General features: G+C 35.8%; 5 protein-coding genes, 1 long non-coding RNA gene and 2 other non-coding genes across 13 annotated transcripts in view; 5 read left to right on the forward strand and 3 right to left on the reverse strand.

Moving 5' to 3' along the window:
* The window catches only part of LOC138703824 (probable ATP-dependent RNA helicase DDX60), a 46,083-nt gene extending 10,298 nt beyond the window's left edge, over window positions 1-35,785 (forward strand). The window contains exons 1-8 of one of the 2 annotated variants that reach the window (XM_069832032.1): window positions 1,079-1,296; window positions 4,715-4,833; window positions 10,624-14,681; window positions 17,315-17,420; window positions 19,323-19,610; window positions 24,589-24,745; window positions 26,911-27,047; window positions 29,679-35,785. In XM_069832032.1, coding sequence (XP_069688133.1) covers window positions 4,735-4,833; window positions 10,624-14,681; window positions 17,315-17,420; window positions 19,323-19,610; window positions 24,589-24,745; window positions 26,911-27,047; window positions 29,679-29,990 — 5,157 coding nt within the window. In that variant the 5' untranslated portion in view covers window positions 1,079-1,296; window positions 4,715-4,734 and the 3' untranslated portion in view covers window positions 29,991-35,785. Of the gene's footprint in view, window positions 1-1,078; window positions 1,297-4,714; window positions 4,834-10,623; window positions 14,682-17,314; window positions 17,421-19,322; window positions 19,611-24,588; window positions 24,746-26,910; window positions 27,048-29,678 lie in introns of those variants that run through there. The other variant, XM_069832031.1, reaches the window with a different exon arrangement.
* Window positions 35,786-50,446: 14,661 nt separating this feature from the next.
* LOC138703821 (uncharacterized) lies at window positions 50,447-57,322 on the forward strand. The gene is made up of 6 exons (XR_011333269.1): window positions 50,447-51,078; window positions 52,042-52,198; window positions 52,305-52,555; window positions 52,818-52,943; window positions 53,172-53,379; window positions 53,625-57,322. It is a non-coding gene; the product is annotated as an uncharacterized lncRNA (long non-coding RNA).
* Window positions 57,323-60,748: 3,426 nt separating this feature from the next.
* Window positions 60,749-92,149, forward strand: LOC138703823 (probable ATP-dependent RNA helicase DDX60). The gene is made up of 8 exons (XM_069832030.1): window positions 60,749-60,895; window positions 63,516-63,668; window positions 72,829-76,865; window positions 80,161-80,266; window positions 83,026-83,313; window positions 85,980-86,136; window positions 87,589-87,725; window positions 87,928-92,149. Exons 2-8 carry the CDS (start codon window positions 63,528-63,530, stop codon window positions 88,231-88,233), a joined length of 5,172 nt encoding a protein of 1,723 aa, XP_069688131.1. The 5' UTR covers window positions 60,749-60,895; window positions 63,516-63,527; the 3' UTR covers window positions 88,234-92,149.
* A 17,703-nt stretch (window positions 92,150-109,852) lies between these two features.
* Aps (diphosphoinositol polyphosphate phosphohydrolase 1 Aps) lies at window positions 109,853-340,762 on the reverse strand. The gene is made up of 4 exons (XM_069832038.1): window positions 340,352-340,762; window positions 206,081-206,236; window positions 114,910-114,994; window positions 109,853-112,797 (listed from the first exon to the last, which is right to left on the reverse strand). Exons 1-4 carry the CDS (start codon window positions 340,448-340,450, stop codon window positions 112,679-112,681), a joined length of 459 nt encoding a protein of 152 aa, XP_069688139.1. The 5' UTR covers window positions 340,451-340,762; the 3' UTR covers window positions 109,853-112,678.
* Window positions 340,763-340,933: 171 nt separating this feature from the next.
* Window positions 340,934-363,460, forward strand: LOC138703826 (inositol hexakisphosphate kinase 1-like). 3 transcript variants are annotated; one of them, XM_069832036.1, is made up of 6 exons: window positions 340,934-341,371; window positions 341,448-341,721; window positions 342,040-342,257; window positions 349,671-349,846; window positions 351,753-352,008; window positions 356,604-363,460. In XM_069832036.1, exons 2-6 carry the CDS (start codon window positions 341,513-341,515, stop codon window positions 357,083-357,085), a joined length of 1,341 nt encoding a protein of 446 aa, XP_069688137.1. In that variant the 5' UTR covers window positions 340,934-341,371; window positions 341,448-341,512; the 3' UTR covers window positions 357,086-363,460. The 3 variants fall into 3 exon arrangements, with proteins under 3 accessions (XP_069688137.1, XP_069688136.1, XP_069688138.1); XM_069832035.1 differs by having other exon boundaries at window positions 341,474-341,721; XM_069832037.1 differs by lacking the exon at window positions 340,934-341,371 and adding an exon at window positions 341,836-341,939 and having other exon boundaries at window positions 341,595-341,721.
* Cc2d2a (Coiled-coil and C2 domain containing 2A) lies at window positions 341,957-486,788 on the reverse strand. Of its 3 annotated transcripts, XR_011333270.1 has the most exons (28): window positions 486,559-486,788; window positions 485,799-486,080; window positions 484,231-484,404; window positions 482,077-482,172; window positions 480,651-480,743; window positions 429,273-429,387; window positions 427,918-428,085; window positions 425,817-425,955; window positions 421,487-421,604; window positions 418,164-418,471; window positions 415,955-416,273; window positions 411,498-411,748; window positions 408,575-408,817; window positions 406,647-406,901; window positions 405,402-405,540; window positions 404,785-404,988; window positions 402,030-402,223; window positions 400,469-400,792; window positions 400,101-400,296; window positions 398,013-398,201; window positions 394,680-394,845; window positions 394,267-394,385; window positions 390,510-390,773; window positions 388,006-388,235; window positions 384,594-384,729; window positions 381,663-381,877; window positions 349,656-349,819; window positions 341,957-342,281 (listed from the first exon to the last, which is right to left on the reverse strand). XR_011333270.1 is itself a non-coding variant. In XM_069832033.1 (27 exons), the coding sequence occupies exons 1-26, from the start codon at window positions 486,670-486,672 to the stop codon at window positions 381,689-381,691; spliced, it is 5,025 nt and encodes a 1,674-aa protein (XP_069688134.1). In that variant the 5' UTR covers window positions 486,673-486,788; the 3' UTR covers window positions 356,922-357,052; window positions 381,663-381,688. The 3 variants fall into 3 exon arrangements, 2 of the variants coding, with proteins under 2 accessions (XP_069688134.1, XP_069688135.1); XM_069832033.1 differs by lacking the exons at window positions 341,957-342,281; window positions 349,656-349,819 and adding an exon at window positions 356,922-357,052; XM_069832034.1 differs by lacking the exons at window positions 341,957-342,281; window positions 349,656-349,819 and adding an exon at window positions 359,884-360,013.
* TRNAG-UCC (transfer RNA glycine (anticodon UCC)) lies at window positions 433,234-433,305 on the forward strand. Its single transcript has one exon. It is a non-coding gene; the product is annotated as a tRNA-Gly (tRNA).
* On the reverse strand, window positions 463,882-463,953 carry TRNAG-UCC (transfer RNA glycine (anticodon UCC)). The gene has a single exon. It is a non-coding gene; the product is annotated as a tRNA-Gly (tRNA).
* Window positions 486,789-525,918: the final 39,130 nt, after the last annotated feature.

Genomic DNA, 525,918 nt, shown 5'->3' on the forward strand with positions numbered 1-525,918 from the left:
TCCCATATTTTTCGACACAACAGTTGATTCACACATTTATGTAACTTAAATTTTAATTTTTTTTTCCGCAACTAACAAGAAATGAACGATTGAGTGGCTGGTTTCAGCAGGATTCAGCTACAGCGCACACCGCTGAGAATTCTATGCATGAATTGCGTAACACAGCCGTGGCGAAAAGGCCATGGTGCGACGAGCCACTGTGTAAGCTGCAACGTGCATAGCACCTATGGAGGGAGGCGGACAACCGAAGGGGAAGTTGTTTAGGACGTGTAACGAAGAAAGAAATGAACAAGAAAACATAGGACACATTATCACAACCTAAAATTAACTGTCTTCAGAATGTCTCTGCGACAAAGTTTCAAAATCAGGAATTATGTCACTTACTGCCAATCGTAGTTGATCACGAAGGTATTTGTCTGTCAGTCGTGATCTAAATTTGATTTTTACTATTTTCATTGTTGAAAATAATTTTTCACAAACGTAAGTTACAGCGAACATGGCTTCAACAGAGCAAGCGAAAGAACGAAGCTTCAAATATTTATTTTTTTCCAAAGATTTGAAAAGTTCAATATCTGTCAAGTCCTTACATCTAGCTTTCATTTAACGTCACATTGTAAATCTGTGAGTTTAAATTGAAGATCTAACCGCATTATTCGTACATCTGCTGTAAAAGAATCGATGTACAGAGATGATGATAATAATAATAATAATAATAATAATAATAATAATAATAATAATAATAATAATAACAACACAACCTTTTAATGTTTCATCAGTAACATGTAGTAACTTATAATGCCGTTTTATGTTATACAACCGTTTTCCTAGTAATATTTGTGAACAAATCATACATTTAATATTCTCATCATATTGTAAGCAAAAGAATGCATCCTCCCATCCTACTTGAAACTTTCGTTTTTTATAGAGGTACATGGTTTCGTGAGAGATATTGCGACGATACGCCACTCGCAGGTCGGAGACAAATACAAATGGAACGGAGTTTATCTCCAGTGAGTGAGAGAGTGGGGGTTGTAGGTGTAGGAAGCGAGAGAAAAGCACTGCGAGCCAGTGCGAGCCACAATGTGCTCGTGAGTCGCATTTTCGCCGCGGATGGCTAAAGAATAAAGTGTATGCATCAAATCCGCACACGTTACAAGAATTGAAGGACAACATCACGAGAGAAATACTGGCAATCAGTCAACATGAACTTTTGCGAGTGAACCAGAATTGTTTTCGGAGATATAGGGAATGTGTTCGAGTTGAAGGTCATCACTTTCAACATCTGTTGTGATGCAGGTAAGCCTAACGTTAGTAGAGTAGTTAGTGTTCCGTACCCATGACTTGCCGGTCGTTGGCAGGCGCGCCAATCTTCACCCACTCCAAGGCCGCGCGGAACAGTCCGGCCGAGCTACGAACGCATTGCATATCGCAACCAGAACATATTACGAAATGGAAATATAAACATTGCAAATTTATGCTTTGAAAAGGTGGAAAAATTCAAGTAGGCCTACTTTGAATCAACAATAACAAATATAAATGACACTCGAGAGAAAATTAAACGCATAATAAATATGAGAAATGCGTGTTATTATTCGGCTGAGAATCTTTAATCACGACTGATGATCAGTGTTGCCAACTGGACGGAAATTCCGTCAAAACTGACGGAATTTCAACTTAGCGGACGGGAAAAGAATGGCTTTGACGGGTGACGTATTTTCTGGCGGAAATTACGATTTACATCGCTTTTGACTTTCTTTTTAGCGGCTGTCATTTTTTATTGTTTTATTTTTTGGAGATTTTAATTTTTTTTAACAAGCCCTGCCCGTGCCGTACAATGCTAAGGAATTACCTGTTTCACATTTCTTTGTAATCAAGTCAGAGGTTGACGAATTATTATTTTAAACAAGACTGGTAAGTAGGTTGTGTTAAAATTTGTTTTTTATTTGTATATAGATATGAGATGGTCTTATTATTATTATTATTATTATTATTTAACTTTGACGGATTCTGACGGATTTTCAGGTGTTAGACTGACGGGAATAAAATTTATGTGTTGGCAACACTGCTGATGATGTCTGTCGCATAGTGATGGGCGAAGTTGTTCTTTTCCCGGAACAGTTCCGACGGTTCCGGTTCCGAAAAAATACTATGTTCCAAATAACAGTTCCGAAATAACAGTCACCAGTGGTGATGAGTCGGAGTCGTTGAGTCGTTCAAACGAACGGTACAGTACCCTCCCTCTTTACCATAGACAAATAACACCATGCAGCTCACACTGGAGCACTCATAGGCATGACATAGTACACATTCTTATCTATAGATGGCACTGCAATGCACATTCGAATCGATTTTGGAAAATTGCTGTGCATGCGGACAGAACGCAAAAGCTTAATGTTAGTAATTACACAGCTGTTGACTACAAGGACAGAATACAACACTTTGTTTTCGTACATAAAGTTATAAAGATATGGTAGCCAACTAAAAAAAAAAAAAAAATCATTAATTTTTATTTTTACTTTTCTTAATGCACAGTTATAATAATAATAATAATAATAATAATAATAATAATAATAATAATAATAATAATAAATATTACAATTTCATAAATAAAAAATTATATATATTGGCAGTACTGAAACCTGGAAACCCCGCAGTGGGTTAGTAAAATGTTGGAATCGCATCTTTACCAAAGTGTAATTTAAACTTCGCATTAAACATCGCTCTCCAAATCAGTACTTATATGGGTAGTTTCCAACAAATAATGCTACAACATTTTTGTCGTTCTTTGATAACAGAGAAGATAGCACAAAAACTTGTGCTTGTCAGACTTAACCTCAACAAACGACATACAGACATTGTAACTAAACCACTCATTACCATTTACGACTTTAACCTTTGTATAGAATCAGCTGATCAATGAATTAATAATAGTATGCGTACTTTATGACTTTGTAGAATGTTTATAAAAACAGAATTAGTCAACTAATGGTGAAATAAACCATAAAGCGGGAATGAATATTACAGATTATTAAATACTTACTATAACATTACAGATGATTGGCCAGTCTTAACAAATGTTGATATTAAAAGTTCGCGCCACCGCAAGGATTTCAATTTCCATGCGCCCCCCTCCAACCACGTGAGAGTTTCAAATACCAACTTCATCCAACGAAGTTCCAAGTACAACATAAAGAACAACGAGAACAGTGGAACTGCTGCTGTCGTTGGTTCATCGGAACAAGCTCCGACGTTCCGACTGTTATCTCGGAGTCGGAACATACCTTGTGCAACGCGGTACTGCGAGCCCGCAACAGCTGGGCAAGTGAGCAGCTCGGAGTCGGAACACTGTTATTTCGGAACAGGAGGTTCCGACCTACTGTTCATTTTTGCAACAGTTCCGAGACCGGAACAGTTCCAAAATAACTGTTGTGTTATTTTTTACCCATCTCTACTGTCGCAGTAGCGGATGAAAGGTCTGGTAGAAAGAACACCAGTAGACTACGGCATCTTAGTACGGAAGACTTGTATCTCATGAATTCTATTCGATTCGATGCTCCACTTTCTGCTATCTTCCATTTAAATACATTGCGAACAGAAACTCTGTTCGATTCGATTCTACTTAACGTAGAACTTTCTTATTTTGTTGACTTGCCGGTTGAATGTCCTCTTTTAATTCCAAAACTCTTTCTTCTATAGTTGTTTGTTGTTGTAGTTTCTGTATTATATTCATGTCCTCTTCGCCAAATTATCTACTCATTCCCATATAGTTCAAAATGAGATGGAATCCACTTTATATTACTACTCTGCCCTATGAAGTTTCTATATCAAGAAACAAATACAACAGACTCATCAACACTGGAATACTAGATGGACGACATGCACAACCGGATCACTAACAAGAGACACCTACTTCCCAACAATCCACGACAGACTCAAAAGCCATCACTTCAAACCTACTTTCGTAACAACGCAGTTTCTTTCTGGACATGGGAAATTTGGTACTTATTTCGACAGATTCAACATTCCAGCAAACATCGACTCTACATGCTCCTGCCGCGAAGACCTTCACAGTGTGAAACACCTTCTATTTGACTGTCCTATTATTGAAGCAAAGAGATTTCAAATAAAGACACATCTTCTGGACTGCAACACCGAATACAGAACTCCACTATGTGAAGTGATCAAGAAACCTTGTTGCTACAGACAATTTATAGACTTGCTAAACTTTATCTTTAAAAGACTTTAGATACATATTTCACCATTATCTGTGTAAAAATAAGTAGTATAGATAAGTAGTTTACTGTATAACAAAACTAAAACCCTAGCATACCGTTTGGTGAATTAGGGTTGTTTTCCGCGGATATTTAATAATAACAATATGAAGTTACTATTGTATACATGATTATAAATTTCTCCTATGGTTTCTGTCTTCTTGTCGTAATTATTCAGAGCTTCTATCGATGATTTTGAGTCCATCAGTATAACTATTTTATTTTTTATGGTTGATCGACACAAGAGACCTGTTAAAGTTGCGAAAACTGGTTAGAGTTTCGCTTCAAAGATAGTGAATTTTATCCGGTATATGTAAACATTCTAGTACTGGTATTTTCATTTTGTGTTTGAGATTTGCCTGAGTTTTAATTATTTGAGAATTATGCATTTTGTTTTATAGCATAATCAATCATATTTCAAATATGTAATTGTTCTTTTTTAGTTTAGATTACACTGAAGAATATGTCATCTTCAGAAGATTACAGTTCGGACAGTGATTCTGACAGTGATGGGAGTGCAGATTCCTATAACTTGGAAGACGAGCTGGAAGAGGAAAAACAGGTATGCAGTAAATTTGCTGTTTGGTTACTTCGTGCTTGCTGCATGATAAAATATGAGAATAGAAAATATATTACTCAAAATAATTTCCTTGGACTGTAAGGCACTTCTACCATCTATGTTCCAGTAGTGTTACACTTTTTTTAATTTTGCACTATAGTCTGCAAAGAAATCATAAACACCGAATATATTTTTCAACGTAATTATCTTGGACTGTAAGGCACTTTTTCCATCTATGTTGCAGTAGTATTACATTTTTTTTTAATTTGCACTTTGGTTTGCAAAGAAATCATAAATACCGGATACATTTTTCAACATAATTATCTTGGACTATAAGGCACTTCTCCCACCTATGTTCCAGTAGTGTTACATTTTTTTTTTAATTTTGCACTATAGTCTACAAAGAAATTATAAATACCGGATATATTTTTCAACATAATTTCTTTGGACTGTAAGGCATTTTTCCCATCTATGTTCCGGTAGTGTTAACACCTTGTTTTTAATGTTGTACTTCGGTTTGCAAAGAAACCATACACAGCCATCATGACAGTCATCTTTCTCTTACCTTACCTTTTCCTTCTAAGCATTCTCTGAGCGTCGTACGCCATAGCTTCAATGTTTATGGTGTCATGCCTGAACTCAATTTACGGAATGAGCACTTATGGAGGAAGAAATTTTCTCATGAAATTTCGCCCAGCGTATGGGACCAATACCCATCTAATATTGCGACGAATTTGGAGAGCTATAGTAGGTACTGATTCCGGATCCACAACCAGCTGTGAGTGGTGGGTGGATCATTATGCTAACCACACAATACTCTCGTACTGGTTGGATGAAAGTTCACATCTACTGAGGCATGTGAAAGTGAGGCCAGCTGGTCGGCATTGGCCCTCGATGGGATGTTGAGCCCAGGATTATTTTCATTTATGTGCTTTGAGTTTCGAAAACAAATAAGTCAGTATGAGCATCATCAGAGGAGTATGCAGAATGCAGGGGCGAATGCTAGTCACGAAAGTTAGGCTTGCTCTTTTATTCATAGGGGAAGATGGGAGGACATAATAATTCATAATTAATAAAAATAATCAGACCCACATAAATAATTTATTTTATAATTATGAAATCATTATGAGTCATGGATCATATTCGCTTATGAGATGTAGAAGTTCGATATGATATAACAAACATGGCCAACAAAACAGTTTATTTAGTTTTTTCGACCCTGCCACCCAATGCATATTGTTGTATTGAGCTGCACTGAACGAGCGCACATATTCTCTATAATGTCTGTCTTCTCTTGAATAGTCCTTCGGGAAAATGAATTTAATAATAAGGTTTCAATAACATAATTCCGAACTCATTGCAATACTTCAAATTAGTGTTTAAGAATTAATAATACATGCAGCAGCTAACACATGCATTCCGCTCATACAATTACATTGCACTCCCAAATCACAGCACATTCCCGCTGTCAATACTGCTCTGTGTAACGTTAAATAGTCGTTGGTGTAGCTCTCGGACCAGAGCTTCAAACAACACATAACAGAAGCACGTGCGCCTAGGACGGACTAAGGAGGAAGGCACTTGCGCGCGCATCATATTTTCGCTGTTTCTACGTCTTTCCTGTAGCTCCGAGAAACGAGCAAGCGTTGCGATACTTGCGGTGTGCAACCTGCGGATGGTATTACGCCTATACAAAAATCAAAATAAATTTTAATGTACGTAATCCCATTTTGAGAAATACACATTCTACGAAAATATTGGGCTTGCGCAGCAAGCATAGCATGCCCTGAGAAATCGCCCCTGTCAGAATGTGCAATAACTTCAAGTCCACCAATGTTAACTGCATTCATAGCAATGAGACTTAAAGGCAGGAGCGTTGTTTTGATGGAAGAGAATTCCACGATACATACGTTATTATCTCTTTTTGTTTTTTTTTTATTATTATTCAGTTGAGTACGAGAGTGATTAATGTCGAATAGTGTTGTCCAGCAATCTTCTGATCTCTGTTCAAATAAAGTTCCTTTAGTAGGTACCGCTAAATATTGTAGCCTTAACGTTTCCTGCTGAGGCCTATACCTGAGCCTTTTGAGGTGGAGGAGAACTTTCGCCATCAGTAATTTCAATTTCATCTATCATCTTCAATAATTTCAGGTTGACCAGGAGATTCAGCACATGTAATTCCGTGATTCGCCTACAAGTGTTATCTGTCTGGGGAGCTGCATAAGATCCAGGGAAGTGAAGGGGCTTTCAGAGCGGACTACGACAGAACAGGGATCTGATAGTTCCCTCGACAGATGGCACCATGATGAATCACGGTATCTACGGTGTTGAGATCTTTAGGTGTCAATATAAGATGCAGCAGGACGTAGTACGTGATTTAAGAACAGATGTCATTGATCTGAGGAGGCTGTGGAATATCAACAGGGAACCACAGCTATGACTGAGGTTGTTTTTAGAAAAAAGTAGCTTTGTTAGTAAAGGCGAACATAGCTACTGAAGGATGAATGATCCATTGTACACCCCATCAATTAGGAGACAGCTGTGGGTAATCAGCTTCCATTATGCACTTACAACTTAGTTTTTTTTCTATATATATACAGGGCATATCAAAAGTCCGGTAACACTTTCAATATTTTATTACACAAAAATTACTAATGATAGCACTTTCAAACACACGTCAGTTTAAAGTCAAACTCTCAAAGTTCTGTTTACACCTTACAGAGATTCAATGTGTGAACCACGAGTGACTCGGCAGATGTCCAAACGATAATCAAACTCTTCCCATACCCTTTTCAACATATCCTCTGTGACCGTGGCGGCAGCTTCTCGAATTCTGGTTTTTAGTTCCTCTAAATCACGTGGCAAAGGCGGTACAAAAACACGGTCCTTTAAGTACCCCCATAGAAAAACGTCACATGCAGTCATATCGGGTGACCTTGGTGGCCATGTCATGAAACATCTGTCCCTTACTCCAGCACGTCCTATCCAACGATCAGACATCTCCGTATTCAGGTAAGCACGAACTGCATTGTGGAAATGTGGCGGAGCCCCATCTTGCTGAAAGATGAAATCGTCATCGAGATCTTGTCTAAGTTGAGGCACCAACCATTGCTCCAACATGTCCAGATATGAATGTCCAGTCACAGTAGCCTCAATGAAGAAGAAAGGTCCGTACAGTTTTCGTTGTGACAACGCGCAGAAAACATTCACCTTTGGTGAATCACGCTCATGTTCAATGATTCTGTGAGGTTTCTGTGTACCCCAAACACGACAGTTGTGCTTGTTAATTGTCCCACTCGTATGGAATGTCGCTTCTTCGCTGAAAATTAAGCGGCTGAATAAGTCATCGTCGTCTGCTGCCTGTTGTTGTAGCTGGCAAGAAAACTCGTAGCGCTTGCGTTTTTCATCCTCATTTAGCATATGCAGAAGCTGCAGTGTGTATGTTTTCATAGCCAGCTTCTTATGCAAAAGCCTCCACACAGTCATTGAAGGAAGTTGAAGCTCACGGGACGCTCTGTGGACTGATTTCCTCGAGCTCCTTACAAATGCTTCTCTGACTCGCTCAACGTTCGCTTCACTCACCCTGGGACGGCCACTCCTCTTTTGCGGACACAAGCAACTCGTGGTTTCAAATTTACGATACCAATGGTAAATTACCTTCCTACTTCGTGCTTCTTTTCCGTACTTGGTCCAGAATTTTCGTTGCACATCGGTAGCACTCTTGTTTGTATGAAATTGTAACAGGCAGAAAGCTCGGTCAGCGCCAGTATTCGCCATTGTTGTAACTAACGCCAAGTAACGCCAACTGTCGGTAAAATAAGCAACTATGCGGTAGTGTTTGAAACTTTTAGAGTTTGACTTTAAACTGACGTGTGTTTGAAAGTGCTATCATTTGTAGTTTTTTGTGTAATAAAATATTGAAAGAGTTACCGGACTTTTGATATGCCCTATATATAAAATCAATGTTCTTAAGAATTTTTCACAGTAAGGAACATGAACTCGAAAGATTTAACTTATCGTTTGGTGCTGCTAGAACATCATTTAAATTTGGGATGAATACATCTTTATAACGAGAACACTATTCCTCTTTTTCTTTATACAGTTTTATTTTCTTAAAGCTTCTTGATCACTCGTTCATTCTTGTGATACGGCAATGCTGTTAGGTTACATTTCTTTGCAGGACTGTTAAGCTTGTCTAAGCCCTCCACCTCTTTCAAACACTGATGTAGAGTAATGTTAGACAAACTGTTCTTTCAACAACCTGCTTAACCAAAATCAAAGATCTCCTGCTTTTAGCATCACCATATTCACTTTGAAAATAAGCATGAACATGATATGAAGCGTGCATTTCCAGAACGTTGTAAGTGCCAATTTGTAAAGTTTACAGTAGGAGCAAAAATAGTTTTATACAGTACATACAACGCTGTTACTTGCACAACCTGAAAGTGCACTACTTTATTACTTGGGGCAGCACTTTTTTCAAAACCTTTCGTAATGTTGTCAAACAGGGCACCTACAACTGATATATGTGGAAAAATAGATTCTCCCGGTTTTGTCACTTATAACGTTATGGAAATGCACGCTTCAAATACAATTTATTTTGTATCCAAGTAGACGTAACTTCGTCTTCCACCTATTAAGAAAATGATGAGAATCGAATACACAAACACATGGACAGAACTCACTATACACATCATTAAAACCAACAGTACAGGCTGATCAAAGTGAGTGATTAATGTGACAATAATGCTTTCTTTGGCATAGTCTTGTATTACCTTTACTTAAAAATTCAAGGTATATGGAAGAAAATGCTATTGGCCTGCTAGTTTGTCCACTTTAAAATTTCTGGCAGGTCGTTTTCTTCTATGCGAAACGAAGTACAGTAAAGTATTGTGACAGCGACGTGAGATTCGAACTCATGACCAGCGTCCCGCAAGAGAGTAGGTCGCGCGTGAGTCGACACGGGCTCCACGGTGCACTGGGGGACGGTGCGCGGGGTGGAGAGGAGAGAGGAGGTTGCGACACGCTGTTCCGCGGTAGGGAGGGGAAAGTAAAGCAGCTGGTGACTGAGGAGAAAGATCCAGAGAAGTCTGGATATCCGTTATCTTCTAGGCATCTGTCGACCGGCTGCGAACTCTCCAGAAACTATGGCTTAGTTATAAATACAACGCGCGAGTGAACGCCAGTCAGTCAGTAAGCCAGTGTTGTTACAGGCAGAGTTGGACAGTAAGCGAGTTAGTCTTGTGTAGCAGTGAAGCCAGCTTCGAGACCAGAGCGCGACTTGAGTTGTGTCCGTAACTGTGGAGCCTGAAGCCCGGAGTTCGAGTGCAGTGGACCGCAGTTGGGGGACCTGAGTTCGAAGTGCAGCGGTTCGTCTCTGAAGGTCTGGGGTTCGAGATTCTGTGAACGCGAGTGACTGAGCTAGAAGAACTAGCCAAGACAAACGAGCTGTGAACTGAGAACTGACAGTTCTGTGTTGTAAATAGTGCTTTGTGAATATTAGTTAAGATTAACAGTTCATTGTTGTTCGTAATAGTCCAAGTAAATTGTCATTGTCGTTTGTGAAGTGCAATAACAAACGCTGTGTTGCTGTGCGGAGAGCAAATCCCATTGTTGACGGGAGTGAAATTAAATTGTAGAGAGTGAAGAGTTATTGTTGAGATAATAAAATTACATTGTTGTTCAGTATAAAAAAATTTACAGAATATAAGAAATTAATAGAATTTGTAATCAACTTTACTGGTACTTAAGTATTTTCTCGTTTAATCAATGTGGCTTTTATTACTTTTACAGGTAATGCAGATGTTGAATATACTAGGAAAACAACCGTACAGTGCAAAATGTGACAGATTGTTAGAGAGCATTACAAATAAAATTCTCATTCCTGTTTTCTGTGATATTAACAACAAGTTCTCCAATGGAGCACTATTTTTTGTGGATGGCGACTCTTTGCTACTGAATATTGTTGGAAATACGAACTACGATCCACAAAATGGTGGACAGCTGTTGCACTTAATTTATATATGCGAACGCCAGTTACAACTTTTCATCAGAATGAACGGTATTTTCAAAGTAGTATTCTTCAATATTTGGGACAAAATATTGGCTGACAAACCTGCACTTCTCCTAGCGAAGTCTGTACTCAAAGCTCACTTGAAGTTTAATATGTTGTACGAAGTACAAGAATTTGATGTCATATGGGATGATAACTTCAGAAAAGTAATTGAGAGTTGCAAGTGTAGTTTTCTGTTGACTGATCTCAAACTTCTGGACGTGTGTGCTCAAGTATTCCCTGATGATAATCAAACGTTACAGGCCTTGTTCCATGTTACTATTGGCTACTGTCTTATGGGTTTGTCTCTTCCGTTAGTGGATATGAACTATCTGGAGTTGAAAGTTTCAACTTTGAATGCTTTCTATTGTTTACCTGGTCCAAATGTGGAGCACAATAGACTGAAAAAAATGTGGCATGTTATCATTGACGCAATACAAAAAAGATTTAAAAAATCTACATTTGAAGGAACGAAATTTCTGCTGCCTGCCAGGTATGTTGAAGGAGAAATACATGTAAGGCGTGCTATCATTATTGCCACAGCTTCAAAACTTCATTCTGGCGCACCAGAATCATACAAGGACTGGATTCGAGTATTCCTTCTGTACTCAGCTCTCTTGGAAGTACTGCCTCTTAAGTTCCGAGGATGCGTGCCTATTCATGGAAAGCCTACGGAGGACTATAAGCAGTTCCTATTCTCGCTTCAACAGTGTATGAACTCTGCTCTGCAGGAAGTCTTTCGTGACGCTAAATACGACAATTTTAAGACTTTACCAGATCTCTGGCATGGCAATTTCTTTGTAACTGTTGTAGATTTTATTTCTCAACAGGAAAATGCAAATGAAATTCGAGTAGGCATACAAACTCAATCCGTATATGAGAGCTTAGTGCAAGAAGTGATTCATCTCTCAGAAAAACCACTGGCGAAGTATCCCATAACAGCGAATAAATTGAAGTGCTATGGAAAGAAAAAGACGGAATCTAAGGTAACTGCAAAAATATCTCCATCCCTGAAAAATATCAAACAGTTGGTGCCAATAAATTCTTTATTGACAAAGGAATTCTGCAAAGATGTTCTGCCAAAAAGTAATTGTCTTGTGAAAGATAAATTCATACAAGATGTAATAACACGAAACAAAATTTTTGAAGAGAAAACACACTGGCATTCCAAGAGACCAATTACAGATCATTTTGACCGTGTAAAAAATACTGTAGAAACGTCTACAACTGTGTGGGAGGAAGGAAAATTCAACAGAGGAAGAAATAATTATGCATATTATATGTCTCTATATGGATCTAGCATAGAAGGAAGACCACTTGAATCAAAGGTCATAGTACCAGTATCTGAGAATTCATCCAGCAACAGAACTGTCAAGGAAAAGAAAATGGGGAAGAAGGGTTTGAGGATAATTGAAGAGAATCTCAAGGAAAAAGAAAGAAAGAAGGAAGAATTTGACAGACATTATTACAGTGATTTTAATCAACAATATAATGAACTTATGAAAAAGAAGGATTACCAGAAAGCACTGCAAAATGTGAAAGTTCTAGAGCAAGTCATGAAGACGAGAAAAATGATTAAAAAAGTGCTAATGCGTAAAGTAAAAATTCTCTGGCATCTTTGGGAAATAGAATGTAGAAGAAATATGACTAACATTTGTGAGAGAAATCTTCAGTATGCTAAACAAATATTTCAAGCAATTCGAAAGATTCTGAAGGATTTTGGAACAAATACATTGAGTAAGGATAAAGCCGAGAAGCTTGGCCAATATTTGCAACAAATGGGTTTGCACAGCATTGCAGAGAGATGGAAGTTGCCACAATCCTCAAAGAGCAATGCTGAGTCATATACTTCAATTGGAATGTCTTCAGTTGATTTTCAACTTCTTCATCTTGGTGAAGATTTGGATAGGGAACTCGGTGGAGAACCAGATGATAGAGTTGAAGGTTTCATACCTGACAAGTGGCAACGAAAACTCTTTGACAGTATAGACAAACGCCAGTCTGTGCTCGTGGTTGCTCCCACGTCATCAGGAAAGACATATGCGTCCTACTATTGCATGGAAAAGGTTCTACGAGAGGGAGATGATGGTGTAGTAGTGTATGTTGCACCCACAAAAGCATTGGTGAACCAAGTAGCTGCAACTATCTATGCGAGATTCAAGAATAAAGCAATGCCAATTGGAAAATCAGTTTATGGTGTGTTTACAAGAGATTATCGCACTAATGCTCTCAATAGTCAGATCCTAGTCACAGTGCCAGAATGCCTTGAGTTACTTCTTCTCTCACCACGAAGACATGACTGGGTACAAAGATTAAAATACGTAATCTTTGATGAAATTCACTGTTTGGCAGGGCAGGCTGGTGGGTTTTCCTGGGAGTGTGGTTTGCTTCTAATTCGTTGTCCGTTTCTTGCACTGTCAGCCACAATTGATGAACCAGAAACTCTTCATGCTTGGCTTCAGAGTATGCAGACCTTCAAACAACAACAGGATGAAATGAATGGTTCCACAAAGTCTCATAACTGTTACAAAGTGAATCTAGTCGTGTACAGTGATCGTCACGCAGATCTCAAGAAGCAAGTTTACAGTGAAGATGGGAGGTTTATTGACATACATCCATATGCGTATGTGAATCAAGATATGATAATAGAGCGACAGTGCATACCACCAAGCATTTCTCTTTCTCCAGATGAAGTGCACGAGTTGTACAGTGCAATGAAAATGGCAAACCCAAAGAATCATCAAATAGCAGAACTTGATCCACAAAAGTTCTTTCTGACTTGTGAAAAGGGGTTCATTTCGAGAAATTTAGTTCGTAGCTATGAGAAAGAACTGAGAGAACTTCTTGCAAGTTGGGCTTTGAAAAATAATCCAGCTTTTTTTACTGTTATAGAGCAGCTGAAAACTGTGTCACAGTCAGATGAAAATCTAAATGGAAAAGGCTTCATTCATTACAATTTTATAAAGTTCATTTGCAACCTGAAAAAAAGAAACATGTTGCCAGCCATCATTTTCTCATATAATCGTAATTTAGTACGTTCTCTTTTTGGAAAAGCCACAAATTTTTTTGTTAATAATGAAAAAGAAGAACATCATACCAAGGAAAAAAAGAAGAGCAGTTATGAAACAACGAACACAACTGATCCTGAAAAATCAAAACCATTAAGAAATGCGGCTGCAAAAGGTGTATATGACTTCAAATTATCTAGGGGATTTCATGATAAAAATAAATTCATAAGGTCACTGAATTTGCTTAACAGTGAAGGTAATCGATGTAAAGCTTTCAAGAATCTGGGACTAGCAAACCCAAAAATAGTGGAATATGTTGAAGGAAGGCTAATTAAAATGGGTTACAAAGACACTCATTTATTTCCACGTGGATTGCAATATGGCATTGGTGTGCACCATGGTGGAATGAATGCAAAAGAGAGGAGCGCTGTTGAAATGCTTTTCAGAATGAAAATGGTGAACCTCGTGGTTGCTACTGGTACTTTGGCACTTGGAATTCATATGCCTTGTAAGACTGTAGCAATTGTTGGAGACAGTCAATATCTTAACCCTCTGGAGTTTCAGCAAATGTCAGGCCGTGCAGGCCGACGGGGATTTGACACTTCTGGTAATGTTGTGTTTATGGGACTGAAAGAACGTAAGATGTGCACGCTCCTCACAGGAAAGCTGCCAAAAATGATTGGAAATTTTCCTCTAACTGTGACCTTGGTCTTACGTGCTCTGCTTATGGTGAGCGACATCACTTCTGAAGGCACCCACAAGGATGAAGCAACACGCCAGGCTCTCTGCAGGTAAGGAATTATTATGTAATTGCCTGCACTGAATATCAGAAATATATTTTTATTGAATTCGAGATAATTATTTTTTTTTAGCCCTACAGAATATATATCTGTTATGGTAACAATTAATATTAGAGGAGAAAAATTCGCTGTGGCGCCGGAGCGAATTTTTCTCTTCTAATATTAATATTGTTACCATAACAGATATATATTCTGTAGGACCAAAAAATAATAATCTTTAGTAAATTCTTCTAGAAACAGAGCATATTTCTGTACATATTACTGTGCACTTTACTGTGGAATCCCGGCCATCAAGTCACTCAACTGAGTGCGCTCCTTGTATAATGGCAGTTGTCTTGAATAAAAATGTCAACACATATGCCTAACTTGGAGTCAGGCCACTAAAGGAAAAACACTGGAGGAGGGGAGTTCGATCCGGTGCTGTGGATTGGACTTCGGTGTAGCTCAATGGTGAGAGCACTTGGTACGTAGAACCAAGGATCTGGGTTCGATTCCCGGCACCGGAGCGAATTTTTCTCCTCTAATATTAATTGTTAACACAAAATTGTTTTCATTATAATTTAAATTCATAATTACAGGATATTCGTATCAAACTGGTGATGAGATTCACAATGGTACAGTGTTCTTTGGTAAATGCAACTTCAAATTGTATAGACTTTACCTTTCCATAAATTAAGTCACTAAAATACGAAAGTGCTGCTGAATCAGAATTATGTTCTAGCTCTTTGAAATAACCAATAACATCCTCCAAATCTTCTATGTAGAAAACTGTAATCATCCAAGAAACTCGGCAAGTAATTACTGGTGAGGGAAACAATTTCATTGATTTTTAATTTTTCACTGTTTTGTTGTACTATTTTCGTTAAATACCTGGAAAACAGTCTACTCTTTGAACACCTGCAACAAGTTCGAAAAAAGTTAAACTGGCAGCAAGATGGTGTACCAGTACCCATTCACTATGGACTGACTGTGGGAACTTTTTGAATGAAATATTTGACAAATAAATTGATAGACTTGGTGCCACTGAATGGCCCTTGTTCCAGATCATACCCTGAATAATAATATCATCAGAGTACAGATGTAATATATTTTAAGACAGAAAAAAATAGTCATAGCAGGAATTAAATAAAGTTTTATCATTAATAAATTATCACAGGATTAATAACTTTAATGTTATTTTACCTATAAAATATCACTCATTTAAATACTAAAATAAAATGTAATCAGCTATTTAAATTGTCAACTCTTTAAAATGATCTCAGAGAAGCAGAAACGAATGATCCTAAGTTGGCCATGGAAGAAGCTGCAGTGGCGAACTTAAGAACAGTTCCAACGTTTAATAACAATGTCATAAAGTAGGACATAACTATAGTAAATTTAATTCTAAAAATACTGCCAGAAAGTACACAAAATAGGCTTTAAAATTCTATATTACACTCTGTAAATGCATTACTTATTCCGTTAGATGAAATGGATAATTATGGAGCAAATCTTATACCGGCAACCACAGTTAACATAATTATGGCGACTACCTCATAGCAAGAGATACTGGTAAAGTACCTTGCGTGTTCAACGAAGTTCTAACTCATCATGCATCAAATTACTGCTGCCAACTTTTGGCCAAATATCGTATCTTAACGAAAATGTAGAGTGGCGAACTTTGGAGACCTGGCGAACTTAGAAATATCTACTTTAATAGATTCACAAGGTATAGCAGATTACTACCGGTGCCACAGGTATTTTATACAGATTTGAAGGCCGAAAAGGAATGCGAGGTGTGGCGGATTGTAGATAGCACAGATGGCATGCAACTCATTCTGTCACGGATGCACATAGAGCTTCTTTGGGCTCAACTGCTTAGGGATACTCCAGAAGCCGTCCGATGAGCACCTCCATACATGTCTATGACTCTAGATAAATGTGTCTTACTTTAGACAAATATATAATTGAACTAATGTTCATAATCAAGCCTCTTAGTGACATTTTAATACGGTCTTTAAAATATATATGCTGTAAAATAATCAGTTGAAAACTGTCCAATACCGGTACTACAAAGAAGCAGATCAGAGAAAGTAAACGAGAACCTAGATTTCTGTTGCTCATGGGTGCTTTCAACAAAATACGGTGCTAGTATGTCCATGAGTGATTCAAATATAAATAACTAGTTTCACCGAGCACAAATCTCTAAGCTCATGCCAAGATGCGAAAAATGCATACAAGTTGTCAGAAACTATGTAGAAAAGTAATCATCAGTACCGGTATGTAATGCAGTTCGACACAGTAATTTCAATTCACATGTAATTTGTAAATAAGTCTGTATATAATAGTAAACCTTCCTTTTTATTAATCCTCACACAATTCCTCACGCCCAGTTGTAGCTCTTAGTCTTAGTTGATGACTTGAAGGCTTTCACGTTTCTCAGGGCATTCTGTGAGATCTGTAACTGTGACAGAACTTGTTTTCCTGTCACTCTTATTCTATAATTGCTCCATAATCGTCATATAATTTTATCATCTCTGTATAGTCTATGCTTTTTAAAATGGACGGTAAATAATGAATATGAGTTGCAAATTATGTACTGCATTCTTACTTTGTTATAGTGCTTATTAATTTTATTTTCTCAGAGCTCTGACGATGTTGAACTGCTGCTTGTTGTACCAAACAATTCCAGAGCTGAAGAATCAGATGAAGCATTACTTTTCCTTTTCTACACAACTGCTTATGATTCAGGTTTGTGTGAACTTTTCTGAATACTTTATGAAAGATAATTATAATATCTTGATAATATATATTTTATAATAAAATACTGACAATTTATCAATTTTAATAATTATAAAATTTGCGTTTACATGTACATTTAATGTTTTACACATTCGGATGAAAGATTATTCAGCATATATGTGGTGTTGGGATTACACTGATGTATGTATGTATTGAGGGGGGGGGTGCGTCTCGGTGTTGCGTGAGATTCACTCAGGGTAGCCGAGGTACGGTTGTGGTGTAGGATGATGTCGGGATTGAGACCAAGCCGGCTACTTATATAAAAGGCAGTGTAAACTCCAAAACTATAAGTTTATTGTCGTATTCACTTGGTAAACCCTAGAGTATGTATTTCCGGCTGACTTATAATTCAATCGTTGGTTGCACTTCTGTATCGACTCTATGGCAACTCTGAATAAGATCTATCCGATACTGTAAATTCAATACTCTGCCCAGTACACTATGATCGAAGCTCCTAAACGTTGACGAGTAGTCTCGCCGATGACAAAGTTCTAACTATCGAGTCTTCGCCGGAAGAAAGACTATTACGTTGGGCCGCCGACACCGAGAAAAACTCAGTGTGTCGTGCCGTCGACACGAAAAGAAGTCGTGGTCCTGTCGACACAAAACGAAGTAGTTATTGTGCCCTGTATGTAGGGCCGCCGACACGATGAGAAGTTGTGATCCCTTTCCGCTCCCCGTCACCCTTATTTATAAAAACCTATCCTACGCTAAAACTAACTATCCTATTGTTTAAAAACTACGTCACTTAACCGGCCTACAATCTATTCCCTATTGGTCCAAAGTGACCTCATAAGCTGGACCAAGATCTCTTCTTATTGGGCGCGAAATACGTCATGTCTAAATTTAAACTTTGGACTTCCCACAACATCAAATTAGTTCGAAGATCTTTCAAGAATACCCGTTCTTTGGAAAACCCAAGCTTGGCAGTATCTTTCCCAAGGGTCCAGTCAAATTTTAGGATTTTACACATCGCCGAGTGTCTATATACAATCTCGCACAAGGTGGCCCTAAATCTGTCCGATGCTGACAAGTGACGCAGACGAATACCTGCGTGGGAAGCTAATTCTAACCAAGTCGCCAGAACATCCCCGCGATTGCATGTCACAAAAATATGGAGATATCACTTCGCTATTAGATCGTTCTCTCCCTCTCCTAATTACTGCTTCAGTATGTATGTATGTATGTATGTATGTATGTAATTCCCTGCCTCAAAATATAACAAGTGAAAGATAGGCATCGATGCACCTGACATCTGTAGGATAGATTCACTGTTCACTTAACGCTTTGTGCTCTTGACGAGTCATAAGCGGCCAGCTAAAGACAATTTTGTCCCGTGCATGCTTGTAATTCCTGTAACCTCCTTGCAAAGAGCACGGCTTAAAGGTAAACGCACGTTGCCAAGTTTACATAAGTTCATGCAAGATGCGGGAGGTTTAACATACTTGATTCTGATATTATAGGCCTACATCCCTTTTTACGTCAATACGGTTTTGAATAATAAAACTAGTCATGCTTCAATGGAAACAAGGTGTTCACGTGCTCTTGTGCTCTTATTGATGCACCGCCACTGTTCCAGTGACAAGTCTTGTGGGATAGCTTTAAGTAAATGCTAGGCCTTTATAATATTGCTGTTATAGAAGTTACGTTACCTGTCCAAATATTGAATTCATCTCTTAAAGAATGCATCAAACAATATTAGTGCAATTTTGAAATCTTCCATGAAGTTGAGCCACTGATTTATATTTTGAAGCAAATTGTTGTAGGTACGGTACAGGATGAACAAAATCATGTATGGTACTTTCGTAATTGGCATTATGTAATGCTGTTTGTCTGTGTTTGTCTTTTAAGGGTTTGTTGGATGACGAAGGAAAGCCACAATTTATGACCGGCATTGTTACACATCTCCACTATCATGAGCCTGGAAACCTGGCATTTGTGTACCTCTGGAAATCTGGAGTCTTCAGGAGAATTTGCAAGAGAGATAAAGATGGTAAAATCTCGAAAGAGACCCAGATGACACTAATTGTTGTGCTAAGCTACTTATTTGCAATCTACCCACTGCACAGCATGGAAGAAAAGATTAAGCACAAGAATTCAAACGTAGTGTTACCTCCTCTCCCTCAAGAAGTTAAGGAGGTAAATCTTGACAAATAACCATACTTTGTTCTGCCTGTATTTTCATTTGTTTATTTAATTGCTATGTTAAAGTGTTTCTTAAGAGAAGGATGTCTTGTAACCAGTGGCGGCTCGTGATAAAATATAATGTGTGTTCACAATTTTGTGGTTCCAAAATCGAAGAGAATTTGAAATCGTACGTTTAGTCTAATATGAAATGTCATGATTCCAATGTTTCACTATCGAAAAAAAACCGTATATAAATTCAAAACAACATATTATAATAATAATAATAATAATAATAATAATAATAATAATAATAATAATAACAATAATAATAATAATAATGAAACTCAGTCTTTTTATTTCCAATTTTTCTTGGTAAGCCAGTTTACCCAGTTCTTTACTGTTCAAAATTACTTGAGCAGAGTTCATTGTTTACGTTTGTTAAAAATGAATACATACCACGATCTCGTTATTTACAAACGCGTGTGTTCAGTAATATATTTTGATTCACAACACACTGATACACTATAGCCTATACCAGTACTGTAATCCCACTCGCATAGATTACTATAAATACATGCCAGTAAATATTATTCTCAAATATTATACACTGCCATACAGATACTTAAATTCATACCACCACCACAGTCAGCCAGCACGTGTTTGAAAGCCAAGCTATGCTATTATGCCGACACTGAAGTATAGTAATTCACAAACTACACTCTCGTAGCAGCACTGTACACGTAAGTAAACGTTCCTACAGTCAGATGCTGACATCTACAGGCTTTTAAATTTCCTCCTCGAGATATAGCACGTGAACGATAGGCATCGATGGACCTGACATCTGTAGGATAGATACTCATCATGTTCACTTAACGCTTTGTGCTCTTGACGAGTCATAAGCGGCCAGCTAAAGACAATTTTCTCCCGCGCATGCGTGAAATTCCTGTAACCAACTCGAAAAGAACACGGCTTGTACGTGAACGGATGTTGCCAAGTTTACATAAGAAGTTTATGCAAGATGCGGGAAGTTTAAAATACTCGATTCTGATATTATACATCCCCACTACGTCAATACGGTATCAAATAATAAAACTAGTCGTGCATTAATGGAAACAAGGTGTTCACGTGCTCTTGTGCTCTTATTGACGCACCGCCACTGCTTGTAACCAGTGTTAGGTCAACAGCAGCAGTGAATGATATATGACATGTGACACATGACATATGTGACGGCAGTGGCGGCTTCTCAAGGGGGTTGCAGGTTTGTACACCCCCCAGTAATGTTCCTAATCTCCCGGCTTTGTTACTTTTAAAAATATAATTTTATTTAGAATTTTCATTCATGACTATCTGCAGCTGGCGTCTTGTTTTGTACGTCTGCAGGAGCCTCCAAGCCTCTTGGTTTGCAAAGATGTTGAAAACCTAGGGAAGGTAGTTTATAGAGATGTTCGGCTAGTGCGGGGACAGGGGGGTTAGAGGCGTGGTCTACTGCTTTCCTCATTGAGAACGGTTTCCGTGCGTTTTTTTTTTAAAGCGCTTCATGCCTTTGCTGCAACAAAATGAGGGTCGTAAAAAAACGCAAGTAGGTCAACTGACTGCAAAATGGTGGACAATTAATATTGGCTTCTATTTCTGCCGTACCGGTAATAAATTTAACCCTAAAAGAACCAAACATGTTAACTAATTTCGACTTCCATGATAATGACATGGAATTGTTATTACTAGACGATTTTGACAATAATAAACGTTGCAAAAGATCAAAACACACATTCCGCCATGATGGATCGTGCAGCAAACTCGTAAAGCGAAGTTTTGATTTGCTGCACACTTGCTACAGCGCTGCTGCAGCGACGGTGAAGCAAATGTAATAAAAGAACGGCCTTACTGAAGCGCTTTACGTCTTGCTTTAAAAAAAATACGCACGGATTGTCGCACTCCCTAACATGGATACCAACGTCAGTGCAGAAGAAACTAAGTTCACTGGGAAAGTATCTGTTTCAACTAGACATTTGTCCGAAGTAATAAGCATGAAAAATGTATTCATTCGGCTTGTGCAATGAACAGTCGCATATTTAGCACATTACTTTCTCAATCTGCATCCACACAAGCGGCACAATACATAAAGGAGCTTGTATTTTGCTTTAAAGTTCGAAGAGTTGTCGTTCTGACAATAAGTGCTGCTATCTCCCGACAGCCTACGAAAGCCGCATTTGAACTTTATGAACGGAAACGTTGCACCTGGTACTTGGTAGCATTCTGATGACGATTCTGTGCTCAAATGTTTTTCATGAGGGTAAATCGCAATATAGAGAGCTCCGCCCACGACCCCTTCCACTTTTGGACTTCTGTGTAAATATGTGTACTTGTATTTAGTCATTTTACTTATTAATTGCATATAAATTAGCTTTATATGTCTATGACCTCAGGTATACACGGTTTTAAACTTTAAAGTAAAGTATGTTTAACTCCTTCGATATCCATTGTGCACCACCATATTTTCAAACCACCAGCCGCCACTGATGTGACGTGACGTGATATATATTTCGTGTCAACTATTCCAGCCATGTAATGTGAAACTCACAATTTTGTGTCCGGTGCCACTATTACATTCATTACAAATATACCTTATGATAAACACTCTTATAATTTAAATTGATACCACATACTTACATTCTCCCATTATTGTATCCTACTCGTTCTCTTATTCACTGCTTACTATAATGTCTCTACCCCCATTTAAATTCTTCTACACTCCCACCTTTGAAGTCTTATGACTTAGAAGCAAGGAACAGCAATATAATGTAATTTACGATTAACTTCTCATAGTGGAGACGTACATGATAATGAATGTATTACTTCTGTCAGTCTGAAAGTTTTAATGCATGAACATTCACTCCTGCTTCTGGATTTTTCTTCAATTGGTCAAACCCTAGTAATAGTGACATATGGTATGCAGAATTTTGTCAAGGGGGGATTATTATTAAAATTGTTTACAATTTACATTATTGCTATTTTACATTTTCTATAATAATAATAATAATAATAATAATAATAATAATAATATTATTATTATTATTATTATTATTATTATTATTATTATTATTATTACTTCGGAATATTTATGGTAAGACTTTCCTGTGTTAAATTTCAACGTACCTTGTTTACATGTTTCGACCTATTATTTATGAACTTTAAAATGAACTTCGAAATTTAACACAGGAAAGTATTACCATATATATTTCGAACTGATACAGTGTTAAAAGTTGTGTAATCAAGATTTATTATTATTATTATTATTATTATTATTATTATTATCATTATTATTTTTTATTATTATTTTACGGTATTTTTATTACGTGTATTAGTAATATTATATACTATGTTCCAATAGAACATATTCATGAATACTGTGTCCTTATAAAATCTTTAAAACGTAGTTTTTTCACAGTCATCCAATTTTTAACAAATTATAACTTCTGTTTAATTTTGTATAATAAAAACAAAGGTTGTGTCATTATTACACTTCAAAATAATCATATATTTAGTCAACAGTTATTTGTAAATGATAGGTAAAACACTTTATTTACGTAACAGGAAAATCCTCAGGAACAATCAAATATATTGAAATAAATTTAATTAAACACAATAATGGAACATGAAACTCGCAAAGGATGAAGAATGAAACTGGCATGATGAATATATTAAAGAAGGGGTAGGAGGACTATGTCTTATGTCGATGTAGATTTCGTTACTCTAACAGTGAAAAATTAGAGAAGGGAAAACAATTATCTTTAATTTAATATGTATATGTCCATAATTTAATTGTCTTCTTTCTGAAGTAAATTGTCCTCGCCTGGGAGGGGGAGAGAAATCAACTGGTAACCCTGCAACCTTGGCATGCCAAATTTTAGTACATTGGGCTACATACAGCTGCCAGTTAAGAAATATCATATAGGAAAGATGGAAATGATTGTATCTTTTATTATCTTTTACTTGGAAACAAACCCCGAAAAAACAAAGTATATGATTATGTCTCGTGACCAGAACATATTACCAAATGGAAATACAAAAATTGGAAATTAATCCTTTGAAAAAGGTGGAACCTTCGAGGAACAGTAACAAATATAAATGACACTCGAGAGAAAATTAAACACAGAATAAATATGGGAAATGCCTGTTGTTATTCGGTTGAGAAGCTTTTATCATCCAGTCTGCTCTCAAAAATGCTGTAAGTTAGAATTTATAAAACAGTTATATTACCGGTTGTTCTGTATGGTTGTGAAACTTGGACTCTCATTTTGAGAGAGGAACAGAGATTAAGAGTGTTCGAGAATAAGGAACTTAGGAAAATATTTGGGGCTAAGAGGGATGAAGTTACAGGATAATGGAGAAAGTTACACAACACAGAACTGCACACTTTATATTCTTCACCTAACATAATTTGGAATATTAAATCCAGACGTTTGAGATGGGCAGGGCATGTAGCATGTATACGTGAATGTAAGAATGCATATACAGTGTTAGTTGGAAGACCTGAGTGGAAGAGACCTTTGGGGAGGCCGAGATGTATATGGGAGAAAAATATTAAAATGAAATTGAGGGAGGTGGGATATGATGCAAGGACTGGATTAATCTTGCTCAGGATAGGGACCAATGGCGGGCTTATGTGAATGCAGGGGCGTATTTTGCGGGCTACCGGCGGTAGCCCAAGGAAATTACAAAAGAAACAGTTTATAATATAACATAATGTAATAATTTTGTATTATTAGTTTTACCATAGTAATTAAAATTAAAGTAATTGTTAGATATATTTTGTGTAATAATAGGGTCAGCGGTAGCCCAAACCCTTTAACCAGTATACGCCCCTGTGTGAATGCGACAATGAACCTCTGGGTTCCTTAAAAGCCAGTAAGTAAGTATTAATTTTTACAACCAGTAAGTTTATTCTGAGTTTTTCAGCTTACATTTTTCTGCAATTCTCTTGTTTGCACAGGTGTTAAAAAGGTACAACAACGAGGTGAAGTACGTATTTGACAATTACTTCAGAAATGTGGCAACACAGATCGAAAAGGAAATGGGTCCAGATATCTCACTCCCACTGTCACGTGTAAAATTTGAACCACAAGAAACTTTCTGTCCAACAAAAGAAGGTAATATTCGTATAATGTTAAGATTAATGGATAAAATGTAATATTTGACGTTCTTCTGTATGAATGTTTTTTATTACCATCATATTAATTTCTGACATTTATGGTGTATCAGCTCAAAGTCTGTTATTTAATAACCCTGTTCCTCAGGGTATGAGTTTTCAGTGGCGTGCAGTAACAGAAATAGAGGTTCTAAATGTAGTTAAAAAAATGAAAAACTCCAATAGTATGGATATTTATGGTATAAGTAATACTTTAGTAAAAAATATAATACATCATATACTTTTGCCACTTACTGTTTGCATTAACAGATGTTTAAAGGATGGAATTTTTCCTCAGAAATTTAAATTAGCAAAAACTGTCCCTATTTATAAGAAAGGTGAAAGAAATTATGCTGGAAATTATAGACCAATTGCTATTTTACCCATTTTTGGTAAAATACTAGAAATTGTTGTACTCTTACAGTTGAGAGAATATTGTAAATTTTAATACTGAACAACAATGTAATTTTATTATCTGAACAATAGGATTTGCTCTCCACACAGCAACACAGCGTTTGTTATTGCACTCCACAGACGACAATGACAATTTACTTGGACTAGTACGAAAAACAATGAACTGTTAATCTTAACTAATATTTACAAAGCACTATTTACAAATCAGAACTGTCAGTTCTCAGTTCACAGTTCTTCTAGCTCAGTCACTCGAGTTCACAGTATCTCGAACCACAGACCTTCAGAGACAGTCCACTGTACTCGAACTCAGGTTCCTCCAACTGCGGTCCACTGCACTCGAACTCAGGTCCCTCCAACTGCGGTCCACTGCACTCGAACTCAGGCCTTCGGATGCTGACACAGTTGCGGACGCACACTCGAGTCGAACTCCGGTACACAAGACTGGCTTGCTTGCTCTGGCTTACTCACTGAATGGCTGAATAAACTGAAAACTGCTCAAGTTCGCTCGCGTTTCTTCTTTTATAGCAAAATCATAGTTACGAGAAATTTCTACGGGTGTCCTCTCGAATTATCTGGATATCTCCACTTCGACGGAATCCTCTAGAAGATTCGGGAGGGTCCGTCCCCCCTTCACTCCGCACATAGCAGCTGTGCGCGCAGCCTCCCCTCGCCGAGTTGACATAATACACCCCCTCTGCCCTTCAGCATGCAGATGCTCCCCGTACCAGCGTTTCGTCTGCCGCGCACCCTGTCGGACGCGTGTTCGAACCCCGTTGCAGCTGTCACAATATTTTGAACTACATGACCTTATTATTCCTTCACAATTTGGGTTCTGTCTAGGTAAAACTACTCAGGATGCAATTTATGAATTATTGAGAACTATATATACATCTTTGAAAATAGAAATTATACATATGCTATATTTAATGATTTAAGTAAGGCATTTGATTCCATTCCGTATGATGTATTGTTAATGAAACTTGCATACTTTGGCATAAGGGGCATAGAACAAACATTTTTCCGTTCATATTTGCTTGGACGTTCCCATATTGTTGATGTAAATGGGAAAAGAAGTGCTGTAGCTCCAATTAAGTGTGGTGTTCCTCAGGGCCCTGTTCTTGGTCCATTCCTGTTTCTTATTATGATAAATGACTTGCCATACAATGGTCGGCTAAAACTATAATGTATGCTGACGATACAACTTTTGTTATCACACATAATAATACTGCTGAGTTAGATTTTATGAAGGAAGCTGTATTTGCTGAAATAAGAAAGTGGTTTCCAATTAATGGATTTATTGTGAATGATGAAAAAACTCATGTGTTAACTCTAAGTTTGAAACAAACCCAAAATAATGTGATAAATGAATCTGTAAAGATGCTGGGTATGTATCTGGATCCTAAACTAAGGTGGAACAGCCATGTCAGTTATGTATGTAAAAGAATTTCTAGAGTAATTTATCTCTTGAGAAGTATCATGTACAAGATATAGTATGAATGAATTTTTTGAAAATGATGTAGTATTTTAGTTAAATTTTATTATCTTTTACTCTTTTAATATTTTAAATATTGACACATTGTTTTTTATATTATCACATTGACGAGGCCTCTTGTATTCTTGTACTTTCAGGCAAATAAAGAATATGAATATGAATATACTATAAAATTAATTGTTCTCTATATTTAAACACTTATAATTTAATGTATGTTACAGGTCCCAAGGATCTTGAGAAATACATCACGGACACATGCAGCCAAAATACCATTTGTTCCTCCTTTGCCGCCCTGTCTGGTCATTCAGACGATGGATTGTATTCCTCTTCAGATACGATTACCAACATCAGACATGAGGTGAACAAGTGTTATATTTTACACTAATTAGAATTACTTATATGTCTAAAATAGTCTTTTATATATGTATTTATAAAGTACATTTGTACTCTTCCATATTAAGTGTATACCTAAGTTACAGACATTACAGTGAAATAGCAACAATAAAAAGTTGCACCTTTACACGAAATGCATTTCTTGTACAGAAATATGATTGCAATGAGAGTCAATGAAAGTAATTCTATCAATGCTAGTTAACCGCATAGTTGATACAATGTCAGACACCTGATAAAAATACAAAATGTTGTTTTGTAATAATGGTGTTTTAGATTGTTACACATATAAATAATGTTTCTGATATATATAATATACATACTAGGTTCAAAAAGTTCCCGGAATTTGCTAGTATCATAGAAACAACGTACCTTAAACACTATTCTACAGCATTCCCTTCAAAATAGTTGCCTTCCGCAACAACACACTTTTGCCAACGCGTGTAGAGTTCCTGGAAGCAGGCCTGGAAGCCATTTTGTGAAACCCGTCTTAGTGCTCTCAGCATTGAATCTCCGTCCTTTCAGATGACTTTTCAGACGGGGAAACAGAAAGTAATCAGGTGGTGAGAGATCAGGAGAGTATGGTGGGTGATCCAAAGCAATTATGTTGTGCCCGGCAAGAAAAATCTTTACAATAATTGCGCGATGAGCAGGTGCATTGCCATGCATAAGGAACCAGTTGTTTTCTACCCACTTCTCTGGACGTTTCCTTCTCACTGCGTCCCGTAGGCGACGGAGGATTTCTATGTACAATTCTTTCGTTACAGCACGACCTTCTGGAATGAACTCATGGTGGATGAGACCCTGAGAGACGAAGAAAACGTCCAACATAACTTTGCCTTTGGAAGTGTCCCTAGGAAATTTTTGCTTCCGAGGTTTTTTTTCGATTTCCACTCAGATGACTGTCGTTTAGGGACTGGGTCGTACAAGTAGCACCAAGTTTCATCACCAGCAATAATTTTGTTTAAGAAATCACCATCTTCATCAGCCATAGTGATCATGTCCCCAGCAAGAGTCATTCTTGTTTCTTTCTGTTCTGCCGACAACATTTTCGGAACTAACTTCTGAGACACGTAATGCATGTTGAGATGCTTGTGAAGAACATTGTGTACACTTCCGACTGATATTCCGACCTCTGCTGCCATCTCTCTTATGATTTTACGTCGGTCGTCCCTCACAACATTACGCACACGCTGAGCGATTGCTTCATTTGTTGCAGTTGTTGGTTGGCCGCTGCGTACGTCATCTTTGATGCTATCGCGGCCACCAGAAAAGCGTTTATGCCAGGCATACACTTGAGTTTTTTTCAATGCTGCTTCGCCATATGCTTCTTCCAACAATCTTAATGTCTCTGCAGGAGTTTTGTGTAACAAAACACAGAACTTGATGTTTGTACGTTGCTCTGTGGACATAATTACAAAATGCGACGAACAATCAAAACACTATGATAAACAATTGCCTACAACTCAAAACCAACAATCGCCATTATCAACAAACTTTAAGGAAATGACATCATGAATGTTACCAACAAAACAAATGTATAATATCCCTTGTTATATATTAAGACGAAAAATGGTAGTAAAATTCCGGGAACTTTTTGAACCCAGTAGTATTATGTCTCGTGACCAGAATATTGTACAAAATGGAAATATAAAAATTGGAGATTTATCCTTCGAAGATGTGGAAAAATTCAAATATCTTGGAGCAACAGTAACAAATATAAATGACACTCGGGAGGAAATTAAACACAGAATAAATATGGGAAATGCGTGTTATTATTCGGTTGAGAAGCTCTTATCATCCAGTCTGCTGTCCAAAAATCTGAAAGTTAGAATTTATAAAACAGTTATATTACCTGTTCTTCTGTATGGTTGTGAAACTTGGACTCTAACTCTGAGAGAGGAACATAGGTTAAGGGTGTTTGAGAATAAGGTGCTTAGGAAAATATTTGGGGCTAAAAGGGATGAAGTTACAGGAGAATGGAGAAAGTTACACAACGCAGAACTGCAAGCATTGTATTCTTCACCTGACATAATTAGGAACATTACATCCAGACGTTTGAGATGGGCAGGGCATGTAGCACGTATGGGCGAATCCAGAAATGCATATAGAGTGTTAGTTGGGAGACCGGAGGGAAAAAGACCTTTAGGGAGGCCGAGACGTAGATGGGAGGATAATATTAAAATGGATTTGAGGGAGGTGGAATATGATGATAGAGACTGGATTAATCTTGCACAGGATAGGGACCGATGGCAGGCTTATGTGAGGGCGGCAATTAACCTTCTGGTTCCTTAAAAGCCATTTGTAAGTAAGTAATATATATATATATATATATATATATATATATATATATATATTATAATGAATGTAACAAAATGAGATAGTACATGTAGGCTATAAATGCACATTTCAATGTCTCTGTTTCTGGGATTAGTTTTACTCTAAAATATTGCATCTGTAAATCTAGCAATAGCTTTAGCTGTTTATGATTATTTTTGTGCAAATGTTCTTAGCTCAATTCATTATTATTTGTAGTTACTTGTAATTTAAATACCGACCATTGTCTCTTTCCTTAAAATGTAATTTTTTTATTCCTCAGGTATTCACGGATATGAAAGTGGTGCCACTTGTGGAAATGGACACCACGTACAATGGTTATGCGTGGGACTTCTACAACCACGGAATTAAAAAAGCTATACAGAGAGACAACAAACTGAAACAAGGATATGATTTTAGTTTGCTGTATGATTTTCTATTGGTGCTTAAAACTATCAAAACTACTCTGGAAGAACTTGAACCAGTTCGTGCGGGTGATCCAGTGTTTCAAACATTCTCAATTGTAGAAAATAACTTTCGTTCCAAGTTTGCGAAAGCTTATTATGATAAAGGAAGCATTCAAGAAAAAGACTGAAAGAAGAACGAGTGTCATCTTCAGAGTTGTGCGCAGAGTTCTCAAACATTATGCGCGTAACCCCACTGTTTCATGCATTTTAGGCATGGACCAGTAATCTTCAGTCACAATAAGTTACAGAATTTACTGATATTCAGTACCGGTATCTGCTAATGAAATTTATTTTAGGAATTGAAGTAATTTCCATTTCTGTCCATAGTAGCCTAGGTCTACGAATTAAGAATTTGTATATGCACGCATGCGCGCGAGCACAGATATATATAGGGCACAGTATTTCAAAAGTCAGTTCAAACTTTAAACTGCTATAAATATTATAATATTTCAGATAGGGGAAAAAACAAAAAAGTCACAGTGTTGCGCAAACAACGGGGTTTACAAAACATTGGGAAAATGTGCTCCGTTCTCTTGTACAAGGTACATCATTCTGACTGTGGCACCATGCACAGCATTTTGCAGATAATGTCTTGGAACATTGGCAATTTCTTGCGAGATCGCATATTTCAGTTGCAGTAGGGTTGTTGGATGTGTCAGGAAAACTCGTTCTTTAAGGTAACTCCACAACCAAAAATCGGTCGGATTGAAATCTGGAGATTGTTTATTTTTAGCAAATATTTTCGTACATTTTAGCACATAAAAAATAAATATATTTAAATTTTTAGCACATGATATTCTTATTGAATTTGGTATGCCCAAGAAACTAGTTCGATTAATTAAAATGTGTCTCAGTGAAACATACAGCAGAGTCCGTATAGGTCAGTTTCTATCTGATGCTTTTCCAATTCACTGCGGGCTAAAGCAAGGAGATGCACTATCACCTTTACTTTTTAACTTCGCTTTAGAATATGCCATTAGGAAAGTTCAGGATAACAGGCAGGGTTTGGAATTGAACGGGTTACATCAGCTTCTTGTCTATGCGGATGACGTGAATATGTTAGGAGAAAATCCACAAACGATTAGGGAAAACACGGAAATTTTACTTGAAGCAAGTAAAGAGATAGGTTTGGAAGTAAATCCTGAAAAGACAAAGTATATAATTATGTCCCGTGACCAGAATATTGTACGAAATGGAAATATAAAAATTGGAGATTTATCCTTCGAAGGGGTGGAAAAATTCAAATATCTTGGAGCAACAATAACAAATATAAATGACACTCGGGAGGAAATTAAACGCAGAATAAATATGGGAAATGCGTGTTATTATTCGGTTGAGAAGCTCTTATCATCCAGTCTGCTGTCCAAAAATCTGAAAGTTAGAATTTATAAAACAGTTATATTACCGGTTGTTCTGTATGGTTGTGAAACTTGGACTCTCACTCTGAGAGAGGAACATAGGTTAAGGGTGTTTGAGAATAAGGTGCTTAGGAAAATATTTGGGGCTAAAAGGGATGAAGTTACAGGAGAATGGAGAAAGTTACACAACGCAGAATTGCAAGCATTGTATTCTTCACCTGACATAATTAGGAACATTAAATCCAGACATTTGCGATGGGCAGGGCATGTAGGACGTATGGGCGAATCCAGAAATGCATATAGAGTGTTAGTTGGGAGACCGAAGGGAAAAAGACCTTTGGGGAGGCCGAGACGTAGATGGGAGGATAAAATTAAAATGGATTTGAGGGAGGTGGGGTATGATGATAGAGACTGGATTAATCTTGCACAGGATAGGGACCAATGGCGGGCTTATGTGAGGGCGGCAATGAACCTTCGGGTTCCTTAAAAGCCATTTGTAAGTAAGTAAGCACATAAAAATCCGCTCCCTAATTATATGTTCGTGCTTATTTTTTTGTGCTAATTGGCACTCCGCATAGGTGTGATAATATTGTTCCTATTTTCAGCACTGATGGAAATGTAGTGGCAACATTGATGTATTCACCCTAACTTTATGTGACAACCTTATCGGAAGTCTTGATATCATTTCATGTGATTAGTTACTGAGATAAGAGCTATTCATATCACTATAAAAGCTTGTGACTCAAGGCAGTGCAAACATAGCATGTAAGAGACTTCTTTTAATTTACTTATTGTAATATCTTCTTTTTCACTAATTATAATAGTTTCATGATATAAAATTATTTTTGACGTTCGCAAACATAATGGGGCTGTGTCAATTGAACTTCTGTTGCATGCATTTCATAAGTATGAAAATACTGAAACAGTGAGAGTGATCCATAGCGTGTAAACTATTTTACCGAAGAAGAAGAAGAAGAAGAAGAAGAAGAAGAAAAGGCAATAGGTAAGCCTACCCATACCAAAGTGTGCACAGCAAAATTACTCGTATTTTGCTAAGCACTTACAAATCAGTGAATAAAGCAGTAGCGGCCGGTGATTGAAATCCTCGGTGAGGCCAGATGCAACTAGTTTAAGTGCCTCCGATAGGAAATGTTTATTTATGATATTAATTATTGTTACGTTATTAATATCATGATTACTGTATTATTATTATTATTATTATTATTATTATTATTATTATCATTATTATTATTAGTCTATTATTATTAGCTTACTATTGATGAAAAATAATGTCACTCACCAAATAAGCTGTTATGCTGTGAGTTTCAGTGTGATGAAGCAACCCACATTATGTGTTGAAAATCCCCTCCTTTCTGTTCTTTTTATTTTTTTTCTCTTGACAGCAACGAACAAGGCCAACAGAGTTTATTTTACACCACATTACCACTTAACCATTTATGTTGCCCATATCAGGATGCAATAGAAACTAGCGTTTTAAGTTTATCTGTCAGAAAAATTGTCAGCGATGTCGTAGGTATCTCGGTAGACTCTCTCTTTATTTAAAACTTCCTTTCTTTCAATATTATTTCTTCTGAAAAAAGGACACTCTAACAATGAATTAACTACACCAGCATCATTTCTCGCATTTGTTTCTGTTTATATTTTCCCGAAACACATAACAACAATGGCCCAGATTCACTACTGTACTACGAATTAAAATAGTACAACACCCTCGCTTAAGTCATAAACTAAGACATAAGGGGAGGGAATAGTGTGGGTCTCTGCCTGCCAAAGAGCTGGAATTTGTGTTATTTATGACCTATTTAGGAAGACAAGTCACCATTGCTATTCCCACCCCACTCTACCCTTGAGGCCAGCCCATGGATGTGAGGAGTGAAACCTGACCAGGCCACGAGCCAGACGAATTGTGCCTTGGTTGCAACGTTTTAAGCGCAAGCTCAAACCCCACGAAAATACAGGAAATTCAGAGGACAGACCCGGCACGAACGATTCTGGCCTCAGGAACAAATTTTACTGCAAAACAGGTCTATATACATCACAACCAGACCCGGCATGAGCGATTCTGGCCTCTGGAGTAAATTTTACTGCAAAACAGGTCTATATACATCACAAAGTTTTAAAATGCTTCTACAGCGATATATGCTTCATTCAAATAACTAATGCTTTATATAAAAACACAAAATTTGATTTCTGTTAAGCCAAGTGACTGAGGCTCACTTGCCTCAGTCAATCAGCCGCCACTGGAATAAAGGAAGTGTGTTTCAATAAAAGACGAGTATTTTCCCTGGCCAAAAAAAAAAAAAAAAAAAAAAATACAAATAGATTTAGAATTAGTTTTCTCCGTGACCAAATTTTGTGGATAATTCTTCAGGAAAGCTACACGAAGAAGGTACAATTTTCTTTTGTTCACTGGTTTCTGTGAGATTTACAGGGCGGGAATAGACGGGGGGGGGTGGATGTCAGGGATCGTTTACTGCTGAAAAGGTATTTATTAATTTGTCCCTCCCAGAGACAACATTTATCACCTTTAGATACCTGATACAGTGGAACTTCCCTTAACGGACACTTCCCAATAGCGGACATTTTAAAATTCCACTGCAAAATAACATTGGTCCTTATGATAAAATTCTTCCAAATAGCGGACATTCTCAATAACGGACGCGGACACTGAAATGTATCTCCCAGCAACAATTTATTAATACTTCCAAATAACGGACAGCGTGAAAGAAAAAGGAAAAAGACGGTTGTAAATTAAACGGAATTCTAACGGAATTCTTTGCAACAATCATTATCGTGCATTTGAACGTTCTTGTACAGGGTGCGTCAGAAAGAACGGATGGATTTCACATGGCAAGAAAATTGTAAAGATTCATGAAATCAAAAATTTATTGTTATCAACATATTCACCAATACATGCAGTTTATTTATGTAAAACAACATTATCCATATGATGTCCTTGGCTTTCAATACAGGCATCGAGGCGTTTTCTGATGTTCGCCATCACTTTCACAGTCATAGCTGGTGCAATTGCCACGATTTCTTCACGAATCGCTGTCTTCAGTTCGTCCAGTGTATGTGATCGATGTTTACAAACTTACGCCTTCAAATGGTCCCAAAGAAAGAAGTCACAGGGCGCGAGATCTTACCGTAGCCTCGGACAATCTCAGTGCAATAGAATTTCGTCCTGGTGATTTCTTCTTTAATGTTGAACCTGTGATACGAAATGAAGCCTCCCACCGCAAAATTGTATTCCGAGTTGGAATCCTAGCGTGACATCCGATGTCGAAATGCGTCCTGAGTGGCGATCACAGACTCTTCATTTTTCAAAAATGTCTCTACGATGAAAGCACGTTGTACACCAGACCAACACCATGTTCTCAACTGAAACTGCATTCTATGGCTGACCCAACAGTCGTGGTCCCCCTCACTATATCTCTCTCCTCGTTGCGTATCGATAGTTTGAAATCCATCCGTTCTTTCTGACGCACTCTTTACTTTATTGAAGGTAAGCAGCACAGTTGTTAGTTGTGATACTGTACGTGAGCAGTCCGTACTTTCTTAGTTTGTCAAGTTGAGTGTTCGAAAGTACAGTCACATTAGAAATGTCACAAAAACGTCAACGTTTGTCACTAAAAGAGAAAGTGGATATTGTAAAGCATAGTGAGAAGGAGAAATTAAGTGTTCGTGAGCTGGCCACAAAGTTTAATGTGGGAAAAACTCAGGTTAGTGAAATTTTGAAAAACAAGGATGTTATTTTAAAATCATACACTGAGAATGCAATTCTAGATTTCTTTGTGTGAGGTGAAGTGGTACAGTGACTGATGTTTATTTCATTTACAAAACATTTACTGGTACGATTTCTCTCTGGATGAATACTGTAAACAATCTCACTATCTACTGTACTGTACTGTAAAATATAGTGTTGAATATGTATGAGAAATTTTAATGTACTGTATACATACTAACGATTTTCTAAATAGCGGACACTTCTCAATAACAGACATTTAATTTTTCCCCGGCAGTTGGAAAGTTGGGAAGTTTCACTGTATATAGATTCCGTATTTTATGTTATTAACGCAACACGTAACTACGATTTTCCTTTCTTCTTTTAATATGATCTACAGGGACATCATTTTATTTTTACTTCAATTTTTATTGTACCTGCGTTTCTAAATGTACTTGACTCCCACCCCTTTCACTAATGTCCTTGCTAACGTCAGTCACACAAACTTACGGCCGCTGTTGCTAGCAGTGAAATAAACAGTACAGAGTACAGTGTGTTTCAGAAATATGTTGCATTTTCTATAGAAGAAAAAGCTTATATTATTGAAGTTTATTTTCACACAGGTATGGTGTGTAGCATAACTGAATTTATCTGTGTGGACTGAGCACAAGTGAAAATTAGAGTTACCGAAAGTACGGTACCCTATAATATGGTACGGTACTTAACAGCATTATTTAAACAAGAGTTTTGTTTTACTGTTTGTAAGTATGAAGGATGATGATGGAAACTGGAATTACAATTTAACCGAATATGAAAAACAGTTTTTCTTTTTTTTTTTTTTCACAATTTCCTGATTATATCAATACGGAATATTTTCGTAGAAATGTCATTAATCTGGTAGATAAATTTAGAGCAACAGAGTGTACAGAAAGAAAGAAAAGTGTAAGATGGCCAACAAAGGTGACAGAAGATGCTAGAGAAAGGATGCAGCGAGGTCCTAATAAGTCGGTCAAGACGTTAGCTGTAGAAATTTGGGTTTCTTACGGAAGTGCTCACAAAATTCTCAGGAATAAATTAGGTTAGTAATATGCTGAATAAAGTAGACATTACATAATGTATATAACCGCCTGAAGACTTGAATTTGTGAAAAAAAATTGTTACTATTCTACTGTTTTTTGATAAAATACTGTAAAGTAATGACCAAACTGAAAATCGTACTACTATATTTCCCTGTAACATAAATGGATACACTACTTTTCTCTCCTCCTATAGCTAGTAAAATGATTTGTTTACATATTGCACTATCAACTCCAAACTCCAGTAATGGAAGGGGGTAACAGTGTTTCCGAGTATAGCCAGGTTAATGTTAAAAATGTTGGTAAAAATAAAGTGATGTCCCTGTATAAGATGATATTATTGATTTTTTATCCTACAGAATCCTCTGCTATGGTTATTATTTATTAATGAACTGAGGACCTGGGTTCGATTCCCAGTGCCGGAGAGTGTGGGGAGACTGCAGCAGTGCAACGTGAACTGTTGACTCGCAACTTGCTCTCCGTAACAAGCGAAGCTATATAGCAGACGTCTCAATAGGGCCTTCTTGGAGCACTTCCTCCTCTCTCTCTCTCTTTTTTCAATGTAAGAGTGGAACAAGATGCGGGAGCAGTTCGTATATCTCCGGATGACGTCATTGACCACGACGTTTGAATAGACATCTGTAACCGCTACGATTTTGTCTCCATCTACGAGGAAAGAATGTCCTTATTACCGCAAATGTATGAACAAATAAAAGCGAAATTGTGGGAGTTGCAAGTTTCAGTGGATAACTGTTACCACTTTATTAATATAAAATTGTTACCTAATTTGAATCAAGACCAGTGTAACAAATATAATGAAGAACTGAAGGACTTGAGAAAAGAATTTGAGAGGACATATCATAAGAATACGTACCTTAACAATCAACAAGTTTAATTGTAATTTAATTATTACTATTTAATTGAATTTTATTTTATTAAATATAATGTGAGCTTAAAAAAAGAGATATACCAAAAACAATTTAGGCTACTAGAAATGAAGTATTTTGTTGTTTAGTCAACTGTCCGAAGACAGGTCTGAACCTCACATGTGATATCAACAAGGCACCACTTATGAGGCAACTAGGCCAGGAGATAATGGGCTAGGGCAGCCAGTTCCTTGTGCTTAAATAATTACGTAACATGTATGGTTCTTCATGCTTCAGATGTCTTCTTTTTACTCATAATATATAATTATAAAATACATTTATTATTATTATTATTATTATTATTATTATTATTATTATTATTATTATTATTATTATTACTGCAAACGACTTAAGAAATTTTATTCCTTTATTCCAAAAATAACCGTCTATTGTGACAGTACAACTCAAAAGTGCAACTTTGTGGCATTTCTCCCTCGACAGTTACAACTTAGCTCACTCATGCGTGTAACATAAATCAACGATCGGCTATCTTCGGGTATTGCGCTTATCTCTTCAGCTGACTACGCTATCTACATTTGCTCTGTGTAACAACTTTTATGTGTTGGCCTTGAGACGCCTGCTATATAGTATAAAGTAACCAAACACAGACTCTACTCATGACTAACAGCGAGTGGGAAGAGCACCAAGATTTCATGAAGGGGACTGCACGGGCCTCGAGCTACCAACAAGCCAAGCAATGTTACGGATTTTAAACTGAACTGTATTAGCGTAGTGTGCATATAGGCGTGGTATTGCGCAAAAATGGCTGGATCTTGATGCTTCCACGAACGCACGCATACACGTGAACATTAAGAATGCAGTGGCGTATACTGAACCTGGAGTTTGGGTGTACTTACTTACTTACTTACAAATGGCTTTTAAGGAACCCGGAGGTTCATTGCCGCCCTCACATAAGCCCGCCATCGGTCCCTATCCTGTGCAAGATTAATCCAGTCTCTATCATCATATCCCACCTCCCTCAAATCCATTTTAATATCCTCCCATCTACGTCTCGGCCTCCCCAAAGGTCTTTTTCCCTCTGGTCTCCCAACTAACACTCTATATGCATTTCTTGATTCGCCCATACTTCTACATGCCCTGCCCATCTCAAACGTCTGGATTTAATGTTCTTAATTATGAAGAATACAATGCGTGCAGTTCTGCGTTGTGTAACTTTCTCCATTCTCCTGTAACTTCATCCCTCTTAGCCCCAAATATTTTCCTAAGCACCTTATTCTCAAACACCCTTAACCTATGTTCCTCTCTCAGAGTGAGAGTCCAAGTTTCACAACCATACAGAAGAACCGGTAATATAACTGTTTTATAAATTCTAACTTTCAGATTTTTTGACAGCAGACTAGATGATAAAAGCTTCTCAACCGAATAATAACACGCATTTCCCATATTTATTCTGCGTTTAATTTCCTCCCGACTGTCATTTATATTTGTTACTGTTGCTCCAAGATATTTGAACTTTGCCACCCCTTCGAAGGATAAATCTCCAATTTTTATATTTCCATTTCGTACAATAGCCTCGGAATAGGAGTTTGGGTGTTCTGTTAAAAATATATAGTTGGTCTATCTCGCACAATTATTATAGGCCTAAGTGAAATATCGGGTCAACATTAACTGCCATTTTTAATATATAACTTAATATTATTTATAAATAACTATCGAGCGGATGTTGATGACCTAAAAATCTACTTAAAATGATCATTAAAATGCCCTTAAACTAAAGGAACTAATTATTCTACAATTTCATATTGTGAAATAGAAAAATGTCTAGTATATTGTTCGCTTTTTGTTTTATACTGTTGCACTAAATTCGGAGGTGGCGGGGTAGGTCTACCCTTATTCACTATATGTAATTTCTCTCCTAGTGGGCGAGAAGAGAATGGCGTTTGCAAAAGATCTCTTACAGTGTACATTTCCAAGTGCTATTATCATTAAATAATTAATTTAAATTGTTCACCTGCGCTGGCACACAACTATGAACCCTAGTAAAACCTAAACACAGTAAATTCACTCACACAAACAGTAAACACACTCGTCAAACACAATATTTTGTAACGCTATTGACAAGTTGAGCTGCCTGTATACAGGACGACGTGCGAGCTTGAGAGAAGCGAGTATCCCCACCGTGCCACCTTGCACGCACAGAGAATTAAAGCAGTAACTCTCAGCAGGGGATGTTCTTTTGTACGGACAGGACAACCAGACCAGAACTCATCCCACTTCGTCAGGCAGAGCGTACGTTATAAAACGAAAGCCGTTCTGGGGATGGTGTGCACATTCAACCAGCAGGCATTTAAAATATTTTATGCTCGACCATGCCGAAATGTACTAATTATACACCTGGTAGCAGTCCTTTAATCCTTGTCATTAAAGTACACCTACTCATTAAAGTACAGGTCTTCAGCCAATGATAACTCAGCTTACATGTGTTCAGCCAATGACAAGTCAGCTTTGTACCGTTATAAAACCGCAAGTATCGATTATTCTCGGATATGCAATCGAAAGAGAATTAGCGAAAAGTCACGGAGGCTGGAAATCCAATACTGTCGCAGAAGGTTATGTTCGGTTACTATAATAATTAGCGTTAATTGTAAATAATATTCAAATAAATTCAATTTGTCATCTCGTTTTTCAATGTCGAATTCAATAATCAAGGTTATAATATTATAATATTATCAAGTTTAACGAGATTATACATCAAAGTCAATGACATTATTGTTCCTCGGAAAAAATCAATACATTCGCGTCTGCGCACATCTCACATTTCACGACCTAGCACAAGGTCACTTCCGATCTTATCAGATAAAAATTAAATGTATACATTTGAATACCGGTAATTTCAAGTTAGAAATATGGTCGAGCATAAAAAGTCGTATGAAACTCGCCTATAATGGTAATTAAGAAGCTCGTATGAAAATTATTAAACTCGCTTGCGCTCGTTTCATAAACATCCATACTCACTTCTTAATTACTATCATTATAAGCTCGTTGCATAATGTACCATACATGGTAATGAATTAAAATTAACCTTGAACTATATACGTCAACTTCCAATGAGATTATCACGCATATAAATTCTGATAAATTAAAATTATTGTTGCATTATATAAAACAACTTAAAATAAAAATAAAAAATGAGGTTACCGAATTTACAGGGTGTCCAGCGCACACCTTGAACATCCGCTATATACGCCCCTGAAAGAGTGTAAACAGATATTCACTCTTCTTTCATATACACACATGATGCTGTTTCCACGGATTACACTTTTCAATCTGTATATAACAAATTTGCAATAGTTTGTGATTACAACTACAATAAGAAATGCATGCGCAGTTGACGCTAATCTAAAGCTGGGTGCACACTGTACAGGGTGTTTAAAAATACGGGGCATAATTTCAGGTATGTATTTCCCACATGTAGACAATCAAAATAGCTAATTACAACATGTGTCCGGAAATGCTTTATTTCCGAGTTATGGCCTTCACAACATTGAAATTCACCGGAACGTTTTTCTTTCCGCAGGTCGTTGCCGTCAAAGGAGACATTAAGAGAGCACTCTGACAGTTCATTCCGAGGCGAAGGTTACATTCAGTGTTGTGATCGATTAGTTGGACCCCATGTACTTGTAAACAGACTTACGGGGCAGGCGTACACAAACTTCCTGGAAAGCACCATACCTCATGTTTTAGAAGACACTCCACTGATAATTCGTCAACGCATTCACTTCTTGCATGATGGCGCTCCTGCACACTTCAGTCGTACGGCTCGCCGGTACTTGGATCGAAGGTTTCCTGATCGATGGATAGGTAGAGGTGGCCCAATTGCTTGGCCTCCACGCTCACCTGATCTGAACCCTCTCGATTTCTACTTGTGGGGCCATTTAAAATCATTGGTTTATTTGTCTCCGGTGCCTGATTTGGAATCCCTTCGGAATCGAATTGTGGCATGTTCTGAGGACATACGCAATACTCCTGGAGTTTGGGATCGTGTTCGCAGGTCAATGAGACATCGATGTGAGGTCTGTATTCAAGCAGGAGGTGGACATTTTGAACATCTTCTGTAATGACAACGACCTGCGGAAAGAAAAACGTTCCGGTGAATTTCAATGTTGTGAAGGCCATAACTCGGAAATGAAGCATTTCCGGACACATGTTGTAATGAACTATTTTGATTGTCTACATGTGGGAAATACATACCTGAAATTATGCCCCGTATTTTTAAACACCCTGTATAACAAAACACATTATATAACAAAATTACATAATTTGTTGTAAAAACGGGAAGAAAATGTTATATAACATGAGTTTTTTTTTTTGTGTTATATAGCAAGTTATATGTTATCCATCGGGTGTCGGTCAAAGGATGTTATAAAACATCGTTATATAACATGTTTGGCTAAAATACAGTAATTTGAATAATAATATGGGACAAGGAGACGTTTGTAGTGCTATAAATTGTAAGAAAAATAGGTTAGAGTTATCCTTCTTCCGAAAGATCCAGGAAGGTGAGTTTATAGAATATAATATATATATTTTATGAAAACAATATATAAACTTTATGTATTTCATATTTCAATAGTGGAAGGAAGGTCTTATTTTTTTCAAAAGAACAGGATATCGAAACTACAATACATTTTATCGTCTGCTAGGGAAAGAGTCTGTGATGAGGCGATAGTAGCGATACTGGTGGTGAGCAACTAACAAACTAACCTGGGATTGCCACATTGAATACATCTCTCGGAGACTGTCCAGTGTCCTGTATCTCTTAAGAGGAATTAGAGATAAAATACCCGGGCAGTACCTAAGAAGTGTTTATTTTGCTTTTTTTCATAGCATATTGAAGTATGGAATCCTGGTGTGGGGAAACAGCAATAAACTTATTGAAGTCCTGCTCATTCAGAAGAAAGCAATAAGAATTATCACACAAGAACCAAGCAAAGCACATTGTAAACCACTGTTCATACAGGAGTCCATCTTAACAGTTGTTAATGAATATATTCTGGAACTCCTTCTTTACATCAAGAAAAATCTTTATGGCTTCACCAGTAGGATGGATAAACATGAGTATAATACTCGGAATAAAGAAAAACTGGACATACCATTTTGCAGACTATCCAAAGTTAAAAGTAGTCCTAACATGTTGGGCTGTAGAATGTTCAACATGTTACCACAGGAAGCACAGGAAGTGTCACTTGACATATTCAAAGTCAAAGTGAAAACGTGGCTTCTTAGAAACCCATTCTATTCTGTACAAGAATATTTTGAATCAGAAAAGCAAGCTGTTGATATTTTTTAGGTTTCTTTCTCTGAATTGTATTATTATTCTGTAATATATTAGGAAATTCTCATAAATTGTTAATCAAATCAATATCTGTGATCAGTGTGTTACAATTTTCATCTAGATATTAGCCTAATTTTGATAATCTTGACTCTCAATTGTAAACTCTAAGGAGTATTTGTGATCATTTTGTTTTATGTTTAATGTTGTAATAGAATAATTTTCATTTTTGCACTATAATTTCACACGTGTAATTTGACAATGTCATTAGCTTTTTCTATAACGACAGCTAATAAATACTATACTATACTATACTATACTATACTATACTACTATACTATGTTTGCATATTTAGTAAATATTGAGCTTCGTGACTGTATATAGTAGACTGTGGTTACAGTCCAAACTGTTTCTTAGGCCGGTTACACACTATACCGAGAGATGTGTAATGCAGTGGCGGCTCGTAGTCAAATGTCCAGGGTAGGCAAAATTTACAGAACATATTTATGTAATTCCCGCGATTCAATGACAGCTCGCTTTCATCATGCCCCCCGAAAATTTAACTCTTGCTTACATAACAATATTGTTACATCAATGAGCCGTCTCATAATTTGTCGGTTTTTTCTAGTTTATTGAAATACTGTTGTCTTGCAACCCTTGTTGTTCAGACAACATTTCCGAAATTGGATTCAAATTCTTTTCAAGTCTCTTTAGACTTACCGAGTTACAAATATGATCTGATTCCAAGTACCTTCTTTAGATTACAATAACAAACGTGACCACCTACAGCTTAGCTTTAACTTCACTTCCTGTTAGCCATTTATGTGTTTCATACCATACTTACTTACAAATGGCTTTTAAAGAATCCGCAGGTTCATTGCCGCCCTCACGTAAGCCCGCCATCGGTCCCTACACTGTGCAAGATTAATCCAGTCTCTATCATCACATCCCACCTCCCTAAAATCCATTTTAATATTATCCTCCCATCTACGTCTCGACCTCCCCAAATGTATTTTTTCCTCCGGCCTCCCAACTAACACACTATATGCATTTCTGGATTCGCCCATACGTGCTACATGCCCTGCCCATTTCAAACGTCTGGATTTAATGTTCCTAATTATGTCAGGTGAAGAATACAATGCGTGCAGCTCTGCGTTATGTAACTTTCTCCATTCTCCTGTAACTTCATCCCTCTTAGCTCCAAATATTTTCCTAAGAACCTTATTCTCAAACACCCTTAACCTATGTTCCTCTCTCAAAGTGAGAGTCCAAGTTTCACTATCATACAGAACAACCGGTAATATAACTGTTTTATAAATTCTAACTTTCAGATTTTTTGACAGCCGACTGGATGACAAAAGCTTCTCAATCGAATAATAACAGGCATTTCCCATATTTATTCTGTGTTTAATTTCCTCCCGAGTATCATTTATATTTGTTACTGTTGCTCCAAGATATTTGAATTTTTCCACCTTATCGAAAGATAAACCTCCAATTTTTATATTTCCATTTCATAGTGTTTCATACCATGAAGGATTAAATTTTCTTGCACCATTAGCACTGACTTTATGAACAATAGAGCTTAATGCAGGAGTGGGTCGTCCATTGTCCAAAATACTTCTCTTTTCAATGTCATTACGACGCGAAAACGGACAACGTAACAGTTTACTTATTATATCAGTCATAATATAATATTATTGTTATCACTTACATTAACTATAAATCACCAAATATACGTAACATTAATATACAGTACGTACTTGCAAAAATCACATTTTCTAAAATACACTGTTAAAAAAACATCTTTTAAAACACACTGTTTAAAAACTGTTATACTACTCGTAACAATCTACGTTCCAACTTGTGAAACTTTCAAACAGAAATTTCGCAAATCGTAGGTGTTCGATAATGCTCGTGGGTTCTCGTTAGGGCAGGCAGAATTCTAGCGCGCTGGCTTCAGCATAGAACGCATGCGCTAAGAAAGCATTTAGAATAGCGATCTCTTTTAATGCTTACTCCAGGGCCAGCTTTGAAGTTACGTGGAAGGTCGGCTAACTTCGCTTCTGCCTACCTTCTGACGAATCGTGATCTGTCCAGTGTATTCTTGTCGCATAAATCGAACTGCCAGTAGTAAGCAACGTCCAACTAACCCTCAAAAAATCCCATTCATAGTTAATTGAAGAATTTCTAAGCACCTAGACAAGAGTATATAATTATATAACGTTTTCCAAATGTGTTGGGGTAGTTAATAAATATCCACTTTTAGGTTTTTCTAAATGTGTTGAGGTAGGCTTAGCCTACCCTGCCTGCCCTGAGGAGCCGCCTCTGGTGTAATGTGATTTATCGCCGAGAAATGCGTCGGATCGAAAGCATTATTTTAAATGGAACGTCACACACTACAACGAGTTTCTCGCTCACCTCGCGAGAGGTAAACACATTTCTCGCTCTGATCGCTAGCCCAGCGAATTTTTCAAGACACATTCGACCTCCGTGAAGGATTACGATTACACATATATATCGGGAAAACATTTTTTAGCTGTTTTAAATTTAAAAAAACAGCAAAATTGTTCTAATATGTCAGATCGGCCATTGACATTTTTCGGTGTCATACAAATAAGAATGATACACGAGACGATAACTATAATAATACCACAGTCTAATAGATACAGTCACGCAACTCATACGTATAAAATATGCCAACATTTGACAGCTGGCGCGACAGTAGCCCTCTAGCGGCAGGCAAGTTAAAAGTGTGCACACGACTTATGATAACACATTAGAAAACGGGTTTTTTGTAGTTTATTTTATATTTTTATGCTATACAATAAGTGTATATGGTTCTTATTAATTCTACTTCAGAATTCTGGAAGAATTTCACACGCAGCTAATCTACAAGTTTCAGAAGCTGGGAATAAACGTAATTCTTTCTGCTCCTTACAACTGAATCATGGCTCTGATCACGTATCATGGTTTCAAATAATATAATTGTTCGTGCGTGGTCGATTAATTCATTCATTCCTAAATATATTTATGAATCATTGGAACTTTGTATTTCCTGTGAGAAGAGTAAAAATTAGTAGCTTCAGAATTGTAGGGCATATCTCGTAGGGTACATCGCGTGGTGAACTCCTCTCCCTATTTCCTGAGAAATTAACGATTTTGCACAACGCAAATTGGGGTAAACTCGGCCGCTGAGGTAAACTTGAAAATAAAGAAAAGGGGAGGATTTAAACATTAATATGAAGTTCATTATTTTTCCATTTCTTAAGAACCGGTATTTCCTTTATTATTTTGAGTCACAAATAGTGCTGATATTATGGTTTAAATTTTTATGGCAAGTTTACCGCATTTTACATTACATTTCCAGTTTTCACACATAATGCCTAAGTTTAACTTATCCTACCTATATAATACGTAATTTACATGCACTAACTGTTAATATGACGTAGGTGAAAACAAATAAATGAACACACAATTTTGTTAAAAAAATTGTAACTTCAATTAACTCAGAAAATGTAGGCCTAATTTTATTTTCAGAGCAGAAGTGATGTAAGTCAAAAATGGGTAATTAGAGGTTAAAGTAAACATTCTGTAAAATACAGCGCAAAGTGGCAGTTAGTATCGAATGTATTTAAACTATTAATAGTCGGTGAATAGAACGAAGGATATATTAATTGCTACTTTGCGCTGTATTTTACAGAATTCTTACTTTAAACCTCATTACCTGCTTTTGACTTACACCACTTCTGCACTGAACGGCTCAAATAATCACTGGGAATGTAAAATCAACACCAATAACAGTCATGCAAATTATTACAGAAAAGATTGCTTTTTATATTAAATTTAAAAAGGCTCTTTTATTTCTTGAGAACTTAATACGTCTGCCACATGAATCTACACCAACACATCAGAAATTTATCGACACAGTCTGGATTTATTCAAGAAGTGAATATTTTGCAAAAGGATTACTATACTCCATGAATTCTTGCAAAATTAACACCATGATACCCACTTGAATGCTATATAACATTCAACTTTTTAAAAATATAAAGAAAAAAAACACGAATACAAAAATTATGGAATTACTTGCATTAAAAACTGTAGATACATTATCCAAAATCGGAATGGTTACACATTTACACATATGATCTCTGCAAAAAAATAATATACTGTAACAGGTATTTACTTTGTTTTTATTTAAACTGTCCTTCCTGACATACAAATAGGTAACCGATAACTAATAAATGTTTTATAGAACACAATACGTAGGCTATCTACAACGTGGATTATTGGTTATGACTGAGTTATGATTTTCTCTTGGTCTTTAGGGAATCTGAAGAACGACAAATTCGGAGATTTAAACTTGTTGTTACTGCAATTTTCGTCATTGCACACATTGCCTTTATTCCGACGCATGATTAAAACGTTATTATAACATCTCGCATCCCTTTAAAGCACGTGCTGGCTGTATCAACCCTATGACCAGTGCCTTGCCTGCCGCTTGGGCGCTAGTGTCGCGAATGTTGGCAAAAAAAGTGTTGAAGTTGCGCGACTGTATGTATAAGACTGTGCTAATACTAAATTGCAGACGTCGTCGGAAAAAGGAATGTAACGTCAAATTATTAAAATATGTGATGTAGGTAGGAAAAGAAATTTTAAAGCATTTATTTATAACAAATTATTGAACTCAGTGGCTGAATAAATGTTTATCCCTGTTTAGTGAAATGATTGTGATAGTAAATATAACACTAATAAAATATGCTCCTGAAATACTTTTCCTTCTATTGAAACATGAATTTACAGTTTTGTTCGCTATGTTCTTATTCCGGGGAGGTTTCCAAATAAAAGAAGAAAATAAATATGGAAGAAGATAACCGATTTCATCAGACATTAATTAGGTTAGGTTTCTAATTTGCAATGCCAATCTACATAATATTGGCTACGAATGAAATTATGACTTCATGATGATCACATAATATATAACAATGAAAAGATATGATTTTATATTAGATATTACTGTATGTATTACTTGCTAGTCAACACGATAATTTATTAAGGATTCAGTTTTCATTGTATTCGTGATGAAGGGGTTGCATTATTGGACTGGTCATGAAAAAAGTGAACAGTATCATTCCGTTTCGAAATAAAGTGAAATACAATTTCCTACATGCCGTTTAATATAGTGAGGGAATAACGGTATTTCTCCAGAAAAATTACACCAAAGAAGGCACAATTTCCTTTCGTTTCACTGGCTTCTGCGAGTTGTATAATATGGTAAAAACATGGTTTTGGTTTGCAGCCACAAATATTGTACTTTCAGGATAAAAGAATCTTTTGATACTTGTGTATTCTAATGCGAATTTGTAGCCCACACTTATTAAAATTATACAAATTTGATTCTTCTTTGTTTTAATGGATTGTTGCAGCCCCCTTGTTAAAAATATAATACTCGTTAGGCCCAAGATGCAATACTATCAAAACTGGTCATTTCCCTAGTAATCCGTGCTGGAACTGTTGCGTTTGATGTTGATAATTTTTCCAAATATTTTATATAATTGGGTGCAATGAAAGACGCTCCAAAACCTCCTCTATTGTCATAGTTACTGAAGGTCGTGAAGAAAAATTGAAAACGCATAGTTCCTGAGCCACTTTCGCATCAAACAGTCTGTCAAATACACTTACTGCAGTTTTATGCAATATAAATCTCTTTCTTTTCATGGTAATGGAGTAACAACCAAAATTTAACTTTTCAAAGAAAATAAAAGCTATATTTCATTAATTTATATTTTGCACCACGAAATTATGTAAACTACTTACTGTACCTATTTCGTATTATTAAACTGTTGGTTCTTGTATAGATATTATTTTAATGTACCGAAGTACATATGATATTTCCATGCACATATTCTGCGTCATCATACGATGAAAGAGTAATGGAACGGAGAAAAATTCTCTCCGGCGCCGGGATTTGAACCCGGGTTTTCAGCTCTATGTGCTGAAGCTTTATCCACTAAGCTACACAGGATACCCACGCCGGCGTCGGACAGAATCGTCTCAGTTTAAGTTCCAACTCTTGGGTTCCCTCTAGTGGACACTCTATTTCCTCTGCCATATAGCACACCGGATCGACATATTTCAGTTTACCAAAATATTACTAAAAAAATTAAAAACAACACAACTACGCCATGAAAATACAATGATGGGTTAAATTAAGATGGCTACCGCGCGGCACTGGTAACTATTTTCTATTCTGTACTCTTTGGTTCGATTACACATTTCTCGGCGCTGTGTGTGGACAATGCCAGAGCCTTCTTTAGTTACAAGCCGGAGCCATACGTCGGCAACACTGTAATAAACTGTCAACCGGAGGCCTACTTCCCAGAACACGTGTTTGTGCTAATGCCGATTTTCAATGTAAATTAATGTTACAATATAAGTGTGTGTCGAGGGAATTATGTTCACGGTCGTACCAAACGTTAATTGTTGATGTATTATAAACTAAGTGCGTGTTGGCGATAAAAACAAGACAATAAATGAAAATATGGCTGCAGTCTTTGGCAATTGTTACGGTTATTATTAATGACAAAGTGATTGACAATTCTTATAAATATTGTATAAACTACATTTTATAGTCTTACTTGTGGTTTGTGGTGCATCAGAATTCTAGCCAATTGTTGGATCTCGCCTGCTTTATCAATAAAGTTACGCCGTTGATTTTCAAGTTCATTGTAAACAGCTGTTTTGTGATCCCATAAATGTTGCAATTTTGTTGAAGATTCGGAATGCCTGCTATACGTCAGAACTATCTGTATTTGTAGATGCATACACTCACTTTGTTGACTTTCAAGGTTTGTTGATTAATATTATTTCTTTTGTAATACATTAGTTATAAACATGTTTCTTTTCACTTCGTATTTACAGGATTTAAAGTTCACTGAGTTTACTTAATACATAATGACGTGTTTTGTTACGTATTATGTTGAAGGTATGTTTCTTAATTTTTTCATAGGTCTTTATACTTGGCCTTGGCTATTTAAAATTATATTTTAGAAAATTTGTAACAAGTAATTTAGGATAACAGTATTGTTACGGTGGCTGGCGAGGTTCAAACTAAAACTGGCTTCCTGGGCATATGAAATACTTATAGAAAAGAACGACAAATAATCACATGAAATTAAAATATATATGATATCCTAGACCTTTCACGTCAGAGGTGAAACAACATAAAGCAACAAAACATTGTCAATTTACTGCTGTCAATGGTTGATTGGAATAGGGTATTGCGAAAGTACGTCGTTATTTTGATTTATTTTTGGTACAAGTAACATTTCTTTAAGTATTTATTTATTTTTCCTTGTACCATCAATAAAACACGTATGCTTTTATTTTTATTTATTTATTTTTTTTTTAAGTTATAAGTGGCTGTATGCAAGTACTTACGGGGTATTCTGAAACTCAAATAAAATACCATTTCGGATTCCGGAACGTACATGTATACACTGAATCTTGATAATATGCACTTAGTTTTGTATCAATTAATGTCGAAAATGTACATGTGACAATGAAATCAAAGCACTAAAACGTCAAACGTCACGCCACTGCCATCGTGATCTAATACAGGCCGTAAGGCAGACCACGTGACTCGCTTAACAGCTGATCGCGAAAGGCGGTCTTTCAACCATATGAATTAGTTGCAGTGCATGAAGAATAACATATATTTCTCTGAAATGCAGTGTAATTGCGTCAGTAAAATTTTAAACAGTGATTGTGAGACACTTGAGACACAATTTACTTGCAATTTAAGGTATAATATTATTTCTGGTGTGAAAATTACGTTGTTGCAGGCAAAGTTCGTATGTGTAATACCTGCCTTTATTTCGATTAAATATTGCGCCCTTATGTGGTTAAGTGAAATTTTGGTCTTATAAACAGTAGGCTAAGTATGTGTAATAATATATACGTGAAAGTGAAACATTGACTGGCATGTAAAGTAAGTTGTGATTAGGCCTAAGTGCAGCGTTACCGATGTTACTCTTGTCTAATCCATTATTGCTAGTTTACCGTATTTGTTTTACTAAATTTAAATTATTGCGCCCTTTTTATTTGTGAATAACCTACATTATACGAGTAAATAATATGACGTTTGATATAGGGAAGACCAGGTAACTTGATACCCTAAGGGTGAAACCTAACCATTTTTCCCCCATTACTACAAATGCTAGTGGATTATGGTGATTTTCTAGTTTGAAGGTTGAATTTTCTTTTGCCAACTTCGTTTCGAATTTCGATACTGACAAATACTATAAATGGTAGTGATTTTGTTACCGGTATGTTGGCAGCTGAGGCAAATATCGACAATATTTGCCGGTACTGGAGTTCCATGAAATTAAAATTGTACTAGATTTCTCAGCCGGTTACTGGAAGATAGTGAAATTCGAACTTATTAATAATTAATTAATATTAGTATTAATATTAATACATAATAGTTATGTTATGTGTTGCGTTGTGGTTATAATTCAAGAATAGTCAGATAAGTACGAATGAATATAATATACTTGGGCGTGATAATGCACGTGGGTAATGGATAGAAATATTATTTCAAATTTTAATGAATTTCTTTCGTGTTTAGATTTTTATTACTATGTCAAAAAAATGAAATAGTGTTGCAGTGACTCCTCCAAGGAAGAAAATGTGTGGCATTCAGAGTACGCTTCAGAAATCTGTAGTTCACGTGTATAATGAGTTGAAAGAAGATAATGAAGAAGGAATTATGCTAACGGAGACAGCAATTACAACCAGAATAGGACAATTATTAGGAGTAAGTATTCTTAAGCATACATTTCAAAGTGGTATTCAGTTTTAGGAGTTTGCACTAATAATTTCATGATTGTGGTCAAACAAAACAAATTTTTAGGTTAGGCCTAATGTTTAATCAAGTCAGTGATTTTCATATTGCCAAACTAAATACATTTAAGATACTGTAATACTGCAGTAGGTGATAGCTTAAATACATTTACAAATTAGACGAACAAGTAATCAAACAGCACGAAAGTAAATTTCCAGTTTTCTCTTTTGGTATTAAATTAACCGTTCAGATCACAATTTACATGCCACATCGGCCGAAGAAAATACAAGTCATATTGTAATTATTAACTTGATATTGCAGCAAATATTACATGAATGTTGGCCTGTTATGATGCTTAAAAATAATTCAGTTTTATATAATAACTATATAACATACTCTATAAAGCATGGGAACGTTGACTCTGGCTGAATAATTTATTCATGACTGGTCTAAGTAATATTAAATATGGTGTTTCTTCAGAAAAGCTACCCCACCCAAAGTACTTGTTAAGATATAACACTCGAGAGGACGAGGACGCACTACTGGGAAACTAACCATTTCTCTTCGTCCTGGACCTCTCGCATGTTATATTGGTAATTAGTAACAAGTTTGAGGGAGGGACTACAACAATGCATTAGAATATACAGGTAAGTGTCAAAGGATTTTTGTGCTGAAAGTATTTGTGGCTGTGCACTAAAACCACATGTTCATCACTATGTAAATATCACAGAAATCAATTAAACAAAACAAAATTATGCCTTCTTTGGTGTAGCTTTTCTGGAGAATTACCTAAATATTAGCCTACTTAAACCTATCGTAGACCCAACCTAACATGTTGATCATTTTCTATTCATATAGCTGTAAATGTTGGTATTATGCATGAATTTTATGATATAACAATTTTTAGAAGTATTATGTTATTGTTTGTTATTACAGCTTGGCTTAACTACAGCCACGAAAGTGATAAATTCACACAAGGGGACCCCACTCGTGACACCAGGAAAACATAGACTACGTAAACATCCAGTGACTGATGCTGATGATTTTACGAAAGATGCAATTGCGAGATTTATTTATGACAAGTTACATAAAGGTAGGGAAGTTACAGGAATTATTGTGTTGATTTATGCAATGTAATTCTGATATTAGTCATAGGCCTATGTATAAAAATATGGCATAATTTTCATTTACTGTTACAGGGGAAGTACTAACAGCAGCAAAAGTTCTGGAACATATGAATGATGATTATGAAACATATTTATTTAGAGTATCCTTATCATCGGTGAAAAAAATTTTGAAAGAGATGAAATTTCTATGGAGCAAAGGGGATCCTTATACACATGTATGAGAAAGTGATGTTATTCGTTTTTAAGAGAATATATAAGAAATGTGGAGCGTGAGAACCCTAAACCCGTAGTATTCTTGGATGAGACTTGGATTTTTATGAATGGTAAATTTCAATGTATTGTGAGACATTGAGTGATTGAATTTTTTACTAACAAATAGATTAACACTTATGTGGAATATGAAATTGCAATTAATATAGGCTACTAGTAATGAATTCAGGTGGGAACAACATGTTTTGCAATTAATAGTTTCATATTATAACTAGAGGTTAGTTATAAAATTCTTGAACGGTTTTCCTATCTTTAAAATTTTTGTGTCTCTTAGAGTGTCAATGTGAATTGCTTTTCTCTCTCTGTTTTTTTAAGTATGATCACCCACTTATTCATGAAATAAACCAGGTGAAGTTTCCAGTGACATGAATGGTGTTATTCATAGACCAACAAATGAGGGTGGAAGATTAGATGCCAGAACGAAAGGTGGATTTATACTCGGTAAGTTATATTGATTTATATTTTACATAAATTTGGCAAGAGTAATTTTTTTAATCAGGGTACAAAAATATAAAAATTGGTGACTAAATAAAAACGTGGGAAAGCCTTTCACCAACAAGAGGGTCTCATGTCATGTCATGTTATGTTATGTTATGTTTTATTTTCTTTATTTAAATGCTGTGAATTCATGTGACGTAATTATATGCCCAGGTATAATTTTTATTGCAGGTGCTGATTTAATTTTTTCATGCAATTGAAAGAAAAGTCAGGACTACCATAGAGCTATGAATAGCCCTGTAGTTGAGAAGTGGGTGCAAACACAGTTGTTGACCTGAGAACATTAGGGCAATGCGTTATTGTCATGGATAGTGCTGCATATCATAGCAGACTTGTGAAAAATCAGCCAACAACAAAATGGAGGAAAGAACAGCTACTGGTGATTGCAACTGAATATAATAGATTTGTTGTACTAAATGATAAGAGTTGATGGTGTGAAATCACCTTTTGATATTACATTGCAATATTAATTTCCATACTTTACACTCATTATTATTATTATTATTATTATTATTATTATTATTATTATTATTATTATTATTATTATTATTATTATCTTTACTACTACTACTACTACTACTACTACTACTACTACTACTTATAGATGCTACTTTTTTCTTTCAGGTGAAATTGAATCTACATAAGAATCCTAAAACAACAGAGCCTTGCCAATTACTGTTCTGAAGCGGCCTTGTCTTATGTGTTGTGTCTATATACAATTAATTCTTTCAGTTTTTTTTCCCCTTTAATGTAATGAAGTTGTTGGTTGATTGATACCAAGTGTTCAGCAGTTGATGTCATTTGTTATCTTGCACTCCAATATTTAACCAGATGATTGAAAGCTGTGTAAAGTTAAACAGTCAAGACAATGATCCATATCCTCATTGAGATTTCAGAAATGGCATGGGGAGATTCTGAAATATCAGTTCTTTGTAAATATTTGAGACAATCATGGCCTGTGATAATATGAGTACTGCCACTGTAGATTTTCATAGAAGTTCAGTTATTAAATTAGGTGTATTATTTTTACTATGTATTGTACTATATTTTTGTTTCGCTTAATTGATGAATTATATATGCTGTAAATTGAATAGTAGACTGTAGGTCTATAGCTTAACTGATGAATTGTATGTGCTGTAAATTAAATAGTAGGCTGTATACCACAAGTGATGAATTGTTTATGCTTGTAATGTGAAGTAATTTGCATGATATTTATTATCAGTTTCTGTATATTTCAACTGATTGAATTGTTTATACTTTTAAATTGAATTAACTTGCTTGCTATGTATTATATTTTATAGCTTAACTGATGAATAATTGTTTAGGTTTGTCAATTTAATAATCTGAGTGCCATGTACTTCATATTTTTAGTGGAGCCACCAATGTAGCTTAGTCGGTAGACTCGTTGGCCTGCAAACTCAGAGCTGCACTCGAGGGTAGTTTGGATCCCCCATTTGGTCTGATTAGTTGGTTTCTTCTGAGGATTTTCCTCCATCGTGGAGCAGATGCCGGATGGCCTATTGCAATTTTTTCATTTGCTTTAGAATCATTCCGATTTTTGTTACCACATTGTCATGTACTGATCTTGTTATTCTTTTAACAGTGTGGTAAGATGCAGGTATAGATAACCTTACAGTAATTTTGCTACCTTTCAGCTACCTAATTACCTCCCACTCCATAAAGTTCATGGATCCACAGAAGTACCAGTCGTCGATGTAATTCGATCATTTTGCTTAAAATATTAAAACACTGTAAAATATTGAGATTTCATGCTGTTACGTCCATTACTGCAGCAAGAACATCTGATTTTGAATCTGATAGTATGACAGCCTTCTCAGATTTATGAAGTCGATACTGGAGATTTTGTAAGCTTAAAAGTGTATCTAAATTTTCACTATCAAAATTAGCAGTGTTTGAAGTTAGTTAGTTAGTTAGTTAGTGGCGTTTAAAAAGGGCGCGTCAGCTACTATGGCTATTTGCACCCTTATCTAAAATCTTTCACTAAACACAATACAATAACCGGAATGTTTAAAATGCTAAAAAGCGTTGTCACGGTTCAAATGGGGCAAACAAGTGTTTGAATATAATTCCCTGTAAAAGGGAATATACTGGTATTGTACTACAACACCACTACATCTATGGCTTGGTAAACAGGATCCATCTATAAAAAATACTGTATGTAGTCACTCACTGACCAGATCATTTATCGTTTCTAATGATTTTTAAAATGTCTGGAGAAGTATCACATTTCTTAACATCATCTGTTAAAGTTAACTTATATACTATTCATTTTGAAATAACTTGGGATTGTGTTTTATTAGTAAAGTTTCCCTTAATTGAGCAAGTTTGAGTTCTCCAAGTAGAGTCAAAAAGTCTGTTGGGATTTTGGCTCAGTTTATTAATATTAGTGGACTGTGATTTTTTGTTCTAGACAACCATATTATCTGCAAATGATGAGATTATCATAAGATCTATTTCTTTAGTTAGACCATCGACATTAATATTGGAAAATGTATTCCTGAAAACAACAATGTGGGAAGCCCAGATGAATCTGTCTCTATTTATATATTTGTGACAATGGATCAAATAATCAAGTCACTGACCCAGTGTAACACTTTATCATGGACACCCTAAGTTTGCAATTTCTTAAGTGATTTATATCTACAGAGCCATATGATCCTTGAAAATAAATTAAAATTGTTAAGTTGTTTTGTTTTCTGTTTAAAATATCTTTAATATCTTGACTAAAATTTAAAATCTGTCCATTTGTTGAATGCAATTCTCTAAAGTCAACCCAATAAAATGAAAGTTAGTTACTAGATTCCAGGAACCAATTCAATCTATGAAATCATCTCTTCCATAATTTTGGCTATCATACTAGTAAGTGGTATCTGTCGATAACTCGAAAAGATATTAGTTGAATAATTGCTTTTCAAAATTGATGTTATGATAGATTTTCTCCAGTCAGATATTGTATTTTAGATGAGATTACAAGATAAAAGTAGTGAGTTTGCTTGTTTGCCAACATGTTTAAGAAAATCAGCATGTGTATTGTCTGGACTTGGAGATGTTTTGGGTCTTATGTTATTAAATTAATAGTAATATTCAGTTCTTGATTAAATATTGTTATATAAAGTAGATAGTAGATTTAATATTTCTTTCAGTTTTTCCTTAATAGTCTGACGTACACAGATAAAACTAACAACCACACCACCAACTAATCTAATAGAAATTCAAATATAATTAAATGTAGAAAAAGTAATTAAAATTATAAATACACGTAATAAACCATAACCCCCTAATTTCAACAATATACTATTTTATTCCCTTTTACAGCTTGTAGATAATTATTAATTATAGTTATTACTTATTAGCATAATATTTATTGAACTTATTGGCTATTTCACTTCGTTTGAAAGATGTTATTGTGTACAAAAAGCATTTTTTGATGATCGTTTCATGCTGTATGTTGTGTATAAATCTATGATTTCTGGCCATCTGTTCTGTGTAATCCATCTTTTGTATAGAATTAATAAAATATTATTTTGGTAGTAATTATTTTATTAATTGAGTATTTAATTTTCACCAGCTCACATTTCTTGAATCATTTGTTTTTTCTTATTTAAATTTAGGACACAAGAGCCAAAAAGAGACTTCACAGTTATGTATCATACATTTTTTCAATGACAGACGTGGAGTTGCAGAAATAATAAGTGTAAGTGTAGCATTATTAAGCAATTTACAAACAAATGAAATCTTTAAAAAGGTATCTAGAAGTGAAATTACTTATGGCTTTTAAGGACCAAAATTATTTTTGTAAGTTGATTTATTATTATTTCAGTTTTAGCCTAGTTGTATTATCCATTTCCTTACTAATTTCAAAAGATAATCAGAAGTTCATTCGAATTCCAACCAAAAGTCAATTGGTTATTAATTTATCTACCTTTAGGAAGTACAGTATATGTACGCTGGAATCTTTGAAGTGAAGTGACAATAATTTAATTGGTCTTGGAACAGATTTGATTCTTGAATATTATATACTATACTTTGTTGTATATTTACGTCTAGTAACCTATTAATGCTAATACTAATAATAATGTAAAGGAATAAAAGAATAGAACATAGCAATACATTTCTCATTATTATTGAAACTATTTAGAATAACCTTCCAACATTAAGGTAAAGTACGGTGAGTAAAGAAGTCATTCAGTACATAGGATCGTGATTTTACTACATGTGGTGATATCTGGTAACAGTTGGCAACACTGACAAGGCGGAAATATTTGCTGTTTGGGAACTGAACTTACGTGATCCTCACTATAATATACACAATTTGAACTAAAAACGAGATACATATAGTATATTACGAAAAATTATACCCTATAGTTTTCATTACTGTTACAGTATCTAGAATTGTAATTAGTTGAAATAAAGCACTCATGCTTCATTACGAAATTCTTGCACATTCATTTATGCACGTTTCAACAATTTTCAGTTGCATCGCACGCATATTTTAATGTGTTGAAGTTATAGGTTATGTTTATTCTATCAGTACTTGCCTTATTTCCATATTCGCAATTATGCATTATAATTAAGCATAACGCTACGTATAACTTATAAATGCAATTTGTCTACACTTCAATTGTATTTATTCGTTTCAGACGGTACTCCAGTCTGAAGTCTGATTAGTTTAATATGTTACTAGGGCTAAACTAGCGCTGAGGTAGTTCCCTTCGTATTCATACTTCTTGCATATACAAATTAGTTCGGTTCGTTCAGGATCTTAATATGCCTTGCTTATAGGATCAAATGCATCTCCACAAAAAATAAATTCAACTGTTTTCAGTTCAGAAATTACCGGAACTATACCTCAGCGCTACTAAGTAATATAACGTATGTACATTTCATAGGAGGGACTGTGGCGAATTTTCTACCTATAAGTAAGGACGTAACCGTGTTCTGAAGTTTATCCTAAAAATATTTTCTTCTTTATTAAATCTCAAAACCGTTTTCGTTCTCAACTTAAGCCTAAAATGTTGACGCAGATAGCTTATGTTAACATGGTAAATTCTCTTCTCATAAAAATAACACAGTTTTATTTATTATTCCTGCCACATTATGCAACACATAAATGGAACTTATGCACATATTACATTGAATAAAAATTTAATTGTATTATGTATTTGTTCCCTACTATACTGGGTTGTAATGAATTGTATTTATCTAACCTACCAGATTAACACACAACTGTACATACACTAATTTCATAGGAGGGACTGTGGTAAATTTTGTACCTACAAGTAAGGAAGGTAGATGTGCTAAATTAAAATCACAATATAGATAATTCTTCTTTATTAAATCTCAAAATAGCTTCCATTCCAAAATTAAAATGTTGATGCAACCAGGTTATGTTACCATGTAAAACTCCGTTCACATTAAAATAACACAGTTTTGTAATTATTTCTGCAACATATTATGCAATAAGAAGTGTGAAGGGGTCTTATACACACATTACACTAAATAAAATTGAGCGCCGACACGCTATAAAGTAATATATTTCACTCAGCTCCGTATACTCAAATATAAAAGCCCGACTCATCGAGTGACGTCACACAACCTGCATTACGGCCTGGTCTAGATCACGATGGCAGTGGTCACGCCTTTATTTCGCCTCCGCCTGCCTCCACTCAGCGTTGCCAAACCTACCCATGCTCCGGCTTGTAACTGAAGATGGCTCTGACAATGCTGTCTCGCTTCGCTCGCGCATTTCTCGGCACACATTACACATCTCTCGGTATAGTGTGTAACCGGCCTTAAAAAGAACAGTTTATCCCATCTCTATGGCATATCGCATCAGAATTTAAAATATCGCATCGTTGGCAGCACTGCCAAAACTACTACTTTCTACTACTACAACTAGAGATCGCTCTAATTGAATGCATCTCAAGAAACCAATTAGAAAACACTTCTTTGCTAATGTTCCTACTTCCTTTTTCGCAGGAAGTGTGGTATTTGTGAAGAAAGCCGGGTTGGTGGGTCGCTCATATTTTTAGGGGCAGGAATACTCTCCAGAAAATTCAGGTAACATTGCGAAATTCGCTCCCTTAATTACGGTGAAGGTAAACGAAGTATAACCATAGATTTAATAATTCTTATACAAAATAGACATAACTGTTAGAGAAATAGATATATTATTTCAATTATTAGTATTGTTTATTCTTAATACCTGATTATGTTTACTTAATAATAATAGTAATCATATAACAATTCTCATTTTGTTGTATTTATTATTATAAAACTCTTTTAACATACGTTTGGCAATGTTGCTTTACTGCATTGTCTAACTTCTGCAAATCACGTGGGTGTAACAGGTAACATACAAGTATAACAGTATTCGTAAAGCAGCAACAGGTGAAACGTGACTTGAAGCCATATTCACACTCCGGTAGAGAAGGATCGTTCTCGTTCACGAACGAACTAGATACCTGAACGATTCGTTCACACAAGCTGTGAATAGAATAGTTCATGCGGTGATTTCTGTTGAACTGATAGTTCGTATGCGGTTAGGGTTCACAATTGAATGAACACTGAAATGCTAACCAATTTTAATTGCAATTTAATTATTCTTTTCTTGAAAGAATCTATTCAATCAATTTCACTTCAAATTACCAGGGCTTGAATGACAGAGTTAAAATGATACAGTAGATTTTGAGAAAAGTTACTTGAAATTCGATTGATAATGTCATAAAATGATTCAATCTGTAACGTTTTGGAGGTGTGCATTTGATAAGGTATAATCAGCACCAGTGATCGTTGAATTTTTATTCTTTGATGTTGCTTTATATCCATTTTGCTTATTTAATGTTTAATTCCAAATTGATATGGCTTAATTGAAGTATTGATGAATTGGTGAGGTCTTAAATGAACAATGAATCATTATGATGTAAATACACAGCCTCGATAAAACTGTCGCGAATCTTTCGTAATAATTTAGATAGTTTATAAATTGATTGAAACATTGCTGTCGTTTACTAGTACAGTTTTCAATAGATAAAAGTTATTTATTGTATAATCTGCTCTTGTGATTGTGCAAAGAACAGCTCTTTGAATGCCTCTTATTATTAGTTGGCTCATTAACGCATTGTCGGTGCCACAGACAGTGAGCTCTATGGCCACAGATCACTTACAGAGCCATCTGCGGGAAAAGGCCAGAACACATTGCTGTGCCATCTGTTGGCGAATTCTTTCAATACTGTTGACAAAGCACGCAGGAATGTGCGTATGTAATATGAAACTATTTAATTTATTTGCATAATGAACTAACTAGTTAATTTGAATCACACAAATTTATTAGAGGGAACAAACTAACTCTTCACAATAAACTATTTCGTCCACCGCATTACACAGCGTTGCCAGTTTGTAAAGACCAGCTTTATAAGAAATCAGCTGTGCAGCGGTAGTGCCATCTGTGCATGAAGGTCATTATTTGCAAGTACAGCTACAGGTATTTTCGTGTTTCCTGCCTCAGTTCATTGCCAACTGTTACATAGTATTAATCAGATGATAGTACTCTCATAAGAATAGTTTCTTTCCAATCTTCCACGTTAAATACAGTTTTCCCAGTCTTGGAAGTACTTTTTGTGATTTATATCAGGATATAAATTACCTTCTATGAAATATTCCATTACGTTCGTTCTTTTTTGTGCTAGGTGAGATAATATTGTTCTAATTTTCAATAGTGATAGAAATGTAGTGGCAACATTGGTGTATTTACCCAAACTTTATCTCATGACTTGACACGATTTCAAGTAGTTACCAAGTTAGAAGGTATTCAGGTCTATACTGATAATCACCGTAAATGTTTGCAGTCATTCACGGCGTTGAAAACAATAGAAGTAAGTGACACCTTTTAATCTCCTTTATTATTGTAGAAACTTATTTATACTAATAAATAATGTAATTATTTTAGTAAGGTTTCCAAAAATATGGTGTAACTATGTCAACTGGGTCGCGTGCATTTCGTAAGTATGAAACTACCGAAACAGTCATAGTGATCTATAGTAATGTGTACTTAAACCATGGACAAAAATACAGTAGAATATTGTAAAAATTAGGACAAAAATTAGTGCTTCGCCATGAACCATATTTATGGGTAATTCTCCAGAAAAACTACACTGAAGAAGACGCTTTTCTTTAGCTTTACTAGTTTTGTATTATGTATAGGCTTGCTTGCTCGCTTACTTACTTGAATGAATTGAATTGAATTGAATTAAAAAAATTAAATCCTTACGGCTTTTAAGGAACCCAGAGATTCATTGCCGCCCTCATATAAGCCCACCATCAGTCCCTATTCTGAGCGAGAGTAATCCAGGATACAGTCATTTGGGGTAACTTTGTACCACTTCTATCACCAAAAATAATGTCTATTGAAATTGATGTTTAAAAGTAAATTATTTTAAAAAAATCATACTTATTTTATGGGTTGAAACGTAATAAACATCAAAAATTATATTTTAAATACTTGAAATTTGACATTTAATGGTGGTACAAAGTTACAGGACTAAAATTGGGGAAACTTTGTACCACATATGTATTTTTCGATTAAATTAAATTCTCTATATTCCCCTTCAAATTCAAGGCCACTTTTAACCATACAATAAGAAAATACATTAAATTTTATTTCATATGAAGTCACAAAAAGAAGTTGATTGAAAACGTAGAACATTTACCATAACAATAAAATATACTAGCACTACAAAAGAAAATATAAACACAATTTTTATGTGTTTATTGCCTACATATATGTTTGATATGAGTTATTTTTTAATTTGCTAATGAAATTCGTCACAGTCTTAGCATAATCAGTTCATGCGTGCTCCTTTTATTTACCAACTTATTAATTTTTTTATGACTTCAAACTGGTCAGACCTCATCTTATGAATTCCCTTCTTGACCTTACAACTGATTTTGTAACTGAAGATGGGACAATGCAGTTCCATGTAAAATATATAATATTACTAAGAATATGTAAAAATATGTAAAATGAAACTCAACTACAACCATATCAGAACCACAACTCGCTGACATTTGCCACTTTCACTAGTCTACAAGTAAAGGAATGCAATATGTAATTACACAAGAATCTGGGCCCTACTTATCATGTTTGTAGCTGACCTTGCAGGCACGCCCTGTTTGGCTGCTTAACTGTACTACCACAGTCTAGTATATACAGTCGCGAAGCTCAATACGTAGTAAATATGCAAACATTAGATAGTTGCTCACCACTAGGATCGCTAATATCGCCTCATTACAGGCAATGCAAAATAGTACCGTCACAGTCTATTGTTTCTAGCACCCTCAAAACTCAAGCTTCGTGACTGTATATAGTAGACTGTGGTACTACTGTAAGTGAACCTGGATAAAATGATGCTCTCTATGTACTACAGTAGCTATTTTTTAAAATATAGTGTACTACCAAAATCAGAAGTTCTTGTTAAATTGTAAGGGTAGGACTTTTTAAATTGTCTGCATTTGCCAAAGTGGATAACAAATTTGGTGTATTAAAACTTTTGAAATTTACACAGCAGTAAAATATAATAAGTTTTGTTAAAAACATAAAATTGTTTAGTCACACGTTAAAAAGTGTTAAAATTTTTGAAAAAGGTTATACACCTCGGACAAACGGCCAATTTCGACGCGATGTTACGTCTTCATCTGTGTCTCCTGAACTACTGGTGATCTTGAATTCTGTGATGTGCATTCGTCAGTTGTAGGGGTGGGGGCTGGTTGTTTGTGTGTTATGACGTATCATGACATCGAATAATTTGTGGGTATTGAACTGTAATTGTGTGTTAAGTATATGTTGTGGGTATGTTATTGTATGTTTATATATTTCGTATTGTTCTAAGATGTTTAACTGTGGACTTCTTGGTGTGATGTGTAAAATTTCCATATCTGTTTCTATATTATTGTAGTCATGATTATTGTTGATAATGTGGTCTGCATAATTTGATGTGATGTAGGGTTTGGTTACAGCTTTAATATGTTCATTATATCTTGTGTGAAAGGATCTTCCTGTCAGTCCTATGTAAAAATGTGGGCAACCATTGGATTTCAGTTTGTAAACTCCAGTTGAATTATATTTATTTGAATGTTTAATGTGATTATTTAGATATTTCTGTGTTGTGTTATTTGTTTTGTAAGCTATCTTGTATTTTAGTTTTCTGAATGAAGTTGCAATTTTGTGAGTATTGTATTGTGATATGTTAATGTTATGTATTTATTCTCACGTGGTATTTTATTTGTGTTAGTTTGTTCAGTTTTTGTTTTGCCTTTTTTATTAGTGTGTCTGAACAATTTTATGTTTTTAACAAACAAAGTGTTAACGTGAACTAAAATCGTTGACAAGTTTTGTGTTTAAGATTTGCTCGAGTTTTAATTGTTTGAAAAATTATAAGTTGCATAATTAACCATATTTAAAATACTGGTATGGAATTTGTCATTTTTACTTTATAGATAAAATTTAAGATGTCATCCCCAGAAGAGTATGCTTCGGACAGTGACTCTGATGTTTCGGATAATGGCTCTAATGTTTTGGATAATGACCCTGAAAAAGATGAGGCAGCAGGTTCCTACAACATAGAAGACGAGCTGGAAGAAGAAAACCAGGTATTCTGCAGAATTGTGCTTGTTACGTGATAAAATATGAGGATGTAAAATATATTTAATGTCCCTTACATAGAAAAAAATATTTTTTGACTCAACTCCATTGGACCATAAGACACTTCTTTCACCTAATGTTGCAGTAGTATTATACTTTTTTATTTATTATTTTTTAAATTCTGTCTGCAAAAAAATCTTCCACAGACATCTTTCTCAAATCTTTTCCCTGTAAGATGTTCGAGTATCCTGCACCATAGCACTGTAGTCTATGTATACCAGACATCTCCAAAGCGTACTTGCGAGTAAGCTCCTGAACGGAACCGAAGCCAGTACGTAATGAGCGCGCTCCGCCTCACCCATCCCCATCTGTACTGTACTCAATGTTTATGCGCAAACGAAGAGCAGTGGCGGACTGCCATTATCATTGTGTTGGTCGGAGTGTTCCACCGTTTCACAATGTCTTCTAATCATGGACGTAGTACATTCAAGGATGAATAGGAAGAGAAATATTTTTGTGTTAGTGGGGAGAATGTGAAATGCTTAATTTGCTCGAAAATTTTTAACGGTGTATTAAAATTCAACATGCGACGACACTACTTGACTGTTCACAAAGAATATCATACAATTACAGGCATGTTGGACATGTGAAAATAATTTATTTGAGGCTATCTGTATAATTATTGGTTATACATAATAATCAGTATATTACAATACATATAGTTTTTCGTTTAATTTTAGGTGAAATGTGTAGGCCCACAAATATGTTGATAAATATAAAACAAAATACAAACACAAATTACACACGTGTCCTCAGTCTTAAACAAAAACAGCATCTTGCTAGCTATGTTCTAGCTTGGAATATTGGAAAATCAATGAAGCCCTTTACAGAAGCATCATTTGTAAAATCATGCATATAGTACGTTACAAAAATACTGTGTCCAGAACAAAGTCAAAGTTTAAGAAAATTAAATTGTATCCAATTACAGTTCAGAGAAGGAATTTCAAAATTGTAAATGTAATTGAATCTGAAGTCGAGACCACAATTAACCAGTTTGTAGCTGACTCACTTGCATTGGACGAAAGCACAGATAGAAATGACAAAGCTCACCTAGCGATTTTCATCCGAGGAGTTAATGAACATTTCACTGTGTCTGAATGTTTTCTAGATGTAATTATAAAATACAAATGGAGAAGATCTTTTCCAGGCACTGAAAGGCACCATAGAACAGAAGAGGTTGAATTTGCAATGGCTTGTGTCAATAGCAACAGACGGGGCACCAGCTTCATAGTATGTCAAAATAATGTACAAACGTATGATATTTCTTATTCTTTTAATGTTATTATTTGTAAACATAAGCAGACCGTTGCCGCGATCCCCCACTGATCGCTCCCATCTGTTGAGGTACGAGTCTCTCCCCCTTCTCTAGCCTTACAGCACACTGTGTTCGGCGGGCAGCATAGAGAGCACGAATGACGATACGCTTTTTGGAGACCTCTGCTGTATACCATTACGCCTAGATTCACGTTATAGAATCAGCACTGGTTCCTTTCCTCCTGGGGGGAAAATTTTCTCATGAAATTTGGGCCAGTGTATGGGAGTAGTGCTCACCCAGCATTGAGACGAATTTGGGGAACTCAATATTTAGCAAAATCCAGTTCTACGTACCAGTTGTGATGGGTAGGGGGAATGATCATGGTATCCACACAGTACTGTCTGTTCACGATGGTGCTGTTGACCCATCTCACTTCAGTTAATGACAGTCGAAACTTGGTTCAATTTAATTGTTATGTTCACAGGGTAATTGGCCTCATCCATTTTCTTTTACGATACAGTCAACTTGTAACATTAGGATGAGACACATATATATAATATATATATATATATTTTTTTGCAATATTGAAATAGTTTGCGACTTCTAGTACTGGGTGAATAGTTCTTCATGCACCTGTGCTTTCATAGCTTATGGCTAGCTGTCTGAACTAGCTGCTAAGCTGGTTATAAATTCACCACATCCACCATGATCAAGATTGCATCAGGCATCAGTGAAAGTTATAGTCTTGCAAGAAAAGCATATGTTCTTCAGACGATGTAATACGATGTGTTAATTAAATTAATATGCTCAATTCAGGCATTCTATTCCCCATAAAATATTCATGTATGATTCATGCATGCATACAGAATTAGCTCATGCTGTAAGGAGATAATTTGAAGAGAGATTCCCTGGTGTCCAAGTTCCAAATCGAAGTTCGATTCAAAGAGTGGTAAATAAATTTCGTGAAGCGGGAAGTGTTCTTGATAAGCATAGACAGTCATGTACAGTATTCACAGAAGAAACTCTAGATAACATTGGACATGGCTCTGGAAAATTCCTCTAGAAAATCACTTCGATGTCTTTCTCAGCAAATGGGAATTATCTATGGCTCTCTTTAATTGGCTACAAAGTTAATGAAGTTAAAACCTTTGCTTGATATGGGTGAGTAATAGTTCTTTACAATAGTAATTTCGTAACGTTTCATTTTACAATATGAGTTTGATAACCAATCGAGTATCGTAATATGAATATACCCGGCCCAGGAACAATTTTTCCCTTGAAATTATTCAAATCTGCTTTACAGGGAGCTTCACCTGAAAGACTAGATTTGCATAATATATACGTTGCTGTGTACGTTAACAGAAAACCACAATTCCAAGTCACACAGAGATTGTGTGCACTCGTTGTGGGTCTCTGGCGTTTCGTCAGCCCATGCGAGTTGTGTGGATATAAAGGGAAAAGTTGAGACGGTGTCGGGTGGAGTTCCCGGGTAGCTCAGTGGTAGAGCGCTGGTACGTTCAACCAGAGGTCCCGGGATCGATACCCAGCCCCGGAACAATTTTTCCCTTGAAATTATTCAAATCTGCTTTACAGGGAGCTTCACCTGAAAGACTAGATTTGCATATCGTAATATGAAGTTATGACATATGTATTGTACAAAGTTTTATCTGCTTTGATAAAAATGTTAATGTAAAATAGAATATTATCTAAATGTAAAATTGTATAGCCTGCTATATACATTTGCTTTTGTAGCTGATCGATTCATATAGAGGGCCTTTGTATGAGAAACATTTGAAGAATATTATTATTGTCGGTTTTGTTACCGTGACTACTCAATATCATCATCATCATCATCATCATCATCATCATCCTGTCAAGTACTAGTCCCAAAAGAACTGTTACGGCCTGAAAAAGCGATTTTCTTGCCATATTTTCATGGGTTGACCAAGTGACCATTTCCCATTTGGACGATACTTCATTATTGCCTTAGGGATCCTGGATGAAACCATTCTTGAGACGTGTTCCTTCCAGTTTAACTGATATCTGGAGATACAGTCCAGTATTGATGACACATTAAGTTTTTGAAGTATAACTTATCTTCATTTTTCTTCCAATCCCATTTAGTGTAGCCAGCTGTTCGGCGCATGAATCTCATCTCGCAAGCTGTTAGTCTGCTTTCATCTTTTGTCCTTATAGTCCACGCTTCACTCCCATAACATAGGACTGGTCGAGCTATTATTTGATAAAGACGAGTACGAGTTGATTTTTGTACTAATGAAGGTTTTAAAACTCTATTAAATGATCTCCATTCATTTGTTGAATTTTACAATTTTCTCTGATAAATCCAAATTTTCAACAAAAGAAAGTTTATATCCTAAATAATTAAACTCATTAATTCTTTCCAAAATTTTGTTATTTAAACAAATTTTGCTTCGTATTGGGTATTTACCACAAAAGACCATTATTTTTGTTTTGTTAATGAATATTTCCATTTAATATTTTTGAGCTATTAAATTTAAATTATGTACTGACCATTGCAAATCATCTTCAGATGTTGCTAGTAAAACAAGATCATCTGCAAACGTTATTACATATAATTTTAAATTTCTGTTAATAGTGATATAACTTATCCGTGTTTTTTTTTTTCTCTAAAATCTTTCACAATGGAATTCATATAAACGTTAAAAAGCAGAGGAGAGAGGCCACAATGGAATTCATATAAATGCTAAAAAGCAGCAGAGGAGAGAGGCACAGCCTTGTCTGTCTCCTGAGTTATTTTTTCTTTTATTTTTACTGCAATAAGGTTTGATTTATAAAGGTTATAAATATTATACATGATCTGCTTTGGAATCTGATCCTTTGTCAAAATTTCGAATAACAAACACTACTCAATACAAATATTACAAAAAATATGAGTGTTAATGATATTAAATTAGCAGCAACTGGAAAATAAGACAATAGCTATGAAAATCATGGGAAATAATTCAATAATTTGTAATATGAAAGAGAGTATTAATTTTGTAGCTTCTACATCGGGAGGAATTACTTTGACGAATTGTGAAAATGTTATCATTAATGTGTATAATAAATAAAATTTTTACTTTACGACACTCAGTGCAGTAAAGTTGGTAATTTTTCCCTTTACTACAATCAGTGCGGTAAAGTTGGTCATTACAATACTTTTTTCAATGTTATGTTTCACTTTACGTTTTCAAAGCGGATAAATTACCAGTACTTTTACTTTACTTTTTAAGTATTTATTAGTAATAACTTGCGCGACAAACTGTAGGTAGGTTTACTGCAGACTTCCTGACACCCATTCACCACATTTTTCGGCTTGACTCATCCAAGATTCGCAAGCAGTGTAAGCGAGCAAGATTATTGTATAAGGGGCAATTTAAAACAGAAAGTATGTGTATCCATACACTCTTGAATGGAGAACAAAATCAAGTGAATGCTAAGTGAAATTACAAGTATACTGTGGCTTGTGCAGCAAATACTGCTGCAAACTAAGTTCGTTAGACGTTCAAATAAAAATTTTTCAGATTTATTTTCAATGAAGAATACTTGTCTTTTTGATAGTTATTTGCTTCCATAATAAGGAAACATATTCCCTCTGAATGTTTTTTTTTTAGGCCAAATACTTTTTCTTGAACCTATCCAACTTCAGTTTTTTAGTTTCAAAGCGAAAACGCAAGTATCAATGTCAGGACGATAGCAGTAGCTATTTCAGGTCATTGTGGATTGTAGATAAAAGTTAAAAAAATGTCAGGTTTGCTAAGCTTTCGAACAATAGCATTTTCGTGTAGAACTTGAAATGTAGAGTGTAAAATCATTTTATCCTACTAAGAGATCTTGCTGAAATGATCTGGAGACTACAAAATTTTCTAGGCCTCTTATTTTATTAGTAAGTAATACCTTTTGATTTTTCCTTAGGAACTGTAATTTTTGCGCTCTCTCGAGCCAATACTGAAGACAATGACGCATATCAATATCTACACTACACCGCCATTAGGAACTGTAATTTATGCACTCTCTCGAGCCAATACTGAAGACAATGATACATATCAATATCTACACTACACCGCCATTAAGTATATGAAAAAGACCCAACCCCGCTAAAAAATATTTGATTTTTAATAACAATATTATTACCTTACTTAAGATATTCTCTACATTTACTTACATAACCACAAAACGTTTCACTTTCATGTCATCAATATAGCATCAATATTATGTACAATTAATGAAAAATAGATGCATCATGATATTAACTATAATAATATTTAATTTCTAATGGTAATAATGTCATCAAACCACCTCAAGTTTCGTAGATTTGAATATCCAATATACAGCTGTACTCAGAAAATTATACACTGCAGAATCAGTTTTTAATAACAAATTGAATTGAGCTCTAAATATGTCGGCAATCTGCAGGTCATGGCCTTCGTGTAATAGCCTATTGTTTATTGTAGTGTGTGTTTTGTTCTGAAATTCAATCAAGTCGGCCGTTATTGAATAAAATTAGTTCTCAAAACTGACAACAGATGGATTTTGGAAAATAGGAAAATTATGTAGGAAAATTGACATTTCACTGAAAACTACTACTTTTCCGAAAAACTTTAGGTTCCAAGCTTCAAAATGAGGGGCCATTTATTAAAATCCGTTCAGCCATTTTCCCGTAATTTCCATTACCAGTTCAAATTATATATATAGATGTTGCAGAAGATATTTCAGAATATTCTACACCGATGTTCTTCTTGAATCAAGAGAGATGGACATCATTCGACATTATTTTTTGATAAATGATAAGATTAATACAACGTTTTCTTACAAACCTCTTACCCACGCATTATTTCTACAGGGGTATAGGCCTAAATCATATCCTTACACTGCCGATTTGTTTTCTTCAATGTGAAAGAGGTCGGATTTTCCCACTAAATACTCCCTTTACGACTCTTTATGCTGTGGTGCAGTATATGCCATGCACTGTATTAAAACAGGCGTGTAAATGCTGGTAACTAACGGTATTGAACTAGCTGAATATTTATTTTTAATGATATAATTGATATAAACAGCAATAAAAAGCGAAATGCAAACTTCTCAGTAAAGACTTTCAAAAAATAGATTACTTACTTACAAATGGCTTTTAGAGAACCAAGAGGTTCATTGCTGCTCTCACATAAGCCTGCCATTGGTCCCTATCCTGAGCAAGATTAATCCAGTCCCTACCATCATATCTCATCTCCTTCAAATACATTTTAATATTATCCTCCCATCTACGTCTCGGCCTCCCCAAAGGCCTTTTTCCCTCTGGCCTCCCAACACACTACACATTTCTGGATTCACCGATACGTGCTACATGCCCTATCCATCTCAAATGTCTGTACTTATTATTTCTAATTATGTTAGGTGAAGAATACAATGCATGCAGTTCTTGTGTAGCTTTCTCCATTCTCCTGTAACTTCATCCCTCTTAGCCCCAAATATTTTCCTAAGCATCTTATTCTCAAACACCCTTAGCCTCTGTTCCTCTCTCAAAGTGAAAGTCCAAGTTTCACAACCATACAGAACAACTGGTAATATAACTGTTTTATAAATTCTAACTTTCAGATTTTTTGAGAGCAGACTGGATGACGAAAGCTTCTCAATCGAATAGTAAAAGACGTTTTCAATATTTATTCTGTGTTTAATTTCCTTTTGAGTGTTACTTATATTTGTTACTGTTCGTTTAAGATATTTGAATTTTTTCACTTTTTCAAAGGATAAATTGCCAGTGTTTATATTTCCATTTCGTATTATATTCTGATCACGAGACATAATCATATACTTTGTCTTTTCGGGATTTACTTCCAAACCTATCTCTTTACTTCCTTCCAGTAAAATTCCCGTATTTTTGCTAATAGTTTGTGGATTTTCTCCTAACATATTCACGTCGTCCGCATGAACAAGCAACTGGTACAAATCTTCAATAATCTAATTTGTCACTTTGTACTCAAAGTCAATTAGTCGAACGTTTGTAAGGTGGACAGTAGCGTCTTCCTCTTCACTGATGCTAGTATGTGTTAGTAGAGGGGAAAGGCCTGTCAACCAAATTGAAGTGAGATATAGTTTCTTACATTACTGTGATTCATTTACTGGTTTGAGCCAGTATGAAAAGAGATGCAGGAAAGTTATCTGTTCTGTCTGTAATTGTTGATTTTTTCTTATTATTTTCTCAATGATCAGAATTACAGTAAAATGAAAGGTATCGGAAGTTAATCTTATGAAATTTCAAATTTTCTTTTTATAATGTCTCTATTCTTGGAGAAAATAGTGTGCTATATTTCCCCCTCCCCCTTTTCTCTTTTGATGCAACCAAAGATGCTTTATTGCTATATGCATGGATGATTTCTCCAAAAACTACATTGCATCTTTCTCAGTCATAGCTATGCTTTCAGAAAAAGTAACTTATCTTTATTTGTATCATATTTGTTTGAGATCAAAAATACACAATGGCACTCAAAATCAAGAATTGTCAGATTAACTTCTTCATGACTTATTTCATATAATAAAAACAGGAGATTACAATGATAACAGTTTTATAAAAAGACTAGTGGCTTGTGCAGCAAATGCTGCAAACTAAGTTCATTAGACGTTCAAATAAACATATTTCAGATTTATTTGCAGTGAAGAATACCAGACATTCTGAAAGTTATTTGCTTCCATAATAATGAAAGATACTCTCTCTCGAGCCAATACTGAAGAGAACCACGCATATAAATATCTACACCACACCACCATTAAATATATGAAAAAGACCCAACCCCACTTGATTAATAACTATAAAAATATTTGATTTTTAATAATATTATCTTACGTAAGTTTTATAGCTTTCAGTAATATATACTATATAGCCACCACTCAGTAAAATATAGAAATCAAAATCTAATTTAAGTTATTCTCTACATCTACTTATATAACCCCAAAACGTTTCACTTTCATATCATCAAGATAGCATTAATATGTTGCCCATTGTGCAACTTAAACCAAGAAATGGATTCGGAACACCTCAAAATCTGTGTTTCAGTGGCTGACCATGATAATATCTTTGGAAAATATTGGAGTGCATGACGTCAAACGACTTTATTGTCAAACGCCTGCATTAGAAAACAACAACATATAGCATTAATATGTATAATTAATGAAGAATAGTCATATCACGGCATTAACTACAATAAGATTTCATTTCTAATGGTAATAATGTCATCAAACCACCTCAAGTTTTGTAGTTTTTAATATGCAATATACAGCTGTACCCAGAAAATTACACACCACAGAATCGAACCTGTAAATTATTTATAGTAAGTTAAGTTTTTAATAACCAATTTAATTTGAGCTCTAAATATGTCAGCATTCTTGCAGATCATGGCCTTCATGTAATATTGTTTACTGTAGTGTGTGTTTTGTTTCATTCTGAAATGCAACACTGCCGACTTGATGCTCGCTTCGCTTCTCCTGAATGCAATTAGCTAGTTCTCAAACCTGACGACAGATGGATTTTGGAAAATAGGAAAATTATGTAGGAAAATTGACATTTCACTGAAAACTACTATTTTTCCGAAAAACTTTGGGTTCCAAGCTTAAAAAATGAGGGGCCATTTATTAAAATCCGTTCAGCTGTTTTCCTGTAATTTCCATTACCAGTTCAAATTACATATATATATATATACAGTAGATTCGATTTGTTGTCAGATTTACATACTGCTGTTAATTAGGGCAAAGTACAGTACATAAAAACTGGATGGAATTTGTTAGAAATTGTACTTAAGTATTTCCCTCTTGTAATGAATGTGACTTTTATTGTTTGACAGGTAATGCAGGCACTGGACACAGTAAGAGAAAAAACACATGATACAAAAAGTGACAGAATGTTGAAAAAAATTGAAAGTGTAACAGACTCCATCCTTAATCCAGTTTTCTATGATATCACCAACATGTTCTCCAATGGAGCAATATTCTTTGTGGATGGCGACTCTTTGCTACTGAATATTGTTGGAGATACGAACTACGACCCACACAACGGTGGACAGCTGTTGCACTTCATTTACATATGTGAACGCCATTTACAACTTTTTACCAGAATGAACGGTGTTTTCAAAGTCGTATTCCTCAATATTTGGGACAAAATATTGGCTGACAAACCTGCACTTCTCCTAGCCAGGTCTGTACTCAAAGCACACTTGAAGTTTAATATGTCATGCGAAGTGTATGAATTTGATGTCATGTGGGATGACGACTTCAGAAAACTAATTGAGAGTTGCAAGTGTAGTTTTCTATTGACTGATCTCAAACTTTTGGACGTGTGCGGTCAAGTATTCCCCGACGATAATCAAATATTACAGACATTGTTCCATGTTACTATTGGCTACTGTCTTATGGGTTTGTCTCTTCCGTTAGTGGATATGAACTCTGTGGAATTGAAAGTTTCAACTTTGAATGCTTTCTATTGTTCACCTGGTCCAAAAGTGGGTCACGAAAGACTGAAAAAAATGTGGAATGCTGTCATTGATGCAATACAAAAGAAATTTGGGTCGTGTACACTTGAAAGAACTAAAGTTCTGCTGCCTGCCAAGTATATTGAAGGAGAAATACACGTGAGGCGTGCTATCACTATTGCTGCAGCTGCACATCTTCATTGTCACGCACCAGAATCATACAAAGACTGGATTAGAGTGTTCCTTCTGTACTCAGCTGTCCTGGAAGTACTGCCTCTGAAGTTCCGAGGATGCGTGCCTGTTCATGGAAAGGCTACGGAAGACTATAAGCAGTTCCTATTCTCGCTTCAACAGTGTATGAACTCTGCTCTGCAGGAAGTCGTTAGCAACACTAGAAGTGACAGTTTTAAGACTTTACCAGATCTCTGGCATGGCAATTTCTTTGTAACTGTTGTAGATTTTATTTCTAAACAGGAAAATGCAAATGAAATTAGAATAGGCATACATACTCAATCTGTATATGAAAGCCTAGTACAAGAAGTTGTAAATCTTTCAGGGAAACCACTGGCGAAGTATCCCATAACAGTGAATAAATTGAAGTGTTCCACAGAGAAAACACCGAAAACTAAGGTAATTGCAAAAATATCTCTATCCCTGAAAAATGTCAAGCTGTTGGTGCCAATGAATTGCTTGCTGACAAACGAATTCTGCAAAAGTGTTCTACCGGAAATGAATTTTCCTGTGGAGGATGAATTCATACAAAGTATTATAACAAGAAATTCAACTTTTGAAGAGAAAAAACATTGGCATACAAAGAGACTGCTTACAGATCATTGTGATCGTATAAGAAATACTATACGAAAAGCTGCAGATAAGTATGAGGCAAGAAGGATTAACAGAGAAAGGAATAATTATGCATATTTTATGTCTCTATATGGATCTAGTATAGAAGGAAGATCACTTGATTCAAAGACTATAGTTTGTGAAAATTCATCCAATAAGAAAAGAGTCAAACAAAAGAAAGTGGGAAAGAAAGCTCAAAGTATAATAGAACAAAACATCAAGGACAAAGAAAAAAAGAAGGAAGTTTCTGACAGACTACAGTTCAGTGATATTAATAAAAGATGTAATGAACTTATAAGAAAGGGAGAATACGAGAAAGCATTGGAGATTGTGAAAATTGCTGAGGAACACATGAAGACTGAAAATATATTCCAGAAATTGTTAATGTGTAAAGTAAAAATTCTCTGGTATCTTTGGGAAACGGAATGCAGAAATGTGACTAATGTCCGTGAAAGAAATCTTCAATATGCTAAACAAATATTTCAAGCAATTCGAAAGATCCTGAAGGACTTTGGAACCAATACATTGAGTAAGGATGAAGCCGAGAAGCTTGGACAATATTTGCAACAAATGGGTCTGCAGAGCATTGCAGAGAGATGGAAGTTGCCACAATCCTCAAAGAGCACTACTGAGTCATATACTTCAATCGGAATGTCTTCAGTTGATTTTCAACTTCTTCATCTTGGTGAAGATTTGGATAGGGACTTCGGTGGAGAACCAGATAATAGAGTTGAAGGTTTCATACCTGACAAGTGGCAACGAAAACTCTTTGATAGTATAGACAAACGCCAGTCTGTGCTCGTGGTTGCTCCCACTTCATCAGGAAAGACATATGCATCCTACTATTGCATGGAAAAGGTTCTACGAGAGGGAAATGATGGTGTAGTGGTGTATGTTGCACCCACAAAAGCGTTGGTGAACCAAGTAGCTGCAACTATCTATGCGAGATTCAAGAATAAAGAAATGCCAGATGGAAAATCAGTTTATGGTGTGTTTACAAGAGATTATCGCACCAATGCTCTCAACAGTCAGATCCTAGTCACAGTGCCAGAATGCCTTGAGTTACTTCTTCTCTCACCACGAAGACATGACTGGGTACAAAGATTACAATACGTAATCTTTGATGAAATTCACTGTTTGGCAGGGCAGGCTGGCGGGTTTTCCTGGGAGTGTGGTTTGCTTCTAATTCGTTGTCCGTTTCTTGCACTGTCAGCCACAATTGATGAACCAGAAACTCTTCATGCTTGGCTTCAGAGTATGCAGACCTTCAAACAAAAACAGGATGAAATGAATGGTTCCACAAAGTCTCATAACTGTTACAAAGTGAATCTAGTCGTGTACAGTGATCGTCACGCAGATCTCAAGAAGCAAGTTTACTGTGAAGATGGGAGGTTTATTGACATACATCCATATGCTTATGTGGATCAAGCTCTGATAATAGAGCGACAGTGCATACCATCAAGCATTTCTCTTTCTCCAGATGAAGTACACGAGTTGTACAGTGCAATGAAGATGGCAAAGCCACAGAATCATCAGATAGCTGAGCTTGATCCACAGACATTCTTCTCAACATGTGAAAAGGGGTTCATTTCGAGGAATTTAGTCCGTAGTTATGAGAAAGAATTGAGAGAGTTGCTTGCGAGTTGGGCTTTGAACAATGATTCAGCTTTCCACAATGTTATACAAGAGCTAAAACCTGCGCAGACTGCAAACGAAAATGTAAGTGAAATGAGATTCATTTCTGAAAATTTTATACAATTTATTTGTAGGCTCAAAGAAGAAAACATGCTGCCAGCCATTGCCTTCTCTTACAGTCGCAATTTGGTAGGTTTCTTTTTTGAAGAAGCCACAGAGTTCTATGCAAATGCTATGGAAGAATATGATGGCAATAATGAAACAGCGAGCGGTAAAGATCCTGATGATTCCAAACGAACAAAAAATGCTGCTGCAAAAGGTGAAAATGACTTCAGACTAAGTAGAGGTTACCGTGACAGAAATAAATTCACTAGATCATTGAATTTGCTTCACAGTGAAGGTACTAAACCTACAGCTCTGAAGAATGTAGGGTTAGCAGACCCAAAAGTAGTGGAATATATTGAGAAACGACTAATTGGTATTGGTTATAAGGACAGTGATTCATTTCCTTCTGGACTGCGATGTGGCATTGGCATGCACTATGGTGGAATGAATGCAAAAGAGAGGAGTGCTGTTGAAATGCTCTTCAGGATGAAAATGTTGAACCTCGTATTTGCTACTGGTACTTTGGCACTTGGAATTCATATGCCTTGTAAGACTGTAGCAATTGTTGGAGACAGTCCATATCTTAATCCTCTGGAGTTTCAGCAGATGTCAGGTCGTGCAGGCCGACGAGGATTTGACACGTCTGGTAATGTTGTGTTTATGGGACTTAACGAACGTAAGATGTGCACGCTACTCACAGGAAAACTGCCAAAAATGATTGGAAATTTTCCACTCAATGTGACCATGGTCTTACGTACTCTGCTTATGGTGACTGACATCACTTCTGAAGGCACCCACAAAGATGAAGCTACACGCCAAGCTATCTCCAGGTAAGGAATTTATCAATTTGTTTTAGTTTTATTTTTAATATTATATATTTATTTGAATGGTTTTAATTATGAATTATTTTTTAGAATAGTTTTTTTTTTAACATTTTCTGTTTGTGAATTTGCTTTGGGTTTAACAATTCTGGTTTCTATAATATCACAAATTGCCTACGCTGAATGTCATAAAAGAAAAACATTCCACAGGTGCATAGCAGGCACTGTCTCGTGCTGATAGTCGTCTTGGTCGCACAGATTCACTTTGTATTTCCTTGTTTTCCTTGTCGACTCCTTATTCTCCTTGTGTCCCCCTTGTTGTCCTTGTATTTCCCTTTTTCTCCTTGTAATTTCTCATTGTTTCTTTGCAGGTACCCTTTTCTCCTTGTAATTTTGTTGTCCTTGTATTTCCCTTTTTCTCCTTGTAATTCCTCATTGTTTCTTTGCAGTTACCCTTTTCTCCTTGTAATTTTGTTGTCCTTGTATTTCCCTTTTTCTCCTTGTAATTCCTCATTGTTTCTTTGCAGTTACCCTTTTCTCCTTGTAATTCTGTTGTCCTTGTATTTCCCTTTTTCTCCTTGTAATTCCTCATTGTTTCTTTGCAGTTACCCTTTTCTCCTTGTAATTTTGTTGTCCTTGTAATTTCTCATTGTTTCTTTACAGTTACCCTTTTCTCCTTGTAATTTTGTTGTCCTTGTATTTCCCTTTTTCTCCTTGTAATTTCTCATTGTTTCTTTACAGTTACCCTTTTCTCCTTGTAATTTTGTTGTCCTTGTATTTTCCTTTCTTCTCCTTGTAATTCCTCATTGTTTCTTTGCAGTTACTCTTTTCTCCTTGTAATTCCCTTTTTTCTCCTTGTAATTCCTCACTGTTTCTTTGCAGTTACCCTTTTCTCCTTGTAATTTTGTTGTCCTTGTATTTCCCTTTTTTCTTCTTGTAATTCCTCATTGTTTCTTTGCAGTTACCCTTTTCTCCTTGTAATTTTGTTGTCCTTATATTTCCCTTTTTCTCCTTGTAAGTCCTCATTGTTTCTTTGCATGTACCCTTTTCTCCTTGTAATTTTTCTGTTCTCCTTGTAATTCCCCTTTTCTCCTGTTAAATATTGCTTGTTTGTAAACGAAACTCGAGCAGACAGGTTCGGACGTAAGTTTCTATGTGATTTTTTATTTTAAATATTATTTTCTTTTAAGTGAAATTAGTTGCTGGATATAGCACCTCTCTGAGAGTATGAATCAATTTTAACCTCAGTTACTACTGGAAGCAACTTCATGGATTTTGTTTCAGAACTTAATTGTTTTCCTAAACATGAAAGAAGTTGCGAACATAGAAATAATGGTACAACATTAATTTATGGGAGAATGTATTTGATAAAATAGACTGAAATTTGCATGAATAAAACTTCAATGATGTTGAATACTGATAAAAAATGTATACCTAATTGTATCATTTTTTTTTTCTTTTAAAAGAAAAGAAGGAATTAGCTTTCAAAGAATTCAATGGAAAGACTTGATAAGATGAAAATTGTAACTTCTTAGGGCTGCTGGAATTAACCTTTATTGCACATGGGTCCACTTTACCGGATGCATGACATAGTATTTACTGCCTTAAGTTTATTGTGGTTTATCTCGTAAACCATTCAATATAGGACAGTGATTCAAAATACACATTGTAAGAGCAGTTATGAAGATATTATCCTACACACATTCTTGGAACCGACAAAGGTCAATGTAGAGTATCCACCACCCACTTAACGAATATTTCACCCTTTTATCACTGCCAATGCTGTGCTATAAACCAATTTTCGGCAATCTAATGTAAAAGACTGCCTACAGATATTTGGAAAGTTTCAGAGAAAATACACAAATTCAATCTTCTAACACGATTTTTTTGTTTTTATGAATTAGGTAATTTGCTGGGAGACATCGTTAGATATAGACTACTCTTATACTAAACCTGGAGTAATTTAAGCTTATTAATCAGATATGATTCTACTTACTGTTTTTTTATATGCTCACCTGTATGTAATTTCTATTTTATACATATTTCATTGTTATTTTCCATCCAAAGATCATTAAGAACGCTGAATATTACTTAATATCTCCTATATTTCTTCAAATAGTGTTTATATGCCATGTTAATTTTCATTTGTTTTCATGCGTTAACAATGATGCACATTGGGAGCAACATATAAGGAATTATTTTCCTACACAATCCACGCTATATTCACGTTGTTTTGAAATGATTAATCGAAGATGGTTTGCTTATTGTTTATTACACGCACATTAATTGTATGTAATTCCTGTTCCATACGTTTTTTTTTTCCTATCCAAGATCATTAAGAATGGTGAATAATATTCATGCTTGTTTCCTGAATTTCTTAAAATATGTGGCATGTTAGTTTTTATTTGTCGTTATTTACGTAAAAATGATGCGCCAAAAATAATAATTTCGTACTCATTCCACATCCCTATATTCACATTTGTTTTTCAGTTAAAGAATGTTAAAGAATGTACCGGCATTTAAAAGACCAATAATTTAGAAACATTTTACATAAATCATCCTTGTGCCAAAAGAGAATGCTCCCTGTACCAAATTATATTAAAGAATGTACCGGTATTTAAAAGACTAATTTAGAAACATGTTACATAAATCATCCTTGTGCCAAAAGAGAATGCTCCCTGGACCAAATTATATTAAAGAATGTACCGGTATTTAAAAGACTAATTTAGAAACATTTTACATAAATCATCCTTGTGCCAAAAGAGAATGCTCCCTGGACCAAATTATATTAGAGAATGTACCGGTATTTAAAAGACTAATTTAGAAACATGTTACATAAATCATCCTTGTGCCAAAAGAGAATGCTCCCTGGACCAAATTATATTAAAGAATGTACCAGTATTTAAAAGATTAATTTAGACACATGTTACATAAATCATCCTTGTGCCAAAAGAGAATGCTCCCTGGACCAAATTGTCGTATTTTGCAGTGGTCGTCAGTACTCGCTGAAATGGGTAATAATATAATATAATTATGTTGTACGTAGCAAGATCGATTATTCAATTGATAGGTATTTTATGAGGTTGTCATGACTGAGATTCTATTGTCAATTGCTTTTATTTGTCAGAAGGCCTTGACTGACGGATATATAAGGACTGGCGCTCTTAAGGGTGGAGGCCGGGGTTTGGGATGGCCCACAAGCAACAAGTTATACTAAATATGTTTAGGATTAGTGTAAAACTGGCCTATGTCTCCTATAGTGAGTAGGATATAAGTAACATTCACCTTAATTTCATTTTCTCAGAGCTCTGACGATGTTGAACTGCTGCTTGGTATACCAAACATTTCCAGAATTGAAGACTCAGATGAAGCACTACTTTTCCTTTTCTACACAGCTGCTCATGCTTCAGGTTTGTGTGAACTCTTCTGAATGTTTAGTGATAGATTACCATGATGATGATGATGATTATGATTATTATTATTATTATTATTATTATTATTATTATTATTATTATTATTATTATTATTATAAACTGTGAAAGCTTTTAGCCAATGAGTTTACAATGAATTGCAACTGCACACTGTTCTGACAAATAATTTTCCAGTTATCATAAATTTCTAAAAATTTTGGGTCGTCCTTCAAATTGTCCAAATATCTGAAGTCCAAGTCTTCCCAGTGGTCTTTCTTCTAAAGAAATTTCTTCTGGAGCTCTTAGCACATGTCCAGTCCATCACAGTCTTCTTGCTATAATTATTCTGACACAATATCAGATCCGTTGCAAAAATGTAATATTGAGATATTAAATGAAGTATAGAATAGCCAACTTGTAATACATATTATATAAACATATATCAAATCTTGCATTTTATCTGGGTGTACATAGCATTCCATAGTATTAGGTTACTGCAGACTATTTTATATTAGTTTATCTTTTCCCAGCCGTCAGAAGATCAATGTTAAAGTCCCTTTGTCACATCTGTTTTGAGTGATCTAGGCTTCTCTTTGAAACCTTCGAGCCTTTATCCCCATGTCACACAGCTTTCTCCTGACAGTTCATGCTGATACTTTCCTATATATTCAAAATGAACTCACTTGGCCCTTAAATAATTGCTAGTAACTGTGCAATGTTCACATGCTGATGTCTCAAGTTTATTCCTACAGTTTAGCTAACTCTTCTGACCAAATTTTCCTCAACTTTGTGGATGATAAATCTGTTTTTTGTCATCCACCTGTATTATTCGCGTTACTTTTTTTTATTTTCAGCTGGTTATGAAAGCGATATTTAACTCACGTGGTGTGATAAGATAAGTTTTCCTATCCTGTCTCTAAAAACATGTTGTCAACATATATCACTAGCAAACGACTTTTATATAAGAAATACCAATGAATTGTTCCATAGGGACAAGTTTCCTAGCATAGATTTAAGTAAATCCCATACAATATTGTAACCATCCTTGTTATAAATGTTATAGAAGTTAGGTTTTCTGTCCATGTATGGTAAGGAACTGAATTATCTCATAAAGAATGTATCAAATAGCATTAGTACAGCTGCACTAAAAATAGAGCCTACATCTTTATAAAGTAGTATAATAGATATGGAATAAATTAAACTGGACCTACATTCCTGCTAAGGAGACAGTTTCTGGTCTCTCCTGGTGCTTTATACTGGGAAGTAGATAGTTACACTGTTACTGCGTTACAGAACACGTGTTTGTGCTAATGCCGATTTTCAATGTAAATTATGTTATAGTATAAGTGTGTGTCGATGGAATTATGTTCGCGGTCGTACCAAATGTTAATTGTTGAAGTATTATAAACTAAGTGCGTGTTGGCGATAAAAACAAGACAATAAATGAAAATATGGCTGCAGTCTTTGGCAATTTTTATGGTTTTTAATAATGACAAAGTGAGTGACAATTCTTTTAAATATTAAATATTGTATAAACTACATTTTTATAGTCTTACTTGTGGTTTCTGGTGTATCAGAATTCTAGCCAAATTGTTGGGTCTCGCCTGCTATATCAATAAAGTTACGCAGTTGATTTTCAAGTTCATTGTAAAAGGCTATTTTGTGATCCCATAAATGTTGCAGTTTTGTTGAAGATTCGGGATGCCTGCTATACGTCAGAACTACCTATAATTTGTAGATGCATACACTCACTTTGTTGGTTTTCAAGGTTTGTTTATTAATATTATTTCTTTTGTAATAAATTAGTTATAAACATGTTTCTTTTCACTTCGTATTTACAGAATTTGAAGTTCACTGAGTTTACGCTAATTGGTACATACTTAATAGATAATGATGTGGTTTGTTAAGTATTATGTTGAAGGTATGTTTCTTCATTTTTTCATAAATCTTTATATTTTGCCTAACTGTATTTACATCCTCATACTTTATTATAATATGTCAATCGTTTCCTCTGTTTACATTTTTATTTTATTTGCATAATTTTCATTCTTAGCTTGTTTTCTGTAGTTATATTTATTTAAAATTATATTTTAAATAGTTCCTAACAAATAATTTGGGATAACAATATTGTAATGGTGACTGGCCAGGTTCAAACTAAAACTGGCTTCCTGGGATCTGAAATATTTATAGAAAAGCACGACAGATAATCACATGAAATTAAAATGTATATGATATCCTAGACCTTTCACGTCAGAGCCACAAATTTGTTAACTGAATGGAACTTAAGAATACTGCATAGGAACTTAAGTCTTTATTGGATTATTGATTTTATTATTTTCGGTGCAAGGAATATCTTACTTATTTATTTATTTACCTTTGTACTATCAATAAAAAACATGTCTTTGTAATTATTTTAAGTGGCAGTCTTTGTGTGTAAGTAACCTACTTACACCGTATTCTGAAGTATAGCTAATTGATTGCAATAAAACACTATTTTCGAATGTGTAATAATTTACATCACTACTCTGAATCTTGATCTTACCTTTGTGCATAAAGTAATATTGAAAAAATACACGTTACGTACAACGAAAGCAATAACCAAATACAAACATCAATATCACTTTAGAATCTCCCGCCTCCGTTCAGCATTGCCAAACCTACCCATGCTTCGGCTTGTAACTGAAGAAGGCTCTGGGATGAACACATATTCGTAAGATATTTCATTATGTAATGTTGGCTGTCTGTGTTTCTCTTTTAAGGGTTTGTTGGATGACGAAGGAAAGCCACAATTTATGACCGGCATTGTTACACATCTCAATTACCATGAGCCTGGAAACCTGGCATTTGTGTACCTCTGGAAATCTGGAGTCCTCAGGAAGATCTGCAAGAAAGAAGATGATGGCAGAATCTCGAAAGAGACCCAGATGACATTAATAGTAGTGCTCAGCTACTTATTTGCAATTCATCCACTTCACAGTAAGATGGAAACGGCGAAGTTCGAGAATTCAAAAGTAGTGTTGCCTCCTCTCCCACCAGAAGTTAGGGAGGTAAATATTGACAAACAACAATACTTTGTGTCTGCTTTAATTGTTTCCATGTAGCTGGTACAGTAAATTGTCTTTCTTGGGGGTGAGATGTCTTATAGTGAATGTTAAGACCACATCAAAAATGGAAATAAGTCTGCATGTCTCTTCTTCTAATTTCAATACTTTATATCAGGGGTCTGCAGAACGTCATATAAGATTATGTCACAGGTAACGCAACTGGTAATACATAAAGAGATTCAGTACCTGCTCCTGCAGAGATATCGGTTCCCGACAATTGGCCACAGAAAATTGGTAATAGGGAAATTCGCCACAGATAGACAATTTCCCACACCATCCATTATCCAAAAATGGGACTGTAACAATTTATTTAAATGTGAATTAGTGGCAAATATGATAAGTTTCACGTTGTCCTCCGGTTCAAAATACAACAACCACCTTTCTCCTTGTACGGTCTTAGTGTATCTGTCGGCTATAACGTTCAGTTCGTCAATATTCCTTGGTTCAGGTGGTAGGTGCAGCTTCCTGGCACGGCGCACAGTTTTTTTAATAGATGGTTTCTTTGGTAGATTCACATTGGCTTAGCTTGCAATACGCTGTAACTCATTTTGAATAATGACAGACGTTGGTTCTCGGGAAGTCCCGCCCTTGCCTTCATGTTCTCTGCACATTCCTTTGCCTTAATCCTTCCCCAGTCTGCAGAATGATTCTTGTGTTCAGACGGTTCTTTGACGACACTGCTTCCATCTTCTGATAACGTGACTGTTGCATTACACCTGCCACGCATGTCACAGTGCCAAACAACTCCATTCTTATTTTCTCTAAGTCTCGTGTACATGTAGCCAAGATATATTAATTTGTCAGAGCCTCTTTCTGATTTTGTGAAGCGAATTTCTTCCGCCATAGTTCCTAATTAGTTTACAGCTTCTAGATTTGTCTTGTGTTACCATAGAAATATATTACAAATTGTTGCGAATTTGAGTATTGCCTTGAATTTTAATGTGTGACTAATTGTTTTTGATACGAATTTAAATTATGTGGCGAATTGTCTTTAATACGAATTTCAATTATGTGGCGAGTTGCCTCTATGGCCGGTTGTCCCCAACCCCAGAGATATGACGTAATTGCCGCAAGCCACGCGATTTGCCAACCTCTGCTTTACATCAAGCATCAACATCCACTTAACTGCCTAAGTTGATGTGCTTTCTAAGATTAAATTTCAGGCAAACACATACACAACACAGCATGTCATAGTAATTTGTTTCGCTTGTTAATTTGAAAGCATGGAATAGCAGTATTATGTAATTTAATTTGTCATCGTGTAGCTGTACTCTGCATAAGTAGTATGTTAATTTTGTCAATCTGAAAGCTGTTAGGTTACTAATACTCACGCCTGCTACTGGATTTTTCTTCATTTGGCCATTGTATCTAGTGGATTCATCCCTCCTACATTTTGAGTGGCTAGTTAGAGTGAAGCATTTTGAATTAAGAGCAATAATTATATAATATTCTTATTGAATTTGGTATTCCCAAGAAACTAGTTCGATTAATTAAAATGTGTCTCAGTGAAACATACAGCAGAGTCCGTATAGGCCAGTTTCTATCTGATGCTTTTCCAATTCACTGCAGGCTAAAGCAGGGACATGCACTATCACCTCTACTTTTTAACTTCGCTCTAGAATATGCCTTTAGGAAAGTTCAGGATAACAGGCAGGGTTTGGAATTGAACGGGTTACATCAGCTTCTTGTCTATGCGGATGACGTGAATATGTTAGGAGAAAATCCACAACGATAAGGGAAAACGCGGAAATTCTACTTGATGCAAGTAAAGAGATAGGGTTGGAAGTAAATCCCGAAAAGACTAAGTATATGATTATGTCTCGTGACGAGAATATCGTACGAAATGGTAATATAAAAATTGGAAATTTATCTTTTGAATAGGTGGAGAAGTTCAAATATCTTGGAGCAACAGTAACAAATATAAATGATACTCGGGAGGAAATTAAACACAGAATAAATATGGGAAATGCCTGTTATTATTCGGTTGAGAAGCTTTTATCATCCAGTCTGCTGTCAAAAAATCTGAAAGTTAGAATTTATAAAACAGTTATATTACCAGTTGTTCTGTATGGTTGTGAAACTTGGACTCTCACTTTGAGAGAGGAACAGATATTAAGGGTATTTGAGATTAAGGTTCTTAGGAAAATATTTGGGGCTAAGAGGGATGAAGTTACAGGAGAATGGAGAAAGTTACACAACACAGAACTGTACGCATTGTATTCTTCACCTGACATAATTAGGAACATTAAATCCAGACGTTTGAGATGGGCAGGGCATGTAGCACATATGGGCGAATCCAGAAATGCATATAGAGTGTTAGTTGGGAGGCCATAGGGAAAAAGACCTTTGGGGAGGCCGAGACGTAGATGGGAAGATAATATTAAAATGGATTTGAGGGAGGTGGGATATGATGATAGAGAATGAATTAATCTTGCTCAGGATAGGGACCAATGGCGGGCTTATGTGAGGGCGGCAATGAACCTCCAGGTTCCTTAAAAGCCAGTAAGTAAGTAATAACATTTCTCATACATTCTGGTTTATCCTCATTCACTCGTTGTAAGCAAAATAACTATATGAATTAATTATAATAATGCTCCTCCTTTGCACAGGTGTTGGAAATGTACAACAACGAGGTGAATTACATATTTGACAATTACTTCAGAAATGTGACAATGCAGATTGAAAAGGAAATGGGTCCAGATACTTCACTCCCATTGTCACGTGTAAAATTTGAACCTCAAGAAACATTCTGTCCAGCAACGGAAGGTAATATCAATATTATGTTGGAATGTAACTTAAAAATGTAACCCAATGGTTGATATTTATCTGTATTTATACTAGTGGCTTGTGCAGCAAATGCTGCAAACTAAGTTCATTAGACGTTCAAATAAAAATTTTTCAGATTTATTTTCAATGACGAATACCAGACATTCTGAAAGTTATTTGTTTCCATAATAATGAAACATACTCCCTCTGAATGGTTTTTTTACGCCGAATACTTTTTCTTGAACATATACACCTTCAATTTTTTAGTTTGAACGCGAAAACGCAAGTAACAATGTCAGGACGATCAGTGAGTTTTTCATGTGGGAGTAAAGTAGTAGCTCTTACAGGTAATTGTGGATTGTAGGTGAGAGTTAAACAAATGTCAGGTTTGCTATGCTTTCGAACTATAGACATAGCATCTTGGTATAGCTGCTGCATGTAAAGCTTGAAATGTAGAGGGTAAAATCATTTTATCCTGCTAAGAGATCTTGCTGAAATGATCGGGAGACTACAAAATCTTGTAGGCCTCTTATTTTATCAGTAAGTAATACCTTTTCGTCTTTCCTTAGGAGCTTTAATTTTTGCGCTCTCTCGAGCTAATAGTGAAGAGAATCACGCATATAAATATCTACACCACACTGCCATTAAATATATGAAAAAGACCCAACCCCACTTGATTAAAAACTATAAAAATATTTGATTTTTAATAACATTATTATCTTACGTAAGTTTTATAGTTTTCAGTAACATATACTATATATACTACATAGCCGCCACTCAGTAAATTATAGAAATTAAGATCTAATTTAAGATATTCTCTACATGTACTTACATAACCTCAAAACGTTTCACTTTCATATCATCAATATAGCATTAATAGTATAATTAATTTCTAATGGTAATAATGTCATCAAACCACCTAAAGTTTTGTAGATTTTAATATCCAATATACAGCTGTACTCAGAAAATTACACACCACAGAATCAGATCTGTAAATTATTTTTAGCAAGTCTCGAAGTTTTTAATAACCAATTTCATTTGAGCTCTAAATATGTGAGCATTCTTGCAGATCATGGCCTTCGTGTAATATTGTTTACTGTAGTGTGTGTTTTGTTTTATTCTGAATTGCGATTAGTGACAACAGATGGATTTTAGAAAACAAGAAAATTATGTTGAAAAATTGACATTTCACTGAAAACTACTATTTTTCTGAAAAACTTTGGGTTCCGAGCTTCAAAATGAGGGGTCATTTATTAAAATCTATTCAGCCGGTTTCCCGTAATTTCCATTACCAGTTCAAATTACATATATATATATATATACTGTATATATGGATTATTATTATTATTATTATTATTATTATTATTATTATTATTATTATTATTATTGTGACATACTGCAACATGAAATTTTTTTTTTTAAACTGATAATATAATTGAATGTATGCTACAGGTCCCATGGATCTTGAGAAATACATCATGGACACATGCAACCAAAATACCATTTGCTCCTCCTTTGCCGCCCTGTCTGGTCATTCTGATGATGGATTGTATTCCTCTTCAGATACGATTACCAACATCCGCCATCAGGTAAACAAGAATCGTATTCAGAAGTAGACAGCCTCCGGTCTCCCAACTAACACTCTATATGCATTTCTGGATTCGCCCATACATGCAACATGCCTTGCTCATCTCAAACGTCTGGATTTAATGTTCCTATTATTTGTAATTATTTGACACTAAAATATTGTACTCTATCTCAATTTCATAACGTGTAATTTTGATTCCTCAGGTATTCACGGATGTGAAAGTGGTGCCACTTGTGGAAATGGACACCACGTACAATGGTTATGCATGGGACTTCTACAACCACGGAAATCAAAAAGCTATGCGGAACGACAATAAATTGAGACAAGGAGATGATTTTAGTTTACTTCTTGATTTCCTATTGGTGCTGAAAGTTATCAAGACTACTCTGGAAGAATTCCAACCGATTGATGAGGGTGATGCAGTGTTTAAAACTTTCTCAATTATAGAAGAGGAATTTCGTTCGAAATTTGAGAAAGCTTATTATAACATACGTGGCCTTCATAACTGAATTTGGAAGTAGTAAGTATCTTTTCATTGGCATATCTCCTGAGGTGTATGCAGCGTTGCTATAAACATTATGATCATAAAACCTTAGTTCCATGCACTTAACCTTCAATCACAATAACTTGCAAGATTCGCTGATATTCAGTGTCTGTTAATATAAATTTATTTTAGAGATTGAGGTAATTTTTCTCCGTAGTAAAATTTAAGAATTGCATTTTTCTGGAATTTATAAGATTAATATTCCTTGCAATTACTTCAATTTTTATTTATTTTATAACGAAGTATTGTGACAGATGACCTTGTGAAAAATAAATAGCACATGAAGCTACAAAATACAATAATCACTGAAATAGCTGCAGGAACCTAAATGTGACATTGGTGCGTTTATTATGTGTGTGATATAACCATAGAATGCATACAAAAATTATATTGTACTATTTTAATTGACTTTGTTTTAAGTTGAAATTATACACTTTTGGAGGTGATAATACAAATGAAGCAACACTGCATGACATACAGAGATTATGTATTGTAGTAGAGATATTCCTTCCTACTTAAAAAAGAAAGAAATTTTAAATGTTTCAAACCAATTTTTGAAACTGCCACAAAAATGGGCCCCACCATATAATCAAAGGGATACAGAGTAGTTTACTGTTTACATCTTCAATATATTAAATGAGCTAAAACAAAGTTAGAACTTCCAAGAGAAAAGATATTCAACCTACTAGTTTTATTCTTCGTATTTTTGAGTCCCAATGTTTAATTTCCGATTGTAGTAACTTGACAAGAGTTTTTAATTCTAGTCACATTAAAGTGTGCATTGTGAAATAATACCAGCTGTTTACAACTTCTTTTTATATCAAATTCTTTCAGCGTTAGATCTAAGATTTCTGCAAAAATGTATTAATTGTTTAATATTTTATTTTGTGTAGTGTTGTTTTTAAGAGTAATTCTTTACTTCCTATGATATTCTTAAAAATAAGGTTGAGACTGTATTTCTTTTGCTGCTGTTAATTTTATATGTCTGTTTTATTTACATTTCAAGTGGCAGTGATAACCATTACACACAATAATTACAATTAATACACAATAATTGATAATAATAACTGTTAAAATAACCTAATTAATAAGTGAACCTAATTTTCCATTACAACCTACTTAAGTTTCACATTGGTTCTGATACTCTTTCACATTACTCTCATCTCACTCACTACACTGGCACTATGATACATTTCACTGACACTGTAAACCATAACTTCACACAATAAAACAATTAATATACATGTGATGCACAATATATAATTACAATTAATAATAATAGTTAAAATAACCTAATCAATAAGTGAACCTAATTTTCCATTACAACCTACATATCAATCGTCTAGTTCAAAAGTGCGACAACTCAAAAAAACAAGTTTTGAGATATCTTCAGTTGAAAGTTCAAATAAATCACTTAGAAAGGAACAGAGTTCTGGTTCATAACCACGACAATTAGAAATGGGTCAGTATTTAGGACGAGTATATCACAATCTTCCAGTTCATTATTAATACATTTCGAAATGTACTAATAATGAATTAGTAAAGTCCATAGTTATAATTACTTCTAAAGCAGTTTATTTAGTTTTTTTCTTTTTGGTTGTTAATATGACTTATCTCAATACTGAATCGGAAAGAGCTCCGAAAGGGGCCTTCAGTAGTATAAATAACTAAAAAATGGCAATTTTTTAGTTGTTGCACTTTTGAACTGGACAATCGATATGTATAGTCTTATATAAGTTTTACATTGGTACGGATACTCTTTCACTTCACTGTCATCTCACTCACTGCACTGGCACTATGACATATTTCACTGGCACTATAAATCATCACTGACCGAAACTATTCACTGCTACTGTAAACATTACCTCCATACAATAAAACAATTGATACATAATTACAATACACAATAATTACAATTAATAATAATAATAGTTTAAAATAACCTAATTAATAAGTGAACCTAATTTTCCATTACAACCTACTTAAGTTTCACATTGGTACTGATAATCTTTCACTTCACTCATTGCACTGGCACTATGACATATTTCACTGACACTATAAATCATCACTGATCGAAACTATTCACTGCTACTGTAAACCGTACCTCCATACAATAAAACAATTGATACATAATTACAATACACAATAATTACAATTAATAATAATAATAGTTTAAAATAACCTAATTAATAAGTGAACCTAATTTTCCATTACAACCTACGTAAGTTTCACATTGGTACTGATAATCTTTCACTTCACTCATTGCACTGGCACTATGACATATTTCACTGACACTATAAATCATCACTGATCGAAACTATTCACTGCTACTGTAAACCGTACCTCCATACAATAAAACAATTGATACATAATTACAATTAATAATAATAGTTTAAAATAACCTAATTTTCCATTACAACCTACTTAAGTTTCACATTGGAACTGATAATCCTTCACTGCACTGGCACTACGACATATTTCACTGACACTATACAACACATTTGACTGACTCTATAAACTATTCACTGTCACTGTAAACCGTAATTTCACTGACTCACTTCGCTGATACAACAGTTCAAATAAGACAACATAATATGTGATATATCTGTAACATAATGCAGCTGTGATGGACAATGGCAAGGTTTTATTTATGGTCTTTAATATTGATAGTATATCAGAAGTAATAAATTATTGACTAAACGTACCTTCCCAAGGGTAGCTTCTTTTTGAAAATAATAATCATAATACTGAAAATACAAATGTTTTTTTTTATTTGTTTAGTGTGCTGTATCTTTCGGCAGCTACCCTTGTGGGATTTATATATATTCTATTCATTGAAATATATTACCTGTAGACCTGTTCAATTAGCATCAATGGTACAATTCAGATCTGTATTTTTATATAATCAGTAGTGTTTTTTTTAACGATTTCCATTCATTTTATGTTGAATTGTCAAGAAAGGCTGTTCAGTAAATGATAAAGCTGTATACTTACACATAATTTGGAGTAATGAAGAATGTTGAATATTTCAATGGTACATTTGCAAAGAGAAAATGTTATTATTATTATTATTATTATTATTATTATTATTAACAGCAGCATACAAAATAAGTATCTATACCATATAGTGTCCATTCATCTGGGGCATATTTCTATAAGGAACATACTGCTATACAGCTCTGTAAAGCACATTGGAACATTTGTTCTCAGGAACAGTAGAGAGTTGTTTAATGTCAAAATTTTTAACCAGCAATAAGTATGTTTTAAATTAATAGTATGCGCAACAGTAACTACATTGTGGTTGGTGTATGATTTAATAAAATATTGCAGATTTTGAATAATATTGCAATAACATGATTTATAAAGCCATGCTTTAGTAATTATTTTAACAGTCAGTTTGTTTAACTTTTTTCCTGACATAAACTTGGGAAAAAATTCTGTTTGCAGAGTAGAGATAATATTTAAAAATCATGTTTTCGATATGTTATTGTCAAGTGTATAATCATATATTATGTATGAGAATTAGACTGAAAACTTTTGGGAAGGAAATATGTTAGAATGTTTGTGATAATGGTTTTACATGTTTGTAATAAGTGTGTTGGGTTGGGGATGATCTGTTTCTAGAGTCTTCCTGGTATGTTATTTTTTGTCTTAATAGGCCTATTAACTGCATCTTCTTTATTATGTAATTAGAGTTTATTAACGATTAAAGAAACAAGAAACTAACATTTTTAAGTCACTTATTCTGAATGACAAAAATTCATTCCTCACCCAATACTCATACACGTCTGAAGCTAACATTGTAACATACATCATAAATATGTGATACATTTGTTGTATTTGGGACCTATTTGAAATAAATAAGAGAGTTTAATTTTTCATTATCTGTAGGCTAATAATGAACATTTCTCCTTATTACTTTTTCCTTATTTTATTGACTGTGGCAACAAACTCGTATAATTATCATTCTCCTTTTCCCTGATTAGTGGGTGAACTAATTGCAGGTCAAATTCACAAATTTTTTTTTTACAACATCGCACAAACTGTACAACTGCACACGGATAAATATATAATAGGATGCGAAACTGCGGTCAGCACCATCTGGCGGCAGGGGGCTGAAATAAGATTATCAGCGCCCAATGTCGTAGGTGGTGAACATTAGAACTACGTGTTGGGTACATTACCCAGAGTTCTCTATTTATCCATTCGAGATATTGCTCGAGGAGACAAGATGGCAGACAGAAACTTGTTAATAAGTGAACATAAAGTGCTACCTATGTGTATAAACAGTGATGTTTATGGACGATGTAAAAATAGTGTTGTTGAATGTATTGTAAAGTAATAGTAATATATTAAATTGAACTATCTAAGTAGTTCTTGCAGACTTTTCCATTGCACTGTACAATAAATACCCAAAGAATACAATCCCAATTATCTAACCTTTTGCTTTATTTTTTTGTCTCTGGTTATATTTTAATTGGGTAGTGTAAAATACATCGTCTCTTTTATCTTCCTGTTGGCTCCGGTAAGAATTTTTAGTAGAAGATGCTGTGAGGAATAAAAATGTAAATGTTTTATTTTAAATTGGGTTAGTTTTGAATGTCGATGAGGGTGGGAGGGAATATGTTCTGCACAGTTTAACATTTTCGTCACCAGGTGCGCTGCTAAATGCATGGAGTAATTAGTTACTCTTTTCGCTACTTGGTGCGCTGCTAGATGTAATAACGCCCCTCCTCCCAACAGGTGGCAGCAAGATCAATTCCTACAACAGCGCCTCTAGTATGTGTTATGGGAAACTCGGTAAGTTTCGCATCCTATTATATATTCATCCATGACCTGCAATTCAAAATGAATCAGAATTTAAAAGTAAATTCCATTTGGAAATTAACTGCATAAAACAGTTTTCTCAGGCACAGACTATATGTGATACAACTAAGGTTGCCAAGTGTCCTGTATTGTATGGGACATCCTGTATTTGAGACTGTAAAAACTTTTTTTTAATATTTCACGTCTTTTTTTGTATAGATATCACATCATATGTTAAATATTGCAATACAGATAAAATGAAAGAATGTCAAATGACAAGTAATGCACACCGCGTTGTTCCTGTACGCTTTCATTGTAGATCAGCGTTTCTCAAACTATGGTCCGCAGACCACCTGTGGTCCTCGAGGTCTGCCCTTGTGGTCCTTCAAAAAGGACAGAAGAAAATATAAAATTCAAACGAATTGCGTATCAGACTATAGCTGAAAATCTCAGTCTGGAAATGACACATGGCAATCACCTTTCACTTTTTCTCCCAATACTGACATTTTATGAAATTTATTACCCTACCTGTCTACCGACTTCTCACTCTACTCTCAGCAACAAAAGAGGGATTTAAAGCACTATGAACGTGGTGTTTCTCGCCATCTTTTCCCTGCACATCAGCTGATGACATATGACTAAGTACATTGGCATATTTTTCAGATGTATTCTCAAAACTAAACGAACTAAATCTCTCTCTACAAGGTAATTCTTTGACTGTTCTCAATAAAGTTGTTCGAGAGGAAACTTGGTTTCTGGGTCAGTTCCGTAAAACAGAGGATTTTTTTCACTATTTCCAACCCTAGAGTTTTTTTTCGTTATTGGAAAAGAATTGTGCAATGACATGTTCGCATCTCGAAACTCTGAGGTCACAATTAAAAATTATTTTCCAAGTAAATATGACGAATTTTCATGGGTTCGTGATCCCTTTCATTGCGATATTGAAAATAACAAACTTTCTTTGAGTGAAAGAGAACAGTTAATTGAACTCTTGAATGACACCGGACTTAAAATGAAATTCCAAGCGGAAGATATGGTTAATTTCTGGACTTCATCACAAGTGAAAAGAGAATATAGTGAACTGTACAATGTTTCTCTACAAATTATAATTCAGTTTGCTATTACGTATCTGTGTAAGAAAGGGTTTTCATTACTAACTAATAAAAACAAAGTACCGAAATCGACTCGATGTATGTGGCAATCTCCGACTTATGCTTACCAGCATACATCCAAATATAGAACTGTGCAAGAATCGGCAGACTCATCCATCTCATTAATGTGAGCACCGACGTTTATTTATTTTGTTTAGTTAATAAGTTAAAGATTATCCAAACTCTAATAGCCTTGAGTTATTAAAAACGAAAATATTTTTTTCTATTAACAGGGTGCTATCTGGTAGGATGGAAGAGAAGGCCTTATGGCCTTAATCCTATCAGATTAAATAAATAAATAACTTAATTAGCTAATACTAATATAAAATTAAATTAATTAAATTAATTTTAATTAATTAATTCTGTTTTACAATATAAGTATACTGGTATTAAAATATGCTACAAAAATGATAAATTTGCTTTCAAAGGGAACAAGAGTAAGGTGGTCCGCGAAAATGTTCTGATTTAAAAAAGTGGTCCCCACTTCAAAAAAATTTGAAAAAACGCTGCTGTAGATCATTAATATTTGCTTGTGACTGTACACTGCACCACACACAGCTCAGAGCTTGAGCGAGAATGGTAATAAAACAATGCAGAATGCAGTTACATTAAAGAGAAAAACAATACGAAAGAAAACAAAGACAGAAGCACTTGTAAAACACATTCTAGCACCAAAGAGAGTGCAAAATTTTGAGGAGAGTTTAAAAAATGCTCAGAAAAGTAAACGGTTTTCCTCCTTAACGACAGATGCTTCCAACAAGGGCAAAAGAACGATGTTTCCAGTTTGCACTATTTCGATCAATATGAAGGCAACATTCATGGTAGGTAAGAATTTATCAAAAATTCTTGTTTAAATAGGAAATCACTTTATGAATGTAACATTGCAATGTAAGTATCACGAAGCACAGTGGTACTAGAGGGCATTTTGGAAGGCTGTCAGCTGCTATATGCGCTGTAGCATTTCTGGTGTGTGACGTCACAAACTTGTACAGAAGAACCAATCAGAATCAGTCTATAACTAGTATTTCCAGAGTTCGTTTGTTCACATGTGAGTGTTTCAATACATTGAAGGGAAGTAAAACTAACATTTGCTGTGTATGTGTAAGATAAATGGAAGAAGAGACTGTAAAAAGACAAGTATTGCACAGACAGGCATGGAAAATAGTGTTTAAGGTATATAATGATTTTAAAAACGACGAGTAGAATGCTGCCGGCCATCTTGATGCTGATTGCAATGTTACCAACACGCAAGAAACGACTGCAGAAGCATGTGGTGTGGGATTGAGAAACGTGGAAAGAATATTGTTAGTGAAGGAAAGAGAGTTTGTTTGGTGTCATGCTTACAGTAATCAACGGCTAAGGTCATTATTGTTTTTTGATAATTTAAATTCTCTCCTGCGCTATTTGTATTGCACGTGCACGTGAAGTACGATGTGGCAATGTTGTACGCTGCCTTGCTCTCTCTGTCTCGACGCAAACGCTAGCAGACTACCGCCTTTCGAATTGCCGTCGGCTCTATTTCGTATTTATTTTTGTAGGTAGTTATGAATCTGCGTCTATTACTTTTGTATACCTAAATGAATGCATCAAACTGTTTTCCACAGCACTCAAACCATGAAATTCCGGACATGGGTTCCCTATTGAAAAATGATCAGTTTACCATCCCGCCCAACATACTAAGCATTGTCGGTGTTATTTCTATACACCCTGTACATCTCTCATTTGTATTCAATATTTGTAAGGTATTTAATGATACAGTTTTGATTCTTGAGGAAAAAAAAAAAAGGAATGTCATAAGTGAAGCTATGGCACTATTACGGGAAGTTTTGAAGAATCTTGAATTTTTACAGCACTGCTGTAGCTTACTTAAAAATCATATTATGACTACACTGAGAACAACGTTTTCAAACATTTGAGTCTGTGTTGAAATTTCAAAATCTGAATAGATTATAGATTTGAAATTCACATATGCTTGTCCAGATTTAAATGCAGAAAATTTTTCATAAATAATGCTGAAAATTTAAGGATGATTTAACTGAACTGGAAACTACTCAACACAGTGAAATTATAAATACAAAATGGATCAATTTCTTTACCAAAGTCAATTTAAATGAAGTCCTACAAATATGTTAATGGTGATATCCTATTGTATTTCTTTTCCAGGTTCCAGTATGTATGTGGGAAGGGTATTTTTTGTTACGAAAATAAGTAGGGGTGGGAATGAAACAGATCTCACGAAATCCGAGATCAATGTTACCTTAGATTTCAATTATAGTTATTAATTTTTTTTCTAGCAATTAAGATGGATTAAGCCTTGCTAGCTAATGCTAAAAAAAAGAAACAAAATACCAGTAATCATAATATACTACTTTGTACTGTACAGTAATGCGCTAAATTCAGTTCATAAAAATGGATAATATTTCAGTAAAAAACAGTAATTTTAATGGATAATTTAAGTAGTGAGGAAGTATAAAACCATTTCAGTTTTTTTAAATATAAATCCAAAGTAATAAAATTACAAAAAAATAAGCTACTAATTACTAATTCAGTTTTCAAGACATATCTGTACAGAACTATGGCAATAATATGGCATGGTATGCATACAGGATTCTCTCAAATTATGTGAATTTTTTTTGCAGTAATTATTACATCTCGAAGCTTGAAATCATCCTGCCTCATAGGCATTCTGAAAACCTGGTAAGTAACCCCAGATACAATGAACAACTTTATACTTACTTTGTGTGATTGTAAGTGACCGAGATGTGAATGTAGCAGTCCATAGATATAACGAAATTTGTTTTCAGCTTCAATAACCAATTCACAAACTTCTTGAATACTACATTCATCCATTTTGTACGAGTTTGTTATAACAAACTCCGTAGTTACCATTTCATTAGTAACTTCATTGTTGACTCTGACGTATAAAAAATTGACTAACATATATATCAAATTAATGTTATATAATAATTTATTTCCTTTTCTAGTCTTGGACAGTAGAAGAGGAAGTTTTTTGCCTTGCTACTAATGGCTCCTCTAGACGTATTGACATCATAGCGTATTCCCAGACTACCAAGAAAGGATATATAATTGATCCTACCATAAGGATTGAAACGGGGAGTAGCCAGCCGGAGGATGTCAATCAAGAAAAGATCAACATTTATCTGCCAACAGTTGATTACTTCAAAGCAGAATACCAGCTTGAAGACATTGAGGTGATTGGTCTTCTTATTGGAGCTCGTGGTGTGATTCCCAAGGAAGACTTTTGAACTACCACAGACACTTACTGCTGACATCGTAACTTCAGTTTTGAAACGCTCTTGCCAAATTCTGAGTCATCATATTCACTCTGTTTAATTTTTTTTTTATTTATTCACTTTCTATTCATATATGTTTATTTTAATTTCCTTTCTACAAAATGTATGTAAACATTTAATATTGCAAAATTCATGTAGGAGAGTATACCGAGTCCTTCTGGGCTACCTCCAATGGGAGGCAATAATTATTATTATTATTAGTAAGACATAAATTATTGTATTCAACTAGGGAATTATTAATAATTATTACAGGCCCTCTGTTTAGCAAATCTATTGCCCTCAATGTTTTAATATCAACATAATACCCATGATACATTAATAAAAAAATCATCTCGCAAATTCTTAAACATTCCCTGCAGATTATACAATTTCATTTATACCACTCAGAAGGCCTTAATTAAGGATATGCTAATTTTAAATAGAATCTTTTATTTATAAGTCTAATTTCACAGTCATCTTCTAAGATTTTATTTTATAAGTGATAATCAATGGTGCTTAATTATTACATTTGATTTTTATACCGGTAACAATATTCATATTTAATTAATTCTATTTATTTGCTATTAATTTCCGGATCCTCGTGGTCATCCTTAATTAAGGCCGGACGAGTTATTTCTCTCTCTCTGGCACAAACTATGCAGTCATAATAAAAGTCACGACATTTCAGCTGGCATGGTAATATTTTACGGCTCTGGTACAATAATGTGGCATATATGCACGGTTTTCACGAACTATAATCACTGTTTATAATGCTGAAATATAAAAAAAAATTATCTTCAGGTATGGTACTTCGAAGTTTTACTTATTACTCTTCCACTATTTTTTTTTTAATTTACCTTACCACCACCTCCTCTTGTTTGAAAGTCTCTATAAATTAAATTAAATTAAATTAGGATGTTAAATAAAAAATTACTGTTATCCTTAGGGGTCCCATATTTTAAAAATAAAGAACTGCGACTTTCCCTTCTTTTTTTGCACTGGACATAGTATATAAAATTAAATAATGGTCAGCAAGGAATATAGGCCTATGTGTTAATATTTGCAAAATACAAATTGGACAATATCAAGTCAGTTACGGTACCTTACAAGTTTCTGTCTTCTTAATTTGCAGAATGTTCCATTCTTCCTTCATTCTTGGTTCAAAGAAGCTGCTATTCTCCAGATTCACTTCTTTTCGAAAAGCAGTACAGTAAAATCTAATCACAACACTCCCGGTTATAACGCTATCCCGTTCATCACACTCTTTTTTATACGGTTCCCAGCGAATAGGGGTTATATAGAATGGACACTGAGCGAATTTTCCTGTTTTGTTCCACTTTCAAGCGCTAGAGGTTAGTGTAATCGCGCACACGCTAAGATCATAATTGAGTACCGTATAGAGTTGAGACACAGGATCCAAACATCGCCTACCTTATTGCATAATCCTGTAAGTCTTACCGCTTTGCTTCAAATAAATTCAAGTTAACGGCTTTTCCTTATTTCTCAGTGACAAACTAGTTGTAACATTTTTTTATATTTTATATATAATATAATTATATTATAAAATAATATAATACATGATAAAATTATGTATCAAATTCGTTTAATATTTGTATACAGTATAATATAGGTATATGGTTTTACTTCTCATAGGAGTTCTGTTTTTCCATTTTCAGTGCTATCAAATCATTACATATTTTAATTGTTGTTGGGGTCAACGTCTCAACTCTCATTATAAAGGAACTCTAGAGTCTGGACATTACAGTTAATGACGAATTTATTATTTCATCGATTCAATTTATTTGAGTACACAATGTATCTAGATGTATTAATGCTGGCCTTCTATGCCCAAGGTTGCGGGTTCGATCCCGGGCCAGGTCGATGGCATTTAAGTGTGCTTAAATGCGACAGGCTCATGTCAGTAGATTTACTGACATGTAAAAGAACTCCTGCGGGACAAAATTCTGGCACATCCAGCGACGCTAATATAACCTCTGCAGTTGCGAGCGTCGTTAAATAAAACATCACACTAGATGTATTAATTATGTGTTATATTTCCGCTGTGTCGACTGCTAACTGGTGTGATATCAGTGCCAACTCCTGGGAGAAAGCAGAATCTCACGCTCAAACTGGTTTGAAGGTCATTGAAATCAGTCCTGCTACATCAAATGTACCGACGCGAAGTGTCCATACTGTATAATTATCTATACGCTGCAGTCCCTGGACATTTCATATAGTATAATCCTGCATAATTTTATCCTCTTATACTGCTTCCAAATCCCGTTTGTAGCGCTTTTTTTCGGGTCGGAAATGAGTAAAATATTCCGTACAGAATTACGAAGCTTACGTTTTAAAAGCATTGTGAAGAAATGTTGCTTTGATTGTTTATTTTAGTAGGTTATTTTACGACGCTTTATCAGCAGTTTGGGTTATTTAGCGTCTAAATGAGATTAAGGTGATAATGCTAGTGAAATGAATCCGGGGTCCAGCACTGAAAGTTACCCAGCATTTGCTCAAATTGGGTTAAGGGAAAACCCCGGAAAAAAACCTTAACTTGCTCCGACAGGGAATCGAACCCGGGCGACCAGACGCGCTAACCGTTACTCCACAGGTGTGGACGCTTCGATTGTACTGAGGGTCATTGCATCACGAGTGCTGTAAATACTGGGTAGGCTGAAAAAGTTTACTTACCTTATATCTTTTTATACAGCAGATGTTTCTCGGCTTTTCTATCAAAATTTGTTAGCGACACAGATCCCACAAGAAGAAGATGACCACTCATTTTCACCCCAAACAATACAGCTATAACAATATATAACTTAATTGTATCAGAACACTGTTAGCCAAGGATATTTCTTATACCATGAAAATTGAAATTTTCTATTTTGTCTTCCTTCATCCACTATTTTAATATGTAGATATAGTGTCGATCTCCTATCTTTGTGAGCTCATTTTGTTTCATATACCCAACTTGAAAACCGTTTCTCTTTTAATTCTGTAAAACTCCGTATGACCGGAAATAATGCTCGACAATAAACACCTTCTCCTATGTTGTGAGAACCATAATTGCAGAAAGCAACACAACACTGAATTCACAACACGTCAAAATATTATAAGTTATACAATAAATAAATACTTCGTTGCTAGGGAAACGTAGACAGCAGATGAACGATAATTTTAGTACTATTTGTTTCGCGCATACTGTAATCCGCTCCCATTTGCGCTGCATATGCCTCGATATTGTAATTTCCACTTTTCGCGGAATTTCATTCACAAATTTTTCCAATTTAACTTGCCGATTGCTGATTGTTTCTCAATTGAGATTGTAGTCTGGTTTGTTACGAATCGTTTGATATCACTGCGAACGTTCTATTGATTTGCACTCTCGAGTTACACTGCCTCGGCTGCAGCGCGACCCGTCAATTCGTGCCTTAAATTCCCTCCTCCCACTTATCGCTAGATGACGTCACCCACTCTAACTTAAAGTCACGTTGGATACACTGATCCTTCATCTGTTGATCGCAGTTTATTCTTTGCATCACAATTATTTCTCTTTACACTTTGTAAAGGTTTTGGTTTCTCAGATTTAAAAACAGAGAACTGAAGCTTTGTTGTGCTGAGGGATGTCTTGTTTATTAAAAAAATTAAACTGCAGTTATCAAAGTAATTGTTACATACCTTACAAATAGAATAACCCTATATTAACACAAACTAGATCCAAGATACATTTTACAACAGTTCCTATAATGAAGTGATACAGGAGTAAACTGGTGCAGCTGCACAAGGCCCTACTGTTCTCCATGCAGAACTACCAACTGTGCCACTGGAATGATCCAAGCTGCAAACATTAGATTTTCCACTCCATCAAATAGTCACTAATATACGTTAACAGCATTAATCACGAGCTAGAAATCTCTAGCGTCTCTCAACTGAAGCGTCATAAATTAATTGTACGATATCTGAAAGTGGTGCATTTCTTATCACATTCCTTGCCAAGCGTTTATATGGTAGTTTTTACCATGTGTATTTCAAAAGTGTTAAATAAATATTACATCTGCCTGAATGCTTACCCACTGGATAGCAGCCAACAACACGCACTTCCTCATACATAACAATTTGTCGCCATTTTGCTGTTTCTATTTCCCATGAATATTATGAGTTGCAATATTACACACACAAATTCCACAATTTGGGACATCTGGCCGAAATCTACGGCTGACCACTAGGATCCAGAATACAAAGCAGAGGTTAAATGAAAAATACAATATGATTGCGGAGAGAATACGGAACAATGATAAAATCTTTACTAATAATAAATCTGTAGCCAAAATTTTTCTGGTAATTTTCGATTTTCCAAAAGTAACTGGTGTTAACATGTATAATTAACAACCCTGAAACCGAAAATTGCTTTTTTGAAATTTTTGTTTGTATGTCTGTCTGTCTGTCTCTCTGTCTGTTACCTTTTCACGTGATAATGGCTGAACCGATTTATATGAAAATTGGAATATAAATTAAGTTCGTTGTAACTTAGATTTTAGGCTATATGGCATTCAAAATACTTTATTTAAAAGAGGGGTTATAAGGGGGGCCTGGATTAAATAAATCGAAATATCTCGCTTATTATTGATTTTCATGAAAAATATTACATAACAAACGTTTCTTTAAAAATAATTTCCGATAAGTTTCATCCCATACAAAATTTTGATAGGAGTGATATTTAATGAGATAAATGAGTTTTAAAATTACAATAACGCCATCTAAGGCGCTGTACTGAAATAAAAACAAATGACTTCGTCTATAAGGTTCCTTGGACAACAATCGAGAGCTATTAAACATAGCCTAAGAGAATGTTTCTGTGTTTGTATGAAGTAATATCGGAAGCTAATTAATTGTTTAATTATTATTTCACCATTGGAAAGTGTAGCTTCTCTAGATGGACATAATTCTACAATGTTATTATAGTAACTTCTGAGACATATAGCAAGTAATATAAAGTATACACATTAAAACTAAATGATATGTCAATCTTCATTAAACTATGGATGTATGTAATAACAATTAAGAAACATGTTAAAGGAATTGTCATTGTACCAAATGATTGCTCTCTGGACCAAAATGATCGCATTTTAATTATTTGGATGCAATTTAAATTAAGTAACATATTAAACGATTTATCCTTCTATCAAACACGAATGTTCCTTGGATCAAATGTCTATTGTGACGGGACTTTCTATTTTAATTATGTAATTACTTTATATTTATTTCTAACAGGTGCAGCGGAGCGCATGGGTATGGCTAGTTTAAAAATAAAGTACAATTTGATTTCTGAGAAACATGAGATGAAAATACATTGAAGAGTAATGAAATGAAGTAAAAAAAATTACATAGTGTTATACACGTGATTGTGTAAAATGGATAATGAATCTCTCAATACCATTAGACAAATTTTGTTAATGTCCTCATTAGAAAATTTAAGAGAAAGGAGAATGGTTTTGGTTAACTTAAATGAAGTCCCCCTAGCGCCAAAAAGAAGCCCTTTCACTTCCCATGTATTAATATTCATTTTGTGTCTCTCACTGAAGTGAGGAATACATGGGTTGTAAATAGACTTCTTTTCATCGTTAACATTATTGGCTCTTTGATCATCTTTCTCAAAACGGACAGTGGGGTCAAGAATGAGGCTTCTTTGATTCCGGCGATCGATGGCTATAATGTCTGCTCTTCTCGTTGACCCATTCTCAGCCAAGCAGTGCACTTCTTCGTAAACCTCCCACTTTGCCTTCCGAAGAGTGGTTGCGATGGAGCTTCTCACTTTATGGTGGCGATTGTTCCTCAATAACCCAAAACATGCCCAAGGGTTTCTACTTCGCTGCATCCCGGATGACGACAGTTTTGATCTTGAAAGGAACAACCTGGCACCGATCATACTGCTGCTAAAATAAAAATCTACTGTGAAGCAAACAATGGAAATGTGATTGGTGAATGAAAAACACTAACTTAAAGAGAGAATGTCTTCTTTTGTGTATGTATGTGTACCCTTGTAAAATGTGAAATGTGTGGAAGTTTTTTTTTTCCTAGAATTTTGCTTTAAATAAATGTCGAATCTTATATTAATGACATTCTTTAAAAAAAAAAAAAAAACTATTTTTTATTTTATAGAGCCTAAATAAAGGAGTTTAAGAGCCTATTTTAAGTGCCTAATATGTCACTTTTTAGGGCCTAAAATTCCGCTCTCTAGTTATGACTGAGGCAGGATGCCAGGTCGTGATGGAATTTGTGGTGGACAAAGTAGATGTTACAGAAGGTTTTTCTCGGGGTTCTCCCATTTCTCCTCTATCATTCGGCCAACACTCATCACCTTCCTCTCACTTCATCTATCATCTACAATAGTAAAAATAGACTGGGGGTAGTACAGGTTTCTGATGTTGATATCGGAAGGATTTGGGGCTTATGAGAATATATTCGTCTGTGAAATGGGACGTGGCTCTATCAGGGATGGCATACCTGTCAGCGTCGGATTCACGAATGCAACCCAGGCCACTTTTCGGACAACTGTCACATAGACGTACTCTCGAAATAGATTTTTGTACTCTGACTTTACTTTTTCTTCATATATTGTATGATAAGAAAATAAAATTTAAGAATACAAATTTTGTACACAAATTAATTCCTTTCTTAAATGAAGTATATAAATTTCAATTGAAACAAGTGTGTAATATGTCATGTCAAAGTTATATTTTTGCTAATAAATATTGGCTTGATCCATATGCTACTCTAAAGACTGATAACTGAAACATATTTATTGGGAATGAGCTGAATTTACAAATAGAGATCTTTCTGGTGTTCGTGCCTATGACTCTTGGCAGTGAATGTGCTAAGTAAATGAAACATGTCAACCATGTCTGAATAAAACTTCAAAAATTATTCCTACGACATTGCTATCCAGCTGCAGATATGCGCTTGATCTCTGGTTGACACATTTCACTTAATCCATGATAATGTCTATTGTGACGGGACTTTCTGTAGTGTTCTTCATTATACAAAACTCCTGGCTTTAGTACTGAAGTCTACTGAATGAATTTCAGCCTAGTATGAGAAAAAAATTGCTTACTTTTTGATGAAGTGCAACACCTAAAATGGAATGTGTACATATAAAACTATTTACACACTGAATTTTCCAGTAAGTAAAGATGAACTTTTATACAAAAAGTATAAATTTATACAGGACAAATCTAAAAGACTGAAACAACGCTACATATTTATTATGAATAAACTAATAAAGATAGGAAAATGTACAAGGCATCAATAAACAGCACAACTCTCAAAGTTTTACTTACATCACAAACAGGGGCGGACGCAGGATTTTTTTTAGGGGAGGGATTTGAGGAGATAGTAAAAATGGAGTAATGAAAAATAAGTTTATATACTCAAAATTTGTTTCCGAGTCACAAACATTTACAAATTGGCTTGAGTAGCGTAGTCGGTTTAGCCTTCTGTACTCGAAGTTGCAGTTCTACCCCAGCCCATCTCGATGGCATTTAAGTGTGTTTAAATGCGACAGGCTCATATCAGTCGATTTACTGGCATGTAAAAGAAGTCCTGAGGGAAAAAATTCCGGCACACTGGCGACGCTGATATAACCTCGGCAATTGCGAGCATTGTTAAATAAACAATAATTTTTTAATTTTAACATTTACAATGACTGCAATACAAAAACAATGACAGAATGACATTTACAGAAGAAGGCGACGAGGCTTCTTAGACATTTCATCCAGTACTTCATGAGCTTTTACTTCTACATTTTTATGTATATATATCAAGGCCAGTCCATTTAATCTGTCTGCTCCCATCGTGCTCCTCAAGTAAGTCTTCAAATTCCGCAATGTTGAGAACGACCGTTCTAGTGTTGCTGTAGTTACAGGCAACGTGCAGAAAAGTTTTAGCGCCTTGCGAGTCCAGGGAAAAACAATTTCATTGCACCTGTTCAAAGATGATATAAAATCAGTAGGTAATAGGTGAAGATTTTTCTGATCAAGGAAATTTCTTCTCCACATCTTCAATTCATTGAAGAAAGACTCTGGTGATGCATCAACATCATTGGGCCACTGATTTACTACAGCCTCAACAGCAGTTTCTAAATCTTCATCTGATGCTCGCACTATGTTTTTATGCAGCAAAGTTTGTATGGACTTTAGGATTCCCTTATGATTTAAAAACCTGTCCTTGAGCTGACTAATGAAATAGTCTAAGAAGAGAAGGAAAATTAAAAGCATAAGATACTCTTCATGACTCTCTGTCTTGAAGTAAGAACGCTGTGTTTGTCTTCCTGCACTTCTTGGAATTTAACATTTTAGCAAAGAGAATTTACGTGGAAAACTCTCTAATTCCTATGTACATTCACGAATTAAAATTAATATTATTTTTATTTCTTGTTTCGTATTTTTCTCAAAATTTCGGGAGGGGATATATCCCCTTAATCCCCTCCCTTGCATCCGCCCCTGATCACAAACATTTAATGTGGGAACTGTGTGTCACGCAGCATATGTCCAGGTGATAATCAAGTTCTTGTCTATCCACGTCTATGGTTTCGATGGCAGTGGCAACTCGCTGTTGTAACTCTGGCAGATCTTGTGGCAGCAGCACGAACACACCGTCCTTCAAATACCCCCACAGAAAAAAATCACAGGGGGTAAGGTCAGGTGAGCTGGATGGCCAATTGCGACATGCCAGGTTGTTGGCAGTAGCACGACCAATCCAGCGGTGAGGCAGATGTTCATTCAGGTGACGGCAGGCTGCATTGTGATAATGGGGTGGAGCTCCGTCTTGTTGGAAGAGGTAGTCGTTGGAGTTCTCATCTACCTGTAGTATTAGCCACTGCTGCAGCATGTGAAGGTAGGTTATTCCAGTCACGGAGCCCTCATCGAAGAAGAATGAGGCATAGACTAACACACAGAACCAGTCCCTACGAACTGATGGTACCAACAGTAGATGTTCTTCCAAGATGGTGGATCTTTAACAAAATGTGTGCGAAAATGCCGTTGTACCATTGTGATGGAATCTGTCTTCACTAACTCCAGCACACAGAACACCTTCTGCCGATCACTTGCCATTGTTACACTAGCGCTCCTAATGGAGTATGGCAACACACACAAAGTATGAATAAAACTTTGAGAGTGGTGCTGTTTATTGATACGTTGTAGTTTCTTCTATCTTTAATAGTTTATTCATAATAAATAAGTTAAGTTGTTTCATCCTTTTACAAATTTGGTATTTATTTTTTATAATACATTTTATACGCATTCTTCAAATTCTGATGCAACTTTCTTTATTAAAATGGCACGAAATTCACATCATTCAATTTTCAGTATCTAATATGAAAAAAATACAGGGTGATTTACGAGGAAAGGTAAAAAATTTAGGATGTGAATTCTGAAGTCATTCTGAGTCAAAAAGTTCATATGAATATAAGTCCGTTTTCGAACGGTTACGGAGATATGGCTCTTTGATTTCACAAAAACTTTTAGGATTCCATTGTACTAACTCGCATTTAGAGACAGATAACGGACAAATTTGAAGTTTATATTCACGTATGCATACATACCTAATATTGTAGAAGTCGGGGGTCGATGTTTTCGCACATTTTCAAAGGTACCTCCTTCTGCTTCAATGCACTGTTGCGCTCGGGCGTGAATCGCGCTCACCGCTTGGGAGAGTTGCACGTGGCTGTTTTTATGCCGCATCCAAAATACGGTCGATTAGCGCCTCTCTCGTTTCCCCCTTCCTTTGCTATATCAAGTCTTTCATCCAACCCCATAGACAGTAAGTACTCTTCGATATGGTACCCTTCTGTTCGGAAAGCGTCGTTCATATTCAGCGACGGCACGCAAGGAACTTCCATCACACAAACCATAAACATACACAATATCAGCGTATTCTGCAGTCGAAAATTTATAAGGCATTTTGAAAAACACAACTTAACACTTCCGATAACTGTACCTGTATAACTACTGTACTGTAGGTAGCTGACTGGACTGCTGTGAATTTTTGATAGTGTAGGCTATTTGTGTTATCTGCGGGTTCTGTGTCATTACATCAGACAAGGGCAGGCGATTGGACATTTGTAATGCCCCACCACCCGGTTTCTTCCTCTTATCTACATCGTTCACAATGCAGATTCCAATGTTACGTCATTCATTGTGACCTTGACCTTGTCTCACGCCTCGTATCACGTCAGCAGCATATGGTAACGTCTGATTCACATTGGGGCGAGACGTTTTACCAAAAAAATGCATCTAGCTCCGCCATTGTTCGAAAACGGACCTATGTTCATATGAACTTTTTCACTTAAAATGGCCTAAGATATCGTATCCTAAATTTTGACCTTTCCTCGTGAATCACCCTGTATATATTGTTTATTATTATTATTATTATTATTATTATTATATTATTATTATTATTGTTGTTATTATTATTATTATTTATTTTTACTTAACTTAATCAGAGAGCATTCTATTGTAGCAGCATTTAAAACCATATTTTATGGTCATATGCAACAAATTTAATATAAAAATTAATGTTAAGTATTATTCGTCATATCAATCTGTTTTCAACTTAAAAATTGCGGTTTCAAAATTCTTATCTTCACAGCTCACATCTTAGTTCTAAGCTTACACAAATCTCTCTCTCTCTCTCTCTCTCTCTCTCTCTTTTAACTATGGACTGTACAATGTTTAAGTACACTTAACACAATACATGATAACACAAATTTGACAGTTAATTATATTTCTCAGAGAGAGAGAGAGATAAATCGTCCGGCCTTAATTAAGGATGACCACGAGGATCTGGAAATTAATAGCAAATAAAAATATGATTAATTAAATATGAGTATTGTTATAAAAATAAAATGTAATAATTAAGCACCACTGATTATAAATTATAAAATAAAATCTTAGAAGATGACTTTAAAATTATACTTATAAATAAAAGATTTTATTTAAAATTAGCATATCCTTAATTAAGCCTTCTGAGTGGTATAAATGAAATTATATTATCTGCAGGGAATCTTGAAGAATTTGCGAGATGATTTTTTGAATTTCAAAAGATGATACTGATAACTGTTTTAAAAAATTTTTTGTAAATTTTGGTAAAGAACTCCGAGCACAAAAAAATAAACCTGTCACTGACCAATTGAAGAGAGGGCTGTTATACTTGGCACTGAGGTACGGAATACAAGGTTCATAAATGGCCCTCTTTTCCTGATCAACCTGATGAGCTTGGTTTAGATCTCTCTCCATGCGTATAGTTGGATCTATGATAATAGCCTTTTGTTGTTGCCTGTTTATTGCTATTGTATCCGCTCTTCTGTGAGAGTCGTCTTCAGAAATGCAGTGGACCTCTTCATGAACTTCCCAACCCTTGTTCCGAAGAAGACAGGCGATAACTCCACGGACTCTATGATGCCTGTTGTTACGCAATAACTCTCCTTTCCGACAAAAGCCCAACACGTGGCCAAGAGTTTCTGTCTCGTTGCAGCCTGGCTGACGGCAACAGGTCGTGCTGAAAGCTCTGCCAGGAACGGGGCACACTGCAGTAAGGTTGCAGGACATCTTGATTACATTAATATATTCCGAAGACGACAAATACTTTTTGGTGCTGACCCATGAATTATTCTTCATAGATGACTACACCTTTCCCCTTATGAGGTAACTGACACCAGGATTCAAACGATCTCTTTCGCAATTCATCACGTAGATGTCTTCCAGCAGTTCGAGGTGTTATGCTGCCTTCAGGAATTTTCAGGCGCTTGAGATACATACAGATGCATACAGATAGGTTCATAATAGTTTTCGAGCTGGTTTTTTTGTGAAGAGCATTACTTATTTTTTAAACTGACATGATATAAAACAGAGCCTTAAGCAATTAGTCATGACTAATGTCAGTGACACAGAATAATAATATAAATACCAGTATGTCTGCAATGGATATGTCCTGTAACTTCACTGTTTTATCACTTTTCTACAAGAGTAATTTATAATTTTTCTATTAGCCACTGGTTTTTTATGTACACATTCCATTTTATTATTTCTAACTTCACACCGCACACGGAGAAAATAATTTTCAATACGGTAATAAAAAAAAAGGATACCTTTCAATAGATCACAGTTCAAAACCGACCAATTTAAACACCATAAAAACCTAAAAATGGAAGCTAAAAACCATGGCCTATACAGCTGCCTCTTAAAAATATATATGCTGATATATTAAGATGGATACAGCTGGTTAAAAAAAAAAAGACAAGTTTCATTTCATTTTATGTTGAAGAAGCAACAATACCGAGCAATCAGAATCATTTATATTTCACTGTTTTATTGTGGAATAACACAATTCTGTTTGATGCAGTATACAATAACAACTGGCATGAAAAGGAAAATGAGTGGGATAGGAGTTACAATAATTTGTCTGGTCTGAACTAAGCTATATCAACTCTTTCACTCTTCCCAGCAACATACTTTCATAAACATTCACAATCACACACGCACATAATAGCAACTGAATACATTCATTCAACATCTTGTGCTTCAGTCAGCTCTAAATTCAAGGAATATTATCCGAAGTAATTTCGTTTAAGTCAAATTATAGTCATAAATTTAAAACATACTTTGGATGTGGGTAAAATTAACACTCTCATTCATTTCACTTGGTGTATATTTGCTAAATTTTGTATTCTCTGTGATCAGAGATCAGAGATCACAGACCTACAGTTCGCTCTATCTATGAAGCCTTGTTGTCTTCAGTTTACAATGACGAAAAATATTACTTAAGTAGGGAGTAACCGTATTCGAAAGTTAGGTTAAATTAGTACAACACTAAACTCATTTTATAATAATTAAAAGCAGCCAATGAAGGACATTTAAGAATTTTGTTGTGCAGGAACGAAGATATTCATATGAAGGACTAAGAAACTGAAGAAAACCTATTCTTAGAGGGAAAAGTTCCGGAAATTTTATGGATCACCACTTTGTTTTGCAGAATATTGAAATTTTTGTATTCTCTGTTCTCATCTTAAACTGTGGTAGACAGTTAAATGTGAAACCTGAGATCACAGACATACAGTTCGCTCTATCTATGAAGCCTTGTTGTCTTCAGTTTACAATGACGAAAAATATTACTTAAGTAGGGAATAATCGTATTCGAAAGTTAGGTTAAACTAGTAGAACACTAAACTCATTTTATAATAATTAAAAGCAGCCATTTAAGAATTTTGTTGTGCAGGAACGAAGATATTCGTATTAAGGACTAAGAAACTGAAGAAAACCTATTCTTAGAGGGAAAAGTTCCAGAAATTTTATGGATCACCACTTTGTTTTGCAGAATATTGAAATTTTTATATTCTCTGTTCTCATCTTAAACTGTGGTAGGCAGATGAACGTGAAACCAGAGATCACAGACCTACAGTTCGCTCTATCTATGAAGCAATGACGAAAAATATTACTTAAGTAGGGAGTAACCGTATTCGAAAGTTAGGTTAAATTAGTACAACACTAAACTCATTTTATAATAATTAAAAGTAGCCAATGAAGGGCATTTAAGAATTTTGTTGTGCAGGAACGAAGATATTCATATGAAGGACTAAGAAACTGAAGAAAACCCTATTCTCAAAGGGAAAAGTTTCGGAAATTTTATGGATCACCACTTTGTTTTGCAAAATATTGAAATTTTTGTATTCTCTGTTCTCATCTTAAACTGTGGTAGACAGTTGAACGTGAAACCAGAGATCACAGACCTACAGTTCGCTCTATCTATGAAGCCTTGTTGTCTTCAGTTTACAATGACGAAAAATATTACTTAAGTAGGGAGTAACCGTATTCGAAAGTTAGGTTAAATAATAGAACATTAAACTCATTTTATAATAATTAAAAGCAACCAATGAAGGGCATTTAAGAATTTTGTTGTGCAGGAACGAAGATATTCACATGAAGGACTAAGAAATTGAAGAAAACCTATTCTTAGAGGGAAAAGTTTCGGAAATTTTATGGATCACCACTTTGTTTTGCAGAATATTGAAATTTTTGTATTCTCTGTTCTCATCTTAAACTGTGGTAGACAGTTAAATGTGAAACCAGAGATCACAGACCTACAGTTCGATCTATCCATGAAGCCTTGTCGTCTTCAGTTTACAATGACGAAAAATATTACTTAAGTAGGGAGTAACCGTATTCGAAAGTTAGGTTAAATTAGTACAACACTAAACTCATTTTATAATAATTAAAAGCAGCCAATGAAGGACATTGACGAATTTTGTTGTGCAGGAACGAAGATATTCATATGAAGGACTAAGAAACTGAAGAAACCCCTATTCTTGAAGGGAAGAGTTTCGGAAATTTTATGGGTCACCACTTTGTTTTGCAAAATATTGAACATCGTGTAAAGAAAATTTCCTTCAAGGAATTACGAAACTGCACAAGACGATCTTTATCATATAACCTCGTACCAAAAGAACACTGGCGCTTGTGATATAAGATTAAAACCTTCTAATAAGTATTATTTAAATAAGGCCTGAAGTTGAAGTGTCTACTACTTAATTTTTGCATACTGCATTCTGACAAGTATACTTAAAATAATCCTATTGAAGCTGTTTCTTGTACAGCTGATGTGTAATCATCATTTTAACGAGTTATAAATATTATTTATTATTTAGTATATATTGGCACATCTAAGCCATATTTAAGTCCTTCTGAGGACACAGTATTCCATAATATTTTTCGTTCTCAAATACTACATCAATAATCATGTTAAGCGTTTTCTGAAGAGACTAATTTAATAATGAAAACTGCAAAATTTTAACACTGACAGCAGCTACTGTCTACAGGTAAATCTGATTTTGAAAATTTACAATGATCCAAATCTTCAAACGAACATGATCAGAGAAAAACAATTGAATGAGTAATGCTCTCTGAAAAAAAATCAATTTTCAACACTGGAACAACTTAAGTTTTCGTCACATGCCACTTGCTGACAGGTATAAACTCAGAATTGACAAACTGCTAGGCTGCACTACAATTTGGAGTGTATATTTTGCTAATATATATGCGTAAAATTTTGGGTGACTGAAGCACAAGCTACATGCACACACAAGTTCAGAATGCCGGCTTGAAGCTATTCAGGTGACCTTGTCATTCCGACAGGTGAGCAGTGATTGCAGATATGCCAACTGGACTGGCTTGTGGAGGGAGAGCTGCTCCAGAGCGTCTTCCACGGTGAACCACTTGCGTTTACGACCTGGCAACAATACAGAACTTGTCACTTAAAAATTGCTTAAAATAATACAACTATGAAATCTGTCTCGACATAGGGAACTACTGTATTAATAATGGAATTCCACAAGGATCAATATTAGGTCCCCTACTTGGGCACTATTAATAATGGAATTCCACAAGGATCAATATTAGGTTCCCTACTGTTTCTAGTGTTCATAAATGATCTTGCCCCCCTAATAAAAGATGTAGGTCATCCCATATTATTTGCAGATAACACAAGTATAGTAATTACAGCCAATAACTCCAAAACATTCCAATCTTCAACAGAGGAAATTCTCTTCAAAATATGTGATTGGTTTTCTGCCAATAAATTGGTATTAAATTGTAACAAAACTAACATAATCCAATTTAAATCCTGCCCAAATTCAACCCTCGCAAATTTCTAGCGCAATTATTAACAAAAGATCCCTAATAGAAACAACAACAACCAAATTTATTGGCTTACAAATCGATAATGTTCAATTGGAAAAATCAAATTAAAGAAATTACTCCCAAACTAAATTCAGCATGTTTTGCTATTAGATCTATGCAAAAGATAGTAAATATCAATACCTTAAAAACAATATACTTTGCATACTTCCACTCGGTAATGAGTTTTGGAATAACAGATAGTAATAGTATATTCCTACTAGAAAAAAAGTAATTAGAATAATAGTAGGTGGTAATCTAGAGAACAGTATAGGAAGGACCATTTAAAAAAAATACAAATAATACCCATGGCTTGTCAGCATATTATTTCATTAATAAACTTCCTCGTATGTAATCGTGTAAACTTTGTAAGTAATTCAACAGTTCATAGCATAAATACACGTCAAAAAATGACTTTCATACTCCATCGGCAAGTCTATTGTGCTATCAAAAAGGAGTGCGTTATATGGCAGTAAAAATTTTTAATAGCCTCCCTATCGATATAAAAAATGAAACTCAAAACATAAAATTATTTAGGGCCAAATTAAAGAAGTACCTAATTTCTCACACCTTCTATTCTGTAAGTGAATTTATGACATTTGACAATGTTTCATGAATATTTCTGTCTTTTATTAAGTATTGGTACTAAAACTTTGTGTTGTACTAGTAGACTATATTGTAAAACTCTTCTGTATATATATATATATATATATATATATATCAATTAGACTGTGACTATAATTAAGACTTTGTACTACTATTAAGATTTTTTTGACATGTTCTATATTCTAGCTGTGAAGTGTTGTACAAATACCATGGAATGTAAATAAATACAATACAATACAACCTCCCTGGCTCCACAATTAACCAAGTAATATGCATTATTTATTTCTTCTATTGCACATCTTCTCCATGACTACAGAGAGTGTAAGTCGTTTGGGCACAATTCTCCTTTATTAAAATTACCTTCTTAGTCTTAATTGCCCTTTATTTAATACTGACTCAAAAGAGCCAATAGGTAGGTCCCCCTCTCCCTAACGGAAGAAGTACAGTTCTAAACAGGTGTTTCAGTGATGTCTCCCTCACCCCCATCGTTAAACTTTTTAAAATAACTCTTGACACTCGGGCACCAAGAAAACTTTGTTTAGTTTAAGGTAATTGTTGCAACCCTCAGAAGTCTCAGTTTCTGACACTGCTGCTTACATAACATTTTGGCACAAATGCTCAAGTAAAAGGAGGCAAGAATATAAAACTACATTTAACATTATTCAAGAAATCAAATATTCTCGGGCATAGGGCTCGAACCCGCTCCCTTCAGCATGACACGCAGATGCCCCCAGTCGTCTGAGCTGTTGAAATGAGGCTGATCTCCTTACAAAGGCCTGGATCCAAAATACTGAACGAATTTTATCGTGTAAATCACGCAATGAAGAAATCTCAAAGAGTAGGACTATTACTTTTCTCTGGTAGGCCTACTGTACCTTAAGTTCGGGGCAGAAGAAGATATCAGATGATAGACGATATTAAGATATATGGGTCATATGAGAAGACAAAGAGGAAGGCAGAGAATAGGGACGACTGGAGAAAGCTCGCCCTTGGGCAGAACACTGTACCTTAACGATAACAGAAGTACCACTCAGAGGTAATACTACAAGAACAGCCTTACCCATGTTTTTGGCATCCTCCCATTCAGGCAGCTCTTCTGTCACAACAAGTACGAACACTTCTGTCCGGTGTTTCCGTTCGCTGTTCTGTAACACACCGTCAACAACTTGTTAGGACAATGTTTCGGTGAAAGCTCTGGCACAAACAGTGAGCGTGCGACTGCAAATCTATTCAGTAGGGAAGACTGTTGTACCTTGAGCACAGTGTACCTTGAAATACATTTTTTTGTTTCTGACTTTTGCTGCTACCTAGCCGACTCCAACTGAAGTAGATTGTAGAGAAAGTCGCTAGGTAGCTCTGGTCATAGTTCCGGTTTGATTTATTACAAAGTGTGAGTTATGTGGACGAAAAAATTTTTTTAGTACCAAAACTAAATATTTCGTTCATTGTTACATGTTTTCTAACATGAAACCAAATTGTATTTGTAACTATCAATCAAGTACAGTGTGTTCCTATTATCTGGTGAGTAAATACATATTCGGAATATGTATTATATGTCTTTCTCGTGTCAAATTCTATCGTACCTGGTTAACATGTTTCGACCTGTTATCGACCTTCTTCAGAACTGGCTGTTCCTGGTCTTGGCGCTTTTTGTTTTGTTCCTGTGGGGATGTGTTTGTGTAGCGTAATGTGGAGTCAAAGAGTGTGTGTGTTCTGAAATTGAGTTGTGTGTTGAGAATTTCATTTGGGTGTGTTTTTGTGTGTCTGTATATTTCGTATTGTTCTAATGTGTTTAGTTTCTGGCTTTTTGGTTGGATGTGTAGTATTGCCATGTCTGTGTCGATATCTCTGTAGGTGTGGTTAGCACTTGTGATGTGTTCCGCAATACGAAATATAAATATACAGACACACAAAAACACACTCAAATGAAATTCTCAACACACAACTCAATTTCAGAACACACACACTCTTTGACTCCACATTACACTACACAAACACACACCAACATGAAACAAAACAAAAAGCGCCAAGACCAGCAACAGCCAGTTCTGAAGAAGATCGATAACAGACCGAAACATGTTAATAGAATTTAACACGAGAAAGACCTTAATACGTGTTCCGAAGTGATATAGTGTTAAAAGTTGTGTAATCAAGATGTATAAATACCAGTGGCGTAGCGTCAATGTAAGCTAAAAAGCTCAGCTTCCCCAGTTAATAATAATTTCATAATAAACCAGCAGTTTATGGAAAAAATTATTTATTAATTTTAATAGAATTTATATTTACGCGTTAAATATTGTGATGCGGCAGCTCAGGATGATTTGTGATGCAGCAGTAAACAAGAAGCCTGTACACACCAGCTTCCAAGCAGACTGGTTTCTTAAACTCATTCTTCTGTGTAACGCACCCCGCAGATTTTCCATCCCTTTCTAACTAAACTACCCTGGTCGCAAGGCTCTCAAGAAGCTAGCTTTGACATTGAAAATTAATAGTTTCCGAGTTATCCCTTTTCGTCAGTTGTGTTCAGTTGAAGTGTTAGTGTGCATTGTGGCTGATATAATAAATAATGAGCGAAATAACAGTTCCTGACACCAATTTACTTGAATTTTTTAGGACAATTCTATTATCAAGACTGACTTACGAACAAAAGTGTGATCTAAAAAACAAATGACCGACTCCCTTGCTGTCAATGAAGGACCCATACTTACGTAATGATACTAATATTGTATCTATTGACCGTTAATATTGTGATTTCTCTAAGTATGACAGGGAGTGAGCGAATGTTATACGTATACGTGTCTATTTGTTAGAGATATGTGTTACGAGGTTCCAACCAATCTTCGACTGCTGACTTGAAATTGACTACTATTTATTTTAAGACTATATTTTTGTAATAAGTTTTCTCATATTGCATTAAAGACAACTTGAGTTAACTTCCCCTGCTCAAAATTTCACGCTACGCCACTGATAAATACATATGTTAATTTCCATTATTTATTATAGTTAGTAGTGGGGTTTAGAAAGGGCGCGTCAGCTACTATGGCTATTTGCGCCCTTATCCAAAATCCTTCACAAAATAGAAACACAATACAATAACAAGAATGCTTAAAAGAACTAAAAAGCGTTGTCACGGTTAAAACGAGTATTTATTCTAACATCCTCTTCTTGTGCATTGAAACACAAAACATCTTGAACTAAGGAACATGTTCCAAGGTACATATACACTCAAGGACAAAAAAACCGGACACTTCTATATTTGCTTGTATTTTGTTGCCAATTATTTCAAAATTAAACAAAACCCATTTAAACAAAATAATGTTTCATTTAGCACCTTATACGACAACATTTGAAAAAAAAAATCTCTGATGAGAAAATTTACAAAAAATTACAAATGACGTATAACTATGGCATCGTTTGGTCTAACTGTTTTTTCATTTTATGGTGCCTTAAACATTAAAAACTCTTTTTAGTAACGGGTATTATCCCCTCTGGCTTGAAAAACTGCATCCATACGTCTTAGCATGCTCTCAATTTGATTATCAATGTCTTCTTGAGGAATAAATTCCCATTCTTCTTCAAGTGCTCGCCTCAACTCTTGTAACGATTCTGGTCTCGGTCGTCTATTCTTAACACGCCGTCCCAGCATGTCCCACACGTGTTCAATTGGGTTCATGTCTGGACTCCTTGCTGGCCATGGAAGAACATGGATTCCCACTTCTTCGAGATAATCTCCGACCGCATGGGCAATATGCGGCCGTGCATTATCATGCATTAAAACAAAATTATCGCCTACAAATTGGCCAAATGGCACAACATCATCAGCCAAACATTCATTTATATACCTATCAGCTGTTAGTCTTCCATTTTCAACAAAAACCAACTCTGTACGAGCATCCGTACACACTCCTGCCCAAACCATCACTCCACCACCTCCATAAGGCACATTTTCGGAAATGCAACACTGTGAAAATCGTTCTCCCCTCCTTCTCCAAACTCTTTCACGTCCATCAGGTGAGCACAGATTGAAACGGGACTCATTGGTGAACAGAACACAGCTCCACTGTCCATTTCTCCAATCCTTGTGATCATATGCAAAACGCAGTCGTTCAACTCGATGCATCCTGAGAAGTCTGGGACCAGTTGCAGGTCTACTTGATATCAGTCCACTTGCTTTCAACCTCCTTCTAACTGTTTTGGCCGAAATTGGGCGTCCATTCATGTTAAATTGCTGGGCTACATTAGTAGCTGGCAGGTTGCGCTCCCTAAGAACTCTCAACACCATATACCTGTCTTCATTTGGATTTGTAGCTCTTGGACGACCCGAACCTGGTCTTCTGGTATATTCTAGGGTCTCTCTATATCGTTTTATGGCATCGTGGGTTGTGCTTCTAGCCATATTCATAACATTTGCAATGTAACGTACACTGCGTCCATCATCGTAAAGGGCTACAGCTCGAGCCACATCTTCAGATCGCATCTTGGGTTAAGACAAATGTTACAACCCCACGTAAACTCAGAAAATGTAAAAATAAAGAAATAACGAATGATAACGATAATGAAGCACAAAATGGTTGAGACAAAATTGTTATAGCTGAGACTCCGAAAGCAAAATTGGAATATTTGGTTGTAATGGCTTGTTTATAAAACAAAAAACAATCAACAATGTATACACGTCTCCATAACAACAGATGGCTACCATAATATTGTATGATAAGATAATGTTTTGCAAAATACCAGCAAATATTAAAGTGTCCGGCTTTTTTTGTCCCTGAGTGTATTATGCTATCGGTTTTTGTTTTATTTTAAGATCACGAAGTAAGTCTGGAGTTAAGAGAATCCCAATTGATCCGGATGCCTTGAACAAAGCTGTTGAAGCAGTTTTGGACGGACCATTATTACATCATATTCGCGGGATAAAAGTAGAAATTATAATGAAATTTTTATTAAAAAAAAAAGAAGAAAATTAAAGGAGAAAAATAATTTTTACACATCTGTATACCGGTACCTACTCCGAATAGTGAAATCTTACACAGCATTCTGCGCCTGACGCATAGGCAACTTGTCTGCTTTTGTAAGTAAATGGGTTGCATATGAGACGTGCGTTCCAGGAATACGATGGTAAAGGACAGCAATACAATACACTCCTCAGCAGACAACGAAAACAGTGGGCACTTTTCAGGCTTGGCGGTATGTGCGAATCTTTATTTATTCCAAGACTGACGATACCGTAAATCCCTGCCAGCATCGTGTTGGGTTAGGCTGACTCGCCAGGTTAGTGTTACGAAAGAACATTGCAGCTACATTTCAAAAGTATAAATGTGTTCGGAAAGGGGAAAACTGATTTACTACCGTACTGTAACCAGTTTTTATAGGCCTCCAATTACATACATTACAGTGCTTATTACATTTTTTATTTTAGTAGGTTATTTTACGACGCTTTATCAACATCTTAGGTTATTTAGCGTCTGAATGAGTTGAAGGTGATAATGCCGGTGAAATGAGTCCGGGGTCCAGCACCGAAAGTTATCCAGCATTTGCTCATATTAGGTTGAGGGAAAACCCTGGAAAAAATCTCAACCAGGTAACTTGCCCAGACCGGGAATCGAACCCGGGCCACCTGGTTTCGCGGCCAGACGCGCTGACGTTACTCCACAGGTGTGGACGCTTATTAATGTCATTGTTTTATGTAACTCTGTAACAAAACTTAAATTAATAAGACGCATTATGTTAAACGACTTTCTCATTTCTCTGGGCGATATCAAGTCTTTTACCAGTAGATCGGTATAGCGCTAGCCTTCTGTGCGGGTTCAATCCCGGCCCAGGTCAGTGACATTTAAGTGTGCTTAAATGCGACAGGCTCATGTCAGTAATTTACTGGCATGTAAAAGAACTCCTGCGGGACAAATTTCCGGTATACCGGCGACGCTGATTTAACATCGGCAGTTGCGAGCGTCGTTAAATAAACCATAAATATAAAAATACGGATTGGATTTGGAGAAGAAAAGCTCTCAACAGGCGTTTCAAACTTCTTGGAATTTATTAAACCGCCGTCCTTATACAAATCAATCGGAACAAATCATAGCCGTATAGCGTTACATCTGGACTGTATGGTGGATGAGGCAGCACTTCGGTTCCTGGATTTGTGAGTCAATCTTGTCCGAGCTATTGGAGTACTGTTTTATTAAAGTAGTGCGCTCCTCTTGTTGATGGGAACTGCGAAGTTATGTGGTTTAAAATATTGTGTAGAAATATCATAAAAATCGTAATAAGTTTGTATTACAGACACACAATTATGACACAAGACGAAATATTAATTCAACATTAGTAGAACCTAAATGTCTCACATCTGCTGGTCTAAAGCGTAGCATAAATTTTGGCCCTCGGTTATACAATGCTTTAACTAAACTACACCCAGAACTTCTAACATGTAACCCACTAACATATAACAAGAAAATTAGAAACGTGTTAATATCTTCAATTTGATTAAATAAATTTATAGCCTATGTGTATGAATTAATCAACCTATATTATATTTGTATTCTATAATTTTGAAATATATATTAGTCCTACTTTTCACGTGCGATATTATTCTTCTATAGTGTTAATATTATATTATATAATTCCATTGCCGCTGTAATTATATTTTAGTTCCTATTTTATTTTACTTATTTATTTATATTATTATTTTTTATTTTAATATTATATCTGAACTGCGACCGAGCACGAGCGCTGCTCATTCGGTCTCAAATTTTGTTAATACTACTGTATCTTCTTTTTATATTGCTTGTATTATTTTATTTGTATTTCTCTTTGTTTGTTTTGTAATTATATTTCTTTATTCTGTATATTTGAAATAAATACAATTGAAATTGAAATTGAAATCTCAAACTGTCGATAAAAAAAATCATTGTCAACATTGAGATCATCTGGGGCAAGTCCGTAATTCTAAACACAATGTTTTAAGCGACTCGGTCTAAATGCTGAAGTTTTAACTGCGGAGTAACCACTGTGTTCTCTGAAAAATAGTGCAGAAAGATCAACATTTCATCGCACGTCTAATTTCGCTTCCAGAATCTGACACCTACGGAATTTTCAATCGGTTATTTACAGACATCGACTCAACACAGAATCTGAGCTTCATTGGATTCATACGAGTCGTGCACAACTGGTTACGAAAGATAGAAATGACATATTGCTACTGGCGCTGTAGCGAAGTTCTTCGTCTCGCGGAGTGGTCTAATGTTTGGTTTAACGATTGTCCGAGTCTTTCTCGGGTGGACGGCTCTGGGTCACGAAAGAGAGATAATACTGAGCCATCCAGGATTTCCAAGAATCGTTGCAAGAACGCGAACACTAAATGAATGAATGAATGAATGAATGAATGAATATACAGGGTGCGTCAGAAAGAACGGATAGATTTCACATGGCAAGAAAATTGTAAAGATTCATCAAATCAAAAATTTATTGTTATCAACATATTCACCAATACATGCAGTTTATTTAAGGAAAACAACATTGTCCATATGATGTCCTTGGCTTTCAATACAGGCATCGAGGAGTTTTCTGATGTTCGCCATCACTTTCACAGTCATAGCTGGTGCAATTGCCACGATTTCTTCACGAATCGCTGTCTTCAGTTCGTCCAGTGTATGTGATCGATGTTTACAAACTTACGCCTTCAAACGGTCCCAAAGAAAGAAGTCGCAGGGCGCGAGATCTTACCGTAGCCTCGGACAATCTCAGTGCAATAGAATTTTGTCCAGGTGATTTCTTTAATGCTGAACCTGTGATACGAAATGAAGCCACCCACCGCAAAATTGTATTCCGAGTTGGAATCCTAGCGTGACATCCGATGTCGAAATGAGTCCTGAGTGGCGATCACAGTCTCTTCATTTTTCAAAAATGTCTCTACGATGAAAGCACGTTGTACACCAGACCAACACCATATTCTCAACTGAAACTGCATTCTATGGCTGACCCAACAGTCGTGGTCCCCCTCGCTATATCTCTCTCCTCGTTGCGTATCGATAGTTTGAAATCCATCCGTTCTTTCTGACGCACCCTTTATTATTAATGCATTAAATAAAATTAGTTTTTGACGTCAGTATAAAAATAGTTTCCTACGCCAAATACATCAATAGTAAATTACTTGTAATTTACGTAAAACATAACGAGTAAATATTGTTGATCAGCACTTGAAATGGGATAGACAAATCACCTTTTTATGTAACAGGATACGTAAAGCAATTTACAAATTTGTAAACCTTCGCTATTACTTGCCTACTCATGTATTACGTTTGGTTTATTTGGCTATAGTTGAATCTGTTATCCAATATGGTATAACTGGATGGGGAGGCATTAAAAAAAACTGCTCTTTTTCCTCTAATTATGTTGCAAAAACGTATAATCAAAATTTGTTTGAAAAGGCGACTGGATTATCCAACAAATTTCATCCATTCCGAATTGAATGTTTTTAGAACTGACCAAATTTATAAATACTCTTTAATGAAATTCTATCATAAAAATAGAATGAAATTTGTAGCTCAGCCACATGCTCATAATACAAGACGAAATGAAATTCTTAAATTAGTTGAACCTAAATATTTCACATCTGCTGCTTTACTACACAGTACAAATTATGGTCCACGTCTATATAATTCGATAATAAAATTTCATCCAGAATTGACTACTTTAAGCAATGAAATTTTCAGATCCAGAATTAAAAAATTTATATGACAGACTTCCCTGTATATATATTATGTACCATGTATTGTAAAACACGTATCAACAATTTTGCAGAGAACAATGGGATCAGTACCGTAATTACCGTCACATATACACAGATGGATCGCAGACTAACCAAGGATGTGGATGTGCTGTAGTTTACCCTGATCACACGATGTTGTACACATTGCCATCTCTTTATTCAGTTTTCACATGAGAGTTATACGCCATCAAAAAAGCTTTAGAATATATTCTGGAAACAGAGACTGATAAATCTTATCTTCTTCACACTGATTCTCAATCAAGTTTACAAGCTCTTCAAGATATATTCTCTACCAACGCACTAATTCAAGAAATCCACCAGCTCCTCACTGACTTGATGAAACAAGGACGAAAAATAACTCTAATATGGATCCCTTCTCATCAGGGCATTCCTGGAAATGAAACTGTAGATGCCGCAGCAAAAGAAGCTACAAGACTTCCATTGCATTTTTTCACATTAAATACATAACCAGAAAACTGCACAACCATTGGCAAACATCATGGACAGAGTCATCATCCAGCAAACTTCACGAAATAGTACAGCATCCCAGAATGAAATATCCACTACAGAATTTTAAACGTCAAGACCAAGTAATAATCACCAGATTGCGAGTTGGCCACACCAGAATTACACATTCTTATCTTCTAGACAGAACTCCTCCTCCAACATGCACCAATTGCCACATTAGGATCTCTGTACGACATTTAATTTCTGAATGTCCACTATATCACCTTCATCGAGATCAATTCCATATACCAACAGACATCAACAGTTCTAAACAACCCATCATTCAGTTCAAACTTAATTAAATTTTTGAAAGCTATCGACATTTACAAATGTATCTAAATGATTACTGTAATACAGTAAACTAATGTAAACTGTAAGAATTGTTTATGTACGTATTGTCGCGATATGACTTCCTAAGTTAAAGCGACATAAAATAAATAAATTTAAAAAAAAGTTTATTTCTATCCTAAGTGTATTTTTCTATTTTATCTTGGTTACTATATCAACATGACCTGCACTAATTATACTACTAATAATAATAATTTAATATTAATCCATCAATCTAAACATCGTCTCTTTTTTCACTCAGTTATTACTAGTATTATTATTTAATAATTTTATTATAATCTTTATGCTAGCTTTTTCTTAAGTATTTTGTCTACAAAGTATGTGTATCTATGTAACGGAACTGTCCCCGAACACGAGCTTTGCTCTTTCGGGGTATTTTAATGTAACGTTTTTATGTATATGTTATTATTAAATAAAAAAAAAATAGCCTTGCCAATACTGACCCCAGATTAACATCCACTGGTCTGATTTAGTTCCAGAAGTCCAGATATCCGAATATAAAGCTGAAAAAAGCACAAGTTCTGAAGCGAAAAGTTTTACGACAGGGAATATAAGACAGCTGACTGTGGATTTTGAAAGTGTTCCGTGTAAGGCGACGTAAGACATTCTCTTTCTTACCACAGGCACTTGGCAAGTCCAAGTCAGACTTCTGTCGTCTAGGAACCCCGCTAGTTAATATTTCGCCCATCACTCACACCACCACGTGCGCATCTTTCCACGCCATTATGTAAGCCACGTGCTCACCCCAATGAAACATTTCTGTACTCCGGCTTGCGAAAGCGGCGTAGCACATGACTGGCGTCCATCAAGAGCGGTTACGCACATCGAGCTCGTGACTGCGGGCCTTTGTTTACTTCAAAGCTGGAGTCTAATATTCCTCCTTAATTTCTTTCGCACTTTAACAACAAGAGTATTCGGGAGTAACTTATGGAGATCTTTATCACATTTGAAACACGTATACCTTTATTATATTTACCGTATTTCTCGGTGTAAATCAGTTTTCCTAGGAAGGAGGAAGTAAAATTAAAAGACATAAATACGACAGCCTACAAAGTCACTCAGTTTTCTGTCATCGGACTCTTTGTGCTTCCACAATGACTGTATTACATATTGATAGTTTTTCCATGTAATTATATAGTACATTATGCAACGAGCTTATAATGATAGTAATTAAGAATCGAGTATGGATATTTATGAAACGAGCGCAAGCGAGTTTCATAATTTTCATACGAGCTTCTTAATTACCATCATAGGCGAGTTTCATACGACTTTTTATGCTCGACCATATTTCTAACTTGAAATTACCGATATTCAGATGTATACATTTTATTTGTAGGTATCTGACAAGATCGGAAGTGACCTTGTTCTAGGTCGTGAATTGTGAGATGTGCGCAGACGCGAAAGTATTGATTTTTTCCGAGGAACAGTAATGTCGTTGATCTTGACGTAGTCCCGTTAAACTTGATAATATTATAATATTATAACCTTGATTATTGAATTCGACATTGAAAAACGAGATGACAAATTGAATTTATTTGAATATTATTTACAATTAACGCTAATTATTATAGTAACAGAACATAATCTTCTGCGACAGTATTGGATTTCCAGCCTCCGTGACTTTTCGCTAATTCTCTTTCGATTGCATATCCGAGAATAATCGATACTTGCGGTTTTATAACGGTACAAAGCTGACTTGTCATTGGCTGAACACATGTAAGCTGAGTTATCATTGGCTGAAGACCTGTACTTTAATGAGTAGGTGTATTTTAATGACATGCATTAAAGGACTGCTACCGGGTGTATAATTAGTACATTTCGGCATGGTCGAGCATAAAATAAATTATAATACAGTATAATTATCCATACTTACTTAAATGCTTTTAAGGAACCCGGAGGTTCATTGCCGCCCTCACATAAGCCCGCCATCGGTCCCTATCCTGACCACTATTAATCCAGTCTCTATCATCACATCCCACCTCCCTCAAATCCATTTTAATATTATCTTCCCATCTACGTCTCGGCCTCCCCAAAGGTCTTTTTCCCTCCGGCCTCCCAACTAACACTCTACATGCATTTCTGGATTCACCCATACGTGCTACATGCCCTGCCCATCTCAAACGTCTGGATTTAATGTTCCTAATTATGTCAGGTGAAGAATACAATGCGTGCAGTTCTGTGTTGTGTAACTTTCTCCATTCTCCTGTAACTTCATCCCTCTTAGCCCCAAATATTTTCTTAAGCACCTTATTCTCAAACACCCTTAGCCTATGTTCCTCTCTCAAAGTGACAGTCCAAGTTTCACAACCATAAATAACAACCGGTAATAGGCCTATTACTGTTTTATAAATTTTAACTTTCACATTTTTTGACAACAGACTGGATGATAAAAGCTTCTCAACCGAATAATAACAACGATTTCTCATATTTATTCTGTGTTTAATTTCCTCCCGAGTATCATTTATATTTGTTACTGTTGCTCCAAGATATTTGAACTTCACCTCTTCAAAAGATAAATTTCCAGTTTTTATATTTCCATTTCGTACAATATTCTCATCACGAGACATAATCACATACTTTGTCTTTTCGGGATTTACTTCCAAACCTATCTCTTTACTTGCTTCCAGTAAAATTTTTGTGTTTTCCCTAATCGTTTGTGGATTTTCTCCTAACATATTCACGTCATCCGCATAGACAAGCAGCTGATGTAACCCGTTCAATTCCAAACCCTCTCTGTTATCCTGGACTTTCCTAATGGCATACTCTAGAGCAAAGTTAAAAAGTAAAGGTGATAGTGCATCTCCTTGCTTTAGCCCACACAGAATTGGAAACGCATCTGACAGAAACTGACCTATACGAACTCTGCTGTACGTTTTACTGAGACACATTTTAATTAATCGAACTAGTTTCTTGGGAATACCAAATTCAATAAGAATATCATATAAAACGTCTCTCCTAACCGAGTCATGTGTCTTTTTGAAATCTATGAATAATTGATGCACTGTACCCTTATACACCCATTTTTCTCCATTATCTGTCGAATACAAAATATCTGGTCAATAGTTGATCTATTACCCTAAAACCACACAGATTTTTATTTTATTGGGTTATTTTACAACGCTGTATCAACATCTTGGTTATTTAGCGTCTGAATGACATGAAGGTGATAATGCCGGTGAAATGAGTCCGGGGTCCAACACCTAAAGTTACCCAGCATTTGCTCGCATTGGGTTGAGGGAAAACCCCGGAAAAAACCTCAACCAGATAACTTGCCCCAACCGGGAATCGAACCCGGGCCACCTGGTTTCGCAGCCAGACGCGCTGACCGTTACTCCACAGGTGTGGACACTACACTGATGATCCCCAATAATTTCATCTACATATGGAGTTAATCTTCTCAAAAGAATATTGGAGAAAATTTTGTACGACGTCAACAAAATAGAATCTTTCCTAGCAAATAATAATAATAATAATAATAATAATAATAATAATTTATTTATGATTAATATTTGTGTGCTGAACAACAGCCAGAGGCCAATTATAGTTCAGCACAATACACAAACAGAAGATACAAAGGTACAAAAACAAATAAATAATATCTTAAATAAAGAAAAACATACATAAATAAAATTAATAATAATAATAATAATAATAATAATAATAATAATAATAATAACATTTTATGTTCGCAGTGTAAAAGGCTTAACTGAAAATCGTATGGTGACAATGCTGAATTTGTAACATCCAACTTTGGCAAACCGAAGGAACACAATAACAAGCATCAATGCAACTGATATTACGCAACATTTCATCGTGGTACAGTGTTTCGACTTGTGTAAGTGAAACAACATGAATCCTTGGTGTGTTAATATATAACAAACAAATTTTAACATTTTAATACGTGCAACACAGTGCAACTCAAAAAAACATTTAATAAATATGGGAACTGCATGTGATAACAACTTCAAGATAACCATATTGTCACATAAAACAATGGGACTTTTATTGTAGATGTAAATTAGTATAGATTTTAATTATTAGTAAGTGTTTTAATTTAATTTATATATTATTTTGTAAACGATGGTAGATCATCAAGGGTACATACCATATATGTCACACACATAAGGTGTATCTATTTGATCATGTAATAAGGCAATTCCATACATTTGAAAATGGCACATAAGTGCCGAAAACGTTAATGTTTAATCCAAATAAAAACTAGATAAGTACAGACGGTTAGCCCAATTTAATATAATAATAATAATAATAATAATAATAATAATAATAATAATAATAATACTTTGAAATTAATGGAGTCGACGGAACTTAGCATTCGCGAAATTCAGCTTTGAGTATGAAATAATAGATTTGTTCTAAGTTCGATCCCTGGTGCTTGTAATAATAATAATAATAATAATAATAATAATAATAATAATAATAATAATAATAATAATAATAATAATAATAATAATAATAATAATGGTTTATTTTAACTGGCAGAGTTAAGGCCATTCGGCCTTCTCTTCCACTCAACCAGTACGATAAAAAATTACTACAGTGCTATGAATATAACATAATTAATACAATACAATACAATTCAAAGCAATACAATACTACAAATACAAGACAATATAATACATAATTAATATAATACAATGACAATTCTTTTCGTCTTCACAACACCAATAAAATAATTATGTAATAATAATAATAATAATAATAATAATAATAATAATAATAATAATAATAGTGTACCCGGATTAGGCGCCGTCGAGTGGGTCAGCATCAAGGAAGGAGACCAGCACAATGCAGAGCGTTTAATGAGTCACTCCTTTAATTTAAGCCAACTACACGCGCTACCTGACACTATATATAACGGGGCGGTGAACGTCTCCCCGACCGAGCGGTAGGCACGAAAGCGCGAGCTGGGCGGCAGACTTGACTCTGCGCGGCGAGAACAATCTCCATAAATTGTCGCCCACTTGTTAAACGACCACTCCCAAGGGCTGCCAGTTCTCAAATTCGCACTGCCTCCATATTTCCATGCGTCACGCCAATAAAACCGAGGTCCTTCTTATGTAACACTTCGCTTCTTCTACACGGGCGTAACACACTTCTACTCCTACCTACCTTGCCTCCCGTTTCAGTTACCTGTCATCATATCATAATCTCTTCACACGCACGCAAAATAGCCGCATACTAGCCATACCAAAACATAAGACATCATCGTATTCATCATCATACACAATCTCGCTCTCGCGCTCGTGGAATACCCTACCCAGTGACATCAGAGACTGTCGGAATTTAGTGGCGTTCAGAAGCAAGCTTATTAAGCATTTTCTTACTGTGTAGAGTAGGTTCAATTTGTACTTAATCAATAAAAGAAATGCTTCTCTCTTCTTAACTTTTACAATAAACTGTCTACCTTTTATTAATCAGTTAATCTTTTAGTACTTCGATTTTTATTGTATCTGTAAATTTAATATTAATTGTAATTATAATTGTAATTGTATTCTTAATATTGTACTTTTAATCCCCTGGTAGAGGGGAAGAGAAGGCCTGATGACCTTATCTCTACCAGGTTAAATAAATAAATAAATAAATAAATAAATAAATAAATAAATAAATAAATAAATAAATAAATAAATACGATCACCATACATGCAATGGTTAAGGGGAGAGGATGGTATTGTTTGGTGGAAAATGAGTAAATTTTCAAAAAACAAAAAAATTCTTTAAAATACTCTGTGATATGTGTGGAATGCATAGCATAACATTTTGTGGGTATTTGTGTCGCCATTTTTAAACTTCCTGCGTTATGGATTTTTAAATAACTCGCCCACTTTTATTGTTGTTTCCGGTAAATTAAATTTTCAAAAACAATGTTTTCTTCTTTAAAATACCCTTTGATATGTGTGGAATGCATTGCATAACATTTCGTGGGTATTTGTGCCCTTCTCGGATGTTGATACGTCATTTTTAAACTTCCTGCGTTATGGATTTTTAAATCACACGCCCGCTTTTATCGGTTTCCAGTAACTTCATTTTTTCTTTTTGCTACATTTCCAGACAAAAATGGATATAATTTCTGAACTATTAGAGATACATGCATGAAACATACTTTAGACTATTAGGAAACTTTTCTCTGTAACAGAATTTTGTTAATTGATTTCATTTTCAAAATACGTCCGTTTGTTTGCAAGAAAGCAAATCAGAAAATTGTTATTATATTTTAATTGTTTATTTTACAAACGTAGGGACTAATATCAAAATTCTGTTACAGACAGTTTGTAGAACATGCTTTTGCAAATACATTGCAAAAAACTGTTTGAATCTATCTTTAAAGACGGTTTAGATATATCGGTTTTAGTACAATCCTGCATTGGGTATATATTTTTTTTTTCAAATTTAGGCACCCAAATAATTTTTTTTTTCAAAATATTCTATTTGGTTGAGTTGCCACAGCTATGAGCTCTCTACATACAAAAAATTAATATTTTACACCAAACAGGAACAAAGTTAAAAAAATACCATCCTCTCCCCTTAACTCCCAGTTTCAATGCTATGTGTATGTGGATATTGTCGTGTGTTCGAATCCCGTCTAGGGACTGATGTTTGTTCGCTGTCAATCTCATGCCCTGCTTTAGCCCGGCGTCATGCCGACTCCATTTCTTCGGAGTCCCTCTGTGTCCGTCTACTCTAGTCGAAAAAACAGCATTTAAGTCAAGGCCTACACACGGCTGTGGGCACAAGAAAATAAAAACAGTGCAAAATAAATTACACGTAACTAAGGCTCTATAAAGAGTAGTGGTCTATTTAGCAAAACTTTAAGAATACAGGAATCAGAATGCATAGTATTTGGCAGAAATGTTACTAGGAAGCATTAAGCTAGGGCAGAAGAACCACACTGGCCTCATTACGTTGAAAAATCTAACATTTAATACCATAAGTATAGAGGTATAAGAACAGAGGAATAATGGTCCTGACATTCACTTCTGCCAGTTTTATGCGAAGCGCTCGTCTATATCCTCATCAAATTCACCTAACCTTATCACTGACAGTGGGGCTATCATCACTAATGTCTTCTCATTAAACCCTGCCTAACTTTATCACTGACAATAGAGCTACTCGTCACTAACCTTTCTTACCAAACCCTGGCTAACATCACTGACAGTGGAGCTACTCGTCACTAATCTGTTTTTCTCACCAAACCCTGCCTAACCTTATTACTGACAGTAGGGCTACTCGTCACTAATCTGTCTTCTCACCAAACCCTGCCTAACCTTATCACCGACAGTGGGGCTACTCGTCACTAATTTGTTTTCTCATTAAACCTTGCCTAACATTACTGACAGTGGAGCTACACGCCACTAATCTATCTTCTCACGAAACCTGGCTAACCTTATTACTGACAGTGATGCTACTCGTCACTAAACTGCCTTCTCACCAAACCCTGCCTAACCTTATTACTGACAGTGATGCTACTCGTCACTAATCTGCCTTCTCACCAAACCCTGCCTAACCTTATCACTGACAGCGGGGCTACTTGTCACTAATTTGTTTTCTCACCAAACCCCGCCTAAGCTTATCACTGACAGTGGGGCTACTAGTCACTAATCTGTTTTCTCACCAAACCCCGCCTAAGCTTATCACTGACAGTGGGGCTACTCGTCACTAATCTGTTTTCTCACCAAACCCCGCCTAAGCTTATCACTGACAGTGGGGCTACTCGTCACTAATTTGTTTTTTCACCAAACCCCGCCTAAGCTTATCACTGACAGTGGGGCTACTCGTCACTAATCTGTTTTCTCACCAAACCCCGCCTAAGCTTATCACTGACAGTGGGGCTACTCGTCACTAATCTGTTTTCTCACCAAACCCCGTCTAAGCTTATCACTGACAGTGGGGCTACTCGTCACTAATTTGTTTTCTCATCAAATTCTGCCTGACCTTGTCACTGATAGTAGGGCTACTCATCACTAATCTTTCTTACCAAACCCTGCCTAACATCACTGATAGTGAAGCCACACGTCACTAATCTGTTTTCTCACCAAACCCCGCCTAAGCTTATCACTGACAGAGGGGCTACTCGTCACTAATTTGTTTTCTCATCAAACCCTGCCTAATCTTATTACTGAGAGTAAGGCTACTTGTCACTAATCTGTCTTCCCACCAAACCCTGCCTAACCTTATCACTGACAGTGGAGCTACAAGTCACTAATCTGTCTTCTCACCAAACCCCGTCTAACCTTATCACTGACAGCGGGGCTACTCGTCACTAATGTCTTCTCACCAAACCCTGCCTAACCTTATTACTGACAGTGATGCTACTCGTCACTAATCTCTTCTCACCAAACCCTGCCTAACCTTATCACTGACAGCAGGGCTACTCGTCACTAATTTATTTTCTCATCAATTCTGCCTGACCTTATCACTGACAGTAGGGCTACTCGTCACTAATCTGTCTTCTCATCAAATCCAGCCTAACCTTAACACTGACAGTGGGGCTACTAGTCACTAATCTGTCTTTGCACCAAATCCTGCCTAATCTTACCACTGACAATGAGACTACTCGTCACTGAACTGTCTTTTCACCAAACCTTGCCTAACCTTATCACTGACAATGGGGCTACTCGTCACTAATCTGGATTTTCACCAAACCCTGCCTAACCTTATCACCAACAGTGGAGCTACTCGTCACTAATTTGTTTTCTCATCAAACTCTTCCTAACTTGTCATAGTGGGGTTACTTGTCACAAGTCTATCTCCTTATTAAACCCTGCCTAACCTTGTCACCGATAGTTTGGCTACTTGTCTCACTTATATTTCCCTGTCACTAAGACTGAAGAAGAAGAGGGAGATGTCGACACCTTTTCATTATAACAACGGCCAAGTGAACGTCATTCCCATTATCCTTCTGTTTGGATTTACAGATGTGCATACTGGACGGGACATGAAGGCCAAATAGTTGTGCATGTCACTTGAAAACTCGCCCAGTCTGTAGATCAGTGGATACAAAAACTAACCCAGCCCTTTCATAAAAATGGACTTAACGCGTTTTGGGATCTCACTCTTTAATTGAAAATAACTCGATATTTTTCATTGTAAGTTACATAAATGACGCTGGATAATAAATCGCAATCGGTACGAACGATTTTAAATGCGTTAGTATCGTAACGGATAATACAGAATCTGTAAAAAAATACTTTCTCCAATCCAATGTTGGGTACAAATCCCGCATGGAATTTTGTGAGTTCAGCGCAATATTTACTAGAAGTATGTCACAGCGAAGTCTTACACAACCAACCTAGTCTGGCTTCTAAGAACAACCTTGCGTGCAACAGAATTATCCACAAATCGAAAGTGATATGCCGTTTGGGCAACTTTACTAAAGAAATATCATACACATATTTACTTCTTTTTGCATTCATTTGACTGACATTTTCCCGCAAACGATCACATAAAAATAAAATGAATAATATACAGGGACAACATTTTATTTTTACTAACATTTTAATATTAACTTGCCTATACCTCTGGATCAACGCCGTTTGCTACCCCTTGAAGTTCGATGATACTGGCGTAATATACAAACAAATCACTTTACTAGGTATAGGAGGGAAGAAAAGTAGTTCATCCATTTACGTAAACTAGGAAATATTGCGCTTTTAAGTTTGATCATTTTCATTAGGGTTTTGTTTAATCAAAATACAGTACGGTACAGTATTAACAATGAGTGTTTTTACTCACGAACTGAGCTGTCCATGTGGACGTATTCATTATGCAGTGTATATTATACTGTCTACAGCACATTAGCGTACAATATAGAGAATGAAGTTAAATTGAAAAATAATCATAATATGGATATTTAAATACATTTTTTAAAATGTGTGGCCGTTCATTTCGATACAGGCTTCAGTTCTAATGTGCATATTATCGCACTATAGACTATTGTACCTAATTCCAGTTACCAGTTTCGTCCTTCGTACTAGTAACTCATGTTGAAACAATTCTGTACCTACTCCATAAAAGAGTACTTTACGTACTGTAAATTCAATCTTCACTTCTGCCCGATCCGAAAAGATAAAATTACTCAGACATACTATATACTGTCCGTCCAAGTGGTTATGTCGTAGGGTCATAGAAAGGGAGGAAATCACGTGACAATTAATTACTCAACGAGGCCCTTTTATTTAAGTTATTTTAAACTGTTGTATAATATTACGTAGACGTCCAATTCTTAACAGAAATTGATGTTTTCAGAAAAAGAGCTAAGACAGCCCAGCTACTAGCTGGCGAATGAAAACTGGTGGGGGAAACCGGGATACGACGTAGGCAAATGGACGACAGTACCTGTGCGAAAATGATTCAATATTGAAACCTCTTTCGTCACTAGAAAACGCGAACATATTTTTTGAACGTACTGTTTACTATGACCGTAAGGCTACTACGACTGCATATGCGGTCTTGGATCTGCGTGGAGGACTGTTGAACTTCATTAGTAGAAGGGGTGGGAGTGAAGTACATTAAAAAACTTAGGTACAATAAAAACTGAAGTAAAAATAAAATGATGTCCCTGTATAAGAGCAAATCCACCGCTGCTGAGGAGTAACCGTGAAACGAACGGGCCCGGGTCAAATCCTGGTTGAGATTTGTTCGAGGTTTCCCCTCAACCACTTGAAGCAAAATTGCTGGTAACTTTCGGCGTTGGACCTCGGACTCATTTCGCTTTCATTAGCTTCAATTCATGTACACTATCATACTAATAGTTAAAAGTCTACTAAGGGATCGTGGCAGCTGTGGTTCCGGGATTCGCCTACAGATGTCATCTGTTTGGGGGAGCTGCACAAACCCCAGGGAGCCGTAGCGGCTTCTAGAATAGACTACGGTAGACAGGGGAGTGTAGCTCTCTCGGATAGATGGCGCCTTGGTGAGTCGCGGAATCTACAGTGGCGCGATCTTCGGGTCAAAGGATGCAGCAGAATGTAAGCACGTGAAATGCGAACAGATGCCATCGATTTGAGGAGGCAGTATATAAACATGTAGGCGGACCTCGCCAGAGCTGGATACCATATCCAAATCGATAAAATGGCACTAAGCAGTGAATCACGTGCTTGAAGAGGGGTCCTAAGAACTTCAAAGGTTGCACAATAAGCCTAAAGCTACAGTTTATTTATTTATTTATTATTTACTTATTTTGCTATTAATTGTAACATAATAGTACATTATGCAACGCTTGCGCTCGTTTCATAAATATCCATACTTGCGTCTTAATTACTATCATTATAGGCAAGTTTCATACGACTTTTTATGCTCGACCATATTTCTAACTTGAAATTATTCAGATGTATACATTTTATTTGTAGCTGACAAGATCGGAAGTGACCTTGTTCTAGGTCGTGAATTGTGAGATGTGCGCAGACGCGAAAGTATTGATTTTTTCCGAGGAACAATAATGTCATTGACCTTTATGTAATCCCGTTAAACTTGATATAACCTTGATTATTGAATTCGACATTGAAAAACGAGATGACAAATTGAATTTATTTGAATATTATTTACAATTAACGCTAATTATTATAGTAACAGAACATAACCTTCTGCGACAGTATTGGATTTCCAGCCTCCGTGACTTTTCGCTAATTCTCTTTCGATTGCATATCCGAGAATAATCGATACTTGCGGTTTTATAACGGTACAAACCTGACTTGTCATTGGCTGAACACCTGTAAGCCGAGTTGTCATTGGCTGAACACCTGTACTCTAATGAGTAGGTGTACTTTAATGACATGCATTAAAGGACTGCTACCAGGTGTATAATTACTACATTTCGGCATGATCGAGCATAAAATATAATATAAACAAAAAAACTTTAGCTCGCCCCTGAAAGAGTAGAACTCATGCTCAGGGGCGGATTCCTGAATTGAAATTAAGACGTATATGATACAATTTCTCTTATGTCTACTACGCAATAAGAATATATATATATATATATATATAAATTTAGAATTTTTCAATTTTTAGAAAATCCATAACTTTTTAAATTTAATACGAAAACTATTAGAATTGACAAGATTAGGATATTTAAATATAAATTTGTTATATATTATTGGGCCTAAATTACTACTATGATTAAATACTGCAGCAGTGTTTATTTTAGTAGATTATTTTACGACGCTTTATCAACATCTTAGGTTATTTAGCGTCTGATTGAGATGAAGGTGATAATGCCGGTGAAACGAGTCCGGGGTCCAGTACCGATAGTTATCCAGCATTTGCTCATATTGGGTTGAGGGAAAACCCCGGAAAAAACCTCAACCAGGTAACTTGTTCCGACCGGGAATCGAACCCGGGCCACCTGGTTTCACGGCGAGACGCGCTAGCCGTTACTCTACAGTTGTGGACTTATAGCAGTGCTGCATTTTGGTTCAAACAATCTTAAAGAATTCATACCTTTTACTTGCCTACTTTATAAAAAAAAAACTCTGGAAACGATTTTGATCAAATTTATATTTTTTGTATATTGTAAAAATATTAAGCCTTTATTTCATGTACCTCATTCCCAAATTAAATGATTCATAGACACCGAAAAAAAATCCGTCTAGAAGTTTAGAAGAAACAGTGTATAGAAATGTACCTAGGTAGACGGTGTATCCGAAGAAAACGATCCGTATCACTGTTGAAAGCGTGCATTTCCGTGAAACTCTGGGAATAGATTTTTAAAGTATCATAACTAGGCTTCGAGACTTCGGACCCAATAGAGCAGTTCAGTGGGAAATCCGCATAACGGCGTATAGAGTATAGTGGTAAAGCGTACAGTGGATGGGGGTACTGTAGAATGAATGCCAACAAATACGCAAAGGAAAACGCTCTGGATTTGTAGGTTCTGACGAATAATTTGGTTTTCATACAAACCTATTTTCAAACTGTGTCTGAAACTATTACACGGTTAGAAAAGTCAGAGCAAGAGATGCCGGAAGCCCTCAAATTAGTTGAGGAAATGACACAGAGAATTAATGAGACACCAAGTACACCGGTTACTGAACGTGTGAAACAGAAGTGGAAACCAATTTTATGTAAAAATAACGGATATGGAACATTGTGTAATATAAAAAGCAAATTAGTGGACATAGAGTCACCCGAGAATGAAGGACTGTCTCTTAGAGACTGCAATGATGTTCGGTTTTTTCGTTTTGCTCCTATCACGTCATGCGACGTAGAGCGCAGCTTTCCACAGTACAAACTCTGGCAGATAACCAAAAAAGATTTACGTTTGAGACACTGAAAATGTGTTTTGCAGTACATTGCAATTCGGTACTGTAACTGCACTTCCTAAAGACGACCAATAGGATAAATGAAGAATTAAAATTGCTACATGTTTATTTCCACCATTAACACTGTGTATAATCAAACACAAATGCTTATAAAAGACAGGAGAATAATGCTTTTCACATTTTTTTAACATTGTAATTGTGTAATGTACATTTACTTTCAGAATGTACATATGTGTGTGTTTCCCCATACTACCGTACTCTATTCTAAACAGCAACGTTGTTACCTCAACACATCTCTACCTTTCACTACCTGCAGCGAGTCAACAACCTATAGTACATCCACAGTAAACTTAATGTATTAGGTACAAAGTCTCGAAGGCCTGATCATAACACAATGTTTCATATTTCGTAGAATGAGAAAGTGGACGTTCAAATATTTCATCACAAATGGTTTTGTCACGAAGAGACCGACAACTAAAGAATAAGAATGCGCAGCGAGCTCTAAAGATGCGAAGAACAAACAAATTAAAATCGATTCTTGTTGCACCAGAGTTCCTAATAGTTACTTTGTATTGTATGATTTGATGAGGCCCGTCATATTCTTGTATTTGCTAAGATCTGACCTCGAAATAATAGCCTATTACATTCGGCTGCATCTGCAGAGGTATTACGTACATGAGAAATTTTCCGTCGTAAAGCTGTCTCGGCTGAATACAACATGTGTGTGTACGTCAGTCCGAGAACACATAGCATCTATATGTATTGCTTCGCAGCTGATCCCCTTGTATGGATTTTCGTTTCTCCTTGTACAATTACAGAGAATGGGTCCATCTGCTGAAGGATAACTCGGAAAAATAAAGGTACTTTAGAATACAATCTTTGCGAAAATAGAAATAGGCTACACGTAAATCAACAGTGGAATTAAAATAATGAATCCACTATTTTGTCACTCTCTTTTTTCCTATCTTACATAACACATACACATATTCATATCTATCCATCCATGGTCTCGTCTTCGAGATGCTTGTATTTAGGTGGGTCTACGCTTGGCGAACGAACAACAAACGAGTAAAGAGTACAAACATTCGCTATTCTTTCTCTTTTCGGAGCAAATATGAATCATCAAGGATTGAAGAGAGATCCTTCGTGTTCGCTGACTATCTTCTATAGTACGAATGCTGATAGTTTTCCAGTAGGTCCTAATTTAATTGAGCTTAACGAATATTTGTCGTCATGATAACTATTTCAAGACCGGAGATCGAGAAATAACTATCTACTAACAACAAACATTAGTTTAAAAAGCGAAATTAAATTACCTGAGGATAACTATAATCAAGAATTGTATTCGTGAAGTTATTCCAATGCGAACAACTGTAATTGTAAGCAACTTAACATTCAGAGTTATAACAATAAGATGCAGAAAAACAGTTGAATCGAAGCAGAGATAACAGGAATAAAAGACTCCTTAGAACGAAAACACTGAACATCTGACATCTGAGATTGCAGGAAGATTTTCGTTTGAATGATTATCTATAATTCTGAATATGTTTAAATTAATTTTAATTTTAATTTCTCGCTGTTATTTATACTCGCTTTAACATCTTTGGTCATATCGCGAGTTAATCTCTGGTTGAAATCCGAAGGCCTGTGTACTATTGTTGAGACTGGCTCTATTGTTGTGAACTAGATGGCGACGGTATATGTATTACAGACTGTTATGAATATGATTTCGATGATATTCAGGGATGTTGTGGCCCGAATTTCCTGGCATTTACCTTACGGTTGAAGGAAAACCCTGAAAAACCTCAGCCACGAAATTCAACCCGACCGGGAATCGAACCCGGGCCCTCTGCGTAAGAGACCAACATGCTGACCCCTACACCACAGAGGTGGTCTTAATTTTATTTTAATCCATTTCACTCTTAGTAATTAATTGTGCAATTATTCTAATTAATTATAGATGCATATTGGGACTGCCTGTCTGATATAATCGTTTGATTGCTAATACATCGAAGCAGAAACGACACGAATTCATTTATTTATTTAATGCTAGTAAATTACAAATTAATATAATATAATATAATATAATATAATATAATATAATATAATATAATATAATATAATATAATATAATATAATATAATATAATATAATATAATATAATATCTATATTAATAATAAGTCTGTAGCCGAAATTTTTCCGATAATTTTCGATTTTCCAAAAATAATTGGTCCTAACATATATAATTAACCACCCTGAAACCGAAAATCGCTTTTTTGAAATTTTTGTTTGTATGTCTGTCTGTCTGTATGTTTGTTACCTTTTCACACGATAATGGCTGAACCGGTTTCGATGAAAATTGGAATATAAATAAAGTTCGTTGTAACTTAGATTATAGGCTATATGGCATTCAAAATACGTGATTTAAAAGGGGGGGGGGGTTATAAGGAGGCCTGAATTAAATATATCGAAATATCTCGCTTATTATTGATTTTTGTGAAATATGTTACATAACAAAAGTTTCTTTAAAAATGATTTCTGATAAATTTTATTCTCTGAAAAATTTTGATAGGACTGATATTTAATGAGATAAATGAGTTTTAAAATTAAAATAACTGCCATTTAAGGCGGTATATTGAATTAAAAAACAAATGACTTCGTCTATAAGGGGCCTTGGACACAACAATCGAAAGCTATGAAACAGCCTACATACAATGTTTCTGTGTTTGTATGAAGTAATATCAGAAGCTAAATTAACCGATTTGTATAAGTAATTATTATTTCATCATTGGAAAGTGTAGTTTCTCTGGATGGACATAATGCTATAATGTTATTACAGTAACTTGTGAGTGAATTGAGGACAGGTAAGATTAAAATAGCTTCTTATGCACAGAAAACTTGATAGGTTATTCTGTATATTAATTTCCTGTATTTCTTACAATAATGTTTATGAACATATTCATTTTTATCTCAGAGAATTAACGAACAACGAGTGTATTTAGTATGCAGTAATAGTACGTTAGCTTAGCAATGCATTATTTTATAATTCAAATTTTGACTATGCTCAATTGAATCGTGTTAAAATACATAAAATACATATGCAATAAATGCAATGCAAAAAAATTGGGTAATGAGCCAAGCAGATTATGTTGCGCTGTTGTAAAAGTTGTTCCTCCTGAGATTCAAGAGCTCCCACAACAAATTAAAAACTTTCTAATTCGAGTACATCCGTTATCAACACACTTTTTCATAATATAATATAATATAAACATAATACTAAATCTGTAGCGAAAATTTTTCTGTTAATTTTCGCTTTTCCAAAAATAATTGGTAATAATAATTAAGAAACATATTAAAGGAATTGTCATTGCACCAAATGAGTGGTCTCTGGATCAAAATGATCGCATTTTAATATTTTAAATACAATTTAAATTAAGCAACATATTAAACGATTTATCCTTCTATCAAACACGAATGTTCCCTGGATCAAATGTTCTATTTTAATTATGTAATTATTTTATATTTATTTCTAACGGGTGCAGCGGAGTGCACGGGTACGGCTAGTAATATAATATAATGCTAAGGAGAGGATTCCAATACAGACAAAAAATAAAATACAAATAATAGAAATAAAACGTATGAACGGAAAAAAACTATCACTTATTAACTTTCAGCAGCATGCTTTTAACTATCAATGTAATTGGATTCTCATTGGTCAATGAGCTCGTTCATTGGGTGAGAAATGTTTGCGTAATGTCGGACGAAGATATAATTATTGCATATGCTACCGTTGTTATTTTAGAAAATTTAACAAAAAGGATGTTAAGAAATTTTACTTGAAGCAAGTAGAGCGATCGGTTTGGAAGTAAATCCCGAAAAGACAAAGTATATGATTATGTCTCTTGACCAGAATATTGTACGAAATGGAAATATAAAAATTGGAGATTTATCCTTCGAAGAGGTGGAAAAATTCAAATATCTTGGAGCAACAGTAACAAATATAAATGATACTCGGGAGGAAATTAAACACAGAATAAATATGGGAAATGCGTGTTATTATTCGGTTGAGAAGCTCTTATCATCCAGTCTGCTATCCAAAAATCTGAAAGTTAGAATTTATAAAACAGTTATATTACTGATTCTTCTGTATGGTTGTGAAACTTGGACTCTCACTCTGAGAGAGGAACATAGGTTCAGGGTGTTTGAGAATAAGGTGCTTAGGAAAATATTTGGGGCTAAGCGGGATGAAATTACAGGAGAATGGAGAAAATTACACAACACAGAACTGCACGCATTGTATTCTTCACCTGACATAATTAGGAACATTAAATCCACATGTTTGAGATGGGCAGGGCATGTAGCACGTATGGGCGAATCCAGAAATGCATATAGAGTGTTAGTTGGGAGACCGGAGGGAAAAAGACCTTTAGGGAGGCCGAGACGTAGATGGGAGGATAATATTAAAATGGATTTGAGGGAGGTGGGGTATGATGATAGAGAATGGATTAATCTTGCACAGGATAGGGACCGCTGGCGGGCTTATGTGAGGGCGGCAATGAACCTTCGGGTTCCTTAAAAGCCATTTGTAAGTAAGTAAGTAAGGATGTTAAGAAATAAAAGGCAATAGTTTCAGATGCCATTACTTGAAAGTCGCGGTTGATATACTGGGTGTTCATTTCAAAGTGTGTCATGACGTCACTGTTGTTGGGTCACCGATTTGAAGCGAGTTAAATTTTATATGTTAGAGAAGTTGCCTATTATTTAAGGCGTTCTTCAATCTGAACTTGAGAACGTGTACGGTATAACTTGAACGTCGTAGCAACAGATGGCGGTCTGTACGGTCTGTGTGCTACCATAACCTCTTTCGAACTGTGTTTTGCGCCGGCAAGTCGTACGCAGGGTATTTATTATCATCGGTAGCGTACGGTAACATTCCACAACACAAATCAAATGCTCCGTGTCCATGTTGACCGTCGAAGTTGTCAACAAATACGTAAGTAATCGTCTTAACCCTCTCCCCATATCCCGACAGTACGTATTTCCAAACAGTTCACATTCCTGCCACTACCGGCGTTACCGTACGTATCGGCACGTACTCTTCAGAATGAACGCCGTACTTGTTAGCCAACTTCTCTGCCTCTTAGATTATACACCTGAGCTGCGGAAGTATAGGAAGATTGAATTCTCTAGGCTCATCAGCTAGCCACATGATAGCATACAGCGAGCCATGACACATTTTGAACTGAACACCCAGTAGGGCTATAGGCAGTGACCATTTAATGATTTACGCGGAAATGAAACGGAAAAGTTTCATAACTTTTTAAATATCAACAACAGACTTCAAAATGTTACTGTACAAAATAGGGTCCAAAATTTGAAAGAAACGCTCAACATTTCGGGAAGCAATACCTGTTCATGAAAGCCTAGTACGCACATTTCCATTTCTGAGAACAGGGGATTCGTACATAAGTTTGATGTATACATAGTCGTGTTTATTGAAAGTATCGAAACAGCTGATTTCAAGGATTGTCTGAATTGGTTTGGAGTGTAGAAATACCGCATGTTTGTACGCGAACCATGCAGATTCCTACACTTCATCACTTTCCATTCCACATTATTCTTCGGCGGTTTCTAACTTCCCTTCGGAAAGATACCAATAATGAATCTTTTTTTTTAATTTAGTCCCCTGCAATAAACAACAAATCATGTATTTACTGGAAATAAGCAATTTTCTACTCCTACAATAGGTAGGTATTTTTTTTAGTTGGTTACTTAACGACGCTGTATCAACTACTAGGTTATTTAGCGTCAATGAAATTGGTGATAGCGAGATGGTATTTGGCGAGATGAGGCCGAGGATTCGCCATAGATTGCCTGGCATTCACCTTACGGTGAACGCAACTTCAGATCGGCGCTTGCCTTAACCGACTGAGCCACGCCGGTGGTTTAGGTGGGTATATCTAATTATACAAAGTGGACCGTAAGTAATGTAATTAATTTCAGGGGGTTATTCTTTGAGATATTTCAAACAAAAACTTGAATACAAAATTTTCCTCGTTTTGCTTCCTTTTCAAGATAAAAATTGTTTTGTATGAAACACTTCATAGCATGTTTTGAGAAAGCCATTGACTGAATTCCCAATATGCTGGTCAATTTAAGAGATGCGCGTACTATGACAATAAATGATGGAAAGAATTCTAGTTTTGTCCTTTAAGTGTGCAGACATTTGAACAGGCGTAGTCGAAACAGGAACAGAGCGGTCGGAACTTCATGTTGAGTATAAAGCACGACTGCGAGTTCGAACCTCGCATCATTCATGGTTGCTTGTTAATGTGGTGCACAATTATATGTTAGGTGGAGTCCCAGCATCCTGTCGATTACACGTAACTGTAATCCTGCCATCTGTTTCCTTAATATCAGGTAGGAAAACGTATTCTAAGGCCGGCAACACACTGCATCGGACGGTTTTGCCTCGGACCGCTCAGGCCCAAATACATAAAACTCCCTGACTAAAGATCAACTTTGATCGAAGATCGGAAAGTGAACCGAGTTCAGACACTTCTTCTATTGTATAAAACTTTTCTGTGATCAAATTACCTTGGTTCAAATGCAATCTAAGTTCACGTGAAAAGGATTTGGGAACATCGCATAAACAGGTGAAGCACGTGATGCGCGGACCGTGTTGTTCAGGTTTGTTCAGTGTTGCCAATCTAGCGACTTTAACTCTTTTTCAACAACAATTTCTTTTAACTTTTATATTGCTTAAATAGGGATTTAGTGACCTTTTTAGCACCCCATAGTGACAAAATTTAATCTTTCTTTGTTAATAATGAGAATTCTAGCTACTTTCCAACTACTTTTTGGCGACTTTCAGTACACTCTGTTGGAGACACTGGTTTGTTTTGTGCATTGTAAATAATGGCGGCCAATAAGAAGACTGACTGTTTTCCAAGCTGTTATCATGTTATGGTGTTTTATACTGCTAAACATAATAAAGCTTTATAAAACGACAATTTTCGTTTAGTAATACAGTTAATTGAAAATTTATGAATGTACCTATCATACCGGTATCCATTAATAATTAATGGTTGTTATAAACATATTATATAATTATAGGTTATGTTATTTGATACTGCTGAACACGATAGAACCTTATAAAATATAAGAATGTTTGTATATTAAGGCAAGAAATTGAAAAAAAAATATATATATAGGCTATAAATGTATGTATCTACCATATATATTAATGGTTATTCTTTTTGCACAATCTGTTACTCGTATACAGCAGAACCTCTATTATCCGTGGTAATGAAAGGGGTGGAGTGAACGGTTAATCGAAAAAATCGGATAATCCGTACCACAAACAGTTTTCATAAACTAAGTACATAATATTTTCGTAATTTCCTCCATGATCTTTTCTTTTAATACGCTAAGTATTGGATCAGAAGTTCACTAATTTAAGTATTTTTTAATCGATTTTTTTTTTACAATTCATGTTTGATTTTCCGATAAGTCAGTTATTAAAATCTTATTTTTATTTATTGTACATAAGTCTGGTTGTCAACGACGGGTTTTTAATGCTCAAGGAAACTCCTTATGACGGCTGTCTGTGGGAACATAGGAATAGTAGAGGTCTCATGTTGTAGAGTTACAAATTTTATACAGTTTATATTTTATTTTTCATTAGCCTGAATCGCATACAGTTGTAATTCCTATCTCGTATTGTGATGTGAAATGAACCAAATTTTCTCTTTTCCCAAACCACTCAATTATTTGCACTTTTTGCCATAGTACAACATGTTTTCTTTTCCCGCTTGTAGAAGATATTTTGCGTAGAAGTTAAACAGTACGGCCATAATGTGTAAGGGTAAAGATTTATAACAAAAACACTCTGTAGAAAAAATTCGTATTAATATAATGTACAGTACTTCATATTTTTTTCTACGAGCGAGATAGACAGTCGGATAATACACCAATCGGTTAATAGGGTGACGGATAATCGGGGTTTTACTGTATTTCAAACAGAAAAGAAATAACTGAACTTGGATCATCTAACTAAATCGGAGAAATTTCTTCAAAGTTGACTTTAGTTTGAGACAAATTAATCTCAGATTTGACTTTATACAACACAAAATTACAAGTTCAGCTAGAACAAGGATCAATTTAACCTCTGATCTAAGATTAAATGTATTATTTCAATGTACCGAAGTACATATGATATTTCCATGCAGATATTCTGCGTCATCATACGATGGAAGAGTAATGGAACGGAGAAAAATTCTCTCCGGCGCCGGGATTTGAACCCGGGTTTTCAGCTCTACGTGCTGATGCTTTTATCCACTATGTACTTCGGTACATTGAAATAATATATGATATGCGTAAATCACGAAGTGATTTAAGACGGCGCTTATTCCGTCGGATCCCGGCCAACTAGTCACTCATAACGAGTGCACCTGAGCACATGTGTGGACTTCGGTCCGATGTTCATAGACATCTATGACGTAGTGCAAAGGGCGGCCACTAGAGGGAACCCAAGAGTTGGAACTCAATCAGAGACGATTCTGTTCGGCGTCGGGGTTGTATCCGGTGTGGCTTAGTGGATAAAAGCATCAGCACGTAGAGCTGAAAACCCGGGTTCAAATCCCGGCGCCGGAGAGAATTTTTCTCCGTTCCATTACTCTTCCATCGTAAGATTAAATGGTTTATACAATCGGCCCTCAATGTGACGGTGGTTACACGCATTACTTTGAGGCTGCATAGGACATCCCTCCCGGTACGATTCCTCATAGCAATGCGTGTACTCAGTCGCATCGAATGGTCCGAGACAAAACCGTCCTGTGCAAGACAGAATATCCGGTGCTGCATGCTGCCTACATAAGGGTAAATCGCTGAAGTGCTATGAAAATCTTGGGATAATATCACTGTCACTCAGTCCAAGAAGGGAACCAATGAATACTTCCGTCTTATGTGTGATTTACCAACATTACATCGACTTCGAATCCAGAACATATGACCTAACACACAGCAAGGACGATTTACTCATCCACGGAGGAAAACAAGTTGCATTGGGTACTGAAGAACAGTCTATGATATTGTCATCAATTCCTTTGAAGAACGGGCCATGCATAAATGACGAAGAAATAATCGGAACGTCTTTCATGACTCAACAGGTGCCACTTCCAAAAATACGTTAACCATTCCACGTCTTCAACGCGGTACTTTCATTCTACGACCGACATAAAAGTTTTCGCATATCTCGGCATTTCAAAGCAGGTTTATGTGGCACTGACACGGAGGGGTCTTCACAACTACGACCAGCAGCAAGTCAGTTTAAAGAAGCACATCCCACACTAACGCTTGCTCATGCTTCATTTCTGTAGCAAATTCAACAGCCTTCCCTCTAGTTTCATGCAGGCCTACTTAGCATTGTTTACAATTTCGTGAATAGACTTAACCATTCCACGTCTTCAGCGCGGTGCTTTCATTCTACGACCGACATAAAAGTTTTCGCATATCTCGGCATTTCAAAGCAGGTTTATGTGGTACTGACACGGAGGGGTCTTCACAACTACGACCAGCAGCAAGTCAGTTTAAAGAAGCACATCCCACACTAACGCTTGCTCATGCTTCATTTCTGTAGCAAATTCAACAGCCTTCCCTCTAGTTTCATGCAGGCCTACTTAGCATTGTTTACAATTTCGTGAATAGACTTAACCATTCCACGTCTTCAGCGCGGTGCTTTCATTCTACGACCGACATAAAAGTTTTCGCATATCTCGGCATTTCAAAGGAGGTTTATGTGGCACTGACACGGAGGGGTCTTCACAACTACGACCAGCAGCAAGTCAGTTTAAAGAAGCACATCCCACACTAACGCTTGCTCATGCTTCATTTCTGTAGCAAATTCAACAGCCTTCCCTCTAGTTTCATGCAGGCCTACTTAGCATTGTTTACAATTTCGTGAATAGACTTAACCATTCCACGTCTTCAGCGCGGTGCTTTCATTCTACGACCGACATAAAAGTTTTCGCATATCTCGGCATTTCAAAGCAGGTTTATGTGGTACTGACACGGAGGGGTCTTCACAACTACGACCAGCAGCAAGTCAGTTTAAAGAAGCACATCCCACACTAACGCTTGCTCATGCTTCATTTCTGTAGCAAATTCAACAGCCTTCCCTCTAGTTTCATGCAGGCCTACTTAGCATTGTTTACAATTTCGTGAATAGACTTAACCATTCCACGTCTTCAGCGCGGTGCTTTCATTCTACGACCGACATAAAAGTTTTCGCATATCTCGGCATTTCAAAGGAGGTTTATGTGGCACTGACACGGAGGGGTCTTCACAACTACGACCAGCAGCAAGTCAGTTTAAAGAAGCACATCCCACACTAACGCTTGCTCATGCTTCATTTCTGTAGCAAATTCAACAGCCTTCCCTCTAGTTTCATGCAGGCCTACTTAGCATTGTTTACAATTTCGTGAATAGACTTAACCATTCCACGTCTTCAGCGCGGTGCTTTCATTCTACGACCGACATAAAAGTTTTCGCATATCTCGGCATTTCAAAGCAGGTTTATGTGGTACTGACACGGAGGGGTCTTCACAACTACGACCAGCAGCAAGTCAGTTTAAAGAAGCACATCCCACACTAACGCTTGCTCATGCTTCATTTCTGTAGCAAATTCAACAGCCTTCCCTCTAGTTTCATGCAGGCCTACTTAGCATTGTTTACAATTTCGTGAATAGACTTAACCATTCCACGTCTTCAGCGCGGTGCTTTCATTCTACGACCGACATAAAAGTTTTCGCATATCTCGGCATTTCAAAGGAGGTTTATGTGGCACTGACACGGAGGGGTCTTCACAACTACGACCAGCAGCAAGTCAGTTTAAAGAAGCACATCCCACACTAACGCTTGCTCATGCTTCATTTCTGTAGCAAATTCAACAGCCTTCCCTCTAGTTTCATGCAGGCCTACTTAGCATTGTTTACAATTTCGTGAATAGACTTAACCATTCCACGTCTTCAGCGCGGTGCTTTCATTCTACGACCGACATAAAAGTTTTCGCATATCTCGGCATTTCAAAGCAGGTTTATGTGGTACTGACACGGAGGGGTCTTCACAACTACGACCAGCAGCAAGTCAGTTTAAAGAAGCACATCCCACACTAACGCTTGCTCATGCTTCATTTCTGTAGCAAATTCAACAGCCTTCCCTCTAGTTTCATGCAGGCCTACTTAGCATTGTTTACAATTTCGTGAATAGACTTAACCATTCCACGTCTTCAGCGCGGTGCTTTCATTCTACGACCGACATAAAAGTTTTCGCATATCTCGGCATTTCAAAGGAGGTTTATGTGGCACTGACACGGAGGGGTCTTCACAACTACGACCAGCAGCAAGTCAGTTTAAAGAAGCACATCCCACACTAACGCTTGCTCATGCTTCATTTCTGTAGCAAATTCAACAGCCTTCCCTCTAGTTTCATGCAGGCCTACTTAGCATTGTTTACAATTTCGTGAATAGACTTAACCATTCCACGTCTTCAGCGCGGTGCTTTCATTCTACGACCGACATAAAAGTTTTCGCATATCTCGGCATTTCAAAGCAGGTTTATGTGGTACTGACACGGAGGGGTCTTCACAACTACGACCAGCAGCAAGTCAGTTTAAAGAAGCACATCCCACACTAACGCTTGCTCATGCTTCATTTCTGTAGCAAATTCAACAGCCTTCCCTCTAGTTTCATGCAGGCCTACTTAGCATTGTTTACAATTTCGTGAATAGACTTAACCATTCCACGTCTTCAGCGCGGTGCTTTCATTCTACGACCGACATAAAAGTTTTCGCATATCTCGGCATTTCAAAGGAGGTTTATGTGGCACTGACACGGAGGGGTCTTCACAACTACGACCAGCAGCAAGTCAGTTTAAAGAAGCACATCCCACACTAACGCTTGCTCATGCTTCATTTCTGTAGCAAATTCAACAGCCTTCCCTCTAGTTTCATGCAGGCCTACTTAGCATTGTTTACAATTTCGTGAATAGACTTAACCATTCCACGTCTTCAGCGCGGTGCTTTCATTCTACGACCGACATAAAAGTTTTCGCATATCTCGGCATTTCAAAGGAGGTTTATGTGGCACTGACACGGAGGGGTCTTCACAACTACGACCAGCAGCAAGTCAGTTTAAAGAAGCACATCCCACACTAACGCTTGCTCATGCTTCATTTCTGTAGCAAATTCAACAGCCTTCCCTCTAGTTTCATGCAGGCCTACTTAGCATTGTTTACAATTTCGTGAATAGACAAAGTGTGGCGTTGGTACATACTGCTTAGATTGTATCTCAGGGGAAATGAACCCTACACCGTACCCTTGAAGATACACCGAAGTGAAATTGGAAAATTAAAAAATTTGCAAACAATATTTGGCATAGAAATAGTTATAAACATAAATTATCAGCTCAATTGTTAAATATGTTATACATTTTTAAAAGTGTTTCATAACAGTACATTATGCAACGAGCCTATAATGGTAATAATTAAGACGCGAGTATGTTTATGAAACGAGCGCAAGAGAGTTTCATAATTTTCATACGAGCGTCTTAATTACCATTATAGTCAAGTTTCATACGACTTTTTATGCTCGACCATATTTCTAACTTGAAATTATTCATAAGTATTCATGTTATTCTTATCTGACTGAGGAGCGGAACTGACCTTGTGCAATACCTCGTAAATTGTGAGATGTGCGCAGACGCGAAAGTATTGATTTTTTCCGAGAAACAAATGTCGACATTGACCTTGATATAATCTAGAGAGTAAAATAAACATTAATCTTGATATAACCTTGAAATTGAATTAGACATTGAAAAATGAGATGACAAATTTAATTTATTTGAATATTATTTACAATTAACGCTAATTATTATAGTAACAGAACTGACTTTATTTCAAATATAGGTGATTTATTGTGCAATTGGTGAAATGAATTTGAGGGAATGTGCTTTGTGAAAGGCTGGAAGATGACGGTGAATTGATGTTAATTTGTGTGTTGTTTTTTTTTTCGTCTGAGTTTAATATTGTATTTGAGATTTCAATTTTATTTTGGATCGATTCTTCAACATAACTTTCTACGACAGTATTGGATTTCCAGCCTCCGTGACGTTTCAATGAATAGAATAGAACAGAATAATCGATACTTGCGCTTTCATATTGCTGCAATGGTATTTTCTGATTGGTGGAACACCTGAACTTTAATGAATAGGTGTACTTTAATGAGGTCCATTAAAGGGCTGCTACCAGGTGTATAATTACTACATTTCGGCATGGTGGAGCATAATAATATTTACATTACTGTAGCTCAAATGCGAAAAAAAATTGCCACGACTGTACAAATTATTATTTTTTAATCCTTTTGAAATCCTACAGAGATAACCATGGCATCTTTCGTACTACAGATTGAGGGAGGTTTAAAAAAAAATTCATGCCGCTAGCTTAAAATTTGTGGAAGGAGATAGAAAGACACGTTTTAACACGGGCAAAAATTAAAAACTGCAAACCGAGAAAATTGAGTTAAGCAACAGACGACAGAGGATTTAAATCGCGGAGATCTTTGAAAATGGCTGCCAAAACAAGTGTTCGAAAGAGCGCAAGTTTCTGAAATTTTTCGAGGAGCATCTGTAAGCATCGAGGTATTTTTTAAGAATAAAATATTGTCATTATGTTACTTCAGTGTACCCTAAGCAAAAATGAAGAATAGTTCAACAGTAGACAAATAATTAATATTCTAATGTTCACGTATATCAACCTTGGTCAATGCAACCACTGATTAAAATTGGCAATTTACGGTGCATCGACCTCGGTTACGTCTTAATCACTGTCATCTCTATGTTCGAGCCATGTTAAGGGATATTAATAGTGTATTCTTTTCTCAAGATTATTTTCAGAAACTAGTGAATCATGACTAGTAAAGATTATATTGAAGGCGACATTCAAAAGGTGCAACAAATATATTGTGTACAGTCGTGTACAACCGGTTACGGAAAGTAACCTAACACGTCACAGAGGCACATTGGCGGCTGTGCATTTCCTCCATCCGCTCTAATCACTGCTGCTTCTACCGTCACTGAATACACGGTCGCCACATCTTCCTGATGTTACTGATCTTCAATGGAATGACTTCAATTACTTTTTTGTTAACACTGGATCTTCTTAAAAAAACTATTTATTAGTATGAAGTCTTTGGTGGTATGTGATTAAAATATTAATTTGTTTCGCGACTCTAATAGCTTATTCCTCTTCGTTAATCCATTATATTCTTTGCTCGTCAAAGAAAACGAAAACCGGAAAACTTTTTCTCTGTGGAACCTCTCTGCATTACTAAGTAGAAGTTTCACGAATTTATCGACAAGAGTTTCTTACACAAGTTTCTGATACCGTAGTTAATATTCCTAACACATTTTAATATGTCACACTGGCACAAAATAGATAGAATGTTTTTTTTTTTTAATACGCCTAGTTTGGAACAGACATACGGATGAACATAGTAGGGTAAAGCTTGGTAATATTGTGATAGTTCTTTTTTGAGGATTTATTACAATTTTACTAAGCGAGAGGAAGATCGGTTTTCTGCGAACTTATTAAGGGAATGTTCGTGGACAAGTTTCTGCATTAAACCGGTCCTTCTCTCGCTCAGTAAAATTGTAACACACTTTCAAAAAGAACTATCACAATATTACCAACCTTTATCTTGTATTTGGTGCTGCCACCTACCACTTCGCCAAAAGCATTGTTAGAATGGTCAAGCATCCATAGGATGCGTTCAAGCAGGCGGTGGTTAAATGTTACACGACAATGGAACAAATGAATACAGAAAAAAGTCACAACAATGAACAATCAGTTCTATCAATACATTTTGTGCGAGATCGTGTGTATTTGCTTGTTTTCCGCACAGAACCAATACGCGTAAGTGTGAAATACCACATTCAGTATTCCCAACCTAACACACATAACAATTTCCCTCTTCTTACCGCTTAAGCGCGACATTCATTTTACTGCTTTAGGCTTTTAACATATTATTTTTAGAGACGTTTAACATAGTAATAATTATAAATTGGAAACTTACCACTGCAATTTCACCTAAATTGCAATGCCAATTATTGTTTTTAAATATTTGCAAAAATGAAGTAAAGTCTACTACTCCACGAAACTTATTGCATTCCTGATACAAGTAACATTAAGGAAGCCGTGAAAAAATCAACAAGATTCTAGATGCGGATGTTATTACTGCAATATGTTATATAAATAATATTGTTAAAATATTAAAATGAAAAATAAATCATTACATAACCTTACCGTTTGTTTTAAGTTCGCATTTATAGACTGGGGGGGGGGGGAAAGACAGCCGTATATCACGGCCTGCTGGAGTATAGTAAACACAGAAAACATTTTATAGCAACAATGTTGAAGAAAGATATTTTGGTTTTCCGAAGTTGCCGTCATTAAACAGAAACCAAGATGGAGATTTCACTGCAACTAATTAGAAATTCGTCTTTCAGGTATGTAATAAACGATCTTCGCACAAAATAATGTACGATACACGAGCGGTGTGTTTGTTTTCATGTTCTCGGAAATTAAAAAAGCTCAACTACGTTTCGCTTTTTCAATCTTTTCCTCGACCATGAAAACGTCAACATACCGCTCTTGTAACGCATATTACTATTTCATTACATCAGGCTTATTATGTAGAAAATCCTTCGTTTGATTCGAATGTACAACTTAATTTAGATCCGTACTGAGTCCACTGCGACTTTCCAAATGCATTGTAGTTTCTTTTGGCTAGCAACTCATCCATCACATTGAAGAGAAGCAGGCTATGAGGTTGGTCACAGTTCTCTGTGCACGTCCCCAATCTACCAGCACAATGACGAGATTAAAGCCGTAACACGAAGCCAGTACTCTGTTTTCTTACAGTTAATAGTAGTCCGCCCGTTAGTTCAATAATCGGCTGATTTGTACGTCCGTCTCCGTAATGAATTAGATTACGCCGCGCGCTCGGACGAGTGACGTACAACGGGACAGACAAAGACAGATAATGTGCGCGCCTCGTGGTCATGATTGCAATTCTCGTCTTCGGTCTTGATCATTAAATGTCAACTCACGTAAGCTTAACAAATGAATGGCAATCTTCTGCAGATGCAACACGTAATTGGTTGGAAGTAACATTCATGCGCTTGTAGGAAGTCATCTATACGCAATTTCCTGCAATGCGTGGTTACAGATTACACATATGGCGAAGTGCATCAACATTGATTAAAAACGCAGTAATCATAGATTACGAAACGATGGTTAAACAGTAGCCGTGGTTAAAATGTAATTTATGTGCACCATTCATAATCACCGATTACTAAAACATGGCTAGCTGACACCTCATTTAACCAGAGTAAAGTCTATGATGGTACATTGTTTCTACAAAATGACTAAAGGAAAGCATCCATACCGCTGCAAAGATAATAGTCAACGTCTAAAAACGACTGCGCTCACTATGTTCTACATCGAAATGAACGTATCCTACATTTTCGCGTTGCATTTGTTTGCCTTTGGGCGCTGTTATATTTGTGAGTTCCATTTCTTTGTTTTTCAGTACTTTTAGGTTAAAATCGTACAAAATGGAAAATTGAATCCAAAAATGATTATATCCCAATGTTAGGTTGAAGTATCGATAGACTTAATTACTAGATTTAAATGTAGGCCTATTATATAAAACAGATGGAATATCCATAAAGGAAAAGGATGCAGAAAATTGGTAGGAATGTGTGTACGATCTTGGACCCCATTTACACCAGGGAATTGTGCATTATCCTAAGATCCATCCATAACCTCTCTTTGTTCAGCCAGTGACATAGAGAAAGAGATACTGGTATTCGAGTATTCCCTCTTAAAATACAGAAAATAATAGTTACATAGAATCGTAATATAAGCAGCCGATCCGTAGGAGAAATATGATTGTTCTTGTGTTATTTCAATTGATCCATTTGTAGATTTTGATAAACGAAATCCCTCCTGAAATTTTCTGTCACCTAATTGCTCGCAAGAATTCTCTCTTTCCACTAAAGAACCTTCACACTCACGCTCTATCCAAGTAATTCAAGTACTGCACAATAATAATCGTCTTCGAAATAATCACCTGTGGTAATGGCCGCCATTTTGCTTTACTTGCTCTACTAATCGCTGGTTATCTCCTTTAACCGCTCATATTTGGCCGGTTAGAGATTACTGTGGTTAACTTCCTATTTAAGTCGTAACCGAGGTCGATCCACCGTAAAAATGCTTAATCGGGGATTAGGTCACAATTTTAACCGATGGTTACACTAACCGACGTTGGTGCACGTGGGCAATAGTAAATTTCCTTCAATTGTTACACCATTTGTGTACTCAGAAAATGTCAGTGTCCTGTCTAGCCTGCAAAACATTAGGGGTAACCGGTTGAAGTTCGAACATTCGGTGGGATGTTCTCTGTCTGGTCGAATATAAACCGGTTGTAAGCGATGAATATCACTTTTCTTGTCGTCGTACAAAATTTTTTTCCAATATTCTTTTGAGAAGATTAACTCTATGCGTAGATGAAGTTATTGAGGATCATCAGTGCGGTTTTAAGCGTAATAGATCGACTATTCATAAGATTTTTTGTATTCGACAGATATTGAAGAAAAATGGGAGTATAAGGGTACAGTACATCAGTTATACATAGATTTCAAAAAGGCGTATGACTCGGTTAAGAGAGAAGTTTTATATAATATTCTTATTGAATTTGGTATTCCCAAGAAACTAGTTCGACCAATTAAAATATGTCTCAGTGAAACGTACAGGCCAATTTCTATCTGATACTTTTCCAATTCACTATAGGCTAAAGCAAGGAGATGCATTATCACCTTTACTTTTTAACTTTGCTCTAGAATATGCCTTTAGGAAAGTTCAAGATAAAAGACAGGGTTTGGAAATGAACGGGTTACATCAGCTTCTTGTCTATGCGGATGACGTGAATATGTTAGGAGAAAATTCACAAAAGATTAGGGAAAACACGGGAATTTTACTTGAAGCAAGTAAAGCGATAGGTTTGGAAGTAAATCCTGAAAAGACAAAGTATATTATTATGTCTTGAGACCAGAATATTGTACGAAATGGAAACATAAAAATTGGAGATTTATTCTTCGAAGAGGTGGAAAACTCCGTACGTAGATGAAATTATTGGGGATCATCAGTGCGGTTTTCGGCGTAATAGATCGACTATTGATCAGATTTTTTGTATTCGGCAGATAATGGAGAAAAAATGGGAGTATAAGGGTACAGTACATCAGTTATTCATAGATTTCAAAAAGGCTTATGACTCGGTTAAGAGGGAAGTATTATATGATATTCTTATTGAATTTGGTATTCCCAAGAAACTAGTTCGATTAATTAAAATGTGTCTCAGTGAAACATACAGCAGAGTCCGTATAGGTCAGTTTCTATCTGATGCTTTTCCAATTCACTGCGGGCTAAAGCAGGGAGATGCACTATCACCTTTACTTTTTAACTTCGCTTTAGAATATGCCATTAGGAAAGTTCAGGATAACAGGCAGGGTTTGGAATTGAACGGGCTACATCAGCTTCTTGTCTATGCAGATGACGTGAATATGTTAGGAGAAAATACACAAACGGTTAGGGAAAACACGGAAATTTTACTTGAAGCAAGTAAAGCGATCGGTTTGGAAGTAAATCCCGAAAAGACAAAGTATATGATTATGTCTCGTGACGGGAATATTGTACGAAATGGAAATATAAATATTGGAGATTTATCCTTCGAAGAGGTGGAAAAATTCAAATATCTTGGAGCAACAGTAACAAATATAAATGACACTCGGGAGGAAATTAAACGCAGAATAAATATGGGAAATGCGTGTTATTATTCGGTTGAGAAGCTCTTATCTTCCAGTCTGCTGTCCAAAAATCTGAAAGTTAGAATTTATAAAACAGTTATATTACCGGTTCTTCTATATGGCTGTGAAACTTGGACTCTCACTCTGAGAGAGGAACATAGGTTAAGGGTGTTTGAGAATAAGGTGCTTAGGAAAATATTTGGGGCTAAGCGGGATGAAGTTACAGGAGAATGGAGAAAGTTACACAACACAGAACTGCACGCATTGTATTCTTCACCTGACATAATTAGGAACTTGAAATCCAGACGTTTGAGATGGGCAGGGCATGTAGCACGTATGGGCGAATCCAGAAATGCATATAGAGTGTTAGTTGGGAGACCGGAGGGAAAAAGACCTTTAGGGAGGCCGAGACGTAGATGGGAGGATAATATTAAAATGGATTTGAGGGAGGTGGGGTATGATGATAGAGACTGGCTTAATCTTGCACAGGATAGGGACCGATGGCGGGCTTATGTGAGGGCGGCAATGAACCTTCGGGTTCCTTAAAAGCCATAAGTAAGTAAGAGGTGGAAAAATTCAAATATCTTGCAGCAACAGTAACAAATATAAATGACATTCGGGAGGAAATTAAACGCAGAATAAATATGGCAAATGCGTGTTATTATTCGGTTGAGAAGTTTTTGTCATCTAATCTGCTGTCGAAAAATTTGAAAGTTAAAATTTATAAAACAGTTATATTACCGGTTGTTCTGTATGGTTGTGAAACTTGGACTCTCACTCTGAGAGAGGAACAGAGAGTAAGGGTGTTTGAGAATAAGGTTCTTAGGAAAATATTTGGGGCTAAGAGGGATGAAGTTACATGAGAATAGAGAAAGTTACACAATGCAGAACTGCAAGCATTGTATTCTCCACCTGACATAATTAGGAACATTAAATCCAGACATTTGAGATGGGCAGGGCATGTAGCACGTATGGGCGAATTCAGAAATGCATATAGAGCGTTAGTTGGGAGACCGGAAGGAAAAAGACCTTTGGGGAGACCGAGACGTAGATGGGAGGATAATATCAAAATGGATTTGAGGGAAGTAGGATATGATGATAGAGACTGGATTAATCTTGCACAGGATAGGAACCGATGGCGGGCTTATGTGAGGCGGCAATGATCCTTCGGGTTCCTTAAAAGCCATTTGTAAGTAAGTAAGTTAGTGGTTTGTAAGCCGTATTCTGTAGCTATCTAATCCTCACTGTAGCTCTGTTTCATGCACATCGTTATAGTGAAATCATTTTTTGCAAGAGGGGGGGGGGAAGAAGAGTTTCATAACCTCATGCATTTTACAGTAAAGAAATTAGGATTTTTCGGATAGAAATTTTATTTAATCCTCTAATTAAATCCATAGTGATTGATAATAAAATAATAGTTCATATGTTAACGAATATGAAATTAATGTACCGAAACTGACGACTGCTAATTTTTTACGCAGACCCAATGTAAAGGAAAATGCATGCATAGACTATTTTTTATTTTTCTATATAATCTCCAGCTTCAACACATTTTTGCCAGCGTTGTCAATTTTAAAACGCTTGTTCCATTAAGTCCGTTTCATTGGTGTGCAGCATTTACCTGGGCCTACGGTTTCCTGTACTTCATCCGAATAGGGATATCTTATGCGAAGTTTTACCGCTAGATGGCAGGAGCGTTCCATGCGGCGCAACATGTTGTAGGGCCATGTTTTGTCATATGATACAGTTGATTACGTTTTCCCGCTTGTTGGTTTTCTGTGCGTGTCAAAATTATATTTACAATTATTTTGTATAACCTAGTATAATTTAATATAATTCAGTATTTTCGTACCTCATAATTTAATTTAATTTACAATAAATAATAACATAAACCTGTATAATATTGAGCGATTCCCTTAAGAGATGGGTGGGAAAATCTGCAGTATGCAGAATATACAGGGACATCGTTTTATTTTTATTTCAATTTTTATTGTACCTGAGTTTTTGAATGTACTTCACTCCCACCCCTTCTACTAAGGAAGTTCCAACTCCACACAGAACCAAGACCGCAGATAGTAAGCAGTACTGAGTTACTGAGTATAGTACGTTCCAGAAATATGTTCAAGTTTTCCAGTGACGAAAGAGCTTTCAATATTGAATCATATTTTCGCACAGGTACTGTCCGTTTGCCTACGTCGCATCCCGATTTCCCCCACCTGCTTCTGCTCGCCCCTCTGTAAAAGCTGGGCTGTCTTAGCTCTTTTCTGAAAACATTAATTTCTCTTAGGAATTGGACGTTTACGTAATATTATACAGCTGTTTAATTTAACTTACATAAAAGGGCCTCGTTAAGTAATTAACTGTCACGTGATTTCCTCCCTTTCTACAATCCTGCGGTATAACCACTTGGATGGACAGTAGATAGCATGTCTGAGTAATTTTATATTTTCGGGTCGGGCAGAAGTGAAGATTGAATTCACAGTACGTAGAGTAGGTACAGAATTATTTCAACATGAGTTACTAGTACGAAGGACGAAACTGGCAATTGGAATTAGATGCAATAGTCTATAGTGCGATAATATGCACAAAAGAACTGAAGCCTGTATCGAAATGAACGGCCACCATTTTCAAAATTGTGTTTAAATATTCATATTATGATTATTTTTCAATTTAACTTGTTTCTCTATATTGTACGCTAATGTGCTGTAGACAGTATAATATACACTGCATAATGAATACGTTCGCATGGATAACTCACTTCGTGAGTAAAAACACTTATTCTTAATACAGTACTGTACTTTGATTAAAGAAAAACCTAATGAAAATTATCAAACTCAAAATCGCGATATTTCCTAGTTTACGTAAGTGGATGAACTACTTTTCTTCCATCCTATACCTAGTAGAGTGATTTGTGTTTTACGTCAGTATCATCGAACTCCAGTCTTGGAGGGGGGAGCAAGCGGTGTTTCCGGTTCTCTAAAGGTATAGACAGGTTAATATTAAAAATGTTAGTAAAAATAAAATGATGTCCCTGTAGATACGAGTAATTTGAATGTTCGTGAACCTAAACGAGAACTTTGAGAACAATATGCACGAATAAAAAAATAGGAACTATGTCCAAGGTGAATATCATCTTTAATTATTAGTATTTACGTACCGTACGCTAAAAACAGGATATGCAGCCATCAATGTGTTTTTTTTTTATATAGGGAAGGGACTATCGAGATTGAATTCCTTGTATTTTTTCTGTAGTTGCAGAAAGATCAAATGCAATTTTTAATAGGACGATATGTATGTATGTATGTATGTATGTATGTATGTATGTATGTATGTATGTATGTATGTATTTATTTACACTACAAGTGGGCAAGCACCCGGTGGCAGTGGTATATACAATATTAACAATACACAATAAAATGATAACCAATACACAATAAAATTTACAATACACAATACAATTTTACAACACATATACAATTTTACACACAATACAATAATAATACATAATACAATTTAACACAATAATAATAAAACATAAAATAAAATACCTCATTTTACAATACAACCTACATAATTATCTATAGGTCCTACATAAGTTTCAATAGTCTTTCACTTTACTCTCATCTCACTCACTGTAGTGGCACTATGACGCATTTCACTGACACTTTAGCACACATTTCACTGACACTATAGAACACATTTCATTGACGCTATAAATTATCACTGATCGGAACTGTTCACTGCACTGTAAAACCATAACTTCACTGACTCACCTCGCTTCACTGATACAACAGTTCAAATAAGTCAAATAATTACACCCTTATGCATACTGTACTTATAAACAGAACTACATTTAAACTAAACAATTCTAGTCTAAGACCCTCTTACACGCCATTTTTAAATAATTTAGAATCCAAACCAAGGAAGTAACTCGTCAGGCTAGATAAATACATGTCACCTTAAAAAATTAAATGTTAAATGTCACCTTAATTTTAGTTTACACTTTGTACACAACTTTTTAAGTTATTCTTGAATCTCTTTAAGGAAGGACAGCCCTCAAAGACCGCTGCAGGTAGGTCATTCCAATCATTTATAGTTCTATTTAAAAATGAGAATTTATCTACATCCGTTTTCTGTTTCCTACATTTGATTAATTCCTACATTTGCAATATGATCGCAGTAGTATCACGATTAGTCGTGCGTTTTGTAGGTTAAGGACATGCAGTTTTGAATACTGTGTAGGATGATTTTGAAAATTTGAACTTAAAACATGGTTTTAATAATTAGTCTACAGTACATTAAAAACATTATTCACGAAATGGATTTCACTACGGATTGTCCTGGACAATGAACATCCCAGTTTATCGAGAGTTTACTGCAGGCGTAAACTTCGGAGACTCCTACAGCTACTGTATAATATAACCTAAGCTAACATAGCTCGCTGTCGAGGTTGCATGTCTTTATTAATTTTCTTTTTCCTCTTCCAAAATGAAACTGTAGTCAACAATTCCTTACTTGAAGTAGTTACTTTTATTTAATAGCTAGCACTTCTATTTTTTAGGTTTAAAGCATATATTCAGAATATTTCGGGACCTGATTGAAGACAAAAAGCTTTCCCTGGTTTTTACATATAGAAACATTACAAAAATTTGCCATTTTTAGTTGTTTTTAAGAGTATTTAATATACTAATACACTACGTAAATCCTCAATGTTTATATACCGAAAAACAATTGCACACGCAAAGCGTATTCCTCAAAGTACACGTGCGCTGTCTGTTGGTGCTAGTTCAGGATATCCCTATTGAAACGTTGCCCTTTCAGACCTTGCTTGGCGAAACCAGAGGTGATAAATCTGGCTGTAGCAGAAGGCAAGGAAGAACGTCACAGTCGTTTCTTTCAGTCCACTGAATGTCGCGTCTGGTTGTATATTGTGTTGTCACTTTTCTGCCAGGCCATTTGTTACGCAGCGCTTGACGGAGCTTTTTCAGGCTTTCCTGACACAAATCTACATTAACAGCTTGTTTGTGAGCCACGAAGTCAATCATTATACCTTCACCATCCCAGAATACCGTGTCCGTAACCTTGGAAGCCAAGGGCATTGGTCCTTGGTTTCATTACTGGAGACATCATCCACCAAAATTAATGGCATGGCTTCCTCCGATAAATTCCAGTGTCAAATTTCGTAAGGCTCTGTTGCAAGGTCGCTTCTTTCATGTGTTGAGCTCTTCGATCTATTTGATGCTATGTATTACTTACTTACTGGCTTTGAAGGAACCCGGAGGTTCATTGCCGCCCTCACATAAACCCGCCATTGGTCTCTATCCTGAGCAAGATTAATCCATTCTCTATCATCATATCCCACCTCCCTCAAATCCATTTTAATGTTATCTTCCCATCTACGTCTCGGCCTCCCTAAAAGTCTTTCTCTCTCCGGCATCCCAACTAACACTCTATATGCATTTCTGGATTCGCCCATACGTACTACATGCCCTGCCCATCTCAAACGTTTGGATTTAATGTTCCTAATTATGTCAGGTGAAGAATACGATGCGTGCAGTTGTGTTGTGTAACTTTCTCCATTCTCCTGTAACTTCAACCCTCTTAGCCCCAAATATTTTCCTAAGCACCTTATTCTCAAACACCCTTAACCTATGTTCCTCTCTCAAAGTGAGAGTCAAAGTTTCTCAACCATACAGAACAACCGGTAATATAACTGTTTTATAAATTCTAACTTTCAGATTTTTTAACAGCAGAATCGGAGAATCAGTCCCTTCCGAGACTTATTGTTAGGTTTCGTAACAAGCTGTTTTTACGGTGATGGGTTGTTAGCCCTTCGCCCAACCCCCAAGCTGGAGGACCACCCCCTATCGGCTGTCCACGACTGCTGTCGATCCGGTGCTGTGGATTGAACTTCGGCGTAGCTCAATGATGAGAGCACTTGGTGCGTAGAACCAAGGACCCGGGTTCGATCCCCGGCGCCGGAACGAATTTTTCTCCTCTAATATTGTTACCATAACAGATATATTCTGTAGGACCAAAAAATTATAATCTTTACGTAGAAACAATAATGCCTATCATGGGGAACGGGAGAACGCGAGAATAATACCAACTGTGACCTTAACAGTCACAATATCACTATAGATTTTTTAATGAAAAATCCCAGGCATATTTGAGACTCAAACCCGGACTGTCTGCGCAACGGATTATGGTTTAGACCAGGCAGATACTGTAGAATCTCAATACCATTCTAAAAGAAAGAAAAATTATTACTACATACGTACATATACGTTTCTTGTTCTGAATCACAGTCTAGTATATACAGTCACGAAGCTCTGTACTTAGTAAATATGCATCCATAGATAGTTGCTAACCACTAGGATCGCTAATATCGCCTCATTACAGACAATGCGAAATAGTACCGGCACAGTCTTTCTAGCACCCTCACAACTCAATCTTCGTGACTGTATATACTAGACTGTGTTCTGAATGATGGAACTTCCTTCACAATTTATACTTCGATGAGGCTATTATTTTTACATTTACTGGTCAGTAACAGCCTCATGTAGAGACAGTACAACAACAGTGACTGGTATTCCTTCCGATATCTTGCTTGTCCTACAGAACAGTTTTATTAAAGCTAGGCAGTACGAATGGCATGAGAGGCAGGGACTTGAAAGAGCTCCTCGAAAGTTCTTTGTCCGCGTGAACTGACCGGATATTGAACCGGGTCCGTTTGGTGGAAGGTCTTTGCACTAGCTTCCCAGCCAATGGTACACATTAGCCTCTAATAACTACCGCATTGTGGGCGGAATTACATTTCTGTTCAAATAAGCCCCAGTCCGGCAAAAGCATGGCTGGCTCCATTCAAGCGATCCTTGTCGTCAGGCAATTTCTCCAATCCGTTCTTTCAGATTAGAACCACAGGGTCCTGCCTTATCCTCCTTTAACAATATTCAAGTACGGCACAATAATAGGTATCCGTTCTAATCACATTTGAATCAGGAAATTCAGAAACCCCGCATGTATACTAAACCAAAAGTTTCAGAAGAAACAAAGAACTGTACAGATATTATTATGTTAGAAATTTATTTTTTTCAGTCGTTGACTTTACTACTTTATATATTTTGTTAGGTGTTAACCTTTACATAATAAGTTGTGTGACGTATGAACGTTTTCGTTGAGCATTTCAACATCATCAGATACACTCTGTCATTTTACAATATCGATACTCTCAGTGTTATCTACACAATCTACACATACAATACATGTTTACTATCATATGGGGATAAAACCTATTAAAAATGGTATGAATTAGTTTTATAATGTTCAATTGTGGATACCCCAAATGTCAACAATTAAAATATACTTATATTATCATGGATATATTTTTTGCAAGTCATCACATGTGAACAATATTATGAGCGATGTAATGATATGAGACTAAAAGTGAGATTAAAATATAAAAATGAGCTGACTCTATTTAATGCTTTACTATGCATGTGAGGATTTGCAAATTACAATGTTTGTTACAAGGATTCACTTTTCCATATCATGGTGTAAGATTCTAGCCTGTTATAACTGCCTATATTTTGCAGATCTTGGTGTTATTATTTATGCCAATATGTCGAGTTTAAATTGTTTATAGTTAATTAGATGATGGGCGTATGTTCTGTTGTTGCTCATGTTACGGGATGATTATTCAATCCAGTAGTGATTCATACGTCACACAACTTATTATGTAAAGGTTAACACCTAACAACATATATAAAGTCAACGACTGAAAAAATACATTTCTAACATATTCATGGACTTTTCTGAAAATTACGCAAAATGAATTGCAAAAGATATTATTATGTTTGGATTAGAATATTTCTTTTTTAGTTAGTTCATAACCGTCCCAACCAGGGTTTAATAATCGGCCTCCTAATCAATTCTAAATGGATATTTATATTTAATTCAATTTTTTCTTTAATAGAAACCCTAGTTAGGTAGGCTATCATTGAGAAATTTACTGGAAATGCAACAAACGATTTAGGCTACAAGACAAATTGCATTTTATAAAGAATATAAGTAGTGATTAATTATTATGCAAATCGATGACTTCAGTTCAGTAGAGGATATCATGTCCAGGGTGCTGTCAGGAATTTTTAATCTTCGGAAGACTTCTAAGGACTCCCGTGGGATTGTGCCTCTAGCCCAGTAGTGTCAGAGTTGTAAGCTCCGAAACAGGTTGTGGTGCTAGAGACGGCCAGTCGGAGCGTGAACTTGCTTATGTCTGTGGAAGCACCGGAGCACGCAACGAGTTATAGTGGAGCGCTCCGCTCCGTTTAGGCTGTGTCTGACAACGCTGCTCTAGCCCCAATCATAATTCCTATAACGTCCCATGTCTTGAGGTTATATTTGGTCTCCAAATCGCTGCAGCATGGCAGGTAAATTGCCCGTTTTTCTTTGCAGACTTCTCTAGGTTGTTCCTCGCTGTTGTCAAAACGGACTGTGGGATCCAGAATGAGTCCACAATTTTTTTTTCGGTCTATAACAATGATATCTGCTCTTCTAGTTGAACCGTCAGCAGAAAGGCACCCAATTTCCTCGTACACCTCATACTTATCAGCCCGGCGAAGTTCATTGGCAATCATGGAGCGAATTTTATTATGACGGTCAATTCTCAGTAATTCTCCTTTCCGGCAAAAACCCAGGACATGGGTAAGTAGAAGCATGCACACAAAGCCCCGATACTCTGGGTCAAATAGTAAAGAAGAAAATAAACATTATATTTAATGTACATGTCGGGTCTCTGAAATTCTTAGGCGCAATTAAAATATATTTCAGAGTAACTGAAGTACATTTCCTTCTTTAATGTTTTATACAGGGATATCATTTTATTTTTACTTCAATTTTTATTGTACCTGAGATTTTGAATATACTTCACTCCCACTCCTTCTATTAATGAAGTTCAACCGTCCTCCACACAGATCCAAGACCGCATATACAGTCATACTAACCTCACAGTCATAGTAAACAGTACGTTCCAAAAATATGTTCGCGTTTTCTAGTGACGAAAGAGCTTTCAATATTGAATCATTTTCGCACAGGTACTGTCGTCCATTTGCCTACGTCGTACCCCGGTTTTCCTCACCAGCTTTTATTCGCCAGCTAGTGGCTGGGCTGTCTTAGCTCTTTTCTGAGAACATTAATTTCTGATAGGAATTGGACGTCTACGTAATATTATACAACTGTTTAAAATAACTTAAATAAAAGGGCCTCGTTAAGTAATTAACTGTCTCGTGATTTCCTCCCTTTTTACGACCCTACGACATAACTACTTGTAGATAGTATGACTGAGTAATTTTATCTTTTCGGATCGGGCAGAAGTGAAGATTGAATTTACAGTACGTAAGGTACTCTTTTATAGAGTAGGTACAGAATTATTTCAACGTGAGTTACTAGTACGAAATACGAAACTGGTAATTGGGATTAGGTACAATAGTCTATAGTGCGATAATATGCACATTAGAACTGAAGCCTGTATCGAAATGAACGGCCACCATTTTCAAAAATGTGTTTAAATATCCATATTATGATTATTTTTCAATTTAACTTCATTCTCTATATTGTACGCTAATGTGCTGTAGACAGTATAATATACACTGCATAATGAATAGGTCCGCATGGACAGCTCAGTTCGTGAGTAAAAACACACATTGTTAATACTGTACTGTATTTTGATTAAACAAAAACCTAATGAAAATGATCAAACTCAAAAGCGCGACATTTCCTACTTTACGTAAATGGATGAACTACTTTTCTTCCCTCCTATACCTAGTAAAGTGATTTGTTTGTATATTACGCCAGTATCATCGAACTCCAGTCGTGGAAGGGGTTAGCAAACGGCGTTGATCCGGAGGTAGAGCCAGGTTAATATTAAAAATATCAGTAAAAATAAAATGATGTCCCTGTACAATTACAATGTTGCAACAGTCAACCTTCTGGGTCTTTGTCAAATACAGGCTAATTGTATAACTTATGTTGGAATAGAACATATTTATATTATCTTCGTCTGGAAGGTACGATTTGAATTTCTGTAGACCAAACATTTTCTTCGCGTTTATAGGAACATTCCTTGATATACAAAGGTTGTAGGCTGTGAGGGTATTAATGATGGATATTGTCTGGTACATCAATACATTTCTTACACCTAACAACGCCTTTGGTTTCATGTGAATTATAACACTGGGAGTGGGCACATGTGTACTTTCTGTTTGTAACAATGTGTCTACATATAAAGAGCACGAAATCCATGTAATCTCTAGTAAAAAGTCGACATGTGAGGTTTCTGAATTTCCTGATTCATTTTGGGAAGGAGTTTTCTCAACTTTGCAAAGCACAGACACGAAACAGTCCATTCCGTACAACTCCCTACACTACACTTACACGTACACTTAAGGCTCATTCACAATGAAAATTAAACATAACGTAAGCGTTAACTTAAGAATATAAACGTTACGGTAAAATCAAGAAGTCATACCATCATTCACGATGGGAACATAAACATAACCGCAAACATACTTGGTAACCTTGGAAACATAACAACGACGCCATTTCCTCATATTCTGTCGTATACTTCAGCGCTCCACTATTGTGTTCTGTTTGCAAATCACGTAAGCATAAGCATGAAAGTTTGGAGTTTGCAAACTTCCATGTTAACGTCTTATGGTAATGTTTATATCAGTGTTTATGTGAATCATTGTGAATGATCCCATTTGGTAGCCTGGGCGCAAACTTCTGTGTTTATGTTACAGTTATGTGTAATTTTCATTGTGAATGGGTCCTTAGACCCTACTACACGACATAAAGATACACATCATGTGCAGTGTGGCCCGCCGAAATGGTGTGTAACTAGAAAATGAATCACAGTCCTGCCATCTATCCGCAATATGAGAAACTCAAATCACGTAAAGCGAAATGGGTAGGCATTACATACATACATTACATACATACAATACCGTCTTTATCGCCTTATAGTTGGAGAGGACGCCGGGAGAAATCCAACGAGGTAATTATCCCAAGACCATAACGATGGACCAAAGACAACTGCGGTAGTAACTTCAAGTCAAGCGAAGTGTACACGAAGCCCTGTGTTACAACAGTGGAACAGGGACTTACAAAAGTGCAACAAAATAAAAGTATTTTTAAAGTTTAGTAATTCTAGCTTGAGGTACGCTGACTTTCATTAGAAATCCCAACACAATATTTATATTTTTTTTGGACGACTGCACAAAATATGGCGGAGCCAAGCCCGCGAATAGGTCTATACAGAAGACGAATCTGTTGTATTGTATTGTATTTATTAACATTCCATGGTATTCATACATTGCTTTACAGCTAGAATATGGAACAAGTCAAAAAACTTAATACTATTATAAAATCTTAATTTATAGTCACAGTCTAGATGAAATATATACAGACGAGATTTACAATATGGTCTACTAGTACAACACAAAGTTTTAGTATCAATTTCATGAAGTGTTATTGAATGTCATGAATTCACCTACAGAATAGAAGGCGTGAGAAATTAGGTACTTCTTTAATTTGGCCCTAAATAATCTTATGTTTTGAGTTTCATTTTTTATATCCATAGGGAGGTTATAAAAAATGTTTACTGCCATATAACGCACTCCTTTTTGATAGCATGATAGACTTGCCGATGGAGTATGAAAGTCATTTTTTGACGTGTATTTATGCTATGAACTGTTGAATTAGTTACAAAGTTTTCACGATTACATACGAGGAAGGTTATTAATGAAAAGATATACTGACAAGCCATGGGCATTATTTGTAGTTAGTTTTAGATTCCACGGAAGTTTATACTTTTCATACAGGCGAAACAATGACTAGGGTTGAGTTAATATTATATTTCAATGCAAATGAAACCCAATGTGTGAAATGTGCTTAAAGTCTTACTATCAATTTCTGTACATCAGTACTGCATTAGGAGGAAATGAGGAAAGGCTTAATTTTTATTCGGTTTATGCTCTATTGTTTCTACGAAGCCTCTTTTTATCCTACTGTAATTTTACAACACAGCTGTTAATGCAATTATATGAGGAATTCCCTTCTTGTAATATAAGGTTTTTTCCCCGGCATTTCTGAGAAACTAAAACTGGCTGAGAGCTTCAAGGAATAATTTAAATAACTTTTGTACCACATTCTAGAAGATTTGTGACATGCTATGTAACGATTATAGAATTTGAATACCGGTAAAGAACGATAACTGAATATAAATGATAACTTGAATATTATTTATATCACTAAAGAACGATAACTGAATACAAATGATAACTTGAATATTATTTATATCACTAAAGAACGATAACTGAATGCAAATAATAACTTGAATACTATTTATATCACTAAAGAACGACATCTGAATGCAAATAATAACTTGAATATTATTTATATCACTAAAGAACGATAACTGAATACAAATGATAACTTGAATATTATTTATATCACTAAAGAACTGAATACAAATGATAACTTGAATATTATTTATATCACTAAAGAACGACATCTGAATGCAAATAATAACTTGAATATTATTTATATCACTAAAGAACGATAACTGAATGCAAATAATAACTTGAATACTATTTATATCACTAAAGAACGACATCTGAATGCAAATGATAACTTGAATATTATTTATATCACTAAAGAACGACATCTGAATGCAAATAATAACTTGAATATTATTTATATCACTAAAGAACGATAACTGAATACAAATAATAACTTGAATATTATTTATATCACTAAAGAACGATAACTGAATACAAATGATAACTTGAATATTATTTATATCACTAAAGAATGACATCTGAATGCAAATAATAACTTGAATATTATTTATATCACTAAAGAACGATAACTGAATACAAATAATAACTTGAATATTATTTATATCACTAAAGAACGATAACTGAATACAAATGATAACTTGAATATTATTTATATCACTAAAGAATGACATCTGAATGCAAATAATAACTTGAATATTATTTATATCACTAAAGAACGATAACTGAATACAAATAATAACTTGAATATTATTTATATCACTAAAGAACGATAACTGAATACAAATGATAACTTGAATATTATTTATATCGCTAAAGAACGACAATAAAATAAAATAACTTGAACAAGGCTCGAACTCACAACCTTCGAATCATTAAGCGCACATTCTACTGCTGCTCTACGCAGATGTTGAATGACTCCTGCTTAAACATCATCGTTACGAAACTGCTTCTATAAGCGCATGCATCGTGTAACATTACCGTAATCCGACGCGGATTTAGAAAATAATCGCTGTTCACGAGTGCGGTTCAATATGTAATGCACATCATTTTTTTTTCTCGGCTGCCTTTCATTGAAAAATAATGCAATATATTATTAATAATATTTTTATTGTTATTTATGCAAAGCGGTGAACTCAAAGGCAGACGTATCAAAATAAAGTTATGTTACCCTGAACGGGGAGCGTTACGTTCGTCTAAGAGAACTTTTACGCTGAACGCAGCTAGGCGCATTCCCAACCTACACCAGCTGACTACGCAAAGGTTCGCCAAGAATCCAAGCTCCGAGGAGGCAACCCCATTCGTCCGTAAATCAGCCCCTTCTGAGCGTTGCCAGTCTGAGATCAAGGAGGTAATGGTACGGAAGTAACGATGATCATGTCTAACGTGGTTAAGCGAAAGAACTCCAAGGAAAACCCTCGCTGCGATCCTGTCCGTCAGAAGTGTCACTGTGGATTTTTATTGAAAAATCCGAGGTCAAACCGAGACTCGAACCAAGACAGCCTGCATGACAGGCTAAAGAGGTCCAGACCACTCAGCCATCGCAGTAACTTAATTAAAGGAATATTTCCCATCTAATCAACAAAGAATTTACTTCTGAATATACGTGTCTTTCAGATTGCTAAACCCATTATACACACTATTTAAAGGGTGTAATTGATATTTTGTTATTTGAAGTGTTGTATCAGTGAAGCGTGAAGGCCCATTCACAATGAAAATTAAACATAACGTAAACGTTAATTTAAAAATGTAAACGTTACGGTAAAATCAAGAACATTCACGTTGGAAACATAAACATAACCCCAAAGATACTTGGTAACCATGGAAACATAACAACGACGCCATTTCCTTATATTTTGTCGTATACTTCAGCGCTCCACGATTGTGTACTGTTTGCAAATCACGTAAGCATAAGCATGAAAGTTTGGAGTTTGCAAACTTTCATGTTAACGTCTAACGGCAATGTTTATGTCAATGCTTATGTGAATCATTGTGAATGATCCCATTTGGTAGCCTGGGCGCAAACTTCTGTGTTTATGTTACGGTTATGTTTAATTTTCATTGTGAATGGGCCTTGAAGTGTGTAGTATCAGTGAAGTGTGTTGTGTGAGTGCAGTGTGTTTGTGTCAGTGAATCTATATAGTGAAATGTTTTTGAAGTAATAGTGAAATCAGGATAGAATCAGTGCAGTGAGTGAGTTGACAGAGAAATAACTGTAGTGCCGAAATGTATTTGTTGCAGGTATGAACATATCATACTCGTGGGTCTTAGTTCGAACTTAGAGTTAAGATACAAATTAGACTTACTTTAAATGTTATTATAAATGATCGTGCTTCATTTAATTTAGGATGCTTCTTGTTGTTATTATTATTATTATTAATATTATTATTATTATTATTTTTATTATTATTATCGATTTTATTTGCAAATAAAGTGAAATTGTAAAAGATCGAGAAGTATAGGGGAGAGAGAAGGTGTATAAGCAGATGTGTACAATAAAATATATTTATAGAAAGTGAAAATAGTGAGAAAGGATTAGGTGTAAGCGGACTAGTGAGAAAGTGAAAGTGAGCGCAAATAGGAATGAGTGAAAATAGTGAAAAAGGGTTAAGAGAAGTGAACAAGTAACAGCATAAAATTAGTACTAACATTTGAACTTTGGATCAGTAAATGAATATAAGAGAAAGATAGGAGAAAAGGTCAAAGAACAAATAGGACTAATAATTCAATGTGATAATTTATAGAGAAAAAGTGAAATTGAGATTTTAGTGAATAGTAGTTAGAGGAAAAAGGGGTTTGAAAGGAGTATATAATATTAGATATCCTAGGATTAATGAACAAATAGAGAATAGCAAATAAAATGTAGGAGAAATACTGAAGGGGAGATTGACCAAGTAATAAAAGAGGTACATAGTGGAACTGAGAGTATGTGTGTAGACGTGTACTGCAAATAATGTGTTATTGTAATAATATGTTAATGGTGGCACCGGATACAGAAATGTGAGGTTCACCATTACATGTAAAGAAGTGCTGTGACGAAATACATCACATCACATCACATCACATCACATCACATCACATCACATCACATCACATCACATCACATCACATCACATCACATCACATCACATCACATCACATCACATCACATCACATCACATCACATCACATCACATCACATCACATCACATCACATCACATCACATCACATCACATCACATCACATCACATCACATCACATCACATCACATCACATCACATCACATCACATCACATCACATCACATCACATCACATCACATCACATCACATCACATCACATCACATCACATCACATCACATCACATCACATCACATCACATCACATCACATCACATCACATCACATCACATCACATCACATCACATCACATCACATCACATCACATCACATCACATCACATCACATCACATCACATCACATCACATCACATCACATCACATCACATCACATCACATCACATCACATCACATCACATCACATCACATCACATCACATCACATCACATCACATCACATCACATCACATCACATCACATCACATCACATCACATCACATCACATCACATCACATCACATCACATCACATCACATCACATCACATCACATCACATCACATCACATCACATCACATCACATCACATCACATCACATCACATCACATCACATCACATCACATCACATCACATCACATCACATCACATCACATCACATCACATCACATCACATCACATCACATCACATCACATCACATCACATCACATCACATCACATCACATCACATCACATCACATCACATATCATATATCATATCATATCAAGAGTCCATTGCAAGAATGATGGATGTCATTTGGAATACATTTTTCAGGAGAAGCAATTGAAAGTTTGAAATGCTTAGCGCTCAAAGCTTAACTGAGTTTTCCGATCATTACTGGACAATGACTATCAGTGTTAATGCCATATAACTCTCTATGTACATTCTATATGTCTTAAGCTATGCATTGACAGTCTTGGTTCATTTTCGACAAGAAAGTGACATCCATCATTCTTGCAGTGGACTCTTCATACCATACCATACCATACCATATCATATCATCATACCATACCATATCATATCATATCATATCATACCATATCATATATCATACCATATCATATATCATACCATATCATATATCATACCATATCATATATCATACCATATCATATATCATACCATATCATATCATATCATATCATATATCATATTAGTATTGATTTTATTATTATTAACTTATTATTAATTGTTTTTATTAGTTGTGTTTATTATTAAGTTAATTGTTATTATTGAGTGTAATTAGTTACCACTGCCACCGGGTATATACCCATTTGCAGTGTGAATAAATACATACATACAATGCTTGGTATTTACAAATAACGAAACTCGTCGGCCTTCAGCGTGGCGCAAACCACAAATGTTAAGAAAAATACATGATCAGAAACACGTAGTACTCTGGCGCCGTGGAAGGAAATCGTGCCAGCGGAAGTCTGACTACTAGGATACCGGTATCTAAGAAAATATGCAAAGTAACATGACTCACGACGAAGACTGGTTACAGAATTATCATTCAAGAATACAAATTAAAAACATGTTACGATTATTCTTCATGTCTGAAGACTCTGATAACGTGTTATCCACCATTTTCCGAAGTCAACGAATGGATCGTGTATGTTTCTCAAGCTGATACGCCACATGCTGCACTCCACTCAGTCAACTGTGTGACTCTAGCTCGACTACAGCGGTTCGATACCTGGAAGCGGTTGGGTCCCCAGGCGAGCGCGAACATAACGTCTGTAGGGAAATGATGTGGAACACTGAGCGACGTGAATGGCCATAAGACTTCTTTTATTAGTTTTGGAAGTCTTCGATGTAAAATTTATTTTCGCCTTCAACATACACCACCTGTGTTGCACCTAACAGCTATTACTATTACTTCGTTGAATTGCCACACGCACCATGCAATCAGGTTGCCGATGTACGGTAGTATAGAGGAGGTGAGCGACCGCCCGGTCTCGTAGTATAAGCAGTTCATGTTAAGAGTTGTGACCTGTCCAAATAGATAGAGCAGCTACAGCTAATGTATACCTATGTAAGAACTTGTTTTTGCATTACTGTGGTTGGATAGTCAAAGCTTAACATTTGTTCAGTGCAGACAAGAACTCAATCAAACATGCTACAATGAGAGTGTTGCTGTTCCAAATAATTGCCCCTGGAATACCCTTACCCCCGCAGCCAGTCTTGACCCGTTGGGGAACGTGGTTGGATGCTGTTAATAATTATGCAGAACATTACGGCAAAATAATGGAGGTAATTGATGCATTGGATAGCACAGACAGTTCCGCTGTTGCAGCTGTAAAATCATTGCCTTCTGAACAGCTATTGGAAGATATTCTGTTCATTGATTCTGATTTTAAAATCGTGTCCAAAAGTATCATCCTGTTATATTCGTCTAAAATACAACTCTCAGTCGCCCTTAATATAGTGGATAAAGTATCACAAACCGTTATCCAAAATAAAAATTCACTAATTTCAGAAAAAGTGAAATGTAAGTTGAGAAACATTATTGCTAAAAATTCTGCCTATATACACAACTTCGTATTATAAATGATGTACTATCAGGTCACGACAAGACGACTGAAGTTGGTGTACTAAAAAGTAGTGACCTTCCGTTCTTCAAATATGCACCTATTACATCGTGTGATGTCGAATGTACATTTTCCCAATATAAAAACTGTTTAAGTGATCATCGGAGGAGGTTGACTTTGCAGTCGCTCAAAATGTACGTAACTCTTTACTGCAATGCACATATTCAAGGATGATGTGAGTATATTACATTAAATTTTAAGAGTTAATATATCTCACTACAAAATAATAGTGTATTGACATGTTTAGACATTTCTTACTTCAATGATAATTCAATATATTTCTTGAATGCAGGATACAGGTTTTATTGTAACCGCAGTATACTGCTCAGTGTTTACATCAGAGGCATACTCCATCCGTTGCACGTCCCCTTCTCATACAGTCTTTACCGCGTGCGCAGTAAACCTTAAGATTCTCGTGGCAATTCCACGAAGTCTAGCTATTATATATGAAGGCTACAAGCTAAGGACTGCAATCTAGTCTCCAGAACGGTTTACAAAACTTCGTGTAATCTTCAGTGTAGCTTTAGACCAGGTCTGGGCGTTATTAACTCAATTGAGGTACTACAGGCTACCCCTAAATTCCCCACTCAAACTTCCCCGGCAGAGGCAGTTATGTATCGGACCGATACGAATAGACCTGAAGAAAAGCATTGCTGAGTGACGGATTGTACAGGGACATCATTTTATTTTTACTTCAATTTTAATTGTACCTGAGTTTTTTAGTGTATTTCACTCCCACTCCCTCTACTAGTAAACTTCCAACCGTCCTCCACACAGAACCAAGGCCGCGTATGCAGTCAAAGTCGCCTTACACTCATAGTAAACAGTACTGAGTTAGTGAGTATAGTACGTTCCAGAAATATGTTCGCGTTTTCCAGTAACGAAAGAGCATTCAATATTGAATCAGCTGAGATATAAAATGTCTCAATCTGGGAAATTTCTTCCAATAGTTCTGAACCATATCTTCCTCAATATATTAAGAACGAAGAATTCTGCAAAGTAACTAGTTTCATTTGCAGCTCGTGTGGTGTCTAAACTCGACAAGATTATTAGCCTATACAGTTGTACTTTCCCTTCATTTTATTTAGTCCTACATCTGACCTCTGACACAGAAGTATTGTTCCTCCCAATTGATAGGTAGAAGTGACATTTTGCCAGTTACTATAATCCGTCATTGAACACGAAGAGGTGGCGTGAACTGTGACGTAGCAGGAGTAACTCTTGAGAGAGCCTGACAAACGCTACTTCGCCAGAGAACGACTAGGAGGGGATAGTGGCGAAGATAGAGTTTAGTTGGCGTATCACGAGATTATGAAAGAGACTTTCATACGATATTTTTAAGATCAATTATTTACTATATTAACTAAGTTCTGCCATGTCCACCGCTGTGAAGTAACTGTGAGAAACGAGAGGGCTCGGGTTCAAATTCTGACTGGGACAGTTACCAGGTTCAGGCTTTTCCCGAGCTTTTCACCCTCTCAACCCACTGAAGCAGAACTGCTGGGTAACTTTCGACGTTAAAACTCGTACTCAGTTCTCATTCATTTCAAATTTATCTATCGTCCTTTCAATAGTTTCAGGTCAACCGAAGATGCAGCAGGATGTAGTACTGTGATTTACTTATAATAAAGCGACCTTCAACTCAATATAGCTATAGGATGCAGTAGAGACGTAATACTGCGACTTGCATACAGATGGGATCGATCTGAGAAAGCTACATGAGTCCCGTGGGGGTCGGGGAGGCAGAGGTGTTGTACAGTAAAACCTGTCAGAAAGACCACCCTATTGAGAGACCACTCCTCCTAAAGACAGATTTTTTTTAAAGAAACGAATTAAACATCCATGCAACCAATGCAAATCACACCCATTTTAAGAGACCACCCCTCTCTCCGACCACCGACCAGTGATTGAATAGCCATTTTCTTAATTTTACCCCATTTAAAAGGCCATACTATATTTTTAAAATTTACAATTTAGTATTTTATTGCATTATTGTAGCCTAACATACTTCTAAGCCTTTTACAGTAAATTCTGGTGTGCCTCAAGGTTACAATCTTGGTCCATTATTGTTTTTATTGTTTGTTAATGATATTGTGAATTGTGTACAACATTCTAAAATTTTATTATTTGCGGATGATATTAAATTGTATAAAGAAATCAAAACTATATCAGATTGTAAGCTACTTCAAACAGATATTACAAACTTACATATTTGGAGTATTAATAATAAATTGTTATTTAATATTAATAAGTGTATACATATGACCTTCTCTAGATTGAAAAATACAATTAAATTTTCATATAAAATACAGGCAAAAGTTTTACCAGCAGAAAATGAACATAAAGATTTAGGTATATTATTTAGGAGTAATTTTATATTTCATAGCCATATTAATAATATTATAAATTTGTCGTATAAATGTTTAGGTTTTGTTATGAGAAGTTCTTGTAAATTCAAAGTCAAAACTATAATAATTTTGTATAATTCCATTGTTCGATCTAAATTAGAGTATGCTGCTGTTATCTGGAACCCAGTTACTAACAAATATATTATTCTGTTACTAGAAAAAATTCAAAGTAAATTTCTAAAATGGTTATATTATAATAACTATGCTACTTATGAGAGTTATGCTACAATGCTTCAACATTTCCATTTTACTAGTTTGCAAATTAGACGAAATTGTCAATCTTTAAACTTTCTCTATAAAATTATTGACAATAAGTTGGACTGTGTTGGTTTAATTTATTACATAACATTATATGCACCTAAGCTTAATACAAAATTTCGAAATTTATGTTACATACCAAGGGCAAATACTGAATCCCACAAAAATTCCCAGTTTTCCAAATGTTACAGTTATACAATAAATTACATCCTCATCCGAATGTTGATATTTTCAATATGAATTTCTCTAGATACAGAATTATTTCTTATCATATTTTGCAGAATATTATTGTTAGTTAATTTGAAGCTACTTTCACACCTTATTTCAATTTCTCTTTTTTTCTTTCTCTTATTTCTAGTTTGTTTCAGTTTTTAATAAGTGTATGATTCCTTTTCCTTGTTTATGTTTTATAAATTAGTTTGTCAGTCTTGAACATTGTAATTGGGCTTTGCCTGTTATGTTCAATAACAAATGAATAAATAAATAAAAAAAATAAAAATAAATAAAATAAATAAATTCCAAGAAATTCGTATAGTACTAGAAGTTAAAGTGATGCTTGGCAAAGTTGTTAAGTGGTACCGTATTCACGTTGAATGCCCATCTCTGTCCTTAATCCCTTAAGGAATGTTGGGGATTGCTAGGAAAAAAGGTACAATGACCTTTTGCTAACGGCTTCCGAGGTATGACAAAGGGTTATTTGCACCGCTGTTGGAAGGTAAGATTTCTCAAGCCGTATGACGTTTTACTTTACGTTTTGTACACAAAATCAAATCATTACTTGTAAATTACCGTACAGTAATTTATTTTTCTTCCTCCTACCTATTAGAAAAATCCGGTATCAACCCACAGATGACGAGGTTAAAGTCAAGAGAGAATTTCAACTCGAAAAAAAAATCACTAGAAGAAGCCTTATGTAATATTCAGCTAATTCAACAATCGGCACCACTGAAGGACTGTATCAATGGAGAACATATAAATGAACTTTTTTAACATGTTAAAGGATAGGTTTGAAAATTGGGTTGTAAAAACGAAATCTATAAAAAATTAATCAGAGTTCAAATTATGATTTTGTGAAGCGGAGTATGTAAGGAATCAAAGGAGAAAACTGTAAATATAACGTAAAATAAGAAATTAAGTTCTTATCTCAAATATATTGTTAGCAATATTCCCCGTGATTTTTATCTGATTAACACAAACGTTCGTGACGAGAATATTGTACGAAATAGAAATATAAAAATTGGAAATTTATCTTTTGAGGAGGTGGAGAGTCTGCTGTCAAAAAATCCTAAAGTTAGAATTTATAAAACAGTTATATTACCGGTTGTTCTGTATGGTTGTGAAACTTGGACTCTCACTTTGAGAGAGGAACATAGGTTAGGGGTGTTTGAGAATAAGGTGCTTAGGAAAATATTTGGGGCTAAGCGGGATGAAGTTACAGGAGAATGGAGAAAGTTACACAACGCAGAACTGCACGCATTGTATTCTTCACCTGACATAATTAGGAACATTAAATCCAGACATTTGAGATGGGCAGGGCATGTAGCACGTATGGGTGAATCCACAAATGCATATAGAGTGTTAGTTGGGAGGCCGAAGGGAAAAAGACTTTAGGGAGGCCGAGACGTAGATGGAAAGATAATATTAAAATGGATTTGAGGGAGGTGGGATATGATGGTAGAGACTGGATTAATCTTGCTCAGGATAGGGACCAATGGCGGGCTTATGTGAGGGCGGCAATGAACCTCCGAGTTCCTTAAAAGCCAGTAAGTAAGTAAGTAACATAGAAACGTTTTAACCAATTATTTGGGTAAAAAAACTCCCCCTATTGAGAGACCACCCCTCTGAAAGACCAATTTTTCATGGAACCAGCAGCGGTCGTTTAATACAGGTTTTATTATAGCTGAATCGACAGATGGCACCAATCAGTGAATCACGATACTTCGAGGAATGAGATACTAAGACTTCAATAATCATTTCATAATAGTAAGGAGGTTCGGCACAATAAGCCTTAGGCTAAAGTGCGTGCTTTTCGGTCCTCCTCAGTAAGTTCTCGAATAATGCATTTCGTAAATGATACCCCTATGAAAAGGGCTTAAGTGTAGCTTACTTGACATGAGGTATAAAAACTTCGATATAATATATAGTAAAGAATATGGAAAATATACTCGTAAGTCAGAATACTGCCTCGAGAATAGGGTTTCCATCTTCAAGAGGAGGAGACAACAATACATCTATTTCCTTAGGTTCCGAGATTCGAACCTGCGAATAACTGAGAAAAGAACGACAGGAACTTTGTCCTGCACGGCACATCAGGAGCACAAAGCAATGCAGGGATAGAATTCAGCGTTACTGCACATTTCTCTTGTCGGCCACTTGGCTTGAAGCGTCATCAGAATGTTTTTATTTATCTCGCCGGTCGACAACCTTTATTTTGGCAAATGTCATTTTTGGAATTTGCATCCACCTTTGCGCCCATTACAAAGATGCATTCTTTGTTCGTGCCAGGTACTGGCGAAGAACCTCTATTCGTCAACTTAAAAGATCACGTAAAAAAACATTGTCCTCTCGTAGTTTCTTCTTTCAGACCACAGCATAACTGCGAAATAACATGAAGTACACTATTACCGACTATAAATAATTGTTCCTCTTTTAGTAATATGCCATATCAATAAGATAGTATTAGTAAGTAATGTCAATATAGATACAACTGAAGCAGATATGATATGATATATTTATTATTTATAGTTCACAGAAAAAGTACATACATAAATCATTGAAAACTTACATATAGACACTTTATAATTTTACACATAGATACACAATTTTTAATACAACTTCTAAACTTAACTATTGAATATGGATCGGTGGGCTTCAATAGACCTCAGGTCGCGGTGCATTGAAATTTCCCCTACCGCTCTCATATAGAGAAAAAAATGACAATAAAATTGCATTTAAACAAAAGGTACTATTAAAAGGCAAGTAAACAACTATTTTTAGTCACAGATAATAATTAGCAATAATGTATAGGAACACAAGAATATTTGCTAAATATTGATATTATTAGTCTACTCATCTGTCTGTAAATAATGCCAAACTTGTATTAATTTTCTATAACTACGCATTTATTTTGCTAACGTCTGTTGGCGTCCAGGTCAAAATACAATTTAATAACATCACATTTAAAATATATTGCAAATCCCCCCCTGGATTATAATAAACTCTTCACAGTAAGTTTTGTATATATGAGGACTCCCCTTGTGTATAGGAATAGACTCGTTCCTATTGTTTATCGGATATGACGTAAGCATTTCCTTGGAAACCGTTTCTACAAAATTCTTTTGTTTTTTATTCAGGGACATCATTTTATTTTTACTTCAATTTTTATTGTACCTGAGTTTTTTAATGTACTTCACTCCCACCCCTTCTACTAATGAAATTCAACCGTCCTCAACACAGATCCAAGACCGCATATACAGACATAGTAGCCTTAAGTTCATAGTAAACAGAACGTTCCAGAAATATGTTCGCGTTTTCCAGTGACGAAAGAGCTTTCAATATTGAATCATTTTCGCACAGGTACTGCCGTCCATTTGCCTACGTCGTATCCCGGTTTCCCTCACCAGCTTTTATTCGCCAGCTAGTGACTGGGCTGTCTTAGCTCTTTTCTGAAAACATTCATTTCTGTTAGGAATTGGACGTCTAAGTAATATTATACAACTGTTTAAAATAACTTAACTAAAAGGGCCGCGTTAAGTAATTAACTGTCACGTGATTTCCTTCCTTTCTACGACCCTACGACATAACCACTTGGACGGACAGTAGATAGTATGTCTGAGTAATTTTATCTTTTCGGATCGGGCAGAAGTGAAGACTGAATTTACAGTACGTAAGGTACTCTTTTATAGAGTAGGTACAGAATTATTTCAACATGAGTTACTAGTACGAAGGACGAAACTGGTAATTGGGATTAGGTACAATAGTCTATAGTATCGAAATGAACGGCCACCATTTTCAAAAATGTGTTTAAATATCCATATTATGATTATTTTTCAATTTAACTTCATTCTCTATATTGTACGCTAATGTGCTGTAGACAGTATAATATACACTGCATAATGAATACGTCCACATGGCCAGCTCAGTTCGTGAGTAAAAACACTCATTGTTAATACTGTACTGTATTTTAATTAAACAAAAACCTAGAATAATAATAATAATAATAATAATAATAATAATAATAATAATAATGATTTATTTAACCTGGCAGAGTTAAGGCCATACGGCCTTCTCTAACACTCAACCAGGAGTAAAAACTGCGTTACAAAAACACTACAAATTTACAAAGTACACTACAATTTTACACACAAAACTGAACAAGATAATAATAATAAAATGTAAACAACAAGTAAGAAGAAATCAGACATAATATATAACATAGAGAAAGAAAGAAAAAAGCATAATAAAATGTGAACAGCAGGTCAAAAATAAATGAGGCATACAAAGTATAAAAAAATAAGACAATTATTGATAATAATAATAATAATAATAATAATAATAATGGTAGTAATAAAATAGTGTAGTACAAAGCATACAATGAATACAATATTTTTAGGTACACACAGTAAGGAAAATTATGATTATATATAGCTCAACTTATCACATTAGAGATATACCGTTATCGGAAAATATGAAAACAAAAATATAAAATAAGTTAAATATCACTAGAACATTAAAAAAAATGTGAATACGTGGAAACATGCAATACAACACTTGTCATAATAGTAAGTTAGTTTGGCAACTCGTCATAAGATAATTTTCTAACTTGGATTTGAAAGATTTCAATGTTCGGCAGAAGTGATCAAACTCAAAAGCGCAATATTTCCTAGTTTACGTAAATGGATGAACTGCTGTCCTATACCTAGTAAAGTGATTTGTTTGTATATTACGCCAGTATCATCGAACTCCAGTCGTGGAAGGGGGCAGCAAACGGCGTTGTTCCAGAGGTATAGGCAAGCTAATATTAAAAATGTTAGTAAAAATAAAATTATGTCCCTGTATTAGTTTAAGTGGAATATAGACTTTATAAGTAACAAAAGTGAAATATTAAATTTTCAATCGATTGTTTCATATTCTTCACGATTCCCATGGTCATCAAAATATAATCCTTGTCTATCTTGACGGATTAGGTCCTTTGGTCCTTTTCTTCATCAGTGTCGTCAAGATTAAGAACCAACCAACTCTACTCATTCAAAGCAGTGGGACTTCACGATTATGTGGTGAGTTCCCAAGACCACTGCTCTGGATTACACACAATAGACACAAGGCAGGGAACGAACACCCAGCTCTTACGGAAGAGAATTAAATCTCTACCTGTCGGGAGTGTAAACAAGAGTACGTTGCAATGATGGCAGGGAACTTTGGCAGTAATTTGTCATCAATTTATAGTCAGAGGAGTAGGGATGGACCTGATTTTTTTCAAAGCAATGGTCATTAAAGTCCGACTGTGACTACACACCTGGTACAGTCTTAAGTGATGACTGCATACTAGACAAATTAACACACATTCGCGATGCGATGTTGAATAGGTCACGAGCTAGACCACGGAGCGCAGTTTAATTACGATCGGGCAATGACCTCCGACCGTGAATTTCAATTGCCAAGTCACTGAAGCAGTGTGGACATATATACAGCGGCGGACCGTCCACCAGACAGCCTTGGCTCATCAGACGCGGGAGGCTATTTATAGACCGTTTTGGGGTCGAGGATTCATGTACCGATATCAGATTAAATAGCCATCTCGAATCACTATGTGCAGTATTTTAAGAGACTATTCATTCCCCTACCTTCGTGGACAGAATACAGAAATATCTAAATAATCACATCAATATATATCACACATCTTGATTACACAACTTTTAACACTACACTAACAGATAAATATAATCGAATCGGAACTTAGAAATTAAAATGCAATAGCTGTTCAGATTTTTACAGATCATTCGAAATAAGATACAATTGAGGACGTAGCTGCAACAAGGGCCCATAGCCCCATAGGTCCTTTTTCCGGAGAATGCATAAATGGATTCTCCGTAGTTTCTTTGTTATGCCCACAAAGTTTCGTTGCGAAATTTTGAACAGTAATGCTGATAAACCTGTTTATTTTAATATATGTCATAGACCCTGCACTGTTTTAAAAAATTTCAACTCTATACAGGGTGTATCTAAATTGGTGTCAAATATTTCGGGAATGTGTTCGTAACACAAAAACATTACAAAAGGTTCATATGAACATTGGTCTCAAAATAATTTATTTCAGAGTTACAAGACAAAATTTAATGTTACAAAAATTGCTCGGAGTGGCTTCCTCCTGATTCGATGTGTCCCCTAAACCTGCGTTACATGCTCTGGCGTACTCTGTTGAACATTCCTGGAGTGTTTCGTATTTCGTGAAGTCCATTTGGATACGCTCTCAGAATATCAACATTAAGTACAGGAGTCGCATAAACCAGGGGCTTTAATGTCCCCAAACGAAGAAATCCACTGGATTCAAATCAGGCGATCGAGCAGGCCATGCAATGAATCCCCTTCGACCAATACATCTTTGGGGAAATCGATCATTAAAAAAATTACGAACTACCAGACTGAAATGAGCTGGAGCAGCATCGTGTTAAAACACATTCGTTGGATGACGTCCAGAAGCACATCATCAATTAAATGATGCAAATCATTTCCTTCTGTTCACTCACAGAATACATTTTCTTCTGATTTCTTTGCTCAACAAAATACAAACAAACAAAAAACCATCAAACAATCAGCGGTCAATGAAGGGACAAATCCTTTAATAACTTCCTAACGAATGGTTTTCAGACCCATGTTCTTATTAACTTTTTTAATTGTTTTGATGTTAGGAACACGTCCCCAAAATATTTGACACCAATTTAGATACACCCTGTATATCTCAGAACAGCATTTTGGAGTATGGGCCCTTATTGCAGCTACGACCTCAATTAACACATTAACGCAATAACTAAATCATACATCACATCAAATTACGCAGAACATATTACTAACAACGATCACGACTACAATAACATAGAAACATATATGGAGATACTACACATCATACCAAAAAGATCACAGTTAAACATATTAGAACAATACGAAATATACAAGCACAAAATAAGATACTCATAGCATATTATATTTAATACACAATTATAATTCAATACACATACATTATTCGGTATCATAATACACGACACACAAACAACCATACCCCATCAAAAGAGTAATTAGAATAATAGTAAGTGCTAAATCTAGCGAATCGTGTAGGACTATCTTAAAAAAAACTACAAATAATGCCCACGGCTTGTCAGTATATTTTTTCATTAATAATCTTCCTCGTATGTAATCGTGAAAACTTTGTAACCAATTTAACAGTTCATAGCATAAATACGCGTAAAAAATGACTTTCATACTCCATCGTAAAGTCAATGTTTCCTCCATCACTAAACACGGAAAAACTTTTGTTCTGTCAAGCACTTCTCCACGATCGTTCAATTTAAATCCAAACGTTTCACCGAGTTTACCTCTCAAATTCTCATATGACATAATGGAGTTTACACTTTTCAAAAACAACAGAAAACTGATTTTTCTCTTTATCAAACTAAACACACAACCTTCATATACAAAATGAAACAGCAAAAATCGAAACAGAAGACTGGCATCTATTGTAATCGAATTACCAGATTTTAAAAAGAGAAGGTAGTTACGCTCTCACTTGCACTCAGTGTAGACATGACTATTTTAAAAGGGATGAGGACGAAGAATCCCAGAAAAGTATGTATTTTCATATACTAGGAAGATGAGCTGACAAGGTGGAAGTTTTCTTGGAATACCATAAAACTTAATAAGGGTTTCGCATTGTGTTTCAACTTTCAATAGAGGTAGACTAGGTCACTGTCCTCATATCTCCATCTCTTTCTGAATTGTCTGTGCAAAGATTTTCCCTACTCTATCTGGTTTACAGTTAGAAAATAACAGTACTCTTGTACTTTTAAGTAAGCAATTTTCGAGAGAGGAATATTGTCGAAATTTTAGTATAAGTTTGTATTAACAAAATAAAAATTAATATCAATTACAACCGAAATTCATCGATTAATCGATTACATCCCACAACACTAACAATTAATAATGCTGATATTACTTACACTACAACTTTGAAAATTTGCATGTGACAGATAATGGAGAAAAAATGGGAGTATAAGGGTACAGTACATCAGTTATTCATAAATTTAAAAAAGGCGTATGACTCGGTTAAGAGAGAAGTTTTATATAATATTCTTATTGAATTTGGTATTCCCAAGAAACTAGTTCGATTAATTAAAATGTGTCTTAGTGAAACTTACAGCTGAGTCCGTATAGGCCAGTTTCTATCTGATGCTTTTCCAATTCACTGGGGGCTAAAGCTTGGAGATGCATTGTCACCTCTGCTTTTTAACTTTGCTCTAGATTATGCCGTTAGGAAAGTTCAGGATAACACAGAGGGTTTGGAATTGAACGGGTTACATCAGCTTCTTGTCTATGCGGATGACGTGAATATGTTAGCAGAAAATCCACAAACACGGAAATTCTACTTGAAGCAAGTAAAGCGATAGGGTTGGAAGTAAATCCCGAAAAGACTAAGTATATGATTATGTCTCGTGACCAGAATATTGTACGAAATGGAACTATAAAAATGGGAGATTTATCCTTCAAAGAGGTGGGAAAATTGAAATATCTTGGAGCAACAGTAACAAATGTAAATGATACTCGGGAGGAAATTAAACACGGAATAAAAATGGGAAATGCCTGTTATTATTCGGTTGAGAACCTTTTATCATTCAGTCTGCTGTCAAAAAATCTGAAAGCTAGAATTTATAAAACAGTTATATTACCGGTTGTTTTGTATGGTTGTGAAACTTGGACTCTCACTCTGAGAGAGGAACATAGGTTAAGGGTGTTTGAGAATAAGTTGCTTAGGAAAATATTTGGGGCTAAAAGGGATGAAGTTACAGGAGAATGGAGAAAGTTACACAACGCAGAGCTGCACGCATTGTATTCTTCACCTGACATAATTAGGAACATTAAATCCAGACGTTTGAGATGGGCAGGGCATGTAGCACGTATGGGCGAATCCAGAAATGCATATAGAGTGTTAGTTGGGAGGCCTGCGGGGAAAAATACCTTTGGGGAGGCCGAGACGAAGATGGGAGGATAATATTAAAATTGATTTGAGGGAGGTGGGATATGATGGTAGAGACTGGATTAATCTTGCTCAGGATAGGGATCAATGGCGGGCTTATGTGAGGGCGGCAATGAACCTCCGGGTTCCTTAAAAGCCAGTAAAGTAAGTAAGTAAGGACCAAGTAATGCCCAGAACTAGTATGCAAAAATAATTCATGTAACTTTTAAAGTTTAGAAACTACCAAAATTCAGTTCTGTCCCCCTTAAATAATTTTCTTATGCTCAATGACTATAGCTCAAAGGTTCGTCAGTACAAAAATAAATTAGAGCAACTTCAAAAGCTTTCTCGGAACAATCAGTGCATTATTTCGCAACTTCCACCACATGTTCAAGCACGGCAGTTCAAATCCTGTTAAACCGTTCGATAATGTCTTAAAATAGGCCACGGATGTCTTCCCCTCTGCGAACATTTTCACTTCTGTTGTGAAGTTAATACGGTCACTAAAGGGACAGCCAATGCACAATTCAAGTCGTAGAAAGTGAAAAGCTTAAGTGATGAAGACATAAAATTCGCCGTTTGACAACGTTCCAGGAGGAGGAGGAGATCCCCCACTGACCTGTGGCCTGATCTCGAAACGTTGCAACATTTTAACTGCACACAGCTCAACTGCTTTTCAGCAAGCTGCTAAACGTATCGCCCGTCGCACGAGCTCTCTCTCGACGCCGCGCCGCCCGGCGTGACATATGGCACCGTCCGGGCTATTAGCAGTTGAGTGCTGCTGAGAAACTTCTGGGTAGTTGCACCGCATTAAAGGGGAACTTACTGGTTCCATGGAACTGGGACAGAGCTCAAAGTTACCGAAAATTACGAAAGAATCCTCCAGTGTTATACATCATGAGTAGAGACCGGATTTTTATGTTTTTAAAAAGACCAATTTAGGTTTTTTGGAATAAGTGAAATAGGTTTTTTTAGGCTTTATGTCCAACCTGTGAAAGAGGTCGCAAAAACTGCCACATCGTTAAAAATATATCCTTAGTCGTTCTTAAATTGTGGGCTAAAGAAAGGAGATGCACTATTACCTTTACTTTTTAACTTTGCTCTAGAGTATACCATTAGGAAAGTCCAGGATAATAGAGAGGGTTTGGAATTGAACGGGTTATATCAGCTGCTTGTCTATGCGGATGACGTGAATATGTTAGGAGAAAATCCACAAACGATTAGGGAAAACGCGGGAATTTTACTGGAAGGAAGTAAAAAGATAGGTTTGGAAGTAAATCCCAAAAAAGACAAAGTATATTATTATGTCTCGTGACGAGAATATTGTACGAAATGGAAATATAAAAATTGGAAATTTATCTTTTGAAGAGGTGGAGAAGTTCAAATATCTGGGAGCAACAGTAACAAATATAAATGATACTCGGGAGGATATTAAACACAGAATAAATATGGGAAGTTCCTTTCAATTTCCAACAGATAGAAGGTACAGTACACACACAATTTTTTAATTAAATGTGTTCAAACTTGATCAAGAACTATTTCAAAAAGTAACAAACAAAGAAAACAACATTATTTACTGGTACTGTTCTGCTTGCAATATGACCAGATACTTTTCAAGATTATCGACAGAGAAGTTTTTTCTATTGTCTCTCAAAATACATTTGAAGGACGAAAAGGTTCTTTTGACAGCACGTGACGTCATAGGTACAAATTTCATGGCTGCCAGGACGACTTTTGACGTCGCCTCTCCCTCGTGTGGTGACCAAATAAGATCACTTAACCAAATTAGTAAGTAATTTTCCATTGAGCAAGAGAAGGGGAAGAAAGATGATGGGACGAGGTAACAAGCACGAATCAACCCGTCCATCCGACAATTATAGGTGTGTTTGATTACTTTAACACGGGTCTTGTGATGACGTCAAGCAATGCAGCAGCAGCAGCAACTGCAACTGAAATAAACGAATACTGTCCTACATAGCAGCCTGCACCTCCCCACTCTACAGTTGGCACAGAATTAGCAAGAAACCCACGCAATCTGTGCGGGAAAGTCTCTCTTGTAATTTTCTCGCAGGAGTCTAAATTATATTAATGACTTTCTTTGCCGTAAAGAAGTAAGGTCAGTTTACTTTTGTGTGTACTTAGTTTTGCAAGAAACAAAATCTACAAGACTCTAGCAAAGCAATGCTTCCGTACGGAGTTCAGCCTGTACCAGCGACAGAAAAATAATGACTGCGAAATTTATATACATTTTTTTCTTACAAATATACAAATTAGGTAACACAGGTATATACTGCACGGATTAAAACCAGAACAATTAATATACAAAGCGATTGAACAGGTAATGTCCTCCGTATGCTACTACGATAGCTCTGAATCTGAAACCAGGGCTCAGGAGATCTTTGGAGAGATCTTCAAATCGCTGGCAGGATATTGTAACAGATCGCCAAGGATAGCATCATTATGATTTCGTAGTTATCACAATATTTTAAATTGTGTTATTTAACGACGCTCTATTAACTGCAAGGTTTTACCTACCGACGATAAAATTAGTAATAGCGAGATGGTATTTCGTGAAATGATTGCGAGGATTCTCCGTGAAATTACCCGACACTTGCCTTGCAGTTGCGAAAACTGCGAAAAAAAAATTCAACCACATAGGCTCCTAATAATCATTCTACGCCCCAGTTCAGTAGATAAATGCGCGACGTCAGTGACTATGGCGCTGTTCGTAAATAGGAAAGTATCAGAAATGATTGCACTATAATTACAAATAATTAAGTACGTATATTTGTGCAATATTAATTGTCATATGTAACACTCCACTGCAAATAAGTGAACAGCACATGCATAAAAATATAACACAATTAAGCCTCAAATATTACCTTACTTACTTACTGGCTTTTAAGGAACCCGAAGGTTCATTGCCGCCCTCACATAAGCCCGCCATAGATCCCTATCCTGAGCAAGATTAATCCAGTCTCTACCATCATATCCCACCTCCCTCAAATCCATTTTAATATTATCTTCCCATCTATGTCTCGGCCTCCCCAAACGTCTTTTTCCCTCCGGCCTCCCAACTAACACTCTATATGCATTTCTGGATTCGCCCATACGTGCTACATGTCCTGCCCATCTCAAACGTCTGGATTTAATGTTCCTAATTATGTCAGGTGAAGAATACAATGTGTGAAGTTCTGCGTTGTGTAACTTTCTCTATTCTCCTGTAACTTCATCTCTTTTAGCCCCAAATATTTTCCTAAGCACCTTATTCTCAAACACCCTTAACCTATGTTCCTCTCTCAAAGTGAGAGTCCAAGTTTCACAACCATAAAGAACAACCGGTAATATAACTGTTTTATAAATTCTAGCTTTCAGATTTTTTGACAGCAGACTGGATGATAAAAGCTTAAATATTACCTAATATTTATAAATACGGAGTGTCCCAAATTAATGTATACACTCTTTGAAATACTGTTTCACAGCAAAAAAAAAAAAAAAATGAGATAGAAATACGATTATTGCGGTTATGATTCAGAAGGCAGTGGAAAGCATGGAAACGTGTTCACCTGTTTATAAACAAACATGGTGGTGCAATTATCGTTCCATTAACATAAGTGGATACTGAAATGTTATTGGAAAGTTGAGAATGTTGTTGAGGTTCAACGACGTTGGAGGGTTGAATTTGGAGCACAACCACCAACAAGGTTAACTATCACAAGAATCCGAGACAAGTTTGAAGTCAACGGAACGGTGCAAGATGTGTTGAAAGGGCGGTGCGGAAGAAAGAGAAGTTCCACCGATAACGAGAGTGTTGATGCAGCCATGCAGGCTTTTGCACAATCCCCAAAGAAGTCAATGAGGCAATGTTCTCGTGAGATTGGTATCAGCAAATCCAGTGTTCATCGAATTTTGCGAGCTCAAAAATGGAAGCCTTACATTCCGAGACTTGTCCACGCACTAAATGAGGACGACCCAAATAGGGGACTGGAATTTTGTGAGTGGTTCTTGAACATGTGTGATGAAAGGGAAGATTTTCAAGACTTAATTGTTTGGTCAGATGAAGCCACATTTAAACTTAATGGCACAATTAACCGGCACAATTGTGTGACTGGGCTAATGAAAACTCACACATCTTTCAAGAAAAGGCCGTCAATCTTCCAGGAGTAACAGTATATTGTGGTCTGTTTTCCAGAGGAATAATTGGGCCGTACTTCTTCGAAGGGACTGTCACGGGTGAGAAAAACCTCAAATGTTGGAAACCACGACTCCACGTCTTAATGTTCTCTTTGAGAATGAAAATGGGTTTTACTTTCAACAAAACGGGGCTCCAGCTCACTTTGATGTCGATGTGAGGAATTTTCTCGATCGCACAGTCAATCAGAGATGGACAGGTCGAAGAGGAAGTGCTGCGGAGTTCCCACCTCGATCTCCGGATTTAACCCCTCCAGACTTCTACCTATGGGGAGCTCTAAAGGACACAGTGTACGCCACGAAACCACAAACACTTGAGGAACTGAGAGTTCAGATTGAACATGCCTGTAATGATATTGCATTAGCAACAATCCAGTTGGTATGTCGCTCTGTTGTACGTCGTTTTTGGGAGTGTACTGTGGCGGAGGGTTGGGGACAACTGGCCACATAATTGAAATTCGTATCACAGACAATTAGCCACACATTAAAATTCAAGGCAATACTCAAATTCGCAAGAATTTATAATATATTTCTATGGTCACACAAGACAAATCTAGAAACTGTAAACTAATTAGGAACTATGGCGGAAGAAATTCGCTTCACAAAATCAGAAAGAGGCTCTGACAAATTAATATATCTTGGCTACATGTACACGAGACTTAGAGAAAATAAGAATGGAGATGTTTGGCACTGTGACATGCGTGGCGGGTGTAATGCAACAGTCACGTTATCAGAAGGTGAAAGCAGTGTCGTCAAAGAACCGTCTGAACAGAAGAATCATTCTGCAGACTGGGGAAGGATTAAGGCAAAGGAATGTGTAGAGAACATGAAGGCAAGGGCGGGGACTTCCCGAGAACCAACGTCTGTCATTATTCAAAATGAGTTACAGCATATTGCAAGCGAAGCCAATGTGAATCTACCGAAGAAACGATCTATTAAAAAACTGTGCGCCGTGCCAGGAAGCTGCACCTACCACCTGAACCAAGGAATACTGACGAACTGAACGTTATAGCCGACAGATACACTAAGACCGTACAAGGAGAAAGGTGGTTGTTGTATTTTGAACCAGAGGACAACGTGAAACTTATCATATTTGCCACTAATTCACATTTAAATAAATTGTTACGGTCCCATTTTTGGATAATGGACGGTGTGACAAATTGTCTGTCTGTGGCAAATTGTCTATCTGTGGCGAATTGTCCATATGACCAATTTTCTGTGGCCAATTGGCCCAGTTACCAATTTTCTGTGGCCAATTGTCCGGAACCGTGTGGCGGAAGGGGGCTATTTTGAACATGTACGGGCTTGAGGAATACAAAACCGCGAAAATCGTATTTCTGTCTCATCTCGTTGCTGAGAAATAGTGTTTCAAAATGTGTATACATCAATTTGGGACAGTCTGTATTAAATAGACTCTCGCCGAAAGAAACGCACTCCAATGACATTATTTTGAGATAAAATGGATGAGAAAGGGTACGGAATTGCCAAATAAATACGTTTTAATATTAAATACCCAAGAATAACATTATGACCGTTGTAAAGTTGCGAAGACATGAGGGCAGAGACTCAGGAGATTGCGAGGGAAGAATATCGAAAGAACCCATCGTCAGCAAATTCCACTCAGGCGGTGAACTCTAAGGCAGCGGCTGCACCATCTAGTAGACGACCAGTAATGACGTCACCCCAAGGCCAAGCCAGCGGAACAAGCATAGTATCAGATGGCAACAGAGCTGGAGAAAGGCAGAAGGGGAGAAAGAGGAATGCTGAACCGACGAAAGGAGGGACTGGTGAACGAGGAAGCGAAATAAGTGCGGGGAATAGAAGGGGAAGTATTGAGTATGTAAGGCGTGCCAGGAGTGCGAAAAGAGGGGGCAATAGTGGAGAAAAACCTGTCTATAATCTGAGGAAATGGTGCATCGGTGGGTTGAAATAATAGTACGTTCAGCTAGGTAATGGATAAATGGAAGTGAACTGTTGTACTTTTTTCAGTGTTAAGGCCGTGTCTCAAAGCTACATTTTAAGCTGAAGTGAACTAGAGTGTTGACTAAATAGCCGGATGTGACGTCAGAAGTTATGCTCCAAAGCTACATAGTGCACAGCAATCAAGTCCGTAGTAGCTAGTAAACGAAAATGCTTGCTTGATTGTTGACTTGATCACTAAACAAACATGGATACCTCATCAGCAATTGCGGTTATGAAATCTGAAGATGCTTTGGAAGTGAAATAATGTAAACATAATGGAGAATAACACGTTAACTTCAAACACTGACATTGTTAGTACCTTTTGTACAATGTTTTACACATTACTGTAATATTTTAAGCCCTTATCTTTTCCACATAACTCGTAATGAAAATGCATTGGGACACTGCCTTCTTAATTCAGTGCTACACCGTGATGTTATGGTTTTTAGAAAAGTAGACTGTGAAGAAGGCCATGTTTCAAGCATACATGTTCAAAGCTTCCTAGTGTGTAGTTTACAAGTCAGCTAGTTGCTAGTCACTAGTGTTTAGTATGGACTTGAGCTTTGAGACACGGCCTAAATAGTGTTATAAATAAAGTGAAAGCAATGTTGCTAGGATACGAGCGCTACTGTGTTGTGTGAGAAGAGTTTAGACAGTGAATATAATAACAGTTCAAGTTTTTAGTGAAATAGTCAACAAAGGTTAGGTCTTATATATTAAATAAGTTATATGTATTGTTATTTAAAGTATTAAGTTAGTTATGAAGGTAGGAATGATTTTCAAGGGAACTGAGAATAAGAGAAGGGAAGTAGAATAGTGGTGGATAAAGTAAAAGGATGGTCAAGTGAAAGTGAAGGGACATGAAAGACATAGCAAGAACAGGCTTCAAGTGTCAAAATACGTCTTGTTTAAAGTTGTAAATAGTGCAAGTAAGGGAATGCTGGCCTGAAGATTTTGAGAAATATATATCATATCACATCATATCATTATGACCGTTGCTAGAAAATGATCACGCAGTATTGATCGTGGCAGTTATTTGTGAATATAGATAAAACACAAGACTTCAATTAGAGTGATTCAACCACTGGCTTCCATTCAAATTGGCGAGTAAGCAATTTTATTAAAGTCTGGCACCAGCAACAATATCTGTCGGACTGAGCCTTGAATTTTTCGGGTGAAGAAAGGAAAAGAAATGTTAAAATTTACGGGGCGTACGAGATCAGACTACAGCAAATCCTCCATGGCTTGAGACGGCAAATAACAATAGCAGCACTCTAAAACGATTTGCGAGTTATCTCAAAGTTCGCAGTTGGTGTGCCAGCAAAGACAAATTGAGAAATTATAGGTTTCGCCCACCTAACAGTAAACATACAACAAATGAGACAGCAAGGAATGCATTTTTCCTTCCACGTGTAACCTATTGCATAACAAGCAGGCGCCTCTAGTCTCGCCCGTTGCCTACACGAGCTATTACAGGCCACATAGGTGTAGGCTACACAGAATTAAGCCACTTTAAATGGGAAGAAGAAGGTTATAATGAGAAAGTATTCTGAGTGCGGTGAGTGAGTAGATCTGCAATGTAGAAATCATTCTCTGTTGGAGTGTATATCTGTTGGGGCAGCAAAGGCTTTTATCCTCCATTAATATGAACACACTTCAGCCTGTCTCTCTCACCAACAAAATAATTCCTTTCAGTGCAACTGTAAAAAACCTCGTCATCTATTTCGACTCTAATATGAACTGGAATACGCAAATCGGATATATATATATATATATATATATATATATATATATATATATATATATATATATATGTAGAAAAGTTTTCTCTATCATGTATTCTTTGAAACGCCTGAAAAATTTCCTTCCTACTAAACTCAAACAAATTCTAGTACAGACTCTTATAATGCCTCACTTTGACTATTGTGATGTTTTATATAGCGACCTAAGTGCTGAACTTTCTCAAGAACTTCAACGTGTACATAATGTCTGCATCCGATTTATTTTCAATATCCGCCGACATGATCATATATCGGAATATTTTCTACGACTCTCCTGGCTCCGCTTGCAAGATCGACGTTTAGTACATTCTCTTTGCCTGCTATATCGAATTATGCATGATTCCACACCCAACCACCTTGCCTCTCGGTTTACTCTCCTAGCTTCACATCATAATTGTAATACACGTTCACAGCACAATCTGTTGCTATCAATACCACGTCATCAGACATCTCTGTACTCAAGTTCTTTCTCAATAGCCATGGCCCGCTCATGGAATTCGCTGCCGCTGGAAATCAGGGGTAGTCTTAGTCCTCAGTTGTTTAAAATTAGGTTGTTTAGATATATTTTAAATGCAAAGAATTAGTTTTTTAGGTATAATTTTTATTTATTATTGTTATTATTTTACACAGTCATTACGGTGTTGTATTGCATGTTTCCACGTATTCACATTTTTTTTTTTATGTTCTAGTGATATTCAACTTATTTTATATTTTTGTTTTCATATTTTCCGATAATGTTATATCTCTAATGTGATAAGTTGAGCTATATATAATCTTAATTTTCCTTATTGTGTGTACTTAGAAATATTGTATTCACTGTATACTTTGTACTGCACTATTTTATTACTACTATTAGTATTATTATTATTATTACTATTCTTATTATTATTATTATTATTATTATTATTATTATTATGAATAATTGTCTTTTTTTGTATGCCTCATTTATTTTGACCTGCTGTTCACATATTATTATGCTTTTTTCTTTCTTTCTGTATGTTATATATTATGTCTGATTTCTTCTTATTTGTTGTTTATATTTTATTATTATTATTATTATTATTATTATTATTATTATTATTATTATCTTATTCAGTTTTGTGTGTAAAATTGTAGTGTAATTTGTAAATTTGTAGTGTTTTTGTAACGCAGTCTTTACTCCTGGTTGAGTGTTAGAGAAGGCCGTATGGCCTTAACTCTGCCAGGTTAAATAAATCATTATTATTATTATTATTATTACTTTATTTTTCCATTATCACTTATATCTAGGTTTGTCATTGTCTCAATGTAACACGTGCTGTGCTGATCATACTAATTCTACTATTCCTTTAGTTGTGAGATTATATTCATGTGTATTAATTTTTTTTAAGTTAATACTGTATACTAGAATGTATTTTCCTGTTTGTGATTATGTATTCAGTCTCTTTTTTATTATTGTTATTTTAAAGTTAATACTGATTGTGTATATGTATTCAATCTCTCTTTTTTACTTAATTATGTTTATTATTATTATTATTATTAAGTTAATATTTGTATACCGGTATGTATTTTTTTGTATGTGATTTGATCCTGGTTGAGTGGAAGAGAAGGCCTGATGGCCAGGGAAAATAAAACTATTATTACTATTATTACTATTATTACTATTATTATTATTATTATTATTATTATTATTATTATTATTATATCTGTGAGAGTCAATTCGTACAGTTTGTATAGTCTTCAATATGAATGGTAGAATTAACCATTGAAAGGAAAAAAAGAGGTTATTGATCTTTATTGTATGGTATTAATTGTATGACAATTGCGGAAGAGTTTGGAATTTCTAAATCAGCATTTTCAAATATCAACAACAATAGGATATCTATTAAATACGTGAAACAAAATTACGTGGGGAAAGAAAGAGAGTTCGCAAAATTGTTCATGACAAACTAAATGACAAAGTTATGCAAATCTGGCTTTAAGGTAGCAGCTCATTGTGAAGCAGGCTTGACAAAGTGTTTGAATAATATACAGGGACATCATTTTATTTTTACTAACATTTCTAATATTAACCTGGCTGTACCTATGGATTAACGGTTAAGAACTGGAAACATAGTTTGCTACCCCCTTCCACGACTGGAGTTCGATGATACTGACGTCAAATACAAACAAATCATTTTACAAGGTATAGGAAGGAAGAAAAGTAGTTCATCCCTTTACGTAAACTAGGAAATATCGCGATTTTGAGTTTGATAATTTTCATTAGGTTTTCGTTTAATCAAAATACAGTACTGTATTAACAAAAAGTGTTTTTACTCACGAACTGAGCTATCCATTCCGACGTATTCATTAAGCAGTGTATATTATACTGTCTACAGCACATTAGCGTACAATATAGAGAATGAAGTTAAATTGAAAAATAATCACAATAGTAATATGCGTTACAAGAGCGGTATGTTGACGTTTTCATGTTCGAGGAAAAGATTGAAAAAGCGAAACGTAGTTGAGCTTTTTTAATTTCCGAGAACATGAAAACAAACATACCGCTCGTGTATCGTACATTATTTTGTGCGAAGATCGTTTATTTCATACCTGAAAGAGGAATTTCTAATCAGTTGCAATGAATCTTGTTGGCTCCGTATCGTAGATTTATTGTATATTAAAAACTCCATTGTTGTGTGTGAATAAATGCGAAATTCTCAGTGGAGAGGCTCCTAAGAGGCTTTTTAGGCTTAGCCTTCCCAAAAAAATATGAGTCATTATAGTGAAACCTCTCTAACCTGGTCCAATAAAAAATTATCCAACCTAACGGGGAAGTAGAAAAATTTTTAGCATGGAATAAAAACGAAATTACTGTACCGGTACATAATGTTAAGGAACTACAGGGACATCATTTTATTTTTACTTCAATTTTTATTGTACCTGAGTTTTTAAATGTACTTCACTCCACCCCGTCTACTAGTAAATTTCCAACCGTCCTCCACACAGAACCAAGTCCGCGTATGCAGTCAAAAGTCGCCTTACGGTCATAATAAACAGTACTGAGTGAATGAGTATAGTACATTCCAGAAATATGTTCGTGTTTTCCAGTGACGAAAGAACTTTCAATATTGAATCATATTTTCGCACAGGTACTGTCATCCGTTTGCCTACGTCGCATCCTGTTTCCCCCAACCCGCTTCTGCTTGCCCCTCTGTGAAGGCTAGTGGCTGGGCTGTCTTAGCTCTTTTCTGAATACATTAATTTCTGTTAGGAATTGGACGTCTACGTAATATTATACAACTGTTTAAAATAACTTAAATAAAAGGGCCTTGTTAAGTAATTAACTATCACGTGATTTCCCCCCTTTCTACGAGCCTGCGACATAACTACTTGAACGGACAGTAGATAGCATGTCTGAGTAATTTTATCTTTTCGGATCGAGCAGAAGTGAAGATTGAATTTACAGTATACGTAAGGTACTCTTTTATAGAGTAGGTACAGAATTATTTCAACATGAGTTACTAGTACGAAGGACGAAACTGGTAATTGGAATTAGGTACAATAGTCTATAGTGCGATAATATGCACATTAGAACTGAAGCCTGTATCGAAATGAACAGCCAACATTTTCAAAAATGTGTTTCAATATCCATTTTGTGCGAGATCGTGCGTATTTGCTTGCGTGTATCGTACATTATTTTGTGCGAAGATCGTTTATTTCATACCTGAAAGAGGAATTTCTAATCAGTTGCAATGAAATTTCCATCTTGGTTTCTGTTCAATTACGGCAACTTTGGAAAACAAATATATCCATCTTCAACATTGTTCCTATAAAATATTTTCTGTGTTTACTATACTGCAGCAGGCCGTGATATACGTCTGTCTTCCCCCCCCCCCAGTCTATGATGAGTCTGAAATCTTGTTGATTTTTTCACGGCTTCCTTAATGTTACTTGCATTACAAATGCAGTAACTTTTGTGGTGTTGTAGAGTTTACTTAATTTTTGCAAATATTTAAAAACAATAATTAACAGTGCAATTTAGGTGAAATTGCAGTGGTAAGTTTCCAATTTATAATTATTACTATATTGAACGTCTTTAAAAATAATATGTTAAAAGCCTAAAGCAGTAAAATAAATATGACGCTTAAGAGGTAAGAATAGGGATATTGTTATGTGTGTTACATTGGGAATACTGAATGTGGTATTTTACACTTACCGCGTATTGGTTTTGTGCGGAAAGCAAGCAAATACGCACGATCTCGCACAAAATGGATATTGAAACACATTTTTGAAAATGTTGGCTGTTCATTTCGATACAGGCTTCAGTTCTAATGTGCATATTATCGCACTATAGACTATTGTACCTAATTCCAATTACCAGTTTCGTCCTTCGTACTAGTAACTCATGTTGAAATAATTCTGTACCTACTCTATAAAAGAGTACCTTACGTATACTGTAAATTCAATCTTCACTTCTGCTCGATCCGAAAAGATAAAATTACTCAGACATGCTATCTACTGTCCGTTCAAGTAGTTATGTCGCAGGCTCGTAGAAAGGGGGGAAATCACGTGATAGTTAATTACTTAACAAGGCCCTTATATTTAAGTTATTTTAAACAATTGTATAATATTACGTAGACGTCCAATTCCTAACAGAAATTAATGTATTCAGAAAAGAGCTAAGACAGCCCAGCCACTAGCCTTCACAGAGGGGCAAGCAGAAGCGGGTGGGGGAAACAGGATGCGACGTAGGCAAACGGATGACAGTACCTGTGCGAAAATATGATTCAATATTGAAAGTTCTTTCGTCACTGGAAAACACGAACATATTTCTGGAATGTACTATACTCATTCACTCAGTACTGTTTATTATGACCGTAAGGCGACTTTTGACTGCATACGCGGACTTGGTTCTGTGTGGAGGACGGTTGGAAATTTACTAGTAGACGGGGTGGAGTGAAGTACATTTAAAAACTCAGGTACAATAAAAATTGAAGTAAAAATAAAATGATGTCCCTGTAGTTCCTTAACATTATGTACCGGTACAGTAATTTCGTTTTTATTCCATGCTAAAAATTTTTCTACTTCCCCGTTAGGTTGGATAATTTTTTATTGGACCAGGTTAGAGAGGTTTCACTATAATGACTCACATTTTTTTTGGGGTGGCTAAGCCTAAAAAGCCTCTTAGGAGCCTCGCCACTGAGAATTTCGCATTTATTCATACACAAAAAATGGAATTTTTAATATACAATAAATCTACGATACGGAGCCAACAAGATTACATCCTCACGAAATGGAAGTCACAGGATTTTTCTTGCGAAGAAAAACCACATACTGGGGTTGAACCCACATACTGTGCTTCGTCGGATTCAACGAGAAACTCTTGAATTACAATAAAATGGTCGAGTGGCCGCACAGCAAACAGAACTCCAGACAACCTGCCTTGGTAACATCTTGGTAAAAAATTCAGTTGGGTCACAGGATTCTAACCCGGATCTCAAACGTAAAAACTCAACGTTATAGACCTTCGGCTAGAAAATCCATGTGCCCCAGGAGTGTAGACTGGACTTTGTTATTGATACTTTGTATGTACAGTACAAGGGAACTAAACCCGAAGCCGAACTAGTGACTCGGCCTGAATGCTCTCTTTTCTCATGAGTATGGAAGGTCTATACAATGCATACACAAACACGCTGCTAATAATTTCCTGGGGTGTAGACTCACAGCATACAAAACTAAAAAGTTGAAATCAATGTGGAAAGGTAATGTGTGGCTAGCATGTTTACAAGGTACTGTAGATTAATCAAACATTCCGGCGTGCGTTGCGAGGTCTTTCACGACAACCGCCGGATACAACGCCATCGTTTATGCAGCAAATTCGCATATACGATACTGTACGACAATGCAAATGTGGAAGGGGAATTCTTTCGAAGTGGATTTTTTAGTTTGCAGGCAGAAAAAAAATTCACGGAAAGAGTTTTAGTTCACAAATGGTCTGATTTCACTCGCGCATATTCGAAAAAAAAAACACAAAAAACACAAAAACACAAAAAAAGAAACACACATACACAGAGAAGAGAAACACAAAAAAAAAAAAACAAACAGAGATACACACAAAACGAAAAAGAAACACACAAAAACAGAAAAGAAATACATATACACAAAAACAAAATAGAAACGCACAAAAACAAAAAAGAAAGGCACAAAAACAAAAAGAAACACAAAAAACAAAAAAGAAACACTTACTTACTTGTGGCTTTTAAGGAACCCGGAGGTTCATTGACACCCTCACATAAGCCCGCCACTGGTCTCTATCCTGAGCAACATTAATCCATTCTCTATCATCATATCCCACCTCCCTCAAATCTATTTTAGTATTACCCTCCCATTAACGTCTCGGCCTCCCCAAAGGTTTTATTCCCTCCGGCCTCCCAACTAACACTCTATATGCATTTCTGGATTCACCCATACGTGCTACATGCCCTGCCCATCTCAAACGTCTGGATTTAATGTTTCTAATTTTGTCAGGTGAAGAATACAATGCGTGCAGTTCTGTGTTATGTAACTTTCTCCATTCTCCTGTAACTTCATCCCGCTTAGCCCCAAATATTTTCCTAAGAACCTTATCCTCAAACACCCTTAATCTCTGTTCCTCTCTCAAAGTGAGAGTCCAACTTTCACAACCATAGAGAACAACCGGTAATATAACTGTTTTATAAATTTCAACTTTCAGATTTTTTTGACAACAGACTAGATGACAAAAGCTTCTCAACCGAATAATAGCAGGCATTTCCCATATTTATTCTGCGTTTAATTTCCTCCCGAGTGTCATTTATATTTGTTACTGTTGCTCCCAGGTATTTGAATTTTTCCACCTCTTTGAAGAATGTCTCCAATTTAAAAAAAAAAGAAACACACATACAAAAAAAAAACACACAAAAAACAAGAAATGAATAAAAAAACAAAAAAGAAACACAAACAAACAAACACACTCACACAAAAGAAAAAAAAAAAGAAACGCAAAACACAAAAAAGAAACACACTCACAAAAAACACAAAATAGAAACGCACACAAAAAACAAAAGAGAAAAAAAAACACACACACACACACGCACGCACGCACGCACGCACGCACGCACACACACACACACACACACACACAAACAAAAAACACACACTCACAAAAAAACAAAAAAGAAACGCACGCATAAAAGAAAACAAAATCGAAAGAAAAAAACACGCACATACACAAACTGCGAGTCAAACTTAAGGTGGGTTATGTGCCGTTTCTCGGCAGTATAGTCTAGCAAATAACACGACATTCTCCAGGGATACATCAGCGCTTCCGGGATGCAATGCGACGGCGGGTTGAGACATATATCCGTGCTAATGGAGAACATTTTGAACATTCTTGTAACGCAGAGTTTCACGTGGTAATTCGTGTGTTTCCCATGATATGTACGCAAAGTTGTAGAAAATGAGCTCTAACACGGAAATAAAGCGTTTCCGGACCATGTTTGTAGCCTATAACATATTTCCATCCTCTACACGAGATAAATATTTCCATAAAGTTTTGACATTCCTTTTTGTTACACCCTGTATATGGGCTATTCCATCTCAAATCGACCGAAATATAGAGAACATTGAACTTGCAATTTTTAAATGCAATGAAACTTTTTCTGTCCGTGGACAACTATGATACAATGCTTTGTGCAAAGTTTGAGGCATCAGAACTTCATAGTGTTTAAATTAAAAATATTTAAATTTATCGTATTTTCATAAAATTAGCAATTTTAAACTGTTGTGGCTCCGAAACCCTTTCACCCAATGATCAAAATCATGGTTTATTTTGATGCTGAGAAGTTAAAGTTTATATTGACATGTAAACCGTTTTTTTTTACTTTTTATGGAAATGGAAAAATTGAGATTTTTCTTCATTACGACGCCTTTGACCACGAAAAAAATATTTTTAAAATATATGGTTAGATTCCGCATTGAAAGTACAAATAAACACATATTTTTTACTGGTGCACAGTTGATAAGAAACTACCGTAAAGTGGGGTGACTTTGAACAGTAATTTAGCGCCTTTCTAAATTAAATGCTGTACCCTATTGCGAAAAAACTGAACTAGTTTATTGACAACTTAAACAGTTTTTTCGCAATTGGGTACAGCATTTAATATAGAAAGGCGCTAAATTACTGTTCAAAGTCACCCCACTTTACGGTATTCAAAATATCAAATAAAAAAAAAAATAAATAGTACGCGCGTGAACTAACCAGCTGACTGTGAGGCGGGAGCTAGCCGAGACAAGCAAGGTCAGGAGACATAAACACGTGATGTTTCGTCTAGTAGCGCATAACTGGGCTAGCTTTATCACAAGTTTTCATAAACACAGGAGTAAAATGACGCCCAACGCTCGCTTATCTTCAGCTCTCGGCCAGTGCGGACGGTACTGCGCCGTTCAAGTCTAGGCGTGCGAAAATAATCTATTTAATACCCTCGAAACTTATTGCCGAGCCACTAAGCAAACAATGCCGAATCCCCCTTAACAATGCAAGGTTTTTTCTCAATATTTTTTACATTTTTACAAATTGGCAAAAAGCCTAAAAGTAAGTAAAATCAGATTATCTGTCTCTCTGTATACAATAAAAATAAGGATTACTTCTTATCATAACCTACCAAATGTCAGCTTCAAAATAAGCTCTCGTTCAATGTTCTGCAGTAAATGGTTCCAGAGTTCTGAGCGCTGAAAGAGGCTTGTTTTTATAAAATACGCTAAATTTGTCGCTGAGTAGTACGAAAACCGTTTGACCTTCGATAGTATATTTTTGAAAATGCACTCTCCTCAACACTTTGTATAAATAGGGAAAAAATTAGAGTATTAAAAAAATGCGAGGTTTTTTACTGATCGATTTCATATGGAATAGCCCTTATATACATTTTCATGGTAATGCGTTAGTTCCAGCTTGATAGCTATATAAACATATATCTTGTACTGACCACAAGCAAGTACTACATTTCTAGGAAGGGTGACAAACGAGCTCCGCACCAACGCTTTCTGTATTTAATTATCTCAAGTCATGCTACTATTTTAGTATCTCCCAAGAAACGATGAATCATCCAATTAAGAAATACTCAATACCGACACAAACATCCAATCTCTCTTTAGAGCCACAAGGTTGCCAAACATTTAAAAACAAAAGGCAGCTCAATCCGTGAATATTGACACTACAACGACGGCACTTGAAAAGCATTCTTCACAATAAAATACATCGTCCTCTCGTGATGTGCAGAAGAACTGCCTTCACTCTACTTGGGCCACCGCCATCAAGACGTTTCAGTGCGGGCATTTTGCTAATCCAACCCATCTGGGCGCTCCACAGCCCGTTAATAGAAATAAGGCTCTCCTTTGCATATAAAACGATTTGATATATAAATAGCCCTCCCCTAACGTTAATGTACCGTGTAGGAAAGTGAGTAAAAGCCACATCGACCTTCAGTTTTCCCCATCACATGAAATTATAACTCGTCTACAAGAGAATTAGATGTGACACTTCTTCGTTTAAAACACTGCCATGCGACATCGGCGTTTCGCGCTCTGGTGATTATCTCCCTTGTCATGGATGAGGCCGAGATCAGAATTTAGTTAACACGTTAAAACCTGACAGAGAGGTTGGGACTTCAAAAGCGTGGATGTGTTCGGAGGAGAAATGGAGCTCAGAGATGTCGCATATTTACTTACATCAGGCGTGGCGAAAATGTGACTCAAGAGCACATTGTTGCTCGCAATGACACTGCTCTCCAACCAGGAAATCAACCGTGAAAGGAATGTGCTTACTATTGCGTCATCTATTGGAGCGAAGTAGATAGATAATATTACCGTTATAACGTCAGTTTAAAAACCATGCCCTCTCCTGCATATGTTATTTCCTGTATGGAGGGATTAAAAGACCAGGAGATTAATAGTGATCTAATTTTGTAACGAGGGTAGTATCAATATGTGTGTATCAATGTTTGTGCTGTGAGAGCTAGCCAATACAGATAAGAGTACCCACGTGTGTGATCTTATGACATCAACATTCATTCACAGCATTACCGCGCTTCGTCTCATTCCCCAAAGACTTTCTCGTGGTTGGAGTACAGTAGCTGTGCATTTCTCTTGCTTCCTACGTCCCCCAACCCCCACCCTCTCACTCCTGGAGTCAAACTCCGTTCCATTTGTATTTGTCTCTGACTGCGAATGGCGTATCGTCGCAATGTCTGTCTCGAAACCATGTACTCTACAAAAACAAGTTCCAAGTAGGATGGGAGGAAGCATTTTTTTGCTGCCAATATGATGAGAATATTAAATGTATGATTTGTTCACAAGTATTACGAGGAAAACGGTTGTATAACATAAAACGGCATTATACTACATGTTACTGATGAAACATTAAAAGATTGTGTTGTTGTTATTATTATTATTATTATTATTATTATTATTATTATTACCTCCGTACGTCGATCCATTTTCAGCAGATGTACGAATAATGCGGTTAGCTCTTCAATTTAAACACACAGATTTACAATGTGATGTTAAATGAAAGCTAGATGTAAGGACTTGACAAATGTTGAACTTTTCAAATCTTTGGCAAAAAATAAATATCCGAAGCTTCGATCTTTCGCTTGCTCTGTTGAAGCCATGTTCGCTACAACTTACGTTTGTGAAAAATTATTTTCAACAATGAAAATAGTAAAAACCAAATTTAGATCACGACTGACAGACAAATACCTTCGTGATCAACTACGACTGCCAGTACTTACTTACAAATGGCTTTTAAGGAACCCGAAGGTTCATTGCCGCCCTCACATAAGCCCGCCATCGGTCCCTATCCTGTGCAAGATTAATCCAGTCTCTATCATCATATCCCACCTCCCTCAAATCCATTTTAATATTATCCTCCCATCTACGTATCGACCTCCCCAAAGGTCTTTTTCCCCCTCTGGTCTCCCAACTAACACTCTATATGCATTTCTGGATTCGCCCATACGTGCTACATGTCCTGCCCATCTCAAACGTCTGGATTGCTGTGGTCGTGCCAGAGAATCAGTCCTATTCCGAGGCTTATTCTAGGGATTCGCAACAATCTGTTTTTTTACGGTGATGGGTTGTTAGCCCTTCGCCCAACCCCCAAGCTGGAGGACCTACGACTGGCAGTAAGTGACATAATTCCTGATTTTGGAATTCTGTCGCAGAGACATTCTGAAGACAGTTAATTTTAGGTTGTGATAATATGTCCTATGTTTTCTTGTTCATTTCTTTCTTCGTTACACGTACTAAACATTAGTTTGTAACCGTATACTGTATAAAATTATATTTAAGTGCTTGACGTAAGGAAAATGAAAATCCGTTAATAAGTCAGTTGCTTCACTTCCCCTTCGGGTGTCCGCCTCCCTCAATAGGTGCTATGCACGTTGCAGGTTACACAGTGGCTCGGCGCATGATCACATTTTCGCCACAGCTGGGGTAAAGACAAGGTCGATTCAGGAGTAAGCAAACAACCTGCATCGCAACAGGGTGTCTCATATCTATGGCTACTATAAGAACTGCAATTTCCTTAGTTTCGAACGCAGAAATAAATGCAGTATTGTTGAGTTAGTAGTCATATAAAGAAAAAGGCAAAAAAGGTACATATAAAAGCAGGGAAAGGGCAAAAAAAAAAAGGTACATATTAAAGTATGAAAGGCGTAAACGACAAAAAAAAGGCGAGATCAAACTTCATCAGAATGCTTCATTTCTCATGATTCATACACATTTACTGAAAGCCTTTAAATATGAACATTCAAATAAAATAGGCATTTTCCTAAACATCCGATGTCTATAGTCCCGTTGGTCTAATTTCCGGCAGCCAATCGCGTTGCAGGTCGGCTACATTTAAACGTGTGCGTCTTGTGATTCGCTGATGAAGACGTTATTTATTGCTTAAGGCTCGATGATAAATACTTAAAATAATCGCCCGCCATTTTGGCTCTTTCGTTGGCGTTCGCAGAAAGCACACGAGGACGTTATTTGCCGCTCAATTATTTGCTGAATTACATTGCGTTTGATTTATTATCATAGGAGCTACGACATGATGATGTTTAACGGTGTGGCAAATAGATTCCTCGTAAGGTAGCTCGGCAACTAAAGAACAAAAATGGCGAACGATACTACCTACCTAGACTTTATAGAGCCGCCACTTCGTAAGACGTAAGCAAAGAGGAGGAGTCACGCCGGGAATACCAGCGTCGCGACTATAGTAGGCCTAATGATTGTTAGGTCCATTTTCCTCACTGGACTGAATACGACGATGTTATCCTCGAATAGTCGCCTACTGAAAAACGTAAACATCGTATTCTGTTCTCTTCAGGTTTATCGAATCGAGAACTGCAAACTTCGCCAATATTCGTTTGAAACATAAAGACACTCACCACTTGATGGGATTTTAGACCAGCTGATCACAAAGAAACAGCCTATCCACTGGAATGTTGCTATACATTACTTATTGAAAGGAATGTGTCATCCAGTTACCTCGAAGACCCCGAGGCAGCGACCCAGCTTCCCGCAGACGCCTGCCTCCTCGAGGACTTCCCGGATTGCCGTAACACTGGGCTCCTCCTCGGGCTCGATGCCACCTCCAGGGATGATCCAGTGGTCCGGCCGCCGAGACGACGTCACCAACAGGACCTGCGCAGAAGAGCAAAGCACTGTATTCTCTGCCTATCTGCGTCCTATATAAGAAACCGATGAAGTCCATTCCGAGAAAAAGAAAACAGTTTTAATGTATTGTTCCAAAAAGTACAGGGACATCATTTTATTTTTACTTCAACTTTTATTGTACCTGAGTTTTTGAATGTACTTCACTCCAACCCCTTCTACTAACGAAGTTCCAACTGTCCTCTACACAGAACCAAGGCCGCAGTACTGAGTTAGTGAGTATAGTATGCTTCAGAAATATTTTCGCGTTTTCCAGTGACGAAAACTTCCAACACTGAATCATATTTTCTCACAGGTACTGTCGTCCGTTTGCCTACATCGCATCCCGATTTCCACCACCTACTTTTACTCGCCCCTCTATAAAGCTAGTGGCTGGGCTGTCTTGGCACTTTTCCGAAAACATTAATTTCTGTTGTAATATTATACAACTGTTTAAAATAACTTAAATAAAAGGGCCTCGTTAAGTAATTAACTGTCACGTGATTTTCCCTCTTTCTACGATCCTGCAACATAACTACTTGAACGGACAGTAGATAGCATGTCTGAGTAATTTTATCTTTTCGGATCGGGCAGAAGTGAAGACTGAATTTACAGTACGTAAGGTACTCTTTTATAGAGTAGGTACAGAATTATTTCAACATGAGTTACTAAGTATGAAGGACGAAACTGGTAATTGGAATTAGATGCAATACTCTATAGTGCGATAATAGACACAAAAGAACTGAAGTCTTTATCGAAATGAAAGGCCAATATTTTCAAAAATGTGTTTAAATATCCATATTATGATTATTTTTCAATTTAACTTCATTCTCTATATTGTACGCTAATGTGCCGTAGACAGTATAATATACACTGCATAATGAATACGTCCACATGGACAGCTCAGTTCGTGAGTAAAAACACTCATTGTTAATACAGTACTGTATTTTGATTAAACAAAACCTAATGAAAATTATCAAACTCAAAATCGCGATATTTCTTACTTTACGTAAATGGATGAACTACTTTTCTTCTCTCCTGTACCTAGTAAAGTGATTTGTTTGTATTTTACGCTAGTATCATCGAACTCCAGTCGTGGAAGGGGGTAGAAAACGGTGTTTCCGGGTCTCAATCATTAATCCAAAGGTATAGCCAGGTTAATATTAAAAATGTTAGTAAAAATAAAACGATGTCCCTGTACAAGCAAGAACATTAACTAGTTGAAAAATACGAGTTTCAAGATTCATATTCATTGTTTGTAAATTTAAATAACTTATTTAACCCAGCAAATATTGTACAGATAAATGTTGATAATGTTAATGCATTCATAAAAAGAATTAAACTTCAAGGATATACAAAAATACTGATTGCAGTGTAGCGTTTTTACTTTGAAATAAATAGTTTTGAAGCAATGATTCAACACTTTCAATGTTGAAGTTGACATGATTGAAGCATTACGACCCTGAATTTACACTTCCTGTGTTGAAATGTGTCTGGGTTCCTTGTGCATCTGTCGAATAAATTGATGTATGATGGCTATTCCATATGAAATCGATCAGTAAAAAACCTCGCATTTTTTTAATACTCTAATTTTTTCCCTATTTATACAAGGTGCTGAGGACAGTGCATTTTCAAAAATATACTATCGAAAGTCAAACGGTTTTCGTATTGTCGAGCGACAAATTTAGAGTATATTATAAAAACAAGCCTCTTTCAGCGCTCAGAACTCTGGAACCATTTACTGCAGAATATTGAACGGGAGCTCATTTTGAAACTGACATTTGGTAGGTTATGATAAGAAGTAATACTTATTTTTATTATATACAGAGAGACAGATAATCTGATTTTACTTACTTTTAGGCTTTTTGCTAATTTGTAAAAATGTAAAAAAATATTGAGAAAGAACCTTGCATTATTAAGAGGGATTCGGCATTGTTTGGTTAGTGATACGGCAATAAGTTTCGAGGGTATTAAATAGATTATTTTCACACGCCTAGACTTGAACGGCGCAGTACCGCACGCACTGGCCGAGAGCTGAAGATAAGCGACCGTTGGGCGTCATTTTACTCCTGTGTTTAAGAAAACCTGTGATAAAGCTAGCACAGTCATGACTCCTAGACGACACATCACGTGTTTGTCTCCTGGCCTTGCTTACCTCGGCTAGCTCCCGCCTCACAGTCAGCTGCCTAGTTCAAGCGCGTACTATTTATTATTTGATATTTTCAATACTTCCTTATCAACGTGCCATCAGTAAAAAATGTGTGTTTGTTTGTATTTTCAAAGCGGAATGTAACTATATATATTAAAAATATTTTTTTTTCTTGGCAAAGGCGTCTTAATGAGGAACAATCTAAATTTCTCCACTTCCATAAAAGTAAGAAAATCTGTTTATATGTCAAAATAAACTTTAATTTCTCAGCATCAAAATAAACCATGGTTTTGATCATTGGCTGAAAGGGTTTCGGAACTACAACAGTTTAAAGTTGCAAATTTTATGAAAATATGATAAATTTAAATATTTTTAATTTGAACACTATGAAGTTCTGATGCCTCAAATTTTGCACAAAGCATTGTATCACAGTTCTATAGGTACAAAAAAAATTTCGTTGTATTTAGAAATTGTAAGGTCAATTTTCTCTATATTTCGGTCGATTTGAATTGGAATAGCTCATGAACCTTTTTTGTCATTATTTTGACGCCTAATGCGGAATATAGGGTTATTTTTTTAGACGTAAAAATCTCTTTCCAATTTAAACGAAATAATTGCGATTATCTTAAAAGTAATTAGCGAAATATAATATTTTGTCATGATTTTTTAAGTTAATACGGAATTCTATGGTCTCGAGCCCATGATGTGAGTTACTTGTCGTAGTTGATAAAGCGTCGTATAATAACCAATTAAAATTTCACTCGTAGAGCAAGTAAATAGCGAAGAACTAAGGCACAGCAGTTCAACGGGGCATGACCCACGCCACAGTACACAGTAGAGGCATTCTAGAGTACAGTTAACCTGAAACCACTTGCCGCTCTCCCATCGGGCAACAAGTTTCGCTCCCTGACTATTACTATTAAATAGCGTTATACAAAATGGTGTCGACGTAATGTAATATTGCTCCTGGCATACACAGATGATATAAGTACGCTTCCAGGGAGTGAGAGGGCACTCTAGTGGGACTTCGCCTGAATCTAAGCCTATATGTCTGAAGTGACAGCACCAGGGGCGTATATAGCGGGTGTTCAAGGTGTGCGCTGGACAGCCTGTAAATTCGGTAATCTCATTTTTTATTTTAAGTTGTTTTATATAATGCAACAATAATTTTAATTTATCACAATTTAAATGCGTGGTAATCTCATTGGAAGTTGACGTATATAGTTCAAGACTAATTTTAATTCATTACCATTTAAATATTTTAAATGCCTGCTGGTTGAATGTGCACACCATCCCCAGAACGGCTTTCGTTTTATAACGTACGCTCTGCCTGACGAAGGGGGATGAGTTCTGGTCTGGATGTCCTGTCCGTACAAAAGAACATCCCCTGCTGAGAGTTACTGCTGTAATTCTCTGCACGCGCAAGGTGGCATGGTGGGGATACTCGCTTCTCTCAAGCTCGCAGGTCGTCCTGTATACAGGCAGCTCAACTTGTCAATAGCGTTACAAAATATGGTGTTTGACGTGTGTGTTTACGTGAATTTACTGTGTTTAGTTTTACTAGGGTTCATAGTTGTGTGCCAGCGCAGGTGAACAATTTAAATTAATTATTAATTAATGATAATAGCACTTGGAAATGTACACTGTAAAAGATCTTTTGCAAAAGCCATTCTCTTCTCGCCCACTAGGAGAGAAATTACATACATATAGTGAATAAGGGTAGGCCTACCCCGCCACTTCCGAATTTAGTGCAACAATATAAAACAAAAAGCGAACAATACACTAGACATTTTTCTATTTCACAATATGAAATTGTAGAATAGTTAGCGGGTTGTGGAACTTCAAACAGGTTATTTTGCTGGCCATGGTTATTGTTTGATCATAAATAATGCAATTTTGAATAACGTTATTTGTAGTTGCCTCCTTTCTCCGAGATTTGCAGGGCATTCATTGAAACAAGGTGATTAATTTTTAAGAAGTTGTGGTGCGAGTACTTTGAATAATATTTAAATGTCATTTTCTTTTAATTTTATGTCATTTTTCCTTTAGTTTAAGGGCATTTTAATGATTATCTTAAGTAGATTTTTAGGTCATCAACATCCGCCCCCTAGTTATTATTTATAAACAATACTACATTATGTATTAAAAATGGCAGTTAATGTTGACCCGATATTTCACTTAGGCCTATAATAATTGTGCGAGATAGACCAACTATATACTTTTAACAGAACACCCAAACTCCAGGGTCAGCATACGACAGTGGACAGCACCACATGGTCAGTTATGATATCTACCAATAGGCCTGTTTGGATTTCAACATACATTCCTAAGCAAAGAAGTGGAAAGCCACAATAAGTGGTGCTAACTTCCGAACCCCTTCTCATACGAAGTTTTACAAATAAAACCGGAAGGATGTCAGACTTTGTAATAGATTATGAAAGAATTTTAAAGCCTAGAATAATCCTCGCTATACACACTTCTTGCATATTTTGTTACAACAGATGCAGAAGTTAATAAAGACTGAAGTTGATAAATGGTTTTATTAACAAAGTTGGATAAAAATGTATTCATGAATAAGGCAGGAAGGTTAATAAACACGTGATTTTGATAACAAACACCGGAAAACGTGCACGAACCTGACTCGTTAATAAAGTTAACAAAAAGCTTACGGTGTTAACACGTGCGCAGCTTTCACGCTGTACGAAGCCCTGGACGCGAAAACAATCATTTCAGAACAGTTTCAGGATATCTATGTAAAATTATTTTACACAGTGTGAAGAATTACCGATATTTAAAACTTATACAATTGAACGCGATATAAGCGACGGTTGGAGCATATAACTTCTACTTTATGTGGGATCCATTCTTGGGTAGATAAAAAACTTTTTAAATCTGTGTATTTCAAATTGTAAACTTCCCCAGCAGAAGTCTTTTTTTTTTTCAGAGCATAAAAATGAATACAACCCCTAAATATGTAGATTTATGTAATACCAAGCCATAATATGCACTGTGGGGTAAATATGTAAAAATATGTAGTATCAAATTTTAATATATTAATGGTAATTACAAGATTCGCAAAGATTTGTTATTTATATGCGGTTAGGTTGAAAGGAATATAATATGTAATTACATAAAAATCCGGTCCCTAGTAATGACCTGTGCTGTTTAAGGTAACGCTGATCTCACATTATGGATGTCCTACCATGTGTTTGTCTATCGTACAGTGCAAATGAAAACACAGTAGACCCCTATAGACATAGCAAGATGAAAGAGAGACTCGGTGTATTGAGAGTTCTATTGTAAGCCAACAGCCTGCCGAGAGACTAGAATTCGCTATCTGCTAGCATCAAGGACTGTCGAAATAAAATTCAGTTAAAAGCGAACTTACTAGGCACTTGGTCAGTAATTGATACTCGTTCAGACATGGCTTCTTGCAAATAGTTTATCTTATTCTAGCATAAAATAGGCTACTTCCATCTCCGGTAATTTCACCCCTATACAACTATTATTCTACATTTAATTTGAACTTCAGTAAATAATTCTTTCTTGCTTACATATACAGTAGGCCTACTCAACACAGTTCTCTTTTCAGCATTATCCCATTAAATAGAAAGACAATTTATCAGCATATCAATAACAACCTCATAAAATTACTTACAAAAAAACACCCCCAAAAATAATATAAACTTATGAAAAAAAAAATTATTTGATTAACAATATTTTCACCGTTACAATTACACATATATAAACACTAAATATAAACATTTACATAGAGATAAAAAAATTTACAGGAGAAAAAGTTCGTCCAAAGGGCTGGACTCTGGAAGAGTACCCAAAACGCTCATTGCATTTCCGCGTTGAATAGCAATACTTAAGCGTTGACGCAAATAAGTAGTGCAATGGCGATCACCAGTAATGGAGATCAAAATTTGGCCGATTTGAGATACTAAAACTTTAGCGTCATGACTCCAAAGACCGAAGTGGAGTCCCTCTAGACCATGGAATTAAGGTGAGACCATCGGGTCGTTTACCATCCGCGCGACTAATACCTGGTGGTTCCAAAAGAGACGGGATGCCACAAGAAGTCAGAGATCTTTTAATGATATCATTGAGCGATGTATGTCTGGGAATGCGATCCTTGCTCCTCGCACAGCTGAGTGCATGATGGCCGTAAATATCAGCAATTCCCCCGCAAATACATAAATTTGCATTCTTTCTTTATTCTTAACTTCTGCAATAAATTGTCTAGTCTTTAATAATCAGCTAATGGTTTAGTACTTCGATTTTTGGTGTAATTGTAAACGTAATGTTAAGGCGAAGCGCTACTGAAAATACTTCAATTTTGACAAATTGTATCACTTTTTTATTTTTGCGCTAAAAATGTATGATTTCATGAGGAATATTTTCGTCAAAATTTTATATTAATATCTTAATTATAAGCAAACTTTTATATAATTGGTAGAAGTTATGTTAATGCAAGAGTCATGTGTAACCAAAACTTTAAATTTAATTATCTCATACAAGAAATTTTCTACGTTTTCGACAAGTAAGCTTATTAATTTCATTTCTCAATGGTTAAAGCTAGAGTGAATGAAACTTGGCATACTTATTCATTAATATCTCTGTTGTGAAATGGAGCATTTGGTTGGCTATATTCAGCATAGTTTTATTGCTAGAGAATTATACGTAAAGCAGTATTATCGTTTTTATAAATGCTTGAACATTGAAGAAATTATGCATATATATATATATATATTTACAAATGAACAAATTAGAGTAGAGCATTACTAATGCTCCCTTACACAAATATGCAGTGTTACCATTAAGAAACAAATTAAATTAAAAAAAATAATACTTTTCCTTTTAGTAACAGGATTATTAAATAAAACAAACAGAATAAGTTTTTTGTAAGTTTTCATGAAAAAATATTGAAATTTACAATGTGTAATTATGATATTAATATGCATATTCAGTAAAAATGTCAAGTCTCTAAAAAAATTTCGGATTTTAGAAATTTCAGTAGCTCATCACCTTAATTGTAATTATAATTTTAATTGTACTCTTAATATTGTAGTTATAATCCCCTGGTAGAGGGGAAGAGAAGTCCTAATGGGCTTATTTCTACCAGGTTAAATAAATGAATACTGATACTTAATGACTGGCTTTTAAGGAACTCGGAGGTTCATAGCCGCCCTCACATAAGCCCGCCATTGGTCCCTATCCTGAGCAAGATTAAGCTAGTCTGCATCATCACATCCCACCTCCCTCAAATCCATTTTAATATTATCTTCCCATCTACGTCTCGGCCTCCCCAAAGGTCTTTTTCTCTCCGGCCTCCCAACTAACACTCTATATGCATTTCTGGATTCACCCATACGCGCTACATGCCCTGCCCATCTCAAACGTCTGGATTTAATGTTCCTAATTATGTCAGGTGAAGAATACAATGCGTGCAGTTCTGTGTTGTGTAACTTTCTCCATTCTCCTGTAACTTCATCCCTCTTAGCCCCAAATATTTTCTTAAGCACCTTATTCTCAAATACTCTTAACCTATATTCCTCTCTCAAAGTGAGAGTCCAAGTTTCACAACCATACAGAGCAACCGGTAATATAACTGTTTTATAAATTCTAACTTTCAGATTTTTGGACAGCAGACTGGATGATAAGAGCTTCTCAACCGAATAATAACACGCATTTCCCATATTTATTCTGTGTTTAATTTCCTTCCGAGTATCATTTATATTTGTTACTAAATGAATACTGATAATAAATAATAATAAATACTCTGTAATAGTATTAATAATAATAATAATAATAATAATAATAATAATAATAATAGTATTACTAATGTTGTTTAATCAACTGTCCGAAGATACGATGAAAGAGTAATGGAACGGAGAAAAATTCTCTCCGGCGCCGGGATTTGAACCCGGTTTTTCAGCTCTACGTGCTAATGCTTTATCCTCTAAGCCACACCGGATACCCACCCCGGCGTCGGATAGAATTGTCTGAGATTAAGTTCCAACTCTTGGAGAGAATTTTTCTCCGTTCCATTACTCTTTCATCGTATGATGACGCAGAATATCTGCATGGAAATATCATATGTACTTCGGTACATTAAAATAATATATATGTCCGAAGATAGTCTCAACCTCACAAGTGATGCCAAGAAGGTATCATTTATGAGGCAACTAAGCCAGGAGATAATGGGGTAGTGTGGCAAGTTCCTTTTCTCCAGTATTACTATTAACAATACTACCTATTAATAATACTATTAATAATAATAATAATAATAATAATAATAATAATAATAATAATAATATCACTATTAATCCGGGGTTCGATCCCAGGTGGTGACAGAATTTTTTCTCGTTGCCAAACTTTCAGAACGGCCCCGAGGTTCACTCAGTCTCCTATAAAATTGAGTACCGGGTCTTTCCCGGGCGTAAAAGGCGGTCAGAGCGTGGTGCCGACCACACCACCTCATTCTAGTGCCGAGGTCATGGAAAGTATGGGGCTCTACCTCCATGCCCCCCAAGTGCCTTCATGGCATGTTACGGGGATACCTTTAACTTTTTTTTTAAATCACTATTAATAAATACTAATAGTATTATTACTAACAATGGACCAAAAATCTGCTCCATGAACGAACAGCATTGGCGCTCGATGACTGGTAAATTGTATGGTTTACGCTTCGACTCGCGAGATCTTATGTCCTGTCTTGAAATGTTTACGATCTTCCTCAGTGTCTCCATACGTCTATTCATGATCAGTTAATTAACAATGAATATCCTCTGCAGTTGAAAGTTTCAAAATTGTATACTGGTACCCTAAAAAAGCAACTTTTCTCACAAATGTTACCCGTGATACCAGCAGGTCATCGTAATGCAACTGTATTGCTTGCTCAGTCACCAGGACAGAAATCCGACTTCCCAAGCGTTACCACATAGACTCGTTTTCATTTTTTTTCCTCTCAGGAAGCCTCTGACGCAGAGCGGCTGTGCATAGAAAACGACAGCCTAAAATCATGTAAAATCCTTTCCTTGTTATTCTTTGAAACGTCAAGCTGAAGTTTATAGCTGAATGAACAGCTTTGGAAGGCACTGCAACAAAAGCTCCTTGTCAGCCTTAAATGTTTGTTTCTTGATAAACTTACACTCTCCGCTTGAAGATACCCATTATCCTCTTGTTCGAATCATTTACATACCAAATAATACCGTGCGGCATAAAATCTGCGAGCATAGACACACACAAAGATAACAGCGGCTGTATATAACACACGAGATGGTGAGTACAGCCTAGGTAATGCGGAGGAGAATATTCAAAGCTGCGTTATTGACAATGGAGCTGGGGGGGGGGGGGTGAAGCGCGCGGGCGCCATGCTGAGCCGTAGGTAATAAAATTTTCTGCTCATAAGCCCTATACTCAAATAATGCCCTCCTGCGGCCAGCAGAATTGCGAGTTACATAACGCCAGAAAAAAGAACGGCGATTCCTAATGAAATCATATTTCTTCTAGCAGTGGTGAGTTTTATGGCGTCATTACGCGATGGTTTAGACCAGCGTTTCTCAAACTTTTTTGAAGTGGGGACCACTTTTTTAAGTCAGAACAGTTCCGCGGACCACCTTACTCTTGTACCCTTCGAAAGCAAATTTATCATTTTTGTAGCATATTTTAATACTAGTATACTTATATTTTAAAATAGAATTAATTAATTATAATACTATGGTAATTATATTTTTGTAGCCAATCACAAGTAACTTATAACAAATTCTGTGCATTGTTGATTCATCGCTTGCCTGTTAGCAGTTAGTTGTTTGAAATCCTTCTTATGTGGTACACGCTAGTAGTTGTCCATGTCAATGTTGCCCATTATAAATAATGGAAAACTGGCTTCGATCCGGATCTTTGAAAAGAAAGGAACAAGAAGATGCGTTTCATTTACGCAGTGCTAATATTTCAGAAGCTGTGTGAAGAAATATATTACTTATAGTGTCATTAAAGAAATATCTACTCCTAATGGTAGCTATTCAAAGAAAAAATACTTTCGTAAATATGACAAGAGTTATTTGGAACTTGGATTTACTTGGTGTGGCAATGAGAGTGAACCAAAACCTCGGTGCGTTGTTTGTTACGAAGTGCTTTAAACGAGTGTATGAAACCCGCGAAATTGAAACGGCACTTAGAGATGAAACACGTAAGTGTAAAAAGTAAACCTGTTGGATTTTAAAAATAGGCGGAGTCTAAAATTTTTTATATCGTCATCTGGAAAAACAAATAAAACATTAATGCAGAAACATGTCCAATTTTCAACAAGTAAAGATGCAATTTGGCACCTTGTATTATTGGTGTACGACGTACAGTACGTGCCCATTTCATGGGTGTGTGCGCAAAACTATTAAGAAAGTCATAAATACATGAAAAGGTTCGGTACTTTGGTCCTCTGTTATGAATTCAGGTGGTCCCTGGTTGGGTTACAGATGCGGCGCTAGATGTGCAGGGAAAAGATGGCGAGAAACACCACGTTCATAGTGCTTTAAATCCCTCTTTTGTTGCTGAGAGGAGAGTGGGAAGTGGGTAGACGGGTAGGGTAATAAATTTCATAAAATGTCAGTACTGGGAGAAAAAGTGAAAGGCGATTGCCATGTGTTATTTCCAAACTCTTGAGATTTTCAGCTATAGTATGATACGCAATTCGTTTGAATTTTTATTTTCTCCTGTTTTTTTTTTTTTTTGAAGGACCACAAGGACAGACCTTGAGGACCACAGGTGGTCCGCGGACCATAGTTTGAGAAACGCTGATTTAGACAGTTCCAAAGTGCAACAGCTACATACTTTATTTTGCGTGTGTCTAGTGAAGGTCTAGATCAGACATCTTCAATCGGTGTGCCGCGATACATCAGTGTGACGCGAATGGTCCCCTACAGTGCCACGAGGTAATGAAAATAGTAAACGTTATTGAAGTAAAAATTGGGAAAGTAAAAGTGAAAAGATCAGTAAAAAAAAAAAGAGCGAGCCCACAAGAGTCAACTTTCAACGAATGCGGCACAAATCAAATTCAGTAGGCTAAATACAGCGCAGTTGTGCTGTCGGTAGGGAAGGGAACGGCACGCGCAGCCGGGCCAGTATATCGTACCAACCTTGAATTGAACTGAAATTTTAATTTAAGGAAGGAGGCACTATGACCCATCATTACGACATTATTAGATTTATTGCACTAACCCTCAAGCTATAATCTTTCCGCTGTAAGAAAATTCCTAATGTAAACAATAGCACGTGACTGAAGTGAGGCTTCATTGGCCGCTGTTTGGCGCCATAGATTCTCAGTACGTGTTCCCGCCTACTGTTGTACATTCTGTTTTATGTTAAACATTTCCCGTTACTCATCAACAGGCTTCGAGACTTTGGACCCGATACAATAAGTTTACTGTGCATGTACTATAGGTTGTTGACTCGCTGCAGGTAGATAGAGATGTGTTGAGGTAACAACGTTGCTATTTACAATAGAGTACGGTAGTATGGGGAAACATACACATATGGACATTCTGAAAGTAAATATACATTACACTATGACAATGTCAAAATAATGTGAAAAGCATTTATTCTCCTGTCTTTTATAAGCATTTGTGTTTAATTATACACAGTGTTAATGGTGGAAATAAACATGTAGCAATTTTAATTTCTTCATTTATCCTATTGATTGTCTTTAGGAAGTGCAGTTACAACACAGAATTGCAATGTACTACAAGATACATTCTCAGTGTCTCAAACGTAAATATTTTTCAGTTGTCTACCAAACACAGTTTGTATTGTGAAAAGCTGCGCTCTACGTCGCATGACTTTATAGGGGCAAAACGAAAAAGCTATAATCATTGCAAACACTAAGAGACAGTCCTTTATTCTCGGGTAACTCTATATCCACTAATTTGCTGTTTATATTGCACAATGCTCCATATCCGTTACTTTTACAGAAAACTGATTACAACTTCTGTTTCACACGTTCAGTAACCGGTGTACTTGGTGTTTCATTAATTCTCTGCATCATTTTCTAAATTAATTTGAGGGCTTCCGGCATCTCTTGCTCTGACTTTTCTAACCGTGTAATAGTTTCAGACAAAGTTTGAAAATAGGTTTGTATGAAAACAAAATTATTCGTCAGAACCTTCAAATCCAGAGCGTTTTCCTTTGCGTATTTTTTGGCATTCATTCTACAGTACCCCCACCCACTGTAGCCTACGCTTTACCACTATACACTGTACGCCGTTATGCGGATTTCCCACTGAACTGCTCTATCGGGTCCGAAGTCCCGAAGCCGCTCATCAAATAGACCTAACCTAACTACTATGCATTCGTTTGCTTAGGAAACTTACTTTATAATTACTGTAATTATTTTAAACTTAGGTGTAAAGTCAATCGCTGCTGGACAAAGGAGTTATTCCTTCCAAATCGGAGTCCTCAGAACTATCGTCGGCAGGATTTATGACGAGACGGTCCACAGTAGCGTCAGTTATCCCTTCCAGCTGGAACATGCGGTCTGATTGACTTGCTCTGAATAGATAACGTTGGCCTCAAAAGTAGGCGAAAGATGCACTCTTTCGAGAAAGATGTCTGGCGTTATGATCGAACGGTAAAGCTTTGACTGACATTCAGTTTAGAAAAAAGTATCACGGAATTAGGCAACTTTACTCTACTCACTAATTAATTGCATTTTTATAGTTACTGTAGTTTGTATGGATAGAAATTACGTTCTAGCTGCATAAAATAGTGTATCTATGCTCCTTGAAATTGTATTTTTATGTGCCTAAATGTATGTGTTTAGTGCCTACTTTGATAAATTTAGGGTCTATTTTAGGTGCATAAATGTTAGTTTTCAAGTGCCTAAAAATTCGAGGTCTAATTCTGTGACAAAAGAAAGTTTTCTATTTGTCAGAGTCTCGAAAAAAAATCATCATTAGGCCTAGTAACAGTTGAGCTGTAGCTTGTCCCTTATCATGTTGCAATGTATTGTTTAGTAAGGCCGGACATGGTACTAATCCAGTATCACGTGAGTACGTGTAACGTTGAAATTATCTGGAAGGCCACTAGACCAAGTTCTGATACGGGTAAAGACAGGAGGTTGAGTTGAGCATGAAATGGTGTTACAAATGACAAATGAATGATTCCTTTTACATGTCAAAGAACGACTTGTTGAGAAAGTGAAAATAAAAATACACGAAACTAGAGTCCATTTTTTAAATTTTTATTTTAGTTGGTTATTTTACGACGCCTTATCAACATCTTAGGTTATTTAGCGTCTGAATGAGATGAAGGTGATAATGTCGGTGAAATGAGTCCGGGGTCGAGCACCGAAAGTTACCCAGCATTTCTTCATATTGGGTTGAGGGAAAACCCCGGAAAAAAACCTCAACAATGTAACTTGCCCCGACCGGGACTCGAACCCGGGCACCTGGTTTCTCGGTCACCCGCACTTAACCGTTACTCCACAGGTGTGGGCACTGGAGTTCATAATGAGCATTCATTAACAGACTATAAAGGTTTCAAAACAATTTAATGCTTTTTCTCTCTCCCTGAAGGTAACACCAGAATAGATAGGTAGGTGGATGGATGGATGGATCGATCGATCGGCAGATAGATAGATAGATAGATAGATAGATAGATAGATAGATAGATAGATAGATAGATAGATATAGATATATAGATAGAAATAGATAGATAGACAGATATATAGATATATATATAGATATAGATATATAGATAGATATATAGATATATATATATATAGATAGATAGATAGATAGATAGATAGATAGATAGATAGATAGATAGATAGATAGATAGATAGATAGATAGATAGATAGATAGATAGATAGAGATATATAGATAGATAGAGATATATAGATAGATATAGATAGATATATAGATAGATATATAGATAGATAGATAGATAGATAGATAGATAGATAGACAGATAGATAGATAGATAGATACAGTAGATAGATATATAGATATATAGATACAGTAGATAGATATATAGATATATAGATACAGTAGATAGATATATAGATAGTTAGATATAGATATATAGATAGATATATAGATAGTTAGATATAGATAGATAGATATATAGATAGATATAGATAGATAGATAGATAGATAGATAGATAGATATATAGATAGATATAGATAGATATAGAGATAGATATATAGATAGATATATAGATAGATATATAGATAGATAGATAAGATAGATAAGATAGATAAGATAGATAGATAGATAGATAGATAGATAGATAGATAGATAGATAGATAGATAGATAGATAGATAGATAGATAGATAGATAGATAGATAGATAGATAGATAGATAGATAGATAGATTAGATAGATTAGATAGACAGATACAGTAGATAGATTTATAGATATATAGATACAGTAGATAGATATATAGATATATATAGACATATAGATAGATATATAGATAGTTAGATATATAGATAGTTAGATATATATAGATAGATATATAGTTAGATATATATAGATAGATATATAGATATATAGATAGATAGATAGATAGATAGATAGATAGATAGATAGATAGATAGATAGATAGATAGATAGACGGAGACGGATACAGATAGATAGATAGATAGATAGATAGATAGATAGATAGATAGATAGATAGATAGATAGATAGATAGATAGATAGATAGATAGATAGATAGATAGACAGGACAGATAGATAAACTAAATACATAAGTAAATAACTAAATAAATAGCTAAATAAATAAGCAAATAAGAATAATGTAAGGTATAATTTGAATTGTGGATTTATAATACATATTTTAAATTTTGGATTTGTAAGGTATAATTTTATTTGACTCTATTACAATAGTGTACTGCTAAATAACTATGAACTGTGAACTATGCTACACATGTGAAATATAAACATAGCATGTAATATTGCAACACTTGCACAAAATTTTCTTATAATGTATTTAGGCATAAGCTTTGTAACTGGCGAGCGGATTGTTTGTATATAGTACATAGATAACTTATATATATATATGTATATATATATAATTGTGGATTTGTAATATATTTGTAATGTACTTAAGCATAAGATTTATAATTGGCTAGTTGATCATCTATTGTGTAGATAATTTTTATTTCTTTTAATTTTTGGATTGTAATATCTATTTTAACAGACTCTGTATATTCCAATAATGTACTGCTATATGAATATCAACTATGAACTATGAAATATGTAACATAAACATAGCATGTAGTATTGCAAATATTGTATGCAATGGAACATGCTGTTTAGCACAATAAAGAAAAATAAGTTAATTAATTAATTAATAAGTAAATATAGATCCAATTTTAGACATAATGATAGGGATGGTGAAGTATGTAACTAAATTATACAGTTCGCTCTTTTTCACTTGTGCTAACAAGATACGATGAAGTACAAATTAAATACCAACTACTTGTTGCTTCATTACTGTGATGTACCCGAGTACATATGGAATTTCATTACAGTTATTCTGCGTTTCCATATGGTGAAGAATCGGTAGAACAGAGAAAAATTCTCTCCGGCAACGGGACTCGAACTCGAGTTTCCAGCTTTACGTGCTGGCGCTTTATCCACTAAACCACACCGGATTCAAGTTCCGATGCCGATTGAATCCCTCTCGTTTTACTTGTTACTTTGTTTCAATTAGTATACTAGCAAATAAAGAATACGTAAATATGAAACCTCGCAAAGAAATGTACGTGACAGCGGAACGATATGATTTATACTGTGTTGACGTGTAACTGTGCTGTAATTCATACTACACGCAACACATTTTTCACGACATGAAGAACCACTTAACTGACTCGCCTATACGTCACGTAATGTAAATGAAAAGGTGTTTACTAGTTCAAAACAGGAACATATGTTAATCTCTAATCCTCTCTTTCCAGAAAGCTCGGATAAAAATGCTAACATTTATAGTTATGATTATGAATATGGTGGACGAGCGCAACCAAATGTAATCCTAACTTATCTCTAAAATCTTCGTCCCTTATACGCAGATCTCTAATGCAAAATGAAAATAAAAACGTCCCTGGTGTTTTAATATCGTGCCTGCGAAGTGCAGAATATACAGCACTCCGAAATAAACCAACCAATTTCAACACTCATAAAACAGAGTTCAAATAACGCACGCTGTAGATATATTTACAATAAAAGATCGGTTATTAGAGCTAAAAACATTTTATGTTACAATAATTTATTAATAACACTAGCCTACACATAATTACGAGCTTCGAATTAATTTATACAGGTGGTATGCACAGCATATAACTCTTGGCCGTGGAAGATATTTATTCATTGCATGGAGTGATAGATAGTCCGACATCCTGCCATGTGCCTTGTGTGAAGTTTGCACTTCTACTGAAATTCAAGAACCCAGACTTCTTGCCTTTTAGGCGGTCTTAAATATCTAAGTAGGAAAGTCAGTGTCATTTTTTAAAATTGGTTATTTTACGACGATTTATCAACTGCTATGGCTATCTAGCGTCTAAATGAGATGATGGTGATAATGCCGGCGAAATGAATCCAGGGTCCAGCTCCGAAAGTTACCCAGCATTTGCGGTTAAGGCGTAACGCTGCGGGTTCGATTCCTGATGGGGTCATGGTCATGTGGAAATTCGAGAGACTAAAAATTCTGTCTCACTTTTCCTTCAAATTTCTTCGCTTAAGTACGTACCTCTCACGTCTTGTGATCATTTTCTGTGTTCAAAAATGTGCTTTAGACAAACACATGAGCCTAAGTGAAGAAAATTGAGAAATTAGTTGCAGTACGTTGTATCAAAATAAAATAAAAAATGTAACAATGTAGAAATGAATTGATAACAGGCCTACATATCTTTACTGTTTCCTATTTCCACTGTTCATGATTTGTCATATGACAGTGCATGAATGCATGCATGTTGCAAGATCTGATAGTGTATGGAAATCCGGGCTTTATTTCTGAATAAGAACCAATTTCTTGAAAATCTAAATATCACAAAAACAGTCAAAACGAGAACAGACATGTTTCAATCAATTACAGGGATCCTAGGATTCTTTCGTCACTTTTCATTTTATTTATAGTCACTTTAACTGCGAGGTCATACCGTGAATGTTTGTTGGATCTATATTTAATTATTTACTTATTAATTAATTAATTAATTAATTTATTAATTAACTTATTTATTTCCTTATTATTTAGTTTATCTATATATCTATGTCCATATCTATATATATATCTATGTCCATATCTATATATATCTATGGCCATATCTATATATCTATATCCATATCTATATATCTATATCCATATCTATATATCTATATATGTCTATGTCTATATGTCTATATATCTATATCTATATGTCTATATCTATAAGTCTATATCTATAAGTCTATATCTATATCTCTATATATCTATATATCTATATCTATATATCTATATCTATATCTATATATCTATATGTCTATATCTATATCTATATGTCTATATCTATATCTATATGTCTATATCTATATCTATATATCTATATGTCTATATCTATATATCTATATCTATATATCTATATGTCTATATCTATATATCTATATGTCTATATCTATATATCTATGTCTATATCTATATATCTATGTCTATATCTATATGTCTATATCTATATCTATATGTCTATATCTATATATCTATGTCTATCTATATGTCTATATCTATATATCTATGTCTATATCTATATATCTATGTCTATATCTATATATCTATGTCTATATCTATCTATATGCCTGCCTGCCTATCTACCTACATTGGATTTATAATTTGTGTTGCTAACTAGTGGTCATATCTGAGATATGTTCGTGATCGAATCTGATAATGGAAAAAAGAAACAATCTGGTATTTGCCTTTTAAGCAAACAGTTACTTAGTTATTTGATTATAGAAAAATTACGATCAGATTGGCCCGAACCCGTGGTTTTAACAGAGGACCTCATAAATTATCGTTCTTATCTATCACTCCACGCTGAATAGCCTCTACACTTAAAAAGCGTCGTTAAATAAATTACCAACCAAACCTACAGCAAGAAGGGCGTAAAGCGCGGCCGGTAACAAAATGCAGAAAAGGAATCTCTTAAACTGTACCAACATTGAGGCTAGCGATAAATAGTCGACCATTAGATGAAAATCACTAATACAGCCTCATATTCTAGTCTCCGACTGAAGAGTGAATGCACGAAATAATATGTCCCTTTGAATTGAACTCTTTTAGGTTTTAAATGTAATTCTGTGAAACGAAACAGGAGCACGCAAAAAACCTGCACAGTGACTCTAAAATTAAGCTGGAGGCTGGCTTCACATACTGCATAGGTACACATTTAAACGAGCAATAAATTCGTTTCTATCCGCCTACCAAAGCAATCCGTGTTCCACTTATGGTACGATAACTGAATAGGAAGACAAATTGCTTTCTAAAACGCTAACTCCACATCCTGGTGATAGGAATCTATAAGCTGCTTACATCCCTCCTGGATGTTCTGCTTCAAGGTCTCGAGGGGTCGGGTGAATATCTAACTCAACAGCTGGGGGGATGGGATTAAGCTAAACCGATTTCCTTGCAGGTGGCAGTAAGAGATTCTAGCTCCCGCTCTGCAGAACTTAGAGAGGAATTCGTCATTAAATCGTACTCGTTGATACCATGCTGACTGTTGAATTCGAGGTTCGCGGGTTGGAACCCGACAGAGGACAAGGCCTTGTCACAGAATCAGGGTATGTAAAAGAACCCCAGCCCCAATGGGAAGTTTCTATCTCAGCTTGAATTTCGACAGAATATATTTCTAGACCAAAGAGTTGTTATAATAATTAAGGACCGTATTTTTCGGTAAAATAAAATTGGCGATTTCGGTGTTAAACCTGCCACTATTTCGTGAAATATTTTACCAATAAAATGTATTATGTTATGTTTAATATAAAACGTGTTACATCTCTTTTATACATATCAAGTATCAACATCGCTAAAATATGAACGAAGCATAGTTTCTACTTTGTCCGCACGAAGATTTGTGCGTCAATCAGTGAGTATTTTCGTGTACGCAGAACCCCCCCCCCCTTACTGTCCACATTAAACTGATGCAAAAAAAATTCACAAGTAGTTCATTGTGATCGTCTACCAATCCCCCTAAAACCTCTTCGTTTCAAAATATAGCGTCCGGTACATAATATATTGCAGCGAAGATTGAAGAATATTGGTCGACCTGGTTGGCAAGTTGGTATAGCGCTGGCCTCCTATGCCCAAGGTTGCGGGTTCGATCCCGGGCCAGGTCGATGGCATTTAAGTGTGCTTAAATGCGACAGGCTCATGTCAGTAGATTTACTGGCATGTAAAAGAACTCGTGCGGGACAAAATTTCGGCACATCCGGCGACGCTGATATAACCTTTGCAGTTGCGAGCGTCGTTAAATAAAACATAACTTTAACTTTGAAGAATATTGTATGTTACATGCAACATTCTTCATCCTCTGCTGCAGCTGACTATAGAAATCGATCTTATTTTTATACCCATAGATAAAATACAAAAATATTGGCGTTACCAAGCGACTGGCAAATTAACTGAAACAAAAGTCACAACACGTTTTTAATAATACTGAACACAATTTTGCTACATATTTCGTAGTTTTTTTTTTTTTTTTTTTTTTTTTTTGCGATTGAGAGGGTTATATTTCGTGTAGAGTCTAAATGAAGGCAGGAAACTGCGTACGAGGTCCGTAAGAAGTTTCGAACGAAAAAAAAAAACAGTACATTTTACATTATAGTCAGTAACCGAACAAGGTGCGAGGATTTGATTTAGTCCAGACCTGCAGAACTGTAGCTGCTCAGAGCGACTGCCTTACTACCCCTTCTTATCCCACCCACCTTTTCTACCATTGCGATCATGGCGTTCTAGTTACGCTCGACTGCATCAACATACATTCTCGCGGCGGTAGGTATACAATACGCTATCAAGAATTACAAATGAACAGATAATAAAATCCTTAGGAACATACCTTTAGAAAGTAAGAAAAAAATGAATGAGGGAAATAAATAAGTTAAAATACATGTAAAATAGATTTTAAAATGTATATGTGCATATAATGTAAGAAGGTCTACTTATGCATATATCGTCCTATTACTAGTAATGCCGATTAAATCCACTTTTTGTGTAAAATAAGTTAAGTACAGTCCCCGACATGTCTTTCCGTGCTCTCTATTCTACTTCAATGAAATAAGTCCGAAATATTGCATGCAGGCAACAAACCAATTACTTTATTTGAAGAATTTATTACGATTTTTCGTGCATTAATAAAGTTTTAATTCCTGTTTTTACAAAACCTGTATACTGGTCTTAACTGGTTTTACTAGTAATAGGACGAGAAATAAATTGTACGTTGATAAGTGAGTGATAGCTATATGACCGGATGTCAACGCTGCCATTCAACATTGTAACGCATTCCAGCCAAATAAATAAATAAAAAATAAATATAAATAAATAAATAAATAAATACACAATACGCGTACTGCAGTTTAAAGAGAAATGGAACATGGCAAAATCTAAACGCCTGAAGAAATACTACTTCCAAAGGAAATGGGGATATGGTTATTTTGTTGTTAAAGACGAAAGAATTACTTGTTTACTGTGTCCCATCCAATTTATTTATACTCGTCATTTTAATATTAAACCACATTTCAACGAAGTCCATATTAAGAATTATGGAATGCACAAACTTTCGGGTAAGTTCATTATTACGAACTGTATACTGATTATTTATTTGTATACTGTTAAATTAAGGACGTCACTCGTGTTCATTAAATTGAAATTAATAGTGACTTTCAATGTTCATTACTTAAATGCTATAAATTTATGTTTCCGTAGGTGATGATAGGAGGAAAGTTTTCGAAAATCTAAAGCAGGTTAGGTGCAAAGAGATCTCAAAGAAACTACAGACAGGAAATCTAGCATAATTGCAAACCTTGAAACGAGATAAAGCATTATAAAAACAATGAATTTATTACAATCCTTTTTGAAAATTACATGCCGCCACTGATGGACCTTTGCAGGGGCAGAGGATGTAAACAACTCTACGCGGAAATCGATCATCCCCAATAGAAGTGGAGTGAGGCTGACGACATATTTTCCCTACTTACGGGTTCTGCAGGCCTGATTTAGTCAAACATACAACTTAGTTACAATCAATCTTACTTTAATATTGTACTGTAAATCAATACACAGAAAAAATGAAAGTTAATTTTAAATAAGTATTCAATTCTGCAAATCTAGTCTTTCAGGTAAAGCTCCCTGTAAAGCAGATTTGAATAATTTCAAGGGAAAAATTGTTCCGGGGCCGGATATCGATCCCGGGACCTCTGGTTGAACGTACCAGCGCTCTACCAACTGAGCTACCCGGGAACTCCACCCGACACCGTCTCAACTTTTCGTATATACGTCACTGTATACGCTAACAGAAAACACAATTCCAGGTCACACAGAGATTTTGTGCACTCGATGTGGGTCTCTGGCGTTTCATCAGCTCACGCGAGTTGTGTGGATATAAAGGGAAAAGTTGAGACGGTGTCGGGTGGAGTTCCCGGCTAGCTCAGTTAGTAGAGCGCTGGTACGTTCAACCAGAGGTCCCGGGATCGATATCCGGCCCCGGAACAATTTTTTCCCTTGAAATTATTCAAGTATTCAATTTCATAAGATTATGCCAATAAGAATAATTTTATTATTAATCTCCATATTAGGCTTAACTTTATGTATACAAATTATTAACATTTTAACAAATGAACCCAGTTAAAAAATAAAAAGTGTAACATTATTACGGAGTTTAAGGACGATTATATTTAGATGTAGATTTATCGCCGATAACAACCTGATCGCATGGCGGGAGTCATCAAAATCAGGAAATTCTTAATTACACGAATGGATTCCTAGAATCTGAACTCTGGTTTTCCAATGAAGTGCATGATTACATCGCCCACGCCAAGTGCAGACCAATGCCTTACTTCACGCTCGAATACCCTTCTCCGGAAGAAGCGATACAAAACGATCACTTTCTGGGCGTGTGCTTAGAAAGAACGAGGCTGGAAAATATAAAATATATCGAGCTATTTACAGTATCACTTGAGGCTTTAACAGACCATTGATTTAAAACAACATGTCAACGAACTTGTGACTTACCGATACTACTGAAGTACCATCAAGGAGATGAACTGGGTTGGAACGCTCAGATCTTGATGAAAACTTTCATGTGAAGAGACGCGAGCTCGGTATTACAGGAAATGGTCCCTTCCATGTGAAATTACGTGGTCGGCAAACAGCATCTCCTGGCCAAGCAAAGATAATTTCTTTCCCCGAGTTGTGGGCCGAGAGAAGTTTAAGGGGAGGCAGAGGTGAATATTTCAAAATCCACAAAATTTATCCGATTTGTTTGAAATTGAACATGGATACTAAGTATGTTATTAGCAGGCTTCGAGACTTCGGACCCGACAGAGCAGTTCAGTGGGAAATCCGCATAACGACGTACTGAGTATAGTGGTAAAGCGTACAGTGGGTGGGGTACTGTAGAATGAATGCCAACAAATACGCAAAGGAAAACGCTCTGAATTTGAAGGTTCTGACGAATAATTTGGTTTTCATACAAACCTATTTTAAAACTGTGTCTGAAACTACTACACAGTTAGAAAAGTCAGAGCAAGAGATGCTGGAAGCCCTCAAATTAATTTAGAAAATGATGCAGAGAATTAATGAGACACCAAGTACACCGGGTACTGAACGTGTAAAACAGAAGTGGAAATCAATTTTATGTAAAAATAACGAATATGGAACATTGTGTAAAATAAACAGCAAATTAGTGGACATAGAGTCACCCGAGAATAAAGGACCGTCTCTTAGAAACTGCAATGATGTTACAAGTAGGTTTTTTCGTTTTGCTCCTATCACGTCATGCGACGTAGAGCGCAGCTTTCAGCAGTACAAACTTTGGCAGATAACCGAAAAAGATTTACGTTTGAGACACTGAGAATGTATCTTGTAGTACATTGCATTTCGGTACTGTAACAGCACTTCCTAAAACGACCAATAGGATAAATGAAAAAATTAAAATTGCTACATGCTTATTTCCACCATTAACACTGTGTATAATTAAACACAAATGCTTATAAAAGACAGGAGAATAAATGCTTTTCACATTCTTTTGACATTGTCATTGTGTAATGTATATTTACTTTCACAATGTACATATGTGTGTTTCCCCATACTACCGTACTCTACTCTAAATAGCAACGTTGTTACCTCAACACAACTCTATCTACCTGCAGCGAGTCAACAACCTATAGTGCATGCACAGTAAACTTATTGTATCGGTCCAAAGTCTCGAAGCCTGGTTATCAGTAATGGACATACCAAGTTTCAACTTTCTAAGTACAATAGTTCTGTAAATATTAATAATTTTATAAAACTTTATATCGTTTGATATAAAATGCTCCATGCACCATATTGAAAGAAATTTTCAATATTTCTTTTTATTTATATGTTCAGAGAAGGTATATAAATAATGATATTAGTTTATTATCGTAATAATATAGTAATACAGTTATCTTCGTTTTAATTTCATACTTTTAAGGGCACAAAATCAAAAACTAACATCGGAATATCAAAATAATGATAATAAAAATGTAAAAAACCAAATTTTCATTTTTTCTTCAGATTTGTTCGAAAATTTCACCTCTGCCTCCCCTTAAGAAAATGGTAAAGTACTACGCCTACCTATAATACAGTACAGCGACGAAAGAAAGACTGTCATAATGCAAAAGATATGGAAATACAGCAGCGTTTTGATCACGTGTTACACTCACCACTCAAGAGAAGAATAATCTTCAAATGAATAGCGATGAAGCGGCCTAAATTATCCTCGGTTGCTTCTTTCTTCATGTGGTCTGAGGGTTTCAAATTTGAAAATAAGCAACGGAAGTTAGAATTAATTAATTCGGAACATACATACATACATACATACATACATACATACATACTCACTTTCTCTCCTATATCGAATTATGCACACTTCATCCCCCTATTATTTATTCGCTCGTTTTCATACTCTCTCTCGCTATCATAATATTAATACTCGATCACAACGCGATAACACGCTAGAAATTCCACTTCACACATCATCTCTGTATTCCTCATCTTTCACTGTTGCTACCTCTCGTCACTGGAACTCTCTGCCGCCTGAAGTCAAGGGCTGCCGAACATTGAAATCTTTCAAATCCAAGTTAGAAAATTATCTTATGACGAGTTGCCAAACTAACTTACTATTATGACATGTATTGTATTGCATGTTTCCACGTATTCACATTTTTTTATGTTCTAGTGATATTTAACTTATTTTATATTTTTGTTTTCATATTTTCCGATAATGGTATATCTCTAATGTGATAAGTTGAGCTATATATAAATATAATTTTCCTTACTGTGTATACTTAAAAATATTGTATTCATTGTATGCTTTGTACTGCACTATTGTATTACTACTATTAGTATTATTATTACTATTAGGCTTGTTATTATTATTTTATTTATTATTATTACTATTATTATTAATATTATTATTATCATTACTATTCTTATTTATTATTATTATTATTATTATTATTATTATTATTATTACATACAGTCCACACCTGTGCAGTAACGGTTAGCGCGTCTAGCCGCGAAACTAGGTGGCCCGGGTTCGATTCCCGGTCGGGGCAAGTTACCTGGTTGAGGTTTTTTCCGGGGTTTTCCCTCAACCCAATATGAGCAAATGCTGGGTAACTTTCGGTGTTGGACCTCGGACTCATTTCACCGGCATTATCACCTCCATCTCATTCAGACGCTAAATAACCTAAGCTGTTGATAAAGCGTCGTAAAATAACCTACTAAGTAAATAATAATACATACATATATACATACATACATACATAGTGTTCTGCCCCAGAGCAGGTCTGGCTTTCAGGTATAGCTCCCTGTGAAGCAGATCTGAATAATTTCAAGGGAAAAATTGTTCCGGAGCCGAGTATTGATGCCGTGCTTAGGGCACGAATGCTCTACCGACTGAGCTACCCAGGACCTACACCCAACACCGTCTCAATTTTTCCCTTCATATCCACACAACTCAAGTGGACTGAGAAGGCACCGCCAGAAACCCAACTTTGAGTGCACACAAACTCTGTGTGACTTGAAATGCGGCTTTCTGTTAATGTATGTACAGTGACGTATACATTATGCAAATCTGGTTTTCAGGTAGAAGCTCCCTGTGAAGTAGATTTGAAGAATTTCAAGGGAAATTGTTCCTGGGCCGGGTATAGCTCAGTCGGTTGAGCATTCGTGCGCTAAGCGAAGGGTCCCGGGATCGATACCCGGCCAGGAACAATTTTTCCCTTAAAATTATCCAGAGCAGGTCTTTCACTGCAAACCCAGGATTCTCCAATCTTTCCTATTTTCTGCCTTCCTCTTAGTCTCCACATATGATCCACATACTTGTATCTTAATGTCGGCTATCTAATATCTTCTTCTGCCCCGAACTCTTCTCCCGTTCACCATTCCTTCCATTGCATCCTTCAGTAGGCAGTTTCTTCTCAGCCAGTTACTCACCCAGTTCCTTTTCCTCTTCCTGATCAGTTTCAGCATCATTCTTTCTTCCCCACTCTTTCCAACACAGTTTCGTTTCCCATTCTCTCTGTCCATTTTACACGCTCCATTCTTTTCCATATCCACATTTGAAGTGTTTCTAGTCGCTTCTCATCACTTCCTTGTAATGTTCATGTTTCTGCCCCAAACAATGCCACACTCCATAGAAAGCACTTCACTAGTCTCTTCCTTAGTTATTTTACTTTCTATTAAAAGCTTCCTTTGTCATTGCTATCCTTCTTCTGACTTCCTGGCAGCAGCTCATGTTACTGCTAACAGTATATCGCAAGTATTTGAAGCTGTCCACTTGCTCTACTGCCTCATTTAGAATCGCAAGTTTACCCTCTTTACTTTTCTTTCTATGACCATAGTCTTCGTCTTGTTTGCATTTATCTTATTATTATTATTATTATTATTATTATTATTATAATAAATACATCACCTATCAAATTCCCATCTCCCCAATTTTATCTCTCGTAGGTTGGCAAGTCTGATGTTACATGCTCTTTATGATTATCAAGAACAACTTAAGACGTGAAGTTCATATTTCGCCGATACAGCTGGACGATTTATCGTATTATACTCGTACATATTTATTGCAATAAATATAATTAGGAAGATATTACAATAACTCCCATTAACATTTTGTAAATCAAAATTTTCTGGATAGGAACGTTTAATTTTGGTTCAATTTCATTCTTGATATAAATTATTATTTCAAAGTTGAAAATGAAGAAGTAACACACAGAAACTACATTCCTTTCATAAACAGAAACGACTACCTCCACTATTGAAGAATTTCAGATTATAATGTAATATTTAATCTATTTAATACATCGACATTTCACACTAATATGATTCATGAAACACTTCAAATTCTGAAGACTCACGCCACACAGTGGAATCTTCGCATACAATAGTTAAGAATGCTAGCGGCAATGAGAAAATTTAATATGCATGATTTATAGAGGATCTGAACCCACACGTTATTTTTACGAAGCGTTAAAACTATAAAACCTTTACACACACTACGAACGGGTCCACACCTGTGGAGTAACGGTTAGCGCGTCTAGCCGCGAAACCAGGTGGCCCGGGTTCGATTCCCGGTCGGGGCAAGTTACTTAGTTGAGGTTTTTCCGGGGTTTTCCCTCAACCCAATATGAGCAAATGCTGGGTAACTTTCGGTGTTGGACTCCAGGGTCATTTCACCGGCATTATCACCTTCATCTCATTCAGACGCTAAATAACCTAAGCTGTTGATAAAGCGTCGTAAAATAACCTACTAAAATAAAAAACTACGAACGGCTGTGGAAACTGGCGAAAACTTAAGATTTGCGGAAGAGCTTTCTCCTTAAAGCGGCCTCTCTTTGCGACGAATGCGTCAAAGCTGTTAGTCTGCCTCCCACGCCTCATGCCGTCTGTTGTACCTTGTTTGTTTCATGCCCCTTACCGCCCAACCAGGAACTGATCTACAGCCTGGCCTTTAAGCGAAGCTATAGTCCAGAAAAGAATTTAGGCGGCTGAGCCTTCATCTTTTAACTCACCATTCTATATTCTACTCATCGGTGCCTGAAGTAGATACATTCGGAGGGATGCACCGGAAACACTTTCACCCGTCAAATGTGTAGGTAGACCTGTACCTGTTTTATGACTTCGGTTTTATCTCTTATCACATATAACTGATTGATCAGCCTAAGGGACTTTCAAGACAACCACGTTTTTTAATTTCACTATGCTGTCATCTAGCGACTACAAAACAAGTCACGTTATAACCCTTATGGAATTGCACGGAACAACTGTACTTCCATCTAGAGGTCGTTACCAAAAAATGTCTTTTCGACAGTGAAGGCTCTTGTGATAGTTCTCTTTTTGTGTTGTCATTTCATAACATGGTAATGCCCAATCTGATGTATATGTCATCAGGGATTTCAGTAAACCAGAAGCAGGTTTTAAGCTAAAAAATAAATAATTCTCACAAAAATGCATAAATGAAAAATTATATTTGTGCGAGATCGTGCGTATTTGCTTGGTTTCCGCACAAAACCAATACGCGGTAAGTGTGAAATACCACATTCAGTATTCCCAACGTAACACACATAACAATTTCCCTATTCTTACCTCTTAAGCGTCATATTTATTTTACTGCTTTAGGCTTTTAACATATTATTTTTAAAGACGTTCAATATAGTAATAATTATAAATTGGAAACTTACCACTGCAATTTCACCTAAATTGCACTGTTAATTATTGTTTTTAAATATTTGCAAAAATTAAGTAAACTCTACAACTCCACTAAAGTTACTGCATTCGTGATGCAAGTAACATTAAGGAAGCCGTGAAAAAATCAACAAGATTCCAGACTCATCATAGACTGGGGAAAAAAAAAGACAGACGTATATCACGGCCTGCTGGAGTATAGTAAACACAGAAAACATTTTAAAGCAACAATGTTGAAGATAGATATTTTTGTTTTGCAAATTTCCCGTCAATGAACAGAAACCAAGATGGAGATTTCATTGCAACTAATTAGAAATTCCTCTTTCAGGTATGTAATAAACGATCTTCGCACAAAATAATGTACGATATACGAGCGGTATGTTTTCTTTGAATTCTCGGAAATTAAAAAAGCTCAACTACGTTTCGCTTTTTCAAACTTTTCCTCGAACATGAAAACTTCAACATACCGCTCTTGTAACGCATATTACTATTGTGCAAATTGCGAAAAGCTTGTGCAATATTATAAGTAATTGTACAGAAATATAAAATTAACAAGATATGCTGAAACAAAAAGTTATGTAATTTGTTTCTTGGAGTTTTATTACCACACTCTAGATATAGTCTACTTGTGTAAGTAAATCATTAGATGTAGGTATGTTTGTCTAGAATCTATTACTTCTGAATTTACATCACATTAAAATACGTTATTTTATGCGGACTCTAAACATTGAAATTCTTTACTAGTAGGCCTTTCAAGATTTATTGTTAGCAGAGTGCTAACTCTTCTTACTGAAAGACGGTTTCTAATACAGTTTTTAGAAGATTCATGCAACTATATCCTAGCTCACAATTTGTAGCATGCGATGGAATTGTATAAATCGATTAGAAGAAACCGTTTACTTAACTTGTTAACTTATATGAATTGCACCAACTCTTTCAAATCCATTCCTGAACATCTATTGCTCAATATTTTTTTGAACATTGCCCATGCATTTAGCATTTCATTTAAATTCAGATTAGTTCAAACACATCTCTGATTTCATTTTCTCCATTACCATCTTCGTTTCTGAAGTCCAATATGGTTGTCGCATTTCAGCATATTTACATTGAAAGTTTGTTACATTTTTAGAAGAAGAGTAGCAAAATGTGACAAATGCGAATGTGACTTAAGCACTGACCAGAAGCAACGTGTTGTTGCGTATAGTTGACAATTTGCTATCATATGATGACTCAAGATTTAGTTTGTTCAAGCGTTGAACGTTGCCACAAATACATTTAAGATGCAATGTTACTATAGTTACGCTATAATTTTATAGTAACAGCAGAAAATTTCAAGAACACACAAATCCACTGCTGGTTCGCAAAACGATAGCCTATTTTCACTTACAGTACATGATCTGGCAAAATAAATTTTGCTACATTGCGTCCGAGAATATGTTGCCACTTTATCGCTAGAACACGACATTTTGCAAGCTGTTTTCGATATTTCTCTAGCCTACAATTTCATCTTACAATATCAGTATACTACTTTGTTTCTTATTGAAAGTAACCATAACAATTATAATCGTAACCATCATGTTTCTTTTTGTTATTTTACGAAGCTCTATCAACTGCTATGGTTATCTAGTGTCTGAATGAGATGGAGATAATGCCAGCGAAATGAGTCCACGGTCCAACGCTGAAAGTTTCCCCAGAATTTGTTGTTAATGGTTTGAGGGAAAACTCCAGAAAAACCTCAACCAGATAACTTTTCCCAACCAGGATTTAAACCCGGGCATGCTTGTTTTACGGTCAGACATCTTAACCGTTACTCCACAGCGGTGGACTCCATCATGTTAGAAGACGGTTCGTTCTGTAATTTTTCTGGGTTTGTAGTCACGCTGTATTATTTGAGCCAATCAGTTTTAATCATCTGTCAGTTCCCTCGTTACGAACGTCATTTATGATCTTGGTATTACTGTTTATAAGCTAATTAGCAATTATATTCTTTAGAACTTTTGTAAACATGTAGCACAGATCGTTGAACTGTGCTATGGAAAAATACTGTTGCAGGCGTCATATTTTTCATGTGACTGGGTTTGATCTGATTTCCTTCTCCTTCAATGACAGGGAGTACAAGAGTGGTCGGTATTTTTTTAATCGCGAGTAAAGGCAGAGGGGTAAGGCATTACTCCCTTCCCCTTAGCCATCACTTATTCATTCAATCTTTACAAGTTTGGGTATCCTCCCCTCCTAGCTTCCCCTTTGCTGTATATTGCGGGCTGTATTTTATATAACAATCTTTGCACTGCTGAGCCTAAAGTCTGGTTCCTCTCTCCCTCCTGCAGCGAGAGCGCATTCTGCAGTACACCTGGATACTTTTCCCGTAAAGCCAACACATTCCAAATCGAGAACTGTAACTGAAAGATACGTCTATAAACAACTGACTCTGGGACGTAGACAAAATCCCACCTCTTATTTACAGCTAAGACCACGATACTTTAATGAAGTATTGGCATGTAGAGCCCGGACGAGAAGTTATGGCACCGGTGCGAGGGACGCTTTTTAGTTCGTTTGCTTGGACTCGCCCTCACACTCAACTGGAGGGGTGTTGGGTTAGTTGGTCACTAGCATTCCGAGTGTTCAGATCATTCTGCTACTACCGCTATTGCTAATACTGAAAACATTGTCCTTCTGAGCGCCCTCATTATGGCATTGTCTAAAGTGTGAAATCATAGAATAGTTCATAGTCAAGGAAATGAAATAGCATACAATGTATGGAAATTCATGTCAGAAGAGGTTGTAAATGGAATACCAATTCCATTGAAAAGCGTGTGTGCAAGAGTACTGGCTGCCACTGGTATTTCAAAGCGAACCTTGGCAAGAATCAGGAAAGAAGGGAAAAATATTGAGGCAGGAACAGCAGATTCTTTCTCCAGTCCGGAAAAATCACAGCCGAAGAAGAAGATTGTTGCAGCTGTGGACAGTTTTGATGAAGTCCTAAGAAGACTCATCTATAATTTCTCCGCTACGCATAAGCAGAGGCCGACTCTGCAATAGCTTCTTCCAAAAATGGATATCAGTGTATGATTATGTGAAGAAAGTAGAGAACAATTACATTGAAAGTGAGCACGTGATGGACAGTATTTTGGAGAACATTTCCATAAACTTAAGGACATCTGATTCCAGCACTGATCAGTCGTCTGATTCAGACGGAGAATAAGAAATAAAGGTGGAATAGCTGGCATAATTTCATTACGTACCTTCGCACTCTTGAATAGGAAAGTGGTGATACTAAGATAAGACGAATGTTTTTGGAAAGAGATCAAACGCATATGCCTGCCGCTCTGAGCTTGAGAACCGTAACCCGAACAACCCCCACTTCTCTACCCTGCTGACCGGCAATTTAAAACTTCGCGCAAGTTTGTGCCATAACATCTCGTCTCAGCTCTACGATCGCTTACATTTCTCCTCCGAATTTTATCTCGTTCATGTAATTTCGAAACCACATCAAAGAAGCACACTGGCGATATTGGGAACGTTTCACGGAGTAACTCTCGTTTGGCTACAAACATGATTTATCCACAACTAACAATCATCCAGAGGGAAAGGAACTTGTCACCCTCCCACTATCTCTTGGCTTAGTTGCCTCATGAACGATGTCTTATTGGTGTCACTTATTAGGTTCAGACCTGTCTTCGGACAGTTGACTGAACAACAACAATCATCCTTATCAGTTATCGCGGAGAGAAAGCATGGGTAACCATGGTAACGTACAATTCTATAATAAAATTAATTGGACTATTTCGTTTATTCCATTCCATTTTCGACCAATGAAGTGTAATGAAATTTTGAATTCCAACCAATCACAGTCAGACTTTGCGATAATTTCTGCAGCTAGATTTATCGCTATCAATTTATCGCATTGTCGTTCTTTTGTTTAGTCGTTGTCGCCAACTGTTTCCCCGTAAATTGATGATCATGAATACATTAAGATCCAACTACACGGTTAAACTTTTCTTTCAACTTTAAAGCAATGAATTCAAGATTAATATTTAATATTAATTAATATATTTACGCAGTGAAGACGACGTTCAAAACGGCGCACCATGTAGACACAAAATCTTTATGCATCTTAATTGAACGTATCTTTTAAACTTGATTCTTTCAATATTCTTCCCAGATTGCACGCATACGCGATTGGAATATTGAACTGTGGAGATGCAGCTTTAGTTCCGTTACACACTACAGCGAGAATGCGTTTGTCGAGCTATAAAAAATGCTTTCGTGTAGCACTGATTGTAACGGTCGAAATAAAACACAGCTGACATTGGTCCTGCTCCCACAGGTAACATAACATAACCTATAAGTAGCCAATAAAATTTGTATTTTGTCAATGAAATTAAACAATTAATAGAAAATCAGATGTTCAAATTTATGTAACATCATCGTATATCAAACCCAAAGACCTTGCATAGTAATAATGTCTTTGATCAAACTGCCTTCCGTATGGCGTAATAAAATTCGTGTTTTAATTAGGCTTATCTATACAGAGATGGCTTCACTGTGTAGCAACATGTCTCGCTGTGAATACATAAGCATTGGTATATAGCTGTCCTCACTGTTACTGTTAAATTAAATTATGGTTTCAGCAGATATTGAAAATGTATTTATGTTATAATAATAAGAGAAAAGTGCAGTACATGTAATTAACATTGTTAAACCTGTATTTCGCTTTTCGCAATTGGCATTACTGAATAATAACATCGAATTTCTTTATTGCAGTAATCGATATTCATCTACGAGTATTTCAACTTCACAATGTCTGAATAGGTTAAGTATTCGTTAATAAACAATTATTAACATTTTGTGATCGAATTTTAGGGATATATTTACATTTTTATTTTATTCACGAAATAGTCCTAATAAATGCCACTCGAGGTCTGAGATTTCCCAGACAAATCTCAGACCTCTCGTGACATTACTGCAGATAAAACCTACAGATAAAATTAGGAAAGTGGGAATGAAGATTAAGGTACTTAACAGATGACTATCTACTTCTGTAGAAGAATAATTTTATAAGAACTGCTTTGTAGTATGTTAGAATGAAAAGAATACAGGGTTTTGAAAACTTCCCGAAGATAAACCAGTAGAAAGGAGTAGGCCTAGACTTCGATGTCAAGAAGCAGTTGAAAAGATTTCAGAGTTTTATGTGTAAGCGGGTGAAACGAGAGGACAAAATGGATGATTAGAATTGCGAGAAGCCACGGTTCTTCACAGACTGCAAAGCCACAGATGATCAGTTCATTGTATGTTCATTACCAGACGTTTTTCTGTAGCTTGTAAACAAAGTTAGTTACGATATGCCTCATCATCAAAATTCTAAATACAAGCGTGAGCGAAATTTAATATGATTAAGCGACATGATGATATGGCAAGTTTGGTTGTAATGTCTACAGAATAATGAATAAAACTAATCATAATATAACTAAGAGCCAGACTCGACAATGTGCTGATTACTGTCTGATTATGGACATCAGTTCGTATTTCCAAATGATTGAAATTAAAATGAAGAATGAGCGCAACGCCGTGCTAGTTCGGCAACTTCTCCGACACATGCGTGATGCTGGTTGATCTCACAAGAAAGAAAGGAAACTTTTTGCCGTGCTTCAATATCGAATATACAATGCAAAATTGAAAACATTGTTACGATCATCTTGACGGAAGATTGCTTGCTTAATTTTCGTCCAATAAAAAATAAATTATTTCCAATCCATAAGCGTTAAAATTTCTTATTAGAAAAATCTGTAAGGTAAGTATGCAGATTTCATTCCGCGTACACCAGAAACGTTAGTTTTTATAAACGATTAGGGAAAACACGGGAATTTTACTGGAAGCAAGTAAAGAGATAGGTTTGGAAGTAAATCCCGAAAAGACAAAGTATATGATTATGTCTCGTGACGAGAATATTGTACGAAATGGAAATATAAAAATTGGAAATTTATCTTTTGAAGAGGTGGAGAAGTTCAAATATCTGGGAGCAACAGTAACAAATATAAATGATACTCGGAAGGAATATAACACAGAATAAATATGGGAAATGCCTGTTATTATTCGTTTGAGAAACTTTTATCATCCAGTCTGGTGTAGGAAAATCTTAAAGTTAGAATTTATAAAACAGTTATATTACCGGTTGTTCTGTATGGTTGTGAAACTTGGACTCTCACTTTGAGAGAAGAACATAGGTTAAGGGTGTTTGAGAATAAGGTTCTTAGGAAAATATTTGGGACTAAGAGGGACGAAGTTACAGGAGAATGGAGAAAGTTACACAACACAGAATTGCACGCTTTGTATTCTTAACCTGACATAATTAGGAACATTAAATCCAGACGTTTGAGATGGGCAGGGCATGTAGCACGTATGGGCGAATCCAGAAATGCATATAGAGTGTTAGTTGGGAGGCCGGAGGGAAAAAGGCCTTTAGGCAGGCCGAGACGTAGATGGGAAGATAATATTAAAATTGATTTGAGGGAGGTGGGATATGATGATAGAGAATGGATTGATCTTCCTCAGGATAGGGACCAATGGCGGGCTTATGTGAGGGCGGCAATGAACCTCCGGGTTCCTTAAAAGCCAGTAAGTAAGTAGTCTTTAAGTATTCGTAAGCGTCCTGTTGGATCAAATCATAGATCTCATATATATTTTCATTGAAATATGGTGGATTTCCCATTTTATGACGAATGGGCGACTAAATAAAACAAAACAGAACATTACATTTGCAATGGACAAATATGAAAGCCTTCTTGGAATTCGAACTTGTGTCCCGTTGAAGCTCTAACAAGAGGTTACTATGATATAAACTTCATTTAACTAGAAAATATGCCTTTATTATAGTAATATGTAAAATACGAAGAAAAGATTTCAGGACAAACTGAATAAAAACTACATAGGCTTACATAGAGACAAACAGATTGCCGAACTATCAAGTTGACTCGTTTACTATCATTATTCAAATTGATACTATTTTTACTCATTACGCAATCTCTTCAATAAATTGACATGAAATATGGCGGTCACGTCATATGAAATAAAAAAATCAGGTGTGTAAAAAGTATGAACACTGCTTGTAGCTTTCCTATTTTCAATTTTATGACGAAACACTACATACGAAAGTAATAGGAAATGAGAAAATGATATTTTGAACATGTTTTCAAGAACAATGTATTTCAGTAACCGAGGAGTTCGGGAGTAAAACATGGTAAATGGCATTGTTACATGCAACAGTTTGTATAGTTACAAGTAAAATGTATGGCTCTGCATTCAGAACTGGCCTACGTCTGTGTTCATTACACGACGGAGTGGGCCATGAAGATTTTAGATCTCCTTGGCAACGGTTTGTTGTTAATTGATTTGTATCTTTCTGACTAGAAATAAAACTGTTCTTGAGTTTGGCTTAGTTATTATATTGTATTCGAGTTACAAAAATCGGTATACTTCTGCCATCTGTTGAGATGTTGAGAAACTAACTATTGCATTAAACGCAGAATGTAAGATACCATATTATACGCTACACATCTCATTTTAGAAGAAAATGTCAGTTACCATGTTTCACGTCCGAGCCCCTCAATTATAAAGAATATGCCTCAAAGAATATGTTTTTAACGACACTATGTAGACTATTGCATTTATTTTACACTTCTGGATTATCCAGGCCTGAAAATGTGTGTAGAAAAAAAGAATTTTTTTTTTTTACTTTTTATAAATTACTTATATATTGTAAAAGATGCCTCAAATGTTTGATCCCAATGCATGTAGGGCCTATAGGTACAGAAAGATAAATGCTTCAATATGTGAATTTATCACTGTGGAGAATAAGGAGACCATGAATTAAGCCAAGCTTTTGTGTATGATAATTTAATTCATAGCCCCTTATTCTCCACTGCGAAAAATTGATATAGCTTACCTAATAAAGCACTTCTCTTTGTTATGTACGCATACATTGGAATCATAAATGTGAAAATTTTTAGAAAACAATTATTCAAAAACGGTAAAGAACATATGTTGTGCGTTCTAAAACCTGAAGAACCAGAAAATGGATAAGTACATGGTGTTATTAAAGGAAACGGACTCCTTGACAGACTTTTTATAAGTGAAAACACAGTTTCAAAAGTATGTTCAAAATACTAAATACCATATAACGAAAACCTAGGGACTAATTAAATTACATAGTGAAATTTCGTTATATCCAAACAAGTTGTTCATTTACCTTTGCTTACGCCGAAAACTGCGCATATTTTACATGGAGATGTGGAAAATATCCTCAAATAAAATAAAAAGCTGAACATGCATTGCATTTGAAAAGGAGTTTAAAGAAAGGCGTAGGAAAAGTACAAAGTTCAAGTATTATGATCCACTTTGTAGAATAGATGTTTGGGAAGCCATTCTGTGAGATTAATGATGTGATTGTTCGAAAGAAGAAACTGCATGGGGAAAAAAAAAAAAAAACAAAATTGAGATACATCTGCATCATAGTACACGAGGCCTAGTGCATTAGGTAGATATTTAATGGCCAAGTGTTCATTATGTAACTGTAATATTATTATAATATGAAATATATACTTGCCAACGAATTGGACCCCATATTTAAAATATTTTCCGTTGAGGAAAGCAGATTTATTCGGCAAGGGAGCGGAATTTTTATTTTGTCACATCAAGTTTTTTGGTTAAATTAAATTCGTTAAATTGAAATACCTTAATATTAAATTATATAGGGAAAAAGACAGGAGACAGAAAACAACTTCGTAATATTGAATATTTCGTTATACTGATGTTCGTTATAACGACATTTTACTGTATTTCATTTTTCACCCCCACCCCATAACTTTTGTGTAGAGTTTCTTAACAGAATTAAAAATAGGAAAGCTACGAGTAGTGTTCCCCACTTTTTACTCACCTGGTATAAAAACGTGATTGATACAAATGACGAACGTTCTTCTATCAAAGGAAGAAGCAGTCTCCGTTAGCAACAGTGCCGAGACAAAGAGCAAGCTACACCCCCGCTTCATCTCCTCCCACCCAAGATATGAATATCGAGAGACCATATTTTATGTTCTTTCAAAGAACCATGTGATCGAGTCAACACTGTCATCTACGTGTGTGCAGTTTATCACTCAAACTTTGTGCACTTATGTCGCTGCTGCATTAATTCATGATAGGAGTAATCTGTATAGGCTATTCAATGAGTAGTACTCATCATCATCATCATCATCATCAAATAACGAGCGGTACAGTTCAATCAGATCGGTCCACGCCTGTAGAGTAACGGTCAGCTCGTCTGGCCGCGAAACCAGGTGGCCCGGGTTCGAATCCCGGTCGGGGCAAGTTACCTGGTTGAGGTTTTTTCCGGGGTTTTCCCTCAACCCAATACGAGCGAATGCTGGGTAACTTTCGGTGCTGGACCCCGGACTCATTTCATCGGCATTATCACCTTCAGTTCATTCAGACGCTAAATAACCTAAGATGTTGATACAGCGTCGGAAACCAACACAATAAAATAAAAAAAAATCAATCAGATCGTGGACTGGCAAGTTTTAGACCTACATTCTTCTACTGACAATCACCCAAGTGTAACAAATGGCTCACAAAATAATTCAGTGAGGAGGAAAAATTTATTCTGAATTGTTCTACCATCCTAACCAACTGTTCAATTATTCATCTGCGACACGAAACGATGCCGGTAAATCAGTATTTACTTACAGAAAGCAAACTTCTTGACAAAAATTATATACCGGTATTTTTTTTTATTATTTTTAACGGCTAGCGTCACTATAATTAAAGTGAATAACTTATGTGGATATCTTGAAGTGCTAAACTTTAGTACTGACGATGTTTTCAATTGGAGGCATAATTATGTACAATAGTAGCAAAAAAACCGGACCGACCCTTGTAGCTGATTTCAGAGCCTTGTTCACTCCAGAGCACGATAGACTGGTAACTAAGACTTTCGTGGTTCGAATCCTGCCTGGGAAGGAAACTCTTTTTTTTTTTTTTTTGTTCCTTATTCAGATTTAGGCGTGTTCTTAAAGTAAGTTCCATTTTCAATTATAGCTGTCGCATCGCTGCAATCGTTATTTTGCGCATGCGTGTTTTCTTCTTGAGTCCTCAGGCAAGCTGTGCCTGCAGTTTCAGAGCTTCAGTCCGTGTGTGTGGTTAGTTGTGATCAGTTGAAATGTTTAAAGTAATCGAGCACCCCGCCGACTGTGAGATGCGGTCTGTTATCCGTTTTTTGAATGCGAGAAACATCAAACCAGCTGACATTCATCATCAACTTTGTGAGGTGTATGGTGATGATGCCATTAGTGATGGAATGGTCAGGAGATGGGTTAGGAAGTTCAACGAGGGCCGCATCTCTGTGCATGACGAGCAGCGTACCGGTCGGCCATCTTTGATCAATGACGATTTCGTGCGTGCTGTCGATGAAAAAATTCATGAGGACAGGAGGTTCACAATTTCTTCGTTTTCCTTGAATTTTCCACAAATGTTGCGGAGTGGTTCGCAGGCGGGTGAATTCTACAATGAGGGGATAGAAAGACTTGTGCCACGACTCGATAAATGCCTCAATAATGGTGGAGATTATGGTGAGAAGTAATTGAAGTGTGGGGAATACAATGCTACAAAAATGGTTTGTAAATATTTTCCCGTTTACTTTCTACACCCTTTTGGAACTTACTTTAAGAACACGCCTCGTATTTCCAATACTTTTCGATTGCTGGTAAAATTCATGTTCTGGGAATAATAAGTTAATTAAGTAGTAAAATATCGCTGCAATCGAAAAGTACTGGGAATAAATTTGAGTAAGGAAGAAAAGAAGTTTCCTTCCCAGGCAGGATTCGAACACGAAAGTCTTAGTTACCAGTCTATCGTGCTCTGGAGTGAACAAGGCTCTGAAATCAGCTACAAGGGTCGGTCCGGTTTTTTTGCCACTACTGTACATAATAATGTATGTACTAGGCCTATTTATGCATGCACTTCATTCGCATGATTCGGGTTTCGCATATTGCGGATAGATGGCAGGACTGTGACCTACTTTCAAGTTGCACACCACTTCGGAGGACCCCGCCTGTGAAGAGTTATGTCGTGTACTAGGGTGAGTATGTGTAAGTGTTAGTGTAATTGTAGTGTAGGGAATGAGTGAGGACGATGCTGAAGACGAGGAAGGGAGAAGGGGAAACCCAGTGCCGGCACATAGCCTACTCCTGTCGAATAGCACCAAGAAGGCCACCAGGGTTAATGTCCCCGTCCGACGGATGAATCACTATCAACAGTGCTCATACTCATAAGTATAAACCTTGAGAAAGTACTTAAGCTTTATTCTTACTGCCCAATAGAACCAAACAGGCATTGTCTAATGTCAAGTACAATAATTACGACCCAATCTCTCCCAGTGTATCGCATCTATTGGAGAGGAGATTTTGTAGATCCAGGCTTGTTGTCAACAGTGTTCTTCCATTCGGGATTAAATTGTAAGCTGCACTGTTCAATCTCTGGCATCGGCACAATAGCGAAGACAAACTGCATTTCCCCGTGACTGGGAGCCCCGCCCTCAGGTATGGGCGCTTCGCCCCCGATATCAATCCAGATTAAGCGCCGTCCGTTCCTCGAATGCCTCTGTCCACACTTAATTACTCGCCATCCCCCGAGTAGCGTCATTCCTATTTGCTCGGAACGCGCCGTATGGGCCTCGGCAGCCAAATGCAGACGAAATTCATTATTAAAACAATTTCGTCGTCTTCCCCTACTTCGACGCTGTTCAATTATAAGATCGCGCCGCATTTGGTGATTAAGCCAATTACAAAGAATGTGCAGTTCGAGCAGGAATTATTTCAGATACGAACAAACGTGTGTTCTAGCAACAAAACGTGAGTGTCTTGTCTTTTGTCGATCAGTCTTTCAGCCTCTGGTCCGTCAGTACCTGCCTTAGTTTAGTTACAAGTCTCAATATATGGTCAGTAACATCTGCCTTCGATACTGTTGATAGTCAGTACAAACTTTTTTGTTAATTGCTTATAAACTGAATATATTTCTGAATTTATATCTAAACGCGGACTGAGCTATTAAGTTACCCACCCAGCATCGTGATGCACTTGGGGAGCTACGCTAGGTAGCGAAATCCGGTTGCGAATACCAGCTATAACGGCTGGGGGGATCATCGTGCTAACCACACGATACCTCCATTCTGGTTGGATGATCGTCCACCTCTGCTTCGGCATGTGCGTGAGGCCAGCAGCCGGCTGGTCGGTCTAGGCCCTTCATGGGCTGTAGCGCCACGGATTATTATTATTATTATTATTATAATACAGGGTTAGTCAAAAGTCCCGCACCACCTAAATAACTTTTGAAGCATGTGGTTCAGCGACATGAAACTTGGCATGTGAGGATAACCATATACTAAGAACTCAATAATGGTATTACCGAGTTTTTTTTACTTCCGGTAACTCCAACTCTCTTATTTTAAATGGAACACCCAATATATATTTTTATTTTTGAATAGTGCTCATTAAGAGCTTTGCAAAAAGTACCCACACTCGATACTTCTGTACAAATTAAGTGCTCCTAAGTCAAGAAAACATAAAAGTGTATCCAATATTAAAATAATAAAATACTCCTTCCTTAACAAAAACAAAACAAAGCTAGCTCACCTTCTAAATTATGTGTTCAAATTGGTAGCCCTCAGCTGCTTTACAATGTGTCACTCGATCATAGAAACCGATTAAGGAATGATTTAACCAGGCTTTAGGAATATCTTGCACCACTTCCATTTTTATTTAGCAACACTGAATTTATATAGAAGTATCAAGTGTGGATACTTTTCGAAAATCTCTTAATGAGTTTTATTCAAAAATGAAAACTATATTGGGTGTTCCATTTAAAATAAGAGAGTTGGAGTTACTTCCGGTTAAACCGGAAGTACAAAAAACTCGGTAATACCATTATTGAGTTCTTAGCATATGGTTATCCCCACATAACAAGTTTCATATCACTGAACCGTATGCTTCAAAAGTTATTTAGGTAGTGCATTTATTATTTTAATATTCGATACACTTTTCTGTTTTCTTGACTTAGCAACATTGAATTTGTACAGAAGTGTCGAGTGTGGGTACTTTTTGGAAAGCTCTTAATGAGCATTAGTCAAAAATAAAAAAATATATATATATTGGGTGTTCCATTTAAAATAAGAGAGTTGGAGTTACTTCCGGATAAACCGGAAGTAGAAAAAACTCTGTAATACCATTATTGAGTTCTTAGTATATGGTTATCCTCACATACCAAGTTTCATGTCACTGAACCACATGCTTCAAAAATTATTTAGGTGGTGCGGGATTTTTAACTAACCCTGTATACTGAATTGAATCTGAATTACATAACAATAACACACAATATCATAATCTGTTCTTAAAGTCCCAACATTAACCATCATTATTTTTTTTTCTTAAACATACGACCACTGATCCAAGGATAGTCCAAGTTTCCCAATAAAATGAGCATTTCAACTTTCTTGGAATGCAGACAGTTTCGCCTTTCATTGATTAAGTTTCCAGTTTTGGAACTAAAGATCCCAGTGAATACAGATTACTTCCTTACAAATGGCTTTTAAGGAACCCGAAGGTTCATTGCCGCCCTCACATAAGCCCGCCATCGGTCCCTATCCTGTGCAAGATTAATCCAGTCTCTATCATCACATCCCACCTCCCTCAAATCCATTTTAATATTATCTTCCCATATACATCTCGGCCTCCCCAAAGATCTTTTTCCCTCCGGCCTCCCAACTAACACTATTTGCATTTCTCAATTCGCCCATACGTGCTACATGTCCTGCCCATCTCAAACGTCTGGATTTAATGTTCCTAATTATGTCAGGTGAAGAATACAATGCGTGCAGTTCTGTGTTGTGTAACTTTCTCCATTCTCCTGTAACTTCATCCCTTTTAGCTCCAAATATTTTCCTAAGCACCTTATTCTCAAACATCCTCAATCTCTGTTCCTCTCTCAAAGCGAGAATCCAAGTTTCACAACCATACAGAACAACCGGTAATATAACTGTTTTATAAATTCTAACTTTCAGATTTTTTGACAGCAGACAGATGGGGCCTTTGCGAATCGCAGTACCCAAGGTGCTGAGATCTTCGGGTCAATATTGGACGTAGTGAATTGCGAACAGATGCCATCGATCTATGGCGGCGGCAGAGAACATCTCAGGGAGACGGAGGGGCGTTCCTGTTCGCGCGGACTCCGTCAGAACTGGATGCTGGTGGCTGAATCGATAAGGTGACACCAAGCAGTGAATCACATACTGACAGATATAAGGACGTTGCACAATTAATTAATTCATTCATTCATTCATTCATTTTATTCCATAGATCTTACATGAGCAATGGAGCTTTAAGATGTGGAACAAGTCAAAATTTTACAATATTACAATTACAACTTTTACAAATTTTTATAGTTTTACAATTTAGTAATTTTCTACAATTTTTACAATTTTGTGCAATTTTTTTACAATATTTGGCGAGATGTAGTGAGGTCCCGAGGTTTCGCCAAAATATTACACGGCATTTGCCTTTTGGTTGGGGAAAACCTCGGAAAAACCCAACCAGCCTCGAGTACCGGTCAGGTCTGGAATTTTTCGTTGGGAAATCTCAACTGATACTTGTGGAGAATAAAGCTGCAAATTGGGATATTCTCGGGGTTTTTCGGTCACCTCACATCGTTCAGTACGCTCTCTATTCCGTTAACATTCTATAGCATTCACCGATTGCTGGCTGGCGACACGCGGAAGGGACTGTATAGATACGAGTGGAGTCGCCTGCTCGAAACCCGGATGCTCAGCATAGTCAACTGGTGTGGGTTGGAAATGCGCCTACTTGCACCTACAGCAAAGTAACCCAGTTTCTTATCGAAACGATGAGACGATTTTTTCCTTCAACAGACTTAGGCCCAATTGTATAAAACTCCCTGGCTAAAGATCAACTTTGATCGAAGATCGGAAAGTGAACCGAGTTCAGACACTTCTTCTATTGTATAAAACTTGTCTGCGATCAAATTACCTAGGTTCAAATGCAATCTAAGTTCACGTGAAAAGGACTTGGCAACATCGCATAAACAGGTGAAGTATGTCATGCGCGGACCATGTTGTACAGGTTTGTTCAGTGTTGCCAATCTAGCGACTTTAACTCTTTTTCAACGACAAATTCTTTTAACTGTTATATTGCTTAAATAGGGATTTAGCGACCTTTTTAGCACCCCATAGTGACAAAATTTAATCTTTCTTTGTTGATAATGAGAAATCTAGTGACTTTCAGCACACACTGTTGGAGACACTGGTTTGTTTTGTGCATTGTAAATAATGGCGGACAATAAGAAGAAGATTGACCGGTCTCCAAATTGTTATGTTATGGTGTTTGATACTGCTAAACATAATAAAGCTTTATAAAACGACAATTTTCGTTTAATAATACAGTTAATTGAAAATTTATGAATGTACCTAACATATCCATGAATAATTAATGGTTGTTATAAACATAATATAATTATAGGTTATGTTATATGATACTGCTGAACATGATAAAGCCTTATAAAATATAAGAATGTTTCTATATTAAGGCAAGAAATTGAAATATTACATATATATATATATATATATATCTTCCATATATATTAATAATAATGGTTATTCTATTTGCACAATCTGCCACTCATATAGGCTACTTCGTACTTCAAACAGAAAAGAAATAACTGAACTTCGATCATCTAACTTAATCGGCGAAATTTCTTCAGTCAAAGTTGTCTTTAGTTTAAGGGGACACTCGACTATATTTTGGAACTTTTTTCCTATTTGACCAATCTTTTTCAAATTTGGAGAAAAAGTTTAATATACACATGGAAAGTGAAATGCAAAATCTCAGCTCATTAGATCCAATACTTTTCAAAATAAAAAAATACTTCAATTTTTAATCAATCATTAATTGAAATATCACTTTTAATTATCATTTTTTATTTTTTGGCTTTGTGCATTTGACTGTGACTTCTCAATGAATAGGGGAAGAATTCTGCGTATTGATTTAGTTCTGTCACGTAAATTAGTGTAGAAATTTAATTTTTCATTTCTATGATATTTTTCTCCAATTTTTAAGTTGAGTGTCCCCTTAAGACAAATTAATCTCAGATTAGACTTTATACAACACAAAATTCCAAGTTCAGCTAGAACGAGGATCAATTTAACCTCTGATCTAAGATTAAATGGTTTGTACAATCGGCCCTTAGAGACACGGACAAAGTCCGTTATATTCTGCCAATGTTCTGTATCAAGCAATTTCTAGAATGGAGAAGAAAAAAAATGAAAGTAGTCTACGTAACATAAATAAGGTAATAAAATAAAATTTTCAAACTAAATACAGAGAATTTATGACAATTTTCTTACTAAAACTTTGGGGAAAACCTAGCTCGTATCACTGACTAAATGTAATTTTCTGAATGGATAACACAAACTGAAACCGGATGTTGCTTCAGACGAAAGATAGGTTAGAATGACATGCAATGCCCTTGGAGGAGAGTATCGCGTTTTCCTTCTGAGGAAGCATAATGCCGTCAACTCGCAATGGTTTTCGGTTCTTTCAAATGGAACGAAGAACAATTTCAAAAGACACTGTAACACATAACCTTCAACTGTAGTTCAATTTTGAGGCACATTACAGTAACTTGAAGGAAAATATCTAAAAATAACTTAATGACAATGTTAACAAGGTAATATAAAATTTAACACGTGAAAGACACACAATACGTCAGTGATGTCAAAGCAAGCGTATTTTTCTGACCTTGACGTCGTGCGCGGGCAGCAAGCGCTAAGTATAGAAAGAGGAAGGGTTGTGTGTATGAATAAGCAACCTGTTGGATTAAGAAAACAGTGGTGCACAAACTTCAAACGGAACGTGAAATTTTATGTCATTTTTATATGGCTTCTTTCTGTTTGATATTATCTATATTGTCTGTAAAACAAAAGTACTAACAGCAATTTCTTAATATTGCACTTGTGTTTTAAATGTTAATAACATAATGAAGAATTAATACCATTGTAGTACAACTATATTGTACTAAATGGATGAAACACATAATCGATAAAGAAAGTGATATCCCAAAAAAAGAGATTGAGTATGACATGATAAGTTGGAATTGATATTGGTGGTACATTTAGCCTTCTAAAAGTAATCAATAAACTAATCAAAACAATATTACAGTACAAAGCAAAGTTACCTAGGTACTGTATATGTTTTAAGTGTAACCAATATTCCATAACAAAACTCATATCGCATTATGCTTTTAAGGTGATACTGCTGAGCAACTTCCTTATCATCAGAATATTAGGGGAGAGTCGGGTAGTATCGCACATCGGGTAATATCGGACAGTGAGTTTCTTTCATTTACTACACGATGATAGTACCTGATTGACGTGGTTACGTTTCTGTGATATCGCATATAGAAACGTAACCATGCCAATCAGGTACTACCATATGGTGGTAGATGAAAGAAAGGCACTGTCCGATATTATCCGATGTCCGATACTACCAGACTCTCTCCTAAATTATTTTCTCGAAATGTGCTGAAGCTATAGAGCTGACATTTTCACAACACATGGGCACGTATCTTTTGCTTATGATGTAACAGTAGTTGCTTTGTTAATTCATTTCCTTACAAACAATTTCCATGCGAATATTTTCAAAATGTTCAATACAATATCTTCAGTAATACGTATTTACGGTATATTAGATTTACGAAAACATTCTGTAAGGCTACTAAATAAATAGGCCTATATCTAAAAAAAAAAAAAAAAAAAAAAAAAAAAAAAAAAAAAAAAAAAAAAAAGACAAATCTAAAAATTAACATGGATACAGTTTTAATAAGTTCTCTTCCCTTTATCCATTGAATCAGTGCTGGCCATTCCTGAATATAACTCGACCAAGCGGCATATACTTCTTTCGTCTGTCTCTTTCCTTTCCGCTGTAAAGCGCTCAGGCTCTCCTGAGCTCTAAAGCGCGCCCTTGCGCCTACGGGCATCAGTTGACATGACTGTAATACGTTTTCCGAAGTGATATAGTGTTAAAAGTTGTGTAATCAAGAAGTATAACTTTATGAAGTCTCCATCCTTAGCTTCTACGAGATACCTCAGAGGATTAATAAAGGACATTTATTCCAAATGTCAAATAATTTAGATCCAATAAAGTACATGCGAATTTTAACTTCGTTATAAGTGGACAGCTTCAAATACTTGGGGTGAACTACGAGTTGTGACATATGTTGCTGCCAGGAAGTCAAAAGGAGGATAGCAATGGCAAAGGAAGCTTTTAATAAGCAAACGATAATTTTCTGCGGACCTCTAGAAAAAGAACTAACAAAGAGACTAGTGAAGTGCTCTGTGTGGAATTGTATGGGACAGAAACATGGACATTACGACGAAGTGAAGAGAAGAGACTAGAAGCATTTGAAATGTGGATATGGAGAAGGATGGAGTGTGTGAAATGGACAGACAGAATAAGAAATGAAGCTGTGCTATAAAGAATAGGTGAAGAAAGAATGATGCTGAAACAGATGAATTAACAAAGCAACTACTGTTACATCATGAGCAAAAGATACGTGCCCATGTGTTGTAAAAACGTTAACTCTATAGCTTGAGCAGATTTCGAGAAAATAATTTAATATTCTGATGACAGGAACCAATATCACCTTAGAAGCATAATGCGATAATGGTTTTGTTATGTAATATTAGTTACAGTTGAAACATATACCTAGGTAACTTCAATTTGTACTGTAATATTCTTTTGATTAAGTTTATCGATTAAGAAGGCTAAAGATACCATCAATATAAATTCCAACTTACCATGTCATACTTAACTTCTTTCTTTGGGATATCACTTTCTTTATGAAAGATGTTTCATTCACTTAATGTAGTATAGTTTTACTATACTATGAAATTTGTGTGAATATTCCTTCGTAACTCTTTATTATGTTATTAAACGACATAAAATTTCACGTTCTGAAGTTTGTACATCACTGTTTTCTTAACCCAACAGGCTGCTTATTCATATACATAATCCTTGCTCCTTCGAAACCTAGCGCTTGATGCCCGCGCACGACGTCAAGGTCAGAAAAACGCGCTTGCTTTAACATCGCTGCAGTATATGATGAGCAGTATGGTATAATTTTACTTTTCCGCTATCAGGAAATATCCAAATCTCGCGTTTTTCTTCAGAATTAAATACAATTGTCCAGTATCATACTTCCTACAAATCCTGTACTTAATATAAGAAGTGGCTGAACATCTCTTTTCAAGTAATGAATGTCACTACAGTATCGAGACAGGCAGAACAATCTGGCGACAGACAGCACGGAACTATTATGCCATTAAGCAGCAGCTCCATTCTTGGGTGTCTTAGTCATAATCATAAGAGGTACGAGTCTCTTAGATCACTCAGCTCTGCAGTGCAAGTCCTAACTTGTCGGAGTGCTTAGGCTGTGTAACGGAAATTGAGACAGCATTTTTGCGTCATCATCACTATTGCCAGGTGTAGGGTAAAATCACAGTCTACTATATACAGTCACGAAGCTTGAGTTTCGAGGGTGCTAGAAACAATAGACTGTGCCGGTACTATTTTGCATTGCAAATCAAGATTTCAGGTATAACTCCCTGTAAAGTTGATTTGAATAATTTCGAGGGAAAAAGTGTTCCGGAGCCGGGTATCGAACCCGGGACCTTTGATTTAACGTACCAACGCTCTACCACTGAGCTACTCGGGAACTCTAACCGACACCGACACAATTTTTCCTCTATATCCACAGACTCAAAGTGGGCTGACAACCGTCAAGCAACCAACTTCGAGTGCACACTAACTCCGTGTGACTTAAATTGTGGTTTTCTGTTCACGAACAGTGACGTGTATTATGCAAATCAAGATTTCAGGTATAACTCCCTGTAAAGTTGATTTGAATAATTTCGAGGGAAAAATTGTTCCGGAGCCGGGTATCGAACCCGGGACCTTTGGTTTAACGTACCAACGCTCTACCACTGGGCTACTCGGGAACTCTAACCGACACCGACACAATTTTTCCTCTATATCCACAGACCTCAAAGTGGGCTGACAACCGTCAAGCAACCAACTTCGAGTGCACACTAACTCCGTGTGACTTAAATTGTGGTTTTCTGTTCGCGAACAGTGACGTGTATTATGCAAATCAAGATTTCAGGTATAACTCCCTGTAAAGTTGATTTGAATAATTTCGAGGGAAAAAGTGTTCCGGAGCCGGGTATCGAACCCGGGACCTTTGGTTTAACGTACCAACGCTCTACCACTGAGCTACTCGGGAACTATAACCGACACCGACACAATTTTTCCTCTATATCCACAGACCTCAAAGTGGGCTGACAACCGTCAAGCAACCAACTTCGAGTGCACACTAAATCCGTGTGACTTAAATTGTGGTTTTCTGTTCGCGAACAGTGACGTGTATTATGCAAATCAAGATTTCAGGTATAACTCCCTGTAAAGTTGATTTGAATAATTTCGAGGGAAAAAGTGTTCCGGAGCCGGGTATCGAACCCGGGACCTTTGGTTTAACGTACCAACGCTCTACCACTGAGCTACTCGGGAACTCTAACCGACACCGACACCGACACATTGCCTGTAATGAGGCGATATTAGCGATCCTAGTGGTGAGCAACTATCTAATTATGCATATTTACTACGTATTGAGCTTCGTGACTATATACTAGACTGTGGTAAAGTCCCTATTGTAGGGATATTTTACACCTAGTAGAAATTGAGGGATTTTTATGTAAAATTTCCCAAATTGTAGTGTAGTTGATGAAACATATCTTCCGTTAAGTTTACTGTTAAACTGCCTTAACGACATGTTACATAGTTAACAAAGGTTGTTGAAACTAGGTCCTATTCGCAAGAAACTAATAGCTATATGTTGCACCTAGACATCAGAACATCACCTGCTCCACCCAGCTTATACAGTATTTGGAAACCAGTTCTACGACTATGACAATGTTACACAGAGAATTACAGACTGTGAAGTGTGAATGAACCAGTTCTGAAACGGAACACAAAGTATTCATAATTCGCAAACTGGTATCGCAGGACGACAAGGAAAGATACCAGAATCACAGTGGAGGTGATAGCAATATTCAACGGGCTGACAGCTGCCGCGACTTTGTGCGTCCGTTGGCTAAAATTGTTCAAAAACTTTTCAAAATAATTTCCATTTTTAATAGTGTCCTATTTACAATGAAGTGTTCAAACAGTAATAGTAACCATCAAAAGAATCGGAGGAAAAATGTACGAACGAATTATTAACTTAATACATTATACTATCCTGTAACTCGATATATTAAAAAGGAACGACGAGGATTTGAGCCTGAGACGTTGACAGTCCTTCTGAAATTGTTTTAAGTTTGCTCCAATCATTTCAGTAGAAGTAGAAAGATCTTTTTCCACCATGAAAAACGTGTCCAGAGAAAAAGTTTATGATAAAAGAGGTGACTAGAGGAAATTGGAAGTACAGTATTTGTTAATAGGAATTTTAGTGAAATGTTACTAATATAGAAAGTATCTACTAAGTTTGGTGTACAGCTGTCAAAAAAGTGGCCGCACTCGTGAACAGCGAATATTTTCTATGTCCAGTTCGGATCACGGTGATGTTACACGATGCTCGTGCTTGTAGAAGCAGTTTCCGAACTACGGAATCATTCGATATCTGCATCTCTCAAGTTATCATTTATATTCTGTGATCCTTCTTTAGCGTTATGAATAATATTCAAGTTATCATTTATATTCTATGATCGTTCTTTAGCGATATAAATAATATTCAAGTGAACAATTATATTGTTACCGTTATTTAACGTTATAAATAATATTCAAGTTATTTATATTCTGTTATTGTTCTTTAGCGAAATAAATAATATTCAAGTTACCATTTGTATTCAGTTATCGTTCTTTAGCGATATAAATAATATTAAAGTGAACAATTATATTGTTACCGTTCTTTAGCGTTATAAATAACTTTCAAGTTATTTATATTCTTTTATTGTTCTTTAGTGAAATAAATAATATTCAAGTTACCATTTATATTCTGTTATCGTTATTTAGCGATATAAATAATATTCACGTTAACAATTATATTGTTACCGTTCTTTAGCGAAATAAACAATATTCAAGTTATCATTTATATTCTGTTATCGTTCTTTAGCGATATAAATAATATTCAAGTGAAGAATTATATTGTGACCGTTCTTTAGCGTTACAAATAACATTAAAGTTACTTATATTGTTATTGTTCTTTAGCGAAATAAATAATATTCAAGTTACCATTTATATTCTGTTATCGTTCTTTAGCGATATAAATAATATTCAAGTTAACAATTATATTGTTACCGTTCTTTAGCGAAATAAATAATATTCAAGTTATCATTTATATTCTGTTATCGTTCTTTAGTGATATAAATAATATTCAAGTTAACAATTATATTGTTACCGTTCTTTAGCGTTATAAATAATATTCAAGTTCTTTATATTCTGTTATTGTTCTTTAGCGAAATAAATAATATTCAAGTTACCATTTATATTCTGTTATGTTCTTTAGCGATATAAATAATATAAATTTAATGTTAGATTTGGAAAAATACAGTTGCATAATATTAGTGTTAGTTTTTTCTTCTTATATTATTACATTATATTATCCTGTAACTCAATAAAATGAAAAGGAACGACGAGGATTTGAGCATGAGACGCTGACAGTCCTTCTGAAATAAGTTACTTTAAGTTTTCTCTAATCACTTCAATAGAAGTAGAAAGATCTTTTTCCACCATGAAAAACGTTTTCTCTGACAGGTGGCTCACTATGACAGTTGACAACTTAAAAAAGCATCTTGTTGTGACATGTAACCAAGGAAAGTGAGTACCGTATGGGATAGTTTATTAAGTATTGTTTATTTTATGTTTGTTTCCATGAATAATAAATGCCTATTTCACTGCCTATTTTTACTGCATATATGCCTGCCTATTTCAACCAAAATAAATGCCTAAACATCCGGGCTCTAAATAACTCTCTATAGCAGGCATCGTGGTACAACAGCATGTAACATCGCCTGTCTCCGAATTGTAGCGGAGATACCCGAAGGGAACTTAGTATCTAGAGAGCGGCCACTTTTTCTTTTGATAGCTGTACAGCAGTCTTGCGATGGCGACTAATAATTGCGAGCGAGAGCTATTTTATGCCCGCTGCGCGCGCGCGGAGCTCTTTTACCTGTAAACATTGCTAAAGGATGTACAGATCTTAGAACACAGCGCATCATGACGGAACGGAAGCGCTTAAAGCTTTCAAGGAAGAGTGGAAAGTACAATATTTATGCTTCGAACATGGTGATGAAGTCCAGTGTTTGTTGTGTAAAAAAATATCATTTGCAAGAAAAGCAACATAAAACGGCATTATGAGACGCAACATGAAAAAAATAGGCATTATTCAGGAGAAGAGAGAAATAAACTTATTTCGGAATTGACATCGAAGATAAATTAATTTACATTTGGGTCAGTAGATTGTATCTAGATTCCTTTTATTTCTTTATTTTAAATGTACTGTTGATGTTTTATTTGTTGCTTGTTTCTGGATATTTACTTTTATTAGACTACGTGTTTCTTTAATTTAGAAATAATATTTTATCTTTGAGTGCACCTTAACTTATACTATTACTAAACTCAAAAAACTAATTCACTTTTATTCCAATAACTATTTTCAAGATTTTGAGCAAATATGAACTAAACATTTTGAAAACTTTGATGCAACGAGCTTTTTTTTAGTAACGTCAATATAAAAATATACTTAAACATGTAATGTCAAAACTATTAGACCTAGTTGCACCAAATTTTGTACAGATGATATTATAGTTTATAATTTATTATAGTTTAAATTTCACAAATGTTGGCCGAAAATTGTGGAAGTTTTAAAAGTCATACATATCCCCTTAAATGATTGACCCCAAAAATTACGATGGCTCTCAATATCTTAATTTAATCAATTTGTTTTTTCGTGTTACGTGCATCTCACAAATCGCTAAGAAACTCATTACATAATCACGACTGGAGAGTAAGGACTACATTTTCACAATCACACAATCAATATAAGTTACTCTATTTCAATCAATATTGTCATTATTATTTTTTCAACAAATACTCAAAAGTACTTACACATCATACATCGTCGAGCAGGTATACCCTATTAGTTTCTCCTAACTAGACTTCGTTGAATTGCCACACGCAGCATGCAATCAGGTTGCCGATGTACGGTAGTATAGAAGAGGTGAGCGACCGCCCGGTCTCGTAGTATAAGCAGTTCATGTTAAGAGTTGTGACCGGTCCAAATAGATAGAGCAGCTACAGCTAATGTATACCTATGTAAGCACTTGTTTTTGCATTACTGTAGTTGAAACAGTCAAAGCTTAACATTTGCTCAGTGCAGACAAAAATTCAATCAAACATGCCACAATGAGAGTGTTGCTGTTCCAAATAATATTTTCTCCTGGAATACTCTTACCCCCGCAGCCAGTCTTGACCCGTTGGAAAACGTGGTTGGATGCTGTTAATTATTATGCAGAATATTACGGAAAAATAATGGAGGTAATTGATGCATTGGATAGCACAGACAGTTCCTCTGTTGCAGCTGTAAAATCATTGCCTTCTGAACAGCTATTGGAAGACATTCTGTTCATCGATTCTTTTTTTAAAATCGTGTCCAAAAGCATCATTCTATTAGAATCGTCTAAACTACAACTCTCAGAAGCCTTTAATATAGTGTATAAAGCATTACAAACCGTTATCCAAAATAACAATTAACTAATTTCAGAAAAAGTGAAATGTAAGTTGAGAAACATTATTGCTAAAAATTCTGCCTATTTACAACTTCGTATTATAAATGATGTACTATCAGGTCACGACAAGACGTCTAAAGTTGGTGTACTAAAAAGTAGTGACTTTCCGTTCTTCAAATATGCACGTATTACATCGTGTGATGTTGAACATACATTTTTCCAATATAAAAACTGTTTAAGTGACTATCGGAGGAGGTTCACTTTGGCTGTCGCTCAAAATGTACGTAACTCTTCACTGCAATGCACATATTCAAGGATGATGTGAGTATTTTACATTAAATTTTAAGAGTTAATATATCTCACTACAAAATAATTGTGTATTTACATGTTTAGACATTTCCTACTTCAATGATCATTCATTATATTTCTTGAATGCAGAATACAAGTTTTATTACGATTCTCGTGGCAATTCCACGAAGTCTACTCCTAACCAATGAAGTGAAGTATTTACATAATAAATAATTGCTTTTAACAAGAAAATGGTTTTATACAATTAACTTTTCCTGTTTCTCTTTTTGTTCCTAAAAAAACCCCTTCCCTTTGCGATTTGTTTATATATGTACATGTATATTAAGTAACTGAATAATTAGCCCTATTACATCGCCAGAAATTTAGTAACGCGTTATTGTAATAATATTGTTGCCTTTATTCGCTGCATGTGCATGTACTGTACATCCCTGATGTCTACGTTACGATGTTATGTAGTGGATGCGGTATGCGCTCGTGATCACGGTCGAGCTCTTCTATCGTGATTGGGAGCTAATATCGTCTCATCCCTGCTGTACAGTCAGAGAAATTGAAATGATAGGTAGAGAGGAAATATTTTACAAATGAAGGTTGAGTTGAGCACTGACTTACAAAAATAGTGCCTAACGAAAAATTTATCGGGAGTGAAAGTGAACAAATATATGTTGAAGAAGCTCCTTTATTATGTTTTATTATAGGTTCAGTATATGGATTTTGTATCTCAACTGGCCAATCATTGAGAATAGTTACACTGAGCTCGTAGGTTAACAGTACTTGTTACTTATCTGAGCAAGAGTTGGCGAGATGGAAGCGTCACAGCGGGTTACCCGTTATCGCCCGTTTGATTGATTGCCACTATCGCGATCTTCACCTAGTCTAACGAGACAAGTTCATTCGGCTTTGTCATTGACTGCTAATTTCGAATCACGGTATTTCCCGATAGCGATATTTTAAATTATCTCATACTAAACACATGGTGGACTCTCTTTAACTGAAACTCTGAGGAGAATTTAAAAAATTCAAAATATTCAAAATAGGAATTAAACTGCTTATTATTTTAGACATTTCATACGATAATTATAATTACAGCCCAGAACTTCAGCTGCTAAAAGTTAATAATGTTACTCGCTATAGTTCATAAATACAGAAATCATGCCCCCACTATGTTATTCTTGTCATTCAGTATTTTCCCCTTTGGTACCGTTAAAGGCCTTTAATCTTCTTAACCACCACTTACAAATTAGAGCACTGTTTACAATATCCATTGTCCAGTCACTGTTGTCTATTATTACTAGAGGTGGATGCGGGATGACTTATCGTTGAATGTAGGTGCACATTTACTATACGTTACATTTTTTTCATTCAGACCATTGGCTGAACAGGTTTTAAACGTAAACAGACGTCAACATGCTACTGTATCTCCGTACAGTCAGAAGGAAAAGAAAAATAACGTACTGTAGTACATACCTTGCAAGTTCAGTCCTCGTCATCACTGATGCAATTACAAGCGTTGCAGTAAACGACGATATATTCTCGTAAGTTGTCGAAGCTGAATCGTCTTCGCCTATCGCTTAAACAGTTTTTGTATCGAGAGGATTTCTGAAGAAAAACTCTAAAATGGGGATCACTCAATTTCTTTAGAGGAATATTTGTACTGAGCATCATGTTGCACGTGTCGTTAGACCCGCACAACTAAATGATGATGATGATGATGATGTAGATGGTTCCTCAGATTTCATTTCAACGCATTTTCTGTGCGATGTACTGTTGCAATGTTTCTCTATAGCCTGAGTTGTTCTGGTTTTTATTTCAATTTTGCATACATTACACACGATATTGTCTTCGTTAATACATAAAATGTCACTCTCATACTTCTTAATTGCATTTCGTATCTCTGAGCGAATTTAACGTTTTGCCATTATGAATGGATCAGCATAATAATAATAATAATAATAATAATAATAATAATAATTATAATAACCTGGCAGAGTTAAGGCCATACGGCCTTCTCTAACACTCAACCAGGAGTAAAACTGCGTTACAAAAAACACTATAGATTTACAAAGTACACTACAATTTTACACACAAAACTGAATAAAATAATAATAATAATAATAATAATAATAATAATAATGTAAACAACAAGTAAGTAGAAATCAGACATAATATATAACATACAGAAAGAAAGGAAAAAGTATAATAAAATGTGAACAGCAGGTCAAAATGAGACAACGTATAAAAATGACTATTGATAATAATAATAATAATAATAATAATAATAATAATAATAATAATAATAATAAAATGTAAACAACAAGTAAGTAGAAATCAGACATAATATATAACATACAGAAAGAAAGGAAAAAGTATAATAAAATGTGAACAGCAGGTCAAAATGAGACAACGTATAAAAAATGACTATTGATAATAATAATAATAATAATAATAATAATAATAATAATAATAATAACGTAATGTAAACAACAAGTAAGTAGAAATCAGACATAATATATAACATACAGAAAGAAAGGAAAAAGTATAATAAAATGTGAACAGCAGGTCAAAATGAGACAAAGTATAAAAAATGACTATTTCATAATAATAATAATAATAATAATAATAATAATAATAATAATAATGTAATGTAAACAACAAGTAAGTAGAAATCAGACATAATATATAACATACAGAAAGAAAGGAAAAAGTATAATAAAATGTGAACAGCAGGTCAAAATGAGACAAAGTATAAAAAATGACTATTGATAATAATAATAATAATAATAATAATAATAATAATAATAATAATAATGATAATAATAATAATAAAATGTAAACAACAAGTAAGTAGAAATCAGACATAATATATAACATACAGAAAGACAGGAGAAAGCATAATAAAATGTGAACAGCAGGTCAAAATGAGACAACGTATAAAAATGACTATTGATGATAATAATAATAATAATAATAATAATAATAATTATTATTATTATTATTATTATTATTATATTATACTATTACTATTCAACTCTTACTAAATACTTGAGCAGGATAACACAACTGCGCACATTGCGTTGCAATGTGGACCGGGGTTCCTTCGTTATGTACGCTGCTGCACTCGCCAGGTACACAAAAGACGGACGGCGCGGCACGTGCCATATACTCTGATACGAAACAACTTCACTTTTCCTTCAGTCATCCCGCATACACTGTCCAATTATTAAATATTGGATTCTTCAAACCCTCCTCACGAACACTACATCTATTCACTTACACTTTAAATTGACTGCTAATATATTTTATTGACATTCACACAAAAGTTTCGCTACCAACAGAAGAAAACATTTCAATTTCCTTTGCTAACGTTAAAAAATTCGTGTATGTTCCACGCGTAGTCTAATCTAAACATTGTGAGTGGTCAAGTCAGTAAATGGTTATCCAACTTTCTATGGATAGTTTAATTCCTTGGTGACTGAAAACGATAACAAATACAGAAATATTACTCCAATATTTAACTGGTAATATACAGGAAAAACAGCATTTTTTTCAGTCATAATAATAACAAAGAAATGGGATGAAAATTAAAGGTTGAGAATATAAAAGCAAACCAGCATACTACGAAATTGTGTATAACAGATCCAATTATATATTATTCTAAGCACTGGTTTTCAATTTCAAGTCGATCAGCACGAGAACAGAATGACTGTAGTGTGAGAACGGAAAATTATATATATTATTTTAATGTACCGAAGTACATATGATATTTCCATGCAGATATTCTGCGTCATCGTACGATGAAAGAGTAATGGAACGGAGAAAAATTCTCTCCGGCGCCGGGATCTGAACCCTCGTTTTCAGCTCTAAGTGCTGATGGTTTATCCACTAAGCCACACCGGATACCCACCCCGGCGTCGGATAGAATCGTCTCAGTTTAAGTTCCAACTCTTGGGTTCCCTCTAGTGGCCGCCCTCTGCACTACGTCATAGTTGTCTATGAACGTAGGACTGAAGTCCTACCATGTGCTGAGGTGCACTCATTATGAGTGACTAGTTGGCCGGGATCCGGTGTGGCTTAGTGGATAAAGCATCAGCACGTAGAGCTGAAAACCCGGGTTCAAATCCCGGCGCCGGAGAGAATTTTTCTCCGTTCCATTACTCTTTCATCATATGATGACGCAGAATATCTGCATGGAAATATCATATGTACTTCGATACATTAAAATAATATAATATATGATATGCGTAAATCACTTCGTGATTTAAGACGGAGCTTATTCCGTCGGATCCCGGCCAACTAGTCACTCATAATGAGTGCACCTGAGCACATGTGTGGACTTCAGTCCTATGTTCATAGACATCTATGACGTAGTGTAGAGGGCGGCCACTAGAGGGAACCCAAGAGTTGGAACTTAAACGGAGTCGATTCTGTCCGACGCCGGGGTGGGTATCCGGTGAGGCTTAGTGGATAAAGCATCCGCACGTAGAGCTGAAAGCCCGGGTTCAAATCCCGGCGCCGGAGAGAATTTTTCTCCGTTCCATTACTCTTTCAACGGAAAATTATGCCAAAATTTAAAGTAATTTCCATGTTTTATGAGATCCTTTAAAATCCTCTAATACACTGGCGTAACAGAGTACACTTTTTGTTCTTCTAAAGCGATTAAATTTTCAAACAGGCTGTACTTTATATTCTGTGAACTACCACAGTTAGAAAAATAAGCGTCCTTCAATACACTCGAAGTAAATTGAAGCTTCGTAATATGACAGAGGATGTGAATCGTTTCTCTGAGAGGTCCATTATGTGAAGAATGCCTGATATCCGTAACTTCAACTGAGAAAACTTTAATGGCAGATTTGTGAACTATGGAGTGAAATTCTCTAAAGTTTTAAGGGATTAACATAAACAAGAATTCTTAAATGAGGTCTATGTAAACAAGCTACGTATTACCCGTCAGAACTTTCATTGCCTTTTAGTTTCAAATAGGCTATTACAGATTCTCTTATAATTTAAGTTTTCATACACAGTCTCGGAAATTAGCTCACCTTGGAACTACAGAGCGTTCATTAAGTCTCCGTACATAAGTTTGAAAATTTATGGCGTGAAATAGTTTCAGTTGTGTAATACACACTTGTGCATATGTGGTTTCACAAAATCTGCTGGAAATAGCCTACTTCTTAGTCACCGGTGTATATCATTCGGCTGAGGTGCTTGCCTGCCCTTCTAAGTTGCGCTCGGGCGTGGGTTCGATTCCCGCTTGGGCTGATTACCTTGTTGGATTTTTTTTAGGTTTTCCCCAACCATAAGACGAATGTCAGGAAATTTATGGCGAATCCTCGGCCTCATCTCGCCAAATACCCATTGACACTAATTAACCCAGTAGTTGATACAGCGTCGATAAATAACCAACAAGAAAATAAATAAATACTTCTCCTTTGCTTGCAAGCTTAAGTTCACGCACTTGTAGGTGTTCTGCGACACAAATCTTACCATTGCAAGAGTGGCTATTAATAAAATTGTTGGCGTAATACCCTTTTCAAATCATCTAACGTGCGGAAGTTATTTCTGTAAACTTTTCCTTCAAATAACCCCATAGAAAGAAATTTTGTGAAGTGACAGCTAAAGATTTTTGGAAATGAGCCAATTTCCAAACATGTCTTCAGCAAGTTCATTGTTTAATGAGCAAGTATGACGTTGTATCATCTCGCTGAAAACAACCTAACAATGCCACAAATTGCTGCATAATTTTTCTATGAACAACACCATCTACTACAAAATTGTGAAACCGATCTCACTATTCTCACCCTACTAAAAGGCTATGGAGCGGTACCTCGGGTAAGGAATGAAGATTTTCGGTAGCCTTAATTCCTGAGTTCTGAGAGTTTATGTAACCATTTAAATGAAAACTTCTCTCATCTGATAAAACCGTCTTATCAAGAATAGTCACACTTATGAATGAAAGCAAAACGTAATTAGCACTCTTACGTTAGCGGCATTTGGTGGCTTTTGTGTCTGTGCCGCCTTCTCTAGATAGGACCATATACGAGTATGTAAAGATAAAACTTTTGTTTTGCTACAAAAGTCACTTCTACAAGTCTTCTGAATGCACTTATATACCGTCACAAGATTGTAAAATAGTTTCTGTTGAAATCTATTATCCATTTTCCGCTTCGCCCATCATTATTACATTTTCTTATGACATTACGAAAAGAGGAAACGCTACCACATTGTCTCCGAGGCTTCGATTCTCATGCCACTTATAAAGTTGTAAATCTGAAGGACTGAAAATCATTATCACGAGCATTTGATCGTTCATTCAGATCGAGTAGGTCTATATTTATATTAATAATAATAATAATAATAATAATAATAATAATAATAATGATTTATTTTAGCTGGCAGAGTTAAGGCCGTAAGGCCTTCTCTTCCACTCAACCAGCAAAAAGTGTACATACATATGCATGAACTTGCAAAGAATTCAACACTTAGATTTAGATGAAAGTTACATGTATACAAGAGTTATTTACGAATTAAACAACAAAATACTAGGAACTATTAATTAAACACTGAAATAAACTGTGTAGCAGAATTAAACTAAAATACATAGAATGTTAATATATTTCAAATGATATTAGATAATAGAAAGAGATTATTATGAGACAATTTTGAAAATACAGCACTATCAGGATGATGTCTAAAGAAAAAAGTAACAGTGTATTCAGTGATAGTTTAAATCAGTATGATTGGAGTGAAATGCTAATAAGGTTAACTTTTAAGCTGTTCTTAAAGGTGTTTGTTGTCTTGCAGCCCCTAATACTTTGTGACAAGGAATTCCATGTATAGTTACTTATCTAGTTATCTTTTCTTACATCTGTCAATATTTCTTTATTTCTCTTAGATTTAATTTTTTTTCGGAAACTATTGCCGTACTTTATTTGAACTTTATATAACCATTTTCTGGAATATTTTCGAACATATAAACATCCCTTGTTCCTTTCTACTGTCTTCATTTCTGAATAAATAACAGCTTTACGCCACCTAGGTAGGGGAGACTGTTGTACCTTTAGCATAGTGTACCTTTGAACATTTCTTGTCTTTTTTTTTTTTAATTTTGGTGCTACCTAGAGGACTCAAACTGAAGTAGATTGTAGAGAAAGCCGCTAAGTAGCTCTGGTCATAGTTTCAGTTTGATTTACTGCAAAGTGTGAGTTTGGTGGACAAAGAAGTTTTTTAGTACCAAAAGTAAACATGTCGTTCATTGATATATGTTTTCTAACACAAAACCAGATTGCATTTGTTACTATCTATCAAGTACGGTGTGCTCCCTATCATCTGGTGAGTAATAACATATTTTAATTTCCATAATTTATTCGAATCTCTAGTTTTGGGAGCCATATTTGTTTAAACGTGCACCCTCTTGTACCTTTGAACACAGAACATCTTGTACCATGGAACATGTTCCAAATTACACGGTACTATCGGTTTTTGTTTTTATTTTATTTTAAGATCATGCCACGAAGTAAGTCTGGAATTAAAGAGGCCCCCAATTGATCCGGATGCCTTGAAGAAAGCTGTTGAAGCAGTTCTTGCTCCTCCAGGAAATAAAATCTCAATCAGAGAAGCCTGCTCTGGTTTATGATGGCAAATACATTTTAAATATAATTGTCAGTTTTTATAGCTTATATTCCCACCTATATTCTATGTGTTCCAACTTACAAGAGGGTATGTTCCAAGGTACATGAACCTGTTGTACCTTTGACCACATTACATATCCCTTCATTTTATTTTTTCCATCCTTAATAGATCTGTAAAACAGGAAAATACATACAGGAAGTTGTAAAGGAATCTTCAATGATTATTTCAAGCATTATTTTCAACAGTAATCTCACTAGAGGTTTTGATTTATCTAGACAAAATTAGAAGTAACGAAGTACTCCAATACAATAAAATATTAATTGACTTACGAAAATACAAAACTGTCTTCAACATTACAAATATTACGCTAGTAGATGGCAGTAGTGTGTTATGAATAGCTGTTTTCTAATCAGTTGTGCCAACTATGGAATCTTCATTGAACTCTGTGGACGGTTTCTGGTCAAGAAGGCTTTGTTGATTCACTTTCATTTTTATTAAAACAGTTGCATTCCACTTCATTTATCCCGATCCCAGTAATCAACGTCACTTGACAGATGATTTTCAATAAATCTTAGTATTAAACAATCTCTGATACGTGACTATTCATAATATCATATAGCAGAAGCTATAACATAACCTAAATAATATAAACGAGTATTAGAAAAGTTTTAATTAGGGATGACGAAATAAACAAGAAATATTTTAATTAACGATGATGAAATAAAAAATAAACATGAATAATTTTAAAAGAAATAATTATTGAAAGTAGGTGCAATTTTGAAATTTGAATGTTTTAGTGGTTGGTGGTTCAGTTGATGTTATATTGGACGTGTGCGTAAAAGAAATGAACTCGGTGATGTACATGTGTATCCCTCAACTTATTCAGGATTTCCGAATGGTGCTCTTCATTTATTTGTAAATAGGATTTCAGAGAATATGCATAGCTATGACCAGTGATCTTTATTAATTCTTATTCTTGAATGCCAATGCGAGTCATATTTAAAAGTGCTGTGCATCGACTGAAGTGGTTTGTAATTTTCTGTTTTTTGACGTCCAGACCAGTGCAGTTTGAAATGTTGGCAAACAAAGAAACAAATGCTAGGGTAGTGATAAAAATAAACAAATGCTAGGGACGCGATAATATTAAACAATTGCTAGGGACGCGATAAAATTTTGCGATAAGCAAGCCATGATTGGTTGAAAGACGTCCTTTCGTACCGTTTTATTGGTCAAAAGTAATGTGACGTAGTAAAAGTGTAATAGTCAACAGTAATCTCACTAGAGGTTTTGATTTTATCGATAAATCTGCGAGTGGAACACGAGCAGATTTATCTAGAGAAAATCAAAACTCGAGTGGGATTTAACTGACTATTACACGATTAGAAGAAAGTATATAAAGATTAGAAGTAACAAAGTACTCTAATACAATAAAATGTTAATTGGCTTATGAAAATACAACTGTCTTCAAATGTATCAACTATCGAACCTGACGATGTCATGTCCATGCCTGGTTTCTGACAAATTATTATTATTATTACTATTATTATTATTATTATTATTATTATTATTATTATTATTGTACCATCTCAACATTACGCTAGATGGCAGTAGTGTTTTATGATTATGTTTTCTTGTTACCGGTATCAGTTGTGCCAACTATGGAATCATCATTGAACTCTGTGGACTGTTACTAGTCAAGAAGGCTTTGTTGATTCAGTTTCATTTTTATTAAAATGCAACATTCCACTTCAGTTATCCGAATCCCAGTAATCAACGTCACTTGACAGATGATTTTCAATAAATCTTAATATTAAACAATCTCTGATACGTGACTATCCATAATATCATATAGCAGAAGCTATAACATAACCTAACTAATATACTGTACACAAGTGTTAGAAAAGTTTTAATTAACGACGATGACATAAAAAATAAACATGAATAATTTTAAAAGGAATAATTATTGAATGTACAATTTTCAAATTTGAATGTGGTTGGTGGTTCAATTGATGATATATTGGACGTGTGCGTAATAGAAGTGAACTCGTTGATTTAGGCCTACATGGTGTATTCAACTTATTCAGGATTTCCGAATGAATAATTTTAAAAGGAATAATTATTGAATGTACAATTTTCAAATTTGAATGTGGTTGGTGGTTCAATTGATGTTATATTGGACGTGTGCGTAATAGAAGTGGAACTCGTTGATTTAGGCCTACATGGTGTATTCAACTTATTCAGGATTTCCGAATGGTGCTCTTCATTTATTTGTAAATCGGATTTCAGAAGATGCATAGGTATGATCAGTGATTTTTATTAATTCTTGTTCTTGAATGCCAATGCGAGTCATATTTGAAACTGCTGTGCATCGACTGGAGTGGTTTGTAATTTTATATAAATTTTTTTTTTTTGACGTCCAGACCAGCGCAGTTTCAAATGTTGGCAAACAAAGAAACAAATGCTAGGGACGCGATAAAATTGTGCGATAAGCAGCCATGATTGGTTGAAATACGTCCTTTCGTACCGTTTTATTGGTCAAAAGTAGTATGACGTAGTACGAGTGTAATAGTCATTTAAAAAATTTCATTTGTCAAAATTAAAAAAAATAAAATGTGAAAAGTGTTTAAAGATGCAACAGTCTCCCCTACCTAAGAAAAACATTAACAGTAGCTCGAATTATTTTAATGTTTGCGTTAGGTTAAGTCTGTGAACAATAGCAAAGTCAAAACCCCAAATTATCATCATACAATTATATTTATCTACTATTTTTATCGTCCTGAATAACTTTAACCTTGAAGAAAACTCATAACCTCGCAGTCTTAGACTTGATAGCGATATCCACTTTGTGTATTTATCCGTAGTGCTTCAGTAGTGAATCGTATGTGCACAGGGATTGTTGAACTTTCCTCATAACGTGAGTCTCTGTTAACTGAGCAGCCTACATTTTTCAACATTCACGACGGCGAGCCGAAATCTTTTAACATACACATATGAAACCTCGTTACCATGCCAATTTCCATAAGTTTCAAATACTGTATTCTTATGAGCACGGGTCGATATAAATGATGTTACTGAGAATTATACCGGGAACGACGCTAAGGAATGGTACGGGGAATGAGTATAATGTTTTAATCGTTGTGGATTGTGTTAATTTAAGTCGTAATAATTTTTGGGTCGTCATAATTAGATTAACCGATATATAATACTAAGAAAATAATTTTTAGAGTTAAAATAAACCAGTTTAGGAAATTGAAAAAATAAACAGTTTCACATATACCGGTATGACATCTAACTCACTTTCATTCACAAATTTTATCTGGAGCCCACATTTAGAAAAAGAAATCTTACTTACTTACAAATGGCTTTTAAGAAACCCGGAGGTTCATTGCCGCCCTCACATAAGCCCGCCATCGGTCCCTATCCTATGCAAGATTAACCCAGCCTCTATCATCATATCCCACCTCCTTCAAATCCATTTTAATATTATCATCTCATCTACGTCTCGGCTTCTCCAAAGGTATTTTTCCCTCCGGTCTCCCAACTAACACTCTATATGCATTTCTGGATTCGCCCATACGTGCTACATGCCCTGCCCATCTCAAACGTCTGGATTTAATGTTCCTAATTATGTCAGGTGAAGAATACAATGCGTGCAGTTCTGTGTTGTGTAATTTTCTTCATTCTCCTGTAACTTCATCTCTTTTAGCCCCAAATATTTTCCTAAGAACCTTATTCTCAAACACCCTTAATCTCTTCCTCTCTCAAAGTGAGAGTCCAAGTTTGACAACCATACAGAACAACGGGTAATATAACTGTTTTATAAATTCTAACTTTCATATTTTTTGACAGCAACAGAAATCTTATGTGTTGTAAATCTACGATAGGGAAGCCACAAAGTTATTTCCGTTCTGAAAGAAGCCTCACAAATGATTTTATCGTTCTTTACAATTGTTCAGCCTAGGCAGAGTTTAAATCTGTGGACCTCTGATCTAAAGGCTAAACGCTTGACAATCCAAGACAAGTTTCCGTCGTAAGTAGAATCTGTACAAGAACAAACTCATTGGAATAAGTAAACATTTTATGTGAAAACGAAAGGTACTTGATCAAAAATTGAAGAGAACTGTGAAAACAACAGGGATCATATTAAATTTTCCATCTCGCTAAGAAAAGACGCACTAAACAAAATATTTGCAGAAGAAGTAGTATACAAGAGTGAGCCGGAACAAATACAATTCGAATAATTTCGAAGGAAAAATTGTTCCAGGGCCGGGTATCGAACCCGAGACCTTTGATTAAACGTACCAACGCTCTTCCAACTGAGCTGCCCGGTAACTCTACCAGACAACAATCCAATGTTTTCCCTCTATCTCCACAGACCTCAAAGTGGGCTGACAACCGTCAAGCAACCAACTTCGAGTGCACACTAACTCCGTGTGACTTAAATTGTGGTTTTCTGTTAACGAACAGTGACGTGTATTATGCAAATCAAGCTTTCAAGTATAAGTCCCTGTAAAGTTGATTTGAATAATTTCGAAGGAAAAATTGTTCCGGGGCCGGGTATCGAACCCGGGACCTTTGGTTAAAGCTTGGAAGCTTGATTTGCAAAACACAATTCGAATTAAAAATAAAGAAAGATTTCAAAACATCAGAAATGAAATTCATTAAGAAAACGGCTGGTTTTGGGTTTCTGAACAATGTAGAAAATACAGATGTAGTTGGACTAGTTCCAAAATTTATAAAATCGTCAGAAGAGATCTGAAAGAACACACTTTTTCTTAGTTTTATTTAAGTTCCAATTGAGGGGGTCAGCGCAACAGTGGTCTAAGCCACTTTTTTTAATGTAGAAAAAGCAAGTTAAAGTTATATATATTTATAAGTGATATTTTTAGGGGGAAAATGATATGCTTCCTAACAAGTTATATAATAGTGGATTGGTCTATTCCACTTCGTAGGAAGATAGTTCACGTCAAAATCAACAGAAAGCTCAATATTTAATTTTTCGCATTGAGTAGAGTTAGACCACTGTTGCGCTAACCCCCTCAATTAAAATATTCGTTCCCTTTTGTTTAATGTACAGGGATATCATTTTATTTTTACTAACATTTTTAATATTAATCTGGCTATACCTTTTAATTAATGACTGAAACCCGGAAACACAGTTTGCTACCCCCTTCCACGACTGCTTTTCGATGGTACTGGCGTAAAATACAAACAAATCACTTTACTAGGTATAGGAGGGAAGAAAAGTAGTTCATCCATTTACGTAAAGTAGGAAATATCGCGATTTTGAGTTTGATAATTTTCATTAGGTTTTGTTTAATCAAAATACAGTACAATGTTAACAATAAGTGTTTTTACTCACGAACTGAGTTATCCATGTGGACGTATTCATTATGCAGTGTATATTATACTGTCTACAGCACATTAGCGTACAATATAGAGAAAGAAGTTAAATTGAAAAATAATCATAATATGGATATTTAAACACATTTTTGAAAATGGTGGCCGTTCATTTCGATACAGGCTTCAGATCTTCTGTGCCTATTATGCACTATAGAATATTACATCTAATTTCTAATTCCAATTACCAGTTTCATCCTTCATACTTAGTAACTCTTGTTGAAATAATTCTGTACCTACTCTATAAAAGAGTACCTTACGTACTGTAAATTCAATCTTCACTTCTGCCTGACCCGCACAGATAAAATTACTCAGAAATGCTATCCACTGTCCATCCAAGTGGTTATGTCGCAGGGTCGTAAAAAAGGGAGGGGGGGATTCACGTGACAGTTAATTACTTAACGAGGCCCTTTTATTTTAAAAGTTATTTTAAACAGTTGCATGATATTACGTAGACGTCCAATTACCTCCTAACAGAAATTAATGTTTTCAGAAAAGAGCTAAGAAAGCCCAGCCACTAGTCTTTACAGTGGAGCGAGCAGAAGCAGGTGGGGGAAATCGGGATGCGACGTAGGCAAACGGACGACAGTACCTGTGCGAAAATATGATTCAATATTGGAAGTTTTCGTCACTGGAAAACGCGAACATATTTCTGAAACGTTCTATATTCACTAACTCAGTACTGCGGCCTTGGTTTTGTGTGGAGGACAGTTGGAACTTCGTTAGTAGAAGGGGTGGGAGTGAAGTACATTCAGGTACAATAAAAATTGGAGTAAAAATAAAATGATGTCCCTGTATTTTACAATAATGCTTATTCTTACATTTATGTTAAATTTCAATTTGTTTTCGTGCTAGATTTCTAGCTATTTTCGTTGTTTTCCTGGATGGTTTATTTTTTCGCTTTAAGGCGCTAAAGGATTTTATTTTTCAGCGGGAATTAGATGTGCTGGTTTTACTTTGTTACTGGTAAAATTTGTGTAAGTTTCCGCGGCTATATGTTTAGTTTATTAGTACTTATTTTGTTGGTTAGTGTTATACTTGACACTGCATTTTTATTTACTTTACTGGAATAAAAGTTTTCATTATTTTGATGTTTCTGAACAGCCTAGCACAGGTACATTCTGATAAATCTGACCTTGTTTCCAGCTTGCAATGCAAAGCAGCTTTTGGCTCCCAAACTTCGGCTTCAGTCAGTACTATTCGCAGCCAAACTCACACCGGCAGTATTCCCCGGGTGTTAAGTCGGGAAGGCTGGGTCTAAGCTGGGATCTCAGTCTATAATCCCACCCATTGTACACGCACAGACGGCAGCGAACTGAATGCAAGTGTACAGAGAAGCTAGCACACAGTCACTGCACTCAGACGAAAATACGAATTCATTTCAGCTTACATTGCAGGGAAGTAACAGATTTAACTTGAGACATATCGCTTCCAAGAAGTATGAATCCAGTTATATAATGATCCTTTTTATAACGCTTTGATTATATTTTGCTCAGCTTCTTGCTTTAAGGCTTGTCTGAATTGATTTGAAAGAGGTGAATTGGGAGGACAAATTTAAAAGGTGCGCAAACCAGTGGCGTAGCATGAAATTTTGAGCAGGGGAAGCTAACTCAAGTTGTCTTTCATGCAATATGAGAAAAGTATTACAAAAACACAGTCTTAAAATAAATAGTAGTCAATTTCAAGTCAGCAGTCGAAGATTGGTTGGAACCTCGTAAGTAACACCAATAAGGCATGACCTCAAATGATACGTAGTAAAATATGATTTCACGGTTTACACATATCTCTAACAAATAGACACGTATACGTATAACATTAGCTCACTCCCTGTCATACTTAGAGAAATCACAATATTAGTATCATTATGTAAGTATGCGTCTGTCTTTTGGTTGTGCCCTTCATTGACAGCAAGGGAGTCGGTCATTTCTTTTTTAAATCACACTTTTGTTCGTAAGTCAGTCTTGATAATACAATTGTCCTAAAAAAATTCAAGTAAATTAGTGTCAGGAACTGTTATTTCACTCATTATTTATTATATCAGCCACAATGCACACTAACACTTCAACTGAACACAACTGACGAAAAGGGATAATTCGGAAACTACTTATTTTAAATGTTAAAGCTAGCTTCTTGCGAGCCTTGCGACCAGGGTAGTTTGGTTAGAAAGGGATGGAAAATCTGCGGGGTGGATTACACAGAAGAAACCAGTCTGCTTGGAAGCTGGTGTGTGCAGGCTTCTTGTTTACTGCTGCATCACAAATCATCCTGGGCTGCCGCATCACAATATTTAACGCGTAAATATAAATTCTATTAAAATTAATAAACAATTTTCTTCATAAACTGCAGGTTTATTATGAAATTATTATTAACTGGGGAAGCTAAGCTTTTTAGCTTACATTGACGCTACGCCACTGGCGCAAATGCGTCCTTGCAAGGGGTTCGGGGCTGCAAGAAACTAAATATGTGAGCTCCAAGCCTGTTGGCCACTAGTCTCACTCCGGGTTACGCTGCTCCACTGAAGGAGTTCTAGAAAATTTTGAAGGGGAAAACCGAAAATGGACGTAACCTCTTAGGTACCACATATGCGAGGGGGACGGAAATGTGATCAAAATGATCTCGGGACAGGACGAGGAGGGGATGGCTGGTGTAAATCTGCACATTGAAATGAACTGTCATTTCGCAGTGCAGGAGGAGTCGAGAAGACTCTGCCGTCTGTTGTTCGATGACAAGGCAGGTGAAGACCGCCAGGAGAGACGCCGTGAATTCTGAATCTGCAATTTGGAAGGTTCCCTGTCCTTTCGCATTGCGACTACATGGGTGAACTCGCACATGTATTTCGTAATTTTATAGACTCTGAACTAGGGCATTACGTTGTTTGTTAGAAAAAAAGGAGAACTTATGGGTAAGATTTGTTGTGTTTCGTTAGTCAAATAGACCTTTTATATGGTAAAACGGTATTTTCAGCAGTAAAAATTTGACATGTACCAAGAAAATTGATAAATATGACTGAAAAAGTAATTTATATTTAAAATTTAATGCATTACCTTCCGTATTTATTACATTTTGAAAAAATAAGAAAGACTTAACACACATAGATCTGCCAGGAACTAGGCCATATTCAAATTATTCAAAGGATAAACTAAACCAATACTTAGATGACATCAGAAATGGTGTGAAAACACAAAGGGCAGCAGCTACATGTTATGGTATTCCACATAAAAAAAAACTCAAAGGCAATCTCAGTGTAAACCCAGACCGACCAACAATATTAACAAATGAAGAAGGGAATGTATTTGCAAAACATCTGGAAAAGATGGCAGAAATTAGATTTCCAATGGGCGAACAAGATCTACGAAACCAGAGGATGAAGCTGTAAAATATCTTGGAGTGCACTTAGATCGCCGTCTGTCATGGAAACATCACATCAACAACAAACTTAAATTGGCCTACTCAAGACGCACTAAATTATATCCGCTCCTCAACAAGAAATCATCTCTAAAGCTACAAAATCGCATGCTACTTTACACATCTCTATTACGACCTCTACTGCTTTACGCCTGTCCTGTCTGGGGAGGAGCTGCAGTAAGTGAAATTAAACACATCCAGTCATTTCAAAATAGAGTCCTACGAATTTCATTCAATTCACCTGGTTTGTCCGTAACAGCCAACTACACAGAGAAACTGGTATTGACACAATCAAACAGTTTATTCATTCACAAGCTAAGAAGTTACATAACCTAGAAAATGTTCCAGGCGCCATCCACTACTTTCTCGGAAGGATGTCCACATTTCCCACCAGAATCAAGAGCCGACTTCCAATGGACCTCATATTATAATCAAAATTTATCAGTCCACACCTATGGAGTAACGGTCAGCGCGTCTGGCTGCGAAACCAGGTGGCCCGGGTTCGAATCCTGGTCGGGGCAAGTTACCTGGTTGAGGTTTTTTCCGGGGTTTTCCCTCAACCCAATACGAGCAAATGCTGGGTGACTTTCGGTGCTGGACCCCGGACTCATTTCACCGGCATTATCACCTTCATATCATTCAGACGCTAAATAACCTAGATGTTGATACAGCGTCATAAAATAACCCAATAAAATAAAAAATAAAAATTTATCATCACACCAACCTATGTAAACAATTACTTATTAACAATTATTTTTGTTCATAGAGGAGCCCAATCTAGGCTGCCCACAATTTAGTGTCATTTATTGTATTTATATTTTTTAGAAATGATCTGTATAGCGCTAAATGCACTGATCGATCAATAAATTATTTAAAAAAAAAAAGATCTACGAATGATAATAAAGGGCTATCTTGACAAAACAAGACGCACAGTGAACCTGATGTTAATTAGGCGTACAAAAACAGTCATAAAATAGATAGCAGCAATTATATTTTCTCTCTATCTTAACAAAAAAGCACTCGGTGGTTTTCGAACGCACGACCTCACGAATACCACCCCGGAACGCTACCATTACGCTACTAGTGTAACACGCAGAATACTTTAATTATAACTCTCTATAGCAAGCATCGTTATCCAACAACATGTAACATTGTCTGTCTTCGAATTGCAGCGGAGATACCCGAAGGGAACTTAATATCTAGAGAGCGGCTACTTTTTCTTTTGACAGCTGTACATATTTTAACTATAAATATAACTGCAATTCAGCTCCTTTGAAACTGCACTTAACTGTTCCCATTATTTCCTATCAGACTTCCTTATAATCAGAATATCATACAGACGCTGGTACAGACACTCATTGTACCTCACTTCGATTATTACGACGTTTTGTTCAGTGATCTCAGGATTGATTCCGCTCAGAAAGTACAGCGTGTTCATAACGCGTGCGTCCGCTTCATTTGTAATGTTCGATACTATGATCATATCTCACCTTCTTTCGAGAAGGTATCATGCCTTAGGTTACATGAGGGGAGAAATCTGCACTCACTTTCTCTCTTATATCGAATTATGCACACTTCATCTCCCTATTATTTATTCGCTCGTTTTCATACTCTCTCTCTCGCTGTCATAATATTAATACTCGATCACAATGCGATAACACGCTAGAAATTCCACTTCACACATCTCTGTATTCCTCATCTTTCACTGTTGCTACCTCTCGTCACTGGAACTCTCTGCCGCCTGAAGTCAAGGGCTGCCGAACATTGAAATCTTTCAAATCCAAGTTAGAAAATTATCTTATGACGAGTTGCCAAACTAACTTACTATTATGACAAGTGTTGTATTGCATGTTTCCACGTATTCACATTTTTTTATGTTCTAGTAATATTTAACTTATTTTATATTTTTGTTTTTATATTTTCCGATAATGGTATATCTATAATGTGATAAGCTGAGCTATATATAATCATAATTTTCCTTATTGTGTGTACCTAACAATATTGTATTCATTGTACGCTTTGTATTGCACTATTTTTATTATTATTATTATTATTATTATTATTATTATTATCATCAATAATTGTCTTATTTTTTATACTTTGTATGTCTCATTTATTTTGACCTGCTGTTTACATTTTATTATGCTTTTTCCTTTCTTTCTGTATGTTATATGTTATGTCCGATTTCTACTTACTTTTTGTTTAAATTTTATTATTATTATTATTATTATTATTATTATTATTATTATTATTATCTTATTCAGTTTTGTGTGTAAAATTGTACTGTACTTTGTAAATTTGTAGTGTATTTTGTAACGCAGTTTTACTCCTGGTTGAGTGTTAGAGAAGGCCGTATGGCCTTAACTGTGCCAGGTTAAATAAATCATTATCATTATTATTATTATTATTATCATCATCAATAATTGTCTTATTTTTTATACTTTGTATGTGTCATTTATTTTGACCTGCTGTTCATATTTTATTATGCTTTTTCCTTCCTTTCTGTATGTTAAATATTATGTCCGATTTCTACTTACTTGTTGTTTACATTTTATTATTATTATGTTATTCAGTTTTGTGTGTAAAATTTTAGTGTACTTTGTAAATTTGTAGTGTATTCTGTAACGCAGTTTTACTCCTGGTTGAGTGTTAGAGAAGGCCGTATGGCCTTAACTGTGCCAGGTTAAATAAATCATTATCATTATCATTATTATTATTATTATCATCATCAATAATTGTCTTATTTTTTATACTTTGTATGTCTCATTTATTTTGACGTGCTTTTCACATTTTATTATGCTTTTTCCTTTCTTTCTGTATGTTAAATATTATGTCCGATTTCTACTTACTTTTTGTTTACATTTTATTATTATTATCTTATTCAGTTTTGTGTGTAAAATTGTAGTGTACTTTGTAAATTTGTAGTGTATTTTGTAACGCAGTTTTACTCCTGGTTGAGTGTTAGAGAAGGCCGTATGGCCTTAACTGTGCAAGGTGAAATAAATCGTTATTATTATTATTATTATTATTATCATTATTATTATTATTATTATTATTACAAAACAGTTCAAGCTCGCATCGCTATTTAATTACAAGGGGAGAATGATATGAAGTTCGACTACTTGATCGTTTACTTTTCTATTCTTCACAAAGCTTCGATTTTCATTTTCGTTTACTTTCAAAAACGCTGGCAAGGTGAAAAAGAGATCTTAAAATTTATTTTAATAATTAAATCCATGAAAACTGCGACTTAGCAACAGACTTCAAACTTCAACAGAATGAAACAGCAGTAGGCTTTAAGAAACTAAGAACTTCCCTCCAATGATAAGAGTTTAAAACCTGACTCGCTCTCATAATATTGGAACGGAAAAGCGAGAAATTACCTGGAATTATAACATTATCTTTGTTTACGACGAAACTTAATAGAAGCCTCTTTAATTTAGAACAAGGTACTGACAATCTAGTATTTTTTAATCGATCGGGAAGCCAATACATTCGGAAAAGTATTGCTCTGACTCTCCTGGCCTTCACCTTTTGCAACCGAAAACTTTGAAACACAACTTTTTATGGAGTTTATCCAAGTATGAAATCGAAAATCCATCCACATAAACTTTCTTTCTGCTCAGACATCTTCCACTTCATGAATATTTTAATATACCAGTAGATCATTTATGGCGTGAGGGAAAAGTTGCAAAACATCAATTTATTTGTCTCTTACATACTTCCTGGCTTTTAAGGAACCCGGAGGTTCATTGGCGCCCTCACATAAGCCCGCCATTGGTACCTATCCTGAGCAAGATTAATTTTAATTTTATTGGGTTATTTTACGACGTTGTATCTACATCTAGGTTGAATAATTTCAAGGAAAAAATTGTTCCGGGGCCGGGTATCGATCCCGGGACCTCTGGTTGAACGTACCAGCGCTCTACCAACTGAGCTACCCGGGAACTCCACCCGACACCGTCTCAACTTTTCCCTTGAGACGGTGTCGGGTGGAGTTCCCGGGTAGCTCAGTTGGTAGAGCGCCGTTATGTTCAACCAGAGGTTCTGGGATCGATACCCGGCCCCGGAACAATTTTTCCCTTGAAATTATTCAAATCTGCTTTACAGGGAGCTTTACCTGAAAGACTAGATTTGCATAATATATACGTCACTGTGTACGTTAACAGAAAACCACAATTCCAAGTCACACAAAGATTGTGTGCACTCGATGTGGGTCTCTGGCATTTCGTCAGCCCACGCGAGTTGTGTGGATATAAAGGGAAAAGTTGAGACGATGTCGGGTGGAGTTCCCGGGTAGCTCAGTTGGTAGAGCGCTGGTACGTTCAACCAGAGGTCCCGGGATCGATACCCGGTCCCGGAACAATTTTTCCCTTGAAATTATTCAAATCTGCTTTACAGGGAGCTTTACCTGAAAAACTAGATTTGCAACATCTAGATTATTTAGCGTCTGAGTAAAATGAAGGTGATAATGCCGGTGAAATGCGTCCGGGGTCCAGCACCGAAAGTTACCCAGCATTTGCTCGTATTGTGTTGAGGGAAAACCCAGGTATCCACTATCCAGTGGCATTATTTCTCGGGAATCTGGCTACTTTCTCTGCATAGAAAAGGTGCACAAAACATAAAAAGATTTAAAAAAGAGATCTTATATCATTATGTGCTGATAGTGATTACTAGGTGCACAATGGTCATCATCTTTAAATTTTTCGTATTCTTGAAGTTTCATGAGGTAGGTAGAAGAACTGTCATTTCAGTTCTAGATTTCTGTCCATAATTACGAGTAATTACGAGCCATAATCCTTTCAATAAACACGTCTATCGGCCACCGGCGTAGCTCAGTCGGCTAAGGCGTTTGCCTATCGATCAGGAGTTGCGCTCGGGCGCGGGTTTGATTCCCGCTTGGGCCGGTTACTTGGTTGGGTTTTTTCCCAGGTTTTCCCCAACTTTCAGGCAAATGTTGGGTAATCTATGGTGAATCCTCGGCATCATCTCGCCAAATATCATCTCACCATTAATTCCATCGACGCTAAATAACCTCGTAGTTGATGCAGCGTCGTTAAATAACCAAATAAAAAACATGTCTGTCGTAACATGCAGGATTGTCGCTGACGATGTCCGAGAGCCATTTCTGCAGTCTGGTGAGGTGACGGGAGTACGGTACTCAGTGAATCAATTTTGCGATAACTAAATATCTCCCAATGTGTGAAACTACATTATGCAACTCATTTCCACATCCACACCCTAAGCCAACCGGAGAAATATAGGCGAAACTACAGTATTTATTTATTTATATAACAGGGCAAAGCCCCAATTACAATGGACAGTACAAATATTTGCTTAGAACATAAAATTGGAGATACCATGAAAAAAAAGAGATAAAAACAGATACAAATGCAAGGTACAAGTGTAAATACAAATTAAAAATAAAAAAAATACATACTACATAAATAAAACACAGATATAAATATAAATGAAAAATACAAAATAAAAAAAATAAATAAAAAATAGATACATATAGATATCATGAGGCCACCGGTGTAGCTCAGTCGGCTAAGGCGTTTGTCTCTGATTCGGAGTTGTGCTCGGGCGCAGGTTCGATTCCCGCTTGGGCTGGTTACCTGGTTGGGCTTTCTCAGAGGTTTTCCCCAACCGTAAGGCAAATGTCATGTAATCTTTGGCGAATCCTCTGTCTCATCCCGCCAAAATATCATCTATCACCAATCCCATTGATGCTAAATAACCTCGTAGTTGATACAGCGTCGTTAAATAACCAAGTTAAATAAAAAATAGATATCATAACCAAAAGATGTAAAATGTAGCTATAAATGTGCGGTAGTAAGATTTTTGGTCACGTGAGTTAAGCTAATCAGTTTCATTGAGCGGGAACTATTCCTTGTATACAGATGCCACCTTTGGTTTTATGTTTCAAAGTCGCATTTTAGTCTATTTTTGCCGAGTGTTGTGTCGGTGTTCAGTTCATTAATAATCCTTCTCTATTTTTATCATGCGAGATAAGAAATGTTTACTATGTGTACTTCATCGACAAGCAAAGGAAACTTGTCCCACTCATTTCTATTGAAAGAGTAAAATCGCGGAAACGAACAGTGATGGTGTCAGGTTCAAGTCGAACTCCGAAATGTACAGAGATAATAAGCAAAGGTAAGTATTCATTAATTCAAGCAGTAATTAACCAGCAGTCAAGCAACAACGCATAAAGCTAGTGGCTAATATGTTGAAAGGCCGTTGAGTATACAAATTATAGTCCCGACGCTGTTATTTCCGGCGTGACTCCGCCCCTTTGCTTACGTCTTAGAAAGTAAAGGCTCTATAAAGTCTAGTAGTAGTAGTAGTAGTAGTAGTAGTAGTAGTAGTAGTAGTAGTAGTAGTAGTAGTAGTAGTAGTAGTAGTAGTGGTAGTAGTAGTAGTAGTAGTAGTAGTAGGTAGTATCGTTCGCCATTTTTGTTCTCACATTGCCGAGCTACCATACGAGGAAACTATTTGCCACACCGTTAAACATTATCATGTCGTAGCTCCTATGATAATAAATCAAACGCACAGTAATTCAACAAATAATTGAGCGGCAAATAACGTCTTCGTGTGCTTTCTGCGAACGCCAAAAAAAGAGCTAAAATGGCGGGCGATTATATTAAGTATTTATCGAGCCTTAAGAAATGACTCAGCGAATCTCAAGACGAACACGTTTAAATGTAGCCGACCTGCAACGCGATTGGCTGCCGGAAATTAGAGCGACGGGACTACAAGTCTGACAACTGTCTCATTACAGTATTGTCAAACGATCGCAGGAAGTTTTCCTTTCTACAGTAGTTGAAAATTTCCCCCTCTCAGACAAAATTTCCCGTTGACGAGACAAAATAAACGTTTCTCTGGCGCGAATTCAAACGCGCGCCATATGTCATAATCAAGCTGCAGATTTTTAGGCACTAAAAACAATTGAAATAAGCAGGCAAAATAGGCATTCAAAATTCTAAAAAAGGCATTTAAAAAGGCACCAACAAATTTCTAATTCTCAGTGGTTAACACAACCATAGCGTAGCATTATACACTACTTTCTATAGGAATGTCATTATGGCAGTGAATAATTAAATATTCGTCCAAATGTTGTACTGGAGTTCCATAAAATTAAAATTGTACTAGATTTCTGAGCCGGTTACTAGAAGCTAGTGAAATTTGAACATAGTAATAATTAACTAATATCAGTATTAATATTAATACATAATAGTTATTTTATGTGGTTATAATTCAAGACTATAGTCAGGTAAGTTTTCGGAGTTAGTATTAATAATTTCATGTGGTCAAACAAAATACATTTTTAGGTTAGGTCTCGTGAGTCAATTCTTTATTCAAACCAATGAATTTCGTATTGCCAGAGTTGACAAGATGATCTCTTTCCCATATAGTTTGCCTAAGAAAATATGTTACAAATTATTGAATTATTTAGAATAACCTTCCAACATAAAGTACTGTAAGTAAAGAAGTCATTTAGTGCGTAGGATCGTGTGATATCTGGTAACAGTTGGCAACACTGACAAGACGGCAGTATTTGCTGTTTAGGAACAGAACTGTTCTTGTGTGACCTTTACTATATGTGTTTTTATGTGAAATAAAATTAAAAAAAAATAAATGCTTAGGTGACCTTGTCTGAAACTTAAAATACAATTACGAGTTTCTATTACACTGAAAATAAAATATTTACCTAAGAATCCTAGCCCTAGTTATTATTATTATTATTATTATTATTATTATTACATCCTTACTTGCTTTTAAGGAACCCGGAGGTTCATTGCCGCCCTCACATAAGCCCGCCATTGGTCCCTATCCTGAGCTAGATTAATCTATTCTCTATCATCATATCCCACTTCCCTCAAATCCATTTTAATATTATCTTCCCATCTACGTCTCGGCCGCCCAAAAGGTCTTTTTCCCTCCGGCCTTCCAACTAACACTCTATGTGCATTTCTGGATTCGCCCATACGTGCTACATGCCCTGCCCATCTCAAACGTCTGGATTTAATGTCCCTAATTATGTCAGGTCAAGAATACAATGCGTGCAGTTGTGTTGTGTAACTTTCTCCATTCTCCTGTAACTTCATCCCTCTTAGCCCCAAATATTTTCCTAAGAACATTATTCTCAAACACACTTAACCTATGTTCCTCTCTCAAAGTGAGAGAGTCCAAGTTTCACAACCATACAGAACAACCGGTAATATAACTGTTTTATAAATTCTAACTTTCAGATTTTTTGACAGCAGACTGGATGATAAAAGCTTCTCCACCGAATAATAACAGGTATTTCCCATGTTTATTCTGAGTTTAATTTCCTTCCGAGTATCATTTATATTTGTTACTGTTGCTCCATGATATTTGAACTTCTCCACCTCTTCAAAAGATAAATTTCAAATTTTTATATTTCCATTTCGTACAATATTCTCGTCACGAGACATAATCACATACTTTGTCTTTTCGGGATTTACTTCCAAAGCTATCTCTTTACTTGCTTCCAGTAAAATTCTCATTATTATTATTATTATTATTATTATTATTATTATTATTATTATTATTATTATTGTCGGAAATACTTTCGTCATTTTATTCAAAAGCAACAATTTCTTGTAATCCGCCATATGGTTGTCGAAGTATCACGGAGACGTCATTCAACGCCCATAGTCTGTGGAAGGTGAACCAATCTTTTCCTCATGCTTCCATCACTCTCTCTCTCTCTCTCTCTCTCTCTCTGAGTCACTGGAGCACGAATATTATAGTAAGGACGCACCTTAAAAATGCTGATACCAGCTATGGTAACAGAGTGCCCTGTAATAGTGCCGCATACTTCTTGAAGACCTTGTCACCTGTCTTCAGCACTGCATCCTCTATTTTTACCCACACACGTTGTCCACCTTGGTAAACAGTCCTCTTCAACGACACGACTTCACTGCCTCGCCCACCTGTTTTCTAATGCCATGATCTTGTCCACCTGTTCACATTCAGCTTGCCACACAACTAATAATATCCTCAGACTTTACTATTTTTGGCGTTTCTTTCAACAACACGACTGTCGCCACTACAAATAATGAATATACAGAATGGGACTTCTGTACTCTCACGTTATGCTACCCACGTTCTCTTTCTCGATATCCCTCAGAAGTGCCTTTGAAGAGTTGCATTTTAAACAACTTCCACCTCTTCTGTTCTTTGAACTTGCAGAGCGCACTGCAAATAACAATAATCAGTGTAACTGTAAGGAACAATCGACTTTGCAAAATAGCGAGAGAGAGAGATGACCCTACTTGACATATTTGTAGCTATGTTCATCCTCACGAGACTTTAATACATGCAAAAGTGTACTTTTCTTTTTAGACTATATATAATACAGAGTGTATAAGATTTGCTGATATGGCGTTGTTAGCAGAAAAAAGAGATCCTACTAAGGGATATGCTACTGGAGCTAAATGACAGCTCTGAGCAGTATGGGATGAAGATAAGTGCCATCAAGACGAAGACTATGGTCATAGGAAGAAAAGTAAACAAGGTAAACTTGCGAATTCTAAATAAGGCAGTAGAGCAAGTGGACGGCTTCAAATACTTGGGATCTACTGCCAAAAAGTCAAAAGGAGAATAGCAATGGCAGACGAAGTTTTTAATAGAAAAAAGGAGCATCTTACCGAGCGGGCTAGCGGCGTGGTAGAGGGCTGGCCTCGCATTCGGGAGGTCCGGGGTTCGATCCCAGGGGCCGGCAATCCTAACTGAGGTTTTTCATGGTTTCCTCAGTTATTTCCAGGCAAATGCCGGGATTGTACCTCTTGAAAGTCCGGCCATGGACGGCGATCCTTCCCTTAATCCTTTCATATGTGTGAGTGAATGATGTGTAATGTCTTAAATGTTTGTGTTGTATCGGAGGTGGCCCTAGCACTGAGCTGATCCCTCATCCGGGGAGGCCCTCCATGTCCTTGTGTGGTCAAAAAAGTAGGTATGTGATCCATAGCTTAATTCCTCTCCCGACAGGTCGCGGTCCTGTAAGGCCCGGGTGGCGTGGGTCGTGTAAATGAACCTAGAAGGGAGAGGTTAAACTGAAAGAAAGAAAGAAAAGGAGCATCTTCTGCGGACCTCTGGAAATTAAATTAAAATTATGGTTTATTTAACGACGCTCTCAATTGCCGAGGTTATATCAGCGTCGCCGGTGTGCAGGAATTTTGTCCCGCAGGAGTTCCTTTACATGCCAGTAAATCTACTGACATGAGCCTGTCGCAATTAAACACACTTGATTACCATCGACCTGGCCCGGGATCGAACCCGCAACCTCGAGCATAGAAGGCCAGCGCTATACCAAGTACGCTACCGAGACCGACGCGGACCTCTGGAGAAAGAATTAAAGAAGAGACTAGTGAAGTGCGTTGTGTGGAGTGTAGCAGTGTATGGGAAGAAACATGGACATTACAACGAAGTGAAGAGAAGCGACTAGAAGCATTTGAAATGTAGGTATGGAGAAGAATAGAACGTGCGAAATGGAGAGACAGAACAAGAAACGAAGCTGTATTGGAAAGAGTGGGTAAAGAAAGAATGATGCTGAAACTGATCAGGAAGAGGAAAAGAAATTGGTTGGGTCACTGGTTGAGAAGAAACTGCCTACTGAAGGATCCATCACAGGGCACGGCAAACAAAAGAATTCAGGGTTCTTGATCACATCCCTGGGAATCAATTAGATTGCGTAAAAGGACTGTTGTCCCATAGCAAGACTGATTGAAAACCTGGGATTTGTTGAGATAAAGCCAAGTCACCTAGTGCCAGAACCTGAAACGTTTGATATTCTGTAGAATATTCATGGAAATTTGCCACGTATCTAGTATTACAATGTCTACTAAAGTAATGAAAACTGGGGATGTTGCCAAATAAACTAAAAAGTATACTCAACATTAGAGATTTCTTGCCAGAGAGTAAAATCTTATCTTTCGACTTACGAATTACATCAAGGTTACTTTATGAGTTGTAAATTGATTCAATGGGAACCCGAGATAATGGCGAAAGTCGTACCATGATAGCTGGTTTCGTAACAACCAAAATACCAGTACTATACTACCGTTGCAACATTACAGTCCAAAACGGGCTTTGGTCAAGTTCATACCTGGACTTTTCTCTACATGGTATTAGCACCGTAAAAATAAACCTTAAGTATATTTTTAAACAGCGTCGAAAATATAGCAAAACCACATTTACTATTTTAGAAAAACATATGCCAAGATAAAAAAAAATCAGTTTTTTTCTCCTCTTAGAAAAAAATATTTGCAGGGTTAATTACTGTAATTATATTATTAACAATTTTATCATTAAAAGATCCTAGGTACAACATAAAATCTACTTCTAAAAGTTAATAAATGAAAATAAACTGTAATTTTAAAAAATAACCCGTAATATACACAAAAACATTCAACTGATTTTAATTAAACTCCCATTTTCTTACGAAAGCATCCGCTTAAAAACAAAACAAAAGAAGTCCGAAATTACACTTTACGCGCAATTTATATACTATTCAATTTAGAATCCAATGTTTAATCTAAGTGCATATAAATGTGCCAAGGAACAACATTAAATGAAGCTAATTTTATTGTGTTATATTTCATGCAATTATTGATTCGACGTCCGATATCGTAACACCGAAAGTTTTTATGGACCTACAGTAGATATTTTTTATTTCACAGGTATAAACTTTGAAATTAGACAGTCAAGGATTAAGATCCTTAATATCATGCGATATTAAAAGAATGACAACGGTTGAAGGAAACATTTCTGCATGTCTGAGGCGTTTTTCCTTTTACTGCAAATCCATCGTACAAAAAAATCCTTTAATTTTAATGACTTCGCTAGGGCACTGGGATCATTATTTCTGTCTTAGTTATGGTTCCTTCGGTTCGTTTGGTGTTTATTAATGTTCTGTATAGCGATTAGCTTTCAAGAATTACATTTTCCCCCCTCTATTTCCGTAAATGATAAGTTTGCAAAGCAATTCCGATAGATATTTCAAGCTAAGAATTTTCCATCTGAAAGACTTGGGACAAGAGATGTTAACTATTGATTACAGACACGAAAATATTGAGATAAATTGACTAAATAATTCTATTTACGACTTATCTTGAGTAAGAAACAAAATTAAACAAGAAATCATTAAAGCAGATCCCTACTAAACTGCCACTGTATGTATCTGATTTCAGATATTCCGTCATTCATAGTTTTCTGTCCAAGGGAAGGTCTTTCACTGCAAACCCAGCATTTTCGTACCTTTCCTATTTTCTGCCTTCCTCTTAGTCTCCGCATACGATCCACATATCTTGATGTCGTTTATCTCATATCTTATTCTACCACGAAATTTTCTCCCGTTCACCATTCCTTCCAGTGCATCCTTCAGTAGGCAGTTAGAAATTATAAAATAATCACACAACGTTTACGAAATGTCAGTATCAGGCTGCTGTTTCAAATCCAAAGTGACCAAGTTAATTCCCTTTTCTCTTCCTGATCAGTTTCAACATCATTCTTTCTTCACCCACTCTTTCTAGCACAGCTTCACTTATTATGTCTATGAATTTCACACGCTCCATTCTTCTCCATATCCACATTTCAAATACGTAAGACCCATGGATTTCTTCACGTGCGTCAATCCTACCTGAATTAGGCCTAACTTACAGAAAATAATAAAAAAAATCTGATAACTCAGAAAAAATCGCTGTACAATTACGGACTATAACAACAACAAGTTCGAAACAACTACGTTTGGTTATCAGGCATCCTGAAAACTTGATTTCCGCAAAAATCTCGAAATTTGTTGTTTTTTTTTTCTGCAGCATCACAGGACGCTATTTTCACTCTACATCTCTTATAGTGAGAAAGTAAAGCGACGTTTTTTTAAGGATTTCAGCCTTCATCGCCTTCAATAATTATGAATTTTATACCCAAGATGTTTAATGTGAAACCGGCAGCACATCTCGTCTAGATCAAGTATGAAGCCCAGGGGCCTGTTTCTCAAAACTCACGGACTAGTAATACTAGCCTGTACAGTAGTAATATTAGTTTATTTTACAAGTCTGTGTTTCTAGAAACTACAAGAGTAAAGTAGTAGTTACCAGTTCACAGACTAGTAATATTGGTCGATTTCACCAGTTCATAAGTGATTCTGTTTCTCAAAATGCTAATCCAGTTGATTATACTAGTATTGAACAGACATATTCCTACAAGACTCTAAAGACTGGTGATTTCTTATATTATCAGTTACGAGTGGCAATCTTTCTCAGATAATCAAAACAAAATATTGTAGTTATTTTTTTAATATATGTGGTTTAGTGATTCCGATTGAAGTAGTGAAGAAGTTGTTGTGAGAAGAGCTAAAACTATATCGAGAAGGAACAATTACTATTCCTTTACGGGAGCATTGTTTAAATATAATGAACGGTTTAAATAAAGTGCTGAAAAGCTTGGAGAGTTGTTAAATACAGTGGGACCTGCCATAACAAGACAAACAAATAGAAGTCATGCATTACCAGCAAAGCTTCAAATACAAATTGCTCTACAAATCGGGATGTTGATTATTTTCCAATGCCATCTGTTTTTTCTGCCCTAGACCAGCAACACATGCAGAATTTTTTTCCTAATAATCTAATACCAATTCATCAACTGCATTAATTTTTGCTGGCTTTCCTCCTCCACTGCCAGTTCTTCTGACATTGTCAACTTTAGCCTACAAATTAAATACAAAACGACACTAATTTATGAATAGATCAAACGTAAAACTGAAAAAAAAAAAAATAGCGAATTTTTCAAGTCATAAGTGGCATTCATGTCGCCAGTAGACCCACTAGCTACATAATGTGTTCATATTACGATACTGTGAACTTGAATTGGTACTCGTCAAAGTTGCTTTCTTAATGTTGGTCCAGTAAGCGTCCCTAACGTACGCATAATCTTTGTTCTGAGGTATCAGTTCCATAGCCTCATTTATTACAAATTTTTTGTCCATTCGTTTACTTTATCATTTATTGTTATTATGCTTGAAAAAGCACCGAATGGTATATCCTTTGATTCATTAATCATATTGAGTATAGTTAATTTGCTTTCAGTTGATGGAATTTCAAGAGAAGAGAGAACTAAGAACCAAAGCACAAACAACTTAGCCTCCTAACCTCAAATAACAATACCTACCAATGGCTGTAAACAAAAGAACTCAATCAGCTGACTAGTGAAACAGATCATGTGACTAGTGAAAAATTGTCACAAGTTACTAGACTGGTAAAATAGTTTGAGAAGCAGAATCTACTAGAGCTGGTGAAATATACTCTGGTAACTAGTAACTGGTGAACTGCTAAACTAGTATTTTTGAGAAACAGGCCCCTGGCCGCTCTAAGCTTCTACGGCTGATTTAACCCCACAGTTAGAACTTTCACACAGTGGTCGGGTTACAACTGATCGGCACCCACAGGTTCGTTTGCCTAATTTGTAGGTGCCGAGCAGTAAACTACTACACTTCGCCTCCAAGAATTTCATTGCTCTAGATCAGCGTTTCTCAAATTATGGTCCGCGGACCACCTGTGGTCCTCGAGGTCTGCCCTTGTGGTCCTCAAAATAGGCAGAAGACAAAATAAAATTCAAACAAATTGCGTATCACACTAGCTGAAAATCTCTGAATTTGTAAATGACACATGGCAATCGCCTTTCACTTTTCCTCCCAGTACTGACATTTTATGAAATTTATTACTCTACACTTTTATCGACTTCTCACTCTACTCTCAACAACAAAAGAGGGATTTAAAGCACTATGAATCTGGGATTTCTCGCCATCTTTTCCAGCACATTTGACGCCGTACCTGTAACCCAGCCAGGGACCAACCGAATTCATACCAGAGGACCAAAGCACCGAACCTTTTCATGTATTTATGACTTTCTTAGGCCCAATTGTATAAAACTCCCTGACTAAAGATCAACTTTGATCGAAGATCGAAAAGTAAACCGAGTTCAGACACTTCTTCTATTGTATAAAACTTTTCTGCGATCAAATTACCTTGGTTCAAATGCAATCTAAGTTCACGTAAAAAGGATTTGGCAACATCGCATAAACAGGTGAAATACGTGATGCGCGGACATGTTATACAGGTTTGTTCAGTGTTGCCAATCTAGCGATTTTAACTCTTTTTCAACAACAATTTCTTTTAACTTTTATATTGCTTAAATAGGGATTTAGTGACCTTTTTAGCACCCCATAGTGACAAAATTTAATCTTTCTTTGTTGATAATGAGAAATCTAGCGACTTTACAACTACTTCTTGGCGAATTTCCGTATTACACTCTGTTGGAGACGCTGTTTTTTTTTTGCAATGTAAATAATGGCGGACAATAAGAAGAAGGTTGACTGTTCTCCAAGTTGTTATCATGTTATGGTGTTTGATGCTGCTAAACATAATAAAGCTTTATAAAACGACAATTTTCGTTTAGTAATAGTTAATTGAACATTTATGAATGTACCTATCATATCCATTACTAATTAATGGTTGTTATAAACATAATATAATTATAGGTTATGTTATTTGATATTGCTGAACACGATAGAGCCTTATAAAATATAAGAATGTTTCTGTATTAAGGCAAGAAATTGAAAGAAATATATATAAATGTACCTAACATATCTATTAATATTAATAATAATGGATATTTTATTTGCACAATCTGTCACTCGTATATTTCAAACAGAAAATAAATAACTGAACTTGGATCATCTAACTTAATCGGAGAAATTTCTTCAGTCAAATTTGACTTTAGTTTGAGACAAATTAATCTCAGATTAGACTTTATACAACACAAAATTTCAAGTTCAGCTGAAACAAGGATCAATTTAACCTCTGATCTAAGATTAAATGGTTTATACAATCGGGCCTTAATAATTTTGCCGACACCCAGTCTGCACATTGAAATGGGCACATACTGTACGTCATACACCAATAATAGAACGTGCCAAATTGCACCTTTACTTATTTCAAATCGGGCATGTTTCTGCATTAATTTTTTTTCTACTTTTTTTTTTCCACCTATTTTAAAATCCGGGCGAGTCAGATCTAGAAATTCAAATTACAATACTTTTGTAATTATATTTTTGTAGCCAATCACAAGTAACTTATAACAAATTCTGTGCATTGTTGATTCATCGCTTGCCTGTTAGCAGTTAGTTGTTTGAAATCTTTCTTATGTGGTACACGCAGTAGTTGTCCATGTGTCTGTTAAAGTACCCATTATACGTAATGAAAAACTGGCTTCCATCCGGATCTTTAAAAGAAAGGAACGTCATGATACGCTTCATTTAGGCAGTGTTAATAGTTCAGAAGCTGTGAGTGAAGATATTACTATCAGTGATTTAGTGCCATTAATCAAATATCTAGACGTCCAAATATAGAACTTGTGGTCCGCGGAAATGTTCTGACTTTAAAAAGTGGTCCTCACTTCAAGAGAGTTTGAGAAACGCTGCTCTAGATAGCACAAGTGCGGCGTCTACCTAAACTACAGGAAGAACTATAAAAAGGAACACCTATGCAACTTCTCTAGCTATGTTCTGTAATACATTTATGAGGTCATTTGAGGGGTTCAGACGAACGAATACAATTATAAAAACACGAAGTTATCAAGAACACAATTCATATAGCTAAATGTCCACACCTGTGGAGTAACGGTCAGCGTGTCTGGCCGCGAAACCAGGTGGCCCGGGTTCGAATCCCGGTCCCGGTCCCGAGGTTTTTTCCGGGGTTTTCCCTCAACCCAATACGAGCAAATGCTGGGTAACTCTCGGTGCTGGACCCCGGACTCATTTCACCGGCATTATCACCTTCATTTCATTCAGACGCTAAATAACCTTAGATGTTGATACAGCGTCGTAAAATAACCCAATAATATAAATAAAACATAGCTAAATGTACAGGATTAGAGTGAATAGGGGGGAGATGACTATCGGGGGAAGATCCTTATTTCTTTGTACTTTCACATTCTTCCAAGAGAGAACGCCACGCGAATGTCTTCATGATCACTGAGACAGTTGAATGTCTGTAGCAGACCTGCAGAACTGTAGCTCCCAAGAGCGACTGCTTTACTCCCCTTTCTTACCCCACCCACCTCTTCTACCAGTGCGGTCATGACGTTCTAGTTACGGTCGGCTGCATCAACATTCGTTCTCACGACGGCAGGTATACAATACGCTATCAAGAATTACAAATGAACAGATAATAAAATCCTTAGGAACATACCTTTAGAAAGTAAGTGACAAATGAATAAGGGAAATTAAAAGACATGTAAAATGAATTTTAAAATGTATATGTGCATATAATGTAAGAAGGTCTACCTATGTATATATCGTCCTATTACTAGTAAAGCCGATTAAATCCACTTTTTGTGTAAAATAAGTTAAGTAAAGTCCCCGACTTGTCTTTCCGTGCTCTGTAATCTACTAAAATTAAATAAGTCCGAAATGTTGAATGCAGGCAACAAACCAACTACTTCATTTGAAGAATTTATTATGCATTGATTCTGGTTCACGTCAACACTTTGTTTAAAAAAACTTAAAATTGTATAACGACACGTTAAAAGTGTTAAAATTAAAAAAAAAAAAAAAAAAAAAGGTTATGCACCTTAGACGGCCCATTTCGACGCCAGTTCTGCGTCATCTTCAGAGTCCTATAAACTACTCATTACATTAAACAAGATTTACCGCCATTACATCGCCAAACTACGAGATATATTACAATATTTGTAACTAAAATACTGCAGTATGTGTCTTGCAAGAAATTTCAAGTCAGGAAAGTCTTACATTTACAGTTTCAGAAGCAGGGATGTTACATGCTGAAAACATTCCCGTCAAGTTTCCTTACTCCGGAACATGACACGATAAATAAGGCACTCGAGTTCTTCAAGACGTATGCTGCAGAGCTCATGTCCTTTCATCAAGCACAAGTCAGATGCCGGAAGTGAAACATATACCACAAGCATTCTCTACATCAGCAGCTCATCTGACGTAGTTCCTGCTGTCTGTCTGGCTGTGTAGTCTAGATGTTTCTCATCCCCACGCCCCCGCGAGACCAAAGTTGCTGTTACTGGATTAATCTTCTGAAGCCTCGAAAGAAAACACTGTGCACTGCGACAGCTCTTGAAACCAGCACTGATTGAGTTTAACAGACTTCAATTCTAGGCACGCAGAACACAAAATATAGCATAAAAAGCAATAAAAAATTGAACTTTTTATTGTATTCTTTGTACTTATGGGGAAAGGATGGTATTTTTTTAAACTTTTTTCCTATTTTGTGTAAAATATTAATTTTTTGTATGTACAGAGCTCATAGCTGTGGCAACTCAACCAAAACATATTACAGAAGATGTTCAAAATGTCCACCTCCTGCTTGAATACAGACCTCACATCGATGTCTCATTGACCTGCGAACACGATCCCAAACTCCAGGAGTATTGCGTATGTCCTAAGAACATGCCACAATTCGATTCCGAAGGGATTCCAAATCAGGCACCGGAGACGAATAAACCAATGATTTTCAATGGCCCCACAAGTAGAAATCGAGAGGGTTCAGATCAGGTGAGCGTGGAGGCCAAGCAATTGGGCCACCTCTACCTATCCATCGATCAGGAAACCTTCGATCCAAGTACATGTCGCACAGTCTAACGCCTACACAACACTGAATGTAACCTTCGCCTCGGAATGAACTGTCAGAGTGCCCTCTTAATATCTCCTTTGACGGCAACGACCTGCGGAAAGAAAAACGTTCCGGTGAATTTCAATGTTGTGAAGGCCATAACTCGGAAATAAAGCATTTCCGGACACATGTTGTAATGAACTATTTTGATTGTCTACATGTGGGAAATACATACCTGAAATTATGCCCCGTATTTTTTAAACATCCTGTATAATTGCCAATGAATGAAAAGATTAATATTTGCTGATGTTATGACGTTATTAAGAGATGCTAAGGGATATGCTACTGGAGCTAAATGACAGTTGTGAGCAGTATGGGTTGAAGATAAATGCAAACAAGACGAAGACCAGAGTCGTCGGAAGAAGGTAAACGTGCGAATTCTAAGTGAGGCAGTAGAGCAAGTGGACAGTTTCAAATACTTGGGGTGTACTATAAGCAGTAACATGAGCTGCTGCCAGGAATTCAAGAGGGAGATAGCAATGGCCAAGGAAGCTTTTAATAGAAAAAGGAGCTACGGACCTCTGGAAAAAGAACTAAGAGAATAGTAAAGTGTTTTGAATGGAGTGTGGCATTGTATGGAACAGAAACATGGACACAGCCAACTGCGTAGCTCAGTCGGCTAAGACGCTTGTCTGCCGATCCGGAGTTGCGTTCGGGCGCGGGTTCGATTCCCGTTTGGGCTGATTACCTGGTTGGGTTTTTTCCGAGGTTTTCTCCAACCATAAGACAAATGTCAGGTAATCTATGGCGAATCCTCGGCCTCATCTCGCCAAATACCATCTCGCTATCACCAGTCCCATCGACGCTAAATAACCTCGTAGTTGATACAGCGTCGTTAAATAAATAAGTAAAAAAAATGGACATTATGACCAAGTGAACAGAAGACTGGAGCGTGTAAAATGGACAGACAAAATAAGAAATGAAGCTGTGTTGGAAAGAGTGGATTAGAAAGAATGACGCTGAAACTGATCAAGGGGAAATAGTAATATGCGTTACAAGAGCGGTATGTTGAAGTTTTCATGTTCGAGGAAAAGTTTGAAAAAGCGAAACGTAGTTGAGTTTTTTTAATTTCCGAGAATTGAAAGAAAACATACCGCTCGTGTACCGTACATTATTTTGTGCGAAGATCGTTTATTACATACCTGAAAAAGGAATTTCTAATTAGTTGCAATGAAATCTCCATCTTGGTTTCTATCTTCAACATTGTTGCTTTAAAATGTTTTCTGTGTTTACTATACTCCAGCAGGCCATGATATACGTCTGTCTTTTTTTCCCCCAGTCTATGGAATCTTGTTGATTTTTTCACGGCTTCCTTAATGTTACTTGCATCACGAATGCAGTAACTCTAGTGGAGTTGTAGAGTTTACTTAATTTTTGCAAATATTTAAAAACAACAATTAACAGTGCAATTTAGGTGAAATTGCAGTGGTAAGTTTCCAATTTATAATTATTACTATATTGAACGTCTCTAAAAATAATATGTTAAAAGCCTAAAGCAGTAAAATCAATATGTCACTTAAGCGGTAAGAAGAGGGAAATTGTTATGTGTGTTAGGTTGGGAATACTGAATGTGGAATTTTAGACTTTCCGCACGATCTTGCACAAAAGAAATTGGTTGGGTCACTGGCTGAGAAGAAACTGCCTACTGAAGGATGTGTTGAAAGAAATGGTAAGCGAGAGAAAAATTCGGAGCAGAAGAAGATATCAGATGATACACGACATTAAGATTTTCGGATCATATGCGGAGACTAAAAGGAAGACAGAAAATAGAAAAAAATTGGAGAATGCTGGGTTTGCAGTGAATTGGGCAGAACACTGTGAATAAATTAGTTTGACACAGATTCATTGATATGCGAAGGTCGAAGTTAATTCAGCGGCATGTCATTGTCGGCTGAATAACCCCATGAAAAAGTGTTTACGCATGCGCAAAAGGCCTGCCTTTGTGAAGCTGCCAAATTAATACAAGATAACGTGACAGATTCTCGATATATTCAAAATGGTACAGACCTCGTGCGGTTTATATTTACTAAAACCACTTGTTCTCTTATGCAACTGAATGCATTAAAAAAAGTTAACGGCTTACTTTTTCCCTTAACACTTTATTATTGCTCGTCGTACACAATTATACCCCACTAACAGCACGATTTACGGGCATCCCGGAACGCACGTCATGCATAATAAAAGCTGAAGTTGTAAAAGCAACGAATGAAGATCTGTGAATCACAGTGACATGAAAGACAGCGGGTCTAGCTATGAACATCGTGACGTTCTCCGCTAACCACGACGTCGGGGACGAGATTCGTGTTTGACGATCATTTATAATGCACCACAGTACAATGTCACAGGCCAATTTCCATTTCTATAAAATATTCTATGCTGAAAACTAAAAGTCATGGATATACAATCGATTGGGGTATTGAAGATTTGTTTCCAGAAAGAATGTGCATCAACCGCAAATTGGTATTATAGACAAAACTATTACCTAACCCAGGCGTTCTCAACCTGGTGCTCGCGAGCACCATAGTGCTCTTTTAATGACATTTGGTACTTTCATTATGCGAGTAAAAATGTGCTCCTGAGGCCCTTTTCAATTCAAACTTTATTGTACAGCCTGAACAAATAGTGTTCCTATCCATTCATTAGTCGACCTGGTTGGCAAGTTGGTATAGCGCTGGCCTTCTATGCCCAAGGTTGCGGGTTCGATCCCGGGCCAGGTCGATGGCATTTAAGTGTGCTTAAATGCGACAGGCTCATGTCAGTAGATTTACTGGCATGTAAAAGAACTCCTGCGGGACAAAATTCCGGCACATCCGGCGACACTGATATAACCTCGACTGTTGCGAGCGTCGTTAAATAAAGCTTAACCTTTTAACCTCCATTCATTAGGCCTATACTATTTTAGCAACATCATATCTGCAGTGCTTGGGAAAAGTGACACAAGTCAGTTTCCACAAACCTTTTTTGATAATTTATTGACAACTTACGGAACATCTGCTCGCTTGGAAAAAAATACATAGGTATTCCTCCCATTACAATAATTCATACAGAAAAAAATCAAATCGACATAAACCAGTGTAAGTTGTCAATAAATTATCAAAAAAGGTTTGTGGAAACTGACTTGTGTCACTTTTTCCCGAGCACTGCAGATATGACTTCCCCTATAACCCTTTTCAATTGAATGTGGACTTAATCGAAAAACTACGTGAAGATTTATTTTTTGGTCCTACAGAATATATCTGTTAGGGCAACAATGGTTATTAGAGAAGAAAAATTCCCTCCGGCGTCAGGGATCGAACCCGGGTCCTTGGTTCTACGTACCAAGTGCTCTAACCACTGAGGTACGACGAAGTTCAATCCAGAGCACCGGAACGAATGCCTCTCCTCTAGTGTTTTTTCTCTCTTTGTGGCCTGACTTCAAGTTCGACATATATGTTGACATACACGAGTATTACGTCAACTGCCATTATACTGTACAAGGAGCGCACTCAATTGAGTGACTTGGTGGCCGGGATTTCACAGTATTATGCATTGTTTGGCGAAGAATCTACGTAAAAATTAATACATTTTTTGGTCCTATAGAATATATCTGTTATGGTAACAATGATAACAAGGGAAAAACACTAGAGGAGAGGGATTCGTTCCGGTGCTGTGGATTGAACTTCGGCGTAGCTCAGTGGTTAGAGCACTTGGTACGTATAACCAAACACTCGGGTTCGATCGCCGACGCCGGAGCGAATTTTTCTCCTCTAATAACCCTTGTTAACCTCTTAAGTGAACGAGTAGGAAGCCATTGGTCAAGCAGAGCAAGACATAGGGAAGACTGGAGAAACATAAGAAGACAAGTGAACAGCGACTAAAACCAGTGCGACAGAAACAAGCGAACAATACCAAAGTGTGCAGAATGTGAACCAAGTGAACAATTCCACTCTTACGCGGAGTAGCTCACCGCGTGAGACAAATAGAGTTCTCCCTCTATAGGAGGAGGCCTTTGCCCTTAACGGGACATTTTTTAGGCTAATCATTTCATTTCATTTCAATCAGAAAAGTCGAGATTATTCAAGAGCATAACATGGTTGCTCGTCAGGAACTTCAACTGATAGGTCTCCAGCCCTTAGCGCTGAAATATTTGTTTTAAAATGAGAATTTCATGGCCTTTGGGGGAAAGAATACAAAAAAAGACTCCAAAAAATGCGGAGTGTTTCAAGGATATCATTACCGTGGTGAGTGTTTTAAAATTTAATTAAGTTATTTATTTTATTTATGTTGCTTCAATCTCCTTTAAAAGAAACGTCGATAGTAAAAATGTCCCGCATTTTCGTGAGACATTTATGGGCAGACTTAAGTATGGCGGATATAATAAATACATTTTTAATTTACGAGTTTTAAATGACTAATCATACGTACATCCGGTATGATAAAAATAGTTTGTATCTCCGGTCAGCGACCGAAGTAATAAAACATTACACGTTCATATTTTATATTTAACACAGATTGCAGTTGTACACAGCCTCAGGTAAAAACAACATCCTGGTAGCTAGGTATTTCACAACATTGCGATGTCTTCGCTATACTCTAACACGGTGTGATTCAATGCTAACATAAAGAACTATAACAACACATTTCTTACGTAACCTTCCAAGACTGCCAAAGGAAACGAAAAACACTAGCTCCGTTATCAAGAAATACATAACGAGTACTTCACAGTAAACAGGAACTGTAATGAAGAATCCGTTTTAACGATATATTAGTACCCGAAGGAGTGCTGCGGTACACTCGCTGGCCAAGGAGCGCAGATTTAATGCCATGTGAAACCCGTAGTCCTGGCTCCGAATCCAGACTGGGGCACGGATGTTGTCATATGCCCTGTCTCGGAGGTTCGGCGTCGTACTGACCTCATGTCACGGGCGTCCCGCCAAGTGTCAGCCGTTTAATGTAACTTGAGGTCGAAAAAAAGTCTGAATAACATCAGATATGACATATACAGGCTGATCCGTAAGTAATGTCATCAATTTCAGGGAGCTATTCTTTGAGATATTTCTAACAAAAAAGTTTAATACAATTTTGCTCGTTTTTGTTTTCTTTACGAAATAAAAGTTGTTTTATATTAAACATTTCATAGCTTATTTTGGGAAAGCTAGAAATTTGATCTGAACATATATAATTTTTCATTCTGAAAAGGAATTTTAAAATGGTACATTTGTTCGGATCGCTCGGTTGGTAGAGCAGCTGGCTACGAACTGGAAGGTCCGGGGTTCGACCCCGAGTGCTGACAGGATTTTCTCGTTGCCAAACTTTCAGAACGGCCCCAAGGTTCACTCAGCCTTCTATAAAATTGAGTACCGGGTCTTTCCCGGGGGTAAAAGGCGGTCAGAGCGTGGTGCCGACCACACCACCTCATTCTAGTGCCGAGGTCATGGAAAGCATGGGGCTCTACCTCCATGCCCCCCCAAGTGCCTTCATGGTGTGTGACGGGGATACCTTTATCTTTTTTACATTTGTTCGGATCAAACTTATGCACATTAAAAAAAAAAAACAAATTCTTTCAATAATTTATTATCATAATACACTGCTCTCTTAAATTGACTGTGTATATTGGGAATTAAATCAATGTCTTTCCCAAAACGCGCTATGACATATTTAATATGAAACAATTTTTATCTCTGAGAAAAAAAAAAAAAAAGCAAAAACAAACAAAATTATCCAACATTCTGTGATGAAATTTTTTGTGTGTATTTGTGCATGTAATATCTACAACATGATGCAGATCACTTCTCTACCTTTGATAGACTGTCTGATAAAAAATAAATTCATTTAAAAAAATGGTCAAATACCAGTATTTTCTTCTAACACAAAATTAAAAAAATATATATTTATTAAGGAATGCAGTTGAAAGGGCATTATATTGTAAACATGAGTTTCAGCAATAAAATAAAAGAGAGAGATCATGAAAAAGTTAACAAGTTTTAAGGAAAAACGTTCCGGTGAATTTCAATGTTGTGAAGGCCATAACTCGGAAATAAAGCATTTCCGGACACATGTTGTAATGAACTATTTTGATTGTCTACATGTGGGAAATACATACCTGAAATTATGCCCCGTATTTTTTAAACACTCTGTATATATATATAGGTTTTTTTTAATCGTGAAAACAGATTTTTTCATATAGCAGAAGGACAGTGTTTTACACATACCAATTTTCATTATTGTACAAGATGCAGTAATGGAGGAAAAAAAATGTTTAATATTTCCAAAAATTTCACTGCTATAAGGTGTACCTAACCCCTTAAGCTGTATGGAAATAAATGAAGTACCGTAATTCATTGTGTCTTAAGGTACTTGCAATTTGAAATTTTTATACAATTTTCAAAAACACTTCCTTTTTTCTGATCACAAGACACAAAATTAAGGATTTTCACTCACAAAAAAAAACCTTCAAATATTTGGGGGGGGGGGGGCAAAGAGCCAACTTTTAAAAGCGAAGACTGAAACTGTCCTTGGCCCACAGTCATGTTAGAACAAAATTTCTATCACTATCTTACACCTAAAATAACACACAGAATAAACTATGAAAATAGTTTTTGTCTATCTTATCCCATTAAGGAAAAACGTAATTTAATTTTTGAAAATTTCAAACATAAAAATAAAAAATTAAAATCTTGTAGTTTTAAATTACTTTCTTAAGCAGTAGGACACTGTTTGTAGTTTGGCACTTAGCTACGTTAATGGGCTTCATTTTGGTGGAAGAATGATGTAAATATTTCAACTCTGAGTGCACTTTTTGTTAACAGTGTTGTAAAATGCTGTAAAACTGTACACGGAGAAAAATCATCTACATCCTGAGGGTATAAAATATTGTAAAACGAAACACACAGCTTTCTGATTTATCTAAACAATAATACAGTCAAACTCTACCGCCAAATTCGAATTGTTATTCCACGAAAAATATATAAAATTGACAGAATGTGACGGATTCACACTTGCAGAACTGCACTTCCGGTTTAAAGAAAGGGTGTTTCCGGTCAATAAAAACTCAGCTAATTAATTAACATCGTACAGACAAAACTGATACGTTTTTTAAAACTAGAACGTTCAAACTTCCAGATGACAAAAAAATTAAGGGACGTTAAAAAATTAAGGGTAGATGTGTACCTTGACTTAGAATCACAGTCTAGTATATACAGTCACGAAGCTCAATACGTAGTAAATATGCAAACATTAGATAGTTGCTCACCACTAGGATCGCTAATATCGCCTCATTACAGACAATGCGAAATAGAACCGGCACAGTCTATTGTTTCTAGCACTCTCAAAACTCAAGCTTCGTGACTGTATATAGTGTTAGAATGGCGCAGCTCCTAAACGCCGAGTCTGAGAAAAAATGGTCCTCCATGCGAGACCTACCATCCCTCAGAGGTCCTGAAACACCCTGCATGCATAAATATTCAGACTGGTCTCCAAGCTGCCCTCTAGTTTCCAATAGTTTACGTCATGATAAATGCAACAATTAGTTCTGCCTATAATTGTTTTCTTCCATTGATGGTGTAACAGTGAGCAAACGTATTTCAACAGCTTCAATTTGACACAACCACTCAACAGCGCATCCGGCTAGCGCTATCTGCTCAAACGCGCCACCTATTAGCACGGCACATTGACTTCATTGACAGATTTATGTGAGCAGCACCAATCATTTATCAGCTGAATCTTGCAGCGCTTCTTGCCTGCTGTTCGAAAGGATCGACCACAGATAGCCACAGTAGCTTGATGCACTTCATGTATTAATGCTTTCATTTCAAGCAATGTTTTGCTAATCGCAGCGACGCTGAAAGCGTCATCATGGATGAACATAATAGGATGTGAAATTGCGGTCAACACCATCTACCTTCGTCCGGCCAAAGTAACAATACCAGAGCCCGGTGTCCTAGGTGGTGAACTTTAGAACTACATGACGAGTAGATCCTGTTCTCCACTTGTCCATTAGGGCTAGATAATTAGATGCACAGATCACAGATGAGAAGATCAGATGGAAGCCAGAAACTTACGGAAAAAAAATTGATGGCATTGAGGCAAATATTCTTCACCTGGATGTAAGTGGTATGTGTGTGTATATGCAGTCTATGTTAAACAGTGTTGTTTATGGACCTTGTTAAAACAGTGTTGTTGAATATTTTGTAAAATATATAAAATAGAACATGGATTGAATACAATTTCAATTATCTAGCCTATTGTTTTGTTTTCTGTCCCTTCTTGGTTGTATTTTAGTAAGTTATATTAGTTGTAAAATAGTGTCCCATCTTGCAAATATGGCTTTCAGGTAGTAGCTCCCTGTAAAGCAGATTTGATAATTTCAAGGAAAGATTGTTCCGGCGCCGGGTATCGATCCCGGGACCCTTCGCTTAGCGTGCGAACGCTCTACCGACTGAGCTACCCCAGGAACTATACACGACACCGTCACAAAGCCAGATTTGTATAATACATTCGTTACTGGAGGTACGTTAACAGGAAGCCACAATTTAAGTCACACAGTGTTGTGTGCACTCAACGTTGAGTTCTGGCGTCTTGTCAGCTCATTTGAGTTGTGTGGATATAAAAGGAAAAATTGTGACGGTGTCGTGTATAGTTCCTGGGGTAGCTCAGTCGGAAGAGAGTTCGCGCGCTAAGCGAAGGGTCCCGGGATCGATACCCGGCGGCGGAACAATTTTTCCTTGAAATTATTCAGTGTCCCATTTTGCTATTGGTTCCAATATGAATTTTCAGTGGAAGATAGGAGAAATAATTATTTAAATAGTTTATTTTAAATTTGATTGTTTCAGAAAAGGGGGAATGTTTCATGCCCGTAATTATACTTCCCACCACTTCGTGCGCTACTAGATGCATGAAGTAATTAGTTATTCCTTTCACCACTTGGTGTGCTACTATATGCATGGAGTAATTATTTATCCCAGGCAAATACAGGTGGCGGTAAGATCAATTTCTACATTAGCGCCTCTAGTGTTTGAAACGAGAAAGTCAGTAACTTTCGCATCATATTATATTCATCCATGGCATCACCGAATGACGGCATATGAAGTGGTAATAAGACTACCAATAGGTCTATACTGTTTTCGCTGTAAGAAAAATCCTAATGTAAACATAAGCACGTTGCTGTCATACCCGTGATTGGCTCCCAGTCGAAACACTCACATGACGCAGGAAAATATAGTTCGTATTTGGAAACCACAATCTTGTATTATTTGAAAATAAAACATTGAGTTCTAGTTGTTAAATACGATGAAACATCTAACTTTACTCATATGTAAAACGCTATGTAAAAGAAAAGCTACTTTTGTATTTTGTTGTGTACAATGAACGCGGATGAATACCAACAGTAATACCGAGGTAATCTGTTCTTGTAACAAGCTGGCGTCACTTGAGCTCGTAGTTGTTCACGTAAGCACGTGGTACTGAAGTATGGTTTTGCATCCTCAACTGTCCATTGAGAAGACATAAGACTTAAAAATAATTTAATTACAGTAATTATAAAGTAAATGTTTCCTAAGAAAACGAATGCATAGTAGTGAGGTTAGGTCTACTTGACGAGTAACGGGAAATGTTTAACATGAAACAGAATGTACAACAGTGGGCGGGAACACGTACTGAGAATCTATGGCGCCAAACAGTGGCCAATGAAGCCTCACTTCAGTCACGTGCTATTGTTTACATTAGAATTTTTCTTACAGCGAAAAGATTATAGTCTGTTCTCTAGTTTTTTTTCTTAGTCTGCTTCTAGCTCAAATTGATGCCCAAATATGAAGCCCCTACTATGTGCCGAAGAATTTTATAGTGCTCACTGAGAAGCAGCTAACAATGAGATGGAAGATTACTGGGATCAAGAGAGACAAAACGATATTGCTTGAGAAAAGCATCGTTTGCTCTCCCCAGGACTTGAATTCGGTTATTCCACAAGCTAACGGTACGCATGTCTGGATTACTGGCGCACCCTGTACATGTCTCCAACAGTCTGTTACATCACACCGAGGCAGTAGATCAATATTGCGAAATAACAGCATGTTTGTCTTGCCAGGCACATGATCTGCTGCAAAGTATCCTATGCCCAATGGGAAGGTGGATTTGCGGGTTTCTCATTTACGACGTCTGGTTATTACAAACAGTATCGCCGTTGTCCAAAGCCTGTGCACACCAACCACAGTTATGACGTGCCCGGTAGCGTGTGTGCGTGCCGCCTCCCTCCAGTCACACTTTAAAATTCAAAATGTCAGAAAATAGAAACGATACGAATCGAACCAGTCTCTATCATAATTTATACATACGCATCTGTCTGGCGCTACCTAAAGCTCAAATTAATGTTGACATATGTGACAACACGGTACGATGTAATGATTCTGTAATTGAGGTTGTTAAGAAATAACATAAAGCAATGGTGGAAGATATGAGTGGGTTATTTTACGACGCTGTATCAAAATCGAGGTTATTTAGCGTCTGAATGAGATGGTGATGATGCCGGTGAAATGAGTCCGGGGTCCAGCACCAAAAGTTACCCAGCATTTGCTCGTATTGGGTTGAGGGAAAACCCTGGAAAAAACCTCAACCAGGTAACTTGCCCCAACCGGGATTCGAACCCGGGCCACCTGGTTTCACGGCCAGACACGCTGAGCAATGGAGGAATATGACCTCCAACTGACTTACTCTTTCTGGGGGTGCTAGAGTGTTTTATATAAAAAAATCAATATATATCTTTGTTCTGGCAATAAATTATTATTACGCCTACTTACTTACTGGCATTTAAGGAACCCGGAGGTTCACTGCCGCCCTCACAAGCCCGCCATTGGTCTCTATCCTGAGCAAGATTAATCCAATCTCTATCATCATAGCCCACTTCCCTCAAATCTATTTTAATATTATCTTCCCATCTACGTCTCGGCCTCCCTAAAGGTCTTCTTCCCTCCGGCCTCCCAACTAATACCACAGTCTAGTATATACAGTCGCGAAGCTCAATACGTAGTAAATATGCAAACATAAGGTAGTTGCTCATCACTAGGATCGCTAATATCGCCTCATTACAGGCAATGCAAAATAGTACCGTCACAGTCTATTGTTTCTAGCACGCTCAAAACTCAAGCTTCGTGACTGTATATAGTAGACTGTGCTAATACTCTATATGCATTTCTGGATTCACCCACATATGCTACATGCCCTGCCCATCTCAAACGTCTGGATTTAATGTTCCTCATTATGTCAGATGAAGAATACAATGCGTGCAGTTATGTGCTGTGTAACTTTCTCCATTCTCCTGTAACTTCATCCCGCTTAGCCCCAAATATTTTCCCAAGCACCTTATTCTCAAACATCCTTAACCTATGTTCCTCTCTCAAAGTGAGAGTCCAAGTTTCACAACCATACAGAACAACCGGTAATATAACTGTTTTATAAATTCTAATTTTCAGATTTTTTGACAGCAGACTGGATGATAAAAGCTTCTCAACCGAATAATAACAGGCATTTCCCATATTTATTCTGTGTTTAATTTCCTCCCGAGTATCATTTATATTTTTGTTACTGTTGCTCCCAGGTATTTGAATTTTTCCACCTCTTCAAAAGATAAATTTCCAATTTTTATATTTCCATTTCGTACAATATTCTCGTCACGAGACATAATCATATACTTTGTTTTTTTCGGAATTTACTTCTAAACCTAACTCTTTACTTGCTTCAAGTAAAATTCCCGTGTTTTCCCTAACCGTTTGTGGATTTTCTCCTAACGTATTCACGTCATCCGCATAGACAAGCAGCTGATGTAACCCGTTCAATTCCAAACCCTCTCTGTTATCCTGAACTTTCCTAATGGCATACTGTAGAGCAAAGTCAAAAAGTAATGGTGATAGTGCATCTCCTTGCTTTAGCCCACAGTGAATTAGAAACGCATCTGACAAAAATTGACCTATACAGACTCTGCTGTACGTTTCACTGAGACACATTTTAATTAATCGAACTAGTTTCTTGGGAAAAAAAAAAAAATGTTATGTTTTATTTAACGACGCTCGCAACTGCAGAGGTTATATCAGCGTCGCCGGATGTGCCGGAATTTTGTCCCGCAGGAGTTCTTTTACATGCCAGTAAATCTACTGACATGAGCCTGTCGCATTTACGCACATTTAAATGCCATCGACCTGGCCCGGGATCGAACCCGCAACCTTGGGCATAGGAGGCCAGCACTATACCAACTTGCCAACCAGGTCGACTTCTTGGGAATGTTTGATAATGATGATGATGATATTATTATTATTATTAATATTATTATTATTGTTGTGCTTAGGAAAATATTTGGGGCTAAGAGGGATGAAGTTACAGGAGAATGGAGAAAGTTACACAACGCAGAACTGCACGCATTGTATTCTTCACCTGACATAATTAGGAACATTAAATCCAGACGTTTGAGATGGGCAGGGCATGTAGCACGTATGGACGAATCTAGAAATGCATATAGAGTGTTAGTTGGGAGGCCGGAGGGAAAAAGATCTTTGGGAAGGCCGAGACGTAGATGGGAAGATAATATTAAAAAGGATTTGAGGGAGGTGGGATATGATGATAGAGAATGGATTAATCTTGCTCGGGATAGGGACCAATGGCGGGCTTATGTGAGGGCGGCAATGAACCTCCGGGTTCCTTAAAAGCCAGTAAGTAAGTAATAAATCAAACACAGCTCATTCCATGTTATGCAGCAGTCTCATTTTCTTTAGCACTGCAGGAACACTTTCAACGTAGTTAACATAGCCTAACAATATTTGAAACAAAAGCTGCAAAAATTTGAAACACGTTACCACTACTGGAGCGGGAAGTCACCATAAAGGACAATGTTTGAAGTTCTTTCGGAGGAATTAAGAGGTAAAAAAAAAAAAAAAAAAAAAACAAAAAAAAAACAAAAAAAAAAAACAAAACAAAAGTTTCGAAAGAAAATTCAGGTTTTTGATGGTGCTCTAAACAGAGTTAACGAACTGCAAGAAAACGCCGAGTTCTTAGAAGGAAAATAACAAATTACTATTAGAAACATAAAAATTTGTAGTTTCACGCAGGTTGAACAATTTCCATACACCTTTTACAATAAAGATAAGTAAAGGTAGTTACTATTCATATCTCTAAACCGTTATTGTTTCTTACTATCTCGAAAATATCTACATACTGTATCCTGAAAGTACAAACACTACTATGTCATGATCGCGACAACACAAAATGCGCAGACAAGGATAAGTTTTCTATTGACTAATGACTGTTTCTACTTCTAACTCCATATTCCGTGACCATGGGGAAAGCAGAACCATACAGGAAGGGCCTTGGACAAAGGGGTAATCATAAATATGGAGACGCCCTACTATTAGTATTGTATGCTGCAGACTGGCTTATCGCCGTCCTCCCCACAAGCCTAAACGTTCAACTGAACTAATGAAAAACATACACCTTTAAACCCAGTGACCCTGCCAATTCCTTTTCCTCTTCCTATCAGTTTCAGCATCATTCGTTCTTCACCAACTCTTTCCAACACAACTTCATTTCTCATTCTGTCTGCCCACTTCACACGTTCCATTCTTCTCCATATTCACATTCAAATACTTCTGTTCGCTTCACTTCACTTCGTCGTAATGTCCATGTTTCTGCCCCATACAATAACACACTCCATACAAAGCACTTCACTTGTCTTTTCCTTTGTTCTCTTTCCAGAGGTCCGCGGAAAACAAAAATCTTTATTTTTCCTTATGTAATAAAAATCTTCATTTTTATATGCAAAACAATCTTTATATTTTTTCATACGTAATAAAAATCTTTATACTTCATATTTAAGAAAAATTTTTATTTTATCATACACAATAAAAATCTTTACATTTTTCATATTCAATAAAAATCTACATATTTTTTCATATTAAATAAAGATGGTTATATTTTTTTTTTCATACGTAATAAAAATCTTTGTATTTTTTCATATTTATTGAACATCTCTGTCTTTTTTCATATTTACCAAACATCTTTGTATTTTTTCACATTTACTAAAAATATTTGTATTTTTTCACATTCACTAAAAATATTTGTATTTTTTTATATTTACTAAAAATCTTCGTATTTTTTCACATTTACTAAAAATCTTTGTATTTTTTCGTATTTACTAAACATCTTTGTATTTTTTCACATTTACTAAAAATCTTTGTATTTTTTCACATTTACCTAACATCTTTGTATTTTTTTCACATTTACTAAACATCTTTGTATTTTTTCACATTTACTAAACATCTTTGTATTTTTTCACATTTACTAAAAATCTTTGTATTTTTTCACATTTACTAAACATCTTTGTATTTTTTCACATTTACTAAACATCTTTGTATTTTTTCATATATACTAAAAATCTTTGTATTTTTTCACATTTACTAAAAATCTTTGCATTTTTTCACATTTACTAAATATCTTTGTATTTTTTCACATTTACTAAACATCTTTGTATTTTTTCATATGTACTAAAAATCTTTGTATTTTTTCACATTTACTAAAAATCTTTGTATATTTTCATATCTACTAAAAATCTTTGTATTTTTTTCATATGTACTAAAAATCTTTGTATTTTTTCATATTTACTAAAACATAAAAATATTTGTATTTTTTCACATTTACTAAACATCTTTGTATTTTTTCATATGTACTAAAAATCTTTGTATTTTTTTCATATTTACTAAAAATCTTTGCATTTTTTCACATTTACTAAAAATCCTTGTATTTTTTCATATTTACTAAAAATCTTTGTATTTTTTCATATGTACTAAAAATCTTTGTATTTTTTCATATGTACTAAAAATCTTTGTATTTTTTCATATGTACTAAAAATCTTTGTATTTTTTCATATGTACTAAAAATCTTTGTATTTTTTCATATTTACTAAAAATCTTTGCATTTTTTCACATTTACTAAAAATCTTTGCATTTTTTCAAATTTACTAAAAATCTTTGTATTTTTTCACATTTACTATACATATTTGTATTTTTTCACATTTACTAAACATCTTTGTATTTTATCACATTTACTAAACATCTTTGTATTTTTTCATATTTACTAAAAATCTTTGCATTTTTTCATATTCACTAAAAATCTTTGTATTTTTTCACACTTACCTACTAAAAATCTTTGTATTTCTTCACATTTACTAAACATCTTTGTATTTTTTTATATATATTAAAAATCTTTGTATTTTTTCATATTTACTAAAAATCTTTGTATTTTTTTCATATTTACTAAATATCTTTGTATTTTTTCACACTTTTAAAAATAAAAATCTTTACATGTTTTCATATCTATATTTTTTCGTATGTAATAAAAATTTTCATATTTTTCATACTTCGCACGACTTTTTCCCTACAGTTAAAAACATTTCTACAACTGCCACTGAACCGGGCTTTGCGGACGTTATTAGAAGACAACATATTTTTTCTGAAAAAAAAAAAAAAAACTTGAAAACCACGTCACCCATTTTATCAATATTCCGGGATTCCCACGAGCAAGTGAAAATTCCTCTTTAAAGTCAATGAACTCGTAGCATCAATGAATTCGGGAACTCAAAACAAAATAAGCAGTCACTAATCCACCTTTGCTCATTCTTCTGAATCCAATGAAAGTCTCTTCAGCGTTGCCATGTCTACTTACAGTCTTGTAAATTAATATCGAACTTTAGAGTGACTATAACATAAAATTTAGCTATCCAAGAAGACTCTGTTTCTCCCTCTTCTCACTTACCTATGTACTTGTGCTGCTACGACGTAACAGATATGAAAAGAATGCTCGTTGAAAAAGATGGATATGAGCCGACCTCGCTGACTCAGCTGGCATACACGACTGCTTCAATCATCAATTATATTGCTGTCTACTTAATTTAGCTTCTTTTTGCAACAATGGATTTTTCATCGTACAAACCAATATTAATTAACAGAAGGTGTAATTTTCTGCCAGACAAAAATAGGAAAGTTACTTGTGTTGTATTTATTGTAACCAGTGCTGACTCCTGCCAATATAAGATTTTTTATGCTCGACCATGCCGAAATGTAGTAATTATACTCCTGGTAGTAGCCTTTTAATGCACCTCATTAAAGTACACCTATTCATTATAGTTCAGTTGTTCAGTCAATGAGAAATCACCATTGTACCATTATAAAAGCGCAAGTATCGATTATTCTCGGATATACAATCGAAAGACAATTAGCGAAAAGTCACGGAGACTGGAAATCCAATACTGTCGCAGAAGGTTATGTTCTGTTACTATAATAATTAGCGTTAATTGTAAATAATATTCAAATAAATTCAATTTGTCATCTCGTTTTTCAATTCTAAATCAATTTCCAGGTTATATCAAGACTAATGTTCATGTTATTCTCTAGATTATATCAAAGTCAATGACATTTGTTCCTCGGAAAAAATCAATACTTTCGCGTCTACGCTCGTCTCACAATTTAGAAGGTCAGTTCCCCTCCTCACTTACATAACCATAACATGAATACTTATGAATAATTTCAAGTTAAAAATATGGTCGAGCATAGAAAGTCGTATGAAACTTGCCTATAATGGTAATTAAGACGCTCGTATAAAAATTATGAAACTCGCTTGCGCTCGTTTCATAAACAAACATACTCGCATCCTAATTACTACCATTATAGGCTCGTTGCATAATGTACTATTTTTTCCCTTCGGTGTAAAAAAATTAAGTTGCCTAGTTCTTGCATTCAGGTAAGGATTTTATTAAACACGAAAAACAGTTTATGTAGATTTATTGCATTTTATTTATTAGCATATTAAATATAGACAAAATTATTAACTTCTAAAGGTTTATTTTGTAAATAATGACATACAGTAGTGGCAAAAAAAACCGGACCGAATCTTGTAGCTGATTTCAGATCCTTGTTCACTCCAGAGCACGACAGACTGGTAACTAAGGCTTTCGTGGTTCGAATCCTGCCTGGGAAGAAAACTTTTTTTTGTTCCTTATTCAAATTTATTCCCAATACTTATCTATCGCAGCGATATTTTACTACTTAATTAACTTATTATTCCCAGAATATGAATTTTACCAGCAATCGAAAAGTATTGGGAATAAATTTGAATAAGGAACAAAAAAAAAAAAAGTTTCCTTCCCAGGCAGGATTCGAACCACGAAAGTCTTAGTTACCAGTCTATCGTGCTCTGGAGTGAACAAGGCTCTGAAATCAGCTACAAGGGTCAGTCCGGTTTTTTTGACATTACTGTACACCCGCTCCAAATGGTTTAAGAAAGAAGATATTTTAACATTGCAATATTTATTTCATATTTGACCGAAAGAAATTTCAGATTTAGCTTCTCTCTCGTGAATACGTTAACAGAAAGAATTCCGATTACAGAATTTCAAAAGTGTTCCGTAACTAAAACCTACAAATCTCCACCAAATATAAATATTATGTCGACAAAATAATAAAATGGGATGTTCATCAAATATTTTAAAACTAAATTTTATTCGTGAGAACAGAAATTACAGGTACGTGTACATGAAAAATACAAACAGATCCATCGTGATATGGATATTATAATCATTTTTAAATTGGTTATTTAACGACGCTGTATCAACTACTAGGTTATTTAGCGTCGATGGAATTTGTGATAGCGAGATGAGACCGAGGATTCGCCATTAGCTTACCTGACATTCGCCTTATGGATGGGGAAAACCTCGAAAAAAAGCCCAACAAGGTATTTAGCCCAAGTGGGAATCGAACTCGCGACCGAGCGCAACTCTGGATCGGCAGGCAAGTGCCTTAGCCGACTGAGCTACACCAGTGTCCATCATCATCTTTATTGAGATGACACGTAAGTTAGTGATCTAATTCATTGAACTACAAATGTTTATACCTACACTAAGGAACTAATCAAATCGTGTCCATGTAAGGCTAGAATAGTAATATGCGTTACAATTGCGGTATGTTGAAGTTTTCATGTTCAAGGAAAAGTTTGAAAAAGCGAAACGTAGTTGAGCTTTTTTAATTTCCGAGAATTGAAAGAAAACATACCGCTCGTGTATCGTACATTATTTTGTGCGAAGATCGTTTATTACATACCTGAAAGAGGAATTTCTAATTAGTTGCAATGAAATCTGAATCTTGGTTTCTGTTCAGTGACGGCAAATTTGCAAAACAAAAATATCTCTCTTCAACACTGTTGCTTTAAAATGTTTTCTATGTTTATTATACTCCAGCAGGCCGTGATATACGTCTGTCTTCCCCCCCCCCCCAGTCTATAAATGCGAACTTAAACGGTAAGATTATGTAATGATTTAAGTTTTCATTTTATTATCTTAAAAACAATAATTAACAGTGCAATTTAGGTGAAATTGCAGTGGTAAGTTTCCAATTTATAATTATTACTATATTGAACGTCTCTAAAAATAATATGTTAGAAGCCTAAAGCAGTAAAATCAATATGTCACAAGCGGTAAGAAGAGGGAAATTGTTGTGTGTTAGGTTGGGAATACTGAATGTGGAATTTTAGACTTTCCGCGGATTGGTTTTGTGCGGAAACCAAGCAAATACGCACGATCTCGCACAAAACATCATTCATAGTGGAACGAAGAAGGCAGCTAATCAAGGCCAGCAGTAGTAGACCGAATCGAACTGAACCCAGAACTCGCTTCTCGAGCCCCTCAGCACGCACACAAGACTGAACCCAGCTAAACTCGTCGGATTAAGTACCGGGCTGATCAATAAAACACATCTGGGACCCACGAAAAAAATATGCACGTAGGGGTGACCTACATCTTATGGCAAAGCTATTTATCACGTTTTCCGGGATATTAACTTCATCCAAGCACAGCGCGTAATATTCTAATTTAAAAATGGAAGTATTAACGCGTTTACAGCTCGTAGAGAACTACGTGAAAGCGTATGGGTTTTAATTTCACCTGAGGCATGAACATTTGTCTTTTTTACCTCTGGCACTGTCAACAACTTGCAGCTCCCGAGAGACTATTAATGACTATTCTATACGTCTAAATCTAGAAGGACATGTAGAGGCAGGGGGAAAGAAGGTGAACTGAAGAAAATTTCCAAGCGAAATTGTGAGATTTTATGTCATTAAATTGTCTCATTTATTGCTATAATGCAGTGGTGGGCAAAATGAACACAACCCACAAGACAGGATTTAAATGGCAACTACATACTGTGGGAGGGGTTGCACTCTACAGCGCAGTGACGGATTTACAGACAGTTGCGCCACTACACTCCTACCTACCATATGTAACTAGAATAGTCCATTCACGTGATATTTAATTAATCATTTTCAAAGCAATTTCTTGGAAATTGGGATTTATATCTGTGCATGCTATTTTCAGTTGCGCAAGGAGATGAGCATCGCTTAAGCGGGATCAGTGGCTGAACTTTATAAATTTCATTTTACACAACAGCTGTTCGCACTGGTAGGTTGATGAATACATACCGTCATTTCCCATAACTATGATCCTGGAACACAACTATGGTCCACGATACAACCATTCAAAGATCATTGTAGAAGTAACATAGACCGTTCGTAAATAGCTGCAGTGACTTGAATTCAAACTACAGTACAGCAAGAATATAGATAAACGAGGTACTACGTTATGGAGTACAAAATTTGAATGGTTGTATCGTGGACAATAGTTATGTTCCAGGACCATATTTATGGGAAATGACGGTACTCATTATTTTTGAAGCAAACTGTCTAAGCAGTGGATATGTAGTACTGGACATCTTTTAAAAAATTTTAGCCCCCAGTAGACCTTCACATTCTGCTTTCAAGAAGCCATCATTCTGCAAATCCAGTACCTCTAACTGCAATTCTGGGATAACATTTTCAATTTAAACATGAAAAGGAGTGGCAAAAATATTGAAATCTTTCTCCATCCTTTGAAAATCACTGAATCTGTGTTCTTTGAACTCGTATATCAGGTGATCTGTTTTAAGAATGTACATATGTAAGTTCGCGTCCTGAATATTTGTAACTGATCCTAAACATGAGAAATGAAAGAACCGCCTTTCTTCTAAGTGTGATATCCTCTCGATTCATATGATTCTGCGAAAGACATTGTATCACTAATGAAGCTCCGAAGTACAGCAATCCAGTATAATCCACCACGTACACGCGCAGTATTTTCACGGAGTGGGGGGAAGGGGAAGGTAGGGGGTAAGTTTGATGCTTCACTGAGGTCTGACGTCACTGCGGCAATGCCACAGGAATGCCCGCCATTGCTATAAAGTAAGCAGAGAATAAACTAAAATCAAACTTCTACAAAGAAAATGGTATTAAAATATTAAAACAGAATAATTAAAACTGGAACCCACGTCACGTGCATAACTCTATATAATTATGTTGTCACGTAATTATACAGGGACATCATTTTATTTTTACCAACATTTCTAATATTAACCTGGCTATACCTTTGGATTAAAGATTGAGAACCGGAAACGACGTTTGCTACCCTCTTCCACGACTGGAGTTCGATGATATTAGCGTAAAATACAAACAAATCACTTTACTAGGTATACGAGGGAAGAAAAGTAGTTCATCCATTTACATAAACTATGAAATATCGCGATTTTGAGTTTGATAATTTTCATTAGGTTTTCGTTTAATCAAAATACAGTACTGTATTAATAAGTGTTTTTACTCACGAATTGAGCTATCCATTCGGACGTATTCATTATGCAGTGTATATTATACTGTCTACAGCACATTAGCGTACAATATAGAGAATTAAGTTAAATTGAAAAATAATCATAATATGAATATTTATACACATTTTTTTAAATGCTGGCCGTTCATTTCGATACAGGCTTCAGTTCTTTTGTGCATATTATCGCACTATAGATTATTGCATCTAATTCCAATTACCAGTTTCGTCCTTCGTACTAGTAACTCATGTTGAAATAATTCTGTACCTACTCTATAAAAGAGTACCTTACGTACTGTAAATTCAATCTTCACTTCTGCCCAATCCGAAAAGATAAAATTACTCAGACATACTATCTACTGTCCGTAAGTGGCTATGTAGCAGGGTCGTAGAAAGGGGGGGAACTCACGTGACAGTTAATTACTTAATGAGGCCCTTTTATTTAAGTTGCTTTAAACATTTGTATAATATTACGTAAGCGTCCAATTCTTAACATAAATTAATATTTCCAGAAAAGAGCTAAGACAGCCCAGCCACTAGCCTTTACAGAGGGGCGAACAGAAGCGGGTGGGGGAAACCGGGATGCGACGTAGGCAAACGGACGACAGTACCTGTGCGAAAATATGATTAAATATTGAAAGCTCTTTCGCCACTGGAAAACGCGAACATATTTCTGAAACGTACTATACTCACTAACTCAGTACTGTTTACTATGACCCGGCCTTGGTTCTGTGTGGAGAACGGTTGGAAGTTTACTAGTAGAGGGGGTGGGAGTGAAGTACATTAAAAAATTCAGGTACAATAAAAATCCATGTATTGTGGGTCCCTATCACCACGGCATGGCGCGTCCTCAGGTTGCGGATAGAGGAGACGGCCTCCAGATATGGAGGGTAGCTGCGAATATATTGAATAAGCAGTCGTGGACAGCCGATAAGGGGTGGTCCTCCAGCTTGGGGGTTGGGCGAAGGGCTAACAACCCATCACCATAAAAAACAGCTTGTTACGTATCCCTATAATAAGCCTCGGAATAGAGTTACACAACACAGAACTGCACGCATTGTATTCTTCACCTGACATAATTAGGAACATTAAATCCAGACGTTTGAGATGGGCTGGGAATGTAGCACGTATGGGCGAATCCAGAAATGCATATAGAGTGTTAGTTGGGAGACCGGAGGGAAAAAGACCTTTAGGGAGGCCGAGACGTAGATGGGAGGATAATATTAAAATGGATTTGAGGGAGGTGGGGTATGATGATAGAGAATGGATTAATCTTGCTCAGGATAGGGACCGCTGGCGGGCTTATGTGAGGGCGGCAATGAACCTTCGGGTTCCTTAAAAGCCATTTGTAAGTAAGTAAGTAAGTAAGGTACAATAAAAATTTAAGTAAAAATAAAATGATGTCCCTGTATTTACGTGCGTATGAGGGAGAGTACAAAGAGGCGGGGAGTACAAGGAGAAGTCATTTACGAAAGTCATCAGTCATTATTCATATTTCGAACAAATAGCGTGCATAACTATAGACATTCCTGAGCAAGTTATCTTTGATACAGCGCCACGACTAAGTGCTGCTTTTAGAATTCCTGCGTTGGAAAACCCGTCGAGGAGATCGCTTTATCACGACCCACCATATTTAGGTTTTCTTAACATATTCTTTTTGTCTGTGAGCTACTTCTCAGTAAAAATGCTGGAAGAGATTAGTAATGTAGGAATACTCGCTAATAATAGAAATGCGACCGTCTTCAGAAATAAAATGAATGTAGTATTATAATCTATAAAAGGTTCGTTCCAACAAGCGGTTCATGGATCAGTTCATGTACGGTTCCTGTACCATCTTATGCGCATGCGCTAGTTGAGCATCTGCTATGGGATTGAAACTGGACTGGTCGCTGTTGGAACGCTTTCGCGGATCGTTATGTACTAAATCCAGAGATGCTATAACTGTGGTCATCTTTGCTAAGAACGGGATGCTTATTATTATTATTATCATTATTATTATTATTATTATTATTTTTTTTTTTTTTTAATTTATTTATTTTATGTCGCTTTAACTTAGGAAGTCATATCGCGACAATACGTACACAAACAATTCTTACAGTTTACATAGAGTGTACTGTATTACAATAATCATTTAGATACATTTGTAAATGTCGATAGCTTTCAGAAATTTAATTAAGTTTGAACTGAATGATGGGTTGTTTAGAACTGTTGATAAGTCTTTTGGTATATGGAATTGATCTCGATGAAGGTGATATAGTGGACATTCAGAAATTAAATGTCGTACAGAGATCCTACTGTGGCAATTGGTGCATGTTGGAGGAGGAGTTCTGTCTAGAAGATATGAATGTGTAATTCTGGTGTGGCCAACTCGCAATCTGGTGATTATTACTTTGTCTTGACGTTTAAAATTCTGTAGTGGATATTTCATTCTGCAATGCTGTACTATTTCGTGAAGTTTGCTGGATGATGACTCTGTCCATGATGTTTGCCAATGGTTGTGCAGTTTTCTGGTTATGTATTTAATGGCATCTGTATGAGGAATAGATGTGAAAAAATGCAATGGAAGTCTTGTAGCTTCTTTTGCTGCGGCATCTACAGTTTCATTTCCAGGAATGCCCTGATGAGAAGGGATCCATATTAGAGTTATTTTTCGTCTATTATTATTATTATTATTATTATTATTATTATTATTATTATCGTTTTGCAGCTAATTCTAATTGCAGAAAATAGAATTTCGATCATTTTCTACAAAAAGATGACAAAAAATATGGAAGGCAAGAATTCCGTTAATTCAATGTCGTGTACTGGGGGACTCTCATCTAAAAATAGTTATTTTTTTATTATTAATGTATTTACGTTATTTATTATACTCTTAAACAAAACTGCATGTTGAAATTGTAATTAACTATTTCAATACCCACATAGTTTCCATTCCCTTTCTTTTAGGCGAAACTTTAAATTAAATCTCTAGTTTTATTATTCGTCTGAACTGTCACTTTTCATCTTTAACCTCACTGATATGAACAGTCGATCTTGTCTTTCTTCAGTATCCAGGAGACGTTGGTGAGCTTATGCGCATGCGTGTCTCGCGTACTCTTCCGTACATGCCTCAATCCACGGACTATTTCTGACCGTTCCGAACCCGTGTCAAAAGCTTGTTGGAACGCCCGACTGCAGTACATGTTTCCGGTTCAGGACTGGTTCGGATTGTGTTGGAACGCTTTTTCTGTACTGCGCATGCTCACGATGGTTACGGACGGTTCCTGACTGCTGTTGGAACGAACCTAAAACTGATCACCCCAAAACTTCCTCGGACGTCACTCTCCATGAATTTGCCCCTTCGGCCTACTATATAAATCTAGGCTAGACATTCACAAGAAGGGAGATTCTCTGCTCTTGTAGTCAGCATAAAAAGAAACAATGAAAAAGACTGAATACAGTCATAGGCGTCGACTTCTTTGAAATATTGGGGGAGCACTGCACTGGACAGTGAAACGAGCGCGTCCGGGTTCAAATTCCAGTTGGGGCAAGTTACCTGGTTGAGGTTTTTTTCGAAGTTTTCCCTCAAACCATTAAGAGCAAATGCTGGGTAACTTCGGCGCCGGATTCGGGACTCATTTCGCTGGCATTATCACCTTCATTTCACTCAGACGCTAGATAACCATCACAGTTGGTAAAGCATTGTAGAATAAGTCAATTTAAAAAAGAAGTCTGAGAAAACTAATTGCTGTTTCTCAAAAAATGTTGTTACATAGAGAAATTAACATCTGATTTCTCATACAGTAGCCACGGATATTTATCGTTTACCTCAAGATGGTTGAAAACTACGGTCCTTATACATTAGCTTTTGTGCGAGATCGTGCGTATTTGCTTGGTTTCAGCACAAAACCAATCCGCGGAAAGTCTAAAATTCCACATTCAGTATTCCCAACCTAACACACATAACAATTTCCCTCTTCTTACCGCTTAAGTAACATATTGATTTTACTGCTTTAGGCTTTTAACATTATTTTTAGAGACGTTCCATATAGTAATGATTATAAATTGGAAACTTACCACTGCAATTTCACCTAAATTGCAATGTTAATTATTGTTTTTAAATATTTGCAAAAATTAAGTAAATTCTAAAACTCCACTAAAGTTACTGCATTCGTGATGCATGTAACATTAAGGAAGCCATTTGTTTTAAGTTCGCATTTATAGACTGGGGGAAAAAAAAGACAGACTTATATCACGGCCTGCTGGAGTATAGTAAACACAGAAAACATTTTAAAGCAACAATGTTGAAGATAGATATTTTTGTTTTGCAAATTTGCCGTCATTGAACAGAAACCAAGATTCAGATTTCATTGCAACTAATTAGAAATTCCTCTTTCAGGTATGTAATAAACGATCTTCGCACAAAATAATGTACGATACACGAGCGGTATGTTTTCTTTCAATTCTCGGAAATTAAAAAAAACTCAACTACGTTTCGCTTTTTCAAACTTTTCCTCGAACATGAAAACTTCAACATACCGCTCTTGTAACGCATATTACTATTTCCTTTCACTGCCTTGCTTGCCCTTCGTTGATCCTTGCAGCAACGATGAATATGAGCTATTGGTTTCTCTGCCACTACACGCAGTTTATCTTCCAGTTTCCGTTCATTGCAGTTTTATTTTTGACAGTTTTCCTTATTAAGAATCTATCCATTTAGCAATAACAGTTACTTGACAGACGCTGATCACTTAACAAGACCACAAAACAAACAAAAACAAAAGAGCACTGAAATTGGACGGTTACTTTTAAATTTAGAAACGAGTTTATTTTAAAATGTTGAACATTAATAATAATTTAACTGAGATCAAGCAAAAATGAAGTCTAATAAACCATTAATTATGTATTACTATTTCCGCTTGGCTATACTCATGAATGACCGTTACTGTTACATCGCAATAGCTGAAAAATATGAACTGAACTGAAAAAAATATGGATCATGGGCAAAGAAGCAGTCACCGCTGCATCATGTGTTTCGCCGATCTCAAATGCAGGAAGAAAGGAAGGGGAGCTTTGCAAGTTGCATCACTAACATACTCTCTACGGCAGCTGGTCATCTCTATGTGTCTTGAAATAACCATTCTTGGCATTTACGTCCTAGTTTATCTTCAAACAAATTAATTATTTTTAACACGAGAAATCTCTGTTCAAATTACTTGGGAGACGAGGCACCTCTATTAATTTTATTGGTGGGGGTGACTCCCCTGGCTCTGTAAGTTGTGGGGGTATAAAGTGTCTTACCCTAGTAATACAGTACACTAGAGTTGGGCAACACGATTCTTTTTCAGAAGTCGATTCCAACGATTCAATCATACATTACAAATCGATTCTAAAGATTCGTTCACGATTCTCCCCAGTCTGCGGTTTCAAGTATTCTTTTGAATCGTCAACGAGTTCACGATTCTTTCCAATCTGCGATTCCAACTATCCTTTTGAATCGTCAACGAGTTCACGATTCTTTCCAATCTGCGATTCCAACTATCCTTTTGAATCGTCAACGAGTTCACGATTCTTTCCAATCTGCGATTCCAACTATCCTTTTGAATCGTCAACGAGTTCACGATTCTTTCCAATCTGCGATTCCAACTATCCTTTTGAATCGTCAACGAGTTCACGATTCTTTCCAATCTGCGATTCCAACTATCCTTTTGAATCGTCAACGAGTTCACGATTCTTTCCAATCTGCGATTCCAACTATCCTTTTGAATCGTCAACGAGTTCACGATTCTTTCCAATCTGCGATTCCAACTATCCTTTTGAATCGTCAACGAGTTCACGATTCTTTCCAATCTGCGATTCCAACTATCCTTTTGAATCGTCAACGAGTTCACGATTCTTTCCAATCTGCGATTCCAACTATCCTTTTGAATCGTCAACAAGTTCACGATTCTTTCCAATCTGCGATTCCAACTATTCTTTTGAATCGTCAACAAGTTCACGATTCTTTCCAATCTGCGATTCCAACTATTCTTTTGAATCGTCAACAAGTTCACGATTCTTTCCAATCTGCGATTCCAACTATTCTTTTGAATCGTCAACAAGTTCACGATTCTTTCCAATCTGCGATTCCAACTATTCTTTTGAATCGTCAACAAGTTCACGATTCTTTCCAATCTGCGATTCCAACTATCCTTTTGAATCGTCAACGAGTTCACGATTCTTTCCAATCTGCGATTCCAACTATTATTTTGAATCGTCAACGAGTTCACGATTCTTTCCAATCTGCGATTCCAACTATCCTTTTGAATCGTCAACGAGTTCACGATTCTTTCCAATCTGCGATTCCAACTATCCTTTTGAATCGTCAACGAGTTCACGATTCTTTCCAATCTGCGATTCCAACTATTCTTTTGAATCGTCAACGAATGACTCACAGGACGGTTTCCTTTGCAAGCCACGGGTAGAACAAAATCGTTCTACATCTCTCGCATAGATGGCATGAGAGGCGAGACATTGGATTGTGTCTTTCTCTTTGGCTAGAACCATTCATCATGACGTCCATTAGTCTACAAAATTATGCATGATAGTGTTCTTTTATGTGAGCTACAAAAGAATAAGCAACTAAAGACTTTAAATCAATTGACGTATTGCTCCAATAGCTCCTGTAAATGGTCATGGACATTGGTCAACTAAATGAAATGGGTGATTTGCGTGTCTTGTTATTAGTTTACTTAATTATAATTTATCAACTGAACCTTATTATCTAGGAGATTTTTTGCACTACATCCCTATTTATCTATGCAAATTTCAGGTTCGTGTTCATTATTTTGTGCGAGATCGTGCGTATTTGCTTGCTTTCCGCACAAAACCAATACGCGGTAAGTGTGAAATTCCACATTCAGTATTCCCAACTTAACAGACATAACAATTTCCCTCTTCTTACAGCTTAAGCGCCATATTCATTTTACTGCTTTAGGCTTTTAACATATTATTTTTAGAGACGTTTAACATAGTAATAATTATAAATTGGAAACTTACCACTGCAATTTCACCTAAATTTCAATGTTAATTATTGTTTTTAAATATTTGCAAAAATTAAGTAAACTCTACAACACCACAAAAGTTACTGCATTTGTAATGCAAGTAACATTAAGGAAGCCGTGAAAAAATTAAAACAAGATTTCAGATGCCGATGTTATTACTGCAATATGTTATATAAATAATATTGTTAAAACATTAAAATGAAAAATAAATCATTACATAACCTTACCGTTTGTTTTAAGTTCGCATTTATAGACGGGGGGAAAAAAAGGACAGGCGTATATCACGGCCTGTTGGAATATAGTAAACACAGAAAACTTTTTATAGCAACAATGTTGAAGATAGATATATTTGTTTTCCAAAGTTGCCGTCATTGAACAGAAACCAAGATGGAGATTTCATTGCAAGTAATTAGAAATTCCTCTTTCAGGTATGTAATTAAAGATCCTCGCACAAAATAATGTACGATACACGAGCGGTATGTTTGTTTTCGTGTTCTCGGAAATTAAAAAAGCTCAACTACGTTTCGCTTTTTCAATCTTTTCCTCGAACATGAAAACGTCAACATATCGCTCTTGTAACGCATATTACTATTTCACATTTAACAAATGCAGTACAGTGTTTTGATTTCTCTCGATCGGGAGCATACGGCACGGTTTGGAAATGTCCGCTGACAGGTTACATCAAACAAGTAAATAGAATCGTGTGTTACGATATCATGCCGATTCATTACGATTCTTTTGAACGACGATTCGTTGATACCACGAATCGATTCTTACGATTCTTTATTATTAGTCGCTCGAATGAACGATTCGTTCACGAATCGACCGAATTCTACAGTACATTGCTTTAATTGCAATCGAGAACATTGCACTTACATCTCATTGACTTGTATGAAGTAAAATAGCTAGGGCATAATTAAAAACGCGTGAGTAAGATTGAGTAGAGGCTGAACACAAGGAGGGCAAGGTACTACTGCCAACTTGTTTCAAAGGCGCTCGAGATAGTCGCGGAACGTAAATAAGACGAAACCACAGTGAAGACCTGACATTCCCGCGTTAATTATCTCGGAGCTTCTGTCAGTCAAGAGGCCGGTTTGGCGTTGTTTATGTGGCAGCACCAACTAAACGAACACAAGCGGAGGGGAGTTATTTTACGAGAAACGGGAGTTATCTACAAGTGTGGCAATTGTTCACTTGCCAGCATCTTCATGCCGAATGATTCTATTAATAGACGGGGCAAATTAAGAGCGGCAGTCGCTATGAATCAAACACATTCATGCACAATGATGATTAGACGTAAGCAGCCGCCCAGACTTCAAGGTGGCCCCCGGAGATCTTCCCAGTTCTGCTAGCGACTGACCGTGACGATGTCAAAGAGCGACACATCAATAGGCATACAGGCCTAACTGCAATTTTGTTATTCTAACCGATGTGATTCAAGCAGCGGTATATCGCACTATAAACTCAGGCGAACTGGGCTACATTCCTGGCAGGGAGGTGCACATTTACCCCCCTAAAAGCTGATTGAAACCACAACACCAGGAAGAAAGTTCTGCTATTCCTGAATGTCGAAGGTTTTACAGGGCCCTCTAACTCAGCAAGAGAGTGGAAGTTAGACGACAGCGGGAAAGAAACCAAGAAAAGGGAAAGGAAATAGCCCAAATAGTGGCAGAGTAAATAGACTAAGACGTGAGAGAGAAATGGACCAAGACGCGGGAGGGAAAACTCGACCAAGACGCACGGGAGGGAAAACTCGACCAAGACGCACGGGAGGGAAAACTCGACCAAGACGCGCGGGAGGGAAAACTCGACCAAGACGCGCGGGAGGAAAAACTCGACCAAGACGCGCGGGAGGGAAAACTCGACCAAGACGCGCGGGAGGGAAAACTCGACCAAGACGCGCGGGAGGGAAAACTCGATCAAGACGCGCGCGAGGGAAAACTCGACCAAGACGCGCGGGAGGAAAAACTCGACCAAGACGCGCGGGAGGGAAAACTCGACTAAGACGCGCGGGAGGGAAAACTCGACCAAGACGCGCGGGAGGGAAAACTCGACCAAGAAGCGGCAGGGAAAACTCGACCAAGACGGAGGAAGAAATCCACCAAGACGAGGGAGGGAGAAATCGACCAAGAAGCGGCAGGGAGAAATCCACCAAGAGCGCGGGAGGGAGACATCGACCAAGAAGCGGCAGGGAGAAATCCACCAAGACGAGGGAGGGAGAAATCGACCAAGAAGCGGCAGGGAGAAATCCACCAAGAGCGCGGGAGGGAGACATCGACCAAGAAGCGGCAGGGAGAAATCCACCAAGAGCGCGGGAGGGAGACATCGACCAAGAAGCGGCAGGGAGAAATCCACCAAGAGCGCGGGAGGGAGACATCGACCAAGAAGCGGCAGGGAGAAATCCACCAAGAGCGCGGGAGGGAGACATCGACCAAGAAGCGGCAGGGAGAAATCCACCAACACGAGGGAGGGAGAAATCGACCAAGAAGCGGCAGGGAGAAATCCACCAAGAGCGCGGGAGGGATACATCGACCAAGAAGCGGCAGGGAGAAATCCACCAAGAGCGCGGGAGGGAGAAATCGACCAAGAGCGCGGGAGGGAGAAATCGACCAAGAAGCGGCAGGGAGAAATCCACCAAGAGCGCGGAGGGAGACATCGACCAAGAAGCGGCAGGGAGAAATCCACCAAGACGAGGGAGGGAGAAATCGACCAAGAAGCGGCAGGGAGAAATCCACCAAGAGCGCGGAGGGAGACATCGACCAAGAAGCGGCAGGGAGAAATCCACCAAGACGAGGGAGGGAGAAATCGACCAAGAAGCGGCAGGGAGAAATCCACCAAGAGCGCGGGAGGGAGACATCGACCAAGACGTGGGAGGGAGAAATCGACCAAGACGCGGGAGGAAGAAATCGTCCAAGACGCGGGAGGGAGAAATCGACCAAGACGAGGGAGGGAAAATCCACCAAGAGCGCGGGAGGGAGACATCGACCAAGACGCGGGAGGGAGAAATCGACCAAGACGCGGGAGGGAGAAATCGACCAAGAAGCGGGAGGGAGAAATCGACCAAGACGCGGGAGGGAGAAATCGACCAAGACGAGGGAGGGAAAATCCACCAAGATGCGGGAGGGAGATCGACCAAGACGCGGGAGGGAGAAATCGACCAAGACGCGGGAGGGAGAAATCGACCAAGACGCGGGAGGGAGAAATCGACCAAGACGCGGGAGGGAGAAATTCACCAAGACGCGGGAGGGAGAAATCGACCAAGAAGTGACAGAGAAAATCGACAAGAAAAATAATTTACTTCTTGCCATGTGAATCGTTACAAGAATAACCACATTTTCAAAATGCTTCAAGTATGAATTTGACATATCAGAACGAGAGCTTTCCGTTTGACACTTATTGTAATGAAATGAGAATCAGTTACAGAGACTTCAATACACAAAAGAAATCAAACTGACCAGCAAGAATTTCCAGAATTACGGCCAACTGAGAAAAGTTGTTTTGGAAACAGGGTATAGAAAAATAAGTAGGGTTCTGCGAAAGTATGTACGCTTAAGCGCGCAGGTAAAGAGTGTACGTATGTAGTGTACAGTTAATACTGTACTATTATTATTATTATTATTATTATTATTATTATTATTATTATTATTACATTATTATTATTATTATCATAAACAATATCAGCCTTCGTATCCCTACAAAAGGTTTAAGATTTCAAAAAAATTTTTATAACCGAAATTCAAAATCACTTTCTCCAGTCTGAAGATGCATAAAATATGCCAATTTGCATGGGCACAATTTAGATCCTTTTAAGGTTTAGTTTCGTTTTGATTATTAGTTTTTACTGTTTGTACTCAATTGTATTCATGTATGTTTTTGTTATTTATGATATTATTTATTTTTGTTTTGCACCTTTGTATCTTCTGTTTGTGTATTGTGCTGAACTATAATTGGCCTCTGGCTGTTGTTCAGCACACAAATATTAATAATAAATAATAAATAAATAAATAAAAATTATCATCATCATCATCATCAATGCCGCTGCTATTATACATACTACTATTCCATATTTACAAAATACAAAGTTGACTAAGGTTTAAAAAGCAAAAATAAAGAAGCAGGGCGCTAGCAGGCTGCAGAAAGTACCGGGGCGGCACCCAGGCACGGCTACACCCCTGTTAATAATATCACAGAAGCATTTGTGTCTAATGGTAGTAGTGTCTAGCCCACCATTTACCTCACACATCACATTTTGATGTCAATATATCAGCCATTCTCAACCACCTGCAACAAAATGTTGATAGGCCAAACACTAGATGGGCTAGCCGAGAGTTGCGTGCTCGCTTGCATATTGCATTTTTATTTATTTCCTTTTTTCCTATTTCATATCTCGCCCCTGAAATCACGATTTCGTAGTGACAGTCTCCTCTGTCATTTAACTCGGCAGACCACCATCTAGGTTATGGCTAGTGAACCGGTTGTGGAGCGGCTGAATAAAGCATCCAACATTTAAAAGCATCCGGTCTAACGGAGATGCGAACGAGGTGCTTCGTGCCTGAACTACTCGACCAAGTGCACCACACGAACTGCTACTATTAAAAGCCCCATCCAAATCACAGACAGTGATAGACGATTAAATGTTAACACGGCACAACCCTGCTTTATCTCTGAGGAGGAGAGGACTACAAGTATTACATCTTGACATCTTCACAACTGCCACCATAATCTGAAATATGTCTACAAGCTGGTATTACACTATCGAAGTCTTTTGACAAAGATCTTTTATAAAATATATGAGAATGTAATAAAATATAAAAGATATTTTATAAAATATATGATAATTTAATAAAATACAAAAGATCTTTTATGAAATATATGAGAATGTAATAAAATATAAAAGATATTTTATAAAATATACGAGAATGTAATAAAATATAAAAGATATTTTATAAAATATATGATAATTTAATAAAATGCAAAAAATCTTTTATAAAATATATGAGAATGTAATAAAATATAAAAGATATTTTATAAAATATACGAGAATGTAATAACATATAAAAGATCTTTTATAAAATATATGAGAATTCAATAAAATATAAAATATTTTTTTATAAAATATACGAGAATGTAATAAAATATAAAAGATCTTTTATAAAATATATGAGAATGTAATAAAATATAAAAGATCTTTTATAAAATATATGAGAATGTAATAAAATCTACATCTCTGCATCCCCAAAGGTATTTTTCCTTCCGGCCTTCCAACTAACACTCTATATCCATTCCTGGATACGTGCTACATGCCTTGCTCAACTAAAACGTCTGGATTTGATGTTCCTAATTATGTCAGGTGAAGAATACAATGCGTGCAGTTCTGTGTTGTGTAACTTTCTCCATTCTCCTGTAACTTCATCCCTCTTAGCCCCAAATATTTTCCTAAGCACCTTATTCTCAAACACCCTGAGCCTCTGTTTCTCTCAAAGTGAGAGTCAAAGTTTCACAACCATACAGAACAATTGGTAATACAGGGTGTATCAAAAGGTCCGGTCAATCCTTAAGGAGGTGATTCAGGACATTATTTGCAACAAAAAATCCTAATACACTTTTTCAATATTCATTTCCGTTTCCGAGTTACACGAATATCATGTACCGTTTCTATCCCCATTTGATTCCACACCTAATGGACCTGTCTGCTTGAGAGAAGGAAAGCTGATTGTCAGATGTCTACAGCAGATGCTCAAAATGTCCCGCTCTCGCATGAACACACGCTTCAGCACGTCGTCTGACCTCTCGCTGCACATTATCCAATCCGTGCTGGTATATCTCCATTGTAGCCGTGTTAATCTTTGCAACGAGCTCTTCCCTGCTTGCTATCTCCGTTTGGTACGCTTTCTCCTTCATGCAGCCCCAGAGAAAGCAGTCCAATGGTTTTAGGTCTGGGGACCGGGCTGGTCAGGCAACTATGATATCAACTAGACGGTGCTCCAGCACATTTCAGACTTCCAGTACGTCAATGGTTAGATCAACATTTCCATGTAGATGGATTGGAAAGGGTGGTCCCATTGGCTGGCAAGCCAGATCCCCAGACCTAAAACCTGGGGCTGCATGAAGGAGAAAGCAGGGAAGAGCTCGTTGCAAAGATTAACACGGCTGCAATGGAGATACACCAGCACGGATTGAATAATGTGCAGCGAGAGGTCAGACGGCGTGCTGAAGTGTGTGTCCTTGCGAGAGGGGGACATTTTGAGCATCTGGTGTAGACAACTGAAAATTAGTCTACCTTCTTTCAAGCAAACAGGTCCATTAGGTGTGGATTCAAATGGGGATACATACGGTACGTGATATTCGTGTAACTCGGAAACTGAGATGAATATTGAAAAAGTGTATTAGGATTTTTTGTTGCAAATAAGGTCCTGAATCACCTCCTTACGGATTCACCTGACCTTTTGATACACCCTGTATAACTAATAATAATAATAATAATAATAATAATAATAATAATAATAATAATAATAATAATAATAATAATAATAGGCATAATAATAATAATAATAATAATAATAATAATAATAATAATAATAATAATAGTGGTTTATGTAACCTGGCAGAAAAATAACTGTGTTAATCTTTTTAATTTGCAAGAAAATCGTCAATTTAATTTTAAAACTGCAGAGGGATAAACTATTTTTTATCAGCTTCCCTAACGATACAAGTAAAATCGCATGGATAGTATTTATCGAGTAGAACAGAGCTAACATTTCTCAGAAAAAAAAAAAAAAAGAACTCTAAAGTATTAATTTGAAACGAATATGTTACTCCAAATTTATGAGAGCTGTTAAAATGTGCACAGTTATATTACGTCCACCCTGAATAGCATTATCAAAAGAAATATGAAAGGGAATGAAATAATGTCAAAGTGAAAGAAACAATGAAATACCAAAAGGTCGTAGTGATATTGGTTCCGTGAATCCGAACTTCCAGTGGCCTACATAGTAGCCTCTATCAATTTTGTATAGCCATAACCACTTTGCAACACGAAGAGTTTGTGATCGATGCCAGACAATGTTATTTAATCATCGATAAGTCTAATTTTACATACTCCTTAACGAGAATCGTTTACTAGCGTGGAATCAATCAATCTCAAACTCAAACCCGATTCAATACGGATTACACAACTCATTTATGTTTATAAAACTTCACCCACAGCATTATCAACTAAATGTTTCACTACAGTTTACGAAACAAAGGTCGTGGCATCTTTCTGTTTACTCCAAATCCAGCAATCTCACGCTGCCGTTAATTATATTTAATGTAGCGAGTCTTTGATAGACTGTGGAATACTAACATTAGATCACGTTTCAATGTATGTGCGTTATACCCCGGCACTGAACGAAACGCATGCCAACCCAGATCATTGCTAGTTAATTCTGGCTGGCATCACAATGAAATGAATACAAAAGCTGGGAGAGAAAAGTTAACATTTCTTTCATTCTTTTTTGGTTTGGATAAACTTAGAAAGCAGAGGTATTTATGCAAGCTTTCTTCTTAAGAAACAATACTATCAGTGATTCTACCCAATGGATTTTGAATTTACATCCAATTTGGATTTGTGATGCATAAAATCTTGTTCTTACAATATTAGAATTTCGCCCTGTTCGAATACTCAAAACTGGTCCCGTTACATTTTGTTCCGTCGTCCATCCGATATGGCTGTTTCTAATTTTATCTCTCAAATTCTTCCAAGATCATTGACTGGATGATTGTCCACCTCTGCTGAGATATGTAAACGTAAGATTTAAAAATCTATGGGCATTGAATTAAGTGTCTCTGCTAATTAATTTTATGCTGGACCATGCCGAAATGTAGTAATTATACACCTGGTAGTAGCCCTTTAATGGACCTCATTAAAGTACACCTATTCATTAAAGTTCAGGTGTTCAGCCAATCACAAGTCACCTTTGTACCGTTATAAAACCGCAAGTATCGATTATTCTCGGATATGCAATCGAAAGACAATTAGCGAAAAGTCATGGAGGCTGGAAATCCAATACTGTCGCAGAAGGTTATGTTCTCTTACTATTATAATTAGCGTTAATTGTAAATAATATTCAAATAAATTCAATTTGTCGTCTCGTTTTTCAATTCTAAATCAATTTCCAGGTTATATCAGACTAATGTTCATCTTATTCTCTATCAAGGTCAATGACATTCGGCCTCGGAAAAAATCAATACTTTCGCGTATGCGCACATCTCACAATTCAGGTCAGTTCGCACATAACCATAACATGACCTAATTTTGAATAATTTCAAGTTAGAAATATGGCCGAGCATAGAAAGTCGTATGAAACTTGCCTATATTGGTAATTAAGGCGCTCGTATGAAAATTATGAAACTCGCTTGCGCTCGTTCATAAACATACTTGCGTCTTAATTACTACCATTATAGGCTCGTTGCATAATGTACTATTAACCAATTCTTGTTCACGTCATTATTCAGCGATAATTTCTCCGACATTTTCATTTTTGACAAAATGTATTATTATTTTTCATAAGCAAGTATAAATTATGAAAAAGTTGCCCAAGTTATCCAAGTAATTTTATTTTCTAGCTGCTGCATTCCATGTATTGTGGGTCCCTATCACCACGGCATGGCGCGTCCTCAGGTTGCGGATAGAGGAGACGGCCTCCAGATATGGAGGGTAGCTGCGAATATATTGAATAAGCAGTCGTAGACAGCCGATAAGGGGTGGTCCTTCAGCTTGGGGGTTGGACGAAGGGCTAACAACCCATCACCGTAAAAAAACAACTTGTTACGAATCCATACAATAAGCCTCGGAATGGGACTGATTCTCTGGCACGACCACAGCAAAGGAATAGGTGGGATATAATGATAGAGACTGAATTAATCTTGCACAGGATAGGAACCAATGGCGGGCTTATATGAGGGCGGCAATGAACCTGCGGGTTCCTTAAAAGCCATTTGTAAACTGTAAGCCGCTTCATTCAGTACATTACGGCACCATAAAAAATTTAAATTACGTTTTATTTAACGACGCTCGCAACTGCCGAGGTTATATCAGCGTCGCCAGTGTGTCGGAATTTTGTCCCGCTGGAGTTCCTTTACATCCCAGTAAATCTACTGACATGAGCTGTCGCAGTTAAGCACACTTAAATGCTATCGACCTGAGCCGGGATCGAACCCGCAACCTCGGGCACAAAAAGCCAGCACTACCGACAGAGCCATCTAGGCCGACGGCACCGTCAATAATCTTAAGACTTCATAATGAAGGATGCAACATATGTTATTTCTCTTTCAATTAATAATATGGTAGACAATATTAATCCATATTATATCAATATGCATCTGACAAGGAAATGATACAGGTCTATACATATGGCAAGATAAGTTATTTAAGGCTGATAAACACTCATTATACGAAAGAAACCACAGAAGTAGCAGCATCAGAAAAACTCCGTATGGAATGCAAATTTCACTTTAATAACAATATACCAGGCTAATGAGATCGTTCATGAAACAGATCGTCTTATGTTTTGTAGTATGAAAGTTGTTGTTGTTTTCTAATGCCAGGCGTTTGACAATAAAGTCATTTGACCTCTTGCACTCCAATATTTTTCAAAGATATTATCATGACCAGCCACTGAAGCACAGATTTTGAGGTGTTCCGAATCCATTTCTTGCTTTGAGTTGCACAATGGACAGTTAGGGGACTGATATATTCCAATTCTATGCAGGTGTTTGGCCAAACAATCATGGCCTGTTGCCAATCTAAATGCAGCTACAGACGATTTTCGTGGTAAATCGGGAATTAACTGTGGATTTTGATGCAGAGAGTTCCATTTTTTCCCTTGGGATTGTGTTATCAAATTTTGTTTGTTGAAGTCTAAGTATGTAGATTTAATAAATCTTTTCACAGAGTAATATGTAGATTTAGTAACAGGTTTGTAAGTAGCAGTGCTGCCCTTCTTTGCTAAAGCACCCGCATTCTCGTTTCCCAGGATTCCACAATGGAATGGTATCCATTGGAATACAATTCGTTTATTGAGTGATATTAATTGAGAGAGCATTTTAGTTATTTCTGCTGTTTGAGATGAAAGTGTGTGTTTAGAGACTATTGATAGAATAGCTGCTTTGGAGTCTGACAATATAACTGCATTCTTAAATTTATTGATGTGGCATAGAAGATTCCTGAGACTTTCACTTATTGCAATGATTTCTCCATCAAAACTTGTTGTTCCATACCCAATAGATCTATAAAGTGAGAAGAGACAGCACGTAACACCTGCACCGGCACCTTGTTCTCTGGAGATCAAGGATCCGTCAGTGTATAAATGAAGCCAGTTTTGTGGAGGGTATTGTAGTATGAAAGTATGCTACTTTGTATTGTATATATTTGTATAGTTTTGGCCGGTGAATTGTATATGCTTTAAATTGAATAGTAATCTGTATAGCTCTATTGATAAATTGAGGAGCGTTTTTGCAAAAGTCGATAGATGCAGAAATTTTCGAAAGTGAGTTACATATGGATATATGGATATCGTATGTTTTCTACCTCCGGAATCGATCAATGAAATCAGATTTACTAAAACTTGATTCATACCGTATGTAGAGACTAGCAAACCTTCCAGGTTTTTTCAAAACTCGATAGATCCTGTCACTTAGTGTAATTTCTGTAAAATCTTGATTTCTGCATCTATCGACTTTTGCAAAAACGCTCCTCAATTGTTTGTGTTTGTAATTTGAATTAGTTTTCATGATATGTATTATCAATTTCTGTATATCACAACTGGTTGAATTGTTTATGCCTTAAATTTAATTAACTTGTTTTGTATTATACATATAGCTCAACTGATAAATGATCGTTTGCGTTTGTAAATTTAATAATCTGATTGGCTATGTATTGTATACTTTTAGTAGAGCCATCGATGTAGCTCAGTCGGCAGACTCGCTGGGCTGCTGATCCGGAGCTGCGTTCGGGCTTGGGTTGGATCCCCCTTTGGTCTTTGGTTTCTTCCGAGGTTTTCCACAGCCGTGGGACTGAAGCCGGATGGTCTATGGAGAGTCCTTGGCATCAACTCCTTTGATTAGATTACCCCCCTTTGATTTGATTACGTGGTTGGGTTTTGCCGAGGTTTTCCCCAAACCAAAAGGCAAATGCCGGGTAATATTTTGGCGAATCCTCGGACCTCACCTCATCTCACTACATCTCGCCAAAATATTGTAAAAAATTGCACAAAATTGTAAAAATTGTAGAAAATTACTAAATTGTAAAACTATAAAAATTTGTAAAAACTGTAATTGTAATATTGTAAAATTCTGACTTGTTCCACATCTTAAAGCTTCATTGCTCATGTAAGATCTATGGAATAAAATAAATGAATGAGTAGTCAATAGTAATAAAATTAGTGTGTTAAAAACAAGGTAATCATACCGTATCGAAAGTCCCTTTCCCCCCCAATGGTAACACTTGTCATTTTGAAGTAATGTACAGTATTTTTCTTCTGGTATCTCAGCAAAATAAAGCTGTCAGATCAGTGGCAGGAATATCATTAACAGAACATAAAAGAACAGGTGACATTAGAAAAGAACTTCAGACAGAAGAAACAGAACAACGTGGGTTTATAAACGATTACCACAACAGATGGAGCACCTGGAAATATTGGAGAAAAACCGTATTCTGAAGAAAGCATTTCAATGTTTCACGGGGAAGAAGAAATGTAAGATATTCGAGATTAAGATAGAATCAGCAATTCTAATGGGGGCGAAACGGGCCTCTAGGCTCAGAGTTGTGGATATTATTATTATTATTATTATTATTATTATTATTATTTCTGGTTGAACTGACAGGTGTTGGCAGGAAGTCCTGTTCACATTTTCATGTATTTACTTATTTATTTACAGGAAGAAGATGAAGCTGAATCAAAATGTCCTACAGTATTTTGTACTGTTCGACTGGACAGTAACTTGGTGTTTTCTTTCCAATCCGAATAATGTTAATACTTCTCTTGCTTTTCTTTGCGTAATCCTTGTATTGTTGATAAGTTTTATGTGAAAGCTTCCATATTAATTACATGACTAATCTTGTAAGATTATAGTATAACAATATTTAAATAAGCGTACTAAAAACAATATGTACCGCGTTTAAGGCTCTTTACTCTAAAATTCTTATAAAATCCTCTGCTGGTTTTCATTTAGAGCAACTCAAATTATTACGATAATTCGAACGTTGCTCCTCTACAGATGATCAAAATCTTATTCCAACTGAAAGAAACACAAGTTACAATTGAAATCAGGATATTTCAGCAATAATGTTCTCTAGTACAAATTTAGTACTACTTTTACTTCACAAATGTACAAAGAATTAAGGAAAATTCTCACTACAGGATTACAAATATTTAAAAACATTACGGAGTAATTCACTGTTCTGTCTGTACAGAACTCCTACTGTTCTCCAACTTTTTTTTTATAACACAAAACTAGGAGATCAACCGTGAAAGGAATGTGCTTACTATTGCGTCATCTATTGCAGCGTAGTAGATAGATAATATTATTACCGTTATAACGTCAGTTTAAAAACCATGCGCTCTCCTGCATATGTTATTTCCTGTATGGAGGGATTAAAAGACCAGGGGTGCTATTCATAGACATTTCGCAGCAGGCGCTACGAGCGTGCTAAACTAGCCCCGGCTATCCACTGGTTACTAGTACAGAATTCAAATCATATCCTATCGCTAACACTGGTTTATGAATACGAAAAACGCTGATCATCCACCGGTAGCCCACGCTAAGAATGTCTATGAATATGGCCCCAGGAGATTAACCGTGGTCTAATTTTGTAACTAGGGTAGTATAAATATGTGTGTATCAATGTTATCATTTGTACTGTGAGAGCTAGAGATACGAGTATTCACGTGTGTGACCTTATGACATCTTATGACATCAACATTCATTCACAGCATTACCCCGCTTCGTCTCATTCCCCAGAGACCTTCTCGTGGTTGGAGTACAGTAAAGCAACCAGTTTATAAAATGTTCTTCAAAATAAAATTACCGGTATGTTCCAAATGCACTGTAAAATACTGTGACAAATATTGGTCAATCTTCATGATAAGTATGATTTCACTTTATTTTGAACATAAAATCTTATTTTAGTCCATACATGAAAGCTGCATCTCGAAAGAAATTACCAAAATAATTAGGGCAGAAGGCCTATATAGGCCCACCGCATAACAAGAGCATTCAGGAAGGGTTACTGGTATTTAAAAGTAAGTATAATTTAAATAATAATTTAACTTTGAATTCTTATTAACAGCCCATTAGGAAAGGAATACCATATATATATATATATATATATATATATATATATATATTGAACATGTTTTATTATGTTCGTTTATTATTAATGTTACTGAATCTCCAAATATACAAACACTATTTAGTTGTGGACATTAGGATGATACTGGATAACACTGCCACGTTCAGTTATCGGTTATTTACTTACAATATGCGAGTGACATGGCACGTGATTTCATACGTCACTAGACCAATAAATCTTGCATGCTATTAAAACCAAATGAAGTTAACCTATTTAGAACTCCATACACATAATGTAATTTAAAAGCAAATAAAAAAACTACTATTTATATTTCAGTTATATACACATACTAATATTCTGATTCTAAGTTAGCATTTCTTTTGCAATGACACTAACGAGTATCTACAGCAACTTGTACCAATCCCACAGGTGTCAAACTTTTATTTCACACTTGTTAGACATTCCCCTTTATAATACAATGAGTTTGGAAAAATCTTCGCCCGTATGTGAACAAATAATAATAATAATAATAATAATAATAATAATAATAATAATAATAATAATAATCTACTGGGTGCAAATTAACGAGAAAAAACATGGCTTTAATTTTTACTATTTGTATTACAAGGAAATGACTATACGGAGCCCATTTTGCACTTTATGCTTTAATTTTACTATTTCTATAATAAAATTTGTGGGTAATTTCCTAGAAGACGGGCAAAATCCAACATGGCTGACGAAAACTACCAAAACGTTCTGCCAACTATGAAGTTCAAATGTCACCAAACATTACAAAATCAAAGATGGAAAATCATACATATATTCATATTTTTAAGGAAGAAAAAGCCCTTCGAAAAATGAAAATATGTTTAATTTTTCATCTTTGATTTTTATGGTGTTTGGTGGCATTTGCACTTCAAAGTTGGTAGTACTTTTCTGGCAGTTTTCGTCCGCACTTTACCCCCACAAATCACTAAAACACAAAACAAAACAATAATTTATCACCTAATCAAACAAAATTCAATCCTCATTGACGTCTTCAAAGACAACCACTTCACTTGCATTATGACACAGGCTTCAAGGCAATCTAAACTTAAAGCCAACAAAGAACTAAACCACGACTTTGTCGTACAGTCAACTTCACATAACTAAACCATGTATTTACACAAAATGAAATTCTCTTTGAACTCTTATTACACCTTAACTTGTACGGAAAATTCAATGAACAATTCCTTGGAATCACAGGAACAGTTTTCTCGTCAACAATCGACACAATTTTTATTCGCCAGCGAAAGAACTGAACCAAAATCGACATAAAATTTAATACTCTGTTCTATGTTCACACATCTTTCACAGATACCATAAAATGACAAACTTTCAATAGCTTTACCCATCAGGCACAATATAACACCACTCACGTCAAACAACCAAGAACAACTTACTGACGTCATTATCCATTCAAAATTAACGAAAATTCTAGAACACATGATGACAACTATAACCAATCAAATCGAAAGAAAATCATAAAATGACAAACTTCCAATAGCTTTAGTCAGCAAAACAGTATAATACCACTCACGTCAAACAACCAAGAACAATTGACAACGTCATTACCCATTCAAAATTAACGAAAATTCTAGAACAAATGACAACTATAACCAATCAAATTGAAACATCATCAATGCGACACCTAGTATAAAAACCTAGAACTAACATATAAAAGTTACTAAAAATCACTAACATTTAACTCTAAAGTAAAAAAGTTGGTAATACTTAGCACATCCAACCAGGTGCCCGTCTTCTATGAAATTACCAATTTGTGATATCGAAAGTACGCTTACTGAAGTTATTACACATGTCTTATTAAAAAACGATTCTGAAGTTGCAGAAAATCGTACTCACTTCCCTCTTCAATCTCCTTCCTACTTTGTTTATAAAATATCAAGTAACAGATGATTCTTAGAAAAAAATTGTAACAAATTTAGCCTATACTAAATTAAAGGCGCGCATAAAGTATAACGTGTGTGTACGTACAATATAAAATGAATGAAATAACAATCTGGCAAAAAAAATGTGCACACTTCAGGAAATTGTTCTCAAAATTAACATTTCAAAATTAAAAATTATTTTTCCCTATAGACCTACTAATACAGACGTGGACAAATTATTAGCAAAATTGGAGATTTTTATTATATATTTTTACAAAATATGATTCTTCAATTTAGACTACAGTTGACATCTTTGCGTATTACCAAATTATTAGAAAAATGGAAGATTTGTATTGTATATTTTCACAAAATTTGACTCTTCAATTTAGACTACAATAGATATTTTTGCATATTTACAAATTATTAGCAAAAGGGAAGATTTTTTTGTATATTCTTTTACAAAATTCGACTCTTCAATTTGGACTACAGGTGACATTTTGGATATTTCCAACTTATTAGCAAAATTGAATATTTTTATTATATATTTTTACAACATTTGACTCTTCACTTTAAACTGCAGTTGACATTTTTGCATATTTACAAAATATTAGCAAAATTGAAGATTTTATTATATATCGTTTAAAAAATTTGACTCTTCGATTTAGAATAGCCTATATTTTTGCATATTTATATCTACTGTAATTATAGAAATATGCAAAATTGTCAGCTGTAGTCTAAATTGAAAAATCAAATTTTGTAAATGGAATTATCATAAAAATCGTCAATTTTGTTAATAATTTGTCCACGTCTGTAATATACCTCAAATAAGACAAATTCGATTAAACTTTGGTACACAGTGAAATTCTACTGTAACCGCTTAAACAAAATAATTAAAAGCTATAGTCTAATTGGGTTTAAACGTCAATATAGTACCAGTACTCCTGTCTAACAAAATTTCATTTTTATTCACAACTGTTACTGAATTTAAAAAAAATGATCCTTGCAGTGTCCATGGAGTTTATTCTTACAACATGATGTTTACATGTAAAATGTGTAGGCCTACTACTTTTAAGATGACTGCATAACTTACATATTCCTCGACTTAGATCTAGAAAACAAATGGGCCTAGGGTTAAGATGTAAAAACATGGAACAAATGCCTTAGAAAAAACAGTTAAAATTCGAAGCTAATAATTTAAAATTTTCAATAGATTAAAATGCATAGCTACCAATTATTACAACTTACCTGAGATCAGTTTCGAACTTTTACATGCCTAGGCCTATATACTCAAAATAAACCTAAGCCTAGACTTCACCTAATGAGATAATGTAAGATATTTAAGATTTTAAAACAGGCTATACAAAATGACTGCAATACAAAACTCCTTGTTAAAACTGCAATATAAATTCTATTAAATATAATATAGGTCTATGTGGTGTTTGGTCAAAACATAACTTACAAAAAAAACCTGTTTTGAAATAAGTTACAAGCATTTTTATTTTCAGTTTTCCTATATAAATCATAATACGTAATTCTAGTTTACATAAAAATGTGAATGAAAATAACATAAGATTAAATTGAGATCACGGTTATAGGCCTATCAAGAATTTTTTTTTATATAGGGCTGTTCTTTCAACCAAAAATGACAATTCTGGAGTTATGTTCTGACCAAATACCACAGATATATCAAAATAAAATGTAGTTAGGTTGTTCTGGAATAAAGAACTGTCAACTGAACCTGATTCAAATATCTCTTTGGATTCAACAAATGAGCACACAGCTGAATCAATGCAAATGACAACCATCCATTTATACTAGTGTCCCTTTAAACTTTTAACAAACAAGATATAGTTAGGCCTAAATACATTGCTTATCATATAGAACTTCCACGAGTCAATCTAAACTCATCAACCGGTATGTAAAAGTGAAGATACAAAAATCCACAACTACGACTAAAAATAAATGAAACTGAAGTTAATTTTCCAGCTGTTTGAGGATCATAACGCCAAGTTGATAAAAGGTACACGTTTAGGTATCTGGGACTGGTCAGGTTATGTTAAACATAATGCAGAATGACAATTTAAAATCTGTTTCCTGATGCATTTCAGTGTGTAATTCTTGTGCTTGTTGACTGCAGATAATCGATTTAAAAATTGTCAAAATCAAACGGTTAACAATAATATGAATTTTGGATCCAAGTGATGAATAGGTTCAATCGTGTTAAAACAATAGCACACACATGCTGATCATGATCGTTATCTAGGCAATAACTGCCTACAAATGAATAATAAAATTGGGGTCATAAAATGGTATTTTGTACGCAGTGTCCATTCATCCACAAAATAGCCTCTTAAATATAAACAAAATATGCATAATATTAAAACATATTTCATCCATCGCACTTCACTGGTGTACCCGGACACATTCTATTACAGAAATTTAAAGCGACTTGTAGCACTAGAGCTCAGTGAACCGAAGCAACACCTAAGCATGCGTTACACGCGTGTACCACAAGCAAACAAACAAGCATAGTCCTCTTCCCTGCAACAGTATACTAAATCTAAGTCTAATTGATAAAAGATCGGCTTAATTTTACAGTCTACGATTATGGAGGATAAAAAATAAAGTGAAATAAATATTATGTACAATATATGAAGTTACGGTACCTCTTTTTCCAATTCGCTTTTTACGCAGATACAAGCTGCCCGTCTCCTGAAGCCTTCTTCATCATATATTCGGGTTGAATTTGGCTTCTCTTTCACCATGGTTATCCAAATTCCGGTTACTCCAAATGCGAAACAAATATGAAACTAGCCAATCAGATTTTCACTAAAAATACTGAATATTATCCGGTAAATTCTCACCGTTGTAGCACCTTATTGCCCGCCATAATACAACTTACTTTATTATGTTCTGCAAACTTAATGCCATTTACGTAAATTTATTCGACAATCACAGACGACCAAACTTTACACAATTTGCCGATCGCGAAAAATGAGCACTGAAATCAGCACCCTTTATCCAAAGACTACGAAGATACAAGTACACTAACGTCCATGTTGGTTGCTTGCTAGTTGTGAATGAAATGAACAGTCGATCAGCTGGCCGGGCTGTCTGCGAAAAAGATTTGAGTCAAGTTAAATACTATTGTAATGCCTGAAAGATATAACAACTTTATACCTTTAAATATTAACATTTTAGAAACAATGTAATTTAATAAGAAAGGTGAATTTTATTACATCCCCAATATTATTATTAGTATATTTTATTTATTTATGTTTACACATAATAATGACAGTACTTACATTGAATTACATATTCCTTAGCAGACGTCTTGTTCATAAATTTCGTATTTACTATTTACCAGAAAATAGTTATGACTTTCAAGAAGGAATTTGTTGTTGTAAGCAGTTCTCACGGCGAGATTAATCTGACAACGCTATAAATAAATGTGCTTGAAAGTGATTTTCATAATACTGACTTTTATAACTAAAACAGTGCGTTCTTAATGAACACAGTATTGATTTTTTGCACCTTCTACTTACTGCTCAGTCTGAATACTTGCAACATCTCCGGATCTAGTGAAATTTTATCTTCTCTGGTTTTCAGACAATATTCAAACAAGTTACATCTTATATATGTTATCATAACAGATGGAATCCACGCCAGAAAATAATTACATTCATGTAAGTAGCTTTGTGTGAGATGTGTAACTGTCATTGTATTTTTTTTAGGACTAAAAAAGGTTTTGTAGGTAATAAGTGTGTTGTCATAATATTTTGTTTTAGTTGGAACCCTTTATACATCAAGTTGGAGGACATTCATCAATGTTGTCTCTGGATCAAGCAACTGTGTGCAAACCACTTGTTCCAAGAGAGCTCCAATTCTATGAAACTATACCGGAGGCTGTGAGAAAATTTACTCCAAAGTTTTACGGTGTCATTCAAGTCAGTGTTGTACAAGAGGAGGGAGGATATGTCACACTTATTGCCACACCTCCGGATTGTTACAAGCCTATGCAGTCTGTTGACAAAAGGTGTGTTTCGAAAGTGACCAGAGGTTTGTTTTATAATGTAATAATATTCCATTTTATACCTTTCATTTGACATAATTCTTGCTGTGAGCACTTACCGAGAATGTCTCCTCGCAGGATACAAACAAGAATCACTTGATGTGGAACTTCCAGATCCTACTGTTTTCTCCTCCATGGACATGAAACTTTAGTAGTATGAAATCTGTAAGGCTTCATTCCTGGTAAGTGTTTACAGATATTTGTTTTTGTTTTTGAGTGATAACATAAAGAAGATTACTTTAGACATAGTCTTCCTGCAAATTATATCATTCTATCCCACAGCCACAGGATCCGTATGCGTAGATCTGGCAGCATTGAAGTTGATAGCAACGTTGAAGGATTATTTCATGAGGACCAACCTGAAGAAGGAGCTTCGGGAGCGTCTTCTTCAAGTAAAGAAGTCAAAAAGGAGACAGCTCTCAATCCGTGGGTTCTGAAGTGCCATCGAACACAACTACAGGAGCTGATGGCCAGTATACATGCTGACAATTCTGTTCCAAGTATCCTTTGTGTGTCATTAAGTTCTAGGACAAAACATAGGCATATTTAATAGATGTTAAGTAACTGAAGAAATATAGCTGAATATAAAAGAAGGAATTCGTTCGTTTATATTCAGCATTTACATTACAGCTGAGTGAAACCTTGAAGAAGTAAAATAGGCTATTAAAACTTACAAAATTTTTATTGTCCTCTAGTACACAGTTGAGGCATCATAAATTAAAATTTAGACTTAATATAGAATGAAACAGAATGCATGTGGTAGGTATATAGTGCAATTGTTTTTAATTAATACCAGTTTTATTCAAATAAATACCGATAACTAGCCTACATCTTTCCTATATGAAGGAAAAGAAACTTTAAAATTTTCAACCACAAATGCAATACCACACATAGTAAACTGTAACATATTTAATATGACTTCTCTGCATCTTATTTTGAAGTGGGGTTATGCAAAGCAGTTGTTTTATTTTTCCAAGAGTTAATTACACTTTGTATGCTGCCGAAGAATTAATTATTGTATTCTACATGGGTCAATTCCTGAATGAATGATTTTTTTTTGTATAATTAAATCGAAGTAGGCTATATTTGAAAATGAAATTGTCTGTTCCTCCCTATAGTTTATCATGAAAAAAAAATGCATAACAGTCCAGCAAATGAAAATGTTGTTGTTTTCTAATGCCAGGCATTTGACAATAAAGTCATTTGATCTCTTGCACTCCAATATTTTTCAAAGATATTGTCATGGCCAGCCACTGAAGCACAGATTTTGAGGTGTTCCGAATCCATTTCTTGGTTTGAGTTGCACAATGGGCAGTTAGGGGACTGATATATTCCAATTCTATGCAGGTGTTTGGCCAAACAATCATGGCCTGTTGCCAATCTAAATGCAGCTACAGACGATTTGCGTGGTAAATCGGGAATTAACTGTGGATTTTGATGCAGAGAGTTCCATTTTTTCCCTTGGGATTGTGTTATCAAATTTTGTTTGTTGAAGTCTAAGTATGTAGATTTAATAAATCTCTTCACAGAGTAATACGTAGATTTAGTAACAGGTCTGTAAGTAGCAGTGCTGCCCTTCTTTGCTAAAGCATCTGCATTCTCGTTTCCCAGGATTCCACAATGGGATGGTATCCATTGGAATACAATTCTTTTATTGAGTGATATTAATTGAGAGAGCATTTTAGTTATTTCTGCTGTTTGAGATGAAGGTGTGTGTTTAGAGACTATTGATAGAATAGCTGCTTTGGAGTCTGACAATGTAACTGCATTCTTAAATTTATTGATGTGGCATAGAAGATTCCTGAGACTTTCACTTATTGCTAATATAGAATGAAACAGAATGCATGTGGTAGGTATATAGTGCAATTGTTTTTAATTAATACCAGTTTTATTCAAATAAGTACCGATAACTAGCCTACATCTTTCCTGTATAGCTGATGTTATACCGCCAGCATTCCATTGTAAGATGTTTAGTTGATTCTGTACCATTAAAGTAGTCCCCGGCCGGAGATCCGATTGGGGGACTATTTAACTCTGGATAATTTTACCTTAATGGTACTCATTTCATATTGGAGTGAAAATGGCAAGTTGTAGCCGATTTAAGTGAAAACCATATTTTAACGTTTTGGAGGCTACTTCATTCACACACAGCCCCCAGAATGTCTGGAGGACCACACCTGCTGTTGGTCGACGGGTCCATTGGACCTAGCTGGGAGATCTTGTTCATCACCAGGTTTCCCTCCTTAAGCCACTGGAGGACGATTTTAGTGCCGTAGCAGGTCAGCACTAGGAACAGAAAAGTAGAAAGAGGAGGAAGGAAAGGGAAATGAACCCCTAGGCCTCGAATGCTCTAATGCCATCGGGGTCGAAGAAAGTAAGAGTTCAGTCAGAGGACTGGATAGGAAAGGGTAAAGAGGGAATTAGGTATTGAATAGAGGAAAATTATACCAAATTCAGTCATTAACTCAACAAGCTGACCAGTGCTAATTGATGAGTAGCCCCTCCCTTGTAAAATTATGCTTACTAACAGCTGCACCACGGGAAGGTAGGGATGGGACATTGGGTATTTGTCCAGGTTGGTTCCTTAAAGCTCTCCCCCCTGTATCCAACAGATACCCTTTTGCAGCTCTTGGAGTGCAAGAGGTCAAATGACTTTATTGTCAAACGCCTGGCATTAGAAAACAACAACATCTTTCCTATATGAAGGAAAAGAAACTTTAAAATTTTCAACCACAAATGCAATACCGCACATAGTAAACTGTAACATATTTCATGTGACTTCTCTGCATCTCATTTTGAAGTGGCGATATGCAAAGCAGTTGTTTTCTTTGTCCAAGAGTTAATTACACTTCATGTGCTGGCAGAGAATAAATTATTGTATTCTACATGGGTCAATTCCTGAATGAGTGATTTTTTTGTATAATTAAATCGAAGTAGATTTGAAAATGAAATTGTCTGTTACTCCCCACAGTTTATCATGAAAAAAAAATTGCATAAAAGTCCAGCAAATGAAAATATTGATCCAAGTGAAATACTACATTAGGAAAGATACTTGCAATGGAATCAAAAGGTAAATTACAATGTTACGAGTGAATGTATCAGAAATAAAAGAGTTTATGATGAAAGAGTGATGGAACGGAGAAAAATTCTCTCCAGCGCCGGGATTTGAACCCGGGTTTTCAGCTCTACGTGCTGATGCTTTATCCACTAAGCCACGCCGGATACAATCCCGACGCCGTTTAGAATCGTCTCGAATTAAGCTCCATCTCTTGGGTTCCCTCTAGTGGCCGCCCTCTGCACTACATCATAGATGTCTATGAACGCAGGACCGAAGTCCATACATGTGTTGAGGTGCACTCAGATGAGTGACTGATTGGCCGGGATCCGACGGTATGGGCGCCGTCTTAAATCACAAAGTGATTTATTACGCATATCATATATATATATATATATATATATATATATATATATATATATATTTTGATGTACCGAAGTACATATGATATTTCCATGCAGATATTCTGCGTCATCACATGATGAAAGAGTGATGGAACGGAGAAAAATTCTCTCCGGCGCCGGGATTTGAACCCGGGTTTTCAACTCTACGTGCTGATGCTTTATTCACTAAGCCACGCCGGATACAATCCCGACGCCGTTTCATCTGAGTGCACCTCAACACATGTATGGACTTCGGTCCTGCGTTCATAGACATCTATGACGTAGTGCAGAGGGCGGCCACTAGAGGGAACCCAAGAGATGGAGCTTAATTCGAGACGATTCTAAACGGCGTCGGGATTGTATCCGGCGTGGCTTAGTGGATAAAGCATCAGCACGTAGAGCTGAAAACCCGGGTTCAAATCCCGGTGCCGGAGAGAATTTTTCTCCGTTCCATCACTCTTTCATCATGTGATGACGCAGAATATCTGCATGGAAATATCATATGTACTTCGGTACATCAAAATATATATATATATATAAAAAAGAGTTTATGTTAAAAATATTTACAGGAGCTGATGGCCAGTATACATGCTGACAATTCTGTTCCAATTATCCTTTTTGTGTCATTAAGTTCTAGGACAAAACATAGGCATATTTAATAGATGTTAAGTAACTAAAGAAATATAGCTGAATATAAAAGAAGGAATTCGTTCGTTTATATTCAGCATTTACATTACAGCTGAGTGAAACCTTGAAGAAGTAAAATAGGCTATTAAAACTTACAAAATTTTTATTGTCCTCTAGTACACAGTTGAGGCATCATAAATTAAAATTTAGACTTAATATAGAATGAAACAGAATGCATGTGGTAGGTATATAGTGCAATTGTTTTTAATTAATACCAGTTTTATTCAAATAAGTACCGATAACGAGCCTACATCTTTCCTGTATGAAGGAAAAGAAACTTTAAAATTTTCAAGCACAAATATATGATATTCTTATTGAATTTGGTATTCTCAAGAAACTATTTCGATTAATTAAAATGTGTCTCAGTGAAATGTACAGCAGAGTTTGTATAGGCCAGTTTCTGTCAGATGCGTTTCCAATTCACTGTGGGCTAAAGCAAGGAGATGCACTATCACCTTTACTTTTTAACTTTGCTCTAGAGTATGCCATTAGGAAAGTCCAGGATAACAGAGAGGGTTTGGAATTCAACGGGTTACATCAGCTGCTTGTCTATACGGATGACGTGAATATGTTAGGAGAAAATCCACAAACGATTAGGAAAAACACGGGAATTTTACTGGAAGCAAGTATATAGATAGGTTTGGAAGTAAATCCCGAAAAGAAAAAGTATATGATTATGTCTCGTGACGAGAATATTGTACGAAATGGAAATATAAAAATTGGAAATTTATCTTTTGAAGAGGTGGAGAAGTTCAAATATCTTGGAGCAACAGTAACAAATATAAATGACACTCGGGAGGAAATTAAACACAGAATAAATATGGGAAATGCGTGTTATTATTCGGTTGAGAAGCTTTTATCATCCAGTCTGCTGTCCAAAAAATCTGAAAGTTAGAATTTAGAAAACAGTTATATTACCGGTTGTTCTTTAGGGTTGTGAAACTTGGTCTCTCACTTCTAGAGAGGAACATAGGTTAAGGGTAAGTGTTCGCGTAGGCTTCCGCGGCTGGTGTACATGGTGCGTGGATAAGCTTCAGGGCTTCTACTGCGTTGTCTTGGTGTTATTGGCTGACATTTCGACCACGACACAGCGGTCGAAATGTCGGCCAATAACACCAAGACAACGCGGTAGAAGCCCTGAAGCTTATCCATACACCATAGGTTAAGGGTGTTTGAGAATAAGGTGCTTAGGAAAATATTTGGGGCTAAGAGGGATGAAGTTACAGGAGAATGGAGAAAGTTACACAACACAGAACTGCACGCATTGTATTCTTCACCTGACATAATTAGGAACATTAAATCCAGACGTTTGAGATGGGCAGGGCATGTAGCACGTATGGGTGAATCCAGAAATGCATATAGTGTTAGTTGGGAGGCCAGAGGGAAAAAGACCTGTAGGGAGGCCGAGACGTAGATGGGAAGATAATATTAAAATGGATTTGAGGGAGGTGGGATATGATGATAGAGACTGGATTAATCTTGCTCATGATAGGGACCAAGGGCGGGCTTATGTGAGGGCGGCAATGAACCTCCGGTTTCCTTAAAAGCCAGTAAGTAAGTAAGGCAATACACAGTAAACTGTAACATATTTCATATGACTTCTCTGCATCTCATTTTGAAGTGATGTTTTCTTTTCCCAAGAGTTAATAACACTTTGTATGCTGCCGAAGAATTAATTATTGTATTCTACATGGGCCAGTTCCTGAATGAATAATTTTTTTGTATAATTAAATCGAAGTAGATTTGAAAATGAAATTGTGTGTTACTCTCCACAGTTTATCATGAAAAAAAAATTGCATAAGAGTCCGGCAAATGAAAATAATGATCCAACTGAAATACTACATTAGGAAAGATACTTGCAATGGAATCAAAAGGTAAATTACAATGTTACAAGTGAATGTATCAGAAATAAAAGAGGTTACGTTAAAAATATTTACTGTAATTTATTGAAACAGATCAATTTTCTATAAATTATACATTAGGAAAATAGGAAGGTCGTTACAGTCAGTGCAATATTGCAATATTGTGCAAAATTTCTTCGTAGTATGCTGCAATAGAACGAGATCAGTGTATTTAATTTCATGTGTAGTGCGGTTTTTAAGTTCGTGAATACAGTAGGATCAGTTAGCATACACTTATTTGATGTAAACTCCCCCCCCCCCCAAAAAAAATTTAGGGTAGTTCATCATCATCATCCTTCACGAATTAGGCCTCTGTAGACCTGTTTCGGCCCCATCTAGCAGTCTTCTTAAAGGTCTTCCTGGTCGACTATGTCCTCTAGGTTTATATTGCATCATAATTTTTCGGATTCTTGAATTTTCCATTCTTCTTACATGATCTAGCCAATTGAATTTGTATCTGCTGATTTTTTCTTCTACTGACTCTACTTCTAATTGTTCTAAAATTTCTTCATTCCTTTTTCGGTCTAAAAGAGTATATCCTGCTGTCCTCAAAAATTTCATTTCCGTTGCTTTGATTCTGTTCATGTCTTTTTTCTTTAATGACCAAATCTCGCTTCCGTATAAAAGGGTGGGTAATGCTAGTGTATTATATATTTTTATTCTTGTAGATTTTTGTACTAATTTAGCTTTTAATGCATTGTTTATTATTCCTAGAATTTGTGTAAATTTGGTAATTTTCTTGTTCACATCTTTTTCATTTTGATAAGATATTTCACAACCCAGATAATTGAAATTTTGCACTTGTTCGAGGCATTGGTTATTGTGTATTATCTTACTTCTGACTGGGTCTTGTCCTAAAAATGCCATTACTTTTGATTTTTGTGCTGAAATTTCCATCCCAAAATCTTTTAATATTTTATTTAATGTATACAATCCTCTTTGTAAATTATCCTCTGAATTGGAAATTATGACTTGATCATCGGCATAGAGTAAGGTATTTAATGTTAGAGCACTGGTTATTTTGATTCCTGATGTGTAGATTTGGTTCCATTTTAAAATAATTTCATTTATATAAATATTAAATAAAGTTGGTGATAGTGGACAACCTTGTCGAACTCCATTATTAACTAATTTTCTTTCGGATATACAGTTATTTATTTTGACACTTATTTTGCTGTCTGTGTAGATTTCTATTATATTTTGCAATAGCAAATTTGAAATATTTTTTTCTTGTAATATGTCGAATAAAAGGTCTCTTCGGACTTTATCAAAAGCTTTCACAAAATCAATAAAAGCTATATGGGTTTCTAAATTAAATTCTCTTCTTTTTTCTAACAATAGTTTGATACTAAATAATGGATCTACACATGATCTTCCTTTTCTAAAGCCATTTTGACACTCCAGAAGGAAAGTTTCAGCATGTTTTTTTAATTTTTCATTTAAAATCCTACTAAATATCTTATAACATGTGTTGAGGATACTAATCCCTCTATAGTTTTCAACATTCTGTTTATCTCCTGTTTTATATATGGGAATAATTACACTATTTTTCCATTCTTCCGGTAAAGTGGCAGTCAGATATATTCTGTTTAGGGTAGTTAAGTCTGGTAATTGAGTTGGTCATTCGATATCTCGAAACTGTGCAAGCACACAAATAATATTTCTGCTTTCCTTTGTGGTGTGTGACATACTTAATTAAACAATAATTTGGATTAAAATTTAAATTGTTGTGTTGTACTGGATTAATCAGAAGTAGGCCTACTGGAATATGTCATTTGTAGCTTATTTCCTGTATTTGGTACAATTGCTGTGAAGTGTCCTCAAAACCTACCATTACAAAATAATTTACAAGATGAAGTGAAGAATAGGTACCTTAACTTGTAACAGATTTTATCCTTCTCGAGAATCTCACATGGAAGTTTACATTCCCTTGTATTCTTGATCTGAAAATGGGAACTCGTCAGTACGGAGATGCAGCCAGTCTTCCGAAGAAGCAGAGCAAGATGTTCAAAGTTGTTAGTACCACATCAGGGAAACTGGGTGTCCGTATTGGTGGGATGCAAGTATGTATTCCCATAGAAAATAAAATGAAAACATTTTATATAGAGATATGTACAGTAATTTGTCATAATATAAGATTATTTAATTATTGTATTAATATAAATTGGCTATATTAAAATGATAATAATTAATTTATAGCAAATAGTTTTATATTTCATGACACATAAACCTTTATCTGACTAATTGTTTTAGAGCATATAAGTTTTACATTGTAAAATTACTTTCTACTTCTTAAGGCTTTGTATTTAAACTCACTTAAAAAGAAACTCCTCGTAGAGATTTTGAATTTTGTTTGAAATAAGCAGTGTTCTTTTCATTGTCTCACATGTGGTAGCACAGTATGTATTCTGAAATATAAGACTAGTACATAGGTTGGATAAAAAGTAATGGCAACACTGCTGTCACGTGACGATGGTGTGTTCGAGAGCTGCCAGCTGTGTGGACATGAATAAGGACTGTTAGATGAGTTTGTGCAGCCAGTGGCGACAGTACTCTATCAATCTACTGCAGTGTGTAGAATGTTGACTTTCTTAGGGATAGTGCGAGCGCCCTAAGACCACGTTTACAAAACTACAGCAACGTTCCTGGATCAAAATTGAAGTGACACGAGGTCGTAGTGCACAAGAATGTTTTCAGGGAGTGCATGAAGCATATGCCGATGCAGTATTGCCATATCACACAGTGGCACGATGGGTTATAGCGTGCCGGGAAGGCAGGGATGCCGTTCAGGACAGCCTCCATACAGGACGACCCCACAGTTCAACTCCTTGCTTCCCTGTTGGATGCTGATCGCCGATGGACTGCGCAGCAGAAGTCTGAGTATGTCACAAAACTGTACTCCACATTCTGCAAGACATTGGTGGTACAGAACCCCATCATTCTTCATGATAATGCAAGGAGTCACATCGCTGCTGCTGTCAAGGACCTCTTGTGCCGCTGGCAATGGGAGATTCTGGAACATCCTCCGTACTCACCCGATATGAGTCCATGCGATTACGATCTTCTCACCAAAGTGAAAGAACCACTGCGAGGGACCCGGTACAATACCAGAGATGAACTTATCTGTGCTCTAGGGCGGTCAATACGGAACATCAACAAAGATGGACGCGCTGATGGTGTACGACGCCTTCCAAACATTTGGCAAAAGGTAATAAATAAGGGGGGCGACTATATAGAAGGTACGTAAATGTTGTACCCCTGTGAATAAAGCCATGTCAGAAATATCGAACTGTTGCCATTACTTTTTATCCAACCTATGTATTTCTTAATTTCATGCATGCCAAAACAATAGAAATGGGAGCTATCACCAAACATACTCTATTCTCGATCTGAGTCTGAAACAGAAATGATAATAGATACAACTTTTTAAATCATACGAGGTGAAGATGTTGATTCTGAATATTCATGAATTTTTAAAAATTTGGTTCACCCAAGAATTCTGAGTGATTGTCACAATTGAGGACCATTTTTGCAAAACTTGCTAACTGAAAAAAACTAAATTTTACAGGAGACACAAAAAACTGAATGAAGACAAATAGGTTATAGGTGCAACCATCACACTTTGACACACTATAATGAAGAGAAATAATTCAATTTTACTAAGATAACTTTAACATCGTGTTGTGGCCTGCTTTATGTTAACAAATCCACCAAAATCTCAATTTTGCAAATTTTGCAGTTAGCAAGTTCTGCAAGAACAGTCCTCAATTGTTCTTCTCTATGCACACGAAGTTAGTTCTATAGGTATTTAAATTAAAATGATCTAATGATTCGGAAGTTAGTACATTTGATCGGTTTGAAATTCAGAGTCTCAGAAACACATGACAGAGATTACGAAAATAAGAAACAGCACAATGGTTTGTAATATAATGAAGTAGATTGTAACGTTTACCATTCTCATTCTGCTAGGTATATCAGGTTACCACACAGCGTTTCTTATGTCGCAACAAATTCTACGGTCGCAGTCTATCTGTGGGAGGGTTTCAGCAGGCTTTGCGTCAGTTCTTGCACAATGGGGCCAAGCTTAGGTCAGACGTTCTTCCTCCTCTCATACGACGTTTAGAAGAGCTCGTTTACATTCTGGGAAGACAGGATGCTGTTCGATTTTATACGACATCTTTACTACTCCTCTACGAAGGAGACGATTGTCACAGTGGCACCTCAGGTTAGTGACGTCATGATGTTCTTAGAAGTGTAAGATTCCCCCAATTTTATTAGAAGTGTGATTTTATGTATGATGCATGAGCCACAATTATTTTAAATTTAGTCTAAGTTTTAATTTATTTATTATTAGCAACTTCCAATAATAAATTATTTAAAAAGCAAGCATTTCAACTGATTTTAAACACTGATTAGTATTCCATTATATATATATATATATATATATATATATATATATTCACTTTTGTTATTTTTAATTTTTTCTTTGCGTGAAATTTTTGGAAAAAAAAAAAAAAACAAATATTTTTCTAAGTTAGGAATCTTTCAATCTTTCAAAAATTCAATAAATCAATTAAAACTAAAGTATCATTTATGTATATAATACATTTTGAATCTTGCATACACTACTTGAATATAATTGAATATAATTAATTGATTAACTAGTGGACTTACTCGTGTTAATCAATTAATTATATATAATAATAATTATTACTCCATTTTATTATTGCATAATATTTTGCATTTATTTTACAATTGTATTGGGCGGCCGGGTAGCTCAGTTGGTAGAGCAGCTGGCTACGGACTGGAAGGTCTGGGGTTCGATCCCAGATGGTGACAGGATTTTTTTCTCGTTGCCAAACTTTCAGAACGGCCCCGAGGTTCACTCAGCCTCCTATAAAATTGAGTACCGGGTCTTTCCCGGGGGTAAAAGGCGGTCAGAGCGTGGTGCCGACCACACCACCTCATTCTAGTGTCGAGGTCATGGAAAGCATGGGGCTCTACCTCCATGCCCCCCCCCCCCCCAAGTGCCTTCATGGCATGTTACGGGGATATCTTTTACCTTTTTTTTACAATTGTATTATTTAATATTTTTCATTTCATTTTATTATTTGTACTTCCTAGTTAACCGAATCTTCTATGTTTTACCTGATATAATTTCATTGTATTTCTTGTATTATTATTTTGATATTCATCACTTTCTTTTGCTTACATATATTTGATATAATTTCATTGTATTATATTATTCTTTCTTGTATTATTATTTTGATATTCATCACTTTACTTTTGCTTACATATATTTGATTATTAAAAATTAAATAATTAAATCATTATTTTAGTGTAGGCTTAAACTTGTAATATTACTTTTTCATTATATAATGTAAACTCCACTCCCGGCCACAAGCTTTTGCTTCATCGGGAGTGCCAACCAAAAGTGAACCATTATTATGATCGTTCAAATAAATTATTATTATTATTATTATTATTATTATTATTATTATTAGCCCACAAGAGAAATGATATGACAGGAATTATATAGCAGTTTAGAATGCATTGTAAATATTATTGAAAAATATACAATTAATTGGAGAGATCATATCCAGAGAATGCAAGACACCAGAATAACAAAGGTCACCTTCTGGTATAACCTAGGGTGACTAGATTTTCAAAATAAAAAATCGGGACATTTATTAAAGTTGACATGAATCAACATTTTGTCTAAACGTTCATTATTACTTGTGTTTATATTATAATGTCTGTGAGCAATAAGGTCCAGTTTTTAAGTAATAATCACTACACTGTTTACAACAATTTCTAAACAGCAGTATCTTAAAGACAATATATTTTGCCTGTTTTCATTCCATTATGTCCTACAGAATAATATTTTTGGGAAATTCTGCAGATAGTAAAAATATATTCTTATTACAAAAAAGAGCCATTAGAATAATAGTTTGAGCAAAGGCTAGAGAATCATGTAGATTATTATTTTACAAAAATGAGAGATTCTGACCTTAACAAATCAGTACATATACTCTTTAATAAATTTCCTCTTATGTAACAAAGAAAATTTTCCAACCAATTCAGCCATACATAGTATAAATACCCGCAGAAAGAATGATTTTCATATGCCATCATCAAATTTATCATGCTATCAATGGCGATAAAAATGTTCAATAGTCTTCCTGAAGACATTAAGAATCATAGCACTATTTAAGGTAAAACTAAAAAATTACTTAATATCTCACACTTTCTATTCTGTAGATGAATTCTTGACATTTCACAGTACTGTGTAAATATTTTAATACTATTAAATTGTAAACATTGCATTGTATAAAATATTATTTTTATTAAGGTATTAATTCTGTACATATTTCATATTTGCATTTTATATGTTAAACGTAAGAATTGGACATGTTCTTTATTCTATGCTATAATGCAAATGTAAGAATATTATGGAGCGAATAAATATATCTATCTATAATTAGACTATAATAATTATACCAGTACATAATAGAGTAGCATGGATACTTGGCTTAAGTCATTGTTGACAATTTTTATATGCATCTTAGCTAACACGTGGTTACCAACATGTGGTCTTAACACATTAAACTCGTATCTAGTTTATGTATACTGTATTACCATAATTATAATATTTGACGTGTTCAACGTTGACTTTTAGTGAATAACTTTACTGTAGAATGTATGGAAATGATGTATTAAATATTATAGCATGGCAAATCGTTTATAATGTTAACTTTATGGCACAAGTTATGCCAATATAATAGAAGTCAAGACGTTTTAGGTTGCCATGGTAATATCACAGTCTAGTATATACAGTCACGAAGCTTGAGTTGTGAGGGTGCTAGGAACAATTGACTGTGCCAGTAATATTTCGCATTGTCTGTTATGAGGCGATAGTAGAGATCCTAGTGGTTAGCAACTATCTATGGATGCATATTTACTACATATTGAGCTTCGTGACTGTATATACTAGACTGTGGTAATATTTTACGACTTTGGTACAATAATGTGACATATTATGCACGATTTTCAATAATGATAAAAACTGTTTATAATGCTGGAATACAAATAAAATTTTTAATCACTCTCTCTGTGACAACCAATACATTAGCAACAATAAAATCCATACATACATTCCTTAATTTATAACTTCTTCACAAACAACATTACAAAGAAAAGGCCCACAATTTAAAATTACATTTAGATACTAGTAATGTTAAAATATTATATAGTACATGAGAGTAAACACATTTTATGTGTTTATGGAAAACCGTATAAAATCTAATTTTACTGTAAAGTACTATTATTATTAATAATTGATATTTAGATGGTAGTAAATAGTCATAAGAAAAGTAACTGAGATGTTTCGCTTTCGAAATACAGTAGTGTGCAAATTAATCTGAACAACCTAATTACTTATGCAAAAACACTCAAACGGGATAAAAAAAGGATCTAAGACATACCTCAGTAATCTATGTGGCCTCACTTGTTCCTAATAACAGCTCTGAGACGATTTGGCATGGATTCCACTAATTTCCCACAAACATTCTTCATTTATTCATCGCGAAACTATACACTAATGAGGGCAGAAATCATCTTCTCCTTTGTAGAAAAATCCATTTTTTGCATTCTTCTTTTGCAAATTGACCACAAGTTCTCAATGGGGTTGATGTCAGGTGAGTTGCCTGGCCAGGGGAGTACCTGAATATTCTTCTTGTTGAAGAATTCTGTAGTTTTTCGAGACGTATGGCATGGTGCCAGGTCTTGTTGGAACACACCTCTGCCATCCAGAAATGATTTTTGCAGCTGGGGTACGATTCTGATTTCCAATAAGTGAATATATTTGTCAGAATTCATCATTCCCTTGATAGGTATTAATGCTCCAGGCGCTTCATGTGTAAAACAACCCCAAAACATTACTTTAGGGGGGTATTTGGGTGCTTGTTGGAGATGAGCTGCTGTTACTTTTTCGGATCCTTTCCGTACGTAAGAAACACGGTGGCCGTGGACCTCGAAATGAGACTCATCGGAAAAAAGTACATTCTTCCAGTCATTCACTGTCCAGTGTTGATGTAATTTTGCCCACATTAAGCGTTTTTTGCACATAACAGGGGTTAGCAGTTGCTTCTTAATAGACTTACGAGCCCTTCGTCCAGCTTCCAAAAGCCTACGCCGCACTGTTGTGACATGAATATTCGCCCCAGTGGTAGCCATTAACTCGCGGGTTAAGTCGACAGCAGTTAGTCTAGGATTTAATTTACTTTTCCTAACAAACGATCATCTGCAGGTGAAGTCTTCCTTTTCCGGCCACAGTTTCCTTTTTTCTGGGGTGTGATGGATCCAGTCTCCCTGTATCGTTTTATGATCGAATTAACAGTAGCCAAACCGATGTGACATTCTGCAGCAATTTGCCTCTGTGTCATAGAAGAATGCTCTGCTAATGTTATAATTTTAGACCGTTTTCGTGGAGTTGTAGCCATTTGTGAAGATGACAGAATGTACACAGGATTGCAGTATTAAGTCTTCAACAGAACTGAAATGCTTATAAGTACAAAACGACAGGCAAAATGTCACATATTATAAAAAAAATAATAACGGCAGACCTTCAACAATGGAATTACACGTACTACAGATGTCAATTAAAGCGGTATGAGCAGCTGTGAGGCCAACAATGACAGAAAATGTAAAAATATGTCGTGTTCGGATTAATTTGCACGCTATTGTACGACGCATTTCTTTGTAATTATCAGTTTATTTGCTATTCAATTATGAGATATAATAATGCACTTTTTTCCTCAGGTACAGTTTACGACTTCGACAAGGCTAGAGCAAAAAGTTTAGAGAAGGAAAGCCGAATATCATTCAGTCGTGACCATAATGCAGACTCTTTGAGGAATGAATTTAAAGTTGGACATCTTCATCGGAGGAGCTCAAGCGTAGAGACACTGTCAGGTGTGTTTGATAAGTCACTGGATGATTTAATAGCAGCTTCAGATGATTCATGCAAATCTCCGCCTGGATCACACCATCGTCGCAGCAGCAGCACTGCGACTTTCGAAGACATCAAACTGAATTCGTCATCATCTTTTGAGGCATCGGTACCTTCTTCACCTCTTCCATCTCCAGAGCCTCTCGTTGACGTCAGAATTATTGATTTTGCACACTCTACTCACAAGGGTTTGGATGATCCTGTAGTATACTCCGGCCCTGACCGCGGATTCCTCTTCGGACTTGAAAACATGATCGCACTGTTGAAAGGGATCGAAAGAGACCACGGGTGAAACAAATTTATATTTGTAGGAAATACCAATGAATCATAATACAATTATGTTTATATGGTATGTGTATGTTCGATCGACCTTCTTTTTTTTCTTCTATAAAAGAAAGGGCCATAGCATTGTTAATTTTTATACACGATCCATTGTTATGAAATAATATTAAGTCACTACTATGCACTATAGATTGTTTACAATTTCTAAATTTTAAACACAAAGATAGATTTAGCTTTATCCCCCAGGTTATATAGCTTTAAGCAATAAAGTTTGGTATGGCCTGAGTTACTGGCAGCTTCCAGCATTTGGTGCCACAGAAATATGGATCTCGTGATCCTAGAAGCTAAGTGTCTGATATTATCATCCTGTATAAAGAGTATTGTTGAAGATATAATGTAATAAACGGTAGATGCTGAGATTGTGTACAATATTTAGACTTATTTTTGTGTAAGCAATAATGCTAATGACAAGCAGAGTGCTTCTAACTGTAACTGTCCTGCTAAAGATGTGTCTTGTGTGATAAATTTATCAGTGACTTTATGGATGCATTTCCTTGCAAGTGATTTTCATACATTACAAAAGGGAAAGGTATACTTCTCAAAATTAATTTTAATTTTGGTACATGTTAGGCACAATTATCTATTCAATATAAATTTAATTACTATTGGACAAAGTATATTAATTTTAGGCGGAAAAAGACCAAAATGTACAATGTAATAATTAAAACATATTAGTCAGTGGCGTAGCATGAAATTTTGAGCAGGGGAAGCTAACTCAAGTTGTCTTTCATGCAATATGAGGAAACGTATTACAAAAACACAGTCTTAAAATAAATAGTAGTCAATTTCAAGTCAGCAGTCGAAGATTGGTTGGAACATCGTAAGTAACACCAATAAGGCTTGACCTCAGATGATACGTAGTAAAATATGATTTCACGGTTTACACATATCTCTAACAAATAGACACGTATACGTATAACATTAGCTCACTCCCTGTCATACTTAGAGAAATCACAATATTAGTATCATTACGTAAGTATGCGTCTGTCTTTTGGTTGTGTCCTTCACTGACAGCAAGGGAGTCGGTCATTTGTTTTTTAAATCACACTTTTGTTCGTAAGTCAGTCTTGATAATACAATTGTCCTAAAAAAATTCAAGTAAATTAGGGTCAGGAACTGTTATTTCGCTCATTATTTATTATATCAGCCACAAAGCACACTAACACTTCAACTGAACACAACTGACGAAAAGGGATAACTCGGAAACTACTTATTTTAAATGTTAAAGCTAGCTTCTTGCGAGCCTTGCGACTAGAGTAGTTTAGTTAGAAAGGGATGGAAAATCTGCGGGGTGGATTACACAGAAGAAACCAGTCTGCTTGGAAGCTGGTGTCTGCAGGCTTCTTGTTTACTGCTGCATCACAAATCATCCTGAGCTGCCGCATCACAATATTTAATGCGTAAATATAAATTCTATTAAAATTAATAAATAATTTTCTCCATAAACTGCAGGTTTATTATGAAATTATTATTAACTGGGGAAGCTAAGCTTTTTAGCTTACATTGACGCTACGCCACTGATATTAGTATTGTTTTGAAATTATATGAACTGTAATGTTACGTTAAAGATGCTAATGAGCAATCTCAACTGAGTTCTAAAACTGAACATTTATTTTTTACGAAGATCAAAAATATAAGTTACATTTATGCTACAATTTATTTAAAATAAAAATTCATTTGATAAAATTCTAGAGCCGATGATAGATCAGCTACTATTATTCAATCTTAAATATTCTATGAACTACGTAATTAATATTCTGCTTCTAACCATTTCATTTGCATTCAGTAGTCTTTGATTGCCACATCAATTTTAACGATGTGCTGTTATTAAAGATAGGTAGAAAAATTGTTTCTTCAGAGAAAGGAATCTTAGTACACTATAAGTCGCGACGCTGTTATTCCCGGTGTGACTCCTCCTCTTTGCTTACGTCTTATGAAGTGAAGGCTCTATAAAGTCTAGGTAGGTAGTATCGTTCGCTATTTTTGTTCTTTCGTTGCCGAGCTACCATACGAGGAATCTATTTGCCACACCGTTAAACATTATCATGTCGTAGCTCCTATGATAATAAATCAAATTCACTGTAATTCAGCAAATAATTGAGCAGCAAATAACATCTTCATGTGCTTTCTGCGAACGCCAACGAAAGAGCCAAAATGGCGGGCGATTATATTAAGTATTTATCGAGCCTTAAGTAATGAATAACTTCTTCATCAGCGAATCATAAGATGCACACGTTTAAATGTAGACGACCTGCAACGCGATTGGCTGCCGGAAATTAGAGCGACGGGACTATAATTCCGTCTCTTTCAGTCATTCTCGTACGTAATTAATTGGTCGCTTTGATCAGTACATCTGTATCAAATGTAACAATAGTCTCTTGATTAGAAGGTAAGTTTATTTATGCGAATGAGAAGGCAGGTCTGTTAAGAAGAACAAGAAAATCGATATTCATATATTTTTCAAAATTGAAAATATATTTTTCTGTTGCCATACATATATTCTTATTTATGAGTGCCCTCCTCCAATACTTGTAAAGCACAAACGGTAATTAGTTCCTTTCAGCATAATTCACTAAAAGAATAATTGATCATACTAAAATACAGTGAAACCTTTCTAACCTGGACATGTATGGTTCAATAAAAATTTGTCCAAGGTAGAGGGAAGTAGAAAATTGTTCAGCATGCAATGCAAAGAAAATTACTGTACATAATGTTGAGGAACTACTGTATTCAAATACCTTGTCATTTAGTTCGTCATTAACAGTTTTGCGATTCTTTTCCTTCCCACTGCAATTTTGTTCCATGCATTTAATATTGAGGTCCTATTGTTATTAATATTTTAAACTGCTGATTTAGAAATTCCAAATTCTTCTGCCTCCTGTGAAGTGAAGAAGATGATGATGATTAATTATATTTGAACCTTCTAGTTTCATGATATACAGTAGAACTTGGTTATAATGACATCCAAGGGATCTTGAAAGTTATGTTGTTATAAACGAGTGTCGTAGTAACCGAGATTCACATTATCAATCTAGTGACGTGGAAAATGAAAAATAATAAACATAATTAGGCTTATTTTAGATTTATGTATTCACTTTTAAGCATACCATGAACACAATAAAATACATGTACAATGATAAATACAGTATTCTGTATTAAAACAGTTTGTTCATTATTCACCAAACTTATTTATTGAGGAGTGAAGTAATCAGTCATTTTACTCTGTTGTCTCCTACTTGCCCAATATAGACTTTCTAAATTACATTCTATGTTCATTATTTCAGTTGCAATTTCACTGCTCCTTCTCCTAGCTTCATACTCCCTCCTCTAGCTTCATAGAAATGTTCACAATTCTAATGGCTTCAAAGTGTCACTCACTTCTTTTAGTGGCCATACTGCGTTAAAATGCGTGCACTTAGTGAAAACTTCCTGTCGAAATTCACCACATGCAGGTACCATTAATACCGTATGAATTCGGGCAGGTTACAATGGGATGGGAAATCTGCCTTCATTCCAGGGGTCTGTGATAGAAGGGAACAGTAAAGGATTTGCCAGATTTCAGCAAAATATTTCTTAAAATACTTTGGATCTTAGAAAATTGTATTCCAAACTGAGGTTGAAAATGACGTTATATGCGAGGTAGACGCATATGTGTTTGTCGTATTAAGCAAGGTAGAAAAGCATATGTCTTATGGGGAATTAGTTGGGACCACAGAATATTTGACGTTATAGGCGAGGTGTCGCACAAAACGAGGTCGCTATAACCAAGTTCTACTGTAGTTTCATTTCCTATTTGAGAGTCCTTCAAATTGTATCACGTGACTTTTATATTTATTATAATAGAGAAAAAAGAAATTACAAAATGTTCCTTGTGGCTATACAACAGACCAACCTCGTTCTAATCTAAAACCTTCACCGTTCTAAGGTACCATCCCATATAATTAAATGTGCCCAAACATACGTTGAATGAGTGAGTTGAGAGAAATGTTTTTTATGCTGTTTTCTCGACTTCAAAATTTTAATCAGTTTATTTAAAAAAAAAAAAAAGCTCCTTGCAGAACAGTTATTGTCAGATTGGTCTGACACTTCTCACAGAGGACAATATTAAATATTGATAAACGAAATTTAATTAGCATTTTATGGATTAATATTAAATTCCTTCAGGGCATATTCATATTGCACTTAGATTAAAATGTGCTGTAATGTTAAATTCATGAAATTAAAAAAAAAAAAAAAATATTGTAACTATTTAGACTAAGCTCAAAAAGCCAATTAATTTTTTATTTTCATGACTATTTTGAGCAAATACAAGGAGCCTTTTTAGTGACATCAATATAAAATATATTTAAAAATATCATTTCAGAAGTATTAGCCCTAATGGCACCAAATTTCGTACAGGTGATAGTATTGCATGTTTATGTAGTTTAAAATTCATAAATTTTGGATGAAAATTGTAGAAGTTTTAAAAATCACATAAGCTTCCTTGTAAGTAAAAAAATATTTGCTCTTATTTCCCTTACATTCTGTATAAATTCTGCTAGCTTTACTTTTGTTTCACCATTGTTGCTGAGATGTGTCCTGTTTTATAAACTGACTGAATTAATATCTATCTTTTGTTTTGCTATTGTATTATAAATTTGTACAAAGAGGCTGATGTATTTCTTTTGTCCATTGTCGTCCTAAATATGGTGGTACACTTCAAAATGTAAACAATTGTTTTTATTTATAAAACTAACATGTAATTTAGCGCAGTAATCAGAAAAATGAGTATTCAATATTGTTGACATCAGTTCTTAGACTATAATATCTAAACATTTTCGTTATCTCGTCTTTCAGTATATATGTTTTCTCCTGGGGGAAGCACAAAGAAACTACACAATATTAAAGCTTCTCGCATCTTTAATCTCACTGTATTAAATAAAATCTAATTATTGCTTTCAGCCATTACATATTTGACTTCTTCCATAACTCAAATTGATTTAAAAACTTCAGTGTGTTCACCTCTTAAACATTATTAAATTTAGTATCCTCCTAATGGTACAGTTTTTACTTATACAATAAACATTTAAGATATAGAATATAATGTTAATTATTTCATTGAACAAAGATAAACTTGCACTTACTAAGACAAAAAGGACCACAAAGTGAAATAAATGACAATATAATATAAAAAAACAAATATGAATTATTTATCAGAGATTTGAATACTTTTAAAATGGTACAGTTTATAAGAATCTGATTGTGAGGTACAGTACGTAACAAATTGATGATAATTTTAGGAATATTGAGAAGATATAATTCTGTCATTCAATTTCACAGTTTGAGTGTTAATCCAAAATACTGCACTGAATTCATCAAGTCACTGACTGTATTATTCTTGAAGAAAAATTCTCTTTATATAGTGATAATATATTACAATAAATGCATAAGTACATATGTAATAATAACTGTTGTGCATTTAACTGGTCTTGTTGCAATATTAAGTGACAGCATAGCTGAAAAAATGGTCCAAAGAAGTTGTACAGAAACATCTTAAAACAACGGAAATTGGAATAGGAAAAAATGTATTTTAATAATTCCTATCTACATATTCACATTGTTACTGGATAACCAGCTCCATTTGAACCCCTTTTTATCATATTAAGGTTTGAGAAATTTAAGTATTAATTTTAAATGTCTGATGTTTTTCATCAAAGAGATTCTGAAACACATTTTCTGTACAACATTTTTGGTGTCCTGGTATCTATCTGTTCTATTCTGAGTACAACTTAATGATAAGTCAGATTTTCTAATGTAGCCATGGTCATTCAGAGGAGAGAAAGGCACAAAATTATCCTTGAAAGATATCGACAAAGAAAAAAAATTGCTTGCTGCACAGTGAAACGCAAGTATGAGGTCTGTATTACAGATGAAAGCACATACGGACACTAACGTGCACAAAAATGCTTAGGCATTAAATAATAATATTGGATTTATAATCACACTTTTATTATAAGACATAGTGAAACACAGAATATAAGGGTACAGTAAATTTTCCTTCAAGTTCGCTAATAAATAAATTACTATATAGGTTATATTGTATTTTCTCTCACATGATACAGTCATAGACGGTTGACAATATAAATTCTAGCAGATAAAAGTTTAATAAAAGCCTGTAATCTTAATTATAAACATACCACCTAAATAACTTTTGAAGTGACATGAAACTTGGTATGTGGGGATAACCATATACTAAGAACTCAATAATGGTATTACCGAGTTTTTTCTACTTCCGGTTTAACCGGAAGTAACTCCAACTCTCTGATTTTAAATGGAACACCCAATATATTTTTTTATTTTTGAATAGTACTCATTAAGAGTTTTTCAAAAAGTACCCACACTCGAAACTTCTGTAAAAATTCAGTGTTGCTAAGTCAAGAAAACAGAAAAGTGTATTGAATATTAAAATAATAAGTGCACTACCTAAATAACTTTTGAAGCATACGGTTCAGTGATATGAAACTTGGTATGTGAGGATAACCATATGCTAAGAACTCAATAATGGTACCAGTATTACAGAGTTTTTCTACTTCCGGTTTAACCGGAAGTAACTTCAACTCTCTTATTTTAAATGGAACACCCAATATATTTTTTTTTTATTTTTGAATAAAGCTCATTAAGAGCTTTTCAAAAAGTACCCACACTTGATACTTCTGAACAAATTCAGTGTTGCTAAATAAAAATGGAAGTGGTGCAAGATATTCCTAAAGCAGCTGAGGGCTACCAATTTGAACACATAATTTAGAAGGTAAGCTAGCTTTGTTTTGTTTTTGTTAAGGAAGGAGTATTTTATTATTTTAATATTCGATACACTTTTCTGTTTTCTTGACTTAGCAACACTGAATTTATACAGAAGTATTGCATGTGGGTACTTTTTGAAAATCTCTTAATGAGCACTATTCAAAAATAAAAATATACATTGGGTGTTCCATTTAAAATAAGAGAGTTGGAGTTACCTCCGGTTAAACCAGAAGCAGAAAAAACTCGGTAATACCATTATTGAGTTCTTAGTATATGGTTATCCTCACATACCAAGTTTCATGTCACTGAACCGTATGCTTCAAAAGTTATTTAGGTGGTGCGGGACTTTTAATTAACCCTGTATAAGACTGCTGTGTATTTGCCAATTCAAAACATTTATACTACGTGAACAAGGATATGGAGAAGAAGTCCATTTACGTACCTACTTCCCCTGCTTACTCACAAATTATTTCTCTGCAAATCATTTTAAAACACTATTATATTCCTACATCCCACACTGTACCTGTTGCATGGCCTAAGGCATCATGCCTTGGACTAGCAATACAGAATAGCACTGGTTTCATTCCTCATGGGGAAGAAATTTTCTCATGAAATTTTGGCTAGTGTATGGAACCAGTGCCCAATCAGCATCATGATGAATTGGAGAGCTAAGAGCTACAACGAGTAGCAAAATTCGATTCTGGAAGCCAGTTATATAACGGCTGGGAGGACCACACATTAGCCCCACTGGATGATCGTTCACCTCTACTGAGACATTTCGATGTGAGGGCGAATAATTAGGTGGTCGGCCTTTGCCCTCCATAGGTTGTCACGCCACAGATTCAGATTCGGATTATATTCATGCGTTTTTTTGTTCTGTGATGTATGTTTAAAGTGCTATGAAGTGCTATCCATCATGTAGAGTTAATTAAAAATAATACCATGCCGTAACCAACAGACTGTATATATCAGTGATTGACAATGTAATCTGTTTCAGGTACAACTCCAATCTGCTTGAGATAATTGGAGAAAATGTGTAATATAGACACTGAGAAGTGAAATTAATAAGTACAAACAAATTTCGAAATACAAAATGGATATGTCTGAGGCTGTTAGAAAATAATAGAATTCAAATTTGGCTGACAGTTCTACAGGGACCGCTTGAATGTGCCTAATTTCAGTTGTATGCGACTGGTGAACGGTTGAGATAGAAACTTACGGTAACATTTATATGAAAGGAAAACTCAACAAGTTTCGAATCCTGTCAGTAAATGGTGCGCAGACACGGTTTCTTTTCGTAGATTGTATCGATTGTCAAAATGGCGACACCGCAGATGAAAGGGCAAACTGTGTTGTGGTATGCGGAGTTTAAATCCATTGTTAGAGTTAAAAGGGAGTATCGGTGAGTGTTTAACCATGATGCTCCAACTGCTAAAAGCATTAAGAAATGGCATGATACATTTTTAGCTACAGGATCGGTGTTGAAGAAGAATTGTGGTGGTCGTAGAACATCCGACGAAATGGTTGCAAATGTTCAAGCCGCTAATGAGCAAAGCTCGCATAAGTCATTAAGAAGAGCTTCGCAGGAACTTCAAATACCAAAATCAACATTGCAACGAATTGTCCACAAACGTCTGAAACTGTACGCAGACAAAGTGCAGTTAATGCAACGTCTGGAGCCGGATGACAAACCCAAACGAGTGGAATTCGCCAATACGATGCGAGACCATCTCAGCGCTGATCCTGATTTTATGTCCAAGATTTTCTTCTCGGAAGAAGCACATGAAGTGTATGCCACCCTACTCAGAGACCTTCGTGATCTTCGGGAGCGCATCACAGAGGCTATTGAGAGCATTCCAGAAGACATGCTTCAACGTGCTTGGCAAGAAATCATTCATCGCCTCGATATTATCACAGTGACAGCTGGAACCCACGTAGAGATATGATGATCTGCATATCGAAACTTGTTGAGTTTTCCTTTCATATAAATGTTACTGTAGATTTCTATCTTCAACCGTTTACCAGTCACATACAATTGAAATTAGGTAATTCGAGCAGTCCACCCTGTATTACAATTATCATTTCTCTGACAATCAAGTAATTTTCAAAAAAGTATTAAAGAGTATCCTACATTTTATTGTAAACTTGTAATTTTCTGTGGCAAAATATGAAAGTATCTAGGGAAGAGAACTTAATGCTTGATGTCGCAACATTTCAGTAATAGAAATCATTTCCTCAGATTAACACAATAAAGAAGTTATAAAGTTAATCAGTAAATAAAAATAATACTATGTATTTGGTTTTTTTATCAATTTTTAATTATATCATTGAGCCAGTAGAAGCCAAGAGCCAAGATGGCATTAGTTACTATACCTAGAAGTTTTAGAAATAATCTTAATCACATAATATATAATCACTTAATAGAATGGATATCTGTTTTAATGTACAGCTTCCATAAAATCCTCTATCAAAATAACGGCATCTGAATGTGGAGCTTGAAAAGTTAAATGTCAGAGAGAAAGAGAGAGAGAAGTTTCCATGTCGTTAACATTCAGTATGTTTTAAATTTTCAATAACCAATAAATAGTAAAACGTACTTACTTTAAACTTCATCTAGAAAATATTGTTTTAGTAATTTATGTAAGTATGTTTATTAGTTGCATAGCATAAATTCTTTAATTTCTTGCATTATTTTATACTTCTTATTCGTTAAAAAGATGAATAAGTATTATGAACTACTTCGATGACATATCTCTTTAATTCCGTAGAAAGTATAAACTACACTTGGAAGGATTTATGGGCCAAAAAGAGATGAAATAATGAGAAAATAGAGAAACTTCTAAACTGTGAGCTTCATACTTCGTATCCTTTCTATAAAATATTAGCAGTTTCAAATCTAGACAACTGCAATGAGCACAATTTGCTGTTAATTGAGTAATGAAAGATCTCGGATATTCTACGGTGAAATGACTCTCAGAAAACAAGGGAGGAGATGGAAGGATAACATTAAGATGAATTTGAGAGAATTGAACTATGAGATAAATTGTTATTTTTGTTCAGGGTAGAGTCCAATGTTAAATTAAAGTGAGGATATGAAGAAACCTCAGCAAGAAAACAGAAACTTATTGGATGCATGGATTATTAAATATGCTATACAGTAAAACTTCGATAAGACACGCCCGCTTATTACGCTATCCCGTGTAATACGCCTTTTTTGTCCGGTCCCTGCACATTTCATATATAACGCCTTTATAAAATACCCCATTTGTTACGCTCAAGTCCCGCATAATACGCTGATTTTGTGGAATATTTTCGAAGTAATTTTCAGCAATGTACTGCAACAGCAATGAAACATCTTGGTCATTGACTCACTGGTGCCATTAACCTGAAAAGTATTGGTATTCGACCCTTTACCTGCGCATTTAAACCTTCATACTTCATACCTTAGTATACCCCACCCTCTTGTTACGCTCTCTTATTCGACTCCTTACCTGCGTGGTTAAAGCCTACATACAGTTACAATACCTCACCCTCTTGCTAACCCTCTCTCTCAAACAGCATTCCTCACTCGGCCGTAATAAAATTCAGGAAATTTTTGCTGGGCAGTTTGTTGTCCTTTAGTGTATTGAAGTGTCTGTGAATGTCATTACAATGAGTGTTAAACAAAAAGCCCTTTTTGTGTTGTAAAATTGGAAATCTTACGAAAGTACGATGAGAACAGTACTCTTACTCAAAAATAACTCTCTGATGCATTAGGAATCCCATCATCGACATTAAGAACGATAATAAAAAATCGCGACTCAATCACTGCAGTTGCAACGTCGTCGGGAGGATATAATCGCAGGAAACTGAAGTGTGGTAAACATGAGGACTTGGAGAACACGCACATGGCAAACAACTATAAATGGCTTTTTTTTTTTCGAAAGAATTAAGTACAATACATATTGTAAATGTATTTGATGTGCAGTACAGTAATTACATAATGGAGTAATACTATGTTACCTTTCATGAATCATGTATTTCAATAAAGAAAAATGCTAATAGATACAGTAAAACGGGGTGACTTGATACACTTGGGGGTGACTTGATACATTTTGTAGGTTGATGTTTCGAAACGAAACATCAACCTACAAAACGTATGAAGTCTCCCAGCATATGAAACGGGGAGACTAGACACGCTGGGGGGACTTTATACATTTTGTAGGTTGATGTTTCGGTTCCAAAACATGAATTTACGAAACGTATCAAGTCCCCCCAGGTGTATCAAGTCACCCTGTTTTACGGTACTGTAGCTAAGTCAAAATTAGTATACCCACCTAATACGCGGTCCCGGTTAATATGCGTTTTACACCCGGTCCCTTGAACAGCGTCTTATCGGGGTTTTACTGTATATAGTACGCAATTATAGCTCAGTGACTTCTCTGGGATGACACCGAGGAATTGTGCTTAGCTTTGAATTATTACTGTTGTGTTGTTATTAGAAATATGATAGCATTCAGTAACATGAGTTTTCTGGCTAAACAAGTAACTGCATAACACGAATCTTCCCTTAAATTGTTTATAAATCATAAGTAGACTTCAAAAAATTATAATCTGTAATAAAAGTACAACATCCTTAATGAACACATATATTCGTCTCTGAACTTTTTTTTTGTTACATTAATTAAAAAGGCAATGTACACGTCCACTTCAAATGTAGGATTGTTTGATAAGATAAATACTCTTGTTTTCAACTTTCCTGTGACTGTCCATGGATTTAGTTTTTATATGATTTAAAACTTTGATGGAGCAAAGTGGCGCAAAATGTTTTTGGTTTTGCGCCGTCATAAATGAAGAAATAGTCAATATTTCAGCTTCAGAGCTGAAGACTGGCTTTTGATAACGGACCTAACAAATAGATTGTTCTCTCCCAATCTTCTCTGATGATGCAGTTGTTACGTAGTTTCGAAAAATTGGCTGTTTCTTCATTCATGTGACTATGCAAAATCCCAAAGATTTAGTTTTAAGTTAGAATTATTCTTCCAATAAATGATGCTCAGTGGTTCTTCCAACGTGCTGTGGTACATTTTCTATCTAGTGATGTGCTAAAATGCTCTAGATTGAGTTAAAGAGTTAACTAGATTTTCCTTGTTGAATCTTTCGTACACTACTTTTAAGGGTATATGTACGTGAACGACCACAAATATTACCAGAAAATGCTGGCTCTGAATTTCTAAAATTTTATAAGAAAATGAACTCACAATTGGGCAAAACTTACAAGGTGCCACAACAAGACTTATTAGAACTTAAATATCTGATAAAAGTATAAAAAAAGGTTACTAATAATATTTTTCAAATGAGTTTTATCAGAGTATGAGAAGCAAGAAACAAAAAAATTCTGCAGTTACATCATTTGGTAACTGTAACATTGTTATGGTCTCTCTGACATCTTTAATATTTTTCCTGGATGTAATAAACACTTATTTCTGAAAAACAGACTACTCTCAGACATGTAGAGTTGTTTATTTTAATACAATTAATTCTTTACTTGTTCTATATAAAATAAATTTAAATTTGCATAATGTTTTGTGACCTAATTTTTCTATTTTCAAAGAAATGGGCATTATTGTAGTCTACCTTTTGCATAAATGCACGTTAAATCAGTGTACAAAATTTCAGAATTCTATCTCTAATGGTTGTGGAGTTATGAAATAATATGTATGAAAATTTTCAAATTTTGGAAAATTTAATTTAAAGTAAAAAGTCTAAAATTATTTTTAGTAAACTTTTTTAAACCTTTATCAGATATTAAAGTTCTAATAAGTCTTGTTTTGGTACTTTGTAATTTTTGTCCAATTGAGAGTTCATTTCCTTATCAAATTTTAGAAATTTAGAGCCTCCATTTTCTGGCAATATTTGTGGTCGTTCACGTACATATAGCCTTAACACTTGAATATAAATAATTGATTAAATGGCGATCTTACTCGTGTTAATTATGTAAGCATGTGCGGCTTACAGCTGTTTCAGTGCTATTCGACACCATCCTCAGAGCCTACTACATCTTGGCACTATCTCAACTTTGTTGCCTGTTGTGTGGGTGCGTTTGTGTGATGAAGAGTTGTGTCAAATAGTGTGCGTGTGTTCTGAAATTGATCTGTGTGTTGAGAATTTGATTGGGGTGTGTTTTAGTGTGTCTATATTTCATATTGTTCTAGTGTGTTGAGTTTTTGGTTTTTGGGTTGTATGTGTAGGATTTCCACGTCTGTATTTATGTTATTGTATGTGTGGTTAGCATTAGTTATGTGTTCGGCATATGTAGATGTATTGTGTCCTCTGGTTATTGCTTTAATGTGTTCTTTGTATCGAGTTTGGAATGCTCTGCCTGTCTGTCCAATGTAGAAACTGTCGCAACTATTGCATGTGAGTTTGTATACGCCTGTGTGGTTGTATTTATTTGTTTGTGTTGTTTGTGTGTTGAGATGTCTTTGTAGTGTGTTTTCTGTTCTGTATGCTATGTTGTATTTCTGTAAGCCGCACATGCTTACACAATTAACACGAGTAAGATCGCCATTTAATCAATTATTTAACTAGATTTGTTAAAAAATCTTTGAAAATCTAGATGTAATATTTATATATTAATTTTTTAATGTGGTTGCTATGGCCTACAAAGCTTCCTTTTTCCGTTTGGTATTATATTACTTATTATTATATTATAAGAACATGTCTTTATGAAAGATTTTTCTTTAAATTGATATAAACATTTTTATTGTTTTTTTATACTGTTTATGCAAGTGATAATTTTAATAGTTCTCTTACTAGAAACATCATAAGAATGGAGTAGAGCATTAATTGTTCCCGTAAGTGGCCCATATTGCAACTATGAGGGCTGTTTTTTTTTTCAACCTCCGATGGTCCATAAAAAAAGACGTGTAAATAACAAAATGAATTTATTACCAAAAGTTATGTACAAACATGGTTACTTTTCAACATAATCACCTTGAATTTTTTTTAAATTTTAGTAACTTATTTTACGACGCTTTATCAACAGCTTAGGTTATTTAGCATCTGAATGAAATGAAGGTGATAAAGCCGGTGAAATGAGTCCGGGGTCCAACACCGAAAGTTATCCAGCATTTGCTCATATTGGGTTGAGGGAAAACCCCTCAACCAGGTAACTTGCACCGACTGGGCCACCTGGTTTCGCGGCTAGACACGCTAACCATTACTCCACAGGTGTGGACTAATCACCTTGAAGATTGAGGCATTTGTCATATCTGTGGACGAGCTTTCCAATCCCCTCTTCATAGAATGTTGTCGCCAGTGAGTTTAGATGGGCCTTAATATTATTTTGAAGTTCCTCATTAATCTTGGAACCTCTGCCCTTATAGCCACTTTTTCAGTTCAGGGAAGAGGTGGAAGTTGTTGTTTTCTAATGCCAGGCGTTTGACAATAAAGTCATTTGACATCTTGCACTCCAATATTTTTCAAAGATATTATCATGGTCAGCCACTGAAGCACAGATTTTGAGGTGTTCCGAATCCTTTTCTTGGTTTCAGTTGCACAGTGGGCAGTTAGGGGACTAATATATTCCAATTCTATGCAGGTGTTTGGCCAAACAATCATGGCCTGTTGCCAATCTAAATGCAGCTACAGACGATTTTCGTGGTAAATCGGGAATTAACTGTGGATTATGATGCAGAGAGTTCCATTTTTTCCCTTGAGATTGTGTTATCAAATTTTGTTTGTTGAAGTCTAAGTATGTAGATTTAATAAATCTAGTGAAAATGGCGTTTGAAAAAGTAAAAGAATTTACATATCTCGGATCAATATTGACAGCAAATAATGACCTAAGGAATGAGGTACAAAGAAGAATAAATCTGGCTAACAGGGCATATTATTCACTTTTACCAATTGTTAAAAATAAAATAATATCTAGAGAAATCAAAATCAAGATTTACAAAACCCTAATAAGACCCATTATAACATATGGTACAGAAACATGGGTTCTGAATAAAAATACATGCAAACAACTAGCAGTATTTTAGAGGAAAATCTTAAGAAGGATATTCGGAGCAATTGAAACAGTGGATGGATGGAGAGCCAGATATAATAATGAGATATACGAACTGTACAAGGAATCGGATTTAGAGGCGCACATAAGATGTCAAAGACTGAGATGGTTGGGACACGTCACAAGGATGGAAACAACAAGGAAAGTGAAGATTGTCTTCAATAAGAACCCAGATGGAACCAGATTAAGAGGAAGACCGAGAACAAGATGGTGGAACTGTGTACGAGTGGATGTGAATAGATTAGGAATAAGGAATTGGAGGGAGTTGGCGATGGATAGAGAAGGATGGAAGAGAGCCATAGAGGAGGTTAAGGCCCACCTGGGCTGTAATACCAAATAAGAAGAAGAAGAATTGAAAATGGCAAGTTGTAGCCGATTTAAGTGAACACTATATTTTAACGTTTTGGTGGCTACTTCATTCACACACAACCCCCAGAATATCTGGAGGACCACACCTGCTGGTGGTCGACGGGACCATTGGACCTAGCTGGGAGATCTTGTTGATCACCAGCTTTCCCTCCCTTAAGCCACTGGAGGACGATTTTAGTGCCATAGCAGGTCAGTACTAGGAACAGAAAAGTAGAAAGAGGAGGAAGGAAAGGGAAATGAACCCCTAGGCCTCGAATGCTCTAATAGTGTCGGGGTCGAAGAAAGTAAGAGTTCAGTCAGAGGACTGGATAGGAAAGGGTAAAGAGGGAATTAGGTATTGAGTAGAGGAAAATTATACCAAATTCAGTCATTAACTCATCAAGCTGACCAGTGCTAATTGATGAGTAGCCCCTCTCTTTAGTTCAGCTTGTAAAATTATGCTTACTAACAGCTGCACCACGGGAAGGTAGGGATGGGACATTGGGTATTTGTCCAGGCTGGTTCCTTAAAGCCTTCAATGGGAAGGATTAATGGCTCTCCCCCCTGTATCCAACAGGAAGTTGCTCGGCACTAAATCGAGGCTTTATTCAAACACTTCCCATTGAAATTGCTGAAGAAGCTGTTGGGCTACAGCAGCACTGTGAGGGCATGCCTCTTCTTTTGTTTTGAATAGCTCTCCGCAGTCGTTGTGAAGTCTGAGAAAAAACATCTGCATTGATCGTAGTCCCTGGTTCCATAAGCTCAACAAGTAACACACCTTTTTGGTCCCAAAACACAGGTTTGTTTCAATTTTTGCAATTAGTAATGCAATACATAACAACAATTCTCCTTTCTTCTTTTAATACTAGTATAAGTTGAGCACAACATACTTACTGGCTTTTAAGGAACCCGTAGGTTCATTGCCGCCCTCACATAAGCCCGCCATTGGTCCCTATCCTGAGCAAGATCAATTCAGTCTCTACCATCATATCCTACCTCCCTCAAATCCATTTTAATATTATCTTCCCATCTACGTCTCGGCCTCCCCAAAGGTCTTTTTCCCTCCGGCCTCCCAACTAACACTCTATATGCATTTCTGGATTCGCCCATACGTGCTACATGTCCTGCCCATCTCAAACGTCTGGATTTTATGTTCCTAATTATGTCAGGTGAAGTATACAATGCATGCAGCTCTGCGTTGTGTAACTTTCTCCATTCTCCTGTAACTTCATCCCTCTTAGCCCCAAATATTTTCCTAAGCACCTTATTCTCAAACACCCTTAATCTCTGTTCCTCTCTCAAAGTGAGAGTCCAAGTTTCACAACCATACAGAACAACCGGTAATATAACTGTTTTATAAATTCTAACTTTCAGACTTTTTGACAGAAGACTAGATGACAAAAGCTTCTCAACCGAATAATAACACGCATTTCCCATATTTATTCTGCGTTTAATTTCCTCGCGAGTGTCATTTATATTTGTTACTGTTGCTCCAAGATATTTGAATTTTTCCACCTCTTCGAAGGATAAATCTCCAATTTTTATAGTTCCATTTCGTACAATATTCTGGTCACGAGACATAATCATATACTTCGTCTTTTCGGGATTTACTTCCAACCCTATCGCTCTACTTGCTTCAACAAGAATTTCCGCGTTTTCCCTAATTGTTTGTGGATCTTCTCCTAACATATTCACGTCATCCGCATAGACAAGAAGCTGATATAACCCGTTCAATTCCAAACCCTCTGTGTTATCCTGAACTTTTCTAATGGCATATTCTAGAGCGAAGTTAAAAAGTAAAGGTGATAGTGCATCTCCTTGGTTTAGCCCACAGTGAATTGGAAACGCATCTGACAGAAACTGGCCTATACGGACTCTGCTGTATGTTTCACTGAGACACATTTTAATTAATCGAACTAGTTTCTTGGGAATACCAAATTCAATAAGAATATTATATAAAACTTCTCTCTTAACCGAGTCATATGCCTTTTTGAAATCTATGAATAACTGATGTACTGTACCCTTATACTCCCATTTTTTCTCCAATATCTGTCGAATACAAAAAATCTGATCAACAGTCGATCTATTACGCCTAAAACCACACTGATGGTCCCCAATAATTTCATCTACATATGGAGTTAATCTATATACATGAATACTCTGTGCATATATATTTCCGAAATTTAGCAAAGGAAAACTGGGGTGCGCTCATTATTTGAAATAAGGTTGGTACCGCTTCATCTCAAACACTGGATCCCTTTATACTACAGCGTTGTCCAGTCTCGCGCCTCGGACTGTGTGGCATAGAGTTGGGCAACACGATTCTTTTTCAGAAGTCGATTCCAACAATTCAATCATACATACGAATCGATTCTAACGATTCTTCCCAGTCTGCGATTTCAACTATTCCTTTTGAATCGTCAATGAATGACTCACAGGACTCTTTCCTTTGCAAACAATGGGTAGAACAAAAACGTTCTACATCTCTCGCAAAGACGGCATGAGAGTTGAGACATAGGATGGTCTCTTTCTGATTGACTGGAACCATTCATCATGATCTCCATTAGTCTACAAAATTATCCAAGCTAAAGTTTCCTCATTTGCTATTGTAGGTGAGTCTCAGATGCGTCTACAACAGCATGTGAAGATTATGACGCATTTCTTAAAACAAATTGATATTTTACTTACTTTTGGAGTAGATCATTATGTAGGATTAATTTCTTGTAAATAAAAACACAAATTACAGCCAGTTTTTTTTTTCTTTCCTGAAATTGGGGTGCGCGGATTATTCGATGGCGCGGAGTATTCGAGAAAATACAGTAATCCGCATTCCATCAACAAACTCAAAAACAACGCGAAGTTAGAGCAATACAGACAGAAGAGCTCCATTGAGTGATCGCGAATGTGTTGAGTACCAGGCAGTTGAGTGTCGTCATTTTGAACATCTTTTTTAAGTATAAAGTAAGCTTTCATGAAACTACTTTCACTCCAGATGCAGCTCGTGTTTTAGAGGCTGTTGCCACACCTTTATAACAGTATGTTGTTGACGTGAGTGCTGACTCCATTGTAGCGATACTCCTTACATCCTGTATATATACTAAACAATAAGAAGGCAGTATTCTACTGCTTTAATAGGGTCTGTTGCTCGCTTATAAAGCAAAGTAAAGGAATGGCATATTCAGTTATAGGCATACTCGCCCATATGATTTGAAAATGGGGCAAGCAGTTTCTCTGGTCTGTTAATTCTTAACTTCTTTACACATTTTCTTCATATTAATCTTAATTTTATTTAAAGTAAAGGAACAACAAAAATCATTGTTTATATCGGTATTTTCTATTTAATTTTTTGTGTAAGTAGTTTTATTTTAATTCTTGTAACTTTCTTTTCAAAGGGGGTACTCTCTCTCGACGTGCAGGACTTTGGTGATGGGCTAACATAAATAACTATAGAGCACATAGTTACTTGTGTGGTACGTACTGTAAACATTCTATTTCTTAAAATTTATCCAAAGAATGATTTTTTGTTTGAAAATTTAAATATAACGAAAATGAAAACTACTGAGTGCAAAAAATGACTAGTAATAAATTAACTAGGTATCTCTCTCTCTCTCTCTCTCTCTCTCTCTTGTACGGGAGAGAGACCTGAAGGCTTGCACTGCAGCCTGAGGCTTATTGTGCTTACCACTCCTATTCTGTGAATGATTGGATAGCCAAACAGCCACGCTGTACCGTGAACTTAACTCGGGCTATGGTATGGATGATGATGATTTGTGAATTAATAATGCCGAAATAGTCCCAAATCCAACGCCGAAAGTTACCCAGTACCTCTTCTTCAATTGGTTGAGGGAAAACCCCGGAAAAAACCCCAACCAGGATTTGAACCTGGGCCTGCTTGTTTCACGGTCAGACGTACTGTTACTCCACAGCAGTGGACCAACTAGGTATTGTCGGACCATCGGATCTGTGCCCCGGTAAGATATGCGAACTGAACCCTAATTCCTTCTCAGCCTCGGTAATTCATTTCTGTCCATGCATTCCTATCTCTCTCTTTTCTATCTCTCTCCCTTTCTGTCCCCCACTACTCACAATTTTGAGCCTTCTTGCGGGACAGTTTATTTGCACTTGCAGTCCAGTGTTGTCAACTCAACATGAATACTGTAGCACGGAGTGGCGAAAGAAATATTATTATTATAAGCAAGTATGTAATAGCATTTTGCGATGAAGAGAAACAAACAGGTCAATATCTGTTTCCTATAAATAGGGCAACGTAAAGAGCAGCTGCGATCATAGGTGAGGCTTATTTTATTTCAATTGATTACGTATTAAAATTACTTACTTAACTAATACTAATAATACAACATTTTTATGTAATTTAGATAGGCAGGTCAGAGCGCCTAACAAAGAAAATCAGGAGAGAGGGAGTCTGTGCAGGAGATGGAAAGCTAGAATCACCAGGGAAGAACAGACCAAGGGAACTTTTAATTATTGTAGATGATATGAACCGATGTATTTTAAGAAGAAATATTAAAAAATTTGATACCGCGTAGAATGAAGTTCTGACATTGAAGAAATTACTGAAGATTGCGAGAGACAATATTTTCCAAGCTCGGAGAGAAACGCTGCGGAAAGTGATTCGAGACATGGGATTTAGGTTTAAAAAATGTAGAAATACAAGATGTATTTTGATTGAAAGAAATTATATTGTAGCATGGAGGACCAGTTATTTATTATACCGTTTGACGGAAGTTTGGCAACATCCCTATTCGGCAAGGTTCGTGGCCTGCTGTTTAAAGTGGTGGGGGGAAAGCGGGTGGAATGGAGTGAGTACAGGTGTTAACTTTTTCAAGAACAACGACAGCGCTGAAGGGGCACAGATCCGATGGTCCGACAATACCTCCCCTACTGGAACATACATGCAATCAACTTCACTCAAACCTCGTAATACTGAAAATAAGATGGAGAAATTTTATTCTTTAATTAATTAAGGAAGGTTAAAATGTATAGGGCCTATATAAGTTTTTCTCGAAAGTATAAAAGCCTATCTATTCTTGCTTAATTAGATGCAAAATATATATTTTCCTTAAAAAAAGCATCATATTAAACAAGGATTCACGACGGAATATATCATTTACAGTAGGTATCCAATGTATTCTAGTTAAACATGTATTTCTTTTTAATAAATTGTATCACATGATTACAGATGAGATGGATCATAGCACACATTGTTATTGTACCAATGCCAAAGAGTCTAGATACGGGTGAAATTTTGTACTAAATTTTCGCCGTAAATATCTAACAAAATAACAAATCTTGTTTTATGGAGTAGCATATTAAAAAAAATTAGGTTATGTAGAAATGAAGATGAGAAAATTTAAGAAATGTTATACAGTATATATATATAATTTAAAATGTTATATACTTTGTCATATAATGTGTTAATAAACGTTAACACAGACTGTGTTGTACCAAATATAAGTCTAAAAGAAGTAAATTTCATAAAATATAGGCTTCTGAAAATTATATGTACAGTGCAATACATGTTACATTTATATAGTATATATTCTCGATACCGTACACATCTTCATACTACTCAATTCCTGGTATGTACATGAATATTCGACATTTTGGATTGAAATAGTCACTATGTCAGGATTATCTACAAATGTTACGCAATATTAATCGAGTCTTCATTGTTCAGGTGGACTGTAAAATATACCGTACCAATACCTATTATATTATGGTTGTGATGATGCCAACTTAACATTTGTCACATTCTGTGTATAAAGGAAGCCTATAAACTCATTATCAAATTAAAGATGACGTATGTTTGGAACACTGCAGTAAATAATTCTGTCACTATTGTATATTAAAATAAATAAAGCTATTACAAGTTGAACATAATTTACAGTAGTTTCATTCAAAACCCTGTCCTTTACAGAGTATAATGTGAACTTGTCATTCTTATTTCATACTTTTAGCTAGTGTTTTGTTACAGCTATTGTTCTACGGTATCTCTTTCTTGTATATCTGTGGCCGGGAGGAAAAAGGTCTTAAATAAAAATCTTATACTTTTCAGGAGAGCAGCAGAAACATTGAAACTGGTGTCAATTATAGAGTTTTTTTAATTAAGAGGTTTTTCCTGGATATTACAGACGTGGACAAATTATTAGCAAAATTGAAGATTTTTATTATATATTTTTACAAAATATGATTCTTCAATTTAGACTACAGTTGACATTTTTGTGTATTCCCAAATTATTAGAAAAATTGAAGATTTGTATTGTATATTTTTCAAAATTTAACTCCTCAATTTGGACTACATTTGATATTTTTGCATATTTACAAATTATTAGCAAAACTGAAGGTTTTTATTGTATATTTTTAGAAAATTCGATTCTTCAATTTGGACCACAGTTGACATTTTGGATATTTCCAAATTATTAGCAAAATTGAAGATTTTTATTATATATTTTTACAAAATATGATTCTTTAATTTAGACTAGAGTTGACATTTTTGTGTATTTCCAAATTATTAGAAAAATTTAAGATTTGTATTGTATATTTTTCAAAATTTAACTCCTCAATTTGGACTACATTTGATATTTTTGCATATTTACAAATTATTAGCAAAACTGAAGGTTTTTATTGTATATTTTTAGAAAATTCGATTCTTCAATTTGGACCACAGTTGACATTTTGGATATTTCCAAATTATTAGCAAAATTGAAGATTTTTATTATATATTTTTACAAAATATGATTCTTTAATTTAGACTAGAGTTGACATTTTTGTGTATTTCCAAATTATTAGAAAAATTTAAGATTTGTATTGTATATTTTTCAAAATTTAACTCCTCAATTTGGACTACATTTGATATTTTTGCATATTTACAAATTATTAGCAAAACTGAAGGTTTTTATTGTATATTTTTAGAAAATTCGATTCTTCAATTTGGACCACAGTTGACATTTTGGATATTTCCAAATTATTAGCAAAATTGAAGATTTTTATTATATATTTTTACAAAATATGATTCTTTAATTTAGACTAGAGTTGACATTTTTGTGTATTTCCAAATTATTAGAAAAATTTAAGATTTGTATTGTATATTTTTCAAAATTTAACTCCTCAATTTGGACTACATTTGATATTTTTGCATATTTACAAATTATTAGCAAAACTGAAGGTTTTTATTGTATATTTTTAGAAAATTCGATTCTTCAATTTGGACCACAGTTGACATTTTGGATATTTCCAAATTATTAGCAAAATTGAAGATTTTTATTATATATTTTTACAAAATATGATTCTTTAATTTAGACTAGAGTTGACATTTTTGTGTATTTCCAAATTATTAGAAAAATTGAAGATTTGTATTGTATATTTTTCAAAATTTAACTCCTCAATTTGGACTACATTTGATATTTTTGCATATTTACGAATTATTAGCAAAACTGAAGGTTTTTATTGTATATTTTTAGAAAATTCGATTCTTCAATTTGGACCACAGTTGACATTTTGGATATTTCCAAATTATTAGCAAAATTGAAGATTTTTATTATATATTTTTACAAAATATGATTCTTTAATTTAGACTAGAGTTGACATTTTTGTGTATTTCCAAATTATTAGAAAAATTTAAGATTTGTATTGTATATTTTTCAAAATTTAACTCCTCAATTTGGACTACATTTGATATTTTTGCATATTTACAAATTATTAGCAAAACTGAAGGTTTTTATTGTATATTTTTAGAAAATTCGATTCTTCAATTTGGACCACAGTTGACATTTTGGATATTTCCAAATTATTAGCAAAATTGAAGATTTTTATTATATATTTTTACAAAATATGATTCTTTAATTTAGACTAGAGTTGACATTTTTGTGTATTTCCAAATTATTAGAAAAATTGAAGATTTGTATTGTATATTTTTCAAAATTTAACTCCTCAATTTGGACTACATTTGATATTTTTGCATATTTACAAATTATTAGCAAAACTGAAGGTTTTTATTGTATATTTTTAGAAAATTCGATTCTTCAATTTGGACCACAGTTGACATTTTGGATATTTCCAAATTATTAGCAAAACTGAAGATTTTTGTTTTATATTTTTACAAAATTTGACTCTTCAATGCAGTTGACATTTTTGCTAATTTACAAATTATTAGCAAAATTGAAGATTTTTATTATATATTTTTACAAAACCTGATTCTTCAATTTAAACTACAGTTGACATTTTTGCATATTTCTGTCTTCTGTAATGAAGGAAATATGCAAAATTTTCAACTGTACTCTAAATTGAAAAGTCAAATTTTGTAAATAGGATTATCATAAAAAATCGTCAATTTTGTTAATAATTTGTCCACGTCTGTATTTGTTTATATTTCTTCTAAAATAGGTAATGTTGCTCATTTCATAATTTTCTTGATTATTTCCAAAAATAGCCGCACTTAAGCCCTTTCAAGACTAGAAGCCAAACTGAGTAGAAGGGACTATTAAACATAAGACCTTTTTCATGTCAAAATAAATGAGAAATGTAAATTATTAGGAATGCAAAATGGGTCTTAAACAATTATAGGACTGTTTACCCTGGTGCTTAAAGTTTTAAAAGGAAAGGGCATCAGTATGTGATAAAATGGCTGAAATACAAGTTAGACTTTTTTTAATAGGGAAGCATGGAAAGAAAACATGTGATGGTTTGTAAGGAATAAAGTATTAAATATTTCGGAATATGTATGATGAGATTTTCTTGTGTTAAATTTTAACGTACCTTGTTAACATGTTTCGACCTATTTTGGGTCATCTTCAGAACTGGTCGTTGTTGGTGTTGGCGCCTCTTGTTTCCTGTGAGGGTGTGTTCGTAGTGTAGAGTCACAGACAGGCATATCATTTCAAACACGTTACAAAGAACACATCACAGCCATAACAAAATTACAAAACACCTCCACATATGCAGAACACATCACAAATTCCAACCACACCTACAGAGACATCAACACAGACATGGAAATACTGCACATCCAACCAAAAAGCCAGAAACTCAATCAAAACACTAGAACATTGTGAAATATATAGACACACGTAAATACACCCCAACGATATTCTCAACACACAACTCAATTTCAAAACACACACACTCTTTGACTCTACACTACGAACGCACCCACACAGGAAACAAGAGGCTCCAAGACCAACAACGACCAGTTCCGAAGATGACCCAAAATAGGTCGAAACATGTTAACAAGGTACGTTAAAATTTAACACAGGAAAGACTTATCATACATATTCCGAAGTGATACAGTGTTAAAAGTTGTGTAATCAAGATGTCTATATATAAAACTCACCTGAAGTAAAACGTGATGGAGGGAGGTCATCTTCTCTTGATCAGAGATGCCACATAAACCCACACAGAAAGCACGTTGTTGGGAAAGGGATGGATATAAACAGCTAACGCAAACTCTACATCAGGATTTTCGTTGTAATGAACTCCTGTAGCTCTCATTGCTTCTGTGATTGCTTCCATGTTTGTGTAGGGCACATTGATCGGAAATCCACACATCTGCAACAACATATTCTCTCAATACTAAAACATATTATAGGCCTAAATTCGAATTATGGATTTTCCAATTATGTAGTCTTCTTATTTAAGCTTCGGAAAAACCCAACCAGGTAACCAACCCAAGTGGGAATCGAACCCATGCCCGATATGTATTTTTTTTATTGTATTCTTCACCTGACATAATTAGAAACATTAAATCCAGACATTTGAGATGGGCAGAGCATGTAGCACGTATGAGCGAATCCATATATACAAAGGTTGGATAAAAAGTAATGGCAACACTGCTGTCACGTGACGATTGGTGCGTTCGAGAGCTGCCAGCTGTGTGGACATGAACAAGGACTGTTAGATGAGTTAGTGGAGCCAGCGGCCACAGTACTCTGTCAATCTACTGCAGTGTGTAGAATGTTGACTTTCATAGGGATAGTGTTAGCGCCCTAAGACTACGTTTACAAAACTAGAGCAACGTTCCTGGACCAAAATTGAAGTGACACGAGGTCGTAATGCACAAGAATGTTTTGAGGGACTGCGTGAAGCATGTGGCGATGCAGCGTTGCCATATCGCACAGTGGCACGATGGGTTAAAGCGTTTCGGGACTTGTCGGACTGGTACCAAAGGGAAGGTGACGACTTTCTTGGACGAATCGTCGCTATGGACGAAACCTGGACTCGCTCATACGAACCAACCAAACTTGAAACATCAATCAAATGAATGGAGGCATCCAGGTTCTCCTCGTCCGAAGAAAGTGCGCCCTACACAAAGTGCTATGAAGGAGATGTTCATTGTGGCGTATGACATTGATGGGGTAATACTGCACCACGCTGTACCTCCAAGGCAGACGGCAAACGCGGACTACTACTGTAGGTTCCTGCAGCACCACCTTCGTCCAGCCCTCAGGAGAAAACGACGACACTTGGTGGTACAGAACCCCATCATTCTTCATGATAATGCAAGGAGTCATACCGCTGCTGCTTTCAAGGACCTCTTGCACCGCTGGCAATGGGAGATTCTGGAACATCCTCCGTACTCACCCGATATGATCCATGTGATTACGATCTTTTCACCAAAGTGAAAGAACCACTGCGAGGGACCCGGTACAATACCACAGATGAACTTATCCGTGCTATAGGGCGGTCAATACGGAACATCAACAAAGATGGACGCGCTGATGGTGTACGATGCTTCCAAACATTTGGCAAAAGGGTGATAAGTAATGGGGCGACTATATAGAAGGTATGTAAATGTTGTACCCCTGTGAATAAAGCCATGTCAGAAATATCGAACTGTTGCCATTACTTTTTATCCAGCCCTAGTACATATAGAGTATTAGCAGGGAGGCTGGAGGGAAAAAGACCTTTGGGAGGCCGAGACGTAGATGGAAGGATAATATTAAAATTGATTTGAGGGAGGTGGGGTATGCCGGTAGAGACTGGATTAATCTTGCTCAGGATAGGAAGCTTATGTGAGGATTGCAAAGAACCTCTGAGTTCTCTAAAAGCCATAAGTAAATAAGTATAATATATAGTTTTCTGTTTTTGTTCTATATTGGTTTTCAATTTCCTTTGTGTAAGTGATTCGAGGCTGTGAAATAACAGTTTCATACGTTTTCGTTGTAGGGTTGTTCCTTTCTTCACTAGTTCGTCTGTTATTTTGTTTCCTAGGTGGTTCACATGTAGACGGCAACCACGGTAATGCGATTTGTTCCCTGTTTTCATGAGTTTTCTGATGAGCCTACGTATTTCTAATATTTCATGCCAATGCTGCAATAGCAGACTTTGAGTCCACTAGTAAAACTGCTCTTTGAAAATCATAGATTTTTCAGTGTAAATTAAGGACCGTTTTTCCAAAACTTGCTTTCTGCAAAATTATAATTTTTCAGGAGACACAAATAACTGATTGGAAAATTATATGTAAAAAATTAATTTACAAATTCTATGTTAAACACTTAATTTTTTAGATAGTATTTGGTACATATACAAATCAAAAGCAAAATATGTATCGTTTTCTTAAGTATATACCATACAAACTCCAGTTTGCTCATTTCTACAGAAAGTGTCTTTTAGAAAAACGGTCCTCAATTCTAAAGTTTTTATTTTGGCGTAAAAATTTGTAGTACTTTCGACGTCTGGTAGGTTGTGAGAGAAAAGCTTACATTACATAGCAGCTCCTACTCCTTCAGATTGATTTATTTTGGAGTCGTCTGTAAAAATATAAAGTCAAGACGTTTGTGGGAATCTGGTATGAAATTGTTTCTATGCTTAACCCTAGGTGGATCAAGGGAGGGTCAATTTATGTCCACCTTTTTTTTTTATAACTATTACTGTAATCATACAGAACATCTAGAGCTATAAAATTCTGATTTTGTGTCACAAATAGTATAGAATCATGATTCAATAAATACAGCTTTTACCTACAGGAACTGTGGTTACAACCAATCAAACCAAATGCGTACATCATGCTGAAAACATAATTGGATTACAGAACAATATTGTCACGTCAATGTAAGCCATCCTCAAGAAAAAAATCACCAAAACAACACAGAAACATCAGGCAAGGGGAGGTAGCATACATATAGCAAACAGTGTCACACAAAGTGTGAAAAACTAAACAAATTAGCAAAAACATATCTGGAAGAATTACTCTTAATTGTTTTAGGCACCTTAATTTTTACTGTGATCAACTTTCCATACTTTCTTCACTCTGTCTGATACATACTTTGTGAGAGCCCAGGATATGCTGAAGTTCTTGGAGGTGATCAGGGTTGGATAAACTTTTGCTATTCCAAGTAGCGTACTCCAATGTTGGCAGCAGCTTTCGTAAGATAGCAATACAGTAACGGTTCCATAGTGTCCTGTTAACATGTAAAATCAATATTTCTACATTTTCACTTGATTTTATAATTAATGTTACTTGCTGTTTAAAGATACATTTGAATTGATGAAGTTAATCAGCTGTCGTGACATCAGAATGGAAAAATGAAAATTCTTACAATTTTTGTTTAACATCTCATTTTAAATAAAGAAGCTGCAGATGATGAAGTGATAATGCGACAATTCTTATTAGGTAATACAATAACAATGGAACGGATTTCTAGGTGCTAAAAATGAGAGATTTAGGACTTTTAGGAGTTTATATAAAATCAGAAATTAATAATTTTAATTTTAGTTCCATTTTAGGTGTTGTTTTCTAATGCCACGCGTTTGACAATAAAGTCATTTGACCTCTTGCACTCCAATATTTTTCAAAGATATTATCATGGTCAGCCACTGAAGCACAGATTTTGAGGTGTTCCGAATCCATTTCTTGGTTTGAGTTGCACAATGGGCAGTTAGGGGACTGATATATTCCAATTCTATGCAGGTGTTTGGCCAAACAATCATGGCCTGTTGCCAATCTAAATGCAGCTACAGACGATTTTCGTGGTAAATCGGGAATTAACTGTGGATTATGATGCAGAGTTCCATTTTTTCCCTTGGGATTGTGTTATCAAATTTTGTTTGCTGAAGTCTAAGTATGTAGATTTAATAAATCTTTTCACAGAGTAATACGTAGATTTAGTAACAGGTCTGTAAGTAGCAGTGCTGCCCTTCTTTGCTAAAGCATCCGCATTCTCGTTTCCCAGGATTCCACAATGGGATGGTATCCATTGGAATACAATTCTTTTATTGAGTGATATTAATTGAGAGAGCATTTTAGTTATTTCTGCTGTTTGAGATGAAGGTGTGTGTTTAGAGACTATTGATAGAACAGCTGCTTTGGAGTCTGACAATATAACTGCATTCTTAAATTTATTGATGTGGCATAGAAGATTCCTGAGACTTTCACTTATTGCAATGATTTCACCATCAAAACTTGTTGTTCCATATCCAAGAGATCTATAAAGTGAGAAGAGACAGCACGTAACACCTGCACTATTTTAGGTGTAATTTAATATAAAGAACTGGTGCTGACAATGAGTGCTCCTGAACTGAACACTCAAATTGTATCAGTAAAAGAGATTTATTGCTGATTGGTAAGTTTCATTTTGCATAACAGAGGTGCACTGACATGAAAACTAATTTGTAAGCTCCAGCCTAACATAAACAACCTATCACTCCTTTCATGCTAGACAGACTTTTCCAAACGAACTTCAGTTCCAGAAAATTAGGTAAGATCTTCTTCACTCCCCTCTCCCCTTTTTTTTACATTTTGATTAGCATTTTTGTAGTTATCTTGGCATTTTTTTTTTCATTTTAGTACCGGCATGTTTACTTTAAATATATTCAAAATACTAAATAGACGCTTTTCAGGCACAAACATAGGTTTTTAGGCATTTATACAAGTTTATGGTTCATTTTAATAGGAGGATAAAATATAACAACTACATGCGGAGTGAAACAGGGTTGTATTCTCTCTTCGATCATATTTCTGATTATTATGAATGGTATTATGGAAAGGTCTGTTGGCAATGCTAGAAGAGGTATAAGATGGGGATTAAACGATACCTTGGAAGATCTGGATTTCGCTGATATCTGTTTGCTCTCCCATAGTTTTGGTGATATGCAGAATAAAGTTAATACTTTATTAGAAGTAATAAAAGGGGCTCATATGAAAATAAACGTAAAGAAAACTAAAGAAATGAAATTAAATAGTAAAAAGACAGATAAAGTTATAATAAATAATAATAACATTGATACTGTTCAAGAATTTAAATATTTGGGTAGTATAATTGACAAGGATGGTGGAGCCTTTGAGGATGTAAAGAACCGAATAAAAAAATGCAAATAGTGCATTTGTCCAGTTGTACCCAATATGGAAATCTTGTATTATATCTAGATCTACAAAAATTAAAATCTTTAACAGTAATGTGAAATCAGTCTTATTATATGGTTGTGACACATGGAAAACAAGTAAACATTTGTTAATAGATGTTTACGAAGAATTTTAAAAATTAGATGGCCAGATATAATCACAAACTCAGAACTATGGAAGATAACAAATCAGAAAGAAATCACAATAGAAATCAAAAGACGAAAGTGGAATTGGATAGGGCACACAATCAGGAAAGAAGATGGAGCAGTAGAAAGAATGGCTTTGGATTGGAACCCCCAGGGTAGTATAACAAGAGAAAGGCCAAAAAATACATGGAAGAGGACAGTTTGGAGGAAATTGCTAGGGAGAGGAAAACATGGAGTGAAGTGAAGAAGCTGGCTACAAATAGGGTCCGATGGAGGCACTTTGTGAATGCCCTATGCTCCTCATGAGGAGATACAGGAGTTGATTAATAGGAGGATAGTGTGTGCATGAAACATAGAGATATGTGAATAACATTTGTCTAGGACATAGCAAACAAAATAGATACGCAACTAGAAATACATTCCCTAATAACAATATACGAAACTAGGTTGCAAGGGACAGTGAAGTGCATTCCATAACCTCTCCTATCCAAAACCCAACCTCAACCTGCTCGTGGTGCAACCTGCTTTTACAGATGAGGCTCTGGGGACCGAGTATTGGCGGTATAACCACAATATCAGAAATAGAGGAAATGCTATTTCATCTCTTACGCTGGCCTGCCATGGCATAGAAATGTTCCACAAGTGATGCTTGTGAGAAAGGTCGGTGGACTCTAAAACTCCTCCCGGCCAGGTCCGATGGACCCATTAACCAACGACAGGTGTGGCCCTTCAGTCATACTGGGGATTTACGTGAGTGGGTGATGTAACCACCATTACAAACAAAAAATTGGTGCCAACTTAAAAAACGGTTACACTTATGCTAATTAACAAAGAAGAAGAAATGACTGAAGATCATCTCATAACCTGTGAAGTTCTACCTGATGGATCCACCACAGAGAAATATTGGAGAGCAAGAACGCTAATGGCTTCGTTGCCAAAGCCCGGCATTAGATAACAACAACAACATATACGAAACTTAATTTCCTGTAGCTACTACTTCTGAAACACAAAAAGATTTCTGATGCATGCCTCAGAATATAAGCAGAAACTGAATAAAACGACAGAACTGAATCTGGACAAGATTTGCAATCAGAGGATTGGGATAATGGGAAGAAATGGCAAATGTAATCAGAAGGCCATAGAAGAACGCTATAAAACCGATTTTATTATTGCTACGACAACCACTACACCTTGCTGTGCGTCTCCACTTCATCAAACTGTCCTTCAACTGTTTCTCAATGCGGTCCTGCAGCAGTTGTGTGGCAGAGGTCGCTGTGGCAGTGTACTCTAGAGCTGCAGGTTGAACGCTTCCCATCGGAGCCCCCACTGTCTTTCCAAATGCCGGCATCCAATCTGAGCGACGAGTTACGTCAAACTTTGTGCGCCATGGTAACTCCTCTCGCTGCACATTGACCCAGATCTGAAAATTACATTTATAGAACATTATATTTATATTGTATCCAATTTAAGTTCTGTATTTTAAATGTGCAGAAATTTGATCCAAACAAATGTAACATTGTAAAATTCCATTGCAGAACGAAGAGTTATACAGTAAAACCTCTACTTACGGACACCCCCAAGATACGGACACTCCTCATATACGGACAGATTTTTATGTCCCAACTGAAGTAATAAAGAAGTAATGATAAATTTAACTCTCGTTTACAGACACTCTCAGACACGGACACGGACAGCTGTTTCACAGTCCTAAAGCTTGCTTTACCTCCTGACTGCGGACAGAACTTGCATTTCAAGACATAATGTGTTACAAAAATGGAAAATTTAACTTTGAGAACTGTACAGTAATTCCTTAACATGAAAGAAGACAATAAGGGTCTCGTAGGCTACCCCTTGTTAGCTGGAAGTGGGTGGATAAACAAAGTCATAAAATTTAACCTGTCTGATGAGTCCAAAGTTTCCGCGATCGTGAAATTGTATTCGACACATGATAGGGTTAGTAGGATTATTCTCTTCACTTCAATCAGTTGTTCTGTTTTGAGAGACATGGCACCTGAACGTAAAGGTTGAGTTGAAAACTGTAAATTACAGTACTATATAACTGTAGCCCTAGAATAAAAATGTATGGCACAGTTCTGGATTTTCCTTTTTCAGTTTTATCTACTGTAGTTCAAAGTTGCATAGAATTTACTGTAGTACAGTAGACTGTATTTGGAATTAAACTATAGTAATACTTTCATTTAAAGCGTGAAGGGATACATAATGCATATTATAAATTTACTGTTAAATTGGGAAGTCTCCCTCGCAATAAAGGACACCTCCCAGATGCGGACAGATTGTTACGTCCCTTTGTTGTCCGTAAATGAGAGGTTTCACTGTATTTGTTTGGATCAAATTTCTGCACATTTAAAGGACAAAACTAAAATTCTTTCAATCATTTATTATCATTAGGGAAAAGATTTCTAGTTCTGTACCTATACTGTTTGCTACGTCCTAAACATAAGTTATTCACATATCTACGTTTCATGTACTCAGGATCCACCTATTAAAATTCTATAGGACCTAAAGTGCCTAAATGCATCATAAACTCCTGTAAATGCCTAAAAACTATGTTTCTGTCTCTTCAGTGTTTTGCGTATATTTAAAATAAAAATATCGATATATCATTTTAATGTACTGAAGTACATATGATATTTCCATGCAGATATTCTGCGTCATCATACAATGAAAGAGTAATGGAACGGAGAAAAATTCTCTCCAGCACCGGGATTTGAACCCAGGTTTTCAGCTCTACGTGCTAATGCTTTATCCACTAAGCCACACTGGATACCCACCCCGGCGTCGGACAGAATCGTCTCAGATTAAGTTCCAACTCTTGGGTTCCCTCTAGTGGCCGCCCTCTGCACTACGTCATAGATGTCTATGAACGTAGGACTAAAGTCCACACATGTGCTGAGGTGCACTCGTTATGAGTGACTAGTTGGCCGGGATCTGACGGAACCCAAGAGTTGGAACTTAATCTGAGACGATTCTGTCCGACGCCGGAGTGGGTATCCGGTGTGGCTTAGTGGATAAAGCATCAGCACGTAGACCTGAAAACCCGGGTTCAAATCCCGGCGCCAGAGAGAATTTTTCTCCGTTCCATTACTCTTTCATCGTAAAAATATCGATATCAAAAATGCAAAAATGTTCAGAAAACTACAAAAAGAAAAACATTTTAAAATGTAAAAAAATTATCTTACAGACAAACACTGGTCTGACAAGCTCGTTCCATATTGGTATAAAAAGGAAGGGGGGGGGGGGGAGAAGTTTTTACTTAATTTTCTGGAACCGAAGTTAGTTTGGAAAAGTCCATTCTAGCATAAAAGGGGTGATAGGTTGTGCGGAGAGCTTACAAATTAAGTTTTTGCGACAATGTATCCCCGTTATGCGAAATGAAACTGACCAAGCAGTCTCTTCAGCACTCACTATCAGCACCAGTTCTTTGCACATAAATTCCACCTAAATGGAATATTTGAAGTCAACCCTATGACAGGACAAATCAGCCCAGAGGGTGGAGAGAGGTCAAGGCTCCCACTTTATAGACAATCTGCTTTTAATGGCAGTAGGTTTGTCACTCCTACGTGTGCGCCACCTTTACCCCCAAGGAACGTTCACATAAATGTAAGATCAGACCTAATGTGTACTCATGTATTTATTACTCTTCCCTTGTCCCTCGCTGTTCATTTCAACTCACATTTTCGTCGTTAATGAGGCAGTACACTTTCTGCAAAGGACAAAAACTGTCCTGGATGCTGTACTTCTGACCAGAGGCTGGATCCCATAACCAGTAACTGAAGTTGCGAAGGTGTTCTTCTTCCCGTGTGAGAACATACGCAGTTGGCCCATGGGGAATTCCTGTTCCAAGCAGCAGCCAGACCTTCTTGCCTAAATGCATCAAGTAGCAACATAACAGCACAGCGTGGTCTTCAGAGTCACCCGACAAAAGCCGTAACACTTGCTGAAAGTAAATAATGTAGCATGAATTAAAAATTAAATACAAAATATGTAGTATTCATTCTATCCATCTATTGCCACCGAAAGAATATTTTATGAAGGTAGATAGATAAACAAGAATGTTTGTGAAGTTGCGACAAAAATTCTTCAGAAAAATTTGTTTCAGATTATGTAATTTCGTTTGTTTATGGTTTTCAAAATCTTATTATGACTCAGTGGCGGTTCCTCGGGGGAGGGAAGAGAGGAACGTCCTCCTCACATTTTCTTCTTTTGAAAGTAAATACCAAATGAAATATGTGCCTTGAAATTCGAGGAAAATTCGATAATTTTTAAGTTCACAGCTATAAGAAAAACTCGGTTGATCGAGTTTTAAACGACGCACGCTCATGTGCTGTAGAAAACTGTGAGAAAGATGCGAGATTGTCTGTGTGGAGGAAAGGCACTCCATTCCTCCTCTACTGCAGTTAACACACATAGACAGCAGCGCACTAGCGGCCAGAGAAAGAAGCAGAGTTTTAAAGCAAGCAAATGAACGGAGAGGGAGGAGATCCTCCTCTGAATCAGTCATGGGCGGGAAATAGAAACCGATTGGTAGTGCAGCTACCTCGCTACCGCTACCACCTAACGATGTTGCATTCAACCGGACTGTAACACATCTAGGAGGAGACACAACAAAAACAGTTTTAACACAACGCTATGAAAGATACCATGTAAACTTTTTTTTTTAATTATAAGTCAAAAATATTATTCATTGCACTTTATATAGGCTACTATTCATGGTTTGAAACTTTCGTGGATATTTGAAAGTTAAAGTCAGGTTTATGTAAAACAAAGAGGAAGTAGTTCTACAGTTGGCTCCTGAAATTCACTTCTATTCATTGTTTACTAGACAGGACAACAGCCAAGTTGTCAGTTTTGTAGAAATATATTTGAAATTGAAAGTACTGTAGGTACTCCAAACTACATCATTTTTAACATAAAAAATTAATCGGCCACCGGCAGCTTTGAACAATAATGATAGTTTCACTTTACAAGAACTGACATTCTTCAACAGCATGTGATACTGAACTTGTAAAATGTACACGTGGCAACACAGACCACGTGGGTGGGTGCTAGGTTCTCGCTTTCCTCAGATTATTTCCCATTCCCATTCCCATTTCTGTAAAACGGTTCCGGTTACGAGTTAGTAGCTAGTCTCTTCCAATACGTGTGATGCTGTAGTGTGCTCGAAAAATGCTACGAGGTTGTGAATTTCCTTGCAATTGTTAATTTGCGCAATTATTCAACAATGAATGGAAGTGAAATCATAATATATTTTGGACAATTTAGGAAACTCAGTTTACAAGAACAGATTATTGCTATACAGAAGGGAAGGCCAACCCCAACACTATCTGGTATTACATGTATGCATGTAGGCTAATTTGTAGCTTGTTTCATTCAAGAAGGTGTCATTTAGTGCTGTTAACTTCTTTCCTCCTCTTAAGAAATATACAGGAGCCGCCACTGTTATGGCTTCTTTATAAATAAGTTTCATCGGAAATAAAATTAAGTTAAAATTAGTTTTTAAAATATTGTCAGTCACATAATAAATTCACATGCTAAAATCTTGTGCAGTTTGAAAAAATTGACAAAAGCTCTTACTTGCAAACGGCTTAGTAATTTTTATGTTAAATAAAAATTCAACTTGGATGCAGAATTTGAACAGTATCCTCTAAGAAAAAACAAGATATCTCTGTTTCTCTCTCTCTGACGCCACTGCCACTTTTACATCATAATTGTTATACAAGGATCACTCCATAAGTCGAGGCAACTATTGCTGAAGATACTATTTCTGCCTGTACTTTTGATTGTGATTGTCAATTGGTTACTTATGTGTACTGTACATTTATTTCAAGAGAAAAAATGGGAGTATAAGGGTACAGTGCATCAGTTATTCATAGATTTCAAAATGGCATATGACTCGGTTAAGAGGGAAGTATTATATGATATTTTTATTGAATTTGGTATTCCCAAGAAACTAGTTCGATTAATTAAAATGTGTCTCAGTGAAACATACAGCAGAGTCCGTATAGGTCAGTTTCTATTTGATGCTTTTCCAATTCACTGCGGGCTAAAGCAGGGAGATGCACTATCACCTTTACTTTTTAACTTCGCTCTAGAATATGCCATTAGGAAAGTTCAGGATAACAGAGAGGGTTTGGAATTGAACGGGTTACATCAGCTGCTTGTCTATGCGGATGACGTGAATATGTTAGGAGAAAATCCACAAACGATTAGGGAAAACACGGGAATTTTACTTGAAGCAAGTAAAGCAATCGGTTTGGAAGTAAATCCCGAAAAGACAAAGTATATGATTATGTCTTGTGACCAGAATATTGTACGAAATGCAAATATAAAAATTGGAGATTTATCCTTCGAAGAGGTGGAAAAATTCAAATATCTTGGAGCAACAGTAACAAATATAAATGACACTCAGGAGGAAATTAAACGCAGAATAAATATGGGAAATGCGTGTTATTATTCGGTTGAGAAGCTCTTATCATCCAGTCTGCTGTCAAAAATCTGAAAGTTAGAGTTTATAAAACAGTTATATTACCAGTTCTTCTGTATGGTTGTGAAACTTGGACTCTCACTCTGAGAGAGGAACATAGGTTAAGGGTGTTTGAGAATAAGGTGCTTAGGAAAATATTTGGGGCTAAGCGGGACGAAGTTACAGGAGAATGGAGAAAGTTACACAACACAGAACTGCACGCATTGCATTCTTCACCTGACATAATTAGGAACTTGAAATCCAGACGTTTGAGATGGGCAGGGCATGTAGCACGTATGGGCGAATCCAGAAATGCATATAGAGTGTTAGTTGGGAGACCGGAGGGAAAAAGACCTTTAGGGAGGCCGAGACGTAGATGGGAGGATAATATTAAAATGGATTTGAGGGAGATGGGGTATGATGATAGAGACTGGATTAATCTTGCACAGGATAGGGACCGCTGGCGGGCTTATGTGAGGGCGGCAATGAACCTTCGGGTTCCTTAAAAGCCATTTGTAAGTGAGTAAGTATGAGCTAAATAAAATACATAATTGCGACTACAGATCATGTGAATTAACAATATCTGTGTAAAGATAGTATGTATTGATTATAAAACTTTTTTTTTTCTGGTTGGTTTTCTTATTGTTTGTTCTCCTTTCCCAAATCGCACAGCATCCCTGGTTAATCTAGTAACACTGCTGGATTCTGCGGCATACTAATGGAGAACCAGTGCTATATAATCAAATTAGGTTAAGTTTTGTTATGAAACTGTTGCTCTCAGTATGGGAGGGAACACAGAAAAATAAATGGAAGCCTGCAAAAACTTGAAAGAAACCTTTCAATTAAACATTTTAGTTAATGAAGATAATTTGTATCCAGAAATCCTCCATGTTGATAAAATATAAAAGAAATTTACATACTAAAGAAAAAGTAATAATTATTTAGATATTCCTCGTAATACTCTTACGTCACTAGTGAGCCAGATGTCAAATAGTCCTGGGAAGAGAGTGCTGCCACCTATCATAGGAATCATGGCCACGAAGCGAGCAGCCATTTCTTCTGTTACTGGTTCTCCTTCCATCAAAACTGAAAGGAATTACGACTATATTTAATTTTCCTAGAATTACCAAGCTTCTATAAATAGTGTACGCTTTCAGACTATTTAAAAATGTGGTATAGCTGAGTTATCATTTTGCCTTTCTAGATAAACAGAAAAATGTTAGTAAAATGCAAAGTAATTCTTATACAAGTTAACTATCCAAACATTTTTAAATTTTACAAACTGTGTTAATCTATCTAACATAGTTACAATTCTTATTGTAAGAGATCATGTAATGTCTGTTATGTGACAAAACAGAAGCAAGTTCATAGACAATGTACCTGGGGGTGCGAGAGGTCGAAAAAATCTAGTGACACAAACTGATTTTCCACTGATGTCAATGACTAAAGTCTTCACCTTCCTGTTAGGAACCTGATCAGTAACTTGTGATTCCCACTTTTGAAGATGTTCTTCCACATATGTCAACTCACTGCTTTCTAATTTCTCCTGAAAAAAAAAAAGCAAATAAATATATGTACACATTATAAAACTGCAGGTGTGCCGCTGTGCAGAAAACATATCTTCTGTCCGGTCTACCATTTTCACTGTCAGAATGATGGAATCCTTTCAGTAGACTTTTGACGAAACTTCATAAGTCGCAGTTTTAAATAAATCTGATCGAAATCAATTGACTAGTACAGGGCACTTAAACCTTTAAGATTTAAGAATCATTTATTGTAAATTTAAATTTATATACTATAATTGCATAGTAGACATAAGACAAATTGTATTGTATAATTATTAATTTCAATTCAGGAATCCGCCACTGAGCACGAGTTCTACTCTTTCAGGGGTGAGCTAAAGTTTTTCTGTATATATTATATTTTATGTTACGATTATTAGCAAAATAATAAATTAATTAATTAATGAGTGAGTGAGTGAGTGAGTAAGTAAATAAGGAAATAAACAAATAAACAAACAAACAAACAAACACATAAATAAATAAATAAATAAATAAATAAATAAATAAATAAATAAATAAATAAATTTACGAATAAAGAGCTACTACCAGGAAGTCAAATGGGAATAACAATTGCAAAGGAAGCTTTTAATAGAAAAAGGAGCATCTTCTGCGGACCTCTGGAGAAAGAGCTAAGGAAGAGACTAGTGAAGTGTTTTGTGTGGGGTGTGGCATTGTATGGCGCAGAAATATGGAAATTATGACGAAGTGAAGAGAAGGGACTACAAGCATTTTAAATATGGATATGGAGAAGGATGGAACGTGTGAAATGCATAGACAGAATAATAAATGAAGCTGTGTTGAAAAGAGTGGATGAAGAAAGAATGATGCAGAAAATGATCAGGGAGAGAAAAAAAATGGCTGGGTCATTGAATGAGAAGAAACTGCCTACTGAAGGATGTACTGGAAGAAATGGTGAACGGGAGAAAAGTTCGGGGAGAAGAAGATATCAGATGATAGACGATATTAAGATATATGGATCGTATGTGGAGACTAACAGGAAGGCAGAAAATAGGAAGATTTGAGAATCCAGATTTGCAATGAAAGACCTGCCCTTGGGCAGAAAATTATGAATGAATGAGTGAATTAGCGAGTAAGTGAGTGAGTGAGTGAGTGAGTGAATGAATGAATGAATGAATGACGAGTAACATAGGATTCTGAAAATTAATATGACGACAATAGGTAAATACGGTTGTTGTTCAAATGTCTAGACATTCGGCAACAAAGCCATTAGTGCTCTTGCACTTCAGTATTTTTAGGTTAATTTTTTAATGCTATGGAAGCATAAGGAAGGGAGCCATCCTGTTTTCTTAAGGGGTTAGCTATAGCTTACAGCAGTAAAATTTTTGAAATATTCAATATTTTTTCCTCCATTACTGTATCTTGTACAATAATGAAAATTGGTATGTGTAAAACACTGGCCTTGTGCTATATGAAAAAAAATATTTTTACGATTTAAAAATTCAAAATGGTGGCAGTTTACTGTGCAGTGATGAAGCGTTTCCCTCATAACTCATAAACTTGTTAACTTTTTCACGTTCTCTCTCTTTTATTTTATTGCTGAAACTCATGTTTACAATATCATGCTCTTTCAACTACATTCCTCAATAAATAATATTTTTTTTTTATTTTGTGTTAGAATAAGGTACTGATATTTGATCATTTCTTAAATTAATTTATTTTCTATCAGACAATCTATCAAAGGTAGAAAAGAGATCTTGTATCATATTGTAGATATGACATGCATAAATATACACAAAATATTTCATCACAGAATGTTGGATAGTTTTTCAGTTATGTGGGAAATGCTTCATCACTGCACAGTGAACTGAATTTTGAAAAAAAAAAAATTTAAATAATTTTTTTTTAAATCGTAAAAATATTTTTTTCATATAGCAGAAAGACAGTGTTTTATATGGTACTAATTTTCATTATTGTACAAGATACAGTAATGGAGGAAAAAAATGTTGAATATTTCCAAAATTTTACTGCTGTAAGCTGTAGGGGAGTAGTGGGTACAGAGAGACACAAAATATTAAGACATATGTATGCAAGTGATAATTCAAGTATTTTTAAAATCGAGTGCAATAGAAATAGACATCAAAACATGGAGTATAATAATGCATAAACAAAAATGTTAATAGATGAAGGACATAATATACAATATGTGCTTGTCAAAAAATGCAAATATCTCCCTGTTCCCATTCAGGAGGGTACAGTGAGACACCACAGTGTCTATTAACGGACATTGAAATGATTTACATTTATTTCAAAAGAAAACAAAAACTTGCTGTCTCTTTATCTTGACACGTTGTGTAGGCTTATTTAGAATCATTTTCATGTCTGACTTCGAAACCACTGAAACATCTGGAACATTTGGAAAAGTGAATTTTCCATGACATTTCAAACTTTTGTGAAAAAATGAAATTAATTTTTGGTGACAACAAAGCTTATGATTATAAGAATTTAATGTAATTCTTTATTATTTTTTAACATTTTTTTTTTAAATTTTGTGAATAATTTTTTTTTTTAATGAAACCATTAAAACGTAAAATATCCATTATTTTAAGCTACAGTTCCTAAATTGGTTACTAGTATGTTCATTTTTAATGTTAGTTACTGGTAAATGTAATATAATTACAGTTTGTTTTTGCAAATCATTGGTACATGGGAACAGTGAGACGTCTCAGTGTACCCTTCAATGGCATGTCTCACTGTTCCCTTTACGCATAGTTCATTTAAAAATGACACCATCACTTCAAAATTAAAACAAGAAAGACGAAACTTTGCCAAACACAATCTCAAATATCATAGTATTAGGTAACAAAACATTCATATTTATATCTCATTTGTATATCCAATATAACCTTCATTAAACACAAGCCAAAATTTTACTCCTAGAGTGAAAAATTACGAATTAATTTTTCATCACTCACCTTTATAACTAGAATCAAATCGAGTATGAAAATGCTGTTATTTTACTCATGCAACATACAACTCCACTGTTACCAACATCTCAACTCAAAATTTACCATCTAATAAAATATGTCTCACTGTTCTCCCTGTCTTACTGTACCCTCTTCTCCCCTACCTAACCCCTTAATGCCAGTAAAAAAAACAAGAGGTGAATGACAAATAATTCTGCATACTTCACCTTAAATGGCTCGGGCGGATTTAGAGCAGGCTGAACCGTAATGAAGAGAGTGAGGAATGTCGCATCTCTTGGAGGCAGCGCCTGCTGAGTCTCTCCTGGGACAGAGAGACCACTGAACTGTCGATGATGTGACTCCTTCTCATAACCCAACAAGACAGGTGGAGAGTACAATTTGAATGTTCCTTCAATCTGCAAGCACACGCATGTCCATTGAATGCATTTTATAAATCTTTATTGTCTGTGTTATTTTTGCAGATTTCATTCAATACACTATTACCGCACTAAATGTATTCATGGCGTAATTTCAGTTTTCATTCGTCCTGACGAGAGAAACCAAAGATGAATTATTCAGAAGACAATATAACTTCTCAGATTCTAGATGCCAGTGTGTATCATACAGGATTTCAGAGTAAAGTATATATAATTTATTTTCAAAAAATCGTCTGCCCAGACATTCTGGGTTGCCAAAAACACAGAATCATGTATATAAAAGAATAATAATCGATTACAATAATAATGAGATAAATTTACGTGAACACAGAACACGAATTTTAGAATTCATATACTAAGGTTGGATAAAAAGTAATGGCAACAGTTCGATATTTCTGACATGGCTTTATTCACAAGGGTACAACATTTACGTACTTTCTATATAGTCGCCCCATTACTTATCACCCTTTTGCCAAATGTTTGGAAGGCGTCGTACACCATCAGCGCGTCCATCTTTGTTGATGTTCCATATTGACCGCCCTATAGCACGGATAAGTTCATCTCTGGTATTGTACCGGGTCCCTCGCAGTGGTTCTTTCACTTTGGTGAAAAGATCATAATCACATGGACTCATATCGGGTGAGTATGGTGGAGGTTCCAGAATCTCCCATTGCCAGCGGCGCAAGAGGTCCTTGACAGCAGCAGCGGTGTGACTCCTTGCATTGTCATGAAGAATGATGGGGTTCTGTACCACCAAGTGTCGTCGTTTTCTCCTGAGGGCTGGACAAAGGTGGTATTGCAGGAACCTGCAGTAGTAGTCCGCGTTTGCCGTCTGCCTTGGAGGTACAGCGTGATGCAGTATTACCCCATCAATGTCATACGCCACAATGAACGTCACCTTCACAGCACTTTGTGTAGGGCGCACTTTCTTCGGACGAGAAGAACCTGGATGCTTGCATTCATTTGATTGATGTTTCAAGTTTGGTTGGTTCGTATGAGCGAGCCCAGGTTTCGTCCATAGAAAGTCGTCATCTTTCCTTTGGTATCAGTCCAACAAGGCCTGTGTGACTGCATAGCGGTGCCATTGTTAAACCTCGGAAATTTCATGGAGTATCCAACGCCCTGCAATTTTGCGGTAACCCAGAATGTCTTGCAGAATGTGGAGCACAGTTTTGTGACATACTACGACTTCAGCTGCTAACTCACTTGCAGTCCATCAGCGATCAGCATCCAACAAGGAAGCAAGGAGTTGAACTGTTTTGTCCTCCACGCGGGGTCGTCCTGTATGGAGGTTGTCCTGAACGGCATCCCTGCCTTCCCGAAACACTTTAACCCATCGTGCCACTGTGCAATATGGCAACACTGCATCGGCACATGCTTCACGCAGGCCCTCAAAACATTCTTGTGCACTACGACCTCGTGTCACTTCAATTTTGATCCAGGAACGTTGCTCTAGTTTTGTAAACATGGTCTTAGGGCGCTTGCACTATCCCTATGAAAGTCAACGTTCTACACACTGCAGTAGATTGACAGAGTACTGTCGCCTCTGGCTGCACTAACTCATCTAACAGTCCTTGTTCATGTCCACACAGCTGGAAGCTCTCGAATGCTCAATCGTCACGTGACAGCAGTGTTGCCATTACTTTTTATCCAACCTTTGTAAATTATGCACATATTTTTGACAATCACAAACTAAAGAAATGGTTTTTCAGGATTGCCACAGACCCTTTAATGGTTGAAGTGACTATTTTAGCAATAATATTATCGATTCCAATTTTGTAAGTTTGAACAATTCCAGGAATACTAGGCCTATAGTACATTATGTATAATTATTTTCCTTTGTACTAAAGGAATTATTTTTAATATTAAGCACCCTACCCTTGAGTTGAAATAAAGAGTGGAGAACGGAATCTGCAGACTTCCCAGCCAGTTGCGTTCAAGTCGTTGGTGGATGTTGGTTTCTCTCATTCTGTCATCTTCCAACAGGTCGACTACAATCTCATCAAAAAGATGTAGATACAAGTTGTCTTGAATTGACTGAAGACTGCCAGGAGAATAGTCACCACTAGGAGGCCTATGGAAGGAATTTAATTAAATTTAGTTTGTTTTTAATTATGAAACACAAAATACAATTATACTGAAATTCAACTCGTTAATAATACAGTAAGTTGAAACGGTAAGAGGAAATGTGTTTATTTCCATAGCACGATGCAATGTCACCAGTGAAATTAAAATATTTTACTAACTTGAGTGGTAATTGCAAGTCCTGATTCCAGGTGGGATTAGCTCCTTCTGCTGCTGTTGTCCTGGCACTGACTCCCTGAAACGAAACCTCCACAAAAGGACGGACAGGAACTGTCGAAAAACGTAGACCCTGTTGTCCACCACTTGGTCCAGTGACGGTGTCCACATCCTTTCGTACAGGAACTTCAAATGCGTGAACAACGTTCACAATGATCTTAACATCTTGTCCTGCCAGATTCTGCATTGTAACTTTTTTCCTCTCTTTCCTTGTTGGACGAAGAGGCCTCTTTGGTTGCAGCCACTTCATGAATGTCAGACCAAGTGTCCTGCATGCAAATAAAGCCAAAGTTAGATTGTCGTTTTATTACCATAACTAGTTTGTATCATAATTACTTAACTTCAGAACATTTAACCTCCTGGGTCCTGGTGTATAGTATGCTATAATTCATACATGCATTTAGTTCAAATTTGCCACTAGGTGAATGTTATAGATCACTTCTTTTCTGTGCTTCTCAAGCTCCTGACATCTCTTGGGACTCACAAGAAGATCGATTCAATCATTGCAATGTATGTTTCAACTATGTAAATGAAAATGGCGACCAGCAACTCAACGCCAAGGCACCATAGGACATGCTTTCTAAGCAAGTAAACATTATATTTTAAGGGTAAAAAGAATTATGATATAAGATGTACGTGCAGAGACCCGAGATATAATATAATACACCTGTATTTATGTCCCAACTGTATCCTACAGAATTTTTTCAGCATTTTTCCTCATTTCATTGACTTTTTCTTGAAGTGTAGAACTTTAAAAATAAAACAAAAAATGTTTCAGAACTCAGGAGGACAATGAAGAAAAATAATCAAGAAGTTGTACAAATCATGACTCTGCTAACTTATTAAATAATATGAAATTATGAAGACTATGCTAACTTCAAATTATTTTTTATACTTTTAAGTTTTCAAATTTAGAAATTCAGCTATAATTAAATGCCAACAGGTCAATAATTGACTATAAATAAGAACAGAGTAAACTTTACTTTATCGAAATGGCTTAGCATGAATCTTATGAACTTTTCTTCTTTACATACACGTTTCAAACTTGTACAAATCCAGAAACAAAATTTGGGCAATCTGAACTTTTCTTTGGATTCTTTCGAGTAATGAAGAGTCCCCTGGGTTGGTTACCGCCATCTGCAGAGGAAGATTAGTGATAGGGTTGCTACCTTATAGTGTAGCCTCAGTATGTAGACCAAGAAGACACAGAAATCAAGACCGATGGAGTGATCAAGGCCATCTTTCTTAGATTATCATTACAGATCACATGGTCTAAAATGAAGAAGTTCATGATGAATGAATTTTTCTTCCACGTTTCAGTTATAACATACTGTGTATGCTCAGTAAGCACTGAGTATGTTCAGTATGTTATAACTAGAACTTGGAAAATTCAGGTGGTTCAAATTTTGTTTCTGGGCCTGTACAATGTATAGTTTTAAAATGATTAGCAATAATTTACTGTATTCATTACAATTTGATAAGTAGGCGTATTTGTTGGTTTCTTACCCTATGTCTGGAACCTGGTCTTCCATTACTATATCCTGCAACTGACGGTGCTGCTGAGCAAGACGGCACTGCTTCAACACCCTCTGTCTCACTTTCTGGAGGAACCGCTGGCCCCAATCGCGATGAGACTCAAGCGGGTCAGAAGACAGAGATTCCAGCTCTGGATCTCTAGCTGTCAACCTTTTCTCGTATATCTGCGTGATAAAGCATATTTTGCCTGATTTTATAGCTTATTCCGGCGTTTTTCAACATATGGCACACTGAAGTTGTAATTTAAAATCCCACGGCACACTAATATATTCTAAACCAATTGTTCCTAACTAGGGGGTAATATTTTTCGTAAAAACAAGTTAAATATGATATTTTTCTACAGTTGGTCCATAGTGACACTTGTAGCGGAAAAAGTTGTAGTTGGATTATATCGCGGGGTTCTCCCGATTTTCCATATTAAACATCTACATTATTCCGTCAACATTTCTCCATTCTGTGATCACTTCATAGCATTCCCCAAACACTGACTGGCGACGCACGGAGAGGACTGGCTTAGGGATGAGTGTGGTTGCACTTGTAGAAACCTGGGTACACAGTGAATCTTAGTTTATGATCAGCCAGTTTGGGTTTGGGAATTCACAGTGTCCCTGCCCTTAAATTCAATTCAATTCAAGGTTGGTACGATATTCTAACTTTACTGATCTGGCAACCTTATACTGCGATTCAAAATGTCTGACAAACAACGTGAACATTGCGTAAATGATGGAGAAAGATACTTGCTGATCAACCAATGGCAGAGGTCATGTTTCAGGCTTATTTTGAAGCTGGGCAGAGGTAGAACGCCCAACTTCCTTGAGCATGTCATGCTGCAGGTTTGGTTTTAGGAGAGGGAAGTCAAGAACACAAGCAATGTGATGCCTACAAGATGATATAGAGAGACAGCTCTGGCAGTCCCAAAAGAGAGACTACATGTCAACATCATCGATTACTCAAAAGCTTTCGACACGATCAATAGACCCATCCCCATAGATAAACTAGTTAATTTAACTAGACCACCACCATCACCTGTTATATTTTTTCAGAAATATACTTACGAACAATAACATACTGATCAGCAATGGTATTAACACATTAAGCAGCTGTAAAATTTTGAATTTGTATAGAACACAAAGGTCTAGTATGAGGAGCAGTCAAACGAAAATGGGTCAGATGCCAAAAAATATGTTGTTGTTGTTTTCTAATGCCAGGCGTTTGACAATAAAGTCATTTGACCTCTTGCACTCCAATATTTTTCAAAGATATTATCATGACCAGCCACCGAAGCACAGATTTTGAGGTGTTCCGAATCCATTTCTTGGTTTGAGTTGCACAATGGGAAGTTAGGGGACTGATATATTCCAATTCTATGCAGGTGTTTGGCCAAACAATCATGGCCTGTTGCCAATCTAAATGCAGCTACAGACGATTTCCGTGGTAAATCGGGAATTAACTGTGGATTTTGATGCAGAGAGTTCCATTTTTTCCCTTGGGATTGTGTTATCAAATTTTGTTTGTTGAAGTCTAAGCATGTAGATTTAATAAATCTCTTCACAGAGTAATACGTAGATTTAGTAACAGGTCTGTAAGTAGCAGTGCTGCCCTTCTTTGCTAATGCATCCGCATTCTCGTTTCCCAGGATTCCACAATGGGATGGTATCCATTGGAATACAATTCCTTTATTGAGTGATATTAAGAGAGCATTTTAGTTATTTCTGTTGTTTGAGATGAAGGTGTGTGTTTAGAGACTATTGATAGAATAGCTGCTTTGGAGTCTGACAATATAACTGCATTCCTAAATTTATTGATGTGGCATAGAAGATTCCTGAGACATTCACTTATTGCAATGATTTCACCATCAAAACTTATTGTTCCATATCCAAGAGATCTATAAAGTGAGAAGAGACAGCACGTAACACCTGCACCGGCACCTTGTTCTCTGGAGATCAAGGATCCGTCGGTGTATAAATGAAGCCAGTTTTGTGGAGGGTACCTAATATTAATTGTCTCTAAAGACAATTATTTCAGTATTTCAGCTGCCAAAAAATGTAATAGAACATTTATTACCTCAAAAGTAACCTCCAAAACTGGTTATACATTTATCCCACCGTGAGACAAAACAATCAATCCCGTTCTTGAAAAAGCTTATGGGCTGTCTACCGAACCAGTTCTTTATTCAGTCACACACGTCTTTGTCTGACCAAAACGAAGTCCATGAATGTCTTTCTTCAGCTCTCCAAAAATGTGAAAATCGCATGGGGAGAGATCTGGGCTGTAGGGGAAAGGGGGGGAGGGTTGTTGAAGCTTTTCCCAACCAGATCTCTGAATCGTCACCAAATTGGCAGGATGTGGGCGGGCCTTATCATAAAGAATGACTGTGTGCTGTGCATTGATTGTGGCCCCATGCTCGAGAAATTCAACAAGCAGAGGATCTCTAGAATCGAAGAAGAATGTCAACATGACTTTACCGGAACTTGTTGTGTATTGCTTTGGACTTTTTCGGTGGGGTAGAATCCATGTATTTCCACTGTTGGCTCTACCATTTGATCTCTGGTTCAAAATGGTGACACCACGATTCGTCCCCAGTGACAATAGGGGACAGAAATGCATACTCAATCAAAACTGTTACAATGTGCACATTATAGGCTACTTCAAAACATTAAATTCATGATACTATGCATTATAATAAAATGTATATGATAATTCATAATTAGTTCTCTAAATTTACCTTGAATACATCTGCTGGAATTTCTTTATCTCGAAGAGGAACAAGACGAAGGCCACGAAATTCAGGTTCTCCCTGATCACGTAATCGCAATAATCTCAACCGTGTGTTTACTTCCAAATCTTCCATTTTACAGAAGTCAAACTCAGCTTGTAATGGATCTAAACGGAAATAATTTGGTTCTGTGTTAAATCCGACACCGGCATTCTGAAATGAAAAACAGTACATAATAATCAAGCAACTATCGAGATTAGTGCAGAATATAGATCATTCGCTATTTCCTGAAACCAAATGTTTGTGGGCGCCATAGCTTACAGTAAGAACCGTAAGGTGGGGGTAAGTGAGCTCGCTAGCTACAAGTAGAAGCGTAACGAGGGCGGGAAGCTTCTCAGGCCACTTTCTTCTTTTCCTGACGTGCAGGTAGGTTTCACGACATAACAAATGGCCTATACATAATAATGAAACATAATTATAGGCAATAAAAGGAAGGAAGAGAAGAAAGAAATACAGAGAAGGAGCAGAGGAAGCAGAAGATAACAAAATATGTATCACTTTTAGCTAGATGTCTTCATTTGAATACAAAATATCAAGGAGAAAAAGTAAATCTCATATTCTCTTACTTTGATGAAATAGAAGAAAGAAGCATTGCTAGGATCATTTGAATCTAGCTGCGATTTTTCTGCCCACTCTCTCAATTTCTCAATGTCCATAGCACCTTCAGCATCCAGCATTGCCATCAAATCAGTACGACAACTACTCCTGTTGATTGAAAATAGGAATCAAAATACATTAGGTGAAAAAATTATTGGTATTAATTTTGAATAAAATAGCAGAATGTATTAAGGGGTTAGGTACAGCTTACAGCAGTAAAATTTTAGAAATATTTAACATTTTTTTTTCTCCATTACTGTATGTTGTACAATAATGACAATTGGTATGTGTAAAACACTGTTCTTCTGCTATATGAAAAAAAAAAATATTTTTACGATTTAAACAAATATTTACATTTTTTTTTTTTTTTTCAAAATTAATTTCACTGTGCAGTGATGAAGCGTTTCCCACACAACTCAAAAACTATCCAACATTCTGTGATGATATTTGTTGTGTGTATTAAATGCACGTCATATCTACAGTAGGATGAAAGATTACTTCTACCTTTGATAGATTGTCTGATAAAAAATAAATTCATTAAAAAAATTGTCAAATATCATTATTTTCTTCTAACAAAAAAATAAAAAAAAAAATATTACTTATTAAGGAATGTAGTTGAAAGAGCATGATATTGTAAACATGAGTTTCAGCAATAAAATAAAAGAGAGAGAAAATGAAAATGTTAACAAGTTTATGAGTTATGAGGGAAATGCTTCATCACTGCACAGTGAACTGCGAACTTTGAAAAAAATATATAAATATATTTTTTTTAAATAGTAAAAATATTTTTTCATATAGCAGAAGGACATTGTTTTATACATAGCAATTTTCATTATTGTACAAGATACAGTAATGGAGGAAACAAATGTTGAATATTTCCAAAAATTGAAATTTAGATTGGCAACAGGCCATGATTGTTTGGCCAAACACCTGCATAGAATTGGAATATATCAGTCCCCTAACTGCCCATTGTGCACCTCAAACCAAGAAATGGATTCGGAACACCTCAAAATCTGTGCTTCAGTGGCTGGCCATGATAATATCTTTAAAAAATATTGGAGTGCAAGAGGTCAAATGACTTTATTGTCAAATGCCTGGCATTAGAAAACAACAACAACATTAAGACGATTGATTGATAATTTAGATAATGTAAAATTAAATAGTTACAAGAGACAACAGTTAGATACATTGAAGAAAATGTATGAATCACTAACCTCCGTTCCTTGGTCCAGTACTTTTCTGGTGGACAAAGTATTTTCTCTTCTCCTCCATCTTGAACACTATTTACTCCCCAGCCCACTCGGCACACAAGCACACCTGATGTGTTCAAACAAGTGACTTCTTTGTTGCTTCCTTCAGGGAATGGGCAAAGGTAAGTGCCACTGCCAACTCCTGCATGGTTAAATGTCAACACTTGGTTGCTGCTGAATTCATGGCGTTCTAGTGAACAGTTCTGCAGCGTTTTGTCACTGAAAATAAGATCATTGTGATCATTGCCATTATCATCTGATTTCAAGATTGAGACACTTTGTCTGTTTCGTCCTCATGATAGGATATTTCTATGGAGATTTTCAAAATCAGCGCAACTTTTTCGTTGAATGAATTTGATGAATTGTGTATGTGTTATTCGCAACACAGAACAAACACACATACTAAACACCGACAACAATAAACACCCAGAGAAAATAATGTAGTGTACTGGCATCGATATGTAGATGATATAATAGTCCTATATAATGGAAACAAAAGACAATAGAAAACCTACATCAACAACTCAACAAAATACATCCCAAATTAAAGTATACAATACAAACAGAACATAACCAAGCTATAAACTTCTTAGACATCACCATAACCAAAACAAATAACAGACACGAATTCAAAATATACAGGAAACCCACTACAACTACAACACATATACACGATTCATCAAATCATCCCATACAACATAAACATGCAGCTTTCCGTACAATGACACACAGATTAATGAACAATGACAACTACACTGAAGAATTAAACACAATAAAATATATAGCACAAGACAATGGATATAACCCTAACATACTAGACAGACTAATAAAAAAAGGCAAAACAAAAACAGAACAAACACCACGCGAGAATAAATACATAACATTAACATATCACAATACCAATACTTACAAAATTGCAACTTCATTCAGAAAACTAAAATACAAGATAGCTTACAAAACAAATAATACAATACAGAAATATCTAAATAATCACATTAAACATTCAAATAAATATAATTCAACTGGAGTTTACGAACTAAAATGCAATAGTTGCCCACATTTTTACATAGGACAGGCAGGAAGATCCTTTCACACAAGATATAATGAACACATTAAAGCTGTAACCAAACCCTACATCACATAAAATTATGCAGACCACATTATCAACAATAATCATGACTACAATAATATAGAAACATATGGAAATTTTACACATTACACCAAAAAGTTCACAGTTAAACATCCTAGAACAATACGAAATATATAAACATACAATAACATACCCACAACATATACTTAACACACAATTACAGTTCAACACCCACACAAACAACCAGCCCCCACCCCTTACTTACTTACTTACAAATGGCTTTTAAGGAACCCGAAGGCTCATCGCCGCCCTCACATAAGCCCGCCAGCGGTCCCTATCCTGTGCAAGATTAATCCAGTCTCTATCATCATACCCCACCTCCCTCAAATCCATTTTAATATTATCCTCCCATCTACGTCTCGGCCTCCCTAAAGGTCTTTTTCCCTCCGGTCTCCCAACTAACACTCTATATGCATTTCTGGATTCGCCCCCACCCCTACTATCGACAAATGCACATCGCAGAATTCAAGATCACTAGTAGTTCAGGAGACACTGATGAAGACGTGACATAACGTCGAAACGGGCTGTCTGTCGAAGGTATATACCTTTTTCAAAATTTTAACACTTTTAAACATATGACTAAGTAATTTTATGTTTTTAACAAACAAAGTGTTAACGTGAACTTTAATCAATGATCTATTTTTTATCGCGGAGGTATGACTTTTTTTTTGTGTTGGGTAGTGTTATTTAAGTAATTTTGTTATGTTTATATGACAATTTTAAAGTAATGAAGAAGTCTCACCTGCTAGGAAATGGGATATATAGCTCAGCAACGAGATGGTGGGCAAGCGTTCCGCCCTCCTCATGAATCTCCACCTTGAGACTCTCTGGCCACTGCAGAATACGGATTGAGAACAGCTGTCCTATTGAGACGTTGAATCTTGAACCAAGTGGCTGTGGACGGGAGCTGCATACTTCCTTCTGATTGTAAAATATTTTCACGTAGACATCACATCTTTTAACGGCTGCTCTTCTTTGTTGCTCACTGTATGTATGCAAGGAAAAATTCATATACTATGCTAAGCAAGCTATTAACTTAATTGACAATAAATATAAAGTAAAGCTGTTCTTTGTTGTTTTATGATTTATAGAGTCAAATACTTTGGATAAATCACAGAAAATCCCTCCAACTTGGAATTTAATGATCATATCTATGCAGGGTGTGAATTAAGATTTCTAACGAGGGGGGGGGGATAGAATCCTAAATAGAGAATAACACACATAAAATTATTATTATTATTATCATCCCCGTTCTATACGGCTCAACATTTGGTTGCACTGAGTTGCTTGTATGGAATACCGCTACCGGTTTCTATGGTCAGAAAACATACCGTTAGTGAAAAATGACATGCCGTCACTGAAAAAATGTGATCATAAAAATTTGTTTATACATTTCTTCACAGCAAAGAGTACTATCTGTTTTCTTCGTAAATCTATACCGCAGCCTTCTGGAACTGTATTCAGTGTGTATTTAAATACGCTTATTTGATAAGCTCAACTCCTAGAATGCTTACAACGGTAGTATTTCAAGTATAGAAGGCTGTGGACTTAGCTTGTGTTGGCCATTGTTGCCAATTTAGTGAATGTCATTTTTTTTTTGTCGCACCTTTTATTAATAATTAAGTAAGGCATTTTGAAGCTTTAACATTATTTTAAATGACAAGTCTCAAAGAACATTGTAAAAATATGATCTAGTAAATAAATGAAATAACTTGAAATTATTTTATTAAGAAATATAGGCTAATGTGTTGTGTAAGCTTAAAAAATTCGCGTTACTGACTGGACGAGACAATTTATTGTCTACATCATTTATGTCTATGTTGTAAGGAAGGGGGTATGCCAGAGAAAAACCTTGGGATAGCATACCGCCTCTGGTTTTTTTCCCACTACCCTCACTGATAATAATTATATCCGTGAGCAGGCTTAAGATAAGATGTGTAATTCCTAAGTTATTGATTGTTGTCAGCTTGCCGGTGATAATACATCAATATTATTTTCTTTGCTTACTTTATACTGTACTTTATAAAGTACACTCGTATTTAAAAACAATTATTTTATGAGGGGGGGGGGGGGAGATAGACGTTATCCCTGGCAGGGATGTTCATATGAATTTATGAGAGGGGTATAATTTTCCAACAGGGGGAAATCCCACCCATCCCCGTTAATTCGCACTCTATATCTATGCAATTCGTGGATTACAGTGACTTTTGGCTATCTATGTGTATGTGTATCTGCACGCAAGTACGTACACACATGACCGCACATACACACGCACACACATTAAATGCATATTTTAATATTACTATACTAAGTTTTAGGTTATTGAAAACTATTTACGACACATTTTTTCAAGTAAAAATGGCACAATAATATACAGTTTTACTGTAGCAGATTTTCTTGCCCCAGTTTCACTAAAATATGTTTTAGAATATGAATCAATCTTTCAAGACTAATACTGCGTTAATACAAGTAATCTATTAACATAAATGTTAGTCAGAGAAAACTTAATATAAAGCTTTATAAAATATAATATCGTCGCCTGAATGCAAGAACTAGGTAACTTTATTTTTCATATTTTGTGACATTGCCTATTTACTTACTTGTTGCACTAAGGAATATGTCTCGTTTTCTTGTACCTATTTGTTATATTGGAAAATAGATGTCGCTGGTATTGTTCGATCAGTTACCTAGATCATGGATTACATTTTGTGCGATTTTTGCTATCCTATAAAAGAGGTAACTAAAAAACGCAAATTTCGAGTTACCTAGTTCTTGCATTCAGGCGACGATATAAAGTGAACATCAATTACGACTGCAATGAAAATAAATTATAAGACCTGCTGGAAATAAGATCAGATATTTTTCATGTTTAAAATAAATGCTCAAGTTTAGTAACTATGCATGAAAATGAATCGAAAACTGTTTAATGTTAGGGCAAATATATCTTGAGTATTATCAATTCATCCAAATAATACAAATATACACTGTCTACCAAAAAGTAATTGGGCACTGCTTTGCACCTTCAGAACCTCGTGGTACCACCTCTTGTTGCTATAACAGCAGCCACCCTGTCAGGCATGCTCTCCACTAGTTTGTGTAGGATATCCACTGGAATGCGTCGCCATTCCTCTTGCAACATGGCGCTCAGTTGGACAATGGAAGATGACCGCAACTCCCGAGACCTCAATCACTGATCCATTTCAACCCAAAGGTGCTCAATGGGATTGAGATCAGGACTCTGTGCAGGCCAGTCCAACCGGTGAACATTATTGTCTGCATACCACTGCATAGTAGCCGCCGAAACATGGGTCCAACTTCCATTGTCTGAGTGCCATGTTGTAAGAGGAATGGCGACGCATTCCAGTGGATATCCTACACAAACTAGTGGAGAGCATGCCTGACAGGGTGGCTGCTGTTATAGCAACAAGAGGCTCTAAAGGGGCAAAAACAGTGCCCAATTACTTTTTGGTAGATAGTGTAATTCATAAAGGTAAAGCTAATGTTAATGTTGATTAATAAAGCTTTAATGGGATTTATACCTAGGATAACTATATGGTGATTTTTATTGAGATCTTGTAATATAGCTACACCACTTCCATTAAATTTGTTAGGAGAAATTAGATTATTAAACAGTTCAGTAGTTACATGACTTGCATTATGCTCACTTGGGATAGGAAGGATTTTGATCGACATGACTGTTAGTTGACAGCTCCAAATACAGTTTCGGTTCTCCTGGTGGACGGAAGGACTGAGAAAATTTCTCCATGGCCTCCGATCTCACAATTCCCATATCCACTTTTGCAGGAGGCTTCGGCTCATCCTCAGACTTCAAACTTTCTTCTACCTCTGTTTCTTCGTCAGACTCTTTCTCTATTAACTGTTCTGCTGCTCTCTGGCGCTTCTTTCTTGCTTCCCGCTGAAATATGAGATAATTAATTTATACAAATTAAATTATACAACATAATATAATAGGTAATTTAAGAAACCCATCTATGAAAAATAAGAATTGATATGCAAATATCCATAGAGTATTCAATTTTCTGCCTGTATAGAAGAAAATGCTGTCCAACATTACAGATTAAGAGTGAATGTTTCCCCTAGAGGAATCTGTTGGGGGCTCTCCGGTAGACTAGAAGATCTAGACTATGCAGATGATATCTGTCTCTTAGCTCATTCCTTTAAAGATATGAAAGCCAAACTGCACCAATTGGAAAAGGAAGCACAGAAGGTGGGTCTTCAAATTAATATTAATAAAACCAAAGAATTGCGCATAGGTACCAATCAACCTACTCTTCTAACTCTAAGCAGCGGCGTAATTGAAAATGTGAAGGAATTCTCATATCTAGGCAGTATAGTCTCCCAGAATGATGGTACAGATAGCGATGTGAGAGTAAGAATAAAGAAGGCAAGATATGCCTTTGGGCTGCTAAGGCCTATATGGAAGAGTGCTGCCTATACAATAAATACTAAACTGAGAATTTTTAACACAAATGTCAAATCTGTGCTTTTATATGGCTGTGAAACCTGGAAAATAATAAAACTATTATCAATCAACTACAAGTTTTTATTAATAGATGTTTGAGAAACATATTAAAAATATTCTGGCCGGTCCAGATATCCAACGAAAACCTTTGGTTAAAAACTAAACAAAAACCAGTTGAATTTGAAATTCGGCATAGGAAGTGGGGATGGCTGGGACATACACTTCGCTGACCTCCAGATGACCCTGCCAGGAAGGCATTGGATTGGAATCCACAGGGCAGCAGAGGAACTGGCAGACCCAAGATAACATGGAAACGAACTGTTCTCACAGAAGCAGAAACGATGGGGAAGACATGGAGTGAGATCAAGGCGTTGGCCAGGAATAGAGTCAGATGGAGAAGCTTTCTGAGAGCCCTATGTTCCACCTAGGAATGATGGGAATATTGATTGATTGATTGATTGATTGATTGAGTGAACATTACAGATTTCAGAAAGCATTTTTATTATAGTAGTCTATTGCTACAAACATCCCTTATTGAAGGGATGCCACAAGAACAAAGTGCTATAAACAATTAAATTGAGTGAATATAAAATGTTATGTTGACGAACTGAAATATCAGGTTTACAATTTTAAAAAATCGTATATATTGGCATAATAAACGTTAATCAATTCAAAAATTAACAAATTAATTAGATCCATAAAGGAGTTCCTCCTTAATAGCCTAAGAATGCTTTAATCCCACTGATGTCCAGAAACTATAGTCGCGACGCTGTTATTCCCGGCGTGACTCCTCCTCTTTGCTTACGTCTTAGGAAGTGAAGGCTCTATAAAGTCTAGGTAGGTAGTATCGTTCGCCATTTTTGTTCTTTCGTTGCCGAGCTACCATAAGAGAAATCTATTTGCCACACCGTTAAACATTATCATGTCGTAGCTCCTATGATAATAAATCAAACGCACTGTAATTCAGCAAATAATTGAGCGGCAAATAACGTCTTCATGTGCTTTCTGCGAACGCCAACAGAAGAGCCAAAATGGCGGGCGATTATATTAAGTATTTATCGAGCCTTAAGAAATGCTTAACATTTTCATCAGCGAATCACAAGACGCACATGTTTAAATGTAGCCGACCTGCAATGTGATTGGCTGCCAGAAATTAGAGCGACGGGACTATAGCAAGAAATTTTGGAATGGTTCCCTGTGCTCCACTCATCAATCCAGTCACTGTCAAATTTCCTAAATTGTATTTAAATTTGTTATAATTAATTGTAGGGACACATATAGATTTTTTTTCTCAAAATTATCCTTTTTTGGCTAAAAGTTTTTCATCAAAAATTAATTCCAGGATCTTAGGAGTTGGATTGTACTGAATTTCTTCATTATTCAAATAAATATGAGGTTTATAGTTTTTTAAGCTATATCTTCTGGATGCGCCTCATATATTCAGTTTTTGATTGTGAGATAGATAGATTCCATTTGGATGCCCAATTACTAATATTATTTACAGCTGTTTGTATAACTCTTAATGATCCGTCTGGATCTTTGTTCGTAGCCCATATTGTAACACCATCTGCATAGATACTTATTTTTACCTCAGGTGGAACAACATCAGGTAAGTCATGTAACATTATATTAAATAAATTTAAAACACAACCTTGAGGTATACCATCTGTAATTTTTTTGAATAAAGATAAATGATTATTTACTGAGGTTTGAATTGTTCGTTCATTAAGAACAATTGGCTTTCTTCTGACAAAGGAAAAAATCTACAGTCTGTACAAAAGAAACCAAATGACCTGGAAATGTACAAAAACTTGCCCAGACATGTTTAAACATTTTTAACAGGAGCCAGAACAGGTTACATTGTCACACAATTGTACCTACACCGATTTTACATTTGAAGAGTCCACTGCAAGAATGATGGATGTCATTTGGAATACAATTTGCAGGAGAAGCAATTGAAAGTTTGAAATGCTTAGCGCTCAAAGTTTAACTGTGATTTTCCGATCATTACTGGACAATGACTATCAGTGTTAATGCCATGTAACTCTCTATGTACATTCTATATGTCTTAAACTATGCATTGACAGTCTTGATTCATTTTCGACAAGAAAGTGATATCCATCATTCTTGCAGTGGACTCTTCATTTCTGATAATCCTACTTGTCTGTGGTGTAATAATCATGATGAAGATCTGGAACACATTCTTCTATACTGTCCATCCATAAACCACAAAAGAGGTAAATTAAAATCATCAGTACCAGTTGCAGAAGACACAGCCCTGCAGTATATATTGACTACACCCCAACTCTGGCTACTAGCAACAAGCATCTATAATGAACACTGATCAAAATACCCCTCATTTCTCGTGAAAAACAACAACTGAATAGACTACAGTGGACTATAGCGGACTTTATGTTGTCAGCAAACAGCTGGATACATTAAGAAGATTGATTGATTGATCCTTTTTTGGCTGGCCACAATGAGATTCAAACTGGACTGTGGGATCCAGGATTACTTCAGAATTGGAGTTCGGTTTAAAAGTAATTACATCTATGTGTCAAGTACTGCCATTGGTGGCCAGACCAGGAACCTCCTGCAGTAAAAGTTAATAGACTGAAATTTACATATAACAACTGAAATATCAGGTAAGCTTCTATTTATGGCATGATTGAAATTTAAATTTTATGTGCCTCACAATATTTAAAATCTGTTTTTGAGTCATTGGTATAAATGGAGAAATTGAAGCTATACATGTTGCCTTAAATCAACTTTTATTCCATATGGATAAATTCACAAACGCAGTCATCCTCTCGGACTCAAAAAGCAGCCATTTTGTCCATAAATAAAACTCACCACCCCTACACAGAACAAATCAATAATTGTCAAAAAATACTTGCAACTTTAAAAGAACATGGCAAAACAGTTGTGTTACAGTGGATCCCAGGACATTGTAACCTATATGGGAATGAACAGGCTGACACATTAGCTAAGAAGTGTGCCAATCAGAAAATAAACCCACGGAAACCTTTGTCATTCAGCTCAGTAAAACAATATATCAAGCAACTACAAAAAAATAATCACCAACAAGAACTGGACATAAACATTTCGCGACAACGTAGGAAATTACTGAAGGATATGCCTCCTGAACCCAGAAGACTGGCAGTTGCAAGCTTTCGTCTTAACACTGAACATGACATCCTGGGTAAACACCTCAATCGTCTTGGCATCCTTCCATCAGCATCCTGCATTTTGTGCCATCAACAGGAAGACATGGATAGACAACATCTTGCAAAATGCTCTGCTCTGAAATCCTCCAAGGAAGTCGACCGCTACTGGGAAGCCAGAGCCCGAATGTTTTTAAGTACTTTATCCGTAGTTTTGTTCACCACTTTCTTGTTTTTCCCTCAGTCAATGACAGTAAATATCATGTACTAGCCATTAGACAGATAAAATAAATATTTAAAATCTACAGGCTGCTATTGGACATCCATTATCAAGAGTGGATGAATGGAGTAGGCCTAATGTCAGCCCTGGATATTACTGCTGTAGCTACTTAACTGGACGATCAAGGAGGACCATTATTATGGCACAAAAATACAAGAATTACAAGTACGTTAATAAATAAAATGTGAGACTTGCCATTGCCTTTCTTCTCTTTTTCCATAATGTTAGCTTTTCTGTGTATTCGTCCAATTGCTTGTTATATTCCTCTTGGTACTCCTCCTCCAGTTCCTCTATTTCTTTCCGGATTTCTTCATCCCACAATCTGCTCTCTGCAGCCGGGTCTTCTGCAAACTCCTTATGGATCTGCAGTCGTAGAGGAGTGGACGTATATCCCTGGAGTTCTCTCAGTTTCTTTAGGTCACGCCATGTAGTCAGCAACTTGCTTAATATTTTCCGATCATTGTATCCTTCTGCTTGTCTTTGGCGACGTGTCTCGCGAATCTCAGTTATATATCTGTAAACAAGCAAATGAATATTTAAAAAAGCTTTTTTAAAGTACTGTGAAACAATGAACACAGAGTTTTTGGTATGTTGGCTCTCTCTCTCTGTCCAATCGTCTGTCTGTCCGTCTGTCTGTCTGCTTATGTAGATAGATTGGAATATATTAAGGAAAAATGATACATTAATTTCTATGCTTATTCATATCCCACACCACGAATGGAATGAAGTTGATGTCTTTCTCTTTGTACATTTCTTTGCTCCTAAATGAATTGACTTAACTCTTATGATAAACATATGTATTAGTTAATTAGTTAGTTAGTGGGGTTTAAAAAGGGTGCGTCAGCTACTATGGCTATTTGTGCCCTTATCTAAAATCTTTTACCAAACACAAACACAATACAATAACCAGAATACTTAAAAGAACCAAAAAGCGTTGTCACTGTATGTATTAGTATCTGAATTAATTTACAGATAAATATAACAACAACAATGATGATGACGAAGAAGAAGATGGTGGTAGTGGTGGTGGTGGTAGTGGTAGTGGTAGTGGTAGTCATGGTGGTGGTGGTGGTGGTGGTAGTGTAAGTGTAAGTGGTAATTGTAGTAGTAGTAGTAGTAGTAGTAGTAGTAGTAGTAGTAGTAGTAGTAGTAGTAGCAGCAGCAGCAGCAGCAGTAGCAATGGTAGTAATAACAATAATAACAACAGTAGTAATAATAATAATAATAATAATAATAATAAAGGTAAAAAGGTAAAGGTATCCCTATCACAGGGGGGGGGGAATGGAGGTAGAGCCCCATGCTTTCCATGACCTCGGCACTAGAATGAGGTGGTGTAGTAATAATAATAATAATAATAATAATAATAATAATAATAATAATAATAATAATACTAATAATAATAATAAAAATTTGGTAATCATTTTCGACATCGATTTTAATTAATTTAGGATTTTTTTCTACCAATAACTTCAGGTTTTTTCTCTCTCGCTGTTATTTATACTCGCTTTAACATCTTTGGTCATATCGCGAGTTAATCTTTGGTTGAAATCCGAAGGCCTATGTACTATTGTTGAGATTGGTTCTATTGTTGTGAACTAGATGGCGACTGTGTGTATATATATATATATATATATATATATATATATATATATATATATATATTACTGATTTGTTATGAATATGATTTCGGTGATGAATGAGGCCAGTGATTTTCAGGGATGTTGTGGCCCAAATTTCCTGGCATTTGCCTTACCGTTGAGGAAAAACTCTGAAAAACCTCAACCAGGAAATTCAACCCGACCGGAAATCGAACCCGGGCCCTCTGCGTAAGAGACCAGCATGCTGACCCCTACACCACAGAGGTGGTCTGGGTTTTGTGCTTAAATATGTAATAAATCAAAAATATTATTTTTCAAGTAACAGCTGTTATAGTGGTTCAAAATAGCAAATTGAGTAGAAAATGGTACTATTACCACTATTAAAAAGACAATATAATTATTTTATTTTGGAAATCCTCATCGTACAGTGCGATCGAAAAGTCCCTCTGCAGCTTCATTAGTTCTAGTAACCCTGTAGAAAGTTGGCACTCCCCCATTCAATCCGGTTTGACAACCTCACATCCCCAGTCCATCATATGCTTAGCGGCCAGTGCTGCCTCTTGAATTCTCTGCCTAGTGGATTCTCAGCTACACCATGACTACACAAGCACTGAAGAGAGACTTCTCGATCACACCGTATTTAAATCATTTAAATAGCTACATTATGTGACTTTTTTTTTTCATTTGTTACAACTGTATATAAGTCAATGTCATAACATATGAACACAGTACAGTTCACAGTCTGATTCCTTGTGCTAGCAGAATCTTCAAATGTTACACACAATTCGTTATGCCAAACTACTCACTTTTGCAGTCGCTCCAGCTGTTGTTGGCTCGCGTCAGGTGTCTGTTCTAGAGTTTTCTTCAAACTGTCCCGTGCCCTACGTAAGGCTTCTAGTCGGCCAGCCAATCTCTGCTCTTGTCCTAGTTGTATACGTTGATTATACTTGAGATATAATTCACTGACTCGCTGTGCCAAAACATGCTCTCGACTGAACAGTGGATGGTGAGTAAATGACACAGAACAGATGTCCACGTCTAACAAATAGCGATCCTCCACTCCAATGTCTCCAGGTTGTACAATGTATTTGTTCTCAAAATCACTAATTGCAGCCTGAAATTGTACACAACACACGGAAGTCAGTTTATATATCTCAAAAATAGATCGACAAATTAATTGCGGCAGTAGCCACAGAGCCGATAGGGTTGGAAGTAAATCCCGAAAAGACAAAGTATAGGATTATGTCTCGTGACCAGAATATTATACGAAATGGACCTATAAAAATTGGAGATTTATCCTTCGAAGAGGTGGTGGAAAAATTCAAATATCTTGGAGCAACAGTAACAAATATAAATGACACTCGGGAGGAAATTAAACACAGAATAAATATGGGAAATGCCTGTTATTATTCGGTTGAGAAGCTTTTGTCATCTAGTCTGCTGTCAAAAAATCTGAAAGTTAGAATTTATAAAACAGTTATATTACCGGTTGTTCTGTATGGTTGTGAAACTTGGACTCTCACTTTGAGAAAGGAACAGAGATTAAGGGTGTTTGAGAATAAGGTTCTTAGGAAAATAGAGAAATAACGTTTAACCAAAAGGATGCAGAATTCTAATCGTCAGATGGATGGCGGAGCAATTACACACCTCACTGGACTGAATGGAAGTGAAGGACGTCACTGTTAAACAAATTACTGCTCAGAAAAAGTTATTTGGTATTGAGAGAAGTAATAAGTCAATCTCGATTCATTTAAAATATTATAATAAAGGTGATGATAAAGGTGCTGGCTGTGCAAACTTACAACTAATTTAGGAACTGCCACTGAGATACATGCAAATACATTAATTAGTTAAATCTCTAAATAAAAAGACGAATAGAGGGGAGGGGGGAATCTTTGAGTTTGCGGTAAGCAGGATTGCCACATTTTAGATCTACCAAAGAGGAACATTCTTTTTTCATCATAATATACAGTACTTACGTTTTATTTTAAAGAATGAATGGTATGAATATGGGCAAAGTTGACATAATCATCACGACAAAAAAAAAATAAACAAAAAAACGAAATAAAAATATCCCTTTACATACATACAGTTGAAGAAATTAATATGAATCTGAAAATTTAAATTTAAATTTAAAAAAACATATTGTAGATACATGTTTCCAACACAAAACAATATTTATCTGGCTGCAAGTTACATCATGTTTCTCTGGCATCTTTCTGAAGGACTAGTGGCAACAATATGTTATGCCAAATTATTAACTTAATGACTTAATAGTAGTTCTGTCTCATGGATTTCCCCAGCTGTGTTTTATTAATTCCAAAACAAAAATTGCAAAAGATGGCACCAGATGTGACAAAATATTTAAATTTCAATGTTTCTTAATTGATAACAATAACATAAAATTTACTGAAACCTGAATTCATATTTATTTTATGACTTATTACTGCTCTAAACCCATAATTTAACATACCGTGCAGTATACATTTTCAGAGCTTCCTTCATATTTATTACTGGATTTTAGCATTTTCAACAAGCTTTTTCCATTCCCTTTGCCATGCATTTGGGATGAACGTCTCTTTTTAAATGTTTAGAAATATTATATTCACCAATGAATTAGGTGTTAGCTGTTACAAACCTTACACTTGTCAAAATATTCGTTTTTTTTTTTCCAATATGTTGTTGTTGTTTTCTAATGCCAGGCATTTGACAATGAAGTCATTTGACCTCTTGCACCAATATTTTTCAAAGATATTATCATGACCAGCCACTGAAGCACAGATTTTGAGGTGTTCCGAATCCATTTCTTGGTTTGAGTTGCATAATGGACAGTTAGGGGACTGATATATTTGATTCTGTACCATTAAAGTAGTCCCCGCCCGGAGATCCGATTGGGGGACTATTTTACCTCTGGATAATTTTACCTTAATGGTACTCATTTCATATTGGAGTGAAAAATGGCAAGTTGTAGCCGATTTAAGTGAACACCATATTTTAACGTTTTGGTGGCTACGTCATTCACACACAACACCCAGAATGTCTGGAGGACCACACCTGCTGTTGGTCGACGGGACCATTGGACCTAGCTGGGAGATCTTGTTGATCACCAGCTTTCCCTCCTTAAGCCACTGGAGGACGATTTTAGTGCCATAGCAGGTCAGCACTAGGAACAGAAAAGTAGAAAGAGGAGGAAGGAAAGGGAAATGAACCCCTAGGCCTCGAATGCTCTAATGCCGTCGGGGTCGAAGAAAGTAAGAGTTCAGTCAGAGGACTGGATAGGAAAGGGTAAAGAGGGAATTAGGTATTGAGTAGAGGAAAATTATACCAAATTCAGTCATTAACTCATCAAGTTGACCAGTGCTAATTGATGAGTAGCCCCTCCCTTTAGTTCAGCTTGTAAAATTATGCTTACTAACAGCTGCACCACGGGAAGGTAGGGATGGGTCGTTGGGTATTTGTCCAGGTTGGCTCCTTAAAGCCTTCAATGGGAAGGATTAATGGCTCTCCCCCCTGTATCCGACAGATACCCTTTTGCAGCCTTTTTTTTTTCAATATAAAAACCTACATTGTTAAGTAAATTAATTTAAATTTGTTATAATTATCTAGGCCTAGAACACTATAGTTACTAGGTAACGATACAATTATACAAGAGACGTTAATTTCCTAAAGGAGGGACTTTCTGCGTCCCGCCTCGAATCGAAGCGGGACTCGGGACTTTTATATGAAAATCGGGACATGTCCCGCCAAATCAGGACATCTGGCAATCCTTGCGGTAAGTCAAGTTGTTGGTAAAGAAAGCCATGTAACATGTAAGGTTGTTATACTGGCTGCTAAGGTCGCATTTTTTCATAATGTGGTGATAAGGAAGGCAAAAATGAAGCTATAGTGGGGGAAAAAAAAAAAAAAAAAAAAAAGCCACATATGAACATGCTGTGAAAATCTGACCATGTCAGCAATACCATCATAGTAAATGCTAGTAGTATTACTACTAACAGGAAACCACATTATACTGTATTAACAAAAACTTATGTGGAAATTATATGAAATATACAAATAAAGTCATAAAAGAGCAATAAAGTTTTAAAGAACTAATAGCAATTTCTCAGAACACAAAAATGATTACTGGTACCGGTTTGTATCCAACATCCAGAAATGGGTTGATATCCTCAAACATGGGAGGACGGAATGGAACAAGTCTTCTTGGGTCTGGCTGTGATAGGATTTCACCATCATCACCGAACCATTTCCTGTAAATGTACGTAACTGTTGTATTAATCTTCACTTACATCTATGCAACGAATGTTAAGTCTTCGGAAATGGAGGCTAATTACTCACACGTCCACAAATAATGTAAATTAACATTCTCCATTACTAAAATTCAATACTAAATACTCATGTAAATTAACTTTCTCCATTACTGAAATTCAATACTGAATACTCATGTAAATTAACATTCTCCATTACTAAAATTCAATACTAAATACTCATGTAAATTAACTTTCTCCATTACTGAAATTCAATACTGAATACTCATGTAAATTAACATTCTCCATTACTAAAATTCAATACTAAATACTCATGTAAATTAACTTTCTCCATTACTGAAATTCAATACTGAATACTCATGTAAATTAACATTCTCCATTACTAAAATTCAATACTAAATACTCATGTAAATTAACTTTCTCCATTACTGAAATTCAATACTGAATACTCATGTAAATTAACATTCTCCATTACTAAAATTCAATACTAAATACTCATGTAAATTAACTTTCTCCATTACTGAAATTCAATACTGAATACTCATGTAAATTAACTTTCTCCATTACTGAAATTCAATACTGAATACTCATGTAAATTAACATTCTCCATTACTAAAATTCAATACTAAATACTCATGTAAATTAACTTTCTCCATTACTGAAATTCAATACTGAATACTCATGTAAATTAACATTCTCCATTACTAAAATTCAATACTAAATACTCATGTAAATTAACTTTCTCCATTACTGAAATTCAATACTGAATACTCATGTAAATTAACATTCTCCATTACTAAAATTCAATACTAAATACTCATGTAAATTAACTTTCTCCATTACTGAAATTCAATACTGAATACTCATGTAAATTAACTTTCTCCATTACTGAAATTCAATACTGAATACTCATGTAAATTAACATTCTCCATTACTAAAATTCAATACTAAATACTCATGTAAATTAACTTTCTCCATTACTGAAATTCAATACTGAATACTCATGTAAATTAACATTCTCCATTACTAAAATTCAATACTAAATACTCATGTAAATTAACTTTCTCCATTACTGAAATTCAATACTGAATACTCATGTAAATTAACATTCTCCATTACTAAAATTCAATACTAAATACTCATGTAAATTAACTTTCTCCATTACTGAAATTCAATACTGAATACTCATGTAAATTAACATTCTCCATTACTAAAATTCAATACTAAATACTCATGTAAATTAACTTTCTCCATTACTGAAATTCAATACTGAATACTCATGTAAATTAACATTCTCCATTACTAAAATTCAATACTAAATACTCATGTAAATTAACATTCTCCATTACTAAAATTCAATACTAAATACTCATGTAAATTAACTTTCTCCATTACTGAAATTCAATACTAAATACTCACGTAAATTAACATTCTCCATTACTAAAATTCAATACTAAATACTCATGTAAATTAACATTCTCCATTACTAAAATTCAATACTAAATACTCATGTAAATTAACATTCTCCATTACTAAAATTCAATACTAAATACTCATGTAAATTAACTTTCTCCATTACTGAAATTCAATACTGAATACTCATGTAAATTAACATTCTCCATTACTAAAATTCAATACTAAATACTCATGTAAATTAACTTTCTCCATTACTAAAATTCAATACTAAATACTCATGTAAATTAACTTTCTCCATTACTGAAATTCAATACTAAATACTCACGTAAATTAACATTCTCCATTACTAAAATTCAATACTAAATACTCATGTAAATTAACTTTCTCCATTACTAAAATTCAATACTAAATACTCACGTAAATTAACATTCTCCATTACTAAAATTCAATACTAAATACTCATGTAAATTAACTTTCTCCATTACTGAAATTCAATACTGAATACTCATGTAAATTAACATTCTCCATTACTAAAATTCAATACTAAATACTCATGTAAATTAACTTTCTCCATTACTGAAATTCAATACTGAATACTCATGTAAATTAACATTCTCCATTACTAAAATTCAATACTAAATACTCATGTAAATTAACTTTCTCCATTACTGAAATTCAATACTGAATACTCATGTAAATTAACATTCTCCATTACTAAAATTCAATACTAAATACTCATGTAAATTAACTTTCTCCATTACTGAAATTCAATACTGAATACTCATGTAAATTAACATTCTCCATTACTAAAATTCAATACTAAATACTCATGTAAATTAACTTTCTCCATTACTGAAATTCAATACTAAATACTCATGTAAATTAACATTCTCCATTACTGAAATTCAATACTAAATACTCATGTAAATTAACTTTCTCCATTACTGAAATTCAATACTGAATACTCATGTAAATTAACATTCTCCATTACTAAAATTCAATACTAAATACTCATGTAAATTAACTTTCTCCATTACTGAAATTCAATACTGAATACTCATGTAAATTAACATTCTCCATTACTAAAATTCAATACTAAATACTCATGTAAATTAACTTTCTCCATTACTGAAATTCAATACTGAATACTCATGTAAATTAACATTCTCCATTACTAAAATTCAATACTAAATACTCATGTAAATTAACATTCTCCATTACTAAAATTCAATACTAAATACTCATGTAAATTAACTTTCTCCATTACTGAAATTCAATACTGAATACTCATGTAAATTAACATTCTCCATTACTAAAATTCAATACTAAATACTCATGTAAATTAACTTTCTCCATTACTAAAATTCAATACTGAATACTCATGTAAATTAACATTCTCCATTACTAAAATTCAATACTAAATACTCATGTAAATTAACATTCTCCATTACTAAAATTCAATACTAAATACTCATGTAAATTAACTTTCTCCATTACTGAAATTCAATACTAAATACTCACGTAAATTAACATTCTCCATTACTAAAATTCAATACTAAATACTCATGTAAATTAACTTTCTCCATTACTGAAATTCAATACTAAATACTCACGTAAATTAACATTCTCCATTACTAAAATTCAATACTAAATACTCATGTAAATTAACTTTCTCCATTACTGAAATTCAATACTGAATACTCATGTAAATTAACATTCTCCATTATTGAAATTCAATACTAAATACTCATGTAAATTAACATTCTCCATTACTGAAATTCAATACTGAATACTCATGTAAATTAACTTTCTCCATTACTGAAATTCAATATTGAATAGTCATGTAAATTAACATTCTCCATTATTGAAATTCAATACTGAATACTCATGTAAATTAACTTTCTCCATTACTGAAATTCAATACTGAATAGTCATGTAAATTAACTTTCTCCATTACTGAAATTCAATAATGAATAGTCATGTAAATTAACATTCTCCATTATTGAAATTCAATACTGAATACTCATGTAAATTAACATTCTCCATTACTGAAATTCAATACTGAATACTCATGTAAATTAACATTCTCCATTATTGAAATTCAATACTGAATACTCATGTAAATTAACATTCTCCATTATTGAAATTCAATACTGAACACTCATGTAAATTAACATTCTCCATTATTGAAATTCAATACTGAATACTCATGTAAATTAACTTTCTCCATTATTGAAATTCAATACTGAATACTGATGTAAATTAACTTTCTCCATTACTGAAATTCAATACTGAATACTCATGTAAATTAACATTCTCCATTATTGAAATTCAATACTCAATACTCATGTAAATTAACATTCTCCATTATTGAAATTCAATATCATATTGAATACTCATTATTCAGTATTTCAATGAAAATATATAAATTAGCCAGAATGCTGTAGGTTTATAGTTTAAGGATTCTAACAAAACTTATTTCACTGATTAACTTTCCAACTTCTTTAGTTTGTTAATATTTAAGAATTTACCTGGCGACTAGCTTCGATAGGTTATGGACAATGAAGAGCAACACTTCGAAACTAATCGCCAAATAAATGGCTAAATATTAACACAGTAAAGAAGTTGGAAAGTTAATCAGTGATATATAAATGTTATAAGAGTATAAAGAAAAATGAAAAATCCTATTTATTTCTGTAAAGACACATGCATTAATAAGTACGTACTGAATAAAGTATTTTCATGGCCAATGTAAAATGTACTGCACATAAAGATCACCTGTCTCCACTTGCAACTAAACGTTGCTCCAACTTATTTTTATTCCGGTAGGCAACACGAAGACGGGTGCCCACATACAAGCCTTCATCTTCTGCATAACGGACTTCGTGTTCAGGATTCAGCTTTTCATCCAAAGGCACTGCATGTTATGAACATATATCAAGAGTTTATGTTAATACGAAGTACCGGTACAATATTAAATTATTTAAATATATAATTTCTTATATTTAGCCTTACTATAGCCTATATATTTTACTCAATTTGAACAATAATAGACTGGAACAGAAACACAAAATTTATTGTGACATTTCAAAATATTAAGTACCAGCAACACTTTCTATGAAGAAGTGTACTGTATTTTTTATATTTCTATAACACAAATAGACCCTTCGTAGTAGTCTGTTCATTTTTATCACATAAAAACAAACCTACTTTTAATACCAACCGACCCTTGTTGTATCTAAAACATTTTTCATTACCCTACCTATTCATTACTATAACACGTCAAGGCTTCTAACATTTTATTTATAATCAACAGCAACCCAATATTTATATCTTGACTTTCTCTTCCTGTCTCATCTTAAGTACGGTATGAATAGAAATTTATCTATTATTTTTTAATCATTTTCGCTTACATTTGTGCACAATTGTTTATACGCTTATCTTAATACAGATGGCAAGGTATTTTAGTTAAATTTCCACTAAGGGGTTTAATATGTATTCAATATAGCAATTTATTTATTATTTATTTATTCTGGTGTAGTTAAGGCTATCAGGCCTTCTCTTCCACACCACCAGAAATACAAATACAATAACAGAAATAAAAAGGAAAAAAAAAAAAAAAACACTATAAACAAAGTAAAGCCACACAAAAATATACACAGGTTGCAGTCACACAAACTTTAAATGAGTGATTAAGTATCATAATTAATTCCATTCTAAGTAATTAACTAACATAAACAAGAAACTTGCGATTTTAATCTAGAGTAAAAAACACAAATCAACACTTCTAGCAATACCTAAAAAGCATTAAATAAGACAAAATTTTCCAATTTAATCTTGAATTGTGATAAAGTCCGGCAGTCCCTGACATCATTAGGTAACGAATTCCAGAGACGTGGTATTTCTACAGTGTAGGAGGATGAGTATAGAGACGTTCTGTGATGAGGGATAGAAAGAAGTGCTTGATGTCGGTTTCGAAGAGTTGTAAGAAATTGAAAGCGTGATAACAGATATTTCGGAGTAGAAGTATGCATGATTCTAAACAGAAGAGACAGTGAATGTATTGTTCTTCGTTCCTTCAGACACGCCCATGAAAGTAACTGGAGGGAAGGTGTTATATGGTCAAATTTACGAGTATTGCAGATGAATCGTATGCACACATTATGAACACGTTGTAGTCTCTCAGCTAAGAGTGAACTTACATTAGTTAGCAAGGAATCGCAATAATCAAAATGGGGCATTACAAGCGTCTGAATAAGATTCTTTTTTAGACTAAGTGGTAGAAATTCTTTCATATGAAACAAGGAGTGAAGTTGAGAAAATATTTTTTTTGCAAGTGTGTGTTACCTGAGTGTTCCAATTTAGATCGCCATCCATAAAAATGCCAAGATTTTTAACTGTTTCACTGTATTTAACAATAATCCCATTCAATATTATATGTGGTATAGTACTACTATCAAGAGTGCTTCGTAGACGATTATGTCCCATTACGATTGCTTGCGATTTCTCTGGATTTAACCTTAATCCAAATTTGTGTGCCCACAGTAAAATCGAATTCAAGTCTTCGTTTATTTTGTTTACTGCGTCACTAGTACCGTCAGGGTGGAAATGCAAATAAATTTGCAAGTCTTCAGCATACATATGGTATTTGCAGTGTTTCATCATTTTAGTCACGTCATTAATATAGATCATGAAGAGTAAAGGTCCGAGAACTGATCCTTGTTGAATTCCAGATTTCACGACACACCATTGGTAGCATCAGGAATTTTAATTTGGAGGGAGGGGGGCATTCAGAAGGACAGCTGGACAGAACTTGCTCAAAGTGGACAAACTAAAACATGAATATTGTTGGTTTATGCACAACGATAAACAGAATCACCTGGAACCGTGCTGGGGGAAAAGTAAAGTTCTCTTTCCCTGGCCTCTTGCTCTTCTCTGACGTAGATAGGCTCTGCCACCTGAACAAGCTCCCACTCATCCCGTAGCCCCAAGTAGTCGGCAGTCACGAGTTTTGTCTGCTCCTCCCCACTTTCAATTTCTTCTTCTTCTGTAAAGATTCAACATCTCACTGTACTGCCACTACTGGCAAACTCAATCAACTATTTCCTTGGTGCTGATTTATTGCTGTCTTTCTGTAATATATTATAACTAGCTGAAAGCACCTTCTTCTTTTAATTAAACTGGTTGTTAGACTTTTCGGAAATCTCAGAAACTCAACTATAGACAACCAAAACGAAATGTTTTAGTAAGATTTCCTCGTCCATAAAGATGAAATCTTCATATTGCATCATTTAGATGAATTAATGAACTTCTTAGCCAAATGCCTGAAAGGATTAACTCAAATTAAAACAACTGTCGGTCAGGCAGCGAAAGAAAACATTTTATCACGTCCCATATGTTCAAATGTTTTTTAATTTGTATGTATATGTGTGTGTGTGTTTATTTATTTATTTTGGTCATTACAAATGCTAGTAACATTGAAATTGCAGTTCCTTAAAATCGAAAGGTATTTTAGTGGGTGTCATAGGATTACATGGGATAAAAACATCTTCTTTCGTTTTGACAGTGTTAATATTGTGACTTCTATTACGTTTTTCATGAGTCTTTTTTTCTCCCAATTCTTGTTCCATTGGATAATTTTGGTGGGTCAATATTTTTCGCAATAATACTATTGGTGATTTAATATTAAGTATTCAATATGTGATTAAAATTAAATATGTGATAGCAATCCTTGTGGTTTCAAAAAATTCAGTTGGATAAACACAGCCTGCTCACTATGTACAACTGCATCGAGAAATTCATAATATTATGGTCCTAGACTGCGTAAATATACTTATTGTATTAATTGTCTTCTATATTTTAGATCATGCTGTATCAACAATGTAATTTAATTTCGTGTTATAATTTCCATGGCCTCGTAAAAGTAGATGTTGAATACAACAGACAATAATAAAGAACAATTGACTGTAGAAGATTTTGCATTTTAATATTATATATGAATATTTGATTTATTTTTATTTTTTTATATTTTTAAATAATTTACGTCCATTTGCACAATTTTAATGTAGCCTATGCTTTTCTCCTGGTTATGAAGGTTAAATGTGCAAACTTTGGCACACATCGGTCAAAGTGTGTAGATTTGTATAGAGAACATACACACATACATACATATATACATACCCACATTCACTTTTATATATTAAGATTTTTCTCGTGACTTCATATGACACTCACCTCTAGGAGGGGAACCTGGGCTTGTCGGTGTTGCTGTAAGAGGCTCATCCTTCTCTATTTCTTCCTCCTCGTATACCTGCGTGAAGAAGTCATAAGCTGCCTCTGCACTCGCACCCTGGAAAATAGTCAATGTGTAAGGACACATTAATATCATTCATCATAATTATTAAACACAAATAAAAAGTCGAGTTTTCTCTTGCTTCTTATTCTCCTTTCTTAAAATTGTTCTCTTTTTCTTATTCCTTCCCCATTCTGAACGCCTTCCCCTTTCTTTTTCTTACTTTTTAATACCACAGTCTAGTATATACAGTCATGAAGCTTGTATTGTGAGGGTGTTAGGAACAATAGACTGTGCAGGTACTATTTCGCATTGTCTGTAATGAGGTGATATTAGCGATCCTAGTGGTTAGCAACTATCTATGGATGCATATTTACTACGTATTGAGCTTCGTGACTGTATATACTAGACTGTATTAACACTATCCTCCTTATTCTTTCCTTCAAATCTCTTTCTTCCTCATTCTCTTTCCCTTTCACCACTGCTACTTCCACTTCCCTCACCGCCACCATCAATCTCTTTAAAGGCTAATTCACACGGGGATGGTTCACAGGAGTCAAGTGCTTGGAGCAAGTGGACTTTCCTTCAACTTTCCCCGTGTGATATGGTCGAGACAGTCAAGTTGTGACTTGGTGGTCAAGCAGAATTTGAGTTGACGACCCGTCAACTTTTGTGTCCACTTTCCCGTCACGTGACCAACTTTTCTCCACCACTTGCCTCGTGTGAATGCTAACTTGTAGCAACTTGGCAAGTAGAAAATTTGTAGTTTTAGGCCTATTGTCGAAGTAAATTAATAATGAGCGCCCCTAAGTGGAATTCCAACGATATCATAAAGTTTTTGCAAGTGTATGAGAAGTATGAACTTGTATGGAATATACGTGACAAAGAATACCTCAATAAAAACAAGCGGGAATTATTTTTCCAGAAACTAGTCAGTGAACTCATGGAACAAGGTTTCGAAAACAACAAGGCGCCAATTAGCTGCACACATGCTTTAATATGTGCTGGTGGCATCTTCAGTTTCACCAAACTAAAAATGCTACCTTAGAAAGCATGATGAAAATATTCAGATTGTCAATTAATATAGATAAACACAATATAATATTTGTTACTCAGTCAAATGTCAAATCAATGTAAAATAATGACTTATATTATATGGTCATTAAGTTTTATATACATGAATTACAAATTGCAAACGTTTTCGCCCATTCAGACATCTTCAGGCACAATTATACAATATCTCAATATCAAATAGTGTAGCCATTACATTGGTGGTAGATAAACTGTTTAAGATTAATGATGTACAAAACATCTCCATAATTAAAATGTAATGTTACAGGTCATAAAATTAAAATAATGTTAAAACCACGTAGTGTTGTAATTAAACTTCATAATATTCTGTGGAACTCTTGTTCAGCAGAGTCCAGTGAGTGATGAATTATGTGTCGTTTGAACGTGGCAACTGTATAGATCACTATAAAACATCCTATGTTTGAAGTAGTTATGTAGATGTGAGACGACCTGCTGCTGTTGTTACATTGATTTGTCATTTGACTGAGTAACAAATATTATATTGTGTTTATCTATAAAAATGCTAGTTCACTATTGATTTTTATTAACAGAATTCAAGAATTCAAACACCACTACGAATACAACATTCAGCGTGAGCTTTTATTCAAGCGTGGTTTCAAGTTTAATGTCTCCGTGTGATCACAAATACAGCATCAAGTTTAGAGGCTCCAAGCACTTGACTCCTGTAAACTATCCCCGTGTGACTCGGGTTTAAGGTAAGGCGCCACTGGATACGAACTGGACCAAACTTGCACTGGCCTGCGACACAGCTAACAGGCCGGACTGTAGTGTAGTGTAGCACGTTTCCTCAAGGGAATATGACATGAGGAGCACAGATGGATCTGAGCTCAGAATCTGAAGGTTCTGAATATGATTTTATTATAAATTTAATAATGTACTGTAGAAAAGAAAAGACAGTGGTCAAACCCGTACGTACAACAGCAGGAACAGTGTTGAATTCAGACTTCAGTATATATTTATACTATAAAAGTGTTAATATTGTTATGTAAAACATGTCAAATATTCTTTTTAAATAAACGCCCTATATTTTAGTAAGCCGACATGTAGTAATTATTCACTGATTAGATCATTAAATGACATCGTCTTCCAGTAGCATTTCTAAAGTTTTTAAAAGATACTGATATGAGTACCCCATCTGTTTTTCAAGAACTTCGATGTCATTTTTAAATGCATTTCACAGACTTTAAAAAATACACACCTCGAGTACGATCGAATACAACCTATCTACATAACATAATTTATTTTAATTATTTAAAAGTCATATCAAATTGAAATGTAACATTGTATAAATTATATTTTTATATATTATATGAAGATCACAGGAAGAAAAGGGGGAACGTCACTTTTTTGTGAAAATTGAGATAATGTAAAAATTGGAAGTTTATGGTTAGACGACAATAAAACATATTGGACATATTGATTACTAGATTAACCACCTTTCAAAATACATGGTGGTATTTATTATTTGTAACACACTTCTTGAATAAATTAGTTTTGAACTTTTAATTAGCTCTCCTGAAAATCTTGACATTCCCCCTTTTCTTCCTGTAGTCTTCATTTGTTTATTTACATTATAAGCTATATTTTTAGTTTAAAAAGTTTGAAATCTCTGGGGGGGGGGGGATCCGGGTCACTCTCTGAATTCATCACTGACCAGGAAAGTCATGTCAAGTTTCATACTTTGTTGAGACATCTCACTGGAGTACAATAAAAAAATTACATTATAGAAGAACAATTTGATTAAATTATATCATTCTATATCTTCATTTTCATGGTCACATTATTATAATTTTTATTATCGGGATTTTTAATGCAAATTATGTGAAAATTGTTGTATTTATTTTTTTGAGAAGAGTACGAATGGAGAATGGATTTGAACGTTTACAGAGAAAATGCACCTGATCAGGTCCTGATCCCTATACAAATGTGTTATAACATAAATGTGACACTTAACCTTTGCGGGAACATAATACGTAGATGTGTTTACTAGATGGCTATAAGTAACCAAAATTCAAAACCAATGTAGGCCTACTAAGTGCTAATGTAGTCCATTGCTATGGCGTAACGGTTAGCATATCCAACGGTGACATGAAAGGGCCTGGGTACAAATTATGGTTAGGACAATTTTCCTGGTTGGGTGTTTTTTCCGAGATTTTCCCTTTACCAATTGTTACCGGTAATGTTCTTTTACATTCGATAGAAACCCTGCATCTTTCTAACTCCGTGACAAATAATTTTCACGTAGGTATTAAAACTTCAGGTGATTTTGTGTGTATTAAAATTATTACCTGAATGTACAACCATAAAACGTAAGATATCCATTTTTCTTATTTTGCCCGGCCCTGACGCAGCACTCAAAAGTGGACAGCTTTGTTTCAAATCAAACAGCATGGAATATGAAGAAACCATATTTAAATACATAAAATTATTAAAACGAGACGTGCCTACTGTTAATTACCTTGAAAATACAACGCAAGAAACATTCGTATCATAATTACCTTAATTAGAGCCAAGTTATACAATTTTGGAAATTAAATAAACATTTCTTTTACGTAAACAGGTTTCATCCCATGTCTGTGTGTAACGGGTGACTATTTTCTTTTCCACGATTCCACTTGTTGACCTGAAAATATCCAACAAATGAAAGACGTTATACCGTCCTAAGTTAAACAACATTATTGCTTGCTATTCACTATGGCGAAGTATTATTATTATTATTATTATTATTATGCAAGCTCGTGTCAGAAAGCAGCATGGCGAGGAGCAACTGGTGTCTATAATCACGCTGTATTAAGAGGCACCTCAACGTGTGCGATGGTGGTGTAATGGTGAGCATAGTTGCCTTCCAAGCAGTTGATCCGGGTTCGATTCCCGGCCATCGCACTGTTTTTTTTTTCTTTTTTTTTTCCTCTCTCTCTCTCTCTCTCTCTCTTCGTAATAATGGCGGTAATTTCATCGGCTATTTATGGTAATATTTAAGTTTTCTGTAAATTATCATAAGTAAAGATACTAAATTAAATCTCATTAAAAATCGATGTAATTTGTTTCTTAGGACATCATATCATAAAATAATGAAATCTACGTAAGTGATGAATAGTATAATACAGCATCGGTGACCTATAAACCAGTATAAGTTCCCATTGTTTTCGGAATTACTATACGCCATTCCATTACTGAAATGAAATTTGTAATTTCAGAATTGAAACAAAATCCATTTAAAAAGTTACCTTAGATGGGAATTTTTAACTAAGGATACTTATTGATAGTCTCCAGACTGGTACAGTACGGGATTACGATAGGTTTGCTTCAGGAGTGCAACTACAGCGTGGTTAGACCGACAAATTTTCAGGGGCCCGCCCGTTATTGTTGCTGTTAAAGAGGTTATAGATATTGTTGCTACGATTATTATTATTATTATTATTATTATTATTATTATTACTTACTGGCTTTTAAGGAACCCGGAGGTTCATTGCCGCCCTCACATAAGCCCGCCATTGGTCCCTATCCTGAGCAAGTTTAATCCAGTCTCTGCCATCATATCCCACCTCCCTCAAATACATTTTAATATTATCTTCCCATCTAAGTCTCGGCCTCCCCAAAGGTCTTTTTCCCTCCGGCCTCCCAACTAACATTCTATATGCATTTCTGGATTCGCCCACACGTGCTACATGCCCTGCCCATCTCAAACGTTCCTAATTATGTTAGGTGAAGAATACAATGCGTGCAGTTCTGTGTTGTGTAACTTTTTCCATTCTCCTGTAACTTCATCCCTCTTAGCCCCAAATATTTTCCTAAACACCTTATTCTCAAACACCCTTAACCTATGTTCCTCTGTCAAAGTGAGAGACCAAGTTTCACAACCATAAAGAACAACCGGTAATATAACTGTTTTATAAATTCTAACTTTCAGATTTTTTGGCAGCAGACTGGATGATAAAAGTTTCTCAACCGAATAATAACAGGCATTTCCCATATTTATTTTGTGTTTAATTTCCTCCCGAGTATCATTTATATTTGTTACTGTTGCTCCCAGGTATTTGAACTTCTCCACCTCTTCAAAAGATAAATTTACAATTTTTATATTTCCATTTCGTACAATATTCTCGTCACGAGACATAATCATATACTTTGTCTTTTCGGGATTTACTTCCAAATCTATCTCTTTACTTGCTTCCAGTAAAATTCCCGTGTTATTATTATTATTATTATTATTATTATTATTATTATTATATTGTCATCATCGTCACATTTTTATATATTTCTTTCGTTTGTTGTAATATCAGTCATTAAATATATTAAATACGTGGCATTCATTTCTGCGTATACCCGTACAAGGATTTGACAAGTAATAGACTGAACTAATACTAAGATTTCTGACTTGAAATAATAATAATAATAATAATAATAATAATAATAATAATAATAATAATAATAATAATAATAAGATATAAAATGTGACATTGAACTCCTACATAAGGCTAAAAGTTCGCAGATACGTACAGCAAAGACATTTTTCAGCATTTCGGCGAGAAATTTTAAGTATGCAACCAGCACTTACTAATGAGATCTCAAAAGTGACAACAATCAGTGAACTAGCTTCTCTTCTTATAAGTGAAAAATCATTTTCTTTCATCCGGTTTTTCGGAAATTTTTTACAGCTTTGATGATGTTCCTGATCGTTCCTGTTATCTGCCAGGGCGAGCACTCATTTTCCAGACTTAAAATAATGAAAATCTACCTGAGAAGCACAATGGTTCAGGAAAGATTGAAAACTTTAACACGTCTATAAATTAGAAATTAATTCTCAATATCTATTTTACATTAAATTATATATAAAGTTACGCATTTCTAATATTCGTAGCATAGAAATTATTCAGATATTATTATGTAAGGGTATTACTTTGTAGAACTCAAAATTGATGTGGCGACCACCTTAAAACATTTACAGAGGCTTCAACCCTCTAATCCTAAATAGAAAATACCACACATAAAATTATTATTATTATTATTATTATTATTATTATTATTATTATTATTATTATTATTATTATTATTATTATTATTGTCCTCATTCGATACGGTTCAACGCTTGGTCGCACAGAGTTGCTTGTCTTGCATCTTGATCATAATAATAATTATATCCATGAGCAGACTTAAGATAAGATGTGTAATTCCTAAGTTATTGATTGTTGAATAATTTCGAGGGAAAAAATTGTTCCGGGGCCGGGTATCGAACCCGGGACTTTTGGTTAAACGTACCAACGCTCTCCCACTGAGCTACCCGGGAACTCTATCCGACACCGATCAAATTTTTCCCTCTATATCCACAGAACTCAACTTTGAGTATAGAGGGAAAAATTGGATCGGTGTCGGGTAGAGTTCCCGGGTAGCTCAGTGGGAGAGCGTTGGTACGTTTAACCAAAGGTCTCGGGTTCGATACCCGGCCCCGGAACAATTTTTCCCTCGAAATTATTCAAATTAACTTTACAGGGAGTTATTCCTGAAAGCTTAATTTGCATAATACACATCACTGTACGTAACAGAAAACCACAATTTAAAGTCACACAGAGTTAGTGTGCACTCAGATGTTGGTTGCTTGACAGTTGTCAGCCTACTTTGAGGTCTGTGGATATAGAGGAAAAAATTGGATCGGTGTCGGGTAGAGTTCCCGGGTAGCTCAATGGGAGAGCGTTGGTATGTTTAACCAAAGGTCCCGGGTTCGATACCCGGCCCCGGAACAATTTTTCCCTCGAAATTATTCAAATTAACTTTACAGGGAGTTATTCCTGAAAGCTTTATTTGCTTATTGATTGTTGTTCGCTTGTCGGTGACGATAATACATCAATATTATTTTACCCTTAAAACTAAGAAAAATATATTTTTAACACTTCAAATTAATGTAGCTCTGAAAATATTGAGAATAGGACCATTTTTATATGATATTTTTTACTCAAAATGTCTTCAGGAATATGCTCCGTAAGTGACGGTAAATCCTCGTGAATCACCCTGTATATTTATGTCCTGTATAATATGTATGTATGTATGTATGTATGTATGTATGTATGTATGTATGTATGTATGTATGTATGTATGTATTTTATTTTTATTGTATTGGGTTATTTTACGACGCTGTATCAACATCTCAGGTTATTTAGCGTCTGAATGAGGTGAAGGTGATAATGCCAATGAAATGAGTCCGGAATCCAGCACCGAAAGTTACCCAGGATTTGCTCGTATTGGGTTGCGGGAAAACCCCGGAAAACCCTCAACCAGGTAACTTGCCCCGACCGGGATTCGAACCTGAGCCACCTGGTTTCGCGGCCAGACGCGCTGACCGTTACTCCACAGGCGTGGACTGTATGTATGTATGTATGTATGTATGTATGTATGTATGTATGTATGTATGTATGTATGTAGCCTATGTAAAATAACTATGGTTTATTTAACGACGCTCGCAACTCCGTCGCCGGTGTGCCGGAATTTTGTCCCGCAGGACTTCTTTTACATGTGAGTAAATCTACTGACATGAGCCTGTCGCACTTAAATGCTACTGATCTGGCCCGGGATCGAACCCGCAACCTTGAGCATAAAAGGCCAGCGCTATACCAACTACGCTACCCAGACCGACTGTATGTATGTATGTATGTATGTATGTACTTGGATGGGTGGACATATGGACAGGCGAATGCATGTGTGTATATATACGTACGTTACTTATTTGTATCGGGTGTTTAATTAACCATAGTTCATTAGCGTGTCTGAAGAAGAAGAAGAAGAAGAAGAAGAAGATGATGATGATGATGATGAGATGACGACTACGACGACGACAATGGACACGAAGAAGTTCATTCAGAAAACTGAAATGCTCGCAAATTTGTGCCCGAAGTCGCCTTGTCCGCCTGAATCGAACCCCGGTGTTTTGATGAGATCTTAGCTAACGAAGCCACCCGCCAGGTATCAATAATTATTACCTATCATCCCCTCCACGACGTACCACCCTGCGCGAAGACACGTGTTGGTCTCGTGGGCACTAACGAATTCCATTTGTCTTAGAACGGAAAAACGGGCATCTGTACGAAAGCGATCATCAGCGCCCGTCCAGCTCAATAGTAGCATGAGTGGCCGGGCTCGTCACAATGCAGTCGATATTTACAACTTCCCTCTAAGAAACAGACTAATTTATTAGTAAAAAATATATAAACCGCTCATTTTGGGAAGTCCAGCTGACCAAACGCGGCTTCCTGAAAGCTGCAATTGAAAGGTGACTACTGCCATTGAAGCGGAAGCAGTTGTCTCTATTTTAATTTCCCCTTCCGGGTCATCTGCCGGCTGCCCGTTCGTCTCTCACCTTGCGACTTCATCAGCGTCCTGCTCGACACCCGTTCGACTTTGAGAGGCACATGGTGCCTTTTCGTCAGGACCCCTTCGAACAGTTGTCTTGCCCGACACCGTCTGCACGGCGGTAATTGGATATCAGGCGTAAAAATGGTTATAGGCCTACTCTTGTAATTTCAATTCAGACTTTTTTTTCATCTACCTAGTTATGACAGAATTAACTTAATTGCTTAATAGTCCACTTAAACTGCACAGAGTTGATAAATTGATCACGTGGTAACAAAGGAGTATCGATGAAGTGAGAATGGGAAAGAACTAAAGCAATAATGTTAGTCAAGTGTGCAGCCATTTTCAAATGAATAATATCACAGTATGGAGAAATCCAGGTAAACATCGTTGTGTGAGATCGTGCGTATTTGCTTGGTTTCCGCACAAAACCAATCCGCGGAAAGTCTAAAATTCCACATTCAGTATTCCCAATCTAACACACATAACAATTTCCCTCTTCTTACCGCTTAAGTGACATATTGATTTTACTGCTTTAGGCTTTTAACATATTATTTTTAGAGACGTTCAATATAGTAATAATTATAAATTGGAAACTTACCACTGCAATTTCACCTAAATTGCACTGTTAATTATTGTTTTTAAATATTTGCAAAAATTAAGTAAACTCTACAACTCCACTAAAGTTACTGCATTCGTGATGCAAGTAACATTAAGGAAGCCGTGAAAAAATCAACAAGATTCCAGACCCATCATAGACTGGGGGAAAAAAAAAGACAGTCGTATATCACGGCCTGCTGGAGTATAGTAAACACAGAAAACATTTTAAAGCAACAATGTTGAAGATAGATATTTTTGTTTTGCAAATTTGCCGTCATTGAACAGAAACCAAGATGGAGATTTCATTGTAACTAATTAGAAATTCCTCTTTCAGGTATGTAATAAACGATCTTCCCACAAAATAATGTACGATACACGAGCGGTATGTTGAAGTTTTCATGTTCGAGGAAAAGTTTGAAAAAGCGAAACGTAGTTGAGCTTTTTTAATTTCCGAGAATTGAAAGAAAACATACCGCGTTGTAACGCATATTACTATTGTACACACCCAGGTTTTAAACTAAAAACAGTGTTCGCACTCAAAGTCACAAGCAGAAAATATATGAAGAATTTCAAGGAAAAAATTGTTCCGGGGCCGGGTATCGATCCCAGGACCCTTCACTTAGGGCCCGAATACTCTACCGACTGAGCTATCCAGAAACTACACCAGATACTCTCCCAATTTTTCCCTTTATAACTACACAACTCAAGTGGGCTGACAAGGCGACAGAAACCCAACTTTGAGTGCACACAAACTCTGTGTGACTTGAATTGTGGTTAACGTATCTACAGTGACGTATATATTATGCAAATCTGGCTTTCAGGTAAAGCTCCCCTAAAGTTGGGTGGATTTAACACACGTAATTGCAGAATTAGATCTAAAATGACTCCCATTCAACAAGGTCTTCATAATCTGAAAGTCGCTGTATAGTGTGGCTTCACTTCGCAATTCATCATAAGTCCAACTAGTGCTTTAGATCCAACAATGGCGTAATAGAGACTGACACAGTAAACGAGGAGCGCTAGTAGTAGCCTATATTTCAAAACTTAGTCACCCCTAAACTGAAGAACCACGAACTGCAAGATGGTGCACCGTCCCATATTTGCACCTTTGCAAAACAATTAATTACACGTATCTTCGGCGATCGTGTCATCAGTAGGCACTTTCCAACAATATGGCCTCCACGATTTCCAGACCTCAATCCGGCCGATATATTCCTAATGTTTTATAAAAACAAAACCTCATTGTCTGCCCAACACAGTAATGTTTTTGTTTTTTAATTCTATATCAAATATAATATTTATAACGCTTTAAATTCTGAAATGACTTTTGAATTGCCTGACACATCTACAGGGTGTTTCCGAGGTGGTGTTACAAACTTTCAGGGACGATGGCGAAGGGCATATGTAGGCCTATCAATTTGAGATAAGGAACCATGATCCGGAAATGATTGAGTCGAAAGTTATAAGCAAAAATAGTTGTGTGGAAATGGAATTGTAATTTGGCACCACGTGCCCTCCTCCCCTTAACCTTTGGAACAGTCGTGGAAAGATGTTATGGGCCGGTTGTCTCCTACGGGTACTTGACCCGATACAATCTGTGAGCTTGTTTACTGTTCCCATTGGCTCATCCGTATTCGAAAATCAGGTCTGCTTAAGGCTGGTTCACAATAAATCGGGAACGAAAACGGCAACGAGAACGGGAACGGAAATATTGTTAAAATAAATGTATTCAAATGTGAGGATTCACAATTAACTATTGTGAACGTTCACATTTAAATACGTTGATTTTAACATTATTTCCGTTCTCGTTTTCGTTACCGTTTCCGTTCCCGGTTTATTGTGAACCAGCCTTAATTCCTCTCTCGTGTAGGCCTACTCCTCCATTTCACTAGGACTGATCGACTGGACATTGCGGGCCATATTCATAGACATTCTTAGCGCGGGCTTCCGGTGGATGATCAGCGTACTAACATTTTTCTTATTCATAAACCAGTGTTGGCGATATGATATGATATGATATGATATGATATGATATGATATGAATCCTGTACAAGTAACCAGTCGATAGCCGGGGCTAGTTTAGCACGCTCGTAGCGCGGGCTAGAGAAATTCTATGCATAGCACCAACTTGTACACATACACTGCTGTCTACAGACGTGCATATCAGGACCGACCATGTCCGTTACACATTACGCTATCTGCATTGATTTAGTGTAGTTTCCTGTCCCCATCCCTCAGACAGCGCACTGAATGGAATACTGTAAGTAGACAACGTAAACAACGTCAGATGAATACAGTATGTGTAAGATGTACAGATAAATACACAGAAATAAGGTGTACAGAGGAATAAAATTATTCCATTTCCACACAACTATTTTTGCTTGTAACTTTCGACTCAGTCATTTCCGGACCAGGGTTCCTATCTCAAATTGATACATGTTCCCTTCGCCATCATCCCTGAAAGTTTGTAACGCCACCTCGGAAACACCCTATATATAGAAGGTGGATGGTAACTCTGCACCAACATTTAAGAGGTGATTGTACATGTTAAAGATAACAAAACTTTTATTACATTTCTCCTTCGATGGAGCACCGTTATGCAGGAAAAAAAATAGTCTTTGCCCAATGTTTGCAGCGCTCTATTGCGGTAATAACCCGGGAGAAGTAGCTGATTGCTAAACAAGCAGGAAGGTAAAAATAATCTGAACAGTTAATGTCTTGGATCTTTATTTGCATAACAAACCGTTTAGCCATGAATTTAAACTGAATAATAACGAAAATCGTTGAAATAAATCTTGCAAAGCAGCGCACGTCGCGTATTACCGACTGAATAAGCAGAGGGGGAGGGGAAGGTAATTAGTGCAGGCCGCGGTTGCTTAGAGATATTGCAGCAGCCGTGCTGTTGCCAAATGCTTCATAACGATTTCTAAAACGGTGAATGTTAGAGAAAAAAACTTATTTTTAGATTTTTCAAATATCTCCTAATGATCTATTACCAGTTTCATTTTGGTGCACAGGTTACATTAACAGTATCGACCAGGAAGACATTATATCTGATTTTCTTATTATGAATAGAGAAAGCGTTTATTAATAAATATATATATATATATTTTTTCGTTGTTGGTAACTCTATCAGATGGAGTTACTTGTCAACAATGTGACGCTGAAACGTGTGTTCAGGTTACTGCCCAGCGACAGTCCTGATGTATTTTTATATTTGTGATGATTGGTTAATTAATATTAACCCGGCACACTCACAATCACACTCACACTCGTACAAATTTCCAGACTCTAGACACTCAGGGAATTCTTCTTCATCAAGAAAAATTCACTGAGAGCCGAGCCCGGGAATGGAACCCGGGACCTCCTGATCTAGAAGCCAGCATGCTGACTAACGGGCCACGGAAGGCAGTCGATAAATATATCGAAGGAATTTTTTCAATAACAATGCTGCAATGCACTACCAAGGAAACTGGTAACATATCAACAATATGTCTTTGTATGATGTAATTATGATTTCACATAACGTTTGCCACCTGCAGCAGGATACTGAATAATGTTCAATGTTTTTATTTTATGGAGCGATTGTCAACTGTCGTGAGTACTTTTTTTCATATGTGTTTTATTTTTCAAGTAACTAATTAGTCCATACAACTGAAGCGATCGCAGCAATATGTAAGAAGACATTTGCTGTTCGTTGCAACAGCTGGTAATTCAAGCGGTACATCTGTATTTTGAGTTTGTGGGAATCGAGCAGGCCATCGAAATTATGTAGACCATCGCCAGACTTCCTCATGGCAAGAGCATAGAGTATGACAGGTGCAACATGTTGCTTCCTTTACTCAAACCCCACTAAGCAGACAACAAATGTAGCCGATAGAAGTATTAATTTCAAAGCGATTTGTTAAGACAGAGGACAGCGGAATCTGTTTTGTATTGTATTGTATTGTATTTATTAACATTCCATGGTATTCATACATGCTTACAGCTAGAATATGGAACAAGTAAAAAAACTTAATACTATTATAAAGTCTTAATTTATAGTCACAGTCTAGATGAAATATATACAGTCGAGATTTACAATATAGTCTACTAGTACAACACAAAGTTTTAGTATCAATTTCATGAAGCGTTATTGAATGTCATGAATTCACCTACAGAATAGAAGGCGTGAGAAATTAGGTACTTCTTTAATTTGGCCCTAAATAATTTTATGTTTTGAGTTTCATTTTTTATATCGATAGGGAGGCTATTAAAAATTTTTACTGCCATATAACGCACTCCTTTTTGATAGCACGATAGACTTGCCGATGGAGTATGAAAGTCATTTTTTACGCGTATTTATGCTATGAACTGTTGAATTAGTTACAAAGTTTTCACGATTACATACGAGGAAGACTATTAATGAAAAGATATACTGACAAGCCATGGGCATTATTTGTAGTTTTCTGAAAATAGTCCTACACGACTCCCTAGATTTCGCACCTACTATTATTCTAATTACTCTTTTTTGTAATAGAAATATATTGTTACTATCTGTGGAATTTCCCCAGAATATTATTCCAAAACTCATTACCGAGTGGAAGTATGCAAAGTATATTGTTTTTAAGGTATTGATATTTACTATCTTTTGCATAGATCTAATAGCAAAACAAGCTGAATTTAGTTTGGGGGTAATTTCTTTAATATGATTTTTCCAATTTAACACATTATCGATTTTTAAGCCAAAAAATTTGGCTCCTTAAGGCTGTGGTAAGTGGAATGATAATACAATGATTCTTCATAATGGTTATGCCGGGTTCAAACCTAAATCAGAACGATCAAATTCATAGCAGACGTATTGTTATCTTGCAAAGGGATGTTCCATATCCAATAGTTTAGTGTAAACGAACGCTAACAATGGTGAATTATACTATTAACATCTATGAACCAGGACAGTATGCATTTCTATTTTGTTTTCATCTCTAAACCTATGCTAAGCCTTCATCGAAGTTCATATCTTGATTTCTTATATATGGCATTAGACGAATACATAGCGATGCTCCCTTGAATTGAACTCCGTACGAGTATGAAGCCAGACTCCCGACGTAAGTCATCCATACTTCAAGCGGGGCTCGAATTGACAACCGTAGCACAGTTTAGTATATAGTTCCGAAGCTAAATACTTACTAAATATGCAAACATAGACAGTTGAAATATGCATCCATAGATAGTTGCTAGCCACCAGGATCGCTACTATCGCCTCATCACAGAGACTTTCCCTAGCAGACCATAAAATGTATTGTACTTTTGATATCGTGTTCTTCTGAAAAATTAACACCTTCATTCCACTATTGAAATACGAAATACATAAGGTTTATATATTATTTTCATAAAGTAAGTTATATATTATATTTTATAAACTCACCTTCCTGGATCTTTCGGAAGGATAACTCTGACCTCTTTTTCTTAGACTTTATAGTGCAACAAACGTCTCCTTGTCCCATATTATTACTCAAATTATTGTATTTTGGCCATTTACAGTTATTACAACCGATAACGAACATTTCACAGTTTACACAACTTTTCACAACAATGCGAAATACGGCACAGTCAATGCCTTTTCGATCTAGATCAGGACGTAATGTATGTTTGGGTTTTCTATTTCAGTGTATGGAGATCAGTGAATTATTATATTATAACTTTATTGCGTATCATAGCTAAGTTTTATTTAGTGTAATGTGTCCATAAGTACCCTTTACTTCTTGTTGCATAATATGTTGCAGAAATAATTACAAAACTGTGTTATTTTAATGTGAAGAGAATTTTACATGTTAACATAATCTTTTCCCATCAACATTTTAAGTTTAGAATGGAAGCTATTTTGAGGTTTAATAAAAAAGAATTTATATTGTGATTTTAATATAGCACATCTACCTTCCTTGATAAAGACAGAAAATTTATCATACCACTCTTATGAAATTAATGTACGTACGATTGTTACTTTGTCTCTTAGGTAGTAGATAAATACAATAATTCAATACTCAATTGTAGTATTAAAATACAGACAAATTGAATGTGTGGAGTATCATACATGACATTATGCTTAATTATAATGTATAATTGCGAATTTAGGAATATAAGATATAGTAAACATAACCTATAATATTTCCATATGAATGGCAGGGCATTGGAGACCACTAAAATTAGACAGAAAGGAGCAACTGGGACAGTAAACATAACCTATAATTTCAACATATCTAAATATCCGTGCGGTGCAACTGAAAATTATTGAATCGTGCATAAATGAATGTACAAGAATTTCGCAATATTTAAACGAAATAAAGGCAGGTATTATACATACGAACAACGTAATTTTCACACCAAAAATAATATTACACCTTAACTCGCAAGGAATTATGTCTGAAGTGTCTCCTAATCATTGCTTTAAATTTTATTAATGCAATTACACTACATTTTAGAGAAATATATGTTACTTTTTATGCATTCCAATTAATTTATATGGTTGAAACGCCGCCCTTCGTGATCGGTTTAAGCGAGTCACATGGTCTGCCTTACGGCCTGTATTAGATCACGATGGCAGTGACACAGTCTATTGTTCCTAGTACACACAGCGCTCCAAGCGGCTAGCAATTATCGCGAGAAATGCAAAAAATCACCCCAAGCTTCGCGACTGTATATACTAGACTGTGGTAGAACTCTTAATCATATCTTCGTTGGCTTGTTTTGTGTCTTTATAAAATAATGCAAAGCAAGAAGATGAAACAGACTGTAGGATCGCTCCACTTCATTCATAAGAATTAGACTGAAGCACTCTATTGTAAGCATCATTGATTCGAAATCCATGTGCACATAGGATTGGCATACTTCGCCGAACATCTCTAATGAGTATAACGGGCAGAAAAGTGTCGCTAAACAATAACGTAGAGAAGGGATGAACATCTGTGTCACACTGTCATTCATGATAAACCTTTGTGGGTCCTGGCCTACTTCAGAAGTTCTCCTAACCTAATATTAAACATACACAAACGACGGAAGTTTCGTGACGTGAACCTCCGCCTAAGAAAACAAAGGACACCACATTAAAAACGGGCAAATATTCATGCCCAGGCGGGATTCGAACTCACAATTGTAGATTCCCACATAGTCAAAGCCGTGTGTCTTAACCACTGCAGCCACCACAATCTGCACGTGTCTTCTATGCACTACCAAGAAGGAACTTGACCTTTAACACAGACCGCTTTGTCGACCTTTAAATCATAAAACTTTTTACGTGGTGCAGGAAACGAACTTTCACTTTCCCGCAATATTCTACGAAGATATGCGCATCAAAGGCGTCCGGAGTGCCACAACTTGAGGTTCCCGTTGCTTTGTTCATCGCCTTATTTTCAAGGATTGCAATTTTAGAGTGTTCTATTTTCAAATCGTATGAGAATTCATTTTATTTAGCTATTTAAAGACGGTATAAGGAAAATATTTGGGGCTAAGAGGGATGAAGTTACAGAAGAATGGAGAAAGTTACACAACACAGAACTGCACGCATTGTATTCTTCACCTGACATAATTAGGAACATTAAATCCAGACGTTTGAGATGGGCAGGGCATGTAGCACGTATGGGCGAATCCAGAAATGCATATAGAGTGTTAGTTGGGAGGCCGGAGGGAAAAAGACCTTTGAGGAGGCCGAGACGTAGATGGGAGGATAATATTAAAATAGATTTGAGGGAGGTGGGATATGATGATAGAGAATGGATTAATCTTACACAGGATACAGACCGAGGGCGGGCTTATGTTAGGTCGGCAATGAATCTCCGGGTTCCTTAAAAGCAAGTAAGTATACTGTTTTCGCTGTAAGAAAAATCCTACTGTAAACACAAGCACTTGGCTGTCATACCCGTGACTGGCTGCTAGTCGAAACACTCATATGACGCAGGAAAATATAGTCCGTATTTGGAAACTATCATCTTGTATTATTTGAAAATAAAAAATTGAATTCTAGTTGTTAAATACGATGAAACATATAACTTCACCCATATGTAAAACGATATGTAAAAGAAAAGCTACTTTTACATTTTGTTACGTACTATGAACGCGGATGAATACCAACAGTAATACCGAGGTAGTCTGTTCTTGTAACGAGCTGGCGTCACTTGAGCTCGTAGCTGTTCACTTAAGCACGTGGGCTTCTGCATCCTCGGTGTGTGTGGTTATTAAACATAAAAGTAGAAACCCTCTCAAAAGCGGAGAAAAACAAATAGTCTTAAATGTATATAATAAGTTATGTGAGTTTTAATTACAGTAATTATAATTACTGTTTCCTAAGCAAATGAATGCATAGTAGTGAGGTTAGGCCTACTTGACGAGTAACGGGAAATGTTTAACATGAAACAGAATGTACAACAGTAGGCGGGAACATATACTGAGATTCTATGGCGCCAAACAGTGGCCAATGAAGCCTCACTTCAGTCACGTGCTATTGTTTATATTAGGATTTTTCTTACAGCGAAAGGATTATAAGTAAGTAAGTAAGTAAGTAAGTAAGTATGTCTTAACAACTACTAGGTTATTTAGAGTCGATGAGATTGGTGATAACGGGATGGTATTTCGCGAGATGAGACGAGGATTCGGTATGGATTGTCCGATATTCGCTTCACAGTTGAGGAAAACCTCGGATATTCGACCCAAATGGGAATCAAACCCACGCCCGAATAGGTACAGCCCCGGACTTATAGACAAACGCACTACCGTCTGAGCTACGCCGGTGGATTATGAGAATTATGAACCAATAGCGGGATTCTTTTGTCATGTGGGCAGCATGGCGCAAGACCACCACTTAAGAAAATACATAACTAATACTTCCAATTCTTATGGTAGGAAGATAAATATCCGTTACCTGAGAGAATCGAACTCGCCGATTTCTCCACTGAACAGAATATTGAGCAGACACGGATAGCATACCACACAAGAAAGGGCACAGGTAAATATGCAGGTGGCTGGCCACATAATGCTCTTCAACACGTGAGCACTAAGCAACAAAAAGGGTCAAAAAGGTGAAAACCGGCTGGCTGTGCCAAGTCGAGATACCTATCATCATTAAAACCACTACACCTCAAGAACTTTCCACTCCTGCTGGTGGTGACCTAGACCAAATGAAGGCATTGTTATCCAGATTGCAAGTCGAGGTAGTGTTACGTCTAGAGGCCGAGTTTAGGCCACGATGGTGTAAAAAGGGGTAGACCTATGAAGAGTATTCTCAATACATCGTTTACCTCTTCAACCTTCCTTTCGATTACTCCGCCTTCATTTTGTATTTACTTACGTTCTCAGGCATTCTTCACAGAGGAAGGAACTCAATGAATGAATTTGTCTTTAGTACTGTCTCAATAAATATTCGGGGGGGGGGGGACGTTACGTTTTCTTTAGTTACACAACATGGCGTATTCATATCTGAGGTTAAGTGAGTCCAAAAAAAAAAATTACAGAATATAAGTACCTGTATACTATGACTAGAAAGAGATAAGAATGGAGTAATAATTAAACAATTATGTCAGTCCGGAATGCCAAAAAGAAATATTTAAACAATATATTACAACTACTGATAGATTAACCATCGTCAGTATTATTATTATTATTATTATTATTATTATTATTATTACTTACTTACTTACATACTGGCATTTAAGGAACCCGGAGGTTCATTGCCGCCCTCACATAAGCCCGCCATTGGTCCCTATCCTGAACAAGATTAATCCAGTCTCTACCATCATATCCCACCTCCCTCAAATCCATTTTAATATTATCCTCCCATCTACGTCTCGGCCTCCCCAAAGGTCTTATTCCCTCCGACCTCCCAACTAACACTCTATATGCATTTCTGGATTCGCCCATACGTGCTACATGCCCTGCCCATCTCAAACGTCTGGATTTAATTATGCCAGGTGAAGAATACAATGCGTGCAGTTCTGTGTTGTGTAACTTTCTCCATTCTCCTGTAACTTCATCCCTCTTAGCCCTAAATATTTTCCTAAGCAACTTATTCTCAAACACCCTTAACCTATGTTCCTCTCTCAAAGTGAAGAGTCCACGTTAACAAAAATATTTTTTGTGCGAGTTCATTTCTTACACATATGAGGAAGCTGCTATTAAAATATTATAAAAATTACTCAACAAATGACTAAGTATAGGCCGAAAGAAATTATGATACCGCACCTAATAGCATTGCACTCTAAACCTTTAACACGCTCTCCTGTAAAATTTTGCCTGTGTGGCTTAGGGCTACATCATTCTCACCCCTTCAATTGTCTAGAAGTTTTTTTGGATTTTCTTTCACGCGGGTTGAGAAAAATTCCAGAGAAAACGTCAACCAAGCAATATGTTGCAGCCGGGATTTGCACCTGGACCTGGTAGTATCATAGTGAGATCTACTGAATTGTCCCGTAGAGATGGAATCTATCGTCCTTAGAAATACATCGCTCTTGGCAGGGTCTGAACCCAAGAATCTTGAATCCAGTGACAAAGCATGACGCTAGACCACAAAGGACACAAATACACCAGCTGATCCATTCATGTCTGGGCCAACCAATTTCCGGTATCAATATATATTTTTTAACTGAAAGAGTCTATTATCAGCTATAAAACTGCCAACAGAGGCTTAGGCCTACTTCATATACGCTTGAGCAAACTAAATTTAGCTACATCTGTTTCTGCCTTTACGATGACATAAGATGTGTGGGTAAACGACCCTCGCATTTCAGTCTACTTCCAAGAAAATATAACCATACAATAGTGTCTCCGGTCTTATTTGGAAGATCACAACTGCAGCAGTTGCCTCTTGTGCAGGTTACAGAGGGCGACCGACGTAATACCTCTTCAGTGCCACCTGGTGGACAATGCGTTGCGACCAACAATATGCTATTCTTCAGGAGGCCTTCTTCCCTCTCTGGTTCCCAGGTGATGCAACAAGAAAACACCAGCTGATGCCATTTTCGCAAGAATGTCGTGTCTGCCTGCTGGAATAATACTTCCAGTCCGTATATATTTCTATGAAAAGACAGGCAGAAGGCATAAAGAAGTAGCCAGCTCCTTTAAGAAAAGGAAAGCCACCTACACCACACTGCCCCGACTTGTTCGCACACTTTGTGTCGCTGCAGTATGGAGACTCCCAATAAGGTTCAAGCAGTAGTTGGCATATTCGCTCATGCTTCCTTATTTGGAGCAGCAACGTTTTTCCGTGTTATATAGAGTAAGAAAAACATACATTTATATAATATTGAATATTTGTACAGGGACATCATTTTATTTTTACTAACATTTTTAGTATTAACCTGGCTATACCTTTGAATTAACGGATCGCGAACCACAAACACTGTTTGCTACCCCCTTCCACGACTGGAGTTCGATGATACTGGCGTAAAATACAAAAAAATCACTTTGCTAGGTATAGGAGGGAAGAAAAGTAGTTCATCCATTTACGTAAACTAGGACATATCGCGATTTTGAGTTTGATAATTTTAATTAGGTTTTTGTTTAATCAAAATACAGTACTTACTGTATCTATACTAATAATAAATCTGTAGCCAAAATTTTTCTGGTAATTTTCGATGTTTCAAAAATAATTGGTGTTAACATGTATAATTAACCACCCTGAAACCGAAAATCGCTTTTTCGAAATTTTTGTTTGTATGTCTGTCTGTCTGTCTGTCTGTCTGTCTGGATGTTTGTTACCTTTTCACGCGATAATGGCTGAACGGATTTCGATGAAAATTGGAACATAAATTAAGTTCGTTGTAACTTAGATTTTAGGCTATATGGCATTCAAAATACGTTATTTAAAAGGGGGTTTATAAGGGGGCCTGAATTAAATAAATCGAAATATCTCGCTTATTATTGATTTTTGAGAAAGATGTTACATAATAAAAGTTTCTTTAAAAATGATTTCCGATAAGTTTTATTCTTTCAAAAATTTTGATAGGACTGATATTTAATGAAATAAATGAGTTTTAAAATTAAAATAACTGCCATCTAAGGCGGTGTAATGGAATAAAAAACAAATGACTTCGTCTATAAGGGGCCTTGGACACAATACTCGAAAGCTATGAAAGATAGCCTACAGAGAATGTTTCTGTGTTTGTATGAAGTAATATCGGAAGCTAAATTAACCGATTTGTATAATTAATTATTATTTCATCATTGGAAAGTGTAGTTTCTCTAGATGGACATAATGCTATAATGTTATCACAGTAACTTCTGAGTGAATTGAGGACAGGTAAGATTAAAATAGCTTCTTATGCACAGAAAACTTGATAGGCAATCGTTTCCTGTATTTCCTAAAATAATTTTTATGACCAAATGAGTGGTCTCTGGATCAAAATGATCGCATTTTAATTTTTTTAATACAATTTAAGTAACATAATAAACTATTTATCCTTCTATCGAACACGAATGTTCCCTGGATCAAATGTCCTATTTTAATTATGTAATTACTTCATATTAGGTACTTCCCCCCTCCATTGCATACATCTCCGACTAGCTACATATTACTCTAATCAGACTTCAGATGTATACAAACAATTATTCTTCCTCTGACACATATCGTCAAGTGAGATGTACTGCCTGATAATAGATGTACATATCAGCCAGAACCTCAATCAGAGGATTAAAATGCTTCTAGGCTATATATCTATATGAATTCGACTGTTACAGCAATGAGATTAAAGCAAAATTCCTAGATTTGTTTTACATTTACCTACTGCACTTGTATGTATTCAGGATTTATTGATATGATAAAACTACATAATTTATTTATAATTAATTATTGGGATAAGTCTTAGAAAATCTGAATGTATTAAAACACTGCTGAATTTTTTTACAATGTTCTACATTCAAAAACGGGCTCTCAAGTGTTGTCGGAAAAATTCACCATCAAAATGGGACATACTCACGGACAGGAGAACGCGATTTCGATTATGCGCACTGTTCAAAACATACAGAGGTGAGCCTGCCTGGAGAGAAATAAAAAATAGGCTGCAGCCGTCAAATTACTCTTCAAGGAACGACCACTCATATAAATTGAGGGAAAGAAGGCAGAGGACGGACACCGGAAAGTTTTCTTTTCTCAATCGTACTATCAGGGACTGGAATGCTTTACCTGCAGACTTACTAAAGGCTTTACCAACAACCAAAAATGTATTTAAAAATAGGCTTAAGGACTTTACTAATAGACGATAATTATACGCAGTATTTAAAGGGTGTAATTGATATTTTGTTATTGAAGTGTTGTATCAGTGAAGAATTATGTTGTGTCAGTGAAGTGTGCTGTGTAAGTGAAACGTGTTCCTGTCAGTGAAGCTTTATAGTTTATAGTGGCAGTGCAAAGTATTTGAACAGTGAAATGTTTTTGAAGTGTTAGTGAAATCAGGATAGAATCAGTGAAATGTGTCGTAGTTCCAGTGCAGTGAGTGAGTTTACAGCGAAATGAGTGTAATGTGGAAAGGTACTTGTGCAGATATGAACATATCATACTCGTGGCTTTTAGTTCGAACTTAGATTTAAGATACAAATTAGATTTACTTTAAATGTTATTTTAACTTAGGATGTTCCCTGTCATTATTATTATTATTATTATTATTATTATTATTATTATTACCTGTAAATATTTTAACTGTTGTAGCCTTTATGCTAGACGTCTAAATCTTGATTATCAATTTTTTTGCAAAGTTATCAAGGGTGATATTGATTGTGAGTCTATCATAAACAATATCAGCCTTCGTATTCCTACAAAAGGTTTAAGATTTCAAAAAATTTTTTATAACCGAAATTCAAAATCACTTTCTCCAGTCTGTAGATGCATAAAATATGCCAATTTGCATGGGCACAATTTAGATCCTTTTAAGGTTTAGTTTCGTTTTGATTATTAGTTTTTACTGTTTGTACTCAATTTTATTTATGTATGTTTTTGTTATTTAAGATATTATTTATTTTTGTTTCGCACCTTTGTATCTTCTGTTTGTGTATTGTGCTGAACTATAATTGGCCTCTGGCTGTTGTTCAGGACACAAATATTAATAATAAATAAATAAATTATTATTATTATTATTATTATTATTATTGTTAATTATTGCTAGTATTAATTATTAGTATTATTAATTGTATTTTTTATTAATTGTGTTTATTATTGTCTTTATTGAGTATAATTAGTTACCACTGCCACCGGGTATATACCCACTGCAGTGTGACTAAATACATACATACATACATACATACATACATACATACATACATACATATATACATACATACATACATACATACATTCCAAACCTTCATCTTATTTCACTATTGTAACAAGTCAATAGAACAGAAGTCTTTGTCACCACGTGAAAAAGTAAGAAGTACCGTAAACTGGGGTAAAGAGGATCACATGTGGTGAAGTGGATCATATGTGTATTGCCTAGATAAGGCAGCGCCACATGGATCACACATGAAAAGAAAACCTTTCTTCTGTAAGTGCCACTAAAAATAGTTTTCTTTGCATGTGTGATCCATGTGGCGCTGACTTATCTAACAATACACATATGATCCACTTTACCACATATGATCCTCTTTACCCCAGTTTACGGTATCATTTATTGAATAATTTGAGCCAAATGATCTGTAGTTCGTTATTGAAATAAAAGAAATACTAGCCATGCGTTTTACTTTTTACAACAGCGCGCTTGCCGAAATGTTTAATAAAACCAGTTTTCAGTTGGTTATTTAATGACGCTGTAACAACTACTAGGTTATCTAGCGTCGAAAAAAAATGGCTTATTTAAAGACGCTCGCAACTGCAGAGGTTATATCAGTGTCGCAAGTGTGGGAATTTTTCCCTCAGGAGTTCTTTTACATGCCAGTAAATCTATTGCCATGAGTCTGTTGCATTTAAACAGATTTAAATGCCATCGACCTGGGCCGGGATCGAACCTGCAACCTCGAGCACAGAAGGCCAGGCCGACTCTAGCGTCGACGAAATTGATAGCGAGATGGTACATTGGCGAGACGAATCCTATGATTCTTCATAGGTTATCTGACATTCGCCGTACGGTGCGTACACACATAGCGAACGAACAACGAACGAACGACAAAAGAATGCATTCGCTGATTGAAATCGGTACGTGTGTACGTAGCAGCAAAGGCAAACCGATCGTTTGGTTTGCCTTCGGAAGTGATCCGTCGCTTGTCGGTACATCAAAGGAAGTTGGTATTCGTTGTGGACGGGATTTGCCACTAGCTTGTAGTTCGTAGCAGAACGCAGCGCTTAGTTCAATTCCACCAAAAGGATGTCGAAACTGGAGTGGACGGAAGACGCTGTTATAAATCTTATTAATGCATATAGGGAGCAGGAAACTTTATGGAATCCCAAGTATCCTACTTACCACAATAAAGTAAGAAAACATGATGTTTGGGAAGCTATTGGAAAGATGTTCAGCTGCAAGGTAGGCGAATGAAATACGTGCAAAATTTGATTATTTTTGTTTATTTATTTTCAATGAATACATATTAATTGTTGTTTATTGTAGGGAGCAGAAGTCAAAAAGAAAATTGAGTCCCTACTGACATCATTCCGGAGGGGAAGACAGAAGTCCACAGAAAGGTCTGGAATGGGGAGTGATGAAGTGGAACTTGGTTCGCGTATAAACACATGTCGTTCCTTTTGGACAAATTCACGCCCAGAAAAAAAACAAAGTTCCAACCCTATGCACACAAAATAAATTATTGGCACTGAAAAGTGCGACAAACACAATATCTCTTTTTAATATTTTAAGATAATTATTGTCAGTGAGGTATCCGTATATTGAAACTTTCCCCTGTCTTGCAGTCGTACCTTAATAAAATCTTCCAGTTCTTCAATTATAGCTGTACATACTTCTGGAACAATCCTGGTAATCAGCTGTTTCGACACGAATAATACATTAAACTTGTATACGTATCTCCTGTAGCGAGAAATCGAAGTGTTAATGCTAGCCTTTCCTGAATAGGTGTTGCTTCTCGCCAGCCTGTGTCTTTCTTGGAAATTTTTGGCCCCATTTTGCACAGTAATATTTCGAAGTCTGTTTTTGAAATGCGACAGAAGTTGTCAAACTGTCCCGATTCCATTCGACGTAAATCATGAAGCAAGTCAGTGCCTCTATATTGACTGCGACTTTCGTAGAGTGGCGTCTGCCATCATCGCCTTTTGGTTTTTAACTTTTTTTTTTGTTAAACTGCCTATAATAACAACGGCTGCACTTGCTATAATTATATTTTCGTCTGCTATTATTGCGGATAATCAGCGAACGTGAATGTTTTCTGGCCATTTGCTGATAATTTGTACGTTGCTCCAAACAGCGAACGAACAACGAAGTTTCGCTTCATCATTCGTTCGTTGTTCGTTCGCTTACGCACCTTTACGGTTGGGGAAATCTCGAGAAAAACCCAACCAGGTAATCAGCCGAAGCGAGAATTGAACACACGCCCGATCAGCAAGCAATGGAAGCAGTAAGTTATTGCATGAAAAGGTAGCGAGAGCTCTTCTCTCGACCCTGGTTGGCCAGTGCTTCGCAATCACAGTGCACATCGGCGTGTGGAAGGATACAGCTTAACGGTCTGCAATCCAACAATGACGGTGAAAAGGACGCAACGCGTCACGCATCTTGGAAGCGGCAGGTGCGCGGGACGCATCCAGGTATCACAGGGATATGGGTCATGAGTTACACAACCCTCCCCAGACCAGACTAGAGGAATTTCATTCCATATTCTATTTAACAAAGTGTGTCTAATGAGTTCAGAGATGAGTTCCAGACGCTAGCTAAGAACAAATGAAAATGTGATGTTCCATTCATTATTTACAGAGAAAGTACACACATTATCAGTGGTGGCTGGTGCGGTATTTAGTAGTTGATATCTGTATCAGTGGCTTTTAAAATTCAACATGCGCTGAAAATGCAAATCTGTAATAGTACATTATGCAACGAGCCTATAATGGTAGTAATTTTCATACGAGCGTCTTAATTTACCATTATAGGCAAGTTTCATACGACTTTTTATGCTCGACCATATTTCTAACTTGAAATTATTCATAAGTATTCATGTTATTCTTATCTGACTGAAGAGCGGAACTGATCTTGTGGAATACCTCGTAAATTGTGAGATGTGCGCAGACGCGAAAGTATTGATTTTTTCCTAGAAACAAATGTCATTGACCTTGATATAATCTAGAGAACAAAATAAAGATTAATCTTGATATAACCTTGAAATTGATTTAGACATTGAAAAACGAGATGACAAATTGAATTTATTTGAACATTATTTACAATTAACGCTAATTATTATAGTAACAGAACATAACCTTCTGCGACAGTATTGGATTTCCAGCCTCCGTGACGTTTCGCTAGTTGTCTTTCGATTGCATATCCGAGAATAATCGATACTTGCGCTTTCATATTGCTACAATGGTATTTTCTGATTGGTGGAACACTTGAACTTTAATGAATAGGTGTACTTTAATAAGGTCCATTAAAGGGCTGCTACCAGGTGTATAATTACTACATTTCGGCATGGTCGAGCATAAAATAAATAACGAGAACCATATAAATCAATAATGGAACGTATGAAATGGACATACAGAATAAGAAACGAAGCCGTGTTGGAAAAAGTGGGTAAAGAAAGAATGATGCTGAAATAGATCAGAAAGAGGGAAGGAATTGGTTGAGAAGAAACTGCCTACTGAAAGATACAAAGGAATGGTGAACGGGAGAAAAGTTCATTGCAGAAGATATCAGATGATAGACGACATTAAAATATATGAATAATATGAGGAGATAAAGAAGAAGGCAGAAAATAGGAAAGATTGGAGAATGCTGGATTTGGAGTGAAAGACCTGCTTTTGAACAGAACACTATGAATGAATGAATATAAATCATTAACATGGTTTTCTTCGGAAGAAAAGTGAAACTGAGGATACCGTTTCATACATTTATACCATGCAAAATAACATGTATAGGAGGACTCCAGATAAAATTTGCTCAACAGTTCTCATCTAGGCCTATATCTATGCTTCGAAAGAAACACCAGTTCAAAGCAACATCTCGTTAGACTGGAAATCATCTTATTTTCAGAGCAGGAAATGTAATATGAAGAGTCCACTGCAAGAATGATGGATGTCACTTTCTTGTCGAAAATGAACCAAGACTGTCAATGCATAGCTTAAGACATATAGAATGTACATACAGAGTTATATGGCATTAACACTGATAGTCATAGTAATGATCGGAAAAACTCAGTTATGCTTTGAGCGCTAAGGATTTCAAACTTTCAATTGCGTCTCCTGCAAAATGTGCTCCAAATGACATCCATCATTCTTGCAGTGGATTCTTCATATATGGATCATATGAGGAGACAAAGAGGAAGGCAGAAAATAGGAAAGATTGGAGAATGCTGGGTTTGCAGTGAAAGACCTGCCTTTGAACAGAACACTATGAATGAATGAATATAAATCATTAACATGTTTTTCTTCGGAAGAAAAATGAAACTGAGGGTACCGTTTCATACATTTATGCCATGCAAAATAACATGTATAGGAGGACTCCAGGTAAAATTTACTCAACAGTTCCCATCTAGGCCTATATCTATGCTTCGAAAAGAAACGCCACTTCAAAGCAACATCTCGTTAGACTGGAAATCATCTTATTTTCAGAGCGGGAAATGTAATATGTGAACAAGGATAATACGTTAATAGGCAACGGTGCATTCGGAGTTGGATAGCAGAAAGCGAATGAAGAGAAAAAAGGAATTTAAGAACATATAACAGATTATTTCAAACAAATATAAATTCCAAGTAGGTTTATTTTTTGGCACACAAGGTGCTATAACAAAATTTTATAGTGTATTCTGTAAAACACTCTTCTTTCCAAATTCCGTTCTTAAGAATATAGCAAGAACATTGTTAAAGTTTCTTTAACATAAGTTATATTGGGTTGGTGCATAAGTTCGGATCGTTTTTGTTTCGCGTGTTGGTACTCCGGTTGCTATGAGTTTATTTATCGATTGTCATTTTTTATTTGAAGTTCAATAAATTGTTGTGTTTGAGTTTACATAACGAAGTTTTCATTTTTGCAGATAGTGAGTGGAGCCGTGGAAGCTAGAAAATAGTGTCAAGTGAAGAAAGTGGAACATTTCCGACATATTCTTCTTTTTGAGTTCAATAGAGGGGCGAAAGCAGCGTAGGCGCTCAGAAACATTTGCGCAGTATATGGGGACAATGCTATCGGAGAGAGCACGGCAAGAAAATGGTTTTCTCGTTTCAGGAAAGGTCGTTTTGACATCAGCGACACTCCCGTTCAGGAAGACCTTCGGGATTTGATAAAGACCGTTTAAACACATTAATCCACAATGATCCACGTCAGTGTACCCGAGAACTGGCAACTGTGACCATTCCACCATCGTGTGACATTTATTGCCACCAACTGAGACGTCTTGCACACGCAATCCAACAAAAACGACCAACAAGATTGCGTGAAGTGATGCTACTCCACGATAACGCCTTCTAGCACTCTGCTAACCTGACACAAAACACTATTCAGGAGTTGGGTTGGGAAGTCATTCCGCACCTATCTTATTCACCTGATCTTGCGCCTCAGATTTTCATCTTCTCCGCTCTCTATCAAACAACCTTCAAGGAACTTCCTTTCCGGATGAAAATGCGCTCCGAACATTGCTTGACGACTTCTTTAACTCAAAACCAAGCGATTTCTACAGGCGGGAAATCGAAAAACTACTCCAGCGTTGGCAGACTGTTGTAAATAGTGAAGGAGAATATATTGTTGATGATTAGCTTCTCTCTTATGTGTACATATATATGTGTTTAATAAACTTATAAAAAACGCTACAGAATTATGCACCAAACTAATATTAAAGGAATCATTTGTTATGTATATGGATGCTCACATGTGTTATATTTTGTAAAATAATATTTTTAATTAAATGTTAATATTTTAATAAAGTTCTGCCTTTACGTTAAAGTAAATGTACGTAAAAATGTCTATGTAATATTTCTTTGAATTTACATGTTCATCAATTACCGTATGGTGGGTCCTATTGGGCAATCTTTAATTTAAAGAAGCTATTATTATTATTATTATTATTATTATTATTATTATTATTATTATTATTATTATTACTTACTGACTTTTAAGGAACCCGGAGGTTCATTGCCCGCCATTGGTCCCTATCCTGAGCAAGATTAATCCAGTCTCTATCATCATATCCCACCTCCCTCAAATCCATTTTAATATTATTTTCCCATCTACGTCTCGGCCTCCTCAAAGGTCTATTTCCCTCTAGCCTCCCAACCAACACTCTATATGCATTTCTGGATTCGCCCATACGTACTACATGCCCTGTCCATCTCAAACGTCTGGATTTAATGTTCCTAATTATGTCAGGTGAAGAATACAATGCGTGCAGTTCTGTCTTGTGTAATTTTCTCCATTCTCCTGTAGCTTCATCTCTCTTAGCCCCAAATATTTTTCTAAGCACCTTATTCTCAAACACTATTAACCTATGTTCCTCTCTGAAAGTGAGAATCCAAGATTATTATTATTATTATTATTATTATTATTATTGTTAATATTATTACTACTACTTACTGACTTTCTTTTAAGGAACTCGGAGGTTCATTGCCGCCCTCACATAAGCCCGCCATTGGTCCCTATCCTGAGCAAGATTAATCCAGTCTCTATCATCATATCCCACCTCCCTCAAATCTATTTTAATATTATCTTCCCACCTACGTCTCGACCTCCTCAAAGGTCTATTTCCCTCCAGCCTCCCAACTAACACTCTATATGCATTTCTGGATTCGCTCATACGTACTACATGCCCTGCCCATCTCAAACGTCTGGATTAAATGTTCCTAATTACGTCAGGTGAAGAATACAATGCGTACAGTTCTGTGTTGTGTAATTTTCTCCATTCTCCTGTAGCTTCATCCCTCTTAGCCCCAAATATTTTTCTAAGCACCTTATTCTCAAACACTCTTAACCTATGTTCCTCTCTCAAAGTGAGAGTCCAAGATTATTATTATTATTATTATTATTATTATTATTATTATTATTACCACTACTACTACTACTACTACTACTTACTAACTGACTTTTAAGGAACCCGGAGGTTCATTGCCGCCCTCACATAAGCCCGCCATTGGTCCTTATCCTGAGCAAGATTAATCCAGTCTCTATCAACATATCACACCTCCCTCAAATCCATTTTAATATTATTTTCCCATCTACGTCTCGGCCTCCTCAAAGGTCTATTTCCCTCCAGCCTCCCAACCAACACTCTATATGCATTTCTGGATTCGCCCATACGTGCTACATGCCCTGCCCATCTCAAACGCCTGGATTTAATGTTCCTAATTATGTCAGGTGAAGAATACAATGCGTGCAGTTCTGTGTTGTGTAACTTTCTCCATTCTCCTGTAACTTCATCTCTCTTAGCCCCAAATATTTTTCTAAGCACCTTATTCTCAAACACTCTGAACCTATGTTCCTCTCTCAAAGTGAGAGTCCAAGATTATTATTATTTTTAAGTAGGTTATTTTACGACGCTTTATCAACATCTAAGGTTATTTAGCGTCTGAATGAGATGAAGGTGATAATGCCGGTGAAATGAGTCCGGGGTCCAACACCGAAAGTTACCCAGCATTTGCTCATATTTGGTTGAGGGAAAACCCCGGAAAAAACCTCAACCAGGTAACTTGTCCCGACCGGGAATCGAACCCGGGCCACCTGGTTTCGCGGCCAGACGCGCTGACCGTTACTCCACAGTGTGGACATTATTATTATTATTATTATTATTATTATTATTATTACTATTATTATTATTATTATTATTATTATTATTAACGAAGAGAAAAGACGAAAGATATGGAGAAGAGGAGAAGAAAGAAAACATTCGTTATTGAACTTTTAGAAAGTTGATCACAACTGGACGAAATGAAGTAACACAATTTTTTGTAGACATTTCACTGGCCGCCACTGTAGTGTGCATGGATGAGAAATCCGAGGAGGAATCACGCCACGACTACGAGACCGTGGTGGACACGTTTCCGAAAATCGTAGCGAGTCGCTAACATTATTATCATTAAGTGGAAATGAAGGAGCACATCTGTCCTTTGCCGGCCAACTTCTACCTAAGTTACAGCAACAAGACAAAATTACACGAAGACTTTCGTTTCCCTTATCGAATACGTCACATAAGACAAAACTTTTAAAAAATCCCACACTGTTTCCGGCAAGTAGCTACGTACATGAATAACCTTCTTCGTTAACTCACGCAGGCTTAGGATTCGATAGAATCGGGTTCGATGCACGGTTTTGGTTAGGACAGATATTTGTGGTGGACAAGATCGGAGGATGAAAGTTTTCTTGTTTCCCTCAATTAACTTGAAACAATTTCAATTCACAAATACTCTACACTTTGCTTTATATTTACCCTCATTTAGGCTGTAGCCTATATTACATCAGATGTTCCTCATTTATACAGGATGATTCACGAGGATTTACCGTCACTTACAGAGCTTATTTTCGAAGACATTCTGAGCAAAAAATGTCATATAAACATTTGTCCTAATCTCAATATTTTCAGAGATACACTAATTTGAAATTGTCTGTAAAATACCATTCTTCTTGAGTTTTAAGGACAAAAGAATATTACAGATAAAGAATGAACTATTCAGGAGAAGCATTTCTTTAATTAGCTAGTATCCCGAAGCTAAAAATGTGTTGTGAATTCCATAGTTGCTTCGTACAGATTTTTTTTTTTCGATTTCTAACTGCAAATTACATTTTCTTACGCATTTGTCAAACAATTGTTACGAATGACGCCACTCTTGTAAATTCTTCAAGACTGTACATTAGGATGCATAATTTATTTATTTTTATTGCTAGTAAGTTTGAAATGAATACAAATTAATAAATAAAGTAGCCCACTGCTGAATGAGTAAGACTCGTGCTCAGGAGGGGATTCCAATATAGACAAACATAAAATTAAAATTGAGAGTCAATACGGATTAAACACAAACTATAAATCCAATACAGATTTTTTTATTTAATTTTTATTAATTTGGAGAGGATTCGTGGTTGAAATATTATTGGAATAAAATTTGTTTAATAATCTAGGACCTTGACTCATGCTATGATAAAAAGCTGCATTGGTTTTACATTTTGGTACAGACAAACAAACAGAATTCATATTTTTAGTTCTATATTTATGTATATACCTTTCAAAGTTATTAAAATTTCTATGAAAATATTTTAATAAAATAAAATAATACATTTGTTTAATGTTGAAAACTTTGAAATGTTTAAACAACAATTCAGTTGGGTAATCTTTCTGCTTTTTTAAACAAATTTTTAATGCTTTTTCCTGTAGTAAAATTAACGGATAAAGGTTGGATTTATAAGTTCCACCCCAACCTATAATACCATAAACTATAAAGAATCAAGTTTCTAAAGTCGTATGATTTGTAACAATTTTTGTGATAAGTACGTAAGGATGATGTAATTTTTAGTTAAAAAATGAAAAACAAAATCTGTACAAAGCAATTAACAACATATTTTTAGCTTCAGAAATCTAGCCGATTAAGGAAATGATACTTCTGAATAGTTTTCTCTATTTGTAATATTTTTTTACCCTTAAAACTAAAGAAATAAGATATTTTATTAACAATTTCAAATTAGTGTAACTCTGAAAATATTGAGATTAAGACATGTTTATATGATATTTCTTGCTCAGAATGACGGCAAATCCTCGTGAATCAACCTGTATATTATACCAGACTTTCCAGATTACGCGATAAAATTGATAAAGATGGTAGAGGGATCCAACATGAGTATTTCGAGACAGAGAACAATGATTGCAGATGCCATCAGGTATTAATAAAATTACAAACTAAACTTCTAGGGTAGCGCCCGAAGGTTATGCTAGCAAACCCAGCATTCCCCAATCTTTCCTACTTTACGCCTTCCTCTTAATATCTGCATACGATTCATGTATCTTAATGTTGTGTATCATCTGATATCTTATTCTGCTCCGAACTTTTCACCCATTCACCATTCCTTCCAGTATATCCTTCAGTAGGCAGTTTTTTCTTAGCCAGTGACCTAGCCAAAAACAGGACTAATATACTAATATCAAAGTTATAGTCAATAATAATACTTACTTACTGGCTTTCAAGGAACCCGGAGGTTCATTGCCGCCCTCATATAAGCCCGCCATTGGTCCCTATCCTGAGCAAGATTAATCCGTTCTCTAGCATCATATCCCACCTCCCTCAAATCCATTTTAATATTATCTTCCCATCTACGTCTCGGCCTCCCTAAAGGTCTTTTTCCCTCCGGCCTCCCAACTAACACTCTATATGCATTTCTGGATTCGCCTATACGTGCTACATACCCCGCCCATCTCAAACGTCTGGATTTAATATTCCTAATTATGTCAGGTGAAGGATACAATGCGTGCAGCTCTGCGTTGTGTAACTTTCTCCATTCTCCTGTAACTTCATCACTCTTAGCCCCAAATATTTTCCTAAGAACCTTATTCTCAAACACCCTTAACCTATGTTCCTCTCTCAGAGTGAGAGTCCAAGTTTCACATCCATAAAGAACAACCGGTAATATAACTGCTTTATAAATTCTAACTTTCAGAATTTTTGACAGCAGACTGGATGATAAAAGCTTCTCAACCGAATAATAACACGCATTTCCCATATTTATTCTGTGTTTAATTTCCTCCCGAGTATCATTTATATTTGTTACTGTTGCTCCAAGATATTTGAACTTCTCCACCTCTTCAAAAGATAAATTTCCAATTTTTATATTTCCATTTCGTACAATATTTTCGTCACAAGACATAATCATATACTTTGTCTTTTCGGGATTTACTTCCAAACCTATCTCTTTACTTGCTTCCAGTAAAATTCCCGCATGTTCCCTAATCGTTTTTGGATTTTCTCCTAACATATTCACGTCATCCGCATAGACAAGCAGCTGATGTAACCCGTTCAATTCCAAACCCTCTCTGTTATCCTGGACTTTCCTAATGGCATAGTCGAGAGCAAAGTTAAAAAGGAAAGGTGATAGCACATCTCCTTGCTTTAGCCCACAGTGAATTGGAAAAGCATCTGACAGAAATAATAATAATAATAATAATAATAGATAATAATAATAATGATGATAATAATAATAATAATAATAATAATAATAATAATAATAATCATCATCATTACTTGCCGGTACGATACAAATAGTTCACAGGTCGGAGTTCTCTAGTTTCCTAAATTTTACTGTATACCAGTCAAATTCATGCATTTATGACACGTCTCCATTAAAAAATTAAATTACACTAATAGAGCTCAAGCGTGAAACTTGATAATTTAAATATTTAAACTCAATATTTACGTATTTATAAGAGACTAAATACAAAATACAGTATGAAAAAAAGTGCGATGGCCGGGAATCGAACCCGGATCAACTGCTTGGAAGGCAACTATGCTCACCATTACACCACTATCGCACGACAATCCCGGCCTTCAAAGCAACGAACTCAGTACTAAGCGGTACCTTGCCGCAATGCGAATGCAGTGTTCTTGTCTGCCACAGCTGCGTTAAAACGGTTTTCATTCAATTCCCAAGTATGATGCAGATCTTCAGTTAAAAAATTTCACCAAGATTTTTCTAGAGGTATGTGGAAATACTGTTATTGTCATGCACTCTTTCAGTTGCAGCAAAACGAACTTCAATTTGTAAGTAATGTTGAGACATTTGAAACCAAAAAGTAGAATACAACTTCGCTCCTGTTTGCTTCCTTTTCGAGATAAATATTGTTTTATATTAAACATACCACTGTGTGTTTTGGGAAAGCCATTGGTTTAATTCCCAATATGCTCAGTCAATTTAAGAGAGCGATGTATTGTATTGCATTTATTAACATTCCATGATATTCATACATTGCTTCACAGCTAAAATATGGAACAAGTCAAAAAACTTAATACTATTATAAAGTCTTAATTTATAGTCACAGTCTAGAAATATATGTGTATAGAAGAGATTTACAATATAGTCTACTAGTACAACACATAGTTTTAGTATCAATTTCATGAAGCGTTATTGAATGTCATGAATTCACCTACAGAATAGAAGGCGTGAGAAATTAGGTACTTCTTTAATTTGGCCCTAAATAATTTTATGTTTTGAGTTTCATTTTTTATATCCATAAGGAGGCTATTAAAAATTGTTTCTGCCATATAACGCACTCCTTTTTGATAGCACGATAGACTTGCCGATGGAGTATGAAAGTCATTTTTTTGACGTGTATTTATGCTATGAACTGTTTAATTAGTTACAAAGTTTTCACGATTACATAAGAGGAAGATTATTAATGAAAAGATATACTGACAAGCCATGGGCCTTATTTGTAGTTTTTTGAAAATAGTCCTATAAGATTCCCTAGATTTGTCACCTACTATTATTCTAATTACTCTTTTTTGTAATAGGAAAATACTGTTACTATCCGTGGAATTTCCCCAGAATATTATTCCAAAACTCATTACCGAGTGGAAGTATGCAAAGTATATTGTTTTTAAGGTATTGATATTTACTATCTTTTGCATAGATCTAATAGCAAAACAAGCTGAATTTAGTTTGGGGGTAATTTCTTTAATATGATTTTTCCAATTTAACACATTATCGATTTTTAAGCAAAGAAATTTGGTTGTTGTTTTTGAAGATAGGAATAACCACTGAATATTTTAATCTCTCGGGGAATATACCATTGAACATTGAATAGTTACATAAATAACTTAATGGCCCAGCTATAATATGTGAACTCGCTTTTAGTATTTTGCCTGCATTATGGTATTAAATGATTAGTTTTGTCCTTCAAGGGAAGGCACAGGTGAAATTTGACCAAAAATTTGAAATAAATATGATTCTTTTGTTTTTATATCTTTAATTAAGTGTAATCTCTTTAGATTCTAAATCTAATTTAATTTTTGTCCTAGTGACCATTTAAACAATTTAAAGTATTCACAGGTATGCCAGAAGAAGAAAACACTAGTTATAATTTAAATTTTGTTTTTCTCCTCTCGCTGTTATTTATACTCGCTTTAACATCTCTGGTCATATCGCGAGTTAATCCTTTGGGTGAAATCCGAAGGCCTGTGTACTATTGTTGAGACTGGTTCTATTGTTGTGAACCAGATGGCGACTGTATATATATTACTGATTTGTTATGAATATGATTTCGGTGATGAATGAGGCCGGTAATTTTCAGGGATGTTGTGGCCCAAATTTCCTGGCATTTGCCGTACGGTTGAGGAAAAGCCCTGAAAAACCTCAACCAGGAAATTCAACCCGACCGGGAATCGAACCTGGGCCCTCTGCGTAAGAGACCAGCATGCTGACCCTTACACCACAGAGGTGGTCAAGTTTTCATTATGTCCCTGAATGAGTGGTTTTCAGTTAAAATTTACCGGCCATTCCTCACCCAAACTAAATTCAGCTTGTTTTGCTATTAGACCTATGCAAAAGATAGTAAATATCAGTACCTTAAAAACAATATACTATGCATACTTCCACTCGGTAATGAGTTTTGGAATAATATTCTGGGGAAAATTCCACAGATAGTAACAATATATTTCTATTACAAAAAAGAATAATTAGAATAATAGTAGGTGCCAAATCTAGGGAATCTTGTAGGACTATTTTCAAAAAACTACAAATAATGCCCATGGCTTGTCAGTATATCTTTTCATTAATAATCCTCCTGGTATGTAATCGTGAGAACTTTGTAACTAATTCAACAGTTCATAGCATAAATACACGTCAAAAAAATGACTTTCATACTCCATCGGCAAGTCTATCGTGCTATCAAAAAGGAGCGCGTTATATGGCAGTAACAATTTTTAATAGCCTCCCTATGGATATAAAAAATGAAACTCAAAACATGGGATTATTTAGGGCCAAATTAAAGAAGTACCTAATTTCTCACGCCTTCTATTCTGTAGGTGAATTCATGACATTCAATAACACTTCATGAAATTGATACTAAAACTTTGTGTTGTACTAGTAGACTATATTGTAAATCTCTTTTGTATATATTTCATCTAGACTGTGACTAAAATTAAGACTTTATAATAGTATTAAGTTTTTTGACTTGTTCCATATTCTAGCTGTAAAGCAATGTATGAATACCATGGAATGTTAATAAATACAATAATGCAATACGTCAAATTTAACTCTAGGCCTATGGGAAACGCAATGGGTACTTATGGGGGGGGGAGTAAGTGCACATAGGTTCTGAGCTGGTAATACAGGCATCCATTATGTGCATATGCATGCTAATATAACGAATTGTATCTACACTATGAAGAAAATGCTTGATACGAGTTTTGAACCTAAGGTTTCCCAAAAAGTGTAGCCCACCCGGCCGAAAGCCTACAGCATAACAGTGAAAATGAAACAAGATGATTTCGCCTCTCTTAAGTCGTAATAGCCTCGACATTTTAACAAAGAAGAAAAATTACGGTATCATTTTACCAAAAAATAACACGTGTACCCTTGCATGTTAATATGATTAAAATATGTTCTTAAGCCCGTCAACGAATTAGAAGTGTATATTGCATGTTAGATTGTTAACAGCATAAGTTGAAGAAAAAAAAAAGACTAGCGATAAAGATCAGCTAAGGAAAATATAGGAAAAAGAAATTCACCGAGGGATAACGAAATACGAAAGGTGTTCTCAAGATAATCGGATGGCGGAGGGGGGAAGGAAGGGGTGTTGGTAAAGAATGAAACCAACAAAGGCGGAAGGAAGGAACTAAGGAGAGTTAGCACACCTCACAGCCGGCTGAGCGGGCAATCATCTGCCATGTGAGGAGTGTTCCGCCAACTGCCTCCGTCGGACGGACACAGCTGCGTACATCTCAAGACAGTCCTCGTAATTATGGCCTGGCTACTACACCTTTGTTCCCACTCAGAGGCCCACGGATCGAGTCGCACGCACGCCGGTCCGGTCCCTAAACAATTACAGCGTAAAAGATCTTCCGGAGAAGAGACAAGTGTGCCTATTGGAGGAGTACAGACCTCGGATTGAGGGATTTAAATCCAGTTTCCCTACATTTTTTAATTCTAATTTCTTTAACCTTCTCATCTTTTTTTTTTCATACTTCCTACCAGAGGTCTGCACCGGACGTTTTCGCTCGAGCGCCAAGTAGTTCATAGCATAATTCGATAGGTAGCGCACATGCATGATGGGTAAAATTGTCAAGAGCGATAAATCCTCGAACGGTATAAGCCGAGCGTTAGACATTCGTTCTTGTTACAGTGATGAACTGTGTAGTAACAACATATATGTTTATCATTTCAAAACTTTGCAGTGTTTAACTAACCTCTCCATACTACAACTACAAAACTTCCTTTAAAATGTAATATAAATGTTGTAGGTGATTTTGTTTTTGCCTCATCTGATAGATGTTATTGGATGTAAATGTAATTATTATAAACGGAGAACACAATCACGATAATGCAAGAACTGTATCAAGTTTTCTAGTAGTAGTAGTAGTAGTAGTAGTAGTAGTAGTAGTAGTAGTAGTAGTAGTAGTAGTAGTAGTAGTAGTAGTAGTAGTAGTAATAATAATAATAATAATAATAATAATAATAATAATAATAATAATAATTAGTGTATCAATCTTTGCGTCTGTAACAGTGGTGCAGCATGATTATTCGTTTTATTATATTTTCTGTGACGTTATCTCTGTACTAATATTGTTATTAATCTACTGCTATGTCAATATTATTTTCTAAAACGTTTCTACATTGTCGCAGTATATAGGCGGAACACTATGTATGGACCTATCATATTATATATGTGGTAAATCAAATATTGAATAATTATTAATTAGCAATAATAACTGTATATCGAAGTTTTTCATACTATTTTATTTATAACTTCATGTTCCTGTTTTGGTACGTTCCATTGACTGTTCCATTAAACGTTTGTCATAAACGCAGAAAATAAAGCCTTATTTTTACCGTGTGAGCAAAACATATGTGTATCTTATCTGTCGCCTTCCATACAAGATAAGACATGTCGGTGAGATGACCTTGTACTGTGCTTCTATTTATTACGAGCGTATCACGACCGATCTTACCTCACTCGAGGGTACGACATTCGACCGAGTTCAAGCGAGCGATTTAACTCCAATGCAGCACTCTGCTTCCTACTTTCCTGTGTATGTTTTTTTTTCGTTCTTTTCTCCTGTCTTTCATTTCTTTCTCCCTTTTCTCTTTTTCATTTTTCCTTTTTTCTTTCCCTGTATTTCCTGTTATATACTTCTTAACATTTATCTTTATTTTTTTCTTTTATTCCTTCTTTTTTTCTTTATATTTCTTTTATTAATTATTTTCTTCCCACCTCTCCTCCCTTCCTTCCTTCTTAAGACCCGCTCCCACTTTGCGAAATCGAACCGAATCGATTCGAAACGAAGTCTGCTGCCGCTCGCATCTAGTGGAATCGAATCGAACAGTACTTTTGTGTTTTGTCATACAATGGAATATAATTCTGCACGAGATTTTTTTTTTCGTTCATATTAAATTGTGATTTTTGTATAGTACTATTTCAGCAATAACTTTCAACAGTAAACAAATTAAGGCTCCACCATACAAAAACGCCCTTCGGCAGTTATTAAGCGGATCAAGTATTCTTTTGGGGCGAAGTGATGTGATACTCATGCGTAGAACGCGTCACACGCGCCTGTCAGCCATTCCTCCGCGGCGTTTTTGACGCCCTGGTGGAGCTGGTTAGGAAAAAACCATGATCGCAACACTGGGAAGACACATGTGGAGTTTCTCTGTCAGGCACTTCGGGACACAGGTGTCGCCAACGTGGTGTGCTCTTCCTACCGCCATCAGAGACGTACTGGCTGAGCAAGATTGTAAGATCTCTTTTATTATAAAGAAAATAAAGTTACTGTAAATATGTATTCGGGAGACACGAGCAAATGCTCAATAATAAATTATTATGAAATACCAACAAGGTGCCAACATTTTTTTTTTTGTTGTTGTTTTCATCATACTCGTATGACGGTTACAGTAGATAGGAACTGTACATAGAAGAAAATAGATTACTTTGGTATGGCCGCGTCAGAAGAGTAGACGGAATCCGGTGGAGTCCTATGGGAATGCTTCTGATGACAAGAGTATTAAAAAATGACGGATCAGATAGACAGACAGACGGTATGTCAAAAGCGACATGTTTTCTAGTGTGATCGGAAACTAATTTTACGTAAATTATGCTTAAGTTTATATTTTCGCTATGCTTATTGTATGTCCATGTGGTGTCACACTCAAGTTGCAACCTCAACCTCAGTTACTGACTTAGTTGAAAGCTCTGCAGGACATCGCTTTCGGCATTCCGGCGAAATGATGTCCTGGGAATTTGCCGTTTGCTTTGATAATAAAAAAAATAATTATTCGAACGTGGTAGAACGACTGTAAGAGAAGTGAGAGTATGCTGAAGTAACCAGTTAACGTATTTGCAGACCTCCATTTGAAGAAGTCAGGTTATACGCTGATAATCAAAGCTCGGAACTTGGGGACTTGTGTCTTTGCACGTGACTAAGCGACCGGACTTCAATGTCAACAAACTCCCGCTTCCAGCACGGAGGTACTGTCAGGTCTACTACAAAAGTGGTCTCTGGCTGCAACAACATATTGATAATATTATGGTAGGTTGAAACACGTAATTTCGTAGCATATATATAATAAAAATAAACATGAGAAATATATCAAATTTACTGTTCTGCTGTGTACATTTTATTACAGTGTATGACTATCTACATTCGAAGATTTTTCGGTAGCAGACTTAAAATACTGAATGTTTTCACTGTTACTGTTTCCTGTTCGATTTTCAGCAGTTGCTAGCTGATCTCGTATCTGAGAAAGATAAGTATATCCTAAATTTTTCTCGAAAATAGTTTTCAATTAGTGTGTCACTACTAGGGCAAGCCCCTCTACGTTTCGATCCATGGCTATGGACAGACTTTTCTACAATTTCAGGGACTGCAATGCCTTTCAGTGAATTTCGTTTCCAGCCTCTAGTTTGTGTGTGGCACAACTTACAAAATATAAACTCTCCATTCGAAAAAAATAATGTATCTCCTCCGAATTCTCCACGAAATTCTGTATCTTAAATTTAAAACAAAATGTATTTTCAAACTTCTATAATACCCAATCGAAATAACACGTATTTTCTATTTCCTCAAACAGACCGTTTACCTTTAATTCTCTGAATGTCATTGGCTTCGACATAACAGTTTCTTCGTCCGTCTTCCTGTCATTAGTTGTGGCCACTTTCTTAGTACACACGACTGTCCCTGTGCACTTGCAGCGTGAGCTTTGTGTACGTTGTACCTGTAACCTTACTCATGCACACGACACAAGTCCCCAAGTTCCGAGCTTTGCTGATAATACAGTCATAAAATAATACTGTCTTGCGGACAGACAATAACGTTCTTTGAGGTTCGGACAGTGGAAGAAAAACGAGCTCCTTGCTTACGCTACCATGGCAACAAGAAGAAGTGAGATTGGCCTAAGTACTATACCACTCGAAAGCCTCCACGACAGGGATGGCCGCTTATGAGCCAATGAGCTGTAACAATGATTATTACAGGAGAAAAATTCGCTCCGGCGCCGGTGATCGAACCCGGGTGCTTGGTTCTACGTACCAAGTGCTCTAACCACTGAGCTACGCTGAAGTTCAACCTACAACACCGGATCTATTCCAGGTCTACGTAAACTTAACACAAAAAGCTATAGGTCGAGTAAAGAAAATTAACACCTTTCTTCGTAATACAATATCAGAACAACGTCTTAATGCACTTGCGATGCTTTCGACTGAGAAGATTATGGTTGACAACTTAGGATTCAACTCAAGAGTGGTCACCGGCGTAGTTCAGACGGCTGAGGCGCTTACCTGCCGATTCTGAGCTGCGTTCGGGCACTGGTTCGATTCTCGCTTGGGCTGATTACCTGGTTGGGTTTTTTCCGAGGGTTTCTCCAACCGTGAGGCAAATGTCAGGTAATCTATGGCGAATCCTCGGCCTCATCTCGCCATATACCATCTCGCTATCATAAATCTCACCGATGCTAAATAAACCAATAGTTGATAAGCGTCATTAAATAACTAACTAAAAAAACTCGAGAGTGACTGATAAATTCTGCAGCAGAAAGCAGCGACGAATGGATTTCATTTTTCGGCAATGAATGAGTATTATACTTATAATATATTCTGTATATTTGTTTTCTTGTTTTTACCCATTTGGTTAGTTATTTTAAAGAATCGGCTCATATATTCTGATTTCTTGCACGAGCCGCTACTGCTCTCCGATAACTCAGTGCTAAAGGGCAGGCTTCTCATATTTCCTGAACTATGATTCGATCCCCATTCTATGAACGAGATTTTTTCGTGGTTCTCAAGTTTTACTTCATTTTCATTCATTCATAGTGGTCTGCTCAAGGGCAGATCTTTCAATGCAAACCCAGCTTTCTCCAATTTTTCCTAGCTTCACGAATTTCATTCCACCTCATAATAATCATGTTCCCACGGTTCACATCATTTCACTAAATATGTGACAAAGGCTGTCGTACGAGTTTCGGTGATCCCAAATGTACAAGACCCGATAGATGCCTGTTTGCGCAACGCTCACAATATTGATATAAGACGCCTTAGGCGAGACCAAATTTCTTCTGTAGGGTTAGTTTGTATATTTGGTGAACTGAAATCTATCGGTAAAGCTCTCTTATATCATCCCTTTTCATAAAGAGGATAGTTCGCAGTACCGACGGACATCAGGGAAACATGAAGTAGCCTATAGTAAAGTGACCAGCACAAACGCCGTCTTTTTGCATAAAAAATTCCATTTGGAGGCGTGGGAGTTTCACATACTTTTTCTGTGTGGCTAACATGAAATTAATCAATGAAATACAAAGAATGAAATTGTCGCAAAAATGCTATATTTAAACAGTCTTACTAATAAACCGTCTATAGTTTTTATACGAGACTTATACAGAGTTGAGACAGAAAACGTCACTAATAAACCTTGCAGAAGCGATGGATGTATAAACAGTCAGTAACTATACAATGGGAATTGCTTTGCAGTAGTTACATACACGAAACCCCTTGTTTAAGCGTTGTATATAGAGAAAAAATGGCGCCCGTCTAACAGCTGTTCATATCGACTGTCATTTTATGATGATGGTTGCCTAGTAACCAAAGAAGAACAAACCAAAGAGCACAGAATAATTAGAATAATATTGCTGTAGCTTGTACTCTTTGACTAAAATATAGTGTGGTAATCGATCAGAGCCAGTTGTACTATCGATACTTAACACGGCACACTAGAGCACTCTACCGGATGCAATAGAGAACCTCAGATATTCTATTACCTTTCGCAACGAAGTAATGACGAAACTATGACGTCGCTGTGTAACAGTTATATTGTTATACACGACGTATGTAGTGATTATTAGTAAGGAATTTACACACGACGTATGAACGAGTTACTCATTGTATAAGACAATTAAACGTCTGTATATAGAGTTTTTATTGGTAATACCGAAAACATATGGGCGCTATATTATTACTGTATTATTCATATAGACGTAGTATTATCCGACTTCATAATGTAACCATTAGTAGCGGTGTTAACTGTCGCGGATATGAAGACATGTGAAATGTGATGCGAGAAATATGAAGCGATAAAATGTGTATTGATCAAAGACATGTAATTCTATTGCGGGTTTAATAAAATTTGCAAGGAGTAGAGAATGTAATAATGTGGCAACAGATGAAAATTCTATCATTTACAGTGCATCACTGGCACAGGAGATGAGTCTGCCTTTCTCTCTTCTCACAAAACAAAAATAGAGACATAGTTCTATAAGTATAGGTGGGAGTAACATATGCTGTAACATTTATTTCGTTTGCCTCACACTTCAGCTATACATAGTATGCTGCACATTTCCAAGTTCTGCAGCCCCTACTTGATGACACGGCGCCTATATTTAAGGAAAAGTTCTAGTCCACTATGTTTCATATAATGTGTCAAGAAATGTCTATACAAAATTAATGTAGATATAACACAAATCACAACGTATATTACTTCCGAAAGAAATGCTTATACAGGGACATCATTTTATTTTTACTAACATTTCTAATATTAACCTGGCTATACCTTTGGATTAACGGTTGAGAATCGGAAACATCGTTTGCTACCCCCTTCCACGACTGGAGTTCGATGATATTGGCGTAAAATACAAACAAATCACTTTGTGCGAGATCGTGCGTATTTGCTTGCTTTCCGCACAGAACCAATACGCGGTAAGTGTGAAATTCAGTATTCCCAACGTAACACACATAACAATTTCCCTCTTCTTACCGCTTAAGCGCGACATTCCTTTTACTGCTTTAGGCTTTTAACATATTATTTTTAGAGACGTTTAACATAGTAATAATTATAAATTGGAAACTTACCACTGCAATTTCACCTAAATTGCAATGTTAATTATTGTTTTTAATATTTGCAAAAATTAAGTAAAGTCTACTACTCCACGAAACTTATTGTATTCCTGATACAAGTAACATTAAGGAAGCCGTGAAAAAATGAACGAGATTCCAGATGCCGATGTTATTACTGCAATATGTTATATAAATAATATTGTTAAAATATTAAAGTGAAAAATAAATCATTACATAACCTTACCGTTTGTTTTAAGTTCGCATTTATAGACTGGGGAAAAAAAAGACAGACGTATATCACGGCCTGCTGGAGTATAGTAAACACAGAAAACATTTTACAGCAACAATGTAGAAGAAAGATATTTTGGTGTTCCGAAGTTGGCGTCATTAAACAGAAACCAACATGGAGATTTTATTGCAACTAATTAGAAATTCGTCTTTCATGTATGTAATAAACGATCTTCGCACAAAATAATGTACGATACACGAGCGGTATGTTTGTTTTCATGTTCTCGGAAATTAAAAAAGCTCAATTACGTTTCGCTTTTTCAATCTTTTCCTCGACCATGAAAACGTCAACATACCGCTCTTGTAACGTATATTACTATTACTGGGTATAGGAGGGAACAAAAGTAGTTCATCCATTTACGTAACCTAGGAAATATCGCGATTTTGAGTTCGATAATTTTCATTAGGTTTTTGTTTCATCAAAATACAGTACTGTATTAACAATTAGTGTTTTTACTCACGAACTGAGCTGTCCATTCGGACGTATTCATTATGCAGTGTATATTATACTGTCTACAGCATATTAGCGTACAATATAGAGAATGAAGTTAAATTGAAAATTAGTCATAATATGGATATTTAAACACATTTTTTAAAATGATGGCCGTTCACTTCGATACAGGCTTCAGTTCTTTTGTGTATATTATCGCACTATAGACTATTGTACCTAATTCCAATTATCAGTTTCGTTCTTCATGTTGAAATAATTCTGTACCTACTCTATAAAAGAGTACCTTACGTACTGTAAATTCAATCTTCACTTCTGCCCGATCCGAAAAGATAAAATTACTCAGACATGCTATCTACTGTCCGTTCAAGTGGTTTTGTCGCAGAGTCGTAGAAAAGGGAGGAAATCACGTGACAGTTAATTACTTAACATGGCCCTTTTATTTAAGTTATTTTAAACAGTTGTATAATATTACGTAGACGTCCAATTCCTAACAGAAATTAATGTTCTCAGGAAAGAGCTAAGACAGCCCAGCCACTAGCCTTTACAGAGGGGCGAACAGAAGCGGGTTGGGGAAACCGGGATGCGACGTGCGAAACTTCAAAATTATTGTAGCAGTACTAATAAAATCATTCATATTTTGATGAACAAAAGATACAAAATAGTAACAAATGAAAAACCCTATTGTTTGCCCAACACAGTCATGTTTTCGTGTTTTTACCTCAAATATTGTAATATTAATAACATAACGCTTTAAACTTTAAAGTGACTTTCCAATGCATATAATTACTACCATTCATAATGTTCTGCCCAAGAGGTCTTTCACTGCAAACTCAGCATTCTCCAATGTTTCCTATTTTTTGCCTTCCTCTTATACTTGTATTCATTAATAAACGAATTTTAATACAGAATAAAGGTAATGTTGCTCCTATACGAGCTGTTCCAGGCAGAACTCAAGACAATAACCATCTGTAGGCGATGCCACAGTGAGGTTGTAACTTTGGCTCATGTCTTGGGTTCATGCCCATTTGGCGAAACTCTTCGTAACAGCAGACATCACAAGATCAGGTCTGTAATCGCAACATGCCTTAAGTCCAATGGCTACACTACTATGAACAAGTCCATGGAATAGCGGATACTGCAAGTCATTGGCGTATTGATATTATAACATTTAAACCTGGAGAGACAAAAGGTTATACTCTGGATCCGATCATCAGATTCGAGACGTATCAGAATCAACCTGAGGAGGTTAATCTAGAGAAAAGGGCAATTTATGAACCCACTATCCCTTATTATAAAACATGATATAAACTCAGCGATATAGAAGTCATCGGATTAATGGTGGGCGCTAGAGGAACCATAACAAAACAATTCGTGTCATTCTGACATAAATTTGGAGTCCCGACAACAACAATTAAGGAAATTTCTATGATAGCTTTGAAGGGTTCTCTGCAGATTTTACGGCGACATTTGTATTTCAATTCAAATTACAGTTGAATTTTCTCAATCTTTTTTTTATCTGTATTTTTATAAATTTTCATTATGTGAAATATTATCTACTGCAAATTTTAGTTTCTTGTAAACAAATTTCTTGTAAGACATTTTAATCTCATTTTAAATGTTACTGTTTAACAGTCTTTGTCTTTGGCAACCTCACCGAGTTGAGGAAGATTGGATTATATATTTATATTTTATTTTAATAAATGATTATCCTTTCTGATGTTTTATTGCAGTACAGTATATAAACTTGCAAACCGTAATTAATGTTTTATAGGCCCTATTTATTACTTTTTCTTTTACAGGATTCAACAGTATAGGGTTATAGACGAATTTAATAAGCTCAGATGACAATAATTTTAATATGAATACCTGTACTCAGAAGCTGTAGAAAACATGTGGCTCACACCAGCAGATAAACAGACAAGTTCATGGGGTGAATTTTATATTAAATAACTGTTAATATTCTATCGTACATCCTACACATTTAAATATTGATAACAATGTATTAACATCTTAATTTGCAGAACAAAATATTGTTTAACAATTAAGCATTTTCGAACCATGTGTGTTGAATGCACGATCTTGCCTCGCACATCACGTGGCAGGTATATGGAGTATAGCAACTCAGCTTCTTTCCCCTCAACAACACTAACTTAGGAAAAAGAAAACTCCAAGTTCCAGTAAAATATGGGCAAGAACAGAGAATAGAGTAAAGTTAATACCTACTCATAGAGACTATGCAGTAAATTTAGTATCAAAACATAATATGTATTATCATAAACACTTTAAGGGGAGAGGATGGTATTTTTTGGTGAAAAATGAGTAAATTAAAAAAAAAAAAAAATTCTTTAAAATACTCTGTCATATGTGTGGAATGCATAGCATATCATTTTGTGAGCATTTGTGCCCTTATCGACTGTTGAGACGTCATTTTTAAACTTCCTGCGTTATGGATTTTTAAATCACTCGCCCACTTTTATTGTTGTTTCCGGTAAATTAAGTTTTCAAAAAAATTTTCTTTTTCTTTAAAATACCCTTTGATATGTGTGTGCATAACATTTTGTGGGTATTTGTGCCATTTTTAAACTTCCTGCGTTATAGATTTTTAAATCACCCGCCCACTTTTATTGTTGTTTCCAGTAAATTAAATTTTCAAAAAAATTTTCTTTTTCTTTAAAATACCCTTTGATATGTGTGTGCATAACATTTTGTGGGTATTTGTGTCCTTATCGGATGTTGAGACGCCATTTTTAAACTTCCTGCGTTATGGATTTTTAAATCACACGCCCGCTTTTATCGGTTTCCAGTAACTTCATTTTTTTTTTGCTACATTGCCAGACAAAAATGGATATAATATCTGAACTATTAAAGATACATGCATGAAATTTAGAACACAAGTTCTTTAGAGTATGAGGAAACTTTTCTCTGTAACAGAAGTTTGTTAATTGATTTCATTTTAAAAATACGTCCGTTTGTTTGCAAGAAAGGAAATCAGAAAATTGTTATTAAATTTTAATTGTTTATTTTACAAACGTAGGGACTAATATCAAAATTCTGTTACAGACAGTTTGTAGAACATACTTTTTCAAATACATTGCAAAAAACTGTTTGAATCTATCTTTAAAAACGGTTTAGATATATCGGTTTTAGTACAATCCTGCATTGGGTATATTTTTTTCAAATTTGGGCCCCCAAATATATATATTTTTTTTAATATTTATATTTGGTTGACTTGCCACAGCTATGAGCTCTCTACATACGAAAAATTAATATTTTACACCAGATAGGAAAAAAGTTTTAAAAAATACCATCCTCTCCCCTTAAGGGCTCCATTAAATAATGATTACAATGCTGGTTTCTTGTGATATAGAAGAAATGCAAATCCTGGAGAATCCCAAATGGGATTTGTGGTGAACAAAGATGGTGATAAAGGAGTTTCATTGGGGTACTTCCATTTCTCCAGCCACCATTTCACTATTTCTTTGTCACAATCATCCTTATTACCAGTGCAGAAGCAATAGGAAGCCAATTCACTACAGTGTCTTCCCTAGGATAACTCCTCGAGATTCCTAAAGTGAATTTTCTATGAAGCTAGGAACGACAGAAAATTGGCACCAACACCTGTATATTTCAGGTTAAGCAAGAATGTAAAGACACTTTATATTGTAATGTGCAAAATATTTTGAATATTATTTTGGGTTTCTTTGCAACTCATTTCCTTCATTCTATTTTCACTTTTACACAATTTACACTGGAATTCGAGGTCAAAGAACCCAGTAACATCACAATTTCGATATAAAATCACAATTTTCATTAAATTTAGCCGCACCAAAAAGACATCACCTATATTCTGGTCAGCTAAGATTGCACGTTTTCTAACCTGCTTTTAAATTTAATGGTACCAAGTAGGATATTTTCAATCTTAAACACGAAAAATATAATTTTTTACTGCCATTATAATTCATTACAAAAAGTGAATTACACTGCATGCATTCCCATAAACCTTCTACGTGTGATTACAGTGCAACATGCTGTAGTTAGTAAACCTAGCTCTGATATTACTACCTAATTTACCTGTCTGTAGAATTTTCTCTTTTGAAGGTATATTTGGTGTGATCACGCAATGTATAAATTTCACCAATAAATACATTACAATGTATTACTACAACTTAGTTCAAGAACTGTTTAAATACAGTACGACATTTATTAGTAACATTTTGAAATCTTTTATATACGTGAGATTTATCAGAAAAATAAAACGAAAATGATAAGAGTAACCATGGAAAATAGAGATAAAACCAAGAACTGAGTACTTTCAAAAACTTTTATTACTCAGCAATGGTTATATACTGATGTGGTATATGCACCATAGTGTAATGGTTCAACCACAAATTGATTTCGACTACATTTTCGCACATAATCTAGTTAACGAATGAAACATTTTCAAAATAATCAAAATCTTTAGAATTAATCTGTACAGTACAAAGAAAAGTTTTCTTGTATTTCTGAAGAAAATATTTTCAACACGTTCTCTCTCTAATTTAAATTTGAATTACTCCAGTAGATAAATAGTTACAGTATACATAATTCCCAAAAAAAGTTTTGTACACACGTCTGGTACATAAGCTTAGTTTAATGATTCTCACATTTAGTAATGGTCCAAGCTTTCAAGGATATATTTCTAAATAAGTCATGAGTAGGCCTATTAATTTATTACTCGACTTCAGATATACTGTGTACAGCATCGAGGACAATAAATGTATACAAATTAAATCCGGAAACTTATACCGTTTTGAGAAAAGATATAGAAGATTAGTTCTGAATATAATATGAAAATAAAGGTGTTTTTCTGCAATCAGAGTAGAGGATTATTTTTTTAATGTAATATGAAAATAAGGTGTTTTCTTCAATCAGAATTGAGGATTATTTCTGGATGTAATATGAAAATAAGGTGTTTTCTTCAATCAGAATTGAGGATTATTTCTGGATGTAATATGAAAATAAGGTGTTTTTCTGCAATCAGAATTGAGGATTATTTCTGGATGTAATATGAAAATAAGGTGTTTTTCTGCAATCAGAATTGAGGATTATTTCTGGATGTAATATGAAAATAAGGTGTTTTTCTGCAATCAGAATTGAGGATTATTTCTGGATGTAATATGAAAATAAGGTGTTTTTCTGCAATCAGATTTTCATATGTGAAAAAGTTATTATAGTTTAAATTAATATTAATTTTTTGTTAGCTGTAAAATTCCTTTTTGAATATTCAATACAGAATTGCTGTCCTATCCTTGTATTTTGAGTGGGGGTGAGGGGAAAAATCGTATTGTCACTGAGAGGATATTTTAGACTTCTTTATTTAAAAGGAATGTATTAAGAACAAATTAATGTATGACATAAGTATGGTTTCAGTGACTTCTGAATTAACTTTTTTTAAAATCAGATTAGCAAAAGGATACACCCCCTCCCAACTTCATACACAGTAAGTTCTGAACGGCAGAGAAAAAAGAGAGAGAGAGAGAATAAAGTTAATACATAGCATCTAAATAATACTCGTATTTCAAACAAGTGACTGCAATTATTCAGATACGAAAATAAGAGCAGAGCTTAACTTGTACGAAGTGTTATGAATTTAGCCTAATTATTATTATGTAATCATTAAAAAAATCTCCCCAATTATGTAATTATATTCTACCCCTCAAATTAAAGGAAATTAAAACGTGGTTTTAAGTAAATGAAGGGATGAATCAAAAGAGATGGATTGATCTACAACTGGACACAAGGATGGATTGATGGATAGATGGGATGGGTGCATGGCTTTATTATCATACAAAATTACGTGTTAGTTTTTATTCAGCAGAACTAAGACCATCCACTTTCCTTTACAATCATTACATGCTATTAGGTGCAGGCACAAAATCCAATTACTGTGCAAATGACTTAAAGTATTACACAATACCTCTTGCACAGCATCAATAGCTTCCTTCCATTTAGCTCTTGCATTTTCATGCCTCTCCAGTGCTTCACCAACCTGAGCTTCTTCTTTCCGAATCTAAAGCAAGCAATACACTTTGTATTCTTAAACAGGTCAGTGAATAACCATCCTTATATTTAATTTCACTACAATGGAAGGAAGTAAATTTAAAAGTGATTCAGCTCCAATCATATTCTCATTTGTTATTAATATACATGTAGAAAATAAAAAAAAATATATGTATATACTATAGAGCTCGGAATTTTAGGTGCTAAAAGTTAAGAATGACACTGAATGTAGATGAATAGAAGTGGTGTCTGTGAGGAGGGTTTTAAGCTTAGTTCACAAGAGTCCGATATGTAATGATAGACAATAGAGTCAGGAGGACTGAGCAATGGATCTTGTAAATCGTGCGCTAGTTTGTAAGTGGTGGTTAAAAGGATTAGAGACCTTTAGCGGTACCAAAGGGAAAATACTGAATGACATCTCAAAGAAGTGGAGGCATGGCTTCTATATTTATAAACTATAGCGAGGAACAATATTAACTTTGAGCACCTAAAATTCCGGGCTCTAAATTTATTACATATATTTAAAAAAAAATACTATCAACATCACCTCTGATTGAGGTTCTGGCTGATATGTACATCTATTATCAGGTAGTATATCTCAATGGATGATACACTATGTCAAACGAAGAACAATTGTTTGTATACATCTGAAGTTTCATTAGGGTGTGTGTTTAGAGACTACTGATAGAATAGCTGCTTTGGAGTCTGACAATATAACTGCATTCTTAAATTTATTGATGTGGCATAGAAGATTCCTGAGACTTCCACTTATTGCAATGATTTCTCCATCAAAACTTGTTGTTCCATACCCAAGAGATCTACAAAGTGAGAAGAGACAGCACGTAACACCTGCACCGGCACTTTGTTCTCTGGAGATCAAGGATCCGTCGGTGTATAAATGAAGCCAGTTTTGTGGAGGGTACCTAATATTAATTGTCTCTAAAGACAATTGTTTCATTATTTCAGTGTTTACTTTTGATTTCAGTATTTCTTCTGTTAAATTTAGATTATACTCTATATTTAATAGAGTTAAAGGGTTTGGTTTAATTTGTAAGTTTTCTTTTAAATTCGTGATATTGATTTTCTGTTTAATCCTTGAACCATGGATATGAAACTTTTTTGAGTTTTCAATGTACAGAGAGGACTGTATGAATGTCAATTGTTTCCTGGTAATCTGATAAGTTTTTCATATTGAATCAGTGCTTTTTCTTCTATTGTAATTTTGATGCTGTTAATATTAGTGAGGAATCTCATACATTTATAAAATGTAAATACTCATTTTCCATTTTCATTAGTGATACATTACAGAAAAGGCAGTTGATTATATACAGTACAGTGCTTACAAGATCATCGAAACGGGATACACTGGGTTGATTTAGACGCCTTCGTCTCAAACGTGAACGGACATGAGTCTCCGCCACTGAAGTGCCCGCACGTTCCTGAAAAAAAAAAAAAATATATATATATAAATTAATTATATCAAGTTCCTTCAACCTATATGTGTAAAAGATAAATAACATACGGTGACACTATACTCGTCTCTAGTTTATGGAAATAACTGAACAAGTGGTGAACAATATAATAAATAACGGGTAGCCTATGTGGTTATTGCGAAGGTCAGTGAAAGTAAATAGAAACAGTTTCGTTTTTAATTACAGCAAATATTACACACCACCAAAAGGCAAGTCGAGAAAGTGTGGTTGGAAGGTCTCAGGACAAACATAACCTAAACTACTAACCTAACCAAACTTCCTGAGAATGAGGGGCAATCTAAGGCATAGCTGGGTGAAAGTCACATAGGAAGAAATAGTGGCTATGAACGGTGTAGCTAAAGTAAATAATTACGTAACAAACTAATTCTCATTTTGAGGTACCATACTAAATAATATTCGATACTCGTAATTTAAAAAAATTACAGGTGAGAATAGGAGACATTTTTTTTTAAAGAATTAAATTGAAATTGTTATCTAATTTAAATATAAACTCTTAATATACCGGGCATATCAAAAGTCCGGTAACACTTTCAATATTTTATTACACAAAAACTACTAATGATAGCACTTTCAAACACACGTCAGTTTAAAGTCAAACTCTCAAAGTTCGTTTTACACCTTACAGAGTTTCAATCTGTGAACCACGAGTGACTCGGCAGATGTCCAAATGATAATCAAACTCTTCCCATACCCTTTTCAACATATCCTCTGTGACCGTGGCGCCAGCTTCTCGAATTCTGGTTTTTAGTTCCTCTAAATCATGTGGCAAAGGCAGTACAAACACACGGTCCTTTAGTTACCCCCATAGAAAAAAGTCACATGCAGTCACACCGGGTGACCTTGGTGGCCATGTCATGAAACATCTGTCCCTTACTCCAGCACGTCCTATCCAACATTCACCTTTGCTGCCTGTTGTTGTAGCTGGCAAGAAAACACGTAGCAGACGACGATGACTTATTCAGCCGCTTAATTTTCAGCGACGAGTGGGAAAATTAACTAGCACAACTGTCGTGTTTGGGGTACACAGAAATCTCACAGAATCATTGAACATGAGCGTGATTCACCAAAAGTGAATGTTTTCTGCGCGTTGTCACAACGAAAACTGTACGGACCTTTCTTCTTCATTGAGGCTACTGTGACTGGACATTCATATCTGGACATGTTGGAGCAATGGTTGGTGCCTCAACTTAGACAAGATCTCGATGACGATTTCATCTTTCAGCAAGATGGGGCTCCGCCATATTTCCACAATGCAGTTTGTGCTTAACTGAATACAGAGATGTCTGATCATTGGATAGGATGTGCTGGAGTAAGGGACAGATGTTTCATGACATGGCCACCAAGGTCACCCGATATGACTGCATGTGACTTTTTTTCTATGGGAGTACCTAAAGGACCGTGTGTTTGTACCGCCTTTGCCACGTGATTTAGAGGAACTAAAAACCAGAATTCGAGAAGCTGCCGCCACGGTCACAGAGGATATGTTGAAAAGGGTATGGGAAGAGATTGATTATCGTTTGGACATCTGCCGAGTCACTCGTGGTTCACACATTGAATCTCTGTAAGGTGTAAAACGAACTTTGAGAGTTTGACTTTAAACTGACGTGTGTTTGAAAGTGTTATCATTTGTAGTTTTTGTGTAATAAAATATTGAAAGTGTTACCGGACTTTTGATATGCCCTGTACTGTACGCAAACATTATTTGCGATTCTGAAAAATTGTATTTTCCAATTATGCTTGTAATTCAATAATTAGACCAATACAGCAGCAAAATAAATATAAAAATATTAATTTCAAAATGACAAAAAGCAAAATTATTGCTTCTAACTTACATTCAGAGTACTGAAACAAGGATTTACAATGTTTTCATGTGGGTTTCATCTCAGCACAAGAGCAATTCCAGTTTGTAATGTTTGTTACTTTATTATTGAACACTCTCAGGAGTTTAGTGATAATGCTGATAAGTTTAGTCATGCAACAATAAATGAAAATGAACTACTTTACCCGCACAGCTTGAAATCGATCTCTCAGTCTATCTCGATACGAGCGGCTGTCAGACTGGGGAGTGAAACTTCTACTGCCTTCTACAGAAGAATCTCCAAATGAATGACGCCCACTGCCAATGCTCGTAATATCTTTATGGTCCACGTCATCCTTGACCAAACTGTCCACAACATCCTGTAGGAATAAATTTTAAATATCTATTATATAAAACGATAATATAGTAGTTGGTACAGAGAAAGAAAAATTCATACAATTTTCAGAAAAAAAAAAAAAACAGTCTTAAAAATATTTTATAGCTACAGGATATTCCAATATGATTTGTAACTATTCGTACTAATCTATATTCAGTACAATAGAAATACTGCAGTACAAAGATACGTAATTCGTGAATATCACAGAGTCAGGCCTCTTTGTAATATAGAGTCAGGGTTGCCAGATTTTAAATCTACCAAGGAGGGATATTCTTTTTCTATCATAATATAGGGTACAATATTTACGTTTTGTCTTAAAGAAAGAATGATATGAATATGGGTAGAGTTGATATTTTCATGACTACAAAAAATTAATAAAATAAAATAAAATATCCCTTTATGTAGGTCTACAGTAGAAGAAACTAATATAAACTCAAAATTTAAATTTTAATAAAAAGAACGTATTGTAGATACATGTTTCCAAGTAAAAAACAATATTTATCTGGCTGTAAGTTACATCAGCTTTCTTTGGCAACTTTCTGAAGGGCTTGTGGCAATAATATGTTATGACTTAATAGTATTTCTGTCTCGCAGAATTCCCCAGCTGTTTTTTTATCAATTGTAAAGCACAAATTCCAAAAATATAGCACCAGATGTGACAAAATATTTAAATTTCAATGTTTATTAATTGATAACAATGACATAAAATTTACTGATACCTGAATTCGTATTCATTTTGTGACTTTAGCATATTACTGCTCCAAATCAATAATTTAACACATCGTACAGTATACATTTTCAGAGCTTCCTACATTTTTATCACTGATCTTTAGCATTTTCTATTGCCTTTGCCATGACGAACGTCTCTTTTTAAATGTGTAAAAATATCATATTTACCACCGAATTAGCTGTTACAAACCTTACACTAGCCAAATAAAAAAAAAAATAGGCCTATATATATATTTTTTTTTTTCAATATGAAAACTGATATTAAGAAAATTAATTTAAATTTGTTGTAGCCTAATTATTTAGGCCTACAGATCAAAATAGTTACTAGGTAACGATAAAATTATACAAGTGACGTTAATTTTCTAGAAGGGGAACATTTTGCATCTCGCCTCGAATCGAAGCGGGACTCGGGACTTTTATATGAAAATCGGGACATATCCCGCCAAATCGGGACATCTGGCAACCCTGTGTAGGCTAATACATAATATTGAAATAAAAATAAAAATAATGCTGGCAAGAATACACAGAAACGTATATGTCATTTTCACAAATCTCTAATTAAGAACTACATTTTAACATTAAGGAAGACAAAACTTAAATCTATAGGTACAGATATAAACATTTTTTAATAAGATCAATATTACTTACTTGTTCTTTATCTTTCAGAATAGGTGACGACGAGGATGATTTATTATTATCTATCTCTGGAGTGCCAACATTTTCAACACTCGATCTTTTCGAATGTCGAGATTTAATTGGTGGCGAATCTGTGATTGTAAATACTCCTCTTCGTTGTCTTCTGCTTCCTCCTACTGCCAAGGTGTCTTTCACAGGTGTTGAAATGAATGTTGTCTCTTCTTCATTATCAGATGCCTCACGTGGGATATCACGGGACTTCAAACGTATTACATCTGCCGTTTCCTCTTGGGTCTGTAAATGAAATCATGTTTTGCTAATGTAATCGCTTTTTAATTGATTTAATGGTAATTAACTGGGACCGTCGGTCTTTTATGTGTGACAAGCTTAGTGGGTTAGTTGAGGGAATGTCTATGACGTGAGGTCGAAGAATATGTGAAAAGATTTCAATGATCTTAATTCGTTGGCCTCACGTCACTTAGATATCTCAACTAACCCACTAATCTTGTCATATACCATGTAAAAGACCGATGGTACCTTGCTAATTACCGAATTAATTTTAAATTTAAATTATATTAATACTAATAATGACTAATGAATCATGTTTTATTCTCGCAGATATAAACTAAAATATCGAATGCTTACAAATTCAGAGTGTATGGTGAATGACAACTTGTCTGTTAAATAATCGCTTTGTTATAATACCCACTAATACAAAACAATGGTAACATAACATGTGAAAAAATAGAATAATTTGGAAATAAATACCAACCCAGGCGGACTGTTTCGAGGACAGTCTACTAGATCTCAGAACGTCAACTGATGTTTTTACATCAGACCGTCCTTCTTCCGCATCGAACACACTTCTGCTGTGGTGTTGAGACATATATAAATATTTACCCAATTACAAACATTGAGAAGTGTTATTTTCTTACAACACAACTCTGTAAGCGTTCAAATTACAAACACAAACAGTCTTTAGCGTCCCTTTCGGCTGCCATATTAAACATACAATGCTACCAATATGACATAGATCACTCATTTATTAAAATTGTTGTTTTTTTATCATCATAAAATGCCAAGCTAACACTGATTTATTAATGATATAGTTTTATTTTATAAATTTTCTTGACTCCTGTATTAAACTTCTAATAAAAATCATCATTAAATCTGTTTCGTAAGTCAGATGATTTTTCATCAATGTTGGCAACCATTGGAAGCTTTCATTCTTTAGATTAGCAAGTTTTCTGCTAACTACCCGCCATATTCAGTCTGAATATGCACCCAACATTTTCTAAAGGAAGGAATACAGGTATAAAATTGAATTTTTTTTAACTTTTTATGTTATTAAATTATCGTTTTCCTCCATTAATTGCATATGCTATTTCTTACATTCTCTCTAAATACATTCCTTGTATCCTAAAATAATTCTTCCTTAATTTCTTTCTCATTATTTTCTTTTACCGTTTCTATCTTATTTCCTTTCCTTTCTCTGTTGCATCTTTCTTTCCTGTTTTCTTTCATACCCTACTACGTTCCTTTCCTCATTTCATATTTTCTTATTTGTTTACTTGTTTTCTATTCTATTTATATTTTTCTGTTACACAACACCCTTATTATTTCGATCATTCTTTCTCTTGTCCTTCTTTTAGTGTTTATTTTCATTTTCTTCCCACTATTATCCCTTATTTTTCTTCTTTATTCCTTCATAAGTTTCTCTTTTCTTTTTCCTAAGTTCAAACATTCTTCTCTTTCTTATTTTTCCTTTACTTATATTTTCCACATTTTTATTTTCTTTCTTGTCTCCTTATCTGTTTCTCCGTTCTTTCTTCCTACCTCCTTCTTCCTTTTCTGTTTTCTTTTTCTACTCTTTCCTTTCTTTTTTTCTTTCGATCTCTTCCTCCTTTATTCTCTCCTTATTTCTCCGTCCTTTTTTTAATTCAATTCTTTCTTCATTTCCGTACTTTCTTCTTTCTGTTTTTCCTTTTCCTTCTAGCGTTTTTTCCTTTCCTTGCAATTTAATCGTTATTTCTTACTTCTTATGATTCTTTCTAGCTTCATTTCGTTTCTTAATTTACTGACTTTTTTGCTTGATTTCTTTCTTATTTACTTCATTTTCTTATTTCGTGCTATTTTTCTTTTTCTTACTCCTCTCATTTCTTTCTATGCTAGTTTCTTTCTTACATTTTCTTCTCTGTTTATGTCATTAACTCATAATTAGCTAATTTAATTCGTTTCTGTTTTCCATGCTGCATTTCTTGCTTTCTGTCTTGATTTCTTTCTTCCTTACTTCCTTCTGCCTTCCTTTCGCTTTTCGGCCTTTCCGAGTCTCCGTCCTTCCACCCTCCCTTCATTGATCCCTTTCTTCCATTTGTACGTATGTCCACTCACCCATCTATCCATTTAGCTTTCTACCAATCGTGATGCGACGTTTTTTTTGTTTTTGCATCACGTTGAACACCATGTACTAATTCTCAAATAATATTTATTTATCAGTCATTTCATCCATGTTTCTTCCTCCCTTCTTTTCTTCATTTATTTCCACTTTCTTTCTTTCTTTCTTTCTTTCTTTCTTTCTTTCTTTCTTTCTTTCTTTCTCTTTCCTTCTTCCTTTCTTTTGTCTACCTTCTTTTACCTTTCGAGTGCTAAGACTTTCACACATAATATTGTTACCTTCATTTTAATCCAATTTAATTTTCTTAAAATACTTTTTCCTCTTCCGACCACGTAATTTTTCCTTGTCAGCCGGACTACTAGTATTGTTGTTTCTTCGGAGAAATGAAAAAATGTATTGTCATATTAATCACCGTTTAGGCCTACATGTTTACAGCATGGATACTCAGTGTGATATTGGACAAAAGAATGGCAGCTACAACAAATAGCGTAATAACCGATATTTCTATAATACACTTTCGAAACTAGACTACACTGGAATTTCAGATTGGGCACTATTTTCGTTAAAATCAATGAAGTCCTGGCTTCGAATTATCTATAGTAATGTCACAAGAGGTCTGAGATTTGCCGATAAATCCACGAGCGAAGTGTCAATTTATTTGGGAAATCTCAGACCTCGAGTGAAATTTATTAGGATTATTTCGTGAATAAAATAAAAATGTAAATAATATATCCCTAAAATTAGCTCACAAAATGTTAATAATTGTATATTTATGAATACTTAACCTATTCAGACATTGTGAAGTAGAAATAGATGAAAATCGATTACTGCAATAAAGAATTTGAATGTTATTCAGTAATGCCAATTGTGAAAAGCGAAATACAGGTTTAACAATGTTAATTAAATGTACTGCGCTTTTCTCTTGTTATTATAATAGAAATACGTTTTCATTATCTGTTGAAATCAAATGATTCCACTAGTAGGCTATACATAATACATATACAGTACCGGAAAATCCAAATTAATCTGCATAATAGGCAAAATGAAAATTTTGATGTATTGGTCGAGTATATAATATCATAATTTAACTTAAACATTTTATAGTATAATTACAAATAACCTGATTACTGCATTAATTAAATGAACAATTATGAAGGAGTGTCATTTTCTTTAGATACAATGGACATGGAATTAGAAGATGAAGATGTAGATGTGGAAGTAGGATTTCGCACTTTATTTAGTACAATGGATACATGCTCATCGATTTACGTGGAAACAGTTGACGACACTGACTAAACAAAAGAACGAACGACCATGCGATAAATTGATAGTGATAAATCGAGCTGCAGAAATTATCGCGATGTGTGAATGTGATTACTTGGAATTCAAAATTTCATTACACTTCATTGGCCGAAAATGGAATGACGTCATATAAATGAAATAGTAAAAGCTTCAAAAATTCGAATTAACTGTGAATTTTTAACATTGCTTTAAATAGCAATTTCCACGGAAATAAAATACATATTTATTCGAGTTATCCAATAAATAAAATTATCCAATGTCTAATTAACTGAACCACTTTCTTGTATGCAACGTTCTGTCTCGATAGACCCTGAGGAAATGGCTGGAATCATGCAGCATGAGTTGTTACACTAATATCTTTTACAATATATATATTCTACATTTGTAATTAAGTTCCCTCCCCATTATTCTACAAGCGATATTAAGACCATTAAGGCCCATTCACAATGAAAATTAAGCATAATCGTAACATAAACACAGAAGTTTGCGCCCAGGCTACCAAATGGGATCATTCACAATGATTCACATAAGCATTGACATAAACATTACCGTAAGACGTTAACATGAAAGTTTGCAAACTCCAAACTTCCATGCTTATGCTTACGTGATTTGCAAACAGAACACAATCGTGGAGCGCTGAAGTATACGACAGAAATGAGGAAATGGCGTCGTTGTTATGTTTCCATGGTTACCAAGTATGTTTGCTGTTATGTTTGTGTTCCCATCGTGAATGATGGTATGACTTCTTGATTTTACCGTAACGTTAAGTTAACGCTTACGTTATGTTTAATTTTCATTGTGAATGAGCCTTTAAGCAATCAATGCGTTTGTTTGTTCTGTACTTCAATATACCTATTCAATTCAAAAGGGAAGATTTCGTGAATACTACCAGAGTACGCTCCGCGGTTGTCTGTTTTAAAAGCAGACGTCGGTCGTCTTTATTTTAAAGCTTGGTATTCATTGAGGCGAGACGCAAATAAGCCGACATGTGATAACATGAAGGCGCACGTGTGGCCCACCTGCCCGGCTCTTCCTCAAGCTGGCGAGAGCTGCTATCACCACGCCACAAAAAATATAGTTGCCACGGCTGCGGGGAGGCTCTTCTATTTTTCACCGGGAAGTAAATTCTGCTTCGCTAAACCAAAGACATGCCAGGAAACAGAAGACAAACAGTAAAAAGAAACAATGTAGTGTCTAGAAGTTGCTTTTCTTTGCAGTTAGAATGTTACACCGTGGAGATACTTTTGTCATTGCAGTTTCAACACCTGTGCGGTAATTATTTTTTTTCCAAACATATAGCCCACCCAAAACAAAGAGCTCATTGTTTCGAAAACGGTATTTAAGGTTCAAAGATCAAGGATTGTACAATATAAAGAGTACTAAAAACAACTGCAGAAAAAACAACAAAATTACGAACACTCAGTTTCCTTACTCTTCTATGATTACTACGTAGCTAAACCACAAGTTCGATAGGTCAAGACAAATCTAACAAGGTGTTGTCTGTAAACCTTTCGTCAGGGAAGCTATCGAGCATGAGGAAGTGACGAGCTCTGAGCGAAACGTAATTTACAATCCCGTACAACAAATTATGAAAGCGGAGGATGAAACGTTCATAAAAGAAAATTAAGAAGGATTTTGCGAGCCTGCGTAGCCTACATTAATATATAATTCACTATACTTCATTAATTCATTCATAGTGTTCTGCCCAAGGGCAGGTCTTTTACTGCAAACCCAGCATTCTCCAGTCTTTCCTATCTTCTGCCTTCCTCTTTGTCTCCTCATATGATCCATATATCTTAATGTCGTCTATCATCTGCTATCTTCTTCTGCTATGGGAATATAATTATTTTGTTGTTGAAGAAAACGAAAGAATTGTTTGTTTACTGTGTCCCATCCAATTTATTTCTACTCATCATTTCAATATTAAACGACATTTAAACAAAGTCCATATTAAGAATTATGGAATAGACAAATTTTCGGGTATATTGATTACTTACTTATGGCTTTTAAGGAACTCGAAGGTTCATTGCCGCCCTCACATAAGCCTGCCATTGGTCCCTATCCTGAGCCGAGTAATCAAGTCTCTACAGTCATATCCCACTTCCAGTAGCGGACGGTGGGTTTGAAAGTTGAGGAGGCCAGGACGTGAATGATGAGAATATAAAAATATAAGGCGTGTGACGTGCCTCATTATCAAGCGCAGTATTTATAGATTTTAAGAAATTAAAATTAGGTTTTTCAATTTATGTTTTAGGATTTTAAATCTTATGTTTAGAAATTTATATGATTTTACGGGGGGGGGGGGAAATAAACAACATACTGTTAATATATTACAACTGCTTGGTAAAGATTGCCACTCTTTGGGACACTTTAAGTCCTAACCTACGAATTAGGTCTTTTAGGTCATATTGAATTTAAGAGTGTTACTCTTTGCTACATAAAACGAACAAGAAAAAAATTTTTCGAGAGTAACGAGATAGCAACAAATTGATTCGAACCTATGAATTCGGGGCTTGCTTACTAATATTACATAGTCCAATTTTACAGCAAATTAACTCGACGTTCCTCTTTCTTCGCAAACCAATCAAATAGGTCACAACATACTGAATAACTGCTACTAGAAGAAGCTAGAGACAAATCTGCGTTTCTTTCTAAACTCTCGATATATTTAAAATATTGTATAAGTAAATACATCTCGTAACACAAAAGAATAAAATAACAAGAACACCCGCAATCAAGAGAAAATCTAACAACATAAATGAAAACTTTTACGCAGGGAGAGAAAACTAACAACACATAACTCAATTTTCTAAAACCAAGAAGAGAGAAAGGGAGAGAGCTTCCCGATACAGCCGAAACCAGCCGTGACAATAAGCAGTACAGTTGTCAGCGGTGGGTACGACGTCTCCAAATCGGCTCCCTTCGCGCGTTCTAGTCAAGTTTAAACACTCTTCTAACCAGCTATCTCATTAGTTGAACTGCTGTTGTCATGGTTACCGGGGAGTAGCGTCATGTAGCCGACTCTTCTCTCCCGCTCTCGCATAGACACTGCAGGCTGCTAGATGTCGACTATACAGGTTACAGCGCTATCTGTTATTTTTCAGTACGAACTATTTGTACCATCTACAGTATAGCGAGCGGGCATCACCAACTGAATGTGGTCGACTTTACGTAACTTACATCTTAGTCGTAGTGAATAGTAAAATTAATATAAAAGGAAAAATGTTCGTTATTTGCTGTAACTTGTCTGTGATCTTAATTCAGCTGAAATTATTACTGCCATATTGTGTTCTGGTCAAATATTAGGGGAGGCTCGGCCTCCCTTGCCTCCCCTGAAAATACCGCCGCTGCCCACTTCCCTCAAATCCATTTTAATATTATCCTCCCATCTATATCTCGGCTCCCCCAAAGATCTTTTCCCCTCAGGTCTCCCAACTAGCACTCTATATATATTTTATATATAAAAAAATATATATATGATATGCGTAATAAATCACTTTGTGATTTAAGACGGCGCCTATACCGTCGGATCCCGGCCAACCAGTCACTCATTCGAGTGCACCTCAACACATGTATGGACTTCGGTCCTGCGTTCATAGACATCTATGACGTAGTGTAGAGGGCGGCCACTAGAGGGAACCCAAGAGATGGAGCTTAATCTGAGACGATTCTAACCGGCGTCGGGGTTGTATCCGGCGTGGCTTAGTGGATAAAGCATCAGCACGTAGAGCTGAAAACCCGGGTTCAAATCCCGGCGCCGGAGAGAATTTTTCTCCGTTCCATCACTCTTTCATCATAGCACTCTATAGCTTACGCATTTCTGAATTCACCCATACGTGCTACATGGCCTGCCCATCTCAATACACATGGGAATATATTTTTTTCTTTATTTTTGGGCAATGTTCATAGACTTTTCTGACAGTCAGTGCTTCATGTCTGTGCGGATATAAAGTAAACCTACGAGTCTGCCGGATGTGTATTTGCATTTTCCGGACAGAAATGTAACGAGTGCATTTTAAATCGTGATTTATAGATAATAGTTCCCACAACATCGTGTACAAAACACACAATGCAACACCTGTGGCCATACACGCGAATAGGTAACATATTAATAACAATGAGATCGGTAGTAACTAATTATGCAAAGAGGTCGACACTAGAACGTGGGGAAATGTGTTCGCAACCAGCGCAGTCAAACGTGTTACGGGTACCGAGGTAATATTTGAGATTCATGTGGCATGTTATACATATCTGGACCAAACACTTCTAATTTTGATAGCACATCCGGTTACAAATCAATTCCTGACAGGAAAGTGCAGATTTATCGCCCTTTCACAGGGAGAGGGAGTGTCACTGGACTTCTGTTGTCCTAAGTGGGTGGCCTTGTGCAGTGCTGGTAACTGTTGAATGTTCATATTTGTAGTCCAGTGGCGTAGCATGAAATTTTGAGCAGGGGAAGCTAACTAAAGTTGTCTTTCATGCAATATGAGAAAACGTATTACAAAAATACAGTTTTAAATAAATAGTAGTCAATTTCAAGTCAGCAGTCGAAGATTGGTTGGAACCTCGTAAGTAACACCAATAAGGCATGACCTTAAATGATACGTAGTAAAATATGATTTCATGGTTCACACATATCTCTTAACAAATAGACACGTGTACGTATAACATTAGCTCACTCCCTGTCATACTTAGAGAAATCACAATATTAGTATCATTACGTAAGTATGCGTCTGTCTTTTGGTTGTGTCCTTCATTGACAGAAAGGGAGTCGGTCATTTGTTTTTTAAATCACACTTTTGTTCGTAAGTCAGTCTTGATAATACAATTGTCCTAAAAAATTCAAGTAAATTAGTGTCAGGAACTGTTATTTCGCTCATTATTTATTATATCAGCCACAATGCACACTAACACTTCAACTGAACACAACTGACGAAAAGGGATAACTCGGAAACTACTTATTTTAAATGTTAAAGCTAGCTTCTTGAGAGCCTTGCGACTAGGGTACCGGTAGTTTAGTTAGAAAGGGATGGAAAATCTGCGGGGTGGATTACACAGAAGAAACCGGTCTGCTTGGAAGCTGGTGTGTGCAGGCTTCTTGTTTACTGCTGCATCACAAATCATCCTGAGCTGCCACATCACAACATTTAAAGCGTAAATATAAATTCTATTAAAATTGATAAATAATTTTCTCCATAAACTGCAGGTTTATTATGAAATCATTATTAACTGGGGAAGCTAAGCTTTTTAGCTTACATTGACGCTACGCCACTGTTGTAGTCCCTGCGATGGCTCAGCGGTCAGATCTTCAGGCGGTCCGGGTTCGCGTCCCGGTCAGACCTGGGATTTCATTAACTATTACACTTTTACTTAACGGAGAAAAAATGGGAGTATAAGGGTACAGTGCATCAGTTATTCATAGATTTCAAAAAGGCATATGACTCGGTTAAGAGAGAAGTTTCATATGATATTCTTATTGAATTTGGTATTCCCAAGAAACTAGTTCGAGTAATTAAAATGTGTATTAGTGAAACTTACAGCAGAGTTCGTATAGGTCAGTTTCTGTCAGATGCGTTTCCAATTCACTGTGGGCTAAAGCAAGGAGATGCACTATCACCTTTACATTTTAACTTCGCTCTAGAATATGCCATTAGGAAAGTCCAGGATAATAGAGAGGGTTTGGAATTGAACGGGTTACATCAGCTGTTTGTCTATGCGGATGACGTGAATATGTTAGGAGAAAATCCACAAACGATTAGGGAAAATACGGGAATTTTACTGGAAGGAATAAAGAGATAGGTTTGGAAGTAAATCCCGAAAAGACAAAGTAGGGCCTATATGATTACGTCTCGTGACGAGAATATTGTACAAAATGGAAATATAAAAATTGGAAATTTATCTTTTGAAGAAGTGGAGAAGTTCAAATATCTGGGAGCAACAGTAACAAATATAAATGATACTCGAGAGGAAATTAAACACAGAATAAGTATGGGAAATGCCTGTTATTATTCGGTTGAAAAGTTTTATCATCCAGTCTGCCGAAAAAAAATTTGAAAGTTAGAATTTATAAAACAGTTATATTACCGGTTGTTCTGTATGGTTGTGAAACTTGGACTCTCACTCTGAGAGAGGAACTTAGGTTAAGGGTGTTTGAGAATAAGGTTCTTAGGAAAATATTTGGGGCTAAGCGGGATGAAGCTACAGGAGAATGGAGAAAGTTACACAACACAGAACTGCACGCATTGTATTCTTCACCTGACATAATTAGAAACTTTAAATCCAGACGTTTGAGATGGGCAGGGCATGTAGCACGTATGGGCGAATCCAGAAATGCATATAGAGTGTTTGTTGGGAGACCGGAGGGAAAAAGACCTTTAGGGAGGCCGAGACGTAGATGGGAAGATAATATTAAAATGAATTTGAGAGAGGTGGGGTATGATGATAGAGAATGGATTAATCTTGCACAGGATAGGGACCGATGGCGGGCTTATGTGAGGGCGGCAATGAACCTTCGGGTTCCTTAAAAGCCATTTGTAAGTAAGTAAGTAAGTAAGTAAGTAAGCTAGTGAGTAGAAATTAAATTTATAAAACAAAAATGTTTCTAGCCACTACAATAAGACCCAGTCTCGTGTACGGTGTGGTCTTAGCCAATAATATAACATAAAATTCACAAGGACAGTTTACTAAATACAGTAAGTAACTTAATTCAAACCAATAAATATAACACAAGAGCAAAAATAAAGAAGAAAGAGAAAAAGAGAGAAAAATACACATTTAATATAAATTGACAATCCGACAGAAGTCAGTGATATTCAATAAAAATATGAATATAGTCAACAGAAATAAAAGGTAAAAAAATACAATTGTTAATATTATATATCATGAATAGTTTTATAAATTTATTTTTTAAAAGCTTCAATTTTTATGCTAAACTGCAGTGGTTGGTATTTCTTGACACGCGAGCCAATCCCTTAATACACAAGTACAGGAAGGAGGGGTGAGGCATAATCTCCACCCTGTAGCCATCACTTGTTCATTCAAAGTTAAGCAGTTTTGATATGTTCACTAATTTTAAGAATAGCCATGTGGATTCTTAATTGGTGTCAAGGTCTGCCTTCAATTTCCATTGAAGCTTGGTCACATTTGCAGCCTGATTCATGCAATTTTACAGTTGTTTCAAATGTGTGTAGTACGTTAGTCTGATTGTACCGTCTTAACAGTTTCAGAGAATTACAATAAGTAACAAGAAGACAACGATCTGGAACAACTTGCACGCGAAAGAAAGAGAGAAGGAGATGGTTGGTAAAGGCAGACAGAAATAATGTCTATCTAGCTAGTACCATGATTATTTCATGTAATGGCAGCAAAGCGTTCCACGGATGCAGCCATCCATAGAATTAGGCCGCCAGGCACACACACACACACACACAATCACAGAAAAGACAAACAGGAAATGAAGGAAAGGCGTGCAATGGCTGTGCCGTGACTGCGGACAATTTACAACTCATGCACGTCCTGTTGTTGCGCACACTCGCAGATTTATGAATCGTTACTATGGCGACCACCACATGAGCTCATCCCTCCGTTGCTTACAATGAAATAGTAATACATGCCAGTACGTAAAATATGAACGGAACATGCTCATTCATACATCTTGAGTTTATTGAATTAAATTCTACACAGTGATAAATATTCGCTTTCAAGAGGAGCCATTAAATCACTGCTTTAAATTTAGAAGTGCCATCTAAGTCATTGAGTTACTGCCGACGTTATTGCATATTTTCACCGAGAACTAGCATTCTTAATATTTATTTCATATCAATATATATATATATACATATATATATATATATATATATATATATATATATATATATATATATATATATATAGATGTGTACGTGAACAAATTTGGTTATATTTAACGTGTACAAGCATGAAAAGTTACAGCCATAATTTGAGGTTAATTCTACAGCCTTGTAAAGGATTCGTCAGGGATATTTCAAAGTGTGAGACATAAATTTAGGTTCATAGTTTTTCTTTTTATCTCATGTTTGGTCAATATTTCATTATGTATAAGCACATTAACCTATTAGATAATGATATCGAATTTAAGTATTACTATCAATATTATTGTTGTTATTATTAGTAGGTCCATGCATGTCATTTATGGTAGTGTGGAAGAGAAGACCTTATGGTCTTAACTTTGCCAGAACAAACAAACGAAAGAACGAACAAAAAAAAAACAGGGAAAGAAGTAAGTAGATAGATAGATAGATAGATAGATAGATAGATAGATAGATAGATAGATAGATAGATAGATAGATAGATAGATAGATAGATAGATAGATAGATAGATATATAGATAGATAGATAGATAGATAGATAGATAGATAGATAGATAGATAGATAGATAGATAGATAGATAGATAGATAGATAGATGGATGGATGGATGGATGGATGGATGGATGGATGGATGGATGGATGGATGGATAGGTGGGTGGGTGGGTGGGTGGGTGGATGGATGGATGGGTGGGTGGGTGGGTGGATGGATGGATGGATGGACGGACGGACAGCCAGACGGACGGACGGACGGACAGCCAGACGGACGGACGGACAGACAGACAGACAGACGGACGGACGGACGGACGGACGGACGGACAGACAGACAGACAGACAGACAGACAGACAGACAGACAGACAGACAGACAGACAGACAGACAGACAGACAGACAGATAGATAGATAGATAGATAGATAGATAGATAGATAGATAGATAGATAGATAGATAGATAGATAGATAGATAGATAGATAGATAGATAGATAGATAGATAGACCTACTATTGGAAAACAAAATTTTAAAATTTACATAGAGTGTACACATTTCAAAAGAAAATTATGTTAGAAAGCTGACATTTTGGGGTAAACATTCTGAACCCAAGTGTATAACAATTTCAAAGTATTTTTACAGAAATTGTGGATTGTAATTTAGAGAATATGAAAATAAAAAAAAAAGTATTCCAACATAGGGGAAGGTTGCCTGTAAGTACTGTACCAGCGCCTAAATTGTACCACATTAGTGACTTTTGTGTTTCTGGTGATATGTGATATCTGCCGGTTCACTGTGAAACTAGAGTCACCCGTGCATCCTTTTATCAGTTGTGAGCAATGTAGAGGAAAGGGTGGTTCTTTTACTAGAAGTTAATTTTTAGCAGCTCAATCCAAATTTTCAGCAACGTAGCTAAGATGAGATCTGTAATAAGATAAGTAAATAAAAACTGTCTTGTATATGGCCTAACATACATATTGTACCACCAATAGTTGCCCATATTGTATCGGCACAATTTATGAAACCAGTTTGTTACAATTGACAAAACATGCGTTTTGTAGGTTTAAAAATTACACCTATAGCTCAGGAGAAAGTGTTCAATAAGAAAAAAGTGATTGTATTATTTGGTATCCTGAAAAATTCGTGTGACTGGCGCATATTGGACCCACAAGAGTTCTGAGTTTGAGTTTTCAACGTGGACGAAAGTGATTTCTCAATAGTCCAGAAAAACCCAAATGATACTCATTTCATCCTTCCATTTTATGATGATGATGATAATAATAATAATTTATTTTATTTATTTATTTATTCATTCATTCATTTATTTATTTATTTATTTATTTATTTATTTATTTATTTATTTATTTATTTATTTATTTATTTATTTATTTAGGATATTAATGTGCAAAACAACAGCACAAGGCCAATTACAGTTTAGCACAAGATACAAAACAAAACAAAACAGAAGAAATGATGATGAGAATGAATGACAGAAATGGCAGTGAGATGGAATACAATCAATATAATAGTCATCAATAATCTTTGACCAAATGCAACAAAATAAATAGCAATATCTGACAATAATAACAAGTAAGGATATATCATGATAAACTCAAAAGGTGTATACTACACATTAAATGGATCCAAGCTTAATCCATGCAAATTAGCATATTTTATACATCTGCAGACCGGAGAGAGAGATTTTGAATTTCTATTATAAAACAATTTATGAAATCTTAAACCATTAGCAGGAATACGAAGACTGATATTGCTTATGAAGGATTCACAATCAATATCACCCTTAATGACTTTACAAAAAAATAAATAATCAAGATCCTGACGTCTGGCAAATAAACTGCAGCAGTTAAAATATTTACAGTTAATATCATATTTATAGTCATCGGAATTTCGTAAAAATCTGTAAGAACACAAGGAAATAAATTTTCTTTGAATATTCTCCAATTTAGCCGAGTCAGTGGAAGTAATGGAGTTCCATACAACAGATGCATATTCAAGCTTGGATCTAACCAATGTATAGTACAAAATTAATAAACACATAAGAGTAGAAAAAGAATAAGTTACAGATCTAATTAGACCAAGCATTCTTAATGAATGGGTATAAATATATTGCACATGATCATGGAAATATAACTTTGAATCAAGTATGACACCAAGATCTCTAATACTATTTTTCTTAGTAATTATGGCATTACTAAGAGAATAATTAAATTTTAGGGAAGTAATTTTCCGTGAGAAGGAAATGACAAAAGTTTTAGATAGATTAATTTTCATTCCATTTTCAACAGACCATCGCGAAATTGAATTAATGTCATTTTGTAGAATTTGACAATCAGCCAAACTATTAATTTTACAAAAGATTTTGAGATCATCCGCAAATAAAAGAAAGCTAGAACTTATTCTTTTACTTATATCATTTATCTAATATGCGATGGAAGAGTAATGGAACGGAGAAAAATTCTCTCCGGCGCCGGGATTTGAACCCGGGTTTTCAGCTCTACGTGCTGATGCTTTATCCACTAAGCCACACCGGATACAACCCCGACGCCGAACAGAATCGTCTCTGATTGAGTTCCAACTCTTGGGTTCCCTCTAGTGGCCGCCCTTTGCACTACGTCATAGATGTCTATGAACATCGGACCGAAGTCCACACATGTGCTCAGGTGCACTCGTTATGAGTGACTAGTTGGCCGGGGTCCGACGGAATAAGCGCCGTCTTAAATCACTTCGTGATTTACGCATATCATATATTATTTCAATGTACCGAAGTACATATGATATTTCCATGCAGATATTCTGCGTCATCATGCGATGGAAGAGTAATATATGATATGCGTAAATCACGAAGTGATTTAAGACGGCGCTTATTCCGTCGGACCCCGGCCAACTAGTCACTCATAACGAGTGCACCTGAGCACATGTGTGGACTTCGGTCCGATGTTCATAGACATCTATGACGTAGTGCAAAGGGCGGCCACTAGAGGGAACCCAAGAGTTGGAACTCAATCAGAGACGATTCTGTTCGGCGTCGGGGTTGTATCCGGTGTGGCTTAGTGGATAAAGCATCAGCACGTAGAGCTGAAAACCCGGGTTCAAATCCCGGCGCCGGAGAGAATTTTTCTCCGTTCCATTACTCTTCCATCGCATGATGACGCAGAATATCTGCATGGAAATATCATATGTACTTCGGTACATTGAAATAATATAATAATTTATCTAATATATAAAAGTGAATGTGGGTATGCATGTATGTTCTCTATACAAATCTACACGCTTTGACCGATATGTGCCAAAGTTTACACATTTAACCTTCATAACCAGAAGAAAAACATAGGCTACATTAAAATTGTGCAAATGGATGTTAAATTAATTAAACAATAAACAAATTAAAATAAATACGATCAAACATTCATGTTTAATATTAAATTGCAATCTTCTATAGTCAATTGTTTTTTATTATTGTCTGTTGTATTCAACATCGACTTTCACGAGGCCGTGGAAATTATAACACGAAATTAAATAACATTATTGATACAGCATGAAGGCTAAAATCTAGGCAATTCATGCAATAAATATCTTTACGCAGTCCAGGACCATATTATGAATTTCTCGATTTAGTTGTAGATAGTGAGCAAGCTGTGTTTTATTCAACTGAATTCTTGAATTCTTTGAAACTACAAGGATTTCTACCATATAATTGTTTTAATACTTGATATTGAATCACCAATAATACTATTGCGAAATATTGACCCACCAAAATCATGCAATGGAACAAGAATTGGTGTGAAAAAAACTCATTCAAAACGTAGCAATAGAAGTGACAATATTAACTTGGAAAACGAAACGAGAAGATGTTTTTATCTCACCTATTTCTATGATACCAACTAACATCCCTTTCGATTTTAAGTAATTGCAATTTCAGTGCAACTAGCATTTGTAATGGTACTTTATTTATAGTTTGGTTTCTTTATTATTTTATTTGTATTTCTGGTATTGTGGAAGAGAAGACCTGATGACCTTAATTACGTCAGAATAAATAAATAAACACATATATGTATACAGTATATATACATACAAATTAAAACACATTTGAAAGTAAGGCATGTGATGAAATGTTTCCTTTCGTTGCCTGATCTGTAATTGTTTAAGTTGAGTTAATCCTTTGAGGCATTTGGTTAAGAAGTTCATTAAGTCATGTAAGTGACGCTGTGTAAAGATTCATCTTTATGGACGAGGAAAGCTTTTGAAGACAATTCGTTTTGATTGTCTATAGCTGAGTTTCTGAGATGTCCGAGAAGTCTAACAACCAGTTTAATTAAATAAAAGAAGCAAAAAGGACAACCCGGGCAACGCCGGGTTCTTTCAGCTAGTAAATAATAAAAATAAGAGAGATCAATAATAATAATAATAATAATAATAATAATAATAATAATAATAATAATAATAATATAATAATAATCCGTAGCGCTAAGCCCGTGAAGGGCCTAGACCGACCAGCCAGCTGCTGGCCTCACGCCCACATGCCGAAGCAGAGGTGGACGATCATCCAACCAGAATGGAGGTATCGTGTGGTTAACACGATGATCCCCCCCAGCCGTTATAGCTGGCATTCGCAACCGGATTTCGCTACCTATCGTAGCTCCCCAAGTGCATCACGATGCTGGGTGGGCACCGGTCCCATACACTGACCGAAACTTCATGAGAAAATTTCTTCCCCCATGAGAACTCGAACCAGCGCACATTCCGTAATGCGAGTCCTAGGCAGGATGCCTTAGACCGCGACACCATGGCGCGGGACTTACCAACAGTTAGATCTCTCAAAAATTGACTTCATGAATTTGGTATAGGCCTCGGTATAAGTCACACCATTCTACAATTAATTATTAAAAATAAAATCCGATATTGTGCCACTGAAAGGAAAGGTTGTAACTATTATTGTTGAAGATAGAAATGTCGTTGAAGAAAAACATAACTTATAATGCTAAAACAGAACTTTGAGAGATTCATTGAATTAGGTATAGATAGGTCTAATCAGCAAACTTCAACTGACGTGAAAATTGCAGAAGTAATAATAATAATAATAATAATAATAATAATAATAATAATAATAATAATAATAATAATAATAATAATAATAATAATAATAATTCCAACTTCGTGGCATTACCATCTGTGTGGCGGAACAACTTTTACATACCCTTGCATGATCGGCATGTCAACTCTATCTTCACGCTCGGGTAGAGAAATTAGATTTGCTTAAACCGGTTAACGGGCAGCTGGATGGGTATTAGGTCTATCACAGCGCACGACTTGGTTTTAACGATGCTGAAAGGGAAAGGAGCGTGAAAGATATATCGGTTAAATTATCAAATTTACTATACCTTATACCTCGCTTAAAGACAATGAGTAAACCATCATCTTAATCATCTCCTCATGTCTAGTCTACACTTCTAATACTTACTTACTTACAAATGGCTTTTAAGGAACCCGAAGGTTCATTGCCGCCCTCACATAAGCCCGCCAGCGGTCCCTATCCTGTGCAAGATTAATCCAGTCTCTATCATCATACACCACCTCCCTCAAATCCATTTTAATAATATCCTCCTATCTACGTCTCGGACTCCCTAAAGGTCTTTTTCCCTCCGGTCTCCCAACTAACACTCTATATGCATTTCTGGATTCGCCCATACGTGCTACATGCCCTGCCCATGTCAAACGTCTGGATTTAATGTTCCTAATTATGTCAGGTGAAGAATACAATGCGTACAGTTCTGTGTTGTGTAACTTTCTCCCTTCTCCTGTAACTTCATCCCGCTTAGCCCCAAATATTTTCCTAAGAACCTTATTCTCAAACACCCTTAACCTATGTTCCTCTCTCAGAGTGAGAGTCCAAGTTTCACAACCATACAGAAGAACCGGTAATATAACTGTTTTATAAATTCTAACTTTCAGATTTTTGGACAGCAGACTGGATGATAAGAGCTTCTCAACCGAATAATAACACGCATTTCCCATATTTATTCTGCGTTTAATTTCCTCCCGAGTGTCATTTATATTTGTTACTGTTGCTCCAAGATATTTGAATTTTTCCACCTCTTGGAAGGATAAATCTCCAATTTTTATATTTCCATTTCGTACAATATTCTCGTCACGAGACATAATCATATACTTTGTCTTTTCGGGATTTACTTCCAAACCGATCGCTCTACTTGCTTCAAGTAAAATTTCCGTGTTTTCCCTAATCGTTTGTGTATTTTCTCCTAACATATTCACGTCATCCGCATAGACAAGAAGCTGATGTAACCCGTTCAATTCCAAACCCTGCCTGTTATCCTGAACTTTCCTAATGGCATATTCTAGAGCGAAGTTAAAAAGTAAAGGTGATAGTGCATCGCCCTGCTTTAGCCCGCAGTGAATTGGAAAAGCAGCAACGAGCCTATAATGATAGTAATTAAGACGCGAGTATGTTTGTTTATGAAACGAGCGCAAGCGAGTTTCATAATTTTCATACGAGCGTCTTAATTACCATTATAGGCAAGTTTCATACGACTTTTTATGCTCGACCATATTTCTAACTTGAAATTATTCAGAAGTATTCATTTTATTTGTATCTGACTGAAGATCGGAAGTGACCTTGTTCATAGCTCGTAAATTGTGAGATGTGCGCAGACGCGAAAGTATTGATTTTTTCCGAGGAACAATAATGTCATTGACCTTAATGTAATGTAGAGAATAACATGAAGTAATTTTGATATAACCTGGAAATTGATTTAGAATTGAAAAACGAGATGACAAATTGAATTTATTTGAATATTATTTACAATTAACGCTAATTATTATAGTAACAGAACATAACCTTCTGCAACAGTATTGGATTTCCAGCCTCCGTGACGTTTCCCTCGTTGTCTTTCGATTGCATATCCGAGAATAATAGAAAACCTGTACTTTTAACGACATGCATTAAAGGACTGCTACCAGGTGTATAATTACTACATTTCGGCATGGTCGAGCATAAAATAGAATTAATATAGTCCCGACGCTGTTATTCCCGGCGTGACTCCTCTTCTTTGCTTACGTCTTAGGAAGTCAAGGCTCTATAAAGTCTAGGTAGGTAGTATCGTTCGTCATTTTTGTTCTTTCGTTGCCTAGCTACCATACGAGGGATCTATTTGCCACACCGTTAAACATTATCATGTCGTAGCTCCTATGATAATAAATCAAACGCACTGTAATTCAGCAAATAATTGAGCGGCAAATAACGTCCTCGTGTGCTTTCTGCGAACGCCAACGAAAGAACCAAAATGGCGGGCGATTATATTAAGTGTTTATCGACCCTTAGGAAATGCATAACGTCTTCATCAGCGAATCACAAGACGCACACGTTTAAATGTAGCCGACCTGCAACGTGATTGGCTGCCGGAAATTAGAGCGACGGAACTAATAAATTATAATACTTTTCTATTTATATTTTTTGTAGCCAATCACAAGTAACTTATAACAAATTCTGTGCATTGTTGATTCATCGCTTGCCAGTTGTTTGAAATCCTTCTTATGTGGTACACGCTAGTAGTTGTCCATATCTCTGTTAAATAGTGCCCATTATAAGTAATGGAAAATTGGCTTCAATCCGGATCTTTGGAAAGAAAGCTTCATTTAGGCAGTGCTAATAGTTCAGAAGCTAATGTTAATGTTATGTTTTATTTAACGACGCTCGCAACTGCAGAGGTTATATCAGCGTCGCCGGATGTGCCGGAATTTTGTCCGCAGGAGTTCTTTTACATGCCAGTAAATCTACTGACATGAGCCTGTCGCATTTAAGCACACTTAAATGCCATCGACCTGGCCCGGGATCGAACCCGCAACCTTTGGCATAGAAGGCCAGCGCTATACCAACTCGCCAACCAGGTCGATTTCAGAAGCTGTGTGTGAAGAAATATATTAATTATAGTGCCATTAAAGAAATATCTAGTCCTGTTCAAAGAAAAAATACTTTCGTAAATATGACAACAGTTATTTGAAACTTGGATTTACTTGGTGTGGCAATGAGAGTGAACCAAAACCTGGGTGCGTTGTTTGTTACGAAGTGATTTCAAACGAGTGTATGAAACCCGCGAAATTGAAACGGCACTTAGAGACGAAACACGCAAGTGTAAAAAGTAAACCTGTCGGATTTTAAAATAGGCGGAGTCTAAAATTTCTTATATCGTCATCTGGAAAAACAAATAAAAAAAATAATTAAGAAACATGCCCGATTTTCAACAAGTAAAGATGCAATTTGGCACGTTATATTATTGGTGTACGACGTACAGTACGTGCCCATTTCAATGTGCAGACTGAGTGTCGGCAAAACTATTAAGAAAGTCATCAATACATGAAAAGGTTCGGTACTTTGGTCCTCTGTTATGAATTCGAGTGGTCCCTGACTGGGTTACAGGCTCGCCAAATACACAGGGAAAAGATGGCGAGAAAATCTACATTCATAGTGCTTTAAACCCCTCTTTTGTTGCTGAGAGTAGAGTGGGAAGTGGGTAGACGGGTAGGGTAAGAAATTTCATAAAATATCAGTATTGGGAGAAAAAGTGAAATTCGATTGCCATGTGTCATTTCCAAACTCTGAGATTTTCAGCTATAGTGTGATACGCAATTAGTTTGAATTTTATTTTTTCATCTGTCTTCTTTGAAGGACCATAAGGGCAGAACTCGAGGACCACAGGTGGTCCGCGGACCATAGTTTGAGAAACGCTGCACTAGCAAATCCAAGTCACAAGGCCACTGGTTGTGGGAGGTCGTGGTACAACATTTAAGCAAACATTTCTTTACTTACGTCAGCTTAACATGGATTGCACACCTACCGGTATTTGCTCATTTAATAAATAAAAAATACAAGTTCGTCTGTTGCTTCATCTTTCCTGAAACAGCTGTCGCTTGCAAAATATCACTCTTCTTGCGTGTGACATTAATAAAGTAAGTTTAAATTGCGAGTTAGTGTCATTTTCGATGGCCGCAAAATTTAATTTTCATTCATTCTTCATTAATATTTTTTTCTTCAAACGGGATAGAGTTAAATTAACTGTTTACAACTTCATATACAGTATTTGAGGAACAAGTTGAGACAAAATTTTGAACAAAGACAGCAATATGTACTTACCCTCTCTCTCGCACAGCTACAATTATGGGGTTGTTGGCATTGGTGCTACCCCTTCCATCATGTCCGTGAAAGTGTCAGTGGCGGCCTGCTCCTTTGTAGAGTGTTTACATCCTTCGTGTTCGCTATCTGTCTCTCCTATGTTGATTACAAACCGATCGATGACTTCGTCAATTAAACCATCTTTCTCCCAATAAAACCTTTCCTCCTTTTCTACACTTTCACACGCTTTTCTCCAGTTTTCTGGTGTCACTTTTGATAATGCTGTTTGAAAGAGAAGTGTTACATCACTGGGTCTGAAAGTTACATTATGTTTGGCTACACCGTTCTTTACTTGGGCTCAAATTAATTCAATTGCACTGAAGTTGCAATGATAGCGAGGAAGACGTACTAAGGTATCCCCTGCTGACTCTACAATAGTGTCAATTTCGAATTTTCTAAATCTATCTTTCTTAGTCTTGATAATGTCATATAATACTACTTTGGTGGATCTCGGATCGTATTCAATGTTCTTTTCGCGTAACCAGGTTTCCATTTCGCTTTTTAAACTTGACGATATTGGAGCCTTATTTAGTTCCACCGAATGATAAGGTGCATTGTCCATAATAATTACACTATTTTAAGGTATATTTGGAAGGAGTTTGTTTACAAACCAATCCCTGAAAACAATACTATCCATCTCCTCGTGATAGTCCTTTGTGGATTTAGACCGAAAATACAGAAGGCCGTTCGGAACAAACCCTTCAGAAGACCTGGCGTGTATTATAATAAATCTGCCCTTTACCCAGGGGCACAATCATAGGTATGTCAATTTCACCGTCTGGCGTGACACATAACCATACCTTTCCTGTAGTGTGGTTCACATTCAACCAAGTTTCATCAAAATAAACGATTGTTCGACCACTTGCTCTCAGTTCTAGCATATTTCGTAAATAATAATACCTTTTTTCTACAATGTCCGGTTTTTCCATTAAAAATTTTCGTCCTACAATGTTTTTAGCATAACGGAAATTCATATGTTTTAATATTTGTCGCACTACCCTTATGCTGCCCTCAACTAAAGCCTCCCTCTAAGCTTTGTGTATATCAAGCAAACTGGGAACGAAGCTTGTTCTGTATAGGGAATAAAAAATTACAAAAAATACAAAATAACACGATACAGTAAAACAATAAAATAAATACTCAAACAAATAACATATAAATAACGTCGAAGTAAAATATCGCACTATAACACAACTCGCAATATTGTGACCGACACAGGCCGACAGTGGCAACCTCAAGACTTCGACTGACGCAAGTGAATTCTTTATTCCTTCCTTCCTATTGTCAACCGGTTGCCTGGAAAAGGCCAGAGCAGGTATCAGTCTCAAGATATTCCTCAAAGACTGTAGTTCATTACATGCGCTTAACACTCATTGTTCACAGTGCAAATGCACTTCAATGAAATCCAGACGTTTGAGATGGGCAGGGCATGTAGCACGTAAGGGCGAATCCAGAAATGCATATAGAGTGTTAGTTGGAAGGCCGGAGGGAAAAATACCTTTAGGGAGGCCGAGACGTAGATGGGAAGATAATATTAAAATGGATTTCAGGGAGGTGGGATATGATGATAGAGAATGGATTAATCTTGCTCAGGATAGGGACTAATGGCGGGCTTATGTGAGGGCGGCAATGAACCTCCGGGTTCCTTAAAAGCCAGTAAGTAAGTAAGTAAGTAAGTAAGTAAGTAAGTAAGTAAGTAAGTAAGTAAGTAGGTAAGTAAGTAAGTAAGTAAGCAAGTAAGTAAGTAAGTAAGTAAGTAAGTAAGTAGGTAAGTAAGTAAGCAAGCAATAGGCACTTCAATATAAACCTTAACAAATGAATTATACGCCGTAATAAGTGCGGTACGTACTCAAAATTCATTGTTATGAAGCATGATTTGAGAACCAGAACTCTAACAAGAAAAGTATTTCTCCCTCTCTCTTTCTAGCAACCGAACTATAGGTTTGTTCCAACACGGTTCAGAATCGATTTTGAATTGCCTGCTCATGCACAGTAGCTTAATGTGTTCCAACAAGACTAGAACTGATTCCGAACCGATTCTGTTACCTGTAACAGTGTTTTACAAATACTAATTTTCATTATTGTACAAGATATTTCTTGGGGAGAGCATGTTGATGGTGTTACGGGTAAAGCATGGAGGGCACTCCACTTTATTATGAGAATCTTGAGAAAGGCTAGCCCCAAATCAAGGGAAATAGCATATCTAACGTTAGTGCGACCGTTAATGGAATACGGAACTATTGTCGGACCATCGGATCTGTGCCCCTTCAGCGCTGTCGTCGTTCTTGGAAAAGTTAACGCCTCTACTCAGCCCATTCCACCCGTTTCTCTCCCACTACGTCAAACAGCAGGCCACGAAACTTGCCGAATAGGGATGTTGCCAAACTTCCGTCAAACAGTGTCATGTCTCTTGAATTTTGCTTATAATACTGTAAGGTTAATTATTACTTATTCATAATTTAATTTAAATAGGTCTAATGACGCTGATTGACTTATGCAAAATGCTATTACGTACTTGCTTAATAATATTTCTTTCGCCACTCCGTGCTACAGTATTCATGTTGAGTTGACAACACTGGACTGCAAGTGCAAATAAACTGTCCCGCTGGAAGGCTCAAAATTGTGAGTAGTGGGGGAGAGAAAGGGAGAGGGATAGAAAAGAGAGAAATAGGAATACAGGGGGAGAAATGAATTGCCGAGGCTGAAAAGGAATTAAGGTTCAGTTAGCATATCTTACGGGTGCACAGATCCGATGGTCGGACTATACATGTCGGGGTCCCTATAGAATATGTCAGATAAATTCCTTAGAAAGAATCCAGCATAGGGTAGCTAAATTTGTTAAAGGTAAAAGAAAAGATGGAAGCGATACGATAAAAGAACTTAAATGGGAAACTTTGGAAAACAGACATAGGAAAACTAGAATAACATCATTGTATAGAGCACATCTAGGTCAGAAAGCATGGGTAGACATAACGGCTCGGTTAGAAAAGCCAACGTACTATGGTAGGAACGATCATGATTTTAAAATCAAATGTAGAAAACAGAAAACGGATGTAGGTAAATTCTCTTTTTTAAATAGAACTATAAATGATTGGAATGACTTAACTGCAGCGGTCTTTGAGGGCTATCCTTCCTTAAGGAGATTCAAGAATAACTTAAAAAGTTGTGTATAATGTGTAAATTAAAATTAAGGTGACATTTAACATTTAATTTTTTTAAGGTGACATGTATTTATTCAGCCTGACGAGTTACTCCCTTGGTTTGAATTGTAAATTATTTAAAAATAGCGTGTAAGAGAGTCTTAGATTAGAAATATTAGCTTAAATGTAGTTCTGTTTATAAGTATGCACAAGGATGTAATTATTTGACTTATTTGAACTGTTGTATCAGTGAAGCGAGGTGAGTCAGTGAAGTTATGGTTTTACAGTGCAGTGAATAGTTCCGATCAGTGATAATTTATAGCGTCAATGAAATGTGTTCTATAGTGTCAGTGGAATGTGTTATAGAGTGTCAGTGAAATGTGTCCTAAAGTGTCAGTGAAATGCGTCATAGTTCCACTACAGTGAGTGAGATGAGAGTAAAGTGAAAGACTATTATCAATACCAATGTGAAACTTATGTAGGGCCTATACATATGTAGGTTGTATTGTAAAATTAGGTTCACTTATTAATTAGGTTATTTTATGTAAAAAAAGGTATCCCCGTATCATGCCATGAAGGCACTTGGGGGACATGGAGGTAGAGCTCCATGCTTTCCATGACCTCGGCACTAGAATGAGATGGTGTGGTCAGCACCACGCTCTGACCGCCTTTTACCCCCGGGAAAGACCCGGTACTCAATTTTATAGGAGGCTGAGTGAACCTCGGGGCCGTTCTGAAAGTTTGGCAACGAGAAAAAATCCTGTTACCACCTGGGATCGAATCCCGGACCTTCCAGTCCGTAGCAGCTGCTCTACCAACTGAGCTACCCGGCCGCCAGGTTATTTTATGTATTATTATTATTAATTGTAATTATTGTGTTCAATTGTATTGTGTATTGTATAATTGTATTGTGTATTGTAATTTTATTGTGTATTGTTTATATTGTGTATACCACTGCCACCGGGTGCTTGCCAACTTGCAGTGTAAATAAATACACCTACATATAGTAATGGAAGGAAAAAATGTTGAATATTTCCAAAATTTTACTGCTGCAAGCTGTACCTACCCCCTTAATAATGGAAGATGGCAAATAGCCTATAAAATAAATGTCAAGCAAGGATGCGCATCTTCACCCATATCGTTCATGGAATGTCAAGGGGCTGGATTAATCTTTGTGCGAGATCGTGCGTATTTGCTTGGTTTCCGCACAAAACCAATCCGCGGAAAGTCTAAAATTCTACATTCAGTATTCCCAACCTAACACACATAACAATTTCCCTCTTCTTACCGCTTAAGTGACATATTGATTTTACTGCTTTAGGCTTTTAACATATTATTTTTAGAGACGTTCAATATAGCAATAATTATAAATTTGAAACTTACCACTGCAATTTCACCTAAATTGCACTCTTAATTATTGTTTTTAAATATTTGCAAAAATTAAGTAAACTCTACAACTCCACTAAGTTACTGCATTCGTGATGCAAGTAACATTAAGGAAGCCGTGAAAAAATCAACAAGATTCCATAGACTTGGGTAAAAAAAAAAAGACAGACGTATATCACGGCCTTCTGGAGTATAGTGAACACAGAAAACATTTTATAGCAACAATGTTGAAGAGAGATATTTTTGTTTTCCAAAATTGCCGTCATTGAACAGAAACCAAGATGGAGATTTCATTGCAACTAATTAGAAATTTCTCTTTCAGGTATGTAATAAACGATCTTCGCACAAAATAATGTACGATACACGAGCGGTATGTTTGTTTTCATGTTCTCGGAAATTAAAAAAGCTCAACTACGTTTCGCTTTTTCAATCTTTTCCTCGAACATGAAAACATCAACATACCGCTCTTGTAACGCACATTACTATTACATACATCGCAAGTAAATAGGTATGTTATTCTGACGTTTTGTTTCCAAAAAGTATAAACGAGCTCCGACGTAACGTATAATTTCGTGTGTTGGGGCAAGAGAGAAGTCAATTTTGCAGCACGCATACTATACGTTTACTTTCTCTTCAAGCTACGAGTGCAGAGAAAACATAATACACCTGCCATAGAACCCTGCATGGACACTTCTCATGTTCTGAATTCGACTACATTGTTGATAACTAGATGTAAATCGATTGGTGTATCCAACAATCGATTAATCGCAGCTCTAATTAGTGTAATGTATATGTGAGCCGAGCATCTGCGGCAGGTAACGGCAGCTGGCCCGGCGTATTAAATATTTAAGGAAGTGCGAGAGATCATGCCGAATTAAATGGAAAGGGGCAGCGCTACCATGGGACACGACACATGGCGCGGCCGGGGAATTGTAATCCCAATAAACAAGTTGCTCAACAGATGGTCCAGCAGGGCGACAGTTGTTGGCGGCCAGTCACATCACGTGCGTTAAAATGAGTTAGTTGAGAGAGCAACATTTATTTCCGGGACTTTTCAATGCAAATGTCATTGATTGTACGTCATTACCTGTGCGTTACATTGTATCTTGCGTTCGCATATTCTTCGCAAGTGTCGCACCGTGTCAGCAGCGAATAGGGATTACAAAGAATGGACACTGAGCGAATTTTCCTGTGTTTTGTTTCTCTGTGCGCCAGCGCCTAGTTCCACTTTCAAGCGCTAGAGGTTAGTGTAATCGAGCATACGCTAAGATAATAATTGAAAATAGAGTTAAGGCACAGGATCCAAACATCGCCTACCTTACTGCATAATCCAGTAACGCTTTGCTTCAAATAAATTCAAGTTAACAGCTTTTTCTTATTTCTCAAGTGACAAACTAGTTGTAATAATAATATTTTATATTTCAGATATCATAAATTATATTATAAAATAATATAATACATTATAAAATTAAGTATCGAATTCGTTTAATATCTGTATATTATATAATATAATATAGGTATATGGTTTTACTTCTCGTAAGAGTTTTGTTTTTCCATTTTCAGCGCTATCAAATCATTACATATTTTAATTGTTGTTGGGGCCAACGTCTCAACTCTCATTATAAAGGAACTCTAGAGTCTAGACATTGCAGTTAATGAAGGATTTATTATTTTATGGATCCAATTTATTTTATTTCAGTACATAATGTACCTAGATATATTAATTATATGTGTTATATTTCCGCTGTGTCGACTGCTAGCTGGTATGATGTCAGCGCCAACTCTAGGGAGAAAGCAGAATCTGACGCTTTAGCTGGCTTGAAGGTCATTGAAATCAGTCCGGCTGCATCAAAGGTACCGACGTGAAGTGTCCATTCTTTATAATCCCTATTCGCTGGTGTCAGAGAGTCGTTGATTGAGCTCCAGAACATGATATAAAAACTGTCACACATGGCTTTAACATCGGTTGGGTTAGTAACCTACAAGAGAGAAGTTTGCGACTTTTGAAGATTTGAAGAACCATGAGGAAAGGTTTAGAAAAGAATTAACCAAATTTCTACGTACTCATACCTTCTACACAACTGATGAATTGTTTATGCTTGTGAATTGAATTATTCTACTTAAAATGACATGTACAATTTTATATAGTCCAACTAAAATATGTTTTTATATTGACTTGTTCACACCTGTGGAGTAATGGTCAGCGCGTCTGGCCGCGAAACCAGGTGGCCCGGGTTCGAATCCCGGACGGGGCAAGTTACCTGGTTGAGGATTTTTCCGGGGTTTTCCCTCAACCAAATATACGAGCATATGCTGGGTAACTTTCGGTGCTGGACCCCGCATTCATTTCATTCAGACGCTAAATAACCTAGATGTTGATACAGCGTCGTAAAATAACCCAATAAAATTCAATTAAATATATTGACATAATCTATTGTTTAGCATAATTGATGAATTATATGCTGTAAATTGAAAAGTATACTGTATAGGTCAACTGATGAATTTTTAAGCTTATAAATTGAATTAATCTACTTCATATGAATTGTACTGTTTTGTATAACTTAACGAAAATAAGTTTGTGATGTTTATATAGTTTGGCTGATGAATTGTATATGCTTTTAAAATGAATACTAGTCTGTATAGCTCTACTGACGAATAGTATATGCTGTAAATTGAATGGTAGTCTGTATAGCTCAATTGATGAATTGTATGTGCTGTAAATTGTATGGCAGTCTGTATAGCTGAATTGATGAATTGTTTATGATTATAAATTGAATTAATCTAGCCTACTTGATATTAATTATACAAATTTGTATAGCTTAATGAAAGTATGCTTGTAAATTGAATTAATCTGCTTACTTTGTATTGTATATGTTTGTACAGTTTTGGCTGATGAATTGTATATGCTTTAAATTGAACAGTAATCTATATAGCTCTATTGATAAATTGTTTGTGTTTGTAATTTGAAGTAGTTTGCATGATATGTATTATCAATTTCTGTATATCACAACTGATTGAATTGTTTATGCCTTAAATTTAATTAAATTGTTTTGTATTATAATATAGCTCAACTGATCAATGATCGTTTGCGTTTGTAAATTTAATAATCTGATTGGCTATGTATTGTATACTTTTAGTAGAGCCATCGATGTAGCTCAGTCGGCAGACTCGCTGGGCTGCTGATCCGGAGCTGCGCTCGGGCTTGGGTTGGATCCCCGTTTGGTCTCATTGAATGGTTTCTTCCGAGGTTTTACCCAGCCGTGGGACTGAAGCCGGATGGTCTATGGCGAGTCCTCGGCATCAACACCTTTGATTTGATTACCTGGTTGAGTTTTTCCGAGGTTTTTCCCAACCAAAAAGCAAATGCCGGGTAATCTTTTGGCGAATCCTCGGACCTCGCCTCATCATTGTAGACAATTACTAAATTGTAAAACTGTAAAAATAGAAAAATATTGCAAAAGTGTGTAAAAATTGTAATTGTAATATTGTAAAATTTTGACTTGTTCCACATCTTAAAGCTTCATTGCTCATGTAAGACCTATGGAATGTAATAAATGAATGAATGAATGAATGAATGAATGAATGAACAAGCATTGTCCCTATATGAACATTAGGAGGTTTCATATAAGTGTAAGGACAGGGATGAAACATTACTTTTTGAAGGAGTTGTATTATTATTATTATTATTATTATTATTATTATTATTATTATTATTATTATTATTACTATCCGTACCCGTGCGTTCCGCTGCACCTGTTAGAAATAAATATAAAGTAATTACATAATTAAAATAGGACGTTTGATCCAGGGAACATTCGTGCTTGATAGAAGGATAAATCGTATAATATGTTACTTAATTTAAACTGTATTTAAATAATTAAAATGCGGTCATTTTGGTCCAGAGAGCAATCATTTGGTGCAATGACAATTCCTTTAACATGTTTCTTAATTGTTATTACATGCAACCATAGTTTAATGAAGATTGACATATCATGTAGTTTTAATGTGTATACTTTATATTACTTTCTATATGTTTCAGAAGTTACTGTAATAACATTGTAGAATTATGTCCATCTAGAAAAACTACACTTTCCAATGGTGAAATAATAATTAAACAATTAATTAGCTTCCGATATTACTTCATACAAACACAGAAACATTCTCTTAGGCTATGTTTAATAGCTTTCGATTGTTGGTTTCCAAGGCCCCTCATAGACGAAGTCATTTGTTTTTATTTCAGTACAGCGCCTCATTTATCTCATTAAATATCACTCGTATCAAAATTTTGTACAGAATAAAACTTATCGGAAATTATTTTTAAAGAAACGTTATGTAATATTTTTCATGAAAATCAATAATAAGCGAGATATTTCGATTTATTCAATTCAGACCCTCTTATAACCCCCCTTTTAAATAAAGTATTTTGAATGTCATATAGCCTAAAATCTAAGTTAAAACGAACTTAATTTATATTCCAATTTTCATATAAATCTGTTCAGCCATTATCGCGTGAAAAGGTAACAAACATCCAGACAGACAGACAGACAGACATACAAACAAAAATGTCAAAAAAGCGATTTTCGGTTTCAGGATGGTTAATTATACATGTCAACACCAATTATTTTTGGAAAATAAAAAATTACCAGAAAAATTTTGGCTACAGATTTATTATTAGTATAGATGATGATTATTATTATTATTATTATTACTATTATTATTATTATTATTATTATTATTACTATTATTATTATTATTATTACTATTATTATTATTATTATTACTATTATTATTATTATTATTATTATTACTATTATTATTATTATTATTATTATTATTACTATTATTATTATTATTATTACTATTATTATTATTATTATTACTATTATTATTATTATTATTACTATTATTATTATTATTACTATTATTATTATTATTATTATTATTATTATTATTACTATTATTATTATTATTATTATTATTATTATTATTATTATTATTACTATTATTATTATTATTATTACTATTATTATTATTATTATTATTATTATTATTATTAATATTATTATTATTACTATTATTATTATTACTATTATTATTATTATTATTATTATTACTATTATTATTACTATTATTATTATTATTACTATTATTATTATTATTATTATTACTATTATTATTATTATTATTATTATTATTATTATTACTATTATTATTATTATTACTATTATTACTATTATTATTATTATTATTACTATTATTATTATTATTACTATTATTATTATTATTATTATTATTATTATTACTATTATTATTATTATTATTACTATTATTATTATTATTATTATTATTATTATTATTACTATTATTATTATTGTTATTATTATTACTATTATTATTATTATTATTACTATTATTACTATTATTATTATTGCTATTATTATTATTATTATTATTATTATTGCTATTATTATTATTATTATTATTACTATTATTATTATTATTATTATTATTATTATTATTATTATTACTATTATTATTATTATTATTATTACTATTATTATTATTACTATTATTATTATTATTATTACTATTATTATTATTATTATTATTACTATTATTATTATTATTATTATTACTATTATTATTATTATTATTATTATTATTATTACTATTATTATTATTATTATTATTACTATTATTATTATTATTATTACTATTATTATTATTATTATTATTACTATTATTATTATTATTATTATTATTGCTATTATTATTATTATTATTGCTATTATTATTATTATTATTATTATTATTATTCCTATTATTATTATTATTATTATTATTATTATAGCTATTATTATTATTATTATTATTATTATTATTATTACTATTATTATTATTACTATTATTATTATTATTATTACTATTATTATTATTATTATTATTGCTATTATTATTATTATTATTATTATTATTATTATTACTATTATTATTTTTATTATTATTATTATTATTATTATTATTATTATTATTATTGCTATTATTATTATTATTATTATTATTATTATTATTATTATTATTGCTATTATTATTATTATTATTATTATTGCTATTATTATTATTATTATTATTATTACTATTATTATTATTATTATTATTATTATTATCACAATCGTCATAAAAACAATATCATCTTGAGTCTAAAAAATCGGATTGAAGTTATGGTAACTTCGAGTGAAATTTTTAAACAAACGAACGGATGGTTAGTACATACCGGTACTCATATTTTCCATGTTGTCATCCGACCACTCATCCATAACCACCTTATTGTCCTATAATGAAATGTCGGTCTTTACAGTCCGAAAAATATATTCTTGGGCACTAGGAATAGCAGACATAGCACATCTGAGCACCTACTTGCTTCGACTGAAAAAGAAACTAAATTCGGAGGAAGCGACATCAGAACGGAACGTTAGGCTATTGCTGAAGACTTACATTTTGAAGTCGAGTGCCTTTTCCATGTAGGAAAATGCAGTTGGGAGTCGCATCTTCCACTCCCTGTGACTGTAACACACTTTAGATAAACTGGAGAATGGCAGAACTCAACGTTTTGCTGCAGATGACGTTATTACTTTCGAATTTTATCAATAAATTCATCGTTAACCTTTCACTGGTACGTCTCTGAACGAGTTCTTTTTGCTCCAAGTCATATTTCATCCACCGACAAATCGCACCATGTACGTCTGTTTACGAATGACCTCGCACGTGATTCAGATTTGAGAGCACGTCATGAGAAAAATACTTTCTTTCCGCTCTGTTCAGAGAAGTGAAACAATATCAGCCCAGCTTTTACTTGATCTTCTTAATTCTTTTCTTATTCCTTTTATTTATTTATTTATTTAACCATCAGGCCTTCTCTTCTCCTCTACCAGGAGATTACAACTACAATATTAAGAATACAATTACAATTATAATATTATACAGGGCGTTTCAAAAATGCGGGGCATAATTTCAGGTATGTATTTCCCACATGTAGAAAATCAAAATAGTTCATTACAATATGTGTCCGGAAATGCTTTATTTCCGAGTTATGGCCTTCACAACATTGAAATTCACCGGAACGTTTTTCTTTCCGCAGGTCGTTGCCGTCAAAGGAGACATTAAGAGGGCACTCTGACAGTTCATTCCGAGGCGAAGGTTACATTCAGTGTTGTGTAGGCGTTAGACTGTGCGACATGTATTTAAATCAAGAGCTGGCAGAGATACACTTCATGTACTGTAAGGCGGACGGCAATGCTGCGCTGGCTCGTCGTTTGTACCAGGAGAGGTACCCACAGCGACAATGTCCAGATCGGAAGACATTTGTACGTCTCCATTACCGTCTGTGCGAGTATGGAAAATTTAACTCTCCTGGTTTGGGAAGGGGACGACCAAGATCTACAACTCCAGAAGTACAGGAGGAGATTCTGGAGGCTGTGAACATGACTCCTTCTATCAGCACACGAAGGGTAGCGTTGCAAGTCAATGTTCCTCATATGACTGTCTGGAGACTGTTGAAAGAGTATCAATTGTATCCTTATCATTTTCAACGTGTACAGGCCCTGTCACCAGCAGATTACCCTGCACGAGTTACTGTAGGTTCTGTCAGTGGTTCTTGCAGCAATGTGGTGTAAATCCGAACTTTCCTGCCTTAGTATTATTTACAGGTGAAGCACAGTTCACACGAGATGGCATAACAAATTTCCACAATCAGCATGTATGGGCGTATGAAAACCCACGTGGAACTGTTCCATCTCATCACCAGGTGCGGTTCTCCCTCAACATGTGGGCCGGTATCATTGGTGATCATGTACTTGTAAACAGACTTAGGGGGCAGGCGTACACAAACTTCCTGGAAAACACCATACCTCATGTTTTAGAAGACACTCCACTGATCAATCGTCAACACATTCACTTCTTGCATGATGGCGCTCCTGCACACTTCAGTCGTACGGCTCGCCGGTACTTGGATCGAAGGTTTCCTGATCGATGGATAGGTAGAGGTGGCCCAATTGCTTGGCCTCCACGCTCACCTGATCTGAACCCTCTCGATTTCTACTTGTGGGGCGATTTAAAATCATTGGTTTATTCGTCTCCGGTGCCTGATTTGGAATCCCTTCGGAATCGAATTGTGACATGTTCTGAGGACATACGCAATACTCCTGGAGTTTGGGCTCGTGTTCGCAGGTCAATGAGACATCGATGTGAGGTCTGTATTCAAGCAGGAGGTGGACATTTTGAGCATCTTCTGTAATGACAACGACCTGCGGAAAGAAAAACGTTCCGGTGAATTTCAATGTTGTGAAGGCCATAACTTGGAAATGAAGCATTTCCGGACACATGTTGTAATGAACTATTTTGATTGCCTACATGTGGGAAATATATACCTGAAATTATGCCCCGTATTTCTGAAACACCCTGTATATATTATATTTCAAACTGCGGATTATATAACAATTTTTTGCTATGAAAACTTACTAAAGAATTACATTTTTTGTAGGAGAAAAATTAATTACTCCATAACGAATGTACTTAGATCAATGAATTTTGGGATAGAGGTAGAAATATCTGAATGACAATAATAATGATAATGATGATGATGATGATGATAATAATAATAATAATAATAATAATAATAATAATAATAATAATAATAATAATAATAATAATAATAATAATAATAGAAAACCTTTCACGAACCTCTCTCTCATACATTCCAGGATCAAATGAGGAGTAAGACTTGAATTTAATTTTTATATCCTGTCTATATTATTATATGTCCTCTTTTGAAAATTTAAATTCATATAAGAAAGGACACAGTATTCTGACTTCCGTTTTTTCCACATCAGCGTCAATAGCTAAGTCAGAGCTGAAGCAAGGATTTAGATTCGCTCGTCGTTTTCTTTTGTATGTTGTCTCATAAGGGAGAGAGACTGTGTAAAAAAAAAGAAGAAAAAGAACCACGAAACGACATCTCCCCTTCATCTTTGTCCGAATAAATTGGATTGCAGTGGTGAGTTATTCCACCCTCACCCGTGTGGGATTTCATTGAAGCCAAAGAATTACTTAGCACAATGACGACTGGAGGGGGAAGCGACACGTCGCACCCAAGAGCGCCGCGCGCCCACCTTGACTATGCAAATGAATGGCGGGTACGCGATAGTTCGATTTGGGTGGAGAAATTCTTCTAATACCAACCTTTGTACTTTGGAATTGAATGTACACGAAGTAAATGCGGTACATTAATTGGATATGCATTCTAAGAAGAAAACTCAAAGAACGATTTAGATCAAACAGAAAAAACAAGAAGACAGTGAATAAAGGAAGAATGGAGCAGAAAAGGAGGGGGAAAGGAAAATAGGAAAGACTGGAAGAAAGAAAAAAAGAAAGAAAGAAAGACTGAAAGAAAGAAAGAAAGACTGAAAGGAAGAAAGAAAGACTGAAAGAAAGAAAGAAAGAAAGAAAGACTGAAAGAAAGAAAGAAAGAAAGATAGAAAGAAGGAAAGAAAGAAAGACTGAAAGAAAGAAAGAAAGAAAGAAAGACTGAAAGAAAGAAAGAAAGAAAGAAAGAAAGAAAGAAAGAAAGAAAGACTGAAAGAAAGAAAGAAAGAAAGAAAGAAAGACTGAAAGAAAGACTGAAAGAAAGAAAGAAAGAAAGAAAGAAGGAAAGAAAGACTGAAAGAAAGAAAGAAAGAAAGAAAGACTGAAAGAGAGAAAGAAAGACTGAAAGAAAGAAAGAAAGAAAGACTGAAAGAAAGAAAGAAAGACTGAAAGAAAGAAAGAAAGAAAGAAAGAAAGAAAGAAAGACTGAAAGAAAGAAAGAAAGAAAGAAAGAAGGAAAGAAAGACTGAAAGAAAGAAAGACTGAAAGAAAGAAAGAAAGACTGAAAGAAAGAAAGAAAGAAAGAAAGACTGAAAGAAAGAAAGAAAGAAAGAAAGAAAGACTGAAAGAAAGAAAGAAAGAAAGAAAGAAAGAAAGAAAGACTGAAAGAAAGAAAGCAAGAAAGACTGAAAGAAAGAAAGAAAGAAAGAAGGAAAGAAAGAAAGACTGAAAGAAAGAAAGAAAGAAAGACTGAAAGAAAGAAAGAAAGACTGAAAAAAGAAAGAAAGACTGAAAGAAAGAAAGAAAGACTGAAAGAAAGAAAGAAAGAAATACTGAAAGAAAGAAAGACTGAAAGAAAGAAAGAAAGAAAGAAAGAGTGAAAGAAAGAAAGAAAGAAAGAAAGACTGAAAGAAAGACTTAAAGAAAGAAAGACTTAAAGAAAGAAAGAAAGACTGAAAGAAAGAAAGAAAGAAAGAAAGAAAGACTGAAAGAAAGAAAGAAAGAAAGAAAGACTGAAAGAAAGAAAGACTGAAAGAAAGAAAGAAAGAAAGAAAGACTGAAAGAAAGAAAGAAAGAAAGAAAGAAAGAAAGAAAGACTGAAAGAAAGAAAGAAAGAAAGAAAGACTGAAAGAAAGAAAGACTGAAAGAAAGAAAGAAAGAAAGAAAGAAAGAAAGACTGAAAGAAAGAAAGACTGAAAGAAAGAAAGAAAGAAAGAAAGGAAGAAAGAAAGAAAGAAAGAAAGAAAGAAAGAAAGAAAGAAAGAAAAGAGAAAAAAGAGAGAAATGAATTAACAAAGTAAGGGAGTTTGTAGGAAAAAACGGAACGGAAGAAGTAGAAAATAAGAGTGAAAGATGGAAGGATGGAAATATAACGAAGATAAATAAGATAAGAAAGAAATTAATAAAAAGGAAGAGAAAGAACAAAAATAAGCTCAAATGAGAAGAAACGAAAAATAAATAAAAACAAAAATGAAAGGGAAGATAGAAATAAAAGAAAAAAGAGGAAGGTAAGTGCAAGGGAAAAAAAGAAAGAATGGTGGTCCTCTTGTTTTGCTTCTGTAATCGTTCGTTATTTTGTTTTAGAAGCCCTTCCCTTGCTTATTACTTTGTGCCCCTCTCCTTATCTATACTCTTGCTTTCGTTTCGTTTTCGTAATTTATTTTCTCTTATAATATATTTTTATTCTTTGTAAATATTTGATCCTAACAACAGAATGTAGGAATGTAAAAGTAAGTAAATATCCCTCGTCCAAAGAATGAATACTACGGGGCTGCCCTGTAAAATAAATAACCATAGACCAATAGGAAGAAGACGCATATGGCGCCCAAGAAAACTGTGGATTGGTCGACATAATATGTAAATTTATACAGGCAAATTGCTGCCTAAAACGTGAAGGATGATGATGATCATTTTGTTAGCATCTCCTTTTTCTGTCTTCTTGTTTTGCTGTCGTTATTGTTAATTTATTTTATCTCAGATTTCTTTTAATTCTTTATTGCTTCCTTCTTCTCTTGTTTACCTGATCTCTTGCTTCCTTTTTGTTTTGTTCATTCAATTCCTCTTCGATTTATTTTCCTTTTTTATTATTGTCTTACTCTGTCTTTATCCAGATTATTAATTTACATTCTCTTAGACATCTTTCTGATCTTTATTATTCAGTTTCCGCCTTAGAAGGAATGAAAAATTGATACGAAAAATAAAGTAAAAAAATAAACAGTATGGAAAATAAAGGGAAAAAGTGACAATGGGCAGAAAGATAACTGAAAATAAAAGAAGTAAGAACCAAAGAAAGAAAAGAGGAAGAAAAGAATCGGGACGACAAAAGAGGTAGGAATAAATGAATATAATAACCACAAATATTCGGAGACAAAGATAATGAAAAAGGAAAGGAGCAAAGCACAGAAAAAGTTAGACATGTGGAAGATAAGAATTAAATAGTACATAACCGAAATTAGATGGAATGAAAGATGGAAAAATACAGCAATAAATAAATAAATTAATAAAGGAAAAGAGAATAGATAGATAGATAGATAGATAGATAGATAGATAGATAGATAGATAGATAGATAGATAGATAGATAGATAGATAGATAGACAGACAGACAGACAGACAGACAGACAGACAGACAGACAGACAGACAGACAGACAGACAGACAGACAGACAGACAGACAGACAGACAGACAGATAGATAGATAGATAGATAGATAGATAGATAGATAGATAGATAGATAGATAGATAGATAGATAGATAGATAGATAGATAGATAGATAGATAGATAGATAGATAGATAGATAGATAGATAGATAATATTTTTGCTTTCCTACCAAATGAATTGCTTCATGAAGAAAGGGCTTCAGTCCGTTTTAGCTAAGGTGTGGGAAATGAAGAAAAACTGTCCGGACCGATGCCCTTCCTTTACAAAACGCTCACATTCCGATCACAATATAACAATGAAGGAAACGTTGAACTGGCTTCCTTTCTTGATAAAACGATGTGTTGAACATTCAAGATGGGAAATTCAATGTCGAAAAAAATGTGACTCATGCCCTTTCTTTATGAAGCGATTCAAATACTGTGTAGACATACTTAACCCATTAGGCTACAAAATGCTGAAGTCGTCGGTGAGGAAATGTTGACATTTCTGATATAATAGATGTTATTAAAATACTACAATTTAGCCGTCGGTTGCGTGCACCTCGTAGCCCAGTGACATCGTTAAAACCCATATCGAGCTTTCACTTTTATTAAGGACAGATGTCCATCGCCTTTGTCACAAAGTTTTCAATTGTTTCACTCGATCCAAGTCCAGCCACATTTAAGCCAAATACTGCTCGTTGTCAAAGGAACTGATCTATACTAGTTTTTTTGAAAGATGGGACATGACAGGAGCGTTGCGATCGGAAAAACAACTGAATGTCACATAGCGTGGTAGGCCTGTTGCTATGGTAACAACGGTTGAGATGCCAAACTTACCATTCCCACGTGGCGAGTGATTAATAGCTCTCTTGGCGACATTTATTGTGCACACAATGTTAGCATTGGAACGTTTCGTGTTTGATTCTCTGTCGATTTTTGTATTATTTTCTTACCTTCACGTCAATTGCCAATGAATATTTTAACGTCAGCTATTTTAACGTCAATTGCTAGCTTCCATCAGCTGGCAGCATGGTAGTCCATATTGGCAACATAGCATTGTAGTTCCAAGCTCGGCCGCTTAACTGTCATGTCCCATCTTTCAAAAAAACAAGTATAGGCTAAGATCTTTGACTAAGTTTTTTGATCAACACGACACTTCCACCGCGTCTTACCTCTAGTAAGACTCGCTTCTTAATTTTATAAAGGCTTGAATACCGGAGCCCTGGAAGGTATGACAAGACAAAAGATTTCATCTTCACCAGAGCTTGGTCCCGGATTCTTCAGACCGTAGTCTATTGCCAGTTGGATTAATATTTATAAACATAAGGACAGGAAAATACTGGCATTTACTTCTCTTATTTAGAACAAATAGGCCTATTCATGGGAAAAAATAATATGGGAATATAATACTGTATAATGTAATTAATATGGGAAATGCCTGTTATTATTCGGTTGAGAAACTTTTATCATCCAGTCTGCTGTCCAAAAATCTGAAAGTTGGAATTTATAAAACAGTTATATTACCGGTTGTTCTTTATGGTTGTGAAACTTGGACTCTCACCTTGAGAGAGGAACACAGGTTAAGGGTGTTTGAGAATAAGGTGCTTAGGAAAATATGTGGTGCTAAGAGGGATGAAGTTACAGGAGAATGGAGAAAGTTACACAACACAGAACTGTACGGATTGTATTCTTCACGTGACATAATTAGGAACATTAAATCCAGACGTTTGAGATGGGCAGGGCATGCAGCACGTATGGGCGAATCCAGAAATGCATATAGAGTGTTAGTTGGGAGGCCGGTGGAAAAAAGACCTTTAGGGAGGCCGAGACGTAGATGGGAAGATAATATTAAAATGTATTTGAGGGAGGTGGGATATGATGATAGAGAATGGATTAATCTTGCTCAGGATAGGGACCAATGGCGGGCTTATGTGAGGGCGGCAATGAACCTCCGGGTTCCTTAAAAGCCAGTAAGTAAGTAAATAAGTTAAGGCCTATTCATGGTCGGCTATTAGAATCGATAGATTGAAATTAAGAAATCCTAAAAACGCAAGAATATGCTCAGAAAGTGACGAAATATAATAATGTAAGAGAAGTGTGAGGAGAATTCTGGATGACGCGTTTCTGTGAAGTTGTGTCCCCTCTTGACAAAACAGTAAGACCGCACCAGTCTCCTCCACGCCTGCTGATTTACATTTACATGAGTTTTCCATCAACTTAACAGAACGCACGAGATTGGAGAATGACCGCTTCTCACTCCGTCGAGGAAGGTGATAACAGGCCCTATCCTAAAATCTGGGCTCCTTAATCTATAGCACAACCACCGCAAGCAATATACTAAAGTGCATTTCACTGCATCTCATCTCGTTAGAA

The sequence above is a fragment of the Periplaneta americana genome, chromosome 7 (genome assembly GCF_040183065.1).
Source record: "Periplaneta americana isolate PAMFEO1 chromosome 7, P.americana_PAMFEO1_priV1, whole genome shotgun sequence".
NCBI lineage: Eukaryota > Metazoa > Arthropoda > Insecta > Blattodea > Blattidae > Periplaneta > Periplaneta americana.

Coding starts and splice junctions, on each gene's coding strand:
- LOC138703826 (XM_069832035.1), top strand. CDS start 341,339: ATGGAATCCACGCCAGAAAATAATTACATTCAT. Junction 341,722..342,039: donor ATGCAGTCTGTTGACAAAAG/GTGTGTTTCGAA, acceptor TCTATCCCACAG/CCACAGGATCCGTATGCGTA. Junction 349,847..351,752: donor TCCGTATTGGTGGGATGCAA/GTATGTATTCCC, acceptor TCATTCTGCTAG/GTATATCAGGTTACCACACA.
- Aps (XM_069832038.1), bottom strand. CDS start 340,450: ATGGTGAAAGAGAAGCCAAATTCAACCCGAATATATGATGAAGAAGGC. Junction 206,237..340,351: donor AAAGCGAATTGGAAAAAGAG/GTACCGTAACTT, acceptor TCTTCTGCGCAG/GTCCTGTTGGTGACGTCGTC. Junction 114,995..206,080: donor GCTGCCTCGGGGTCTTCGAG/GTAACTGGATGA, acceptor GGTGTGTTACAG/AACAGCGAACGGAAACACCG.
- LOC138703823 (XM_069832030.1), top strand. CDS start 63,528: ATGTCATCCCCAGAAGAGTATGCTTCGGACAGTGACTCTGATGTTTCG. Junction 63,669..72,828: donor AGCTGGAAGAAGAAAACCAG/GTATTCTGCAGA, acceptor ATTGTTTGACAG/GTAATGCAGGCACTGGACAC. Junction 87,726..87,927: donor TTACCAACATCCGCCATCAG/GTAAACAAGAAT, acceptor TTGATTCCTCAG/GTATTCACGGATGTGAAAGT.
- Cc2d2a (XM_069832033.1), bottom strand. CDS start 486,672: ATGTCTCAACACCACAGCAGAAGTGTGTTCGATGCGGAAGAAGGACGG. Junction 411,749..415,954: donor AAAAGAGAAGAAAGGCAATG/GCAAGTCTCACA, acceptor CTCATATTTCAG/CGGGAAGCAAGAAAGAAGCG. Junction 381,878..384,593: donor ATATCCTGGGCTCTCACAAA/GTATGTATCAGA, acceptor ATGTTGTTGCAG/ATGTGTGGATTTCCGATCAA.